The sequence below is a fragment of the Hemiscyllium ocellatum genome, chromosome 5, assembly GCF_020745735.1.
Source record: "Hemiscyllium ocellatum isolate sHemOce1 chromosome 5, sHemOce1.pat.X.cur, whole genome shotgun sequence".
In the NCBI taxonomy this organism is placed as follows: Eukaryota; Metazoa; Chordata; class Chondrichthyes; order Orectolobiformes; family Hemiscylliidae; genus Hemiscyllium; species Hemiscyllium ocellatum.
The window spans coordinates 29,073,469-29,650,184 of record NC_083405.1 but is presented as its reverse complement, the minus strand read 5'-3'; the positions used below and the strand labels follow the sequence as shown (position 1 = coordinate 29,650,184).

The window sequence follows — 576,716 nt, the reverse complement described above, 5'->3', positions numbered from 1 at the left end:
GATCTATTTAAACCTAGCCAAGAACAACCAGACTTCCTTACACAGCAGGGCCCTGTTCGCCCACCTCAGGTCACTGACCACTTTAATCCTGGCCGAGAATAAGATCCAATATATCGGCAACCGAGTGTTCCAAATGCAGCAGAAACTGGCCAGGCTCAGTCTCAGCCAGAACAAAATCTTCCAGCTCGCCAGCAGAGCCTTCGAAGGCCTGAGCGGGTTAAAGGAGCTGCTCATCAATGGTAACCTACTGAGGGAAGTCCCAGACAAACTGCTGGACCCTTTGCAAAAGCTGGAAGAGTTGGATCTCAGCCAGAACCAGATCAGCAGCGTACACCCGCAGGCCTTTAAAGAGCTGGCGGCTCTGAAGGTGTTAAAACTGACCAGCAATCGCCTGACATACCTGCCCGGGGATGTGTTTGTGTTTAGCAACTCCCTTTACAGCCTCGACCTGGGGGATAATAACTGGACGTGCAACTGCCACCTCAAAGGCCTGAAGCAGTGGATGAGCTTGGTGCACGGCCAAGGAAGGTTGCTCACCATCTTCGTTCAGTGCAATGACCCCCCTGCGTTGAATGGGAGGTACCTCGATTACCTGACTGATGCGGAGATGCAGGCCGCGGGCAGAGCTGACCTGTGTCACTCTCAGAAGGCCCAGCCTTTGGCGAACCGTTCTCAAGGCGCTCCAGATGGCATCGTACTGTCTGCGGCGCACGTCGATGTGCAGTCAGACCAGGAGCGTTTCCTGCAGCCAGGCAAAACACAGACTGAAAGCACCATGCACCAACAAGAAATTGTCAGCCGGCAGAAAGCACCTTCTTTGCCTACGATGGTGCCCCACCTATTGCCTAAAAGTAAGCACATCCTTCTCCTGCCGAAACCAACCAAAACAGTTACAACCAGCCCGAGCCTGGGAAATGTTGCAGAAGCTCCACAATCCCAGACTGTGACACGGGAGACCTTAGAAGTCTTCACTCCTTACACTACAGTCCTGGTTTCATCCAAGTCAGAGCGTTATTATTTGCTGAAATCTAAGGACAAGTTAGTGCAGAAACCACTGATAACAGATCCATGTGAGTTTAATAAGCTCTACATTACCAACCTAACAGTGGATGGGGTTACCTCATCCACCGCCACGATCAGATGGAAGGTAGCACATCCCGGTTTCAGAAATGCTATACATTTTCGGGTGCTCTTTGACAGGTTTGGCCAATCAGTGACATTTCATCGCTTCATCTATGTCAAGGATAGACTGGAATGGGTCACTCTGAGAGAGCTGCAGGCAGACACTCCTTACATTGTGTGCCTGGAAAGTGTCATCTCTGACCACGTCTGCCAAGTGGCCTCCCGCGATCACTGCCTGGGGGTCCTAACCTTGCCCCTGAAGAAAGGTGCCCTGGACGTGCAGCACTTTATTTTGATCTTGTCAGCTGCCAATGCTTTCCTGGTATTCCTAGGCCTCACAATCTGGATGTCCAGAGTGCTGAGGAAACTGCGAAGGAAGCGGGCCCCAGTCAACGTGAGGCGGATGTACTCCACACGCCGCCCGCTGCGCTCCATGGGCTCAGGGGTTTCAGCAGGCGACTGTGGAGGTTTCCAGTCTAACAGATCGCGATCAGTCATGTATCAACTGAATGAGGCTGATCTGATGGATTTCCAGTCAGATCGGCTCATGGACATCAATTTAAGGAGCGAAGACCTTGGACAACGGTATGCTGATTAATGCTGGTAGTCACGTTTGCATGTGGATGTTATAACAGAAAGGAAATGATCTAGTGCGCTGTTACTGGGTTAATGTGATTACTCTGATTGACCAGGAGTTTCTTGTTGTGCCTTGTGTTTATAGTCAAATAGCAATAAAGTAGCATTTTGATTTGAGAAAGTGTCAACATTGATAAAATGCCGTTCAGATACCCCAAAGCACTTCACAGCCAATGAAAGATATCAGAGCCAATTTATGCACAAACACGGAATAAGTAGCCAGAATATCGGTTTTATTATGATTCTGATTTTGGGACAAGTGTTGGCCAGGACACAGGAGAACTCCTTCTTCATGGTGTCATGAGATCTTTTCCATCCACGTAAGAGGGCAAACATGGTCTCAGCTTATGTTCTCATCTGAGAAGTAACATCTCAGACAATATATGGATCTCTCATTGCTGCACTGAAGCATCAGCCAAAGTGTATAGGCCCAAGTCTCTGGAATGGGCCTGAAAGACACGAACATTCATTATCTGAGGAAAAAGTGCTGCCCCTATCGAGTCTGACATTTTTGGAGCAGTATTACCACACTTCGAATTGCTTTGTGTCAAAACTAGTACATTAAACTAAAACTGTGTGCCTAACTCCTTTTTTATTGCATTTTGCCAAAGATTACTTTTATGATGTACTGAACCTCACCAGTCCAGAATACCTGAGGCCAATCAGTTCTGGATATTGGAATTTTCTGGATTATGGAATGACATGAGAATGTCTCAATACAAGTATGTGAACCAGAACAAAACTCTAGATATAAATAGTGGCTTGAAAAATAAAACATCAATAACCATTAAATAAAAAGATAAAAGTTATTTTACTTATCCAGATATTACACACAGTCCATGCTTCCACTTCCACAATATGGTACTAAATGATGCAATGACCTTGAGAGAATATTTTGGTCTGCTCAAGAAATTTCCACACAACTGGTGATTTAAAATAATAGATTCTTGGAGTGGAGAGTATACAATGGAATATTAATGGTACTTTAAAGCAACTTACAAAAATTGACCATTTTAGAGGAATATTTCTGCTGTGTACAATAAATGGTGGCCATTTTTATAAAGCATATTTTCACACTTTTTTTCAAGATTGGCTATATACAAAGTAGTAAAATAATTTGATGTTACAAAGTGCACCATCTCTTCAATGTTGATCCAACTTCAAAACCTTACCTGAAATGTTCCTGAATAATTTGGGCTTTTATCCCAAGGAAATTTAATGTGCATTATGTCAACACATAAATTTGCAATTCTGATGTACTTTAAACAAATATATTGCAAATTCCACAGAATGTTTATATATCAATTTAACTATGTATCCGTCCACATAACTGTTTTCCAAACATCTGTCATATTTCAAGTTATGACAAAAAATGTTCTGTATTGTTTTTCTTTGATGTGGAATGAAGCATTTACAAGCATCTCTGTAAATTTCTTTTACAAAGTAGCAACTTAACTGTTCGGCTTCAGATTCTGTCTAGTTACACAAAATAGATTTTATTCTCTCACGGATACAGAGTAACTTCAATAGTTTCATTTTAGCAATAGAAAGAATCCTACAGCGCTGAAGTTTCCCACTTGGTACATTATGTCAGTGCTCTTCGAAAGAGCGATACAATTAGCTGGAAGTTACATTGATTTTACTTTCAACATTTTTTTTCTGTATTCCAGATAATAACAATTTGTGTGGAAAAACTTCTCCCTAATTCTTCTGCAACTCACCTTGAAACTGTGTCCAGTAGTTTCTGGCATTCTTGCCATTAGAAACTTTCTTAATTTTCTCTATCAAACCTTTCATTATTTGGAACGTTTCTGTTAAATTGCCCCTAAGAATTTAAAGTGCTTGGAATGGCTGTACAATGTTTTGAACCATTAAGGCATTTATGGGCAGCAAACTTTTTTTTCTGATGTTGGAAAATCCAGAATAAAACCAGAAAATGCTGGAAATACTCAAGAGGTCTGGGAATATCCATAGGGACAGAAAACCAAGTTCATATTTTAGATTAATGGCTTTTCATCACATGATTAGCTTATCACGCTGATTTATTAACTCTCTTTCTCCACAGATGCTTCCAGGTCTGATAATTTTACAGGGTGGACAGTGGCTCAGTGGTTCGCACTGTTGCCTCACAGTGCCAGGGACCTGGGTTTGATTTCCAACCTCAGGCGACTGTCTGTGTGGAGTTTGCATGTTCTCCACGTGTGGGCGTGGGTTTCCTCCGGATCCTCAGGTTTCTTCCCACAATCCAAAGATGTGCAGGTTAGGTGAATTGGTCATGCTAAATTGCCCATAGTGTTCAGAGGTGTGTAGGTTAGGTGAATTAGTCAGGGGTAAATGTAAAATAGTAGGGTTGGAGAAAGGGTCTGAGTGGGTTACTCTTCAGAAGGATGGTGTAGACTTATTGGGCCAAATGGCCTGTTTCCACACTGTAGGGATGATAATAATTTTCTAATTTTAGTGAGACATATCTTCCTTGCTTCTGAACGCTAGGTCTCTGTTTATAAAGTCCAAGGATTGCATTTCTTCTTAGCAGTATTATCAACTTAGATGCAACATGTTTTTCACAGAAAAAGTACTAAATTCACATTACCCAATATTTCCTGAATAAAACCAGTTTCTGCTACTATTAACCATTTTGCAAACTTTCTCAGGTTGAGGGTCACAAGGAGAGGGGATGTTGGGGTTGGAACTAAGGACTGGGGTCCTAGTTTCCAGCAGACATCCCCTGCCTCATTGTTTAGTACTTTATTCAAGCACAGATTACCGTTGAGCAACCAATTTTGCTGCTCCATTGCAATGACAGGCAGTCCCATACAGCATGACCTGTTAGGCCCACTGCCTGGGCAACTGAGCTGTCTGCAATTGGCTTAATTCCAGCTGTAGCAGATAGAGGCACTTAAGTTGTTCTTGATTGACTACTTTAGTATCTCAAATGCCATCAGGTCTGGTAGGTTAGCTATATGCCTTCCTGCTCAGGACTTAACACTGCTGGAAGTGAGAAGGCAGCAGGTTTTGGTACTGCATCACCCCACCCAAGTAAAAGCCCTTCCTACTCCAAGCCCACCATCTCCAAGAGTCAAAAATGCACCAGCACAGGTCATCATAAATGTATCTAAGATCAATAAACTATGTGTTGGACCACATACTTGGTAATTGATTCAGTAGCTTCAGCCAAATTAATTTCAGTCCAGTCTAGTTAAAGATTATTTTCATTAAGCCAATCAGGAACTAGCAAAGAGCATCAAATAATAAATGTGGGAGTTTAGATCAGAGTGGTGCTGGAAAAGCACAGCGGGTCAGGCAGCATCCGAGGAGCAGGAAAATCGAAGTTTTGGACAAAAGCCCTTCATCAGAAACAGGCCCATTCCTGATGAAGGGCTTTTTGCCCGAAACATTGATTTTCCTGCTCATGGGATGCTGCCTGACCTGCTGTGCTTTTCCAGCACCACTCTGATCCAAACTCTGGTTTTCAGCATCTGCAGTCCTCACTTTTGCCTAAATAATAAATATTGTTGCCTGCATTTTAATTATTTGTAAGAAATATTTTGATTGAAGCAAATTTGCTACCAAAAAGTGCGTCAGATATTTAAAGCAGACTGTTTTTGGTGTTGGGATAATTTCAGTAAAGTTAACTGCAGTTTGACATTTGAAACAGTTAGAAATCTGAGAACTCTCTTAGTAGACATTTGCATTCACAAACAAATCCTTATCCTTATGCTAAGATCACTTCAATGCCTTACACTTCTTTTCAGTGCTCCCTCCTCTGCTCCTATCACTACCTCAACCCTCCCCAAAAACAAAATGCTCTTCGGACTCAGGTCGCTTGTCCAATCCTCCAATTTCTTCACCCACCATTGGCGATCAGTCTTTCAGCTGCCTAGGCCCCACACTCTTTAAACATTTCATTAACGTCTCATTAAAAGTTTCCACCTCCTGCTAATCTTTTAGGCCCTTTTTAAACTCAATCTCTTTGAACGAGATCTTGATCAGCACTTCTAATATTTTAAGCTTTGTTTGACTCAATGCTCATTTTGTTGAGTGTTTGAGTATGTCTCTGTGAAGCACTTTGTTATATTATTCTACATTGAAGATGACGTATAAACACATATTTTTTTTGTAAAAAATTCATTAGTGAGATGCAAATGTCTCATTGGTTGGGCCAGCATTTAATGCTGCCCTTTAGTTGCCCTTGAGAAGGTGAGCTGCCGTCTTGAACCACGGCAGGTTCACCAACAAAGACATTTGGAAGGGAGTTCCAGTGACACTGACGAGACGGCTATATATTTCAAAGTCAAGATGTGAGTGACTTGGAAGGAAACATGCAGGCGGAGGTGTTCTTGTGTAACTGATACCTTTGTCCTTCTAAATAGCAATGATTATGGGTTTGGAAGTTGCAACCTAAAGACCTTTGGTAAATTTCTACAGTTTAGCTTGTGGATGGTACATACTGCTGCTACTCAGTGTCAGCTGGTGGGGGAAGTGAATGTTTGTGGATGTGGTGCCAATCAAGAGAGCTGCTTTATTCCTGGATGGTGTCAAACTCCTTGAATGTTGTTGAAGCTGCACTCATCCAGGCATGTGGGGAGTATTCCTTCATACTCCTGATTTGTGCCTTGTAGATGATGGACAGGCTTTGGGGAGTCCGGAGGTGTGTTACTCACTGCATGATTCCTAGTCTCTGAACTCCTCTTGTAGTCAATGTATTTATATGACTAACCCAGTTTAATTTATGGTCAGTGGAAACCAAATGGTCAAACTGTCAGTGATGGTAATGCTATTGGATGTCAAGGGCCAATGGTTAGAGTCTGTTGTTGGAGATGAACACTGCCGGGCACTTCTGCGGTACAGTGTTACTTGCCATTTGTCAGCTTAATAGGTGTTATTCCAGTCGTGCTGTATTTGGACATGACTGTTTGAATATCTGAGGAATCATGAGTGGTGCTGATAGTGCAAATATTAGCAAACATCCCCACTTCTGACCTTATGATGGAGGGATGGCCATTGATGAAGCAGCTGAAGTTTCTTGCAACCAGGACTGAGGAAGTCAGGCAGAGATGTCCTGTTGCTGAGCTAATTGACCCACAATACCTGTAATCATCTTTTGTGTCTGATATAGTTCCAGGCAACAGAGAGTTGTCCCCTGATTCACATTGTCTCTGGTTTTGCTTGGTCTCCATGATGCCACATTCAATCAAATGAGGCCTTGACATCAAGGACGTTATCATGCAGAAGGTTTTTAATCTTTGGTTTTCATTTACAATCTTTTGTTAAGAAAAAGTACCTGATACTCCAGATAATCCAAACATTACAAAATATATCATTATGATGTGCTTTAAAATATTGAATATAATTTCACAACTTAACACCCTTTCTTATGTATCTAATCTTTTCTATAAATTTAAAGGTACATAAGTTTGGGGTATTAAATCATGTATTTTGAAACTTTAACTTTCCCAACAGCCCATCTGTTTGAAATTAATTAAAGATTTGGCTCTAGATACAAAATAAATTGAAATTATATATCTAACTCAACTCCAATAGCTGTTTATACTTAAACAGTACATTTAATGTAATGAAACATTCCCTAGGTGATTTACAGTGGCTTTATAAAATAAAGTATAATGCTGAGCCACGTAAGAAGATATTGGGTCAGATGATCCAAGCATTTGTGTTAAAGAGGAAGATTTTAAGAAGTGTCTTTAAGGACAAATGTGAGGTGGAAAGACTTGAGAGGTTCCAGAGCGAGGGTTCCAGAGGTTAGAGCCGAAGCAACTGAAGTTAGGCCACCACTGTTGGCACCTTATTACAAATGCAAAAGAGGCCAGAATTAAGAGGAGTGTAGCCTGGTATCAGAGAGGACTGTGTGTCTGCAAGAGACCACAGAGATAGGTCATGGTGTAATCTGAAAACAAGAGTGAGAATTTTAAAGTGGCATCCTTAAGCAGCAGCATGTGATGAAAAACATGAAGGGGCAAAGGAGTATTCCTTGCTGACACCATGGGTAATGGTGTAGAAGCAGGGATATAAACCTAGATTAGAACCAGGTGAGAACAATCTCACCCATCTGGGGGTGGTTCTGTGCCTCACAGCACCAGGGATCCAGGTTTGATTCCAGCTTCAGCCAACTGTATGCGGTTTTTATGTTCTCCCAGTGTCTGCATGGCTTTCCTCCTACAACCCAAAGATGTACAGGTTAGGTAGATTGGCCATGCTAAGTTGCCTGTTGTGTCCAAGGATGTGCGGGCTAGGTGGGTTAACCATCGTAAAATGCGGGTGTTGGGTGGTGGAATGGAGTCTGGGTGGAATGCTTCTCAGAAGGTTGTGTGGAATTGATGGGCTGAATGGGCTTCTTTCCATACTGTCGCAATTCTATGTAACAGGGACCAGTTGGTAGAAAAAAGGACATTGAAGCGAAAGTTACTTGTGTCCCTACCTCTGAGCACAGAGACACAGGCTCACTTCCCCCCATTCCCAAAGTGTCTCTGATTAGTTTGATTCGAAAAATAGGTTAATTTTATAATTTAAAAGATAAACAGTGAAGAGATGGGATCCTGTGATGCAATGGCTGTGTACCTTTTGTTATGACACGGGGCAAACACCCCAGCCAATTTAAACCTACAGCACAGAAATGATTTAACCCTTGCTGTAATCTGTTAAAATTCAAGAGGCAAAGAACTATCCCAAAAGTCACTACTTAAAGTAAAAATGAACAACTTTAATTTTTAAAAGTCTAACAGAGATTAATTAACTAACAACTGTTTACAACTCATTTATCTAAACCTATCCTTTACCTTCCCCTTTACAATACTGGTCCAATAAAACCCCCGATAAAGATTTACAGAAACATTCAAATTTCGAAACCAGCCAGTTTTTGAACCTTCTCTTGATATTTTCCTCTGTAGATTTGCTCTCCAGGTCAGTTTTGATTTTTTTTCTCTGTGAAAACTCCTTCTCCAGACAGATACCTCTCAGAGAGATTTTACTAGCAGCCTACATCTGTTGGTCTTTTGGCAGTTCTCCTCCAACTGTTCAATTTCTTTTTATATCCCAAAGCATCAGATTATTTCATTGGTGTTAATATTGTCAAAATACTAAAATGCAAGCTTGATCGGAGTTTGGTATCTAGAGGAAAATTTAAACTGATTGGCCAAATTTAATTTTTTTTTGGCTCCAGGCAACCAGCTAATCTAGCTGTTTGACCAAATGTTACATTGTTACCTTGTTCAGAACACTTGGTGCGGTGTCAGGTAGGTCTGCTAGTTTTTAACTCTCATTAAGGTACAGTACACCTTCATAACACTATATCTAGTTCAGAGACACAGGTTCAAGTCCCACCTGTTCCAGAGTTGTGTCATAACATACCTGAACATGTTCAACAAAAATATCTAACAGCGAAGAGGTGGGCTCTTGTGCCTTACCCCTGAACCAGGAGGTCTGCATTCAAGTTCCACCTGCCCCAGAAGTGTGTCATAACATCTCTGAACAGGTTGATTTAAAAAAAAACACAAGTGAAGAGGCCCCTTCCAACTCCATTTTGATTTAGCCCCCTCTCCTTTACATGTGATGGTTTGCGTATTATTTAACAAGCTTTGCACATAAATTAATCAGTTGGAGAACATGGATGATTTAACTGGTGGTAGTTAAAACACGAAAAAAGTAACACAGGTGATTTGGTGACAAGGAAAATATGTTCAGTGTGTGTAAGAGCACAAGAATAGCAAACACAGTGAGGGGGACCAACCTCCAATTCCATTTTCTTTAATCCCCTTTATCTCTCTTAGCTCTCTCTCAGCTTGGGGGAAATTGCATTGCCCTTAACAGGCATTATATGTAAATTAATCAATTGGAACATGAGTGAATGGTCAAAAAATGCCACGGACAATTTGGTGGTGAGAAAAAAATCTTTTAGTTGTGTGTGATAACACTGCTGGCTATCAAAAAATGAAAAACAAAACCAGTGAAGAGGGATGGAAGGCACTTGTGATGTAGTGATAGTTTCTTGTCCTCTGGGCCAGGAGGTTTGTGTTGGCATGTGTTTGAACAGGTTTTGTTTAACTAAATGAGCAGAGACATGCGAGCTAAATTGGCAGGTGACAGAAAGGTAGATAGGAAAGTATGTATCTGTAAGGACATGGTTGGTTCTAGATGGATACATAGTTTGGGTGAGTGAGCAAAAACTTTGGCAGATGCCGTGTAGTCTGAGAAAACATGAAATTGAACATTTTATGCTCTTTTACTGGTTTTATAACAAAAATGCAGAAGATGTTGGTTCACTTCATCTAGTCAAGAAGATGCACTGGGATGCTGCAGTGATTCTGAGTCTCACTGTGAAGAAGAGAGGTTTGTCACTGGTGTACCTCTGCACCCAGGTGGCACCTTTCAGTCTTCAGATCCTGCAGTGATCCTTTACATAGAGTCTTCTCCCAGGAGGTGCACCTTGGTGACCTATTTCTTCCATGTTGCCTCATTATGACATGCAAATCCTGTTCATAGACTGTGAGGGTCCTCAGGTCTCCCTGAAGATGCTGTCTGTCTTTTACCAGGACCTGATCAATGACTGAAACATGGTCAATTTGCACCAGGCCTTCCCGCTGTCAGGCGTAACGGCTATCATCAGAGAGCCACTGCTCAGGTATCTGCTGTCGTGGGTTTGAGTGGCTACCAGAGGGGAGGGCTGTGGGGGTGACCAGAGTGGAGGACATGCTAGGTGGCAGAGGCCTGGGCTGGATGTTACCACAGGGATTGACAAACGTGGCAGCAGTGGAGGTACAGCTCATGGCCAATGCCATCTGTCACCGAAAACAGCGGTGCCCGGGACTGATGTCATGCACCAGTTGGAGGATACTCAGTGGTGGAGTGGAATCCCATCTGCTTGTACCTGTGCTCAGGCGAAGTTTCACATCAGGATCCCGAGTCACCCTTTGGGAATGCCCTTTGTTTCATGCTGTCTGGCGTAGAGGTGCGTTTTGTACAGGCTGCCACTGTACACTAACCACTTTGATTCCTTCATCTGCCGCCTGGGCACACCTTGGTGTGACTATTTGCCACCATGTGACAGGGATCCCCAGTGGAAGGCTGTTTACGCAGGAGTCCTCCCATTTCCCATCAGCAACTCAAGAGTGGAAGGTATGGCATGTAGCAGTCCCACATAACCGCAGATTGCAGTGTTTCACGGACTCCCAGTCCAACTATTTATTTTGTAGTGTTGTGGAATCTGTGGGTCGTGTAGCTTTTCACTGTGGACAGTTCAGCCCCTTTCTGGGATTATTTGAAAAATCTTTTGTTGCCCTTTGGGTTGTGATTCAGTTTTGAGCTCCTGATCTCTGGGCACCTGGTGCTGAGGTGTGTTGGCAAGTCAGAGGACCTTCACGTGGATCTGTCCTGGGCCTGGCCAAGTTGGCCAAGAACATGTCCAGACAGTGGGGGTGGAGGGGGGGGGGGGTCATTTCTGCTGACTGCCTGCCCTTCTCCCGCACCTATATTCATGCCCAGGTGTCCTCAGACAGGTGTCCACCAATACTCTCGATGCCTTTAAACATAGAGGTGGGCAGGCACGGGGGATAAAGTGCTTTATCTCCCCCTCCAATTTGATTTTGATATAGTTTCCTCCCCTTCTCCCTGCATCTCACTCACCTTTGATGGTCTGTTGGTGGTTAATAACTTAAAAGAAAACCCCGGTGATTTGGTGTTGGGAACAAAACTCTTTCAGTTGTCTGAATTAAAAATACAGTAAAGAAAGTCTGTTTAGAATCCCTACATTGCAGAAAGAAGTCAATCAGCCCATTGGGGCTGTACTGACCCTCTAAAAGAGCATCGCACCCAGCCCCCACCACTCTAATTTGATTGAATCCCCTTTCTTCTCTCTATACCTTCCAACTCCATTTTTATTTAGTGAAGTGATTTAATGGTGATGCTTAATAGGTGAAAAAATATCACTGGTTTCGGGCAAAAGAAAGTATTTAGTTGTGTGCAAAAGCACTTCCAGATGTAACAAATAGGAAAAAAAACCATCAGTGAATAGGATGTCCCCTCCAACTTCATTTTAATTTAATACCCTCCTTCTCTCTCTCTCACTTTGGTGTCATTGAATTGCCCTTAATGGGCTTTGCATGTAAATTAATCAGTGAGAACATGGGTGATGTAGTGGTTGAAGGATGATAAGTACCAAGGGTGATTTGGTGGTGGGAGATAAGCTGGTTTTGTGCGATAACACGGCCGGCTATCAGAAAAGGTAAATAACATGTGGAGAGGGATGGAGGGTACCTATGGCGTGGTAGTGTCCCAATCTCTAAACCAGAAGACCTGTATTCAAGTCCCACCTACTCCAGAGGTGTGTCATAGCAACTCTGAACAGTTTAATGTAGAAAATATCTAACAGTGAAGACGGGTAGAGGGATCTTTACGCAAGAGTCCTCCTGCTTTCCATTGGGAATCTGGGGTGCAGGGTGTTGATCCCATGCTATTCCACGCAATCTTATGTTAAGGTGGTTGACAGGGAGAGATTGCACTCCCGGGTATATTTTTAATCAATGTATTATCATTCATTTCACTCCACTCTGCTGATCTTTAGGATATTCAATGTCAAGGGAGACAGGCAGATTGGAGGATCATCTTGTGGGCTTGGGCCTGACTAAAATAGTCATCAACAGGTCCAGGGAGTGGGCCGTGGAGGGGCTTATATATTCAGACTACCTGTCTCTGTTCCACTGTTCCACAGCAACATTTGTGCCTGGGTCTCCTTGAAGAGCAAGCTGTGGTGCCCACCAATAAGCTCAGAGCTTTCAAAGAGGTGGGCACTGCAGGGTCTGGAGTGTGCATGATATCCCCATTGAATATTGTTTTGCTTCAGTTCCCTCACTAAATTTTGCTTTCTCATTACCGTTACACTTCCCCAGAGGGCATCATGAGTTATTTGTTTATCGTATGTACTCAAGGAAAAGTCTCTCCCCCTATTTTTGGCCAAACAATCTGAAATTTTCCATATCTCCTGTAAAAGTCCATGCTGGTTCTTCGCAGATAACAGATCAACATTTGTGAGACATGGTATTATCTTCTTCATAAATGCTACAAAGAGGAAATGAATTTTTTTGGTGCTATCATGTGTTTTAATGTACAATTCACACCAGGTTGACGTAACAATTTAAGACACTTTAGGTCAGAATCAGGTGACAACCTCCCTTTGTGTGCAGCTCAGCTGAGCTCAGTTTCCCTTTGGCACTGTCCTTTTCTGGTAATTATCGTGTTTTTCTTCTTGATTTGTTTAGAGAGCAATTGAGCTTCTGTTAATGAGTTGGTATTTTGGACAGTACCATGAATTTCAGTCCCTCAGAAGTAGTATCCATGTAATAGTAGATCCCATGAATTTAATCTTAAAGAATAGTCCAAAAAAATGACTTTTAGATAAGTATATACTGTAATTAGGTGACTGGAAGATTGGGGGTGGGTTTATAAAATTAAAACAAAGGAGGAGAGGAATTGGAGCAGCATGTCATGGTTTACTGTACCAAAGACAGACAGACTATGAAGGATGGAAAGTTTACTTTTGTCATGTTATGTAGAACAACATTTATGATTTTGACAATTGGAGTATTGTCACTGTGACTGGAGTGGAACCTGATTGAAATGATTCACAGAGTTGCAAGAAAGGGTTCAGAAAAGATTTACAAGGATGTTGCCAGGGTTGGAGGATCTGAGCTACAGGGAGAGGCTGGACAGTCTGGGGCAGCTTTCCCTGAGCATCAGAGGCTGAGGGGTGACCTTATAGAGGTTTACAAAATTATGAGGGGCATGGATAGACAAGGTCTTTTCCCTGGGGTCGGGGAGTCCAGAACTAGAGGGCATAGGTTTAGAGTGAGAGGGGAAAGATATAAAAGAGACCTAAGGGGCAACTTTTTCACGCAGAGGGTGAAATGGAATGAGCTGCCAGAGGATGTAGTGGAGGCTGGTACAATTGCAACATTTAAGAGGCATTTGGATGGGTATATGAATAGGAAGGGTTTGGAGAGATATGGGCCGGGGGCTGGCAGGTGGGACTAGATTGGGTTGGGATATCTGGTCGGCATGGACAGGTTGGACCGAAGGGTCTGTTTCCATGCTGTACATCTCTATGACTCTATGACTAAATACGAGAATGCATTTGGAAGGCAGAAATATACTCAAGCTGATTGAGGAGGAAGGGGAGTCGAGAGATGAAACAATAATTTTCAAGGATTGTGGGGTCAAGGGTTTTTTTTGTGGAGATGATTGGTAACAGTAGACCTAAAAGAGAGAGGGACAACACCTGTACAGAGAAAACAACTTTCATTGTCAGCTAACTTGGGGACTGGGAAGGGAAGTTGGGGAATCTGCAGTTTAGTGGAAATAGGATCAAAGATGCAGGAAGTAGGTCTCATGGACAAAATGAGGTCAAACCTGAACATTTTTAAGCTGCTTAATTAATCCTTTTTTGGTAGTCAGTGTATGGGCAAATCTTAAAACTCAAGTTATATTTGCAATTATGTTCCTCAGTCAGTCCCTGGTGTTAATCAAAAAAGGATACAAGCATGAACAGGTTTGAGGCAATTACAAGAAGCTTTAACAGTAACTGCCAGAAATATGTGAAAGTCTTTTGGTCATGTTGCTCCAGGCATGAAGAGCAGTCACTGCATAGCAACAAGTAGAACTTTCAATAAATTCCCCATCTCTAACTCAAAATCACTAAGAGATGTAACAGAGACTTCTGCCACTCCATCTGAACTAACTCAGCACAGGCCAGGATATAAACATTTTTATTATTTCTAATCTGTTTTATCTATTCACTGGATAACTTCACTGAGCCATTAATCCTCAAAGGTTTAACTAAGTTGTTGAAATATGAAAGAACAACTTCCAGTATAAATGTCAGGGAAGGCATGAATTCATGAAGTGAATTTAACATGTTCAAAAGTACATTCACATATTTCTTTTTAATCTTGATGTTATTTCAATATTGTGAAAGAAATCTGTATTACTCCTTGGTACGGTGGTTTCTTGTGTCAGAGGTTCTGTCTTTCCCTTATAATTAGCTTTCATCTTACCAGATAGACTGTGTTTTGTTTGATGCCTACAGTCTGCAGGGAGATAATAGTTTATCACATGCATCTTTTACAACAAATCCAACAATGTGGTGGTTTATTTCCTCTTACCGTCTTGAGGAATAGTCACACAGACCAATGAAATATTGTGGTGCATTTGCAATGTATCATCAGCAACAACCCTCACTGAAAATGGGTCTGTTAGCCAATCAGTATAGCAGAACATTCTTGGAAACTAAAAAAAAGTGTATAATAGCGTCATAACCAGAGTAAAAGAGACCATTGACTAATTATGTGGAGGATAACCATAGTTCGGAAAAGCACTATGTCACAGTTGCATATCCCCAAGGTGGAGTGGGGCGGGGGGAAGTGGGAGTATGAGAAGCAGGTACCAATCTACCGAAATAGGAATGTTGCTAATATTCTAGGAGCTATTAGGTGAGTAAGTCAGCAGCACTCTTTATGCTTATAACTCTCACTGACGTTCTTATCATTGAAATTATTTTGCAAGTCAGCGTGACCTCGTGTCTAATTTTGATCATATGTCATAGTAAGAGAGGGGTTTGTTTATTTTTTTTGTTGTCCCATTATTGTCACTGAACTTCATATGTGGAGGGTTTTGCCTCTTCTATACTGCTGTAGGATGGTAAAAATTGAGCTGTGAGGGAAGAGGGGTTGTCAGTTTTTAGTCCTGATGTTCTGACCATTATAAGTATAGGACCACGTTTTCTTTTCCAGATCACCATTTTCCTATACTCAATTGTCAGCAGACTAGCCAGAATACCAACAAATATTCCTCTGCAATTCAACTGGAAGATCATGCATTTATTTTTAAACAAATTTAATAACCCTTTTGACAGAAAGGGAAATGCCAGACAAATATGTTTGCATTCAAATATTACTCATATAGAGGGTACATTTAACTATCTAGATACAATTCTGAATGTTTGTGCCTTTTTTTAATTAAAGAAGAATAATTTAATAATTTGTTTCAAAAGTTTGAGCATATTAAATATGTATTCATGTTTTTTGAAGATATTTAAAACAGTAACATGAACTTCCAGAAATATGTTTTTTCAATGGTGAATGTGCAAATGTATTTTGTTGTATATTTACTAGATGTTACAGAACTGCCATGGTTTAAAGACACTTGGAGAAAAATGTTGATCAAAGCCAATTGTATTTGCATGTGGTTCCAGAGGAATATAAAGTTAATTTGTGACAACAGATTTCTAGCTGAACAACCTTTGTAAACAAAATACCTTTAAACGAACTTGGATTGAGTTTTACGACATAATTAATAAACCTGTCATGAGACATAATTCTTTGAGGCAGCTGCTAAATTTACCTTTTAAATACGCTATCTGAAGTAACAACCAAAGTGATAATTTTATAGGTTTGTGTGAAATTGCAATGCTACTGGATAGCAGAAATTACTTCAAATTCAGAAATTTCAGTTTTGCTTGACTTGAGTTTCATGCCTTTTTTCAGTAATATTGTGTAGAATATTAGTAGAATGTATGTACCAACTGTTTTAAGACATTTTTGTTAAAACATTTCATTTTATTTTGAACACATAAATTATTCCAATGAAAGGAGCATTGTGCCATGAATTTTGCCCCGGGCAATCTGTCTGTACAGTTATTAAAATGACTTTTTCATGAATGGCTTTGTCTCTTTCTTCTGCAAAAATGATCACTATAAAACATTTGAATTTCAGTTTCTTCTATGTTCAGCAATCCTGTTGATATCAATTTTATCAAAGCATTTCCCAGTGTTCTTGTACTGAATTTATACAAAGGATCATAGAATGCTTGCAACATGAGAAGAGGCCATTCTCCCTGTTGTGTTGGTGAAGGCTCTTTTAAGGAACAATTTACCAAGTGTCAACTCTCCTGCCTTCTCCTCACTCTCCTGCAAATTCTTCCTTTTCTGTTAATAGTAAAATTCCCCATTGAAGAGCTCAATTGGTGCAATGTATGCACTTGTGCTCCTGCACTCCCTTTAGAATTATTGTCATAAAGCTAGTCCTTTCTTTTCTAAAAGCTGTTCCTTGGCTTAAGGAACAGCACCCTTAAGTCTAGTTTGGGACTGAGTTCTGTAGGGATTCTTTATTCTGTTCTTTGTGCTTCATTGTGTAATTTTGTGAATAATTTTTTGTCTGTTTTAAAACCTGGCAATCAACCTCGCTAACTTACTCCGGGTAATGTTCACTGTACACTTACTGAAACAAATTGCAAAGTTATGGTGTGGGCTGCCTGCTTAAGAATGTTTTGAGTGGTCTGGCCTAGTCCATAACATTATCCCCTTTATTTTATATTGTCTTTCAATGTTCTTCTTACTAAAATGTAGCATGCTATACTTCTCTGCATTAAAATTCATCTTCCACTTGTATGTCCATTCCAAATACCCTTCAATCAACTTATTTGAGATCACAATACTTAGAAGTTTTGAAACTACACACCAAACTCTAGGTCATTGATATGTGTCAGATTTATATACATTGATGTATCACTGGCAGCCCTTTTATCCTGCAATATGCAATATATGATTGAATTCAGTTCTACAGAAAATCACGTTCTAACAGCACTAGTTTTCATGAAAGTAATTAATTTTTCCATAAATGTCTACTTGTGCACCCCTTTCTGTAACTTCGGCCAATATGTATGTAGTGGAATGACTTGATACTATACCACATCCAGGCGTAATTGAGCCTCCTCTAATCAGAGACTGTGTGAGATAAGCAGTTTGGGCAGTGAGTTAGTCACCTTTACAATGGATACCAAAGAACAAACTACGTAACTACAGAGGAGACAGCCAAACGTCAATATTGATGCATTGTCAAAGTAAAAGCCCGGGGTTGAAAGCAAAACCTCAATGGACTTCAGCACCTTTGACACTTTTCTTACTATTTCATTGGTGTGGGAGCCACTGGTAATACCAGTATTTGTCATTCGTACCCATAATCCTTGAGACAGCGAGAACGAAGTCAACTTCTCAATCTGCTGCAGTACCCCTAGTGAAGATGCACCCATGGTCCCACTGGGAGGAGAAGTCCAGGGTTATGGATTCTGCGACAGTGAAGGAACAATGATATAGGTGCCAGTCAGAATGGTGTGAGGGAACGTGAACATGGTGATGTTCCCATTCTTCTGCTGCACTTGTCTTTCTAGGTGATGGAAGTTGTAGAGTTTCTGCCAGAGTGGAAAATTTCATGTTTTCCCATATTATACTCTATTGGACAAAATGTTTGGCAACTCATTCAATCCTCAAGGAAAAAGTGAGGACTGCAGATGCTGGAGATCAGAGCTGAAAATGTATTGCTGGAAAAGCGCAGCAGGTCAGGCAGCATCCAAGGAGCAGGAGAATCGACGTTTCGATTCTCCTGCTCCTTGGATGCTGCCTGACCTGCTGCGTTTTTCCAGCAACACATTTTCAACTCATTCAATCCATCTAGATCTCTTAACAGACTCTCTATCTCCTCTTCACAACTTATTTTTTGACCTATGTTGGTAACATCAGCAAATTTAGCTACATGCATACATCCATATTAACATGATATCTCTTATATCTTGTGCTTTCAAGACCAAATGCCCATAAGACCATAAGACAAAGGAGCAGAAGTGTGCTGTGACATTCAACGAAATCATTGTTGATCTGATAATCCTCAACTCCTGTCTTCTTCCCATACGCCTTTATTCTCTTGCTGATGAAAAAAATGTATCTTTTTCTAAGATTGGTCATGGGATGTCATATTGGACAGACAGCACTAGTTAAGCCTGCATTTATTGCTCATCCCAACTTGCCCAGATGGCATCTACCCTGTCAACCTCTCAAGAATACGTTTCAAAAAGGTCTGCTCTCAGTCTTCGATAAACCAATGAGTACAAGGCCAACCTACTCAACCTCTGACAAGGTGGACCCTCCATACCTGGATTCAGCCTCGTGTACCTTCTCTGAATTGCCTCCATTGCCAGTATATCTTTGTTATTTTTATGACATGTAATATGAATCAAAAGGCAGATAGTGATGTAGTGATTTTGTTGCTGCACCAATAAGTCTGAGACCCATGAAATGTTCTGGTAACCTAGGTTCAAATCCCACTGGTGTTTGTGGTGGAATCAAATGTTTACTGATGACTGCGAAGCAATCATTGTTTGGATTTGCACAGGGCTTAACACATCACCTGGAGTGTTTTGATAATGTAATGAATAGAGTGGATAAGGGGAAGCTAGTGGATGATTTTCAGAATGCAGAATTCAAGGCATGGGATTGGAGGCCGTGAACTGAAATGGATTGAGTACTGGTTGACAGACAGAAAATGAAAAATAGTAATAGAACAGTCTTTTACCAAGAGGCAGGCAGTGACAAGTTGGGTACTACAGGGATCAAAGCTTAGACCTCAGCTGTTCACAATAGATAACAATAATTTTGATGAGGAAGCTTTAAACCATGGCCCTCTTTTGTTTTCAGTAAAGGTTGTGCAAACCATCTGCAGATGGATGTTTGCACGTTAAGTGAGTGGGCAAAAGCTTGGCACATAGAATGTAATGTGGGAAAATGTCAAGTTATATACTTTGGCAGGTTAAAGAAGAGCTGAATATTATTTAATTGGAGAAAGAGTGCAGAAAGCACTGTAGCAGAGAGGGATTTGAGTGGAGAGACACAAAAAGCCTGCATCAAAGTTCAGAAAGGCAAATGGAATAGTTGCCTATGTTTCTGCAGATGATGGGTATAAAATAAGGGTATGAAGTGGGTCTTTCTGCATTTAAACTAAATCTCAGTAACAAAGCTATGAAAGTGCAAAACAGTAAAGTCAATTTGCAGAAGTCTGGTTGCTTTGAGTAAACAATATCACCAACATGGCTCCTCAGGACATCTTGCTGAAGGATCACTGCTTAGCACTGACTTTGATCCTGCCATTGGCAAACCATCAACAATGCTATTTCTACAACTGAAAACAAGGTGAGGTAACCCTGGATCCCAAGATGATCTTTACGTAAAAGTTATTCACTCCCTCTATGACAGGGGTGAATTGATGTTTTCTTGGACTATTTACTGAGACAATGATTTCTTCCATTTCATAACTAGATGTCCTGATAGTGCATATCCTATCTTGTTGTTGCAATGTCCTCAATTGTCTTTTGTTAATTACACCAATACAGCACTGCACTGTGATTATGGAATAGTTTGAAATTGCTTAAAACCCTCTCTCATTGAAGAATTGAATACTGAATGGACTCACAAACTCTTAACACTCGCCTGTACCCATGTTTTCGCTTTTGCCGCTGTTTACCTATTATTTACTTATCTATACTACTTAACTCTGTGATCTGCCTGTATTGCTCGCAAGACAAAGCTTTTCACTCGGTACATGTGACAATAAATTTCAATTCAATTCAAAATTCTCCTGGTTTATGATGTCTCCCACCAATGAACTATACAGGCTGCTTACGATATAGCACAGCACTGCAGATGCTGAAGATCTAAAATGAAAACTGAAATTACAGGAGAACCTCAGAAGGTCTGGCAGCATCTGTGTACGGAAAACATAATTAACCCAGCAACACCTCTTTAGAACATAGGCTGCTTGACATTTGAACAAATTACTTTATGTTGAGTATTATTTTAAAATGCTCCACAACAGGAGGTCTTGCTAAAACTATACAAGGCACTAGTGATAACCTGCCTGGAATACTGTGAACAGATTTGTGTCTGTTATCTAAAACACAGAAACACAGAATATTGGAAAAGGAGTAGGCTATTTAGCCCTTTGAGTTTGCTGTGCCAGTCAATATAATCATTGCTGATCATCCAACTCTGTTCTGAGGAAGGGTCACTCAACCCAAAATGTTAACTCTGATTTCTCTCCACAGATGCTGCCAGACCTGCTGAGCTTTTCCAGTAATTTCAGTTTTCATTTTAGATCTTCAGCATCTGCAGTGCTATGCTGAGCTTTTCCAGCATTTCTGTTTCTGTTTCAGTACTCTATTCCCACTTTCTCTCCATATCCTTTAACCCCTAAACTACTAAGAACTACATGTGTATTTTTCTTGAAAGTTTTAAAAATTGTGTCCTCAACAGTATCCTGTGGCAGAGAATTCCACAGACGTATCACTCTCAGGATGAAGAAATTTCTCCTCACCTCTGTCTGAAAGGCTTGGCCTCTTTTTAGACTTTCATCCTTGGTTCTGAACTCCTAGTCATTGAGATCATCTTTTCTGCATCTACACCTGTTCAATCCTGTTGGAATTTTATAGGTTTCAATGAAATCCTCCTTCATTCTTAGAAACTCTAGTGAATATAGTCCTTCCACATCTGACAGAAATTTACCTGTACCTCTGCCAATGTAGCCTACTGTATCCATTGCACCCGATGTGGTCTTCTCTACATCAGGGAGACAGGACACCATCTAGCGGATTGTTTCAGAGAACATCTCAGGGACACCCACACCCTACAATCCCACCGCCCCATGGCTGAACATTTCAACTCCCCCTCCCACTCCACCAAGGACATGCAGGTCCTGGGTCTTCTCCATCGCCAAACCCTAACCACCCGAAGCCTGGAGGAAGAATGCCTCATCTTCCGTCTTGGACCCTGCAACCACACGAGATAAATGTGGATTTCACCAGTTTCCTTATTTCCCCTCCCCCCACATTATCCCAGTCCCAAGCCTCCGACTCGGCACCGCCCTCTTGACCTGTCCATCTTCTTTCCCATCTATCCGCTCCACCCTCCTCTCTGACCTATCCCCTTCAACCCACCTTCATCTACCTATCACATTCTCAGACTCCGGCCCACAAGCCTCATTCCTGATGCCTGAAAAGTTGATTCTCTTGCTCCTTGGATGCTGCCTGACCTGCTGTGCTTTTCCAGCACCAAATTCTCAACTCTGAATTTAGTCCTATCCAATCCACACTCTCCCAGTACATCAGTCCTGGGATCCCAGAAATCAATCTGGTAAATTTTCTTTGCACTCCCAGAACATCCTCCCTCAGATAAGGAGACTAAAACTGCATGCAATACTCCAGGTATGACCTTACCAACACCCAATACCCAGCTCCTGCACTCAAATCCTCTCACTGTGAAGGCCAACTGTCCAATTCTCCTGCTGCAGCTGCATCTTTACTTTCAGCGACAGGTGTGCAAGGACACCAAGGTCTCTTTGCACCTCCTCCTTTCCCAATTTACCCCATTCAGATAATAGCCTGCCTGCTACTATAATCCTCGCATTTATCCATACTATACTACATCATGTGTTTGCCCACTTACTTAAGTTGTCCAAATTACACTGAAGCTTTTCAGCATTCTCCTCACAGTATAACACCTCACCCAGCATTATGTTATCTGCAACTGTGGAGATATGACATGTAAAAAAAATCAGAAATTGCTGAGAAAATCTCAGCAGGTCTGGCAGCAGTTGAGGAGAGAAAGTGAGTTAATATTTCAGGTCCACTGACCTTACAAGGACTGATTTGGGCTAGTCAACATGGCTTTGTGCGTGGGAAATCATGTCTCACAAACTTGATTGAGTTTTTTGAAGAAGTAACAAAGAAGATCGATGAGGGCAGACCAGTAGATGTGATCTATATGGACTTCAGTAAGGCGTTCGACAAGGTTCGCCATGGGAGACTGATTAGCAAGGTTCGATCTCATGGAATACAGGGAGAACTAGCCACTTGGATACAGAACTGGCTCAAAGGTAGAAGAGAGAAGGTGGTGGTGGAGGGTTGTTTTTCAGACTGGAGGTCTGTGACCAATGGAGTGCCACAAGGATCGGTGCTGGGTCCTCTACTTTTTGTCATTCACATAAATGATTAGGATGCGAGCTTAAGAGGTACAGTTAGTAAGTTTGCAGATGACACCAAAATTGAAGGTGTAGTGGACAGCGAAGAGGGTTACCTCAGATTACAACAGGATCTGGACCAGATGGGCCAATGGGCTGAGAAGTGGCAGATGGCGTTTAATTCAGATAAATGCAAGGTGCTGCATTTTGGGAAAGCAAATCTTAGCAGGACTTATACACTTAATAGTAAGGTCCTAGGGAATGTTGCTGAATAAAGTGACCTTGGAGTGCAGCTTCATAGCTCCTTGAAAATGGAGTCACAGGTAGATAGGATAATGAAGAAGGCATTTGGTATGCTTTCCTTTATTGGTCAGAGTCTTGAGTACAGGAGTTGGGAGGTCATGTTGCGGCTGTACAGGACATTGGTTAGGCCTTTCAGAACATTGCGTGCAATTCTGGTCTCCTTCCTAGCGGAAAGATGTTGTGAAAGTTGAAAGGGTTCAGAAAAGATTTACAAGGATGTTGCCAGGGTTGGAGGATCTGAGCTACAGGGAGAGGCTGAACAGTCTGGAGCTGCTTTCCCTGGAGCGTCGGAGGCTGAGGGGTGACCTTATAGAGGTTTACAAAATTATGAGGGGCATGGATAGGATAAATGGACAAAGTCTTTTCCCTGGGATCGGGGAGTCCAGAACTAGAGGGCATAGGTTTAGTTTGAGAGGGGAAAGATATAAAAGAGACCTAAGGGGCAATTGTTTCACACAGAGGGTGGTACATGTATGGAATGAGCTGCCAGAGCATGTGGTGGAGGCTGGTACAATTGCAACATTTAAGAGGCATTTGGATGGATATATGAATAAGAAGGGTTTGGAGGGATTTGGGCCGGGTGCTGGCAGGTGGGACTAGATTGGATTAGGATATCTGGTCAGCATGGACGGGTTGGACCGAAGGGTCTGTTTCCATGCTGTAATCCCTATGACTCTATGACTCTATGACTCTACAGTAGAGCAATAATAGTTGTGGACTTCAATTCTTCAAACATCAACTGGGATACAAACAGTATGAGAGGAACAAAAGTCACAACGGATGAAATAGGACACTAGTTAGTCCAATAAGCTGAATTACGTTTTGATTAGTGTGTGGAACAGTCCTTCCCATTTTGTCACAAGATTACAAATATTAAGAGGAAAGGTCTCATGTGGTTGACATTTTCCTTTCTGGTATCTAAGGCAGTGCAAAGTGGTCAGTCAAGTGTCATTCCTCTTGCTATGGACTAGGTCAGACCACTCAAAATATTCTTAATCAGGCCACAACTTTGCACTTTGTTTCAGCAAGTGTATAGTAAACATTACCCGGAGTAAGTTACTGGATTTTTAAAAAAATTCACAAAATTACACAATGAAACACAAAGAACAGAATAAAGAAACCCTACACAACTCAGTCTATCCAAACTAGAATTAATTATGTTGTTCCAACTATAGACAACAGTCCCACTAAGCAAACTCCCTTTAAAAACCAGTATAAATGGAACACATACTTACAGATTGAGGTAGAAGGGCAGAAGAGAGAGAGAGAGAGAGAGTGTGTCCAGACAGCTCACTGTTGAAACCCTTACCAGTTCAGGACTGAACTAAACTGCTCAACTCAGCTAGAGAGCTGACCACTCCCCTTTCTTTCTACAGGTCACTTCTAAAACATAACCATTTTGGCCTGGAGTCTCATCTGTTTACTACCCTCTGCAAAGAAAATCAAGGACAGAGTCTCCTTGAGCCAAGGAACAGTTTTTAGGAAAAAAAGAGACTAGTTTGGGACACTCTCTGACTTACCCATAGCTGTTTGATACAAGTGTGTTCTGAGAGTACTGACAGTATGCTTATTCAATGGAATGATGTTGAAATGTGTGCAAAAATAAATTTCAGATGACGATAAATTGGGAAAGGCAGGACATAACATAGATGAGACGAATGCATACAGTTCTCTTGTAACACTGTTTCATTGCATTCCCGTGCGAAGTCATATTATAGAAAATAGTGCAATAGAAGTAATGGGACCTATGGGAAAAACAAGGTTAGGGACTCCAGTTTAGTGAACTTGTCCATTTCTGGTCAGTTACAGAAATGCCATGTTGTTACAAGGGAAATTTCCCAATTTATTGTTGTATTCCGGGGTGGCACAGTGGCTTAGTAGTATGCCCGGCTGTCTTACAGCACCAGGGACTGGGTTTGATTCCAGCTTCAGGTGACTGTCTGTGCGGGCTTCTTCCAGATGCTCTGATTTCCTCCCACAGTCCAAAGATGTACAGATTAGGTGAATTGGCTATCCATGCTAAATTGCCCATAGTGTTCAGGGATGTGTAAGTTAGGTGCATTAGTCAAGGGTAAACGTAGAGAAATGGGTCTGGGTGAGTTACTGTTTGGCAGGTCGGTGTGGACTTGTTGGGCCGAAGGGCCTATTTCCACACTGTAAGGATTCTATCAACTTCCTGGCTCCTTGTGGAGTGGAGTTTATCCAGAATCTGGCTCTCTGCCATTGAACTTCGTGAAAATTCTAGAAGTTTTTTTTGACATGAGTAAAATCCATTTTTTTGAGGGGGTGACTAAAGGGCTTGGATGCTCTGAACAGCTGGAGATTTTGATAGGTCTCAGGTTTCAGATCCCCATGCCCCCAACGTCCCCATCCCTTTCAAACAGAGACTGGGTGAATTTGGACCAGGTATAACTTAGGGATGGATGGATGGGGAGAGATGAGGATCACCAGTGCTCCTTCGATTCACATCTTCCCCCGTCCACACATATACATCCTCTGATGTAAAGTTGTTGTGTGTTGACTCAGATAGCCAGCAACTGAACCTCTGCTTAACATAAGACCTTGCTTACTCTCCAACACTCGCTGGACATTGCTGCACCTTCTTTCGCCCCTTATCTCTTTCTCTCTCTCTCTCTCTCTCTCAGCTCCTAGGTCCCCAGCACCTCAACTCCATGCATGATCCCAGTTAGAATTCAAGTAAAATATTCCAGTGTTCATTCCCCCTACCTTAGTTGCAGATAGAAGCAAATAAACAGAAACAGCAACTTGTTGGGTGGCATGGTGGTACAGTGGTTAGCACTGCTGCCTTACAGCACCAGAGACCTGGGTTCAATTCTTACCTCAGGCGACTGACTGTGTGGAGTTTGCACAATCTCCCTGTGGGTTTCCTCCAGGTGCTCTGGTTTCCTCCCACCCTCCAAAAATGTGCAGGTTAGGTGAATTGGCCATGCTAAATTGCCTGTAGTGTTAGGTGAAGGGGGATGGGTTGTGGGTCTATGTGCACTTGTTGGGCCGAAGGGCCTGTTTCCACACTGTAAGTAAGCTTAAAGATGCGCCAGCAGAATAAATCACGACCACCTAGTAATATAAGGGATGGAATCGTGTAACAGTAAACGGGAATTCACTTTATTTAAAAAACAATCCTGAATTCACAAATTGCGTTACAGCCAAATAATGTTCACAGGAGTACAACCTGTAAAGTACAAAGAAACAGGTTTTGTATGTGGGGAGTTTTAAAATTCCCCAAACACAAGATCCACGCTTAATTTTTTTTTAATAATGAAGTGAGCAGAGAAAGAGTATTGATCTGATTGCGGGATACGTGAAAAGGAATCATTAATTCACAGTTGTCACTAAGAGATCGAGCTAAGATAAGAGATTGGGAGGTGTTTATTTATTTATTTTTAGTAATGAATGCTTTCTAGAGGGAATAGTTGAAACAAAAGTCGTAGCATTTTCAAGGAGAAGCATTTAACAACAATACTTTTGGTACATTTATCTAAGGCCCCAGAAATGATCCCAACGCCGCAATACTTGTTTTCTCTTGGTCACTTGAAAAGGACCCATTCATGTCTAATGTCTGTTTCCTGTTAACATGTCAATCATCTATCCATGTCAATATGTTACCCACTACACTGTGAACCTTTATTTTCCACAATAACAGTTGATGTGGCACCTTATCAAATAGAAATCTAAGTGTACTCCCACTGGATGCCCTTTATCTGCAGCCCATGTTATATCCTCAAAGAGCTTCAATAAATTGGTTAACCATCATTTCTCTTTCACAAAATCATGTTGACTCTACCTGATTACTTTTACTTTTTCTTATGTCCTGCTACAATATAATTAACCGGAGCTTTCAACATTTCCTCTGTGGCAACTCATTCTTTCCTGCTTTCTGTCTTTCCCATTTTTGAATAAAGGCATTACATTGATTATTTTCCAAACAAATGGAGATTCCTCCAAATTCAGGGAGTTTTGAAAATTAGGACCAACATTGCAATTATCTTTCTTGTTAGTTCATTTAAGACCTAGGATGAAGGCATCAGGACCTGAGGATTTGTCAATCCACAACTCCAAGAATTTGCTCAGAACCATTCCCTGAAGACTGTAATTTTTCTGAATTCCTCTATTCCTTCCATTTCCTGATTTCCAGCTATTTCTGGGATGTTACTTATATCTTCTGTAGTGAAGACCAATGCAAAATATTGGATCAATTCATCTGTCACCTCCTTATTTTCCAATATTAATCTCCAAATACATCTTCCATGTGGTAAAGCGTTCTTTTTAAAGTATTTTTATAAACTTTCACTATCTGTTTTTATGTAGGAAACTATTCCAAAAACGTTCTATGATTCCTCACCTAGGCTACTTTTGTCTACCTTATTTTAGCAGTCTGTATGTGGATTTAAATAACCATGATGACACCATCCTGATAAGCTCCCATTATTTCTACCTCTGTATTCCGCCATAGCATGTGCTTTTGCTTAGGGTCTTATACACCATTCCCATAAGTAATAACTCCAAATTTGCAGATGACACAAAATTGGATGGGAGGGTGAACTCTGTAGAAATGCCTCAGTGTGATTTGGGCAGGTTGCGTGAGGGGGTAAATGCAAGGCAGATGAAGTATATTGTGAATATCCACTTTGATAACAAAAACAGGAAGGTGGATTATTATGTAAATGGCAATAGGTTGGAAAAGGAGGAAGTGCAATATGACCTGGATGTCATTGTACACCAGTCACTGAGAGTAAGCATACAGGTTCAGCAAGTGGTGAAGAAAGCAAATCCAGAAGGATTTGGGTATAGGAAAAGGGATATCTTCCTTCAATTTTACACGGCTGGCAGAGACCACACCAGGAGCATTGCATGCAGTTTTGGTCTCCTTATCTGAGGAAGGATGTTCTGGCTTTGGAGGGAGTTCAATGAAGTTTTACCAGACTGACTTCTGGGATGGCAGGACAAATATTTGAAGAGAGACCAGATCAGTTTGGGCTATATTCCTCAGAGCTCAGAAGAATGATATGAGGAATATCATAGAAAGCTATAAAATTCTAACAGGACTAGACATGGTAAATGCAGCAAGGATATTTCTGATGATGAGGAAATCCAGAACCAGGGTCACAGTTTAAGGATATGGCGCATGCTATTTAGGACTGAGATGAGGAGAAATGACTTCACACAGATTGTAGTGAGTCTGTGGCATTCTTTGCCACAAAAAGAGATTGAGGTCAAAGTGTTAAACATTTTCAAGAAGGAGTTATATATAATTCTAAGATATAATCTAATTCTTAAATATAATCAAAGGGTATGGGGAGAAAGCAGAAACAAGGCACTGAGTTAGATCATATTAAATGGAAAAGCCAGTTGAGAGGGCCGAATGGCATACTCCTGCCCCCATTTTCTATGTTTCTATGACCTCTCCCTCTTATCATTTCTCATCTCTTTTCAAGCAGTTTCTACATCCTAATTTCCTGGTCCTAGACAATCCGTCTCTATTGTTCTTATGCTATCATCAGTTAACAAATTAATCCCTTCACCTTCTCTTACCTTCCTGTTTTTTTTCCTAAATGTTCTCCACCACTCAAAATTCAGATCTCAATCCACACTATCCTGCAGCTATATATGTGTAATGGCTGTCAGCTTGTACTTATTTATTTTTATTTGCAGTATCTGCTCATCTGTTTTCTCTTGAATGCTGCCTGCAGACAGATGTAATGCCTTTAGCTTTATCCTTTTATTACCCTTGTGATCTCTAGCCTTATGTGTTGGTCTGCTCTTAGATTTGTACTCTCTAACTCTTCCTGTCATCATTTCTTTATTAATTTTCTGTCACTTTGGCTCTACTCTGATTTACGAAGGGTAATCTTTGATCTTGTTTAAGATTAAAGGTTTCCTACTTATTTTTGCTTTTGGAAAACCTGTAAAACTGAAAGAAGGAGATTTTTACCTGAATTGGCAATTGGCAGCCCACTCTGTGGAATCACCCAGTGCTGTCATGTCACCTTTGGAATCAGATATTTCACCGTTTGGTTGGTTTCCCATCTTTGATACTTCATAAACATCAGTCCATCCAAAACTCTGCTATTCAATCCTAATCTCTCACCAAGTCCCATTCACTCATCACTCAAGCACTTACATTGGCTCTTGGTTCAAGGCCTGAGATTTTCAACTCTCATCCTTGTGATTAAATACCTTCATGGCTTTGCTGTTTAGACCTGGATGAATGATGATTCTTACGTTAATGTTTGTCTGCAACTGTGCTACTGATTTCTTTGAGTTTCTCTTTTATACCTTCAGTTCTGTTTGCTTCTGCATGTATTATGTAATTCATGTTGTTAATGGACTGTTTGTCATAGGGAATTGTTGATGCCTTTTTCTGAAATGATATTTGTCAGGTGGGATGTGTTTGGGATGCTTGACCTGCACTTAATTATTCACAATGAATCTCCAAGTGATGATTTGTTTTAACTGCACCGTATCTTTTCTGCGACTGAAATCCCTGGTGTGCACCTGTGCTTTTGCTTCTCCTCTTCAAATATCTGAAGAAAAGTTGAAAGAAGGAAAGGAGTGAAAAACACCAAATGTGAAAGGCCTAGGAGTGAAAATAAATAATGGGAAACATTCTTCATTCATTAACAAATACTATTTTGCGTCACATTTTTGTAACTATTAAAGAATGAAAACTGTTTTGGGGGAATGACAGGGAGAGACAATATAAAGAAAAATCAATGGAAATGATAATTAAAGCAAGTGATCAAGTAATTTGTTCCAAAGCAGGCCTGAAGAAAACAAACATCAAATGGTTAATGTAAGTCATAAGCACATAAAATCCACACATGCATTTGTTGTATATTGGTCGAAAACAGTTAATACAGCAGAGTACTAGGATTTCATATGGATGTCATTTGGACTTTGGGCCAAACAGCTTGAGATTTCAAAAGAGTCTGCTGCTCCTCAGTGATTCTGTAAGCTGTTCAGAGGCACTATTACACACCTCTTGAGCCTTGGACCTCCTGGCTCAGGCATAGAGTCATACCACTGCACCACAACAGGCCTCTTCAATGTTTCTCTAGACATTTTTAATCTACCAGTTCAGAGATATTATTGCACACATCTGAAGAAGGTGGGGCTCGAATGCAAGCCTCTTGGTTCAGAGGTAGGGTCACTACCACTGTACCACAAATGTCATACTACCTTTAATATTGATCTAACTCATGACAACTTACCAACACAATATAAACTGTACCTTGTTAACTACAAGGAACTCTTTAAGGTCATCCAGGAAGTGGTTTTGTTCTACCGCACTAGACCAAGCAGCCTTTATAGTTTCCAGGACATAAAGAGAATGGTGGCAGTAGCCTTCATCAGAGCAGCATCCATGCAGCACCATGAGCTGACAGGACTATGTGACAATTACAGACTGAAAGTAGAACAAGGTAAATTTTACCAAATATTTATTCATGGAAGAAATGTCAGTTCAGAGTGCATTGATGGTAATCTGTCCAGTTTAGAATTTTGCAGATTTTTGGTTCTCAACTGACATGATGTTTCAAGGTGTGCCTGGTATGTCCCTTTTCCTTAACTATAGCGATTATTATCAGTATTAAATATCTACTTGCAGGAAGGTAGGTATTGCATACTACATGGCCTTTTGTTTGATGCTTTCCTTACTTCTGTAGTTAACCATATATGGTGGGTTCTCCCTTTAGAATGTTGTTTATATTAGGAATATATTTATTCTCAGTATTCCAAAATATCCCCATAAATATTTGCCACTGTGTGTCTATCGATCAACCCAAGCCTAATGTGCCAGTTCACTTCAGTTGATTCAGCATTCGAATCCACATAGTGGCCTTTAATTAGATCGGAGACGGTTACAGAGAGATGTGAACTTGGTTCGGACAATCACAAAGGCCAACCTCCCATCTATAGAATCCATCTAACAGGCCCGCTGTCAAGGAAAGGCCACCAGTATTCTCAAAGATTCATCCCACCCTGGCAATGCTTTTCTACAATCTCTACCATCGGGGAGAAGGTACAGAGCCTGAACACATGCACCAGCCAGTTTGAAAACAGTTTCTACCCTACTGTTGTTCAAATACTGAATAGACTCACAAACTCTTAGCATTTGCCAGTCCCTGTGTTTTTGCTTTTGCAGTTGTTTTACCTATTATTTACTACCTATGCTACTTAACTCTGTGATCTGCTTGTATTTCTCGCAAGACAAAGCTTTTCACTGTGCCTCAGTAAACATGACAATAAATTCAATTCAAATACTTAAAACAATAGTCTTAGACCCAATCTTCTCCCTTTCAAACTGGATGTAAAATTCAATCATATCATGAATGTTGCTAACATGGTCTATCTTTACTCTAAAGCTATTATTTAATCATGTCTCATTACACAATACCAAGTCTAATAGAGTCTGCTCTCTGGTCAGTTCCAGAACATGCTGCTGTGAGAAACTATTTCAAAACAATTTTATGAATTCCTCATTCAAGCTACAATTGACAATGTGATATTCCCAGTTTATACATAGATGAAAGGCACCATGATTATTGCCACCCTTCTATCACAAGCATCCAATATTTTTTGGAAACTTCATCCAACTAGTTGGCTATTGTTAGGGGGTGTTCTCTGGATCACTCCATCTAATGACTTATTTCCCTTCATACTTTTCATCACCAATTTACATCCTGATATCCTGAACTAAGGTCATCTCTAACTTTTGCACAGATGTCAATGTTGGTTAACAATGCTATCCCTTCATCTTTACCTAGATTCCTATTCATCTTGTGTGTCAATATTCAGGGCCCAAACCTTATCAATCTGCAACCATGGTTCCATAATTGCTATAAGGTCATCTTTACTTCAACATATACTTTCTATTTATTCATTTTGTAATGAATAGGTGTTTGTTCTCTGACTCCCTTTTCCCATATTGCTATTTTCCTCTTGGAAATACATCTTTCCACACTTCATCTCTTGCCTCAACTATTTAGTTTGAAATCCAACTTCCCTAATTCCCTAATTATGTGGTTTCCAAGAACACCAGCTCAGTCATGGTTCAGACATGAACTGTCCCAATGGTATAACACTTCACTTTCACCAGGATTGGTGCCAGTGGCTCGTGTCAAATGAAACAAGAGAAAGCAGCTATTCCTCACTTTTCTTTGACAATCCAGCCTCAAAAACCCTCTGCAATAAAGTATTCCACAGATTCACTACTCTCTCAGAGAAGAAATTCCTCCCCATTTCTGTCCTAATTGGCTGACCCCTCACTCTGAGATCATGCCCCCTCATCCCAGATTCCGGCCACTGGCACCAAACCTGGTGAAAGTGGGAGCTGTACCATTGGGACGGTACATACCTGAACTGAGCTAGAGCCAGTGTACTTGAAAACCACATAATTCAAAAAACAAATTATATAACTGCACAAAGATCAGTGGTAGTTCTGATTGAATGGTGGAAATATAAAGAATGGCGGAGAATAAATAAAATTTTAATCAAGACGAAGAGAAGGCTTGCTAGAATAAAGTTGCTATTGTCCCTCTTACCAGTTAGAGGCAATGGATGGTGAGTTTAACTTGAGGCCCATTGCATGTCATGTGAGGGCAAAGTTGAGGAGGTGAGTACCTTCAGCCAGTGAATTGAACCTCTACTGTTTTGTTTCTCTGTATCATCAACCAGCCATCCAGCCAACTAGGCTAACCAAACCCCGTTTGGCTCAGAGGAGTTTGACTGGATTGATATCTGGAATGGTAGGGTCAGTTGGACAAGCTTGGCTTTTTTTTACTGGAGTTCAGATGAGTGAGAGATAGATTGTTAGAAGAGTTTCTTGACCTTTATTTTAAGTGCAATATGTGGCTCGGTAACAATGCTGCAGACCAAATCCTAATGTAGTCTGTAATGGCAGTTGTCTTACTTTCCATCGCAGTACAGATAGAAACCTCCCAGTGGTTCAGTGAAGATGAAATCATGAGATCAATCTATGCCCAGCTTGTTACCATTGCATAGTCATACAGCCTTCATCCTGACTTCTGGTACAAGTTCTGTAAGGGCTTTGGAGTATCTCGCAGCAATCGGGGAATCTGTACTCCTGCATGTTGTTGGGTTTGCTGAAGTGGTGCTCCAGGGGGAATTGTAATGGTTCTATAGTGCTTGAACCTCCGATCCCATCTCAGGATGATGGCATTTGGTCTCCTAACGTCTCCAGCAGTGACCTCCCAGGTGACTGCCAACTAGCCCGTCAGCCCAGGGTGCTCCTACAGATGTGAGGTGGCACAGTCTGAAGCCCAGTGTGCCAGAATCACAGCTGCTTAAGGCTTCTTCCAATGCTAGTTGCACTTTCAAGAATATGAAACTTGAGAGGATTCAGAAAAGGTTTACAAGGATGTTGCCAGGGTTGGAGGATTTGAGCTATAGGGAGAGGCTGAATAGGCTGGAGCTGTTTTCCCTGGAGCGTGGGAGGCTGAGAGGTGACCTTATAGAATTAAAATCAAAAGTGGCATGGATAGGATAAATAGACACAGTCTTTTCCCTGAGTGGGGGAGTCCAGAACTAGGGGGCATAGGTTCAAGGTGAGAGGGGCAAGACTTAAAAGGGACCTAAGGGGCAACTTCTTCACACAGAGGGTGGTCCATGTATGGAATAAGCTGCCAGAGGAGTGGTGGAGGCTGGTAAAATTACGGCATTTAAAACACATCTGGATGGGTATATGAATAGGAAGTCTCGAGGAATATGGCCCAAGTACTGGCAAATGGGACTTGATGAGTTTAAGATATCTGGTCGGCATGTTTGAGTTGGACCAAAGGTCTGTTTTCGTGCTGTATATCTCTATGATTCGCTAACTCTAAGATCTGCCCATCAGGATATCCAGTAGCCATTGCTGTAGAACTGTGGAAGGAGCACCAGATCAGACAAAGGCCTGTCATTGAGACAAGCATTAGGGAGTTTTCTTGTGCTATTGTCCCATATTCATCTCATTAACTACTTATCATTCCCAACGGCTCTTCTCTCATCTGATTGTAACACAATTCTCCCACTTGCCATAGCTGGAAGCACCCCCCACTGTCAGGATATCCTGGGGAGGATATGCTTGGTGCTGATGCCATATTGAAACCCAGTCATGCATCTGGGTGAGTGTTGGTAATTCAGCGTTGCCTTTCACCATCAACATAGTGGCATATCAGCCACAAACCGATGTTTCTCACAGTATGGAAATAACACAACTAACACAGGGCTAGGGCAACACAGTGGCACAGTGGTTAGCACTTGCTGCCTCACTGCTGGTTTGATTCCAGCTTTGGGTGACTGCCTATGTGGTGTTTGCATGTTCTCCCTGTGTCTGACTAAGCTTCCACCGAATGGTCCAGTTTCCTCCCACTGTCCAAAGATATGTAGGCTAGGTGACTTGACCATGCTAAACTAACCTGTCAAGTCCAGGGTTGTGCAGGCTAAATGGGTTAGTCATGGTTAGTATGGGGTTACAGGGATAGGGAGGGTAGGATGCTCTTTGAAGTGTTGGCTCAGTTCTGATGGGCCAAATGGCATCTGTGGTACTTCTTTGCACAAGCTACCCGACCTATCCCAGACCAGCTGCTCTATTGTTCCCCAGGCTACTTGGTTTACCTGAGCTGAGCCAATTTCCATCTTACTATGTTCTTCAAGTCACCACTACTCTTCCTCAATGTCCATTGCAATTAGCATCTTAACTTCGGTCGATGTGGAACCATCACACAGAGGAAAGCCTTCAGTCACATCAGAAAATTCACTTATATTTACAAAAATCATAAGCAAACATAAGTCAAGCAAAAGCTGCATTGGGTTCCCTGAACAGAAATAGGCTGCTTGGTGTTAAATTTACAGACAATGAATAATCACCTAGCTCTTGATCTTGCATTATTATCTACTTTGAGGTGATATTCTCCTGGAAATCATTCTAAGGCTGATAACACACCTTTCTATTCATCTAGTATGTGTGTCCATGGTCCATGTTTAATGAGGTGTGACACATTACACAGCTCTTTTGATATGCAAAGGCTACCATCCCAAGTTTGCTGCAGTTGAGATGAGTAGCATTTGCTTGCAGGTTATGCATTTGAACTCCAGATCCTCATGAGTTTTGTTGCATTAAGATCAAAGAGTAATCTGTCCTCTTGACATGAGTCACCACACAGCATTAACAGTACTTTGAGGTCTTCATTTTTGGGAAATCTGTGAAGATCATGATGTTGCATGATGCCATGATATTTCATTTTATATTAACCTGATGTTCTCCTTCCTCATTCTAACAGTCACAAATCTTGTTTCACTCTTGCCTGAACCAAACTGTTCTCTAGTGTATAGTGATTCATCAGAATCTTTAGCTAATGTGTCTCCAGCAGCTACCTGCACTTTCTTATTGAGCTTCATTTTTACCAGAAAGTTGGGTGCAAATTATTTGGCTTATTACAGTGAGGATAATGGTTTTTCCCATGTTGGATATGCCTTCTTCTCTTTGGCAGGTTGTCTGTTTTAATATATGCATCCTGTTCTGGCCTGTTGCCTAGTTTATGTGTCAGCATAATGCAAAACCTAATCTGTTCTGCCATGGGTATGTGAGAGCTGTTGACTCACACTTTGGCATTCACAGAATTGTCCTGCTGAGTATGAGTTTGTCTTCTCTCGGTAGGCATGCTTTCACTTTTGGATCCACTATTCCCATTACAATGTCTCCTGTTTGTTCAACATTCAATTGCACAAATTCACAGCTTTCGCAAGGTGAGTTAATGATGTTATGTATTGATCAATAGACCCTTTTTCACCTTATTCCCTAGTATTAATTCATATCATTCATAAGCAACATTCAGTTGAAGCTCAAAGCGTGTCTTCAAGCTTTTAAAATTTCAGCCATGTTTTTCTACCCATCAGACAGTTTTAGGGTGAAATATATTTTGAAACGGTCTCCCCAACAGTGAATAAAAAAACTTATTGACTGCCATTTCTTCTAGTTTCTCAACAAATCTGTTCCTATTACATAATTCTGCCATTGTTTTAGGGAGAACTTCCAGTTTAGCCTCAATTTAATAATTTGGACAGGAGCTGGTAGAGTAAAAGCAGCAGTTATTTTCTCTAAGCTGTCTTTTCACTGTGGTTCTTGCTTTTTTTCATCTTTTCCAGCAGCAGTTCACAGCTCTGCGATTGTGCTTTTCATTTCCACTTTGATACTCACTTCATTGCCTCTTCTGACGCCATACTTCAAGTGTACAACGTAGCAGCATGTTCAACCTAAGGACTTCAGTGAAATGAAACTCAAGATGTCTGCCTACAAATAATGTTTATCATGGTAGCGTTCACATGCCTACAACAGATTAGAATAGGCATCTGTACACTTTTTCTGGGCATGCTTCCAGTCACAGCTGACAATATCAGACTTTGGAAAGACCCGGTTCTGGCAAAACTGAAACAGCTGGTGGTGGCGGGGGAAACCAAGGAGATGTCACAATAATTGAAATATTTTGGGACCCGGAAAGACCAGTAGAGGATGACATATCTTTATGGGGAGCAAGAGTGATTGTCCCAAGAAAGGGTCACTGCCAGATACTGGCGAACTTCACCAGGGTCATCCAGGGGTTTGTTTCCAAGATGAAGATGTTGGCGCAAAGTTATGTCTGATGGCCATGATTGGATGCAGGCATAGGTGCATTTGGTGGGGCAGTGGCTAGACTACCAACATGGACAAACATTACTGCCAGCAGCTCTGCCACATTCGTGAGAATGGGCTGGGTCAATTCTGGACTCAGTTACACATCGACACTTCAGGTCCTGTCAGGGGCTCAACGTGTGTCAAAGGCTTTGTGGACGGCCACACTAAGTGGCTGGGCATACATAGAGTTCATTTGTCAAGCACAGGGAGGATGGTAGAAAAACAGCACATCTTTTACAATACACGGACTTCCGGAAACGTTAGTCACAGAAATTAGGCCATCATTCACCGGCAGGGAATTTGAGAATTTCCTAAAGTTGAATGGCATTTGACAAATAAGGATAGCTCCATACCGTCCATCGACCAATGATCTGGCAGAAAAAAACAGTCCAAACTTTGAAGGCAGGCCTAAAGAACCAGCCCACAGCTTCACTAGAATACAAACTGTCTTGGTTCCTATTTCATTATAGGAACACACCACTTGCAATTACAGAAATAGCTCCAGGAGAGTCGCTAATGGGGAGAAGACTCAGCACCAGGTTACATCAGATTTTCCCGTACTGGGGAGGGGGAGTGAAATGGCATTAAGAACGCCAATGCCGGACACAACACTCCACTAAGCGAGAGAGACCGTTTATTTCAGGGGACAACGCTTGGCGTAGGAACCACAGAAATGGCTCTGCATGGGAAAGCGTCAGGGTCAACACAAGGTCAGATTCAGTGACGTGTAAAGTTCGGATAGGCGCGATGGTCCTGAACAAGCATAAGGGCTATATGCAAGCTGCAATCTCGCAAATGGTGGAGGAGCAAAATGTGCCTGACTTCTCAACAGACTTTCTGACTGTTCTCCCCCTTCATCAAACGATAAGGATACCTCGGACACAGAGATGGACAAGGGGGACAGCACCACCTCGATGCCTTTATTGCCTGAAGAGGAGAATTAACTTCTTGTGAGACACTCTGGGCACAAGAGGCAAGCGACTGTGCGTTACATGCAGCTTGTATTAGAGGCAGCGTTGGAGCAACCTGACCCAGTGTTAAAATGCCCAGGAAGAGTTATAAAAAGAAAAGAAGCAGCTTATCTCCTCAGACTCAGAGGGGGAGGGATATCGTGATTATAATGAGGTCAGCCAGGCGGACCTCATAGATTGGGGCTGTTAGTTTGGTCCAATCAGAGAGCCCTGGCTCACTCTGAGAGCTGGCTCTGAGGGAGCTGGAACAATATCAAGGATTTTTCATGTGTAAATAAAGGGTGACTTTCTGACAGGATACCAGCCTCTGTGGAGGTATTTCAATCAATGCTTCGCAGCCAGGGCAGGAAGTAAATAACAAATAGCATTTTATTCACAGTTAATATGCAGCAATCAGCCATGTCTGGTATGACAAGCTTCCAAACTCATATAGGTTCTTTAAAACTTGCAATGCAGATGTCCTTAATTTACGGACATCTGACTTATGAATACTCATACTGAGAAACGCAATCTCATACAAGGTGTGATTTTAAAGACCTAACATAAGAATATTTCCTGTACATAAGAACAGCTCTTATGCATTGTGTTCTGACTCGCATATGAATGGGCTGGCAAGTGGACTCCAAGATGGAGCCCATTTGCAATTCGGGGACAGCCTGATTTCAAATTGCTTTGTGTTGCTTAGCAACAATCCGAACTTTATCATTCATAAACTGAGCAAGCATGAGTGAAAGTGAGACAGAGAAGCCCCCGCATGGCCGACTCAGTTAACAGTGTCCCGTAAAATGAAAGCATTTATGAAACATCAGTAGTCACAATGATTGCTTGGGAGAAACTAGTGCAAAAAAAACTCTTGAATTATAATTGTCTCATTTTCCAAAGGGGTCACATCACATCAAGAAGTTTGCAATGGCAAAAAATAAAACTGACCTCCTCGCATATAACATGACTGCCCTTAATGACCATAAAGAAGTAAATAGACAGGAGTATTTCTTGAATTATATTCAGCACAGTTAGTCAAGTTAAGTATTTTTTAGTTTATTCCATTATTTCATTCTGCTAAGATGTAGCTTGTGGTGAAGGTATCCAGTGCTGCTGTTTTCACTGGGAGCTCAGTGTAACCTTACACTGCTCTCACATTGTTTGGTAATACACTCCAGCACAATCCAAATCAAATCAATACAATCTACAGGCTATTTGTTTAGATTCTTGGCACACTTCTTCCTCTGTAAGGAAATCCTCTACCACAACAAGATGGAGCCATTTATTTTACACATCCTGCAGCTGCACAGTATCAGCTGCAGTTCCTTGCACATTTGTTTCATTGTTCATCTGTTTATTATTTTACTGTCTTAAACTCAATGGCTTTATTGAATTCTCTGGTACCTCATCGTCCCACTTGCAATGGACATAGTATTGGGCATTGTGTGAATCTGTCAAAGTATTTTAATTTTCAGATTGCATTTAAATGCAAAAAGTAATCATTGAGAATTAATTAATATTCAAGAATAACTGAAAGCAGATCAAATTACTATAGATTTGGTCAGTTATATATATATATAAAAAATATATAATTGTCTCAACGTTAACCACCTCCTCCCAAAAATGGACAGCAGAAAGGCAAGAAGAGTTTAAACTGAGTAAAAGAGAAATGTATTCCCAAACAGTCACACATAGACTCATTGGCATTTTTATGGCAATAAGTATTGTGGCATATTGTTCCACTGTGGAGAGGCTGGGAACTTTATTCTCAACTGGGACGCTCAATTTAATTTTACAGATGTTGTATGAATTTCGAAAGGTTAGGAAGCCTGGCATTCGAGGAGGAGCAGAAGCTGCTGTCTGTACAAGTTAAGTGGCTTTTCCATTAGTACTTGTGCGTCAAGTATATGAGCTCCTCAAGGAAACCTTCTGCTTACACTTTGCTGATAGTGCTTGTTTCTCTCTCACCACTGCCATGATGATTGACTGTCCCTTTCAGGCTGAATATTCTCTTTCAGTTTTCAACATATCCCCATTCTACTCAAGCACCAACTGTTCATCTCTGCATACCACAATTGCAGCAATCTTTAACAACTCCCCTGCTTTCACCAACGCCTAAATGCAGAACAGCTCCCTCGTCAGGTTACTACTCTCCATTACCCCAAGGGTCCCTGGCTGCAGTTTCCTCCCATTGGTTTACATGCCTGGCTGCTGGCCAGGACGTCAGATTGGTTGGTTGCTGGGCAGGATATAGAACAAAAGTGATAATGAGGTCCTGCTGTTAAAGTTGGCAAAGCCTCCATGTCTAATTGGATTCTTTGCTCATTTTTAGCCTTATTTGCACTCTCCCTATTTGCACATAAACAGCGGGGCTTGATTTCCATCTTGATGCATCACCTCTTAACAACAACAATTTGTATTTCTATGGTGCCTTAACTGTATTGAAGCATTCTAAGGAGCTTTGCAAGAACTTTGTTCAACAAACCATGAAATTGAGCCACACATGGAGACATTAGGTAAAAGCTGTGTTTCAAGAATCATTTTGAAAGAGCAAACTAACATAGAGAGATGAAGGAGTCCGAGGAAGGAATTGCATAGCTTGGGGCTGAAACAGCTGAAACAGACATCAATGGTAGGACAATTAAAATATCTCATGACTCTAGAATTAGAAGGGCACAGATGTCTCAGAGGGCTCTGAGCTCAGCAAGAATTACAGAGAGAGGGAGCAACAAGGCCAGGGAGATGTTTGAAATCAAGATGTTGGATAGTGGTGGTAGTGGAATGGGACACTGAGTGAAGACATGAGCTGCAGAGTTTCAGATGTTTTAAAGATTACAGAAGCTAAAATGTAGGAGACCAGTCAGGAGTACACTGGAGATAGTGAGGACTGCAGAGGCTGGAGAGTCAGCGTAGATAGAGTGTGGTGCTGGAAAAAGCAGAGCAGGTCAGGCAGTATCTGAGGAGCAGGACAGTCAACATTTCAGGCAGGACGCTGGCTTTGAGGCGATGAAGGTATGACTGAGAAATTCAACATTGGAAGGGCATGGCAGCGCAAGATGGAGCATTGTTCAGGAGGTGGACATATATAGCTCAGACAGAAAGCTGGAAGCTCCCTTTGTGACCAAACGTGACACCATGGTTACAAACAGGTGGTGTGATACTAAAGAAATGCTGCAGCCTTGATGCTACAAGCTTGTTCATTCTAATATTTATGTTGACTTTGACTTCCAGTGTTAAGAGTGTGGTGCTGGAAAAGAACAGCAGGTCAGGCAGCATCCGAGGAGCAGGAAAATCGATGGCAAAAGCCCTTCATCAGGAGCTTGACTTCCAGTGCTCTGTCTTGAAATGAATGGGGTATTCATTAATGTTTATTTCACCCAGGCACCAGTTAGTTTCCATTTTTGTTTTGGTTAGTTTTTCAACCTTTAAACAAGCTATGCTTGGTTAACATCAGAAGGTGGAGTTTGCATATTCTCCTAGTGTCTGTGTGGGTTTCCTCTGGGTGCTCCGGTTTCCTCCCACAGTCCAAAGATGTGCAGGTCAGGTGAATTGGCCGTGCTAAATTGCCCACAGTGTTAGGTGCATTAGTCAGAGGGAAATGTGCCTGGGTGGGTTACTCTTCAGAGGGTTGGTGTGGACTGGTTGGGCCATAGGGCCTGTTTCCACACTGTAGGGAATCTAATTTAATCTAATGAAAATTTCTAGACAAATGTAAAGAGACACTAACCACAAATACTGTAAATGTTTATGAAATATTTTCTGCTTTATTGCTATGATCCAATAATGTGAAATATTCTCCCAAATGTGGTAGACATTAAAAAATGTCAATGGATGAGATTTCACTTTTTAATCATTTTATTGCTACAATCAAACCAAAATCATCAAAATTAAATATAAATTAACAGACAAATTGTATTCAATATAAGTCTTCGTCTGTGCTTTTAGATAGCTGATACAACAAAGTCATGTCCCACAAATTTTATCAAAACAAAGGAACATAAAATTTTGCAGCAAGGGTAGAATGAGAAAATTACTCATTCTTCAATAAGTTCAAGGCTGCTCTGATTGTGGTCTCAGCACCACTTTCCAATCTGTGTCCCCACACCCCTTGACTTTTAGATTACTCACAATGTGGAAACAGGCCCTTCGGCCCAACAAGTCCACACCGACCCGCCGAAGCGCAACCCATCCATACCCCTACACTTACCCCTTACCTAAAACTAGGGGCAATTTAGCATGGCCAATTCACCTAACCTGCACATCTTTGGACTGTGGGAGGAAACCAGAGCAAACCCATGCAGACACGGGGAGAACGTGCAAACTCCATACAGTCAGTCGCCTGAGGCGGGAAATGAACCCGGGTCACTGGTGCTGTGAGGCAGCAGTGCTAACCACTGTGCCACCGTGCCGCCCACAGATCTGTCTATCACAGATCTATCTAGCTCAACCTTAAATAAATTTAATGACCAGCCTTCACTGTTTTCTGGGGAAGAGAATTCCACAAACTGACAACCCCTCAGGTAAAAAAAAATTCTCCCATGTCCATCTTAAAAGTGAGACCTCACTCTGAAACAGAGTCCCCGAATCTAGTCTCTCCTCCAAAGGGAAATATCCTGTCAGAGTCAACCCTGTCAGTCCCCCAGGATTTTGTATGTTTCAACAAGGTCACCCACTCACTGCTCTAAATTCCACTAGGCAAAAGCTCAAACTGTTCCATGTTGCTTTATAAGGTAAGCCCTTCATCCCAGGTTCAAGTCAAGTGGAGCACCAGATAGAGAGCAATTGACTCCATTGTTTCCGCGCAGTGAAACGAATGGATATAGTATTGAAAACAAATTCAGTGAGCTCCAGCACCTCAACCAAATGTAAGTATACAAGAAAAGGGAGCTGCTTAAATAACTGCGACTCAATTGTTCATAGGGATGGAAGAGGCAGACAACATATCACTCAAGGGTACTATTTGCACTAAACTCTGGAAATCTGTCTCTGTCTCTTTATCTGTCTCCCATCTTTAAAATCCTCCCTAAATCACCTTTAATTAATCTTTGGTCATCCATTCCAATATCTCGTTCTTTGGCACTTTGCCATTTTTTAAATTGTTATACACCTATACTATAGAGTCATATAGAACAGAAGAGACCCTTTGGCCCATCAAATCTGTGCCAACCTATCTCCATTAATCCCATTTTCGAAAACCTAGCCCATTCCCTTCAATGTTATAACATTTCAAGTGCTTGTCTCATACTTTTTAAAGGTTGTGAGGTTTCTTACCTCCACTGCCTTCCCGGCACTGCATTCCAGATTCTGACCACCCTCTAACAAAAGATTTTTCTCCTCATATCCTCTCTAAACCTACTGCCCTTCACCTTAAAATGATACACTCTCTTCATTCACCCTTGAAGTAAGGGGAACAACTGCTTTCTATCCACCATGACCATCCCTCATACTATACACTATATAGAATTATGCACATAATCAGTCAGGTTCCCTCCTCAGCCATCTTAGCTCTAAACAACCTGAATCTGTGAAGTAACTTTGCTGCATAAATATAAATATGATCAATTTAAATAGTACAGCACACAGTGAGGCCATTTAGCCCATTATTCATATTTCATATGAAAGAGTTAATAACTAGTCTCTGTTTCATTCTCTTTACCCATGGCCGGTCTGCACATCGGAACTTTTCAAGTCCATTTTCAGTTCTCTGAAAGTGTTCACTTTACCTGTTCAGGAAGCAAATTCCAGATTATGATAACTCACTGCCCAAATCAACTTTGTCGCTGGCAAACCAATATTTCCATTTCCTCTTAATCTTTCTGTGAAAGCTGTGCATAAGTTTGAACACTCTTGTCAAATCTGCCCTTTCTCTGCTGCAACAATCCCAACTTATCCAGTCTAAAAGTCTCTCATTCTTGGTATCAAGCTAATAAAAACTTCAAGCTTGTTAGGTTGTAAAATATTGCGATGGGATGATATGGAAGTGTTTGAATATCCTAAAAGAGATGAACAAGATCTAGTACAGAATTTACATGCTGTAGTTTAATTTAGTTGCTTCAGAACATATTGATAATCTGAACTTCCCTTAATGTAATTAAAAGGAATGAAAACAATCATATGTTATTCATGCTGTACAAATAAAGAGCAAAAATAGATGATACTTTCAAACTCAATCTACTTTTGAGACTACAGTTTATTTTGTCACATAATCTATCTCTTACCTCCTATACAGTGCCCCTTGTTGTATCTTTACTCTTTTCTTCTACTGACATCTGTTTTAATTACATTTGAACTGTTTTGCAGAGACAGATAAAAATAAAGATAGAGAGAGAGATAAGGATAGAGACAGAGAACAATTAGAAATAGATCAAAAGAGTCTGTGCAGGGTTGTGTCTATTCTGAGCCTTTGGGAGAAGTCATGCACCTTCCTAGGCCATAGTTTTGCCAATTTATTTATAAGCATTATCTGGGTGCACAGTGGCTCAGTGGTTAGCACTGCTGCCTCACAGTACCAGGGATCTGGATTTAATGCCAGTCTTGGGCAACGATGTGGAGTTTGCACTTTCACCCTGTCTCTGCGTGGGTTTTCTCCTACAGTCCAAAGATGTGTAGTTTAGGTGAATTGGCCATGCTGAATTGCCCATAAAGTGCAGGCTAGATGGATTAACCATCGGATATGCAGGGATGGGGTGGGCCTGGAAGGGATACTCCTTGTAGGGTCAATGTAGACTTGGTGGGCTGAATGGCCTGCTTCCACACTGTAGGAATCCTATGAGCTTTTCCTCTCCCCCTCAACCAACAGGCTGCTGCTCTGCATTCTCTCAACATCTCCTTTGCATCCACTCATTCCTATATTCAAAATTGCCTGCGCTTTGATTCCAGGACCTGAATTTTCACCAAGTTGGCATGACTCGGGAGTTTTATTTAAAACGGCAGGTGGAATCTGATGCTGGGATCCCATTCTCTTTCCTGTTCTAACAATGTTTGCCAATCATGGGGTAAAGATGCAGGTAGGCCACCAGCAGCATACTTGCCAGTTTTAATACAGGAATGAGCAATTTAATCCTCTCACACAGTTTTAGTGGATCAGGCTCCCCAGTCAGTAGACCTGGTTCACCTCATCTCAAAGTAGGTGCAGATCACAGTCTAAAGGAAGGAAGCAAAAGAAATGTCCCATACTTCTGGAATACTTTCATTGACAATAGCTATTCAAAAACCTCTTGGCATATTCGCTTTCTACATTGACCACCTCACTTAGAGTTTTTCCTGAAGTGATGTAACTGACCGCGTCCAAAACTAAAAGTGTATCGGAAATTCTTAAAGTCTTTGAATCTTTTATCTATGGAGTTTCAGAAGGGGATAATGTAAAGGAGGAAACCTATGCTACCTCAAGTTCAAACATTTGGAACAGCTTTTGATTAATTTTTAGATTTTGTCAGGTCAGGACATCAAGGAATTTGGAACAAATAAAAGTAAGTGGAGTTAAAGTGCAAATCAACTAAGGCCATACATTTTGTTTTATTTGAGTTGATGCTGTGGCCATTCCTGTAACGTAGTCACAAGGCTGCAGAGTTTATTTAACAACAGATTAGAAGTTTATTGAAAACACAAAAAAGCTGTCTAGATACAGAGCACAGTTTTAAAAAATTCTTAAAACACTGAGCAAAACAATGTTTCAACTTATTCCCCAGCACCATGACTTTACGGCAATTCAAATGCAGAGAACTGACAGGAGTTTATGTGCAACATCACCAACTCACCCCAGTTTGTGTCCAGTGAACTTTTGCATCTTCTTACATGAATGCTCACAACGTTGAGGACTTAGAATTTCTCCACTTCTAATAACTTGCGGATTTCAAACAAGACAATTGTAGACTAAAAGTGGCACAAACTAAATACTTAGCCTGAGGCAACCTATTCCCTTAATTGTTCTGGCAAAATATTGCTTTCTCGGAGAGGGACCACTTGCTTCTGAATCCTGTCAGGTCACATCTGAACTGCCATAGAAAATATCACTCTCCGGTATGCTAACCCAAAATGAATGATTGATTATTGTAAACTGCAAATATGCTAAGAACCTTCAATGCTTACTCCACCTGTAAGCATATAAAATATTTTAAAAATCCATTAACACTCCAGGCATTCTATACTCGCGGAAACGTACTGGATTAGATCATAGTTCTAGAAATCTGACCCAGCATCTTTTATTCAAAAAAAATTCACGAAAGCAATTGGCACCCATAAACCATGATTTTAAATTACAAGATCTAAAAATAATTCCAACATTTATCAATCACACACCTTGCATCATTGAATTGAAAGGTAACGTGTACTAAAGAGCTGAAAGACCCAATTCCTTTCCAAATGTTCCATGTTCCTATTTTGACCGCCCGAGGAATCTAGAGCTGAAAATGTGTTGCTGGAAAAGCGCAGCAGGTCAGACAGCATCCAAAGAGCAGGAGAATTGACGTTTCAGGCATGAGCCCTTCTTCAGGCCGAAACATCGATTCTCCTGCTCCTTGGATGCTGCCTGACCTGCTGCGCTTTTCCAGCAACACATTTCCAGCTCTGATCCCCAGCATCTGCAGTCCTCACTTTCTCCTGTCTGAGGAATCTAGTCTGCTGAAATGTCTGTTCCAGAAAACAGATAAATGTGTAAGTGTTGCGGTTTTCTGGATCCCTTTTGGTTGTTGTGCTGGTGAACGGAATTTCATGATGTCAGTTTTCCAATTCATCAGAGTGTTACTCGTGTTGAAATTGTCGGGAGTGGTAAATCTGTCCTCGTAATGATGAGCAAAAACTTTTTGTGAGCAATTTATGTTATATTCATATGTGGATAAGATGGAGTTTGATTAAAGGCCAGCTTCAGTCAGCATTACAACACAAAGACTGGAAATTGGGGAAATACTGATGTTTCTGGATGACTATTATGTTTGCTGTCCAGCTGAAGAATCAGTACAGTTCTGAATCTCACCCTTAATGTCGACAGTGTTGTTAACTAGGTACCTGCAACTGAGTTTAGTCAAAATTTCTCCACCTCTTTACAGGTCCAGGGACATTCAAAGCAGATTGCAATCCCATTTGTGTGTTCACATCTAATAAATTCCCATATTTACGAAGAAGGAGAAACTAAGATGGATGCTCAGTAAGGGTGTTATTTCATCGGTCCTGCAGCTGACTACATGGAGCTCGGCTATGGTGGCATTCCCTAAACCAAAAACAGATCCATTAGAATTTGTGTTGGCTTAACGCATTTGATCAAGCGTTAAGCCAACATGAAATACATCAAGTGGTGTTGCTTGAGAAAACATAAATGCTTTGATTTATTTAAAGCACAACTCAATGGGTGGCTTCCATAAACAGGTCCTCAGAAGGACGCTGTGGTAACTTAGCCAGAAATGAGTGAGACAATGCTGAAAACCCACAGAGCTGCAATTCCACATGCACCAATCTTCCACAGCCCACGAGGAGACTTTTCCTGTGAAAAGGTTTCACCTCCCCACATGCAGCAAGTGAGTAGTCAATGTCCCGTTCCTCCCCAACATGAACTGAGAAGAGTATCCAAATGTGACTTTGTGGGAGGAGTGCAAGTGAGGAAAATGTTAGTGGTTAAATGCTAACAGAAATTATAATATTTAAACATTCAGGTGTTCCAGTGCCTAATTCACAAAATGCTAGCATCAAATATATGGTAGGGATGCCTTGCTAAAACTATATAAGCCATTTATGAGGAGGTATGCTGGTGTTGGACTAGGCTGGGCAAAGTAAAAAATCACACAACGCAAGATTATAGTCCAACAGGTCTATTTGGAAGTACTAGCTTTTGGAGCTAGCTACCTGATGAGGGAGCAGTGCTCCAAAAACTCGTGCTTCCAAATAAACCTGTTGGACTATAACTTGGTGTTGTGTGATTTTTAAAACTAAACAAGGCACTGGTTAGACTATAGCTGGAATACTATGGATAGTAATGGTCCCCTTGACTAAGGAATGATATACTGGGCATCATAGGTTCACTAGATTGATCCCAGCTATGATAGTATTTCCTCATAATGAGAGGATAAGTAAGTTTTGCATGTAATTATTGGAATTTAGGTGAGAGGAAACATTGTTGAAAAACATAAGATTATTAGTGGGCTTGACAGGATGGATGCAGAGAAAGTCTCAGACAAGAGGGCCTGATCTCATCATGAGGAGTCAAACATTTAAGAAGAGGATCTTTTTTCCCTCTGAGGGTGGTCAATCTGTGGAATCTTTCATCAGAGGGGGCTGTCGAGGTTGAGTTATTAACCATCTTAAACACTAAGAGAGACTGATTTTTAACTGGTAAGGAAACCAAGGGGAAAAGGCAGAAAGTGGAATTGAGGCTTATCACAACAGCGATGATCTCATTGAATGGTAACAGACTTGATGGGCTGAATGGCCTACTTCTGCTCCTACTTCATGATTTATGATCATGTTTTTCAGCAGTCAAAAGGGTGGCCATGTGGCCCACAATGCCATGCTGTGTCAATCTCACACCTCTAGCAGGATCCTGCATAGCTAACACATTGCATATACATCAGTCAAACTTCCCTGTCTCAAAGTCGAAGGGGAGTAGTCCATAGGCAAGTTAAGGTTGGGAGGTGTGGTGCAGAGTTTACAGTCTTTCAGAAGATTCTAATGCAGACAAACCATTCATTGTCCAGGGGCTTGGGAGCACATGCAGACAGCCACTTCGGGCTGGGAACCAAGGTCTCAACACTCACAAAGTATTTTTAATTTCCTACTGTCTCTTTGCATCATGACCAGTGCTGCATTCATTAGAGTAAGATGCACTGTCAAAGTACCATGTAGAAGCCATCTTTATTGGAATGGTCAATGTACGACTGCATGGAGGAGTATGTTAAGCTGTCATCCGTACATGATGTGACTGTTCAAATTGCTCAGGACCTGTTCTGTTTCCAATACTCCTTACATAGGTCTATTGTAAGTGTAACTGATAAATCCAGGCACAGCAGGGGTTATCATTATTGTTGCTGTGATGCAATAAAATTGCCGAGAAACAGAAGAAGAACAGAGTGGTCAGCGAAGCCAAGACCAGCGGCAAAATCCGAAGCTGCAAAACAGACTCCACAGTGAAGAGGTCATAGTTGAAGAGTGCTTGAAAAAAGGAGCTACGAGAGGGTCTTTGGATCTTGATTGCATTTTCTCTGGATGTAGAAGGCACAGGGTAGATCGGCGAAGGCCATGGGAATTATGCCAACTGCTGGAGTGGGACCCACAAACACAAGGAATGGGTGGCTATCCTACCCATCATGGTGACCGCTGCAATAAGTTTTATGTGAATGGCTCCTTTGAAGGATCCACTGGGGAGGTGAGTGGGATCTCTCAATTGTTATGCACAAATATATCAAGGCTGTAACCATTGCCATTTGTTCCAGATCATTCCGTTTTAACTCATTTCCCCATGGTGACGTCAGTGCTGCATCCCAGGCACTAGCTTCACCAACATAACTGGCTACTCTCAAGTGCAGGGCCGAAACATTGCACACAAGTGGCACTGAGACTTAATGCAAGGGAGTTCATCAATAGAAAAGGGTTCCACTCCAAAAATATACAGGTGATCTATCATCATCAGTAAAACTTCTTCAAAGTCTACACCAGGAGTTGCCATGCTGCCTATATCCTTGAGACTGCACGTGTTCCTACTGCATTTGAGAGACCAGGTGCCTTATTAAGATGATTACTGGAGACAAGGGTTGCCCTCCATGACCATGGCTGTTGACTCCACCACACACTCCTGACTAAGGCCAAGCGTAAATACAATGCAGCCCATTCTTTGAGCTGGGACATGGTAGTACAGATCACAAGCCTCCAGCAAATAAGATTCCACTGCTTGGATCAGACTGTGGTGGCCTTGTGACATATTTGCCATATATTCCCCGTATCCATGCTCTGTGCAACTGCAGCAAGCAAGGGGAGGATATAAGGGATGATGACAAACTGAGAAAGAGGAAGCAATCTTCCAAGGAGGAGAATGAGGAGATTGAACAGGAGGAACGTCACCTTGTGCATGACAGAATATAGCAGTAACAAGTGCAACAAGCCAGAGAGGATTTAAATGACACTTGGTTCCAATCAATGAGAGCTGAGAGCAATAATCATTCTTTGGTTGTAGAATTGTTGCTGCTGAAAAGGCAAGCACTTAATTTCTGTCCCAAGAAGCAAATGCAGCTTCTGTTTGTTTTCTGTTTTTGTTGCTGGTGAGTTAAAAGTGACTGGTTTTTGAAGGCTTTCCTGAATGTGATGGTCCCACATTGAACAATGGGCTTAAGTAGGCTTTGAAGCAGGAGGAGCAGTGACTTAAGAGATGGATGTAAAGTGGAATGTGGCTAAGAACATGCAAGCTGCATAGGTTACTGCTTAAACAATAATAGGTGAAGGAAGGCGCAGTCATCTACGTCAGGAAGTGAAAGGGCTCCGCCATTTCTGTACCCTGAGAAGCTTTGATTTTTAGATGCTGTCCCACTATGTGCACAGTAAAGTACAACTCTGGCCTGCCAACAAATGACTGGGGGCATGCCTGGGGCTCAAAGCTGCCACCAACACCAAGGACCTTGGGATATCCTGGCAATGGGTGAGTTCTTCTAGATACAGCGAGAGAGAATCAAGTAGCATTAGGTGAACGGGACATGAAAACACTATTGTACATAGTTAATGAGGTGAGCTTGAGCATTTGCAAGAAAAACAACACACTAGATTTTTAGATTTTAGATTTTATTGTCACACATGGCAACAGTTTAGGTACCTGGCTACAAATCAAACTTAGATACATAGTAGGAGAAATGAGAGTTAAAAAGGTTAAGCATTACTTCATAGAATAGTAGAAAAATAAAGAACTATGTAATATTTTATATTAAAGTCTTTCATAGTTTAAACTAGGAAAATAAAGGAATAGGTTAAATGTTCAACAATCTTTGATGAACCCTCTGCTTATCTTGCTGTTTGGGGAGACCTCAGCTGTCTGTTCTCGATGCCACCACTGCAGATCCCATCGCTGCTGCCTCTCTGATTTCCCCAGGTGCCTCAGGAACATGTCTGGGCAGGGTCCACTTACAAACCATGAAGCCACCAAGAGACTAGCTGACATACCACTGAGAGATCAGGTGACATGCCACCGAGACTAGCCAACATACCACCAAGAGACCAGGCTAAATCCCACCAGGAGACCAGGCTGGGACCAGCTATGAGCTGCTGAGAGACCAGACTGAGAACCACCATGAGAGACCAGGCTGAGACCCGCTGAGACATTAGGCCATGAGGGGAGGTGGACACCAAGAGGGGAAGACATCAAAAAAGGGGAAAAAGGGGGAAAAAAGAGAAGGAAAAGAGAAATAACAGAAATAGTTGAGGAGCTTGGGTTGGAGCATTCTACTCCACTGCCATCTTGACCATCACTCGGAGACAGAAAGGCCTCTATGAAACCTGACAAAAATGGCACTTAACCAATTTCAGGTAAAGTACATCTGGCAGATTTTTCTAATGGTCATTTTTACTGTTGGGGAAACACAGCATTTCGAGATAAAGCACACCTAAAAGATCATTAAGATACAGCAACATATTCCTAATTTGATACTGGATAGGTCAAGAAACTGGTTTCAATTTTAAAATAATCTGGTTTTGGTTTCAATTATTTATTAATCTTCTAATTACCGTCTTCTTGCTTTGCTTATATAATATTTTGTAGATTTTCATCTTATGAAATTTATCTTCAGTTTTGTGTTTCGCAAGGTTATTGAATTAATGTTCAGCAGCTTGATTTTTCATCCATCTGGAAGTAAAGACTGTTTTAAATTTATGAAAGAGTTTTTACTAAAGAAAATTAAATGCTTCTTACAAGAAAGGTGCAGCTGGACAGCAGACTTCAGATTTAATTGTCACATCTTTCCCTCTAGTTCACTTTACAATTCACTGATGAATGACTTTCTAATGTAAAAAATCCAGCTTGTTAAAAGTTAGAGTTACAAACCTGTAGAGTAACTTAGTTGGTAAATGTACTTTCTAATGTGGGACGGAATTAAATAGACCAACAGGATCTGCTGTTTCTCAGTCTGTGGGGTGTTAGCTATACTCAGTAAGATTGCCAGTAGAAATCAAGGTGAACAATCTTGGGTTAGATGAACTTCATTCAGGTTAATGTTTCTGATTGCAATACAGTGACCTCTGCTGGAAAAGCCACCTTTCAGCTGATGGGATTAACCTTGACTATAATGAAACTCCACAATTATTTGACCTGCATGCTGACCTTGATCTGGGATTTGACGAGAGATTCTCACTAGGCAACAGTGAATTATTGCTCATTAATGGCCATATTAACTGCATATTTTGCCACCTCATTTACATGCAGATGTCTATCCTAATATCAGCTGCAAACAAACAAGACGCTGGGAATTTCCAACATGGAAGTCAAAATGGTTACCCATTGGCTTTAGTAAGTCTGTACTGACAAAGACTACTCTAAATTTACACTGATCCCATCGTTCAGCACTTGGCTCCATACCCTTGCATGTTATGACATTTCAAGTTCTAATCCAAGTATATCTAAGTGAAGGTTGTGAGTTTTACCACCTCAACTACCCTCCCAGAATGCATTCCAGATTCCTAGCACCCTGAGTGAAATATGTTTTTTCTTCAATAGCTCCAACATAACCTCTCTGCTCTTATAATCTATATCACGAGTGATAATGACAAGTGCCCTGTAAATCTTTTTACCTGTAGTATTAGCCTGTTTGGCTGATCCAAGGGTCTGTGGACCCCAAGATTCCTTTGTTCTTCTGAGCTTCCTTTGGTCCTATTATTCATTGAGTACTTCCTTTTCTTGTTAGGCCTTCCACAAGAAGGCCTAACACTTACCAATGTTAGATTCTATCTGCCACTGATATGCAGATCGGACACTCTATCCAGATCCTCCTTTAACCTAAGACCTCTTCCTTAATGTCAACTACTGGCCAATCTTTGTGTGATCCTCAACAGACTAATCACCACCATTCCATGCATTTCCCTGTCCAACACACACACACACACACACACACACTGATTCCTGTTTTGTACCTCACTGGACACCAGTCTTCAGTTGCATAAAAGAGCCTTCTATCACTACCAACTGTCTCCTGTCATGAAGCCTATTTTGGATCCAACTTGCCAAGTTTCTCTGAATCCCATGTGGTTTGGCCTTTATCAATCTCCCAAGTGCGATCTTGTCAAAGGCTTTGTTGAAGTCCATTTAAAAGATATCCTCCTTCTCTAAAGTGAAGACGGGGGGGAAGTACTTGTTTAACACCCTACCAGTGTCCTCTGGCCTCCATGTGCAGATTGCTTTCTTGGTCTGCTATGGGTCATGCTCTTTCCCTGGTTATCCTCTTCACCCTGATATATGTATAGAATATCTTGGGATTCTCTCTAATCTTACCTGCCAGTGTTTCCTTGTGCTCTCCCTTTGCTCTCCTAATTATGTTCCCCCTTGCACTTTGCTCACAAAGGCCTCTGTTGATTTGCTCCCCTTATGCCATTTTAAAAACTCTCTTTTCTATCTAATTTATGTTTCCAAGTGTCCAAATATATTTCTTTACATATTCACACACAACTACATGGCAATGTAACTTAACCAAAGTGTTCTGACATGTCTATTCATTGTATTATTTGCCAACATTTCCAGAAGCCTTTGCCTTAACATGCCATCACATCTGTCTCCACACAGATTAGCAAACTACTCCCCACTAGTCTCATTGCTCAGACAGTTCTTTCTCAATTTAGGACAAATAGACACGAGCTGCTCATTTCTACCAGGTTGACACTCATGACTGAATATACTCCAAGTAACAGGAGGAGGGCATGTTTACCAGGTATCACATAACACTGTTGATAGTGTTGTTGCATTCTGAAAATGAGGAAGATCATTTACAGCTTCAGGTAAAATTTGATGAATATGTAAATAGAAGTCTGCCACCTTGTGCCCATAGCATTTTATTACACATGAAGATGCCACATACTTGAAACTGAAAGTCTGGAAATTGATCTATGCCACTGGAAAAAAAGTTTCATGCTGGCAACAGCTGAGTTGTAGGGATTAGTGAAGGCAGTAGCAACAACTGCACATTTCCTCAAAAGAAACATTGCTATTGCCTAAAAATAAATGATCGAATCAAGCCATACAGTAATTAAAGTAACAGATTGGGTAGATACAGCCCCATAACTCAAAGTGCTATCCAGAATTGGAAGAGGCTGCAGGGAGCCTTCTTTCAAATTGCCAATTGCCAAATGTGTTTTTTTCTCAGTTTGAGAATTTTTCACCGCTACAAAGAGTCTTTATTCAATGCTGCTGTAGCACCGGAGTCAGCACAGGCAGTTTGGGAAACATAGGAAAATATTGCAAGTAATATCATTGGCACACGACATGCTTTAAGTACAAGAGCTGCACTAATCAGGTTCCCTTACCAAGTGCGGGGACCAGTAATCAAATTAAAAAATGGCTTTAACACAAAAAAAGCCTCAGGGCTGATGAAACTATTACACTAACTAGGCAGTCACTTAAAGTGACAAAGTTTGGAGCAATCGAAAAATACTAAATAATGTATGCATACAACCGCATAAATAAATAATTAAGCTTCAGCAATGGGGAATGAAAGATTTACGTTTACTGATATTCATCCATGTATACTAGTATACATTTGGTTTCTGTGTATTTACAGAACTTTATATTATATTCCTTCTTGTGTTTATGCGACAACTTTACAGATTTGTACATTTAAGTTATTTTTCCTGAATGGTGAACCAGTATATAACATCAATAAATGTAATTCAATCTGGCCCACTCTATCCCAACGATCATTAATTGTGTAAATTTTGCATAACATCATTGAATAACTACTGCAAGAATACATAGTATTACATAACATGAGCCTTATTATATCTTATAACGTGCATTTCTCCTGGTGTATATACTGTGTGAGAAATTTATAACGATGAAATTATACAATCAGTATCATAGTATTCCACATTTCCATTTAAAATAAATCTGTAATTAATTATAAATGCAAAATTTGTATTCCTGTAATGTATGATATTTATTCTTTATTCTTAAAATTTGTAAACCAGGAATTCAAAGATATTTCAATTCAAATCTTATAGAATTTGTAATAATATTCAACTTGTCCTCATACAGCATGTTTCACTCAATACAATCGCAATAGACTTAATCCATAAACTTTAATTTCCGTATCAGTTATACAAATTGAGAGCAAACACTTCAAACTAAAGATTACTGAAAGTGTAAAGTATTTTCTTTTCTCTTTACTCGATGTTTCGATCAGAGGTACCTCAATACATTTTCAATTATTTTTATTCATAATATGTATTCTTTCGAAGGTATTCAGCCAAAGGAGTTCGACAGTTTCCATTCCCTTGGTGTACTTTGGCTGAAAGTCCTTAGGCAGTGACTGTTCCCCATTGTGCCTCTGCACCACCTACCTTAAGTTTTCATGTGTCCCTCAGAATGGATACCTGCTTCCTGGAATGTGATAGCCTGCAAAACTTGGACGAGGACAATTCTTGCACTGAAAGGCTAGCAAGTGTTTGGCTGGCTAAAGAATGCCTTTCGCTAACTTGATCATCCTTCTGACTCAGTAGATGTTTCTCTCGGTGTGTCTCCTTGGGAACAGACTATGGAGCACAGAGTCCTGTGTTACACAGCTGGTTGGGATTAACCTCAACAGAAAACATTTGCAACTTTTTCCAGAATTTCTTTGCAAAGGCGCAAGTTGGTGACTCTCTACCAGATCCTTCTTCCATGCCCAGATCTCATCATCTCCACACATTGCCCACATACTGCCCTGTGGTCAGTATGAAACTGTTGCCCATGACCTCTGTTTTTGCAGAACAAGTATAAAGAAAGACACATGGTCTTTCACCAAGAGTTGTCCTGATCAACTTCATATCATATGAGCCTACATTCTATGTGATATTTCCAGAGGTGCACAGCAATACAAATATCAGCTGATCCTGGAGGACCATCCACTCGGTGAGAGATGTTCTTTGCTCGCTCCAAAAGTTGCTGGTCTTCCAGTTCAAGTCACAATTACAGAATGAGTATTGCAGACCAGCATGTTCCAAGATACAGGACTACCTGCTGAGAGACAAACTAAAACCTGCGTCTGGAAAGTACAAATTTTTGTAAGTTAATTGATGCTGTTGAGATGATCATTATGACTTCTGCCAGCAAGCATGTTGTTTCAATGTCTTTTTCCAGTTGCTTCCACTTGTCGGTAAGGTGGCTGGTTCCCTTATAAAAAGAAGTTGCTGACTTATCAGTTAAAACTCACAGCTTACAGCAACAATTGGAGGAAAGATAAATTGGTTTTCCACAGGCTTGCAATGTGGTTTGACTGCAACAAGGGCAAGACTACTCCTGAGTTGAGAAAGAACTGAATATTTCTCTCTTCCACCGCTCTCCCCCCACCCACCCCCACCTCACATCTCTCTCTCTCTGTAATTTGTTTCCAGTTCAAGTTGGTCAGTTACCTTGACAGGCATTTATATCTGGTCAATAGTCCATAGACCAGTCAACTTCTTGTCAACAAGAGTTGCTCCTGATCACTGCCTTAGCTCCAAATCGTATGCAACTCAATCTTCAACTACAGCTTCTTTAAACAGTTGTTTACATCATGTCTGCAATGAGTGCAGTTATTTCTTTCAAAATGGTAGAGACCTTTTAATACATTGATTTTAAAACATTTGTTCCTCATTTCAGCCCACGGTTTTATATAAAATACAAAATATAAAGAAACACAGCCCTTACACTGTCCCTTTCTGATCCCCATGTGCTTCTTCTGTGTGCAAAAGCTTCTGGAACTTTTGCTCCATAGTTCCTCCATTTTCCTCTCTTATATTTTTAAGGATTATCTGATCAACTGAAAATGTACCTGCAATGAGACACTTTCTCTTATTAATCTTAATGAATAGTGTCTTATTTTTAAAGACTTGTATCAGTTCTGCCCTTTCCATTAACAACAAGAGGTCTAACCAGCTCAATCTTATTGAGATTATTGCATCATTTCAACTCTGGAAAGCACTTTGTAAATATTTTCTGCACTGATTCTCTGATGCTTCAATATATTTTTAAAAAATTTTCATGCATTTTTTCACATCACTGTGGTAATGTTTGTATATTGTATACTCATAACTCCCACAAGCCTCAGTCAGGTAAATAACTGATTCATCTGTTTTGGAGGCATTGGTTGAGGGATAAATATCCACACTGTTGTAACCATTAGAAGGAAAGCTGTTAAGACTTTCAACGATAATTTCGAAGTTACATCTTGCATTTGCTATCACAGTTAGACCCAAAACCTTCTTTGAGTTGTTCCATTTATGATGAGAACTTGTTTCTGCTGTTCTTCCAGTGAAGTTACGCTTGTAGACTGAGAGAGTGACAAGAAAGTTTCATGTAATCCAGACTTGGAGGGTGATGGTTGTTATCTTCCTACTCCCCACCCTCCAAAATCATTCATTAAATCAAAATACTTTCTGGGAAAAAACAAAATCATTGCTCCATTCACAGTATTTCCATCCTGGTTCTCGAGCACAAAGTGTGTAGTGTTTAACATTTCATAATACAAAGGACAGATTTATACATTGAATTGTTGCTTTGGCTTTTGTGTTAAGTATTTTCATTTAAATCGTGACTTGAAATCTTTGCCTTTTCCAATGGCTTGGTTTGAAATTCATCTTGCTACCTAGAGATGTTATTCTGCTGGCTACATGTTGATAGGACAGTAGTGCACGGTATCAAATTTCACAAGCTATGTCAAAACCAACAATAGAGTAACGCAGTCACTGGATTAGTGGTGCTGGAAGAGCACAGCAGTTCAGGCAGCATCCAAGGAGCAGCGAAATCGACGTTTCGGGCAAAAGCCCTTCATCGATTTCGCTGCTCCATGGATGCTGCCTGAACTGCTGTGCTCTTCCAGCACCACTAATCCAGGATCTGGTTTCCAGCATCTGCAGTCATTGCTTTTACCTCAGTGAGCAACACAGTCAGCTGACCCCTTGAAGTATTTTTCTATTGTATCTAGCAGCTTTCCTTAACTGTTTTACAAACTCATTTCAACAAAAGCAGAAAGGAGAAATATCAAAAATTGTGCACATATACACATGTGAGAAAGTTACTAAGAAAAAATAAATATACGCTGTGGTATTTGTGTTGTACAATGTTCAGCAGGGATATTAAGCTGAAAGAGAAAAACAGTTTGACTGCATTCTCCCTTGTGATAATACACATTTACTTTTTCAAAACAAACGATGCAAGGTAAATTTTGAAGCCAACATGAAGTTGTTAATCATCTGGCTGTTTTTGTCGATCATTTGAGAATGTAAACCCTAACTGCCGAAAACTGAGAGATAGAGGTTATCTTGTTAACATCTGTGAGACAGAGAAACAAAGATGATATTGATGGCTTGAGCAAGAGCACAGTTTGGTAGCATAAAAAAGATTAGACTTACAGTGTGGAAACAGGCCCTTCGGCCCAACAAGTCCACACCGACCCGCCGAAGCGAAACCCACCCATACCCCTACATTTACCCCTTACCTAACACTACGGGCAATTTAGCATGGCCAATTCACCTGACCCGCACATCTTTGGACTGTGGGAGGAAACCGGAGCACCCGGAGGAAACCCACGCAGACACGGGGAGAACGTGCAAACTCCACACAGTCAGTCACCTGAGTCGGGAATTGAACCCGGGTCTCAGGTGCTGTGAGGCAGCAGTGCTAACCACTGTGCCACCGTGCCGCCCAAAATGTAGTCAGCAGTGGTATTTGTCATTCAGTAATGATAGGCCTCATCATTCAGTAATTTTGTTTTGTTCACTCATGGGACAGGGAACATCACTGACTGGCCAACATTATTGCTCATCTCTAGTTGCCTTGAGAAGGTGGTGGTGAGCTGCAGACATGTGCGGTCAGGAAACCCACCGTGTTCTAAGTTAGGAAATTCCAGGATTTTGACATAGTGATAGTGAAGGAATGGTGAGTGGTTTAGAAAGGATCTAGCAGATATTGGCATTCCATTGCAACTGCTATTCTTGTCCTTCTTGATGGAAAAGGTCATGGCTTTGTAAAGATGCCGTCTAAGTTTCTTGATGAATATCTGCAGTGCATCTTGTAGGTCGTACATATTGCTGCTATTGAGCATTGGCAGTGGAGAGAGTGGATGTTTGTGGATGTGGTGCCAATCAAGTGGGCTGCTTTGTCCTGGATGGTATCAAGCTTCTTGAATGTTGTTGAAACTGCACACATCCAGATAAGTGAGGAATATTCCCTCACACTCTTGACTTATGCTTGTAGATGACAAACAGGACTATGGGGTGAGTCACTCGCTATATTATTCATAGCCCCTGATGTACTCTTGTAGCCATTGTACTTATATGACAGGTACAGTTGAGTTTTGGATCAATGATAACCCTCAGGATGTTGATAGTGGGTATAGCAACACCGTTGAACAGTAATTGTAACACTACTGAATGTCAAGGAGCAGCAGTTACATTGTCGCTTATTGGTGATGGTCATTGCCTGGCATTTATGTGGCGCAAATGTTATTTGCCACTTATCAGTCCAAGTCTGGATATTGTCCAGATCTTGTTGCATATGAACATGGACTGCTTCAGCATCTGAGGAGTTGGATATGGTGTTGAACATTGTGCAATCATTGGCGAGCATCCCCATTTCTGATCTTATGATGGAGGAAAGGTCATTGATGAAGCAGCTGAAGATGGTTGGGCCTAGGACACTACCCTGAAGAACTCTTGCAGAGATGTCCTGGACCCGAGATGCCTGACCTCCAACAACTATGATCATCTTCCTATGTTGAGAGTGTGGTGCTGGAAAAGCACAGCAGGTCAGACAGCATCCAAGGAGCAGGAGAATCAACATTTTGGGCACAAGCCCTTCATCAGAACTGAGGCTTGTGGGCTGGGAGACTGAGATATAAATGCAAGAGGGTGGGGCTGGAGGAAAGGTAGCTGAAAATGTGATAGGTAGATGATGGTGGGGGAGGAGGTGATAGGTTAGCGAGGAGGGTGGAGCGGATAGATGGGAAGGAAGATGGACAGGTCAGACAGTGCTGAGTTGGAGGCTTGGGACTGGGATAAGATGGGGGGAGGGGAACTGAAGTAACTGGTGAAATCCAAATTAATACATATGGTTACAGGGTCCTAAGGCAGAAGATGAGGCACTCTTCCTCCAGGTGTAGGATGGTTAGGGTTTGTTGATGGATGTGGCCCAGGACCAGCATGTCCTTAGCGTGGGAGGGGGAGTTAAAGTGTTCAGCCACGGGACGGTGGGGTTGGTTGGTATGGGTGTCCCAGAGATGTTCTCTGAAACAGTCCGCAAGTTGGCTTCCAGTCTCCGCGATGTAGAAGGGACTGGGTGCAACGGATACAGTAGATGACATTGGTGGAAGTACAGGTAAATTTCTGCTGGATGTGGAAGGATCCTTTGGAGCCTTGTAGAGAAGTGGGGGGGGGGGGGGGGGGAGTGCTGTGGGCGCAGGTTTTGCAATTCCTCCACTTCCAGCAGTTGTTTACATAAATGTCCATCCTTACATCAGTGCTAAAGACAAGGTTGAAGCATTCACAGCATCTTCAGCCAAAAATGCCAAGTGGATGATCCATCTCAGCTTCCACCAGTAGTCCCCAACTACACAGATAACAGTCTTCAGCCAAGTTGATTCACTCCACCTGATATCAAGAAAAAGTTGGAAACACTGGTCACTGCAAAGGCTAAGGGCTCTGGCAACATTCCACAATAGTACAGAAGACTTGTGCTCCAGAACTTGCTGCTCACCTAGCCACCTCGGCCAGTACAGTTACAACACTGGTATTTACCCGGCAATGTGGAGACTTGCCAAGGTAGGTCCTGTACATAAAAAGCAGGACAAATCCAACCTGACCAATTGGCACCGCATCAATCTATTCTCAATCCTCAATAAAATGATGGAATGTGTCATCAACAGTGCTATCAAGCTTCTCATGTTCAGCAACAACCTGCTCAAATTCCACTATCTTCCATGGAGGGATTTGAAACCAGGGCTCCAGAACATTCGCTGAGTTTCGGGATTAATAGTCTAACAACAATATCACTAGGCTGTCACACTCTCCCTGTTTTATGGAAGGCCAAATGTTTGTTTGGTAATATATTACCTCAGGTACATCAATGGCAGCCTTCACAATATAACCAGAAAGGGCAAGTTTAGTGCCAGCTGGGTTGAATTGGTAGCACTCTTCCCTCAGAATTACAAGATTCTAGGTTCAAGTCTGACTCAGGTACAAAAATCAAGGCTGACACTTCAGCACAGTACGAGGGACTACTCCATTTTCGGATGCCTCTCTTCCTATTTGGGTCAACGTAAAGGATGGTACCTCTCAAAAAATAGGGGCTTTGCTGTGCTGTCCTAGCCAATATTTAGTCTTTCGTTAACATCACAAAAATGGATAATCTGGTCATTGTCACATTGGTAGGAGATGGCTGTGCCCATATTGTCTGATGGGTTTCATATGCTATAGCAGTGATTACATTTTAAAAGTGCTTCTCTGACCTAAGGTGTTTTGAGATACCTGTTACTATCTTCTAAAAACATTCAAAACATCTCTGGGCTTTATTCTTCCATATAACTGAAGGTACCAAAGCATACAAAATAAATTTGTACTGAGGCAAGTATCTTTTTAATCATCTTCATTTTCATTTATTAGAAAGGTCCCTTGACTGCAATTTGTTTCAGTCTTACACATTAATGTGCTCTGGTGCAGTATGCTACATTCACAATCAGGAGAAAGTGAGGAAGGCAGGTGGTGGAGAGAAGGGCTTATGCTCGAAACATCAACTCTCTTGCTCCTCGGATGCTGCCTGACCGGCTCTGCACTTCCAGCACCACACTTTTTGACTCTACATTCACAATCAGACTTACGTGGCACAACACAAAGTGAAGGGTGAAAAACTGTAAATTGAGGGGGAAGGAACTATTACTCCTGCTCACCCCACCATTTTTCATGAAAGGGTTTATTCAGGAGTGACCTCCAATCAGCATGTCACAGGCTTACAGGATCTGATATTCCATCCATTGAATCAGGCTCTTGTCGTAAGAGTATTGTTGAATGGAGTCTCTTTATCTACTTGGATTCCATTAGTGAAGTCTTGACTGTTGGGACACTAGCTTTTCTAAATAAATGAAGGACGCTCCTTTATTGATGATTTATGTAGTTAAAAAATTTCATGAACTCATTTGCCCTGGTAAACAACTCTAATCATCAGTGTGCAATGCATACTGCCCAATGTGTTATATGCTATTTATAGCAGAGATAAATGTTCAGGGCAGCTTTAAATCTTCCCAAAATGGGAAGCCATGGCTGTTGAGAAGAGGCTTGGAGAGTTCCCACTTTTGCAGAAGGCTACATTCTCTGACTACCTTCTTGTTGAAGGTGAAGTGATGAAGACTTACATTGTGCACCCAATTTCTTGAGTTGGTTCAAGTCTGTCGTGCTCTCCTCTGATGCTGATGGACTTGTTTCTGTTCCTAGCCTAATTACTGTTCATCCCCTATCTCTGAGGCCAAGGCAAATTTCTAATCAAGGCAAATAATCAAAAGGTGCCGTTGTGTATCTCAGAAAATACGCCCTGAAAAGGGAGGTGAATAATTATAATCGCAGTAGGAAAAGAAAGTGAAAGAAAAAATCAGCATCTGAAAGAATCAAGAAATGTTTACAAAATTATGAAGCGCAGCTAATCAAAATGTTGACATTTAACCTTCCAAAATGAATATAAAAAGACACCACAGATTTCACCACATCAGTGGTTCATTCTGCTTGTCTCTTACCCACAATTTAGAGATACCACCTGATGAAGGAGCAGCGCTCTGAAAGCTAGTGCTTCCAAATAAACCCGTTGGACTATAACCTGGTGTTGTGTGATTTTTAACCTTACCCACAAGATTGTGTTGTGCACTGTCCCATTGTGCTGGGAATTGAACGACAACAAAAGAACTCAGCACTAATTGTTGTAAGGTCAAGTCTAGACTCAGGTGAGTTAACAGTAACAGCCTTTATTGGACGTAACTATGTACGATGAATAGTGAGAGAGGGCATTTTCTGAAACTGCATGAAAGCAGCTTCTAGTTTCATGGGAGTTAACATCACTGTAACATAGCACATGTAACATGTATGCACAGAATATATGGACTGCCTTGCCATTGTCCTGGAATGTGATCACTTGATTCGCTGTTTTGCACTCCAACTCATCTTCTCTCTGAGCAACCTCGGAACTAATCAAGGAAAAACATTATCATTACACTTCTTTCTTAAGTGGAGATGCTTGTGAAGCTCTGCATTTTCTTTATTTAGTAAGCACAGGAAGCACTGCAGTTGACTCAGTGTACTGAGAATCACCATGACAGAAACTCCAGCCCTAGGTGGCCTGAAGAGGCCACCCTCCAGCATCTGAACTATTACAACCTCTGAAAGAGGAAGATGACCAACTGACATCCTGTCTCTGTGGTGGCAGGGATAAATGGGTGAATGAAAAGAAGAACAAAGAGCCACCAAGTCATAGGGGAAGAAGAACATCCCCTTATGACAGTAAGGAATGCACTTTCTATATGTATTAGTGTTAGGGCCACACTTGCTTTACTGTGACTCTGCTCTGCAGACAGAGTGACTGTCATTGTCATCCTGGTGCATTGATTGTAGCAAAAGGTTTTCCTCAGCTAATGGTTCACACTGATGCTGGAGCTCTGTAAATATTATTGTAAAAGGGGATTTATTGTCCACTCAGCTATTTCTTTGTTGTATCAATTAGATGAGAACATTTACTTGATCGTGTTGTATGACTGCTAATAGCTTGAGTTTTAAGTTAGCAGCCTCTTTTGAAATGGAATATCCCAATGCTTATTTAATTTTGATCAAGTTTCTATTGATGCTGAACTGAAAGCTTCTTCAAGTACTCCACATCTCTAGAAGCCCGACAATTAGGACCTTCACTACTTTACTGAAAAGTCTTTTGAATGTTTCCGTAGCTTGTTGATCAAACTCAATTACTGATTCCAGCTCCCATGTCAGCGCATTAACAATTCCTGAATGTTGAATATAGGTATGATCTAGTTTGGACTTAAACATGTCCCTTCCCAAAGATAGTTTTCCATGAATAGTTTGCAGTTGTTGAATGAGCACTTCATGGGTTGTTTCAAAGGTGTAACATCTTTTTCTGAGACTACTTTACATCTTTGTAACCTTCGTTGAAAAGAGGGATGACTTTACTCAAAAGTTATAGCAAAGATTTCACAAACAGTGGCATTCACATCCAAGATTATAGCAAGGGTACAATATTTACTTCCACTAAATGAACAGCGTGAGTCTCGTGTTCCTTTCTGTCCTGAAAGAACAAACTTAGGTCTTGAATGCCCTGCCCTCTCATAGCTGATCACCTACATCTTTGGGGCACCCAGCAAGCAACCCCAACTGTTTGTAGCTTTCCTTTTGAGAGAAATGTTGGATCTGCATTACGTTTTGCTAGTCCTAGGGCTGGAGTTTCTGTCATGGTGATTCTCAGTACACTGAGTCAACTGCAGTGCTTCCTGTGCTTACTAAATAAAGAAAATGCAGAGCTTCATAAGCATCTCCACTTAAGAAAGAAGTGTAATGATTATGTTTGATGTACAATGTTTCCATGATCTTTCTTCCAATTTAGCACAGTATAGCATGATTCTGAGTTCTCACTCTAATGTCAACACCTTCTGTGCTCCAATGTTGAATGGAATATGGCCTTAGAATAATTTTCTATCTATCATGCTGCAACTATACAAAATGCTGGCGCGGCCACACTTGGAATATTGTGTACAGTTCCCATTCCTGAAGAAGGGTTTATGCCCAAAACATCGAATCCCCTGTTCCTTGGATGCTGCCTGACCTGCTGCGCTTTTCCAGCAACACATTTTCTGCTCTGATCTCCAGCATCTGCAGACCTCACTTTCTCCTCGGGTGATAGATTTAAGACAGATGTCAGAGGCAGGTTCTTTATGCAGTGTGGTAAGGGCGTGGAATGCCCTACCTGCTAATGTCGTCAACTCAGCCACATTAGGGAGATTTAAATCCTTGGATAAGCAGATGGATGATTTTGGGATAGTGTAGGGGGACGAGCTGAGAATAGTTCACAGGTCGACGCAACATCGAGGGCCGAAGGGCCTGTTCTGCGCTGTATTGTTCTCTGTTCTCTCTGTTCTCAGCATGATGTTGCACCTGAAAGAATAGATATGTCTGCCTTATCCATTTAAAATAAGTTTTCTTGCCTATGAACTTAGTATCTGTGTGTCTGTGAAATCAGCTAAGTTGAAAGCCTGTTGTGGGGGAGCAATATTCTCTCCTCCACCCCTCCCCTCACTTAAAAAAATATCCTGTTAATCCTCAGTGTCCTCTAATGTTTGATACTTCTAAAGAGCTATGGTCTATTTTTAATCCTCTGTGATACTGGTTGGGCCTACCTATAGTTAGTGGGATCTCCTAATGGCGATGATCACACCCCATTTCCTCATGCCCTTTCCACTGGTGAACTTTCTGACCACTCGTTTCTTCCTCTACTCTAAAGACTTCTGATTTACTGTCATGTTATAATCACTGCAGCCAATTGATGTTCCTGGCAGCTTGGGGCGTTGTGTGCTGTGGGCTATGAATGCAATCAGACTGCATGAAATCTCACCTTCTGTCAGCCAGTAGATTCCAGAAGTCACAAAATGCTTTTCTCCTTCTTTGATGGCCAGTTCGTATTTCAGCAAAGAGTTAGGCTTAAAGCAGATCAAAGAGTTTAGCTCATACTTCCACAACATTTGAAGAAATGTAAACTAAGAGGTTGTTAGTGAAAGGATTCAACTGTCAGTGACCGTAGAATGTGCAATACTAACAATAAAGCAGAAATGAAATCAAGCGCTCCCTCAACACCTCATGTCAGTTGGGTCATCACTCTGCACCTAACCAGCCTGGACTGTTCAAAATGAATTCATAGAAAGAGTGGGTTCACGAGATTTCCGTCACATTACAGGAATTGTCAGTGTAAACACGTGGTGCTGGTTCCCAGATACCAGTCTCCCAGCTCCTGAACTGAAACAGCAATAGGAGAGCCGTCAATCATGTTCCCAGTCAATTAGTATGGCTGCACTTCATTGTGACAAATTCATGGCTAAACTGGGGTTTCTATCAAAGTGCCCCATTACCAATTAACAGCTTGTCTGGACAGGAAAACAATCTGCCAGCAATCATTAGCATATCAAAAAAGTCAAAGACTGAACACCCATAATGGGGTCAATTGTCTGAATGTCTGTGGTAGTGGTGGAGCCTGCGGCTAGTGACAAGTGAAAATGATACAATTCAAATATAACTGAAACATATAAATGAAACTGACCTATGAGTCATGGTTCTGCTGATGACAATATCAATTTTTTAAAAATCTACTTAGACTAAATTAATGCATGACTGTAGATTTTCCAATGAAAGTGATTGCTTGGAAATACACAGCACATTGTACAGGCTGACACTAGGTGCCAGTGTAGCTTGCCAAAAGAAACACCTGGATGTGCCTTGCTTTAACTACAGTCATTATAATTAAAAAGTGCACACTCAACCCTGACAGAGATTGGTCTCTGTTTGCTCGTTATCACAGTGGGCTCTCACAAGAACAGGTTTAACAAATTTGCTTGTGGAGTTTTGTAAAATATGCCTCATATTGTCGACAGTGAATATACAGGAAAAATATGTAAAGACGATAAATGTGAAGTAGAAAATGGGATGAAATCAAACTAACCTCACATTGGGAGGCAGGTGAATTAAAGGCATAAGATACAACTCACATTAAAAGTTGGTACAAAAATTAATTTGGAACATCCTTGTGAGAATTTTCTGCATTACATTCTGACAGAAAAATTAGTAAATATTATTTTTTTTTGGATCTGCTGCATCGAAAGAAATGAAACACATTGTTTTTACAAAGAAGACCTGTGGCAATAAAGATTTACAATAATTCACCCACACAGGGTGTTCAGTGGTTCATATAAAACAGTAGAGGAACAGTTAGGTCCATCATGCAGAGGTGAAAGTTATTGCCTCATTTAAAGCATTCTACATGTTCTCATTAACCATGTAATACACCCAGCACTGTGGGACAGGAGAAGACACACACACACACACACACACACACACACACACTTGGGCATGGTTCCTGACATTTACCCTGGACATGGTGGAGAAAGGAAATGTGGCAAGTAACTTTGCAGTCGAGGACCTGGAGGTCATGCCAGCCTAGTCTGACATCATCACCAGGGGCCAAGCAATCTCAGCCACCTGGAGGAATCCCCGCACAATAGGAAGGTTAATGCTCCTCTCCAGTTCACAGCATAACTGCCATATCTTCTCTCACATTGCTTACATTTGCTACCTCTACTATTGCACTCATTTACCACAAGACTCAAACTCCGCCACGCTCACCATTACCTGCTACATTTTCCCCCACTCACTCACTCTCACCCATCCCAACCGCCAACACCTCTCGCCCTCCGTTCTGCCTACTCACCTTTTTGGGACATCTCTCCACCTTGGATGTGAATGTGGGGTGAGTGTGGCAGGTGTCCATAGAAATGCTGGTGCCTGGTGCCCAATATGGAGCAAACGGTGAGCTGTATTCACTCTGGTACCTGCTCTGGCTTCCATATTGAGAATTCTCAATGTCAAACCTGCTTGGCACCTTGGGTATGATAAGAAGCTGAATATTAATGAGGTGAGTTCTGGAGTTAATAAGGCAGTTAACAAGCTGTAATCCCCTTTAATTAGCGGGTCATTGTTGCATACTGAGTAATTCGCCATGTCATTCCGCAGACACATAAAAGTTACAGCAAGTTGTTCCCTATGTCAAGTTAGACCTTGTCAGACTTCTATTACTGTTCTGTCCCTAATCTTGTCAGAGCCCAAGCATTCAGGCCGATATCAGATTCTGCCTGTGATTTCCAGGAAGTCGTGTTAAAACTTTTCTTGTGTGAATAATGAATAACTAGTTTTTAAGAAACTAGTCCAGGCATCTTCAAAAGCTTGCAATAAATCACCTTTTCTGTAATACTTCAAAAGTTAACTCTACCAAGAAATATTGAATATGAAGCGTCTTTGTAATATAATTCTTGGAAAATGTAATGCCATTTATTGTGTTTCACTTTAAATTGTAGACAAAACAAAAAAAAGTAGAAAAATATGAAAACATAGTCTTATTTGCTCTTTAACCTGTACAGTAATCTCTGATACATCGTTAGCAGTTACACAAATCAAAAAAGGTTGCATTCTTAACAAAACATTGCTGAATTTATTGTTCATGTTACAAAAGATGAGGCTGTAAAAACAAACAGCATTGAAATAATCTGATATTTTTATTTTTGAATTATTCCACAAAGCCTAAAAGGTTATGATCATTTTATACCGACTGTTCTCTGCAGCCAGTAGCAATCACAGAGTTTCTCTTTCCAGCACAGAGTTGTTTTTTTTGGTGTTGGATTCACTTTTCAGAAAAGTACCCTATTGAGTTCTCAATGACCAAACTGTATCCTTGCAAAAGCTCCGCACCTAAATCATTAGTATCCAATGATACCTTGATGGACGTAGTGAAATGTGGGATAACCAGTACTGCTTAATTGATTAAGCTACTCTAATCCTTTCAAAATATGCTTGGCCATTCTGCCTTGCATACATTTTGAAGCAAATTTGTCACTGGAGTCAGCACATTGTTGAAATTTGGTACAAACCTGCAAGAGAAAACACACATTCCAAAAAATCGCATTACTTTTTCATTCAGCTCGAGCATCAAGGAACACTAATATTTGTACTTTAACTATTCTGGCCGCACTAGCCTCTCTTTGCCCTAGGCAAGTTACTCGCAACGTTTGGTATGGTTTTTCACTAAAGTGTAATTTCCTAAACAAAGTTGTGGCATGTGATCGTCCGATTGGCATCATTTGGCACTTGGAAAAGATCACCCCCCTCAATGTGACAAAGGCCGATATGTCTTCAGTTCTGTATGTTAAAGCATCATACCTATAACAAATCTACTTTAGTGAGAGACCTGCTGACTCCATGCATAAAGTTTCCAAACAAACAATTGGGTAGGTTTGTTACTTTGTCACTATATTGACCTTTTAGTAACAATGCAAAATCCAGTTGAACCATCAAGCTAACATTAGTGGAGAATTCCGACTGCTTTGACTCGGTTCAGTCAAGGAGTTTCTAATATGTTTTGGGTTTCAATTTTCAATTTTTTGGGCCAGTTACTTTGGACTTAAGTAATAAGAATGTTATTTTCGGGAAGAGGATTCTCGCATATCCACACTGTGTTCACTAAGGTTGGACACATTGTTTCGTCCTTATAGATTTCTTTAAATTTAGTGAGTAACCCTGTTTTGTTATTTGGTCTTTAAATATGAAAACATGGTGTCAAACCTTATTAACATTTTAATTTTAGCTAACCGGATAGCAAGTGATCCAATAGCAAAATTGCCATGGCTTCCTTCTGTCTCATCCTTAATACCCCTTTCATTTTCCCCATTTTATCACCTAACATGTTAAGACTGGTTTCCCCGATGGTGGTATTGCTTCAATGCATTGATGGGGTATGGCAGATTCTTTTTCTGATGAGCTAAGGTGTCAGTTGGATCCTTTGATTTACCATTCATTTTTACCATCTAATATGGACCCTTGCACTGTGCTTTCAGTGGTTCACCTTGTAAAGGCAGTAATTCTAAGACCTCATTCCCTCATTGAAACGTTAGGAATCTGGTCACACTCATTAGCCCATTGTTCTGTGATTGATTGTAATGCTCTGAGGTTAACTACATGCTAGATTGCTCTGAGCTGCTCTGGGAACACAGACGCATGGCCTAATATTGAAGACTCATTCTTCAAGACTAAAAACTTTCCTTTGATGAGTTCGGAGATCTACTGAACACATGGCCATAAACTAATTCAAATAGATTACAAGCAGGAGACTCATGAAGTGAATAACATGAGGGAATCAAAAGAAATTCTAGTCTTTTGACCTAATCATGTGTGTATTCATGTCAGTGTGCCCTGATCATTGTTTTGATTGTAATGTTCTAAAGTGTCTTGCATCTGAGGGTGATACTACTCATAACTTCCCGAAAAAATTAGGCATGAAATTGGATCTTAATCTAAATGAACCTCCATCAGTAATTGTCACCAGTCATGTGATTTCTAGGAAGCTCTGTTAAGAAGATATTTCCAAAGTCCACACTGACCTTTCAACGTCTTCTTGTAAAGGAACCCTTCCTAGCATCTCTCAAATATTTAAATGAACCAGTTTGCCTACAGTCCCTCAGAACTTAAGACCTCCAAGAAATATTGAGTATGAAGGGTCATGATAAGAGTATGTGAGTATAGTGTTTATATTACTGGATTACCAATGCGAACCCACCATAGCAGTTTGAGAATTTGAATTCAGTGCAAAAAAGAATGTGAATATACAAATTTGTAAACAAATAAAAGTGACTATGAGCTGTCAGATGGTTATTAAAAATCCAAAGGTTCCTTTGCAGAAAGAAACTCTGTTGGTTGATCTTCATGTGACTTCAGTTCCACAACAGCACTGTGAACTCTTACCTGTCCTTTAATGTTTCCAGTAAATTGCTCAAATGCATCAGATTTGGGACAATAATGGGCAGCAGCACCATGCAACCCAAGTACGAACCTTTGAAAAACATTGTTAATCATTTGCATCTTTAGTTTTACATGAAACTGAGTTGTCTAATAATTTAAGTACTCAATAAATTATTATTCGTTTCTCAATCAGTTCAGATCATCATATTCTGAAAGTCACTGTTGAAAGGATGATGGAAACGTATTCAACAGTTTTCTTTTAAAAGGGAATTAAGGAATTAGCAGACAGGAAAGGAACATTTTGCAGTGCTATGAGGACAGAGTTTGCATTTGGAAGTAATTGGATAGTTCTTTCAAGGTTATTGTGCAAACACAAAGAACCAAATAGTCTTTTTCTGAATGTGTAATTCTATACCTTACTGAAGATGTTCACGGTACCCTATGGCAGCACTGGATCATTTCAGTGTTGAAAAATGGGAAAGGATTTCCTTTAATCTAGATGTAATCATGAAAAAAAGACTTAGACACACATGCTAACTCCCAAAGACATAAGGGGCTCAATTTTGTAGATGACTTTGACATTGGAACCAAATCCTGAACAGTCCCCAGAGTGGAACTGACACAGGAGTCATCTCAGAATCTGCCTTCTAAGTCAAGGAAGCATTGCTGAGGCAGCTCAGAGAATGCAAGGGCGAATCAAAATGAAGACTTAAAAGTAATAATTAAAGAGTGGAGAAGACTGTGGGAATCTCCAATTGGAGGGGAAAGCCCCTGAACAATATTTCAGGAAAATGGGGCATCAAAGTCCAATGGTGTCCTGGACTGATGCAGTTATGCTACGTCTATAAAGCCGCCAACTTCTGCCAGTGGCAGTGGGCCACTCTTTGGATGCCAACAATGCAATCAGACATGAGAACTTGCATCTTAATGATTTCAATTGGTTGTGTACCTCCACTAAGCAATTTCCCTGATAGTCACCACCATGGAATCTTCCCAATCAGTATGTATGTGTCAGGGAGTGGTCCCTACTTGACTCACCCCTATTTTCTTGCTCCACCCTGATTGCTTGACAGAAAATAAAATGTGATTCTGAAAATTTTAAAAGAAAATTGCACCATTTCAAAATCTAGCAACTGCAATCGTTTTTTGTCGATTACAATTGGTTTCAAGAATAGTTTCATATTTTTAAAAAGCATATGATATTAACATGGGTACTGGTTTCAAAGGGTTAACTGTTTCTGTCAGCGTATTGGAATTAAATGAACATATATGGATAATACGGAATCATTCCTGGGGTTCTGACTGTTGCTTTGCTGATGCCTGTTCAGCTCCTTTAGTAAGGCTTACTAATACTTTCCAAGCAATACCAATATGATGTCAACAGCACACAGTTAAAAAAAATGAAAATTAAAATCTGAACTGAACAAAAGAAGAAATTAATATTTATCATAATTTTTTGAAACTGATTTTTATGGGATCCTAATGATGAGACTCACTTTAGATTTAATATATTTCCATTCAATATTCGGGACAGTTTTCCTTTTAATTACATTGGATTGGATGTCCTCAGGTTCTTAATAAAAGTTTATTTACTGTACCCCTTATTTCATACGTTATTGCTATATGTTTCATTTTTGACTTACTACCGGTGTCATTATCTTTGTTGTATTTAATTTTTTAAAAATCAATATCCACAGCTGGCAACCTTGGGACATGCCATCAGCGGTATTTATGAGATCAAAGACTTGAATTACAAGCCCACTTAAATACAACACGTATATATTTATCTCCAAACAATGAGTCATACACAGGCATGTTGTATTTCTTGTCAAAAATACTGCCGCTATAAAAATCAGAAAGCCTGAATAACAGACTACAGCTACCAGCTGCCCAACAGCTGAATAATGCCATGGGATGCTTCAAAGAAAAGGTTATTAACCCACATGAACACCACCAGCGCGCACGGGCGCACACATTCGCGCGCACACACACACACACACACAATGTTTTTCTGAATAAGGCTAAATGTTACCTCTGATTCCAACTCCCCTCATGCAGGTTTACCCTCCAAAGCAGAGACTGCAAATCAAAAGACCGCCTTCAAACCTGGGGAGGTAATACTGATTAATGATAGGGTATGCATGACTAGACTGGACGAGGAAACCAGGATGAGGTATTACATCAAACTGAAAGATGTCGTTTGAGCATCTTGCTCCTTTAACTTATTGGCTTTTCTTCAGCTTCCTTCAGACACACTCCTGGCACTGAAGTTTATGCCCCACACTCCTGCATACACAGGGTCTGTCTTTGGGGTGGATGGGTTGCATGGAAAATATATCGGATGCCCAGTCCAGCTCCTTTCCAGTTATTCTCCATAACATGAGGTGTGCGGGTAATTCACCCATTAGGCTGCCCACCTTTAGGCCTATTGAGGCCCTTTACTATCCAATTAATTGGCAATTAAGAGCTTCAATCTGATTCCATTGACATTAAAACTGGGTAGTAGTTGACGAGCTAGAATGTAAAGTATGTGATTTATGGGCTGCCCAGTGTTGAACTAAGAATCGACTTTCCTTCTGATGGGCAGGGTCCTCTCCCCCCCCCAGTTCCATGAGATACAGCCCTTCGATCATTATTCACGCACGCTGCTGTGTTTGAATCCAGCTACTCCTCTGCACATTCCACCTACCCCACCCCCTCTCCCTTACACACATGAAAGTCAGACCCCTTATCCAGGAGGATGGAGCCTTATTCCGTTATTCCGGAGTTAGCCACAGAGTGGTTGAAGTGGTTTTGATTGTTGAACAATAGGTAAGATATTTTGCAATACAAACGTAACAGGTCATGGTGGGAGTGAGCGGAGGGGATGGTTGGGGGGATGTTTGTGAATTGATTCACAGATATTCACCACTTTCTAGAAACAACAAACTGCATGAAAGCCTACTGCAGCTGGTGGAGTTTCAGCTGAAAGCACCCACTCATTCCCACAGCACTGTCTGTACTGTGTGCCACAACTCACTGGGTGGAGTTGGAAAAACAAATGAGAAAAGAACTCCATAGCAACATCACAAACTGACACATTGTTTTTCACATGCAAATACTGGCTGGGCGAAAAGAAAAGGGCAACAAGAAATTAACCTCTAAGGTTACTCCAAACTGAAACTGGCTGGAGAAATATTCTGGTTCTGATTCAATAGAGTTTCACACTAGGTTGATGCATTGAGGTTCTAATGTGGTGTACCCACTAATTGGAGAGAGGAGTCTTTCCAACTTCCATTTCCAGAGTGGGCATCTCTTCAGAGAAAGAATGGCCATTAGAACTGAAAGTAGCACCAGAGAACACAATAAATTGACATCAATGGAAAGAAAGGGAACTGCAAAAAGAGAGAAGCAGCGCTTACTTGCTGGTTCAGAAGTGCCCTAATGTGGTTCACAGAGAATGAATTACAATGTCTGTCTACTGTTGTTATATTTGTAAGAGGAGAAACTGGCAGATTAAATGTCTCAGTATTTGTAAGATGCATTGCATCATGATGAAAAGTGGAACTGGAATTTTCCTTTCTGTTAAAATTGATACCAACCTATACCACTAAAAAGGTTATTTGAAAATATTTACACCACACCAATGCCAGATAATGCCCATCTCAGCTCCTTCATCAATAACATTCTCCACATCTTAGAATCAGGGGTGGGGATGTTTGGACAATGTCAATCACCATTCATAAATCCTCAGATACTGAAGCAGTCCATGTTCAAATCCAACAAGACCTGTACAACACTCCAGTAACAAGTAACACTTTTAATTTAAAAATGCCAGGAAATGATCATCTCTGGCTAATGTAAAACCCAACCATCATCTCTCAACAATCAATAGCATTACCATCGCTGAATCACTCACTATCAACATTCTGGTAGTTACTATTGACCAGAAACTGAACTGGAACCAGCCGTATAAATACAATGCCTATAAAAGCAGGACAGAGGTTAGGAATTCTGAGTAACTCACCTCTTAACGCCTTGAAGCCTGTCTACCATCTGCAAGAGCTGAAAATGTATTGCTGGAAAAGGGCAGCAGGTCAGGCAGCATCCAAGGAGCAGGAGAATCGACGTTTCGGGCATGAGCCCTTCTTCAGGATTCCTGAAGAAGGGCTCATGCCCAAAACATCCATTCTCCTGCTCCTTGGATGCTGGCTGACCTGCTGCACTTTTCCAGTAACACATTTTCAACTCTGGTCCTCACTTTCTCCTACCATCTGCAAGACACAATTTAGAGTGTGATTGAACACTCTCCTGTTGCACGTATGATTGCCGCTCCAACAAAACTCAGGTAACTTGACATCACCTGGAATGACTGTCAGAGCTTGCTGTAGCCACAATTTGCCTTTTTCTGAAGCAGTTGGACCCCTAGTGAAGTGTGCAGTCATTAAACGGTGTCTAGCAGGCTGGGGGATTGAAAACGCATGGTAATGAGCATCCAGCTCAAGGTCATCAAATGGTGCACAATTCATTCAACGGATGTGACTGAGTCACACATCATGATCTCATGATCTTTTTTGAGGACTAACCAATGTACTCCCCTTTTGTGTCTCTTCAAACAAACATATTAAAATAATCAGCTTAATTCTTCATTAATATTGTGACTAAAACTGACACTACTGTTCGAAAGACCTGGTATCTTTTTCCTATGCAGTCTTCCTCAGGAACCCTGAGAAGAATTTCTGAATTAAATTATTATACAGCTTTTAATCATTTTGTTTCCTCATTCAAAGAGATTGACTTCTAGAGAGATACAATTCAATACATAAAACCAGTGCTTTGCTTATGTAATTGTACCTCACTTCCAGAAATTCTTGGTGTGTTATTGAACTGTGAGGACAATCTGAACCAATCTGAGGGGAAATGAGAGTGACTACACTTAGCATCAAATCTGCATTTGAATCACTATGGCATGAATGAGCTCGAGCCAATCTGGAGTCACTTGGAATCAGAGAGAAATCTTTAAAGATCACTAATAAAGATAGTTGTGGTCATTGGAGGTCAGTCACTTCAGCTTCCAGATTCTGGAGTAGAGTGGTGCTGGAAAAGCACAGCAGTTCAGGCAGCAACCGAGGGGCAGGAAAATCGACGTTTCGGGCAAAAGCCCTTCATCAGGAATATAGGCAGAGTGCCTGCAGGGTGGAGAGATAAATGAGAGGAGGGTGGAGGTGGAGAGAAAGTAGCGTAGTGTACAATGGGTGAGTGGGGGTGGGGATGAAGGTGATAGGTCAGGGAGGAGGGTGGGGGAATGTAGCAAAGAGTACAATGGGTGAATGGGGGAGGGGATGAAGGTGATAGGTGAGAGAGGAGGGTGGAGTGGATGGGTGGAAAAGAAGTTGGCAGATAGGACAAGTCATGGGGACAGTGCTGAGCTGGAAGTTTGGAACTGGGGTGAGGTGGGGGAAGGGGAAATGAGTAAACTGGTGAAGTCCACATTGATGCCCTGGGGTTGAAGTGTTCCGAGGTGGAAGATGAAGCGTTCTTCCTCCAGGCGTCTGGTGGTGAGGGAGCGGCAGTGAAGGAGGCCCAGGACCTCCATGTCCTCGGCTGAGTGAGAGGGGGAGTGAAATGTTGGGCCACAGGGCGGTGTGGTTGATTGGTGTGGGTGTCCCAGAGATGTTCCTTAAAGTGCTCTGCTAGGAGGTATCCAGTCTCCCCAATGTAGAGGAGACCGCATCGGGAGCAACGGATACAATAAATGATATTGGTGGATGTGCAGGTAAAACTTTGATGGATGTGGAAGGCTCCTTTAGGGCGTTCGATGGAGGTGAGGGAGGAGGTGTGGGCGCAGGTTTTGCAATTCCTGCGGTGGCAGGGGAAGGTGCCAGGACGGGAGGGTGGGTTATAGGGTAGGTATGGACCTGACCAGGTAGTCACGGAGGGAACGGTCTTTGCGGAAGGTGGTAAGGGGTGGGGAGGGAAATATATCCCTGGTGGTAGGGTCTGTTTGGAGGTGGCAGAAATGTCGGCGGATGATTTGGTTTATGCGAAGGTTGGTAGGGTGGAAGGTGAGCACCAGGGTTGTTCTGTCCTTGTTACGGTTGGAGAGGTGGGGTCTGAGGGCGGAGGTGCGGGATGTGAACGAAATGTGTTTGAGGGCATCTTTAACCATGTGGGAAGGAAAATTGCGGTCTCTAAAGAAGGAGGCCACCTGGTGTGTTCTGTGGTGGAACTGGTCCTCCTGGGAGCAGATACGGGGAATTGGGAATACGGGATGGCATTTTTGCAGGAGGTAGGGTGGGAAGAGGTATAATCCAGGTAGCTGTGCGAGTTGGTGGGTTTGTAAAAATGTCGGTGTCAAGTTGGTTGTCATTAATGGAGATGGAGAGGTCCAGGAAGGAGAGGGATATGTCAGAAATGGCCCAGGTAAATTTAAGGTCAGGGTGGAATGTGTTGGTGAAGTTGATGAATTGCTCAACCTCCTCACAGGAGCACGAGGTGGCGCCAATGCAGTCATCAATGTAGCAGAGGAAGAGGTGGGGAGTGGTGCCAGTGTAATTACGGAAGATGAACTGTTCTACGTAGCCAACAAAGAGACAGACATACCTGGGGCCCATATGGATGCCCATGGCTACCCCCTTGGTCTGGAGGAAGTGGGAGGATTCAAAAGAGAAATTGTTAAAGGTGAGGACCAGTTCAGCCAAACGAATGAGAGTGTCAGTGGAAGGGTACTGTTGGGGACGTCGGGAGAGGAAGAAACGGAGGGCTTCGAGGCCCTGGTCACGGCGGATGGAGGTGTAGAGGGATTGGATATCCATGGTGAAGATGAGGCGTTGTGGGCTGGGGAAACGGAAGTCTTGGAGGAGGTGGAGGGCATGGGTGGTGTCTCGAACGTATGTGGCAAGTTCCTGGACTCGGGGGGATAGGACAGTGTCAAGGTAGGTAGAGATAAGTTCAGTGGGGCAGGAGCATGCTTAGACAATGGGTCAGCCAGGGTGGTCAGGCTTGTGGACCTTGGGAAGTAGGTAGAATCGGGCGGTGAAGGGTTCCCGGACTATGAGGTTGGAAGCTGTGTGTGGGAGATCTCCTGAGGTGATGAGGTTCTGTATGGTCTGGGAGATGATGGTTTGGTGATGGGAGGGTGGGGTCATGGTCGAGGGGACAGTAGGAGGAGGGGTCCTCAAATTGGCATCTTGCTTCAGCGGTATAGAGGTCAGTGCGCGAGACTACCACTGCACCTCTTTATCTGCTGATGGTGAGGTCGGGATTGGAGCAGAAGGAGTGGAGGGCAGCACATTGTGAGGGCCTGCAGTAGTGCCTCAAGGTATTCAGTTTTCTTTCTCTATTATTTGCTGATCTTGGATGCTAGCTTTTTGTGATGTTCACTTGAGAGTTTCCAAATTCCTCAATTCTGTGGCTTTCTGCAGCACTTCTTGATTTAAATAATATTCAGCTCCTCTATTCTTCCTGCCAAAATGCATAATGTCACATTTTCCAACATTATATTCCATCTGTCAAGATTTTGCCCATACACGTAACCCGTCTTCATCCCTCTGCAGTCTCTGTATTATCCTCACCACTTGTCTTCCCACTTATTTTCTTGTCATCCACAAATTTGGCTACAACACATAGACTTTCCTCATCCAATTTCCTTACCTCATCTAATACTCCGACACTGTTCTCCTTGAATGGCTGCAGCATGGCTGATGAAAGGCTGCTGGCTCTCACCGATATGACAGGAGATGGGCCTACAGGATAACCTGGAGGATGTCTTGGGCTTGAGGGCCCAGTGTCAGAATGGCAGCAGTCTGGGGCTGGGTTAGCTAAGCAACAACTGCACGTGCAATGACAGAATGATCACGATGGGAGTGAGTGATCTGGATCTGAGAGGAAACAGAAGGGTCATGCTCCATGGTGTTACCAACCTGTTCATGCACAGATTGCTGAGCTGCTTTTAGAACCTGTGTGCTCCTTTGGGCCAGTCATATCCATATTCAATGACATCTCAGTGTGCCTGGATAGCAGTGGTCTAAGCACACATACCGGCTGCCAGGGATCTCATGACATCAGTCTGAGCTCCCATTGCAGTGCATGATACATCAGGAGACCTCTGTCTGTGTTCAACTGAAGTGGACAGCAACAACCACATAGATTAGTCCATTAGTGTTGCCATGGAGAAGCCCATCCCTTCCAAGATGGAAAGGTTGAGCTTTAAGCTCAGTGTCATGTCCTTGGTCATGATTGATCTGGACTTTTCATGCACCTATCCAGTGATTAGAGATTCTCTTAACAGGCCAACCAATGCACAAAGCACCTCAGAGAGTGAATATTAACCAACTTTTGTCCCTTGCCCATCCCAAAGAAGCCCTTATCCAAATCCATTCTGAATCCCTTGTCTGTGATAATAGCCTGCAGGGATATGCACATGGCCTACACTATCTCCATGGCTTTGCTGTAGCCCACTTGTGTCTGGGGACTCGTCAGGATGCCCATGGCTCTGGTGCCGCTGGTTGGGTAGACCATCTCCTCAAGAGCATGATGGGGGATACAAGCCCACTGGTCCTTTCATCAGTCTTGTAGGTTTCCCCCTGCCTGATGACAGTATGCCAACTGATGTAGCTGAATAGCTGTAGTTTTGCAGAGGTATGTAGGGGAGTATGTGGCTGGCCTGATAGGATGGGGTGATGGGGTACAATGGAGATATTGGGTTGACTCTTTAGATTCTTGAGTTTCAGAGTGTGCCTCTAGGTATGACATTGTGCATTGAGCATGAGAGTTGGCTGGTGCGGTGGATGTGAGATGTGGAGTGCACTTTCCTTGAGCAACAGTGTAAGATCATTAAACTTCTTCCTGCAGTACTGCCAATTCCAAGGTTGTATGGGAAAATTCTGGACATTTCCACTCTTGTAGGAAGCCTGTGTTTTCATTAGAAAGTCCTCGTGGTATACAGAGGAAATCAGCATTCAACAGAGAGCAATTCAGTGCTTAGCCATGTTATGGTAGGAGGAGTGAGATGGGTCATAGAGTCCGACAGCACAGAGACAGGGCCTTTGACCCAAACTGGTCCAAGGCGAACAAAACGTCCATCCACTGTAACCCCATTTCCCTGCACTTGGCCCATATCCTTCTAAACCTTTCCTATCCATGTATTTGTACAAATGCCTTTTAAATGTTGTTAATGTATCCACCTCAACCACTTCCACTGGCAGTTCATTCTATATGCTTACCACCCTCTGTATAGAAAGGTTACCCCTCAGATTCCTTTATATTCTTTCCCCTCTCATCTTAAACTGATGCCTTCTAGTCCCCGATTCCCCAACTCAGGGAAAAAGACTGAGTGCATTCACCCTATGCATGCCTCTCATGATTTTAAACATTTTTTATAAGATCCCCCTCAGTCTCCTACATGCTGAAGAAAAATGTCCTAGCTTGTCCCACCTCGCCCTACAACTCAGACCCCATTGCATCATTTAAAAATTTTAAAATTGGCAATGCAGGCCTCAAATCATTGCCCTGAAGCCAAAGGTTGGAGCCCTAAGTCATGCTGATCCGATCTACCGTTTGGAGCTAGGCTATCAACATCTTTTAGATATGCTGCACTGCTGTTGCCTTGGAAAGTGTGTGTGGATGAAACAAACAAAGCAATTTTGTACACCTCCATTTTGCCAGTCTTCACAAAGCACTGAATGACACAATATGGCCGTGTAACTTGCCCACAGTTTCTGCTTGATAACTCCATATTAGATTTCTATTCACACTATTTTGCCTTAATTCTTTTTCTTCCTCATCATCAAACTTTGGAAAAAGTTAAAGATATTTAATTCGCTGTTTTGTAAATCTCTCCTACGTGGCCTTTAATCAAAGTATCCACATCCTTTTAAATTCGATCTGTAGGATAGGTGTTTTCATCCCACGTTAAGCAGCTTCACACACAAAGTCAGCTATGAAGGATTATACAAATCAACTGACAATGGAAAATCCAGGGCATTCAATTAACTGTCCGACTGACAAATTTTGCTTCAGCAACTTGGCAGAAATGTCCAAACTTGGTTTGAGGCAGAGATTCCAACTCTTAAATACTCATTAGACTTCTAGGTAGTGATTAGCAACAGAATTCAAGAATTGCAGTGGACCTGTGCCCAAACAATCTTTTCAATGCACTGTTTCACTGTGTTGTTCTATCAGGAAAAAAAGTGTCAAAATTACAATCGAACCTTTTATGGCTAAAACAAAATAAACTGAAAATCGTGGAAATCTGAAATGAAAACAGAATGCTGGAAATACACCAATTTTCTAACAATGCCTGAAAATAGAAAAGATGGTTTAATATTTGGATAGATATCATTGAATCTGTTAAAAATCTATCAGTTCATTTTTTTTTCCAGATGCTCGTTCATCTGCTATATATTTCTAGCATTTTCTATTTCTTATTCGGGTTAAACTGACACCAGGCAGCAATAACTGGGATCTGGGTATTCAATCCAAGGTCTTTTTAAATAGATAAATTACAATTGCTTAGTTCAGGACATGACTGAGTTTTACCATTCACCATATTAATTTGTACTGATACAGTGCAACATGTAAGGAATTACAAAGTCTATCTACAGTTTGCTCGCTTCTGTTCTTTCTGCCTGAATGTATAACTGAGAAAAACTCTACCTACAGGATTTAATCTTGGTATCTGTACTGCATGTGTCATTAAATGAGTTGCAATGACCACAATGGATATTGCTGCAGACAGCCTCTGGGGGTCACTGGCTGAATATCCAGTGCTTACACAAGAAAACTATTTTTCCAGAATATGTCTGATAACTCTGTCACCATACTTCATTCGATGTTTTCATAAGCAGGAGCTGTATGAATAAATTTTTTGCAAACTTCTTAAATAGAAACAATATTTTCAAAGTTTCACTATATAGCTACGTGCAAACATTCTTTAAAACTAATGCAATTTTTCAATTTAGATTTACCAAGCAACATTGCGACAATTACACCTACGACAATGTCATTGAGCTGTGAAGCCTATAAGTCAAACCCAGATAAGGCTAAAGGAAGGGTATCAGGGATGAGAATAGAGAAAGACAGGATAGTTATTATTAAACGTGGACTTAAATATAAGGTAAGGTGATATCTGGAATCACTGTCTTTACAGTTACAGGGAAATAAAAGTCATGTTTGCATTTCTAATGCTGCCTCTTCCCACCAAACCAGCTTCCACCGTCCCCTAGTCCTCTTCACATGTCTGACATGAAAAATGGCTTTTATAGGTGAGGAATTAGAACAAAGAAGAATCCTTTTAGCTACCATGTGCTGGCAGTTTACTGTATGAAAGGAAAGGATACATATAATTAGACAATGACACAACCACTCAACTTAGAACAGGAATGAGATGACACAGAACCTCAACCATCTCCTCACTGACTGCACATTACTATTATCGAGTGTCATGTGTTTCAGTATTTAAAGAAACTGGGGAGGGTGGTAAATTTTCAACTTGCTGCCTGATATCAATCTTGTATTTCTGATCAACTTCACCATGCTTTCCTGTGGAAAACTCAGCTGGTTTCCATAATGGTCAATTATAATGTCAGTAATATAATGGACTCCTTACAGCACAGAAGCAGGCCATTCGACCCATTAATCGACAGACTGTCCCTCCTGAAGAACATCCCACTTAGACTCCCCCATCCTTGAAACCTGCATTTCCCAGGCCTAACCCACTTAGGCTGCACATCCCTGAACACTTTGGAGAAATTTAGCATTGCCAGCCCACCCAACCTGCGCATCTCTGGACTGTGAGAGGAAATCGGAGCACACAAAGGAAACCCACGCAGGGAGAATGTGCAAACTCCACATAGACAGTTGCCCGAGGTAGGAATCGAACCCGGGTTCCTGGCGTTGTGAGGCAGCAATGCTAACCACTGAGCCCAATATACCTGATTGATGAATTGAAAATCTACCCCAACACTCCATGTGACCTGAAATCAGAGCAGTTAAAATACTATCTATACAGAGACCAGTCCCAACCGACATTCATCTCAGGCAACCCCACATGGCTTCTCACTGAAGTCTCACCATAAGAGACTGCAAGAGCTTGGAAGGAGCAAACACTGAACTTGTGACAAATATACAACTGCAGAGAAACAATGGCATCTCTTCCATTCAAATCCCAAAAGTAATTATTATTAGTTTTACTCAAATCATGTCAGTGCATTGCTCAGCAGATTATAATTGATCGTCTAATAGTAACACGTATTCACTTATAGCTTCTGACAGCTGACCAGACTGCACCACAACTCTTTGTTCCTTTCTTCGTAACAGAATGAACAAAGATATGAGAAGTAATGATACCACAAATCTCAATAAAATAAAGGTTTGCATTTATACAGCACCTCTGATGATTTCAAGATGGCGCCTCCCATTCAGCAGACTCCTGGCTGATGGAAGACAAGTGGCTACTCCTTCTCATGAGGGTTATGAATAACGAAGGAAAAATCTTGTGCTGGAGAGGAGGACAATATTCTTTTTGTCGAGTTGTCTAGACTGGATTAAAAACTGTTTAAATAAAAGCTTTGTAAGCTTTTGTAAAACACTTAGTGTAAATTTATTGAGGAGATGACAGCAAATCTTCCACCTCAAAACAAATGTTGGCACATGAGTACTCCTCATGACACATCAGGCACCAGAGGGATGTCAAGTTTGTAATCTGTTACATAAACATTTATAAAGCTGTTTTATCTTTATGCAAAAGTTTTTATCTCCAAAAACAACTTTTGCTTAGGACATGTGAAAATTGGGATAATTAAAAGATGCTGGTGGGTAACTCTAAATTCTATCGCTCACAATATTTTATGTTGTCAAAACAGCTCCTGTCTTTGTAATAATCCAAATATACATCAAAATTGTTAGAAGCATTTTCCTCCAATCTTTGTATGAAGATTGTGGTTAACATGAGAAGTTTTAAGAGTTGATGTAACTATTTATAATCCATGACTATCATGACAACAATCTGGTGATTGTCATAATATAAATGACTTGTCAGCTTTGGATAAACTGGGATTGAAAAAAGCAACTTCTGGGAAAATCATTCAGTTGATGCAGGATTTCATGTCGGCTTTTGACTGTCCTCGGAAAGGGACCAGCAAGTCAATCAGTTGCATCAAATGCTGTTTAAAAATCCAGTCAGAATGAAATCAGAAAGACCACCTAGGCAGCAGACATGACAAAGGCACATTAAGCTCAGTCAGTACTGACAAACCTGCTGTACCTCACAGCAGAAAACCCCTGTTGGAACTGGGAGACAAATTTACGAAGATCTTGTCAGGGTTGGAGAGTTTGAGCTATAGGGAGAGTATGAATAGACTGGGGCTATTTTCCCTGGAACATTGGAGGCTGAGGGGTGACCTTACAGTGGTCTGTAAAATCAAGAGGGGCATTGTAGGGTAAATAAGCAAGGTCTTTTCCCTGGGTGGCAGTGGTTTAAGGTGATAGGGGAAAGATCTGAAAGAGACCTAAGGGGCAACATTTTCCACACAGACGGTGGTGTGTGTATGGAATGAGCTGCCAGAGGATGCGGTGGAGGTTGGTACAATTACAGCATTTAAAAGGCTAGGTATATGAATAGGAAGAGTTTAGAGGGATATGAGCCAAATGCTAGCAAAGGAAATAGACTTATAAAGGATATTTGGTTGGAATGGGGATGAATTGGACACAAGGTCTGTTTCCATGCAGTATATCTCTATGACTCTATAACTCTCAACGACTAGTCTGATGCAGCCATACTCACCCAATCATATCTTACTGCTAACATTTCCAATTCTTCCCAGGTTGTTCGGTGTCACTGTAATACAGAGCCATCAGAGGTAGTGAGCAACTAACATTTCATCAGGTCTTCTCTAGAGGTCCCTAGCATCATAGATGCAAATTCTCAGCAAAGTTTATTTCCATCACATATTATCAAGGATTGGCAGAATGCATTGGATTCAGCAAAGGCTATGGGCTCTTGAAAACATCCTAGTGTTGTTTTATAGGCTTTTGATCCAGAACTAGCTGTACTTCCAGCCAAGATGTTCCAGTACAGCTTCAACAATGGCATCTACCTGGCAACATAGAAAGTTGTCCAGTTATCCCCTGTCAATAAAAGGCAGGACAAATCTATCCTGGCCAATTTTGATCCCATCAGTTTACTCTCAATTATTACCACAATTTTTGAACAGATTATTAACTCTAGTTAGGCCCTATTTAGAATACTGTGTCCAAGTTTGGGCCCCACACCTCAGGAAGGACATACTGGCATAGGAGCATGTCCAGTGGAGATTCATACAGATGATCCCTGGAATGGTAGGCTTAACGTACGATGAACGGCTGAGGATCCCAGGATTGTATTCATTAGAATTTAGATGGTTGAGGGGAGATCACGTAGAAATTTCCAAGATAATACATGGCTTAGAAAGGGTGGATGTTGGGAAGTTGTTTCCGTTAGACGGGGAGACTAGGACCCATGGGTACAGCCTTAGAATTAGAGGGGGTCAATTTAGAACGGAAATGAGGACACATTTCTTCAGCCAGAGAGTGGGGACCTGTGGAATTCATTGCCACAGAGCACAGTGGAGGCTGAGACATTAAATGTCTTCAAAAGCAGAGATCGATAAATTTTTGATCTCGCAAGGAATTAAGGGCTATGGGGAGAGTGCGGGTAAGTGGAGTTGAAATGCCCATCAGCCATGATTAAATAGCGGAGTGGACTTGATGGGCTGAATGGCCTTACTTCCACTCCTATGTCTTATGGTCTTATGGACAAAACAGCTGGACTCAAGATTTGAAGTGAGAGAAGCGACTGCATTGAGGTTTATAAAATCATGGGGTGCATAGATACGGTGAATGACAATAGTGGGGGAGTTCAAAACTAGGGGCATATTTTTAAGGTGAGAGTAAGGTTTAAAAAGGACATGAGGGACAACTTCTTTATACATAGAGTGGTTTGTGTGTGGAATGGACCAACAGAGAAAGTGGTGGATGCAGGTACATGTACAACATTTATAATACATTTGGATAAGTTCATAAATGGGAAAGGTATGGAGAAATATGGGCCAAACACTGGCAGGTGGGACTAGTTTAGTTTGGATACATGGTTGGCATGGACTAGTTGGACCGAAGGGTCTGATTCTGTGCTGTTTGACACGATAACACAATGGCTATTGAAGAAGGCACATGACCGAGTGCAGCATCAATAAGCTTGGACATAACTGAAGTCAATGGAAAGCAAGGAGAAACTTGCCCACTAATTGGAGCCATATTTGGTGCAAAGTAAGTTGACTGTCAATATTGGACATCCGTTATCTCAGTTCAAGGACATTGTGCAGAAGTTCCTCAAGATAGTGTCTAGGCACAACCATCTTCAGCTGCTTCCCTCCCTCATACAGTCAGAAGTAGAGATGCCCACAGAAGATTGGGTAGTGGACAGCTCCATTTGGAATTCTACAGTTACTAGATTAGTCTGTGCTTGTCAGCAGCAGGATTTAAACAAGTTTCATACACTGACCATCTCTAACAAGAAAGAGCCTAACCACCTTCCACTTACATTCAATTCTCAACTATTAATATACAGGGGATCACCTTTGACCAGAAATTAAATAGTACTCAGCATGTAACTACAAAAAAATGCCAGAAATGCTCAGCAAGTAAGGCAGAATCTGTCAGAAAAGCAATAGGGTTAAAGTTTCACTGACCTTTCACCATCTCAAAGTCTTGAAATTCTGTGCAAAGTAATTCATCTCACTATTCCTTAAAGTTGCTTCCACCATCAACAAGGCAAAAACAGAAGTGCGCTAGAGAACCTTCCAATATCTAGATAAATGTAGTTCCAACAGCATTCAAGAATCACATCCAGGAGAAATCTGCCCACTTGACTGGTAAACCATCCATCAGCTTAAAGATTCACTCCCTCCACCGCCAACACACAGTAGCGTCAGTGTGCACCATCTACAAGGTGTCCTGCTGTAACTCATTGTCGGAGAAAGATTTTAAAAAGGAGTCTGAGTCCAGTGTTCAACAGCACAAATCAATCTTTATTTGGAGCTCCTTACCCGGGAGCCTGAAAGACATCACCGGTTTCAGACTCCAAGACGCTCTACGTCTCCCAATAAAGTGCAGAATATTTATACAACCTGTGTTATAATGATTATATGCAATATTGGCAAGGAGCACTTTGCACCTCCCTCTGACTGTTCTGCCCCTCCCCAGACATTTGCCAGCTGCATCATACTGAGTGGGTGCTATTCGGTAGCTCGTGAAGCTGCGACTATTTTCCTGAGCTCATAATAACAAATTAATGTTTTGCAAATGTCCTCTTCCAATGCTATCGGTTTTCTGGTGTTATTTCATGAGGTTCTGTTTATATACTCTTTGTTATATGCCATGCATGGATTTTTCATTATTTGTCCTTCAATCCTTCCCGCTATTGGAGTGGGGGCTTCTCTCTACTACTTACAGCCATTTGTCTGAAGGAATTCAACTAAATTCCTGAATGTTTGTTTGTTAGTTAGTTGCACTTATAATTTCAGCATACCTTCATGTATGATATGTACTGACAGTTAGTTAAAAAGCCTTTGATTATGGTGGAATCAGACTTTCCCTTCTACACTTTACTAACTGACAAGTTTTCTCTTTCCAACTAAGATTTCCATGAGCTACTTTGTTTTTTTAAACTGGTTACCACAAGAACAAAGGCTCCGATTCGGACTGTGGAAATAGCTGTCTCAAATAACCATTCTCTTCACGCATGGACTCCAGCACTCATCAAGGCTTCTTCATCAGGACCTTCCAAACCAGTGATCTCTGTTGTGAGATGAAGTGTATGTACATTCATGAAGAGGTATCTTAACTGTGTCAATCACAATGGATGATGCATTCGCCCCATGATGTACACTCTGTATTACAGCAGCTGATGGTAGGAGTCAGACATGTATTTTTAGCTACACAGCTAACATCCAAAAAAAAATATATATAGATAAGTCTTAGCTTTGAGTAACAAAAAGACTACATTGTTGCCTCACCAAATTTTGATGAATGTTTTTTATGTCTGTGCTTAAGAGACAAAAGAAGCATTCACCACCTAGAAGAACAAAGACAGAATGCTAACAACTGCATGCTCCCCTCTACGTTTCATCATCTTCCTCATCTTCACTTAATCAAAATCTTGGAATCAACTCAAGAAAGCTTTGTGGTTATACCTATGCTACAAGGAGTGCAGCAGTTCAAGCAGATAGCTCACTACAAACATCTCTGGGGTAATTAGGCATAAGAAATAAATATTGAGCTTGTTATCGCTGTTGCATTGTTTGTGGCACAGTAACTCAATGGTTAGCACCGCTGCTTCGCAGCGCTAGGGATCCAGGTTCAATTCGGTTGCCTCTGGCAACTGTCTATTGGAGTTTGCACATTTGCCCAGTGACTGTGCGATTTCCTCTGTATACTTTGGCGTCCTCCCGCAGTACAAAGATGTGCAGGCTAGGTGGAGTGGCCATGAGAAATGCTGGGTTACAGGGCTCAGGTGAGATGCTCTTCAATGGTTCAGTGCAGACTGGATGGCTGCTTCCACACTGTAGCGATTCTATGATTAATGTCCACACCCCAGGAATGAATTTTTAAAAACATGTCCCAGCATTAACAGCTTGAACTATTGTATACGTTGCCTCCAGTGAAATGCAGTCTCAATTTTTATTGATTCTTTGTACTTCCAATTAAGTTATTTAAATTCCTGTGATTTCTTAAAAAATATGCAGGACACTGATTTATTGTTTAATATATAAATAAAATAATCATAACTAACCCAGCCAGAAATGAACAATAGAGTTGCTTTGTTATGATGTGGCACAGATTAAATTTATTCTGTTTAAGAAAGGGGACTCACATCAATGCTGTTTTCACAAGTGATTATTTTTTAAATTATTTGATTTCAACTTCAAATGTTGATGCTGTTCAGAAGAAAAAGGATTTTCATAGAAATCCACACAGAAGCTTTGAACAGATAATCCGTGTTCAATTTTATTCCATAGTTTTCAGCATTCAGTTTCCAGAAAACACTCAGGGTATGAACAGAAAGGCAGATAGTCAGTAGGGATTTAAAAAGCTCCGTTCAATTAAATGTCTTTCATGACATCATAAATTGGAAGAATGAATCTTGAGCAGTTTATGAACATCTCCCAGACTGAATTATGACTCTGGAATCCTGGCCAGAAATTTGTCATTCAGAACATAACATATTAGAAACACTTCAACACGGAACAAATTTTAATTTTCTTACAAATGCACCAAACACCTGAAATAAAATAAATACAAGGAGAAGGTGAGTAATGCTTATAAAATAGACAAGCAGAAAATATCTGGTGTCATATCACTGGCATTGCATTGTAAAATCCCTTCTACCATCTGTTCGGGATATCGATTGGTTTTTCTGAATGATACATGGAGTTTTGGAAGGGATTTTATTTTAACAATATCCCTACTGAGACTGGGAGCTATAGCTCCATAGTTAGCAGCCCCATGTGGGATGCTTGCAGGGGGCTCATGAAATCATTTTTAAATCAAGATCCTGCAGGAGCTAGCCACACCCAATCCATTATCAGAAGGTCTTTGTGAGGAACAGTATTTCAAAGCACAGGTTTTTCATTTGTTCATGGGATTTATAGCGAGGTATAGCCAGTATTTGTTGCTCAGCCTGAATAAATGTGGCTGTGGGTCTGAAGTCACATGCAGATCACAAAAAAACCCAGTAGATTTTCCTTTCCTGAAAGGATATTATTGAACCAGATGAGTTTTTTTTTAAAATGGCAATCAATTATAGCTTCATGTTTAACATTCCTGAAGTTAACTTTCAATTTCAAGGTTTTTAAAATTAACTGAATGCAAATTCCTCCAGCTGCAAAGGGATTTAAACCCACGTACCCAGCAAATTAGCTTTCGCTGCTAGATTACTAATCTAGTGACAGTACCACAGTTCCCTGGAGCATTGGAGGTTGAGGGGTGACCTTGCAGAGGTTTGTAAAATCATGAGGGGCATGGATTGGATGAATTAGACAAAGTATTTTCCCTGGGATGGGGAAGCCCAAAACTAGAGGGCATAGGTTTTGGGTGAGAGGGGAAAGATATAAAAGAGACCTAAGGGACAACTTTTTCATGCAGAGGGTGGGTATGTGTATGGAATGAGCTGCCGGAGAAAGTGGTGGAGGTTGGTAAAATTGCAACATTTAAAGGACATCTGGATGGATACATGAATAGGAAGGGTTTAGAGGGATATGGGCCGGGTGCTGGAAGGTGGGACTAGATTAAGTTGGGATATCTGGTTGATATGGATGGTTTGGACCGAATGGTTTGTTTTCATGTTGTACATCTCTATGACTCTATGACCAATGCCTCTCTATCAAGAGAAGTAAGTTATCTGGGGAACTGTGAGGCAAATACTCCTGCTTTTGATGGTATACAGCCAGCATTGTAAAGGTACTTACTTTCTCCCTGAAGTTTTCCCTTAATCCCTTGAGTTTTTGTATTTTCTGATGACTGGCAAACCTGACTTAAATTTAAACTTAATTTAAATTAACAAGCTCCTTCTGGGAATGCGGTGATTACCCACTGCTCGACTCATCTCCATTACTCCCATCTGTGGGTTTATTGGAGGTGAATTGGTGATTTAAAAAAAAAGCATCTCATCTGACACAATCCGATCTGTTTCTGTAGCTTAATATTAACTTCATTCACTCTCCTTTCCTTTGTTTAAACCAGCGAGTTGTATCAGACATTTGTATGGGAAACCATCTTTCAAATATTCCTCAAAAATAGATTTTGCAATGATTCAATCTGGAACATTTTAAATTGCACACTGCATTCGGCAATAACTCTTCATAGTACTTCAACATCTCCAGCTATTTTGGAAAACCATTGTGATTCAAAGACTATTTCACCGGGTATTAATCCTAACTTTGCTAAAGGTAGTTTTTTTTAAATATCTGCCTTGTGAAATCAAAGACAATCCAGATATAACCTTTCTCATCATATTCTCTATGCCTCAAATAAGCAACAACTCCAATTATAAATAAACTATGTTCAAAATAGACCCCAAAAAAAATCATTACAGCAACAACTTGCATTTCTGTACCGCAATTGCTGTAGCAAAATGCCCAAAGCAATTAAGGGCGGCATGGTGGCACAGTGGTTAGCACTGCTGCCTCACAGCGCCAGGGACCTGGGTTCAATTCCCGCCTCAGGCGACTGACTGTGTGGAGTTTGCACATTCTCCCCGTGTCTGCGTGGGTTTCCTCCGGGTGCTCCGGTTTCCTCCCACAGTCCAAAGATGGGCGGGTCAGGTGAATTGGCCATGCTAAATTGCCCGTAGTGTTAGGTAAGGGGTATATGTAGGGGTATGGGTGGGTTGTCCTTCGGCAGGTCAGTGTGCACTTGTTGGGCCGAAGGGCCTGTTTCCACACTGTAAGTAATCTAATCTAAACTTCACAGGTGCATTATCAACATATTTTCATACAGGGTCACTTAAGATGAGATTGGGACAGATCACAAAAACCTTGGTTAAAGTATTGGTTTTACAAAAATCTTAAACAAAAAAAGGGAAGGTTTGGGAGGACATTTGAGAGTTTAGTGACTGTGCAGCTGAAACCATGAGGCTAAATCTTGCAAGGTTTTGGCTAAATGCAGGCTGCTTTGAAATTTTCAAGCTTGTTTGGCTGTAACATCCAGGTAGCTTTCTTTCTGGATCTTACTGAACTCACCTCCCCAATAACCCAGCAAGCCTCGAAGGCAGCTCGCACCTCTGCTTCTACTCCCAGCTTACTGGGTGCTGTTCCCAGGAAAATGTGCCATTTCAGAATTAACTGGCATCTCCTCTGGGAGAACGTGAGAATTGCAGATACTGGAGAGTCTCATTCCTGATGAAGAGCTTATGCCTGATTCTCCTGCTCCTTAGATGCTGCCTGGCCTGCTGTGCTTTTCCTGCACCACACTCTCGACACTGGCATCTCTTCTGCCCAACCCATCTTCAGAAGACTCTTGTGTGCCTGGACAAGTACTGTAATCAGAGCTGCTCTGCCTGATTCCTGCCATTTGGCCCAGACATGGCAAATGTTGTGTGGGCAGGAACTTGGAGGTCCTGCTGGTTGGGGTGGTGCTGGCACACGGCTCCCCAGGACCAGCAGTGGGAAGCCATGACATCAGATCATGCCAGCCTGGTCTAAGATTTCCATCCAGTTCAAAGCAGTGGGTCATCTGCAGGAATGCCCAGGACTGTATAAAGAAGGTCAATATCCTTCTCTACTCCAAATGCCACCATCCTATCTCCAATATCTCACACTCACTCTATGTCTGCTGTTTTATCCACCTCCCATCAAGGTTCATGCTCCGTCACTCTCACTATTGCCTGCAACATCTTCTCTCACTCACTTTCACCCATGCTACCCCTCCAGCTCTAACTCTGCGTGCCCTCAATGCTGCCTACATATTCACTCAGGATGCCTCCCTGCCTACTCCAACAATAACAGCTGAGCCTCCCACATTCCTCTCTCTTAATTCTTCCCCTCTGTCAATCCAGAAGGAAAACAGGCTACGCTAAGGCAGAAACAGTCATGAGGGTGGTGGAGTGCCCAAAGGTCAGCTCCTCATCTCTTTTGTGGAGACCCATTCTGACTCAGGTCACCCCAGGCAGCTGACTGGCCATGTGAAAGCCCTGGGCTTGTATTGGAGGCTGACCTATTGTGTCAGGACCCTCTGAGCTAAGGTATCTCCCTTGAGTTGACTAACTCTTATGATGTGGAGGTTGAAGCCCACCTCTGCTAATTATAACCAAATGCCCAGAAAAGCTTGCCTTGCATCATAATTTGCTAAAAGGGTCACAACACCAGGTTATAGTCCAAAAGGTTTAATTGGAACCATGAGCTTCCAGCCACCTGATGAAGGAACAGCACTCCGAAAGCTAGTGCTTCCAATTAAATTTGTTAGACTATAACCTGATATTGTGTGATTTTTAACTTTGCTAAAAGGGAGAGTGAGTGAAAGAGAATTCCTAATTTCCACTGTTTAAAGAAAAAAAGCAATTTATTCCCCTAACTCTAACAGTGAACATTAAACAGAAACTATTAACAAATCTGAGCCCTCATTTTCTTAACAAATTACTGTCTGACATCAACTCAATCAAAATGCTGCTCCAACAACACAATTATTAAACATTACATTAAATTAAGCTCAAGTCCACACAGTCTCTTATGCTGTCTTTCTCCCGGTCTTTCGATTCTGCTGTCTTCTCCTTGGGCCGTCTTTTTACTTTTTACTGCTTTTACAGGAAAAGGTCCCTTTTGATAGATAGTGTGATGATGGAAAAGCACAGCACATCAGGCAGCATCCGAGGAGAAGGAGAATCAATGTTTCAGGTGCGAGCCCTTCATCAGGAATGATGCTTGTGGGCTGGGGGACTGAGAGATAAATGGGAGGAGATGGGGCTGCAGTAAGGTAACTGGGAATGTGATAGGTAGATAATGGTGAGGGGGGAAGGTGATAGGTTGGAGAGGAGGGTGGAGTGGATAGATGGGAAGGGCGAAGGACTGGTCAAGAGGGCAGCGCCAAGTTGGAGGCTTGGGACTGGGATAAGGTGGGGGCAGAGAAAATGAGGAAACTGGTGAAATTCACATTGATCCCATTTGATTGCAGGGTCCCAAGGTGGAAAATGAGGCGTTCTTCCTTCCAGGTTTGGGTGGTTAGGGTGTGGCAATGGAGGAGACCCAGGATCTGCATGTCCTTGGTGGAGTGGGAGGGGGAGTTGAAGTGTTTGGCCAAGGGGTGGTGGGATTGTTTGGTGTGGGTGTTCCAGAGATGTTCTCTGAAACGATTTGCAAGTTGGCGTCCTGTCTCCCCGATGTAGGGGAGACCACATTGGGTGCAACGGATACAGTAGATGACATTGGCGGAGGTACAGGTAAATTTCTGTTGGATGTGGAAGGATCCTTTAGGGCCTTGGATAGTGATGAGGGGCACAGGTTTTGCACTTCTTCTGTTGGCAAGGGAAGGTGCCAGGAGTGGGTTGTCGGCTGGTGGGGGTGGCGTGGATCTGATGAGGGAGTCGCGGAGGGAATGGTCTCTCTAAAACATAGATAGGGGTGGGGAGGGAAATATATCCCTGTGGTGGGGTCTGTTTGTAGGTGGCAGAAATGACGGAGGATGATGCGATGTCTCCAGAATTTGGTGGGGCGAAAGGTGAGGACTGGGTGGTTCTGTCCTTGTTGCGATTGGAGCATTGGGGTTCAAGGGCAGAGGTGCAGGAAGTGGAAGAGATGCACTGGGGAGCACCATTGTCCATGTGGGAGGGGAAATTCCGGTCTTTGAAGAAGGAGGCCATCTGGGATATTCTATGGTGGAGTCGGTACTCCTGGAAGCAGATACAGTGGAGCGGAGGAATTGGGAATAAAGGATGGCATTTTTACAGGAGGCAGGCCCACCAAACTCATCTCTGCATTCTTTGAAACATCCCAAACAGTCTCCTTCTTCAAAGACCACAATTTCTCTTCTCACATGGTTGACAATGCTCTGCAATGCATCTCCTCTACTTCCTGCGCCTCCACGTTTGAACCCATGCTACAGGATCAGACCCCCCCCTCCCAGTCATCACCTTCCACCCCACCAACCTTGGTATACATATCACCCTCCACCACTTCTGCCACCTACAAACAGACCACCACTAGGGGTATTTTTCCCTCCCCACTCCATTTGTGTTTTGGAGAGACTATCCCCTCCACGTCTCCCTGCTCAGATCCATGGCCCCCAGCATCCCATACCACATTTCCTGCACTTTCCCCTGTCACCGCAGGAATTGCAAAACCTGCACCCACACCTCCCCTCTCATCTCCGTCCAAGGCCCCAAAGGATCCTTCCACATCCGACAGAAAGTTACCTGTACTTCCACACACGTTATCAACTGTACCTGTTGCATCTGATGTGGTTTCCTCTACATCGCGGAGACAGGACATCAACTTGCAGATCATTTCAGAGAACATCTCTAGGACACCTGCACCCACAAACCCCACCGCCCCGTGGCTGAACACCTCAACTCCCCCTCCCCCTCTACCAAGGACATACAGGTCCTGGGCATCCTCCATCGCCAAATCCTAACCACCTGACACCTGGAGAAAGAACGCCTTATTTTCTGCCTTGGAATCCTGCAACTGCATGGGAATCAATGTGGATTTCACCAGTTTCCTCATTTCCCCTACTCCCACCTTATCCCAGTCCCAAACCTCCAACTTGGCACTGCCCTCTTGACCTATCCATCTTACGTCCCACCTATCTGCTCCATCCTTCTTTTCAACCTATCACTTCCACCCCCACCTTCATCTACCTATTGTATTCTCAGCTTCCTCCCCCCAGCCCTACTATCTGCCCTCCCATTTATCTCTCAGTCCCCCGGCCCACTTATGAAGGGCTTATGTTCGAAATGTCAATTCTCCTGCTCCTTGGATGCTGCCTGACCTGCTGTGCTTTTTCAGCACCACACTCTTGACTCTGATCTCCAGTATCTGTAGTCTTCATTCTCTCGTAGTTCCTCTGGATAGATAATGCTTTCTGAGATTTCTTTGAGGGCAAGATGTCTATTTCTTCAGATGGTATTTGCTCTCTGACTCTACGGCAGTTACTCTGACCAATCTTCAAAATGTTCTTGTTTTATACCCCCAACATCATTCTCTCTTATTGGTTCAATGCTGTCAATACAATAAATTCAAACTCAATCGGATTTTATTTTCTCAGGTATAATTCAAATTAATTGTCTAAATTTAAATTGCTGTCAAAACAGCAATCGAAACTCAGGTATCCATTTCACAGGCCATTGTCACATGTATTTATTTTGGCCAACCTTACTCTTTGCTATCATATATTGGCAGCCGTGGCTGTACTTTAAATTCTGAAAACACTTTCTATCCTAAAGTATCTTTTGACTTCATAACACTAAGGACTGCTGACAATCAAAGTGCCCTGTAAGATGGCACAGATGCTGGGAGGTTGTGCACATGTCAATTGGTGAATGAGCAGATTGGAAGCTCATTTGGAAGCTGGTGGTGCACACAGTCCTCTCGCAAAAAACACAGTCCTCTTGAGGAAACATTGCTGACAAGCATGACAAGTTTCTGTTCTTTGTGTCTGCACTGAACAGCATGGCAAGGCAGCAGTAATCCAAGCTGTACTGCTGGGGGTCATTGCACACAAAAGCAAAGATAATGTGAGCACCCATTTAAGTTCAGAGTGAATGAACTGCATCACAGCAAGTGAGAACGTAAAGATGGAGCCTAGTCCAACCTATGGTTAGAGATAAAAAAAATCTGCAGATGCTGGACTCTAAAGTAGACAGGCAGGAGGCTGGAAGAAGACAGCGAGCCAGGCAGCATCAGGAGGTGCAGAAGTTGACATTTCAGGTGTAAGCCTTCATCAGGACCCAAGAACAGTTACTCCCAAAATGTTGGACTTCTCTACCCCCTGATGCCTCCTGGCTTGCTGTCTTCTTCCAGCCTCCTGCCTGTCTACTTTGGTTCATAGAACATAGAACATAGAAAAATACAGCGCAGTACAGGCCCTTTGGCCCTCGATGTTGTGCCAATCCAAGCCCACCTAACCTACACTAGCCCACTATCCTCCATATGCCTATCCAATGCCCGTTTAAATGCCCATAAAGAGGGAGAGTCCACCATGCTACTGGCAGGTCATTCCATGAACTCACGACTCGCTGAGTAAAGAATCTACCCCTAACATCTGTCCTATACCTACCACACCTTAATTTAAAGCTATGCCCCCTCGTAATAGCTGACTCCATACGTGGAGAAAGGTTCGCATGGTCAACCCTATCTAAACCCCTAATCAGCTTGTACACCTCTATCAAGTCACCCCTAAACCTTCTTTTCTCCAATGAAAACAGCCCCAAGTGCCTCAGCCTTTCCTCATACGATCTTCCTACCATATCAGGCAACATCCTGGTAAACCTCCTATGCACCCGTTCCAGTACCTCCACATCCTTCCTATAGTATGGCGACCAAAACTGCACACAATACTCCAGATGCGGCTGCACCAGAGTCTTATACAACTGCAACATGACCGCAGGATTCCGGAACTCAATTCCTCTACCAATAAAAGCCAGTATGCCATATGCCTTCTTCACAGCACTATTTACCTGGGTGGTAACTTTCAGAGATCTGTGCACATGTACACCAAGATCCCTCTGCTCATCCACACTACCAAATATCCGACCATTAGCCCAGTACCCCATCTTCTTGTTACTCTTACCAAAGTGAATCACTTCACACTTACCTACATTGAACTCCATTTGCCACCTTTCTGCCTAGCTCTGCAGCTTATCTATACCCCGCTGTAACCTGCCACATCCTTCCTCACTGTCAACAACTCCACCGACTTTCGTATCATCTGCAAACTTGCTCACCCAACCTTCTAGCCCCTCCTCCAGGTCATTTATAAAAATGACAAACAGCAATGGTCCCAAAACAGATCCTTGCGGAACACTGCTAGTAACTGCACTCCAAGATGAACCTTTACCATCAACTACTACCCTCTGTCTTCTTCCAGCCAGCCAATTCCTAATCCTAACCTCCAACGCACCCTCAATACCATACCTCCGTATTTTTTGCAGTAGCCTACCATGGGGAACCTTTACAAATGCCTTACTAAAATCCATATACACCACATCTACTGCTTTACCCTCGTCCACCTCCTTAGTCACCTTCTCAAAGAATTCCATTAAAGTTTGTGAGGCACGACCTGCCCTTCACAAAACCATGCTGACTATCCTTGATCACATTATTCCTATCCAGATGTTCATAAATCTTATCCCTTACAATTCTCTCTAAGACTTTGCCCACAACAGAAGTGAGATTCACCGGCCTATAGTTACTACGGTTATCCCTACTCCCCTTCTTGAACAAGGGAACCACATTTGCTATCCTCCAGTCTTCTGGCACCATTCCTGTAGACAACAAGGACATAAAAATCAAGGCCAATGGCTCTGCAATCTCCTCACTTGCTTCCCAGAGAATCCTAGGACAAATGCCATCAGGCCCAGGGGACTTATCTATTTTCACCCTTTCCAGAATTTCCAACACCTCTTCCCTACATACCTCAAAGCCATCCATTCTAATTAATTGTGACTCAATATTCACATCGGCAACAATGTCCTGTTCCTGAGTGAATACTGACGAAAAGTATTCATTCAGTGTCTCCCCAATCTCTTCAGCCTCCACACGCAACTTCCCACTACTATCCTTGACTGGACCTATTCCTACCCTAGTCATTCTTTTATTCCTGACATACCTATAGAAAGCCTTTGGGTTTTCCCTAATCCTACCAACTAAGGACTTTTCATGTCCCCTCCTTGCTGCTCTTAGCTCTCTTTTCAGATCCTTCCTGGCTACCTTATAACTCTCAATCGGTCCAATTGAACCTTCACACCTCATCTTTACATAGGCCGCCCTCTTCCCTTTAACAAGGGATTCCAATTCTTTATTAAACCACGGTTCCCTCACACGACCCTTTCCTCCCTGCCTGACAGGTACATACTTATCAAGGACACTCAATAGTTGCTCCTCGAACAAGCTCCACATATCCCTTGAAGCCTACTTTTCCAAGCCACGCATCCTAAGTCATGCCTCACCGCATCATAATTTCCAGCCTATGAGCTGGGTGTGTGTCCCCGAGTGCGCAGTGTTCCTGGCTGCAGCATTACAATGATAGCTGCTGGTACAGCCTAAGATGCAATGTTAAGGAGCAGGTCTGGCAAACGTCAAAGGGTACTTAGAGACTGGTACGTGTTGGATGCCAATGTTTGTAGGTGTAGGCTGGTGCCCATGGAACGTGCCCTAAGACATTGGTGCCCAGTGTCCAACACAGAGGTCTTTTGGATAAGCGGCAAACTGAAGTCGCCAGGTGCCTACCCTGTCTTCCATGCCAGTGTTTCTTGATGTCAAACTTGTTTGATGGATTTAGTGAATGAGGGGAGTTATCTCATTAACAAGGCATTTAACAAGCAAAAATCCCTGTTATTGACAACTTGCCACTGCCTAGTGAGAAACTCATCACACAGTGGGTCAAAAGCAGAAAATATCACGTGAGGTGCTCTGGACATCAAGATAGGCCTTACCAGACCTCTCATGTGATTCTGTGGTGAATAGTACATGGTGCTCAGATCCCTGTAAGATACCATCCATGACTGCCAATGGGGGAGTGAATGGAATTAAACATGTACATGAGATCAGGATTGGAAGTGCACGCTTCTGAGTTAGGGTGGTATGTGGTCATGGGGAGATTGTTAGGAAAGACACTTGATTGGTATCACAACAGAAGTCACCTTTAACTGGAAAAACTCTTCTTGATTTGTTCTCTGTGATGTTATGCAGATTTCTGCCAATAAGACCATGCCATTGACTTTCAGTCGTAACCATTTCACATTGGTGCAAAATTCACATCCAGTTATAAAGAAATTTGTTGAATCAATTTTTATAGCCAGGGGTGTAAATGACCTAATCACCACTGCTCAAACTCACTTCTCAGTTTTGGAGTGGTTTTTTTTAATGGCTATGGTGATACGAATCTTAGGAGTTCTAGGACCTTGGCAACTAGGCTGTGTCACTGCATGATTTCACCTTCTCCCTACCATATTTTTCTCGGCTCCTTAATTTTAATTGGGCATAAATGTCACAATGTATGTAATGCAAATAAAACAGATCAAAATACTCTTAGGCACCTAGTAAAGTGACAGTCAAAGGCTGGGAGAATCCTTCACATTTGCCAGGAACTCCACTCTATATTTCAATATGTACTCCCCTAATACAATAGAACATGAAATTCAAATTGAGATATTTGCAAATGGTCATTATTTGAAAGGAAGGTTGGCGAAGCAGTTAATGTAACTGGGTTCAAACATCAAGCATTGTCACCATCTCTGTACCTGATTACCTTACAAATCGTCTCATGTTAGTTCATCTGTTATTAATCATGAAACCAGATCTAACTTCAATACTTGCTTAAGGCAATTCAATTTTTTGTCTTTTCCTGGTGCCAATTCACCGAATTAGCTTCCCATGGATAGTAGACATTTCTCATCCTTACAAGTATTTTAACAGTTCATGTAAATTAAGTGTTGACTTACAAATTAAACATAGTTGCAATATTAGATGATTATTACTTTCTTAAGTTTTCATTGCTCTATGGTTTTTATTGTTGTACTTGAGGCATGTTTATAATAATCTTCTTAAAACTGTGCTAGCATTTGTTTGATTTACTCCATTGTCAACAATACTTGTTTGAATTTTGTTGCCTCTGTTTCTAATTGTAAGCCAGCTGTTTTTAGCAAAGTTAAGCTAGCCTCCATAAAGACTTCGTAATAAATAGCAGATTTAATCATCAAGCAGAAAATAAGCAATTGCAAATAAACCACAGTCCCTCAGACCAGACCCACAGCGCAGTATGAACATTGCGATAGCATGAGGTGAGGTAGTCCTATTCTGATTTCAGCTTAAAATCTTCATGTCCCTTCTTGTTACTTATAGACTTAACTATTCTAGCACCGTCCTATTTGACTGCCAGCTTCCACTAGGTTGAGCTCATTTCTGCTACCCACCTTCCAGCTCAGTCGCTGTGCTTTTAGTTTAGTGTGAAAAACTTGGAACTTAGCAACACTTGCTATGCATTTTAAAATTCGAAATAATGATCTTAAATCATTACAAATGACCTATAATGGTCTAAAGAGTGATCATTTAAACCGAAAGTGAAATAGATAATTGTTACTAGGAATATTTACTTAAAATTGACAGAGGTTTCTTGCAGTCTGTGCCAAAAATACCTCTTTTGTCCTTTCCTACAGCATATCTCTTTGACCAAGATTTATAATTCTCCTTATGTTGTTTGTTGCCAAATCTTTTCTGGCAATGTTCCTGTGAAGTCACGGGGCACTTTATTAAAGCTATTACAAAAGTAAAGCATCTTCTTGTTGTTTTCTGTTTGATGTTCCAGGGTTTATCCAATGTCACACAGTAAGGTGTCTCAACATTAATTATAAATCTCATTGGAATAAACCTTTAGAATTTAGGGAGATGATAAAGCAGACACAACTTTCCTGAGCTGACTTTTGGGAAGCATACTCCTTAAAACCACAAAGAAAACAAGCAAATTTAAGCCATTCCTCATTTCACCACAGAACCATGGAAAGGTCCCCTCCACAACTGAATTCTAACCAAGATGCACATTAGATTTTCTGACTGGTCACCCTAATTCATAATCATTTGGGTCTAAGCAATTCGAAGCTTGAATACAACTCATGATCCTAGATTCCGTCCATTCTGAGTCCCTTCCAATTTTTTGCTCAGGATTTTTACCAATGGCTGAAATGCATGATCAAATAATCTACTCTGCCATATCTCTTGGAATATTTTATAATTTCAGCCTGTTATAATAATAACATGAAGGGCTTATTCTCGAAACGTCGAATTCTCTATTCCTGAGATGCTGCCTGGCCTGCTGTGCTTTGACCAGCAACACATTTGCAGCTGTTATAATAAGTCAATTTGATGCTCAGCTGATTATTCATCCATTTCTTTTATGAAGATATTTATCCATAATTGCCTTAATTATTCTTCTATTCATTTTGTGACCTTGCTATTTCATGGATCATTGTCTCCCATGACTTTTCCCCAGCTTTCCATTTATAGATTTAAAACACCCTTCATGATGTAATCTATTGGAACCTTCCCTTTCTCCATGCTGTTTCATATGCATGTCATCACCTTTTTTTGCACTTGCTTTGAAAAATTTAAGTCAATCAAAATTGACATTTTGGGAAAACTGTGCTTTTAAATATTGAAGACAAGTCTGAAATTTTGAAGCATGATTATTTGTACCTATTCAAGGAAGTTGTGATTTAATGAAATTTTGTATTGAGGCATTGCTAATGTATAAGAAAATTAAATATTGTTAAATAATTAACAGTATTGTATCACAGGGAACATTTATATTATGTGGGCTATTTCAACATGTATAAATCTCAGCCAAGAAATTACCTAACTTGTAGACATTGAATGAGTAATATTTGTCTGGCACATTGCTAGCTAACTCCTTGATCAAATGTCTAAGTGATGTGAAGGTTGACCAAGACAAGACAGGGATTTAATTCTCCACTTTCACTGACATATGAGGTAAGACTGGATTGAGTGGACTTGTACTCGCTGGAATTTCGAAGAATGAGGGGGGAATCTCATAAAAACATATAAAATTCTGATGGGACTGTACAGGCTAGATGCTGGAAGAATGTTCCCAATCTTGGGGAAGTCCAGAACTAGGGGGTCACAGTCCAAGAATAAGTGTTAAGCCTTTTAGGACTGAAACGCATATGAGATTCTTCACTCGGAGAGTTGTGAACCTGTAGAATTCTCTCCCACAGGAAGCTGTTGGGGCCAGTTCATTTGATATATTCAAGAGGGAGCCGGACATGGCCACTGTAGCTAAAGGGATCCAGGGGTAGGGAGAGAGGGCAGGAACGGGATATGAAGATTGCATGATCAGCCATGACTGTATTGAATCGTGGTGCAGGCTTGAAGAGCTGAATGGCCTATTCCTGCACCTATTCTCATATTTCTATGTTTCTAGCTTACATATTCAGCCACCATTTAATTTACTAAAATTCTTGTGGCAAACAATGTGTAAAATTATAAGTTAACCAACACCCAGGAGGGTCCATAAATAAGTCCACTACAAGACCTCCAGTTTGAACCTAATAATGCAAATATTAATAATAAAAAAATGAACTTTACCATGATTAAATTGTCCTATGAACTATAAGAAGCCATTGATTTGATAAGATGCTGAGCTAGAGAAAAAAACGAAAGGGCTTTACATCACTTGGGGTTTGGGGCTGTGGAATGAGGGTGTGATTGAAGATTAAGTAGGAACACAGTAGTAATTGTATCAGCTGTTAGATGCAAAGAAACATTCTGAAGTAGCTATTTGTTGTATTATCTGCATTGCCAGGGTGCTTTATTAATTATATTGCAGTGATATTTAACATTTTTACAAATGCACATCTTTAATAATCGGATGAGAAAGAAATGTAAAATTGTCACATGATAGTACAGAACTTGAATATTGCTGAATAGAGAGACAGGTTGCTGATGCTTTCAATCTTGTACACATCTACCAGTAACACCCGGAATTATTCTGCAAGTGCTGCCCAATCACAGAATCTCAATAAACATTTTGTTTTAGAGTTTGCAAGCACAGATTAGTTGTGGGCACTCAGTACAAAGGAACTTGCTGTTTCATTTGCTCAGCTGATCACTGGGACATACGGCCTAAGTACCAAGCATCACACTGGTACTTCAAATTCAGACATGCTGTTGCTCAATTATGAGGTAGGCAAAAAGTCTTTCTAGAAAACGACAGCACCCTATTGGTGGAAACAAAACACTTGCATGGCCATTGCAATATTTCTTCAGTAATTCATAATAGACAGAACTCAAAGTGTAGTTACCTTGCTCAGTTTTTCCAAAACCCAAAATAAAACATGAACTGTTTAGCTGTGAATTTGCAATTCAGATACACTGGCTGGACAATCCTGAGCAAACTAAGCGTTACATTAACGGTGAATTTAATTTCTGGCTCATTTATGCTTGGTAGAAGCAACATATATTCATATATAGTAGCTGATAAGTGCAAACAAGAGAAATATATTCAAGCCTTGAGCCTTATTTGTGCAATTTGGGTGTTGGAATGCCTATTGTTTATCACAGCTCTCACCAAGGCAAAACCCAGGTCAATCAGACCTAACATGTCAAATTAACACCCTTCTCTACTGCAGTGTACATTGTGATTGTTTGAAATTTGGCATTCATTTGGTTGTCTTGATTCATGCAATATGAGAAGCTTTAGCAACATGTCTCTTTAGTCAGCAATATTCAAATGTTAAATTTTAATATAACTCAACAGATTTAATAGTCATTACTTGCAATGATGAATATGCTCATGTAGCATAAGCTCAAAATACAATAACAAAAAAATAAGTGCTGTAAAACAAGTATTTACAAGTATGTACCAAATATTTATTCCTTGTACCAAGGAAAGTGGCTAACAAACATCTTCAGAAGGAAACAAGATGAATGTTATCCACACTGTGATACCAATGAGTACCAAAGCTTAAAGAGACAGAATGCAATTTGCTGGCATAGACAGAATGTATTTTGTCACAATATTGTTTTGAATAGTTTGAAGCAGTTGAATTGAATTGTTGAACAAACAGTATGGGACATTTGAACAAAGTGGAAGCAGCTTCAATAGCATGTGGATCCACATTTATGTATTTGAAAATGTATCCCAGATGGGTTAAAAGGGTAAACTGTCTCCATGATTAGCTGATGTGCTCAGAGATTAAGCTATTATTTCACAAATTTGACTCCAAACACATGGCCCTATTTAATTCTGTGATTTTTAAAGTGTATTCAGGTGCAGTGATGTGACTTCAGAAAAAAACAGGTTTTGATGGATTTCCTTTACGAAGTACAGTGCTATTACACATCATTGATTCCAATTAGCTGAGCTGCTGGAGTGGGGTGGTCCACCTCTGACAGTGCTTTTTGATAAAGGTGGAACACCACTTAAATAAACAAGAAAATTTTAAAATTGCACTGTTCTCTTACTACTTACAACCAAATAGTTGCATTTTTTTAAAACAATGGTGGCAATTGTTTAGCTACCTTGATGGCAGGATTGAGGAACTTATAGGTATGATTCAGGAAAGTGTCTCCAAAATAGAGTTTGTGTCATGAAACCTCTATGTTCCCTAAAGTGCCCGCATGCCTCTAATAATGCTTCTAATCTTCCATAGGCAAAGAAAATATATCACTTTTCCACACTGATACATTTTCATCAAGTTTTCTAGTAATAACCATTCCAAGGAAATATTATGGAAAGCTGATTACGATTGTTCAACACAAAAAGAGAACATCTTTTCTATTTCTAAACATATATATCTAACATAATTGTGCTCATAGTGCTTTCAATTAAATGTTTTCTACAACAAGGGAATCTATTAGACAACTCTTATTTAAGAATACAAAAACTTGAATTCCAAAATACAGGATTAGGTTTTTAACATTGCACTTCGAGCAAAACATCTCTTGGATCAAAACTGACCCATTTTATGGCTGATGTTGCATGTTAGTCAAAAGTTATTTGAGAAGAAAATGGATAATCTTGCTTCAAAATGTTAGCAAGAGGATCAAATAATAGTTTTCTCAACAAATTACTGTTAAAAAAACTTAAAGCTCAAAATTTTTAATCAAATTTCTGTGGAATGTTAACTACTGTACACATTCAGATAGCACCTTATTACAATATCATCTTAAACTGTGACTACCTTGACTAAATTTTATTTGGTCCCTCATAGTGAATGAGACTTCACAATTTGCATTCTATCCTTTGTTTTACATAAACCGATAGCTTATCAAAAAATTACAAAGATGCTAAGACTCCCAATTTGTACTGATGTCACATGAACATCTTAGATATATTTGCAGATTAGGAACGCTGTGTATTTGCAATGGGATGATAACATTATGACTGAATAATACTTGATGCACACTACATTTTTAGACTTTGTACTGAAATAGGTGAAATATGATTCCACAGAAAGTGTTTTGTTAGCCAACATCTGCGCTACAAAGTAGAATGTGGTTTGGTGGTTTAAAAATGAAATTATACTGAAACTAAGTAACTAAGAAATTGATTTGTTCCTTGCTGCACTAAATTGTTATGCAATCATATTTATAACTAAAGCAATTGTTGCATTGCAAGAATTAAAATTTGTTCTTGATCCTGACTCTGTTTTATTAGAATCCAATATATTCTTGTCCATACTTTTCGAGTTTATCATGGTCTGTGGTTGTATTTGCTTTCAGAAATGTAGCCTTCAACAAAGCTTTTGTCTACAACAAAAATGCACAAATTCCCTCTGATCCCTGTTCTATTTTTTCTTTTTAAGAATTATACCCATAATCGTAGCGAAACAATTATTCTATAATCTATGTTTACAAATAAAGGAATATGTTCAGGGTTAATTTGTGTAGTTGCAATAATGCACTGTAAAAGATTAATATGACAGGAATTTAAATATGAAGCAGTGTAAACAATGGTTCTGTAATGGAGATGTGCAATGAGGTGGACTCAGTTTGCTGAATACTGTGCAATTTTGTTTGGGTACATTAGTGCAACCAAAATCAGGTAGGTTGAATCCCAGTGTATCAGTTGTAGATCCTTGAAGGGTGAGATTTGAGTTACAGGTCCATCATTCATTATTATACAAGAAACTTAAAAAAGTGCACAAATACAAATCATGTTAAAGTTGAGCACAGTATGCTCATTGTCTTAGCTTATTATCAAACCGTTTTGTCCAATAATATTAAACATCAATAATGCATGTCTTCTCTTCAATTAGATTAAAATCAGTTACAAATTCAGAAGAACAATTGTCAAATGTGGCACTTAGAATGATGGATGACAGATAATCTAGACTGAAGAAGATAACAAGAACATTTTTAAACATGCTTAATTATTAAAAGTAATAGCACAAAGAAAATGTCAGGGGAAAAGTTCATCTCAGTAAAAAGCTGCTGTGGACGTAAAGAAATTTTCCCTTTGAATTCTTTCTAAGGTTGACAGGCTGTTTGAAACCTGGGCACAACCCCTTCAGGCAGTATTTGTCCAAGGAAGTAAACAAACTTTGTTATAGCCCAATATGCCACATGAATAATGATTTGTTTTATGAAGGTAATGTGATGCAAAAAATCAATCATACTTGGGGTAAATCCAATTAATGCAGCTTTGATATTTAATGAGGACAAGATGTTGCTGATAGCAAAATTAATTCACTGGCAAAAGTTAAATTTAAAACCATTCAAATTTAATACTAGTTGATTTGAACTTTGAAGATGTTTTCTGACATTCTAGTTGGTTATATTATTATAACAATTTTTGACTATTCATTAATCCACAGATTGATTTTGTTCATTATATTAAAGGGAATGGCCTGTACCTGGTAAATGTTTTCAATGTAAAATACTTAGCTCCTTCCCTTTTGTCTCGTTGTGTTGCCATTTCTTTTACAACAACAATAATAGTTTTTAGTAATAGCCCACACTATAACCTTGAATTCAACACTTATTTGAGGCTGTCATTTCTGAAGAGGAACACTGCTCACGTCAACTGCAAAATATTCTCAATGTCCTTGTGTTATACAGAATAGAGATGGGCTTGGTTCTCTTAAATAGTTTGGCCTGAGATTGCCTGCAAACATGGAAAGACTTGTTTGTACAACTTCAGAAGACAAGTTATAGCTCTTGATTGATATCTAGTCATAAAAGTTGTGCTGATCTTCATTGATACATTCACCAAAAATCCCTATTAATTTCATCACACTAACACGTCTGTCTTTCATTCCCTTGGGCCTAGATATATTTGGGTAGATATTGGGATGCAATCCCAAATTTGTGGGACCACTTTTATGGACATGAAGGTCAAATGCCTCAGAACAGACATTGAGAAATTTAAAATCGTCAAGGGGTCTAACATCTGTTGAAAAACCCCAACAAGCAACTAATTTGCGATGAATGATGCAGGCATTGGGAAATTACCTAAAGGTTGCTGCTGATGAAGCATTTATACTTGCCCTTAGGAAAACTGCCAATGAAGTCACAACCAAAGTTGTGATGAGACCCAAGAACCAAATCCCACTGATCTTCAGGCCTCACAGTTCAGGGATATGTTACGTGAAATAAGGCCCAGGCCAATTTCTGGCCATTATTTAGTTTTAAGTGAACTGCAGCAGGGAGAAGTTTCATTTAACATTTTCCTTGATCATTTAATGTGCATAGTCCTTGTCAAAGTGGATTATTTATGGTCCATGGGAGGAAAAGACTTGACAGGACAGATTACTTTTTCTCATTCCAAGCATTTTACTGAAATGATAATCTGCTCAGAGTGCAAAGCAGGCCTTGTGTTAAATAGCTCAGACTTACATATGTAGCTAAAGACCAAACACAACCTCTAGGGTCACAAGTGATATGGAACTCTATTATAAGCATTTTTGACATTTGATTCTCCCTTTTAAAACATAGTCTTAAACAATCGGGGGTTAAATATTTTGGACTTTGCTCCACTATGAAAGAACTGTAACTTTTTATGGCATTTCGAAGATGATGTTGATGTCCCCATTTGTCTCTGCCAGCTCTTCATTAGTTAATCATTAACATCATGTCCTGTCTCTATTTCTTGCTTGCTAATACAGTCTTTTCATTTATAAGTTACACTTAAGTAAGTTTGTAAACAAGTCAGAGTCACAGAGAGTTACAGAGTCACAGTCAGTGTCAAGGAGAGTTAGAGAGTCACGCAGAGTCACAGAGAGTCATTGAGTGTCAGAGAGAGCAAAAGAGAGTCAGAGAGAATAACAGGGAGTCACAGAGAGTCAGAGTGTCAAAGGGAGTCACAGAGAGTCAGAGTTAGAGACTCACAGAGAGTCAGAGAGAGTCTTAAGAGAATCACAGAGAGTCAGTCACAGAGTCAGAGTGTCACAGATATTCACAGAGAGTCAGAGAGAGTCACGTCAATAATTCAAAAATGAAAATATGATATTCTTTTCTCATTTGGATAGTGAATTGAGCTAATACATGGTTATATTGTCATACGTCCAGTGTATCATTCACTTCAGTGTAAAAATGCCTGTTCTCCACAGAGAAGAAATCTAATTTTAAACTGTTAAGGGTGAATGGAATCTCTGATTGGAAGGATCAATTGCCAGTTTGATCGTCTGCAAAATTATTTAACAGTATCAGCTTTTTAAAAATAAGAAAGGTCTCAGAGAAAGATTACAACACATAGTGTTTTTGGGTTGTTACTTTCCAGTGCTTCAGAGCTTTAAAATTTCTCAGTAATATATTAAAACTAAGTTTGTAGCAAAACCTCACCCCTCCCCTAAGAGGTTGCATTATGTTTGGACCAGGATCATTTCGATGGAATCCAGTCCCAAAGGGTTTGCATTTGGGCTAAGCCTAATTCACTCCATGTGACAGATGGGTATTAAGTTACAAGTTCAGTGCATGTGTGAAGTTTTTTCTTCCCTGTAGGGGATGGGTGGAAATTTGCATTGCGCACTCATATGAGTCTCTGGTTTGCAATGTTAATTCAAATGCCAAGAAGTGGACATTTCACTCTAATCTTATGAAAACACACTATTTATACTTGCTGTAAGATAGCTGAAAAGTCACGAATACAAATTGGCGCCTAGATTTTAACTTTCCAGACTTGATTTTTCACTTCTTGACAGAGATAATTTTCACCAAATATGGAGATGGATTTTTAAAAAAAAAATAAGGTCAACAGAAAAAGGCTGAAGGGCTCATGTCCATCCTCCAGAGGCAGACTGCACTCATCAAAATGTCACAGGGAGAAGGTACGACAAATTCCTTGGGGAAATTTAATTTGTTCTGTTTTATGGTCATGGAGTAGCAGAGAAGTTAAAGTGGAGCAGTACCATTTCATGTTCTGCTTCCTCATGTACCCAGCTGTCACTCTGCCAGGTTTGGTGGGAGATCAGGTGCCTATTGAGCTCAGCAAAAAGTGGAAGACTTAATTTAAATGAGGCATGTGATGTAAAATGTTCTTGGTGGAGTGTAACACTTTTGGCCAATCACAATAAATCCCTCCTAGGTGCCTGCCCACTCTGGATTGCCATGACTGTGCACTCCTAACAAGAAGAGGCACTTACATTAAGTTAAAGTAAGGGCTGTAGACCCATGATTTTCTGAATTGCACTGCCCGTAAGTGTTGTTCCTTGCCGTGAATCCATGACTGCAGAATCTACTACCATTCATTCAGGGTTGTGCCATAATTGGTCCACATCTAAAGAGTTTCTAAAATAGGCTTTAAATCACTTACAATGTTGCTCCAGGTTAGGAGATAGAAAGTGGATCCAGCCTTCGTGAGACAGAGCTCATTATTACTGAGGCAGTCAAGGCAAATTTAACATTAGTGAGCTGTTGCTTTCATCAATAAGTAAAGGTTGAATTAAAGGTGCAATTGATCATCCATTCACTGAACCATTTAAATTGTTGAAAAATGTCTCTTCTCACTATTGTTTCTGAGTAATACCAAAATGCTTAATTCTTAATTACTGGACTTTAATCTCAAAAAGCATTAACACTTTCAAGACAACTATTTTAGATTGTTTCTTGTTGCTTCAAATAAATAGGGATGGTTTAAGAAAAATCGTAACTTATTGGCTTTGTACATAGTTTTCAGTTTGAAGAAAAAGCAGATACATGACATAACTGGGACTACCTGTCTGCATTCTCTTACCGAAATACATATCAGAAAGATTCAGGAAACAGATTTTGCTCAAACAAACTAGTGATTGCATAATCACTACAGTTGTAGCCTGCATGTATGACCTATGAATCTAATGTCATGACTTTCAGTCAACAAGATGTATCTACACACCATGCAGTGATGCTTACGAGATCATTCTTACTGTGAATCTTAAAAGATGGTGCTAGATAACCAAAAACCCATATATAGTGGAGGAATTATGTCTGGAAAATAGAATAAGATGAAAATTACAACCGACAGTATATTCATCATAATGGCTCATATTGAGAAGGGAGTTCAAATGATATTTTGTTTCTCAATATTGAAATCATGTAAATTTCAACATGTTGTGCTAATCATATTAACTCATCTTTAATCTCAATTTATAATGTTTGATTTTTCAGTGCAAATAAACAATTTTAAGAAATAGAGGCTGCATTATGGGATATGACTATAGTATACTTTGGAAGCTTCCCTTTAGTGATGGCCATACTGTTTGGTGCCTCAATGTAGTTGCTAACTTGCAGATCATGTTAGATCCCTAGATCTTGCCGGTGATAATAGATGAAGACTATATACAAATATATTGTAATAAAATTCAAAAAGTTCAAGATTTTTGTTTTAGCAGAACCTTCAAATTGGTACCAGCAAGTTATGAGAAAAGCATCAAAGCATTCCCAAGCTCTTAGCATGTTAATTGCATATTTCCCTTTTTTCATAACTAAAGTAAAAAAAAATGAGCATTTTGATAACTATTAAAATGAAAAGCAATTTGTCTTCTTTTTTTTCCAAAATTATATCTATTTCCAAGGTTATGTTGATGTTCCAAAAGTCCTGAACGGAGTGAAAGATGTTATTTTCTCTGCCAGCACATTCTTGATGGAATACAGTATTTAGAGCAGAGGGTTCAGGTCTGTTCTCTGCTTGGTGAGCTGGGTGAGAGTGGAACTCCCTACAACCTCATTGACAGCAGTCGAAGTGCTAATTGAATTGTGCTGGATGACTTGCTGTTGCGAGCAAGCAGGAATGGGACTTCCTGGCTGGCTGTTCTCAGGACCTGGGGGAAAGAAAAACCATTCAGAATTAATGCTGGTCAAGTTCATGGTTTGAAGGGATTTTCAAAGACTTCTCTTTTCCAACAGCATGCTTCAAACTAGTCAGCTTGAAGAGTGATTGACACAATGTAGAGCATGCTAAACCATATTCAACATATGTATTCTTTTAACATAACGTTCCTTTTGCAAAATGCTTTGCTGAGCTGAAAGTAAAGTTTCCTATTGAATTTAAAACAGCCATTACTTCAAATGTCCTGATAGAAGGGAAAGAGATGCCAAATATGTACAAGAAAGCTGCAACGAAACACTGTAAATATAAAAGTTAAAAGAGGAGTAGGCTACCATTTTTGACATGATTCTTTATCCAAATGATTGAACCTACCATGTCTTTTCAAGCGCTCTTCAACATGCTGTTCATTGTGGCTGCAAACTTCTGATTGGATAGCTCCCTTATTTTTAAGGGAGACTTTGGTTGAGAAATAAATGGGAGAATCTTGCAGAGATGACAGGGGTCTCCCCCACTGGCTATAGAGCCTGAGTTATCCCCATAAGCTTAAGTCTTGATAAACCTCCCTGCATTTCTCTGCCTCTCAGGCATATAATAGGCAGTGGTAGGCCTGAGGCAAATGTCCTGCTTGTTGACAGCACCTGCTGATGAGGAGTAGGCAACTTTGTGTCCTCAGCAGTGCTGGAGTCTTCTTCTGATACTTGGCTTCACCTGAGGTCTTGGATCGAGAATTGATTCAGGAAAAGGTGGATGCCAGTGGAAAAGCTGTCACAGGGTATACAGTGCAAGGGAGGGGGTTATGGAAGAAAGTTGGCAGAAGGGCAGGGGGCACTTTCAGTGGGCACTCCCACTTCCCTCAGCGAGATCCTTTGATCTGGCATTGAGTGTCTTTGCACGAAAACTTCTCCCCCACAGGATCCCCTAACATCGCCAGGGTTTACTTGTCATGATGGCCACATAGAATATCCATGTGCACCATTTGGTTATTAACAGCAGGAGCTGCCTGATGTCCTTAAGTAGACAGTTATTTGTCTCTCCTCAGGTCATCTTCCTATGAGCAATACTAGATGTCATCTTGTGTCTTGCATAAGCGAGGATGAAATGACCTAGCTGAGTTACTGTCAACTTTGCCATTTGGAGCTGAAAAGTCTTCATTACACACAGCTAAATATGCGATTTGCAACAGGAAGGATTCTCATCAGCGCTATTTGAAAAAATCGACCTTCAGATTGGCTGCTGACTGATGTCCATCGGCTATCTCTGGATTTGCAGAAGTCTACAGTGGTTTGTAATACTATTTAAAGTTGCTGATGTCCACCAGTGGTGGGTGGAGTGGCAGCTTCTAAAGGATTGGGGCCTGATGATAAGAATTTTGTTTAGACCACTTGCTTCCAGACAATGGCGTAGTAGTTTGCATCCTTCTTCGGCCCACAGTATGAGAGAGAGAATAGACATAAGTAACACTGGGGAGAACAGTCTCAAAGACAAAGGAGGATTAGGAGAAGAGAGATATCATCAGGAGGCCCATTCATTCAAGGATCGTCATGAAGCCATCCTGCAATCTCCTACCTCAACTTTAGCAAGGAACAAGGTCTCAGAGGTTTATTAAGGAAGTACTCAGAGATCTGCCACTATAGCTTTAGGGCAGGATAAGGGATGCCATTATCAATGGGCTTCATCTTTTAAGCATTGGGCTCCTTTTAGGCAGGATTAGGAGATATCTACATCTCCCAGTTTGCCATCTACTGTTACATAAGAGAAGTCACAAAGGCCCTATACACAAAGAGAGCTGAATGCATTTCATTCCCTCTTCCTAGACAGACACAGATGGAATGCACAACTTTACTGCAAGCTTCCCCATTGTGTAAGGTGCCACTGACCGCAAACATGTCATTTTGCAGATACTTCATGTCAATTTTGAGATGTACTGTAACCGGAAGAGATTCCACTCCCTCAATCATCTGGTGTCAGATTCAGTATACTGTATACAGGTCAATGCTTAGCTTTCCAGCAGAACTCAGGATGCCTTCATTCTTCAGCAACTTGCGCTATTATCCGCCACATCAGCCATAACAACAACCAGAGGGTGGCTACTGGGCGATAAGGGCAATCTGTTGATCATGAAAGACACACTGTCATTGACTGAATGTGATTGAATAATCCAGTGGGTTGATGTAATGTTTTTCCTCTGTCTGGAATCCTCCAGAGGAGCCATACTTAGCAGAAAGGGCTGTCAAGATTTGTTGCGGTCATCTGTAAACAAAACAACCTTGGCCTCATGAAGGCTTGATCTTTTTCTCATTGGACAGACAATGGCATGTTGAACAAGAAAAGTGGGGAAGGGAGGAGGAAACCAGAGCATTCCTTTTCTGACTGGGCTATCATCAAATGACTTGTCTGACTGCAGTACCTCATTCACTGACAATCCCACATCTTAGCTTCCATCTCTCATTGAACATTACAGCATCCACTTGACTGCAAGACAGAAGAACCGTCACAATAGAGACATTCCAAACTTAGAGAACAATTGATCCTAGATTTCATTCAAAAGTTTAACCAACTCTTTCATTTATTTATTTATTGTCTGTCTTCCATGTGCCTTTGTTTTTCATACACAGCGCTAATCCTGTGGCTGCAACATAGCTGTTGGAAAGCTGAAGGAGATGGCAGGAGGACAGGCAACAGCAAAGGCACTGGCAAAGTGAGGGTGATGAGAGGATGAATGCGGTCATCCTGAGAGAGAACTGTTCATACTGCCACAACCACTGCCCAGAGCAGTTTCTCAGCAATCACTCTAATGACTTTGGGGTAGGCTGAATTTGAGATTACTGTGACACCCCCACAAGGCATCTTGTGTCCTGCAGAAGCAGGGATGAAATGTGCCAGCTGAGTTAATGTCAACTCTGCCATTTGGTGCTGAATACGTTTAATCACACACAGCTAAATATGCAATCTGCAACAGCAAGGATCCTCACCAGCGCTATCCAAAAGGATTTACCTTCGGGCTGGCTGCTGACTGATCTCCATCAGCTATCACTGAATCTGTAGAAGTCTATGGTGATTTGTAATACTATTTAAATTCACTAAAGTCCACCAGTGGTAGAATGGCATGTTCTAAAAGATTCGGGCCTGACTTCGAGAATTCTGTTTAGACCACTTGCTTTCAGACATTTGAACTCTGATATCTATAGTAGGTGATGTAAATTGAACCTAAATGAGCTGGTGTGAAAACAGACTGAATTACCACTGAAACACACAGACGCTGGATGCTCTCCACTTGTGCTGCACTGGAAGCTGACAGATTGTCCATCCATCAGCAAAGGTTCTCATGGAACAGGCTCTACTTTCATACTGGAAAGGATGGACTCCAAACACTAAACAAAGCCCTTTTCCAAACTGGTGTTTGACTTCTCCAGTTTCATGAACACTGACCACAGTCCTGCCAGTGGATGCCATTAGCAGATCCTATCTTTAAATGTTCTTATTGCCCATTAGCCATCGTCTGGCGACGAAACTACGGATGGTACATTCCTTTTATGTTATCAGATAGTTGTGATATCAATGTAAATTTTCAGTTGGTCTTTCAGGGTGACAGCGAATGATAGTGTTTTTTAGTCAGGGTCTTTCTGTGCCTCTTTTCTTACTCCAGTGCCATGGCAAGATTGCAGTACTAAGATGTCTGAGAGAAGAAAAGTACGTAAGTGGAGTTACCATGAGCACAGCAAGGTGGGAAAGGAGAGCAGGGAGGAGGAGGTGGAGAAAGATGAGAGAGAAGAAGGAGAAGAAGGAATGGGAAGGAGAGAAAGGAAAGGAGAATTTCTTGGATACCGCACCTGTGGCTTGTAAATCAGAAAAGAATGTGTGATGAGAAGGTAAGTTGGGTATGAGAAAGAAGTTTAGGTTGATGTTTATCATGGTTTTTGATGGTTTCAACCTCCCCTGACCACAGCTACAGTCATGGTTGCTCTAGACATGGTAGACATTTTCTCCTTTATGAGTGCAAGGACATGTAGCGATTGTGTCCTGACTGGTTAAGGGCTGCTGCTTCTGGATATATGTCAGTTTCCCCACAAAACAGATGCAAGTGTGTCAGTTAGTGTAGTGCAATGTACTTGGCTGTCATGGTGAATAACTAGCAGTGTGGGTAGGTTGCAGGAATTGGGTCAAAGACTTCCAGCATTACTAAGTGGCTGAAACTACGAAAGTTAAATATAAATTATGATTGATAAATTTGCTGATAGGTGAGTGGGTTTGGTGCATTGGGCAAGGTGAGGGGCTAGTGGTGCAGTGGGTAGGACATGGGATTTGAAGATGCATTTGCTGACCTTGACAAATAATATAATGAGTCAAAAAGTGTGGTGCTGGAAAAGCACAACAGGACAGGCAGCATCTGAGGAGCAGGAGGGTTGATGTTTCAGGCATAAGCTCATCATCAGGAACGTGGAGGGGGCTGAGAGATAAATAGGGGGATGGGGGTGGGGATGGGGGAAGGTAGCTGGGAAGGTGATAGATGGATGCAGGTGGGGGGGTAATACTGATAGGTCGGTGGGGAGGGTGGAGTGGATAGGTAAGGAAGGGAAGATGGACAGGCAGGATTGGTGAGAAAGGCAGTGTCGAGTTGGAGGGTTGGATCTGAGATGAAGTGATAGGAGGGGAGATAAGGAAACTAGTGAAGTCGGTGTTGAGGCTGTGTGGTTGGAAGGTCCCAAGGCAAAAGATGGAGTGTTCCTCTTCCAGGTGTCGGATTGCTTAGATTTGGCAGTGAAGGAGGTCCAGGACATATACGTCCTAGGGGGAGTGGGAGGGGGAATTGAAGTGGTCAGCCACAGGGCAGTGGGGTTGTTGGAAGCGGGTGTCCCAAATATTCTCCTTGAAATGCTCTGTGAGCTGACGTCCTGTCTCCCTGAGAAGACCACATCGAAAGCAATGGACACAATAGATAAGGTGGGTGGATGTGCAGGAAAATCTCTGCTGGATGTGAAAAGATCCTGCATGGCCTTGGATGGAGGTGAGAGGGTACGTGTGAGTGGCAAGGGAAGGTGCCCGGAGTGGAGGATGGGTTGGTGGGGGCGAACGAGGGAGTCACGGAGGGAGTGGTCTCTGCAGAATGCAGATGGGATGGGGAGGAAAATATATCTCTGGTGATGGGGTCTGACTGTAGGTGGTGGAAATGGTGGAAGATAATGCGCAATACGTGGAAATTAGTGAGGTGGAAGGTGAGGTCTGGGGGGATTCTACCTTGTTGTGGTTGGAGGGTTGGGGTTCAAGTGTGGAGATGTGGGAAGTGGAGGAGATGCACTGGAGGGTATTGTTGACCATGCGGGAAGGGAAATTGCAGACCTTGAAACAGGAGGCCATCTGGGATAAGCTGGAGTGGAATTGCTCCTCTTGGGAGCAGATATGGAGGAGGCAGAGGAATTGGGAGTAAGGGATTGCGTTTTAATGGGGGGTATGGTGGGTATGGTGGGAGGAGGTGTAATCCAAGTAGCTGTGGGAATTGTTGGGTTTGAAATTGATGTCTGTGTTGAGTTGGTCGCCGGAGATGCAGTCGTCACTTTCTCCTTTCTCCAATAATGTTACGACCAGAAGTGTTCCAGGTCATCAGGCATGCACTAAAAGCATTGGCTGTCACACTATCTGATTCCAGTGAGGAGGGCCTCAGAGCCACCTGTGGGTGCAGGCTCTCTCTCCTGCTCTTCACTTGGTGATCCAAAAGCAGCATCTGAGAACCTTGGAGCAAGGTCTCTCCTCTGTTGTGATATAGTTACTCTCCTCGCAGGATAGACTCTGTTTGCCAGCCATTTTGTGTACTTGGTCTAGCCAGAAGTCACCTCCCAACTGCTCAACAATTATTCAAGTGACTGGCAGCATGAGATTTGTATACTGCCTGCATCAGAAGCAATGGATAATTGTGCACCACATTTCAACATTTGGTTTTGGAGGCTAAACAATGTTGCCCTGTTACATTTTTATACCGCGTGGCTTTAGTCTTGATAACAGATACAAAGGGTGAAATTTCGATATTCACCTCCCAAATTTACAGAACAGAACATTTACTGGGATCCCAAATTTATCAAAGCCCATGTTCCCTTGGAACCCCAACTTTACATACATCATATTGTGTGTTTTTCCCTTAATGAATTATTTTGTTCTTTTTAAGACAACAGACGATATGCTTATGTTGTGTGAGGTTATTATTCAGTTTGCCCCAAGGTATTTACAGGAGAATACATTGGCAGTCAACTAACTGTAATTAATGGATGTGCACATATTGGGAATTGCACAATATTTGGGGTTTGGGATAATTCCTGGAGTTTGGCTGGGTTGAGGGGATACTTGTATGGCAGATGTTCTGAACTTTGTGCGGGGCTGGATGTATTGATGTTTTATAGGTCTGTTCTGGTCTTGTTAGATTGGCGAGGTATTTCAGGGAGAGATATAAATTATGTGGCCTGCTAGAAAAAGTACCATGCTGTCTGATACCTTTTAACCACGACTAGAGTGAAGCAGCGATTCTTCAGATAACAGCGGGGTGCAAAGATTTACCACTCCATCACCTGAAGTGTTGGCAAGAAACACATCCCACTGTTATTGAAATAGAAACAGAAAATGCTTGAGAAACTCAGCAAGGTAACTCAGACCTCTAATGTGACTCAAACCTCCAATGTGATCTGAACCAGTAACTCTGTTTGTCTCTGTTCACAGATGCTGACAGGCTGCTGAATTTCTCCAGCAATCTTTGTTGGTTTCGGATCTCCAGTGTCCACAGTTTTTTTTACGTTAATGCATTTTATGAACAGCCCTGCTTTGTGAGCCATAAAACTTTGTCCCGCTTATTCATTCCCACTCAGACTAAAATATGACCCATTGATATTGTGGAGAGCATCAAACCTCATTATAGTGAGACAAATGCTACCCTTGCCTGTATATGTTTGGGAAAGGGGTTGTTTCTCAACTTTGGGCAGGGTCATTACGCACAGGTTAAGATCTATAGAACCAGAGACCCACCATAATTATAGTGTGCACCCAGACCAATGTCCAAAATTGTTGAAACTTAATATCTATTATTAACTAGTATTTTTGTATTATTAGAATTCCCAGCACAAGGTTTATGTCAGCTCTTAGAAGAAATGGCTTCTGCTTGACATTTGTGAAGTGACATCAGATGGAAATTTGAGGACAGTGCATAAAGATCCACAAAATGGGGCCTCAAAACAGCTTAAGGCGAGAGGAAGCAGAAGACCTGTAACGCCTCATCTGAAATAGTCAAATAGTTCTTGAAACTCTGACAACATGCGGATGCCTAAATAAGAAATGTGAATTTTTAATTAGATTTTGTGTTCAGATGCGAATTTTTCCAATATTACAAAGCTTATCCAAAATAATTTTCGGGTGCAGCTCTATAGACTTACATGTTGGATTGCCCAAGCTTTTAAATATTACTAATTTTATTGCAGTTTTTTATGTGAACTGATTTCTACCCATGCATTTTAGAATCTCTACATAAAATACACAGTCACATTATTTATAAATACTCTATTATTCTATTATTGAAATACTCAAAGACACACCATTTAAACCCATTTGGGATAATTTTCAATTTACCGCAGGGAGAAAGTGAGGACTGCAGATGCTGGAGATCAGAGCTGAAAATGTATTGCTGGAAAAGCGCAGCAGGTCAGGCAACATCCAAGGAGCAGGAGAATCGATGTTTCGGGCATAAGCTCTTCTTCATTTCCTGAAGAAGGGCTTATGCCCAAAATGTCAATTCTCCTGCTCCTTGGATGCTGCCTAACCTGCTGCGCTTTTCCAGCAACACATTTTCAGTTCCAATTTACCGCAGGGGCCTGGACTAATGTTGCAGGTTGTCAATTTTAATGGAAAATTGGTACATCCGCCATTCAGATATTAAGCGCCACTTTCAAGTTGAAAATTTTCTTCAAAGTTTTCTTGGCTGAGTTGAGTTTTACTTACTCAGGTAGTTTTGTGTCTCCTCTTGCATTGTTGTGATTGGACAATCTTTATGCGTCAACAACAATTGCTTCAGCTGTGTCACCTCATTCTTCAAGAGGGAGACCTCATTCTGTGGATACATTTGACAAACATGTGAATAATTTGAAGCTTTTCACTCCAAAGGCATGCGTTAAGTTCCTTCTGAAATTGTTGGATTATTGATGGCAATTTTACCCCCACCCAACTGGATTTCAGTTGCGTTGGAAGAAAAATGCAAAACGTCTCAAAATCAAACTCAACTTACATCAATTTTATCAAATATCAATAATTTATCCATTTATCAACGTGGAAATTATCAATCAGATTCTGTCGTTATGTTCATGAAGGCATGAGGGAAACCTATTCTTCCACATTTCCTGAAAGCAAAACAGTGCCTCATCTGATACTGTCATCCTGTCAATACCATGGCATTATCCCCATTCTGCTAAACTGTTGTGTGCAATAGATTTTGGCAGTCACAATCCAGTTACTCATAGGTCTGGACACATAGGCTTGAAACTGCTTAAAATGAAATATTCCTCTGCCTAGAATTAAGAAAATAAGAGAAACACTTGCATTTTTATAGCGCTTTTCACAACAATTGAACATCTAAAAACACTTTGCTGGAGAAAACTAGAAGGAAAATAATAGTTCCGATGCCTCGGCTAGGTGAAACTTCTGTTGACAATTGATTGCAGAAATAAGAGATGATAAAATGTATTAAAAGGTTATTTTTCTGATCTGGAATAACCAAAATCAACCAAAAATTTCAAATCTTTAGCCACTGTGGGACTAGATTGGGTTGGGATATCTGGTTGGTATGGACAGGTTGGACCGAAGGGTCTGTTTCCATGCTATACATCTCCATGACTCTATGTTCCTTACAAAGATATTGAATGCAGGCAGAAGCACTTGTACAATGATGATTTACATTAATTGTATAAGCAGCCGCTCAGTGGGTAGCATTTTAGTCTTTGAGTTACAGTATTCTGTGTCCATACCCAATCCAGGACTGGAATATAATAGTCAAGGCTATCACTCCAATGCAGCAGAGCAAAGGGGCTGTCTTTTGGATAAGATGTTACAAGTTCCACTTTCCTAGTCTGATAGGTGTCCAAGATACGATGGCACTAGTGGAATTATCTCCAGTACCCTGGTCAATACTTATCCCAAAATCAACATTCCATGAATAGATTATTTGGTCATTATCACACTGATGTGGGAGTTTCCTATACTTACTGGCTGTGACATCTCTTGCAGTACAACACGACTACACATCAAGGATACTTAATTTTGGCTGCAAAACATTTTGAGACAACTGACATTTGTGAAAAAACTAGATAAATATAACAGAAGGAGTCTTGCATCATAATGTTGAGGAGAGATTTCTGGAATCCTGAACTAGTCTGAGAATCTGACCTCATATCAATGCCCATTGTGAATTGCAGGCCTCCCCAAAAAAAATCTAGCTTCTGACTAGCAAAAGTGCAGAGGCAGAAGGTAGTTCTACAGATGAGGAACTGAGCATGAAGGCTAAGCCTAGGATGCCAGCAGTTGTAATTTTGTACTTAACATTTTCAAACTTTTCTACCATTTCAGCTTTACTACCTGCTATAACAGAGTATGATCAGCACATGTTATCTTCAATTTTGACTCAAAATTGTTTTAGATGCACATCACAAGGCATCATGTTATGTGTAATAATGAGGTGCTCACCTGACTCCGCCATGTCATCAGCAGAAGGCCTTGGGTAATCTAATAGCAGCAAGCATCACAATAGAAACAAGGTGACAAGTGCAGCACAGCCATTTTAGAGCCAACACCACAGTATCCTTAGTTGAACGTGAGGACTACAGATGCTGCACCATAAATACTTATGAAGGGCTTTTGCCCAAAACGTCGATTCTCCTGCTCCTCGGATGTTGCCTGACCTGCTGTGCTTTTCCAGCACCACACTCTCGGCCATGGTATACTTGTCAGTTAAAACTGACCTTCCTGACTTTTTGACCCTAATATTTACAAGGAGCATGGATGGAGACAGAAAAGAAGTTTTCGACAAGAAACCCAGACGCATGGAACACCCTTCAGCTTTACCTGCTTGCCTTTAAAATGTTTCAAACTGACTGGCAGCATAATGGTCTGGCTGTCTTTCAGCAGAAAGAAGCAGCAGAGCTTGATAGGGATGGAAATAGGGAAAGATAGAGGTTGGGAGGTGGAATAGCAGAAACAGATAATGCGGGCTTCACTGGTTAAGCTGGTGGAAACCCTCTTGCTCCTTCTGGCCCAAAGGCACTATTGTTCAGCACTTGCCTGTTAAATTCAACTCTCTCTTCTCTCAACTATCAGGTTTTTGAAGGGAGACCTAGTCAGCAAGATGGCATGGTGGCTCAGTGGCTCAGCCTCACAGCGCTAGGGACCCAGGTTTGAATCCAGTCTTGGGTGACTGTCTGTGTGGATTTTGCATGTTCTCCCCATGTCTGTGTGGGTATCCTCCTACCGTCCAAAGATGTGCAGGTTAGGTGAATTGGCCATGCTAAATTGCCCATAGTGTTCAGGGATGTGTAGATTATGTGCATTAGTCCGGGGACATTTAGAGTAATAGGGTAAGGGAATGGATCTGGGTGGGTTATTCTTCAGAGAGTCGATGTGGACTTGTTGGGCTAAAATGGCCCTTTTCCACAGCGTAGGGATTTAATGACTATAAAAATGTCTTTTTCTTTACAAAAGACTATAATCCCTTTAAAGTTTTAATGCATGATATATCTTCTTACAGCAAATTGGTTGCTTTCCAGTCTTTGCTGATATTGTGAAGGTGCAGGGAGGGGTTTTGATGCAGATTAATAACTTTTATCTTCTATCTGACTGAAATTTGCCCATTTTGTGTGCTAAAAATGACCTCATGTTAATTCAGGTCAACATATGATTGAACTAGCATTTAAATCTTTCAAAGAGCTGTTCATTTACCGATTACACCATTCTGCTGCTGGAGTCCATCAACAGTACCTGCCACACATATGCTGACAAAACTAAAACCAAATGCTCTCTTTTATCTGAACCCCTGAATTTCAATATCGAGCAATAAAAAGCCCTGTAAACTTTTATTGAAGTGGTAAGAAATTACTCAAGTCAGAGTACACATTTACATAAATTCATTTAGTTAGACTAGATTCCCTACAGTGTAGAAACAGGTCCTTCGGCCCAACAAGTCCACACAGATCCTCCAAAGAGTAACCCACCCAGACCCATTTCCCTCTGACGAATGTACCTAACACTATGGGCAATTTAGAATGGTCAATTCACCTGACCTGCACACCCTTGGACTGTGGAAGGAAACCAGAGCACCTGGAGGAAACCCACATAGACACTGGGAGAATGTGCAAACTCCACACAGAGAGTCACCCAAGGCTGGAATCAAACCCAGGCCCCTGTTGCTGTGTGGCAGCAGTGCTAACCACTGAGCCAACATACCACCCCAGTTAATAAACAAAACATTATAAGTCAGATATGAACCAACATATATATATTGCTCATTTTCCTAATGTCACTTGTGACTTTGTCAGAAAGAGAATAAGTTTGCTAAAAGTAAATAAGGAATAAATAATGTCCTCACCATCTTTTTAGCCAAAACTGTGTCAAATTGTTAATAAACGTGTTTTGATCTTATGTTCATTACTTTCACAAAGATGTTTATTTATCGTTTGGAATGAGGTGATATTTTCATAAAAACAAGGAGGGAGAGCAATTTCCTACGATTCGGATTGTTTGTAATAATCCACAGTAAAATTTTAACACTTATGTGCAGTTTGTTAATTTATTTAGGGATTGAGGAAGAAATGGGAAACCTAACATAAAATGTTTATAAAATATATAAAACAAGTGCCATGATATGTAATGTTCGCAGTGAATATTTTCATAATGGTGGTAAGGTGGCTTTGAAACCAATTAGGAATAATCATATACATATATGTCAAAGGTATATTTAGAAAGTTACATTAAATGTTGCAATTCAAACAATATGAAAAGTTTTTTTCCCCAGGAAGACTGCTACTATGATTTGTAAGAAAGTATTGTACCTGAAGTTGCATATTGGTTTGTGTGAGTTCCTCTGCTTTTTTTTCCAGTGACAACACCCACACTTTTCTCTTCTGTCTGCAGCGTGTTGCTGCTGCGCGATTTCTTTCCAGAAACTTCCTCCGCCTTTCATCAGGATCTTCATCTACAACCCTTCTCCTGCGGCCTCCACTAGTTGGAGTTGGGTGCCCTGACTGTGGAGACTGCATCTGCTGTGCTCCAGGTGAGACCTGCAAGGAAGTATCAAGTATAAAACATACTTGGCTTTGTATTTAAAAAAAAAGATTCAACACAAAGCATAAGTCAAATAAGTTCCAACTAACTGGACCTATCAATTGCCCTACATGAGACAGGAATTCCATGAATGTGATTACAATCTCACACCTGATTTCAATCCCATGTTAATCCTTTTTCTACAATATACAACAGAACAGAAAAGGCCCCATCTATGGAAAAGCCATTCTCCACCATATGTGGAAAATATTGCAGAACTTAATTTTGTAGGTCCCAATGTTGTTCATGTTGGCAATATGCCCTCCACCATGATATTATGGGAAGTGGTCGATTGACATACCTATCTGAATTTTTGCTGAACTGGAGTTTTGTTAAGTTGCTTTGACTGTGGAGCCCTTTAAAAGTGACAGCTGGGACTCAATTCTAGGTTTTCTTACACGATTTCAGAGTTTTCTGGATTTCAGGAGTGTTTTTTAAGGATGCAGAATCATTTAGGTCCCACGCACACATCCAGAACAACTGATCTGGCCTGCTCCATTGTGGAGATAGGCAGAGCCTATTGATCTACAATTTTCTTGGATTTGGACCAGCTTTTCAAAGAGTTATGGTTCATGGTACCTCAGAGATGTTGTAAAACATTGTCTGCATGAGGGAACCTTTTGAAAGGAAAAGGTGCTCACCACACTTTTATGTCAAGACATGCTCATCCCCCCCCAAAAAAATTCCCATGGCCCCTCAAGCCCAGTGCCAAAATAAGCACCTCCTGGCAATCTTCACATCGCAGCACGCCACCTTCCCCCCAACCAAGAATACATGATAAGGGTTGGCAGAGAGCCTAGACAACCATTAGAGTGCTAAAACAACTGAGCCCTTGTCTGGTTGATTTGCAGCCTAATTGTCTGATTTCACTATTTCAATTTCACAATGTTTGTTTAGACAAGGTTAAATGGTTTCAAATGTCTTGAAGTTTTAGGCACTGAAACATTCAGAGGTCCGGATGACTGATACTTCCTTTGTCATATAATGAATGGACTCTCTTTTAATGTAATGGAAAGTTAAGAATGTTTTCCTTTTTCTTAAAAGCTATTGTTTACACATTCAACTGTCACTATAACATTCACCTCTTTGCTACAATGCATCGTGGGTGAATAATATGGAAATGCTACACCTTAACATATGGGGCATCATGGGCTATGATTTGGGGGGGGGGGGTGTGGAGGAGGTGAGAGGAGGGGCATATCTTGGCTTCGGGGCATAGAGAGTGTGAGTGTATGTGGAGATGGGGAGGGGGGGATGTGAAGGCTGAGGCTGCAGGTCTGCCTGTTTGTTACAGATTAGGTGGGGTCACATAGCTGTAAGGCAGGCCTTTGAAGCAGCCTTTCTCCACACTCGGCATGTCTCTGTGTCTGACAAAACGTTTTCCAGGGTCCACTGGGCCGACTACAGCTGACACCTGACCCTGACACTGACGATTGTGATACCAATGCTAGTGCTACTCCGAGGCAGGCATTTGAAGATGGAAAGTTTTCTGACTCCCACTACCCACAGTGAGGTTGAAGATCTGACCCACTGTGGTCATGTTCACCATCCAATTAGGGGTGGCAGGAGGGTGACTGCATTGGCAGCATGGTTGTGAACCCTCTATTTAAAGGAACATTGTCAGCCTATACAGTAATGATTGATTCCCTCAAAAATTACCACCAATGCTTCATATAGTTGTTCCCTTGGCTGTTTCATTACTACTAAAGAAAGAACCTATTTATGGAGGATCATTTGTTTTGAACTCTTCAGTCTGTCTTGGGCTTCCAACTGATTTATGCTGAAGTTGATTCTACTAGGGACTGTTGCTGCTGAGGAACAGCATGGCGCTCATTATCTCTTCCTAGGAAAGGAATCATTTATTACACTAATTATATAGGGCTCATTCACAGATTCTGCTTTGTTTACCTTCTTCGTGTTTTACTACTAAAATACAAACTTACTATAATGTCTTATATCTCCAGTTATAGTTTTTACAGGTTCTCAATTGATCATCCTTGTCATATTCCTGTAGGCTCTGTATTCAGCCGAGTGAATTCCTTTAGTTTTCTCTCTACAACATTTACATTTGTGATTCTTCCTCCCAATTTATCTCTAATTAGCTTATAAAATTTATTTTAGCTTTGCCTCCAACATTGTCATCTTGGCCCTTTGTTGACTTGTATGCCTATCAGAGTCAGGGAACAATCCCTTCTTGCTGTGATTTTGCCTGCACTGAAATGATGAGCTCCAGACATTGCATGGATGTATGGAAAATGTTGAAATAAGGGCTATTTTTATGTTTAATTACTTAGAACGACTTTCTGCTGCTGCTAAAGAATCGCCCTTGCTGTACAGAGATGGGAACATGTTGGCGAACTGACCCCAGGACTCCTTTTTCCAAATATCTGCGTACCCAACTCCTGTTTCTGCAGTGCTGGAAACATTCCAGCAATGTGCAACTGCATCCCAAAGCTGGCCATGTTCACACACACAGGCTGCTTTCCAGGAGACGGTAGGCACACTCTGTACCTCTTCCACACCCCCTCCTACCTACAGGAAACATTCAAACATTCTAAGTCCAACCATTTCCCACATTAAAATCTGCAATAATTTCAATGTACTGTTAGTACAACTGCCCACACCGTTACATCCCCTTCCACTCCTTCCCAGAATCACAGCATAGATGGGGGAGGAAGACATCAGAAGCCAACTAGCAACTACCAATAAATGTCTTTTTTAAAGGTATCCCTTTATTATGGGAATATTCGCCCCCATTTTCAAAGCAATACTGCATGTAATTTGCATCTGGTTTGAATATATCTGTTCGCATGAGGGTGGATACTTTCTCCATGCCCATCACAACTGCTGGAAGAACCTTCACTTGGTGGAAATCCAGTCGAGCTACTCCCAGACTCATTTCCTACCCTGTCGGCTGGAGCTGTGCCAGAGAGTTAGTATAACTCCAACAAAATCATGCCCAATGTCTGTGTTTGTCTAAGGAGTAAAGAAAGAGGTTTGCAGACATAGAATGTCAACTCTTTTCCATCCATTGAAACTAATCAGTGTGAGTAGTGAAAGGTGAGAAATGTATGAATCATTTTATTTCCTTCAAACCTAGATTCAATCCTGGTACATATCAACTCTTTCCATATTCAGAGTAGCAGGCTTGCAACTGGAGTCGAGCTGTGTCAGAAGAAATGGCTGATATGCAGACTTAAAAAAACAAATCATTAATCCATTTTTAAATTCTCTTTTGCTCATGCCATACTTGGATAAAATACATTTTCACCAGATCTACTGGTTATATGTTAATTTAAATGCTTCAGATGCGTAAAAACAGCAGGATTTACCATAAGTTGTGATTGGATGGTTTCCAGCCATTATCATCATTAAAATTGTATTTTGTAACATTGATAGGTAGAAAATGGTTGGAATGATTTTTACTGGGGATATTAAAATATCAAAATTATTTAGTCAGGAAACATATTTCTAAAACAGGAATACCTATCAATACTCAAACAATTAACCTTCTCAGTGATTGGTTGTATATAAGGAGATGTGATTAAGGTAATACTAAATAGGAGTCTAAATCAGAGAATCAAACAGATAGTTTTTCGACTCTATCTCTGATTCACAATTCTTTGTGTTGTTTCAACAAATGTGTCCTTAAATTTCATAACCCTACATTGTCAGGAACAGTTCCCAATAGAAAACTTTATCTGCATCTGCCTTTGTCAGTGCCAGACCACAAAAAAAAAATTCATTGGTGAATATTGTCTCCAGTTTCATAAAGGATAGATCATATAATGCTTTATCATATGTTGGCTGGGTGAAAAATTGATGTAAAGCTGTCAGGTCAGCAGTGGAGCTATGGCTAAAAAGGTAAATTATGAGGACTGGTTGCACAGATAAGCCTTGTGCTTCACCTGAGTATACAAGGTGAAGAGGAAGATCTAACTGAGATCACTAAAGGATTTGACTTGGTAGATGAGAGAGAAATTATGTCTGCCAGTGGAGGAACTCAGAACAATGGGGCACAACCTTAAAATTCGAGTGATCTCATTCAAGTGCAATGCAAGAAAGCACTGCTTTACAGACAGTATGGAGTGAATCTGGAAATCTGTGCCTCAAAAATTAGGTAAAGTGTGCTTATTTTAAAATTTCTTAACAGCATTAAATAGTTTTGTTTATACAAGGTTATTAGTGCCAATAGAACCAAAGTGGATAGTTCAAGTTCAAGTTCAAATCAGCTATGGTCAAACTGGATGGTTGAACAGACTTAAGGTGTTGAATGGCTGTCCTTGTTGCCATGTCCCAGATAGCTGTCTAAAGTAGATGACACGTCCTAATAAATATTAATAAAGGGCTTTAAACCAGGCGGAAAATCTCAATGTAAAGTTCATCGCTGGTGGTCAGCTGGAGATGTGTCAGGCTAGTACTGTTCAGGAATCTCCAAGACTGCAGCAGCCACCAGCTCAAGCAAAGAACTTTTATTGTTTTTTGTGAGCTGTAATAAACAGGATTACTCTGCCTGATTCTACAGTCCAGGGGATCATCTCTCCAACCCACTACTGCTTGTTCCATCAACACACCTTGCAAAATAAACACCTGGGGACTTTTGTTGGCGAGGCATTCAATTTAAAATTAACTTGTCCAATCAGGCCATTGTTGCCTTGAGATCAATTTCTAGTGCTCTATTATATACATTCTCCATCTAGTGTCCCAGATGGCAAAGTAAATGACAGAGGTAGGTACAAAAAAGCGAGTGAGCATACTGCAATATAAGATTAATGTTTTGCATTTCATTGGCTGGCATTTATGCAATTATTTTTAAAAAGTCCGTTTTCAATTTTCTTTTGCTTTTAAAGATCCTGAGCCAAACCAGTTTCTTTTTAAAGTCACTACACTAATAATTTTGTTCTCTGAACACAGAAATGCAGCCTTTCAAATGTATTTATGTTGCCTTCTTGAGCAATAAAATGTAGAAAGGAACCATCCAAATGTGCTCATATTGTTTTGATGAAAGAAAAAAACACATATTTTTACATTTTTGTGTTCCTGCTGTTTGGTTCATTTTGTTTACCAGCTAACAGAGGTCTGACATTATTTACAGACAGACATTTGAATTAGGAGCTAGAGTAGAATAGCTCTACTCTACTACTCTACTAGAATAGTAGAATAAGCCTTGACTCCATGTCTCCATACATGAAGGCATTGATGAATTTTACTACAAAATACATGCTGTTTTTGCCTTTTAGTTGCAAAGATGATTTACATTGTTATTTTATTGACATCAATGATTGAAAACAGACAGTATAATCATTTTGTTTCTTTATCATTTTCCAGCCACTGAGTAGTATTGTCATAAACCTGTAATCCACTCTATACACATCCTTAGATGATTTACCTGACTTTGTGTTCCGGTGGTTAGAGGTTGGAGCGGTGGGGTCTGGTGTTGTGGTGGGTGTGTGTGTAGGTGTGGATGAGAATGGGGGTGGTTTTGCTGGTGATGGTGAGGATGATGCTGATGTGGATGTGGTGGCTGCTGATGTGTGAAAGGATGATGAGGAGGCGGCTGATGCTGATGTGAGTGCATGTGATGGTGTGGCTGAGGTGCCTGTTCCTGCCTGGATGTCATCATCTCCATTACTTGACCCATCATGTTCATATTTCCATTTGACAAAGCCGTAGGGTGCTGACTCAGAGCTGCTTTAAGCCTCTGCAAAGAAAACAAAGCAAGGAATGCTAATTAAAACCTCATTGCTCTTCAATTTTGCCATTTTGAAGATATTATACACATTCTCTCCCTTGTATCCAAAAACCCCAGATGTCAAACCGAATGGCAGAATTCATGCTAGTATTAAAAAGTGTGTAATCATACAAGATTAATGTTTTGTATTTCATTGGCTGGCATTTGTGTTTTTTTTAAGTTCCCTTTCAATTTCCTTTTACTTTTAAAGTTTCTGAGCCAAACCATTTTCTTTATAAAGTCACTGCACCAATTATTTTGTTCTCTGAACAAACTAAAATTACAACCTTTCAAAATATATTCATATTACCGTCTTTAAAATGTAAAAATTAACCATCCAAATGTGTTCATATTGTTTTGTGCTGATGAAGGAAAAGAACGTGCATCTTTTAGGATTTGGGACGTTGTTTATGGACAGACATTCGATTTAGGAGCTGGAGTAGAACATTTGGGACCAGGAGCCCTTTGTCCACCATTCAATAAGATCACGACTGATCTGATTACTCCATATTTCTGCCTGCCCCAATCACCTTTCATCCACTTGTTTATCACAAATCTATCCATCCTGCCTTAAAAGTATTCAAAGATAGTTTTTCACAGCCTATTGAGGAAGAGAGTTCCAAAGGCTGAATACCTCTGTGAGAAAAAAAAAGTTATCCTCATCTCTGTCCTAAAAGGACAATCCCTTATTTGTAAACGGTGACCACATTCTCCCACAAGAGGAAATATCCTTTCCATCTCCACCCTGTCAAAAAACCTCCAAGATTTGGTATGTTTAAATCACGACACTTCTTACTCTTCTAAACACCAGCAGACACCAGTCTAGCTCATTGAACATGACCTCATTAGAGAAGTGGTCATTCTATGTATTACTGTAGCAAACTTTCTTTGAACAGCTTTCAATGCATTTACACCCTTAAATAAGGAGACTAATACGACATTCGGTACTCCAGATATAGTTTCACCAGTGCCTTATATAAATGATTCTGAGCCTCTCTATTCTTGTATTTAATTCACCTCACAGTGAATTATAATATTTTAATGAGCTTTTCTTATTACTTGAAGCATTGCATATTAATATTTTGCAATTCATGCTCTCGAACACCCAAATCCCTCTGAATGTGAAAGCTCTACAATTTCTCACCTTTGAACGTTAATTTTACTCTTCCTACCAAAATCGATGTCATTGTTTTGCACATTATATTCTATTTACTAGGCCTTTGCTCAAATACTTTACCTGTCTATTTCCCTTCATAGCCTAACATCCTCTTCACCATTTGCTTTTGCTATCTTTGTGTTATCAGCAAATTTATCAACCATAGCTTCAATCTAGGTCATTTCTATAATTTATAAAAATTTGAGGCTCCAGCACTGAGTCCTATGGCACATCATTCATCAAGTCTTGCCAACCAGAAATTACATAAACATTTATATTTACTCTGTATTTCCTGTTAGCCAATCTACTACCCATACCAAGTGTTCCCACTCACCAACCACCCCTTCTCACTTCAGCAAGAGCTGTTATTTTCTTAAATAACCTTTGATGTGGCACTTTTTCAAATGTCTACTAGAAATCTAAGTACAGTACATCCACAAGTTCTGGTTTATCAACAGATATTACCTCTTCAAAGGCCTCCAATAAGTTGGTTAAAATTGTTTTCCCTTTCATAGAATCATGTTGACTTTGTCTGATTATCATGGCTTTTTTCCTCGTACATTGCAATGAAGTCTTTATTAATAGCATGTAACATCTTTCCTTTGACATATATCAAACTAACTGGCCTGTAATTTCCTGCTTTCTGTGTATCGCCCTTTTGAATAAAGGAGATACATTCACTATTTTCCAATCTAACGGAATCATTCCTGACTCTAACAGAACATAGATGTACTGAGGAAGTAATGTGAAGACTGAATAGAAAGTGATCTCAAGTTGAAACAAAGAAGATTACTTTGTTTCCATCCCTCTCTCTCAGGAAAACAACTTAAATACACAGCTGGAATTAGGTCTCTTGAGGACAGCGCTCCAGCTGTGAGGAACAAATAATGTGGCATATAACTAGGGTAATTCAACCAGAAATTCACTACACTTACCAACTACGTGAGTACTGTACCAACACTAATTGTGGAGCTGCATAAATAAAACTAAATTAGGGCATTTCAATTTTGCAAAAAAAAAATGCATGCTCAAATTAGTTACTGTCTCTAGTACTTTATTAATAGTAAGTATTTCATATTTTTATAAAAAGGTATTTGAGACTAGGCTGTGATATACTACTAACATTAATCCATATAGATCTGAAAGTTGAGCAAGTTCATTCTAATTGCTACCCCAAATGTTTCCAAATTAATGACATTGCAATCAGTTTGTCAACCACCACTGAATCACTCATCCAGTAGATTCCTCATTGGAGTCAGTATTGTATTGAAGATATAAGTCACCACATTCTTTGTATAATGATATACTTCTGTAAGAAGCTAGGAGCAATATATGCTAAATAAAGCATTCACAAATATCAGGGCAAGAATTCAGGATACATCCACAACTATCAGGAAAACTGCAAAGTTCGTTCAAAGGCTTTGTGTGCTGTAGTTACTGCCAGGAAAATGGTACATTTATTTTCTTTTGGATTGCTCCAGGTCCTTAGAGCAAGATATTTCAAGCCTGATGTGCAATCAGTGCTACAATGGAAGGTCGGTGATGTAATTGTAATATCAGTAGACCAGTAATGCAGAACCCCAGACTAATATTCTGTGGATGCAGGATCAAATCCTACCAGATGGTGAAATTTTAATGTTAGAATAAAATCTTGAATAAAAAGCTAGGCTAATTGTGACCATTGCTGTAAATGCCCACTGGTTTACTATTGTCATTTCGGGAGGGAAATCTGATGTCCATATCTACTCAGGTCTGCATATGATTCCAGATCCACAGCAATGTGGTTGACTCTTAACTTCCCTCTGGGTTATAAATGCTGGCCTAGTCAATGATGCCACATGGGCGGCACGGTGGCGCAGTGGTTAGCACTGCTGCCTCACAGCGCCTGAGACCCGGGTTCAATTCCCGACTCAGGCGACAGACTGTGTGGAGTTTGCACGTTCTCCCCGTGTCTGCGTGGGTTTCCTCCGGGTGCTCCGGTTTCCTCCCACAGTCCAAAGATGTGTGGGTCAGGTGAATTGGCCATGCTAAATTGCCCGTAGTGTTAGGTAATGGGGTAAATGTAGGGGTATGGGTGGGTTGCGCTTCGGCGGGTCGGTGTGGACTTGTTGGGCCGAAGGGCCTGTTTCCACACTGTAAGTCTAATCTAATCACTTGAACAAATTAAAAAAGAATTGTGAAGGTGGTAATGCAAAGCCAAAGGAGATAAACCAAGTCATAGAAAGACAGAATATTGATTTAAATAAAAGATTTTTTTAAGCAAAGAAATATCACTGGAAGCTATGTTAAATTTAGAGTTGGTTTAAATGGTAATATCACAATCCTCTGATTTTGTTTTCAACTGAAGTGTATGAGAAAGATTGTATAAGTATTGAGCAAGTTGATCTTGCATATTACACACTTTCAACAAAACTTCAAACTATTCTTGCTGATACCACACTGAATTTGTCTATGGTAGATAAAGGAACTTGAAGCTGATATCCAATAAAGGCAAAAGGTGAAGGAAGAGACAGACAAAAAATGAAAAGCAGAAAAGCAAAGAGGAAAACAATGCACCAAATATGTACCAGTTATAAAACAAAATTACATTGAAGGTACATGAACTAACAGATAATAATAAAAGACATCCCATTTGACAAAACTGAGTGTAGGCAAAACAATATACTGACTACGTAAGATAAACATCTTTACAAAAAAAACTGCAATAAACAGGAATTCACCAAAATGCTTATTCACAACGAATAATAAGTTAAAAAAAGGCATAAAATGTGATGGATATTAGAAGAAAGAATAATGGGAGGGGTATAGAAATTTGCTGTCGCGGGATAAAACGTCAATTAGAAAAGCAAAGGAAATCCTAGAAATGAATTCAGGTTCAAAAATTGAAGGTGATGAGAGCAGTTATTGTTATAAAAGTAGCAGGCAAATTTAATATGATAAAATAGTTTATGTTTTTTTTAACAAGTATACACTGGACATAACATAAGTGCATTGTTTTATCCAAATACTGAAGTAGACACTGTGTCCTACAGAATTATGAAATCAGCATTGCAGTTTACTGAATGAAGTATTAACATTTAAAACCTAGCTCAAACGATGTGCCAGAGGCAACAATGGAAAATTATGTAGCATTAACTATCATCTTGGGGATTGATTAAATAATGACAGACTGCATAGGACTGAAAGAAGGCAGAGGTTGCATCTGGATTTGAAAGTGATGATACAACTCAATTAGGAATCTATGAGTAGGTAAGATAATAGAACACGGTCTAAAGTGTAACAACGCTGGTATATTGAGATCATAGAATTCCATTTTAAATATTTCCAATTAGCTGGTTGGATGCCTACTCAGAGACACCCAACAAAATTACCATAACCACTGTAACATCAGCAAAGTGTAGTAAGTTCTTGCATTTCATTTTCAGGTTGCTACCATTCTGCTTCTGCTATGCAGGGAGACTGAAAATTCAGCACAACCTTAAATATGGTACATTCCTGCTGCTATTTTAATGTTCCACACAGTTACCTCTAAAACTGTTATCACAGGATCATTGAAGGTACAGGCACATGTACTGTAATTAAATGTTTAGCACTTAATTCCAGGGACAAAACATGCCCAGGACTTCTCAGTGCATTTTGAAGTGGAATGCTCCAACCCAGTCAGTCATTTTATTAAACTGTAAATTTATAGAACATGTTGAGAAGTCTAGCGTGCAGCTGCTCTTCAGTTAAGACATTTCAAAATATGAACATGATTTTGCAAGCATTCCATTCATCGGGCCTCAGTGTAAAAGTCAACCAGATGCCCTGGCTCATAGTACAAGCATAACGCTAACTGACCTGGAGCAGTATCACCCAAGCCATCACTGATCAGACTCTGGTGCCTCATTAATTTCTGCTGAAATGCTTGATCCTTCATGCTGAGACTGAACAACATGGTCCTGGTCAGTTTCATTGCTCATTAAAGTTGAAATTCAGGCTCAGTTTGCTCAGCCAACATTGTTAACAAAAGTATAACATTCATTATGTCAGTCTACAATCACAGTCAGGCCCAGGTGAACACATGCCTGACCAAGCACAATTATACCTTCCATAAAGGGATACAAAAGTACACAATCACTTCCCATTTGCTTCAAATATAAAGTTTTTTTTTGAAAAAAGAAAATCATATGAAATAATGACAAAAATGTAATACATTCTCCAATAAATAAAATTTGAAGAACAAACCTTTTATAAAAATATTTATATAAATAAATGTAAATATTTTTGCATCTGTAATTTTGTCTAGTAGCTAATCTTGGAGGTCAAGCATTAAGCCCAGAACATGTACGACATTTTTTAGCTGTTTCTGAACGATAACAGACTCATCTGTAAAGGAATTGATTTGAAGGTGTGCCTGCAAACAATTTTACATCAGCACCAGCCTTCCACTTAAAGGGTCAATTTTGCATGTTCCTCACCCTATATCGCATTTAAATGTTCACATTTTGTTCCAGGGATATTGAGATTGCATTATAGAGTTTGGGAAAGAAAACAACCTATTCCTAGGGATTTTCTGCAGAATAAAATTAATGGATTGTAAATCAAGCAGGACCCCCTAACCATGAGCCTGAACTCCAAATGCGTGACATGGGATAGTGAAATTTGTGAATTTATCCTCATATCACTGGTTAAATCATGAAGCTCCATGATGCTATCCAATCCAGTTCAGTTTATTTATGTCATAGACTGTTTAACCATGAAGTCAAAAGCTTTACAAACACTGGTCCCAGTCACCAATATTAAGCATCCAGCTTAATATTCTTTATTGTGTTTGAATTGATAATTATAATTTGCAAATTGATGCCTTTTGTCATTTTTACATTCTATCTTTCAAAACATGCCTAAAACAAGGAGACTGACTAAATACTTTTCATAGAATTAAGGAAATCACAGTAAAAAATGACAATTTGTTTTATTGACATTATTTGCCATTTCCAATTACCAGTAATTAGCTCAAAATTGTCTGATGGCTTTGCATCAGCTAACAAAAAGAAAGTGATAGAAAGTTAAATTGCATGTTAGATTATTGCTTTTCAATTTTCTACAATCTAAATCAAAATCCTTTCTAAGGAGGTTAAGAAATGGCATCTATTCATGTTTTAGAATTAGTTCAGAATCTACTCAGAGTTTTATCTCTACAGGCAAAGGATGGAAATGATAAACAGAATATTATAAATAGTTTGGAAATAGAAGGAATTTAACAAAATTTATTTTATAAAGTTGAATGCAAAGTACCCACTAAAAAAGTCCTGAATAAAATGTAAAACTGTAAAATATGATTTTACAGAAGGTGATCAATCCTCTTTGTTTGAAAATATTGCTAAGTGATTATACTGCTTTCTAACACATCTAACAGACTGCAAGTCCTTCACCTCCACTGATCTGGGATTGAGTTTAATCAATAACTGGGTGACTCAACACACTACATGAAGGTCTGCAGTCACAATGAGATAGGTTCAACCAGAAGGCTAATCTCCTTATACCCAGAGGACCTAACTACATTTCATAAAAATACTGTGAATGTCAAAACTTCAACCTTGAATAACCCAGACTGGAAGCAGGCATCGTAGAACCTTTGAATGATGCTTATGAGGTCAGAATTGAACATATTTCACACAATAGTTGCAGTACACGTGGCTGTGCACCCGAATTGCATATGGGTAGGTAGTAATTTGTATTGTTCACTTTTGAATTATATGTACTGCTGCAAAATATATATGTGTATATATACACATCCTGCTTCATGCCATCACAATACTTTATCACTTTTTACCCTTGTGAGTGCCAAATTATATTAAAATGTACAAGAAAAATATTGTCAGTAAAGCATAAATAAAGTTTCTAACACAGTGAGTTAAGCTTTCAGAATATGTGTTTGCTTCACCTTCTGGACCACACAGAATATACTAGCTCCGATTACAGATGAAGCAAATTTGGCAGAGGGATGGGATTGTAGTCCAGTAAGCAGGTTAGCTGTTTTTCAGGATGTCCAAGAATGTAGGGAGGCTGTGGAGAAGGTAGCACAGACAGGGAATACTTGCGGACACAGAGATGGGCTCAAGTGTGTATACTTCAACGCAAGGAGTATTAGAAATAAGGTGGGTGAACCTAAGGTGTGGATCGGTACTTGGGACTACGGTGTTGTGGCCATCACGGAAATGTGGATAGAAGAGGGACAGGAATGGTTGTTGGAGGTTCCTGGTTACAGATGTTTCAGTAAGAAACATCTTCAGTAAGATTGGGGGGGTGGGGGTGGGGGGGGGGGGGGGGGGGAGTGATAAAAAAGGAGGGGAGGATGGCGCTGCTAATTAGAAATGGTATAACGGCTGCAGAAAGGCAATTCGAGGGGGATATGCCTTTGGAGGTAGTATGGGCTGAAGTCAGAAATAAGAAAGGAGCAGTCACCTTGTTGGGTGTTTACTATAGGACCCCCAATAGCAGGTGAGATGTGGAGAAACAGATTGGGAAACAGATTTTGGAAAGGTGCAGAAGCCACAGGGTAGTAGTCATGGGCGATTTCAACTTCCCAAATATTGATTGGAAGCTCTTTAGATCAAGTTGATTGGATGAGGCAGTTTTTGTGCAGTGTGTCCAGGAAGCTTTTCTAACTCAGTATGTAGATTGTCTGACTAGAGGGGAGGCCATACAGGATTTGGTACTTGGTAGCGAACAGGGACAAGCTTGTTAGTGTGTGAGCATTTTGGTGATGGTGATCACAATTCTCTGACTTTCACCTTGGTTATGGACAGAGATAGGTGCGTGCAACAGGGCAGGTTTTACAATTGGGGGAAGGGTAAATACGATGCTGCAAGACAGGATCTGAGGACCATAAATTGGGAGCATAGGCTGTCAGGGAAGGATGTTGTTAAAATGTGGAACTTTTTCAAGGAACAGATACGATGTGTCCTTGATATGTATGTACCTGTCAGGCAGGAAAGAGATGGTCGTGTGAACGAACCTTGGTTGACAAGGGAGGTTGAATGTCTTGTAAGGAGGAAGAAGGAGACTTACATAAGGTTGAGGAAACAAGGTTCAGACAGAGTGTTGGAGGGATACAGGATAGCCAGGAGAGAGCTGAAGAAAGGTATTAGGAGAGCTAAGACAGGGCATGAAAAATCTTTGGCGGGTAGGATGAAGGATAACCCCAAGGCCTTTTATGCATATGTGAGAAACATGAGAATGACGAGAACGAGGGTAGGTCCGATCAAGGACAGTAGTGGGAGACTGTATATTGAGTTGGAAGAGATAGAAGAGGTCTTGAATGAGTACTTTTCTTCAGTATTTACAAATGAGAGGGACCGTATTGTTGAAGAGGAGAGTATGAAACAGACTAGTAAGCTAGAGGAGATACTTATTAGGAAGATGTGTTGGGCATTTTGAAAAACTTGAGGGTAGGCAAGTCCCCCGGGCCTGATGGGATATATCCGGATTATGTGGGAAGCAAGAGAGGAAATTACAGAACCGTTGGCAATGATCTTTTCATCTTCACTGTCAACGGCGGTGGTACCAGGGGACTGGAGAGTGGCAAATGTTGTGCCCCTGTTCAAAAAAGGGAATACGGATAACCCCGGGAATTACAGGCCAGTTAGTCTTACTTAGGTGGTAGTCAAAGTAATGGAAAGGGTACTGAGGGATAGGATTTATGAGTATCTGGAAAGACACTGCTTGATTAGGGACAACCAGCATGGATTTGTGAGGAGTACGTCTTGCCTTACAAGTCTTATTGAATTCTTTGAGGAGGTGACCAAGCATGTGGATGAGGGTAGAGCAATGGATGTAGTGTACATGGATTTTAGTAAGGCATCTGATAAGGTTCCCCATGGTAGGCTTATGCGGAAAGTCAGGAGGCATGGGATAGTGGGAAGTTTAGCCAGTTGGATAGAGAACTGGCTAACCGGTCTAAGTCAGAGAGTGGTGGTAGATGGTAAATATTCAGCCTGGAGCCCAATTACAAGTGGAGTTCTGCAGGGATCAGTTCTGGGTCCTCTGCTGTTTGTAATTTTTATTAATGACTTGGAAGAGGGGGTCGAAGGGTGGGTCAGTAAATTTGAAGATGATACGAAGATTGATGGAGTTGTGGATAGTGAGGAGAGCTGTTGTCGGCTGCAAAGGGACTTAGATATGATGCAGAGCTGGGCTGAGGAGTGGCAGATGGAGATCAACCCAGTCAAGTGTGAGGTTGTCCATTTTGGAAGGACAAATAAGAATGCGGAATACAGGGTTCAAGATAGGGTTCTTAGTAAGGTGGAGGAGCAGAGGGATCTTGGGGTCTATGTTCATAGATCTTTGAAAGTTTCCACTCAGGTGGATAGAGCTTGTAAGAAGGCCTATGGTGTACTAGCATTCATGAGCAGAGGGATTGAATTCAAGAGTCGTGCAGTGATGTTGCAGCTGTGTAGGACCTTGGTAAGGCCACATTTGGAGTACTGTGTGCAGTTCTGGTCACCTCATTCTAGGAAAGATGTGGAAGCTTTGGAGAGGGTGCAGAGGAGATTTACCAGGATGTTGCCTGGAATGGAGAATAGGTCGTACGAGGATAGCTTGAGAGTGCTAGGCCTTTTCTCATTGGAACGGCAAAAGATGAGGGGTGACTTGATTGATAGAGGTTTATAAGATGATCAGGGGAATAGATAGAGTAGACAGTCAGAGACTTTTTCCCTGAGTACAACAGAATGTTACAAGGGGACATAAATGTAAGGTGAAGGGGGGTTGTCAGGGTAGGTTCTTTGCCCAGAGAGTGGTGGGGGCATGGAATGCGCTGCCTGTGGGAGTGGCAGAGTCAGAATCATTGGTGACCTTTAAGCAGCAATTGGATAGGTGCTTAAGCTAGGACAAATTTTGGCACAACATCATGGGGCGAAGGGCCTGGCCTGTGCTGTTTTGTTCTATGTTCTATGTCAGCTGATCTTTTGAAAGCTTGAGAAGTGTGTCAGGATACATAGCCTGAGAGAAAATCTTTTTATGTTTTAATAATTTCAGGTTCTAAAAATGATTTCTGTAATGTTGATTATAAAAATCTAACTACAATTCTGCATCAGAAACTTGATGGATTCAGAAGGAATTTCAGATTTTCCACAGCAATTTTCTTTCCTGTGTTTGCACCATTTTCTGTGAGGCGCAAAATTCAAATAAGGACAAATATTTTCAGGTACTTCTGTGCCTCTTGCAAATGTTAGTTAATGGAGCATCAGTGTAGCAAACGGGAAATAAATTGGTGTTGTCTTACGACTCTCATGAGAAAACAATTGGGTGATTCTTTGAACAAATTCTAACATTATTTTCCATTGTCTGGAAGTTACTAGAAAAAGGCATTTTATAAACTATCCAACAAGATGTAAATATATATACTCACCTTTCTATTTCCTTTGAAGTAGCAACTATTTTAGGAGCAAATCAAGATTGCTTAGAATTAGACACTTGATATTTTTATTGTGTTTTCTCTCACTCTGTGGAAAGTTTATCTCCACAACCAGACATAGAGTGAGCAAGCATTTTCATCAACATAATTGATTGCATGGTGTCGCCAAACATCAAGAAACTTTACTAATGAGGAGCTAGAACTCGAGGTTTGTTTTATTGTAGTATTTAGCTATAATGCAAAGAAGGGTAGGGACATATTAAAAAATACATGCATTTATGTCTCTCTTTTCACAGCCACCAGATGTCTCAAGACACTTTATTGCCAATGATGTACTTTCAGAAATGCAGACACTTTTGTAATGTGGGTAATGTCATCCAATTTCTGTACAACAAAATTCCATAAACAATAATGTGATAGTGACTAAATAATTTGTTATTTATAATATTGCTCAAGGACACTGGAACTGACTTCCTTATCTTCTTCAAAACAGTGACATGGGACCTCTTCCATTGAGAAGATAGATGGGAAATTTCATCTGAAAGACAGCCACCCAACAGTGATGTTCTTTCTTGATACTGCACTGAAGTGACTGCTTTGGTCCTTTATTATGCTCAAACTTGGAATGGGGCAAGAACCTGGAACCTTGTGATTCTGAGGGAAGAGTGAACTGAACAATAACTGCTATATGTGTAGGCATAACAAACTGCTGACTCATTCACAGCAACAGAGCTTCAAGTGTAGCTGTTTGTGCTAATTTAACAACTTTTCTCTGTTATTTTAACTTTATTCTCCTCCACAGCTCAAGTCAAGCTGAGAGGAAATCAGATAGAAGTCTTATTTGCCTTTTCATTATATTAATTGACCATTGTTCTGAATCGTTTACATACCATTACCACACTCAGATTCCTCATTCAGAAATTGTGTCCAATGGAATTAACCATTGTGGGCGGCACGGTGGCACAGTGGTTAGCACTGCTGCCTCACACCGCCTGAGATCCGGGTTCAATTCCTGACTCAGGCGACTGACTGTGTGGAGTTTGCATATTCTCCCCGTGTCTGCGTGGGTTTCCTCTGGGTGCTCCGGTTTCCTCCCACAGTCCAAAGATGTGCAGGTCAGGTGAATTGGCCATGCTAAATTGCCCGTAGTGTTAGGTAAGGGGTATATGTAGGGGTATGGGTGGGTTGCGCTTCGGCGGGTCGGTGTGGACCTGTTGGGCCGAAGGGCCTGTTTCCACACTGTAAGTAATTTAATCTAACCGAACTGCGCAATGTGTAGGATGAACCAGGAAGTAACAGCCAGGAAGGATGTGCAATAACTGTGGGAGAATGCCACTTGTTTAAATATTACATTTCAATCCCTTTGAAATTTGTTTAAAAGAGTTGCCCATCCTAAAACTGACATTGCATCGTTTAGGAAGCAGCATTCCGTCTTTTTCCATGACATGGCTTTCTTTAAAGGAAAGTGCACACACAATCACTAACACCCAGTGGGAGCAGTGGATGATCTTAAATTCAACCCTCCAGGAGTTTGTTTTTTGGAGGGGGAGTTGAAGGGGAGAAATCAGAGGGGTCAATGTTACAAGGGAAACTCTGGGGTCAAGTGCCCGGTACTGAGGTCAGGTGAGGAGCACTTGAGAAGTTGTTAGACAAAGACGTTGCTGAATAAGAAGTCTCTGGCCTAAACACAGTTGTGGCTTTCACTCAGGTAGTTTAGCTGGGTCTTGGTTTTCCATTTGGTTCCAGAAAGATTCTGATCCTGGGGTGAGAAAGCTTATGTATTCACTGGTTTGTTGTATATCTTAGAGGTTTGATCTATCTCAGAACAATGCAAAGACCACTTTGGTTCTATCTCATCAACAGATTTATTTATATTACATTAAAAAATCTCAGAACCTACATGATGTTCTATTTATACAGAATCTCAAGTTCAAATCTTCTTGAGAAGCTTCTAAGTTTAATTCATGTTCTAACTCAACCCACAGGCTTACGGAATCCAACTCAGTTACATTGATCAGAGAAATGTTTCAGGGAAAAATTCACTTCACCCCAGACAGGACTTGAACCCACAATCACTAGCTTCAGAGGCCAATGCCTTAAGGCATAATCAAACACAGATTAATCAAACCATTGATCACTACAGGACTATCTCAGCCTGAACCGAAGAATTGACAGTCAGGTGGATGGACATTGGAGAACTGGGAAGGGGAGCTATGACACTTCTGAGCAAGAGGCCTTGGCTATGGGGGAATCAGACACTGCACAAGAGGTTCAAAGATTTCAGGTGTGTAAGGTCAGCGTTTTCTAGTAATGGAAGAGGATTTCCTCAGTGAAAACTCAGGACTCATTTCAAAGAATGAACTTGAAACCTTTTTTAAAGTTCATCTGTTGGAAGTGGGCACTGTGGCTGGCTCAACATTTATTGCCCATCTCTAGTAGCTCTTGATCAGATAATGGTGAACTGCTACGTTCCATTTGGTGTAGATAAACCCATAATACCATTCGGGAGCATGTTCTAGGATTTTGACTCAGTGACACTGAAAGAACATCAATATAATTCTAAATCAAGATAGTAATTGGCTTGGAAAGGAACCTGCAGATGGTGGTGTTCCCATGTACCTGCTGCACTTGTCCTGCTCAATGGTAATGATCCTGGATTTGGAAGGTGCTGCTTAAGGAGCCCTGGTGAATTTCAGAAGTGTGTCTTATAGATAGTACAATCTAATACAAAGGATCATCAATGGTGAAGTAAGTAAATGTGGAATCTATCAAGTGGACTACTTACCATGAATGATGTTAAACCCCTTAAGCACTGTTAAAACTGCACTTATGCAGGCAAGTGGGGAGTATTCCATTCCTAATTTGTACTTTGATGTAGGTGGGCTTTGGTGAGTCAAGAAGTGAATTACTTGCTGCAGAATTTCCATTCTCTTTGCTGCTTTTGTAGCTACAGTACTTATATGGCTAGTCCAATTCAGTCTCAGGACAAAATGAACCCCCACCCAGGATGTTGATAATGGGTGATTCTGAGATGGTAATGTATTGGAATGTCAAGATGCATTGGTTAAATTCTCTCTTGTTGGAGATGTCTTTGACTGGAATTTGTGTGGTGTGAACATCACTTATCACTTATCAGCTGAAACTTGGATGTTGTCCATCTCTTATTCATCTGAACATGGACTGCTCTAGTACCTAAGGGGTCCCTGCTGTTGAACATTGAGCAATCATCAGCAAACATCCCCATTTCTGAACTAATGATGGAGGGTAGGTCAAGAATGAAGCAGCTGATGATGGTTAGACTGAGGACACTACCATGGGGAATTCCTGCCAAAATGTTCTGGAATATGGTTTCAACTCTGCTTTTGTGCTTGTTTTCTAAATCCCTTTATTCCCTGAAAGGTCAAAAATCTGTCTCTTTTCAAGGACGGTGGACATGTAATTCTGTGGGTTTAGGAATTCCAGAAGTTAATAACCCTTTCTTCATTTCAGTCATAAGTCATAGAGTCATAGTATTATACAGCACAGAAACAGAACCTCCAGTCCAGCTTGTCTGCATGACCAGATATCCTAAACTGATCTACTCCCATTTGCCAGCATTTGGCCCATATCCTTCTAATGCCTTCCTATTCATCCAGATGTCTTTTAAATGTTGTAATTTAAATGTTGTACCCACCTCCACTTCCTCCTCTGGCTACTCATTCCATACACACACCATTCTCTGCATTAAAGAAAACCTTTGCCCTCTAGTTCCCTACCCTGGGAAAAAGGCCTTGGCCATTCAACCTAACCTTGCCCCTCGTGGACACTCCTCAGCCTCCTACCCTTCAGGAAAAACAGACACAGCCTATTCTGCCTCTCCCTATAGCTCAAACCCTCCAATCTAGCCAACAGCTTTGTAAATATTTTCTGAACCTTTTCAAGTTTAAGAACATCTTTCCTATCGCAGGAAGATCAGAATTGAACATAGTATTCTAAAAGTGGCCTCAACAATATCCTGTACAGCTGCAGCATGGCGTCCAAACTTCTACACTCAGTGCACTGGCCAACATAGGCAGACATGCCAAATGCCTTCTTCACCACCCTGTATACCTGTGACTCCACTTTCAAGGAACTATGCACCTGCACCCCTCGGTCTTTCTGGTCGGCAACACTCCCCAGGACTCTATCATGAACTGTGGAAGTCCTGCCCTGGTTTGCCTTATCAAAATGTGAAACCTCACATTTATCTAAATTAAAACCATCCATCTGCCACTTCTTGCCCATTGGCCATCTGATCAAGGTCCCGTTGCACTCTGAGATAGCCTTCTTCGCTATCCACTACACCACCATTCTTGGTATAATCTGCAGATTTACTAACCCCACCTGTATTGTTCACATCCTACATGATTCACTCCTTATTCTTAGATTGTGGCCGTGTTCTAGATTCCCCAACCAGTGAACAAACCTTCCAAGTGTCTACACTGTCAAGTTCCTTCTGATAAATTCAAATGAGAAAAACTCTCATACTTCTAAACATTAGATAATTTGCATCATCTTTTCATAGGACAACACTCTTATCCCCAAGACCAATTTAGTGAATCTTTGTTATACTGCAAAAATATCCTTACTTAAATATGGAGACAGAAACTGCACATATGGACATAACATTGCAGGCATGGTTTCACTAAAGCCCTGTACAGTTGCATTAAGTCCCCCTTATTCTTGTATTCTAATTATCTTCTAATACAGGCCAGTATTCCATTTACTTTCCTAATTGCTTATTCCACCCTACTTCTGCGTTCTTTGTATGTGTGCACCAAATCACTCAGAACATCAATACTTACATGTATCATATATTTTAGAAAACATATTCTGCTTTTCTTATAATCATAATAACCCAACTCATCTATACTCTTTGCTGCACACTCTCTTCACCTATCTATGTGGCTGAATTGTCCTCACAACTTGTATTTCCACTTGGCATTGCAATTTAAAAATATTATTCTTGGTTTAAAGCATTAATAGACATTGTAAATTGCTGATGTTCCATCACTGATCCTTGTGGCACTGAGCACTACTTAATATATGCAATGTGGGTGTCACCCACCAGCTGAAGAGACAATGAGAGCCCTGCGTGTATCACTTCCAGCAAGGCCTGAACATGCATAAACCCGAGGAGAAAGTGAGGACGATAGATGCAGGAGATCAGAGTCAAACAGTGTGGTGTTGGAAAGAACATCTGGTCAGGCAGCAACTGAGGAGCAGGTGAGTGGACATTTCGGACATAAGCCCTTCATCAGAAATGAGACTTGTGGGCTGGGGGCATGAGAGATAAATGGGAGGGGGGCGGTATTGGGGCTGGGGAGAAGGTAGCTGGGAATATGATAGGTAGATGAAGGTGGGGGTGAAAGTGATACGTCAGAGGGGAGGGTGGAGCAGATAGGTGGAAAGGAAGATGGACAGGTAGGACCGGTCAATAGGGGGTGCTGAGCTGAGGTGTTGGGACTGGGATAAGGTGAGGGGAGGGGGAATGAGGAAACTGGTGCAATCCACATTTGTCAATGGATCCTTAGCACTGATGAATTGGTGGTGGTAATGGCATTGTGGGGTGAGGTCATGGAGGAAGGTGACTGAGGCATCAGAAGAAGAGACAAGGTGTAGTTCTCAGCATCTCCTGCCCCACCTTCCTGATGAAGGGCTTATGCCCGAAACGTCGACTCTCCTGTTCTTCAGATGCTGCCTGACTGGCTGTGCTTTTCCAGCACCACACTCTTCCACTCTGATCTCCAGCATCTGCAGTCATCACTTATCCTCAGGTTTATGCATGTTTAGGCCTCCCCTCCCATTCCCATTCACAAGATGATGCCAGATCCCATGATCAGACACTAAGTGCTTTTGAGAAAAAAAGTCACTCTCCTCCCGGGAGCCCACCTCGACAGTGTTTGTTTTTTTTAAGCTGTCTGCGTAGTTTGCTTCCATCCACCACTGGCTGAATATCCATGGTTGGCAAACAAGAACTTTAGGTGGGCATTAGGTGCCTGGGTATGGATCTCAATTGGGGGTATGGCAGGAAGGCATCCATGAACTTTCCCACCTGAGACATAATTGCGGCTTAGATTACAAAGCAGTAGGGTCCCAATCCACCATTCTCCTGCTGTTAAGTGCACATGCCTCCAAATGTCATGGAGGAGAGTGTTAAAATCTGCCCACACCACTACACATGTCTCTTTTCAAATCTTAGGTATAGACTATAAGAGACTGCAGTTTTACCATATTTTAACTTAATTTCCTCATTCTTATTAGCCTCCACCTTATCTTCTATTTCTGGTACATAACTTGTGATTTTAACTGTGAAGATAGATACTAAGTATTGAAATTATTCAATGGTTCCGCCATTCTCTCCATCCATCATAAAAAAAGCCTGTCTCTAACGACTCAATGTTTATTTTAGCTACTCACCTTTTTATATACATATCGCAATTCTTTTTTTCCCCTCTATTCTTGACTAGTTTCTTCCCATATCCTTTTTTCCTCTCTGTTTATGAATTTTTTTGGTGACTCTTTGCTGGTTTCCAAAAACTCCTAATCTTCAGACTTATTACTATCCTTTACAACATAAATACGCCTCTTCCTTTAATCCAATACTACCCTTAGTCCACTCAGTAAACTATGGATAGATCTTTTTTGTGGAGTTTTTGTTTTCCAATTTGTTTTGTTGAATATTTTGACATTTGTTGAATATTTATTAATCACCATACCTTTTTCTTTTATTCATGAACAATCAAACTGAGCCACCTCTCCCCTAAATAATTGGATTATTCAATTTAAGATTTTTGTTTGTGGCTCTGATATGTTGCTTTCAAAGTTAACATGGATTATCACCAAATTCTAGTATGATATTTTATGATGAGGTTCCTAATTAAGCCAAGGAGAAAGTGAGGACTGCAGATGTGAGAAAGTCAAAAAGGGTGACACTGGAAAAGCACAACAGGTCAGGCAGCATCCAAGGAGCAAGAGAATTGAAGTTTTGGGCAGAAGCCGGTCATCAGGAATGTGGAGGGAGAAGTGGGATGAGAGAAAAGTAGGATGGTGAGGGTTGGGCTGGGGAGGAAGGTAGATGGGAGGAGACAGGTGGATGCACGTGGGGGTAATTGTTGGTGGAGTAGATAGGTGGGAAGGAAGATGGACAGGTCAAGAGGGTGGTGCCGAGTTGGAGGTTTGGATATGGGATAAGATGGGAGGAGGGGAGATTTGGAAACTAGTGAAGTTAATGTTGATGGCGTGTGGTTGAAGGGTCCGAAGGCAGAAGATCAAGTGTTCTTCCTCTAGTTGGTGGGTGGCTTTGATTTGGCAGTGGAGGAGGCTCAAGACATGCATGTGCCCCCATCCTCACCCCTCTATTTATCTCTCATCCCCCTTCACATTCCTGATGAAGACTTATGCCCAAAATGTTGACTTTCCTGCTCGTCTGATGCTGCCTGACCCACTGTGCTTTTCCAGCACCACCCTTTTTGACTCTTCCTAATGAAACCTGCCTAATTACACAATACTATGTCTAAAACAACACCATCGCTCATTGGTTTCAGGAAACTTCACAAAATCATTTTATAAACTGCTTTTTTACTCAATCTATGCAAATTTGACTTGCCTACGCTATACAAAGATTGAAGTTATCCATAATTTTAAATTGGTTTTAATAATTTTGTGTTTCATATTCTGTCCAGTGGTGTAACTATAGTTTGGTGATCTATGAACTACTGCTTTTCTGACCATTCTGACCAAGATCCATTCTCACTGTGTAATCCTTTACTACAATGGCTGTCCCATAAACTCTGTATTCTGCCTTTTCAAAATGTTGTCTATCCTGAAGTATTTATATTGTAATCCTGGTTATCTTTAACGTGACATATTTAATGGTGATTAAAGCTAAGTCATTTATCACTATTTGTGTCAAGTTCATTTACCTTTTTGTGGTTATTTGATGCACTCAGATAAACAATCTTGAATTTCATTTTTTAATTATTATTCTTTGTGTGAACTTTATTCACTAAATACACTATTATTGCCCACTATCCTCTTTTCTTGTCTTTACTTACACTGACACACCATTCTATTTCCTCAAACTTTCTTTGTGGATTTCTAAATTTCCCAACTTGTAAAATACCGAGCCATCCCCATTCTATTAGTTTTAATTCCTATGCATGACTAAATTGTACCAATTGCCAGGGCATTGGTCCAACCTAATTTAAATAAAATTATTCCAACAGACAGCTCCTTATTCTTTGACGACTGGTATCAGTGGCACATGAAACAAACCCTCATCTCCCAAACACACCACTCTTTGCACTTTGTATTTAATTCTAAATGTATTCAGTGCTAATAAGACAAGCTTCTTAGCCCATACTTTACTGATTCCAATTGCTAATTTCTATAGTGAACTTGCCCAAAGGTGCTAAATGAGAAACCCTCACACCAATGCAATTGGTTTTGGTTAAGTTTAAAGCCCTTGTTTATGACTGAAGTAGGTTTCCTACAAAGTTAAAGTGAATTTCAATTGTATTATTAATCTTCAGTCGACATTTTACTATGAGATTAATAGTTTATGATTTCTATGGACTTCTAAGCTTTCGCACTCAAGCAGTGATTAGACCAATTTCACAGCAGCAATAAATATGGGCTCCTCACACCTGGGCTGCTGTAGCAGTGGTTGGAAGGCAACCAATTTATATATATGTGTGTAAAGGCCCTATTGGGGGTAGTAGGCAAATTCTGATTCTCATAACCTCTTGGTTTGGGGTAACTAAAAAGAACTAGGAAAGAACTGGACAATAAATATCTTCAAAAATCAGAAATAATCATAAAAAGGGAATTTTCATAAAGTACTTAAGAGCCTCTGTATTGGCCTGGATGGTGTCTTAAGCTGCAAAGCTGGTTTAGCCTACGATTTCAGCAAAGTGCCCCTTTGGTAAAGGAGTTCAAAGTAGAGTTATAAAAGCAACCTAGAGACTTGTTAAACAGCTCATTGCCAAATAAGATGCCTGCTGGCACTGCTCCCTCCAAGCTGTGCAGCCCCTCTCAGGGTCCTCTGAGGTTCTGTGCAGACCAAGTGGCATGCTGACGCATTGATTCGTTTTAGAAGTCAATGCAGTAAATGGACCTCAAAGAAACCATGCACAGAAAATAAAATTAGAGGCAATATTTGTCATAACATGTCCAAACAGATTGATTACAAAATACTTTTTTCCTTAAGACTATTGCAAAACATTTTAGTGAATAGTACTTTTAACAATACCCTCTCCTAACAGCAACCAACTGTTTCATTGGAGTAAACACATGTGTAATCAAGAACTCTTGTAGTCACCTACTTCCCTCTTCAAGTGATCATCCCCTTCACTTTCATAAGCATTATCAAAAACCCACATTAATCTACCTGCCCTTACAAATCAGCCCACTTCTAATCTCCTTTTCCTCTCCAAAATCTTTGAATGTCTTTGAATCATCTTCCAAATTGATGTTCACTTCCCCTATAATTGCTTGTTGAAGCCTCTACCACTACCACAATACTGGAAGTGTAAACAATCACAAACTGTGACTATGACCATGCTACACAACTCCTCACTCTCAACTTCTCTGCAACTTTCAACACCTTTGAGCACTTCATGCTCCAATGTCTCTCCTTCATTCTCAGGCTTAGTGAGACTACCTTTGCTTAATGCAGATCTCAATGGACTCAAATCTATCTGAATGTAGTTATACTACCTCCAACAATGGCTTCTTTTTCATCTTTTGAACTGTCTACTTTACAATCTTTCACCAATTCTTGGACTTTCCTCATAAAATCTACAGGCTGCTTTTGGTGACATAATTTGCAGTCATGGGTTTATCCCATGAACACATGCAAATTCTTTTGTTCTGTCCATCACTTCTCTGAACCGCTCTACTGCCTCTCTACTATCAGATAACTTTTCCAATATCTAGTCTTGGATAAGATACAATTGCCTTCAGGTAAAATTGAGAAACTAAAGCTATTGGCTTCAGTCCTTGTCACAAATTTTGTAGCCTGCCAATGACAACTGTGGTACTTTCCCAATCACTCCTGTTACTTTGCAATATTTGCCACTTCCATCAGTATTTGGTAACCAGTAGGGGTTGTTTGAAATGTGATCTAGTCACATTTGCCACCTATTCATGTATACATCCAGATGTCTTTTAAATGTTGTAATTGTAGCAATCTCCACCACTTCCTCTGGCAGCTCATTCCATACATGTACCACCTTCTGCGTGAAAACGTTGCCCCTTATGTCCCTTTTAAATTATTCCTCTCTCACCTTAAACCTATGCCCTCCAGTTTTGGAATCCCTACCCTGGGGAAAAAACTTTGCCTATTCACCCTATCCATGCCCCTCATGATTTTACAAACCACCATAAGGTCAGCCTCCGATGCTCCAGGGAAAATAGCTCCAGCCTATTCAGTCTCTCCCTATAGCTCCAACCCTCCCATCCTGACAACACCATTTCACTGCCACCAATCTTTCTTTGTCTTGGGTTTAACTAGTGATTCGTGGTACAATATATATCACAGCACAGTATCTACAGAAGAGCTGTTGTTCTTAGGTACAAGAGGGGTTATTGTAAGTATAACAATATTTGGTCAGACATCATTACTAGAACCTTAGGAAGCTGGTACAGATACACATGCTCCCTCCAAAATATAGAGGAGAATTCCTACTCTTCACACATACATGATATGTGACATCAGTAGCATGGTTGGAGTCAATAAAACTTGATCAGTTACCCCTTCAGAACCATCATCTGATACAACTGTCTCCTTCCCTCAATTCTGTTGAAGTATAATTTTCAATCCTATGTTGGACTTCCAACTCTATATCCTCACCATTACACAATTATCTTTCACCTCCATTATACAAACTGTTTCTGCCTCACCTATGCCAGTCCTCCTTCACTTGAGAATCTGATCCATGTCTTATTCACCTCTAGATTTGACCTTTCAATGGTTTCTTGGCTGGTATCCTATCTCCCATTCTATAAAATATAGCTTACTCAAAATCCTGTTACTTATAATGTATCCTGCTCATGGTCCCAAATATCCACCATTTCTACCATCATTGATCAATATGTCTTAAAACTTAGACCGTTCACAGCCTCCCTTACCATTAAACTCTAATCTCTTCCACACTGATTACCTTCTGCAGCTTAAATCACACACTCTGAAATTCCTCCCTAAATCCATCTGCTTCTCTATCTACCTCTGAAATCCAGCTCTTTGACCACATACTGTCTTAAGAATTCTGTCTTCAATCTGATGTTGGTTTCAAAACTGTAGAATATTAAGGGCATGGTGTAAATGCCTTGTGTAGTTTTTAAAACAAGTACTTAACGAGTTAAAATTTTAGCTGGACATAAATTTAGCTTTTACGGATATCTGAACATGCATATTTAGCTTAGTATTGATATTAATGTCAGGAAAAAATGATAGCTGAACACTCAGGTAATATATATTCATTTCAACAATAGTCTCCAAGACACAAACTGGCATGAGCATATAAATTCATGATAACAGTAAGCAATAACTACAGCCCTTATGTTATCAGGTCAGGCTATAATAAAACTGCTCAACAAGTAACATGTCAATATGTACAATTTACTGACACAATCAGGATAGCACACGCTTCAGCAGCCAAGCAGACTTTCCCTACAGAACGTCTTGGAACTATATGATCACTACAGTCTAGAAACTTAATAATACATTATCAAAATGGCAAATAAGACTGTCTCATGGCTGGTTAGTTGGAATGTCTCCAGAAAAAGGAGTAGACACTTCATTTTTTCACTTGCGATGCTATAGCAGTGGGTGATAATTTATTGCACATTCTGATAGTGTGCCAGCTGGCTCCAGTCAAAGCTGTTTATTAATTGAATCATACAACTTGTTTATCAGCAAAGGCTACGTTCTCCAGTTACAGGCCAAGCCCTGCTAGTTCCAGTCTGTCTGCTGCTGTGCTCTGATGACTTACATGAAAACTGCAAAGACCACAGTCAAATTATGGGTTGGGTTAGGGAAAACTGCATGCACTTGACACCTTTATCAGGTGTGACCAGAAAACACTGACATAGCTAGTTATTTATATTTAAGGATCAGCTTTGACTTTTGAATAGAATTGTAATGACCTAAAAATAAATTCTAATATATTAAGTTTTCCTCAAGGTTTAGTTCTTCAAAGCTGGAAGCATGTGTGATGAGTGGGGGTGAATTTCCTCTGGGACTCTCCTGGTCTGCCTCCATAATTCAAGTACATGTTCAGCAAAAAAAGCCTGTTTACGTATGTCAACGGCGTATTGCTGTTGCCCCACATTGACTTTTACTTTGTTTCTAATTTTGAGAAAAAAAATAACCACTGTTGTGATGGACTATTTCGTGAGTTTTGCCTTTGTCAATTGGCCACTGCTCGCTATTTCTGAAGGCTGCAGAAACTATAGGTCTTAGCTGGCTTTGTACCGTAAAGCCACAGAATGTACTCTGGGTGTGAGACCTTGATCTTGATTACAATGTTTTGCTCAGAAGGACTGCTACCAACTGATCCGGCAGAGTCCGTAAAAACATAGAGCCAGACTTAACCTGCATTCAGAATGAAATAAGAAACAGAAACAGGAGGAAACAATACCAACTCTCAAGCTGGCTTTGCTATTCAATATGATCGTGGCAGATTTTTTTTACCTCAACTCCACTTTCCTGCTCACTTCCTATGAATCTTTGATAAGCTAAGAGTCCAAACATCTGCCTATCTCAGCCTTAAGTATTTTCAACAATAGAGCATTTATAATCCTCTAAAGGAGAAAACTCCAAAATTCAGCATCTTTTGAAATAAGAAATGATCAGCCTCTTATCCTGAAAATGGTTTAGAGTTACCAGCACTGTCTATCCTGTCAAGCCCCTTCAGATTTTGTTTTGGTGTAAAAATGTCTGGTTTATTTCATGATTCATTTTAGAAGTAAAATTTGTAGGTTGTGATTAAATTTTTAAAAAATATAATATAGTAAGAGCATCTGGTTTGGGAAACTGGGGAAAAGCCCTGCAGTTAACTGCAACTCAAATGGAGCTCTGGTAATTACAGGTCAAAGAAAGTTTTTATTATGTTACTAGAGAGGTAGTTAAAGAATCCATACATAGGATTAACATGGCTACTTTGGATTTATTTGGAGGAGCTTCTATACCTCAAGACATCTTAGAAAAGCCTTTGGAGTTAGAGCACAAAATAGGAAGGTTTTAATTATTCATAGGAGGATATATAAAGGTCAAAGGATTAACATAGGACCTAAGAACAGGAGTAGGCTATTCAGCCTTTAAATTGGCTCTGCCATTCAACAATATCCTGGCATTTGATAGTAGCCTTAACTCCACTTTTCTGTGTGCCTCAATCATAACTCTTGACTCCCTTGTCTATCAAAAATCTATCTAACCCTGCCTTGAACAAATTCATGAACCAGTCTTCATTGCTTTTTTTGAGGTAAGAGAACTTCATATCCTAATGACCTTCTGAGAGAGAAGAAAAGGTTCCTCCTCATCATCATCTGAAAAGGCATAACTCTTATTCTTAAACTTGCCCATGATTCTAGCTTTCTTCTACTGAATCATGGGATATGGGTGTTGTTGGCTAGCCTGGAATTTATTGCCTATCCCTAGTTGCCCTTGAGAAAGTAGTGATGAGCTGTCTTCTTGTACTGCTGCATTCCAATTGGTGTAGGTTTACCCTTAATGCCGTATGGAGGGAGTTCCTGGAATTTGACCCAATGGCACTGAATGGACAGTGATATATTTCCAAATCAGAATGGTGAATGGCTTAGAGGGGAACTTGCAGCTGGTGATGTTTCCATGGATTTGCTGTCCTGTCTTTCTGCATGATGGTGATTATGGTTTGGAGGATGCTATCTAAGGAGTTTTGGTGAATTGTTGTTGTGCACCTTGTGGATAGTACACACTGTTGCTAGAGTGTGTGTAGTGAGGGAGTGAGTGTTTGTGGATGTGGTGCCAATCAAGTAGGCTGCTTTGTCCTGGATGGTGTCAAGCCTCTTGAATGTTGTTGGAGTTGCACTCATCCAGGCAAATGGGAAGTATTCCATCACACTCCTGACTCGTGCCTTGCAAGTTGTTGACAGGCTTTGAGGAGTCAGGAGGTAGGTTACATGCAATATGATTCTGAACTTCAGACCTGCACTTGCAACCACAGTATTTATATGGTTAGTTCAGTTCTGTTTCTGTTCCATAACTACTAAGGTGTTGATGGGGGAGTTCAGCGATAGTTTTGACATTAAATGTCAAGGGTAATACTTAGATTCGCTTTATTTGGAGATGATCATTGTCAGGTACTTGTGTGGTGTGTATACTATTTGCATTTGTCAGCCCAAGTCTGGGTATTGTTGACGTCTTGCTGCATTTGGATATGGACTGCCTCAGTATCTGAGGAGTCAGGAATGGTGGTGAACATCATGCAATCATCAGCAAATAGCCTTGTTTCTGACTTTATGATGAGGAAACATCATTGATGAAGCAGCTGAAGATGATTTGAAATGGAACTGTCCCCTGAGTAACACCTCGAGTGTCTTGGGAGTTGAGATGACTGACCTCCGACAACCAAACCAACTTCCTTTGTGCAAGGAAAGAGGAAACATCCAGGTATCCATTCTATCAGGTCCCCACAGCATCTCATATAGTTCAATCAGATCATCTCTCATTCTTCTTTACCATAATAAGTTAAGCCTAAATTGTTCAGCCTTTCTTCATAAGACGACCCCTTCATCTAAGCAATGAATTGATAGAACATTTCTGAACTGCTTCCAATACCATTTTAACTTTTTAAAAATAAAGCAACCAAAATTATACACAGTTCTCCAGGTGTGGTCTCACCAAGACTCTGCACAGCTGCAGTAAAACCTCCCTGCTTTAAGATTCCATTCTCCTTACAATAAGTACCAACATTCTCCAATTATCTCCTGATCAATGTTTTCTTAATTTATTTACTCATAGCATGTGGGTATCATTGCTTGTCCAGCACTCATTGCTTGTCCATAGTTGCCCTTGAGAATGTAGTGCTGAGATGCCTTCCTGAACCACTGCAGTCCGTTGTGTATAATTTGCTATAACTTGCTGTATCTGCACACTAACTATTTGTGATCAATGTTTCAGAACCATCAATGTTTGCAACTTCCCCTCCATTTAATATGCTGCTTTTCTATTCTTCCTGCCTAGGATTACAAGTGCATATTTTGGGAGGTGATGGTGCAGTGGTAGTGTCACTGAACAAGTAATCCACAGCTCCAGACTAATGTTCTAGCCACATGGGTTTGAATCCTACATGACAGATGGTGAAATTTGAATTCAATAAAATTTTGGATGAACTAACAGAAAACTACCATCTATTGTTGTATAAACACATCTGATTTGCTAATGTCCATTAGGGAAGGACAACTTTGTCATGTTCGATCTGGTCTATGTGTGACTCCAGTCCCACTGTAATGCATTTGATTCTTAACTACCCTCTGTCAATTAGGGATAGGCAATAAATGCTGGCCTAGCCAGAAAGATGGCCAAATATTTTAAAAATCCATCTGTCGATCTCATCCCACTCACTTAACTTGTTTACATTCCTTTTTCCAGTCTCTGAACCTTTTCTTAGCAACTTACATTCCTACCTATTTTGGTTTCCCCAGCAAACTCAGCTACCATACATTTGGTCCCTTCATTTAAGCCATTGATCCATATTTTAAATACTAGAGGCCTTAATACTGATACCTGTAGCACTCCACTACTTGCCAACCTGTCGAATAATCATTTGTCTCTATTCTTTGTTTCTTGTTGTCTAACTAATTCTTTATTCTAGGTTTATATGTTATTTTTTGTAGCAACCTTTGAGGTGGCTCCTTGTGACATGTCTTTTGGAAGTCCAAGTATACCCCTTCTACAAGTTTTATAATTTCTACCTTGGTACTTCCTGAAAACACAAATAAATTGGTGAAACACCACTTCCCTTCCACAAAACCATTGGACTCTGCCTGGTAATATTATGATTTTTGAAGCATCCTGCTATACCTTCCTTAATTATGGATTCTAGTGATTTCCCTGTGCTCGAGGTTAGGCTCATCAGCTCATAGTTTCTTGCTTGATGTCACTCCTCTCTTTGAATATTGGTGTTACATTAACTATTTTCCAATCTGCTGGGACTCTTCCAGATAAAATTCATGTAAGTTCTCAGATCAAAGAAGGTAAAAGCAACTTGTAAACATTGGACTTCTTGAAGAAGCCAGTAAGTCCATTAACAGGGCCACCATCTCCATTAAGGGTATAATGTATTCATATAAAGTTTTCACCTGTACGTCATCTAACCTCAGCTATTATATTCGTTGCTCCCGATGTGGTCCCCTCTATACTGGGGAGACCAAACACAGACTCGGGGACCGGTTCATGGAGCATCTGCACTCTGCACGCGCTAATCATCCTGACCTTCCGGTTTCCATCCACTTTAATTCCCCCTCCCACTCCCCTAGCGACATGTCCATCCTTGGCCTCCTCCACTGTCACAGTGAGACCAAACAGAAACTGGAGTAAACAACACCTGATATTTCACTGTGAAGCTTACAGCCCAATGGCCTCAAGATCGACTTCACCAGTTTCAAAGTCCCTGCTCCCCCAGCCTTATCCTGTATCTAGCCCCACCCCTCCTTCTCACCTTCCTGGCCTGATCTAATCTGTCCATCTTCCTACTCACCTAGCCACTCCATCCTTCCCACTGACCAATCACAATAGCCTCCTACTTGCATCCACCTATCACCATTCCATCTATCCTTCCCCCAGTCCCACACCCCTCCCTCTTTTACTTCTGGGCTCCCCCTTCTCCTGTCCTGACGAAGGGTTTCACCCCAAAACGTTGATTTTCCTGCCCCGTGGATGTTGTCTGACCTGCTGTACACTTCCAGCTTCACATCTATTGACTCTGCCTTCCAGCATCTGCACTCCTTACTGTTCTCAAATGTTCATGTGGGTCCCACAAATACAGCTTTAAAGTTAATAGGTAATTCAATTAAAACAATCTGGGACATCCCAGATGCAATGCTCCTGGGGGACTGGGTGCAAAGAGCTATACATTTGTGTGGCATTTATCTGTACATTTTCTCAGAGACTCAAGCAGAGTCAGCTAGGAGGGCTGAAAGAAAATTGCCAGCTAAGTTAGCCTGGAAGACTGAGGAAGGGCAGTTGTATATCTATCATCATAATTATTATTATCATAATCATGAGCATAAAGGCCATTAGGAATCACTGGTGTCCGGAATCTGGAATGACTAAACCAGAACTGCAAGTGAGAACCCATACTCAGAATAAAATGCCCAATTATTGCCATTAAATTGTTAGATCTGCCTGGTGGAGCCACTGGAAGATATCAGCAATGGAATCCTCAAAGAGAGAAAGGGAGCTCTGTAGATCCAAGTGTAAACCACAGCTCTATCTGGTAGGCCAACATTGGTCAGTGTGACCAAGGCATAGTCCTTGTGGTGATGAAGTTCTATCTTCGCATTGAGGAGTTCCTTTATGATATTGTGTGGCAAACCACATGGAATTGGTTCAGATAAGATCCAGCAGCTCAGAGCTGGGTATCCATGAGATTGTGTGAGCCATCAGCAGCAGCAGATTTGTATTCCTGCATAACCTGTAACTTATTGACCCACTAAACCACTACCAATAAACCAGGGGACCAACCTTGCTCTGAGGAGGAGTGTGGAACAACATGCTAAGAGCTGTAACAGGTACAAAGAAAGCTGAGGTGTCAACCCGGTAATGTTGTAACATGCAACTGAATAACATATTAAATAGTAGAAGCAGCATGTTGTATACAGAACTAAAAGATCCCATAACCAATGTAATGGATTAAAACTCTGCAGTCCTGTCACACCCAGCTATGAATGTTCAAAACTGGCAGAGTCCTGCACAGGTACAAAATAGAAGGCTGAAGTCTTTGTAGTCATTGTGTTGAGTGAATGTCCCATCTCTGCTTCCTCCTGAGGTCTCCATCATTATAGAAGTTAGTTTTAGCCAACACATTCACTCCATATATTGTTAAGAAATCGCTATAAGTGGATAAGTAACTGCATTGTCCCTGAATTGAGATGTATCAGAGATACCTTTCAAAATGTTTGAAACTGATAATTAGGCAATTGCATTGGTAGGGGACTGGTGTCAGATACAGGTGCATCCCAGTTAGCTGGCAGCTTCCCATCCCTAAAGAATATCAGAAAGCTAATTGGAATATGCATCAATACTTCAATTATGTCACAAATACTTATTCAAATTATCAAACTGCCGTGATGAAATTTGAACTCACAGCTCTGGATTGGTACCCAATAAGATATTGTCTATGTTGCCATACTTATTATAACAACTTAGGCAGAAGTATGTGTAGACAATAATCGCTTTGGAAGCAGGAGACATAAGGGACATCTACAGAAAAGTTAATCATTAAATTTGTTCACCATCCAGCATTATAGGAACAGAATCTTCCACCTATAACTCTTGGGACTATTGATGCCAGGTTTTCTGTTCCTGTCCACTAAGACTATCCCTCTCCCTTGTCTTTGTCTCAGGTTAAACCATATAATTTGCTACTACTGCATGATATTTGACCAAGGTGAGCTTCCAAACATGCCCAATTTACTAAAGATCATTTACTTCTAATTCCATAACATTGCTCAATGCCATCCCTGCATCAGGTGTTATCATCTCAACTACTGTTCATGTATTGACCTCTCCATTATTTAATAAATGAGCCAAGTGCTTTTTAACCTCAGCTGGAGTCTGATATAGGATTGTTTCTAGCAGCTCGCAATGATAGGATGATTATGGTATTCATAAGTGACAAAGGCTCTCCTTCTCACTCAGGTCTGGACATATTGGTCAAGTAAAGGCAAACTTTGTTGCACAAGAGTAAAGAGATAATTTATTAGAGTAGACAGTGACACTGATTCCAGGGAACGATCCCATGCAAAAATTCAAAATTGTAACATGATCTATGTAAGAATAGGGAGCATGCCCATATACAAGCTTCTGTGTCATGTACTGGAGGAATGCAGGTTCATTCCTTCATTTCTCAACATTAAACTCCCCTGAACTTGGCAATAATGTCAGAAGGAAAGGTTAAAGAAAACTCAGAGAATCAGATACCCAGGTAATGGCTACACGGCTTTTACTGCATGCTTATACAGTTGCTTTACTTCTGGAATAGTGTTGATGGAAGTGGTAGTTGTGATGCTGTTTGAGGGCTGAGAGAGGGAGATAGACAGTATCTAACAATACATACATACAGAATTATAACACCAAAATACATTTTCCACATTTATTACTTATTGCCTACAGCAAGTTGTTTTTAATGGTGTTTATACAGTACTGATGGCTGACTCTACCAGCATGTTGTTAACTAATCCATAATTGTTATAATTTAGTAGAACGTTACAGAACAGAAATGGGCTATTTGGTTCATCAAGTTTCTGTGTAATAGAGAAAAAAATAATTAAAAATAAATTGAATCCAAGAAATCTAAATGACTAAGCTTTTGGAATGTGCCTGATGGAACATAATTCTATTTAATGAACATATATAGTTTTACTAAAACGTTAATTAAAAATAATCAAAAACAACTCTGAAAGCATGTCAGTTATAAATAATAATATGCAAAGCTTCCTTTTATATTTTAGCTTTAATAACACAAGTGTAGATTTGATACTCAAATCGACAAATACTAGCAAATGCTTTCATTACATCAAAAGAAAATGTACAAAATCAAGAATTACTGTGGGGGATCATAAATCACTACATCAAACATTTTCATGCTATCAATTTTAGCTTTGGAGCACTGTCTCTACTTGACTCGTCAGGGCCGCCACCACCCATGTGCAGTCCCCTTGTTCAGTCTGAAGTGTGTGCGAATCCCAGTTTGTTGTTCAGTGTAGGTATGCCAGCAGTCTTAAATTTCCAACTCTGAGCTGGGATTTAGTATCGCTCCCCTGTTCCCAATTTAGTCCTCTTCCTGCTATGGCAATCAGATCTAACCATTGCCTTGCTCCACTCTGCCACTTTTTAGCTGCTATATAGAGTTTATCATAAAGGCACATATGCATGAGTACACAGTTTGTAATCCTTAATCCTATTTTAGATTGTAATCATAAAAGGTACAGTTTGGTACAAATCCTGCATTTTATACATTACCAACTTAAGAATTAACAGGATCTGAACTCATATCAGTGCATATACCTTTCACTTATCTTCTTGCCAAATGTTTCTTCAATTAAATTCACTGATGTTACTGACTTCAAACATCTTGAGACTGTGCATTCCTATATTTGTCCCTGTGTGAAATCTTTAAATGTGACTTCTTACCACTTCTCTCCCATTTGACAGTCTGGCCCCTGGGACATACCTATGCAACCTTTATACAGTGGGTAATGTGTTTTGTGGAGAAAGTCTAATATCTTCATGATGAATGAACTAATGCAAACTTATTAAATATTGCATAGAGAACTATTATATTATTAAAGCAATGTCTCCATTTCTGAGATAAGTGTTTCTTGTATATTCATTTTCTAATTATTATTTGATAAATATATTGCTAATATTGGACACCTGGCTAAACCCTTACAATTGTAGGCAGCTAGCAGAATTTTTGATGGGAAGAAGAAGAAAATGAATTGTGACGTAAAAGGTATATTACACTTACAGTAAAAGAGTTTTAATCTCAAATTCTTATCCAGATAAAAGAGCAAGTATTTGCCGTTATATTCAAGGTTACAGTATGGATCTTTAAATATGATAATGAACATAAAATTACTTGGTGCCCTGAAAATTTCAGTGAGTAAAAATGGGCCATGTAACTGAAATGAACAAGGACTGTCTTAGATTATGATTGTCGTTATCTGAGAATTCAATCTTACTTCCTTAAAAAAAAGTTTTGAAAAAATTGCACTAATCTAAAAAAATGAAATGTATTAAAAATACTAAAAAATGGTTATAGGTAGTTTTTTTATTATCAAGGAAGACATTTTTACATATTGTCTAAATTTGTTACAAAAACTAGTTTGCGATGTATTTTTACTCCAAGTAAAATATAGATATTAAGTAGGCTTATGCAACTAGACATGAAATTGCCACAATAAATCACGCTAGTTGCTTCTCCCTGGTTGAGATTTTCACTGAAAAAAATCTCTTGAGCATGGACGTGCCATCTGCTGTGCTTCTACTACACTCCACCTGAGGCTAATTATCAGCATTAACTTTCAAATTCAATGCATTAATTACTCCTATCAGATCCTTTGCTGCTTTGCTTCTTTAGGTGAGGTGATACTTAACTCCCCTGAGGCTATAATTTGGTTTACCAGAGACTGTAAATGTTATTAATTTCACCCTGTCAGGCAGGTGCACTGACACTCGTCTGTGGCAGTGCCTTGGTAGGATTTATAGAAAGAAGCACCTGCAGTCCACTAAATAATACAGCAAGGCTCGTAAATATTCAAACTATCCCTGTCTGACTTTCAGACTGCTCGAAAACTTCATGCCCCTAGTTACAGGGAATGCTATCTGGGTTTTTATGCAACCTCCACTGAAGTTTTTAATTCTACAGTTCATACTCCTGTTCTGTATCCTTTCACTTATGCAATGCTTGTAATCCTAAAACAAATCAATGAAAAGGAATAGATCTGATTTTGTTGATTCTGGAAAAAGAAGATGGATACCACCACAAAAAATTGGAAGAAGTAGTTTATTTTCCAAAGAGGAAAATTTCCAATAGGACTGGAGTGAATCAACAGTTGCATGCCGAAACATTTTCAGTACAGTGGAGCATTTCTAGTTCAATAAAAGCAGCTTTATACATTGCAGGACATCACAAATAATTTATTTCACTTTTCTTTGAGGTCTGCTTGTGTAACATACCATCTGTATCGAGGAGGGTGACTTGCCAGGCCTTTAGTCATGTGATATTTGAGCCAACTGCCTGAAGGTTCATTAGACAGGCAGATGCTAACTCTCATTCGGTCATTTTCTGCCTCCTTTTGAGGTCTTCATTTGGGACCTCCATGTGGAAGAACTACAACTTGCAACTCAGCTGCACAGAGGCTCAGTTATGCAAATAATGCCAACCACACTGTGGAGTTGAGCATGGTGATTCCAAAATATTCTCTAAAGTTCCAGAAATGTTTTGAAGGGTGGTCTTAATCCCCAATCGTAAGAATAAGAGTTACATATATCTCATTGAATAGGCTTGAGGAACTAAATGTTCCACTCCTGCTCCTGTCGTTAATTGCCCCGTTCACCAAATTAACTGGGGAGTTAAGTGATATCATTCTAGCCATTTCCTAATTTAGAAACAACAATCCTTTTTATTAATCCACCTAAGTTACTGATTATATTTGTTATGAAATACAATATTTTTATGTTTATATAACAGTTATTAAGCTCCATAAACCAGGGAATTCTAAAATTCCTGGCTTCTGGCTCCAGGTTACAAATCATTAAGCATCCGGCAACTAATAAACTGGACAAAAGCCAAACCACAATGTGGTCTATTATGCGGCTGATGATGCAATTTTAGGTCTTTCCCCATTGCTCGGCGAATTATGCCATTAAAAGGTTGGTCGTTGAATATCTAAACTAGTAACAGACAAACAGGAATGCAAGTTAAAAACCTCAATTAACTCACACCTCTTGCAGCCATCTCGGTTGCAGAGCTGGGAAGGCACAGACAGCAGAACATTGAGTCTTTCTGGGGCAAACGCATCCCCAGTCCCAAACAATGTAGAATAGTGTGTGAAGTTACGGAAAATCAGGTGAGATGTGTAGTTGGGACCATCCTAACAGCAAGATCAGAAAGAACCTTTTTCCAACGATGGACAACAAGACAAGGTTCTCACTAATGAGCAGTGAGGTTGCGTGGCTTATCGCTTGCTGTCACCCTTGTTGCTCAGTTTATTAATATGCAGTTTCTCATTCCAAACTGGCAATTTTGGATTAGCCAAGCCCGTACAAAATCATCATACTATTCCATCAACCAATCGCAACAGAATTAAGCCATGCTAAAGAGTGGTATCATGGAGCTCTAGGTATGAAATAATTTAACATCATGAGCTCACAATGAAAGGATGGCCAAATTTTGCAATTTTGGCTAAGCTTGTGAGAAAGTTAAAGAAAATATCATCAATCAAAGAGAAAGTGAAGTTGATTCAGAAAGTGGAACACTGTGGTACAAAGTAAAAGGTGGACATCACTAACAATGAAAGATTTCACCATCAAGTTTATCAACCATTCTGAAGGACAAGGTGAACAGCCATAAATAGTGCAATAAGCGGGTATCCTCTCCAGCAAGGAAAAGGATGAGAATGGTTGCCTATTCCAACACAAACCAATCTCTGTTGACAAGATTCAAGGCTTGAGCAAAGAACATTCCCATTTCCTGTCAAATCCTACAAGAATGGGGAATCATCCTGTCGGGGAAGCTGGGCCACAAGGGTTCACATGCTGTGATGAATGGCTGGACCAATTCAAGACAAATCTTCAGGGTGGTAAGTGGTGAAGGTGTAGCATTTATGGTATCAGTGCCAGATGACTGGTTACAAAATAGTTGGGTGGCTGTGCTGAATGAATTTGCACGAAAACACATTTTTCTTGCAGATGAAATCAGACTGTTTTAGTGTCTTTCACCAGATTGCACTTCAATGTTTAAACAAAAACAAAACACACTTAATAGTTAAAAGTGAAACAAGGAACATATTACTGCTATGCTCTTCACCAAAAAGCTGTGGCTTCTGGTGATAGGCAAGTTCAATTAGTCAAAGTAAATGACATTAATATTCAAAAAGAATGGGTACCTAATGAACACAGTCCACTGATTTCTCAGCAACAAACTGAAACAAACAGACAAAACACATCCAGAAACCCTAGACACTCTCCCCTACATCAAAGACATTTTGGAAATGACTGCCAGGCTACTCAGACCCCTTGGCATCATGGTAGCCCACAAACCCACCAACACACTAAAACAGCAGCTCATGAACTTCAAAGACCCTATATAGACAACAGGCAAAACTAATGGCATTTCCAAAACACTATGCAAGAACTATAACAAACACTACATTTGACAAACAGGCAGAAAACTAGCCACCAGGATACGTGAACATCAACTAGCCACAAAATGACATGAACTTCTCTCACTAGTATCCTTATATACAGATAAGGAAGGACACCACTTCGACTGGGACAACACATCCATCCTTGGACAAGCCAAACAGAGACACGCATGAGAATTCCTAGAAGCATGGCATTCCAACCAGAACTCTATAACAAACACATCGAGTTAGACCCCATTTACCACCCCCTGGGAAAAAGAACTGGAAATGACATCACCAACCCAAAGAAACCCATCACATATATAGAAAGCAGGAAACATCAGCAGTGCTTCGCCCGGTGACCCACTGAAGATGTTACTTAGTAGGGTGATGAAACGTCTGAAAATGAACCTTCCAGCTCAGCAAGTAAACCTACATTCAGAATGGATTAAGTAGTGATTAGGAATCTGAAAATCCGTTACCGACAGTGGCTGATCTGTCACATGTATTATCTTTGCACAAGTTGCTGAAAATAAGCAGGAGTAGGGTGAACTAGTCAATCCAAAGACAAATTCCTTTTTGATCACTGACATGAATAGCCCAACAGAGACCATCACGGAAAATTACACCAGGTCAGTCAAGACAATGTCCTGCACAATGAAGCTGATAGGTGAGTTGATTGTAGTTGCAAAACATTCTTTAACCAGGGGGGTGGGTGATTCTGAAGAATCTGGTAAATAGCTGCCTGCTCACTTGCGTGCTTCACCGCAAAGCCTGTAGAATCGCCCTGGGACTTAGCTACAGCATGAGAACACAGAAAACATGTTTGACTGCATTGACAATATGTCATCTGAAAACGTCATGTTAAACAAATTACTTGGTTTTTCTGGATCAAACACCCATCATTTTCCAATCCCTTTTACTGTACAAAGTCAGTGCATTGTAAAGTGTGAACAAATTTTAAATACTTTAATGTGCTTGCATTTGTGATTTTATTTTGACATAGAGCACGTCTGTAAGGCAAAATGGGTTACATAGCTTTCCCTAAGCTCAGTTTAGCATGAATTTGTAAGCAGTCCTCTGTGATTCAACCCATCTTAATTTCAGTGTATTTCAAAGCTTTGCATCAATTTAAAAATGTTATTTCTTCATTCAAGGGTTCTAGACGTCACTGACAAGGCCACCGTTTTACTGCATAATCAGAATGTTAACATAAAATAATGCTCTTCACTTTCATTATGCAATTAAGCTTGTTAAATCTAGGTGAATTGCTGCTTGCTCATGATATTACCTCATGAGAAAAGCCACCAACCAGAAATCAATTTAAACAGCCCCACAATGGCTCCGTTGGTATTGGCCCTGTCCAATATTTCCAATCCCAATCATATAGTCATTTTTGCTGTAAAGTGCATGTTTGTGAACAGCCAGAACAGCAAGAACAGCACCTGCAGCATAATATTACACCTTTGAACATAATAAAATATATCAGTACATTTATAGGAAAATTATAAAATAGGACGAGGTATCTGAATAAATATTACAGCAGATAAAACTAGGTTTTAAGAAGCATTTTGGAGTCAAAAGAAAGTTAGAGAGGAATGGAATTTCAGAATTTAGGGCTTTGGCAGCTCAAAATATGGTTACCTGATTGTAGCAATTAAAATTGGGGATAGTCAGAAGGTCAGAATAAGAGGAACATAGATATGCTGAAAGGTTGTGGTGCTGGAAGAGGTGACACGGTTACAGAGGGTTAAAGTTATGGAGGGACTAGAAGCAAACCATTGCTTAACCAGCAGATAATGCAAGTCAGTGAACATAGGATTGCTGGTTACAGGAGGCTTGGTGAGATTTAAGATCTGGCCAAAAGAGCTTTGAATGACTTCATGCTTAAAAAGGGAGACCAATAGGAGTGCTTTGGAATAATCAAGTCTAGAAGCAATAAAGGCAGGCACCAGGATTTCAACAAGACATGAGCTGAGGCAGAGACAAAGTCAAGTGATGTAAGTGGTAGTTCATCTGGATCAGTTTGGATTCAACAATAATGTCCTTTCCAGTCAAGTATAGTTGTGACGCTGTCTTCCAGCTCAGGCAAAGATTGCCTATTTGAACAAGGAGAAACAGCAGAGCATCCTGTGAAAGCAGATCCCAGGCAGGAGTCAATCCTTTGAGAGGTGGCAGGGAGAAAAGTCAATGGGTCGAACAGAGATTTTTTAAAAATTCAGACTTGATTTTTTCATGCAGGAACAGTAATTTTATTGTTTTTTGATTTAAGAAGCAAACTTATTGTAAAATTAAAAGAAAAATGCTTGTGTCACAATTAATCAAGTTGAAATTCACAAATTTAATTTAGATTTTGATAAATAAAGGCCTCGTGTTTCCATCTATTGTCATTCTGGATTATTATATTCAGCATTTGTTTGTGTTTCTTTGCATTTGAAAGCTCAAAATGAAACATTGTTGAGATAAACAGCCCAACATTAATATAACTCTCCATCCTACATTTATAAGGTAATCACTGAATTGAGAAACATGCTTATTTTGCAGCAAATCTTCCCTGCCATTTTGAGACAATTAGGAGAGAAATACTGTTATTTGCCTGAACCTACCCAATTCATTTGTGTCTTTAACCAGTGTAAACACCCAGTAATTACTACTTTTATCAATTTCTGAAGACTTATATTGTTGACAAGAAGCTGTTGAACTCTGAAATCGTAGTTCTATTCCAACTGCTTTCAAAATTCATTTTCTCATGAAACATGAATTCAGAAATATTCAACTTCCTTGATGACTAGAGGACAGCATTGTAAATGAATTGTAGATGAAGGAAGCACTATTAAACTTGATTTGAACATTTATAAATATTATAACATGATTAGAAGCTAATCATATTGGGGCGGCACGGTGGCACAGTGGTTAGCACTGCTGCCTCACAGCGCCAGGGACCTGGGTTCAATTCCCGCCTCAGGCTACTGACTGTGTGGAGTTTGCACATTCTCCCCGTGTCTGCGTGGGTTTCCTCCGGGTGCTCCGGTTTCCTCCCACAGTCCAAAGATGTGTGGGTCAGGTGAATTGGCCATGCTAAATTGCCCGTAGTGTTAGATAAGGGGTATATGTAGGGGTATGGGTGGGTTGCGCTTCGGCGGGTCGGTGTGGACTTGTTGGGCCGAAGGGCCTGTTTCCACACTGTAAGTAATCTAATCTAATCAAATGGATGGAAAGGAAAGCAAATCATTAATCTGTGCCAGCGCATCATTTTGTCCCTTTACTATCCCCCCTTCCTCTTTCTGTACCACATGCATAGGAACATAAGATCATAAGTGGGCCTTTCAACCCATTCAGCCTGCCCTTCCGTTCAATATGAACAAACGCTTAAATTCCCTTTTACCCATTCTGTCCCCATTACCTTGAATTCCATTGATAATCAAAAATCTATCAATCCTTACCTTTAATATTCTCAAGGCTCAGCTTCTACAGCTCACTGTGGTAGAGAATTCCAAAAGGCTCACACCTCTCACAGATCTTAAAAAAAAAATTCTCCTCATCTCAGAACTAGTGTCACCCCCCAACACCTTATTTTAAACTGCACCTCCTGATCCAGAACTCTCAACCAGGGAAAACACCTTATCTGCATTGACTATTTTTATCCCTTTAAGTATTTTTTTTAAATAAGATTACCTCTCACTGTTGCAAAGTTGAGAGAAAATAGTCCCATTTTTCACCATCTCTCTTCATAGGCATTCCTGTCATTCCAGGAACAAATCTGGTGAGCCTTTATTGTATGTCCTCTATGCAATAATGTCTTTTAGACCATAAGACCATAAAACATAAGAGCAGAAATTAGGCTACTCAGCCCATCGAGTCTACTCCAACATTCATTCAATCATGGCTTATAGGTTTCTCAACCCCATTCTCCCACTTTCTCCCCATAAGCCTTCATCCGCTTGACAATCAAGAACCTATCTATCTCCTTCTTAAATATACTCAATGACCTGGTCTCCATAGCCTTCTGTGGCAGTGAATTCCATAGATTCACCACTATCTGGCTGAAGAATTTTCTCCTTATCTCCATTCTATTCTTCCCTTTACTCTAAGGCTTTGCCCTTGGGTCCGAGTCTCTCCTATCAATGGAAATATCTTACCAACATCCACTCTGTCCAGGCCATTCAGTATTCTGTAAGTTTCAGTTAGATCCCCCATCATTCTTCTAATTCCATCAAGTATAGTTGAAGAATCCTCAAATCTTCCTCATATATTAAACTTTTCATTCCTGGCACTTTACTTGTGAATCTCCTCTGAACTCGCTCTAGCACCAATACATCCTTCCTGACATATGGGGCCCAAAATTGCGCACAATACTCCAGGTGCAGTCTAACCAAGCTCCTACATTTTTGAAGCAAAACTTCACTCATCCTGGAAGCAAATCCTCTTGTATAAAGGCTAACATTTCTGGATTTTATGGCGCACCATAGACAAACCTACTTCCCCACAACAATACTACAGGTGCTCACACATGGACCTTTTAGCTACCTTGCAGCAGTTTAATGTTGACAGCAGTATTAATTGCTTTAAGGGAAGATGTCACGCCTTAGAGAGCTGCTGCTAATTGTTAAAAATCACATAACACCAGGTTATAGTCCAATAGGTATAATTGGAAGCACTAGCTTTCAAAGCGCTGCTCCTTCATCAGGTGGCTGTGGAATGCGGCTAATTGGACAGGGAATGGCAACAATTGCTTGGATCACAGGCAGTCTCACCATGCCAAAGAGCCCCGCTATGTCCAGGACAAGAGATCTCAGTGAATGGTGAGGGGTGGCGGGGTTGAGAGGGGTGTGGGCTCACCATGGCTTAGATATAAAGGCAGAATTGAATGGGTGGTCCAAAACCATTCAGTCCAGACTTTGCAGGAAATACAGTGAAATTTGGACATTCCTCGTTCCTGTTTCAATCCAAAAGGTCCCAGGCACCCACAAAGAATGGATCCCTCGCCCAACACCATCTTGCACATTCAATCCTACTGGGCTTTCCGGATGTTGCGGGCCTCACTCCACCAAAGCAACAGCACAAAAGAGGAAATTAAGCGACCATTCATCAATCACATAAAGGCTTCAATAGGTCCGAGGGTAAACTGTGGATGTCTCTCCACCACTACCATAACATTTCAGAAAGAGACGGCTGGAAGGCCACCCACTGGCTCTTCCTCACCCACCCACCCCCAACTCCCTCCGCAGGTCACTACTTAATTCAAGTCTTTCTTTTTCTCATTACTCAATCGAAATATGTATGTTTTCTTAAAACGTGTCACATCTTGTTGTAATACGTCATGCTGAAAGTAAAGCAAGTGACTTTTGATTCATGGCACAAAATTTAATTAGATGAAAATTAGCCTGGGCCCCATTACTGGGCCACAGTTGGTGCTGTATCAACAGTGTGCATCCTAACACACAGACCTGAGACCAGTTTAAACTAGAGCTTTGGGCATGTTCTAAAGATTCTGGGCTAGCTGCCAGAGTGTGTTCTTTCTCATGAGGTAGTCCACCCTTCTCAAAAACTGAATTCTGGGCCACCCCCTTGCAATTGGCAGCAACTTTTGTTGAGTTAAAATAAACTTCCGAAATCATGAATGTAACGGGCCTGGCATTTTCTCCAAAGGATTCTCAAATCATTGACCAGCTCTATTCTACATTTTAAAAAGTTCCAAGAGCAGTTTTAGCATATTCCTTACTTTGTGCTCATAAGCAGTTGCAATACATACCAAGCCTGTCTTTATTATAGCTGCAGTTGGATATGTTAGCTGAATGCATGATGAAACTATTGCCCTTAACTTCTTCCGAGAGGCTCTTTCTTAAACTTAGATATGTATGCACACTGAAGAGAATGAAAATCCTGTTTAAGGAATTCAAGTTTTCTCATATGACAGTTTCAGGCATAAATACACTTTGCAAAATAGTACCTTCGGTACAATACTTCAAAAATAATTTTCCAGTCATTTACAAATTACAATTGCTGTCAGGAGAAAGGATGCAGAACATGTAGCAATTTAATTGAAGACAAGAATTCAAACTGAGAAATGAATTAAACCTTAATCAATTTAAATTAGTATTTTAATACAGAAAATAATAAAAGTACTTAAGGCTTCTTAATTCTATATTTAGTTTGATTTACACACTTGACATTAATTACATCACCAGAATGCTTTTAACAGTATTATGAAAGCAGACATTCATCAAATGATAAACTCTCCTGTCAGCTAATATTTTGTGTGATTTTATTCATCTTTGTATTTATTTCTGTGTTAACAGATAACGAAGGATTAACAACATTGCTCCATTATTATGTTCCTGTTATTATCCACCGTTAATTATGAAACTAATGCAATTAGTTCCTTTAAATTCTAAAGTCTGCATATATTCTAAGATATTACACTTTCAATTGAAATTTGTTGTATTCTGAATACAAAAACAAATTATGCCATTCAACTAAAAATCCTGAGTTGGGGTCGTATCCATTACTAAAAGAAAGAATATTTCAATTTGGCTCATACAATATTATGGACAGAGCACTTACATTTATTTTCCTGTTGTTTAGCAAGATTAATCTCTGTGCATTAGTCAACTAGCGATAAATTGTGGGTAATAACACATCTGACCACTAGATGATGCCATGGGAAATACATTTGGAAAAGTAAGCATCCCTTGCTAAATTCCCTGAATATAGAGCTATTTAAGTCATCCCACATACATATGGTGAGCTGCCCTTTTGCCTCTTTGTGGATAACAGTTTACTTTTACTTGATAAATGTGTCCTATTTTTTATTATGTCACTAATCACTTGTGGCCAAGCAAACCTGATATATGTCTATAAAAGCATTTACATTCTCCACATAATAGGAGTTGTCTTTTACTTGCTGTCCCAAAATTACCACAGACTTTTCAGGAAGACATTGAACATGTCCTTGATTGCTCAAGCATACACATCATACAATGTAGTTCAATACTTCAATGAATTGCTTCACAATATACTTATTTAGAAGTAGGTCAACAGCAGATACCATTTGGAGGGAAAATAACAGACTAATATAACAAGCCTTGTGGCACAGTGTGCAGCACACCCACCTCCAAGCCTGATGTTCCAGGTTAAGTCCCAATTCAGGAGTTAACCAAGGAACTGGTTGAATATTAACTAGTATATCCTTTCTATATATACCAACAGTGTCATGCAAAAAAAGAGTTTCGACCATTTTCCTATAGGGAAATATACTTTATTCATAAACTATCTATAAGTAAGTACAAAGGATCCAAAACAGTTGTCCATACTTTGCCGAAAATACAGTGGAATTTGGACACCCTCATTAGTGCTTCAATCTAGTTCAAACAATAAGGCATTTTCTAATCATGAAAAGAAACTACTTAAATTCCCACTAAGGCAACATGGGGATCTCAAACTTAACAGACCCCCATTACATTTTGGCAGAAAGACATTAGATTGTGGCAGCAGATGACCCAAGCTATAGTGCACCCCTCGTCACTTGTCCTGGACCTTGCAATGTGCCAGTCTGCACCACTCAGTCAAGCTTAATATTTTGCACTGGAAGACCAACAGGGTTTGGGCAGGGATTGACAATCCTCCAGGTATAGTTGATGCTTGTTTCAGTGTGTGTCCTAGGGAATAGCCCACATAATGCGGAGTCCCAAGTCACTGAGCTGCTTGTGACAAACCTCAGCAAAAACTTCTGCATCTCTCTCATGGAAATGTGTAAGTTATCATGGCAACGTAGGCTCCTTGTGGGCTGATTGACTCAGTCGACTGTATGGTTGGTGTGGAACAATTTGGTGCCAAAGGCATGGGCCAACCTGCCCTCAGTGGTGCAGATGGTGACACTGTGAGCTGGAGCCGGCTTTGGGCAGAGTACTCAAGGATAAGAGCAAGTTTGTATTTCCAAATTGTTTACTTAGAATATTTGTTCAGTTGCTTATGCAATGCATTCATGGAAAAAATATCCACACATTTGTTCACATTGGTATTTTGGCAAGTGTATGAGGCAAACATTGTAGTGTCAAGAAAGGAGCACAGATTCCAAATCCCCAGATGCCTTTCAATATCTTATGCGTTTCCCCATTATGCATTGTTCCAAACAACATATTAATAAAAAGGTGTTTTAATTCATTCTGAGTTCTCTAATATGTTGCTAATGTTGGGAGTTCCCAGCCAAATCAGTTGTTCCATCTCCAATAAAATTAAGGTTATCATCTCTAGTTGGGAGGTATTCATGGAGAATTGATGACATGATATCTGACCACATGATATTTATCCAGAGTTAGCAAAGGGCATTGAGACTTTGGAGACGTTAGGAACATTGCTTGTAGTTTTGTCGTGACATCTGTCAGGTTAGACCACCCATACAGTAGACAAAGAAAGTACACTTGAACCAAACATTCATGCAAACTGTTTATGTGAAACAAGAGCTCTATTTTTTTTCTTCCAGCTTGCTCATTCTGGGTGAATAATCATCAATTTATGAAGATTCCCAGATAATCTTGGAGGCAAGCTGAGCCCATAGCCTTCATGATAAAGGATGGAAGCAGCAACAACTAAGGAAATGAGAAGGTGGGAAGAACTCAGCAAAATCACGATCATCAGAGAAGTGGTACTGAGTAAATTGTTGGAGCTGCAAGCTGCCAAGTGCTGGGTCCTAATGGAATTCATCCTAGGGTCTTAAAAGAACTGGCTAATAAGATATTTAGTGCATTTGTTTTAAGTTTCCAAAAGTCCCTTGATCTGGATAGTCCTATTGGAAGGGAAGATAGTAAATGTAACTTCTTTATTCAACAAGGAAGACTGAAAGTAGAAAACTACAGGCCAGTCAGTTTAACAAACATCTGTCAGAGGAGAAGTGGTCGAAGTTCTTAATAATGAAGTTATAGCAGGGCATTTGTATAAATTCATATTAATCACACAGAGTCAACACAGATAAAGTGCCACAGATGTTATTACAGAAAATAGAAGCACAGGTGTTGCAGGTAACAAATTGGCATGGACAGTGAAGAAGGTTATCTAAGATTACAAACAGGTCTTGATCACTTGGGTCAATGGAATGAAAAGTAGCAAATGGAGTTTATTTTGGATTTTGGTAAAAACAAATAAAAAGTTGATTTATACAAATAAAAAGTAGGGTCCTGGGCAGTATTGTAGAACAGAGAGATGTAGGGGCTCAGGTACATAATTCTTCGAAGTTTACATATAAATAGGATGACTAAGAAGATGGTTAGCATGCTTGCCTTCATTTGTCAGACCTTTGAGTATCGAAGTTGGAACATTATGTTGAGGTTGTAGAGGACTTTGTTGAGGCTTTTACAGGAGTACTGTGTCCAGTTCTAGTCTCCCTGCTGTAGGAAGGATATTATTAAGCTGGAGAGGGTTCAGAAGAGATTTACTAGGATGTTGCCGGGAATGGAGGGTTTGAGATATAAGGAGAGGCTGGATAGGATGGGACTTGTTTCATTGGAGCGTAGGTGGTTGAGGGGTGACCTTATTGAGGTTTATAAAATAATGAAGGCTAGGATAAAGTGAATAGCAGGTGTCTTTTACCTGGTGAAAAGATGATGGAAGCAGAGTCTTGAATATTTTTAAGATTTGGAGGAGACAGTATTGGACTGGGATGTACAAAGTTAAAAATCGCACAATTGGAAGCACTAGTTTTTGAGGCTCTGCCTCATCAGGTGGTTGTCAACTACTTTTAAAGCAAAGATAGATAAATTTACTTGTAGGGTAGATTGGAATGCAGATTTAAAACCAAACTATCTTCTAATTACTAGACACCTCTGGAATAGGTGTATCTTAAAGCTAGGTCGCCTGGCTCAATAGTAGGGTTACTACGCACTGCACCACAAGATTACAATTAGATCAACCATCATCTGATTGAGCAGCAGTGCAGACCTGAGGGGCAGAATGGCATACTTCTGCTGTTTGTTCAGATGTAACCCTGATCCTTACCTGTTGATGTGGGATAGAATGAGGGAATATGAGCCATGGTTCCTGCACCTGATAATTGCCAGTTCACATAGAATAGAGACCAGGAATATTATCTATGGTTCTGACTACTTTTAAATGATGATGTAATGTTTTGCTCCTAAGAAATTTGAGACGAAACACTCCAGGACCTGATAACTCTCAATGTTAAAATCATTTTTCTTGGCTCTTCTTGTAACTTTATCCATCTACATACCATTGTTCCCTATTTGACCACCATCGAAATAATCTTTCACTATTTGTCCAGGGCAAAGTATCATTCATTTCTTTATTGGCTGCTTTTCTCTTCTCCATTCTCTTTCTCTCCCACTATCGAAGTCCAAATCCCACCAACTCCTAGTCCACAATTTTTCCTTCACTCACATCAAAAATCCAATTCATTTCCACCACTCCCAAGTTCTCCTTTTTCCTATACACTATTCTTCAGCTCCATTTGAACATTTGTCTGCCTCTCTCCCAAACCTCAAGCTGCTGGCTCTGCATCACCATCCCTTTCTCCTTTTTTATCTGCCCCAACCACACCCCTGAGACCACCAACCCGCTAACATCCCCAAATCCCGACAACACACAACACCTATCCCCCATCTCTGTCAGCTTCAATCTCCCCTTTGAGCAGAGAAAGTAAAAGTAAAGTCACTATAGTCCCAGAAAACAAGAAGGCTGCTCTCTTATTAGGGGCAGCAGGTGATGGCTTAACCTGAGGTCACCATGCCACAGCTGAGGACTGAGGTTGAGAAGGAGGGACCTTCATGGTAACCTCAGCTGGTATAGGAATTGAACCCACACTCTTGGCATTGCTCTGTGTTGGCAACTCAGCTGTCCACCCAATTGAGTTAACCAAACCAAATGTGAAAAAAACTTGTGATAATGTCAGGACATTTTTTTTTTAAACATCTGCTCAAGTATAGGATAAGAGAATACAGTGAAAAGTTTACGAAGTCGCCATTCTCCAGTACATCTTGGTTACAAAAGCAGAATTTAAAATAAAACAGTAGAAATAAAAGAAAGCCAAAAGGAAAAAGAACCCCAGACCTTAAAGTCTGAATTGGCACATTAACCACAATACTGTAAGTACAGTATTATAATTGGAAATCATTCATCACTTTACATGATGAACTCATATCACTTTCACATCAGAATTAGGGGCTGACAAATATCAACTCCACTAAGACAATGTCTGCCATTTCCTGAATTTCTAACATCAAAGGCATTCACTTATATGTCAATATACTGTTGTAACATTAAATTGTAGGGCCCAGCTTACAATAAACGTAATTATTTCTTTTCACTTCTTATTAATTCAATAATTATCATTTTCAATTCTGTTTTACAAAGTAGTGTAGTGTAGTAGTTCTCTTATAATAATTCTTCTGTACTTGTAATCCATTTGAGAACAAGATCATAGAATATTTAGTATTTGAACAAAAACGCTACTCAGCAAAAAATAAATAATACTGATACTATTGAATTATTGTGCAAAAGCTCCTTCCCCATGCTGTCTTTATCTAATTCCAATCCCAAAACAATATATTTGTCTTCTGTGGTTGTCTAGCAAACAACTCATTTGTGATGGGTAAACAAAAGCCAGTCTTACCTGTATTATCGGAATCAGGAAGTCTCAACTTCTATAGTTTACTAATTGTACAGCTTGAAAAATAGCACTGCAAAACTGAAATCGCAAGATGTTGAAATACTACACAATTTGATTCTTTCATGCAACATGTGTGCATATTTCCAATTATCAAACAGGAGGACAAATTTTAATGTAATATAAATGTTCCCATGATGCTAAAATCTAATTATGAATGTCATGAGTGAAGTTAGAGAACTGCATTTTCATTTCAAGCCCATGTGAACTGAAAAGTCAATGGTCGGATCATATCTGTAACTTACAGACCTGTAACTCTCACCTATTCATTTTTCTCGTATAATTTTTCTGATTTCAAGATTAGCACAATGAGCTCATCTCTGCTCAGATTCTCTGTCAACTTTAATTAACAAATAAAACTTCCAGAATTGTTAAAATAAGTGACATGGTGAAATGGGGATGTATATTTGATATCCTTGAAAATGGATTTAGAATTATTAGAATCCCTACAGTTTTAGGTGCACGATTAACTTATCCACTGATTGCCATACATGCAAGTCAACCTCACGCTTCCTGTAAAAAATGAGGTCTGCAGATGCTGGAGATCACAGCTGCAAATGTGTTGCTGGTCAAAGCACAGCAGGTTAGGCAGCATCTCAGGAATAGAGAATTCGACGTTTCGAGCATAAGCCCTTCATCAGGAATGAATATCCTGATGAAGGGCTTATGCTCGAAACGTCGAATTCTCTATTCCTGAGATGCTGCCTAACCTGCTGTGCTTTGACCAGCAACACATTTGCAACCTCACGCTTCCTGCTCATTTCAATAATTTCTGCATCAATTCTTTACATTAACTGCACTATTTATTGGTTTGACATATCAACAGGGGATAGTATCACTTGACAAAGAGCTTGCATTATTCAAGACAACCTTCACTTCTTCAAGCTGTGGTGCAGTAAAGGTACAACAAGTTCTGACAATCACACAGAAAGTGAGTGATTTAGAGAACAGTAAAGCTTCACACCCTCATCTTACAGGTTGCACATGCTGCCGACTATTCAACCACGTCAGTCACATCTCACAAACAGATTGCATGGCATTCACTGAACAACATCCCCAAACCCCCAACACCCCCCCCCCAACCCCTCCACCTCCTCCTCCCCCCCCCTCGCGAATGCAGGGCAAAGTGGCATATAAGCAAAGGCAGCAAGAGGTAAACAGTGGGGAATAGACATGCCTTTGTGCCCTGATGGAGAAGTTAGTGTTCACCATTATCACAGTTTTGTGGAGGCTGTGGTCAGACAGCAAGGCTGAAAACATTGAAGATGATTATCTTGGCACATTTACCCCACATTCTCATATCCCAGTTCCCAGTTATCCCCCAATCTTCAATGAGTTAAAAGCTGCCAATTGCTTAAGATAACACAACTTATCCACAATAACATTATTCATGTACCTTTTTCCTTACAGCTGCTCTAGATGTGCAACCCACCTAGGCAGTGGAGGAACAGCCAGAGGACACTGAGATGAAGATGTGCCATTACTAGATTTCACATTTTCAGCCACAACTCAGATACTGACACTTTGCTCAATTTTTAGGATTGCATCGAGATCAGGTGCACAAATGATGAGACATTGGCCCCCATTAGTTGGTAGGAGAAAGTGAGGACTGCAGATGCTGGAGATCAGAGTCTAAAAGTTTGGTGCTGGAAAAGCACAGCCGTTCTGGCAGCATCCGAGGAGCAGGAGAGTTGATGTTTCAAGGATAAGTTCCTCATCAGGCTCCTATTAGCTGGTAGCCAATGCAGAGGGCAAGGCTAACATAGGTGCCTGCTCAGCAGAGGGCAAATCGTACGCAAGCACTGCTGATGGATATGTACCACAAAGCCTGCCAAAAAACGCACAATGTTAAGGAACATGGAGGAGATCAATATCAATTCAACACAGAGTTTAGAGTCCATTCTTTACAATGTGATCTGTTGGTGGACCAAACCAGGATTTAGCATCTAATGTTGATCCAGCATTTTTCATTGCAACATAAGTCAAAGCCACCCACACCTGAATTGGAAGCTCATGGTGAACCTTTGGGCATGCAAGCTCAGAGTGTAAATTACAGTGCACAAAGAGGTTTATACAATTTCACAGGAATTCAATACTATGTCTTCCAACAGATTCTTAGGATTGCTGAGGCACTGTTCTGGGGAAATGGCCGCGGCTCCATGTTTCATAAAACTATTACCTTTTCTTAGAGCAAAATGGTGCTGCTGGTTTAGCTCTCTCCAAAATGTCAAGGATGGGAATAAAAGTTCTGAGTGGCTTCAAAGAATACTCTAAAAGCAGAGAGCTGCTGAGGGTATGGAAAACCCATGCATTTCCTCCAAAGGTGCTTACAATTCAGTAAGAAGAAAACTCCAAAAAACCAGCTCCAGCCGTTCCAACCGAACAAGGTATTTTAAAGTAGAGACAGATCTTTCACTAAGGTTTGGAATATCTGTAAGGTTGCTGTTGAGGGTAAAAAGATTGAATCTTTATTTCTGATATTGGAAAGAAGACCATTTCAACCAGCTTTTGTGTACTGTAAAATATTTTTATTTTATTTGTCAGCAAAAAACATTGATGTTCTATTGTTAAAAGTAGATTGATAACCTCTTGTGAATATGTTCGGTGACTGATCATCATGCTTGACAAATAGCAAAAATAAAACATAAGGCCTATCAAACGAGATCACACTCTTGGAGCTGACCTGTCCAGTACTACCATCAACTTCTATCATAACAATGGTAAGGCCTAGGATGTGGATGATGAGGGATTTAACGATGATAATGGCATTGGACATCAAGGGGATAATGAGTCTAGAAACACCACCACTGTGCTACTGTTTCCTATAAATTGCTTTAAATATTAATGAAAAGGCATCTTTCCTATAACACTGAGTTTCAAAATGACACGAATAGAGTCAAATCAATGCTGCACACAATGATTTCTTGATATGCCAGCTCTTAAACTTTCAATGGACATTACTGTGCATATACTACTACCGACACAAACACAGCATCCAGTGAGATTCTCACCAGAATTGTTCACATGGTCCCATATGTACCATTTCGAAGCTCAAAGTGCACTTGTGATACCAAAAAGATGTAAAGAAGTTCAGTTTCTTTCCTGCAGATTTTAGGCAGTAATGCGATGATTATTTTAAATTATTGTATTTTTTGCCCTTTTCTTTCAAAATAATCAAGTAGGCAGGGAACTGGAAACCATGTGGCTGCTGCTTTGAAGGATTCATGTGTTAGATTAAATTTGAGTCACCTTACATCCAAGCGGATTGTTTTCAAAGTAATTTTATACCAAAACAGGATAAGTGCCCCAGTTGGACCTTCTGATTCTAATTTTACTGATCATGAACTCAATACAAATTAACAGAATAACTTGAGAAAAAAGTCAACCTGTAGAACTACTTCAAAATAATAATGGAAGTAATAAATGCAAATTAATTCAAAACTTGACTCAGCCTAGGAAAAATAAATGTATATGCATTGAATATCCACTGAAGGTGGATCCTACAGTTTTAAAAAATATTTTAGACAAGTAAAATTAAACACAGATTGTTTGTAATGTGTAAACAGACATGTAAATGTCACATGAACAGCAACATCATGACTGCTGAATATAGTAGAATTGCTAAGCAAACATAGGATTACTGATCCAAACACAGGACATCGCATTGTGTACAGTGAAAACTAAAAGACCATTAACAAACATTTCTGCCACACAAAGCAACATGACATCAGTGGTGGGCAAGTTGTTGTAGGGAATCCTGGGGGACAGGATGTACATGTATGTGGAAAGGCAAGGACTGATTAGGGATAGTCAACATGGCTTTGAGTGTGGGAAATCATGTCTCACAAACTTGATTGAGTTTTTTGAAGAAGTAATAAAGAAGATTGATGAGGGCAGAGCAGTGTACGTGATCTACATGGACTTCAGTAAGGCAATCGACAAGATTCCTCATGGGTGACTGGTTAGCAAGATTAGATCTCATAGAATACAGGGAGAACTAGCCATTCGGATATAGAACTAGATATTTGGATACAGAACTGGCTCGATGGTCGAAGACAGAGGGTGGTGGTGGAGGGTTGTTTTTCACACTGGAGACCTGTAACCAGTGGAATGCCACAAGGATCGGTGCTGGGTCCACTACTTTTCATCATTCAAATCAATGATTTGGTTGTGAACATAGGAGTTGGTAAGTTTGCAGATGACACCAAAATTAGAGGTGCAGTGGACAGTGAATAAGGTACCTCAGATGACAACAGAATCTTGATCAAATGGGTCAATGGGCTGAGGGGTTTAATTTAAATGAACGTGAAGTGCTGCATTTTGGAAAAGCAAATCAGAGCAGGACTTATACACTTAATGATAAGGTCTTGGGGAGTGTTGCTGAACAAGGAGACTTTGGAGTGCAGTAGAGTCAGAGGGAGATAGGAAACTGAAGAAGGCATTTGGCATGCTTTCCTTTATTTGTCAGAGCATTGAAGATAGGAATTGGGATGTCATGTTGCGACTGTACAGGACATTGGTAAGGTCACTTTTGGAATATTGCATGCAATTCTGGTCTCCTTCCTATTGGAATGATGTTGAGAAACTTGAAAGGGTTCAGAAAAGATTTACAAGGATATTGCCAGCGCTGGAGGATTTGAGCTATAGGGAGAGGCTGAATAAGGTTGGGGCCATTTTCCCTGGAGTGTTGGAGGTTGAGGGGTGACTTTATAGACGTTTATAAAATCATGAGAGGCACGGATAGGATAAACAGGCAAGGTGTTTTACCTGTGGTGGGGGTGTCCAGAACTAGAGGGGAAAGATATAAAAGGGACTTAAGGGTAACGTTTTCACACAGAAAGTGATATGTTAATGGAATGAACTGCCGGAGGAAGTGGTGGACGCTGGTACAATTACACTTTTTAAAAGGCATTTGGATGGGTATATGAAAAGGAAAGGTTTAGAGGGATATGGGCCAAGTGCTGACAAATGGGCCTAGACTAGGTGAGGATATCTGGTCAGCATGGACGAGTTGGACCAAAGGGTCTGTTTCTGTGCTGTACATCTGTATGACTCTATTTATGTTGCACAAGCCTGTTAGTTTCCTTGAGTTTTAGGCAATTACACAATAGGCACAAAGAGAAAACCCAGCCTCAGAATAGATAAAAGTAATAAGTTTGGGGATTTCCAAATATTCTCTTTCATAAAGCACTGCATTGTAACACTTGCACCATGTAAAGCAGTGTTAACTCAATGCAGATCTTAAGAATTCAACAAGTTCTGCAAATTATGCAAAACTCAAGCAAAAGACTTACTACAGCAGCAATAAGCATAGCAATCCAACTGAAATATAAAAATTAGTCATATTCTACCAAGTTCTTGCTCAATTATTATAAAAATACTGTTTTAAACTTACTGCCTTCTTATTTTAAGTTTAAAAAGGTCTTAAAATAACCAGCACCTGCATTGTTAGATTGAGTACAAATAGATTCACTGAAATATTATCTTTTACATTGTCTTACATTTAAAATCTCCTGCATCATCAATTTGGGAGAGAACCCAGAAAACTATTGGGGATAGTGAGGAATGCAACATCAATTAGTCAACAATGATGCAACAGATTTCAATTTTCATTATTCGACAATGTTTTCATGATGGCTTTAATTAATTAAACAGTACAATGACATTACTCTTACAAGAATCATTTTCAAATTTTCCAACTCTACATCACATTGAACTAATGTTTAGTTTGCAAATTTAAGACACATTTTCATGTTGCGGTTTTTCTACCTGAATTATATTTTCTGTGGATGTCAGTGGTGAGACTGTCTTGCACCGTTAAAGAAACACTAGCTAGTTGTATTAATAAGTCCCGGCCTGCACTCTGTAGATTCAGCTGTGTGCAGTTACCTCACCTTCCTTCTCCAGTGACCTCACCCTCTGACAATGCCTCTATTCAGACAGATGTTGTGGAAAAACTTGCTTACAAAAGCTTCATTTTTTGCCAGATTAATGAGCGAGCTCTACCATTCTGATTCAGAAAAATGAAATGAAATAAACTACAACTAATGCACATCTGTAAGAATTTACTGACTACATCCCAGTGTGTACAAGTTACTATACACACATAGACCTCATTCATCTTCGAAATAACAGGATATTTACATTCTTACCAAAACAAGTACCAAGGAAGTGTATGGAAGAATGACCCTGACCAGCATTATAAAAATTGCAGCAAAAAGTTAGATTTGATCGATTTTGATGGAACTAGTAATCAAATCCTATTGCTATTAATTTATATATCTAACATATATAGGTTACTTTCCTTAAAATGTACGAACATATATTAATGCTTTATTTTATGCATTAATTAATACATGTTACCAAAAATCACACTGTTAACTTCAAGCATCCTTTTCATTGTATTGTTATAAAAAGCAAAAACTAGCAGAAACTATCTGGTATTTTCATTCTTATGATTAATGTGTGATGTCACAGGAGTTTATTGACTTAGACTTAAAATGCTAAGGTTTCTCATATAACACATCATTATTTGTTCAAAAGGCAAAATTACACTAGTCGCCAAAGTTATAATGCTGATAATATAGCCTATGAAGAATAAACTTCAGTCTAGGTTGTGCCTGATGAATAATGAAAACAAGGGAATGAACTGTAAGGCAGTCAACTAATTGAGAGATATAGATAATGCCATAAAGTTTAGGATCAAAGCTCGAATAGTTTATAGCTGTTATCTGGAACAGATGGGATAGATCTTACCACTCTCAACAAGGAGAAAATGAACGATGTTCAGTTAGAAATTTTATAAGCATTCCTCTGCTCCTGGAGAATGCCCAAGAAATGAAGATAGTAAATGCAATTCCAATCTTCAAAAATGAATGAGACACAACCTATAAATTACAGAACCATTAGCTGAAGATTCATCATGGGAAACTGCTCAAGGGCATCTACAGAATGCTATAAATAAGCATTCAGAGAATACCAAGGAAGCAGTAACATAGTCTTAGGGATTTTAGGCTGTAACAAACAAAATTATGAAAATGTCTTAACAAAATAAGTGAACTAGCAAATGAAGCTATTTGAGTCTGAACATATGAATTAGAAGCAGTAGGCCATTCAGCCCTTGAAGCCTGCTCCCCCATTCAAGATCATGGCAAATCTGTTTGTGTTTTGAATTTCACTTTCCTCTCATCCCCGATAACATATGATTCCTTTACCTAACAAGAACATATCTCCGTCTGCCTCAAAACCTTTCAAAGACCCCGCCTTCATTGCCTTCTGAGGCGGAGAGGCCAAAGCCACACAATCCTCTGAGAAAAAATGAGCTTCTCTTCTCTGTTCTAAAAGGGCAACTCCTAATCTCCAAATAGTGCCCCTAGTTCTTGAACTCTTGAAATAATTGAAAAACTGTCTGGATGGATTGAAACTGGTTTGCATAGAGAAGATCGAGGGTAAATGGAAATGCTTACCTGGAGAAAATGTAACAAGCTGAAAATGTGTCGCTGGAAAAGCGCAGCAGGTCAGGCAGCATCCAAGGAACAGGAGAATCGACGGTTCGGGCATAAGCCCTTCTTCGAAGAAGGGCTTATGCCCGAAACATCGATTTTCCTGTTCCTTGGATGCTGCCTGACCTGCTGCGCTTTTCCAGCAACACATTTTCAGCTCTGATCTCCAGCATCTGCAGTCTTCACTTTCTCCTCGAAAATGTAACAAAGTGGGGTTCCAAAGGGATCAGTTCTGAGACTTTTTATATTTAAATAAGTGAATAGAATTGAACAGAATCTCTATAGCAGTAAAGTTTGCTGGTGACACAAAACACTGTGTGTGTAATGATTAGAAAGTAGATTGATAAACATCAGGACAATTTCCACTAGTTATTTAGATATACTGAGAAATGGCCAATGGATATTATATTATAGTGGAAATTATGATTAAATATAAGGTATCACTCTAAGTACCAAATCAGAAATTTGTGGGTTCAGGTCCTACTCTTGAGATTTTAGCAGATAACGTGGGCTGGCACTCCATTGGCACTGAAGGAGAGTTGCCACTGTCTTTTACCCTAAACACAAAAAAAGTACTGTGAATGGTGGAAATCAGAAATAAAATCAGAAGTTGCTGTAAAAATTCAGCAGGGTCACTGGACCCAGAACATTAAGTCTGCTTCCCCCCACCCCTTTCCTCTCCCACATGCTCCCGGTCCTGCTGATGTTTTCCACCCATTTCTGATTTTGCAATTTTTGTTGGATGAGATTCTAAGAAGTGCAGAGTATTTTTTACACTGTCCGGGTCAACAATGACCCCTCCAATAAACACATAAAATGGTTATTTTATTCAATGCTCTTTCTGGTATGTTGCTGTATGCAAGTTGGGTTGCCATGTTGTTTTATATTACAGCAATAACTATGATTCAAAAGACTTAATTGGCTGTGAAACACGTTGAGACATCCTGAGGTTATGAAGAGAATTATATCAATGATTTTTTTTTAAACTTAGCTTGGTAAATCCACAGATACAGCCAGGCATTAGCAGGGTTTTAAAAACACATGTGGATAATCACTCGGCTGAACCCCACGGGATCATTTTCAGGAATCTATCATCATCACGACTGGAATGTTGCTGTGAATCCAATCCACTTTAAATTCTATCAGGACTCATGGACTCATGAACTCATCATGCATGGTTCGAATTGTACTCAAACCTGGGTCCCCATGGTGGACTTGACCTAATACATTGCACTACAATAATCAGCTCCACCCCTTTCCTTCACCCAAATAATTGTCAGAATCATTTTTTTTAAAACGAAACCACATTTTCAATTTATTATTTCTCCATAATATCACAGAATTGCTTTACTGTTTAATTACTTTTAAAACATCAGAAGGTTGTGATCTCTGAAACTTGTTGTTAACAGTGGAGCATTCTATGAGAATTATTTTGGACGCAGCATGCTAACATGAGGTTTTATTACAAAGGATCATTAAATATGCACTAAAATCCTAACTACCTCATGAACTATTTATCTGTGTACTGCCAATGAGAGCTGTTACCACAGCTGATTCTCCCTGTGGTCTCAAGTAATCAATTACTCGTCATCAGACCCAACAGTAGTACAGGGACAACATTATTACACCCTTGGGTTGACATTTGAAAGGTCACTGGCTAAAGTGTAGTTACATGAAATAGGGCAATTTATACGACTGCCTGAAACCAATTTTGAAAGGGAAATATTCTACATTGGTGACACCCAGGTCTGGAATAAAACAAAAGGTTGTTTGTTATAACTTTATACCTGTCAATCAATCTGTAATTCTCCTGAAGTTTCCAGTGTTTCAATTCCTCTTCCAATTGCCCTATAGTGAAGTTTAAACTTTAGCATGTGGAAAATATTTGCCAACTGGTCAAAACTAAACAGAAAGGAATATTTGTTTAGTGCTAATGACAGACCTTTTCTCCACAAAGTATTTTTCTACAATTTCTTACAATGAGCACAAGAGGATTTCTGATTTAAAACTGTTCATAGCCACATAGTCCCAGCCCAATAATCAAGCATTCTTTTAATTAGTCTAACTTGTCAAATGTATAACATCACTGTATACTTCTATAATCAGTGAACAAGGTTTTGGTGAAAATGAACACATTTTGTTGAAGTTTTTTGATTTGTCTTCATCAGGTCACTCGAAAAAGACCAATGTAAAGGGGAACAATATATTTACACTGTATTAGAAGAATATGCTAATTGTTTGGCAAGTGGACTGTGATTGTAAGGGACATTGCCATGGAGAATGCACTGGCTAGATTATGACTGACATTAACTGCTCCGCATTTTATTAAGATTGAAAGCAGACAGATTGATTCTGATTGGTAAAGTCAATGCCCTGAGGAATGAATCAGAGAATGTTGCTTCTTTTGTTCAGTTGGAACAGGTGCAATGCACAAATGTGTTCTTTCTCTCTGCAAGTAACAGGCGTTGTGTGTATTAAAATATGCAGTTTCCAACCCATGCAGGTGCCAATACTGGGACTGCTTTCTTAAAAAAAACTGGGAGTGACAATAAATCTCAAGGACTGGTGTGATTCAAGGTAGATCACTGGTACTTTCTGCAGGGAAATTAGGGATGGGTAATAAATGCTGGGATAGTCAATGATGCCCAAAACCTATAAAAAGCGTTATATAAAACAAAAGGGCTTGATTTCAACTCTTGATGGGTGGATAAGAGTTTTGAGCAAATTAAAATCTCACCATTGATTTCACTAACTATGCCTGTCCACTTTGTTTCTTACCTTAATTTGCTGTTACTTATCCATTCCTCCCAAGGCCATCTTCTTCACCTCCCATTTCCATCAGTACTGTCAAACAACTTCTCACTGCTTCCACCTGGGCATCCTTTTATTTTCACCCTCTGTGGTTCCCACTTGCTGCAAAAAGTATTCCTCTTCTGCTCCTTAACAGTTCCTTACTTACCTTTTGGACCTATTCCTCTCACAAATCCTTTTTGCTCTTCTGTGTCATTTATGGTTTCGCATTACACCAGTCTCTTGAACCACCTGCTGGTGGCAGCATAGCATTCCTTCTTGAACAGCGTCCACTTTTACCTCCTTCAGAATCCTCTTCACCTATTGTCTGTCCTTTATTGCATTTTCTGTAAATTGATCCTCTGCCTTCCATAGTATTTTATGTTTGACAGCCTCAAAACCCTTTAAACACTCTATGTAATGGAGACATAATAATAGGGGAAATACTCACGCTTTCTTTGAGAGCAGCCAGAGGAAGAATTTCTGTCACCTACTCTAAAGTTGGCTTGCTTGCTGCAAATTCCTTTCACCATTGTGCCTGAGATTGTATTTCTGTTGACTTCTAGTAACACAGTACTAGCATCTAAAATGAATATTCAAGTCTGTATCTCATGCAGACCAAGGAAGCAAAATCCCAAACTGGCTTCGCAATTGTTTTGAATAAACTAGCAAAATAAATGCATGCATTTTCTGAATATTTAGCTTGATTTAAAAAAATCAAGGTATTCATAAAGAAATTTATGTAATTTAAATCATTTAAAAACTACATGCTATGAATGAGCTGAATGGCTACAATTTTACCATTCATAGTACAATCAGTTTAACACCAACTGAAACTTTTGTAGGTGATTTTATGAGAGTTGTGCTGCAATAAAGGAGTCTTAGCCGCAGAAAGTGAGGTATTAAGAAATTTCTATTTAAAGTCAGCTTAACACTGTTGATAACATTCTTGCTTTTGACCTAGTAGTTACAAGTCCTATTTGAGATCAAGAACATATGATCCAGAATGTCATTTAGGTGTAACATTGAGGTATTTATCACCTTTCATTTGAGGTATGTTATTCTTATAGGTGCTTACATTTTGGTAGTTGGTGTTATGAAAGCAAATACTATCAGTTAATGGTTGGAGAAGTATGCTGTTACCAATCGTCCCTTCTATATTGGGTCTTAACACCTATTTGGCTACCAGTGATAGAGCATGGACCACATTACTCAAGTGGATAGTATTTTTCGTTCAGCATTTGCTTCTTCTGGAAAATTTGCTGACTTTAGTCTCTTGACATGTCTTAAATAATGGTAGGAGTGTTGTCTAGAACTGACAATGTTGTATAATTGCATAATTTTTAATGAGTTTTGAGATCTCTTGCCACCACACCATTGACTGAGCCTTGGCTGTACACCTGGCAATCCTAAATGTCTTTGGTGTATCCTTGCTAAGACATTGTCCCAAAGGTAAACCAGATTAGCTAGCCTTCAGGCATACGCTATTGAGTCATCAATGATTTTGAAATGCTGTCAGTGCTCAAAGAGTGTATTCTCGACCAATTTGCTGAACTTCTTGCTTGGCCTTCCTTCAACAAAATACTGCCAAATGGTAAGGTACATGAGTGGTCGCTCTTTTCTTCTAGTTAAATTTGCTTGAGATTCTCTTGGTCTGTTGGCCATTGGCTCTTGGCTATGTTAAATATTTCTTTTATGCCAACACAAATAATCTTTCTTTTCGTGTTATGCCATGGATCCAAACAACTCACTGAAATCTTCTGCTGGTTGCCCCTTGACCAGTTAGTCAACAATAGCTTGTTTCTGGACCATTTGCTCTCATGAGGTCAAAACATTCATACAGGCTCAAAAGTGAAAAGTATTGATTGTGAATTGCAATTACATTCTCAATTCTCTTATGTTTTATTACACAGAGTAAGCCATCGGGGACAAGTAGCTTCATTTCTGTATACTATAACATCTGTTTCTTCAGCCATGGTATTTGATCACATAAGACAGTGATGCTCAACGTGTATCAAGCTTAAAATTAATGAGATGTCCCTTGCCATAAATGAGTTCTGTCAAATTTTAGCTGGTTGAATCACAATTTCTCCCCAGAATGCCTCAAGTATCTTATCTTATCATGGTGGCGCTATTGCATTAACATCTTTGCATGAGTAAGCATTTGCTGTTTTGCTGTTCTGAAACCACATCCTTCTGCTGCATATGCTTTGGAAGAGACATACAGTTCTACAGATGTAGAATTCCCTTGTCGTATCTGAAAACTGCTTGTGCCTGTGCAGCATTTTTGTTCGACAGTGATGACACAGACTTAGTACATCCTGATAGATCAGCCATTCTCAATGGAGGCCATATGACTCCCTTTAGGGGCCCTAGCACATTTGAAGTGGGCCACAAGACTGAAAACTGTGAGAAGGGGAGCTCCAAGGGGTTTATGGTTGCCTTGGTAACTGAACTGATGAAATACCCAAGCAACAACCTTCATTGGAGTCAATAGTTTCCCTCCTATTTATAATATCCTTCTATACATAATAGAGTCTGTTTGAAGTACAACCCACCCAAGTTGAGGCAGAAATTCAATAGAGTTTGATTGATCTTCAGAGTGATATAACTGCACGTCATCAGTTCAGTCAGTTTCAAAAAGATTTTTGGATCAAGAATGATCTGCTGATTAAATTTACAACACTGTGGGAGAAAGCCCAAATATTTTTTATTGCATTCCCCTAAAAATATTTGGTTGAGAGCGGATTCTGCAAGGTAGTTACCTTGACAAAATCCTGGAACAGAATTGATATCACAACAAGAAGTGACCTCCAACTGTCATTGTCAAATTCGGAGCCTGATATCATGAAACATACAGAAAAGCACCAAGCTCAAGGATCACATTAGGCCTGAAAGATGTTTAATTTCACACAGTCTTTTTTTTAAGTTTTGTCCAATATGTCGGAATGTTCAAGTTTGCTTGGTGTTCAATAATAAATGATTTTCTTTCTATCTGTTCGTGTTGTATCCCTGTTTGAAAGGGGGCCCTGGAGCTCCTGGGGGGCTGTGGCCAAAAAACTGTTGAGAATCACTGAACTAGATGGTAGAACACAGAACACAGCACAGGAAGAGGTTCGCTCTAAGTGCTGGCTTGTCATGCGAGCCTTTACAGTGTTTGTGCCAGTAAAGTGAATCAAGTTTGTTTATCTTTTGTGATCATATTGTTCCTTCTGCTCTCAGAATTTATTTGCAAATCATCTTGCTTTCTACTTGCAGCAAAATTTGAATGGCTTTCTCCAAAGTCAAGCCTTCTTTGAATTGTAATATATTTGACAAAGATTAATCAATTATGAATCCTGATGAATTCTGTTTTCAAAACTCCATTGTCAGAAACATCCAAAGTTTTTCATGGATGTTAAACATTCCTGCTAAATTTGATCATTTAAGAATTGTATTTGTTCTCAAATTGAAGTAATCATTAAAATGTTGAAGAACATCTTCAAGAGGATCTGTTAATACTTTTATGTTTAAGCAAATAAGAATGGCATCAACTGTAGGTCCTGTGGAATGCAATAGTGTATTTACTTATTCAGCTTATTATTTAGTTTTTTTAAGTTTGAAGGAATTTTGGAACTTAAAAACTGTTTTACCTAAGATGTTCAACCTTGTTAGATAGGATTATTTATTCTGCCATATCCTCTTAATATTATTGTTTATTCTTCTTACCTCATAGCTGTTCTGCAAAGACTACTGTATCTAAATGCTGTTACATTTCTGGCTTTAAATCCTGCAATAAATAAATGTTGTTTAAATTTCTTTTTATGGAAGATTTTCAATTCCACAAACAGTAATGCTGTTGCACTTTGATTTACCAGACAAAAAAAATTTGCAGGTGCTGGAATCCAAGGTAGACAAGCAGGAGGCTGGAAGAACACAGCAAGCCAGGCAGTATCAGGAGGTGGGGAAGTCAATGTTTCAGGTGTAACCCTTCTTCAGGTCTGGGGGTGGGTCTGAGGGGGAGCTGCAGATAAAGGAGGTGGGGGGAGGGTGGGGATGCAGGGTGGTGAGGTGGGGATAGGTGAACACAGGTAGAGGGTATGACCTGGTTGGGAGGAATGAATCCGGTTAGTGACCAGAAGAAAGGGTCAATGAGAGGAATGGGAGGGGGGATGGGCTGAGAATGGAGTCGAGTGATGGGAAGGGAGGTTATTTGGAATGGAAAACTCAATGTTGAGTCTTTGTACTGTGTGGTATTTAAGGAATGGTGCCCACTGCTGATCATGATGTTGCAAGTTCTGTGGAACCAACCACTACAAGCTCATGATCAGGGTAGAATGCTGTGGCTAATTCCTCCTTTCCATAATGAATCTAAAGCCCCACCTTATCCCAGTTCCAACCTTCCAACTCAGCCCCCACTCTCATGACCTGTCCTACCTGTCCATCTTCCTTCCCACCTATCTGCTCCACATTCCTCTCCGACCTATCACCATTACCCCCACATCCATCTACTCTTGCACTCCCAGCTACCTTTCCCCCAGCCCCACGCCATTTCATTTATCTCTCCACCCACTTGGCTCACAAGCCTCAGTCCTGATGAAGGGCTCTTGCCCAAAATGTGATTCTCCTGCTCCTCAAATGCTGCCAGACCATCTGTACTTTTCCAGCAACACACTCTGAATCTCCTGGCAGCCAAGTCAACAATTATCCCTCATCCAACAACACAAAAAGCAGATTAACTGGTCATTCATCGCATTCACAGTTTATGTGACTTTGTCCTGTGAAAACTGGTTGCTGCATTTGCCAGTGAGATCTCTTCAAAAGTAATTTATTGTTTATGAATTCCTGAGGGTGAGAAATGGCAACATACAAGGTTTTTTTTGTTTTGCAGATGCAGGTTTATGATAATAAATCTCACTCATTTGTCACTGGCACGGTGGTTCAGTGGCTAGCCCTGCTGCCTCACAGCACTAGGGACCCAGGTTCGATTCCTGCCTTGGGCAACTGTTTGTATGGAGCTTGCACATTCTCTCAGTGTCCGCGTGGGTTTCCTCCGGATGCTCTAGTTTCCACTTACAGTCCAAAGATGTGCAGGTCAGGTAAATTGGCCATGCTAAATTGCCCATTGTGTTAGGTGCATTAGTCAGAGGGAAATGGGTCTGGGTGGGTTACTCTATCAAGTGTCGGTGTGAACTTGTTGGGCTGGAGGGCTTGTTTCCACGTTGTAGGGAATCAAATCTTTTCATCTTTTTTAGTGTTCCTTAACAACTAAACTCATGGGACATGGAGCAATGATCTTTTTCAATTCTAATTCATCATTCCCCTTTCCACTAGCACAATATCATAAAATTACTTCTAACAGTTCCACAGGGTAGTGTTAAGATACTAATGATGCCAGAAGGAAAACTTGATGGGATGTGGCAAAATGACAGAAATTAAGTGTGTGTTTTGTTATTCTGACAGTGTAAGAAAAGTGATCAAACAAACCTTATTACAGGCTGAGGCTTTCTTACTGGGTATTTGCTTTTAATCTCAGCAAATCTAAGTCGGCAAAATAAATCTGCAGTTTAACTTTGCCTAAGCATAAACAGATTTGCCTGGGCCTGTGCTATTATAGTTTACCAGACTATTTGTTCATAGTTAAGTTAATGTAATTGGACACAAATAAATATTTTAACCAATTGCTTTTCCCCCCTTAGTGAAACAACGTGTTCAGCACCACACTCCCCAGATAATGAAGCAGCCTATATCCTTATGCACCAAGAGTGGGGTAATAGCCAGTTTTAAGCTGTTAAATGAGAAGTCACATTCAATTACAAGTGCCAGGCAATGACCATCTGCAACAAGCACAAAGCCATGACCCTTGATGTCCAGTGGCATTACCATTGCAGAATCCCTTACTATCAAATATTCTAGATATTTATTGAGCAGAATACTGTGGCTCCAAGAGCTGGCCTAGAGATGCCCACATCTCAAAATCAAACTAAAAAAGACAAGTTTATGCAATTATTACTCACAAGCACACCTACTGTTCACTATCCCAAATGGTGCTTTACCTTTCACAAAAGTCTGCCTACCTCCCCAAACAATAGGAGCAAATTACTGCCGATGCTGGAACCTGTGCTGAAAACAACAAACGCTGGAGATCACAGCGGGTCAGAGAAACCAAATGCAGACTGGGTGACTACTTTGCAGAACACCTCCAATCCGTGTGCAAGCATGACTCCAACCTTCCTGTGGCTGCACATTTTAACATAGTGTCCTGCTCACATGCCCACTTGTCTGTCCTCGGCATGCTGCAATGCTCCAACGAGACACAGAGAAAAATGGAGCAGCATCGTCTCATCATCAAACTAGGCACTTTACAAACTTCTAGGCTTCAGATTGCGAACCCATTCCTTCCATTTGTTTTAGCTTTGCTTGTAACATTCTCTGTCACCATAACCTCTCCTCCCCACCCCAGTGGGACAGTCTGTTCTCTCCAGTCTGGTAGTTAGACACACCATTGTTCTGCCATTCTCACATTCTGATCACTTAACCTGAACTATCAACACCCTTTCTCCTCCTGCACTCCTACCCCAACCACACCCCTACCCCCCCCCCCCCCCCCCCCCCCCCACCCGACTATTGCATAAAAGCTGCCGCCCCTGCACTTCACTTCAGGGTCTGATGAAGAGTCATCTAGACTTGAAACATTAACGTGCTTTCTCTCCACAGACATTGCCTAATCTGCTGTCATTCTCAGCACGTTTTGTGCTCCCTAAAAGGTATTCCAGGACTGAATGGGTTCCCTGGCTAACCCAAGGAAATGCATTGAAAACAAGCCTGCTCTTACCTGGTCTAATATTACTATTCCATATTCCAGGGACTCACCTGATGCAGCTGACCATTTAAATGGCCTGCTTACTCAAGGAAACATACTATTGTGAAACTTCCAATCTTGCCCCCATGAAAGTGGGATGTGCCTGATTCAAGAGCAGGTCTTGGAATTCCCATGTTATTCCAGCATTTTCACTAGAGCAGATATGCTCTCCTTGGTGACAAAGATCTGGGCCATAGCTTGGTCTTACAAACTGAAACAGTGAACATTTGCATTTATTCATAGTTATATTTTTTATAACTGGATATTTTTTTCCTCAAAAACATTCTACTTCTTGTTAGCAACTGGAGGTTTAAATTTCTTTCCCAAATAAATGACTTGAATTTTAAACTTGTATTAGAATTTGGCTCCCATGACATTTGGGATGTTGCCAAAGAGCAGCATGATGAGAAAGAAGTGAATGGGTCCAAGGAATAAAGTTTGGGGAATTCTAGAGATAATGGTACATTGGCAAGAAGAAACTATTGCTGCAGATGCTGTGGCTATCATCTGTTTAATCACACTGGAATCAAGCTGGGGAATTTAACTGAGCTGATCAGTGAAGGAGATGTCTTGAAGGAAAATGGTGACTGCAGAGAAAATGTAAAAGACATGGCTGAAAAAATGGACTAATTCACAATCATAAAGGACAGTAATGGTTTTGGGAGATTGTAAAACTTTCAAAACCTTTTTGAGATGGTCTTCACCAAGAACGGATATCCCTGCAACTTCATCCACAGATGCCTAACAGACAAACAACACGATGAGGACATACCATGGCGCAACACACTGATTACTCTACCTTTTATAAAAAAAGTCTCGGAACTGACAGCCAGACCTCTCTGCCCACTGGGATTCATGACAGCCCATAAACTGACAGCCACACTCAGATAACTCACCAGAACAAAAGGCCCTCTGCTATTATGTACAAGACAATTATAATTTACAAGATTTCATGCAAAGACTGCACAATACACTGCATAGGTCAAACAGGCAGACAACAAGCAATCCACCTCCATGAACACCAACTAGCCACGAATTGCACAACCAGCTGTCCCTAGTAGCCATACACTTAAATGACTAGGACCACAAATTCTACTGGAACAACACAACAAGCAGAGAACAAGAGCTGGAAAATGTGTTGCTGGAAAAGCACAGCAGGTCAGGCAGCATCCAAGGAGCAGAAGAGTCGACGTTTCGGGCATGAGCCCTTCTTCAGGAATGAGGAAAGTGTGTCCAGCAGGCTAAGATAAAAGGTAGGGAGGCAGGACTTGGGGGAGGGGCATTGGAAATGCCCCATCGACTCTCCTGCTCCTTGGATGCTGCCTGACCTGCTGTGCTTTTCCAACAACACATTTTTTAGCTCTGATCTCCAGCATCTGCAGTCCTCACTTTCTCCTAGAGCATAGAACAAGCTAAACATAGGACAGTCAGAGAATTTCTAGAATCATGGCACTCATCCACGGACTCTATCAACAAGCACGTAGACCTACACCCAATATACTGACCATTACTGGAACAAGTGGAAGCAGCAGGGACGGCATGAAATAAATTCCAGAAGAGACAGTACAGCAGTGTTTCACAGGAGACCCCAAAGCACTGAAGATTTCTCCTAGACAGGGGACGGAACACTGGCAAATCAACTTCCCAGCTCGTCGAACATAGCCATAACCACAGCAACCGGCACCCAAGCTACAAATCTTTACGAAAACCTTGAATGTTGCACTAACAATGTAAAAATATTAAAAACCTGCTGCATTTAAATTGAACAAATTCTATCCCACATCCCTGTTTTAGTGTTTGCAAATTAAAATGGAGTTCACACTCTAATACATGGGTCCTTGAAAGTTGCCACCCAAGTTGATAGGGTTATTGAGAAGGCATACGGTGTGTTAACTTTTATTGGTGGAGGGATTAAGTTTTGGAACCATGAGACCATGCTGCAACTGTACAAAACTCTACGTGTGACCACATTTGGAGTATTGCACACAGTTCTGGTCACCGCTTTGTACGAAAAATGTGGAAGCTTTAGAAAGAGTTCAGAGGAGATTTACTAGGATGTTGCCTGTGTGGAGGGAAGGTCTTACAAGGAAAGACTGAGGGACTTGAGGCTGTTTTCTTTAGAGAGAAAAAGTTGAGAGGTGACTTAATCGAGACATAAGATAACCAGAGGGTTAGGTAGGTTGGACAGTGAAAGTCCTTTTCCTCGGATGGTGATGGCTAGCACAAGGGAACATAGCTTTAAGATGAGGGGTGATAGATATAGGTCAGATGTCAGAGGTAGTTTTTTTACTCAGAGTAGTCGGGGCATGGAACGCCCGGCGTGCAACAGTAATAAACTCGCCAACTTTAAGGGCATTTAAATGGTCATTGGATAGGCATACGGACAAGAATGCAATAGTATAGGTTAGATGGGCTTCAGATTGGTTTCACAGGTCATTGGAACATCGAGGGCCAAAAGGCCTGTACTGTGCCATAATGTTCTATGTTCTACATAATTCACAACATAACTAGAGATGTAGAATCATATTACTAGGAGATATGTTATCGATTTTCAACAGTGGATTTCACCTTGTCCAGAGATAATTATTTCAAGGAATTGGAGTGAGGCTTAATGCAACAACATAGTAAAAGATTAATGTGGGAATTACACAGATTAAAGTACTAAGAGCAGAGATAGAAAAAGAGAGACAGAGGGGTGGAAATTTGGATGAAGCCTGAAAATGGCATAGAAATTGTGATGTGTGACTGACCGTTCTTGTTCATTGCAATACAGGAAGCACACTAACTTTGCACTGCCTGCTCACTGCAATTGACGGCAGTGTACAGACACACCACTAATTTGAATCACTGCACGCCCGAATAGGTGGTACAAAATCTGAGCATTTAGCATGAATTCAGTGGTACTTAAAACAAACCTACACCTCATAAAAGTGAGGTGCATTCTGCTTGCTGCACATGCTGGAAGTGGCTGTAGAAAGGATCAGCATTGTGGTCAAACAGTCTCTGTGATTCAAAAGAATGAAAGTAAGAAGTGGAATTGTGTTGAATGGGGCATTGGATCTCTGCTCACAGTTTGCCATTGATCATAAACAGTAAAAAATGAGGTCTGCAGATGCTGGAGATCACAGCTGCGAATGTGTTGCTGGTCAAAGCACAGCAGGCCAGGCAGCATCTCAGGAATAGAGAATTCGACGTTTCGAGCATAAGCCCTTCATCAGGAATAAGAGAGAGAGAGCCAAGCAGGCTAAGATAAAAGGTAGGGAGGAGGGACTAGGGGGAGGGGCGATAGAGGTGGGATAGGTGGAAGGAGGTCAAGGTGAGGGTGATAGGCCGGAGTGGGGTGGGGGCGGAGAGGTCAGGAAGAGGATTGCAGGTTAGGAGGGCGGTGCTGAGTTGAGGGAACCGACTGAGACAAGGTGGGGGGAGGGGAAATGAGGAAACTGGAGAAATCTGAATTCATACCTTGTGGTTGGAGGGTTCCCAGGCGGAAGATGAGGCGCTCCTCCTCCAGCCGTCGTGTAGTTGTGTTCTGCCGGTGGAGGAGTCCAAGGACCTGCATGTCCTCGGTGGAGTGGGAGGGAGAGTTAAAGTGTTGAGCCACGGGGTGATTGGGTTGGTTGGTTCGGGCGGCCCGGAGGTGTTCTCTGAAGCGTTCCGCAAGTAAGCGGCCTGTCTCCCCAATGTAGAGGAGGCCACATCGGGTGCAGCGGATGCAATAGATGATGTGTGTGGAGGTACAGGAGGACCAATTCCAACACCGCACAGCCCAGATGGCCTCCTTCTTCAAGGACCGCAGATTCCCCCCAGACGTGATCGACGATGCCCTCCACCGCATCTCCTCCACTTCCCGCTCCTCCGCCCTTGAGCCCCGCTCCTCCAACCGCCACCAAGACAGAACCCCACTGGTTCTCACCTACCACCCCACCAATCTCCGCATACAACGTATCATCCGCCGCCATTTCCGCCACCTCCAAACGGACCCCACCACCAAGGATATATTTCCCTCCCCTCCCCTATCAGCGTTCCGCAAGGACCACTCCCTTCGTGACTCCCTCGTCAGATCCACACCCCCCACCAACCCAACCTCCACCCCCGGCACCTTCCCCTGCAACCGCAGGAAATGTAAAACTTGCGCCCACACCTCCACACTCACTTCCCTCCAAGGCCCCAAGGGATCCTTCCATATCCGCCACAGTTCACCTGTACCTCCACACACATCATCTATTGCATCCGCTGCACCCGATGTGGCCTCCTCTATATTGGTGAGACAGGCCGCTTACTTGCGGAACGCTTCAGAGAACACCTCCGGGCCGCCCGAACCAACCAATCCAATCACCCCGTGGCTCAACACTTTAACTCTCCCTCCCACTCCACCGAGGACATGCAGGTCCTTGGACTCCTCCACCGGCAGAACACAACTACACGACGGCTGGAGGAGGAGCGCCTCATCTTCCGCCTGGGAACCCTCCAACCACAAGGTATGAATTCAGATTTCTCCAGTTTCCTCATTTCCCCTCCCCCCACCTTGTCTCAGTCGGTTCCCTCAACTCAGCACCGCCCTCCTAACCTGCAATCCTCTTCCTGACCTCTCCGCCCCCACCCCACTCCGGCCTATCACCCTCACCTTGACCTCCTTCCACCTATCCCACCTCTATCGCCCCTCCCCCTAGTCCCTCCTCCCTACCTTTTATCTTAGCCTGCTTGGCTCTCTCTCTCTTATTCCTGATGAAGGGCTTATGCTCGAAACGTCGAATTCTCTATTCCTGAGATGCTGCCTGGCCTGCTGTGCTTTGACCAGCAACACATTTGCAGCATTGATCATAAACAGCCTAACTAGACTGTGAATGTGTTGGTTACCTCCTTTGTTTCTACTATTCCGCTTTAACACTCTTTCACTTCCTTTTCCTCATCTGTCCATCATTGACCCGGTGGCACAGGCTTTTGTCATCAGGATGATATTTTTTAAGAAGTAGCAAACAATGCCGAATAATGAGTTCTGTTCTGGAGAATACTGATGGGTTCCTCCCCAGCAACCTAAGCACAGAAATCATTGCTTTAGCACCATGCTGACTATATTTGCTTGTGCAACCAAAGTCATGAACCAAGTGGCCAGCAGAACACTGTGTTTCTCATCAGCAACCTTCTCGGTTGTTAGGATGGCCCCAGTAGATGCAGTCCAGGAGATGGACAACAGAACAAAGGTGTCATGATGGCTGCCAGGATAAGCCACATGATGTACTGAGCATCTGACAATATAGTGATTGTACACAAAATGCGCAATAAGGGAGTGGATCCCTTTTATGGTTTCAATACATCGCTTATTAAGATGCAGCACACACAAATTGAAATGTAGCCAATGGCACCAAGTACCATGTGGAAGCGTGCTATCCTGGCAAAGTTTTGTGCATGCTGCATTGACCGCTTGTACTCCCCTCTCAGAATTCAGAACAATAGATATCTCCCTTGCACAGCAATGGATGACAAAAATGATGTGCCTGTACAACCTAGGATAGATGCTAACCTGAAGAGGTTCATAGCAATAGTAATCTTCAAAGTCACTGGTTGCACTATCCCCACCCTGTCCTGAGGCTGCCTGCAAAACTGAGGCAAATTGCAATGGACAGCTCCTTTGTAAAATACAGATGTTGCTCAAACTGTTCATTACCAGGGCTAAGGTAAGAGAACTTTTCCCAAACATTCTGGATGGTTGGGCATTAACTGCTGAGATGCCTTTTCCTCCTCCCTTCCCTGCTTTTAAACATTTTTGTCTCCTCTGTGTTGCCTCTGTTTAATCAACCTAACACACTGTCGGACAATAGCGATGGTAAATTCAGCTCCCATAACTGGGAGCAAGTAGTCTGAACAGAATCCAGTCAGAACAAAGGCCTTTATCATGTGCAACTCCACTCCCTGTGCATGTCACCAACAGTAGGAGAAAACGAATTGTGCTTCTACGAACACAGCAAGATCAAAATATCAATGAGCAACTAAGCTGATCCCTTTAGGTGGCGTTGGTGGGGAGAATCATTCTGGTGAATGTATGTTCAGCTGCATGTGTTCAAGGAAAGACGCTATTTGGAAAATTGAGGTTGAAAGTGGGATTGGGAAGAGAAATCTACATAACATAATATGTCTACTCAGCATATATCTGGAGCATGCTCCTAACTTTCATACAAACACGCTGAACAACACTGCATTCACACAAGTTGAACTGAAAATATGTACATGTGGCTTAGGTGTAATTTTGCATCCAAATCAATACAGCACTTCAGAAAATACAGGCAATTCAGAATCAATTCTGTGGCCAGATTCCGTCACTACATGCTTAACAACTGTACACCATCACATTAATCAGATAAGACAGTCATCAGTGCTTCACATACTGTTAACATTACCATCTCCTCTATTTAACCCATTTTTTGAAACTTGATCTTTCTGAGCTGCTATCAGTCAGTGACACTTACATAGTGCCAAGAGTGACTCAGAACAAATAGTTTAATCAAATTCATTCCTTTGTCTCATTAAGGTTTAAGAGGTTTCAAACAATTTTAATAAATCTACCGCACGATGCTGGCAAACATTTATTGTAAAATTTGCATTTATACGGTGCTTCACCACATATTATAAAACACCCAAAGTGCTCCATATACTGCGAGCTATACTGAAGAGATGTCTCTTTTACATAATTGAACGTACCAGCCATTTGTTTATTTTACAGAGATCACACTAATAGTGATTTAGTGATTGACCAGTTAGACTATCTTTGGTGGTGTTGGCCAGGCTATCAGAAAGAAATCCCTGTATTTACACAGCAACTCTAAGTTTCAATAAGCAGACAGACAGTATGTTGGTCTGAAGTTCCATTCATACAATTAGACCTCCAGTTGTGCAAAGCTTCCTCATACTGGATTGACTCAAATCCCGGAATGGGGGCTTGAAACGGTTGTATAATCTGGAAATCAACCACTGGTGGTTTGTACCTGGCAATTCTTCTTCCCACACCTTTAAAATAAAAGTAAAGCTCTCTTGACACTATCCCCATCAAACACTCCCAGGACAGGCAGAGCATGGAATTAGATACAGAGTAAAGCCCTCTCCACACTGTCCCCATTAAATCTACCTGAGCTGAAGGGTCTGTATTTCAGTGGCAGAGGATAAACAATTATAAGAGTATTTATCCTGCAATAAGGTGTAGATTATTGCATGAGTTATTCAATAAGTTTATCTGTCTCTATCAGGACTTTGTGCAAAAGACTAACCACTTATCTATCGAATGGCTATGTGGCAACATCAGCTTGGGTGGAAGTCACTGCAGCTCAAAATGAAATCTTTCGGAACCATTGCAGTACATGACAGAAACCAGGATTTTCTGATTGATGATGGATGTTACCACTGTACAAGCTCTAAATAGCAATTCCTCATAATCTTCAAGGATTAACTCATTCATACAGATTGGCATTAGTGATTATTTTTCATATTATCAACCCATCTACAAACAACAATTCCTTTTTTATATTCAACGTCTAACATAAGTAAAATGTTCCAGGGTGCTTCATAGGAATGTTATGAAGCAAAATTTGGTACCAAGTCACAGAAGAGATATTGGATCAAACTTGGTCAAAGACACGGTATAAAGATATTCTGAAGGAGGAAAGAGAGGTCGAGATGGAGAAATTTATAGAGGAAAATCCAGAGCTTAAAAGCTAGTTAAGATAAGGCAATGACATCAATTGTGGAGCAACTAAAATTGGAAATGCTTAAGAGACCAGAATTAGAGGCCCACAGGTTTCTCAGAAAGTTGAGGGGCTGGAGGAGAGTACAGAACTAGGGAGGGACAAGGGCAAGGAGGGATTTTAATAAGAAGAAAACCAATGTAGGTTAGCTAGGTATGATAGGTGAACATGACTTGATCAGAATGCCATGGGCATCAGAGTTATGGATAACATCAAATTTACAGACGACAGATAGGAGAGTCTGGAGAACAGATAGGAGTCATTTGGATAGTCAAGTTTGAAGGTAGTAAAGGCATGAGAGTTTCAGCAGCAGATGAGCTGAGGCAGTAACAGCTGATGCTACGGAGACAGAACTACATGGTGATGTGATGGCATGTCCAAGTGGTCAGAAGCTCATTTCAGGGCCAACTATGATGTCAGGATTGTTGACAGTCTGGTTCAGTCTCAGAGCATTGCCCAGAAGAAGAGGGTAGGCAGTTAGGGAACAGCATTTTCTTCTGGAAGCCAAGACAAATTTGTTTGGTCCTCCAAACATTTAATTGGAGGAAATCTTTGGTCACCTGTACTGGGTAATGAATAAACTGTCTGATATTTTAGATACAATGGAAGAGTTGAAAGTGCTGGTGAGTTAAAGCTGCACATCATCATCTTAAAAGTGAAAACTGATGCATGTATTCATATGACGTGGCTGCATTAATCATCTTGGAAGGTCTTAATTTCCTTTCATGTTCCTTTGATAGGAAACTTGAATTTAGGTTACACAATGGTCAAACAACCAGTGTGATTTTTTATCCACAGAATAGAGCTACAGTTCTAATGGTTCAGGAGATGAGATAAACGTGTTGCTCAGCTGTCCAAAGGCAAAATGGCTGTTTATAATTAGGGCTTAAAAATGTGTTGCTGGAAAAGTGCAGCATCAAAGGAGCAGGAGAATCGCGTTTCTCCTGAAGGGCTTATGCCCAAAACGTCGATTCTCCTGCTCCTTTGATGCTGCCTGATCTGCTGCGCTTTTCCAGCAACACATTTTTAAGCTCTGATCTCCAGCATCTGCAGTCCTCACTTTCTCCTGTTTATAGTTAGGGTCAAAGATAAATTAGTAGTTTAAGTTGTAGGCTTAAAACGAGGAATCACACAAAAAGGAGGGTAGAGTGAAGTCACAGCTTGATAGGTGACTGGCGAATGAGGCATTATGTAAATGTTAACTATTACTTAAGCACTTAAATGTTTTAAGCATTGACAATAAAATCACCATTATAAAATATAATGACGTCCGTCTCAAAAAATCTGACCTTTCCTCTTATGACATGCAAAAGTAGACATTGGGCCACTTCAAACTGACGCTGGAAGCCTAGCGATGGGAGATAAGGAAATAGCAGGAGAACTTAATAAGTACTTTGCGTCAGTCTTCACAGTGGAAGACATGAGTAATATCCCAACAATTAAAGGGAGTCGGGAGCTGAGTTGAGTATGGTTGCCATTACAAAAGAGAAAGTGTTAGAAAAGCTAAAAAGGTCTTAAAATTGATAAATCTCCTGGTCCCTGAGAGAGGTGGCTGAGGAAATAGCGGAGGCATTGGTTGAGATCTTTCAAAAGTGACTGGAGTCAGGGAAAGTCCCGGATGATTGGAAGATTGCTGTTGTAACCCCCTTGTTCAAGAAAGGATCAAGAGAAAAGATGGAAAATTATAGGCCAATTAGCCTAACCTCGGTTGTTGGTAAAATTCTAGAATCCATCATTAAGGATGAGGTTTCTAAATTCTTGGAAGAGCAGAGTATGATTAGAACAAGTCAACATGGATTTAGTAAGGGGAGGTAGTGTCTGACAAACCTGTTGGAATTCTTTGAAGAGGTGACAAGTAGGTTAGACCAGGGAAACCCAGTGGATGTGGTCTATCTAGACTTCCAAAAGGCCTTTGATAAGGTGCCACATGGGGAGACTGCTGAGCAAGGTGAGGGCCCATGGTGTTCGAGGTGAGCTACTGGTATGGATTGAGGATTGGCTGTCTGACAGAAGGCAGAGAGTTCGGATAAAAGGTTCTTTTTCAGAATGGCAGCCGGTGACGAGCGGTGTCCCGCAGGGTTCAGTGTTGGGGCCGCAGCTGTTCACATTATATATTAATGATCTGGATGAAGGGACTGGGGGCATTCTAGCGAAGTTTGCTGATGATACGAAGTTAGGTGGACAGGCAGGTAGTACTGAGGAAGTGGGGAGGCTGCCAAAGGATCTAGACAGTTTGGGAGAGTGGTCCAGGAAATGGCTGATGGAATTCAAAGTGAGCAAATGCGAGGTCTTGCACTTTGGAAAAAAGAATAAAAGCGTAGACTACTTTCTAAACGGTGAGAAAATTTGTAAAGCCAAAGTACAAAGGGATCTGGGAATGCTAGTCGAGGATTCTCTAAAGGTAAACATGCAGGTTGAGTCCGTGATTAAGAAAGCGAATGCAATGTTGTCATTTATCTCAAGAGGGTTGGAATATAAAAGCATTGTTGTGCTACTGAGACTTTATAAAGCTCTGGTTAGGCCCCATTTGGAGTACTGTGTCCAGTTTTGGTCCCCACACCTCAGGAAGAACATACTGGCACTGGAGCGTGTCCAGCGGAGATTCACATGGATGATCCCTGGAATGGTAGGTCTAACATACGAGGAACCGCTGAGGATCCTGGGAGTGTATTCATTGGAGTTTAGAAGATTAAGGGGAGATTTAATAGAAACTTACAAGATAATACGTGGCTTGGAAGGGGTGGACCCTAGGAAATTTTTTCCGTTAGGGGAGGAGACTAGGACCCCTGGACACAGCCTTAGAATTAGAGGGGGTCAATTCAGAACAGAGATGCGGAGACATTTCTTCAGCCAGAGAGTGGTGGGCCTGTGGAATTCATTGCCGTGGAGTGCAGTGGAGGCTGGGATGCTAAATGTCTTCAAGGCAGAGATTGATAAATTCTTGATGTCACAAGGAATTAAGGGCTACAGGGAGAATGCTGATAAGTGGAGTTGAAATGCCCGTCAGCCATGATTGAATGGCAGAGTGGACTTGATGGGCCGAATGGCCTTACTTCCACACCTATGTCTTATGGTCTTAAAATTAAGAATTTCACACTAAAGCATATGGCGGCATTGTAGAAGGTGCAGAAAATATTTACTGGGGTACCAGAATTTGTCTGATCAGAAATTTATGAAGAGGCTGAGACTATTTTTCCAGAAAAGACAAGCCTGAGGGTAATTTTTAAAACTATGAAGGGAGTTCACAGAGTAGATGTAGGCAAAATGTTTCACTATCTCTTCAGTTTCTAAAGATGGCCTTGGAAGATTTGGTGGAGCTATGACTATGGCAGATTGTTCCATTGTGGAGTTGTTCTCAGAGAAAGATTGTTGACTCATTGTCTTGTCAACATATGGTACTTGTAGTTTGTGTGGATGGTCACCTCATGTTTTGTCATTGCCTGAGGACACCAGTTACTTCTTTCTGTCAATTCCCAACCGTCCATTCCATGTTTTGTAGAACATGGTAAGTCTATTTTTCTCCATGCTTTATTGCTGTGCCTCAAGGATTGAATGCTCCATTTTATATATTCTTTTCTTTTAAAAAAATCCTTTATGGGCAGCACAGTGGCTCAGTGGTTAGCACTGCTGCCTCACAGCACTAGGGTCTCAGGTTCAATTCCAGCCTCAGTTGACTATCTGTGTGGAGTTTGCACATTCTCCCCATGTCTGCTTGGGTTTCTTCTGGGTGATCTGGTTTCGTCTCACATTCCAAAGATATGCAGGTTAGTTAAATTGGCCATGCTAAACTGCCTGTAGTGTTAGGTGCATTGGTCAGATGGAAATGGGTCTGGATGGGTCAGGAAAAACTCAATATAAATGCATGCTCCTTCTTTCTTTCTAGATGTTCATTCTCATACATACATTGATCAATTGACCCGCATGGTCTAATGTGGTTCCACAGGGATGCCACGAGCTCATTCCTGTTGTGCTCTCAGCCGCAGTTCTACACTGCAAATCTGGGACTCTTAGCAAACCTGCTGGTTGTTCTTTTCTAAACCTTGTTTGCTGAAACAAAAATAATTGGTAAGGTATCTGCCCCAAAAGGCTGCCTTAATGCACTACAGAGACACATATTTTCCCAACAGTCCACAATGGACCATGTGTTAATTTGTGGTGTTTCTGATGCCTAAAGTTAATTGACATCTCATAAATCTTGGAACATTTGGTAGGGTTGGGGCTGATGCTGCTGCATGAGAACAATTTATACACCTTCTGAGTACAGTCAGGCTCATCACCAGTCATAAGAGTCCAGTCACAAGGAAATAAGTTAATGGGTGATAGCTAAACTAGCAAAGGTTTGGGATCTTTACTTTCAGAGAAAAGTAGAATAAAGAACACAATACTGTGAGTTTTTTTCCATCATAAGATGAGCACTGCACCACTGGCTCATGAGTGTGCATCATCTGCCAAAATTGTTTAACATTCCTTTTACAACTTCTGAAATATCATGAATTTTAACATAAATTAAGTACTTCTGAAGTGTAGTCCTGTTGTAATGTATGGAATGGCAGCCAAATTGTGCAGCGACAAGTCCTGCAAACAGCAAGCAGAATTTGATTGAAGGATAAAAATTGGCCACAGGTGGAAGGGAAGAGAAAGGTGGCAGGATGACAATAAAGGAATGTTTTCAGAGAACACCTCTGGGACACCCGCACCAACCAACCCAACCGCCCCATGGCCGAACACTTTAACTCCTCCTCCCACTCCGCCAAGGATATGCAGGTCCTTGGCCTCCTCCATCGCCAGACCATGGCAACACGACGCCTGGAGGAAGACCGCCTTATCTTCTGCCTAGGAACCCTCCAACCACAAGGGATGAATGCAGATTTCTCCAGCTTTCTCATTTCCCCTCCCTCCAGCTTATCTCAGTCCCAACCCTCGGACTCAGCACCGCCTTCTTGACCTGCAATCTTCTTCCCGACCTCTCTGCCCTCAACCCCTCTCCGGCCTATCACCCTCACCTTGACCTCCTTCCACCTATCATATTCCCAGCGCCCCTCCCCCAAGTCCCTCCTCCCTACCTTTTATCTTATCCTGCATGGCACACCCTCCTCATTCCTGAAGAAGGGCTTATGCCCGAAACGTCGATTCTCCTGTTCCTGACGCTGCCTGACCTGCTGTGCTTTTCCAGCAACCCATTTTTAAGGATGACAATAAATACAGACATTAGACAGTAAAAGAAGGCTAATGATAAATTCTGAGTTCTAATACTGCAGATAATCAAGTCAAATATAGCAAGTTCAGAGAAGATCTAAACTAAAGGGTACATGAAGGACAAAGAGAGAGTATGAGAATCAATCAGTAAACTTCATGTTGGCTGCTCATTTCAATTATTTCTGCATGCAACCAGTAAGACCAGGCTACGTATTAGTTGCATTCACAAAACACTGGACTCAACAGTGGTCAAGGTTAAAATATATTCCAGTTAAACTTCCAGCTGTGATATGCCCCTCTTAAAAGGGAAGCTACACTAAATTAAAGTAGGCTATCGCTTTCTGTTATAGTGAGAAATTGCATAAATAGAAGTGGATCAGCAGAATGGTGGTGGATATCATGGTCACCAGAAACCATATCAAAGCCTTAGTCATGATGTCAAGCAGAAAAAGGATCATGACATTTCCATGAGACCGTCAAGATCATTTATATAAATGATTTGGATGTGAGCATAAGAGGTATAGTTAATAAGTTTGCAGATGACACCAAAATTGGAGGTGTAGTGGACAGCAAAGAAGGTTACCTCAAATTACAACAGGATCTTGATCAGATGGTCCAATGGGCTGAGATGTAGCAGATAGAGTTTAATTCAGATAATTGTGAGGTGCTGCATTTTGGAAAAGCAAATCTTAGCAGAACTTATACACTTAATGGTAAGGTCCTCGGGAGTGTTGCTGAACAAAGAGACCTTGGAGTGCAGGGTCATAGCTCCATGAAAGTGGAGCCGCAGGTAGATAGGATAGTGAAGGCGGCATTTGGTATGCTTTTCTTTATTAGTCAGAGTACTGAGTGCAGGAGTTGGGAGGTCAAGTTGTGGCTGTGCAGGTCATTGTTTAGGCCACTGTTGGAATATTGTGTGCAATTCTGGTCTCCTTCCTATCGGAAAGGTGTGAAACTTGAAAGGGTTCAGAAAAGATTTACAAGGATGTTGCCAGGGTTGGAGGATTTGAGCTATAGGAAGAGGCTCAACAGGCTGAGGCTGTTTTCCCTGCAGCATTGGAGGCTGAGGGGTGACCTTATAGAGGGTTACAAAATTATGAGGGGCATAGATAGGATAAATAGACAAAGTCTTTTCCCTCAGGTGGGGGAGACCAGATCTAGAGGGCATAGGTTTAGGGTGAGAGAGGAAAATTATAAAAGAGACCTAAGGGGCAACTTTTTCACACAGAAGGTGGTATGCATATGGAATGAGTCGCCAGAGGATGTGGTGGAGGCCGGTACAATTGCAACATTTAAAAGTCATTTGGGTGGGTATATGAATAGGAGAGGGTTTGGAATGGTATGGGCTGGGAGCTGGCAGGTGGGACTAGATTGACTTGGGATATCTGGTCGGCATGGACAGGTTGGACTGAAGGGTCTGTTTTCGTGCGGTGCATCTCTGTGACTCTATGCACTTGTAAGTGAATGGGACAGGCCAATACCCTTCGTCTCAAACTTCAGACTTGGCAACAGCATTGAAAGAAGTTTAATGTCCTCATGTAGGTGGTTCAGGTCAGCGAATACATCTTCACATGATATCTCCTACTTATCACACTATTAACCCCTCACATTGCTCATTGCATCATATTGCTATCAGTAGCACTCTTTGCATCAGGACTCATACTTGATATTCATACACCTTACTCACCCCACAAACATCTGCCAGTGATGCCAGGTTCACACCCACCTCTTGCTGCATCTACACATCACCACCACGTATTCAGTCTTGGCAGGTATATCACCAAACACACTGCCATACACTCACTAACGCCTTGCCCTCTCTCTTGCAGGACGAAATGGCACAAAATTCAAGATAGTATAGATGCAGAAAGAGTCAAGCACTCCTTCTGCCTATGAGTCCAACAGAGGAAACAATGCAGTGGATCATGCAGCTGGCTGTGAGAGAGTCCAGGCATTCCATGCCACTCGATGCACTCAAGATACCAGCATGTTATTGCCATATACGTTTTCTCAATTTTCATCTCGTGCTTATCTGGGTGGATGACATGCAGTATAAAATGGTATGACCATGGATCATTTGCTTTACATCCTACCCAATTCCATCATCTGAACTCTCCCATTGGAAATTTTGATTTTAAGTGTCCACAAATTGAAGAAAGAGAGAGGTGCACCATGTCTCTAAAGAGGCATTGTCCCTTTATCTGATACTTACACATAAAAACTTACATAGTGGAACTGTTCATGCTTTAGAGACTAATGGGGGCAGATCTTACACAAAGTGCGAGTGAACGATGTTAATGACAATGATCTAAGAGTCGATACCTTCCGGGGATTACTTAACTCCATGGGTTAGTAAAACACATTTCAAGTTATGCAGCTGAAGTTACAACAACAAACTGATTTCTATGTGCACAGCTTGTAAACTGAGCAAACTGTTGCAAACATTGTAGATGCACAGACCATGATATCTTCAAAGGCAAGCTTTTTTACAAAGAAAGTAGCATATTCAAAAAAACCCTCTTTTCCAGAAGAAACTTTAACTATTTACAATAATAAGTGAGTGTATGAGTCCCCATAACATATAGGTAATTCACTGGTATGTCCAGATCTCATGACAGTAACTTTGTCTGGAGGTGATGTTAAGTTTTCTTTCCTTGACTAAAGTTACTGTTTCAGAATTTGCATGTGTTGATGCAATAAGTTAGGTTTTATTCATGATCGGCTACTAACTGATCTCATTTTTGAGCTATTGCATGGTTCAAACCCACTTGGTATTTATTGTTTTGTCATATATGAGCTTCCAGCTCAATTCGAGTTTCTGATTTTACACCTTGGATCTTTCAAATTCTCCCAATGTTTTAGTCTTCTGTTAGTCCATATATTTCCTCCTTCATAACCTGTTCTAGTAACTGTCAGATTTTTCAACTTTTTTTGACTCGTTTGATGACTGGACTTCTATTTCCTGCTGTATTGGTTGCTTGGCTTCCTCTATGTGCCATTCAAGCTCGTCACTAGGGCAGCGTTGCTGACATTTATTTATCAAAAGACTGTCTCCTGAGTGATTTTCAGCTCCTAGTTGGATATGCTGTACAATTCAATCAAAATAACCATTCAGATCCATTCAAAGTCTATCCCATTTAGCAGTGCATTAGTGCCATAGGAGTCAATTAAGAGTCTCATTAGTATGAAGGTGTCACAGTGCTTTCATAGACAGATGCACCTGCAAAAGGGAGACTGAGGAAGATGAGATCAAATAGGTTCTTCCCTCCCCATCTGCTACAGAGTGAATGTCCTTTAGGATTCAAACAACTCAGTCAATAGTGGAGTTCATAAGCCATTCTTGGTGGTGGTTATTAACTCAACTTTGGTACATTCTGTGCCCTTGCCACCTCGGTACTTCTTCCAAATGTTGCTCAACATGGAAAAATGAGTCCTTTGCATGTGTCTCATGAGAGAAGAGGGTTCCGCTAGTGTAGCAGGAAGTAGTAGTGATGCTCAATATGATTAAAATTGAAATAGATTGGAAATTGAAAATTTTAAATTGTCAGGGTTCAAATTAGAAAGGTCTCATAGGTTAGATTGAATAATTCCTATGTTATTGAGAGCATTAGGTGTAAAAATGACCAGGTTATGGTCACACTTTTCTAATGTTTCTTAAATCTAGCTGTGGTACCAGATGACTGAAGAGTTGGAAATATTACAACACTTTTTTAAAAAGGGGTTAGGGATGATGAACTTGGCAACCACAAGCCAGGCAGCCTGATATTGAAGGTGGCAAAACTTTAAAAAGGAATAATCTTGGACAAAGCTATCTGGAATTTGGAATAGTCGCCTAATCAATGACAATCAGCATATTTATTAAAGACAATGTGTGTTTGTCTAATTTGATTGGGCTCTTTGATGCAGTAAATTGAGAACAATATGATTGATGTTGTTGGTTTGGATTTGCAAAAGGCATTTGATATGGACCACCTAATGGACTTGTTAGCAAAATTAAGATCCTTGGGATTAAAAGGACAATGGCAGTAGAGATACAAAATTGCCTAAAGGACAGAAAAGAAGTGTAGGAATGAATGATTTTCACTTCTATTTACATTCTCCCACCCTCCTCCCACCTCCACCACCTCCAACAAACAATTCTATGTCATTTCTCTTTGTCCCTTTGTCCTGTCGTCAAGCCTCCTCTCATCTCTCCCCTCTTGCATGCTCTGTCTCACTCAAATCTTTACCCTGGCCTTTCCTGCTGCTGATCCAAGTTCAACACTGTCTTTGATATGCCTGCAGCTTTTCTTTGTGTCTGTCTCTTGGAATCCACTGAAGAGTTCATCAAGACACTTTTCACTACTTTCTGACAAAGAGCAACTGCAAATTACCTATTCTAGTTTTCCATTGATCTTTCTATCGAATGCATCCACTGGAGGCTAATTTTGATAATCACTATTGCATCCAATTTACTGATCCCAGTGCCAACCCTGAAATTAAGTCAGTAGATCATTGATAACCACCTTCCTTCACGTTTCCTTTCAGATTATCCTTTCACCTGTGAACAAAGCCAGTACCATCCATGATGTGGATGATTGCATCAACATTACAGCTATAATGGAAGCAAGGCTGAAGGATAATGAGACCTTCCTAATAAATGAAGCCTCTGTTCCTGCTTATAACTTCTAATAGTTGCGTCATGCAGACATTCAGTGTGGTTGGGTGACTTTTCACCAAGTCTCACCTTGAGCTGGTTCCACATTGTTTCAGCATTTTCTCCTCTATTGAGCATCTTAAATGTTTCACCCCACATCTCTTAATAAAATCATCATTCTCTACTCCCAAGTACAATATCCATTTTGTATCGAGCTATGTTATTTGATCTCCTATTTCAGTATCTCTACCAGATGACTTCTCATCCTCCATGATTTCAGAGTCTATTATGTTCTCTTATTATTTATTATGTTCTCTTCCTCTCTCTCTCCTGAGATTCCTGCCTTAATCACTCTATCCAGTCTTACCCTCCATGCCAATTCCCCATTCTATGATCATGACCAGCCTTGACCTTGTCCTTTTACATGACTTCACAATATCCATTGTATAATCACAGATAAGGTAATAGCTAATCATTTCCTTACATTCCACTCCACTCATATCTCCCTTCCACAACCCAACCTTTGTATGTGTCTGCCCATGATAAAAGGAAACTCTTTCCCAATTCTTTTAAAATTGCACTTGCAAAGTCCCAACTATCTAGCCTTCTTTCTTTTATTCACAATGAACCTCTGCAGTTATTGATTTCACCAACCACACCCTCAATTATACTTCCTTGTCACCAAGTTATCTTGCTCTTATAACTCTGGCTTCCTGTACATCCTAATTTTAAATGGTCCACTATAACTGGCCATGTTTCAGCTCTGTGTAAATTCTGATGTTACCTCCCTGAAGCTCTCTGACATCTTGTTCAATTTTATCCTTCAAGGTGCCCTTTAAAACCTACATCTGTGATCAAGCTTTTGATCAGATGTCCTAATATTTCTTTATGCCACACAATGTCATATTTTGTTGATAATGCTCCTGTTAAAATACCTTGGGACATTTTAGTTCATTACAGGATCTTTATAAATGCATAATGTTTTGTAATAGATCCGAGCATTCTGTTGTAGGGCAACCAACTCATGAAAATTTCACTGAGAAGTTTACTTATTTGTTTTAAGTATTTCAGTTGATTTGCTAAAATTACTGTATTGCTTTAAGACTATCACATCAAATACATTTTCAGTATTTTAAAAATTAATTTCAATGTTAATATTCTTCACTGTAAACTACAAAGATGTTGGCCATTTAGCCAGAAATTATAGCTTCAAGGCCTGAAAGAATTATTCAAATTTGGCTTATTAGCAAGACCAAGTTCTTCAAGTTTCGAATAAAAAGTCCCCATCAATACTTTTTATAAGGTCTGTGAAAACGTCTCCAATGTTTTTAAGCAGTGAATTTTTAAATAAATCCATATTATTTTTAGGTTTGGTCTCAGAGGATGAGAAACATATTTCAATTGAACTTTATTTCATCAAGAACCAAAGCTAAAGGGTCACAAAAGATGAAAAAAAGGCATCTGATTTGAGTCAAAGACACATGGCATGAACAAAATACAATCCTATTCTATACCTATAATGGATAATTGTTCTCAATAACCAATTGCAGTATGTATTGTGCATGGGACATTTATGTTACACTAGACAAGGATCACACAGTTACCTACAGGACTTTAATTCTGGTTACTATCAATTTAATTGGCTAAAATATTCACTCTCATGTCAACAATACTGGCAATGAATATAGTAGGCATTGAAGAAAGCTTCATTTACTCAAGAAATAATGCTAAGAATGATTGTTACTTCATATTTATTTTGCCAAATATATACTCTCCAATCAATAATTACATTACTCATTCTTCTCAGTTATATATTGTTGAAATGTTGCTGCACGAAATGAATAAATTCATAATTTCAATTATGTTATCCCACTATTGCATATTTTGCATCCATGATGTATTTGAGAATGACATGGATTTTCTTTACAAAGTGGCTATAAGAGAAAATAGACTGCACCCCAGTGCATTTTATAACTGGGATTTCAAATGTACGTGGAAAATGTTTTATGTCCGTCATCTTCCAAAAAATACTTGATCATTTCATTTGCCAATTATTTCCACAGGGAGTAACAGTGCAATACTCCCACAGCAATCAAATCAGAATCAATTAGAGTCACAAAGTCATAGAGATGTACAGCATGGAATAAGATCCTTCAGTCCAAATTGTCCACGCTGACCAGATATCCCAATCCAATCTAGTCCCACCTACCAGCACCCAGCCCATATTCCCTCCAAACCCCTCCTATTCATATATTCATCCAGATCCCTTATAAATGTTGCAATTGTACCAGCCTCCACCACTTCCTCTGGTAGTTCATTCCACACACGTACCACCCACTGTGTGAAAACGTTGCCCCTTAGATCTCTTTTATACCTTTCCCCTCTCACCCTAAACCTATGCCCTCTAGTTCTGGTCTCCACCACCCCAGGGAAAAGACTTTGTCTATCTATTCTATCCATGCCCCTTATGATTTTATAAGGTCATCCCTCAGCCTCCGACGCTGCAGGGAAACCAGTCCTAGCTTATTCAACCTCCCCCTTTAGCTCAAATCCTGCAAGCCTAGCAACCCTTTGTAAATCATTTCTGAACCCTTTCAAGTTTCACAACATCTTTCCGATAAGAAGGAGACCAGAATTGCACGCAATATTCCAAAAGTGGCCTGATCAATGTCTTGTACAGCCGCAACATGACCTCCCAACTCCTGCACTCAATACTGTGACCAATAAAGTAAAGCATACCAAACACGTTCTTCACTATCCTATCTACCTGCAATGTCTACTTTCACAGAGCTATGAACCTGCACTCTAAGGTCTTTTTGTTCAGCAACACTCCCTAGGACCTTTCCATTCAGTGTAAAAGTCCGCTAACATTTGCTTTACCAAAATGCAGCACCTCACATTTATCTAAATTAAACTCCATCTGCCACTCCTCAGCTCATTGGCTTATCTGATCAATATCCCACTGTAATCCAAGGTAACCATCTTTGCTGACCACTACACCTCCAATTTTGGTGTAATTTGCAAACTTACTAACTATACTGATTCTTATTGTTTCTTCACAACTTTGGGTGTTTTCCAAGACCAATGAGAGCCCAGGCCTGAAATCAAGTAGTTCAAACAAAGTGGAATTCAGTTGATAGTCCAAAAATATCTGAGACACTGATGAGACGGTCAGGTAAAATAGGTACCATTTTTTCTTCCCTGACTATGGGTAGACAGGGTAAATATAGATTTTGCCCCAAATGTCAGCCTCCTATTAGAGAAATGTATAATATCTTAATGCATGATATCTGCCCACTCATGAGCAGTACCTAACAAGAATTCATTTGGCATTCACTTTCTATGTACTTCATCGCTTTCTCAGCTATCTATCCACAGTTACCATTCATTGCAATCTCCAGTGATTGTAATGAGGTCATCCACATGGACCTCATAGAATATGAGTTCCCTGATTGGGGCTGTTAAGCTGATCCAATCAGAGAGTCCTGGCTGACAGATATAAACAGCAGTGTCAGAGGGAGCTGGATCAGTGTCAATAAAAGGTGTCTTGGTGATGGGATACAAGCCTCTGTGGAGTTATTTCACAATCCTCACAGATAGTCTCACAGATTACACAGCATGCATTGAATGGATACCTCGTTAACTAACTCACTGGATCTACTTGTCACTTTTTGTAGTAAGAGCATAAAATGTAAAGGAGAGAGAATGAGTTGGAGGTGGATCATCATAAACTGGTCCAGCCATAGAATGCAGGCCCGAGAGCTAATTGACACATCAGTGTTCTTCTTGATTTGTAATAGAGATTCGAGGAGCTTGCAAACAGCTGGTTACAGATTTATAAATTCCTCTTACACACATTTCATTTCAATGCCTGAAATATCAGAAGATCGAGTATGATGATTACTATTTTGCCCTAACTAATAAGTACTGCTTTGATTTGTCTTTCGGGGCATTACATATACAGCAAGTATAATCAGCACAATTCTTCAAAGCAGCCTTTGGAGGGCGAACCCGGGCAGGACATATAGCCATGAACAGGCACACATCTTGTATTTTGGGGCGTTAGTTAGACATTTAGTTCGGTTGGCACTTGCTTATTCATAATCTATAAGTGACCATGAGCAGACACTGATAGCAGGGAAGTACTGCTAGGCCATTGCTTCCCCAGTATAGGTTTCACCATTCAATAGATCATGGCTGATCCAACACTCCTTACATCCAATTTCCTGCGTATTCCCCATAACCCTTGATTAATGATCAATGATCTATCTCAGCCCTAAATACTCTTGCCCTCGGTGCTGGTGAAGTAACCTTTGATGACTCTCTAAGGGTTTCTGAAACCCAGCAGGCAAAGAAAATGAAGGCAGCCCAACAGTCATGTTAGGGATCCAAGCAGCCTGCTACTACTGAAACCAGTATACCAGTTCAGAATACACCAAAGTGGTCAAAGGTATAATTTGAACAAATTGTAATTCATTGTGGGTTTACACACAGTGATTGACAAAAGTTTATGTTAATAATTGCTTTGCATTATGGATCTTAAATACTGCTGAAAAAAAAAGAGCCAGACTATTGAAGGTTTTCATCCTGCATTCATCAGGGCAGGTGCAATAATAACAAACTTCAACGGAACAGCTTAAGAAAAGCATGCTGATTCATTGGCAAGTATACTCTGAATGGTTTCTACCATGGTACATGCAGAATGTACCCTAGGACAGGTATCGGCATGGTGACACAGTGGTTAGCACTGCTGCCTCATAGTGCCAGAGACCCAGGTTCAATTCCTACCTCAGGCAACTGCCTGTATGGAGTTTGCACACTCTCCCTGTGTCTGCGTGGGATTCCTCTGGGTGCTCTGGTTTCATCCCACAGTCCAAAAATGTGTAGGTTAGGTGAATTGGCCATGCTAAATTGCCTGTAGTGTTATGTGTAGGGGAATGGGGCTGGATAGGTTGCTCTTCAGAGGGTCAGTGTGGACTTGTTGGGCCAAAAGGCCTGTTTCCACACTGTAAGTAATCTAATCTTTTGTTTAAATTCAAAGATGCCAAGTCATATCAGATTGGTTTAGTCATTGCCATGGGATGGCACCTGGGAACTGTTGTTCCTCATGTTGTTGTTTAATTAAAAAACAGTGTAATGCCTCACCACTTACTTTCTGCTTATAGAGGACAGGATCCTGGATATAATTATGAGTAGCTTCTCCTACAGGTAAATGAGTCACATTGCAAGTTTGACTGATAATCTTAACTTGGTTGTTAGAAATAATTCTTAGCAAATTAAGATTGTTCAGTAAATGCTGTCCATTCATGAAATTAGATCTAACCCTGGATAAAATGCTCTGTGTTTTGCAAGAACAGACTGGTTGAATACTGTCTAAACTCTAAACAACTGAAGGATCATCCATTTTGATGCAATCCACCAATTGTTGGGAAATATAGTGTACACACCTAGCATTACAAGGGCATTGAAACTCAAATAACACAGTATTCATTGTTATAATTGGCAGAATATCCTTTTTTACTGTTGCATAATTGCAATGTGAAACAGCTAACTTCAACTATTGCTCCAATTTTCTGAGACATCTTATCCTTCCAGGACACTTTCAGGCCGACTAGTTTTTCAGAACTGAAGGTGGGCGTGTAAGGCCCATTCATATGTTTGTGTAATATACAGCAAGAAATGATCTGATTGGTTATCTTTGACAGCCTCTCTGTTTTTTCAGAAATATTCAAAGCAGCTGTCACGAGCCAGCCTCCACTGCATTCCACTTATTTGAAGTTAATGCATCCACACAAAAATCATCTAGGACCTACTTCTTTTTCATCAATACTGGAAGTTGTATCCAAGGTAAGTTAAAATCCTCTGAAAAGACCGTTGTTTGGGTTATAGGTAGAGGCCGAATAGGCTTGAGCATTTTTCCCATACCACCCGAGGTTGAGGGTTGGACCTTTAACGACATTTATAAAATCATTAGGAGCAGGGATAGGTTAAAAAGATAAGGTCCTTTTCCCAGGGTAAGGGAGTCCAAAACTAGAGAGCATCAGTTTAAGGTGAGAATGGGCAGATTTAAAAAGCACCTGAGGGGCAACTTTTTCACGGAGAGGGTGGTGCACGTATGAAAAGGACTGCCAGACAAAGTGTTAGAGACAGGTAAAATTACAACGCCTAAAAGGCATCTGGATTGATATAAGAATAACACAATGCCAGGTAGCTACCTGACAAAGGAGCACTGCTCTGAAAGTTTGTACTTTCAAATAAATCTGCAGGACTATAACCTGGTGTTGTGTAATTTTTTAACTTTGCCAACCCCAGTCCAATACCAGCACCATCACATCATGGATATTAGAATAGGAAGGGTTTAGGGGGGATATGGGCCAAATGCAGGCAAATGGGACAAGGTCAGATCGGATTGTCTGGTTGGAGCAGGTGAGTTGAACTGAAGGGTCTGTCTCCATGCTATATGACTCTATTCATATCCAGTTATAACCTTAAGTTATATCTTCATTGGCCACTGATGATCGTATCAACTCCAGTGAACAAATGCTTATATGGAAAGACATTTCAGTGAAATCCTTTAGAGAGTGCATTGAAACTGGCTAAAAGTCATGATAAAGTTCACCAAATTTAACTATTTATCCATTCCCAACCCAACCTTTCATAATCTGTTAAAATTTCCCCTTAATGCAGATTTGGTCACGAGCCCTGCTTGATGTAGTTCATACACTTCATTTTAAAAGACTCTACATTGCCCCAATGCAGACTGGTTGCTATTTTGTGCTGTTTAAATAGACTCTGCTGAGTAAATGGATTTTGTTTTTGGTATAAAATAGACCTGTTTGCTATGAATCCTGGCATAATTCCCACAATGCTTTCCAACTGGCATCTGGCATGCATAGGAAAGGTTTAGAAGGATGTGGACCAAATGCTGGTAAATGGGGCTAGATTAATCTAGGATACCTGGTCAGCATGAACTAGTTGGACCGAAGGGTCTGTATCTGATCGGCATGGATGAGTTAGACTGAAGGGTCTGTTTTCATGTCCTATCACTTAAATTAAAGTTGTCTGCTGAAGGAGTACATGATGTGCCATTTCCAGCCACCTGCAAAGTTCCTGCTCACCCATGTTTGGGGACATCGCGGATAAACCCTAAACACCACCCACTGTAACACGCTCACAATCTGCATTACTGGCTCATTAATATTAAAGTTATATTAACGGTTTATAAACACCTTAGACTATAGCCTGATGTTGTGTGATTTTTAAACTTTGTCCACTCCAATACAACCCCAGCACCTCCTCATCATAATATTAAACCTAGTGGTTAAAATCAAAGTAGTTTTTAACAATGCTTAAATCTTCCTTATTCTGAATTTAGACTTATAAAGTACAAAGAGGCACAGTAATTTGCAGGTCCACACCAAGAATGTCACAAAAATTCATGAGAGTGAGGGGGCAGAGTTGATTATAGTGGTCATCACCTGGGAGAAAGTGCTAGAAAAACTGAATGGCCTGAAGTTGGAGAAATCACCTGTATCAGATGGACTAGACCCTAGAGTTCTAATGGAGATAGCTGAAGCGATAGTGGAGGCGTTAGTGGTGATCTTTCAGGAATCAATAGAATCAGGGAGGGTCCCAAAGGACTGGAAAATCGCTAATGTGACATCCCTGTTTAAAAAGGGAGTAAGGCAAAAGACTGAAAATTACAGACTAATTAGCTTAACCTTGTACGTGGGTAAGATACTGGAATCTATTGTGAAAGATGACATTTCTGAATATTTAGAAGTGTATGGTAAAATAGGGCAAAGTCAGTATGGTTTCATCAAGGGGACATCATGTCTGACAAATCTGCTAGAATTCTTTGTGAAAGTAACCAGCAGGTTAGACCAAGCATGGCCAATGGGTATTATCTACCTGGACTTCAAGGCCTTTGACAAGGTGCCGGACAGGAGGCTACTGAATAAGATAAGGGGCCATGGTGTCAGAGGTAAGGTGTTAGCATGGACATGCTTCACTGTCTGGCAGAAAGAATAAAGGCAGGATAGAAGGATGGCAGCGGGTGACAAATGGTGTTCCAGAAGGCTCAGTGTTGGAACCACAACTTTTCCCTTCGTACATTAATGATCTAGATTAAGGAACTGAGGACATTCTGGTTAAGTTTACAGATGATACAAATTTAGGTAGAGAGACAAGTAGCATTGAGGAGGCGGGGAGACTGCAGAAGGATATGGACAGATTAGGAGAATGGGCAAGGAAGTGGCAGATAGAGTACAATGTGAGAAAGTGTGAGGTCATGCACTTTGGCAGAAATAGAGGCACGAACTACTTTCTGAATGGGGAGAAAATTTAGAAGTCTAAAGTGCAAAGAGACTTGGGCATTCTAGTCCAGGATCCTTTCAAGATATACTCGCAGGTTGAGTCAATAGTTAGGAAGGCAAATGAAATGATGGCATTTATTTTGAGAGGACTCGAATATAAAAGCCAGAATGTACTTCTGAGGCTCTGGTCAGACCACATTTGGAGTATTGTGTGCAGTTTTGAGCCCCATCTCTCAGGAAGGATGTACTGGCCCTGGAGCATGTCCAGAGGAGGTTCACGAGAATGGTCCTAGGAATGAAAAGCTTAACATATGTGGAACATTTAAGAACTCTGGGTTTATACTCGACGGTGTTTAGAAGGATGAGGGGGTATCTAACTGAAATATACAGAATTCTGAATGGCCAGGACAGAATAGATATTGGGAAGATGTTTCATTGGTAGGAGAGACCAGGACCCAAGAGCATAGCCTTAGAAAGGAGATAAGCAGAAACTTCTTCAGGCCGAGAGTGGTGAACCTATGGAATTCATTGGGACAGAAGCCTGTGGAGGCCAGGTCATTCAATATATTTAAGACTGAGATAGATAGGTTCTTGAGTATCAAGGAGATCAAGGGTTACAAGAAGAAAGTGGGAGAATGGGGTGAGAATCTTATCGGTCATGATTGAATGGCAGAGCAGACTCAATGGATTGAATGGCCTAACTTCTGCTATGTCCTATGGTTTAACTGTATTTTAATTACGCTAGTAGTTTCAAAAAAGAAATTAGATGATCAAATATTGAATTTGAATTACCCTAATATGTTTAGGGTAAACACTAATATAAAACATGCTTTTCATTGAAGATCTGACTGTTATTAAAACTATTTTGAAAAAGAAAGAAAACAAACATCCTAATATTTTCACATAATTGTAACTAACCACACTGTAATCTTGGAATGTCACTTAATAAAAACATATTTTTGGCTTAATTCCAAGAGGTGAAAAATGAAGAACTATGGTGACACTGCTGATTTCCATGGAAATAAATGGTATGGATGGTAGGTGACACAGACACTGAATCCTGGTGAAGATTAAAGAACCTATTTTAACACTTACAAAGTATAAGCACTGTCATTTATTGCCTAGGATACTATCATAGGTAATAAGGTTAAAACCTTCCCATACAGATTGTGCATACATTAAGCTTTGTAGTCAAATTAAAACTCCATGAAAAACTTGAAAATCACACAACACCAGGTTATAGTCCAACAGGTTTATTTGGAAGCACTAGCTTTCGAAGTGCTGCTCCTTCATCAAGGGGCCACAACTACATTCATGATGAAGGGCTTATGCCTGAAACATCAATTTTCCTGCTCCTTGGATGCTGCCTGACCTGCTGTGCTTTTCCAGCACCACACTCTCAACTATAACCTGGTGTTGTGTGACTTTTAACTTTGTCCACCCCAGTCCAACACCAGCACCTCCAAACTATTAAAAACTGTTACAGACTTTTATTTCTATATTGTTTGCAATGCTTGTAACACCAAATTACCAAAGAAACAACTAGTTTGCATATTATTCACTAAGTTCACAGGATGTGGTACATACCATTTGTTAAATAATAAGCTAGAAATTTTACAGTAGTTCTCCTGCGACTCCCAAAACCTGTTCACCATCTACAAGGCACAAATCAAGAGTGCGATGGAATATTCCCCACTTTACTTGATGCAGCTGCAGCAATACTCAAGAGATTTGACACCTTTGAGGACAAAGTAGTTCACTTGACTAGTAATGTATCTATGAACATTCACTCCCTCAATCGTTGAGGCTCTCAGCAGCAGCAGTGTGTATCATCTACAAGACGCACTGCAGATATTCTCCAAGATTTCTCAGACAGCACCTTCTAAACACACGACCACCATGACCCAGAAGGAGGGCTGGAGATGCTTAAGAACACAACAACCTGCAAGGTCCACCCTGAGCCGCTAACATGAAAATATATTGTTGTTTTCTCAGTATTGCTGTATCAAAGTACTGGGAATTCTCTCCCTAACAGTATTATGGCCTACCTATAGCAAATGGACTGCAGTGATTCAAGAAGGCGGCTCATCACCACCTTCTCAAGGGCATCTTGGCATGGGCAATATATAGTGGCCCAGTCAGTGAAACCAACATTCCTTGAATGATCAAAAAAAACTAAGGTCCAAAGCTACAGACAACTATCTGGTCTACCAGTTTTGAATGAAGAACTAACATAAAATGGTAGACATTTGGTCTGGATATTAGCTTTAACGAAGTCTAATAATTTCATAGCAGAATCAGAAAGAAATGAAAAACTGCAATTGATATCAATCATTAGTACGGATAAATGTGCAAATATTACCCTATGAGTTCAGTTATTTTATTAAATATGTCAAACTCTTATGGAATGGAAATGGTTAAATAGACATTAAGGATGCACATACAACCAGCATGCAATAATTTATTTTGTTTCCAGGAATGAAACAAGAACAAACCAAGAGCTGTGGATGGTCTTCATGTATATATTCCAACTTGGTAATTTTCAATGCAATACAAAATTCTTTACGCTGGGCCTTGCAACAAAATCTTCAAATTAGTTTCTCCCTTCCAGCTGCCTGAGTTCCGAGTGAAACACAAAGGCAACAGAGAATAATGCAAATAGTGCTGCTTAATACTGTTGAAGCTGTTATTCATAATTAATAGTCAGCAGATATGAAGATATTAATTATTGCAAAATGATGGGTTCACTTTCCATTCTCTCCTATCAGAGGTAATTTTAAAATCTATTTTTTAGGAAGAGAAAAGATTGTAGATTTACAGTCATTTTATCTACAAGCATTTGAAATTGGCACATTTTCTCATGCTGATCACTTGAGGAGAAAGTGATTCATAAAAAAAAAGTCTGCAGGGGCTTTCTGTCAAAACTCCCCAAGTGTGATACAGCCATTACCAGGGGGTCACACATAATTTCAAAATCTTATCATTCCAGTTCAGATATTGAGAAGGCGGAGAAGATTTGATAGAAGTGTTCAAAATCATTTAGGGTTTAGAAGGAGTAAATAAGGAGAAGCTGTTTCCGATGGATGAAGGTTTGATCACCAAAGGGCACAAATTTAATGTGATTGGCAGAAGAAACTGAAACAACAAAGAAAAACTGTTACCTGCAATTTGAAGTGGGCTGACCAATTGGGTTAGGGATAAAGATTCACCAGCAACATTCCAAAAGGTAATTGGATAAATATGCTAAACTGAAAAAATTACAAGGATACAGGGCAAGAGCAGGTGTATGGGGTTAACTGAATTGTGTTATAAGTGAACTAGAACACCCTCAATTGTTCAATAGCCTCCTTCTGTGCTGTATCATCTGAAATTCTAAGACTTGAACAGGTTCCTGGAATAACACTGAGAACAATACATGATTATTGATAGTATTACGTTTTACAACACATATTATACAAATGTCCCCTGGGCCACTTTATAACAGCTGAGCTCTACTGAACTCAACAAGAAAGGCCATTGCACAAGTTGAGGCGAATAGACCATGAATCTTCCAGGTTCAGCCTTCAGTAGAACTGAACTGAGTTCACTGGTCTCCACCAGAGTTGCAGTTAGAAAAGTTTCAATTACCTTCAGAACTTTTGGAACTGGAAAATACAAGTAGAGGCATTGGAGGTAATTGATGAGCACCATTATGTAGAAGGCAGAAAAGAAGTCAAAATTGAAAGGAAGGATGGTGTACCATGGTCAGAGTAACTGATCACAATTTGTTTTAATGCTATGGGTGGGATGGAAACCTGATTGGTGAAATTCAAACATGATTTGGGAGGTGATAACATGATCGCAGAAATAGAGATTTGTAAGGGCAGTGTGTTTGGAACAGGAACAGAGCATTCAGCAGACTGAGCCTGCTCAGTCATTCAATTAGATAATGACTGATCTTTTGTCTCAACAGCATTTTCCCATGCAATGTGCTTATTCCATGATGTTATTATTTGTCACAAACGTATTGATTTCTGTCTTGAACTTGGTCAATGATTGATGTTCACAGCCCTCTCTGGTAGAGAATCCCAAAAATTCATCAACCTCTGAATGAAGAAATTCCTCTTCATCTCAATTTTAAATCACGGCAGTGTTATTGCAGAAGGGCGCATTTGGCCCATTATGCAAGTCAATTACTATGGTACGCCTTTCTTTGAGTGCCCAAATTTGTCTTTTTATCTCCTGTTTCAGTGTTTGGCTTAAATGAAACCTAATAGCCAGCATCATACAGCAGGCTGCTGTTAAGGAATCAAATGTTCGTAGAACTGAAATAAACTGCTTTCGTGGCAGCTTGATCCTGGGCAGGATTTGCATCTGTTTTGGCAGCTTAATCTTGTCTTGACTTCAATGTCCAACACCAAGAGTGGCTGGGTAGCACCACAAGAGACTGAGATGGCTGATTTCTGTAGGACATAGCTGCTAGACTGGGTCTGCAGCAAGTGGTGAGAGAACCAGCAAGAGGGAAAAAAAATCTACTTGACCTTGTCCTCAACAACTTAACTGTCACAGATGCATCGGTCCATGACCGTATCAATAGGAGTGACTACTGCGCAGTTTTTGTGGGGATGAACTTCCATCTTCACACTGTGGATATCCTCTGCCATATTATGTGTCAAGACATCAAGCTAAATGGGATAGACGAAGCAGATCTAACAACTCAGGAGTGGGCATCCATAAGGTGCTGTGGGTCATTAGTAGTGAAGGATTTGTATTCAATAAAAGATATAACCTCCAGACCTGGCGAATCCCCCAGTCTACTATTGCCATCAAGCTGTAAGGTTCTTGACTATTGAAGGGCATGCAAGAGGCAGAACCAGGAATACCTGAAAATGAGGTGGCAACCTGGTGAAACTACAACATAGGACTACACGCATGGCAAACAATGGAAGTAGCATATAATAGACAGGACTAAGCGATTCCACAAAAAAAGGACCTGATCTAAGCTCTGTAGTGCTGCAACATTCAGTCATTCAATTAAACAACTAATGGGAAGTGGATGCTCCACAAATATCCCCATCAGTGTGATAGGAAGCCTGGCACATCGACAAGACTGAAGTATTTAAAACCATTACCAGTCAGAAGTGTCAAATGAATGATCCATCTTCATTCCTCAACTCAGAATCATAGATGCGAGTTTTAAACCAATTTGATGCACTCTGTATGATATCAAGAAATGGCTGATGGCACTTTATGTTGCAAAGGCTATGAGCAATATTCCTAATACTAATCTGCTCCAGGACTAGCCATGTCCCTACCCAAGCTAATATAAAACAAAAAAAACTGCAGATGCTGGAAATCTGAAACAAAAACAGAAGTTAATGGAGAAACTCAGCAGGTCTAGAAGCATAGAGTCATAGAGATGTACAGCATAGAAACAGACCCTTCGGTTCAACTTGTCCATGCCAATCAAATATCCCAACCCAATCTAGTCCCATTTGCCAGCACTTGGCCCATATCCCTCTAAACCCTTCCTATTCATATACCCATCCAGATGCCTTTTAAATGCTGTAATTGTACTAGCCTCCACCAGTTCCTCGGACACTCCAGCCACTGTGTGAAAAAGTTGCCCCTTTGTCCCTTTTATATTTTTCCCCTCTCATCCTAAACCTATGCCCTCTAGTTCTAAACTCGTCCACCCAGGGACAAGACCTTGTCTATTTATCCTATCCATGCACCTCATGATTTTATAAACCTCTATAAAGTCACCCCTCAGCCTCTGCCGCTCCAGGGAAAACAGTCCCAAACTATTCAGCCTCTCCCTATAGCTCAAATCCTCCAACCCTGGCAACATTCTTGTAAATCTTTCCTGAACCCTTTCAAGTTTCACAACATCCCTCCTTAGGAAGGAGACCAGAATTGCAAGCAATATTCCAAAGTGGCCTAACCAATGCCCTACCCAGCTGCTACATGACCTCCTAACTCCTATACTCAGTGCTCTGACCAAAATGAAAAGTCTTCTTCACTATCCTATCTGTTTGAAACTCTACTTTCAAGGAACAATGAACCTGCACTCCAAGGAATCTTTGTTCAGCAACACTCCCCAGGACCTTATCATTAAGTGTATAAGTCTTCCTCTGATTTGCTTTTCCAAAATGCAGCACCTCCCATTCATCCAAATTAAACTCCATCTGCCACATCCCAGCCCACTGGCCCATCTGATCAAGATCCTGTTGTAATCTGAGGTAACCTTCATCGCTGTCCAATACACCTCCAATTTTGGTGTCATCTGCAAACCGACTAACTATAGCTCTTATGCTCACATCCAAATTATTTATATAAATGATGAAAAGTAGTGGACCCAGCACCGATCCTTGTGGCACTCCATTGGTCACAGGCCTCCAGTCTGAAAAGCAACTCTTCACCATCACCCTCTGTCTTCTACCTTTGAGCTAGTTCTGTATCCAAATGGCTAGTTCTCCCGGTATTCCATGAGATCTAACCTTGCTAATCCGTCTCCCATGGGGGACCTTGTCGATCGCCTTACTGAAGTCACATCTACCACTCTGCCCTCAACAATCCTCTTTGTTTCTTCTTCAAAATACTCAATCAAATTAGTGAGAAATGATTTCCCACACATAAAGCCATGCTGACTATCCCTAATCAGTCCTTGCGTTTCCAAATACATGTAAATCATATCCTTCAGGATCTCCTCTGTGGTGAGAAAGCAGAATTAAGGTCCCAGGTCCAGTGATTCTTCTTCAGTTCTGATAGCAGCTCAGAAAAGTTTGTATTTAAGCTGATGGCAGGGGATATAGGGAACAGGGATGGAGTGAGCAGATCGGTGGAGATGGAGCCCAAAGAGAGCAAAACAAAGTTTGGCATATATAGGGATGATAGATAATGAACAAGAGAAGAAGAAAGGCTGAAAATAGGATGGCTGTGCACATCCGCTCACTCCTGTCCTTCCTCCCAACCCCTGTCATCAACATAAACTCCACCTTTTCCGAGCTACTGTCAATTATTAAGAAAGGTCACAGGACTCAAAGTGTTAACTCTCATCACTCGCTGCCAAAAGTATTGAGTTTTCCCAGACAAACTGTTAAAATACAACTACCTCACCAGTAACTACATCACAATGTGGAGAATTACCCAGGTATGTTATGAAAAGACAAATTCAACCGAGTCAGTTACCACCCCTATCAGTCTACTCATGATCATTGGCAAAGATATGTAAGAGATCATCTACAGGAAAAGAATAACCTGGTCACTGATTCCCCATTTGGGTTCATGGTGGCCAATCAGCTTGTGGTCTCATTATAATCAAACGTAGTAAAAGAGTTAGGGGAAATCAGGGGAAATTCTATTAATTGAAGTTACACCTAGCACAAAGGAAAATTTTAAAACAAAAACAAAAAGCAAAAAGAGGATGAAGGAAGGGAGGGGACTAAATCCAAATGGAATTGTAGGGGAAATAGTACACACCAGCCACCATCAATCTCCCTTTGAAAGTCGAGGGGGGACTGTGGACATCATGTGTTCCTTTTATTTGGTTGCAGTGTGTGTCATCTTTGAGATGTGGAATCAAGTTTCTTCAGTAGCACACTACAAAGCTGTAACCTCTCCTGCCTGGTACAACAAGGGCTGCATGAGAATACTGTCACCTGTAAGTTCTTCTCCAAGTCATACACTTTCTACACTACAGAATGCATTGCCATTCCTTCAATGTCATTAGGTCAAAATACTAGCACTCCCTTCCAAACAACATTGTGAGTGTACCTGCAACCATAAACTGCAGTAATTCATTAAGAAAGCTCACCACCACCTTCTTAAGGAAATTAGGAATAGACAATCAATACTGGCTTGCTCAGTAGCATCCTCATTCTATGAAAAGTAACAATGCCAGTCAGTGAAGATGAGAATATCACCACAGAAGATACTGCACAGTGAATTAGCTACCTAAACAGTTGATAGATCACTTTTCTGATGTATGTGCACTTAAAACAAACTGCAATTGACATATTTTTCATTGTAAATTGCGCTCCAGATGGTAAACTCAGTATATTATTTAAGATGGGTGGAAGCCCATCTTAATCCAAGTGTAAAAATGAAAACCATATAACTGGAACCAGTTAATAAGAAAACTTGTTTTTTCTCCTACTGTGAATTTGCAAAATGAAGACTTAAATAAATTTTATTTATTTTGGGATGCATAAGATCCCCACACTAGAAATGAATTCACAGGATTTAGAACATAATAAGTTAATATAATTTTATAAATACTGCTCCTGACAAGTTTTGTACCATATTTAATCTTAGTAAAGGTCATTGGTGGGAGAACTGAAAAGTACTCATTGCTACAAGTACTTTGCAATTCAGAACATAAACCGTGCCCTGGAATTTTTATAACAGATAAATACAGCAAAAACAAATGCACTAGGACTTGCATTTCAATTCCCGGTAAGCACAGTGAACATTATTACCATATTATGCAGTTAGTTAATCCTGGGCATCTGTAGTCAGGAAATTCCATATTGTAGTTACATGGATTCCCACAGGCAGGCAGAATTAGCTTGGGTGCACCACTTGTATATACTAGCTGAAATCTGATGACTATAATGAGACGGAGGTTTATTTTCAATATATTTAAATATTCTTAGCTTGCAGACATGTGTTCTCCATGTACAGATGCTGGGACGATGAGCTCCCTAAAGAGTATAATTGATTGCAGACAGGGATTTGGTAATGGAGGGGGCCCGGAGTAAACAGGTTCCTAGTTGTTAATTTGCTAGTAATCCTCATTGCAGCGTTTATGGCTTGTTTACTTGGCTGGTGTAGATACAGTTTGTATCAGCATGATGCAAACAAAATCCTTCTGCTGTCAACTGGTATTAGAGTTCACTTATAAAGAACAGAAAAGTGAAGTCTTGCAGCAGAACGGTAATGCCTTACCTTTAGGTCAGAAAGTTTGAGTCCCATCTCAGGATGAAGTGACCGCAGATGTGAGTTATAGCACATCCAAACAGATTGATTAAAATATAATGACAGATATGTACTTTCCTAGGAAGGAGCCTGAATGTTTTTGTAGGTAGGCTGTCAGCAGTGAAAAGACAATTGTACTGCATTGTGAGCTTGATAATTTATCTCACTTACAGTGCCACGGATCAAAGAGATTGGTCATTGAGAAGCCAAATCCTCAACCAGGACGTAGCTTTATTCCACAACAAAGTCAAATCAGCATTTCACAGGCTGATGTGGATTTTGGTTCAGAACATCTGTTCAGATGTTGTTTAAATTAATAAACACTCCTGGACCATAGTGAGCAGTTTTGGTCTCTAATTATTTGGAAGAAGATACAATTATATGAAAAGCAGTTCAGAAAAGGTTCACTTAATTCATTCCTGGGCTGAGGAACATGTCTCATGAAGAAAAGTGGAATAGATTGGACCATTACCTATTGGAGGTTAGAAAAATGAGAGCTGAAATGTACAAGAGGGGACTTGTCAGAGTGGATACTGAGAAGATGCTTCTTCTTGAGAGAGTGGTAAGGACTAGCAGACATAATTTAAGAATAAGAAGGATTCATTTTAAGATGGTGATAAAGAATTTCTTTTTTTCTCAGATGGTTGTTACTCTATTGAATTTTCTTCCACAAAAGGAAGTAGAGGTGGGTCACTGAATTTACTCTAGGATGAGGTCAATAGACTTTTGATAAACAATGATCTCAGATGTTATGGTGAAATCAGGGAGCAGTTGTCGTGATTGCAACAAGGTCACTCCAGACGAAGGGCTTATGCCTGAAATGTCGATTCTCCTGCTCCTTCCATGTTGCCTCACCTGCTGTGCTTTTCCAGCACCAAACCTTTCAACTTGTGACAAGATCAGCCAAGTGGATAGCATAGAATATGAATTCCATGATTGGGGCTGTTAATCTGGTCCAATCAAGGAGCCCAGGCTAAAAAAAATAAACTCGAGTGTATGGCCGCCATGCTATGGTACCGGCTGGTCACTTTGGTCCCTCCTCCTGGATTTGTTGCTGACATCCAGAGAACGTTGGTTGACTTCTTCTGGGACAAAAAGATGCACTGGGTCGCTGTGCAGGTTCTGAGTCTCCCCATTGAGGAGGGCGGTCAGTCGCTGGTGTGCGTCCACACCCCAGGTCGCGACCTTCCGCCTTCAGACCTTGCAGCGATACCTTTACGTCGAGCCTCCTCCTAGGTGGTGCGCCCTGGCAACGTATTTTTTCCGCCAGGTGCGTAACCTCAACTACGACACGCAGCTCCTGTTCGTCGATCGTGACGGTTTGGAGGTCGCCCTCAAGGTGCTGCCTGTCTTTTACCAGGACCTGATCACTGTCTGGAACATGGTCGAATCGCGTCACGCCTACCCTCCGGCAGGAGTAGCGGCTGTCGTCAGGGAGCCGTTGCTCAGGAATCCGCACCTCCGTGCTCGCAGGTTCGAGTGGCTGTCGGAGGGGAGGGCCGTGGCGGCGAGGGTGACCAGGGTCGGGGACGTGCTGGGTGCCGGGGGCCTGGGCTGGACGTTGCCGCAAGACATAGCGAGCAGGGCAGCGGTAGACGTCCGGTACGTGGCCACCGGCATCCGACGCCTTAAAACGGCGGTGCTCGGACCCGACGTAGTGCACCAGTTGGAGGACGCTCAGGTGTGCGGTGGGATCCCATTCATGCTCACCCCAGCCCGGACAGAATTTCACATTGGCCCCAAGGTTCCGTACTTCCCGCAGAAGCCTGTGCTCCACAACCTGAGCCGCCTCCGAAATTTTAATTTTGTCCCTTTTAAGGACGTAAAAAGGCGGGCCCTGTATCGACTGCTGCTGCACACCGTCCACCTCTTCTCCCTCATCCACCGCCCGGACACGCCTTGGCGTGCCCATTTGCCACCGGGCGGTGGGGATCCACAGCGGAGGGCCCTCTATGCGGGATTCCTCCCACTTTCTCTCAGGGACCTGGGGTGGAGGGTGCTGCACGCAGCGGTCCCGTGCAACTGCAGATTGCGGTGGTTCATGGACTTCCAGCCCAACTGCTTGTTCTGTGGCGCTGTGGAGTCCGTGGATCATGTGTATATTGGGTGTGGGCGTTTGCACTCCCTCTTTGATTTTCTTAAAAACCTCCTCCTCTGCTTTTGCTTGCACTTCAATCCCACGCTCCTGATCTTCGGGCACCCGGTACGGAGGAGGGAGGGCAGGTCTGAAGACCTCCTCGTTGGTCTGCTCCTGGGCCTGGCCAAACTGGCCATAAACACGTCCAGGCAGCGGGCCGTGGAGGGGGGTATTAGGGCCAACTGCCTGCCTCCTTTCCGCGGTTACGTTAGAGCCCGGGTGTCCGTGGAGAAGGAACACACGGTCTCCACCAACACCCTGGAGTTGTTCAGGGTGAGATGGGCATGCAGGGAGTGGAGTGCATTATTTCCTCATCCAAGTTTATTTTGATTTAACCCCTGCCCTCCCCTTCACTGTTTGATGTGAAGGGCACTGCTTGTCACAGGCCCCTCGGGTTTTCCTTTCTTCCTGGGGGTGAAAACTCAATAAAGAAAATAAAACTCGCGTGTAAGAGGTTCTGTTCATCCTAAGAGGTGGCTCTGAGAATGCTAGATCAGCAAGGGTCTTTTCTCTATGGTGGAGGAGTTCAAAACTTGGGAGTATACTTTTACGGTGAGAGGAAAAAGATTTAAAAAAGGACACGAGGGACGACTATTTTACAAAAGAGACAGACTAGTGTGTGCAGTCAACTGCCAAAGGAAATGGTAAATGCAATGTTACAACATTTAAAAAACCTTTGTGTTATTACATGAATGGGAAAGGTTTGGAGGGATATGGGTTAAATGCAGGCAGGTGGGACTAGTTAATTAGATGCATGGTTGGCATGGAGTAGTTGGGTTGAAGGGTTTGTTCCCACCCTGTGTCACTCTATGACTCTCCACATGATAGTAAAGGGTGACTTGGTGGCAGGCTCTGAAGCCAAATGGTCTATTCCTGTTCCTCAGTCCTATATTCCCTAAGTGAAAGGCTGTGAATCATTTGAACATCACCTCCAGGTGCTGTAAGGAGAACACATACACAAGAGAGAGTTGATGTAAATGATGGAAGCGTGCATAAACTCTATAACTGTGCACTACCCACATGACAGGAATTTACTGTGCAGGCACACCAAAGCCCTGTAAGTGATACATATACAAGAATCTCTGACAGGGGCATTTGTATCATGGTTCTTTATGCACATCCATCACTTCTTCTTCAAAAGTAACTGAGAGGTGGAGTAGCAGATGTGGGTGAAACACTGCAGTCTGGCTCCCGAGAACAGCCTCTTGGATCTAGAAAGGGCCTCTACTCTAGCAGCATGGCAGCTGGAGAGGTCCATGTGGCACGATGGTATTGAAGGAGCAATGGTTCTTCTTCTCCAACAATGCCGGAGAGGGGAATCTCTCCTTCATCAGCCCCAGTCTCCTCCTCCACCTCACTTCCACCCCCCTCATTCCCAGCCTGGTGACATCAGCAGCATTTCCCGCAACCAGTTGAGGCCAGTTGACATCATGGGCCATTCCTGCACAAGTGCTGGTGCCATTTTGGCCGATGTTAAAAATCCAATAAACATCTACTTTGCAAATGGCTTTTTTCAAAACAAATTAAGCTCTGAGAAATTTTGCAAAGGCAAATTGATAGGAAACTTAGTTGTGGCAATGCTGTATTACTGTGATGTTGAGGGCAGTCTCATTACCTTTAATGAGGTAACTATAAGTTTGAGTCCTGTACCTCAGTTTATTAGAATGCAAGCAGATACAATGTGATTTGGAGGCATGAAGTTGCAAAATATTAATTACCTATTTTGACTAAGGTGTTACATTAAAAAACAACATACAATGACATTTCTGCAGGTATTTCCTTTTTGTGCTTTCAAAACAACTTTTTGAAAAAAAATCTTCCACCAATATTATTCAAACCACAGCTCAGATTTTGCTAAACTAGCAATTAGGCAGCAGCATAAACTGTTGTCACAGGGTGAAACTGACAACAACTCCTGGTGTCTGCACTTGCACAGTTAACAGCAGAAATCTGGAAGCTGTTGTCAGCAATGCCCTGTTCCTCCACTTGCTGTGCTGTTGCAGTGGAATCTAATCAGAAATCATTGGAATAGCAAGAATGAGGACTGATCATCCATTATCATAGCATTGAAGGTTATTGAAAAACCTAAGCTATGTTTGTCATGATTAACTAACATTTAACAGCCAAACAACTTCCCAGGACACCCCCCCCCCCAACAAAAATTTCACAGAAATGCAGTCTTTCTTCCTATGAATGCTGATGTTGCAAATGTTCAAAATATTTTTGACATACTTCTTGTGCTTAATTCTATTTGCATGAGACACGCTTTACTTTGCTTCCTGTACAATGATTTCAATATTAGTGACATTTCCATTTTTATTTTTAAAATTTTATCCTTTTCCATTTCGGGTGCCTCCCCACGCCCACAGAGAGAAAAACCGTAAGAGCACCCTTCCACTCTTAGCCAATTGACATGCAGCCATTTCAAAGAGAAGGCCCAGCCTTTCTGAGAGTTGCCAGTTCATGAAACACTGACTGCTGTCCTATCCAGATGCACCAACACATTTGCTGGTTGCACTGGAATTGCAACAATTCCTTAGAAACTGACACTGATGGATGGAGCCTGGATGAAGTCCAAAGTTTTGTCTGGTATATTGGTGGACAGGGTTGAGTTGGGACATGACGGAGAGGAAATATGGGGGGTTTCACCTGGGAGGAAACCCCTCCCCATCTAAGATGATTATCTCAAACTATCATTTAAAAATGAAAACAACTGCTTCAATGTTGAGCAGCCAAGGAAAGTAAAGTCGAAATTAAATTTGATATTTTAATGCTTACTTGATAATTCAAAACATGATGTATTATTATTTATTGAGCTTTGCACAATTTTTGTGTTTACTTTACAAAAAAAGGAATATTCTCTCAAAGATTATGAGACAAATGTGTTGCCTAAGCCCAAAATTCACAATGTACTTTAACATTTGCCCCATCACAGATTGTGAAGCCACTGGAAGGCATCTAAGGTACATCCGACCTCCATGCCTGCCAGACATTGCGGAGTTACCTAAATCGTCCCTTCAGTTCACACTACTCTGGTATAGGGAACCCAAGCCAACCCTGAAAAAAATTCTTCCAATCTCACCCCACAACTTGGTGTATTAGTCTCCAGTCTCACATCACTCCAGCATCTGCAGACCTCATTTTTACTCATACTTTGAATGAACAAGGGAAACAAACCTCCCAGTGCAGGGACTTCCCACATCTTAGTCAGCCCCGACATCAATGAATAATAGAGAAACTACTCCAGAAATTCATGGGATTACTTGGCAACTGTGTCCCTATCATTTCAAATGCAAAATGATATTTATGTAAAACATTTTACATCACTGAAACATATCTTATTTGTCCCTCAGACAATGACCTTGACATTCTTTCAGAGGCTAAGACAGAATGGTAGGGGAGAAAATTTGAGATCGGGAAACTTAGGAGCATTGTTTAAGTTCTAAAATATGCAGTTTCCATTTTAACCCTATTTCACAGTCACACCAGGCTAGACTGAGGGGCTAGCTGGTTGTTGAGCGACCATAGTTTGGGGCAAAATGAAGAAATGTGGGGGTTGAGCTAAGGGTCAAAAAGGCTGGAGGGAAATGGGAGTTGTATCATGGGAAGTAAAGATTGGAGCCAGAGGTACAACCAGAGGCCAAGTTCAAAGGTAGATAATAGTGCATATCTGAAGAGAGGTCTGAGGTCTGGGAAGGTGTCAAACAAGGACCCAGAGCTGAGCAGAGGTCAGAACAGTTAAACAGGAGGGGTGAGAAGTGGCAAGCTGAAAGGTTTGTGTGGGGAAATCAAAAGACCGGTGAATCAGGTAAAGTGGATCCAGCAGGTAAGTGGAAAGACACTTAATGCCTGGATGCGGAAGTCATTCATTTGTCTAATATTCCCAAAGTCAGTCAGGGTTGAATTTATGCACCCTTTCAAGTTTTAACACGTCCTTCCAATAGGAAGGAGACCAGAATTGCACGTAACATTCCAAAAGTGGCCTGAGCAATATCCTGTACAGCCGCAACTTGACCTCCCAACTCCTATACTCAATACTCTGACCAACAAAGGAAGTATTTGAACTGAAGAGATTGAGAATGACTTACAAATCTGGTGCAAAGTGGGCAATGACATTACAGTCATCCATGTGCTGCCGGTCACCTACATCTATGGTGGTGTGTATAATCTTGGCATAAAGGCAACTGAGAGTAAAGAGTTTTCCATCTAAGGAGTATTTAATATTCATATCAAGGGCCATTTGATCTTTGAAGTAAATGGCCACTTGGAAATGGTGTTGCAGCTCTCATATAGACCTGCTTGACCGTTGCATTGACTTTGAAAGCATTTGTTTAATATCTTCCACTCAAGGCACTTGCAGTTGTATCCTTCGGAAGAATTTGCAGGATTGTGATGAAGTTTCCAAATCTCTGCAGATCAGTCCAAAGAGCTTTGCAAATTACTGAATGAAATGTTTGGTCGGGTTGATGAATGCCATGAAGAATTTCTGCTCGCATTCTTGGATTGTGAGAGGATCCTCTGCAAAGTCTGAAGTGTCCTGTGTTTCTAGAAGGACTTCCTCAGCCATAGGAAGTGGATGATAGCGTATCAGGAGTTTCCCTCCTACAGACAATAGGGGCATAGTCTGATAGTTGCACAATATGATTTCTCTTCCTAATCGAAGACAGTTACAAACTGTTGCATTCCTCAAATCAGGTAGGTTGCAGATAACTCTTTCTCCATCCCAATTCACAGGCCAAATGCATGGAGCCTCAAAGTGAACAAAGATCCAAAATCTTTAAAGACTTCAGTTGGGATACAACAGGGCTACACATTTTGTTGTGTTTCATCCATTTGATTGTTTTTGTAGCTCTTCTATTGATGGTGGCCCAACCATGGATTCAACCACAGGGTGCTGAGATATCCTGGAGAGCATCAGTTGCAGCTGTGGATTCATTCCTGGTGATTTCAAAATGTACTACAGAAGCAGCATTAAAACAGCTGTGAAGCATTTATTATCTACTAACTATAACAATGCTGTTGCTGCCCATCCTGAAAAGGGCTGCTGTTTTAGGTAGGAGACTCTTTTCATATGTGAGTCAGGGCCTACATCACATACATAGGACTCTGGTTGCTATTTTCAGGCTCAATTGCACAGAGGGAACAGCTTTCGTGTTTTGGCCAGATTTGCAGATTGCAGAGGCCTCAGAAAGATTACTTTAAAATTAAAAGCAGGAGTGCGCCTTCAAGCCACATACCAATAATCTGGACATCCGCTGCTCTCGGCCTTGCATGATCACACTCCCAACAGAACCAGCAAGGCAGCCAACAGACTGGTGGGTTATTTGCAGCGAGTTGTACCAAGATTCCCTTCCATGCCTCAACACTGCACTTCTACTAAATGAGGCCCAGGCTTCAAAACATGGATGATATACAAATTGCACTAATTGTCCAATAGTTAAAATCTGCTCCATTATGTTCATAAGGAGATCGAAGACACTTGGGGGAGGGGACGGAGTTTTAAAAATTAATGTCTCTAAGAGGCAACTTTCAAATATAATATTAGTTTATCTGATTGAAACTGCTACATGTGCACGCATCTGTATTGTCACAAGCTGGTGTCCTGTTCTTGAGAAGCTGGATATCTCATTTTTATATGTAAATCAGCTCGGGCAGTACAGTTAGGAATTTGATTTAAATTAAGTTGTTGTGAGCTGGGTTTCCCAAGGCTTAGGAAACCAGGCCAGTGGATCAAGCAGTTAAGTGCTTTTTCAGAGAATCCTGGTGAGTTAGGAGGAGCAAGAGTGTCTGCCTAGCCCCTTAAGTAACTTTTCTGTTGTGCCTAGCTTCCTATTACAGTCTCCAATCCAGAAACTATGCCAGATCCAACCTGACTACTGCCACTTCTCAACTTGTATCTCACGATCTCATCCGATCTCTCTTGCCAGTCTACGCTCCCCACTCCCTCAATGCACAGAAACAAACAAAACAAACACACCTGCTACTCCACAATCTCTTTTGATCCTTCCTCCCAACTAACTTAACCTGATCAAATGTAAACTTTCTGAGTGTGGCCTTCCCATCTGGCTAACTTGTTAATGTGACTATACACTGCCAGAGGGCAGGTTAAAAATTGATAAATTCCTGTACTGTATTGCAAATTTCTTCTGAATAAAAGCTTTCTCCAGTTCTGTCCCTGTAAATTTTGGGGCTCAAACAAATTAACTGTAACCTACAAGCATCAAAAACAGGTCTGTAGTAATACGCTACTGTGGATAATGCCATCGACTACATGTAATTAAGAACATCTACACCTTGAAAAAGTATGTACTGCATTGAGCTGTAGCATACATAGAGATATATAAATACTTCAGTCTTCCAAACAATGTTTTGTAATTGAATAACATGTTCATATGGCTATATTCTTTCACTTTTTGTGAGTAACACTAACAAGGATGTGCAGTAGCAAGGAATCAATCAATACTTGGAATTCAGCTTAGACCATAAATCAAATAAAATTTGCTGAAATCACAATCAATTTTTAAGTACTATGTAAAGCTTAAATATAAAAGCCAAAAATCTGAAAAAGTCACTCAGCCCAAGTTAAATCAGAGAACTGGAAGCTGTTTGGATGATTTAATAAGTAAGTTATCTAATATCTTATCCATATTCCTTAAGCAGCAAATTCAGAAATCACTCATTATTATCAAGTCAGATATTAAACAACCATACTAAACAAGCTCATGTAGAATAGTATAAAGCAACACCCATTATGGATAATTCTGATTCATTATAACATTCCTGAGAGCTGAACAATACCATTACAACACATCTAAAGTTTCACCACTACTATCAAAGACAAAAATTACTCAATGAGCTCCAGGGGCCATAATAAACAAGCTGTTCGAGAATCACTAGCAACATATACTCTATTTGTGATTTAAGCTTCTGAAACTGTGTAATACATTAACTTTACAGGGAGTTGGAATGTATTTAAAACCATGAGGTTCATGGAAATTACAGATAATTCCACACCCTTCCACCCCCATGCACACTCATGCAAAGAATGTTTTGCTTTTCTTACCATTTTGGCTTCTGAATGCATTTGTTGGACTTGAGGAGGAGTGCACTGATTATTTAGAGAAGGGCCTGGCATTCCCATGATATTAGAGCTCATGGATAATTGTCTGTCCATCTTTGAAATAGAGAGAAAAAAAATGTATATTTTAGACATGGTTTTAAAAGGGTCATTTTACAGGTTAACAATTGAGATACATACAATTATATTTTGACAGGTATATTCTCGGCTGTGTTTATTTGACATTGTTAAAGAAAAAACAGACTAACTTAGTAACAACTAAATATTTACACTTTCTCCACCAAGATGCTCAACGAGTGACAATGATTGAAAAACCAGTTCCTTGCAGAGTTGCATAATTGGCTAAATTTCTCCGGTTCTTTAACAAAAGGCAATTACATATTTATTTATGTTATTGTCTGTTTGTGTTATCTGATTTCAGTTGATACAATGATAGAAAATACTGAGATTAAATTACCATCTCCTGGGATACCACACATTCACTTAATTAATGCATTGATCTGTATTATTCATCGCTATTTACAGAATGAAATTTCAAAATGAATGAATGATTCATCCATAGAAATTAATGACTCTCCCACAGCAAGTCTGGTCATGGAAGGGCATTTAATAAGGGCGGGTGGCAGGTTTGGTCTCTGCTGCCTTCACACCAATGCACTGATCTCCTGGATGGACCTCCTGCTCCATCCCAACTTGGGCATTTATTTGGGCAATTACTGGCTACTTAAGGGCCTCATCCTGCCATTTGGTAGTAATCATCCAGCGCAGAGAGGATTCTCCATGATCAAGGGAAACAGCATCAGGAAGGGCCCACTGACAGCCAGCCCCTTGACCTTGCTGCAAACCCTTACCTGAGACGCCTCCTGCTATCACTCACCTGCAGCTATGTTCATGGTGAACCTAGCCCTCAGAGAAGTGTAAGTACTGACAACAGCCACCATTTCCCTGATGGCACTAATCAACATAGAATTGCTGGCCTCTGATTGGCAGGCAGCTCTCAGCCAAACAGACTTATGCCATGGGGTCTTTGATGCATGAGGTGTCCTGCTGCTGCCCCATTAAGTGGCTGATGGTCCCTTGCATTAAGTGCCATTCTCTAAAAGAGCAATATGGGATTTTCCCTGGTGCCAAGTCATCTTGTTTTTTTACAAAGTACCTCTCTTAGTGACCATAATATAGAAGCAATTGGCAAAAATGTCAGTGTAACATTTTTTAAAAGTGAGGGGGGATAAAATGAACTTTTGAAAGCTCAATCAATCCCACACTTGAAGAAAATACATACTAGAAGGAACCAAAAAAAAAATGCACCACAGATCTTGGGATCTAATAAACTTGTTAACATAACCTGAAAAGATATTTGACTTCTTCTGATATTTAGTGCAAGCAGGTCATCACCAGCAGGTCTATTGTCTGACTGCACACTGCAAGGAGGCAATCCCTAAACCAAAATCTTAGAAAACCAATATCCAACGGACAAGGAAAGGAAATCAGAAAATCAGTACAAAAAAAAGTCATTAAAAAAAACAATTTTAACAACATAAGAATTAGCAGCAGGAATAGACTATGCAGACCCTCAAATCTTCTCCACATTTAGTATGATCAAAACTAATCTTTCCCCTTAATTCCATTTCCTGCTTGCTGTCATCATCGTTTCTTTTCTGATAAACCAAAAATCTGCCTATCTTGGGCTTAAGTAGTCTCAACAATGTAGTATCCACGTCCTTCTGGGACAGAGTGAAGAATTCCAGGAAGGAAATGTCTCCTCATCATGGCCTTAAATGATCAGTCCTTTATCCTGAAACTGTGCCCCGCCCCCGCTCTAGATTCTCTAGCCAGAGGAAAGCATTAATCGGTGTCTATCAATTAAGCCCCTTTGGAATCTTGTATGTCTTAATAAAATTACCTCTCAATTACAATTTTTGAAACAAAAGAGTTTATGAACCTTCAATATTCTGTTGAAAGTAATCATTTCAACTGATCAAAAATGCTTGCATGTTAAGGACATAATCAAGCAGAGCAGCAAGCAAAACAATACTTGAGACAATGTTTCAGTAGACAGAATGTCCTTTAATAACATGATTAGATCCCAAGTCTTTGCATCAATTAATCATATTTTAACCAAGGCATAAGGTGCATTACCCAAAGTGACCTCGCTCACAATTTAAGCAGAATTATCCTAGCCATCCTCTTTTATAAAGCAAGTAAATCAAAGTTTCAGGTCAGAAGCCTCTGAATTCGGGAACAAACTCTCTTTTATAAAAAAGAAAAACTTCTCCTCTCAGTCATCCTGAAACTAAGGCAGGAAACTGTATAGAGATGGAAACATCCTTTGTGAATCCTTCACATCTGTTAATAGCAGTAAGCCCTTACACAATGTATTTGAGAATTAATACTAATTGTTGGAATCACCAGAGGAATAATGCCATCTGTTAGCACTGAGCCTTCTGTAGAAGTTGTTAGAGTGCTTTATTTCTGGTTCAAATATGGCTTCGGGACAGTTCTGGGCATTTTAATAGTTGTGCAATTGTATTTAAATCTTCCAATTCCAATCCCAAAGGCCTGCTTTAGTAGTAAGTACTAATGATGAAACGTGCTTTATCTTTTATTTTAACCCTTTATTATTCATTATGTGCTATCTGTGTATTGAGATACGACTATGAAGTATCCTCGGCTGTGGGATTTTGCCCATATGCTGTTTAAGGCTGCTTGTTCCTTATCTCTTCAGTCTGCAACTGTTGATGCACTGCGATATTCTTTTCTTGTTATCTGTGCATAGTAGGTTATTAAACACAGCTCTCCAGAGTAGCGTCTAAGAACTCACTCCTTACATGCTCACTCTATACTAGTCATCTAATCAAATATATCACCATAATTGAAATGAATTTCATAATACCACATCTCTTTGCAAGTTTCTCTCTATCTTGTCGAAACAATTTTAGTAGTTAACTTTTACTTACTTACAGCCTTTGTACTCATTAAAGTCATTTTCACATTGTTATTAGCATTATCACTGTTATCGCCACTATAACAACCTCACTGCCCCTACAATGTCTAAATTTCACAGGTTGAGATGATGTGGAATCCAGTCTGGATATTTCAACCTGGTTTGCTTGCGTTCAGAACTAAGATAATGAGTTTGGGCCACATTAGGAATTGGAATTAGAATTAGAATCCCAAAAGTATGGAAACAGGCCCTTCAGCCCAACAAGTCTGTACCGACCCTCCAAAGAGTATTCCAACCAAACCCATAGCCCATTACTCTACATTTACCCCTGACTAATGCACATAACCTACGCATCCCTGAACACTATGGGCAATTTAGCTAAGCCAATTCACCTCACCTGCACATCTTTGGATTGTGGGAGGAAACCAGAGTACCTGGGAGAATGTGCAAACTCCACACAGACAGTCGCCCGAGGCTGGAGTCAAACCCAGGTTAGCAGTGCTCACCACTGAGCCACCATGCCACCGTACCATTCTGTACAACATATGATGAAGTAATAGGGATTCATATCCACCATCCTGTGATAATCATACTCAGTCTCACTTCTTAGCTCAACTAAGACCAGTTACTGTTCAGGCATTTTGACAATATGAAATCTCAATTGATTAGTTTGTCTAATGACCATGGCTTCTGACTTTCTGTTCATCAACCTGACTTTCTGTCCTGGCGTTCAGGCTATCAGAGTATTTGCGTTGTCACTGGAGATACACTATACCTGTGGATTTTTGTTGTGGATTTTCTCCAGTCGTTTTATTTTCATGTGGCATTTAAGGGTATGTTTGGCGTGAAGTTGTGGTCTAAATCTGTAAAACTGTTTTCAACCTCCTTCCCATTGTAATAGCACAGAAAGAAAGCTGAACCAAATCAGCCTTTCCGTCACTGTAATCACAACACAATAAAACTACAGTGTTATACAATACAACTACACACAAAATGGTCACTCCAATGGTTCCTAACCAGTCTTTTAAGAAAGCAATCTCAGACTTTGTGAATAATTAATTTCCAGACACTAGTTTTGTACCTTAAACAATATATTTAATAATTTATTAAATTAACAATAACTTCAGCAGAAAGGAAATTAAGTGACATGGTAAGCTGATTAATGACTGTGCTTTAAACCCAAAACATTTGTTTTCGGCTCCCTTTCACACAAATGACAGATAGACAGACAGACAAACAAACGCAGTTAAAAGATAAATGAAAGGGAAAGAAACGAATCTGGCCAGATTACTTAAATGGCTTTCACGTTGCATTGTTTACAGGCGTAACTGTGGACTCCTTGGCTGTTTTTCTGAAATATTGACCAGGATCACCTTCTTAGTTCAGCCAGGCAAAGGCAGCAGTACTTTAAATGCAGCTTTCTAACCTTTGGGCTTCTGGAAGCGAATGTATCAGGTTAGGGGGAAAGCTTTCAAATCTTCATGCTGTCTCAGCAGCAGACCAGAACCATTGTCTCTGAAAACACTGTTCCAAAAAAGTAACTTTAATTTAATTTGCCTTGATAAACCTATCGACGTCTTCCAAGGCCTCAATTACCATTCAACTGACATCTGCTTGAACATGGGTCTCTTTCAGGCTTGCTAGAACCAATTCCCAGGTACTGATCTCACTGTTTGGCAATTTCAGCCTTCCTTTTAAACACCATGCTCTTCCTGGACTCACTGTATCTTTTAGAAACGTTTAAATCAAGGCTCAGTCTGTTATTAGCCTCCAGGCTTATCCTCACAAACAAACAAAGCCTGTTTTGTCTTTTCTTTTTAGCATAAGCTGTCCCAAAGCCCATAAGTCATTTCCAGCTCACAATTCAAAACTGATAAAAGAATAAAAATCATGAAATATCAGAGGGGGTTCTAATGCCATTAATAATTCTATGGTGAGCACCCATTATTATTTATGATGTGGAGGTGCCAATTTGGACTGGGGTGTTCAAAGTTAAAAATCACACAACACCAGGTCATAGTTCAACATGTTTATTTGGAAGCACGAGCTTTCGGAACGCTGCTCCTTCATCATGTAACTAGTTGCCTAATAATGATTTTTAACATTATTAATTGTGTTCTTCTGTAACTGAGCTGAATTAATTCTCAGTCTGGATTCTTGTGCAGCAGAGAGCTTACAGTTTTGACCATTCTTTCCACCTTGCCATTCAATTGAGAATAGAGTGGAGAACTTGCCACCTGGCTGATGCCTGCCTCCTCACAAATTGAGGCCCATTGTCCACTAACAATTCTTTTAGTACCTATGTATCACAAAGGTACTTTCCAGAGCTCTGACCACTGAGTTTGCTTCGACTAGACATTTAAATTCAACTTCAATAATAATTGACTGAGACTAAATAAATCTTCCCTCCAAAATCTAACATATCCATCACTATCCTTTCACATATACTTTCCAGAAATCTTGATAAAATCGTTGGCTCTGCAGCCTCATGACAAAAGTCTGGCATGACCAAATGTAGTCCTGTATGTCTTTTGAGATGCCCAGTTACCCACATTTACTATTGTATTATTGCTCTTCATTTCAATGATACCTAGACGGCTCCTGTGAAATTTGTGTAAGATTTCTGGTCATATTGACTTTGGTGCAACACCTTTACAGTGGTACACCAATATATCTTAAACTATTGTCAAGTGTTGTTTCTGCATGTGGTAACTTTTCAGCACTTGATCTGTCAAATGATATTTCAACCACCCTTGAGTTGTATGTGTGCACTTGCTGTCAGGTTTCTAGTTGCACAAATTTGTCTGGGTTCTCCCTCAGTTGCCAGTGAATTGTTGGTTACAGCCAGAGAATAAGATTCTACTTCTACAAGAATAAGAGAAACACTTTCTGCTGAATCCACTATTGTTCTTGAGAGTGTAACTGTCATTAGTCGTGTCTTGCCTGGATTACAGGGAGAAAGTGAGGAGTGCAGATACTGGAGATCAGAGTCGAGAGTGTGATGCTGGAAAGGCACAGCAGGTCAGGTAGCATCTGAAGAGCAGAGGAATAGATGTTTCGGGCATAAGCCCTTCATCAGGAAGGGCTGATGAAGGGTTTATGCCCAAAACATCGATTCTCCTGCTCCTTGGATACTGCTTGACGTGCTGTTCTTTTCCAGCACCACACTCTCGACTCTTGCCTGGATTACAGGCTATTCCAAAGTCTGAATGTGTGACTGTGTAGGGGCATTTTTGAGATTTCTTTTGATCCTAGTCATACTCCCAAAGGCTTATGATCTGTGTTGACCTGAAATGTCTATGTCCAGTCTCTTTAACAGAATCAGCAATTGCACATACAGATTGTTATAAATGTGCTGCCCTGATTGTGCTGTTAATGCGTGTGTCAGCCTGAAGCTATTCTTTAGCACTGAAAGGACTGTTTCCTGAGCTCCCACTTCTGGTTTTCTTAAAGTGTTTCTACATTATCGAATTCTTCAGGTCATGGCAAGATCTCTACTACATCCATCATCCTGGAAACTATTGTGCCTATCTTACTTCCTTCTTCCTTCTTACCATTGAAATGTTCCGATCTGAGATTTTACTCTCCAACTCATGGATGAGATTCAAAATCTTTTGTGATTCCTTTAGAATCAGACTCATAGAGACGTATAGAATGAAACCAGACCCTTCAGTCCAACTCATTCATGCTGACCAGATATCCTAACCTAATCTAGTCCCATTTGTTGCATTTGGCCCATTCCCCTCTAAACCCTTCCTATTCATATACCCATCCAGATGCCTCTTAAATGTTGAAATTGTACCAGCCTCCACCACTTCCTCTGGTAGCTCATTCCATACATGCACCACCCTCTGCGTGAAAAAGTTGCCCCTTAGGTCCCTTTTAAATCTTTCCCCTCTCACCCTTAAGCTATGCCCTCTAGTTCAGGCCTCCCCCAACCAAGACCTTGTCTATTTACCCTATCCATGTCCCTCATGATTTTATAAACCTCTATAACGTCACCCCTCAGCCTCTGATGCTCCTGGGAAAACAGCCCCAGCCTATTCAGCCTCTCTCTGTAGTTCAAACCCTCCAACCCTGGCAACATTTATTCTTGCACTTCAGATCTTCCTGCTCTGTAGCCCTACAATCAAAGACTTTTAAGGTATTTTCTCAGTCTCCAGAGTCGTCTTCTTTCCCTTTTTTTTCAGTTTTCTATTGTCTTGGTATATCTTTGGAAATTACCTTTTTTTTCCTCTTCAAAGTCTTTCAAGGTCCTGTTCTGTTCTGACTTTCCAGTCTTTGCTTTTCAGCTGTGCACTTTGCATTCCATTTTTACTTGAGATCCTGGCTCTGGAGTTTATTTCCTTAGCTGTCACCATATTTGTCTTGGGCTTTAGGCCAATTCTATTGAATATTTGACAGCCGTACAGAATAGAACATTGTGGCAAGATTCTACAAGGTAGAATCTACAGCTAATGTTTAAAAAGCTTTTCAGACCTGGTAAGAGATGCGCAGAAGCAATGAGAGCCAGAAACTTCTTGGAGATAGTTATAGGTTAGTTCAGTTACTGATGATCTGTAGGAGTAGACTGAGTGGATACTCAGCCACAGTCTATGTGAATTAAGTTTAAATCCCTAGTGGGTATATGAAAGCTTATTAAAAAGGTGCAAATTACAGGCTGGGACACCTTAGAAGTAAACAAAGTACAAATAGCTCAGAGGGAGCAGGAATAGGGAAAAGGATCACACAGCATGGTTATAATGAGGGAAATCAAAGGCCACAGAAACAATTTAAAACAAATTCTCAAACCCAGGCATGTCAGAAAGCCAATTCAAAGTCGTAAAGAGTGAAGTAGAAGCCTAAATAGGCCAAGTTTAGTAGCAGAAGAATGCTAAGAGACTCTGTTGATGCCACAGAAAATTTGAGATCAATTTTTTAAACTGCAGTAAAGGCAGAAGGAATGTATTCCAACCACACATAGTGGAAATCATCCAGAAAAGAAACTCGTGAAACATTAATAGCACCCCAGACAGTGGAAATCATCTAGGGTGGCGCAGCGGCTCAGTGGTTAGCATTATTGCCTCACAGTGCCAGGGACCTGGGTTCAATTCTAGCCTCAGGTGACTATCTGTGTGGAGATTTGATGTTGTCCCCTAGCCTGCGTACATTTTTGCCGGATGCCCTGGTTTCCTCCCACAGTCTAAAGATGTTCTGGTTGGCTGGATGGGCCATGCCAAATAACTCATTGTGTTCAAGGATATGTAGGCTAGGTGCATTAGCCATGAGAAAAAGAGGATTGGTCTGGGTGGGATGCAGTCTGGAAGGTTGGTGTGGACTTGTTGGGCCAAATTGCCTGTTTCCACACAGTGAGATTCTATTAAAATAAAACAGTATTTGTCTTACGGCACTGAAAGAGTGGAATTCATTTAGTAAAGCTACTAAGAGAATAGGAATTATGTTATAGCTGCAGTTAGCGGGATTAATCAAGAGAAGCTACAAAATAGTGAGCATCGTTCGTTTTACTTGCATAAGCAAGAATCCTCCATTGCACTCATAAGTGGCAGGAATTTTCCATTTTGATCACACAAACAGAAGAAAGGCTTCCATACAGCAGCACACAGTAGCAGCATTAATATAATGCAGAATCAAACGTCTACAAAGCAAGGAAATTTAATTATCATATTAGGAAGACAGATCAGCAGAAATGATACTGCTAGGAAAGTTTAACTCCAAGATGGGACAGATAGAACTGAATGTTAAACATTTTGGAGAACATAATTCTTAAGGCACAGAATTTCTTCCAAAACAGATACCAAATCAGAAAATGGACAAGTAAATATGTTTTGTATTTGATTAGAACTATAACATATTACATTACAGCTTGCCAAGTTGTAAAAGAAGCAGCAAACACCTTTGACAAAGTTCTGCAAGCCTTTGACAATTACTTTAACCTCAGAAGAAATAATAAAAAAAACAAGTGCCTGATTTAAGAGTTCCGTATTCAGGGAATTTGTAGATCATTTCATCAATGATCTCCATAAATTAGTGGAAAAATGTGACTGTGGAGCTTTCAAGTCAGAATCTTCAGAGATAGGATTTTTGCTGAAATTGCTTGTGAAGATAATTACAGTTTAAAAAAAAGATTTGACTCTAGAGAAAACCATTCAGATGGTGAGTGAAAAAAAAGTTGGGAAGCAACATAGGTCAATCCTGAGAGGGGATTGATCTTATGATAGGAGAACAGTAGAAGCTGTTCAGTTAAACCACAAAAGTCCTAACCAGACACATAAGAAGCCACTTCAGAGAGTAGATCAGGCTCATGATAGTAAAAGTCAGTGTTGCTGCTGTGAAGCAAGGAAACTTCATGGAAAAGAGCAGCGCCCAGCTATTAAAAAATAATCCTTTATCTGTATGACCATAAGCCACTTTTCGACAATGAGCAAAAGTAAAACATAATCACACAGCATCAAGAAAACAAATGGCTATTCACGCAAAGAAGCTTATGAAGTTTAACAACATGCAATAGAAGGAAATAGAAGAAAAACCAGAGATATTCCAAGAGAGATAGGCGATCCCCATTACTAGCTTTTTGGCAAGAATGCGTTTATGTACATGGAAATCTCACTAACTTTACACTTGATATAGAAAATAAAACAACGTATTTTTGATGGAAAGTCTTATTGTGTAGATTAGATTATATTCCTTACAGTGTGGAAACAGGCCCTTCGGCCTAACCAGTCCACACCGACCCTCCAAAGAGTAACCCACCCAGACCCATTTCCCTCTGACTAATGCACCTAACACTATGGGCAATTTAGCATGGCCAATTCACCTGACCTGTCATCTTTGGACTGGGAGGAAACCGGAACACTCGGGGGAAACCCATGCAGACATGGGGAGAATGTGCAAACTCCACACAGATAGTCACCCAATGCTGGAATCGAACCTGGGACCGTGAGGCAGCAGTGCTAATCACTGAGCCACCATGCTGGCCTGTTTTTCATGGTACATACGGAGGAAAACATAATGCCGCCACCAAGGATGCAGTTGTCACCAAAAGAGAAAATGCTGGAAAATCTCAGCAGGTCTGGCAGCCTCTGTAAGGAGAGAAAAGAACTGATGTTTCGAGTCTAACTGTACCCTTTGTCAAAGCAAGGATGCAGTTGTTGTGGTTTGGCCTGAAATATTTGCAAAGCATAGGATCCTTCATGTGGCCATACTGGACAACAGACTACAGTTTGTTAATGTGTGCTTCAGTCAATTTGCATTCAATTCTGGATTTGAATGTGTCACAACCTTGGCAAGGTGCCCACAATCAAATACGGAAGACAAACACATGATCTAGACAGTCTAGATATTGTTTGAAGAAAAATGCTTACTTTTATGCAGCATTGCTAAATTACTAATCTGCTCCACAACTGTGTGGTTTATCTTACCTCTTACCAAAGAGATTGACCCCACAATTATACCCACAAGATTAGCAAGATCCAAATAAGATACCAGGGGTAGCAGGACATACAATATAATAGACATCACTGTGCAAGATGATTGACATATTTGGGCCAACAGCAATAGGTATGAACATGGGACTTTAACAGGAAAGTTACAGTCATCCAAGGAGCTGCAGATCAAGAGAGAATCAGATTGTTTGCTCAGCTGAAGGGGTTGTGCAAAGAAACCACAGAAACCTCATCCCATTTCAGATCAATCATTTGTCTGAATTTGATTGGGATTAACACTACAAGGAACGTCATAATATCAAGGACTTACAGACCTCACACTATCTAGAACAGAATCAAAATCAACAAACTTCAACTCACAGACCTATTGATCCTTCATTCAGAAAGGAAAGCAGTCTGGGAGAAATGCTTAAACCCTGAGACAGCCTGAATTTATTTACGTAAAAGACTTGGGGGAGAGGGTGTAGAGGGTAATGTAAATGTAACTATACAAAGCTGTATAACATTTATAGTATGAATAAAAATTTTGAGGGTGGTGTTGTACAAGGGTGAGGGTCTGAAAGGATTAATGCTGAGAAGTCCATGAAGCACTGGCTAATATCATAATGCCATATGACCGAGGTGGGGGAACTTTAGATCTCAAAGGAACATGTCATAACATCAATATCTCCCTCATAGTCTCAGGAGCAATAGCTATTATCTTGTAATATACAATAAGTTACAATGTAACTTGTAATTCGTGCCATCATGCAATAAACTACATCTTGTTACACTACCACATGGTATTCCTCTACCACATTAGATCAAGAAGGCTCTGTGGAACCTGACCAGGAAAGAGGATGGTGGCATCAAATTTACCAGATGAATCTAACACTGTGGTGAACACTGATGAGGATTCGTCTTACAACCCATATTAGGATATCAAATACAGCTCTTTTGTGTGGTTCCTAAGGTCTCTCTCTTCATCTGATTACTCTAGGCTGGTCTCTTTTCTCTTAATGATGCCAGAATCCTGGAATCAATTACATCTTCATCATCAACATGAATCTCTTTTGAACCATAAAACTGACAACACCCTCTGGACTGCAGTGCACATGGGCAGCCAAAATTGCAAATTCACCAGTTGCTGTCAGTGGTGCCTTGTTCCTCTATCAGATGTACTGAAGTCCCAGCAGAAAGAAATCTTAAGAATTTCTTGAATTGACATGAGTTTCAATCTTATCCTACTTATCCCATGCTACTTACTTCAAGGGTGAAGGAGGATATAATGAGGAAAAAGTACTCAGTAGGTGGAACTGCGGAATAGTAGAGAATCTAAAACTGTAATAGGTGCTGTTTATGAGCCTCTCGTAGCAGCTCTGGTGGTATATTGTATAAACTCAGAAATTAGGCTCATGTGTAGCAAAGCCACAGTAGTATTAATGGGGATTTTAACTTCAGCATAGATTGGAAGACACAGACCTCTCATAAAGGTAGTGAATTTTTGGAGTGTGTCCAGGATAGTTTCCTCTAGTAATAAGTCCTGGATGCAACAAGGGGACAAGTAATATTGGATTTAGTAATGAGTAATAGGCCAGATTTAATTAATAACCTAATTATGCATGAGCATTTATCAAATGGTGATCATAACATGATCGAGTTCAACATAACATTTTAAAGTGAAAAGCATGAATCAACTACTCAAATTTAAAATTTACACATGGGCACCCTTCACAAGATGAGACACAGTCTGTCCACAGTAAAGTGGAAAAATCTGCTAATGGATAAAATAATTGAAGAACAGTGGAGCATGTTTAAAAAAAAACACAATACAAAACCAATTCATACCCCTAAGAGGGTAATGCTGCACTTCACAGAAAAAAAAACAAGAGATAGGGGTCATCATTCAATTAAAAGAAATGGCTTACAAAAATCATGAAACAGATCCTGCTGAATGGGGAAGATACAAACACCAGCAAAGGCCCACAAAGCAGCTTATAAGAACTATTAATAGGGATTATGAAAATAAACTTGCAAGGCACATAGAGTCATAGAGGTGTACAGCATGGAAACAGACCCTTTGGTCCAACCCGTCCATGCCGACCAGATATCCCAACCCAATCTAGTCCCATCTGCCAGCACCCGGCCCATATCCCTCCAAACCCTTCCTATTCATATACCCATCCAAATGCCTCTTAAATGTTGCAATTGTCCCAGCCTCCACCACATCCTCTGGCAGCTCATTCCATTACCACCCTCTGTGTGAGAAAGTTGCCCCATAGGTCTCTTTTATATCTTTCCCCTCTCACCCTAAACCTATGCCCTCTAGTTCTGGACTCCCTGACCCCAGGGAAAATAATTTATCAATTTACCCTATCCATGCCGCTCATAATTATGTAAACCTCTATAAGGTCACCCCTCAGCCTCTGACGCTCCAGGGAAAACAGCCCCAGCCTGTTCAGCCTCTCCTTATAGTTCAAATCCTCCAACCCTGGCAACATCCTTGTAAATCTTTTCTAAACCCTTTCAAGTTTCACAACATCTTTCCAACAGGAAGGAGACCAGAAATGCACACAATATTCCAACAGTGGCCAAACCAATATCCTGTACAGCCGCAACATGAACTCCCAACTCCTGTACTCAATACTCTGACCAATAAAGGAAAGCATACCAAACGCCTTCTTCACTATCCTATCTACCTGAAACTCCACTTTCAAAGAGCTATAAACCTGCACTCCAAGGTCTCTTCAATATCAATAAGAAGAAGCTCTATTGTTACATTAAGGGAAAGTTGGTGATCAGGAACAATACTGGCCCAGTAAAATCTGAAAGTGGGGATGCCAATGAACTTGGGGAAATGACAGACATATTGAGTAATTACTTTGCCTCAGTATTTTCAGTGGAGGAGAAGGATAGCCTGCCAGAAGTTCCAAGGAAATTAATAGTGGATCAGGAATAGAATAAGATTAAAGTAAGTAGAACATCGGTAATGAAGAAACTAATGGAATTAGAGAGTGACCCATCCCTGGGATCTGATGGTTTCCATCAGACGGTGTTAAAGGAAGTAGGGAAGCACTTTGTAGATTCTCTAACTATAACTTTTAGAGTTCCCTAGATATAGGAGTTTTCCCTCTTGATTGGATAATTGCACATTTCATTCCACTTTAAGGATGAAAGAGGAAAACCAGGGAGATGCAAACTACTTAGCCGAAGATCTATGGTGGGGAAATTGTTGGAGTATACAATCAAAGATAGAGGTGATTGAAAACGTTGAAAACTTTCAGTTGATCAGTACGGGGCAGCATGGATTCATGATTCATAGGTCGTGCCTGACAAACCTCATTGAATTGTTTGAAGAGGTGATGAAGGTAGTGGACAGAGGAATGTCTATGGATGTTATTTATATAGCTTCCAGAAGTCAATTGATAAAGTCCCACATAAGAGACTGGTAACTAATGAAGAAGCCCATGGAAATGAAGGCAAATGATTGGCATGGCTTGCAAATTGGTTCGGTGGCAGGCAACAGAAAGTAGACATAATGAATAGGTACCCAAATTTGCAGAATGTGACCAGTGGTGTCTCAGTGTTAGGGTCTCAGTTATTCACATTATTTATTAATGACTTGGACAATGGCATAGAAAATCACATATCCAAATTTGCTGATGACACAAATTTAGATGGCATAATGTACAGTTTAAGGCGATAACATAAAATTACAAAGGGATATTACTAGACTAAGTAAATGGGTAAAATTGAGGTAGATATAGTGTGATGTAGGCACATTTGAGGCTATCTATTTTGGAGCTAAAAATGATATATCAGGGTACTTCCTAGCTTTTACGAAATTAAATACAGTGAATGTCCAAAGAGACTTGGGGGCTTCAGGTGCATACACCTTTAAAATGTCATGAGCAGGTGCAGAAAATAATCAAGAAAGCTAATGAAATGTTGGTCTTTATGTTTAGAGGACTGTAGTACAAAGATGCAGATGTTATAGACAATAGGCAATAGGTGCAGGAGTAGGCCATTCTGCCCTTCGAGCCAGTACCACCATTCATTATGATCATGGCCGATCATCCTCAATCAGTATCCTGTTCCTGTCTTATCCCCATAGCCCTTGATTCCACTATCCTAAAGAGCTCTATCCAACTCTTTCTTGAAAGTATCCAGAGACTTGGTCTCCACAGCCTACTGGGGCAGAGCATTCCACACACCCACCACTCTCTGAGTGAAGAAGTTTCTCCTCAACTCTGTTCTAAGTGGCCTACCCCTTATTTTTAAGCTGTGTCCTCTGGTTCGGGACTCACCCATCAGCAGAAACATGCTTCCTGCCTCCAGAGTGTCCAATCCTTTAATAATCTTATAGGTCTCAATCAGGTCTCCTCGCAGCCTTCTAAACTCAAGGGTATACAAGCCCAGTCGCTCCAATCTTTCAGCGTAAGGTAGTCCCGCCATTCCGGGAATTGACCTCATGAACCTACACTGCACTCCCTCAATAGCCAGAATGTCTTTCCTCAAATTTGGAGACCAAAACTGCGCACAATATTCCAGGTACGGGCTCACCAGGGTCGTGTACAGCTGCAGAGGGACCTCTTTGCTTCTATACTCAATTCCTCATGTTATGAAGGCCAGCATGCTATTAGCTTTCTTCACTGCCTGCTGTACCTGCATGCTTGCTTTCATTGACTGATGTACATGAAAGCAACCGTGCAGGTACAGCAGGCAGTGACTTACACAAAACCCCGGTTAGACTGCACTTGGAGTATTTTGAGCAGATTTGGGCACCACGCCTCAGGAAGGATATATTGACCTGGAGATAGTACAATTTAGGTTTACAAGAACGACACCTGGACTTCAGGGATTAAGTTATGAGGACAGATTACACAAATTAGGCATGTTTTCTCTGGAATTTAAAAGGTTAAGGGGTGATCTGATTGAAGTCTTCAACCTAACAACTGGAAAGACAGGGTAGATAAAGAGAAAAGTATTTCTACTGGTTGGGGATTCTACAAGTAAGGAGCATAGTCTGAGAATTAGGTTCAGATCGTTCAGCACTTCTACATAAAAAGGGTGGTGGATGCAGGATCAGTTTTTAATTTTAAACATAAGATTGATAAATTGTTGTTAAGCAAAGCTATTAAGGGACATTTGTCAAAGGCAGGTATATGAAGTCAGGCCACAGAACAGTCAGGATCTTAGTGAATGATGGATTAGGCTCAAGGGGCCAAATGGCCTTCTCCTGTTCCTTTGTTCCACACTGTAACCCCATAGTTATAACTTGTTGAATGAGGTGTAAATGAGTTTTCAATGGTACATTAATTTCAAAATTTCTGCTGAATTAATGCACTGGTCCCGCAAATTTAATTTGATGTTTGTTGCAAGTTAAAATTTCTCTATTGTGCTAAAACAAATTACATTAAATTCCCTTTTTACATCTTAGCTTCCATCTTAATGTGTTTGTTCCAATATCAATTTAGCTTGTGCAAAATGATTTAAAAGGTAAGGATCATTGCTGTTTTATTATCTTGATTTGTTGTATATGAGATCCCTTAAATGTGATTGGTATTTAGCTGGTTTGTATTAATAAAGGTTTACCTGATTTAAGTGTGAAATTAATGTTCCAACTGGAGTCTGTGAAACAAACAAAAGCTGAAAGTACTGGAATAGCCACCTGCAAGATAATGTTCAATTGCAAGTTTGCAAAAATTGGTTATAATTATGTTTATATTCTGTGAATAAGTTGGCTCCCACAGTACATCATGCCCTCAATAACACTTTGTTATCATTTCTTATTCTAGTGTAGTACTGTACTTCTGGAAGTCAATGCATGTAGATTCCATTGTTGTTGGAGATGTCAAATAGTTGATCTGGCTGTGAGCTCACACGTTTCCACTTTGATGCAGCCTTTATGTCCCTATATACTGTATACACTGGGAAAATTCTCTCTGGATTGTTTTGGGTACAGTGATTGTGGATCTGACCATCTTCTTATAAAGTACCAGATTTGAATGACCAATTCTGCTTAGTTTTTTTGGTTATGCTTACTGTACATTATCAGGCCTTCCCTGGATCATCTGATGAGAGATTTTCTGTAACTTTTTATCTTCCTTTAACTTGGCTCAGTTTCAGAGTTGTTCCATTGACTAGCTTTATACCTAGATCTTTACATCTATCTTTTAGATTTATATCTCTCTAACTTTACACCCAGATCTTTTAACTCATATTTATCATGGCAGGAAAACTGAGATATGGCATCTGCTAATGTAATTTCTCTTTCACCTTGCATTTTAGATTGAATTCTCAACTCTGAGGCCTCAAGATTAGCTTCTGAAGTCTTGCAGGTGTTTTTCACAGATTTTTCTTTAGCTGTGTGCTTGTAGGTGATGGTACTCTCCCCTGGCAAGTTCCTCCCATGGACAAACGTATGAACACTCTCATATCCAAACAAAACTGCCAAAAGCTCATTTTGTGCATCAGCATATCTGGTCTCAGCTAGTGGAAGGGCTCCGGATGGAAATGCTTTGCATTTTTAAAGAAGTTGCTCCCAGTTTTTTCGTAGGTGCATCTGCTTGTAGAGTGACAAGTTCATTTCTAATGTAGTGTGACAAACTTGTCTGGTACTCAAAAACATCTCTTGTAGCATCATAGATTCCCAACAGTGCAGAAAGAGGCCATTCAGCCCATTGAGTTTGCATTCACCCTCTGAAGAGCATCCCAACAGATCCAGCCCCCTCCTGTATCCCCACAACCATATTTACCATGATTAATCCCTAGACACTGTGGTCAATTTAGCATGGCCGATCCACCTAACCTGCACAGCTTTGGACTCTCGTTGGTTCTTATTTTTCTAGTGAGTTCGGTTATGTGAGGGATGAAAGAACCCATGGACTGGATCAAGCCAAGGAAGCTTCTCTCACTCTTGCGTTTTGGAGCTCTCATCTCAGAGAGCTGTAACTTTTTCAGAACTCAGCTTAACTTCATCAGGTGTGCACACCATTCTGAATAACTGGCATTTCTGTCCATTTCATAATATTTTTGTCTTTGTTTAGCTTGATCCCAGTTTTCGTGGTTCTCTGCATGGCTTCAAGTTCCTGGTAGTCATGCTCCTTCTTTGACTGCTTCTTCTCATGCCGTGTTTGCTTTGCCTGATTTCTGCTAGAATGCATCCTGACACACTTTAAGACCAAAAATTAGATTCAGGAATTTGTCAACAATGAAGATGTCTCGCCATGCTTCAGTAACTAATTTTGGCATCAAGCTTGCTGAAAACTTTGCCCCTGCCAAAGCTGGCATAGGGTAGTGATTCTACCCAGGTACGGTGGCTCAGTGGTTAGCACTGCTGCTTCACAGCACCAGGGACCCGGGTTAGATTCCAGCCTCGGGCAACTGTCTGTGTGGAGTTTGCACATTCTCCCCGTGTCTGTGTGGGTTTCCTCCGGGTGCTCCGGTTTCCTCCCAAAGTCCAAAGATGTGCAGGTTAGGTGAATTGGCCATGCTAAATTGCCCGTAGTGTTCAAGGTTGTGTAGGTTAGGTGTATTAGTCATGGGAAATGTAGAGTAATAGGGTAGGGGAATGGATCTAGGTGGAATACGTTTTGGATGGTTGATGTAGACTTGTTGGGCAAAATGGCCTGTTGTCACACTGTACAGATTCTATGATTCTTCTTTATTGCTTAAGTTACAATCCTGGACCAGGTCACCAAAACATGTTGGCTAAGGAACAGCAACTTATTTTCTTAAAGTAGACAAAAGGAAGAGGATTAGGCACTTTCTAAGAGATTAAAGCCACAAGATTCCACAGTTTGTGCAAACAGCTATAAGCATTATTACACAGCATCAGAGCAACAATACAATCTAAAACACATGATCAACTTACTTCTAATACCCAGGATTAACATACAGTTCAAACAGGTAATAGACTGTGATGGAATACCATACAGCACACATCTAATCGCAATACAATCAAAACAAATCCAATGACTATCTCAACAATTCCCCAAGATGTTATTAACACAGTGCATCATCAAATTTACTGAAATGTCACAAGAGATCACAATTTTTAACTTTTGCCAGTCAGGTCTTGAAACTCCCTCTTAAGAAACAATTTGTCAAAGATTGCCTTACCAAGTAATCCCATTCTGGACAATCACCCCGTTTCCTGGGTCTATGCTCCCGTTGCTCTTTAGAAACTGCTCTCCAGTACTTATTTACTAGCATATCTCCATCCCTTCACAGACACCTTCACTGAGCCAATCCTGCTACTAGATATTTCATGCTCAATTGCATCAAACAAAAGCTGTTAGTAAGCATTTCAATAACCACTCTCTCAGCTGCACTGAAACGTCAATGGTCTCAGGCTTATTCGAAGGTCTTCATGGCTCCCTCCAACACAGAACAGTGACCTTTCCTTTTTCTCAGCTCTGCAAGATTTTTGAGTCCTAACTCCAAAACTTAGCTGTCTATTAATTCCTGTAAGTTCTTAATTTCTAATAGAACATGGCACCCAACTGCTCTTGACTCAACTCAGAATCCGTTATGTAGAATCTATGTAGTTCAGCAGCCATCCCAACAACAGACAGCTAACGGCTGCACTCTGGTACAGAGTTTGCCTCTGCCTCTCTCTCCCTCACTCTCTATGTCCCTCAGTTACACATCATTAGTCACTACCTTTCGGTGAAACGTTGAACTCCCTTCAGTGATTCCAAATTATTCTAATTAGCTATTGAAACCTTGCAATGTGTTCAAAGTTTTAGGCAGCAAGCTTTGGAACTGTCTGTTCCATTTACGTCACCAGTCATAGATTGCTAGCCTGCTTAGTACAAAGGATCGATACAAATAGAAGATTTCATCACATTTGATTAAGAGCTTTATAGTTGGTCATTTCGGAGGGAGGAACCCAAATATTGTTGAAAACAGAGACAAGTTATAGAAGCCTTTTCATCTTGTACTCCTCAGGACAAAACAATACTAAATTTCAGAGTATTATGACAATTTACACTACAGGACAAAGTTCATTAGCAGGTCAACTCTGATTAGCTGAGGCTCCTGTGTAAAAAGGCTAAAGGCACATATTTTGTTTGTTTGCAGAGAATAGATCTCAATGTATGCATAACTGTAGCTGCAGCAAGTGTAAATACGCCATGTTACAAGGTTGACAAGCAGGAGGCTGGAAGAACACAGCAAGCCAGGCACCATCAGGAGGTGGAGAAGTCAACGTTTTGGGTGTAACCTTTCTTCAGGACTGGGGTGGGGGTAAGGAGAGCTGCAGATAAAGGTGGGTGGGGGGATGGGAGAAGCAGATGGGGGTGATGAGGCAGGGATAGGTGAACACAGGGATAGGATGGTATGACCTGGTTGGTCGATGGGAGTAACTGAGTGGGGTGGGGAGGGGAAGATATTCTTGGTGGTGGGGTCTAGTTGGAGTTGACAGAAGTGTTTAAGGGCAATACATTTGATGTGGAGACTGGTCGGGTGGTAGGTGAGGACAAAGGGGACCCTGTCCATATTGTCTTTAGATGAGGGTGGTTTAGAGCAGTGAAATGGGGAATGGAGGTGGTGTGGTGGAGGGCTGTCTGGATGACAGAGGGACGGAAAAGCACAATGTTCAAAATAGCTAGACATCTAGGATGCTTGGGAGTGAAATGTCTCCTCTACCAAGCGGATGTGGCGGAGGCAGAAAAATTGGGAAAAGAGGATTGTGTTCTTGCAGGATACTGGGCGGGAGGAGGTGTAGTCCAGGTAGTTATGGGAGTCTGTAGGTTTGTAGTAAACATATGTCGCTGGAGATGGAAATGGAGAGGTCAAGAAAGGGGAGGGAGGTGTCTGAGATGGACCAAGTGAACTTGAGGGCAGGCTGGAAGTTGTGAGCAAAATTAATGAACTGCTCCAGTTCAGCCTGGGTGATGGATGCTGCACCGATGCAGTCATCGATGTTAACGGAAGAAGAGTTAGGGAACATTGCCTGTGTATGCACTAAAAAGGGACTATTAGACATAGTTGACGAAGAGGCAGGCATAGCTGGGGCCCATCTGAGTTCTAATGGCCACCCCCTGGATTTGGAGGAAATGGGAAGAGTTAAGGGAAAAGTTATTCAGGGTAACAACTAGTTCAGTGAGGCAGAGGAGGGTATTGGTGGAAGGTAACTGAAGGGTCTGTTGGAGATGAAGAAACAGAGGGCCTGAAGGCCATCCTTGCGGGGTATGGACATGTATAAGGACTGCACATCCATAGTGAAGATAAAATGCTGGGGGCTGGGGAACTGGAGGTTACTGAAAAGGTGGAGGATGGGGTTTGTGTCATGGATATAGGTGGCGAGTGTCTGAACTATGGGGGAGAGGATGGGGTCGAGATAGGAAAAGGTGAGTTCGGTGGGGCAGGAGCATGCAGAGCTGATGGGTTTGCCGGTGTAGTTGGGCTTGTGAATCTTGGGGAGCAGGTAGAACCAGGCAGTGCAGGGCTGGGGACTATAAGATTGGAGGGAGTGGAGGGAGATCACTAGGGGCAATGAGGTCACAGTCGGTGTGAGTGATTTTGGCCTGATAAGTCATGGTGGGGTCATGGTCAAGGAGGAGATAGGACATGGTGTCAGATAGCTGACGTTTGGCCTCTGTGACATTGAGGTCCGTTCTCCAGACTACCACGTTTGTCAGCAAATTTGATGGTGAAACAGGGGTTGGTGCAGAGAGAGTGAAACGCCTGTACGTTCAGAGGGAGTGAGGTTGGAGTGGATAAGAGGGGTGGAGAAATTGAGGCAGCCAATGCCACGTCGGCAGTTAGCAATGAAGAGGTCTAGAGTGGGTACAAGTCCGGCAGAGGAGTGTCCAAGTGGAGGAGGAAATTTAGAGACAGGAGAAGTGGCCCTTGGAGGGAGGTTGGGAGATTTTTATCAAAGAAGAAGGAACGGAGGTGGAGTTGTCGGAAGATGAGCTCCACGTCACGGTGGGTTGGCTGATTATCTTAAATTGTTTGTTTGCACAGCTATTTGCATTTCAGCAAACACAGCCCAATTGCAGAATTGTCCAAAAAGACATTCTGCCAACTACAAAGCTGAGCAATGCTGAGTATGAATTTCCTTGGTGCCCAATTGCAGAACCATACCTCATAGCAGCTGTCTTGTTTGGCTTTGCTAGTACTGGGCTGGTTGAGGACTATCTATATGCTCCCCATGATGAACAAATGGAGGAACACGCTATTTGATTCAATCAATTAAGTCATGGGTTGGACAGCTTTTCGACCTAGCATCACACCAGCTCAGACACAGTGCTGCTCAGTTGAATGGTGGGCAGAACTCTGCTCACTTCAGTTATGAATTTATTTTCATTCATCTCTTGGAATTCTTCTTCAAGCTTTTCCTTTTAGTGTTGGTGTGACCAAATAGAGGACATATTATATTTGATTGAGTAGCAGAATCGTGAATATTCTGACTACCATTACACAAAATATTTTGATGAGTTTTAATTCAAGGTAGTGGTCAGGGTAGCATCACCAAAAAAGCAGACTAATTTTCTCAGCTGGACTCCAGGCCTATTTTAACTGGGCTGAAAATGTGTTGCTGGTTAAAGCACAGCAGGTTAGGCAGCATCCAAGGAACAGGAAATTTGACGTTTCGGGCCAGAGCCCTTCATCAGGAATGCTGCCTAATCCTTGGATGCTGCCTAACCTGCTGTGCTTTAACAAGCAACACATTTTCAGCTCTGATCTCCAGCATCTGCAGACCTCACTTTTTACTCGTCTATTTTAACTGGGCCATACAAGTACCTTGGCAGTTTTCTCCCATAGCTCATTGACCCCTGAGCAGGGACAGGGACAGAAACAGACATCATGTCCACCACCTGGACCACAGTAGTCTTAGCACTGACTTGAGCACAGAGGACCCTCTCAAAGTTTGAGTCCTTTATGTTGGATAATATTGTGTGCCCCTTGTCCTGGTCCATGCTGCTGGTCACTACAATAATGAACAGCTTAATATACTGGCCAAGTACACTGGACAGAGTAAGCAGTTTATTTTATGTCCGGGTGTCCATCAGAAATATATCCTCAGACTTCAGATGTGCATGTCACCTGGTTCAAAATAAATGCCTGGCTACACAATAATTTCCAAACAGAAAGTTCACAACGGTTACTTTAAATTTGCTTTCACACCATGTCTGCCAGGTTGGCCAAGTTAAAATCAGATTCTTCATCAAAGCAAGCATTTAAACAATAGAGAATATAATAGACAGTAGGTGCAGGAGTAGGCCATTCTGCCCTTTGAGCCAGCACCACCATTCATTATGATCATGGCTGATCATCCTCAATCAGTCTCCTGTTCCTGCCTTATCTCCATAACCCTTGATTCCACTATCCTTGAGAGCTCTTTCCAACTCTTTCTTAAACGAATCCAGAGACTGGGCCTCCACTGCCCTCTGGGGCAGAGCATTCCACACACCCACCACTCTGTGGGTGAAGAAGTTTCTCCTCATCTCTGTCCTAAATGGCCTACCCCTTAATTTTAAGCTGTGTCCTCTGGTTCGGCACTCACCCATCAGTGGAAACATGCTTCCTGCCTCCAGAGTGTCCAATCCTTTAATAATCTTATATGTCTCAATCAGATCCCCTCTCAGTCTTCTAAACTCAAAGATATACAAGCCTGCTTGCTCCAATCTTTCAACATAAGATAGGCCCGCCATTCCAGGAATTGACCTCGTGAACCTACGCTGCACTCCTTCAATAGCCAGAATGTCTTTCCTCAAATTTGGAGACCAGAACTGCACACCATATTCCAGGTGTGGTTTCACCAGGACCCTGTACAGCTGCAGAAAAACCTTTTTGCTTCTATACTCAATCCCTCTTGTTATGATGTCCAGCATGCTATTAGCCTTCTTCACTACCTGCTGTATCTGCATGCTTGCCTTCACTGACTGGTGTACAAGGACACCCAGATCTCTTTGTACTGCTCCTTCACCTAACTTGACTCCATTTAGGTAGTAATCTGCCTTCCTGTTCTTGCCACCAAAGTGGATAACCATACATTTATCCACATTAAACTGCATCTGCCATGCATCTGTCCACTCACCTAACCTGTCCAGGTCACCCTGTAATCTCCTAACATCCTCCTCACATTTCACCCTGCCACCCAGCTTTGTATCATCAGCAAATTTGCTAATGTTACTATTAATATCATCTTCTATATCATTAATATATACTGTAAAAAGATCCCAGCACTGATCACTGCAGTACCCCATTGGTCACCGCCTACCATTCCAAAAGTGAGCCGTTTATCACTACTCTTTGTTTCCTGTCAGCCAATCAATTTTCAATTTTGAATTTTAGTTACTTGCTTTAGCTCAACAAAGGCAGAGCTCTCCTTCATTGGAGACAAACTATCCGTTGTTGTGGTTCTGTTCGCCGAGCTGGGAATTTGTGTTGCAGACATTTTGTCCCCTGTCTAGGTGACATCCTCAGTGCTTGGGAGCCTACTGTGAAGCGCTTCTGTGATCTTTCCTCCGGCATTTGCAGGAACCGGAGTTGTTCGTATGTGGCGCTTAGGCGGTTGGCACAGGATTCCCATTTCCTGGCTTGTCTTAGCGATTCTCGCCTGTAGATGTTGCCGGATGAAAGATCACAGAAGCGCTTCACAGGAGGCTCCCAAGCACTGAGGATGTCACATAGACAGGGGACGAAACACAAATTCCCAGCTCGGCGAACAAAACCACAACAACAAGCACCCGAGCTACAAATCTTCTCACAAACTTTGAACAAACTATCTATAGCCTCAGGACTGTTTCGTGTTTTTCGAGATCCAGGTAAAGAATGAAGTTCAATGCAAGTGCGATTTCACACTAATCAGCACAAGTATGCTGTGCACGACAGCCTGGAATGAACAATGCAGGCTCTCCTCAGTATTAAATACAGTGCCTGTACAGCCATACCAAAAACATTTAAGACACTGTACATTGAAACATCTGACTTCAAACAACTACAATTCAGAGGGATTATTGGTTCTCAGTTAATTGAATGGGAAGTGGGTACCTCAGCTAAAGTGAGTATGTACATTTTTGGACCATCTTGTTCAGAGGACTAAGTGGAAAGACATTGGCTGTCAAACTCCAGTGCATTACAAGCAATGGAATCAAGGGACAATGGATTCCTATTTGATGATTGGTAAGAAAGAATTACATGGAATATGAAGAAGAAAAATTGGTAATTTCACATAAAATCAATGCAGCTATTTATGCTCCTCCGATTCCCTCTTTATTTAACTATTAGCTAACATTCAACTTCCTTCTCCATTATATTTTACATAAACAATCAAAGCAGCTGTTTATGCTCCTCCGATTCTTCTTTATTTAACTTTTAGTTAACATTCAACTTCCTTCTTACTTTTCTAACTTCCCCTTAAATGCCTCTATCCCATTCATCTCAACAATTCTCACATTGGGGAGTTCCACACACTCACCAGTCTGAGTGTCAAAATTTCTTCTGAATTTCCTATTTGATTGTTTGGTGTCTATCTTATGTGGATGATCTCTAGTTTTTTTTCCCCCTTTTACAGAAGTGAGAACACAAAGGGATAAATTGGATAACCCGAAAATGGTGGGGAGATTTCAAAGCAAATTTATCTGACCTCTGTTTGACGTAATGCAGTCAGCTGAATATCTTTGCGCCTCCTGCTCATTTTCATGACTTCCCCATGCATCCAATGTCAATGATTGACTGCATACATCAGCGGTGGGCTCCAAGTCATGTATAACCTAAAGCCTGCTACCGCCTTTTTGTCTGCATCTCATTAGAGATGTATTGTGGAAGCAATAACGGCTTTGTGAGCTGAATCTGAGCTTGGGAAAGAAATGAAGGATGACTGAACACAAGAAACAGCAGGTGCACACGTTTCCCTACACTAGAGGTCTTCATAGAGAGGTGGAAAGGAAGAGAATAATCCTGTATTTACAGGTGTCCAGGAGGCCCTTCAGGTCTATGTGTGAACAGATGGTCAGAAGGGGTGATGCCAGGAATTTAGTTGCAAAGTTCTGAGGGTGGTTGAGGTACAATGTATAGTCAAAGTTAGTAATGCAAAGTAAAATATTACATCCCACCTATTTCACCTCAGGCCTCAACACTGTTCAAATCACCACACCTTCATTATTTACATACCAACAATCTCCATCTATCAGGTCTCATGTCTAACATTTATTTGATTCAAATTCACCCTCTTTTAATTCATTTCTGGGATGTGGGTCTCTTTGGTTGGCCAGCATTTATCACTCCGAAATCTTGCATGCTCTGAAATCTTACCAATCGTGGCACCATTCAAACATATTGCACAATATTCAGTGACACACTTCTCTCTTTTTTGCAGGTACATAACCAGGGGCAGCAGGAATGAGCCAGAGGGGTTAGGCTCACCTGCATATTCTTGCCCCAAGACGACGATAACACTGGTCATTACTGGAACTGTCAATTAAAGGCAATGGCAGACCAAAGGTCTGCTCCATTTCATAGCAACCTCCTGGCTGTGAAAACATAGCTAGATTGCTAACTTGGCCAAACAACAAGGGATGATGCTTATACTGGCAAGTAAAACTGAGGTCACAAAACTCAGACACCAGGCACAGTGCAAATTCAGCACCCAGGTGCTAATTATAATACGATAATGTACAAGGCAAGTTAACCTGGGCAGCCATATCCCCAACAATCCATCCACCAAACAAAGGAGGACCTCCACAAAAAAACAGCTGGTACTGCTACACAAAGAAACAAATAGTAGCAAGCCATCCAAATGACTGACAACTTTTCAAACTATTAAGTGTGTCTTAACCATCCAGTAAGGTATAAAAGCAGGGTTCACCTGCAGACCAATCTCTTTTCACTCTTCTGGAAGCCTTCTGAGAGATCAGCATGGCAAGAAGCAAAAGGACAAAAGGGAGAGAATAGGGCCCCTCAAAGATCAGCAAAGCAGCCTATGTGTGCAGCTGCAGGAGATGGGGGAAATACTAAACGAGTATTTTGTATCAGTGTTTACTGTGGAGAAGGATATGGAAAATATAGAATGTGGGTAAATAAATGGTGACATCTTGAAAAATGCCCATATCACAAAGGAGGAGGTGCTGGATGTCTTGCAACGCATAAATGTGGATAAATCCCCAGGACCTGATCAGGTGTACCATAGAACTCAGTGGGAAGCTAGAGGAGTGATTGCTGGGCCTCTTGCTGAGATATTTGTATCATCGATAGCCACAGGTGAGGTGCCAGAAGATGGAGGTTGGTGCACTATTTGAGAAAGGTGGTAAGGAGATGCAAGGGAACTATAGACTGGTGAGCCTGACGTCAGTGGTAGGCTAGTTGTTGGAGGGAATTCTGAGGACTTGTACACTTAGTTCGAGGGAGTGTTGCTGAACAAATAGACCTTGGAGTGCAGGTTGATAGCTCCTTGAATGTGGAGTCGAAGGCAGATAGGATAGTGAAGAAGGTATTTGGTATGCTTTCATTTGTTGGTCAGACCATTGAGTATAGGACATTAGCTAATTTAGAATACTGTGTGCAATTCTGGTCTCCTTCCTATCAGAAGGATGTTATGAAACTTGAATGGGTTCAGAAAAGATTTATGAGGATATTGCCAGGGTTGGAGGTTTTGAGCTACAGGGAGAGGCTGAATAGGCTGGGGCTGTTTTCTCTGGAGTGTAAGAGGCTGAGGTATGATCTTATAGAGGTTTATATAATCATGAGAGTAAATAGACAAGGTCTTTTCCCTGGGGCGGAGGAGTTAGAGGGCATAGGTTTAGGATGAGAGGGGAAAGATATAAAAGACACCTAAGGGGCAACATTTTCATGCAGAGGGTAGTGCATGTATGGAATGAGCTGCCAGAGGAAGTGGTGAAGTCTGGTACAATTACAGTATTTAAAAGGCATCTGGATGGGTATATGAATAGGAAGGGTTTACAGGGATATAGGCCAAGTGCTGGCAAATGAGACTACATTAGGTTAGTATATCTGGTCGGCATGGACGTGTTGATTCGAAGGGTCTGTTTCCGCGTTGTACATCTCTGTGACTCTATGACCAGCTGATCATCCAGGCAGAGCAACAACTTACAAAGAGCTACATAGAAAATGCAGAAGGAAAATAGGATATTTGACAAAACGAATCCACAGACCCAGAAACAGAGAGAGAGCGACTGTGTAAATCTACAAAAGGCTCAGGAATTATTGTAAGCTTAAGGGGCCAAATAGGATTAGAGATAGTAAGTTTAGTATTAAAGATTATTGTAATTTGTTTCCTCATAAAGTTGGGTTAGCTTTGCATTGGTACTGGTTTGCGTTCCTATTGATTTGACCGCTTCAGTATTGTGGGGCATCTGGGCAAATTAATTCATAACATTCTGGTCAGAGTTGTCAAATTTGTTTAAGGAGGAACCAGACAACAACTTACAATGACAGTATCCTCATTGTACATCCTCATCCTGCATTAGGGTACTTCTCACACACTATTTTCCTTTCATCTCACAGTCACTATTGTGACTTATAAGCTAAGGATGGTGGAAATGGGTATCTATTACTTTATTCACCCCCAACATCACAACTCTGTTATTTTCCTCGACTACATAGGAACTGTGATCTGGCCAGGAAATTTAAAAGACAAAGGAGTGAGTGAGGATGAGTACACACTGTAGCTTGATTAGACTTGCAGCCACCAGTGCAGATACTGACACTACACATACTTTAGGGGACAGAATGGATGCAGAACATGGATGTGGCTAAGTGTGAGAAGATATCCCCTACCCTTGCTTCCAATCTCTCTGCCACCTTTCCCTAGAACTTCAAACCCACGGACTGACCTGCAGCTCTGGCCAGATGGCACTTTGGCCTGTGGTATTGTTTCTGGGGAAAATCTGCTGGCAGACATAACTCTTCCTGATTGGCTTGTGGTTCACAGGTCTTCCAAAAAAGGGGTGCTGCATGTCTCTCACCAGTTTTCCAGCCAGTAGGCAATACTCCCAATGCAATGTGTATCTGCTATATACTTCATGCTGCATACCTCCAGAAATCTTGAGACTTGCTCAGCCAAAAGCTGCAATGCTCCCATCAAGGACTCCAGGTATTACAACCATACAAAGGGGAATTTGAGTCCTGCAAAAGTAGGAAACATGGTGGACAGGGTGACCCAATCAGGCAGAAGATGAACATTGCTTTCCTGATGACATGTTCAACTTTAGAGATTAATTCAGTGGAGTTTGTGTGGATAGTAACACTGATTGCCCCATTTACCACGGACCCAGACAGTCAAGGGGCCTGAGCTGGTGGATTTGCAGCCAATGCTCGCTTCTCTCAGGTATGAGGTATCATTGACTGCATGCATGTTGTGCTTACAGTTCCCTGACATCCTCCAGCCATATTCCCAAGTAGGATGGGATTTTTGTTGCCACAATGTCCAGCTTCTTTTTAACCACAAGCAACAATTCCTGTGGGTGTACACCTGCTATTCAGGGAGCTGCTATGATACTTACATTCTTCACAACTCCCAGTTTCCACAAGTGCTTACTCCCATTCAAATCATCTCCAAAAGCAGCTCTTGGGTGACAAGGGGTCCCAGCAGAAAACATGGCTATGACCTGAGTTAAAACATTTTGCCAAACAGCACCACAATGCTACCCATGCAAGAAGTTGGCCAGCGATGAACAGATAATTGGTATTCTGAAGTCATGCCTTGACCACTCAGCAGGAGCGCTCTAGTTCTCTCAGGATATAGTCGCAGGAATAGAGACTGTCAGTTGCACCCTGCACAACACAGCTCAAAAACAGGTGAGAACTTAGAAGAGGGGAAGATGGCTCAGTCATCTGTCTCCTTAAACAAGAAAGAAGAGGAGTCCGAAGTAGACCAGAGGGAACCAATGTTGATGATGAGAATGCGGAGGAAGCTAGGGCTCTGGTGAGACAAGGAAGACAGACCTAATAGGACCTAGAAGTATCCACATTTGAGGATGAATGACTTTGCATTGACATTTGTGGATGTTCAGTACTATGAGCCAATTGTGACTCTATTGCCCACATTACATAGCTAGTTTTGTTTTGGTGTTATTTATTCCCTTTGCCTCAGTAACCTCCTGTTCATTTTCAGGGAGGAACATCAGATAAAATTATACAGGATTATGTGGGGGCTGCTCTAGAATGATCGAAGCCTTAGTTTGCAAGAGGCAGTCATCTATCACTGTGATATAGGGGAGCAAAACAATACTGACTCTTGTAACTCAACCATCCTGTGTGGGTGTATGCTTTCCAATGGGTACGGTCTTCCTAAAGGGCACCAGTGAATAAGAAACTTAGTACTTTATGCCCTTCTACATATGATGCACATGTGAGCAGCCAGGGTGCCCCTCAAAGTGGTTTATACGGAAAAATACATTGTCCCAAGACTTAGCATTTTTTATGTCATTTGGTGGTCTTTTTCACTGTGGTAAGTTTAAGTTTGTAAAGTAGTTGATACCCATGTATCTGAAGTGACGTCAATTTTTTTTAGTCTTCCTTTTCCTAATGCTAAGTCTTTGTGCCACCTCAAAGTGGATGAGCTTAAAGAAGCTTGCTGACTGCTTTGTTACTCCTGCCTCAAATGACTGATGAGGACTCCAGCCTGATGGGGTTCTTCTGCACAGATGCAGGTGCAAGCTCCTCAGCCTGACCTGATGGAGGTGTTCTTGACAGAGGTGATTTGGTGAAGCAGGGCACTTTTGGAGTGTCGTGAGATGACAATCCCTGAGTGCCTTGTTGTTGCTCTCTCTCTGAGTATGCAGAGTCATTTTGGGTAGGGTACCTGGAGAGAGGTCAAGGTCACTCAGTCACCACTTGTCTAACTATAGAACGAATGCACCCATAGTTCAAGCAAAGGTGTAATGTTCTCCATTAACTGATTGTTCTTCTGGACCTGGCTCTCCACAACAACCAGCATCTTGTCTATTGATGCAACCATGTACTTTGATGCAGGAATCGCAAACTCATCCTCAGGAAAAACACTTCCTATGCTACTGGATAGCCTTCAGGAGAACCTCGGGGCATCATTGAATAATTATACTTCTTTTTTCTGGGCCTCCGACATTTCCAGGGATGGGCAGGATTGATGGGCAAAGGTTGAGAACTGCTACTACAGAGAAAATATTGCTATCCAGAAGCCTTTTAAATATATTGTCCAGAAACTGGAGTCCAGACGTTTCAAATGGGGACCAGATCATCCTGGCCATCTGCCCATAAAATTTGATGTTTTCCTCACACATGGATATGCAATGAGTTGAGAAGACTGTATTGCATGGGGAAACCTGGCATGCACCAGAACAGAAGTACCTCACAGTTGTAAGTTCACCTCCACGTTTAGTCTAAAAAAAGACAAGATTTTGTCCACAATGTATCTATAAAAAAAATCTTTCATCAGTTTAAATGCCTCAAGTCGGCCATTCCACAGCCAAATCGCTTTTCAATAACAAACCCAGACAATCAATCCTCTCAAGGTGCATACTGCTGCATTTCTGGTATCATACTTGTAAATAGACTTTGCACTCTCTCTAGTGCTTCTAGTGTGGGTATCAATATTGAACATAGTATTCCACAGGCAGTCAAACCAAAGTTCAACGCAAGTTTAGCATAACTTCTTTATGTTTCAATTATATCCCTTTAGAAATAAACCTTTGTGCTAGATTTGCTTTTGTTATGGCCTCATTGAACTATACCTCAACTTTTAGTGATTTGTGTATTTAAACTCTCAGATCCCTTTGCTCTTTTACCCTTTTAGATTCTTATTTTCCAAGTGAAATACGATCTCGTTTTCCTTACTAATACGTAAAACCTAACATCCATCTTTATTGTGACGGAGTCTGTTTGCACTTCAGGAAACTCTCACTTAGAGATGGCACTGCAGCTTCCTTGACAGGAAATATTGGCTACACTATGCACATTGGAAGCAGATGTGAAAAGAAGGTTGAAAGAATTTACTAAGTTAAAGCTACTCAACAATATCACTTCTCAAGAAATTGTCCCAACATTACCAGCAAATTGTGAGAGAGGAGAGGAACTGTGAGTGGGGAGTTGAGCAATTGGGAGATAAAGGGTAAATTTGGATGGAGGTGCTGACCAGGAGTGATGATAAATGTTCAGAAAGGAGAAAACAATCAGTAAAGAGGGGATATGGATTAACATTTGTGAGGGAAAGGGGCAATTGTGTGAGAATGGGTGGTCAGGGCTGCAGATAAACTATAAACCACTGAGAGAGAGGTAGGATACTGGGAGAGCTATGTTTGTAATCTGGAAGGAGAGATGACTAAGAGAGGGAGAAAAGCACTGATGGAATGGGCAGCTGGGTCAGCAAGCGGTGGCTGCAGCAGTCTATGTTTTTAGTTTGGAGCCAGAAGGAGTTATGCTGCATCTGATCTACATTCAAGTAAATACATTTAAAAACTGCAGTGATCCCTTCCACGTGCACACAAATCTGGGCATTCTGAGAAATAGCTGATCCATTAGCAAACAATGTCTCATTCAAGAGTGGTTCCATTATATGCATATTCAGAAAGTTTAATCCCTGTTATAGGAATGGATCCTGGATTTCTTTTTTGATACCTAAACCAATATAACAGGTGCTACACTGGCTCAAATGCCTGGTATTATGGACGGTCACGCAGCTAATTTAAGGCTGAATACTCAGCACAATATCACTAAGTTTTACATCCATAATTTGAACATGAAATGCAAAATTAATGATGACCCTTCTTAAAAATGGGGAAAGATAATGAATAGGGATATAATGAAAAATAAATGTCAAGTTCAGTTTTGAGCCAGGTAGATGCACTTGCTACCAATTTAGCTATCTCTGCTATCTCAAATTTTCCTGTCAGTCATAATCTGCCGTCAGAAAATTTCCACTGTTAAGTGACACTTGAAGCTATTTTTCAACTAATGATATAATTACTATAAACAGATTGCATTAAGTATTACACTGGAATTATTACATCACTGGTTATCCTCAGTTACAGATTAATCATGAGAAACTGGCCAGCTGCCAGTTATATATACCTTTCTAGGAAACCAGTTTTTTTATGCTTAGAAAACACTTCCTATGGAAGCACCTTTAGTAGACCACATTGCATGCTTCTGTAGGAAAGGAAATTTGCTGTTAATGAATGTGCAATGTGCATGTTTTAGATTTTCTGTTACAGAAAAAAATGCTGTCATGTTGATCTGCAACTGGACAAAGTGTGACCAATGGGAATATGTAAAAGTACTGGACAAATTAATTATTCTCTCTGTGGCACTTTCCCAGATGACCAGTCCTAGTACCTTGTGACATTTGACATTTCTATCAGTATGCTGTATTTGAGGTGTTTTTGAGGTAGTTGCAGCCTCCCATCCTTCTATGTCTGCTTAGGGCCATCCAATGACTCGTGGCAGAGGATATATCATGGTAGAGTGTCTACAGAAACCACAGTGCTCTTAGACAACAAGAAAGTTTATTGCATGGTTGCAATAAGTGGACTTGTATTCACTCAAACATAAGTACTCGGACCTTAGGGAGCCAGTGCAGACACATCCGCTGCATCCGTAATCAAGAGAAAAACTCCTTGTCTTGACATATAGACTGTTTGTGACATAGAATGAGTGAAACTCAGGTAAAATGAACAATAAGTTTTTAGAATATCTTCAAAATTGTCTGTACTCTGTTATTCTGTCTGTTAATAAAAATATCAACTGATTGCAATAGGGTATTAACTTGCTCAAGTTCAGTCTTAGCATTTACCTTTGAGGTCATTTTAAGAACTGACACCTCCATGAGACCAACTTTGTGTGCTGTACGGAGCTTCTGTAACATTAAATATGCCGGGAAGCATTATGCCTTTGTCTATTTCTTCTCAAGGTGCTGATTAACCTTACTGTTAGAAAGCTATTTTAAATCCATATAATTTCAATATTGCTTTGAATCTGCTGTTCCTTAAACCTGTATCCTTGAACTCACCAATGCTGATTTAAATTGAATGACTGCAGTTTGCTAGTCTCAGCACCAAAGCAATTTTCCTTTGTTGTTCATCTTTTTAACTCTATTTCCAGAACACAGTATTGAATTTTTCAATAAAGTTTAAATATGATTACCTGTTATGTAGTATTACAGCGTTAAAGCTTTTAAAATCTGTTTCCTTGTAACACTGTATTTTTGTATTGCTTACTGGATTTTTTCCCACCTTTGTCAGGATTTCAATGATCAAACTGATGGATCCCCTTTTTTTCTACAATTTACTGCCTTCTACAGCCATGGTGGAGTTTTCCCACTTTGTCCTGGGTAAAATGGGCATTTTATTTCCCATCTTTCCTGAGAGATCTCTAATGTTACCTCATAGACCGTCTGTTCCTCCTGACAGATCCTCCTTTTCTAAGTTCACTGGTTTTTCTCTGTTTTTTCTGGCCTACACTTCTGCCCCCAGCACTCTTTACCAGCTTCTGAATGATGGTTTTGCCTTTGGAGTGCAAAGTTCACCACTTTGCTGTTTCCCCAACTGCTGCTGTCTCTGTCCGCCAGTAATCTTGTTCAAGTTGCTGACTGGCTATCTGTGTTTTCTTGAAGCAGTCATGTTCGAATGTGGTAAACTCATTTGCTTAACATAATTTATTTTCTTCTGGATGCTTCTCATCATGGTGGGGACAGATCCACACCATTGCAACTACTTGGCATTTTCTCTGATGACCACTCCTGGTACCTTTTGGAATTTGCCACCTCTGCTGCTATGTGGTACTTGTTAAATGTTGTTTGAGGTGGTTCACTGCCACCAATCCTCCTCTTGCCTTCGTTTTGAGCCTGTTCAGTGATTAGTGGGAGAGGATACACCACCATGAAGAAGAGGGACTTTCTTTGATAACAACATGCTTCACTGCATAAAACTTAGATAATTTGAAGTGGTTCTGAAAGGATTTCTGCATTAACTGCTGTGTCCTTGCTGGAGGCTGGTTGGTGGGAACCTCTTCAAAATCCAGAGAAAGTTAATCTTCACGTCATTTCTACAATGCAAAAGCATCTTAATTACCTCTTCCCTGCCTCTACAAGCTCCATTCACAAGCATGACCTAATGACATTCTGTGTCATCAAAATTGAAATAATCTATTCAGCTGTTTCTTTTATTTTCCTTTTATGCACTAAATCAAACTACTCACCAAACTTCACCCTACTTTAACCCTCAACCTGTGTCTCTCTGTAGGTTTTCTCTCATCTCTCCCCATGCTTCCTTTGATCCATGATGACTCCTCACCCTGGCTTCCTATTTCAAATAAATTGATGGCCATAGACTTCCCTATCCTGATCCTCTGCTCTCTGACATTGTACATGGTTTCCTTTGACAAGATTATTTCTATATCTTTCAAAACCAACAACATCAATCTCTTCCTTAAACAACCTCTCCTTAACCTCTAACCTTGTTTCGCATTCCAAATTTCTGGAACAATTCATGGTCTTCCAGATCCAAAGCTATTTTTCTGCAGCTTACTGTTTGAATGTTTTCAATTATGTTTCAACTCTCCTCCAGAGCAGCAGTCTTCAACCAAAGTCATGAATTACATTCTGAGTGATTGCATATTTTCCTCTGTACTCACTTGGTTATATTAGCCCCTGGTTCTCCGGATTTAAACTGCCCACTGTCATTTTTGGATTTCTTTATGTCTCACCATTTTTGAAAATTTCTTCAAACCTCAAGTCACACCTCCCCATTTCACTTTCACCCAAACCCAAGGCCTACACACGAGAATTCTCTTCCTAACCTCTCAGCCTTTACTTCTTTTAAGACATTCTATAAAATACATCTTTGATCAAGCTGCTCAGCATATATATTTTTCTCATTATGCCTGCATGAAGCTGCATGGGAATTTTTATACTAAAGATAATACACAAATGAATGTTGTTATTGGTGACTAATGAGGGTGAGATGGTATTAAAGGATTGTGAGGACATGACTTCACTGATCATGAACTTAAATGATAACTAAATGTCTTAGTCAGTAATTCTGGTGCAATAACTAATCTGCTTTTATATCTGTTTCTACCCTAGGACTATAATAGGAAAAATCTGCAGTATAACAGACTTACTTTGGTTAAATATTTTCACATATATAGTTCTACAGTTCTTACATTTTTTTACACGTAATTCTCCAGTTCATTGCCAAATTGCAGTGTCAGATTATTCTAGGTATTGGCTGTTTCCATGCATAATGAAGCCTAAGCATAAACCTATACTCCATTACTCTTGCTATATGTTCTAATATTCTTTTGATTTTCTCATATCTTTGTCTCATTCTCTAAATGTTTACAGAACTGCACACAACTCTCACTTAACTTAGATGGTTATATAAAAATAATAGTGACTTGTGGTTGACTCAATCATCATTTGGGCAGAAAATTAACTCTAAAATATACGTTAATAAGTTGGTTGAAAAATTGCACATTTCAATGACAGAAAAAGTCAAAATTGAAAATCTAGAATTGCTCAAAACTAGAGTTCCATGTTGCCTCCACACTAAATTCCAGAGAAAAGTTCTGTGGTTTGAGTTATGTAAATAACATGACTGACTCCATGAAAATTGCTATCCAAATGGTGCTCGACTAAGAAGAGGAGGAGGTGGCTTTAATACAGTTAGAATTTCTAATAATCTAGCTAGTTGTTAGCATAGGGAAAGGTATGATTAAAGATTAAAATAAGAATTCATCCCCTACACATCTGGCACACTTTAACAACTCCCTTTTTAAGTATAGCTATCATAAGAATACTTTTCTTATTACTTTCAAATCTTGCATTGAGGCATTGACATCTTCCAGGAGCTCATTTATAAAGACAAGAACTTCAAAACTTTGTCCCAAAGAAATTTTTAACAATGAGTCTTGGTAAAGAAGCTATGTTTTTTTTCCACACCCAAAGTCTTCACATGTACACTCCATTATAGTAGAGGGTCACAGATTGATGATCAGTGTCAAGAATGCTGGCCACTTTTTGCCTTTCTACTCTAAAATTACTGAAACCAGTTGAAGTGTCTCTATTGCCACTTGCAATTTGTCGAAGAAACAGCATTGGCCAAGGTTTGAATCTGGCACCCATCTAAGTTCTGTACACATGTCAGAGGATGAGGTTGACCTTTGATGCTAGAACAACAGGTAATACAAGCTGGCATCCTGTTTATACATTGCTTTACTTCTTTTCCTTTGACATCATGGGTTGCCAATTTTCTATCATTAATTTTCACTCCAAACACTATTGTAAACTCTCTGAAAACATCATTCTAAGCCTCTGCCTTCAGATTGGCTTCTTATTGGTTACAAAATCTTTAGCAGCTAAGTACTCAAACTATAAAACTCAATTCCATCTCTCCTCTGAGCAAGGTATACCCTTTTGTATCATTGAACAATTGCCACTGATTTAAAGTTTGCTTTCTTTGAAGTGCTTAAGAGATTCAGCAGATAAACTGTATTCTATGAAGGACTTATTGAAAAAGATGTTCAACATTGCTCCTCCATTTGAAAATCAAAAACTACTCTTTATGCATAAATATCATGCATCGGTAATTAGTCCAAATTTGGGGAAATGTTACCAAGAACCTTATGGTAAGAGAAAATGCCCACGGGCTAAGTGTGGTAAAAAATAATAATTAAGATGAAATTTGTGAGGCCAGGTCTCCAGAAATCACATTCAAATGCAAAGATCAATATTGAATGCCAGAAATAATCTAACTTTATCCTGAATTCCCACCAGAGGTGGTTTTTAGTACCACTGAAATAATTCACAACAGATGCTTAAACTGTTGCAGTTGCCTCTAACGGCATTTTTGAGAATAGAGGCATCCTGTACTGCGAAATAAAAAGAAACAATGAAGAAATACCTGCATTAAGCAGGCAAAAGATTTCAGCATGTGCTTTGCACAATTCTCTATGCAATAATTTCTATTGAAATTGCTATAGAAACTATAAATATTTCACACCCAAACCGCTGAAGTGCACCTCAGCAAGAGAGGCTGCCCTTTAAACATGCAAGGTCAGGAAATTTTCCCAAGATATTTCAGCCTTCCAAACTTTCAGCTATTAAACTACTTGAAAGCATTTTTAAAATTTGTGATAAAGATAAATCTTCTAAAATGTAAATGCTTATATTTATTATTTCAAATTAATGATTGACCTACTGTGCATTTCCAAAACATTATGTTTATTTAGAATCTAACATTTGGAGTTATTCCTTTCTTTAAAAAAAGACTGTCTGTATTTTATATTTGTTATGATTCACATAAGATATGTAACATTTAAAAGAGATTCAAGCTTTCAGTAATTAGCTGAAAGAGTGACATCGCAAAATTTCACATTTTCAAACCTGTACTGCAACAACATATGCACATAATGCCGCCCTGTGTATGATCGTGCTATCCACGTAGCACCTTGGTCCTGGAGGAACGCTGTCTTGTTTTTACTGTATCAGTTGTATAAAGGTAGAAATGACAAATAGAGGTACTCTTGACTCTTGGCTATGAATGCACTTTTGACGAAACACTATTTTCATTTTGTAGTCAATTTATACTTTAAGCTGGAGAAAGTGAAATTCTTTTGTAAAATTATCACCCATTTCACTCTCCATAGAATTATAGTCCTTTAGTTACCAGTGATTTGCCCAATCCCTGTTCTGCCAATTCATGCCTCTTAGTTACCATTTCTAAGTGACCATCTCAATCTTTGGAGAGTTCCTTAAATTCACCAACCTGACAGTTAAGCCAATTCTTCTTCTAGACTGGCTGAGATGAATATCCTAGAAACCTTAGCTGGTTACATAGTTTTTTTTGATATTCACTCTCAGGATGTAAATGTGATTAGTTAGACAAGCATTTATTGCACATTACTAATTGTCCTGGAGAAGGTAGTGGTGAATTTATTTTTTGATCCACTGCATCCACAAGGTACTGGGACACCGCAGTGAGACTAGGAAAGGGGTCTGGAATTTTGAGCCAATGACAGAGAAGGAAGAGCAAATTTCAAGTTCCAAGTTAGAGAGTTTGTGACTTGGAGGGGAACTTGCAAATGGTGTTGTACTTGTCCTTCTAAATAATCAAGGTCACAGATACATATGCTGTTGCAGGAGGGGGTTTGATGAGTTACTGAAGTGCATGTTGAAGATGGTACAAACTGCTGCTACATTGCAAAGGAGATAAAGGAAGTCAATGTTGAAGATGATCTATGAGGTGTTAATCATAGAGCCATGGAAAAGTACATCACGGAAACAGACCCTTTGGTCCAATTCATCCATGCCGACCAGATATCCTAACCTAATCTAATCCCATTTGCCAGCACTTGGTCCTTACCCTTCTAAACCCTTCATATTCATTTACCCATCTAGACGCCTTTTCAATGTTGCAATTGTATCAGCCTCCACCACTTCCTCTGGCAGCTCATTCCATACACATACTACCATCTGCATGAAAAAGTCGCCCCTTAGATCCCTTTTATATCTTTCCCCTGTCATCCTAAACCTATGTCCTATAGTTCTGGACTCCCCCATCCCAGGGAAAAAGAACTTTATTTATCCTATCCACGCCCATTGTCTTGAATGGTGTCAAGCTTCTTAAATGTTGTTGCACCCGTTCATCTTACATTATGCTTATGGGGTGGGGGATAGTTGTGTGGTGGATGGGGTGGGGGTTGTAAATATTACATGATTTGGCATTGATAGCACATCGGAAGTGTATGGGACAAATAAGGGGGTCTGAAGGGCAAGGAGTGATGTTGGCTTTCATTCTATTTTCATATCTTTGACTAACTCTCAGTACGTTGAGGACAGTCTTTTGATTGGCTTTCCTCCACGCCCAGCAGCATATGATCATTTTCCAGGGTTGCCTACTCCTCTGATGGGAAAATTCAGAACTAAGGGCCACCCATTTAAAACAGAAGTGAAGTAAAGTTATTTTCTCAGAGAGACTCATGAGTCTTTAGAACCCTCTTGCTGAAAAGTTGATGCAAGAATAGACTTTGAATATTTGTAAGGCAGAGGTAGGTGAAATCTTGTCAAGCAAAGGGGTGAAAAATTATTGGGGTAGTCACAAATGTGGACTTGAGGTTATAATTAGATCTCATTGAATGGCAAATTAGGATCGAAGGACTGAATGACCTACCCTTGCTCCAGGCTACTATGTACTACACAAAACATAGAAGCTCCTCACCCTGGAACAAAATTCTGAACTTCTGAGCCACTGTCTCCAAGTCCCATTTGCAGAGCCAGGAATTGTCTTGACACTGCCCTCCCCACCCAGAAACAACACTCAGGCTCAGAGTCTACACATTGTTAAGTTAGAGATCACTGCAATTGACTCTAAATATGTAGCGCTCCCAAAGTTTGTACTTTCAAATATACCTGTTGGACCATAACTGGTGTTGTGTGATTTGTAACTTTGTTCAAATATACACACCTTGATCTCTAAGAACCATATCATCGGATTTACCACAGACTATAGAAGTTACCAGAAATTCAAAGGTACATTCCCTACCTATATTACAATAATCTTAGTATTATACCAATATAAACTTCATACTTGTAAAACATTTATGCCCAGGTAAAATTTTAAGCTAGTTTTTCAAGGATTTCATAAATCAATCACCTAAGTTACAAAAGGAACTCAGAGAATTTCCACAGAATTTCTGGGAAATGTGTTCAAACACATGTTTTAAGAAAAACCAGTCCATAAAAACGAAAATAACTAATTCATTTTAGACAATTAAGTAATTTTGCAAATCATCTCCCTTGTCCAACATCTGCTTTAGAAATGCATTTTAAATATTATACATTATTCAAATTAAGAGATTCAATAATACATAAAAGACTATGAAGACAATTTTAATGTAACCACTTTCATTGAGCAGGAGGCAATTTTATAGCCAGACCTCATTTAACCTCCATTGGGTGAACTAATCATACACTAATAAAGTTGAAATGCAGGACAGGATACATAGAATTTAGTTCCAAAGAAAACTCACATTGGACTCAAAACATTAATTTGGTTATTCCCTCCACAGATGCTGCTAGACCAGCTGAATTTCGATAACACTTTCTGTTTCTATTGCAGATTTCCTATATCTGCTGAACTAAACAAATCTGTGACTTGTTGTGTTCAATTATTGTGAATAAAGCAGATTAATGATTTGAATCACATTTTGTCTCACAAAATCTTTGCTCAGTCTACTTTCAGAGAGATTGATGCAGTACCAATTCAAAAAAAAGTCTAATTCCAAACATAAGAGAGATATTATTGTAACCCAGTCAGACAAAGTATTGTGTGAGGAAATGAAAACCAACACTCAGCAAGCTAATTTGCTCACACCACATGAGGATCCACTGTTGCCACTAAAATAAGAACATTGAGCCGTACAGATGTACAGCATGGAAACAGACCCTTCTGTCCAACTTGTCCATGCCAACTAGATATCCCAACCCAATCTAGTCCCCCCTGCCAGCACCTGGCCCATTTCCCTCCAAACCCTTCCTATTCATATACCCATCCAGATGCCTCTTAAATGTTGCAATTATACCAGCCTCCACCACTTCCTCTGGCAGCTCATTCCATTCACGTACCACTCACTGCAAGAAAAAATTGTCCCTTCGGTCCCTTCGATATCTTTTCCCGCTCACCTTAAACCTGTGCCCTCTTGTTTTGGACTCCCCGACCCCAGGGAAGATATTTTATCTATTTATCCTGTCCATGCCCCTCATGATTTTACAAACCTCTATAAGGTCATCCCTTAGCCACTGACGCTCCAAGAAAAACAGCCTAGCCCGTTCAACCTCTCTCTATAGCTCAAATCCTCCAAGCCTGGCAACATCCTTGTAAATCTTTTCTGAGCCCTTTCATGTTTCATAACATCTTTCCGATAGGAAGGAGATCAGAATTGCACGCAATACTCCAATAGTGGCCTAACCAACGTCCTGTACAGCCACAACATGACCTCCCAACCCCTGTACTCAGTACTCTGATCAATAAAGGAAAGCATACCAAACGCCTTCTTCACTATCCTATCTACCTGCGACTCTCCACTTTCAAGGAGCTGTGCACCTGCACTCCAAGGTCTTTGTTCAGCAACACTCCCAAAGACCTTACCATTAAGTGTATTAGTCGTGCTAAGATTTGCTTTCCCAAAATGCAGCACCTCGCATTTATCTGAACTAAACGCCAACATCTCCATATCAAACTCAAACTGATAATAAGGTGGTTATGTGCCATGTTAGACTTACTTGAATTTTCATTTAAACAGTTAGAAGATGGAAAACCCAATGTTAAAGTCACAAGAATCACAAAGACTTACAGGCATCAATACCGCAGAAGATACTGGCATTGTGGAATTGGGGAGGTTGCCAGGCATGGAGCCTGGCATGGGCTGCCTTTGTCTGTTGTGGAGATGCAGTAATGAAGACAGAGACCCTGGGACAGGCCTGAGGGAACAAAAAGAGGTGAAGGACTTCAGAAATAATTTTATAGAACAGAATGACAAGTAAAACACACAAAGCATCTTAACAAAAACACAATGGCATAATATTAACCTCTCCATGATGGTGGGAAATTATTGGATTAAAGACCAAAATATTAGATTAAAGACCGAAATATGTGGCATGGGCATCTGACGAACTGCACATACCGCGCACCAGCTTTTTGACATTGGAGGTGTAATGGGTCCTGAGTGTTTTGTTGATATTTTTGTTCCATTTTCTGCCTGGCAATCAGCTCAGAGGTAAACACAGCGGCATGCATTCACACCTCGGGTCTTTGGGGGCACTCCCTCACAACTGACAGCGAGGAAGATTGGCAATTGGGAAGAGGCTGTGGGATGGTTAGTGACCTCAGGAGGGTGGAGATTGAATTCATCGGAGGAAGAGAAAGATCACTGTTGCTTCAGTAGAGAATTAATGTTAATATTGAGGGGAGGATGGGGGATGGGGATGACACTGATGTAGCCAGAAGGATGCTGAAAGCTCCCATCATGAGCCAGGCAGAGCAGTCCCTTTGCTTTTCCATTGAAACTGCTGAGGAAGGCTTCATAGAAATTTGCAGCACGATTTCACTTCCACCACTGGGCTTCATGACACTAGGGAAACACTGAGAATGGCAATTAATTTAAATCATCCTTCAAAGTGTACCATTGTGGCCCTATTTAAATATGCTAATTAGACATCAATGGCTTTTTGTCAAACTGGGTCATCAACCTTAATTGTAAACCCACTTTTCTCTCCCCAAATTCCTTCCAGATCTGCAGTTCCTATATATTCTGGGGTTTTTTTTGAAGATTTCCAGCGTCAACAGTATTATGCTGTAGTCTTAATATTACCATAGATGGGCATTGAGTAGTAAGAATACTATTTCTATTTTAACTCCTGCTTTGCCTCATTTCTTGATGGATTCAATCAAAATTCCTTCTCATGTTTGTTGGCTTTGTAATAATACTCTAAATTGAAATATATCCCGATTATAATTGATACATCTAATTAAAACTATGAAAAATCATATTGTTTATTCATCACATGATGGAAGGTACATATCACAGTGAAACATGAGCTTTCCAACACACCAAAGGGAACTCAGCAAGCACTTTTGCTTTCCGTTTATAAAACTAAATAATTTGAAGCTAAATGTTGTGCTAAATCAAGGAAAGTGAGCCCTTTACTTGATTAATTCTTGACAAATACCCGTTTGTCTTTGTCTGGTACATGCACACCATATCCTTGCACTTCTACTGCTGCGTTTGTTTAACACTGATCTCATTCCATTACTCTTGTTAATGTTCACTCGCACTGTCTTGGAGATGGTGACCTCCTGAAGTGATACAATATATCAAAATAATCTGATTTTATTCATGCCATTCTCCTGCCAATACCTCACCCAAGCGATCATCTTAAATCTATAAGCCTTGACAATGAACATCAGCATGCTATTCAATTGCAGCCAAAACCAAAACCAATGTCATCCACACCCAATGCTATTAAAATTGCAAATTCTAACACTAACAAAGAACAAAACACAGAGCTCAATTTTCAGATTTAGATACTTCTTAAATTTGGAAAACTTGTTTTTAGACTGCTCGTGACTCCAAACTGGCTGCCAGGTGACCGTCGGTCATTCCTGGAATGTACCAGGTAGATTCATAATGGGTTCTTTTTAGGTTTTTATTCAAACACATTTGAGATAACTTTGACAAGATGTTTTTTACAGCACAGACAAAATAACTTTTAATGCTCTTTTCCATCTAAGCAATTGAAAATAATACTTAAAAGCATTAACAGTTTATTGGCAGGTGATCAGGTTTGCATAAAGGTAAAACTTAAGAAAATTACTGGTTATTGTTAAAAACAACAGATATGATCCAGGCTGATAGGAGACGACCACGTTTTTGATTGGAAATCTCTTTTGAATGATGGCTCACAGAATCACAGAATGGCAACTTCCAATGCAACTGAACCTCAATGTCAATGTTTCAGCTAGGAACAAAAACTGGAGAGATGCCCTTAGCCACATCATTCTTTATTTGCATTTAATAACAAAATATTTACAACAATGACTATTTTTATTTTAAAAACAGTTACTTATTTTCCTTTATTACAGTGTCATGTTTATTGCTTGATCTTTTAATCCTCCAAATTCCATTTGTCCTTCCCATTGTTCTAGTGGATGAGGAGGGATGGAATGGCTTAGACATTTTTCCCTGACTCATTTGATTACAACAAACTTTTTTTCAAAACATTGAAAGATGGGCTTGCCAATCTAATGCATGTATTTAACTTTTTACGTGTTGGTTGTCAAGAATTAGCCAGCAAGTTTTCCTTGAATTCCTAACTAAGAAAGCAAGCAGATTGCTCTGAAACTGACCTGAGCTAAATGTTTAATACAAATCCTGAGGCACAACACATACAATCGCAACCTAATGTAAATTCAACAGGGTAAAAGAAGTAAGGAAGTAAATTTGGTCAAAAATTAAGTCATGTGAAATAAAAGGTTTACACTTCATGACTGATTTGATGGCCCAGCAGTTACTTGTATGCATTTGGTTCTTAACCGAGACAATATTTTAAGATGTAGCTGGGATGGCCCTTTTTCTTCTAGAGATGTTGCTGTGGAAATTCTGATGGTTTTCCTATAGAATTCTCTGCCTGCTCGCAGATCAGGTCATAGCAAACTCTTTTAGATCGCAGGGGGAGATTTTTGTTTCCACTGCACATATATGACTTGCATGAGTATGGAAGGCAAAACAGATCACACTTGACACAGTGAATCTCAGGATTAGCCTGGCAAGCAAAGAGTGTCCCCTGCCATAACTCCAGGCTCCTTTCCTCTTGGCTATCCATGGCCAGCCCATCAGTACTCAGCCTCCACATGTTCCCATCGACAATTTTTACTTCAGTCTTCAGCTCTCAGCATTACCCCTGAATTCTGGCTTGACACTTTGGTTATCATGCTGCACTGCCTCATGTTGAGGCCATAGTGGTGATTGACCATCAGTGACATTCCCTTCCTCAGTATCCCATTTCCTTCCATGCCCTCTTATCTCCCCCACACTCTATGATGAGTTTCCTTCTGACACAATTACTGTCCCCTCCACATCCCAGCTTTCTGCCTCCAATCCCCAGAATTAACTTCCCAATTTGCCCACAATAGGGGTGGCCTTTAATAATCTCTCTTGACTGTCACTGAGCTGACCTCCAGAACTGACCGTGACCTCCACATAAGAGAAAATTAGCAAGATATATATCTATATAGTAAAAGCTTCGAAAAGGGAAAGAAAGGAAGAGTACATTTAGTAAGTTTTGCTCACCAAGGGGCGTTAATAGTGGGAAAGAACTAAATGTCAGAGTCTATGACAATTTTACATACATCCACATAGAGAAGATGCAAAATGCATACTGAACACATCACATAAGCAGAACTCACAACAAATGTGTTACTTTGTTTTGAGTTTTATAAATGAAAGCTGGTAAATATAATTGTCGTTACTTAACCAATTAGGACAAACAAAGGAACATGCTCTTCTGTACCTGCCATTGGACCCACACAGAAATTCATATACAGCATTTCTCAATTATGTGATAGGTAGGACATGTTTTGAATGATTCCACAATTGGGCACCATTCGCTGAAAGATACTGAGCATGCACCAAAACCAATATCAGATAATTGGTCATGCTTATAATATGGCTCATTTATAATAAAATAAAGCCTTTATCCCACCCCCTGCCTTCAGGACATATATCACTTTTTCCCAGACACTACTAATTTTGAACAAGGGTCATTAACTCTTCTTTCTGTCCACAGAAGCTGCCAGACCTGCAGAGTTTTTCCAGCAATTTCTGGCTCATTTATACTTACTTGTGTGACATACATTCATATGCAGGGACCCTTCTTTGTAAACATGGGAACATGTCCAAGTCTTGCACCTATTTTAAATTACTAGAAACCTCAGGAGCCAATAGTTCCCCATTATTTTGTCTGTGGCAAAGCCTTAGCAAATCAGGGATGACTTATCAAACAACAGTACTTCTCCTGTAATATAAATTACCTTAATAATTTGACATTTGGTATCCTTGTATATGTCCTCATGAGTGTGAGCTGAAAGGCTTGAGCAATGTGTCCCTCCTTTCAGCAATGCTTAAGTTCTATACTAGCAAGCAACATTTTAATAAGCAAATTAATTGAATGATACCATGCCCTCTGAATAAAGAATTACTTACACAATTCCACTTTTTAAAGTGTGTAGCATGAATCAGACCTAGCACAAATTACAGGTAAGTGATAATTCAAATAAAAATGGAAATTTTGTTTGATATTGTCAATTTAATAGAGAAACTTCTTACACAACTGTAAGCAAACACATAAAACCTCTCAGCGATATGTGGCACTATGTGTTGGACAGGTCCACAACTTACTGTTCTTTGTACATGAGGATAGAACAGGAATCCTATCCAACAACAGTATTCTCCTCCAGGCTTCACAGCTACTTCTGCTAAGCTTCTCTCTGTAGTTATTGACAGATTGATGGTATAGTTTTCTTGAGTTCTTTTCCTATCAACCATACAATAAACTGGTTCACGCTTGTCCACTTCAGGAACTCAGCCAACTCCTGACAGTCTATCAATTATTCTTGCACCTTTCTGGGTTTTAGATCTTTTTTAGCCAGTTTGCAATGTACTTTCATGTATTTCTATGCCTTTTTCACCAAACGGAAAAACTGACCACCTCCTCTTTCTTCCCACAAAGCCTTTCTGTGTTCCTCTTTCTATCTCTGACCACTTTGTCTTCATGTCTGCATCTGTGCACCAATCACCCTCATCCTCCAAATCCTTTTTTTGTAGCTCTCCTTTGTGTCTGCCAACCACACAGAGTTTTTTCTGAATTTCCTTCCTGCTAATGCTTCCAAGTCAAGGATCCTCAGATTAAAGTTTTCCTTATTATCCCAGAAAATTACAATTTTTTTTAACATTGACACAAATTCTAAAACCTGTATTCTTTATTTCGAAAATTACAGATACCATATGACATTTTACATTAATTAGAAATCATCCGGCATGGTGGCACAGTGGTTAGCACTGCTGCCTCACAGCGCCTGTAGACCCGGGTTCAATTCCCGACTCAGGCGACTGACTGTGTGGAGTTTGCACGTTCTCCCCGTGTCTGCGTGGGTTTCCTCCGGGTGCTCCGGTTTCCTCCCACAGTCCAAAGATGTGCGGGTCAGGTGAATTGGCCAAGCTAAATTGCCCGTAGTGTTAGGTAAGGGGTAAATGTAGGGGTATGGGTGGGTTGCGCTTCGGCGGGTCGGTGTGGACTTGTTGGGCCGAAGGGCCTGTTTCCCCACTGTAAGTCTAATCTAATCCTTACTGTCCTGGTTCCAGGCCAAAGCTTATCTGATATTGGAAGTGAGAGAGAGGGGAATAAAATGGTACAGGCCTGAAATCCTTACATTTGGCCTATTTTGCTGCAACTTATGCTTTCACACTCCTCCTTCATGACAATGTCTTCCACAGAGAATGGCATACCAGTTCTTAATAAGCACTAACAGGGGACAGGGGGAGGGGGAAGAGAATTGATGGAACCATATCACTACCTCAAAAGGAACAAGAAGCATGTCCATGTCTGTGTCAGCAAAGTGCCAACAAAAAAAACCGAAATCACTGCCAAAGATCCAGCTACAGAAGTTGCTACTGTGACTTGCCACATTCCTTAGGCTCACAAAATCCTCGGCCCTGACCGTTTGGTAACAGCTGCACCTTTTAATTCACAGTTTCATTTACTCAGAGTCTCAATGTAAAAACAGAGCCACTGGCGTTCAGTGTAGAAATTGCACTCAGGACTACACAGGTCAGGTGAGTATCCCACTCTCCATGAGTGGAGAAACTGATATCATACCCCTTCGTTTCCTAACCTGTATTTTTCAATGCAACACTCATGCTTAGATTTTAGTTTCCTGTTCTGCTGAATATATTTGAAAGATTACCATGGGGAAATAAATTAGACAGTCCCTGAGATCAGGTCCAGGAATACAATGATGATGAGTCTGATCCCAGAGAATGAAATGAGATTAGATTAGATTACTTACAGTGTGGAAACAGGCCCTGCGGCCCAACAAGTCCACACCGACCCGCCGAAGCGCAACCCACCCATACCCCTACATATACCCCTTACCTAACACTACGGGCAATTTAGCATGGCCAACTCACCTGTCCCGCACATCTTTGGACTGTGGGAGGAAATCGGAGCACCCGGAGGAAACCCACGCAGACACGGGAAGAATGTGCAAACTCCACACAGACAGTCGCCTGAGGTGGGAATTGAACCCAGGTCCCTGGCGCTGTGAGGCAGCAGTGCTAACCACTGTGCCACCGTGCCGCCTAAATGCAAGCAGCGCAGCCCTTTTGTGCTGCTTACTGTTTAGCATGATTCCTGTATGCAGCTAATACCAACATGGCTGTCACCCACATCAGTAATGGGCTCAAAATTGGAACTTCCTGACAGCAAATAAAGCAGGGCTTTTCCCCGAAACATTGAATTTTCTGCTCCTCGGACGCTGCCTGGCTGACTGTGCTTTTCCAGCACCACGCTCTTGGGACCAAATAAAGCCAGCCTATACAGTGTAAAGTGAAGGGTCTTTGTGGCACAGTCGTATTGTCCCAAGCTTTTTAGCAAGATGGCTCGAGTTCAAGTTCCACCTGTTCCAAAGGTGTGCCATAACACTTCTGAACAGGTTGATTAAACAAATTGTAGAGTTTCTGGTTTGTAATCAATAATTTGATGATTTTTAGGTGGTTCGAATCACCCCCAGATCTCTGGTTCTGACACTATACTTATTAAGGGAATGTGAAATGAAGAAGACAGTAGACAGGTATTTCGGGGCAAAAGAATCTCCGTGCTTATTTAACTACAAAAAAAGTCATTAAAATACAAGAAATAAAAAGGCAATTGCGATAAAGCAGTTAAATTGACAAATTATGCAGAAAACAGTAAGTGGATTCATTAAACAGAGGTTAAAACACTATCTGAAGCTAAGCAGCAGTTTTAATCACAGACACTTTCTTCAGGCTTCCTACCCTTGGGTTCCCTGCACTCCTTCCCATCCCTGCTAGCTAAGTTGAAAACATTGGAATCTCGGGAGTTTCAGCTCATCCCTGGGGAAAACACAGTTTGAAGTGCGCCCAGTTGCCATCATTTCTCTTGGCTTGGGACAGGCCTGTTTCAGGAAGCTCTTGTTCACATAGAGCTTGGTTGACCTCCTACCCTCTCGGGTGTCCTTTGTTGCGATGATGCTCTTGGTTTGTCTTCCTGGTTCAGCTTCTCAGTTTGGCCTCTGAGGTTCTCAGTTTGGCCTCTGAGGTTCTTAGTTCCAAAGCTGCTTGTTGGGACTGGGGCCTGTTTTTGCAGGAGCTTGATGTTGGAAAAGGCTCTCCCTCTCCCCCAGATCAGGGCTGGCAATTGTACAGACTGTGAGCGACACTATCTCCTCTCAAATCTGGATTTGATTACTGAGCTATTGTTCTTCCTCTCAGGGCTGAATGAACTGCCTGATTACTGGACAAGGTGTGAATGATTCTCCAATTAAAGTGAATAGGTTTCTGATAGTTTTGAATGTCCAGTATTTCTCTTGGATGGATGTGGTTAAGGTTTTACTGGCAGTGTGACAGCCTTCACATTCGAAGGCAAGTAGGTTTGCAGGTAGTGCAATGGTGTGGAATGTTCAGGATCTGTGTCCCAGTAAGCTGATTAAAAGTTGAATAGTTTTGCATTTTTATAGGCTCCAGAATGTCTCAGTTGTTTGGTGTGCTGGTTGTTGTTCATTGTCTTTAGCTGAGCCATTTAAAGGGGTCTTCCTTCAGCTTTACGAGCTAAAACCCTGCTCCAGACAGCTGCCCCTAGGCTTGCATGATTCTGGATCAGTGGTGTTGGAAGAGCACAGCAGTTCAGGCAGCGAATTCAGTGAATCTTAGTTCAAATGTGAATTCCACAAAGTCATGTCCTAAATTCAGAGGGTTTTAGTCCAGGGTATCTGACGTGGATTTTTGCCCCACCTTACAATACACACACTGCTTAAAGTCTACTTGCATCTCTTAAAGTGAACATTCAATTTGGCTGGAACATGTGATCAGAGCCAAATAGAACACAAGTCTGGCATGGGAAAAAGTAAAACGTGGGACCATAGTGGAGAGCACACACTTTAAGGCCTTCATGATGTGGAGGTGCCGGTGTAAGACTAGGGTGGACCAAAGTTAAAAATCAGGATTAGAGTGGTGATCAGGTTGCTGATGAAGGAGCAGTGCTCTGAAAGCTAATACTTCCAAATAAACCAGTTGGATTACAACCTAACATTGTGCGATTTTTAGCTTTAAGACTTTCATGCACTGCGCTGGAGGTTTTGGGGACAAGTGCAAAGTAAGAGAGATTTCTTATGTCACAGAAACCAGTATTCTCTTTTGGAATATAACAAGAAGGCACTTCACCCTCATACAATCAGCAATGCTGCCAGCCTCACTTGGATCTGTGAGATAAATATTGCCAGTTATTGAATTGCAAGGGTTAATCATCTAAACATCACTACCTGACACTCTTCCCTGTCTGTTGCAGAGATAAATGCACAGCAAGAGATAACCAGTGGATCAAGTGCATGTTTTAATTCCCATGGAGGTGACAGTACCAACCCTTATTGGAACAGCCATTTGTTACAGTCATGACAGGTGGTGTGTGAGGAAAAGGAGGAGTGGCAGCAAAAGATACAACTTCTTTCTGCACAGGCTACTTTGAGCGTACTACCAGTAATCACACCCGTAATTGTCCAACAACCCAGGTAATGTGAGAATGAGTGAGCACTGTAACAGTGAGTATACAGCCTGGAAACGCAGCCTGGTCCAGACCATGAGCTGGGTGTTTGTTCACTAGTATACAGTGCCCTTGCTGCAGCATTACAATGAAGTCTGAGTGCAGTAGTGAAGTGAGAAGCATCCTGTAAGTAGATCAAAGATGAGCCATTGAAGTTTCTAAGAGGGTACCACAGATCAGAAATGAATATTTGTATCTGTGACTGGTGTCCATAGAGAATGCCCTGAGATGTTATTGCTTGATGCCCAACATGGAGGTCCTATCAAGCAAGTGTTGATTCTGGAAACAGGATATGACCAGATTGAAATTGTGGGTGTTACTTTGCATATCTTGGTCGAGTTCAGATATTAGTCCATGTTGCCAGCATTCCCAAAGCTACTGATAAAGCAGAAGGAAACCGAAAAAGAGACTCAAAATTTCCGAAATTATTAAATTTAGATTTATTTTTCCTTGAACTGTCTGTATAATTGTACAAACAGGATCTTTTTATTTTTCTGCATTTTTGATTGTGGATTGAAATGGAAAAGGAGAAAGTGAGGACTGCAGATGCTGGAGATCAGAGCTGAAAATGTGTTGCTGGAAAAGCGCAACAGGTCAGGCAGCATCCAAGGAACAGGAGATTCGATGTTTCGGGCATAAACGTCGAATCTCCTGTTCCTTGGATGCTGCCTGACCTGCTGCGCTTTTCCAGCAACACATTTTCAGCTCTGAAATGGAAAAGGGGCTATTTAAAACCGAGGACAAAGAAATGGGTTGTTCTTCCTTTAAAATTCATCACTGTAAGTTGCATTTATATTACTTGCTTATCGCTGCTGAAAATGTGTTGCTGGTTAAAGCACAGCAGGTCAGGCAGCATCCAAGGAACAGGAAATTCAATGTTTTGGGCCAGAGCCCTTCATCAGGAATACTATTACTTGCTTATGCAGTGCAGGAGGCTGTTTGTAGATGGGCTGGCACGAGGGTGTGTGTGCACAGAACGAGATTTGGCCAGCAACAGATTGTTGATTGATTTGTGGGATTGTGATCACTTGCGGATGACAAACGCCATCAGCCTGAGAAACAATCTGGTTTGTTCCTGCGTACCTGAACAGCTTGTCCATGTGCATGATATGGGCAAAAGCTTTTGGACTGCTGCAAGTGCAGATAGTGGTCTTTCTCTCCAGAGCAATACCTACAACCTGAAGAAAGCCAATTTATTTTCCCTCACAAGTTGCTTTAAGCTGTGGTATTTAACCAGTAACAAAAATACTTCACAGTAACAAAAATACTGCAAAGAAGTGAAAAGATTCTGGAGAAAACAGAATGAAGAACAGAAGATCCTGGCATGTAAACGGATCACCTCAGAAAGCCTTGTGGACTGGAGCCTTTGAAAAACATCCCTTCTACCCATCACACTAATGTTTTTTGGTGGCCCATTTAGGAAAGGGTACTAGTAGAGTTATTCGTCCACAGTTTTTGCTTGTTTACTTGCAATAAATAGTTATTTTTGTTAAGTGCAGAAATGTGGTCTGTGTTTTCTGTTTACTTGAGCCTATCTGGCAGGTAAATTAGGGATTTGTACATTTCAAGAAAACTTTTTAACTTTTGTGACAATTCCAGCAATAGCTGGGCTTGGTTTCCAGTGCACTTCCTCAGTGAGGTGTTTTAAATTAAGTGTGGATTATTCAAGTTATAGGAACAGAAGAAAGTCAACAAGTCTGATCCATTATGTTGTTTGCTATAGCATTTTGAATTCCAATTTTCTGCCCAATGTTCCATATCATTAATACCTTTATTTCTCAGATAAGCTGTCTTAAATAGCTATTCCACCACATTTTCAAAATTATTTATGGAAAGAAGGGTTTCTTTGATTAACTTTTTATTTGTTTGAGTTGAGAGTGTGGCGCTGGAAAAGCACAGCAGGTTAGGCAGCATCTGAGGAGCAGGAGAATCAACGTTTCGGGTATAAGCCCTTCATCAAGAATGAAACTGGCTTGACTTCCAGTTCAAGTAATTTCTGTTAGCTAAAAATAAACAGAAGTCTTTCTCTTTCTATGTTACTGTTATTTCCCCTTGTTATATTAAACATCTCACTCAGGTCATCACTTCACTTCCTCACATTCAGAAAATACACACCAAATTTCTTGAGTGTCTTCTGTTGGCTTTGCACCTTCTTACAGGTAGCATTAAGAATAGTTGCCAGACCATTTCCAAGAGAAATATATCCTTCCCACATGCAGAACACAAACTGAGTACAATGGAAAAAGTTAAAGAAGCCCTAGCCTGGTGCAGAGTCTTGGTCAATTGGAGTAAAGAACGGAGAATAAGGTGCAGAGTTACAATTAATTTGCACCTTCGCAGTTTTATAATCCTAATTCCCTGGGGCCAATTCTCTGATTTACACTCCGGTCAAGTTAGGCTCCATACCACAAATGTGGGCTCAAGCTATTTAAACCCTATATTAGGGCAAGTGGGTTCAGGAGTTGGACCCTGACCCCAGAAACAGTTCAGAGCTGGCCATGAGTGTGTGGAATGCTGAGGTGGCTCATTAAAAGATACACCTCAGTTTTCTGGGATTTCACCTTTTTTTTTGTTCAATATTATACCCTCACCCCTACAACCAACCACTCACTGCCATGCCTACTCCATACCAAGTCAGTCCTTCTACAGTAAGAAAATGACTCTTCCCACAATAACTCATGCCACACGCTATGGCTCCTTATAACTCCTCTGCCAATTTAGTGCCAATGTATGCTCCCCATCCACTGCCCTTTAATATTATGCCCTCCACGCCAACACATTCAGTTTCCACAGTGGGCAAATTTGTTTATGAAAAGAAATTCATTAAAGCCCACTCAGTACATTTAAAGTCCTTCAAGAACGCAGATAATTAGACAAACAAAAATCGATATTCATTATCCCACATTAAAGACAGCTATTCACAACCTCTTGAAGCTGTCAATCCTGCTAAACTTACATGATCCAACTGAGCTGAGGTTTCCCTCACATGCAGTTCATACTCTGCCCTCTTGCTTCTTCCAGTGACATGAGACTTGTTGAAAATGGGGTCAGGGTTTCTGAATTTGAGCCCCACTGGCCACTTTTAAAGGTCCCCATAATCTCCACAGCACCATGAAAATCTAGCTTTAACAGTTTTTCTGAAACTACTGTTAAAGTCACTCAGTTGTTTAAAGACTGTCTTTTTACTTTTTATGCTTTTTAAATTGTGGGCTGAAATGAAAGAAAAACAAATATTTGCACGTTGTGAAAAGCAAATAATCTGACACCTATAGGAAACATTGTATGAAATGCTATTTGATCAAGCAGTAATTGAAGTTTAGATTTTAAAAGATTTGCAATGGGGGGGGGTTGTATATAGATGCTGCTGGGTGGCAACAGGAAGTTCATTTGTTTATGGACTAGTGACCAGTTATTGATGACAGAGACCATTTGTCTGCCAACAACCAAATGATTGGTAATTGAACATCTTGGGCTGCGAACAAGATAGAGCCAGAAGCGATTTGATTTCTATCAGCCTCGGAGCTCTCTTTGCTCATTGCAGTCAAACACACTTTAAACCTGAAGCAAATCAGTTCTAGTTTCTGTTAGAAGTTGTTGTAAGCTGTGGTTTCTAACTGATAGTCAGAGGCCTGCTTTTAGCAAACCAGCCACCTGTGTCTCTTGCAAATCAGAGGAAGCATCTGAAGAAGGATGACTGAAAATCAGCATTCTTACTAGCATTAGAATCTTAAGAACTGTCTTAGCAGTCCATGGATAGAAACTGCTGAACTACATTTCCAGTTACCACTGTCCACAATCTATTTTTTCCTGTCTGTTTCTCTGTTTGTCTGCGTGTAAGGGGGAGTTTTAAACTGTAGTGCTATACACCAACAATTTATAACTGCTTACCTGTAGCTAAAGAGAAATCTAGACTGTGTTTTCTATCAAACTGGATCTAGAAATCAGCTAAAAGTGGGGAATACTGTGTATTTAGTTTAAAATCTTTAACTTTCGTGATGACTCCAGGAATAATGAGACTTGATTTCCTGAGTGCTATCCCAGTGACTCATGACTGTTGTAGTTAGTGACCTATCTGTTCTGCTTTTTTTTTGAATAATTATGTAGCATTTGATCATTTAAATTCTCCAATATTAATTCCAAGATATGAAAAATTCCCAGGAAGTCATGCTATTTAACTCATAATTTTTTTTATGATCCTCAAGTGGAAACAGTCTGGACTGAAATATTTATTGGCTCTGATCCCACTATTTCATCCATCATAATTTTTCAATTTACACTGGAGATTGTACGGTTCCCATAATTGACAGCTATGGTATTTCTCCTGTACACCTCCTGAGAAAAATACCTATTTTGCCATACCGCTATGTCTTTACTCATCACAGCTGCCAAATCTATTTAAAAGCACTCACACCTTCTGAGCAGTTTGATTTTCCTTAGTAATGTCTCCTGAAGTTCAATGGCATAGCCAAAAAAATACATGCTTACTGCTACATTCCTTGTACCTTCCCTTGCCTCGGTCAGTGGTTCCTGAATTACCATGTCAAAGTGACAAGAAGGCAAGCCGAATACTCTATCTTTTCCCCACTCTTGCACTTTAATAGCCACTGCCAGAGATGGCTAGGACTAGCTAATGGGGTAGTAGCAACAAGTTTCAGGAAAAGAGCCTAGAATGGGCACTTTTCCCTTCTTCCATTTCTGTTGTGTCCTCACAGGATAATATCACATTATAAAGATGACAAAAACAAATGATGTGCCAAAGATTAATGGCATATCACAGGTTTGAGAACATTTTAAAAATTAACAAAGAGTACCAAACAAAAGGAAAAAAATACATTTTGAGTTTAAACTAGTAAGCAATGTTAAGATCAACAGCAAAAGCTTCTTCAAATACATAAAAAGGAGGAGGGAGGCCAAAGTAAACATAGGCTCCTGAGAGAATGAGTCTGAGCAAATAATAATGGGAAACCAGGAAATGGCAATGGATAAATACTTTGCATCAATCTTCACTGTAGAAAACACAAACAACATTCCAAATGTACTGGATAATCAAGGGTAAAAGTGTGGGAGGAAATAAATACTATGAAAATCACTAGAGGAAAAGAATTTGGGAAACTAATAGCGTGAAATGGCAATATATCCTGGAGCTGATGGATATTAAAGGATGTTGTTTACAGGGATGTGGTAGCCTAGTGGCAGTGTCACAACACTAGTCATGTAGAACCCCAGACAGATGTTCCGGTATGTGGTACAAATTTCATAATGACAGATAGTGAGTCTTCCAAAACATGTTGAATAAGGTACCATACGTAAGGCAAATTCAAAAAGATAAGAACCCATCGTATTGGGGTAGTCAATTAGCATAGACAGAGGACTGGTTAATTAATAGAATCAGAGAGTTGGCATAAAGGGTACATTTTCAGGACGGCAATCTTTAACTAGTGGAATGGCACAAAGATCAGTACTGGGCCCACAATCATTTACAATATATATTAATAACTTAGATGTGGGGAGTGAATGTACCACAGCCAAAATAACACAAAAATAGGTGGGAGGGAAGTAATGAGGGTGAACAAAATGTCCACAAAAGAATATAGACAGATTAAGCAATTGGGAAAAATAAACTCGACTGATGGGATATAATTGTGAGAAATCGTGAGGTTATGCACTTTGGCTGGAACAATACAGGAGCTGAGCATCATTGATAAAGACTGCAAAAAACTACGAAACAGAGGGATTTGGGTGTCTTTGGGCATGACTCACAAGGAAGCAAAAATACAATTTTAGCAGGTTGTAGGAAGGCAAATGGAGTCATCACCTCATATGGAATGGAGTATAAAAATAGGGGTGTCTTGTAAATTACACCATACCTAGGATACTGTGAAGTGTTGTCCCCTTCTCCAAAAAAAGATATACAGGTTAAAGAGAAGTCCAGAGAAGGTCCACTGTATTGATCTTGGGTATGGACAGCTTTTCTTTCGAGGACAAGTTGAGTAACTTGTACTCATTGGAGTTTAGAAGAATGCAAGGTGGTCTGATTGAAACAATTATGATTCTTAGGGGCTTGACAGGGCAGGTGCTGAGAGATGCTTTTCCATTCAGGAGGATTAGGACCAGAGGGCTGAATCTCAGAATAATGGGTCTCCCATAAGAAAGAGATGAGAAGGACTTCTTTTTTAAACTCCGAGATGGTAGTCAGTCTGTGAATATTTTTACCACAGAAGGCTGTAGAACCTTCTGGGTCATTGAATATATTCAAGGCTGAGATAGACATGGTTTTAAGGAAGTAGAAAATGTGTTGCTGGTTAAAGCACAGCAGGTCAGGCAGCATCCAAGGAATAGGAAATTCGACGTTTCGGGCATAAGCCCTTCATCAGGAATTTCCTATTCCTTGGATGCTGCCTGACCTGCTGTGCTTTAACCAGCAACACATTTTCAACTGTGATCTCCAGCATCTGCAGACCTCATTTTTTACCCGATGGTTTTAAGGAAATCAAGACTTATGAAGAAAAGGCAGGAAAGTGGGTTGAGGATGATCAGATCATCCAATGATCTCCCTGAATGGCAGGGCTGACTTAATGAGCTAAATTACATATGTCTGATCCTACATCTCATGGTCTTATTCTCTGATCATATGTTCTCTGTATTCCTTTGCACTGCCTCCATTTCCACCAGATTCACTATTCCTCTTTTGTTTACAAGTTAAAAAAACCCTGCTGTTGCCACATTTACTGACTTTATGTAAATACATTAATTTGCTTATTCAATGTGTCCAACGGTGTTTATCATCCCCTCTAGCTCTCAACATAAGGTATGAAATTTCATGTGAACACTTCCCTAATGCCATCATAACTTCAACATAAACCTCTGAAGACATTGAACAATCCAGTTATGACATCCATTTTCTTACAACTATTCCTTCATGTAACGTGAGGTCATTGAGTCATACGGCACGGAAACAGACCCTTATGTCACTGACAAGGCCAGCATCTTTTGATCATTCCTAATTGTTCTTGAGAAGTTGGTAGTGAGCTGCCTTTTTGAACCACTGAAGTTTTTGGGAAGTTAAGACATCCACAGTGCAGTTAGGGAGCTCCAGAATTTTGACCCAATGACAGTCAATGAATGAACAAGTCTGAATTGTAGCAAATTATTAGGCAACTTTCAGGTGTTGATGTCCCTAAGAATCTACTGCCCTTGTCTTTCTATGTGATAAAGAGTTCATGGACTTGGAACTATTCTAGGAGCTGTATTCATGCATTGTTGCAATGCATCTGGTAGATGGTACACTCTGTTTCCAATGTTATTAATGGTGAAGGGAGTGAATGGTAAACATGGCTGGTGGGGTGTCAATCAAACAGGATTTATCCCTGGATGCTGCTGTGCTTCTTGAGTATTATTGGATCCAGGCAAGTGGAGAGTATTCCATCACATGCTTGACTTATGCCTTGTACATGGTGGACAGGCACTGGCAGGGGTTGGGTTGGAGGGTGGAAGACTGAGCAGGAGGTGAGTTATTCGCTGCAGAATACCTGGCCTCTGACTTGTCTGTGTAACCACATTATTTATATAGCTATTCCAATCCAGTTTCCAGTCAATAGTAACACCCAGGATTTTGATACTAGGGGATTGAGTGGTGGTAGTGATGGTAAACATCACGGGGAGATGGTTAGATTCTCTCTTGTTGGATACAATGATTGCCTGACACTTGTAATGCATGCCACTTATCAGTTCAAGCCTGGATATTATCCATATCTTCTTGTATTTGGACATGGACTTCTTTAGTGTCTGAGGAGTTATGACTGGTGCTGAACACTGTGCAACCATCAGCGAGCATCCTCATTTCTGACTTTATGGTGGATAAAGGTCATTGATGAAGCAGCTGAGGATAGTTGGGCCTAGCATGCTACTCTGAGGAACTACCTCTGGGTCAGAAAACCCAGGTTCAAGTACCATCTGTTCTAGAGGTGTGTCATAACAGGATGATTAAAAATATCAATGCTGAGCAACTCCTGCAATAATGTCCTAGAAAAGAGATGAATAACTTTCGACAATCACAACCATTTTCCTTTGGCTCGATATGACTCCAACCAGCACAAAGATTTGGCCCTGCTTCATGGTGGCTTCAATTTTGCTAGGGCTTCTTGATGTTTAATGTAATGCAGTCGTGTTTAACTTATTTATATTTAACTTATTAACTAAGTTATATTTAATTTATTGCAGTAAAAATCCAGTTAAGTGTACTGAGCATTGTTCTGCTGTCCATTCCAATAAAAGGACACTGAAATATTATAATAAGAGTATATAGCTACCTGGAAAAACTGTAATGGTTGGGACTTTTCTTCATGAGGATGTAGATGCCTTACAGGTAACCAGTTAGAGGTCTTTAACTTATGAATAGGTTGAACAGGATAAATATGGAAAGAATGTGTCACTCATCAACAACGTACAGAAATTTTCTTTCCTCAGAGAATGGTTACAATGTAAAACTCATTGTTTCAGGAAGTGATTGAGGCTAATAGTTTTGATATTTTCAAGATGAAATTGGACACGGCCATTAGATTCTGAAAAGCTGTAAATTAAGCTGGAGAAGAATACTCTGAATTTATGAACACCAAAAATGATGAATTGGGCCAAATGATCAGGTTTGGTTCATATATTCAATGTAATTCTATGTAATTAGAGCCCAAAATCTGGAAATAATCTTAATTTTTATATTTTGTCACATTATGCTGTATCTTTTCTGCTTTCCCCTAACAAGTGCATGATAAAAATATAAGAACAAATGGAAATGAACAAATAGTAGCTCATGGGACCAGTAAAATCTTCTCTGTCATTCACTACAATCAAGACTGATCTTTGGCTTCAACTCCACTTTCCTGTCCCTTTTCCATATCTTTGATTACTTCAGGGAATGGCCATCTCAGCCTTAAATATGATGAATGATGGACCCCCTTTGATATACTGGAGTCAAGATTACCAAAGATTGAGAATGAATGAAGAAATTTCTCTGCAGTTCAGTCCAAAATTATTGGTCCTGATCCTGACATTGTGTCCCTATTTCACAAAGCTGCAGCCAGAGGAGCCCTCAGGCCATGTCAATATCCTTCAGCTATTATATTTTTCAGTAAGATCACCGCTCATTCTTTTAAACTTCAGACAATATCATTTGGTCATGAAATAATTATGCTTAAAGATTGGTATTAATAGTTCTTAATTCACCAAACTACTTTTGTTCAACATTGATTAGACTATTTTGAAAAAGTTAGTATTCAGGCAAACCATTACTTTTAGCTGTTATATCTAGCTTTCAATTATTTTTCCTGCATGCTTTGTAATATGCTTTACCCTGAGACCACAAAGGTAACACAATATTTTCTGAGACATAGTTGAAAAAGGCTGATGATTACCCTAAGTACAGGATCACACACCAGGATCACCCATTCCTTTGAGAATTCTTTGTTTTTCCCTAATGGACAATTATTCCCTTTAGTATATCATGGTACTACTCCTGCTTTGCACCCTCAACTTCACCAACCTTTTCTACATCTCAGGCAACAATTTTATTTATCATTGTTTGTGGTTTTAAAAGGGTTAATGTGGGAGATTACATTACACTCTATCTAGCCTGGTGACGTCAATCAGTCTTGAGTGGGAAATGAGAAGTTTAGCTTGGAGATCCCTGACTCTGATAGCTTTGATAATTATGTCTAACTAGCCATTGCAACTTGTATCTATAACTAAATGATATAAAATGCTAACCTTGTTAAGACAAGTACCTCTTCTCATTAAGACTCACTAGTGGTTCGAACACTACAACTGTTAATCAAGCAGGCCCATGGACACTGTATATAAAGGAAAATTGTTGGGCGCTGGATTTGGGGTGCACTATCACCCTCACAACAAAATTTTCAGTTAGTTTTATAAGTTTGTGTTTCTAACTTCTCATGGTATCTTGACTTTTGCATAATAACACTGATGCTGTCTAAATCATTCCTGCTCATTTAGAGGAATTGAAAAGAGGATTGTGGCATAGCTCTGTCTCAAACATCAGGTAGTACAGGTTGGTTCTACATTAAATAATTCTATACACACAGAAGATGCATTTTCCTACTCTCCCTGCTTCCTCTTCTCTCCTTGAAGGGTGGTAACTAACTCATATATTTAGTTTTTCCTGGTGATTTTCTTTTGACAGAGTTCATTAGGATACTAGTGGAATATATTACGAGGGGGCATAGCTTTAAATTAAGGGGTGGTAGGTATAGGACAGATGTTAGGGGTAGATTCTTTACTCAGTGAGTCGTGAGTTCATGGAATTCCCTACCAGTAACAGTGGTGGACTCTCCCTCTTTATGGGCATTTAAGTGGGCATTGGATAGGCATATGGAGGATAGTGGGCTAGTGTAGGTTAGGTGGGCTGGATTGGTGCAACATCGAGGGCCGAAGGGCCTGTACTGCGCTGTATTTTTCTATGTTCTATATTAGCTGGATGGTCTCCGAGAATCCTAGTCCATTCTGAGAAGTAAGCCCCTTTTGCTCCGAAAGCAGATGTAAACTATCAGACTCATGATTTGAAGCCAGAAACTGGGAACCCCAGATCACTACCGTGTTAAGCACTAAGGACTGTGAGCCAGAGAATAAAATTGTATAAGTCTCCAATAAACTCAAAATCTTTCTAATTGGAGTAATCACAAGAATGACAACTCTTGTGAATTGATCACATTTTCTGGATCAAAGATAACATCACTTGCTATTTTGTAAGTTGGGGGGAAACAACTGTTCTTTCTAAAATCATTGGATCTTTAATGACCCTTCTGCACACATGCACCAGATTCAGATCTGGTGCATTTGGGTGAGTGACAGTGTAATATAAAATGTGTTATCGAAGTTTTTGCTTCAGCTGTAGACAAGGGACCTGTTGGTGGTTTTAGGACATTTAGTTCCACAGCACAGAATAGGTAAGAGGCTAGAGATAGACGGTGATGTTTATATGAGGAGATTGAGTTAATTACTGAGGGATCCTCTGAGAAAGAGTGATTATAATATTATAGAATTCCACATTAACTTTGAGAATGACATGCAAAAGTCTGAAACTAATACATGACTCAAACTAAAATCACTTTTGTTTGTATGAAACACTGAAATGTAGAAAATAGGAACTGAGTAGTCCATTTAGCTGTCTGAGCATGATCCACCATTCAATATGATCATGGCTGATTATAACCCTGTTCCTATTTTAGGCCAATATCTTTGATCATGGGATGATGAGTGGTGGGTTGGCTGAGGTAGTTTGGGAAAATTAGCTTATCAGTGAATGATTACTCATGGGCATTTACTGAAATGTCTCACGATTCTCAACATTCAAATAAAACTTCAACGTAAAAGAGATCCAACCATATTCAACTAAAATGGCAAAGCATTGTATTAGGTATAAAAAAAGGCTCATAATTTTTTCAAGCAGAGTAGAAGCTTGAGGATTGACAGAATTTTAACTACAAGCTGGGAATCACTCATTGGCTCTGCTGACTTAATCGTGGGGAGACTTTCCCACTGCCAAAAGACGGATGTAGGGCCTGTCCCATGATTAAATGGAAATGGTTGGCACGGTTCTAGCTATGACAGGCTGCATTAAATCTAGATCTATAGTTTTGAAGATGTCAAATCTTTCTGATCACCAGAGTATTAAGGTAACTTTGAATTGAGTGAAATTGTGCCTGCTCATGAATAGTATTGCTCCATTCATTCTTGTGGTTGTCTTCTGCAACCGAGGCAGATTGACAGAAACTGATACTATCTTTTTAATTATGTAGAGTACTGACAGTGTTTTCAACTTTTTTTTTACAACTGCTAGTCTTAATGAAATCTTTGTCATGTAACCTATGTTGTAACAGAAGAACTAGGGCTCTTTACAAGTCTATTAAAACATATTGTCTGCCTTACTGGAGATTTTCTCTTGTGTAACTTTCATCAATTTAATAGTGTATGCATAAAACTGGTCCCCATATAAAAGCACTGAGTAAGAAAGAGATGTGAATGGTTCTTGATTCTTAACTTACTCAATTTAGATCTAATCAGATTTTGATGGCGCTCACATAAGTACAGCTTCAGGGCTATCAGCTTGCACAAACTGATTGGAAACCAAATCTAAACCTAAATTCAAACATTGAATTTGATTTAGGTTTTATAAACATGAAACTCCAGATCTGAATCTCGGATTTGAATCTCCATCTGTACGTACGAACAAAAGAGATTATCTTCCCGCAGGCCAGCTCATGTAAAATAATAACGTGACCATTTTGATGTGAGTCATTCTTATCTTGTCAAAAGCTATTGTGTCACTTTTAAGCTTTGTTATGCTCACAAATGCATTTATTGAGATTCTGTAATGGTCATGCCACAGCACCATAAAATCACAGCATCTCAAAATAGGCCATTTGAACTCTTCCTGTCATAAAAGCTTTTTGACACCTCTTCAGAGATTTAATTTATGTTAAATAATGTTACAACCCCATTTATATGACAGATTTGCTGGTGATCTCAAAGATCCTTGCATTTACATCACACAATGGGGCATACTTTAATGTCTCATCTGAAATACTATGTGCGGTGGAGCACACTGACTGAAATAACTGCATAAAGTCTGGTATCCCACCACCATGCCACCCTTTATTTACTTATGCATAGTACATGACACCGACTAAGCTAGCTCATGGGTGGCCTCTAAAGTGAGCAGAACCCTTCACATTCCTGTTTACATCTGTCACCCAGGACTCCCTGATTCAAACAGGTTAACAGTTCACAGTAAATAGGACTAGTTTAGTTTGGGATTATGGTCAGCATGCACTGGTTGGACTGAAGGATCTGTTTCCATGCTATGTGATTCTGACTCTATAACAGCCCTAATCAGGTAACTCATATTCTATGATGGCCACCTGGCTGACCTCATTCTAATCACTACACATACCTTCCATACTGATCTGGAGTGTAGGCCTAGATTGTTGTGCTTAAGTCCTGCAGTAGAACTTGAAACAAAAATCTCCAGACTCAATGGCAAGAATACAACCAATTCAGTCATGGCTGACACTAGAATGACTTAGATACTTAAAACTTCCTGAATAACACTGAAAAGAAATAATGAAGTTGCTTAAGTTCTGTTTTGCTGTTCAAAGTACATATGGTTGCTACAAAAGCTTGATATTGCAAACAATACCAGAAACTGAACTTCCGTAAAAAAGTTGAAAATCACACAACACCAGGTTATAATCCAACAGGTTTATTTGGAATCACTAACTTCCGGAGTGCTGCTCCTTCATCAGGTGGTTGACAACCGAAAGGTCGTGCTACCAAATAAATCTGTTGGACTATAACCTGGTGTTGTGTAATTTTTAACTTTGTACACCCCAGTCCAACACCGGCATCTCCAAATTTTGGAAAAGGGGTTATGGTGGAGTTTTGTCAACAGTGTGCCATTCCTGAGCTGTTCACCACTTCCACTTTGTGTCTTTTTGCCATTTCCTACATGATTATAATTAAATTATGAGTGGTATACACATGAAGTACATACAATTCAATGTCTAACAAAGCTTTTCTGTGGTGAAACCTGCCATTAAACAACAATACAGCAAATACAGGTTGGCTGTATAAGAGCCTTCTAGTCGAACATGGTGGCTATGAATCTCAGCCACAAGTCTCCTGCTCAGCTACATAATCAGTAACAAGAATAGAGAGGATAAATATGGCATGGGTGCTTTTCAAAATTAAATTTCACTTGTAAAGATTTCATTCCATTGGTTTCATTTTATTCATGTGTACATCACTGTTATTTATTGAAACTAACTTAGTCAGAGAGCTTAATATACTGGAACACTTTGTATCTGGCATGAATTGATAGGATTATAGGTGAGTTAGGGACATTTCCTTTACTTAGAAGAAGTTTATGGTGTTTTTGTTCATTCTTTATTGAACTTTTGAGTTCAGTTTTGTAATCACTCTGTTGGACATGACTGAACTTCCAGGCTCAGTTGGCCCTTCCTTCTATGTACTGCAATGGATGTTATCCATGAGTACTTTCAGTGGAGTAATTAAAATGATGTTGATGAATTCAAACTCTTGTAAAGAGTCTGCCAGTCAACAAGTGAAGATGGCCACATATTTGGTTGTAATGACACCATCTCTTAGGCTCCTTAATTTTTTAATCATGACAGGTGCTTCTCACTACCAATATGTCCCTCCTCCAATCACACCATGCACACCAGAACATTTCCATTTCACTCCTCTATGTCCCTGACACTATCCTCTGTATTCCTTAGATCTCTTTTCCATGCTGTGCCTTCACAATCCCTCGCACCTGAGACTCACCTGTCCTGGTCCTGTGCCTTCATGCAGGAGTTTGTTCTCCTGCACCTCAATAAGCTTATGCACTACAACAAAGTAGTGTTGCATGCCTTCTTTATACAATCATCAACTGGATGCCAGAATATTCTGATGTGCTGCTGATTTTATATACGAAGGTATGCATTTCTTAAGTTCTGCTTCAAGTTAATTGATATTGACAGTCTACAAATGTATTACACAGATGAGCCTGCATAGGCCAACATATTGCTTAACATGCCCAAGTGCACTATTGACCATATCTCTGCATCACAAACTACAGTTGTTAATCCAATATTCTTGCCTAATTAATCACCTTGCATGCCACATTCTTTTGGGCTCCTTTAAATCTCTACCCCTCATTCCAGTTACCCAATAAGTGTCCTTTATTTAATTGGCACACAAGGACTACTGGATCTTTTAACCTGACGCAAGACAAATTTACTTATGATTCTTTTATAATAACCAGGAACCAATTTGGAACATAGATGAAATTAAAGACTTCAGGAAACATCTGGCAAAAAAGATTCAGATGTTACTCTGATGATGGAATTTCACCAAGCTATCAACCCTCTCAGACAGCATGTTTTTCAGAAAAAATGAATTATAGCAATGCAAAACATGTCTTCATTTAAAGATAATGCAATCTTATGAATCATGATCACCAGCATTTTAAAAATATTAAAACCATGAAATATATGCTGGACTAAAATTCTTTATATTTAATTATGCATTATATTTTAATAAACTTCAGTTCGACAAACTTTCAGTAATTCATGGAATCATAAAGATAATAACTTGCATTTATTTAGCATCATTAATGTAAAATCTAAGGTATTTCACGATAAGTACCTCATGAACAAAATTTGGCCATTAGCCAAGTAAGAAGCTAGGATGTGTGGTTGGTAGATTTTATGGAGCTTAATGAATGTGGAGAGAGGTAAGTAGGCATATAGAGAGAGAATTACAGTCCTGGAGTTCAGAAGGCACAGCTGTCATTAGCAGGGAAATTAAAATCTAGGTTCAGCAAGAGGCCAGAATTGGAAGATCGTTGAGTCCATGGAGGTTTGTAGTTTCTTGTTCTTTTCTCTCGAGGTAATGGTAAAGGAACAGAAAGAGAACCATTGCAAATGATTCTCTGGCTATGACCGGATAGAAATTAATGGACCCATGTGACAGCAGCCCCATCCAGCCAGATGGCTGAAGGAAGGCACTGGAAGGGAAAGCGGAAGGCATTGGAGGTTCAACTTTGTCAAAGATTGACGACAGGACAAGATGAGGAAAAATAGTTTGCCTTGGTCAGAAACACAACTAACTTATGACTTTGATAATTCAGTACTGTGATAGGGGTGGAAGCTCAGAGATGCAAACATCTATCAAACAAGAAAGATTGGCAGACATTTGGCAGACCATAACATTATCAAGTACTTCAGAAAGGAAAGGGAGTTTGGAGCTAGGACAATGCTTCATAAGATTTTATAATTGTATCACAACGTTTTGAATTTCATTGAACGTAAAATAAATGAAATGATGTGTAAGTTGATAAATGTTCCTGCAAGTCAGAATATATATCCTCATGCACACAGACATTTGAAGCCACCCAATATTATGTAAAAATAACAAATATTAGGGAATCGATTCAAAATTGCAACCTGTTTTAGGATTTAAGTAAAGGTTCATGAATGGCAAGCATTGTTCTCTGAATGTGGGATACAATATAAAGCTCCTTAGCAGTGGGTTATTTAATATTGGGCATTCTCTAGCTTTTATAGGAGCTGTGCAAAGAGCTAGGATTGGAATGTATTATCCACATTTGATATTGATGTTACAATCAAGCACATCTTGAGTATTACAGGACAGGTGAAGCTCCACTAATTATCATTAAACAAAATGTGGTTTTAACACTGTTCTTATTGCTCATAAATTTATACACAGATTAACTTTTTTTTAAAACATCTCAAGATGACATAGTGAGACAGCTCACCAAAACATTAATAAATGGTGCCAAGGATTGTTTCCATCCCAGTTTCATTAGATAGCTATCTTCTGATCTAAAGTGTACATCTGAGTAGGCTGAACCAATGTCGTATCATGTGGTGCAGAATATTGGTATTATCTTGCATTATATCACTTTACAGCTTTCAATCAATCTACTCAGTTATGTTTCGTTTACTATTAATAATCAATTTCATATATCCTATAATGGGCAACTACAATAAACACATATTAAAAGACAACATTTATTACTGGAAAACATTCCTTTATGAGATATATTAGAGGAAAGCAGAGATATGTTTCGAAGGCAGTTAATCAATACTGCATTAAACAATATTGAAATGTTACCATGGCTTTGCCACATACAATTACTACAATTACATCCTTATTGAAAGATCAGGCTCTATAAAGCCCACTGGACCTGAAACATTAACTCCATTTTCTCTCCACAGATGTTGCTACTCCTGCTGAGTTTCTCCAGCGATTTTGGTTTTCATTCTGTAAGCCTAACTTGTTCATGGCCCAGATTTCTACTCCCAAATAGATAATGAGAGCTGGGAAATCTGGTTCAGAGCACCCACAGATAAAGAAGTGCTCTGAATGGCATGATTTCAACTCCAAAGGAGCAGGCATGAGATGGAGTCAGTCCTGCCATCCACAAATGTAAATAGGAGACAGCCACAGGGCTGTTGAGTGCCAAGATAGGCTGCTTTAGAGTCCTGATTCAGGCACGGCAGCCCTCACCTCTCAACCACCACCCCCCCCCCACCCCCACCCCCCAACACCTCATCAACCACCCTGCTATCCACTTCTCAAGTTCCATCCATCCCAACTCATGCCTCCATTTCCCCATGCTAACTCAAGCCAATCCATACATCCTCACCCATAATCCTTTGAATTTTCATGTCAACCCACCCAAAATACACTTTAGGCAGACTTCAAAGAATTGAAATATCTATTACAAGCTTTACAAGTTAAACAATCTCCCAATTGTGAATGTCCATTTGAAACCTGGAAAGTATCAATCTGTGCTTATTATAGAAACCCATCACAGTATATATCAAGTGATTGTTAATAGTTAAAGAAACATAGCTGAGCAGATTGATTGAAAGCAGTAAAATGATAATAACAAAAGCTAATACCAATATTTCATATCACAGATGATAGGATACAGGCTTAACCTACTCAGATGGGTAGGTAATTAAAGTTTGATCTCGAGCTCGACAAAGACAGCTAATCCTATAACCATAGGTGGAATCTTATTGGGGTCTGAGCAACACGGGCAATAGAGAGATTTGTGACAAAATTGGAGAAGAATTCCAGTGAGGATGATCTCACTGTCAGAAGTATCTCGCACTATCGTATGTATGCCAAACAAGATAGACATGGTTAAAACACAGTGTGAAAATCCGAGTGGGTAGTTCGCGAAGACCAGCTCACCACTTGCTCTGAAGGGTTTCCATATTGGCCACCAACGTCTAATGGGTATCAGCCACATATATCGCACATTTACAGAAATTGTCATTTGACATATCCCAGCCTCTAAGAACACTCTCGGCACACCCCTAATTTGCTTACGTCCTTTAACACTGTACCTTGGGCTACACCAGTAACTGGAATACTGCAGCAAGGACACTGCGCACTGAGGGACATGCACCTAACGTATAGACTGGACCAGGCTGTACCTCTGGGTTCTTCACTTGCTGTTGTAACACTCACTCATTTTGTGCCTACTGGATATTCACAGCAATGCCATGCTTTGCTTGTTTGCATTTGTTCCCTCAGCCAGAGATACCCGACTCATACTACTGCTGTCTTGCCTTGATATTTAAAGCAGACACTAAAACAGGAAGCTTGTCATGGTTGTAAACAGGCCTCAGTTAAGTTAACGGAGTAGTCTTTGTCCAGAGGATCCCAGCACAATAAGAAAAGGGCAGCCTCTAATGTCAGTTAGCTACATTGGTGTGGTCAGGTTGATGCCCTCCATATAAAGGTTGAGGAGCTGAAAGTCATGCAGTCTTTCTTCATTCTTGTGTATAGCACGGCTATTACGTTTTGTGCATGTAGAAAGATGTTCTGAGTGAGTTCTTTGTGTGGAGCTGCAGGAGATGGGGGAGATATTAAATGAGTATTTTGCATCAGTATTTACTGTAGAAAAGGACATGGAAGATATAGAATGCAGGGAGCTAGATAGTGACATCTTGAAAAATGTCCGTCGTACAGAGGAGGAGCTGCTGGATGTCTTGAAATGTATAAAAGTGAATAAATCCCCAGGACCTGATCAGGTATTCCCTAGAACTCTGTGGGAAGCGAGGGAAGTGATTGCTGGGCCTCATGCTGAGATATTTGTATCATCGATAGCCACAGGTGAGGTGCCAGAAGACTGGAGGTTGGTTAACGTGGTGCCACTGTTTAAGAAGGGTGGTAAGGACAAGCCAGGGAACTATAGATCAGTGGTTAGCAAGTTGTTGGAGGAAATCCTGAGGGACAGGATTTACACATATTTAGCAAGGACTGATTAGGGATAGTCAACATGGCTTTGTACGTGGGAAATCATGTCTGATGAACTTGACTGAGTTTTTTGAAGAATAACAAAGAGGATCGATAAGGACAGAGCGGTTGACATGATCTGTATGGATTTCAGTAAGGCTTTCGACAAGGTTCCCCATGAGAGACTGGGTAGCAAGGTTAGATCTCATGGAATACAGGGAGAACTAGCCATTTGGATACTGAACTGGCTAAAAGGTAGAAGACAGAGGGTAGTGGAGGAGGGTTGTTTTTCAGACTGGAGGCCTATGACCAGTGGAGTGCCACAAGGATCGGTGCTGGGTCCTTTACTTTTTGTCATTTACATAAATGATTTGGATGGGAGCATAAGAGGTACAGTTAGTAAGTTTGCAGATGACACCAAAATTGCAGGTGTAGTGGACAGTGAAGAAGATTACCTCGATTACAACAGGATCTCGATCAGATGGGGCAATGGGCTGAGGAGTGGCACATGAAATTTAATTTAGATAAAGGTGAGGTGCTGTATTTTGGGAAAGCAAATGTTAGCAGGGCTTATACACTTAATGGTAAGGTCCTAGGGAGTGTTACTGAACAAAAAGACCTACGAGTGCAGGTTCATACCTCCTTGAAAGTAGAGTCACAGATGGATAGGATAGTGAAGAAGGCATTTGGCATGCTTTCTTTTATGTCAGAGCATTGAGTATCGGAGTTGGAAGGTCACGTTGCAGATGTGTAGGAAATTGGTTAGGCCACCTTTCGAATATTGCATGCAATTCTGGTCTCCTTCCTACCGGAAGGATGCATTGAAACTTGAAAGGGTTCAGAGAAGATTTATCAACATGTTGCCAGGGTTGGAGGATTTGAGCTGCAGGGAGAGATTAAATAGGCTAGGGCTGCTTTCTCTCGAGCGCCAGAGGCTGAGGGATGACCTTATAGAGATTTATAAAATCATGAGGTCCATGGATAGGATAAATAGACAAAGTCTTTTCCGTGGGTTGGGGGACTCCAGAACTAGAGGGCATAGGTTTAGGGTGAGAGGGGAAAAATATAAAAGGTACATAAGGGGCAACTTTTTCACGCAGAGAGTGGCGCGTGCATGGAATGAGCTGCCAGAGGAGGTGAGGGAGGCTGGCAAGATTGCAACATTTAAAAGGCATCTGGATGGGTATATGAATAGGAAGGGTTTAGAGGGATATGGGCCAAGTGCCGGCAAATGGGACTAGATTGGTTTGGGATATCTGGTTGGCATGGACGGGTTGGACCGAAAGGTCTGTTTCCATTTTGTACATCTCTATGACTCTTTAAGTGGATAAACAAAACAAAGGACATGCAGGGATGGTGTTGTCAGGGCTGTGTGAGAGTGAGTAAGGGAAGTTGCTGCAACAATAGGGCATGAGCCCTGGTAGGAGGTGAATACAAGATCAGAGAAAGAGTTAAGTGTGAGGCATTTGTGAGAAGATGGTGGCATTTACTGGCGGAATGGAAGTAGTCATTGACCTTCTTCCCAAAGTGCTGGGCATTTCTCCAGATGGCTGAGACTGCTTTAGCCTGAGTGGCAAGATCAAACCATGCTGGCATGGTCCAGAATTGAGGCCTCCACTGCTGGTCCTGCCCCTGCACCACCTTGTCCAAACAGATCTACAGGTCCCTAGCCTCAAATAGATGATTTCCTCTAGCAGCTATGCAACGGGAAAATGTCAGTAACTGTGCTGTGCTGCTCCAGTCAAGCTTTTAAAGATGGTGTGGGCACAAGGGATGCTGATGATTTGCAGAACATCGAGGCAGGAGTGGGTACTGCAGATGCTGAAGATCAGAGTCAAGATTAGAGTGGTGCTGGAAAAGCACAGCAGGTCAGGCAGCATCTGAGGAGCAGGAAAATCGATGTTAAGGGCAAAAGCCCTTCATCAGGATGACGGCCTTTTGCCCGAAACGTTGATTTTCCTGCTCCTCAGATGCTGCTTCACCTGCTGTGCTTTTCCAGCACCACTCCAATCTTTGCAGAATATCTGCCAAGCAGTGAGTTGTTCTGGAAACTGTGGACAACAAGATGAGGCTAGAATTGGACCTGCAGGACATCATTAGGGCAGGTTACAGATAATTAGGTATGGTTGATAAGATACAGCAAGAAAATGGACTAGGCCTTTGGTGAAAATTCCTCCAAAACATTTGACACAATTCAAACTTAGCAAAAAAAACAGAGTCAGTGCAATGTTTTTGAACTGTCAGCCAAACTGTTTACTTGGAAACACCACTCTACTCTGATGATTCTAACTTGTGGAGAACAGCCGATCATTAACAATGGTGTGATGATAGTGGTTAGTGTAATGGCAACAAACAGCTAATGTAATTGCTAGGGCAGATGTTGTCCAACTTTCATTGACATAGGTAGGTTTTCTGATTTTTTTTAACAGCTGGGAATTTAACTAGCTTCACATCTTGGACTTTTATACCTTCAATGACACAATTAGGCCTTTTCATTTTTAAACTATCACATTTTAAGTAATTTGATGGTTCCACAGACTTTCAAGAGTACTTATGCCGTACTGCATAACTCCCAAATTGTGGGTTAAGGCTCTGTTCTAAAGCCAAAATTGGGTCTGTCTGAACTCAGCACTGACCTAACATATCCTTGCAGCATCTGGGTTTCGCCTGTTTGTGATTCACACCTTGCTCCCTTTCTGGTAAAGGCTGAAATAAAATGTCGCAGAAATGGCAACAGGATTCTGGACCGGGATACTGACCCATCATTTCTAAAGATCTGCAGAGTCTCCATGATTTCATAAAATTCCTGCCTAAAACTCTGTGACACTTATCTGGCCCTGCCCCAATTTCCTTTCATCTGGTACCTCTCTAGTCATTGACTTGCATTCCTACTGGAATCAATTTATAATCATTCCTGCCTTTGAAATACAATGTTGCTGGGCTAGTAGCCAATGTAATACATTGGGCAAAATGGTGGTCCACGCATGGTACTTGATCTGAGTTGAATGAAGTACAAGGAAGATAGCAAGTTTATTTATAACTTTGCTGCTCCGGATGTGTTCTTACACATCATAAATCTCCACCCTGTGATATGAGGGTTTCCAGTCGGAGAACCTGACCTTTAATGACAGCGGCACCTACCAAGCATACACATGAGAGAGAATGTGTGCTATCTTTTTCAGACGAGTTCAGTACCCTGGCTCATTGAACATCAATATATTGTGGCAGAAAATTGTCAGGATGAACTGGATTAACCCCTGTGGAAAGGCAAATTTACAAACACTAATGCCAAATTTTAACTGACATCAAGGGGTGGGGGGTGTGGCAGCGGGGTAGTTGGATGGGGGTGATGTTGGGAAGGTAATGTGCTGCACAGTGGCACATGCTTGGATGCAGGAAAGGAAATCTTTAAAGCCCATAGAAAGGTGACATTGCATTAGAAACCTGACATGACGTCACCTCCTTCTGGGATCAAACCTTTAAAGGGAAACCGACTTGGAGCTGGCAAGTAAATTGTTCCAATATTTCAACATTTAGCTCCTGAGTTAAATGAAGAGAGATTTAACCCAGCATTCTCTGGCTTTCTCGAGCTGTCTGGAACTTGCCAGAGCTCAACAAGGTAAGAACATAAGTATATGGTAAGGTAAGAAATGGGAGCACGAGGAAGCTGATTGGACCCTTGACTCTGTTCCACCATTCAATAATATCATGGCTGACCAGTTGAGGTCCTCAACTCCATTTTCCTGCCTGACTCCGTGACTTTCCTTGTAAATCAATATCTTAATATGCTCAATGAGTTAGTCGCCATTACTCTCTGGGGTAGAGATTTCCAAAGTCTAACAACTTCCAAGGGAAAAAAAATTCCTCTGTAGTTCCATCTTAGACTGAGGATCCCTTCTTGTGAAGCTATGCCTCCTTCTTCTAGATCCCCTGATGAAAGACAATATCTTTTCAGCACCTACTCCTCCAAACTCTCACAGAATATTGCATATTTCAATAAGATCACCTCTTATTCATCTAAACCCCACAAATTATAGGCCCATCCTGCACAACCTTTCCCAAGACAACTCCTTCAGCCCACAGATCAACCGAGTGAACACTCTCAGTTCCTAAAATTGAAAATACATCCTGCCTTAAATAAGAAGTCTTGGCCGATATGTACTGTTCCAGGATTGGTCACACCACCATCCTGTATAGTGAAAGCCCCACAGAGTGGGATCTTGCGGTCCCAGAGGAAGTATGCCTCAATGGCAGAAAGGGAACTTAATTGGCTGGAATAGTGATGAACCACTGTTTGACCTAGGGGAAGAAAACGTCCTGTCTCTGCACCACCTTGTCCAAAAATCTCTCCAAGTCCCTGTCTGCAAAGCAGGGTGACAATTTCCCGTGTCTGCAACATCTGGGGAAAATTTCAGGAACCTTGCAGGGCATCTCTGGACCACAGTACCTGCTAGTGGGTTAAAATCCTGGCACGTTCTTGCCTTTGGTGAATTAATTTCCATTGAAAAGTGTGGCACTGGAAAAGCACAGCAGGTCAGACAGCATAAGAGGAGCAGGAGAGTTGACGTTTCGGACATAGACCCTTCATCAGGAATGTGAATGGGGTGGGGACGGCAAGATAAATAGGAGGGTGGGGCTGGGGGTGTGGGAAGGTAGCTAGGATGGCAATAGGTAGATGCAGGTTGGGGGTGATGGTGATAGGTCGGAGGGGAGGGTGGAATGGATAGACGAAAAGGAAGATGGACAGATAGGACAGTTCAAGAGAATGGATCTCTAGTTTAAAATCACACAAGACCAGATGATAATCTGACAGGTTTACTTAAAAGTACAAGCTTTCAAAAGGATAATAAAGATTCTGGTTGATGAGTGCAGGCAGGCAGATGGTGGCAGCTCCCTCAATCCTGAGCAGGTTAATGTAGGTCAACGTAATGGATATATGACAGGGTGGGAGAAGGATACTGAGTGTGAATGCTCTGTCCTTTGATCTCCTTACCTCCTTCGCACTGGAATTTCCAACCTCAGAGAACACCCTGCCCAAAACGATTCCTACTTGTCCAATGAGCAATCCTCCATCCTGGGAGCCCAGCTGCAGGATGGGTAAGGGGGGGCGGCATTGTGCGAGCAGCAATCACACCCCATCCACTGCTGAGCTCTGCAGACCTTTGACTGGCTGACAGCTCTTGGAAACCAAGACTTCATGGTCCTCAGTCCCAATACTGACAGAAAGCCCATCATAAACCAATCAGTTGCTGGAAGATGCAATCGGTTTTCTCATCTTAACATAGAACATTACAGTTCACAACTGCATGCCTCGATATTGCGCCGACTTGTCATACTAATCTGAAACCCATCCAACCTACATTATTCCATGTACGTCCATATGCTTGTCCAATGACAACTTAAATGTACTTGTTGGCAAATTCCATGCCCTTACTACTCCCTGAGTAAAGAAACTACCTCTGACATCTGTCCTATGTCTATCACCTCTCAATTTAAAGCTATGCCCCCTCGTGCTCGCCGTCACCATACTTGGAAAAAGGCTCTCCCTGTCCACCCTATCTAACCCTCTCATTATCTTATATGTCTCTATTAAGTCACCTCTCAACCTTCTTCTCTCTAACGAAAACAGCTTCAAGTCCCTCAGACTTTCCTCGTAAGACCTTCCCTCCATACCAGGCAACATCCTAGTAAATCTCCTCTGCACCCTTTCCAAAGCTTCCACATCCTTCTGATAATGCGGTGACCAAAACTAGACACAATACTCCAAGTGCAGCCACACTAGAGTTTTATACAGCTGTAGCATAACCTCATGGCTCTGGAACTCGATCCCTCTATTAGTAAAAGCTAAAACACTGTATGCCTTCTTAACAACCCTGTCAACCTGGGTGGCAACTTTCAAGGATCTATGTACCTGGACATCGAGATCTCTCTGCTCATCTACACTACCAAGAATCTTACCATTAGCCCAGTGCTTTGCACTCCGGTTACTCTGACCAAAGTGAATCACCTCACACTTGTCCGCATTAAACTCCATTTGCCACCTCTCAGCCCAGCTCTGCAGCTTATCTATGTCTCTCTGTAACCTACTACATCCTTCGTCACTATCCACAACTCCACCGACCTTAGTGTCGTCTGCAAATTTACCAACTCACCCTTCTACGCCCTTATCCAAGTTGTTTATAAAAATGACGAACAGCAGTGGACCCAACACTGACCCTTGCGGTACACCACTAGTTACTGGACTCCAGGATGAACATTTTCCATTAACCACCAACCTCTGTCTTCTTTCAGCAAGCCAATTACTGATCCAAGCTACTATATCTCCCACAATCCCATTCCTCCGCATTTTGTACAATAGCCTACTGTGGGGAACCTTATCAAATGCCTTGCTGAAATCCATATACACCACATCAACCAGTTTACTCTCATTTACCTGTTTGGTCACCTTCTCAAAGAACTCAATAAGGTTTGTGAGGCATGCCCTACCCTTCACAAACCGTGCTGACTATCCCTAATCAAATTATTCTTTTCTAGATGATTATAAATCCTATCTGTTATAACCTTTTCCAACACTTTACCAACAACTGAAGTAAGATTCACTGGTCTATAATTACCAGGGTTGTCTCTACTCCCCTTCTTGAACATGGGAATCACATTTGCTATCCTCCAGTCTTCTGGCACTATTCCTGTAGTCAATGATGATTTAAAGATCAAAGCCAAAGGCTCGGCAATCCCCTCCCTGGCTTCCCAGAGGATCCTAGGATAAATCCCATCCAGCCCAGAGGACTTCTCTATTTTCACACTCTGCAGGATTTCTAATACCTCCTCCTTGTGAAACTCAATCACACCTAATCTAGTAGCCTGTATCTCAGTAATCTCCTTGACAACATTGTCATTTTCTAGTGTGAAGACAGTTGAAAAATATTCATTTAGTGCTTCCCCTATCTCCTCTGACTCCACACACAACTTCCCACTACTATCCTTGATTGGCCCTAATCTTACTCTCGTCATTCTTTTATTCCTTAAATACCTATAGAAAGCCTTAGGCTTTACCCTGATCCTATCCGCCAACAACTTCACATGTCTCCTCCTGGCTCTTCTGAGCTCTCTGTTTAGGTCTTTCCTGGCTACCTTGTAACCCTCAAGCGCCCTAACTGAGCCTTCACATCTCATCCTAACATAAGCCTTCTTCTTCCTCTTGACCAGAGATTCCCCACTTCCTTCATAAACCACGGCTCCCACGCTCTACACCTTCCTCCCTACCTGACAGGTACATACTTATCTAGGACACACAGTAGCTTTTCCTTGAATAAGCTCCACATTTCTAATGTGCCTATCCCCTGCAGTTTCCTTCTTCATCCTATGCTTCCTAAGTCTTGCCTAATCGCATCATAATTGCCTTTCCCCCCAGCTGTAACTCTTGCCCAGTGGTATACACCTATCCCTTTCTATCACTAAAGTAAACATCACAGAATTGTGATCGCTATCATCAAAGTGCTCACCTACTTCCAAGTCTAACACCTGGCCGGGCTCATTACCCAGTACCAAATCTAATGTGGCTTCGCCCCTTGTTGGCCTGTCTACATACTATGTCAGGAAACCCTCTTGCACACACTGGACAAAAACTGACCCATCCATAGTACTATAGTGTTCCCAGTCAATATTTGGAAAGTTGAAGTCCCTCATGACTACTACCAGGCTGTGGTTTTCCTCATCCAATCACTCCAGCTTTCGTACTCAGTTAGCTGTTAGCTAAGTGTGAGCTCTCCACAGAAGCTACCAGACCTGCTGAGTTTCTCCTGCAATTGCTGTTTTTGTTTCAGATTTCCAGTAGCCACAGTTCTTTGTTTTATTATAGCAAAAAACTAAAATGGTATTTGGTTAAATGGCCAATGCAAAACCCAGACAAGGTCAATGGATTCCAGATCTCTCACCAGGCTCCCCACTTGAGCATCTTGTCAGGATATAATTCTGATTTCAGTGAGGCTCAGGTGAGAATGTAAAACAATGACTATCTGCCTGACCCACATCTTTCACCCATTACTACTTGCATTGTGATACACTAATTTTCAATTTAAAATCCACACAGCAATTGTATTTAATAAAGATAAACAGAGGGTATAATGTGGGAAACTAGCCAACAATACTTTGGAACAAGTCTCAAAGTCAAAAAAGCATGGAAAAGGGTGAGTTGAGTCAGAGGTGATTTTGGGTGATGCTACACAGGTGGTCTTAATAATCATGCAAATATGAGCTTGGAAGCTTATCTTAGAGTTGGGTTGTGACTGGGCTGGCTTAACTTCAACAGTTGCCAAGAAGATGATTTCGGCAATGGAATTTTGAGTAAGGATTGAAGATGACTGATTCAGTCTTCCCATTACTTGATTGAATGTAATTTCTGCTTATCCAGTACTGAATGTCAAACTAGTCTGGTAATTTACACCATTTACCCTCATTCTAAGGAATGATAGGCATAGCCCCTTCTGCAGGTTGTCTAACATAGAACATAAGGGTGACACGGTGGCTCAGTGGTTAGCACTGCTGCCTCAAAGTGCCAGGCACCCTGGTTCGATTCCCTCCTTGGGTGACTGTCTGTGTGGAGTTTGCACATTCTCCCCATGTCTGTGTGGGTTTCACTCCGAGTGCTTCAGTTTCCTCCCACAGTCCAAAGATATGCAGGCCAGGTGAGTTGGTCATGCTAAATTGCCCATAGTGTTAGGTGTATTAGTCAGGGATAAAGATAGGGTTGGGTAATGGGTCTGGGTGGGCTACTCTTTGGAGGGTCGGTGTGGACTTCTTGGGCCAAATGGCCTGTTTCCACACTGTAAATAATCTAATCTAATCTAAATTACAGCGCAGTTCAGGCCCTTCGGCCCTTGATGTTGCGCCGACCTGTGAAACCAATCTGAAGCTCACCTAACCTACACTATTCCATTCTTGTCCATATGCCTATCCAATGATGACAAAAATGCCCTTAAAGTTGGTGAGTCTACAACTGTTACAGGCAGTGCATTCCATGCCTGTACTACTCTCTGAATAAAGAAACTATCTCTGCCACCTGTCCTATATCTATCACCCCACAATTTGAAGCTATGTCCCCTAGTGTGAGCCATCACCATGCGAGGAAAAAGACTCTCACTGTCCACCCAATCTAACCCTCTGATTATATTAGATGTCTCAATTAAATCACCTCTCAACCTTCTTCTCTTGACCGAAAACAGTCTCATGTCCCTCAACCTTTCCTCATAAGACCTTCCCTCCATACCATACCCTTTCCAAAGCTTCAACATCCTTCCTGTAATGCAGTGACCAGAAATGTACATAATATTCCAACTGCGACCACACCAGAGTTTTGTACAGCTGCAGCATGACTTCATGGTTCTGAAATTTGATCCCTCTAATAATAAAAGATAACACACTGTATGCCTTCGTAACAGCCCTATCAACCTGGGTGGCAACTTTGAGGGATCTATGTACATGAACACCGAGATCTTTCTGCTCATCTGCTCTACCAAGAATTTTAGCATTCGCCCAGTACTCTACATTCTGTTACTCTTTCCAAAGTGAATCACCTCACATGTTTCTGCATTAAACTCCAGTTGCCACCTCTCAGCCCAGCTATGCAGCTTATCTATGTCCCTCTGTAACCTACAACATCCTTCGGCGCTATCCACAACTGTAGCAATCTTAGTGTTGTCTGCAAATTTACTAACCCATCCTTCTACACCCTCATCCAGGTCATTTATAAAAATGACAAACAACAGTGGACCCAAAACAGATCGTTGCAGCACACCACGAGTAACTGAACTCTAGGATGAACATTTCCCATCAACCAGCACCCTCCGTTTTCTTTCAGCTAGCCAAATTCTGATTGAAACACCTAAATTGCCCTCAATCCCATGCCTACCATGGGCAACCTTATCAAACGCCTGCTGAAATCCATATACATCACATCAACGGCTTTACCCTCATCCACCTGTTTGATCACCTTCTCAAAGAACTCAATAAGATTTGTAAGGCACTACCAACCCTTCACAAAACTGTGCTGACTATCCCCAATCAACTTAATCTTATCGAGATGATCATAAATTCTATCTCTTATATAACATGTTTTTAGATTAGATTAGATTACTTACAGTGTGGAAACAGGCCCTTCGGCCCAACAAGTCCACACCGACCCGCCGAAGCGCAACCCACCCATACCCCTACATTTACCCCTTTACCTAACACTACGGGCAATTTAGCATGGCCAATTCACCTGACCCACACATCTTTGGACTGTGGGAGGAAACCGGAGCACCCGGAGGAAACCCACGCAGACACGGGGAGAACGTGCAAACTCCACACAGTCAGTCGCCTGAGGCGGGAATTGAACTCAGGTCTCTGGCGCTGTGAGGCCGCAGTGCTAACCACTGTGCCACCGTGCCGCCCCTATTCCAACACTTTAGCCACAACCAAAGTAAGGCTCACTGGACTATAATTACCAGTGTTGTCTCTACACCCCTTCTTGAAAAAGGGGACAACATTTGCTATCCTCCAGTCTTCTGGCACTATTCCTGTAGACAATGACGACATAAAGATCAAAACCAAAGGCTCGGCAATCTCCTCCCTGTCTTTTCTGTTAAACCAATTCAAGTCGTTGGAATTCTCCAAATAAATAACAAACTATGTATTATTTTTAATTATGTACAGTAATTTTGTTACCAACTATAGCCTTACAATTATATATGTACATGTATCTATTTATTAAGTGTTACCATGGTCTCACAATTTAAGATAGTTTTTCATCTTAACTGGGATTCCCTACCTGTATTTTTTACAGAAATAGTGAGGTGGTATCTTTTAACTCAAAAGCAAATCTTTTTTTCATGAGACGCCCATAAAATGGTTCTACCTCACAACGAGCCTTAAAACAAAGAACCAACAGTGTCTGTCGTGTGCAGACATGCAGTGCAATCAAGTGATTCATGAGAAAAGGAAGGCTGAACTTCTTTTACAGAAACAACAATCTCCCCTCAGGCAAATTTCTTATTCCAGGTGATTAGAGCAACTCAGTCAGTTTAGGTGTGTGTAAACTAATGTGAAGAATCTTTGTTTTACAATATTGCAGGAATATTAAAATACATTTGACAATTCAAAAGAAAGTCTGTATTGGTTCCACACAATTTGAGCAATGTCAAAGGTTTAACAAATTTGATCTAGTTATATGTGGAAACTACATAACCAAGTAATTCCAGTTCCAATTGATTCAGATTTTTTTTGGGCCCTGCAGCTTAGACAAATTAAATTCAGTCAGTCAATCAGTTGTAAAACAGCTGGATTTAATTGGCTAATGAATTTAGTTAAAGTTTGGTAGATGATTAAATGAAAAATGCAATTAAATAGATAATGTGTTCTTTGCCAACCCAACTTTAAGTTGTTCTCAATTGTTTGATTTGCACGAAACCTCCTAATATTAGGTTAATTCTAAATACCTAAAAAGATACCAGTATTGAATAAAGCAAAGTTAAAATTTTATTCTTGGATTGAAGAAGATTTTTCTGATGTATTTAATCTCACATAATTAAGTAGTTTCCTTTTGCCCAATTGTGACCATGGTCTGTGCACTAATCTACTGCTATGATAGGCATAAGATTCCCTACAGTATGGAAGCAGGCCCCTCAGCCCAACAACTCCACACCGATCCTCCGAAGAGCATCCCACCCAGACCCATTCCCTTACATTTACCCCTGACTAATATACTTAACACTATGGTCAATTTAGCATGGCCAATTCACCTGCCAAGCACATTTTTGGATTGTGAGAGGAAACCCATGCAGACATGGGGAGAATGTGCAAACTCCAAACAGACCCCCAAGGTGGGAATTGAACTCGGGTCCCTGGCGCTGTGAGGTGCTAACCACTGAGTTACCGTGCCACCCAAGCACGAGAGCCACAAAGGTAACATGCCCTCCTTCATAATTTCTGAATTCTAATCAAGTTGATTTCAGCCACCCAGAAGTGAATATACAGTGTATATACTATTGCCTGTACCACTGGGGGTGAAACAATCAGTTTTGATTTAGTTTAGCCACATCCTTGTCAATCACCCCTGTTATTAGGACAAATGACCGAGATTAACGCAAAATATGGAACTAGAAAAGATGTTTCCTCAATGCTTTCACCATTTATTTGTTTTGCAATTGACCACACCAAGCAGGAAGGTTTCAAGTTTGATTCTATCTACCTCCTAAATTATCTAATCAAAGCAGGAGGAATGCAAGTTAAAAAATTAAAATTTGCTGCAAAAAGGCTGAGTCAGAGAAAATCGGATTGGCAGGGTCACATTCCTGCATGACCCTTATTGTGAGTGCACATCTAAGGACCTCTGGTGAAGGCAGAATTTGAATCTTCAGTGATGCCCCCCCATCACCCCCTCATTGGAATTTTGCTATGTGGGTGAGATCAAACCAGCTAGAAGTCAAAAACTTCAGGACAGAAGAAAGAAATACACTTCTGTCCACCTCAAAAAATACAAGCAGCATTGTTTTAAATAAAGGAAGGCTTGAATGGATACATAATGAAGACAAGAATAGGAGAATCTGTGGTAGGTTTGGAAGATGAAATTAGAATGGGAGGTAGCTCATCTGAAGTATAAATATTTGCATAGAAGAGTTAAAATAAATGAGCTGTTGTTATGCTTTTTATTCTGTATCTTTGATTACGATAAAGGGGGATAAAGAATCATTGCAATATTGCCGTATGTAATATCAGTTTTATTGTAAAATTGCGGGAGACTAGTTGTGGTCCTGATGTTGCTCGAATTCCTGATGGTCATCTACATTTTCCTTCCATTGTCCTTAACAAATGTTATTTTGTAGCTTTATAGGGTAAATTCTGTTAAGTGTGATCTATGTTAAAACATAGCAAGTAAATAACAGCTGAACAGTACACATAATAATGATTCAATTAAAGCATGCTACAGATTCAGTCCAGATATATCACTGGCTGACAATCGATAACTTGTAAAACCTCGAGTACCTTAAATACTGAAATGTCACCTCTGCCCCTGTCAAAATAAAAACAGTATTTTTAAGTATTCCTATCCATCATTTGCGTTTACTCCCTATTAAAACACACATGGCTAGATTTTATTAGTGATCAAATGTCTGCTTCTTTCAACTACTATATTTTAAATAAATTGTAAATGACATGAATTCTGGAAGCCACATACACCATATGAGCTATCGTCTGGGATGTTAAAATAAAGTGAGAAAGGTGGTAATAAACTGGGTTAGCGCACTGAAGTTCTGCGCCATATCGTAAAAGGGGACAGGTTCACTTCTTAAGATTCATTGCAAGGCAATTTATACCATACATCTGAATAAGTTCCTTTGGAGGACGTGTATTTCTTCCACAGAGAAAATTTGTATTGTTGATGGAAACAGGGATGTGGGGATGGTATGGGGGAGAAATGTTAGTGTCATCCCGCTTACTTGGGCCCATAAAGAGCATGTCATCAGTACAGGTGAACCAACAAATCTTATGTCCGTTTCTTAACTTTAGAATAGAACTGATACAATTTCAAAATTTATCTCAAAAATTAATCACAAAAAATACTGAAAGTTGGAAATCTTGCAAAATAATTGTTTATTCGTGTTTTACTTGAAACCTGCAACAGAACACTTTAAGCTGTTTTATTAAATATCCTTTCCTTTTTAATTTGGAATTAAGTTTTAAATTTCTTTCTTGTGATTTTATCGATGACTTTACACATTTTGTACATTGTATCTAATCCAGTGGTAAGCATTGGATATGTCTGTAAAAGGAATATCTTCTGCATAGTTCCAATAGCGTTTAAAAATGAAAATGATAGCAAATCAACTTTATGGCATTTTTTATAGTGACTGTTTTCTAACAATATTATAAACAATCAGCAAAGCAAAACTGAAACCAATATCAGAAAAAAATAACAAAAATAAAGAAAGGAGTTAAAAGTGCTTTGCAATGGAAAGCTGCCCTGAAAAGCTTCTTTGTTTTATAACGCCTGAGCATAGCTTAAGTACAATTATGGTTCTTGTTGGGCTATGACTGTTCTTAAGTGAGGTGGTTCAGATCTTTATCTTGGTGGTTTTCAAATTAAATTAGTGCAGAATTGCTCCCAGTCACCTGGAATCAACAAGTTTTTCCGACAGTAAGCTTCACTTCCATTGCGTCTGTGTTAGGTGTATTTATGTCAGCACTAAGTTGCGAAAACTGTACAGCCAGACTTTTTATAACTATATCTTTTTTTGGGGTAGATTTGCTTCAGAACAAGCCTTTCAATTTCTGTGTGTACTTGAACCGAATTAGTCCCACATGTGAGACAAAAACTTGAAGCATTTTAAGACTCTGTATGACAAAACAGATGGTCAGTTTATATTTTTTTAATACAGTACATTTTGCAAGGTCTTTTGTTACAAACAAGGTTGCCTAAAACCTCAATAAGTACATTAACACCTTATGGTTAAAGACCTTCAAAGTCTGACTCTCTAAGATAAGTCAGTGGTCACAGACAAGTCTGTTAGCCACAGACAAGTGTCAGGCTAATCCTCTAGAGACCAGGTGAATATTTCCCTTGCCCTTTACTCTCAGATTGCTGAGCTAACTAGGCGCTTATGCATTACATCATTGTATATAGGATTGCTCACCGAACTCTATCAATCCACATGCAGGCATATCTCTAGTACGAACTTCGTAGAATAATACAGCAAAACAAAACAATCAACTGGATACACTGAGAGAGCCAAGGCAAACTTCTTACACCAAATGAAAGGATTCAAAAGATTATACGTGTAAAGATTTTAAAAGCTGCTCAATAACTAGTAAATGAAAGTTGAAAATTGATAACAAACCTCATGGACATCACTGAGCTTGAATTCCCTGCTGATGTACAGAACATGAGAGCACAGTGTACATGAAGGATAAGAGCCAAGGCTTAACTAGCCCGTGTGAGTCATATCCTTCCCATCTGATTCCATGCCAGACAATGATGTAATGCACTGGCCACTCTCCCCAGCTCAGCACTATGAAGTCACCACTATATCTGGCAAGCCCAAAGTAAACTTAATGTAACCAAAACAACCCCAGGCCAAGTTCCAGACATACAGAGACTTGGTGGTGCTATTACCATTGGAAACGGGATAAACAGACAGAGAAACAGTACTGCCTCAAAGAAGCAGCAGCTGTTTAAAGTTCAGAATAAACACTTTGAGTAGTGTAAGTGATTTATTGGTTTTAATCAGAATCAAGATAGAGTGAACAGAAATGTAATGTGCACAGTACTTCTATTTCACTCCAAGAAAATTCCGATAAAATAAATCATGACAAGCTTTTACAGCCAGTTTGAGGTTAAGTAGAATATAGCAAGTTTAGTTGTATCGAGTTTGTTATGAATCAAAGCTAGATGTTATGCCATAGAATTCATAACATAATTATTGAAAAGGATTATTGCAAAAAAGATTACTTCATCACCATCAATGGAAAGAAAGCAGCAATTGTAGTGGTGTTTCCTATCAAATATGATCCAATAATTTTCAGTTTTTAAAACTAAGTAGGCAATTTGTTTTCACCTACTGTCAAATATACAGCTTTTTCAAAAGTGGTTTACCCTTTTAAAAAATAATTACCTGTGCAATGAATATTATAAAATAATTTTCTTAAACGTATTGTTATCAGATTATGAATATTAACAATTAAATGCTTAATATAGTCATATGTCATTCCTCTAACTAAGATGGCATACTGTTTAAAATAATTGGGTTATTATCTTTGTTAAAGTAAATGGTCAGAGAGGTTTCGTACAAATGCTTTAACATTGACATCGAATGTAAACATTACACTTCTAAGTTTTCTTACAAGCCTTATACATCTTCTCATTGTAAATGTAAATATATCCATAAATTATTTTTTGTGAAATAGGAGAATTTTAGGGAAAAATTGCACAACAATACTGTTAATTCGACACCTTGATAGGCACGATAAATGCTTAGAAAGGAGATGACCATACCATTTTACAACACTGCCTCTCCACTCAGTCTCAAACCTAGGGAAGCTTCAGATCAGCAATACAACTTCCCATTTTCTACTCTTTATATCTAATTCTTTAAAATGATTTTAAAAAGTTGTGAAAAATTGTATTATCCTACTAGCAAATAAGTATCTTACATTATTCAATATTTCATGGTGAAGTCTATTAACATCTGGGCAAAATGAGGGCCCAGTTTACATATTGCCATCTTCAAAGCCTAACTGGAGACTGTTTTATCTGCTGCAGCCAAATTACATTTTTATTGTCTAATTCTATTTCGGTTTCTTCTCTAACCTTTCAGGTACCTTCACCCTATCATGTAATAAATAATTCACCCTGTTAAATCATCCTGTATCAGTCAAAAATCAAATGCCTCCCTTACAAACTTTAGGGTCTTTGGCAAACATCTCCTTCCTTCATTCTTCCCAAAATAATCTATGCCGAACAATGCTTCCTTGGCAATTTGAACCTAAATCTAAATTCTCCAATTCTTTTCCCCTCTGATGTCTATAGCTTCCTCTCATCAATAATATTACCTTTCAACGATAATACCTACTCACATCCACAGCCACTCTTACAAACTCTCTCTCCCATGCAACTTCTCCACTGGCAAAATGAAGTCAATAGAAATTAGGGTGAAATCTTCTACTGGGTGGAGTCATATCTAGCCAAGAAAGATAGTTATGGTTGTTGAAAGCCAATCATCTCAGCCCCAGGAAATTACTCAGCATAGTGACCTAGCCCAAACATTTTGCTGTTTCATCAGTAATCTTCCCTCCATCACATTTTCAGAAGTGGGAATGTTTCATGATGATGGAACAATGTTTATCACATTCACAACCTGTCAGATATTGAAACAGTTTGTGTCCATATTGTATCCATTGATCAGAAATCAACTCAATTAGTCAAATAAATACTGTGGCTACAAGAACAGGTCATACAACAGTAATTCTGCAGTGAATAATTCATCTCCTGACTCTCCAAATCCTGGTCACTATCCATAAAGCTCAAGTCAGTAATGTGATGAAAATTCATCTTTCTAGGAAATTGGACAGCATCTCAAAACGCATTCAAGATATTTGATCCCATCAAGAACACAGCAGTCCACTTTATCCACTCCAATCACACTACCAATTACAGTAACAGCAGCGTGCACCATCTACAACGTGGACTACGACAACTCACCAATACTACTACGGCAGCATCTTCCAAATCCACAACCTCTACTATCTAGTGGGACAAGGACAGCAAACGGATGGGAGTTTCCCTCCAAACCATCCTGACTGGGAACAATATCATCATTCCTTCGCAGTCAATATATCAAAATCTGGGAACTTCCTCGGAACAGTGTTGTGGGTATACCTGCTCCAAATGAGCTACAGTGGTTAAGGAAGGCAGACAATCATCACCTTCTTGACTACAATTAGGTAATATGTGATCGCCTGTGAGCAAGAAACACCAACATCCTATGGAAGAACAAAACAGTTACCATAATTGTGATCACACATAAGCTATCTTTGGCTATTTCATCAACTTCTTTGTCAGCCATCTGTAAATGGTATCCTGAATCTCAGTAAACTTTCAGGCCTTTCTCAATCTTACCCTAATCCAACTCTCTTTCCTTCAAGGCTTATTTGATATTCAGATCCCAGGTTTCCCAATCATTCAACCCTCTCATTACTACCACTTACCCAGCAAAGTTTTCACCTTGACATCCTTAAATCTGATAGTATACATTTGAGTGCATCTGGAATAAGACCAGCCTTGTCATTCATCACCAGAATTGATTGACCATTAGATCTTGGATAGCAAGAAAACCTATATCTGAAACGCAAGTGAGGTGGATGGGATGTAGTGAACATTACAGTAAATTTGTCAAAGACATAACGATGGAAGTTATACAAAACTCTGATGACTGTAAAGGATCACAGGAGGATAATCTGGTTAGTGAAATTGGCAGTTGCAATTTAATATAGAATAACGTGAGGTAATGTATTTTGTGAAGGAAAGCAATGACTTGATTTATATAGTGCCTGCAATGTAGTAAAATGTTCCAAGGCACTTCACAGTCATACAATCAGACATAAATTGGCATGGAAGTGAAAGAAGGAAACCATGGGCAGATTCTTGTTGTGGTGTTCGGTGTCTCGCCTACAGGCTGGAGAGCCAGCAAGAGGCCTCTTTTCAGGAAAGACTGACAAAACACACACCAATCAGACAGTGGTGAAGCCACCAGCAGGCCTTCCTGAGGAATGAACACCCTGGGTTTTGTGAGGCCCACCCAGCGAGGGCTGCCACATCAGAGGCCGGCAACTCGGCAGCACCATGAAGGAGACCACGACTGCTGAAGAACATCTCTCTAGAGTTCATCGAGTAAATAATGTGGTGGTGGTGGTGGGGTGGGGGGGAGCATATGAACTGTTGGGCACAGTGGATAGGGGATATAGGAATCAGAAGCAAGGGCAGTGGTGGGATAACCCCACCTCAAATAAAGGCAATACGTAATCCACACTTGAAACAACTGGCAGTGGGGCAGGAAGACTCAGCTTGGGCGTTCCCAAAAAGAACATAATTCTGGTGAAGACAGCAGTGTTGACAGAATTAGACCTAATTAAATGCCCTTTCCACCTCCAAGGTCGTCACCAGTGACAGCAGACGATTCCGCCCATTTAGACAACTTCGTCAAAGACCTGGTTTTAAAGGGAATTTTTAAGAGGAGAGGTGGAAAGTTTGAGGAAGGAATCACATAAATTAGACCCATGACACATCCACAAAAACAAGAATTTGCTGCTCATAAAGAGAAAGTGCTGAATGACTTGAAGGAACACAGAGAACAGAAATATAAACAAGTAACACCCTTAAAGTTTATAATATATGGGACATAGTGTGCAGTAACAGGCCATTTGGACCAATTAGTCCGTGCTGGTATTTATATTCCACTTGGCCCTCGGGTCCTATCCTTCCTCTTCTGTCAGCACAATCCTCTGTTCCCTTCTCCCTCCTCACTGCTTTTCTAACAACTACTTGAACTCAGGACCAGCAGTTCACCCTTCAGGCCCTCTGCTTCTTCCTCTCCAACAGACCATTCAGTCCCCTTCCACCAAAACTCTCCTACGCCTCGTGAACTAGTCCTCACCCTCAATAACTTTTCCTTCAACTCTTCCCATTTCCTCCAAATCCAGGGGATAGCCATGGGCACTAGCATGGGCCCCAGCTATGCCTGCCTATTTGTCGGCTACATTGAACAGTCCCTCTTTAGTACCTACACAGGCACTGTTGCTCAACACCTATTGATGACTGTGTTGGTGCTGCATCTTGCACCCAGGCTGAACTGTAACAGTTCATTAACATTGCCAACAACTTCCACCCCACCCTTAAATTCACATGATCTACCTCAGACACCTCCCTGCCCTTTTTTGACCTCTTCGTTTCCATCTCCAGCGACAGTCTACAGATGGACCTTTCCTATAAATACACAGACTCCCATAACCACCTGGACTACACCTCCTCCCACTCAGTGTCTTGCAAAAACTCCATTCTGTTTTCCCAATTCCTCCATCTCTGTCACATCTGTCCAGACAAGGAGACATTCCACTCCCATGCATCCCAGATATCAACCTACTTTGAACAATATGCTTCCCCCCCGCCCCCCGTCATCCAGACAGCCCTCCACCACACCTCCTTCATTCCCCATTCCACTGCTCCAAAACCTCCACTCCAAACATAATAATGACAGGGTCCCCCTTTTCCTCACCTCCACTCCACCAGTCTCTGCATCCAACGCATCATCCTTAAACACCTCCTCCAATAGACCCCACCACCAAGAACATCTTTCTGTCCCAACCCCTCTCTGCCATCCTCAAGGACTACTGCTGAATTCCCAGGTGCCTTCCTCTCCAACCATAAAAGATGCAAAGTCTGCCGGTGCACCACCCCGCTGACCTCTAGCCAGGGGCCCCAAACAGTCTTTCCAGGTGAGGCAGATGTTTACTTGCCTCTCCTCCAACCTAGTTTACTGTAAATGGTGCACGTGATGTAATTTTCTCTACATTAAGGTGACCAAACATAAACTAAGGGTACGTTTCGCTGAGCATCTCAGCTGGGCCTGCAAGAGCCACCCTGACCTCCCAGTCACTACCCATTTCAATTCCCCTTCCCATTCCCATTCCCAGTCCGACATGACCATCCTTGTCTTCCTCCATTACCCCAGTGAATCAGACTGCAAATTGAAGGAACAACACTTCATCTTCCGCCTGGGCAGCCTACAGGCCAGAGGACTCAACATTGTGCTCTCCAATTTCAAATAACCTCTCTTCCCATCCCCTGACACTCTTTCCAGCCCCTCCTCCTCCCTGTCTATTCCATTTACTGGCCCTTCCTTCCAGCCACCAACTGGATTCATTCTTCCCATTGACCAACTAGGCTATACCCTCTACTTATGTTCACCTAACACTACCTCACCATTTCACCCCTCTCCCAATCCAAAACCCTCCCCTCACCCCCATCCCCAGACCTGAAGAAGGGTTCACTTCTCCACTTTATGATGCTGCCTGGCTTGTTGTGTTCTTCCAGCCTCCTGCTTGTTTACCTTCAATACAACTTTAGCATAGTTCCCCTACTTTTGAATTCTATACCAGGTTTCCTTGTATTAGATCCTCATTGGACTATGTCACAACTTATTATTGATCTATGTTTTTAAACTCCCAAATCCCTTTTCTTTGACCTGAAGAATCTTTTGAAGCAATATGACGCATCATATTTTCTTTAAAAAAATTTCACACTATAAATATTAAAATTCAATTTCTTCTTGTTTTTATGCACTAATCAACTTGTTCAGCGATGTAAGTATACATCACTAGAGCTGGTGGGACATGAACACAAGCCTCCCAGTCCAGGGGCAGGGACATTACTACTGCACCACAAGAGCAAATACTGTATATGGCCAATTCATGTTTATCGTAATTTCCTCCAGTGAATGAATTCATAGCAACATATTCTGAGTTTCAAAACTGGGGACATAGTCATGGCTCAAAACAAACAAATTATAGCAAAATAAAAATGAAGTCATTTTCAGTTTTTGTTTGTGCCTGCTGTAGCTAAATAGTTAAATCCACATGATAATGGGTTGGTCAGTTCACGGAGTTATTTTTTGGGGGTTCCTGATACTTAGTGCAAATAAGGAATTGGTGGGCGGCCACTAATCTTCAGTTCCTTACGTCACAATTTTGCTACTCTGTAAATTCTTAAGTCACACTATGGAAGCTGGCCATGTAAAGTCTCCTGCCAGTTATACAGTCATAGAGATGTACAGCATGGAAACAGACCCTTTGGTCCAACCTGTCCATGCCAACCAGATATCACAACCCAATCTAGTGCCACCTGCCAGCACCCAGCCTATATCCCAGCAAACCCTTCCAATTCATAGACCCATCCAAATGCCTCTTAAATGTTGCAATTGTACCAGCCTCCACCACTTCCCCTGGCAGCTCATTCCATACATGTACCACCCTCTGTGTGAAAATGTTGCCCCTTGGGTCTCTTTTATATCTTTCCCCTCTCACCCTAAACCTCTGCCCTCTCGTTCTGGACTCCCCGACCCCAGGGAAAAGACTTTGTCTATTTATCCTATCCATGCCCCTCATATTTTGTAAACCTCTATAAGGTCACCCCTCAGCCTCTGACCCTCCAGGGAAAAAAACACCAGCCTGTTCAGCCTGTCCCTATAGCTCAAATCCCCCAACCCTGGCAACATCCTTGTAAATCTTTTCTGAACCATTTCAAGTTACACAACATCTTTCCAATAAGAAGGAGACCAGAATTGCACGCAATATTCCAACAGTGGCCTAACCAATGTCCTGTACAGCCGCAACATGACCTCCCAACTCCTGTACTCAATACTCTGACCAATAAAGGAAAGCATACCAAACACCGCCTTCACTATCCTATCTACCTGCGACTCACTTTCAAGGAGCTATGAACTTGCACTCCAAGGTCTCTTTTGTGATCATGCATCATACATCTCTCTATTCTTTGCTCCTACTGTAGAGTAACTTAAAAAATATAGCCAAATCTAATTCTACTTTTCAAATTGCCCTAAGTTCTGCAATTTAATTTTAAAAGCGTATTATAGACATATAATAGAATTCAGAGTCGAGCGTGTGGTGCTGGAAAAGTACAGCAGGTCAAGCAGCATCCTGAGGAGCAGAAGAATCGATGTTTCAGGCATAAGCCCTTTATCAGGAATGCCCTGAAGGGCTTATGCCTGAAATGTCGATTCTCCTGCTCCTCAGAAGCTGCCTGACCTGCTGTGCTTTTCCAGCACCACAGTCTCGACTCTGATCTCCAGCATCTGCAGTCCTCACTTTCTACTATATAATTCACCACTTTAAAACAACACTTAAATAAATTAACATGAACAAGTCTAAATATCATTGCTTCTTTAGGCAACATTTAATCTTGACTGACTAATACCTGTATTAAATCCTGAATCTAACATCCGTTGTGAGCACACACAAATTTTATTTCTTATGAGTATTTGCGTAAAGCTTCAGATGTCAATATTTATATAGTATTAACACTTACAATGGATTGATTTTCTATTGTGACATTGTTGATTTGCTCAAAGTAAAACCATAACAAATCACAATTTCAGTGGGCATACAAATCAGGAATGAGATTAAATGTTTACTATGAATAGAAATTAATGAGGATTTATGAAAGCAATTGAATTCTGAATGACCAGTCAGAAGAATCTACTGATACTTAAAAAGTGGAATTGTGAATCATTGAATCAATAAAAGCATTTGAATGAAGTTTTTTTTTGGAAATTGAAATGGCTAATGTCCAAAAATAGAATTTTGAACAAACCAAAATAATCCTACATTTAATAACTGTCTTGATTAAATTTAGTCATGAAATTTTGACACCTTGTATTAACACCTTTTTAAAGGTTTTTCTTAAATGCCTCAGCCTGTCTCAAAAGTTTTGACTGAAGAATTTTGGCGAAGTGCCAACCATGTCTGAACTTATGAATTTCAAAGACTTTAACAAGATGTGTCAAAAAGTGTCTAAGTTGAAGTAAAGAATCTTTCATTTCCATGTGGATTTGTGAGTTTCCTAGTTTAGTCAAAAAGATCTAACATGCACTTTAAGTGCACAAAAATCTTATTTCTTATTTATTGGTTTTTGAGTAAAGCTTCAAATGTCAATATTTATATTGTATCACTGACTGATTTTCTATTACGACATTGGTGATTTGCTCAAAGTAAAACCACAGCTAATCTCAACTTCAGTGAACACGCAAATCGAAGTCAAGATTAAATGTTTGTTACTAATAGAAACTAATGCGGATTTATGAAAGCAATCAATTCTGAATGACCAGTCAGAAGAATCTATTAATACTTTAGAGAGAAATTAGAGATTGAATTCTCAATGCTTTATATCAGGTAAGTTTTACTTTTATAATATTGAGACCTGCTGTCATTCACTGCTAAGGTATATTTGTGATTAAGTTCCTCTGGTTTCTTTACTGACAATTCAAATGCTAACTCAGATTGTCTGTTCTACTTAGTAGAAAGGTTGAAGGGGAAGTCAGGTTCTTAAATCCACTCTGGCATATCAATTTGAATTTTATATCTTTGCCCCATTGGATACTATCCTTTTGCTTGGATTATAAATTCAATTTGATATTCTTTTCCTTTTGAAACATTTTTGGGCCTAAAAGTAATGTTTTATACAAAAGCTTGGCAATTTCGAATAACTTATGAGAACCTTTTAAGTTGTTTTGAAAATGTATGTGTATTAAAGATGCGGAACGCAGGTATACACGTGATTGTGATTTTCTATCATATCTTTATCTAGAATTGTCTTCCAATAAAGTATGCCAGCTGTAATTGTTGCTGTGTAGTACCGTAGATCCTTTAAATACTTTGATAGAACTGACAGTCAAGATATCAAACAATCAAGTCATTATATATCGGGTGGAACTTTCTGAGCCCCGAATGAACTGGGCAATGGCAAGAGAGTTGGGAGAGTTGATAAGAGTGGGGAAATGAAATTCTTAACATTAAGGGAACGAAACCCAATTTTCCACCAAAACTTTTCTCGGCTAAAAGAAGCTCAATATTGATCGCAATGCCTATTTGGATGCATTAACATCTCATAATTACTACTCTCACCTTAGTTATAGGTGAATGCTATTTTCTGAGGTTGTGGAGAGAAACTTGATAGTAACCATTACCAACAGCAAAGTCTGAGTGGTTTCCTGGCAGCTTCAGCTTGCTGACAGCCTGTCCAAACAATTATCTTGGACACCAAAAGAGAAAATGCTGGAAAATCTCAGCAGGCCTGGTAGCATCTGTAAGGAGAGAAAAGAGCTGACGTTTCGAGTCTAACTGACTCTTTTGTCAAAGCTGAGCTTTGGTTTCAGATTCCATCATCTGCAGTAATTTGCTTTTATTAATTATCTTGAACAGTAGCCCTCAAAATCTCATGGCATGCTCCATGGACAGCAACTGTCCGCCCCTTACCTTTCATAAGGTTGGAGGTTGGCATTAGACATGCATCAACCTCAATACATCACCATGACACATCCTGGACTCACTTAGGTTAACATTCGCCGCTTCAATGTTGCACTTTGAAGCTCATCAGCCCCTAGGATGCTGGTGCCAGGCTACTTGATATGCGTGGACAGACACCCATCTCTTGCACTGGGATAGGCTGCTCTAGGCTCTTGGCTTGCACTCTTGATTCTCACTCATTTGGTGCCTACTTGGATCCTGCAGCATGCATGCATTGCCTTGTCTTTTTGCACACTGCCACCTAATTCAGAACTTACAGGCTCATTATACTTCTATTTTGCCTTGCCTTTTAGCTGAGACCCAATACCATGCGACATGACACATTTGCCAGCAGTGATCAGTCAAGGGAGTAGATGTATTGTATAGCACTGTGCTCCATCAATGTCACAGCTACATGTCCCAGAAGCTTATGAAGCTAACACGCTGAATGTGTTTCAACCAAATAGCCATGACTTGGATGTCATGTCATGGATTCTATATTATTTCACTCCACAGGTAAGATCATGGTCAGTCCTGGAGGTCCAGTGAAAGCACTCACGGATTAGTGACAAGTTAGTTTGGGCGATATACAGTGATCAGTCAGGGATCTGGTTATTCATCAGTTGAGACTGTCCTGCCATGTCAGTCAGTGGTTGGGGCCACAAGTACTTGTGGGCAGTTGTTCACTGAAAGTGAAGGGGGTGGGGGGCGGGGGTTATCAGGAGCCTCTGCTGTTTTGGGCAAATTGGGGAAGTCAATTGTGGGGATTGGAGCTATATACTGGGACTAAAAGGGGAAATTATAGTGAGGAACAATCCAACATGCATGGGAGATGAGACAGCACTGGAATTTATGGGTTACTGCAGATGAGTGCATCATCAATGGTCTGAAAAACGCGTTGCTGGAAAAGCGCAGCAGGTCAGGCAGCATCCAAGGTGCAGGAGAATCAACGTTTTGGGCATAAGCCCTTCTTCAGGAATCATCAATGGTCACCTGGATTGGAGGGGGTGCTGCGTGTATAGTGATAATTGGCATAACTAAGCTATAGGTCTGGAGCTCAGGGGATAAAGTGGGAAACGAAGAGCCAAATAAGAGAGTTGGGTGGCAATGCTCAAAACTGATGGGGCCAACAGGGAGTGCAAGACAGAAAGAAACATGGAGGTTTGAGGGGTTCACCTAGGTTGATTGTTACTCATTTTGTGAAGTGCTACCTACCTACATCCTCATTGAAATTGCACATGCACTATGTAAATGAAAAATGGTTGCCACCAGACCAGAGTGGGCACAATAAGTATTTTTTTTCTGTCTAAGGGAGCAGACTTTAATTGGGAATTATGTGAGGCCTTTCAAGGGGCGACTGTATTAATCAGGCACTTACACAGTACGGATTAAAGACATTTGTAATCTCAGAATTCTACATGTGAAATACAGGCAGCAACCAATTGAATACAAATCTAGGCCCAAAGGAATTTTGACTGTGTCAGTGGTCATTAGAAATTCATCAGCCAACTTTAAAGTGGTGTCTTTGACCACAACTCACAAGGATATTCCAAGGCCTTATCAACTACACAAGGTGCTCAGCTGCTTTTCTCTCACTTTGAACCATAAGTGTTTGACAACATGCTCTTATTTGTGCACTGCTGCTTTCCTTGGGTCATGAGCAAGTGCAGTGGCAGGGTTTCAGCAATCTGACTGCACTTACAATCTCCTATTACGTTTGCATAACATGGCTTTTGTTGCAATCATTGGAATAAGGTCGACTGTGTCCATGTCCGTGTCAATGTAGAGGCATTGCAAGGCTCTCTTGTCAGAGTCCTCCATACCCCACTGTATTGAGAACCACTGTGAATTGTAATTTGTGCATGATGTGAATGCTGACTGCTCACATCACTGAGGAGCTGTTTTGTTCCTGACATTCCCCACATAGCTCCACTGGAACCATAACCAATGCATCCAGCCATAGTAGGGCTTATCAGCAGTGTGGCTACTGCACAGCAAAGATGCATGGAAATTGAGGAGGTTCAATTGCATCAGCAAGCCCAGGAACAGCAGCAAACGCAAGGCAGAAACCAAACAACCCTCATGTATTATGGAATATTTTTGACTTAGAGGTGTTTGGCTGGGAAATTAAATTTTGTTGGGCATGGATGGGAATGTAAGAATTGAAATACAAACAGGTCAGTCGTGATCATACTGAATGACAGAATGGGCTTGAGGGGCTGAATGGTCTACTTTTGTTCATCGTTGCAGCTGTACAGGACATTGGGTAGGCCACTGTTGGAATATTGCATGCAATTCTGGTCTCCTTCCTATCAGAAAGATGTTGTGAAACTTGAAATGGTTCAGAAAAGATTTACAAGGATGTTGCCAGGGTTGGAGGATGTGAGCTATAGGGAGAGGCTGAACAGGCTGGTGCTTTTTTCCCTGGAGCGTCGGAGGTTGAGGGGTGACCTTATAGAGGTTTACAAAATTATGAGGGGCATGGATAGGATAAATAGACAAAGTATTTTCCCTGGGGTCGGGGAGTCCAGAACGAGAGGGCATAGGTTTAGGGTGAGAGGGGAAAGATATAAAGGAGACCTAAGGGACAACTTTTTCACGCAGAGGGTGGTACATGTATGGAATGAGCTGCCAGAGGAAGTGGTGGAGGCTAGTACAATTGTAACATTTAAAAGACATTTGGATGGGTTTATGAATAGGAAGAGTTTAGAAGAATATGAGCCAAGTGCTGGCAGATGAGACTAGATTGGGTTGGGATATCTAGTCAGCATGGATGGGTTGGACCGAAGGGTCTGTTTCCGTGCTTTACATCTCTATGACTCTATGATTGATGTGTTTGTCAGGCTTCACAAGTGGAAAGTGAACTGGTGAAATTTGCCTCATAAAGTGGTAGATCTGACAGGACCATAGAGAACTTGCTGATTTATTTGCAAGCCATTATGTTGTATATGTTTCAACATATAAAACATTTTAAATCCTGAGGGAACGTGATAGGGTGAATACTAGAAAGATGATTCCTGGTGGGTCATAACACTAGTGCTTCACTGGAGGCTCACTGATGATGTTACTTAGGATGGTGATGAAATGTTTGAAAACGATCCTTCCAACTCAGCGAGCAAACTTACATCCAAAGATGCTTCCGCTTCTGAGGCAGACTGGAAAAGGGGACATAGTCCAAGAATAAGATGTCTTAAGCTTGAGACAAAGAGATTTTCTTCTCCTGCCGGAGGTCATTTGTCTGTGAAATTCTCTTCCCCAGAAGGCAGTGGAGGCTGGGTAAACTGAATTTATTCAAAGCCGAGTTTGGTAGATGTTGATAGACAAGGGATTGAGGGTTATGGGAATCATACAGGAATGTGGAGGAGAGACTACAACCAGGTCAGCCATGATCTTATTGAATGGGTGAGCAAGTTCTAAGGACCTATTCCTGCTCCTAAGCCCTGTTGTTATGTTTGTACAGCAGCAGATCTGTTAACACCTGCCAAACATTTTAGCCAACACTAAATCAATTATTCAGAATGGAATTGCTCATTAACATCCAAACAAGCTGCCTTTCAACCACAAGTATTAAGATTAATCCAAGATTGAAGCATTTTTCAGAAGAATACAGGTTCATTTTTAGATGACTTATATTGTATCATCATACATTTGTTACTTTTATGCTACTGCTTCATTTTTCACACGATATACTGTATCAATGACGTAAATACTTTGAGGTGTTGCTATTCTGTCTATAGCAAACAAAAGTTACAGAAAGGTTTAGATGGTGATTTTTGAGAAATATGATCACACTGCAAGAACAATTCTGCCAAGACTTTCCATAGAGTCATATAGTACAGAAGAGACCCTTCAATCCATGGAGTCTCCCAACCTATTTACACTTACCCCATATCCTTGAATGCTATAACATTTCAAGGGGTTATCACATACTATTTTTAAAATGGAGTGAGGTTTCCCTCCTCTACTGCCCTCCCAAGAAATACCCTTCCAACACCCTGTGAGTGAAAAATCCTTTCCTCAAATCCCCTCTAAACATCCTGCCCTTCACCTTAAACTTCTGCCCCTCGTAATGGACCCTTCAACGAAGGGGAGCTGTTGCTTTCTATCCATCCTGTCCGACCCCTCATAATCCTATACACCTCAATCAGGCATCCCCTCTGCTCCAAAAGTCATACAAACCCAAGCCTATCCAATTTCTTTAACTGTAACAGGCAGTGGAAATCAACTCACAAATTGAAGTTATTTTCTAAGGATTTACAATTTAAGTACCCATGATTCATAGTAAGGATAATACAAAAGTTATATAAAATTGGTATAAATGTGTTCCAAAATTAATTTATTCTGACAATGAATATTTAATTGGTTCAGTACTTCAACTTTAAAATATTACAATGCACAGAAACAAGTAAACGTTATGTCATGAGAAAAGCCTATTTGATTCAACAGTCTGTGTCTATATTTACTTCCTAGATCAGCCAATAATCATACTTGCATCGCACACCTTGTTTACTTGTCATTTTTATTCTCTTTTCCTTAATCACATAGATATTCTAATCTTAAATTGCTGCACATTCTTGGGAGAAAATGAGAAAAATGAGTGACTTAAATAGTCATGTCTCATGCAGAAACTTGTTAGTTTAAATCACTCAAATGCATCAATCAAGAATTCCAGTATTCCTTACCCAGAAGGTTAAATTTGGTTGGCAGGGATGTTAGATTAACTATTCCAATAAATATCAATATTCATTATTTCAATTTCCAAAAGAAAAACAAACCTTTGAGTCTTCAAGTGAAATTTCTGACTGATTGTATGATGTTTTGCAACCATTTTAAATCATTATCTATATTGCCTTATTTATATTTGTAATTGTTATTTCAATGTTATTTTGCATAGTTATCAATGTAATTGCATTTATATTGAGCAAGATTTGGCCTTTCAATTTGAATTTGTTTAGATTATATTTACAAAGCTCAAAATTTACTAATTAAAGCTTTTCATTAAAAGATATTCAACACTTTTTCACATTTAGGCTGAGTGGGAGAACTGAGTGCACCCATCTAATATGTCTAAGGTTTTAATACAAATTCAAAGTCCTGAGTAGGTGCTGCAGGAAAAATATGTGGCGGGTGTTACTTATTACATGCTCCATTGAACCTTGCAAGGTTCAGTGTACTTTTGTAAGGTCACATTGTTACAGGTCAAATGCACCATCAGTGCACACATTCTGCACAGTGAAAATCAACAAGCCTTCATTTTGTTTGTTTGATTTGTCTATAATATACCAACTATGGAATGTTAAATTCAACATTAGGCAAATCTCATTATCAGTAGTTAAAGATACTTTTAAAAATATAAATCTCAGATGAGTAAAGTTATTATCGTTAGATTTGAATCATTTGTTGAAAAAGGAAACATATTGTTTCACTTAGCCATAATGATCAAATTTTAAATTCAAACCTGCATTATATTCCCATTGACTTAATTGAGCAGTTATGAAACTCTAAGTGATCTGAAATGAAATTTAGAAATTCAGCAATTAGCTTTCATTGAAAAGGTTAAAAAAAGACTTGTCAATATTAAGACCACATTTTAGAGTTCAGTACAATTTTCTACTGAGAGCTAGTGTCCAATAAAAGTTTGACACGTTCCAAGTAAATTTCATTGTTAAAATTTATAAATGAGAAACTGCTAAAATAAATTAACTATGAAACAAAACTTCATCATAATTCTATGGTCTTTGATGACAAAGGACAGTAAATGAAAGAGACAATACAGTTGGTGTATACAATGTGCCAGTAACTAGGAAACCTGACTAAAATCCGAGGTTCTTGAGGGAACTATTGCCTGCCTTTCTACAAAATAGGCAAGAGACATAATTGAGAAAACAAGTGGAATAAAAAGTTCTGATCCAAGTATATAATAACCAGTTAACATATTTTTCAATAATGTTAAATTGCATTTGAGTTTCTCCTTTGAAGAGAGTACCCTACCAAGTTTGAATTATTAATAATAAGAATTAATGCTGAATAGAATTTTGTATAATGTAAGAGAGGGCTGAAATTGTAATGACTTCATCAATAAACAATCAGAATTTCAGTCCAAAACAGATGATTGCGATAGGTACAATTCCAAATGTAGTTTTTCTATTAATGTCATTTGCATCTCAGCAGTGTCATTTTGCCAACTGGTTGCACACAATTTTAGTTAGCATCCATTAAAAATACATCTTCCAAATTTTTTCTAATGTGCTTGCTTCTTCAGCCTATTATTTGCAGTGACCTAACAGCTAACTTTTTCGTAGTTTAACAGCAGAAAAGCAATTATCTGGCTATTCCTGTATTATTGATGTGACTGGTTCCTCACTGGCCTAATGATACATATAATTCCTTGATAATTTAGTGTAACAGTCTGCCAACTTAACCTGCTCTTTAACGTTCTTCATCAAATATGAACCATCTTGCCTGCAAGTTTTTCTTCTCTGAGACTTCCAGGTCAGGACCTTGTATGGTCAAAACCAAGCACAAACCAATGTTTTACTGCACTAATTGCTAAACTGCTTGTTCATAAATATAGATCATTGATCGCACAATCTGTTACTTTAGACTAGCAGAGAAATTGCTAGCAAGATTCACAAATTTGAAAATGTGCCACCAATCCAGTTATTCAATTATTGTGATAAATGCACCAGAGAGGCGTGTTTCTAACAGGAACACTGACAACAGAGCTGCATTGCAGGCATCAGAATTTAATTTATAGGACAAACATTCACATAGCTGAAAATGTGTTGCTGGAAAAGCGCAGCAGTTCAGGCAGCATCCAAGGAGCAGGAGAACCGCTGTTTCGGGCATGAGCCCTTCTTCAGGAAGGCCCGAAACGTCAATTCTCCTGCTCCTTGGGTGCTGCCTGACCTGCTGCACTTTTACAGCAACACATTTTCAGCTCTGATCTCCAGCAACTGCAGTCCTCACTTTCTCCTCAAACATTCACATAGACCATACGCTCTTTCTCCAGTGTCAGCCCCTCCTCTGAGGCAGCAATTACTAAAGCCAGAAATGTGGATAGATCCATTATTAGATGGACAGCAAGTAAGAAATGGCACTTATATTAAGTCTATAAGATTGAAAACTTGTAACATTGAGAATTAGTGGTGGTCTTCACAGAGGTCACAGGCAGACTTTGATGGTAAACAGCCCATTGAATTTATTCATACTTGAAACTTCTCATAACTTATTGCATTGATGGATAACTCAGTTATAACAGACTCATAATAGGTAAATTCCATGCTTTGCTTTATCAACAAATTCTGCTTTTGCCTGTGATAGCAGATGTGTAGGGAATCTGGATCTTCTTGATTAAAATTGTATGGCTAGCTTTGCTTGAAATTTTTCTTTATTCTAATAAATATTTTTTGTCGGTTTTAATTACAAAATTTAGTGTAAAACATGCCATGTTACATTTTAAAATAGGGATAAAGAAAGGCAAAAATAAATTACAAATACAAAGTTTATATAAAACTTGATCAGGATTATATTCACTGGAATTCAGAAGGAGGGGGATCACAAAGAAATCTATAAAATTCAAACAGGGTAGACGCAGGAAGAATGTCCCAATTGTGAAGGAATCCAGAGCCAGTCTAAGAATATGGGATAAAGCTACTGTGCTTTTCCAGCACCACACTCTCAACTCTAATCTCCAGCATCTGCAGTCCTCACTTGTGCCTACAAGATAGTTAGGTAGACCCTCATTGGTTTGATGATTCTGATATTGTGATGGGATATTAAATCCACATCTCCTTTACAATACAGTAAATGAAAAATATTTGAAATGTACCTTTTTAAGGACTTAAGAACATAGGTTTTGTCATATACAGTACCAGCTTAAGGCTTACCCTCTCTCTTTAGAGAATCATTTTGGTCTGTACCATTTTCTTTTTGAAATCTTGATAATGACTTTTAAATTTTTCCGCTAGATCAAAAGGGTTATATATTCTGAACCAATTGGTTCTTTTTCCCTTTCCTTATCTCTAACCTATGTTTCTATTTCTGAATATTCTCTAGTAATTGCCAAATAGTTGAAAACTTAAATCATGACCATAACACACCATAATAATTTCTGAACTATTAATTTGATCAATTTTTTTTACTGTGAGCTTTGTTTGAATTTTGTTATTCTAATAAATCATTTTCCCCATTTTAACTACAAAAATTAATTTTGAACACACCATTTTATAGTTTTTTAAACATAGGAACAAATAAAAATAAAAATAAATTGCAAATAGAAAGTTCGTGGAAAATCTCTAACTTGTAAATATAAGAACATACATTATAGGATACTAATATATAAGACCGAACCAAAGCTACAAAGATTTGTCTATGTACAGTACCAGGAGTCAAACAGGTTCTGCAAACAGGTCATCTAATATTTTGTGTGCCTCCTATTTGTATATGCAAATACTCTAGTGTTTGTTTCAAGGAGTGAATGTCAGTTGGAGTTTTATTAATATAGGAAGCATGCATACTCTCTAATGTTGAGAAAAGCACACAGGATAGCTGCCATTTTGAACACTTCAGCACTTGTGTTATGCCTCAACATCAATGTTAAATTTCTTGACCAAAGTTTCCAAAGGGGTTGGTGGAAGAGGCAGAATCAATAAATAATGATTGGCCTAATCTGTCCTTTCTTATTTAGGGACAGTGAAACAAAGTAAAGAACTAAAATTTAAAATGTTGGAAATACTCAGCAAATTCAGTGGCATCAGTGGAGAGATGAATAATTTCAAGTTTGATTTGCTTACGTCTGCAGTACCATGTTTTTGAACATGTAGATTTCTCATCGTTTAAGTTGCATTAACTCAGAGCATCCAAGGATTAAACCTGGCATCAGATAAAACGGTGACTTCAAAACTATATAATGAACAGTCATAGAAATTCATTAAATATGGCAATTGTAAGGAATGGGTAGACATTTCAGGGATCTGGGATCAGATAATCATTTATGGTAAGCCAACGTTAATTGGTTAGCCCCTAACTCTATTGTTTAGTGAATTTCTAAATCAATATGTCAGGTGGTTAATAAGTTTATTAATGGGAAGGCACATTGAGGAGCATAGATCAGAAGCAATCAAACCAGAATGTTTGATTTAAAAATGAAGAGCACAGACTAAAACAAAAAGCTGAAAATGTCACCTCTAACCCACCTCTCATGGTCTCTTACTGAGTGTTCTGTCAGCTCAAAACTGGATATTCATGAAGCCATCAGCTGCAGCAGGATTGTAAACTATAACCTCATGTCCTGGTATTTTCCTCCCTTTGTAGAATCTAGCCTGTGGTGATCAAACAAATTTGCTGGAGGCACTGATAGATAATTTGATATTCTATCAATCATTCATTCCTCCTAATTGCTACTACAACACTTCTATTCACTCAACCTCAGCAGGATCATTACTGGTTGCACTGATGGATTGTGTTCTTGGTGGGAGGCTGTCGGTTTTGACTAAACCTGACAATCATACTTTTAAAAAAGTGAACAGCAAGATCTGTAAAAGACATCTGGCAGTGAAGTGAGAAGTTAAGAAGACAGGAGAGTGCAATAAAAGGAGGTTCTACCCAGGGCTGTTGAATAGAATATAACAAATTGCACCCAGTTTTTGTTTGATGAACTTCACTGGAATAGGATGTTGGCGACAGTCCAAAGGAGTGTAAACCCAATTTATCAGCAAAGCTTCACTCGCCGGCATTCTCATCTGTGTTAGAATGTTGTGGGTTCAAGTCTCACTGTGAAACTAGAGCATGTAAACCAAGCTGACACTCCAGTGTAGTTCTGAGGGAGTGCAGCCTTTTGAATGAGACATTACACTGCGATCAAGTTTCCCCTCTCTGGTGGAAATTAAACATCTATAGCACCATTTTGAAGAAGAGTAGGGAAGTGACCATGATGATCTGGTTAATGTTATATCACTTGATCGAGTTTATAAACAAAAGTTTATCTGGCCACACTTCTGTCTGTGGGAGTTTGTTGTCGATAAATTGGTTGCTGCATTTTCGATGTGACATAGGGAACTACAAATGAAAAGTACTGGATTGAATATAAAGTGCTATCAGGTGCCTTGAGGTATTGCAAGATGCTGTATATGAAAATCTTTCCTTATTTCTGGATAAGGTTTTGGATAAGATAGCATTAAGCAATATTTTACCCACATTGTCTAACAAGAGTAAAGTTTCAAGAGCAGACTGTATATTGGAAGTAATCCATTAAAGGGTTTCCATCCCAACACATTAACTTGACTTTATTAGAAGATCAAATAGTGCTTATTGTTTTTATTTCAGATTTCTGGAATTCACACTTTTGCTTTTCACTTCTACAGAGGTGACCTGTTCAAGGGGGACAGGTTGCGCTGGAACACTCAATTTCTTCTCTAGCCTCTTGCAATGTTCTTGGATCTATGTGGTCAGGACCAGGAGATTTTTCCACCTTCATTCATTGTAATAAGTCCAACACTTCCTCTACTGCGATATGGACTGTCCCCAACATATCACCACTAACTTCCCCAAGTTCACAAGGCTTCATATCTTTCTCTATGATAAACACAGAGGAGAAATATTCATTAAGAACCTCACCCATCTCCAGCAGTTCTCCACATATACATCCACTTTAGTCCTTGAGGGGCCCTATTCTCTCTCTGGTTATTCTTTTTCCTAAATTTAAAGTACTTCTTTGGATTCACCCTAATATTCTCAGCCAAGGCTATTTCATGGCCCCCTTTGGGCCTCCTGATTTCCTTCTTCAGTAAACTCCTGTATGCCTCACAAATTTGTTAGAGTTCTTTGATGAACTGACCAAGAAGGTTGACGAAGGCAGGGTGGTATATCTAGTCTATATGGATGGCAGTAAGGGCTTTGATAAGCTTCCATATAGTAGGCTGGTCTGGAAGGTTAGATCGTATGGAATTCAGGCCAAGCTGGCAAACCGGATACAAAATTGAAGTTTAGAATAGAGTGGCGCTGGAAAAGCACAGCAGGTCAGGCAGTATCAGAGGAACAGGAAAATCGACGTTTCTGGCAAAAGCCCTTCATCAGGAATGGAGGCAGGGAGCCTCCAGGGTGGAGAGGAAGTCTGTGATTGCGTAGTGTTGTTTTTGAGAGGTGAGTCTGCCACATTGTACAGCTGTATGTATTTCTGTTCAGTGTTTTAGAGGGGTGGGAAAGAGGCAGGGAGCATTGGCAGTTACATAGGGGTCACCTGAATGTTTGGTGTGAGTCTAGAGTGTAGATCTGAAGCTTGTGAGTTTGGTGGGTTTGATGCATTGAGCATTTAAGAGGCTGGTATAGTGATAGGAAGGAGACGATATCTGAAGATGTTCACTGATGTTGACCATCTGCGAGAGGTCATTAGATCCTTTTTTCTTCCCTGGGTGCAATCTGCAGGAATTGATCTTCACACCAACCTGCTCCCATTGCTTCCTGAGTGTGGTTCTTGAAAATCATCCGGTTTCCTGCTAAACCAAATCATCTCTCCTTCTGCCAACTTACAGCACTAATATCTCCAACTCTGCTTCCATTAGTCTGGATCCTTCTGCATGTCTAAGTACCCCTCTTCCCCCCCCAACCTATCTCTCCACCCTGGAGTCTCCCTGCCTCCATTCCTGAAGAAGGGCTTTTGCCCAAAACATCGATTTTCCTGCTCCTCGGATGCTGCCTGACCTGCTGTGCTTTTCCAGCACCACTCTTATCTAAACTCTGGTTTCCAGCAGCTGCAGTCCTCACTTTTGCCTGGATACAAAATTGGTTTGATGGTAGGAAGGAGAGGGTAATAGTGGAAGGATGCACGTTAGACTGGAGGCCTGTAACTAGTGAAGTGCCTCAGGAGTCTGTGCTGGGCTCATTACGGTTTGTTATTGAGATCAATGATTTCAATGAGAATACACAAAACATGATGAGTAAGTTTGCTGATGACACTAAAATAGGCAATATCATGGACAATGAGGAAGGTTATCAGTAATTGCAGTAGGACTTTGATCAGCTGGGGAAGTGGGTTGAAAAATGGCAAGTGGAGTTTAATATACACTGTAGATAGGTGTGAGGTCTTGCATTTTGGAATGTCAAATTAAGGTCAGAGTTTCATGGTGAATGGTAGGGCCTGAAGGAGTGTAGTGGAACAGAGGGACCTTGGAGTTCAGGTTCACAGTTCTCTAAAGGTAGAAAGGGCAGTGATGAAGACTTTTGGCACAGTGATCTTCATTAATCAGGGCACTGAGTGCAGAAGTTGGAAAGTTATGTTGCAGTTGTACAGTACGTTGGTGAGACTGCACGTGGAGTATTGTGTTCAGTTTTGGTCACCTTGTTATAGGAAAAATGTTATTATAGTGGAAAGCGTACAGAAGAAATTTACAAGGATGTTGCCTGGACTCAATGGTCCGAGTTATAGAGAGAGGTTGGACAAGCTAGGACTTTTTTCTTTAGAGCATAGGAGACTGGGTGGGGGGAGAAACTTATAGAGGTGTATAAGATCATGAGAAGCATAGATAGGGTGAATGCACTGTCTTTTTCCCAGGGTTGGGGTATTAAGGACATTAATTTTAGATTAGAGGGGAAAGAATAAATGGAACCTGAGAGGCAACATTTTTACACAGGGAGTGTATGCATATGGAGTGAGCTGCCAGCATAAATAGTTAAGGCAGGTACATTATCAACATTTGAAACGCATTTGGACAAATATATGGATAGGAAAGGATTAGAAAGATATGGGCCAAGTGCAGGGAAATGGCGTTAGCATGGATGGACATTTTGGTTGGCACAGACCAGCTTGGGCCGAAGGGCCTGTCTTCATACTGCAGGACTCTATTTGAACTCAGGTCACAATAAATTTACAACACTGATAGATGGTTTTGAGCAGAAAACTAAGCAGCTCAATCTTAGAGGATAAAGGACTTTTGTGAAGTCCTGTCGGCAAGACAGCAGAGTCCAATTATTTTTTAAACAGTCACTGTCAAAAGAGTGTATACTGCAGCAGATGGCGAAGTCACAGAAACAGATTAAAGCAAGAAATTCAATCATGTTGCACTATTTCTTGCCTCTTTTGTCAGGAGCGGGTAGTGTCACAAGCTGCTGCATGTGCAATCTACATCTTATATCATTGGGATGTGGCACATATAGCTGTCTCCTGTTATGCACCTAAACACCTGATGAAAGCACTGGACAGCACAGCTGCATGACAGTGGAGCCAGAATACCAAAATAGAAAAATGGTTGCGTTGTCCATTCTCAGAAAAACACATCAGAGAATAAGATGGCCCCCAACAGTTATGTTACGTAAAGGGCCAGGAACCCTGGCTGAGGGTAAGTAAAGTGCGTTGAACCGTTCCAATCAAAAGTGTCTGAGAATACCCAGGAGTATCCTCTGAGCTGTGCAGGACTACAACCTTCACATAAAATCCTAACCAATAGACCTACACCAATAGTGTGGATGTTTTGGCGGCTCAGTGGTTGGCACTGCTGCCTCACAATACCAAATACACAGGTTCAATCCCACCCTTGGAGCACTGTCTGTATGGAGTTTGCACATTCTCCCCATTTATGCGTGGGTTTGCTTCAGTTTCTTCCCTTAGCCCAAAGGTGTGCAGGCTAGATGGATTGGCCAAGTTAAATTGCCCATAATGTTCAGGCTAGGTGGGTTAGCCATTGGAAATGCAGCATCGCAGGGATAGATTAGATTAGACTTACAGTGTGGAAACAGGCCCAACAAGTCCACACCGACCCGCTGAAGCGCAACCCACCCATACCCCTACATGACCCCTTACCTAACACTACGGGCAATTTAGCATGGCCAATTCACCTGATCCGCACATCTTTGTGACTGTGGGAGGAAACCGGAGCACCCGGAGGAAACCCACGCAGACACGGGGAGAACGTGCAAACTCCACACAGTCAGTCGCCTGAGTCGGGAATTGAACCCGGGTCTACAGGCGCTGTGAGGCAGCAGTGCTAACCACTGTGCCACCGTGCCGCCCCTAAAGGATAGGCTAGGGGGTGGGTTTGAGTGGGATGCTCTTTGGCATGTCAGTGTGGACCTGATGGCCAAATTGCCTGCTTTCACACTGAAGGGATTCTAGATCTGTTTAGCTGTCTGCAGGCACTGTCAGAAATGCTGAGTATTTTCTGTTTTTATTTCAGATTTGCAGTTTCTGCAGCATTTTGACTCTGTATCTAACCCCTTAGCCTGGCTGCAGGTTTCATGTGTCTGGATAACTCAGCAAAGCCTGCACCCAGTTCCAAACTAATCTCCAAACTAATGTGCAGCTGCATTATATGAGCAGGTAACTGCAAATGTCTGATCAAGGAACAGGGCCTATTTGTCAGTGCAGCACTGTAGTTTTCTCTTTCTCTGCCTCATCCTCTTTGGACTAACATCCGGACAGAACACAATTCTGGAGTGTCTAAAAGGAAGCAGTGGGAAAAGAAAGATTGAAGTGAGGGTAGGCATGTTGTATTCAAAAGTAAAAGGTGCACATTCATATTATTAACTTGCTTATCATGATAGGCAGCAGGATAACAGTGGATTGAGAATTCAGGGGGGTCAGAGGCAGGAATGAGTCATTCACATTAACGTTCTTAATAACACTGGATACCATGTGCCCTATAGCGGTCAACCCCATGAGGCTGAGAGTTGTCTCTTCTTGAGATACAGATATCTTTGTCCCTTGCCAGTTCCACTCTGATCCTTTGCATTGCCTTTCAGGAGATAGGGCAGAAAGTCTGTGATTGTGTAGTGTTGTTTTTGAGAGGTGAGTCTGCCACATTGTACAGCTGTATGTATTTCTGATCAGTGTTTTAGAGGGGTGGGGAAGAGGCAGGGAGCATTGGCAGTTGTGTAGGGGTCACCTGAATGTTTGGTGTGAATCCAGAGTGTAGATCTGAAGCTTGTGAGTTTGGTGGGTTTGATGCATTGAGCATGTTAGAGGCTGGTATAGTGATAGGAAGGAGATGATATCTGAAGATGTTCACTGATGTTGACCATCTGCGAGAGGTCATTAGATCCTTTTTTCTTCCCTGGGTGCAATCTGCAGGAATTGATCTTCACACCAACCTGCTCCCATTCCTTCCTGAGTGTGGTTCTTGAAAATCATCTGGCTTTCTGCTAAACCAAATCATCTCTCCTTCTGCCAAATTACAGCACTAATATCTCTAACTCTGCTTCTATTAGACGTGCAGAAGGATCCAGACTAAGTGCTCATTTTTCAAGCATTTCCACTGCAGGAACCTTTTTCCCACATTTAGCCCTTTAAGAGACGACATGAAACAAGCACACTTTTCCTTACAATTGACAATTAAAATTTCCACAGCCATTGGCAGTGTTGCAAAGAGGAATCTAGCATTTGGGACCCAGATTCCTGCACAGAAATCATTCAGATGAGGTAGAAAGACAAATTTTGTGACTTACTCATCCTGATCTAATCAGGGGTAAACATGTCACAAACCGCAGCCCCATACCCATAAGTTATGATGCTTGAATTTTTCAGTTACTGAACACTCGTTTACCTCAAGAGGAACAAACTAATAATGAGCAAATAATAATGTAGTATTTTAATTATAGCCCTGATGAAAATTTAAAGTCTGATTAACTAATTGATGCCAGTGATTGCAATATTATTTTGTAGGAGAAGAAGCAATTGATGGATTGCTAAAAGCTAACTTTAAGGCATGAAGGTTGTAAAGGAGAGATTTTTAAAAAAATAGGAGAGATAGGGAAAGGTATAATAAATTACAATACATTGTATAAGATAAAAATGAGATGGTGAACTGGAGTTTGAGAGTTATGGAGTTATCGTCATAGAATCATACAGCATAGAAACAGACCCTTGGGGCCAACCAGTCTGTGTCAACCATAATGCCAGGACTAAACTAGTCCCACCTGCCTGTGTTTGGCTCCTATCCCTCCAAATGTTTCTTATTCATGTACTTATCAAATTATCTTTTAAACACTGTCACTGTACCCAAATCCACCACTTCCTCTGGAAGTTCATTCTACACACGAACCACGCTCTGAGTAAAAAAAAGGTTGCCCCTCTATTTTTTTTTAAATCTTTCACCTTTCATCTTAAAAATATGCCCCCTAGTCTTGAAATCCCCAACCCTAGGGAAAAGACACCTGCCATTCACCTTATCCATACCCCTTATGACTTTATAAATCACTATAAGGTCACCCCTTAACCTCCTATTGTCCAATGAAAGAAGACCCAGTCTGTCCAGCCTCTCCTTATAACTCAAACCCTCCATTCCGAATAACATCCTGGTAAATCTTTTCTGAACCCTCCCCAGCTTAATAATATCCTTACTTTAACAGGGTGACCAGAACTGGACACAGTATTCCAGAACAGGCCTGATCAACATCCTGAACATAAAGTCCCAAATCCTATATTGAAATGTCTGAGCAATGGAGGCATGTGCTATATGCCTTGTTAACCACCCTGCCTACAAGGGGATGTAGACTTCAAAGAGTTACATATCTGAATCCCCAAGTCTCTCTGTTGTAGAATACTACACAAGGCCCTACTTTTAATTGTATATGTCCTGCCCTTATTTGTTTTGCCAAATGTAATACTTCACATTTATCCAAATTAAACTCCATTTACCATTCCTCAGCCCATTAAGCCAAATGATCAAGAATTCTTACCATTCCTCAACCCATTGAGCCAAATGATCAAGAACTCTTTGTAATCTTAGATAACCTTCTTCACTGTCCACTATACCATGAATTTTGGTACCATCCACAAACCTACTAATGGCTCCTATATTCCATCTAAATCATTTGTTTACTATCTATTGATTTGTATTGGGGATTTCACCCAGCAACTGAAGTGAAAGTAGGAAATCTCTGATATTCCCTCATGTAAAGCAGAATCTTCACTACAAAAAGCTGTCCAAGCACTTTGTATTCAGGAACATGCTTGTAACACTTTGAATTTATTTCTATAATAGCATATCCCAAGGGCAAGGCAATAGGATACCCTTGCAATCTGAACTGAATATCATAGCAGTAGAAATGGACAGGGTCCGAAAATGAGCCCAGGAATCATGTTGGGGATTACCCCATTCCCATTGTTTCTAATTAATTCTATGCAAACTTCATGATGCCCAGTAATTTAAGTGATTATAGCATGCAAAATGCACAAAGTGTGCTGCTGACTTGCTGCAGGTGCAACATCATGAGAGAACAGCAGGAGTAAAAGTTAGCTTGGACCTCTTAAAGGCAGCCTGTACTTTTTCACCTGGAATGCATTGTGGTGGCAGCATGTGCTGGAAGTCAGTCATTCTAAAAGTGATTCTGAAGTCAGGAACACATCAATGGGGCAAAATGAGGGAAAATGAGAGAACTACTTGTATAGCTTCAAATTCAATATACTACCAGCACATTACTAACCTCAATCATTACTCACCTATCAACGATCTCTGTACATAGGAACCAGAATTAACATTTGGATCATTCATCAGAACCTCAGAAACTTTCAGCACTACTGCAAGGTTCATTTCACAGGCTACACATACTGCCTGCTATTCAACCATGATGGCTGCATTCCCAATAGATGGCATGACTCTCACAAGCACACTGGAACAGAGCCCCCTTCTTGCTTTTACCCATTCTACTGTCATAGAGTCATAGAGTCATAGAGATGTACAGCAAGGAAACAGACCCTTCGGTCCAACGTGTCCGTGCCGACCAGATATCCCAACCCAATCTAGTCCCACCTGCCAGCACCCCGCCCATATTCCTCCAACCCTTCCTATTCATATACCCATCCAAATGCCTCTTATATGTTGCAATTGTACCAGCCTCCACCACATCCTCTGGCAGCTCATTCCATACATGTACCGCGCTCTCTGTGAAAATGTTGCCCCTTAGGTCTCTTTTATATCTTTCCCCTCTCACCCTAAACCTATGCCCTCTAGTTCTGGACTCCCCCAGCCCAGAGAAAAGACTTTGTCTGTTTACCCTATCCATGCCTCTCATGATTTTATAAACCTCTGTAAGGTCACCCCTCAGCCTCCGACGCTCCAGGGAAAACAGCCCCAGCCTGTTCAGCCTCTCCCTATAGCTCAAATCCTCCAACCCTTAGCAACATCCTTGTAAGTCTTTTCTGACCCATTTCAAGTTTCACAACATCTTTCTGATAGGAAGGAGACCAGAATTGCATGCAATATTCCAACAGTGGCCTACCCACTGTCCTGTACAGACACAACATGACCTCCCAACTCCTGTACTCAATACTCTGATCAATAAAAGAAAGCATACCAAAGGTCTTCTTGTCCTGCTAACATTTGCTTTCCCAAAATCCAGCACCTCACATTTATCTGAATTAAACTCCATCTGCCAATTCTCAGCCCATTTACCCATCTGGTTCAGATCCTGTTGTAATCTGAGGTAACCCTCTTCCCTGTCCACTACACCTCCAATTTTGGTGTTATCTGCAAAATTACTAACTGTACCTCTTATGCTCGCATCCAAATCATTTATGTAAATGACAAAAAGTAGAGGACCCAGCACCGATCCTTGTGGCACTCCACTGGTCACAGGCCTCCAGTCTGAAAAATAACCCTCCACTATCACCCTTTGAGCCAGTTCGTATCCAAATGGCTAGTTCTCCCTGTATTCCATGACATCTAACCTTGCTAATCAGTCTCCCATGGAGAACCTTGTCGAACATTAAAACGTCTTATATTTCTGTCTTTCTTCAGTTCTAAGGAAAGGTCACCAACATGAAATTTTAACTTTGTTCAACTCCACAAATGCTGCCAGGCTGGTTAAGTATTTCAGAGGTTAATTTCTAATTCAGAAGTTTGTCAACTTGGAATACAAAATAAAATTCTGGGAACTGTGGCCTGGTGTTTCTTCTACCATAGCTGCCTCCCCTTTATAACTTTTCTACCACCTTACATAAAGCTTAATGGGAAAAGTAACAGCCATTGTGGGATCTATAATTCTATATGGAAATACCAATTTGCAAGGAAGATTAATTCTCACATTACACTTCCAAAGTACTCTATTAACTGTAAAGCATCTGGCCTGCTGCTTCAAGATGCCTATCATGCTTACCAGTTACAACCTTGGGACCAAACACCTCAGTGCTGATGTGCAATCATTGAATTTCTACAGTGGCTGAAAGAGGTCATTTGGCCCATCGAGTCTGCAATGATCCTTCACAGACCCACTAAAGCTGGCACACAGGTGCAGCAAGCAATTAGGCAGGAAAATTGTACATTTGCCTCCATTGCAATCAAATTTAAGGACATGAGTAACGATGTCTTACTGCAACTATATAGAATATTGGTGAGATGAGGCCTGGCGTATTCCAAGATTGTGCTGAAACCATGTGACTCCTTGCAAGCTCCCTGCAGCAAATCTAATTCTAACATTTCTTATAACCTTTCTATACTTTAAAACTTAAATCAAATGTTGCGCAGAGTTTTGCTCTCCTTATCTGAAGAAAGATACCATAGAGAGAGTGCAATAGAAATTCAACAAACTAATCCCTGGGATAGTGGGATTGTTTTGAGGAGAGTTTGATGAGACTGGAATTTCCAAGCATAACAGGGTGATCTCAAAGAAACTTACAAAATTCTAATAGCACTTGGCAGGGCAGATGCCATTAAGACGTTTCCCCTGACTGGTGAACTTAGAACAAGGTTTCACACTCAGACTAAGGGTAAAACCATTTGAGATTAAGTTGAGGAAGAATTTTGTCACTCAGAGGGGGATGAATCTGTGGAATCTCAATCATGGACCATATTCAAAAGAAAAATTAATAAACCTTTGAACACTAAGGATCTGGGATTGCATGGAGAAATGGTGTTGAGGTAGATGATCAGCTACAATCTGTTTGAGTGGCAAAGCAGGCACAACAGGTCAATGTCCTACTCCTATGCTCTTATTTTGAAGCTAAAATAAACATGTTATTGTGGACCTGATTATAATTGGGGCTTTACAACTTTTGTAGGAGTAATCATAAACATGCGTGTTAATGACCCAAGCTTCACAGTGAGAGAATGGGTGTTGGGCTAGATATACACCATCAATGCTGACGTGGATTCCAATAAAGTACTTGGTAGAGAAATTAATGCAGAACCCACTCTTCTTGTTGCAGGTTGTCTTGTGGAGAAAGTGACATAATCACTCATGATTCCTCCTTCTGCAGCGAAAAATGAGAATTTATTGGAATGTCAAAATTGTAGATTTTAATTGGAGCAATGGAAAAAATCCCAAACTAAAGGTTGGACAATTTGTTCAAAAATAGACATGCAAAAAAAAGCTGACACAATGATCAGTGCTAAAAATATCATTTAAAGTAGTACTTTCAGGATTCAGTTATGGAAAATCACCAGTATCTTTTTAAATACTGACTTCCTGTCAGTGCAGAATAATGGTCCATGCAACAACTAATTCATCCCACTACACAACGTACAGCATAGTCCCAAGGTAAATAAATTTCTGGCCTTTTTCAGTGAGACCATCACCCACCGATGTTACACCTCTCTAAGTGCCTACATGGGTTTTCCACCTGATTTCCCAACTCATCTGCAGCACATTTTTCAATACTTAAAAGATTTCCTGAACTGAAATTTGTCATCATTTTCCACCCTCTCCTCAACCGAAAGGATCATGGAAGCTCTCAAAAGTTAAATTTTAATGTTGGCCATGTTGTTTTTGGGCTCAGTAAAGTTTTTGTCCCTTTAGCATTATTCCAAATTAAATGTGATCTGTACGCCCCTCAAATTTACAAAAGAAACTGAAATATGACTCATTTATTTAGCTATACCTCCATGTTAATAAACTCCATTGAATTTTCTGACAGTTTTGGCAGGCTAATTACAATGTCAGGTCTAGGCACTAAAGATGTTTAACCCCCATCCCAAAGGATAACTCTAATGTTGACACATGCAGCGCAACAGTTTCCAGGTGCCATCTAACTGTCAAAGAAAATTATCATATAGAATTACCCTCTCTCAATTAAAGCACAGCTTTCAGCTCTACATAACAAATGCAACTTGTTAATTAGGAAACAGAACTAAAAATGTAAGAAAACTAGAGTTTTCTTGAAAAATACATTTAAGTTCCTTGATCCCTGGAAGGAAAAAAGTGAAAAGAATTAGATCTCAGAGGCTCAGAGTAGGTCCAAAATGTCCCTTGGACTAAACATTATGTTACGAAGACACAACGAATCAAAGTGTAAAGATCAACAATTTCAATTTTCACCTACAAAATACTGGTAAACGTAGAAAAAGCATCTTAACACTCAAAAGCATAAAATAAAAATCAACATTGAGCCAAAGTAAGACATTAAGATAAGCGACTAAAAGTTTGATCATAGTGATGAATTTCAAGAAGTTTGAAGAAAGAGCAGTGACAGAAGGAAGCATTTAGGGAGACAATTCGAGAGTGGAAAGCCCAGACTATGGAAAGCAAAACTGTCAGTTGTGGGCAAAATGAATGTCGAGTCCTGAAGAGGCCACAGTAAGGAATGCAAAGTTGTGGGACTCAGGGTTTAGGGAGAAATGAGGCCAAAAGGAAATTTGAAGAGATTGATGAGGATTTGAACTGTGGGATGTAAGTGTGAGGATGGAAAATAACAGGTCAGACTCAGACTGGAGCTGAAAATGACTGTTGCAGTGGATGGACTGAGGCAAGGTAATAGCAGACAATATTACAGAGATTGTAGTAGGCAGTCTTTGTGATAGAGACTATATAGCACTTTCACTAGAACTTAAAGAGTTAAGTTATGATGAAATGCCAAATAACTTAGCTTTTGTTCCCTTAATTTAGAAATTCAGGAGTGAACTAATTAAGATATATAAAATGATAAATGGATTCAATAAGGTAGCTGCAGAAAGGCTGTTTTCTGTGGTGGGAGAGATCTAAAAACCAGGAAGCAAATCAGAAAGTTAGAGCCAGCCTGTTGAGGAGTCGTACCTTTTGACACACGAGGTGCTGTAAATAAGGAATTGTGGAAAAGGTGGTATTTGTTAGGTAAGGATATCAATGAATGTAGAACAATGGTAGGTAAATGGAGTTGAGGTGAAGATCGGTGGTAACCTGTTAACCCGGCAGAACAATCTGAAAGAATGAAATGCCTACTCCGGTTCTGCAGTTCCTAATATTTAGCAGAAAACAATCGCAGCTCATGAAGGACATCCTGCTAATATACACGTGCTGAAACAAGTGGGGGGAGAGGTGTATCATCAGCAAAATATCAAAACAGACCAATACATCTGAATGATGCTATCAACCAACAGAATTTAGCGAAGGAAGGAGGAGGCTGAAGATAGATCCTTAGAGGGCTTCAGAGGTAATCCAAAGAGAAGACATTGCTGCAGAATGCTCTTGCTCCAAAGAACAAGCAGCAGTAGAACCAATCTACAGCAGTCCTGTTGAGCTGGGAAATGTTGGACTATTATAACTATGGACTATTACTTACATATTCCAGTGGATATTGCTCATTTCTACTGGGGATACTGCTAAATATGGCTCAAAACATACAGACAATGGCCCAGACATCACCATCCCTGGATATATCCTGTCATCCCAGCAGAGTTGGTATACAGTTGGGAGGGAACTGTTTTGGTCATCCTCAACATTGACTCCAGACAATATGAAATTTCATAGTATCAGGTCAAATATGGGCAAGGAAATCTCCTGCTGATTACCATGCACCAGGCTCTCTCAGCTGATGAATCAATGCTTCCCCATGATAACATTACTTGGAGGAAGCACCGAGGGTGGCAAAGATGCCGAATGTGCTTGCGGTGTGGATTTCAATGTCCACCGCCATGAGTGGCTCAGCAGCACTACTAGTGCCTGTAGTGGTCACGTCCTAAAGGACATAGCTGCGAAACTGAGACTGTGGCAGGTAGTTAGGGAACCAAGTAAGGGAAAAATATACTAGACCTTATTCTCACCAAGCTGCCTATCACACATGTATCTGTCCATGACAGTATCAGTAAGAATGACCACTGGAGATGAAGTGCTACCTTTACATTAAGAATAACTTCAATCATATTGTGTGCTCCTACTGCTATGCTAAATCAGATAGCTTTGAACAGATCTAGCAACTCAAAACCTGGCATCAATAAGCTGCAGTGGGCCATCTGTAGCAGCCACACTTACTCCAACAAAATCTGCAACCTCATGGCTGAGCATATCCCTCAATTGACCATTACTGTCAATTAAAGGGATCAACCCTAGAGAATGCAGGAGGGCAGCCCAGAGCAGCCCAATCATACCTAAAAAATTAGGTATTCACCCAGTGAACCTACAGAACAATGTGCCAAATGGCATAAGCAGAAAGAGATGGACAGGGCTAAGTTAATTTACAACTATTGGAAAACTCTAATCTCTGCAATCCTGCCACATTGAGTTGTGAATGATTGAGAACAATTAAACAACTCACAATAGACTGAGTTTCCAAAGTTGCCCATCCTCAATGATGGGGAAGCACATCAATGCAAATGATAAGACTGTCTTATCAACTATCTTCAGTCAGAGGTACAAGGTTGATGATCTATCTTTGTCACCTTCAGAGATCCCAGAATCACAGATGCCAGTCTTCAGTCAATTCAACTCACAGCACATGATTCAAGAAAATGTTCGAGGCACAAGGTACCGAAAAGGTTATTGGCCCTGAAAACATTCCGACAATAGTACTAAAGACATGTGTTCCAGAACTTGCTGCTCCCCTGGCCAAGCTGTTCCAATACAGTTACAACACTGACATCCACACAACAATGTGGAATATTGCCCAAGTATGTCCTGTACACGAAAACATTCATGGTATGAACACGTGCAGTTGGCTTTACTCTGCATCCCAAATCAAGCCGTATCTGCTCAGCAATAAGCTGCTCAGTGATGCCCAATTTGGTTTCCACATGGCCACTCAGCTCCTGACCTCATTACTGCCTCTATTGAAACATGGATGAAAGGGCTGAATTCTAGAGGTGAGCTGAGAGCGACTGCTCTTGACATCAAGGCCACACTTGACTGAATGTGACATCAAGGAGTCGAATAAATCTTGAGTCATCAAACAACTTTCTGCTGATTGGAGTCATACCTGGCATGCAGGAAGTCAGTCAGCTCAGATCTCACGTTTGCTTGAGTTCTTCAAGGTAGGCCCAACCATCTGTGCTGTGATTAACAGCATGATAGCACCACCTTTTCAACCTCTTCTGAAATGTTGTGACGCTCATCTGATTAGGGATAGTCAACATGGCTTTGTGCGTGGGAAATCATGTCTCACAATCTTGATCGAGTTTTTTGAAGAAGTAACAAAGAGGATTGATGAGGGCAGAGCGCTAGATGTCCCCATGGGAGACTGGATAGCAAGGTTAGATCTCACGGAATACAGGGAGAACTAGCCATTTGGATACTGAACTGGCTCAAAGGTAGAAGACAGAGGGTGATGGTGGAGGGTTGTTTTTCAGACTGGAGGCCTGTGACCAGTGGAATGCCACAAGGATTGGTGCTGTGCCCTCTACTTTTTGTCATTTACATAAATGATTTGGATGCGAGCATAAGAAGTACAATTAGTAAGTTTGCAGATGACACCAAAATTGGAGGTGTAGTGGACAGTGAAGAGGACTATCTCAGATTACAACAGTATCTTGACCAGAAGTGGCAGATGGAGTTTAATTCAGATAAATGTGAGGTGCTGCATTTTGGGAAAGCAAATGTTAGCAGGACACTTAATGGTAAGGTCCTAAGGAGTGTTGCTGAACAAAAATACCTTGGAGAGCAGATTCATAGCTCCTTGAAAGTGGAGTCGCAGGTAGACAGGATAGTGAAGAAGGCATTTGGTATACTTTCTTTTATTGGTCAGAATATTGAGTACAGGAGTTGTTGCGGTTGTACAGGACATTGGTTGGGCCACTGTTGGAATATCGCGTGCAATTCTGGTTTCCTTCCTGTCGGAAAGATGTTGTGAAACTTGAAAGGGTTCAGAAAAGATTTACAAGGATGTTGCCAGGGTTGAAGGATTTGAGCTGTAGGGAGAGGCTGAACAGGCTGGGGCTGTTTTCCCTGGAGCGTCGGAGGTTGAGGGGTGACTCTATAGAGGTTTACAAAATCATGAGGGGCATGGATAGGATAAATAGACAGTCTTTTTCCTGGGGTCGGGAAGTCGAGAATTAGAGGGCAGAGGTTTAGGGTGAGAGGTGAAAGATATAAAGAGACCTAAGGGGCAACTTTTTCACACAGAGGGTGGTACGTGTATGGAATAAGCTGCCAGAGGAAGTGGTGGAGGCTGGTACAATTGCAACATTTAAAAGGCATTTGGATGGGTATATAAATAGGAAGAGTTTGGAGGGATATGGATCGAGTGCTGGCAGGTGGGACTAGATTGGGTTGGGATATCTTGTTGGCATGGATGAGTTGTACCTAAGGGTCTGTTTCCTTGCTGTACATCTCTATGACTCTATGACTCATGTTAAACTCACCACCAGCGATCTCTCTCCAATTAGAAAGCAGCCCTGTGGCTCTCTAGAATTACAGTGACTTTACTGTGCTGGTTGTTAGCACTGTTAAGAAGTATCTTTGTGGAATTTGCACATTCTTCGCATGTCTGCGTGGGTTTCCTTCGGGTGCTCTAATTTCCTCCCACAGTCCAAAGATGTTCAGGTCAGGTGGATTGGTCATACACAGTTGCCCATGGTGTCCAGAAATGTGCAGGCTAAGTAGATTAGCTGTAGGGAATGCAGGGTTACAAGGATAGTGTGGGTCTCAGTGGGATGTTCTTCGCAGGTTCCAGGTGGACTCAATGGGCCAAATGGCCTGCTTCCACCCTGTAAGGATTCAATAGTTCAGTGCAGAAAGAGGCCATTTAGCATATCTTATTTGCACCAAATCTCTGAAAAGCAACCCACCCAGATCCCACCCTATACCCTTAAATCCACGTTCACCACGGCTAATCCATTTAACCTGCACGTCTCTGACGTATGGGAGGAAACCATAGCACTTGGCAGAAACTCAAGCAGACATGGGGTACACATACTTACTTCACACAGTCACCCGAGGCTGGAATCAAACTCAGGTCCCTGGCACTGTGAGGCAGCACTCTGAGCCACTGCCACTCAGCTGCTTCATCAATGACCTTCCCTCCATCATTAGGTCAGAAGTGGGGAAGTTCACCAATGATTGCATAACATTCTGCATCATTTACAACTCCTTATACACTGTCTAAGTCCAAATTGCAGCAAGGCACAGACTACACCCAGGGCAAGCAGAAAAGTGGCAAGTAACATTCACCTAACACAAAGGCTCAGCAATCCATCACCTCCAATAAGATAGAATCTAACCACTGCTCTTTGACATTCAATGACCGGAAGAAGGCTGAAGAATACAGTTAAGAAACATATCAGCCATGATCAAATAGTGCAGCAGACTTGATGGACCAAATTGCCTAATTCCGCTTCTATATTTTATGGTCTTATGGATATCATCATCATGGAATTCCTTACCATCAACAACCTGACAGTTTCCACTGACCCCAGAAACTGAACTGGACTTGCCATATACTATATACCCTCATATACTTACCAGAGCAGGTCAGAATCTAGAGATACTGCAGCGATTAACTCACCTCCTGACTCCCCAAAGCTTATCCACCATCTCTAAGCACAAATCAGGAATGTGAAGGAATGCTCCTCGCTTGCATGGATAAATGCAGCCCTGACAACACTTAAGAAGTTTGACACAGCCCAGGACAAAGCAGTTCATTGATTGACATCACATCCAGAGAGAGGGTAAAAACGATGACTGCAGATGCTGGAAACCAGATTCTGGAATAGTGGTGCTGGAAAAGTACAGCAGTTCAGGCAGCATCCGAGGAGCAGTAAAATCGACGTTTCGGGCAAAAGCCCTTCATCAGGAATACAGGCAGAGTGTTTGAAGGGTGGAGAGATAAATGAGAGAAGGGTGGGGGTGGGGAGAAAGTAGTAAACAGTACAATAGGTGAGTGGGGGAGGGGATGAAGGTGAGAGGTCGGGGAAGGGGAGAATGGATAGGTGGAAAAGAAGATGGTCAGGTAGGACAAGTCATGGGGACAGTGCTGAGCTGGAAGTTTGGAACTGGAGTGAGTTGCGGGAAGGGGAAATGAGGAAACTGTTGAGGTCCACATTGATGCCCTGGGGTTGAAGTGTTCTGAGGCGGAGGATGAGGCGCTCCTCCTCCAGGCGTCGGGTGGTGAGGGAGCGGCGGTGAAATAGGCCCAGGACCTCCATGTCCTCGGCAGAGTGGGAGGGGGAGTTGAAATGTTGGGCCACGGGACGGTGTGGTTGATTGGTGTGGGTGTCCCAGAGATGTTCCCTAAAGCGCTCTGCTAGGAGGCGTCCAGTCTCCCCAATGTAGAGGAGACTGCTTCGGGAGCAACGGATACAACAAATGATATTGGTGGATGTACAGATAAAACTTTGATGGATGTGGAAGGCTCCTTTAGGGCCTTGGATGGAGGTGAGGGAGGAGGTGTGGGCACAGGTTTTGTAATTCCTGCAATGGCAGGGGAAGGTGCCAGGATGGGAGGGTGGGTTGTAGGGGGCGTGGACCTGACCAGGTAGTCACGGAGGGAACTGTCTTTGCGGAAGGCGGAAAGGGGTGGGGAGGGAAATATATCCCTGGTGGTGGGGTCTGTTTGGAGGTGGCGGAAATGTCGGTGGATGATTTGGTTTATGCGAAGGTTGGTAGGGTGGAAGGTGAGCACCAGGAGTGTTCTGTCCTTATTATGGTTGGAGAGGTGGGGTCTGAGGGCGGAAGTGTGGGATGTGGACGAGATGCGTTGGAGGGCATCTTTAACCATGTGGGAAGGGAAATTGCAGTCTCCAAAGAAGGAGGCCATCTGGTGTGTTCTGTGATGGAACTGGTCCTCCTGGGAGCAGATACGGCAGAGGCGGAGGAATTGGGATTACGGGAATGGCAGTTTTGCAGGAGGTAGGGTGGGAAGAGGTGTAATCCAGGTAGCTGTGGGAGTCGGTGGGTTTGTAAAAAATGTCGGTGTCAAGTCGGTCAACATTAATGGAGATAGAGAGGTCCAGGAAGGGGAGGGAGGTGTCAGAGATGGTCCAGGTAAATTTAAGGTCAGGGTGGAATGTGTTGGTGAAGTTGATGAATTGCTCAACCCCCTCGCTGGAGCACGAGGTGGCTCCAATGCAGTCATCAATGTAGCGGAGGAAGGGGTGGGGAGTGGTGCCGGAGTAATTACGGAAGATGGACTGTTCTATGTAGCCAACAAAGAGACAGGCATGGGGAACCTTGTCGAACGCTTTACTGAAGTCCATATAGGTCACATCTACCACTCTGCCCTCATCAATCCTCTTTGTTACTTCTTCAAAAAAACTCAATGTCCTGAGTTGGAAACGTACCACTATTCCTTCAGTGTCAGGCAAAACCCTCCCTCCCTAGTGGCATTTTGGGTCTACTTACACCAAATGGACTGCAGCAGCTCACCGGCACCTTAACAAGGGCAACTAAGGATGGGCAATAAGTGATGGCCCAGCAAGCAATGGCCAGATCTTATGACTGAATACAAAAATAAGTCTACTTATGAAAAAAAAATTCACTTGCAATAGGATATATTTAACTGAGAGATACCACAATTGTGATGCATTATTCAATCCCTTCTACAAACATGTCCAATTTTCAGATTCCCATCTGTTTGCCAACTTCCTTAGGCGGTTTCAAAAAGACTTCCTTTGGAATTTCTCTCTTTGGAAATATATATTGATTTACATTTCCAGGAATGTATTGCTAAAAGAGGGAGGAAAGTTTTCAGGCTTAATTTTCTTGCTGCATGAGAATCAACTCTAATATTGTGATCACCAGTTTCTGTTCAAAACCTCGAGCTATTATTTCTGGCTTCGACCTTCTGATTATGATCAGGAAGCACGGTTTCTGTGCTTAGCAACCTGACTGATGAGGCTGGCTGTCCCCTACCTGGCACCTCATTACGGACCATGCTCGATCCAGCTTTCCAACTTTTTTATTTGGCTTGACACGCTTTTTCAATTAATCTTCTAATTTATTGTAGCTATCAATACTTCTCAATCATAAGGTCTTGTACTTTTCAAGGTATTCTTAGCTTGTTCCACTGGCCTTGATTTTCCCCCAGGGGGACAGAGGAAATGTCTCAGCGATACCCTCAGGGCCCCACCTGCGAAGTGCAGCATTCCTACAGACACCAGGAAATCACTGGCTGAAGACCATCCAAAACGGAGGCGGTACATCGGGAAAATGTCAAGCCTCCAAACTTGCATTTGGGAAAAAGCAGAAGCCAAGCAAAAATAGTGTAAGGAGCGTGCTGCCACACCAACACCCCACCCACCCTTTCCCGCAACCACCTTCTGCCCAAGTGTAACAGAGCCCACAGATGACACATCGATCTCTGCAGCCATGGACTCACCCCGTGAGTGGAAGAGAGTCATCTTTGTCTGCAAGGGACTGCAAAAAATGATGATAATGTTTTTGTCAAACTATGACCTGTGTTGTGTTTTCTGATCTTGCATATTCAGCCATTGTTTGTATTTAATGGTGGCTTTCCCTGCTACTCTGATAATAATGGCATTCCTCCATTCACGGGCGCCTTCTAGTATCTATGTTATTTTAGTCCTGACTTGTGATAGTTGTTCATGGGGATAATCAGACTTGTCTTATGCATCAGTGTCAATTTTTCCATTCTCACTCATCTCTTCACCTGCCATAATTTGCTCTTCACAATTATCCAACATATGTGGATGTAAAGTACATTGTGCCTCATCAGTTTCTATTACTTGTTCCAATTCTGTGAATAGAAAGTCAGTGCTAATCAACCTCGAGGAATGGATCCTAACAGTCTAACCGCTGCATTGTAAAATTACGGCTTTCCCATCACTACCCATAATCTAGTATGGACTGTTCTTCTCTTTTGCAACATTCAATGCCCCCGATGATATTTTCTCTGATGGCCTTGTGTGATGCTGCAAGGCTTACCTCATTAAGAGCCAGGATTTGTTTAAATTTTAAACAAGTTAAGTTGACTCTGATATTTACCAGAAAATATAAATTTTTGAGTTGGAACAGGCATACATGGAGAACACTGGAGAAACTCAGCAAGTCTGACAGCATCTGTGGACAGAGAAACAGAGTTAACCTTCTGGATGTAGGTTTGCTCGCTAAGCTGGAAGATTCATTTTCAGACCATACTAGGTAACATCTTCAGTGAGCCTACGGACGAAGCACTACTGATGTTACTTGCTTCCTATTTATATGTTTGGGTTTCTTTGGGTCTGTGATGTCATTTTCTGTGGTGAGGTCATGTTCTGTTCTTTTTCTCAGGGGATGGTAAATGGGGTCCAAGTCAATGTGTTTGTTGATAGAGATCCGATTGGAATGCCATGCTTCTAGGAATTCTTGTGCATGTACTCTGTTTGGCTTTTCCTAGGATGGAGGTGTTGTTCCAGTCAAAGTTTTGCCCTTCCTTATTTGTATGTAAGGATTCTAGTGAGAGAGGGTCATGTCGTTTTGTGGCTAGTTGATGTTCATGTATCCTGGTGGCTAATTTTCTGCCTGTTTGTCCAATGTAGTGTTTGTTACAGCTCTTGCACGGTTATTTGTAAATGCCTTGATATGCTTGAAGTTAAAAGTCACACATCACTAGGTTATAGTCCAACAGGTTTATTTGGAAGCACTAGCTTTCAGAGCAAAAGATTTAAATTTTTCGACAAATTCTGTGTCTTATGGTCTTAGGCTCCACATCTACCTGACGAAGGAGCAGTCCTCCAAACGCTGCTGCTTCCAAATATACCTGTTGGACTATAACCTGGTGTTGTGTAATTTTTAACTTTGTCCACCCCAGTCCAACACCAGCTCCTCCACATTATTGATATGCTTGAGCATCCTTGATGACAGTATTTAATCTGTCAGAGGCAGTGCTTTGTGTAGCTTTGCTCAATAAACTTCTGCTTTATGAGGGTCAGTAGACATGAACTGCTCATTGTATATCGCTTGACAGGCAGTGCCTCCCCTGAAATGCTGATACATGGAATTAACCTTTCATAGAGAGGTATGGACTCTTCATTCATTCTGTATTCTCACTCATAAGGTGGATGTAAGTATTGAATGATGGGAGTTGCCAGGTCTTAACACATTTTACAGATATTGCCTCTACACTCTGCATTGTCCAAGCTAATGAGCAACGCCTTGGTTGCAGTCCTTGAAGTTGAGATTCAAGACTAAAATATCTGTCAAACAATAGGTTGTTGTTGTGGTTCTGTTCGCTGAGCTGAGTTCCCAGCTTGGCGAACAGAACCACAACAACGAGCACCCCAGCTACAAATCTTCTCACAAACTTTGAACAATAGGTTGTTTTTGAGAGATGAACAATGTATGGGATTATAACTTCTTACACCCTTGGTACAAAAGAGTTTCCTTGTCACTCACATGAGCGTGATTTAACCAGGTCCTATAGGAAAATAATATAGTGAAAGATACTAGAGTGCAAGAAAAAATATATTGATAGAAGAGATGGCATCTTTACAACAATGTAGCCTCTGTACTTCCTACGTACCCCAGTAAAGTCATCTTCTTCCTTTGTCTCACAATAAATCTAGGCGCAGGCCCAATGTCTGCAGCTTCTGGTTGTCCGCCATTTCAATACACCATCGTGTCCCCTGGCCAAAGCCTCTGTCTCAGGTCTGCTACTTTGCTCCAGCTAAGCTTAGTGCAAGCTTGAAGAACAACACTTAATTTTCTGTTTGGGAATCCTGAAGCCTTCTGGACTCAACATTGAGTTCAATAACTTCAGGGCTTGTGGACCTTCTCCCATGTCCCCAAACCCACACACCAGGCCTTGTCATCACATGGGCTGCCACTACAATCGGCTCCATCTCCACCTATTGTTTACTCTTTTCCCAACCCCCCAACCCTTCTTTAGCACAGGTACCAAACTCTTCTGAGCCCCAATCAGTTCTGAAGAAGGGTCACTGACCCCGAAGTTTCAACTCTGTTTTCTCTCTACAGATGCTGCCAGATCTGCTGAGTTTTTCCCGCAGCTTCTGTTTCTATTGTTGTGTTTGGCCCTGTTATCTTGGAAGGCTTGGGCATTCATCCCCTTATGCCATTGGGTCTAGGCCTGCTATGAATCTCTTGTCCAAATACACGCTTAACCCCCCTCCCCCCCCAAATCAATAAAGACTTCAATTTGGACCCCATCTACCGTCCTCTGAAAAAAAGAACCAGAAATGATATCACCCACCCTAAGAAATGAAGATACATAAATAGAAAGCAGGACAAAACACCAGCTCTTCACGCGAGCTCACTGATGGTGACGAAACATCTAAAAACGAACCTTCCAGCTCAGTGAGCAAACTTACATCCATTACTCTCCTCCATTTGAACTGCTGCAGCCTTTGGTGAAGGAAGGTAGAGAGGCAGGGCATCTGAGAAGAAGCTACTGGGACACCTATATCTCACTCCCCCTGCTCGTGGGTGCTTTCTGGCATCATCCTGTCTCATTAAAAAAATGGCACTTGGAGTGAAGTCCCATGTCCCCTCCTGCCTTGCACCTATCCAGCTACTGTCTGTATAAGAGGACAGGGAATTAATTGGAAAAGGGAAAGAATTAGTTGAGGAAAATGTGTAAAAGCTTATTCGAAATACAAATGAGTTAGCTCTGGTTGAAGTTGGATAGAAGAATAGCACAATTGAGCTTAGTGGGTCGATTGCCCATTGCTGTCTACCTCCCCCAGTCCCAGTCCCAGTCTTCCACCAGCAGCTCCATTACCTTCTCTCTATAAGGACTGTGGATTTTGATATCTACCACCAAGTTATGGGCTATGACCATAACCTGGTGGTAGATATTCTTTCCTGCAATGAGACAAAGGGAGAGACCGAGTATGATGGAAGTGGATGCAAGAGAATTTAGTGAACAGCAGAGATGGTGAGGTGCCCCCAGTAAATACGAAGAAAGAGCAGAGAGTAGGAAGGGTTATTAGTAGATGTGGAAATTGGGAGCCCTGGAGTGGACATGATGTATGTGAGGGTTGTGGCTCATTGACCTCAGTAAGATGAGTGTGCAGTGACTGGGTTAGATGCGATTCTGCAATAAGGCAACATTTGCTGGATAATCCTGAGTGTGCACAGAATTACATTGACAACTAATTTGGGATCTTCTGTTGAGTTCACAGTATGACACATTTTTCTGTACTGTAAGCTTCATATACTAATAAAGAGAACTTTTTTTTGAAAAGTTAGACGGAATATTAACCAATAATCCCCACCTGAAACATATCTTTGGCTGCTGAGTAGAATGACTTTCAGCTTGATCATGATAGACCTTTAATCAAAAGAAAACATTCAACCTTGGGAGTCAGTTTTACCTCCCCTTCCCTGGAAACTGGTCAAAGGAGCCGTTACAATAATTCAGATTACCTTGAGATATCCTTGATCTGAATCACACATACTTACTCAAAGGTATAGCATTTGACTTTACAGATACATATTGGATCCCAATGATGTAACTGGGACTTAACTTCAATCTTAACTTAGCGAACTGAACAAGGCATCACATTGCATTTTTTGATAAGCCAGGACAGTGGTGAGATGAAATGGTGTCAGAAAAGTCTGAAGAAGGCTGTTTTTTCAAAAAGTAGCACGCACTGTCAGGCCAAAATGAAAACCAGATGGCTCGGTAAATCCACTTTATCAGATTAGGATCCAAGTGATGAGGATGAAAATCTATCTTTGTGATACTGATTTTTTTGCACCTAGTTCCTTTTAGCATTGTATTCTCGCGGATAGAATAAAACTCTATTCATGCTAAATTACTTTGAATATGAGTAGCTCATTAGCCTATCCTCTGCATCAGGCAAGTGATTTTCTTTTGTTTTCTCGTCTCGTTACTATTATAGCACTTATCTGGGTAATATTTTTCTGACCTGAAGGGCACAAGTACCACCATCAATCTTTTAGTTCTATTTTCTAACTGACAATGGCAAATTTATACCAAAAACTATTGCAGTGATTTCACATACAAACCCAGTACAAGGCTTGCCAACTTCAACAGATTCATTATGATGTGAAATTGAGCACAGTTTACCTTCAAAGTTGGAAATTAACATAATGACTTAAATATTATCACCATCATAATGTTGAGATTTCCTTTAATTGCATCAAATGAAGCCATTTCATTAAACAACAAAATCAAATGAAGGATAGATAATAAGGTACACGTTTGGCATTGAAAAATTCTGATATGAATCTACAAGCCTTAAAAAAAACTATTCACATGATTTAAGTGTTTATTATTATACATTGCAGTTGTACTTTCAACGCCCCAGTTCTCTGACCTAAAATCTATGTCATTCTAAACTGGCATTTCTGTCGTTGAGTTTTTTTTGTTGGCTGTAATCGCATTAGGTTCGCACTGTACAAACAGCATCTCCAACTCGTCAGTCGCAGTGCAATGAATTTGCGTTGATGAAATGCACATTATAACAGAACGACCTGTATTTTAAAAGTCATTCAGCAGTTACAATCAGTTGAGATTCTCTAATTTTTTTGGATTCATAGTTCAATCATTGACACCTGCTACCTGAACTTCGAGGAGAAATGAATCTGAAAAATGAGAAATGGGCCATGGATAGTCAGAATAAAGTATTCCAAGACTGTGAGGCAGAACAGATGCATTGGGGCTAAAAATCAGCAAACCTTCAACCAGAATCTTAAACAGTTTAAATTAGATCAAGACCAAAGAAGATTTGTTTTGATATTCCTGAGGAGACAGGGAAGTTGGAAGGGAGCACTGTATGGGTAAACAATACATCAAGACTGGAGGCACAAAGATCCTGTTATAATTAAGATTACAACTTTATTATCTCTTTCATTGATCATCACTGCCAGAAGCTGAATTGAAAATCCAGTTAGAGGTGGTCAGAGGTTAGAGAATCTTTGAGGTGGTCCTTGGCAATCAGGAGGGAAGCCAAAGTTGAAGTTTGAGGAGAAAAAAAAAGTGGCAAACAAGACAAGGAGTCCTGAGACTGGAGTTTAATAGTCAGAGTAGAGGAAGGCATGGAGTGGGAGAAGTTAATTATAATCCTGGCAGTGATATCTTTGTTACTCAACATTATGTGTCTGCACATGAACAAGACCTGTATGATTATGTTTCTATGATCAGGCACTAGCTGGACATTACTGGAGAATTAAGCTTCTCTATTGATGAATGCTGTTAGCTGCTGATCTGTTGCTCTGTAGGCAACATGTGTGCAATCAATAATACTCTGCACAAGGGTGCGGTTAGTCATTGTTGCAAATCACCAAGCTCCCTCTCCAGCTGACTTTAAAGGCAAACAGGGAACTGGCGACCTGCTCAGAACAGCTGTGTATTGCAGACTGAGTGATGCTGATGATATCCTTTCAGCCAGAAACGAAAGAGCCATTGGCGAAAAGGCCAAGTGTGTCGTGATTTTGAGAAAATCCAGCAAAACCCAACACCTAAGTAGATTAGACTGAAGATCCAATAATTCCATGTAATGAAGCTCTGTGCTTCTTTTATATAGCATTGCTGAACCTGTGACCCACTAATATTCAATTATTACCTGTACGTTTCAAGTTTGTGAGATATCCAATTTTGTAGAATTAAAATCATTTTGCAGTGCCAACACCATCACTGAAACACAACATGTAGATATCAAGGTAATGCTGCCTGCTTGAGGTGGGCTGTTGTAGAAATTCATTCTCTAGTCTGGAACTGCTCCAGTTATTCAGAACCAGTATAACAATGGGCAGCACATGGTTAAAATCAACTAGGAGACAGTGAGGTCTGCAGATGCTGGAGATCAGAGTTGAGAGTGTGTTGCTGGAGAAGCACAGCAGGTCAGGCAGCATCGAAGGAGCAGGAAAATTGACGTTTCGGGCCAGAGCCCTTCCTCAAGAATGACCTGCTGTGCTTTTCCAGCAACACACTCTCAATAGCATGTGGTTAAAGTTGAGTTCAATGGATATCTCATCGGCTGATTTTTTTTTCCTTGTGAACAGCAAAATGTGATCTTTGATTGCATTTGTGAAGTTCCTGTGAAAATTCCCTACTGCATGATAATGGGGAAAACCTTTCTCAATACCAAGTACCATGTTTTGTTCATTGGCTATCCTTAGAAGTCTTGATATACTTTCCATTAATAGAGTAGGTAATGCTAAAAATGTGGACTATGACACTCATTGCATTGGTGAAAATGCAGTGATTTCTGCATACCTATTTGGCTTGCCCATGTGACCTTGCCATTAGTTCATTTAAATTTTAGGTTAATTGCGTACAATAGGGTCTCCTAGAATTTTAAGGAGATTGTGTATATCTATATATATATATCTATATATATATAAAATATATCCTACTGTATGGAATTACATGATAAAATCCTCACAGATTTAATTGACAAGTTTTTAAAGAAAGATTTATCAAAAAATAGCTTTTTCATTTTTCTTGTACACTAATGTTCTACTAAAATTAATTAGCATGCTACAGAGCTATCTCCTCCCCTACCTTGGAGCAGAATTGCAGAACTACATTTTACCACTCCATTAAGGTGGAGAGTAAGGTCAATGTGGCCAAGAGTTAAGGTAGTCCAAACTCCCCTCTAATGCTCCCCCAGTGACAGACATGGTATTCAACTAGAAAATTGCTGTTTTAAGAAATTGAGTTACTAGTAGAATTTCTGACAGGATCCCAATAATCCTGCCTTCAAAGCTGACATCAGCAGCTGGAATAAATGTCTGCCTCCTCCCCCAGTCGCCTCCTGCTGGTCTCCTTCACCAATATTGTCAGTAGAATTTTCCTTTGAGCCAGAGGGGCAGAAACCTAATGATGGGGAATTTTTCTTTAATTCCTTGTTGTTCCCAGGAAGAAAGACTATTGCTGCGCGCCCCTTATGCCCCCTCATCAATTCTAAATTCTGGTTTATTAACACAGGACCAGAATGTTCTTTGTGTTTTGTATCTTATATCTTTCATCAGAGTAACACAATGTAGTCATGATTTGATCGATTCTGTCAGCCAAAGAAAAATTTGATGTTAACTACTGGCCCTAAATCAGAGGCTCTTGAAGTCATGTGACACCAATTAACGTGAAACGAAACTAACATAAAAATTACTTCTATGGCCTTTCTGTATCAAGGGATAGATTGATGTCCACTTTCTAATTCTTAAATTGAAACACTGTGAAATATGAGATATGGTTTTGAAACCCTAGTTTAAAGCTGTAGTTTTATAGCCATTTCAATGCATTTTGTATACGATGGAATTACATGATAAAATCCTCACAGATTTAATTGACAACATTTTAAAGAAATATTTCTGAGAAAATAGCCTTTTCATTTTTCTTGTACACTAATATTCTACTAAAATTAATGGAAATTTCAGTGGAATCAGCTGGGAGAAGGTGGGATGTGGGCTCTGGGTATGTCCACCTTCTTGAAGGAGTTAGTGGGCAGCCTGAATTACTTTCTGGATTTTTTCTTGTGGCTTCAGGATACAAACATGGTGCTTGTGCATTGATGCAATGGGAAATAAATACATTTCATTTTGAGAGCTGATACTTTGAAGACCAAAATGAAGGAGAATTACGAGATTTGCTCAAGGGAGCAGAGGGAAAGGGTAGACTTGCAAGAACAGGGGCTAAACACATGAGTGGCAGGAAAGAAAAGAAACATTCTTGGGATGTGGGGTAAAGCCAGCATATATTGCCTATCCATTCATATTGGAAGGATGTTGTGAAACTTGAAAGGGTTCAGGAAATATTTACAAGAATGTTGCCAGGGTTGGAGGGTTTGACCTATAGGGAGAGGGTGAATAAGCCTGGGCTGTTTTCCCTGGAGTGTCAGAGGCTGAGGGGTAACCTTATATAGGTTTATAAAACCATGAGGGGCATGAAAAGGATAGGTGAAAGATATAAGAGGAACTAAGGGGCAACGTTTTCACACAGAAGGTGGTGTGCGTAAGGAATGAGCAACCGGAGGAATTGGTGGAGGCTGGTACGATTGCAACATTTAAAAGGCATCTGGATGGGGATATGAATAGGAAGGATTTATGGGCCAAGTGCTGGCAAATGAAACTAGATTAGGTTAGGTTATCTGATTAAGTTAGACCAAAGGGTCTGTTTCCATGCTTTACATCTCTTTGACTCTATCTCTAGTTCCCCTTGAGGAGGTGTTTCTAAGCTTAATTCTTGAACTGCAGCAGTCCTGAGGCTTGTGCATGAGTGTGTCCAAACTATAATCTCATCGGGGATGGTTAGGTGCCAATAAAATCAAGTGGCAACATGGAATCATAGAATTATAGAATTCCTACAGTGTGGAAGCAAGCCACTTGGCCCATCGAGTTCACGCTGACCCTCCAAAGAGCATCCTATTCAGACCCACCCACTATCCTGTCCCTGTAACCCTGCATTTCCAATAACTAGTCCATCTAGCCTGCACATCTCTGGACACTCCCAGCATGGCCAATCCTCCCAACAGGCACATCTCTGGACTGTGGGAGAAAACCAGAGGATCCACGGGAAGTCTGCACAGACACGGTGAGAACATAAAAACTCCACATAGACAGTTGCCCACGGCTGGGTTGAACTCAAGTCTCTAGCACTGTGAGACAGCAGTGCCAATCGAAATTAGATAAGACCAGAATAGGAATGTTATTACAACAAGTTATAGTTATATAACTGTAACATAAAATGTTTCAGGGCACTTCACAGCTTTAGTATAAAATGCAGTATGACACAGGGCCACATAGGTGGTATCAGGTCTGGTGAGAAAATTCGTGGTCAATGAAATAGGTTTTTAAGAGTTGTGAGAGATCACATGTTTTGAAGAGACTATAAACTGAAATGGAAGTTGGGTTGCTGTATGACTGAGATACGAGGAGAGTTTTGAAACTTAGAAAAATCAAGTGCGACATATGTTTAACTGTGCCAGAAAATATTGCTTTTCACAGCAGTTGAAGGAGATCGTTTGAGGCTAGGTGGCATCAAGAGTCTTTGAGTTTGGGACATTCTACATGACAACTGCCCTCTGATTGGCTGAGCAACAGTTGTTATAAAGTTGTAGGACCAAGGGCAGAAGAAACTTCCAGAGCTTGCAATCTGAAAGCATCTATCATTCCCTCCATGGAAGGAAAAAAGGTAGAAAAACCATAAAAGCTTCAAAGTAAGAATTCCAAGAAGAAAATATCAAGGTCAGACAGATCAACAATCAAAGTAAAGAAAGGCCATCACTTTAGAGACAGAAGAATGTCATCAGTGCTAAAAGACAAGAGGAACTGTATCAGACAATTTAATCCTCCCTTGAAATTTGGACCTCAGAATTTTGTTTACTTTGTCTATAATCATTTTCATATTATCTGTGTTGAACCATCTATCTTTTGGCTGTCTTAATTGTATGTATTTGGGATTTTTGAAGAGGTATAGTTTAAGATATATAATAGTAGAATACAAATCTCTTATTTTCCCTGACTTCTTAAAAGTGTTACAATAAATAGTTATTTTCAATAATTGACAAACCTTGATGTGAATTGTTTTTGTCCTGAATAGGAATCAGTCAGAAAAATTGGTTATTTTGATAGTCTCATTGGGATTTTACAGATTATATACATTTTGTGATGGTTTGTAGAACCCTGTGGCATGAATAACAGTGTGTTATTCCCAGTTCAGTCATAACAAGTCTGCGTTAATGAAGTTAAGTGGGATAGAAAGGCAGGTTTAAAATTGATGGCTTAGCAAATACAAATGCAGTTCAAATTATATTCCGGGAAACATTTCTATTTAACTTGGAAGAATGTATGACACTGAAGCCATTTCATCCAGATTGGGGGAATTTTTAGTCTTGTGTTGGGTCTAAAATACATTAATCAGAAGCTGATTTGTATCCTGTCCCTTACAAATCAGCTTCTGGTTTTAATAGAAATGGGTTGAGAAGTGCCCAATTAACCTGCTTTCCAGATGCTCACCCTTCAATTAAAATATCCTAATGAGGCTTCAAATTTAACACCTGTGAGCCAGATTTCCCAGCACTCAGGAAACTTGGCAGTGAAAAGGTAAGACTGACCAGCCTAATGCCTTTCCACCATACACGTGAGCTAGGATGGTTAGGAATTCTTACTCCCTGCAACCCCATTCCCCTCCCCCACAATAAACCTAGTGCTCCCAAATCCTCATCCCTCTCCCTGTGACCATCCACTGCCGATCTATTTACTGCAATCCCCTTGTTACTCTCTCCCTGCGCTGGTCACACTGAATGTCCAACACACATTTTCCCCCCCCCCCTCTCTCCTCTGCCATCTCTATCACCACCAACCACCTGCACCCAACTTTAACCCATTATCACCACTAAATAGAGTCAAAAACTTAATCAAAGTTCTTATTTAAGTCCAGCAGCATTTCTGGGTAAACCACACTTCCAGATGCTACACCTTTTCCTAAAGGTTGCTCCTATTTTCTAAGGGCAATGTATCATTCAAGCTGGTCACATTAAATGCACTGAGATCAATCAGGCTAGAGAAAACTGAGTTCTTCTTTCAATATTATGATGTTTCCCTTTTTATTAAGCAGTTTTTTTTTTAACCCAAATGTCGTGCCTATAAATGGCTGACACACCAAGACACTAAAATATAAGAACATACACACTTGCCTTTTGTTTTTATTTGAAGTGGAATGAAAAGATGGTTTGCAAATATGATTTGAGTTTTAATTTTGCTGAAAGCCTATTTAAAGTGCTAATCTTAGGTTTTTACTGTTTGGTTATTAAATATGCTTATATTGTGTATGATTTTAAAGATATTTTGTGTTCTTCCATTACAGCAATATTTTTAAAATGTAAATCTGGGCATTCAAGGTAAGGTCATCTTTTTTGTATCAAACTCAAACAAATATTACATGACTGTAGTTACTGAAAATTAGGTTTCAGTGAAATATACTAATTGTGGGGTGCTTCAAAATATTACGCACCATTGAAAAACATCAACAAATGCTTTTCAAAACATCTCTTTCCATTGTCAAATTTCAGAGCTAGGCCAAACAGCAGGGTCACTTTCACCACAATTACCATGATCTAAATCTGTATAATTAATGTTATCAAACTGAATATTTTCCAAGTACACATTGGCCCAAGATATCCCACCCACATCATTGTGTTTCAGGTAATCATGGCTGCATTGTCCAAAATTTTCCAATCAGTGATTTCACGTAAGTTATTGTGCTCCTACATCAAAACAAAAGATTTGGCAAACAGTTTCTCTTGCAAGCAGTGCCCCATAAAACCTATAAAGTATTGCAGCTTTATAGTTCATGCTTGAATGCTATCATGAGAAAGACAAAGGATTCTGTATAAAAGAAACTTTAGGAGATTAATCCAAGACATTTACTGATCATGAATCAGTGGAAATATAGACCTAATTTATTATTAGTACTAGAAAAATGAAGGATAGTATTAGGCACTAAACTTGAGCAAATCAGCTTGTCACATTTCTATCAAAATGAATTCAGCTTGAAAGCTATATTTACTAGGATGACTACATTTGCTCACTGAAATCAGTATCAGAAAAATGCATCAAACAGTTCCGTTTTACACTTCCTTCCCAGTGCAAGGGATGAGTTGCCGAGTATAACCACAGAAGAAAATAGCTTGAAAGCACATTTGGGTTTCCATGTAGTAAAACATGGTTACTTTCTGACAAAATATTGTTGTAACAAGGAACAAATTGTAGTGGAATTGAATGAGATAGCATCCTTTTGCATTGTAGCTTGAAGGATTTATTAATTTTTTTTAAAAAGTTGATTGCATAATGAAGATGGTGTTATTTTTGCAATGTATTTATTGTAATCCTGTAATGTCATTGTTGCATGCTGTGGTGGAGGAATTGAAGTAAGTTCTACTTTTTTTTGGATGAAAAGTCAGTGTTGGGGTCAAACTCTGCCTCCCCTTAGTGGTGTCCAATGTTGTTTGAAAATGTTTAAACTGGCAATCTGGCCGTCCAGATTGTTTGTTTGAAATAAGCATTGGATGCATATGCAAGACTTAGTCTAAACATGTTTTCTTAGCAGATTTCTATAGGCTGAACAAGGAGGAAATTTAGAGCTGTTTGACGGTAAATGATCAGAGAATAGGATTCATGTAGATGAAGACCTAGCTACCTGGCCAACATCTGAGTGATGAGAAGTCTGGCGCCAAAATACTGTAAGGTCAAAAGAGTTCACGAAAATGAAGAAACCTGGTTGTACAGATATTTGAAATGAAGCCTAGGATTTAAACTTAACCCACTAAGTACTGGGAGGCACTTTAGACCAGTACTATGGAAATGATTGGCAAGTAGACAATATGGGAGTCCAGCAAGGAGGTATAAGAGAAGTTGTTTCTATCAGTGACAGAAATGTAGCTGATGGTTTCAGTGCCGAAATTGCTGAAATAGGAACAGAGATAGGATAAGCTTCAGAGTGGAAATAACGAGTTTTGGTGATTTTATAGATGCAGTGTTGGAAGTTCAGAGCTGGATTGAAGAAAACTAGTATTATATGATCTAATTCAGCGTGAGTGAATGGTTGGAGAGTACTCAAGGCAGTAGCTAGAGTTTGTATCAGTAGTTTCAACCTTCAGGAATGAGCAACTGGAGTAAATTACAACTCATTGGTAATTTAATGTCAGAAAAGCAGATAGTAAGAAGTTGATATAATGTTGATACATGTGGGAAAGGTAGAATCAGATGTCAACAACATATTAATGGGTGACCGATTTGCAGTCAGTGGAGAGAAGGAAAAAGGTGAGATGTCTTAAACTCTCAATGATGAGAGTGCAGAAAGAGAAGACATTGCTAGAGATAAGCTGGCTATTTTTGGAGACGTTGGAATTAACATGGTTTTATCCATAGGACAGACTCTTGTCAACTGTAACAAATGCTGGAAAACATTCCTAATACAATGAGAACATCAACAGAACAAAGCTTTCAATTGGAGGGAAGCTGAGTCTTTGTAGATTCCATTCACATTGTCATCAGAACTTTCCAGGTCAATACATGATTGGGTTCTGCGTCCGTGAATGCTGAAGATATGCCCTAATAGATAGAAACATATCAACCTTATTGCTGCTTTGATGCAATTCAAAAAATACATGCTGTGCAGAATTACATAGCATGAACATCATAATGAATGCGTAGAAATATGTCAAATGATAGTTCTTGTCAGAGCAGATATTGCTGATTTAGGTTCATGCCATGATTAGCAGACATCAATAAGGGATTGGTGAGCTCAGTTAGCTGGATGGATGGTTTTGCAATGCATAATGATGCTAACAGCGCAGATTCAATCCCTGCAGTAGCTAAGGTCCCCAGAAAGGTCTTATTTTCTCAACCTCACCCCAGATGTGATGATCCTCAAGTTAAACCCATCACCAGTCGCCTCTCTGTTATGAGAGAGCAGTCGTCTGGGTGTATGTTGACTTTTGAGGTATACTTCTCAAAAGTACTTACAAAGCTGAGGAGATATCACCTTTTCCGTCTTCAAACAACAATTTCTACAATTGTTACAGCCAGGTACAAGGAGCCTAGGCAGCTGCATTTATTCAGTTGCATGTAGCATCAACTTTTATTAGTCAGTTAGCTTCTGCCTCAAACAGTGGCAACCTCCTTTGACACATCCTGTAGTAGAACATCCAAGCCTTCAGCAAAAAAAGCCTATGTCCAAAATATCACTGTAAAGAAATTAGTCAGCTTTTCTATCATCAATATAACTTATCTTTCAATCACAAGTTACATCATTTTAACAGAGAATTGCAAGGTAGAATTTCCAAGTCCTCATACATAAGTGGGTACTTCAGATCTTCCAATGTATTAAAATACCTGGGGCTTAGAGAATGGAATTTTTCCAGTGGCTGCTCATTGCTTGTGAGGATTCCTGTACTCGTATCTCCTTACATTTTGATGAAAACCGTAAGGAAAAGAATCACCAGCATTCCAAACTCCTGTGGAGTCGGAAACCAAGGGTTCACTGACACAACACTGCTTGCTGATCACCTTCCCATATCCCTTGAAAAATGCTGTGACAAGCAGACATAATTGCATACTACAATGGTTATCTATATTTACCCCCGTTTTTGTTCAGATGCTATGGTTTGAATTGAGATGCTTAGCTAATCATGCCAATCTCCATTTATTGCTTTGCAGCAAACGTAGATTCACGCCTCAAAGACTATCAATTTAGATTTGCATTGTGGATTTTGAAATAGCTTTTTGAGCTAAATGCTGGAATCAAGGTCGGAATTACTGCTGTTACCCATTAAAATAATTGTTTTGCCTGATTTCGTCATTATGGATTGAAACATCAAGTCCTTTTGTGCTTCAAGAAAATCAATTTCAACAACTGCAGCATTTCAGATACCTGTGCTTTTAATTATCTTCAAGTTAAATCCACTCTGTGACCCTCTTGGGAATTATCCAATGACTCCTGCTCTCTGTCAGCTTTCCTGCTTTCTTCAGGCTTGTAATAACTGATGGAGGCTATATGATCAAGTCATACAACATATTCTCGATGAGCGAAAAATCAAGCTCCTGTAGATTTCTCACTGACATGGACAAGGCACCTATGAAGGTATTTGCCAGTACTACTGACAGAAAATCTGTAGTGTGACACATTGAATGCTGGGAGAGGCATCCAAGTGTAAGCCTCGCTTTCACTACCTCAGATGGAAAAAAAACTTTTAATCAGGTGATTCTGAGAATCCTGTCCTTTCCATCACTCCCCCCACCCCAACCCCACCTCATTTTATTTTTCATATTGGTACTATAATTTCTGCATTCTATACTGCTTTTCCCATCCTATCCCTTAATATCTTACATTTATATTGACACGTCTTCCAACTTTCTTCTCTTCACTATGATTTGCTGACTGTGCAACAGTAATAACAAATTGCACTGATATAGCACTCCACACAAGGAAAAAATACCAATTGGAAAAATGACACTGAAGTACCTTGCAGAGTTTGTGTGCATCACGTGCGCGTCTGTCCAAACCAGGGATTAAGAAAGCAATGCAATACTCACAGTAACACAATAGGTACAAGACAATATAATAGGGATAAGCAACACAAGTATCAGAAACCATAGATCTGAGGCATCTGGCAGATGGACACAAGCTGTTATGGTCAGGAATATGCTATCTTGAAGTCCGATGGAAATAAGTACTGGTAACTTCCAAAAGGGAATTGGATAATACTTGAAGGAAAAATAATTTAACAGATCGGAAAGATAGAGCAAGAGAATGGGATGATTTGGATATTTTTACTAAAGCACAAGTGCAAACACTGAATGGTCTCCTTCTATGCAATATAGTTCCACGTTCAATGCTAGGGTTTGACATTGCTGAAAATGTGTTGATGGAAAAGCACAGCAGGTCAGGCAACATCCAAGGAGCAGGAGACTCCTTCTCCTGCTCCTTGGATGCTGCCTGACCTGCTGCTCTTTTCCAGCAACACTTTCAGCTCTGATCTCCAGCATCTGCAGTCCTCGCCTTTCTCCTAGGGTTTGACATTGTTTGCCTGTTAAATGTTCAAACGAATGTCTCAGAATAAGACACATTTGCAGAGGGAGAACTAAGTAGCAATAATAGTAGTTCAAAGATGCAGGTTGGCCACCTTTATGACCCCTTTTTCAATTGATTTTCTGGTTTGTAGATCCGTCATCTGCATGGTCACTTCCTCCAGATGAATTGGGTAATTCACATATGCAGGGAACCACAGCTGGTTGCTCATGTCTCTCTTCTTTTGTGATCTTTCTTTTCCTCAAATATTGAACAGCTTGGTGAATATTTCATGAGTCCACTGTTTGTTTAGTAACTGGTCAATTTACCTTCACCAGAACTGTTCAAGAACCCAGAGTATCGTGTTGCAGGGAAATAGGCAAGCTGAACCCAGTGCGCATCATCACATAACGTTAATAATAAGGTGAAGACATAGAAGTGTACAGCACAGAAACAGACCCTTTGGTTCAACTCATTCATTCCAATCAGATATCCTAATCTAGTCCCTTTGCCAGCTCCCTTTAGAGGCCCATATCCCTCTAAACCCTTCATTTTCATAAACCCATACAGGTGTCTTTTAAATGTTGCAATTGTACCAGCTTCCACCACTTCCTCTGGCAGCTCATTCCATACATGTACCTCCATCTGCATGACCAAGTTGCCCCATAGGTCCCTTTTAAATCTTTCCCCTCTCGCCCTAAACCTATGCCTCTAGTGCTAGACTCCCCCTATCCCAGGGAAAATATTTACTCTATCCATGCCACTCGTGATTTCATAAACCTCTATAAGGTCACCTTCAGCCTCCGACGCTCCAGGGAAAACAGCCCCAGCCTATCCAACCTCTTTCTGTAGCTCAAATCCTCCAATCCTTGTAATTCTTTACTCAACCCTTTCAAGTTTCACGATATCATTCTGAAATGAGGGAGACCAGAACTGCATACAATATTCCAGAGTGGCCTAACCAATATCCTGTACAACCACAACATGATCTCCTAACTCCTATATTCAATGCTCTGACCAATAAAGGAAAGCATACCAAATGCCGCCTTCACCATCCTATTTATCTGCAATTCTACTTTCAAGGAGCTATGAACCTGCACTCGAAGGTCTCTCTATTCAGCAACACTCCCCAGGACCTTACCAATAAGTGTATAAGTCATGCTCTTATTTGGCTTTCCAAAATGTAGCACCTCATATTTACCTAAATTAAATTCCATCTGCCACTCTTTAGCCCAATGGCCCATCTGATCACGATCCTGTTGTAATATGAGGTAACCTTCTTCACTGTCCACTACATCTCCAATTTAGGTGTCATTTGCAAACTTACTAACTACACCTCTTCTATTCACATTTTTATGTAAATTTTGAAAAACAGTGGATCCAGCACCGATCCTTGTGGCACACCACTGGTCATAGGCCTCAAGTCTGGAAGGCAACCCTCCACCACCACCTTGTCTTCCACCTTCAAGCCAGTTCTGTATCCAAATGGCTAGGTCTCCCTGTACTCCATGAGATCTAACCTTGCTAACCAGTCTAACATGACAAACCTTGTCAAATGCCTTACTAAAGTCCATATAGATTATGTCCACACTCTGCCCACATCAATCCTCTTTGTTACTACTTCAAAAAACTCAAATCAAGTTTGTGAGACATGATTTCCCACCCACAAAGCCATGTTGACTATCCTAATCAGTCCTTACCTTTCGAAATACATGTAAATTCTGTCCCTCAGGATTTCCTCCAACAACTTGCCTGCCACCAATGTCAGCTTACAGTTCCCTGGCTTTTCCTTGCTACTTTTCTTAAATAGTGGCACCATGTCTTCCAACACCTCATCTGTGACTACAGATGATCAAATATCTCAGCAAGGGGCCCAGCAATCACTTTCCTAGTTTCTAGGGTACACCTGATCAGGTCCTGGAGTTTTATCCAACTTTATGCATTTTAAGACAGCATCACCTCTGTCCTATGGATACTTTTCAAGATATCACCTTCTATTTCCCCACATTCTAGAGCTTCCATGTCCTTCTCCACTGTAAACACTTTGCGAAATACTCATTTAGTATCTCCTCCATCTGTTATGGTTCCACGTATAAGCTGGCTTGCTGATCTTTGATGGGTCCTGTTCTCTCCTTAGTTACCCTTTTGTCCTTTAATGAATCCCTTTGGATTTTCCTCAACCCTATTTGTCAAAGCTATCTCATGTCCCCTTTTTGCCCTCTTAAGTATACTCCTACTGCTTTTGTACTCTAAGGACTCAGTCGATTTCTGCTGTTTATACCTGACATATGCTCTTTTTTTTTCTTAACCAAAACCTCAATTTCTCTCTCCGTCCAGCTTTCCCTGCACAAAACAACAGCCTTGCCTTTCACCCTAACAGGAATATACTGTCTCTGGACTCTTGTTATCTCATTTTTGAAGGCTTTCCATTTTCCAACCTGCTCTTTACCTGCGAACATCTGTCCCCAGTCAACTTCTGAAAGTCTGAGAATACGTTGGATCTTCCTTGCTTCCATTGTTGTTCCTGTCAACCTCAGTTACTGCTAGAAGAAAGGTAACAATAATCCCTATTTGGAGAAGACCCACAGTTTCATTAATTGGAGGGTCAGAACCTAATATGGTCAACTTTCCCTTCATTAACAATATGAATATCTGGGACGAACAATCAGAAATATTTCTAATTTTGGGAAGTCACTATTTGCTCTAAACGTTTTCCAGATTCTGCTTCACTAACAGTGATGCTCTTTCAGAGGTGGGAATCCTACTCCACATTAGTCTGAAACTTAATCAGCCATGGGAAAGGAAATTCGACCGGCATCATTGTCAGCTGGAGTTCTTGCTCAACTCCTTCGGGTAAAGCAAACTAACCCTTTACATTAAAAATAACCAATGTGCAGGTGAAAAAGCTCCAAGTTTACATTTTTCTTCTGATGATATTCCAGAGTATTTGTTTGCTTGTTATTTATCTGCTAAATGGAAAGTGTTTCAATATCTGCGCTTTCCAAACCCTTTAATACTGAAGCCCTGTACTGGATCACCTTTAACACCCATGTTACAATAAAAAGCATGGATCTGTTCCCCTACTCATAAGTAAAAACTTTCATCCCTTGTATCAGTCACATGATGCTCTGCGAAAATTCCACAATTTTAAGTTCTCCTATCTCTCAATGGTTTATTTATCCTACTTTGTCACTCAGAATGAGATCCAACATGGAACCCTCCTATTCCTGACTGTGTTTTTGTCCTTGTAATTAAAACACTGCTTACTAGTCTTGTTAATTCTAAATCTATTGTTACTAATGTTTCATAATGATTCTGTAATTACTTTACAGTTACATAGCTTGTACACAATGTAAATTTTATATTGCTGTGTATTTTCAATGTTTCAGCAGGTTAAAAGCTAAGCACTGTAAATTTGCATATAGTCATTTATATGTAATGATATTTGACTATTTGTGCACATATATTTATATATTTCAATGTTACAAAAGGAATGTTTGCAAAGATAAAACAGGCTTCCAACAATGAATCAAAATTATTATTTTCGGCACTTAAGGAAAGTTGCTGTTTATGGTATGTCAAGTTTATAACCAACATTGCTGACAATAAAAAAAACTGCAGATCCCAATCCTTTTTTGACTGACTAGGATTTTTATGTAGCCCCTGGGTATTCCTTACTGTAATTTCAATACAGATTGATTTCTGTGGTTTTTAGTGCTAACAGTAATATATCATGTGAAGTCTTAAGCTAATGGTACCCTTACAGTCCTCTTCTTAACATAAATTGTCTGAATTAAGGCATAAAACTGTTATCACAAAATACAAATAGATTACATGAAGCATTTAAATGTATGGCTGGGTTCAAGCTACTGGAGAAGGTACAGCTAAATTACAATGGTGTAATGATTTTAACTCTTTATCTCCTCACATCTAATATATTCTCAAAGGAACAGGAAAATGATTTAGCATATGGAGATGAAATATTCACTTCCCACATGTCCCAAATTTATCCTACTTCCTTCAAAAAGCCTTGATCTACAATGGAATGCACCCATGTCCCTTTAATATTTCACCAAATCGATTCGTGACTTTGAATGTTCCTCTATAAGCAGATATTCCATATCTAGCTAATATCGGCAATACCTTTCAAATCAAAATCAATAACATAGTTCTGGTTACTACTCTAACATTCAGCCAAACCTCTCTAATGATCCAAATACAGACTCCAAATTAAACCTTGGCAGATTAACATACAACCCGCCCTAGTTTGGTTATCCTTTTATACATTCCATGTCTCCCTACAGTAGCCATTTGGAATTCCTTGTAAAACTTTGGATTTTCTCAACCTCATAGAATGGAGTAACTAATTTAATGTGTTTACTTATTATTAAAACAAAAAAATGATTTTTTTTAAGGAGTAAAGCAGAATTGGGCTGTTTAAAATGTTAAATATTCAAAAACCGATAAGCACTTATTGCTGAGTTCAATTAAAAAACATATTTGGTTACATCATTTTTGGATTTTGATTACTGTTTATATACCAAAGAGGTGTGTAGGTACCACAGATTTGAATAATATTATGCCACCACCTTGCCACACAGACTTTTCAAACTAATTGAAGATCAACTAGCATTTGTGCATATTAGCCAGTTGTTTTATTTTGCCAAACCAATCATTAGCAGAGAAGTCATATGGCAATAACAATGAATTTATACAAAAGGTAGTATTTTATAAGTAATAATAAATCTCATGCAGAGTGAACTGACAGACCATTATGCACAGTCTATAAAATACAATAGAATCACTAGTATGAAACTGGCCCTTCGGCCCAACAAGTCCACAACACCCCTCAGAGTAACCCACCCAGACCCATTTCCCTACCTCATTATCCTATATTTACCCCTGACTAATACACTGAACCTACACATCCCTGAGCTCAATGGGCAATTTAGCATGGCCAATTCATCCAACCTGCACGTCTTTATATTATGGGAGGAAACCCACGCAGACATGGGGAAAATATGCAAACTCCACACACAGTCGCCTGAGACTGGAATCGAACCCGATTCCCTGGTGCTGTGAGGCAGGTGCAATGCTAACCACTGAGCTACCATTAAGTTAATTTAATAGAAAGCTTTGAGACAATAATTAACAGGCTTAGCTGTAGCATTTTCAAAGTTAACAAAGAAGGGGAAAAAAAACATTTAAAGCTCCAACTGAAGAATGTTTGGAGGTTTTCCAAATAAACTTTGGACAATGATCACTTTTAGCTTTTCTAATAATTATTGCCTGTCTCTTAAAGAGATTCCTGGGGTGTAACAAACTCTGCCTGGATTTGGCAAATCGGCAACCTGGGTTGGGGGCTGATGTCAGACCAAGCTAATTCTAACTCCAAGCCAATATGCATAACTATTATGGGGCTATGCCAGAGTACACAAAATTTATAACCCAACATTCAAGAGCTGCCTAAAGGTATCTAAAATGAGACTAATACAGCTCATCCCTGGGTACTTAACAGCTTGCGTACAATTGAGTCTCTACAGGGAATAAACATTAATGAAGATCATTATATAACGTAAATCATGTTCTGCTATAATGTAGGTGATCGGAACATCAAGCACTCCAGTGCCACTACTGGGAAGAACCCTGTACTACAGGTAAGCAACAGAATGGATTATGTCAGATGCAACAAGAAAACACTTGATTTTGTGATTACTGCAAAGCTCAATTTTCACAGAAAAACACCATATCAGCAACAACTGTGACTTAATCAGGTCTAAGTTCTTTGTTTGCAAAGAGCAATTAATCATCACATTCCATTGTGAAACTGTGAATACCTAACTTATAGAAGGTAATTTTCATTTTATTCTCTGGCAATGAAGAACCTTGCCTGCTGCTATCATAGGAAAATTGCCAGTAGTATGTCCCATAGTTTCTGATATGTCATGGTGGTTTGCAAGACTTTTCACTACCAGCGAGTGTACAGCTAAAATTTCCCCTTTTTACATAGGCTAAAAAAATGTGTCTTGAAATCCAGACTAATTACAAACACATTATGACATTTCTAATAGCCATCCCCAAAAAATTGATTTCAATCATGTAGACATTTTCAGGTTTTTTAAATGGTAACTAATGTTGGGATGATACTTGATTTATTACAAGTATGAACAGTCCAAACTATTTCAGTCCCAAAAATAAATGCAGTTATTCACATGATTTTTGTATTACAAATGTTATTATTCAGTCTCGATCATCAAACAGGAGAAAGTGAGGACTGCAGATGCTGGAGATCAGAGCTGAAAATGTGTTGCTGGAAAAGCGCAGCAGGTCAGGTAGCATCCAAGGAGTAGGAGAATCGACGTTTCGGGCATGAGCCCTTCTTCAGGAATCCTGAAGAAGGTCTCATGCCCGAAACGTAGATTCTCCTGCTCCTTGGATGCTACCTGACCTGCTGCGCTTTTCCAGCAACACATTTTCAGCTCAATCATCAGTCATGGTGTGTGGATATAGGCAGAAAAAATGCTTCTCAGTTTTTAACTCCAAGATGTTTGAGGCATACTTCTGTGTCAATGCATGCAGAATCTCACTCATTCAGGTAGGGGGGCCAAGAAAGTTTTAACAGGCTATTAGCTGATGAATCGGCCATAGATATTCTGGTCAAGAAAACATCTTGGATCAGAAGCACAGATCCTGAAAGGTTAGTGCACACTTTAACTTTGTGGAGTTGGCATGAACAGGAATGCTTCTCTGGGCATCAAAAAAAAATCTGGGCTTCAACCATACTGGGAGTCATTTGAGAAGCCTTCAGAGCACACCTGCTCCATAACTTATCTAAATGCTAGCTGTCAGCTCCAGGTTGACTAATTTTCATGGTATGACAGCTAGACGGATAGCTTTTTATACCCATTCCTCAGGCTGGTGTGATTCCCTGCTTCCCATTTAAAAGTTAACAAGTGTACTTATAATTTTACAAGCACTCCCTCAAAATTTGCAGTGATTCCTGATGTTCCTTAAGAGTTTTAAACATGAGCCCTTACTCTAGGAAACAGAGTAAAAGGAAAATTCCAACACAAACCAACACATGATATTCTAACACAGCCCCGATGCTATTTCTGAGCAAGACTGGGTAAGTGTCTGAGAGTCTGAATCCTGTTTCTTATCCCATTACTTTTCTAGCATAAATTTAGGAGTTTTGATTTGAAAGAATAATGTTCAGAAACTTCTAGTTGCACTTCAATTATCTCATTAAGTGCAAGTCATCTGAAATCCCAAACCATTCCATCTGAACAGACTGGCATAACCAAAATTGCCTTTGAAAAAACACGTGTCCTTTACTATTTGTCAATTGCAAACATTTCCTTTGAAACAAGCCTGGATTTATTGTTGCTTTCACTTATATTGAGTGGAGATGACGAACAAAGATTGAATCTGCCTGCTGCAACACAAGAAGTATATTTCAAAATAGCAGAGAAATTAATATACTGCAGATTAGTTTCCAGAATGCTACCTTATTATTATTTAAAAGTCAGTGTTTAGTGCCAAACCAGCTTAATAAACCACTTTAAAAATGTTGACTGTATTTCATATTATGACGTAGAAAATCTACTTAGCTGAACAGCAATGGTTAACTTAGTTTTAACTCACTACCAAATAATCTGAAATTTAAAATTAGATTTTTGGCCACATGTGAAGAATAATTTGCTGACATTGCGCAAAAGTGGGCTGGTTTGATCTTTGAATAGGCATGTCAGATATTTAAATGCACTTACTTATTATTTTCTAACCTACCTAAATCATCACTTCCATCAGATAGAAAAACTGCTAGTATAACCTAAGTAGTAATCAAACTCTTTCAAATTAGATCATTGTTCACCATGTAAACAGGCTGTTGCAATCTTATCAGTTGTTTACTTCTGTACAGAAATGCTATTGTTGCCTTCAAATTAAATTGAGCACAGCCACCATTTTTAATTTCTCCCCTATTAAACCTGGTTGAGATGGAAAGCGAGCAACTTGCATTCAATTCTTCATCACTTTTAATTTGAGCTGGATTATTTTGGAAACACTTTTTTTAATTCAGCACACATGCATAAAGGAATGTACTTAAGTTTACAACTGTGTAGCTCTGAAAAACACCATGTAATACTTTAAATTGTTGGCATGGAGAAATCAGATTCATCATATAACTGATTCACAAATGTATGTGGCAAAATATTCTAAAACATAGGACTGAATTTTACGGTGGGCTGTGGGACCGCAGATCAGGCCATAAATCCAATCTTGCCAATAGTACAACTGGCTTAGCTACTTAACCACAGGAATGGTGCCGCAGCGGAGACAAATCAGAGACCACAGGAGACTTCTGAATGGTGGTGCCCTCAGGCAGATGGCTGTAAACCAAAATTTAGGGGTGGAGGGCAGTAAGCTCAATAGGACAGAGGGAAATCCTCTTCACGAGAGATTTGGGAGAGTCATGGATTCATTCCTGCTAGTAGGAGACATGTAAAAATCAACCCATAATCACAGCTTCACAACTGTGTTGCTATTACTGTAATGATGTATTTAAAATATTAATAGGTCTGTATCGTCATGACTTTGACAATTTAAATATTTAAAGTTTATTGCTTGTTGCTTTGGAATTTTATTCCAACTTGGTCAAATTCTCTTATGAGGAAATGCTTAAAATGAAACAAATTCTGTTGTGTACGTTTCTGATTTCTTCGCATGTCAGGTTGTCAGTAAGTGGAATGATCTCAGTGGGTGGCCTGCTGTCTGCTGTCAGTGAGATCTCCAGTTTTCATGGCTCAGGCCAAATGACAATGAGTTACTTCAGGTGAGCTTCCATCACCCAACGAGTGCTGACGTGCAGTTTCCCCTTCGCCTGGAGTAAAGGTGCAAATTAAATTCTGCAGCTTCTCCACAGTTCTTAGGCTAAGTATGGCCTTAAGGAGAAGTAGGAAGACTAAGCAAACATGAAGAGATGATTGATTTTTGTGTTGAAGGAACATTCATGCTTTTCTCAGCTGCACAAAATCAGTGACACTTTTTTTTGTTGTCAATAAGGAGACTGTAGTGTTCAGGATTTGCGTATTCGAGTAGGTTCCCCCTACGTTTGGTCGTGAGTACTCCTTTCTCTATCACTCCAAAATCTGGACGTTGGTGGGCATGGTGATAAAAGAAGTGACCCATGCTATTTAAACTATACTCTCACCTAAACCTGCACTAAAAATAACTCCTAACATTAAAGAGAAGTTAACACAAACATAAAAAAATCACATGAGCTCCTGGCATACTGATCTGATCATGCCAAACAACAGCTTGGTGGCCAAATTTGAGAACACAGATCCAGGGAATCACGATGCAGGATTAACCTGAGTCAGTTGTTTCCAAAGCAGACAGCATGTGACTTCATGCTTTCTTAAAAGTAACATGACTACAGTCTGCAGCAGCCAGTGCTAATTCTGCTGTAAAGTGGCTGCGTGCCTCAGCTGGAGGATCTGCAACAGTGAGAGGTTAGTGTCACAAACCAGTCTGCAAAACCTAAAGAAGGAGGTGCACTGAGGCTGGAAGAAGCAGTGAAAATTGTTATGAGAGCCATTCAGATGTAGAGGAGAAAGCTGAAATAATGAATCCGGTCAGCTGGGAATGCATCCCCACTGGTACCAGTTGCCCCTCAGCCACTTAGTGTTTGCTGGGGCATTAACTGACTAAGGGCAAAATAATTTGCCCTCATCTGAAGAGGAAAGTCCCATTTTCAACAGCTGCTGGCCAATCGGACAGTCCACTGCTCTGTAGTTGAATTACCTCGCAATGTCAGTGAATGTATTCTCTTAAGTCACATACCACCAACTCTGCCTCAGCCTCAGCAATGCTTCAATCCACCAGAGTTCTAATATCTATCAACAAGGTGTACAAAAAAAAATCGGGAGAGACACATAGCATAATTGTAAGAAATAATAATGTATTGGCAGGGTTCTGAGTAAGATAGAAAGCATTAAGGCCTAAATTAGGTTTATTGTGCATATATATTTAAATGCACAGAATGTGGTCAATAACATCGGTGAACTGCAGCACCAAGTGGGAATGTAACATTGTGGCAATGACGAAGACCTAGCTCAAAAGAAATATTGGATTGGATATTAAATACACCTGGATATAAAGCAAGGTGAGACAAGATAGGACATAAAGGAGGAATGCTATCAGTATTGATCAAAGAGATTATTGCACTGCTGGAGAGAGAGAATGTCATGGAAGGGTCAAGGGCAGAATCTATTTAACTACAGCTAAGAAACAAAAGCTGAGTGTACGTCTGGGTGTAATCTGCAGGACACCTAGTGGGAAAGATAGAGAGGAACATATTTCTGAAGAGATTTAGAGAAAGGTCCAAAAAAACTACAGAGTATTTATAAGAATTCAATTACCCTAACAAAGCTTGGCATGTAAAGCAGCGTGAGGTTGAGTTTCTATACGTAATTGGGAGAGTTTTCTGCATCAGATTGTTTCTAATTGACCTGGAGCCAATGTATTTCTTGGTCTAATTCCAGGAAATGAGGTGGGAAAAGTGGATCAAGTGTCAGTGCAGGAACATTTAAGACACTGTGATCATAATGCCATAAGGTTTAGCTTAATTATTGGCAAGGACACCAGGAGTAAAAGGTAAGTCAAATAAATTAAGAGCCCCTTCTTATTCTTTTGTCATGACAAATGGGAAACAAACAAAACAGCAAAACTTCCAAGGTGAAGCTAAAAAAGGAACAAATACACAAAGAAGGATTATGAGAAAAGTTTGCAGTTAACATAGAAAGGAATTTGAAGTGTTTTATAGGCATATAAATAGGACGTGTGGCAAAATAACACTCTGAACAAAGGGTTGGGTTACTGAAACTCATTATGCCTAAGATTGTGTTAATAGCAACCACAGTCATCTTGCACAGTATATAATGATTTTGACCAGAAGCATCAAAACTATCTCAATAGATGAACTAAACAAACAACAGAAATTGCTGGAGAAACACAGGAGGTCTGGTAGCATCTGTGAAGAGAAAACAGTGATAACATTGAGTCCAGATGCTTCTTCAGAATATGGGAACATTAGGACTGGCAAAGGCATTGAAAAGAAGGAGATGAAGAGAATGCATTCACATTATTCAATTCAGCATGCTTTAATTTAAAAATGTTGTTTGATGGTTTTGTTTTTGCATTGTGATCAAGACAACCATATTATGGTGAGTAACAGAGGGAAGATGAAGAATAGGCGTGTTGGTGAATTGGAACTGATTTGATGGATACATTGGCCATTAAGGAGCAGTCAATGTTGTCTCTTCTATTTCTTTCCCTCCTCCCTCTCTGATCCCTCAGCTGCTCATCACATTGCTGGTGTCAAAGACTCTGCCCTCATGAAGGTGAAGCTGTGTAGCAGACCACTATGGATTTTGACACCTGTTTTGCTGAGTAATACAGAACTCTTACAAAGTCGGTTAGGCAGCAGAAACAGCATTGCAGCAGGCCAATGGTCTGCTCTGTCAGATTTCATATAGCATTTTGATTTTTATTGTAATCATGCTACCAAGCATTCTCAGTTTTACAATAGAACCATAAGTTATGCTGCCAGCAGAGAGACTTTTTGACCCATAAGCCAACCTAAAGAAATGGTGACTCAAATACCAGTGGCACAATGGACTCCCATAGAATGAAGGCAACATTATTGATGCCAGGATATCAAGCATAAAGCTGCATCATTAGCTATCTGGGATCATATGCCTGCTGGACACTGAAGGAGTGGAATCCCATTCAGTTCCAGTTTAGGCTTAAGTTGATATGAAAGATGATGCATATAATAATGTTGTTGACCAATGAAATCCCCCTGAAATTCTGCTCACTTCTTTCTAAAAAGAGAGAATGAAGATACTCAGATTATTAGAGTAGAAATCTTCAGTGACTTCCTTTATATGACAGGGGACATATGACTGCAGCTGGAAATGCCTGCAACATAACTAACAGTAATTCAAACCATAAAGATTCATGGTCAAGTTCGCCTTCAAAATCTGTAGCAGTGCTACTCCAGTCCCACCCTGACTTTTCGGTTGTGACATATTGTTCTGCACTCCAGTTCTGCAAAGAGGATTAATTACTAAACACCGTCAATGGCTTCTTCTCCTACCCCTCGGTTGGCCCTGCTCTATCACCTCTAAACATTTTTCCAGTCATGCTGCATTCTAAGAGAAACATTTACTACTGCACACATGTCGAATAAAATCCTTCAAATATCCCACACCACTCCTTATGCACTTTAACAATTTGAAGAACTATAGACGGCATTAAACACGTGCACAACAGTAGCAACAGTTAGTAGAAGTCATTAAACAACTGACCTGAAAGTAGTTGATGATCCTTATAAATAGTGTTGTTGTGAGGTCCTTACTGCTGCCAAATGCTTCTTCAACTGTGTGATTAAGTGAGGATATTAACTGGAACACTGTGTTCCAAAATGTCACTTCTGACATTGAATCTGTATTGCATGTTGACTGATATCCTGATCTGCCCACTCTGCATACTTCTGGTGAACACACATTGTGCTCATCAATACAACACCCAGCATGACTTGTACCAGAAGTGAGAGAGCAGGTGACATAGGCTTCTTAGAGCTTTAACAGCATTTGCTGACCCCAGAAACACAGATACTGTAGATCCTAATTCTGTACATATTATATAATACATTGTATATAGGCAGGTATTAGATTTTATATTAAGGTTATAGACTGTAGAGCTTTCATTCCATGAATGAATAAAAGAAAAATTCAGCAGGTGCTTCTGTGCATAGGTATATGTTATAATCCTACCTCTTTCAAACCAACCAAGCCTAAATTGGTAACATTGGCACTAAAACATTGTTTACTGCAGACGGATCTCTTTTTGTGTTTGCTAAATGTAATTTGCCTCCTGTACACAAGTTAAAATTCTTACAACATACACCTTACACTTTCACATCTTTGTTTAGGTTTTTGTTTGAAACTGAAAAGAACTCTACTCTAGCAGGTACAAATTGTTTAAAAATGTTTTGATAAAGAAGTCAAATTGATTGGCATGGATATTTTTGAATGCATGTTTGAAATAAATGAAAATGAGTGATATTACTTAATTACAAACAGAAGTTTCTTAACAGTTTCAATCTTTATTCAGAACAAAAATCTTGTGATACAAATAATTACATTTCTGATGTTCTCACCAAGTTTCTGTTGGTTTTAGCTGATTTCTCAATTTGTATTTTTTTTAATTGAAACAATCTGTTTGCTTCAACCTTCCTTGATTTAACTAATTCGCATCATTTGTAACCACTGGAGATGCTATTAATTAATAGTAGAATAATCCCAGTATTTAGTTAGTAACTGTGTTTTCTCTTCAACAATTCAATTAATGAAAGAGACATTTCTGCCAATCTTCCTATTCATTTTAACTCCTTTCAACTCAGCACACTTAATTTTTTTTATAAAATGATGTTTGGATTGTATTCAGTAACACCAATCCATCTGCAACATATTAAATTATTCACAAACTATTTCTATTTTCAAAACTGCATTGCATTCTATTTTTAAGCAGTCATTTTAATTGAATTCATCAATAAGGATTTGGCTCAGCTGTTAGAGAACTATTCAGGCAAAAACTCAACAGCACTCTCACCCAGTAGCTAAGTGAGCTTTAATGAGCCATGTAAATTCTGTTAGCTGTATTAACATGACAATTCTCAGCTGATGCATGTTGATTCTTGTGAGGACAGGAAGATAACTTGGTGCCTCTTTCCAAGAAGCTAATGCTTCAGCATTTATGAGCACGTTCACATACTTGACCAACTGGGTGAAATTCAAGAGGGCTTTGTGTCCATGACACACACACTCAGCTCAGAACAAGACCTTCAAAGGTAAAAGGAGGAAACTGGCTGAGAAGAATATCACGAAACAGAGAAGAAACTAAGGATCTAACTGTCACTTCCATACTTTACTGAGCATTTATTCCCAGGCAAAACTTTTTGAATGTTGTCCTCATAGCATCATGGAGTCATAGATCTAAACAGCACAGAAACATACCCTTCAGTCCAACCTGTCCATGCCAAGCAGATATTTGAAATTAAACTAGTCTCATTTGCCAGTACTTGGACCATATCCCGCTAAAACTTTCCTATTCATATACCCATCCAGATGCCTTTTTAAATGTTTTAATTGTACCAGTTTCCATCACATTCTCTGGCAGCTCATTCCATGCACGCACCACTCTCTGCATGAAAAGGTTGTCTCTTAGGTCCTTTTAAACCTTTCCCCTCTCTCCCTAAACCTATGCCCTCTAGTTCTGGACTCCCCACCCTGGGAAAAGACACTGTCTAGTTGCAAATGGTTCAGACTTATCTTTGCTCTGACGTGTTGGACTCTTCCATCATTGAGAATGGGGATATTTGTGGAGCCTCCTCCTTCAGTGAGCTATTTAATTATCCATTAACATTCACAACTGGAGGTAGCAGAATTGCAGATCTGACCTGTTGATTGTGGGATCACTTAGCTCTGTCTATCACTTGCCTCTTATGCTGTTTGACATGCAAGTAGTTCTCATTAACACCTCATTTTCAGGCATACCTGGTGCTACTCCTGCATGCCCTCCTGCAGTCTCCACTGAACCAGAATTGATCCCTTTGGTGATGGTAATGGTTGAGTGAAGGATATGCCAGATAATGAGGTTGCAGATTGTGCTGGAGTACAATTCTGCTGGTGCTTTTGGCCCACAGCACCTCAAGGATGCCCAGACTTGAGTTGCTAGATCTATGTGAAGGTTATTCTCAATGTGAAGGCAGAACTTTGTCTCAACAAGGACTGTGCGGTGGTCACTCTTACCAACTGTCATGGAAAGATACATCTGCAATCAGCAGATTTGTAAGGATGGGGTCAAGTATGTTTTTCACTCTTCTTAGTCCCCTCAGCACTTGCTGCAGACCCAGCCTAGCAGTGATGCTCTTTAGGGCCTGCCCAGTTTGATCAGTAGTGTTGCTGTCAAGCCACTCTTGATGGTGAACATTAAAACTCCACCCAGAGTACATTTTGAAACAATGATTGTTGCTGGTGCAGCACTGAAGTGCAGAAGCATTCTACAAGTGGATCAGAGATGGGCCAAGAGGTTGTTGGAGGGTGGCACATGTTAGATGCCTATGTCCGTGGACATGGAGTGGAAGTGGTTGGTGCCCCTGTCGTCAGCTCTGATATGTTGGTGCTCAGTTTTCAACATGGCGATCATTAGGACCTAGTGACGAGCTGAATCAGATTTCGTTGTTGAGTTTTTCCAACGTCTTGTTTGGTAAGTTAGGCAAGGTGGGAAGCTGAATAATGAGACAAGTTGTGGGGTTAACAAAATGTTTAACAAAGGTTAATAAACTTGAATTGTCATTTTGTCATTGCACAGTATGAATCTCACCCTCCCATAAGTGGTAAGCATAAGCGATGCAGTGAGATGATCTCAACATTGAGATGGACTTTAGTTGTCACCTCATTCTGCCCCACACCTCGCCACAGTTAAATTGCAGAGACTCCATTAAGATTCCACCCTATCTTCTGTCTGACTCAATGAGCATTATAAAATGACTATTTTTAAATCATCAATGTGGACAGAAGAACTGTGTATGCTTATGTTATCAGTGACTAGCAATGAAACTAAAGTGGACGACAGAGATTTTATGCCAGATGTTCTCTAAGGTAATAAGGTAGAATTCTTCATTAAGATGGAGAGTGACGTAGATGATTCAGAGACTGATGTCCTGAATCTAAACACAGGAAACTATGATAATAACGAGGCATGCATTGGCTCTGATAAATTGAGAATTGCTAAAAGGAATGACACCTGATAGGCAATGGCAAACGTTTTTTAAAAAAAGCATGGATGAACCGCAACAATTTTTCATTCCTGGCCACAAAAACAAAAAAGGAAGATTGGGTAGTCCCACCAAAAAGAAATTCAAGATAGAATTAGATCCAAGCATGCAAATTGTCCAGAAAGAGCAGCAATCTTGAGGATTCAGAATAGCTTAGATTTTAGCAAAGGAAGACTATGAAATGAATTAAGAGGAGGAAAATAAAATAGAACAGTAAGCTTGGTGGGGTATATATGAACTGATTTTAAAAGCTTTCATTGTACATGAGGAGGAAATGATTAATGAAGATAAATGGAGGTCTCCTACAATCAGAAATGGGGCAAATTACAATGGAGAAGATGGCAAACCAATGAAATACATATTTTGGTTTAGTTCTCACAACAGAGGACACAAGTAACACCCTGAAAATGTTGGGGAACAGAGGGTCTAGTATGAGGGAGAAACCGAAGACAATTGTACACTGGCACTGGTACAGAAATGATATTGGGGAAATTATTGGGATTAAAGGGTGATAAATCCCCAGAGCTGGATCATTATCTTCCTAGCGCAGTTAAGGAAGTGGCCCTACAAACAGTGGATGCATTGATCTTTCAAGACTCTGTAGACACTGGAACAGTTCCTGTGGATTGGAGCTCATGCAATTCCACTTGTTTGACATTGGTAGGGGAAAATGTTAAAACCTTTAATAGCAGAGCACTTGGAAAACAGTGATAGAATTAGACACTGTCAGGAATTCTGTCACAGTCAGCATGGACTTACGGAAGGGAAATACTAGTCGAGTTGATAAGAGAGCCAGTGGTGATTTATTTGGACATTAAGAAAGATTATGATAAGGTCCCACTTAAAAGATTAGCATGTAAAATTAAAGCGCAGGGGATCGAGAGTAGTGTACTAACCTGGATAGAGAACTGATTGGAAGACAGGAAACAAAGAGTGAGAATAAATGGGTCTTTTTCTCAGGGGCAAACAGTGACTATTGGAGTACCAAAAGGTTCAGTGCTTGGACCCCAACTATTCACAATATATTTTAATGATTCAGATGAGGGGATAAAATGTAATATCTCCACATTTGCAGATAACACAAAGCTGGTTGGGGAGGTGAGCTTTGAGAAGGATGAAGAGATGCTTCAGTGTGATTTAGGCACGTTGAGTGATTGGGCCAATGCAGGGCAAATGAAGTATAATATGGCTGAATTTGAGATTGTCCATTTGGTTAGCAAAAGCAGGAGAGAATTATCTGAATGGCGACAGACTGGGAAAGTGAAAAGGGCCATGAGACCTGGGTGTCATTGTATAACAGTCTCTGAAAGTAAGCATGCAGATGCAATGGGTAGTGAAGAATGCAATTGGAATGCTGACCTTCATAGCAAGAGGATGTGAACCAGGGATGTTTTGTTGCAATTGTACAAGGCTTTGGTAAGCCCACATCTGCAGGAGTGTGTGCAGTTCTGGTTTCTTTATCTGAGGAAGGATGTTTTAGCTGTGAAGGGAGTGCAATATGGTTTACGAGACTGATTTAGAGTCATAGCTTCATAGACTCATATAGCACGGAAACCGACCCTTTGGTCCAACCAGTCCATACTGACCATAATCCAAAACTAAACCAGTCCAATCTGCCCTGCACTTGACTCCCATACCCTCTAAACATTTCTTATTCATGTACTCTTATCTCAGTGTCTTTTAAACATTGTGACTGTACCCACATCCACCACTTCCTCTGAAAGTTCATTCCACACACAAAAAATAATTCTCTGTGTACAAAATATTATTACCTCTCATGTCTTTTTTAAATCTTTCCCCGCTCACATTAAAAATATGATCCCTGGTCTTGAAATCTCCAATCTTAAGGAAAATACACCTGCCATTCATCTCATTAGTTTGTAAACTTCTATGAGGTCACCTCTCAATATCTTACACTCCAATGAAAAAATTCCTAGCCTATCCAGCCTGTCCTTATAATTCAAACTCTCCATTCCTGGCAACATCCTCGTAAATCTCTTCTGAACTCTCTCCAGCTTAATAACATTCTCCTTAAAAACAAGGAGACAGCAATTGAACACAGTATTCAGAAGAGGCCTCACCAACGTCCTGTACAATCTCAACATAATGTCCCAACTCCTCAACTCAAAGGTCTGAACGTTGAAGGCAAGCATGCCAAATGCCTTCCTAACCACCTTCTCTGTATGTGATGCAGCCTTCAAAGACTTAGGTACCTGAACCCTAGGTCTCTCTGTTCCACGTGCTCAAAGCCCAAATTTAATTGTATAAGCCTTGTCTTTGTTTGTTTTACCAAAGTGGATTTCCTCACATTTATCCAAATCCATCTGCTATTCCTCAGCCCATTGACCCAATCGATCAAGATCTCTTTGTAATCTTAGATAACCTTCTTCATTGTCGACTGTACCACCAATCTTGGTGTCATCCACAAACTTACTCATCATGCCTTCTATGTTCTCATCTAATTTGTTTATATAAACGATAAACAAAAGTGGACCCAGGACCAATCCCTGAGAATACCGCTGGTAACAGGCCACCAGTCTGAAAAACAACCCTCCACCATCACTAGGATTTCTAGGATGGCAGGACTAAACATGAAAAGCAACTGGGTCAGTTAGGAATATATTCACTGGAATTTAGAAGAACGAGGGGGGAGCTCATAAAAACTTTTAAAATTAAGACTGGGACAACACATCCATCCTAGGACAAGCCAAACAAAGACACACACGAGAATTCCGAGAAGCATGGCATTCCAACTGGAACTCCATCAACAAACACATCGAGTTAGACCCCATCTACCACCTCCTGAGAAAATGAACAAGAAGTGACATCACTACAGGAAATGACATCACCAATACAAAGAAATCGAAACATATACATAGAAAACAGGAATTTTCAGCAGTGCTTTGCCTGAGGCCCACTGAAGATGTTACCTAGTAGGGCGACGAAACGTCTGGAACTGAACCTTCAAGCTCAGTAAGCAAACCTACATCCAAAACCTCAACCTGAGCTACAGATCTTCTCAAAACTCACTATTGCTCACAGCTGTTTTACTATACTGACTAAAACGACTTGACGATGTTGAGAACACATTTTAGCCGTATAAGGGAAAACTTCGGTCATTCTTTATTCTGCTTAATTTAGTTTAGACTGGGAGCATGCAACTCCATGAAGGAATTGTTGTATTCAAGTTCACTGTACTCACAATTGTATTTTCCTTAGATACATAAAAATCACGACTCTTAGTTTCAGTTGGTAACTGTTCCAAAGTAACATTTTCTTTTAATTGAGCTGGTTTGAGCAGTATGATTCAGGATCCAAATTAAGCATTTTAAAAACCTCAGAAACAAAACCAACCTCTGAACTTTTACCTCTGCATATGACTGGTGAGCACTTACCACACATCCTGTTTTCTTACTGATTTTCCAATCTAAGGACTGATGTTAGCTTCATGTGAAATCCACCCTGCAGAACCTAGAGTTAATCCACAATTCTTTGGCACAAGTCATCTCGCATATAATCAGTCAAGCCAGACCCTCCAGTCCCCAGACTCAAAACTGTTGTTTATCCTCCAATTCTTCTGCTCCATCATCAGATGACAATCTATTAGGTTCAACACACAAAAGCAAAATACTTTGGATGCTGGAAATCTGAAGTTAAAAATAATGCAGGAAATAGATGAAAGGTGACAAACTTGAAAAGATAATTCTGCATTTCTCTCCAAAATGTCACCAGACGAGCATCATCTATTTTTATTTTATATTGACCATTATATCATCGTGCCTTGAAAACATTCCAAACACCTCAGTGTTTTAGTCTTCAGGAATCTCCCATTAAAAAAAACTGATGATGTCTCCAACTCCCTTTCCAAATTGCTCTTTTTAAAAAACTGATATCAACCTCTCCTCTTACAAAATCTTTTGAAATATTGGCTTGGAAAAGGTTTGCCAAGGAGATTAGAGGGGAAAACATAGTGACAATGAGAAAATACTCAAATTTGTAAGATATAACTCATGCTCTTATATTCCCAGGAATATAAGCTTGGGTATCAACTTTTACTCTCTCTTTATGGATGATTTTATTTAAAAGAATAGACAGCCACATACAGCAAAGTCAACACTATTTACAAATTTGCTTCTTCAAGCATTCTGTTGACCATTTCATCCACAGCAGGTCCATTAATGTACAGTATCCATGATCTCCAGGAACAAAATAAAGTTGAAAGCTTGCAGGTAATGTCAAAATGTGAAAAATCATCTGGAAAGAAGATAAAATATAGATATAATGATGACATACAGAATCTGTATTTCAGAGCGTAGAAAATGTGCACTCTGCATATGCCACGTGCCATGTTGCATGGGGCCACACATTGTAGTGAAGACTTACGTTACTGTATGTTTGTTGGTTGGTATCATGGATTAGCATGGATATCAGTAAGGCATTATCATATTTTTAAAAATGAGTGAATTTGAACCAAGTAATAAACAACCATAAAAAAAGTGCTTGCTGAAAAGAGTAGATAAATATTAGATAGACTGCGATGCAGGGCAATTACTGTCATTTTGGCCTGGAAATACAGTGCTCATAAATCTATAATTAAGCATATTAGGCTAAATATGAAGATAAAATAAAAAGGTAACATTGATATTTATGTTTGTTATACACCAGGTTAAATTTTGTGTATAGGAGAGGTCTACGCTTGAAAGAAACAGAAGTTATTTAATGTTGAGAACGTGAGGACTGCAGATGCTGGAGATCAGAACCAAGAGTGTGGTGCTGGTCGGGCAGCATCCAAGGAGCAGGAGAATCCAAAATTGCCAGGTCCTCCTGACAACGCTACCGAGAAGATGACAGATAATTGCCTAATTAGAGGTAAGGTCATTTGATTGTACCAATTGGGAAAATAAAGGAAAAAGGCAGTGCTATTTCTAGCTTGGGTTACATAGCTGCAGCATTTGTTTACTGGTTTGAAAATTGCTTTCTGTCCAAGGTCACAAGTTATTTGAGCAGAAAGAGAATTTGTCTGTCGAGGTCCTATTTACTTTTGATAATGCATCCTCTCTGGGCAGCTGGTCATCCAGATGTTGAAACTTTGTTCTTAGCCCAATACAACTTCACTTAACCAGCAAAAAGACCAAGAGGCTTTTGTGATCTTCAAAGCAGACTACAGCTATAGATGTTTCAGCCACATTTGCAACCACATGAAGACAAATCCTTCAACCACTGTCCATAATTGCCATAAGGAAATCAACATCCTTCCATCATGAAAATAATTAAGGACTCTTGAGATGAGGTTAGAGAATTAAGAATAAATGCTGGTTGACAAAATAAAAATCAGCCCGAGGCCTGAATGATTTCTCAGGGTTCCCGGTGCTGATGTTGAAATAGCGAAGTTTGCAAAGTCGGTTGGAGAGGAAGGATTTTAAGACCCGACCATAGCTGAGGAAGCGAAGTCACTTTAGTCTCATCAGTGAACTCTTTACTAATGTTGTACTGATGTAAATCACATGAATGTAAAAGAGGAGAAGGGAAAGATGAGTAGGCTAAATTTATACCCAAGACATTGGCAGATTTCATAAGATCAGCTGAAGAAATGGGGAATAAAAGGCACCAGACTATGATACTACTAAGAAAAAAGGATTGTCATTTGCAGAGTGATTTTGTAAGAGCTCCTTACAAAGGACTTACAAGATTTAAAAGCAAAAAGATGAGGAAATCAAATTTGTTTTTCGATCTACTGCTACAACATCAACATTTGCGTCTACATCAGCCAGTTCATCCATTTGCTCTGCCTCTATTTCTACTTTCAAATAAATATCCAGCAATTTCACCTCAAAGCCCATTTTATAAGGGTCAGTATGACAAATTTTATAGATTTATTTCATTACATTATTTCTGCTGTCGACCATTTTTACATTTATTTCCTGCTCCTCGGACGCAATCCAAAGGTGTGCAGGTAAGGTGAATTGGCCATGCTAAAATTGCCCATAGTGTTCAGGGATGTGTAGGTTAGGTGCATTAGTTAGGGGGTAAAATGTAGAGCAATAGGGTAGGGGAATGGGTCTGGGTGGGTTACTCTTCAAAGGGTCGTTGTGGACTTGTAGGGCCGAATGGCCCATTTTCACACTGTAGGGGTCCCTGCAGAGATCCTATGTGAAGTGAATGAGCAAAACTGTGGGAGATGGTGTTTATAGTTTGAAAATGTGAAATCATCTACTTTGAACATGGGAATGATAGATCACACTATTTTTCAAATGCTTTAAAGCTAGTAAATGTGGATGAACAGAGCAAATTGGCAGTCCAAGCACAGAAATCTCAAAAACTAGTAGACACGTCCAAAAAATGAAAAAGCTTAATGGAATGTTGGCCTCTATCTTTAGTGGATAGAATACAAAGAGGTGGAAATCATACTTCAGCAGTGCAGAAATCTGGTTAGAACCCGTCTTTCTTCAAAAAGAAGATCAAGTAATGAACTAATTAGTTGGCAAATGCTCAAATCTACTGTGTGGTAACTTCGAAAGTGTTCTCATTACCCAGAGTCAACCTGGATTTATGAAACAAACAAACTTATTAAGAGTGTTTTGAGGATGTAACAAGTAGGATAGATAATAGGGCGAAAGTGAGGGCTGTAAATGCTGGAGATTAGAGTGGTGCTGGAAATGTACAGCAGGTCAGGCAGCATCCGAGGAGCAGGAAATTCCTGATGAAGGGCTCCTGCCCAAAACGTTGATTTTCCTTCTCCTATGATGCTGCCTGACCTGCTGTGCATTTCCAGCACCCCTCTAATCTTCACTCATTGATAATGGGGAACCAGCGGATACATAATATTTGAATTTCAAAATATTCAGGTAGGAGTAAATGAGGACCGCAGATGCTGGAGATCAGAGTTGAAGACTGTGGTGCTAGAAAAGCACAACCAGTCAGGCAGGATCCGAGGACCAGAAGAATCGAAATTTTAAGCATAAGCTCTTCATCAGGAATCAAGAGCCTATGCTCGAAACATTGACACTCCGGCCCTTCAGATGCTGCCTGACTGGCTTTGCTTTTCTAGTGCCACACTCTTCGACTTTCAAAATATTCAATATGGTTCCACACAATGTTTTTTAAAAATGAGGATTAATTGTTTTGTTTGTACTACAGCAGCATGGATTGATGATTGGGTAATGGCCAGAAAACAGAGTAGGAATAAAAGGGGCATCTTTGGGTTGACAGTCTGCATCTAATGGGGTACTACAAAAATCAGCATTTAAGAAAAACGACATACGCTTTGCATGAATGACTGATGATGGGATTGAGTGTAACCTACCCACATTGCCATCAAAACAAAGCTAGCTGGGAAAATAAGCAGTGAGGAGTTGCGAAATGAGTATAGACAGGTTTGGTGATTGGACAAGAACATGGCAGAAGGAAATCAATGTGGGTGATTTGTTAAATATCACCTTACAGGAAATTCTTAAAAAGAAAAGATGGCATAGTCAGAGACTGTGAAGCCTGTGTGTTCGGAGGTGTAGAGTAAATGGTTAAGTCCAGTTATGCTAATAATTAGCCTATGTAATCAAACACACCTGGTGATGTCTTGACACACTTGGAACTAGGACCAAGCCACATGGTTTTAGGAATGCTTACTCCTACTTAACTAGGTATTTATCATTAATAAAAAGGTTTCTGCTCATCAGTATAAGGACCATCTGACCTCTTGCTGTACAATGTCAAAATGATCTCATAGCATGGCAACAGCAGTGGTGGGACTCTTTGTTTGGTGAAACCTGCAAGTCATCCTCATTTACGACAGCAGCATTTGAAGCAGTCAGCAGCATTGTCCAATTATCAGTGAAGGACTATTGTAGAGCAGGCAAGACACTCTTCAGCTTAATTGATGCTATGGACCACCACGTGCTCCAGAATTCATCAGTCAGGGCACAGCTCAAGGTCTGCAGTGCAATAGCAACTAGAAGCCTCCCAGTCCAGGTCCAGATCCAGAAGACAGCAAACCAAGGTTGGTGGAAACAGGGTAGTCAGACACAAACAGATTAACTTCCAAGTTTGCTCAATTGCAGAACACAGATACACCATTAGAGATGGATGATTCTCTATCTCTACTCAAACCTATAGACCATGAGGCTCCCTAATGATAAGATAGTGTTGATGTTTCATGCAACCTGATCAAGGCCAAGTTTAAATGCTTTGATAAGCCATCCATAACATTGATGATGCAATTCTTGTCTGACTCAGAATAGAGGAAGAAACAGTAAAATATGAAGATGTGATTAAGGCATACACCACCTACTCAGATTTAACATGGTTATTGGCTGCATCGGGCTTAATAGGCACAGCCAAGAACCAGGATATAGTATGGATCCTTTCATAAATGACCTCTACCATTTAGCATATGTCTGGACCTGCAAGATGAGGCCCTATTTGGTCTGATGACCTCTAGTTCTCTTTGAGGGCTTTTGTATTTAGAGCAGATCTCATATTGTCTAAGGCTGTTCAAAAAGCCTGGTAAATATTTATGTACAAGAAATGTTCCTTCACCAGAGAGACAAATATTCTCCCTGCGACTCCACAGTTGAATCTATCCAGTTTGTTAACCACAAGTAGCCCAGCCACGTGAGAATATAAGTCATCAGGAGGAAGACACAATGGAGAAGGAAATATCCCATTGGAGAAAAGTTGCCCAGCCATTAATGCATTATGTGACACCTGAAACAAAAAGGAGGGTTCATACCTGCAGTCAAAAGGGTAATTTCACAATTATCTGCAGGAACAGCTGAACAGTCCCAACAATGGGTCAAATCATATAAACCCCTTCCTTTTCAGACTGTAGATGTTGATGAAGGTCACTTGCTTTGGGACAACTTTTGCAGAACTTCAAGATGATTCTGGTGCTCAGATATTTTCTTCATGACAAGGAACTCAGTTAAATTAGATACATGTGTCAGTGTGCCCATTCCTTCCATTCAGACCTCCTTCAATCCTCTGATATCTGACAGAGAATCATAGGATATATTTCAATGGATGCCAAAGGGCAGCTGCATACCACACTCATTGTAATGGATGTGAGTTTTGGGAAATCCTGTATGTCATTTTTAATCAGCAGTATTCTTTAATGAATGGAGAAGCTTGTCTTGCCCTGAAATGTCTTTATTCAGCACCAAAAGATGAATGTGACCTAACCTTTTTTTGAGGATGTTCCATTCCAATGACAGCAGGTAGATTTAACTTACATTCCTTATTTGGGACAGGCTACAGGAGAGACAGACATGAAAGTGACCAAATGCGGATGTAATCTTAAAATTCCACTTGTTCTTTGATGACAGAGTGGGCAGAATGAAGTGCCATTATTGGTAATGATTTGATAGAGGACCTGCTCATAGAACTAGTCCTGCTTTTTCAGCACAAAACAGAGTAAATGAAATCAGACATCCTCTGTTTGACCAGCATCAGCCCTTCACTGAATATACTGATAATGCTGTGCTTTTGTCTCACCGTCCCACAGAAAATTCCAGGGTCATACAACAGGAAGTACAGATGATCCATGTTTTTCATTTTAAACATGTCCAGCCTGTACATCCTTCCTGCAACCACAGCGGGTTATATGGAAACAATCCTGATAATGTAGACCACTTAGCCCTTTCCAGTCTTGCCTGCCAGAGTCCCACATACAGTCTTCAAAGTCTCTCTTTAAATGTACAAACAAGTGTACACCAGCAGAACCCCAAGTAGACACTATTTCATTTCTTAATTCTAGAAGTCAGCCTACAGATCATAGCACTGCAGCAATGGCTCTTACACAAGTAGGCTCCTTTAGCTTGAACCCTTCAGCATCGCTAAACATGTCGCCTGATTGGTTTGCTCTTTATGCAGATACGACTTCATAATATTATGATTTGGAGACACCGGTGTTGGACTGGTGTGTACAAAGTTAAAAATCACACAACACCAGATCATAGTCCAACAGATTTATTTGGAAGCACTGGCTTTCAGAGTGCTGCTGTTTTATCAAGTGATTGTGGAGAAAAGTTTGTAAGACTCAGAATTTATAGCAAAAGTTTACAGTGTGATGTAAATGAAAATATATATTGAAAAAGGCCCTGATTGTTTGTTACGTCTCTCATCTTTTAGAATGATCATGTTAGTTTCAGTTCTTTCATATGATTTATGTTCCTTCATATTTTTTTAAAAGTTACATTCTCAAGTGCACTTTAACAATTGGTGTCATGCCAGTCCAGATAAGCTATTAAAGGTGTTAACTCCTGTGAGGCTGTGTCTGTGCCACAATGGTCAGACTGATTCTAATCTAAAAAACAAATATACAGAATCTTACATAGATTCATGCAGTTTTTGAGCAAAGTACAATGTAATTCTGCAAGCACAAATCCACCCCACAAACTTATATGTGTATTTGTGCGGTGTGTGTGTGTGTGTGTGTGGGGGGGGGGGGGGGGGGGGGGGGGGGGGAGAGATTATGAATGTCTGTGAGAGGGTGTGTGTGAGTGTAAAGGGGTTTAAGTCTGTGAGAGTGTGTGTGGGAGTGTATGTGTGTCTGTCTATCTGTATGTGTGTCCTTCTGTTTGTGTGTGTGTGTATAATGCAGGGGGGTCACCTGCAGTGTAACATGAACCCAAGGTCCCGGTTGAGGCCATCCCCATGGGTACCGAACTTGGCTATCAACCTCTGCTTGGCCACTTTTCGTTGTTGCCTGTCCCAAAGTCCACCTTGGAGGACGGTCACCCAAAGGTCTGAGGTCGAAAGTCCCGGATTGCTAACGTGTTCTCTGACTGGCAGGGAACACTCCTGTCTGTTGATTGTTCTGCGGTGTCCACTCATCCATTGCTGCAGCCTCTTTTGGTCTTGCCAATTACATTGTACTTTGCTCAAAAACTGCATGAATCCATGTAAGATTCTGTAAATCCGTTTTTTAGATTAGAATCAGTCTGACCATTGTGGCACAGACAGCCTCACAGGGAGTTAAAATCTTCAACACTTTATCTGGGCCGACATGACACCAATTGCTAACGTGCACTTGAGAATTAGATAGATAGATTACTTACAGCGCGGAAACAGGCCCTTCGGCCCAACAAGTCCACACCGACCCGCCGAAGCACACCCACCCAGACCCATTCCCCTACATTTACCCCTTACCTAACACTATGGGCAATTTAGCATGGCCAATTCACCTGACCTGCACATCTTTGGACTGTGGGAGGAAACCGGAGCACCCGGAGAAAACCCACGCAGACACGGGGAGAATGTGCGAACTCCACACAGACGGTCGCCTGAGTCGGAAACAGAACCCGGGTCTCTGGCGCTGTGAGGCAGCAGTACTAACCACTGCGCCACCGTGCCGCCCACTGCTAACCAGTGAGAATATAACTTTTAAAAAAGGTTTTGAGATTTACACATTAAAGAACTGAAACCAACATAGTCATTCTAAAAGATGAGAGATTTAACAAACAATCCAGGTCTTTTTCAATATATAATTTCAGTTACATCACGCTGTAAACTTTTGCGATAAATTCTTGTCTTACAATCTTTTCTCCACAATCGCCTGATGAAGGAACAGTGCTCTGAAAGCTAGTGCTTCCAAATAAACCTGTTGGACTTTAACCTGGTGTTGTGTGATTTTTAAACGTCATAATTAGATTAGATTCCCTACAAGTGTGGCAACAGGCCCTTCGGCCCAACCAGTCCACACCAACCCTGTAAGAGTAACCCACCCAGACCCATTTCCCTCTGACTAATGCACCTAACACTATGGGTAATTTTAGCATGGCCAATTCACCTGACCTGCACATCTTCGGACTGTGAAGGAAACCGGAGCACCCGGAGGAAACCCACACAGACACAGGCAGAATGTGCAAACTCCACACAGACAGTCACCCAAGGGTGGAAATGAACCTGGGACCCTGATGCTGTGAGGCAGCAGTGCTAACCACTGAGCCACCGTGCCACCCCTCAACATAATATTATGTTGAATCTTTGGAACTTTTTGATTGACTGCAAACATCTTCTTCAAAGCCATTCTATCCAGGCCTCTCCGTATTCTGTAAGTTTCAATGAGGAGAAGAAGAGCACAAGTCTCCCAGAGGTGTGTGGAGCTGGAAGAGGTTACAGAAATAGAGAGGGGTGAAGATCATGGAGGAAGTTGAAATCAAGGAATAGAATATTAAGATCGAGATGTTGCTAGAACAAAGGCCAGTGTAGATCAGCAAGCAAGAGGGGATCGGGATTTGTTGAGAGTTAAGAAAAATTTGACAGCTCAAGCCTACTCAGACTTTATTTTAGCATAATACATGTTTTAGATGATCTAAAATTTACAGAGGGACATCAACAAAAATGCACTGGAATAGCCAAATCTAAAGGTAGCAAAGGCATGAAATGACAGGGGGGATGTTGAGTAATATAGACGTGAAAATAAGATGGCTTAATGATGGCAAGAATATCAGATTATAAATTCATCTCCAGATCAGATAAGACAAAGGTTGTGAACAGAGACAAAAGTAATCAAAACTACTCAGTGGCTGGTGCAGTGCCTTCGATGAGAAAGAGTTATTGTTCTGAGTTGAACATGTTTCTTTTTCAGAAATGCGAGGGCGGCACGGTGGCACAGTGGTTAGCACTGCTGTCTCACAGCACCAGAGACCCGGGTTCAATTCCCGACTCAGGGACTGACTGTGTGGAGTTTGCATGTTCTCCCCGTGTCTGCGTGGGTTTCCTCCGGGTGCTCCGGTTTCCTCCCACTGTCCAAAGATGTGCGGGTCAGGTGAATTGGCCATGCTAAATTGCCCGTAGTGTTAGGTAAGGGGTAAATGTAGGGGTATGGGTGGGTTGCGCTTCGGCGGGTCGGTGTGGACTTGTTGGGCCGAAGGGCCTGTTTCCACACTGTAAGTCTAATCTAATCTAATCTAAAAACCATCCAGGACAAAGCAGCCCACTTGATTGGCACCACAACTACAACCATCCACTCCCTCCACTGATGCTCAGTAGCAGTGGTGAGTACTACCTGCAGGATGCACTGCAGAAATCCACCAAAGATCCTTCACAGCTTCCAAACCCATGACCAATTCCACCCAGAAAGGTAAAGGCAGTGGATGTATCGGACTACCACAACCTGCAAGTTCCCCTCCAAGCCAATCACCGTCCTGACTTGGAAATAAATCACTATGTCTTCACTGTTGCTGGGTCAAACTTTTGCAATTCTGTCTCTGACAGCATTGTAGGATTACTTGCACCACATGGACTGCAGAGATTCAAGAAGACAGCTCATTGCCATCTACTTAAGGGCAATTAGGGACAGGCAATAAATGCTGGCCAGCCAGTGGTGCCCATGTTCCTATAGTGAATAGAAAATAACACAGGCCACTTTTGGAAGACTGTGTTCAATTCTAGTCTCCCTGCTATAGGAAAGATGTTGCTAAACTTGAAAGGCTGGACACAATGTTTAGAAGGATGTTGCCAAGATTAGATTTGAGGTATAGAGAGCTATATGGGGCATTTTCCCTTTAGCATCCGAGGCTGAGTGGTGACCTTAGATGTTTATAAAATCATGAGGGGCATGGATACAGCAAATAGCCAAGGTCTTTTTTCTTTCCAGGGTGAGGGAGTTCAAAACTAGAGAGCATAGGTTAAGGTGAGAGGGGAAAGATATAAAAGGTACCTAAAGGAAAACTTTTTCATGTAGAGGGTGGTGCATGTATGGAATGAGCTGCGAGTGGAAGTGGTAGAGGCTGGTACCATTACAACATTTAAATGGCATCTGTTCGGGTACATGAATAGGAAGGTTTAGAGGGATATGAGCCAAATGCTGACAAATGGGACCAGATTAATTTAGAATATCTGGTCAGCATGGATGAGTTGGTCCAAAGGGTCTGTTTCCATGCTGTACAATGTTATGACTTTATATCTAAAATCCTTCCAGCAGTTTTTTGCTTTTATTTAAGATTTCCAGCATCAATAGTAACCTGCTTTTGTATTAAGTTTCTGAACAGTCTGGTGTATCTCCAAAGGTTGACAGGAAGAGGGATGGAGTTGGTAGAAAGTGAATGGAGCTGGTGTGAGGATAAGAAACAGTGACGTTAGATTTCCCAGTAATTACTTGGAGGAAATTTTTGCTCATCCATTGCTAGATGTTAGATATGAGTCTGATGTCTTAGCAACAGTGAGGAAATCGAGAGAGATGGTGATGAGGTAGAGCTGGGGGAAATCGAGAGAGATGGTGATGAGGTACAGCTGGGGGAAATCGAGAGAGATGGTGATGAGGTAGAGCTGGGTGTCATCAGTGCACATGTAAAGCTTTAAATGCGCCTTTGGATGATGTCACTGAGGGGCAACATGTGATGCAAAATAGGAGGAAGCCAAGGATAAGTCCCTGGGAAATACCACAAGTAACAGTGCAGGGTCAAGAAGAGATACAATTGCAAGTGATTCTCTGGTTATGATTCGAAGGATAAGAATGAAACCAGGTGAGTAAGGTGTTACCCAGCTAGACGAAAGTGGAGGGATGTAGGAGAAGGAGAGTGTGGTAACCATGCCAAAGGCTGCAGACAGAATGAGAAGGACAGGAGGGAAAGTTCATCTTTGCCACAGTAACAAAGGATATTTTTGTGACTTTGAAAAAAAATTGCTTTGTTTCTGTAGCAGACATGGGAAACAGACTTGTTGCATTCAAAAATGGAGTTCCAAGAAGGATGAGAATGAATTGGTGAGGCAACAACACATTCAAGGACTTTGGAAAGGAAAGAGACCAATGAAAGAGGAAAGGCTGAGGCACTTGGGGCTGTTCTCATTGGAGAAAAGAAGGTTTAGGGGAGATTTGATAGAGGTGTACAAGATGATTAGGGGTTTAGATAGGGTTGACAGTGAGAACCTTTTTCCGCGTATGGAGTCAGCTGTTACTAGGGGACACAGCTTTAAATTAAGGGGAGGTTGGTATAGGACAGATGTTAGGGGTAGATTCTTTACACAGCGTGTTGTGAGTTCATGGAATGCCCTGCCAGTATCAGTGGTGGACTCTCTCTCTTTATGGTCATTTAAGCGGGCATTGGATAAGCATATGGAGGTTATTGGGCGAGTGTAGGTTAGGTAGGCTTCGGTCGGCACAACATCGAGGGCCGAAGGGCCTGTACTGCGCTGTATTTTTCTATGTTCTATGTTCTATGTTTCAAGGACCGTGAGGTCACTGTTTGGTTTTTGAGGCGAGAAGAGAAGAGAGCAGATTGAAAGGACAGGGTGAGAGAGACAACACCTGATATCAGGGAACCATGAACAATATCAGCAAATATAAATACCAGGAGGGGAAGATGGGTGCTCAGCAGTTAAATGTCAATGGGATTGAGAAAATTGGAAGTGGGTCTCAGGATTAACATGAATTCGGAAAGTGCATACAGGGAGATTGGAGAAATTTATATAGTAAATCCAGGTGTAGAATCCTTGCTCCATCTAGCATTATAAAAATAATTTTATGTTTACTTTATGATGAGGGTTCATGATACACAATAATTATAATTCAGAAATTTGGTTCTGTAATGGATAGAGCCATCTATAGGTTAAAGATTGACTTTTATTTCAACAGAATGTGTTAAGAAGGGGAGACAGGTTTACGTTCATGTTTGAACACTGTGATTAGTCATGGATTGACTGGAAAATAATTTTAATAAATACAAGAGGTGAACAGCTCAGCATTTGGAAACAAAAATGGCCTTTAGTAGAGTGATAGGTGCTTCTTGTCAGATGTGGGAGTTTAAAGAGAGTTTAAGGATTACTGTGGATTATATCTGCAATGAATGCTGTTGGTTGCTAATCTTATCAGATCGAATGGATCGATTGGAGAGACAGTTAGAAGTAATGAGGAATTTGCAATAGCAACAGTATGTGATGGATGGCAGTTATATGAAGGGGGTAAAGTCTCAGATACAATCACATAGATGGGTTAACTCCAGGAAAGGTAAGAGAGGTAGGCAGCTAGTGCAGGAGTCTTCTGTGGCTATCCCCATTTCAAACAAGTATGCTGTTCTGGAAAATGTAGGGGGTGATGGATTCTCAGGGGAATGTAGCATGATCAGCCAAGTTTCTGGTATTGAGACTGGCTCTAATGTAATGAGAGGTACATCAGGATCCAAGCAATCGATTGTTTTAGGGGTCTCTCTAGTCCGAGGTACAGACAGACAGCAAAAAAGCAGAATGGTGTGTTGCTTCCCTGCTGCCAGGATCAAGGATGCCTCAGAGAGGGTGCAGAATGTTCTGAAGGGGGAGAGGGGCCAGCAGGAGGTCATTGTCCTCATTGGAACCAACGACATAGGAAGGGAAAAGGTTGAGATTCTGAATAGAGATTACAGAGAATTAGGCAGGAATTTAAAAAGGAGATCCTCAAGAGTAGTAATATCTGGATTACTCCCAGTGCTACAAGCAAATCAGGGCAGGAATAGGAGATAGAGCAGATGAATGCATGGCTGAGGAAATATGAATGGTAGAAGGATTCACATTTTTGGACCATTGGAATCTCTTTTGGGGTAGAAGTGACCTGTACAAGAAGGACAGTTTGCACCTTAATTGGAAAGAGACTAATATACTGGTGGTGAGATTTAAACTAGTAAGGTGCAGGGATGGGACCCAGGGAGATAGTGAGGAAAGAGATCAAGCTGAGACTGGTACAGTTGTGAACAGAAGAGAGTCAAACAGTCAGGGCAGGCAGGGACAAGGTAGGACTAATAAATTAAACTGCATTTATTTCAATGCAAGGGACTAACAAGGAAGGCAGATGAACTCAGGGCATGGTTCGGAACATGGGATTGGGATATCATAGCAATTACAGAAACATGGCTCAGGGATGGGCAGGACTGAAAGCTTAATATTTCAGGATACAAATGCTATAGGAAGGATAGAAAGGGAGGCAAGAGAGGTCTGACTAGACCCCCAACTAGTCAGGGAAATTGAGAAACAAACTTGTAAGGATATCTCAGTTATCTGTAAGAATAATAGAGTGGTTATGGTAGGGGATTTTAACTTTCTAAACATAGACTGGAACTGCCATGGTGTTAAGGGTTTAGATGGAGAGGAACTTGTTAAGTGTGTACAAGAAAATTTTCTGATTCAGTATGTGGATGTACCTACTAGAGAAGATGCAAAATTTGACCTACTCTTGGGAAATAAGGCAGGGCAGGTGACCGAGGTGTCTGTGGGGGAGTACTTTGGGGCCAGCGACCATAATTCTATTAGATTTAAAATAGTGATGGAAAAGGATAGACCAGATCTAAAAGTTGAAGTTCTAAATTGGAGAAAGGCCAATTTTGATGGTATTAGGCAAGAACTTTCAAAAGCTGATTGGGGGCAGATGTTCGCAGGTAAAGGGACAGCTGGAAAATAGGAAGCCTTCAGAAATGAGATAACGAGAATCCAGAGAAAATATATTCCTGTCAGGATGAAAGAAAAGGCTGGTAGGTATAGGGAATGCTGGATGACTAAAGACATTGAAGGTTTGATTAAGAAAAAGAAGGAAGCATATGTAAGATATAGACTGGATAGATCAAGAGAATCCTTAGAAGAGAATAAAGGCAGTGGGAGTATACTTAAGAGGGAAATCCGGAAGGCAAAAAGAGGACATGAAATAGCTTTGGCAAATAGAATTAAGGAGAATCCAAAGGGTTTTGACAAATACATTAAGGACAAAAGGGTATCAGGGAAAGAATAGGGTCCCTCAAAGATCAGCAAGGCGGCCTTTGTGTGGAGCCGCACAAAATAGGGGAATACTAAATGAGTATTTTGCATCAGTATTTATTGTGGAAAAGGATATGGAAGATACAGAATGTAGGGAAATAGATGGTGGCATCTTGCAAAATGTCCATATTACAGAGGAGGAAGTGCTGGATGTCTTGAAATGCATAAAGGTGGATAAATCCCCAGGACCTGATTAGGTGTACCCAGAACTCTGTGAGAAGCTAAAGAAGTGATTGCTGGGCCTCTTGCTGAGATATTTGTATCATCGATAGTCACAGGTGAGGTGCCGGAAGACTGGAGGTTGGCAAATGTGGTGCCACTGTTAAAGCAGGGTAGTAGGGACAAGCCAGAGAACTATAGACCAGTGAGCCTGATGTTGGTAGTGGGCAGGTTGTTGGAGGGAATCCTGAGGGACAGGATGTACATGTATTTGGAAAGGCAAGGACTGATTAGGGATAGTCAACATGGTTTTGTGTGTGGGAAATCATGTCTCACAAACATGATTAAGTTTTTTGAAGAAGTAACAAAGAGGATTGATGAGGGCAGAGCAGTAGATGTTCTATATGGACTTCAGTAAAGCGTTCGACAGGATTCTCCATGGGAGACTGGTTAGCAAGGTTAGATCTCACGAAATGCAGGGAGAACTAGCCATTTAGATACAGAACTGGCTCAAAGGTAGAAGACAGAGATTGGTGGTGGAGGGTTGTTTTTCAAACAGGAGGCCTGTGACCAGTGGAGTGCCACAAGGATCAGTGCTGAGTCCTCTACCTTTCGTCATTTATATAAATGATTTGGATGCGAGCATAAGAGGTATAGCTAGTAAGTTTGCAGATGAAACCAAAATTGAAGATGTAGTGGACAGCAAAGAAGGTTACCTCAAACTACAACAGGATCTTGATCAGATGGGCCAATCGGCCGAGAAGTGGCAGATGGAGTTTAATTCAGATAAATATGAGGTGCTGCATTTTGGGAAAGCAAATCTTAGCAAGACTTATACACTTAATGGTAAGGTCCTGGGGAGTGTTGCTGACCAAAGAGATCTTGGAGTGCATGTTCATAGTTCCTTGAAAATAGAGTTGCAGATAGATAGGATAGTGAAGAAGGCGTTTGGTATGCTTTCTTTTATTGGTCAGAGTATTAAGCACAGGAGTTGGGAGGTCATGTTGTGGCTGTACAGGACATTGGTGGAATATTGTGTGCAATTCTGGTCTCCTTCCTATCAGAAAGATGTTGTAAAACTTGAAAGGGTTCAGAAAAGATTTACAAGGATGTTGCCAGGGTTGGAGGATTTAAGCTATAGGGAAAGGTTGAACAGGCTAGGGCTATTTTCCCTGGAGGGTTGGAGGCTGAGGGGTGATCTTATGAGGTTTATAAAATTATGAGGTTCATGGGTAGGATAAATAGACAAAGTCTTTTCCCTGGGGTTGGGGAGTCCAGAACTAGAGGGCACAGGTTAGGGTGAGAGGAGAAAGATATAAAAAGGACCTAAGGGGCAACTTTTTCACACAGAGGGTGGTACGTGTATGGAATGAACTGCCAGAGGAAGTGGTGGAGGCTGGTAAAATTGTAATATTTAAAAGGCATTTGGATGAGTATATAAATAGGAAGGGTTTGGAGGGATATGGGCCGGGTGCTGGCAAGTGGGACTAGATTGGGTTGGGATATCTGGCATGGACAGGTTGGACCAAAGAGTCTGGTTCCATGCTGTATATCTCTATGACTCTCAAGGTGGAATAGAGGAAAAAAATCTGTCACCTTGTAACCAAGCGTCCTATGACACAGGGAGGCAAACATAGAAATCTGCTTCTCTCGAAAGGCATATAGTTCAGAAGGTCAAGCAACATGAAGGTTTCTTTTAGATAGAGAAACGTTCAGAGTGAAAAAGTCCTGGAATATGTGTAGTGAAGATTGACAATCTCCTGAAGAGTCAGGGCAGAAAAAAGAAAATGCTGAGAGGTACAACGTCAGTAAGTAGAGAGCTCCAGAAACAGAAGGCGATGGAAGAAGAGTCAAAAGAATCCATGTTAAGAAATAATTGAGTTGTGTTAATAGTTTGTTTAAGGGTCTCAGGAAGAGACGTGAACTAAAGAAACAGCATTGAGTGAATGCAGAAGTTTGCTAAAAAGAAACATTTTATAGCCATGCACACTGAACAAGGAACTTTAAAATGGAAACAGAATGACCCTTCATTGAAGTTAAAAATCACACAACACCAGGTTATAACCAACAGGTTTATTTGGAAGCACTAACTTTTGAAGCGCTGCTCCTTCATCAGGTGGTTGTGGAGTATACTATTGTAAGACACAGAAGTTATAGCAAACGTTTACAGTGTGATGTAACTGAAATTATATATTGAAAAAGTTTTGGATTGTTTGTTAAATCTCTGATCTTCTCGAATGACCTTATCTGTAAGTTTGTTGACCAAGGAGTAGACATTTTCTTTCTGATATTTGTAATAAGATAGATTCAAATTAAGTTTTAGTATTAAATAATTAAGTTTTTCTTTTGTGTGCAAACACAAAATTTATGGTCTATCAAGCAGGTATGGTAAAAGCTCATAAAATATTATAATTTATCATGACGGGAATTGAATACAAAATTAGGTAGGTTATGTTTCAGTTATACAGGGGACTGGTGAGATCACACTTGGAGTACTGTGTACTGTATTGTTCACTGCTTAAGGAAGGATATAAATGTTGTGGATGCTGTTCAGAGAAAGTGTACCCAACTAATATCTTATAAGGACAGGTTGAACAGACTAGGCTTTTATCTGCTGTAGTTTAGGTGACTTGATTGAAACGTGTGAGATCTTGAGGGGCCTTGACAGGGCAAATGTGGAAAGAATGCTTCCTCTTATGGGAGAATCTAGAACTACGGGTTGCTGTTTAAAAATTATGGGTCACCCTTTTAAAATAGAGTTGAGGCAAAACGTTTCTCAAAGTGGGTCAAGAGATATTGGAACTTCCTTCCAGAGAAGTCAATAGAAGCAGAGTTTTGAGTGTTTTCAAGGCAGAGGTGGATAGATTCTTAGTAAGCATGGGCGGGAGGGGGGGGGGTTATAAGGCTATCAGAGGTAGAAGGAAATGTTGAGCTGTGATCATATAAAATCATAGAACAGGCTCGAAATGCAGAATGGCCAACTCCCGCTCCTGGTTCATATGTTTCACTCTGCGATTTGATGAGCCCCGTATTAGCAACAACAGGGACCATTCCAAAAGGCAAGGAATTAATTTCTTGATGAATGAACAATCTGAAGCAGTGTGTCATGGCAGACTTATTCCACGGGCTGTTCCCACAAGGTGTCAGGAACTTAACTCAACCTTTCTGCTCGTGAGAGAATTAACATGAGTCCATAAGCTGAGTAGCCAGGAGAAAACAAGGCTGTGCTCCACAGTCAAAGAAAATACAGTTAAAAGTGAACAGAAATTGTAATAACCATACATTGTACTTGGATTAAAAATTGCAGAGCAATTCAAGTTCATACAAATATGTCAGCTAAATCAAATTTGTTAAAAGGAATACAATGCAGTGAGAAAGTATCTTTCAAATTCGACACAAAAATAGGAGAAAGTATATGTATAAGAAGAGTCACAACCGTATATACTCAAGTAATAGTCAAATTGGATGCTGCCTGACCTGCTGTGCTTTAACCAGCAACGCATTTTCAACTGTGATCTCCAGCATCTGCAGACCTCATTTTTTACCCTAATAGTCAAATTGTTTTTAGTAGTTTTTAAGATTAAATTTGCGGGGCTGACTATTACATGGATACTACTTTTGACAGGCTGAAATTCATGCCCATCAAAATTCATATCATATCATTAGCAGAAGCCCAAAAGATCTCTCAATGAATAATAAAAAAACAAATTACAGTAATTCTGAAAACCTGAAGCAGAACACAACCAGCGGACTGGAAGACAGGGAGAAGAGCAGAACAACAGACTGGAGAGCTAAAGAGGGACATGACGGCTGGCACACTGACTCAAAAATGTTGATCTGTTATCAGTGAAGAACTAGGGTCGACTTTTACGCAGGATATATGGAAAATGTCAGGTTATTTGGCCAAAAATAGGGGGTATACCTTTACATGAGATTGACTTAATACTCGAGTATACAGTATACGGTATATCTCTGCCTATAAAGAAATGTTTGAGCATTTATCTTCACTAGCCTAGTAGATTGCATATGATCATTTGTGGATATATCGTCATCACATTTGTTGTCATTGATCAAAGCTTTAAGAATAACAATTTCTCACCTTCTTGATTGATAACCAACCCCAAAATGTTCATGAGTTACACATTTTGCTTAGAAATGAAACATATTTATGGGTACTTTAGCATGAGTGATTGTCAAGGTACCACGAGTTAAATTACCTTATTGATTGATTGTGCACAGTTTTGTGAAAGATAGGCAGAAATTATGTGAGCTTCAAAACATTATTAGGGAGAAATTCATTAGTGTTTTGCCACTTCTAGTGGACTAAGTAAATTTAAAACAATTTGCTGAGAGTAGTAACAGCTTGCGTCATTGACATCTTCGAGGAACACGATGCAAGTCATGTAGGCAGTGGCATGTGGTGCTGTCTATCCACTGGCAATCAACACTTCTATGCAGCATCACTCAAAAAACTCATTAGTTCCCCACATATGCAAATGGTAACATCAACAATAAGGAAAATAATAAATCATGACATAAAACTGCTGAAAATAGGTAGCTCTAGCTTTTCTTGATTTATCGATTTACATTAACTCAGTTGTTATAACGAAGCCAGGGAATAGCGTTTGTAACAGTCATCAACTCTGAACATTATATTTTCCAACTATTGATGAATTAATTTGGCAAAATAATTCATGTATAGGATATAACTGACCTTATTCACAACATTATTACTCATCTCCATGAATTTCACAGGTTCTGTCTAAAGGCAGGTGCTTGGCTCACTGTCTGTCTATGACTTTCTAATACCGCTGCTAGCATAAAGGACTTCCTGTTTTAAGATTTCTTGAATATCTATGCTATAAAATATCTCAAACAATTTAAATTAATTATATAAAGGATTATATGCTTAAAACAAATGCAAACAGAACAGTAAGGTATGGGATTATAAAAACAAATCTCTATGACTGACGAACATGAGGACTGTCTGAAAGTTTGAGGTCAAGTGCTTTCTTCTGACTTTCTTTGTAAAATATTACTCATTAGTTCTTAGTTTGTTACCATTAATCACAATTGTCAACAGCTAAAGGCATATCCGCCAAATAATGGTGTGAAGCACAGCCACACAATATGTAAGCTAAGATCATGTTAACAATATTAACTTTAAAGAAGACAAAAATTGAAATTTGTTTGACATTGAGTATGATAGCTAATCAGATACTCATCTGCAGAGTACAAATGCTACAAATTTACAAACGTTCAAATGAATGAGTTTAAAATCCTATAGTATTATCCACTGTTTCTCTTTCCTGGTACACAAGGCTCTCAGAACACAAACTTACAAAATAAAAAACAAATTACACTGCCACTTAGAAACATATCTATAAATAATCACGTATTACCACAATTAGATATTCTTACAGCATTAAAAGTTCTCAAGTGAATGAATTCCCTGCAACATAATGAGCTTTTTGATATAGTAGAGCCTATTATTTTGAAAAAGAAATCCTTTGTTGCTCATCTATGCCTGTTAGGAGAAAATGAGGACTGCAGCTGCAGGAGGTCAGAGACAAAAAGTGTAGTGCTGGAAAAGCACAGCAGGTCAGGCAGCATCCGAGGAGCAGGGGAGCCAACATTTCAAGCATGAGCTCTTCATCAGGTATCATCTATGCCTGTTGTCTTGTGTCAATTTATATACAAAGAACATTACAGCATAGGAACAGGCCCTTCAGCCCTCTAAGCGTGCGCTAATCCAGATCCTCTATCTCAACCTGCTGCCTATTTTCTAAGGATCTGTATCCCCTTGCTCCCTGCCCATTCAAGTATCTGTCTAGACACATCTTAAATGACGCATTCCAGGCTCCCACTGCTCTCTGCGTGAAGAACTTTCCACATGTATCTCCCCTAAACTTTTCCCCTCTCACTTTGAACTCGTGTCCCCTAGTAATTGAGTCCTCCACTCTGAGAAAAAAATTTCTTGCTATCCACCTCTCATGATTTTGTGGGCCTCAGTCAGGTCCCCCTCAACCGTCTTCTTACCAATGAAAATAATCCGAATCTATTCAACCTCTCATAGCTAGCACCCTCCATTCCAGGCAACATCCCGGCGAACCTCCTCTGCACCCTCTTCAAAGCATCTACATACTTTTGGTAATGTGGCAACCGGAACTGCACGCAGTATTCCAAATGTGGCCGAACCAAAGTCTTATACAACTGTAATATGACCTACCAACTCTTGCACTCAATACCCTGTCGAATGAAGGAAAGCATGCCGTATGCCTTCTTGAACACTCTATTGACCTGCATTGCCACCTTCAGGGAACAATGGCCTTGAACACCCAGATCTCTCTGCACATTAATTTTCCCCAGGACTTTTGCATTTATTATTGTATCTTACAAAATGCATCACCTTGCACTTGTCCAGTTTCAACTCCATCCGCCATTTTTTTGCCCAACTCTCCAATCTATCGCTATTCTGCTGTATTCTCTGACAGTCCCCTTCACTATCTGCTATTCCACCAATATTAGTGTCATCTGCAAACTTGCTAATGAGGCAACAGTGGTCCCAGTACTGATTTCTGTGGGACCCCACTGGTCACAGGTCTCCATTTTGAGAAGCTCCCTTCCACTACTGCTCTTTAGTCTCCTGTTACCCAAACAGTTCTCTATCCATCTAGTGAGAACACCCCAGATGCCATACAACTTCACTTCTTCATCAGACTACCATGAGGAACCTTATCAAACGCCTTATTAAAGTCCATGTAAATATACATCTACATCCCTTCCCTCATCAATCAACTTTGTCACCTCTTCAAAGAATTCTATTAGGTTTGTAAGACATGACCTTCCCTACAAAAAACCATGCTGCCTATCACCGATAAGCCCATTTTCTTCCAAATGGGTATATATATCCTATCCCTTAGTACCTTCTCCAGTAGCTTCCTTGCCACCTTTGTCAGGCTCACATGTCTGTAATTACATGGATTATCCCTGCTATCATTCTTTAAACAAGGGGACAACAATAGCAATTGTCCAGTCCCCTGGAACTTACCTGCAAAGATAGCTATTAAAACCCCAGCTATTTCCTCTCTCGCTTCCCTCAGTAACCTGGGATAGATCCCATTCGGTTCTGGGGATTTGTCCACCTTAATGTCTTTTAGAATACTCAAAACTTCCTCTCTCCTTATGCTGAGTTGATCTAGAGTCATGAAAGAATCTATCCCTAACCTCAACATTCGCCATGTCTCCCTCTTCGGTGAATACTGACGCAAAGTATTCATTAAGAATCTCACCCTTTTCTCTGACTCCACGCATATCTTTCCTCCTTTGTCCTTGAGTAGGCCAACCCTCTCACTCCTTGTATATAAATAAATGGCTTTGGGATTTTCCTTAACCCTGCTCTCTAAGGAAAGCTCATGAACTCTTTTAGCCCTCTTAATTCCTTGTTTCAGATTGGTACTACAGTCCTGATATTCTTCCAAAACTTCACCTGTCTTCAGTCACCTAGACCTTATGTATGCATCCTTTTTCCTCTTAGCTAGTCTCATAATTTTATCTGTCATCCATGGTTCCCTAATCTTGCCATTTCTATCCCTCACTTTTACAAGAACATATCTCTCCTGAACTCTATTCGACCTCTCTTTAAAAGCCTCCCACATATCGAATGTGAATTTCCCTTCAAACAGCTGCCCCCAATTTACATTCCCAGCTCCTGCCACCATATACCGTGGATTATAGGAAATTAAAAGCTTTTCTTGCCATAAATTTAGGGGAGAATTGATATTTATTGAGAATATTGCTGAATTCGTCTTCTGTGAGTCACCAAATTCCCCATATGTCAACATAAAGGATTTATTGTATTGTAGGTGTGTAGCCCAACTAATGAAGGAGTTACTAAATTAAAAAGTAGCTCCCGGAATCAAAAATCCCTCAAAAATTCTTGAAAAGAACTACTGAAAACAGATTATTTTGAACTCTGGTGGAAATGTCATTTAAACTGGGCAGGTGCTGACATGCCTAAACCCCTTCACCTTCCTAGGCGAAAGACTGCAAATGCTGGAGATTAGAGTCGAGAGTGTGGTGCTGGAAAAGCACAGCAGGTCAGGCAGCATCCGAGGAGTAGGAGAATCAACATTTTGGGCAAAAGCCCTTCATCGGGAATTCTGTCATTCTATCATTGCTTGATGTGGTTACAGAGGCTATATCTTCGATGGAATGAATCGCAATTGCTCAGCTGTTATATCTATCAATTTGATAAACCTGCAGGTTAGGACTCTACCATGAGCTTCAATTACATGGCTCCGGAGAACTGAAATTCTTGGTTCAGTCACTTTTTAAAATAAAACTCATAATCATAGTGTTCTTTTTTATTCAAATCTTTGTGCAGTATGTTTGCACACTAATGCACAAGGCAGGGGTAGGGTTTGACTTGAAGTGATCCCAGTTCCCGATATCATGTCCCTTGATCAGGTGCTGAAGAAACTAGGGACATCTTGAGTAGGCTAAAAGCAGCCCACATGGTTTCACTTGTTGTGCACAGTGCATGTCGACAGAAATGAGGCAAGCCAGTTGGGAAATTAAAAGAAGTGTCCTTGTATCATGTTGCTTTCTGACTTTTCCATCAAGAATTATGGTGCGCACAATATATATTTGCCCAAAACAGGGGAAAGCAATCTCAAAGTAGATTACGATAATGGACTGATGTTATACATCATATTTACCATCATTACTGTCAAAGCCATGTTGGGAGCTCCAGCATGACCGCACAACTAATACTTAATGTTTTACATTACTCATAATATGGAAGTGCTGCAAGTGACAAGAACTTTAATAAAGCTTTTAGGAAATCACGTATTTACTTAGCGGCATTGGTGTCTTTCATTCTCAATATGGAGTATTGGCTTGCAGGAGCAAATTTAGCAAGGCATAAAGAAAGCAGGAGCACAGGAAGTGTAGAATAGGGACAACATAGCAAGGAAAGAGCACAAGTCAAGCACAGACAGAGAAGGTGCATTGGTGAAATAAAGTATGCCCCTACTTGGTAAAATAAAACTGAAAGAACTGCAGATGCTGTAAATCAGAAAGAAAAACAGAAATTGTTGGAAAAGCTCAAGTCTGGCAGCATCTGTGGAGAGTCATAGTCATAGAGATGTACAGCATGGAAACAGACCGTTCGGTCCAACCTGTGCACGCCAACCAGATATCCCAACCCAAGAGAGAAATCAGACATTCTGAGGAAGGGACACTGGAGCTGAAATGTTAACTCTAATTCTTCTCCACAGATGCTGCCAGGCCTGTTGAGCTTTTTGAGCAACTTTTTTTTTGTTGCCTCTACTTGCTGTTGATTTGCTTAGTGCTCACCACTGTAGGTCACTGTCGGCTGATTGATTGTGACTCTGTGCTCTGAAAAATATAACTTTTGTACAAAAAAATGCCTCTCCCCTTTAATGATGACTTCTCTCCTTTGCAAAGGTTGCAAACCCACTGCAAATTTGGCAATATGATGAAAACTAGGTTTCTTGATAATAGTAGTGAGAAAAATACTGATAAAAGATGTAACAGCTGAGCATTTAGAAGATAGTCACAAGATAGGACAGAGTCAGCATATACTTATGAAGGGAAAGTCATGATTGACAAAACTGCTGAGTTTTTTTGAAGATTTAACTAATAGAACAGTTACGGAGGGGGCAATAACATGGTTTAGTTGGATATTCAGAAGGCATTCGGATAAGGTCCCACATAAGAAATTAGCATGCAAATTTAAACCATGGGTTTGAATGCTACGCGCTGAAATAGATTGAGAACTGGTTGGAAGACAGGAAAAAAGGAGTAGGAATAAATGGGGAGGATGGGTGGGTTCTGAGTGGCAGGCAGTGACTAGTAGGATTCGGCAGGGATAATAGACAATAGACAATAGGTGCAGGAGTAGGCCATTCAGCCCTTTGAGCCTGCACTGCCATTCAATATGATCATGGCTGATCATTCCTAATTAGTATCCTCTTCCTGCCGTATCTCCATAACCCTTGATTCCACTATCCTTGAGAGCTCTATCTAACTCTTTCTTAAATGAATCCAGAGACTGGGCCTCCACTGCCCTCTGGGGCAGAGCATTCCACACAGCCACCACTCTCTGGGTGAAGAAGTTTCTCCTCATCTCTGTCCTAAATGGTCTAACCCGTATTTTTAAGCTGTGTCCTCTGGTTCGGCCCTCACCCATTAGCGGAAACATGTTTCCTGCTGCCAGAGTGTCCAATCCTTTCATAATCTTATATGTCTCAATCAGATCCCCTCTCAGTCTTCTAAACTCAAGGGTATACATGCCCAGTCGCTCCAGTCTTTCAGTGTAAGGTAATCCCACCATTCCAGGAATTGACCTAGTGAACCTACGCTGCACTCCCTCAATAGCCAGAATATCTTTCCTCAAATTTGGAGACCAGAACTGCACACAGTACTCCAGGTGTGGTTTCACCAGGGCCCTGTACAGCTGCAGAAGCTCCTCTTTGCTTCTATATTCAATTCCTCTTGTTATGAAGGCCAGCATGCTATTAGCCTTCTTCACTACCTGCTGTACCTGCATGCTTGCCTTCATTGACTGGTGTACAAGAACACCCAGATCTCTCTGTATTGCCCCTTTACCTAAATTGATTCCATTGAGGTAGTAATCTGCCTTCCTGTTCTTGCCACCAAAGTGGATAACCATTCATTTATCCACATTAAACTGTATCTGCCATACTCACCTAACTTGTCCAGGTCACCCTGTAATCTCCTAACATCCCCATCACATTTCACCCTGCCACCCAGCTTTGTATCATCAGCAAATTTGCTAATGTTATTGCTGATACCATCTTCTATATCATTAACATATATTGTAAAAAGCTGTGGTCCCAGCACGGATCCCTGCGGTACCCCACTGGTCACTGCCTGCCATTCTGAAATGGAGCCGTTTATCACTACCTTTTGTTTCCTATCAGCCAACCAATTTTCAATCCAATCTAGTACTTTGCCCCCAATACCATGCGCCCTAATTTTACTCACTAACCTCCTGTGTGGGACTTTATCAAAAGCTTTCTGAAAATCCAGGTATACTACATCTACTGGATCTCCCTCGTCCATCTTCAGAGTTACATTCTCAAAAAATTGAGGATAACTGTTAGGACTCCAGCTATTCACAATATATATAATACCTTCAATGTGGAAACTACATGTCATATCTCCAAGTTTTCAGACATAACGCTGAGTGGGAGGGGGTATGCTGTGAGAAGGATGCAGAGAAACTTCAGTGTGATTTGGATAAGTTGGGAGATGCAGTATAATGTGGATAAATGTGAGGTTATCCACTTTGTTAGCAAAAACAGGCAAGCATGCAGTTTTCTGAATGGCAACAGATCGGGAAAGGGGGAAGATATAATGAGACCTGGATGTTCTTGTACATCTGTAACTAAAAGTAAACACGCAAGTTCAGGAGACAGTGAAGAAGGCAAATGATTTGTTGGCTTTCATGGTGAGAGGATTTGAACACAGGAGCAGGGACATCTTCCTGCAACTGTTCAGGGCATTGGTATGATCACACCTGGAATATTGTGTGTAGTTTTGGTCTCCTTATCTGAGGAACAATGGTCTGGATATTGAGCATTTGCAACAAACATTTACCAGACTGATTCCTGGGATGGTGTACAGGGAGAGATTGGATAGCTTAGCATCTGGATGGGTTACTCTTCGGAGAGTCAGTGTGGACGTGTTGGGCTGAAGGGCCTGTTTCCATACTGTAGGGAATCTAATCTAATCTAATACTCACATGACCGGGAGATGCAACAACGATGTCTTCAATGACTAAGAAGTCCAGAACCAAGGGTCACAGTTTAAAGATGAGGGGTAGCTCATTTAGGACAAAGATAAGGAGAAATTTCTTCACCCAGAGAGTAGTGAGTCTGTGGAATTCTCTGCCACAGAAAGCAGCTAGGACCAAAATAAGAAGGAGATAGGTACATTTTTTAGTGTTAAAGGAATCAAAAGATAAAGGGATAAAATGGGAACAAGGTATCGAGTTGGATGGTCAGGTATAATAAAATTGAATGGCAGGGCAAGCTCAAAGGGTTGAATGGCGTATTCCTATAACCTATGTTTCTAGAAAAGTGGAATGCCCCAAGTTTTACATATTCAAGAGTGTAAATCATAAAAATTTAAATACAAATTTAGTACTAATCCTAAATTTTATTTTCTTATTAGTAATTTGAAAACCACGAAAAGTTTCTCACTCTCAACTTGTTTATACCTCTTTTAATTGTAAGGCCTCATAGATAGCCTCTTAAACTTTCATGATTGCCAGAGACTGTTCCCTGCTATTAGAACATTAAACCTCCTGCTGACTGGCCACTACTATTTCACACTGCCATGGGCATCCTAATCTTTGCTGTGTCAGTGAGATTAAAAGTGCAGACCAATCTGGACAGAAAACAAGAGAGATGACAATATCACAAATTCTCACATTAGATACTGTCCCTCAAACTGAATTGGTGCGAGAGCTACCACACATTTGCCATTCTAATTTTGGTGAAACTGGAAGAAATCTTAGCGAAATTGGCTTTTTTTATGGTTTCCGCCATTGTCCTGTCAAACTTACGGCAGGAGGAGGTAGAGGTAGAACTGTGCAATTTCAAGTCCAATGTGTTTATTTCAGATGCAAAAATAAAATGTGCTCATGGATTTTTACAGAATATTCTTACAATTTTCAATACAATACAGGATATAAATTTGCACAGTACTCTTTTTCTCAAATCATAAGTGGTCACTGGGAATGATCTTGTTTTACTGAACAGAGTCATTATCTACTATAATCTGAATAAAGAATTTTATATTCAAACTAGAACCCTTCTCTATCCTTTATTTATTTATTGTTATTTCTAACATTATTATTGTACTCCAGTTTATTTTAGTTTTAAGCAGCAGGAACACAAAGTAGTCTGATCCAAAGATTAGAGTAACATAATACTTCACTGATCTGAAAAGACAAATGTTATCACAAACAATTTACGAGTGCAGCTTTTATAAGGGCTGGCAATGTCATTTATGAGCTCTCTATTCCATTAAATGTTAATCATGAAGCAGTCCTTAATCAGAAAAAAAAGCCAGAGGCATAGTGTATTGCTTGATGTACAAAGCTGAATTCATTTGGTTCTGTCTTGCTGTAATTGTGGTCTAGTAGATGCATTTTCTTCAAAGGTTTTAAATTGCATTTTGATAATATTACGCAAGTTTGTTGATGACCAATCTGTTCACCTGAGAGGAGGCTAGAATGCTAATCTTTGCACCAGTCACAAATGGGGAGAAAATCAAAAATAGTTTGCTCGTTTCCAGTATGTGTTTTAAATGCAATATCAAAAACTTTCGAAGGCCTGTGCTGGAGAAACAAGAAGCATTAGGTTCTAGAATATACACTGCCTAATGTATGTAGTTGCAGATGCACCCGTACGGCTCTGTTAATTTCAAAGTGTCATGTTGCTGCCGCAGGATCGTCGCTGTGTGTATTTAAAGTTGCACAACTACCTGGAGAACTGTTGTTTGTCTTTTGAAAGTTCTGTTGTCAGGATTTATTGAGCTTAATTTATGGACTCTTTTTTTCTTTCTTTGCCTTGCATTACAATAGTTTTGTTATTTATTAACTTTTCCTCTTTATCAGAGCATTTTTCTCCCTTGGTCTCCTTTTAAAATTAAAGCAGAGGTAGCCTCCTGTATATGAAGGCAAATCCACAAATCAAAATTATTTAGTTCAACATGATCTCTAAATATTGTCTTACAATCTTTCATCTCTTGTCTCTTTTGCACTCTCTTCATCCAGTCACATTTTTCCCTATCTTTATGTGTCTTATCATATTTCATTTGCCATTGAATTCACTGATTCAAATGAAAACTTTTGTCCAATTTCTTTCATAATTAATTTTACAAACTTCCAATCTGATTGGCTAAGGATATACACCGTTACTTGCCAAGTTCACTCTGTTTCCAGAAATACAGCATTTTTCTGTGACATTATCAGCTCACACATTCAACAACGTGCAATGCAAAAGAATAAAAAAAACTAAAAGTGTAAGAACAAGTCTAATTTATGGTAGATACCATTGCCTTCCGTAACAAACTATGGTCCTATAAAGAGGAATCCCAATCCCTATAAATATTGCAGAAAGAAAGAGAAAAGATTTCATTGGGATATATTATTTAAGAAAATGCAACAATGTGTGAAAAAAATTACCAAAGCGAGACCTAGGAAGAAAGGATAGCAGATGACCTAAGCATTATGTAAAATACACATATGAGATACTTGGATAAAGGGTAGAAATTTAACGACACAGATTTACAGTCACTGGTATTCCATTAGCTTACAGATGCCCAGACATCTTTCTTGGACTTTTTAGCAACAATTTTCAGTATTTAAAGATCTTCTCAGCGTTTCACCCTCAACAGGAGATCTGTGATCTACCTGAACTGGACAAGCAACAACATGTCTTCTCAACTAATTGCATAGAGGGATCAGTTTTCACAGTCATCTTTATACAGAGTGATTGATTCATCAAGGAGTTCTGAGTACAGTAGTAGTGGATTCATCAAATAAGGAATTTAACACTTCAGGAGGAGCATGTTGAGATGTTACTCCATTGAAGAAGTGAGATGGAGTAAATAACATTCTCTCATCTTATAGCTTCTTTATTCGTGTTTTGGACTTATGGTCATACAAGAAGCTTTGGGCTAGTCACTGGAGACAGAAGTCAATTGTGAACAGAGAGAGAGGAATAAGTATAATTTCAGGCCATACATAACTTTTAGAACCTGCAATTAAACAGTTTATTCATTCATGGGATGTGGGTGTCACTGGCTGGACCAGCATTCATTGCCCACTCCTATTTGCCCCAGCAAGGTGGTGGTGAGCTTCTTGAACCTCAGTGGTCCATGAAGGGAGAGAGTTCCAGACTCCAGGATTTTCACTTGCTAACATTGAAGACAGAGCAATATAGTTCCAAATCAGGATTATGAGTGGTTTGGAAGAGAACTAGCAGGATGGTGAGTTCATGTGCATCAGCTGCCCTTATATTTCTAGGTAGTGGAAGTCACGGGTTTGGATGGTGCACTCAAATGGGCCTTGGTGAGTTGTCACAAATTATCTTATACTTGGTACAATATGCGTAATAAGTGAAAGGAGTGAATATTAAAGGTGTGAGATGCCAATCAAGTTAGCTGCTTGACGTTATGAGGCTTCTTGAATGTTACTGGAACTGCACTCACCCAAGCAAGTGAGGACTATTTCATCGCACACCAGTTGGTTGCCTTGTAAATGCTGAACAGTATTTGGGGAGTCAGGGCGTAACCAGATCTTGTAGACACAGTATTTATATCGCTGGCCCAGTTTAATTTCTGGTCAATGGTAATCCCCAGCTTTTTGTGGTTATGACAAAGCTGGGCAACTTTCCACATTCCCATGTAGGTGACAGTATTCTAGCTATAATGGAACAGCTTAGTCAGGGTTATGACAAATTCTGAAGCACATCTTCAGTTCCATTATGATCTGTTGTCAGGACCCATAGCCTTTGCAGCATCAAATGCCACCAGCAATTTCTTGATATCACTTGGAATTAATTGAATTGGTTGAGGACTAGTGTCTGTGCTGCAGACCTCAGGAGGAAATTGTAAGGATCAACAACAGGTTACTTTAGGCTGGGTATTGTTATAAGTGCTTCAACCTTATCCTTTATACTGATGTTCTGGGCTCCACTGAGGATGTGGGTACTTATGGAGCCAAGTCCTCCACTGTGTTGTTTAATTGCGCACTACCATTCACAACTGGATGTAGCAGGCTTGCAGAAATTAGATCTGTGTCGTTGGTTGTGGGATCACTCAACACTAGCACATGCTTCTTACTTTGCTTGGTATGCTTGTGTTGTTTCACTGAGCTGAGACATTTTTTTTAACGTTTGCTTGATTCTGCTCCTAGCATGCCCTCCCACACTCTTCATTAAACCAAGATTGATCCCATGGTGGTGACAGTTGGTATGTCATGCTGGGAGGTTATATTTTATTGTTCAATACAACCCCATTGCTACAGTGCCCCATGAATATCCAATATTGAATTGCTAATTCTGTTCAAAAGTTATCCCATTCAAGTATGTTAATAGTGCCACACAACATTCTCATGTTTCTTCGTCTAATTTCATTCCAAAGTTAACATTTTATCTAATTGTTGGCTACGACAGGGGATTTGTTACGAACCAATTAATCCTTCTTTGTTTAGTAGGATACTTTGAACATTCTAACCATGCATCATGTTCTAGAAAATAAATTTACTTTCAATAAATGTTAGCTTTTATTAAGTAATGTATTTTCTGGCATACCAGAATGATAACTGAAGCCAATGTTAATATAAAACAATAAATATGAAACAAAGTTCAATAATTGGCCATAGTAGGATCCAGTTGGCCAATTATCAATTTAATTCACAATAGATTCTTTGTTTGTCTAAAGTACATTAAGCATGCAGCCTTATTAATGATAATCATTATATTTACCCTATCAGATACTTATATTTCATCAGGTACGTGTAGAAATATGTCAAAGCACTTCACACAGTAGGTGATTGTAATGGAGGGCACAAGGATGTTGCCTGGTACCTTCATCTGTACATTTGCTGTCAGACTCCCAAACCTGCAGGGAACCAGTAGCAAGTGATGGTGGGAGCAAGATTTGGGTATCAAAAAGGTATAGTCACAGACCCAAAGGAAATAGCTCAGGACTAAGATACCTGTTTGAGAGGAGATGCTAAACAGTCTGAGGGGGTGGAATGCCTGTGGAAAGAGAGGCCTGAGGTTCCTTTGTGGGTGCTGGAGGAGCCTCTACAACAATTAAAAGAATTTTGCCTTTGTGGCCTTCGTCCAATCACAGGTTTGACATGGATTTGCAGTCAAGCTCTGTTGAGGTTACTGGAGCTGATCAACATCTCACAATAGAACGTCAAATGTTGGCTCAAAGTGCAGGTTAATAGCAATATCACTACTGCCTCATAGCACCAGGAACCCAGGTTTGATTGCAGCCTCAGGTGACTGTCTGTGTGGAGTTTGCATATTCTCCCAGTGTCTGTGTGGGTTTCTTCCTGGTGTTCTGGTTTCGTCCCACAATCCAAAGATGTGCATGTTAGGTGAATAGACCAAGCTAAATTGCCCAGAGTGTTCAGAGATGTGTAGGCTAGCTGCATTAGTCAGGGATAAATGCAGAGTAATTGGGGTAGGGGAATGGATCTTGGGTGGGATATTCTTTGGAGGGTCGGTGTGGATCTTCGGGGTCAAATGGTCTGTTTCCACGCTGTAGGGATTCTATGATACGATGAATATTGCAAAAAGCCAGCAGGGTTGGAGGGGATATACTGCATTTTAACTGGCCACAAAGGCCTGAATCTGGCAATAGGATAGCAGGACTTTTAAAAAAATTATTTACAGGATGATAGCATCACTGGCTAGGTGAGCATTTAGTGCCCAGAGGGCAGTTAAGAGTCCAGCACATTGCTGTGGGTCTGGAGTCATCTACAGGCCAGATGAAGTAAGGATGGCAGATTGCCTTCCCTAAAGGGGATTAGAGAGCCAGGTGGGGTTTTCCTGATAATTGCAACTGTTTCATGGTCATCATTAGACTCTTCATTCCAAATTTTTTTTTACTGAATTCAAATTCCACATTTGCCATAGCAGGTTTTGAACCAGAGTCCCCTAGGTGTCAGGATTAACAGCCCAGCGATAATACCACTAGGCCAATGCTTCATTAATGTAATGTAGACTGTCTAACCAAGGACATTAAGGGGAGTATCAAATTGCATGTTTTTTTTTGTTCAATGTGGCAAAGATTAACAATAAACCAGAGGATTGAGAAAGCTTTCAAAACCAACAGAAATTTACAAAAAAAAGGGAGAAAATAAACCAAGGTCAAACTAGCATGTAAGATAAAAAAAAGTATAAGTTTCTTTAAATGTATAAAAAGAGAGAGGCCAACATGAAGAGAGGTCCATTAAAAATTGATGCTGAGAAAATAACAATGAGGAACCAGCAAATGGCAGAGGCATGAATAAATACTTTGCATCATTGAAGACACTAACTTCATTCCAAAAATATGAAATAGTCAATGGACGCAAGAAGAGGGGAGGGAACAGCTAAACACAATAACTGTCAATCGAGAAAAGGTACTAGGGAAACTAATGGGCGAAATGCCAATAGGTCCTTCGGATCTGATGGTTGAATCCTAAAGGATATAGCAACCGAAATGAAAGACACTCTGGTAGTAATCTTCCAACAATCCTTCAATTCTGGAAAAGTCCAAGAGGATTGGAAAACTGCCAATTTAACAACCTTATTCAAAAGGGGAGGAAGACTTTGAAACAGGTAACCATAGGCCAGTTATCTTAATGCCAGCCACTGGGAAAATTTAATGAGTCAATCATGAAGAATGTAATAGCAGAGCATTTACAAATATATAATATAATCAAGCAGAGTCTGCATAGCTTCATAAAGGGGGTATCATGCCTGACAAAACTTGTTAGAATTCTTCAGGAGGTAACAAGCAGGATAGAAAAGGGAGAAATCAATAGTTGTAATACATTTAGTTTTCCAAAAGGCATTTGAGAAGGTACCACCCATAAGGCTATATAACAAAATAAGAACCCATGATACTGGGGAGTATATTAACATGGACAGAGGACTGAAGAAGGGATGAAAAATGTAATGAGTTGAGATAAAGGTCACATTTTCAGGATGGCAACCTGTAACTAATGGAGTACTACAGGGATCAGTGCTGGGGCCACAATTATTAACAATAGGTATCAGTGACTTGGCCGAGAGAAGTGAATGTACCATCACCAAATTTACAGAAGAAGCAAAAATAAGTGAGAAGGCAGGTAGTGAGGATGACACAGAGTTTACAGAGGAACCTCAATTATCCAAAGGACACAGACAGGCAGTACCTCGCTTAGTTAATCAAATTCTGGATAATCGAACGCTAGATAACACAGTTAGCTGAGCATCAGGACCTTGTGATCTTGCTGGATGATCTGATATTTGGATATTTGAATGCCAGATAATTGAGGTTCCTCCGTAGATAGGTTGATTAAGTGGGGAAAACAAACTTGGGCAGATTGAATATGATGTGAGTAAATACAATGTTTTGCCCTTTCACAGAAAGCTTGAAGAGTTGAATATTACTTAAATGGGAAAAGACTGCAGAACACCACAGCACAGAAGGATTTGGTAGTCCTCTTTCAAAAATCACAAATTCGAGCATCCGAGTTCAGCAGTAAGAGGGCTTTAATTTCAATGGGAATTCACTATAAAAATAGGAAGATTTAATAAAACTTTGTATAGTCCTGGCACTAGTCAGACCACAGTTGAAATGCTAAGAACAACTTTTGCCCTCTTATCTGTGGAAAGGTATTTTGAATTTGGAGACATTTTATAGAAGTTCATTAGGTTGATTCCATTATGGAAGGGTACTTTTATGAAGAAAGGTTGAGATTGGGATTATAATATTGGAGTGTTGAAGAATGAGAGGAGACTTTTTTGAAACATATGAGATTCTTCAAGGACATGAAGAGTACATATTGAGAGGTTATTTCCCTTCAGCGAGAGTCTAGGACCAAAAGGCATAATCTCAGAGTAACAGATTGACTATTTAAGACAGATGAGGAGGAATTTCATCTCTCAGAGTCATAGAGTCAGAGCGATATACAGCATGGAAACAGACCCTTCGGTCCAACCCATCCATGTCGACCAGATATCCCAACCCAATCTAGTCCCACCTGCCAGCACCCAGCCCATATCCCTCCAAACCCTTCCTATTCATATACCCATCCAAATGCTTTTTAAATGTTGCAATTGTTCCAACCTCCACCACTTCCTCTGGCAGCTCATTCCATATACGTACCACCCTCTGTGTGAAACAGTTGCCCCTTAGGTATCTTTTATATCTTTACCCTCTAACGCTAAACCTATCCCCTCTAGTTCTGGACTCCCTGACCCCAGGGAAAAGACTTTGTCTCTTTATCCTATCCATGTCCCTCATAATTTTGTAAACCTCTACAAGGTCACTCCTCAGCCTCCGACGCTCCAGGGAAAGCAGCCCCAGCCTGTTCAGCCTCTCCCTATAGCAATCCGTGGAACTCTTTACTGCAGAAAGTTGTCAAGGTTAGTTGTTAAATGCATTCAAGACTGAGATAGACAGCTTTTCAATCAATGGAACGGGGGAGTTCAAGGATTTTAGGTTAAGACAGGAAAGTAGAGTTGAGGATTATCCGATCAATCATTGTAATTGAATCAAAATCAGAAGCTGCTGGAAAAGCTCAGCAGGTCTGGCAGAATCTGTGAAGAGAAATCAGAGTTAACATTTCGGGTCTGTTGACGTTTCCTTAAGCATAGTAATTGAATGGTGGAGTAGATTACATGGACTTGGCTTCAGGTATGAAGCTATTGGAAAGACTTTAGGGGGAAAGGATGAAATGCAGGTTTCCCTGTTCATGCCTTGGCAGGAATGAGGGGTGGAGCTGCCTCAAGGTTCCACAGCAGTCACTGAACCTGACTGAGCTTTGCAGATAGTCCCTCAATCCTAGAGTAATCGTCAAGATCTCCAACTCCACTCCTACAGACTTCGGCTCATCTCTCCTTCCTGCTGTGAGACCTCTAGCTCTAACTGTTCCCAGACTCTGAGACATAAACAATCTGACATCTACTAATAGTTTTAGCTATTACTGCCACAGATATGCCAACTAGAGGTTGACTTTCTGAGGTAGGCTATCTACCATCATTAGGAGTGAAGTCCGGTCTCCTACCACTTAATGCTCCTCAGAATGTTAAATGGCTGTGAAGCTGCTTTTATTGGTGGGGATATGGTCCCCACTGTCTCTTTGAGTGGCCATAAGTGTAACCCTGCTTTCCATAAATTCATGCGTACAAGCTTTAAGCATTGACATCACTTTTTCTCCCTCCTATTCTTATGTAAATATGAACCTATCCTAAATGTCTTACTTTGTCCCTTAACATATTGGGGAGAAGAATTTGGTACAAGCTTTTTAAGCATTTGCACATTGCAAAACTGACCAATTCTAACATACATGCATTTATAGTGCAAGTATAAAGTCTAGGAAATAGAAAAGAACATGGAGCTTTCAATTATTTGAAGAATTTTAAAAATTAGACTGACTTTTTTTGCCATGTTTTGGGAATATTTCTACATTAATGATGAGTTATTGCTTTTGCATAAATTGTTTATTTTTGGTATACATCAGATATATTTTCATAAACGAATCCATTCATTGAGGGAGTGATTGTATAATGTTAATGTTGCAAGAAGAGTAATTGAAAATCCAAGCTAATGTCTTGGGGACAGCAGTTGGAATCCCACCACAGCAAATGGTGAAACTAGAATTCAATGAAAAAGCCTAGACTGAAAAGCTAATCTATGGTGACCATATAACTACTATTGATTATTGTAAAAACCCATCTGATTCATTCATGTCCTTTAGAGAAAGAAATCTGTCAACATTATCAAGTCTGTTTTATATGACTGTCGACCCAAGCTGATGTGCTTGGCTGTTAACTACCGTCTGTACAAATGGGATGGCAATGATAGCTATCCAGCCAGCGACACTCACATTTGATGAGCAAATAAAAAATACTATTTCTTTTGTAAAAGGATAATGGCTTTTCATTAATTTCATTTTAAATATCATATTAATGCATATTAATAAGAATGTCCTTTGAATTTGGTTTAAATGTTGTTAAATATTTTAAGGTTGTTTTGGGCTAGATTCAATTAGATATATTTTCTTTTATTTTTGCATGGTGAGATGTTGCTGGCTAGGCAGCATGTGTGGCCCATCCTTAATTGCCCTTCAAAACGTGATGGTGAGCTGCCTTTTTGAATTGCTATAGTCCATGTGTTGTAAGTACATCTACAATACTGTTAGGGAGAGATTTCCAAGACTCTAACCGAATGACACTGATTGCATTATAGTTCCAAATCAGATTGGAATGTGATGGGAACCTGCAATTGATGGTTTTCCTATTCATTATTGCCCTTATCTTCTAGATGGTCGAGGTCATGGATTTGGAAGGTGTTGTTGAAGAAGCTCTGGTGAGTTGTCATAGTGTGTCTTGCAGATGGTGCACATTACTGCTACTAAACATCAGTGGATGAAGGAATGAATTTTGAAGTTGTGAGAGGGGTGCTTAATCAAACAGGCTGCTTCATCCTGTTTCTTAAGTGTTGCTGGAGCTACACTCATTGAGGCAAATGTGGAGTATTCCATCACACTTCCATCACACTTGTGTCTTGTTGGTGGTCAAGTATTGGTGAACCAAGATGTCAGTTACTAACAGCAGAATTCCTCATTTCTAATTTATTCTTTTAGCCACTATTTATTTGGCAACCGCAGTTCATTTTCTGGTCAATGGTAAACTCCAGAATGTTGACAGTAGGAGATTTAGGGATGGTAACATTATTGAATGTCAAGGGCAGATGCTTAGACTCTCTTCTGTTTGTGACAGTTGCTGCCTGACACATGTGGAATGAATGTTCTGTGTCACTTTTCAGCCTATGGCTGAGTGTTGACCAGGTCTTGCAGTATATGAAATGAACTGCTTCAGTTTCTGACATGTTGATAATGGTACTGAACTGTGAACCTTCCACTTTCTGTTCTCATTATCAAGGGAAGGTCATTAATAGAGCAGCTGAATATACTTAAGCCTAAGACACTACACTGAGGAACACTTGCAGTGATGTTCTAACGCTGAGATGACTGGCTTCCAATACCCATAACCTTCTTCCTTTGTGCATTCTGAGAGTTATTCCACTGATTCCCATTGACTCTAGTTTTCCTAAGACTCCTTGACATCTCATTCAGTTAAATGCTGCCTTGATGTCAAAGGCTGTCCAGTCCCACTTCATCCCTTGAGTTCAGTTCACTTGCCCATGTTTGGACCAAGGGTATAATCAGGATAGGAGTTGAGTAGCACTGGCAGAACCCAAACTAAATGCAAATGAGCTTATTGTTGTAAGTGTTCGATTTGATAACGTTGTTGTTGGCTCCTTCCATCACTCTGAGAGCTGACTGACATGGCAGTAATTGGCTGGGTGAGATGTCTCCCACCTTTTGTGGACAGAACAAATACAGGCAATTTTCCATATTGATAAGTAGATGTCAGTGCCATAGCCATACTGGAACAGATTGCAGTTGGATCTGGAGCGCAAGCCCTCACCACTACTTGGGGAACCTGATAGCTGTCTCCCCTACCATGGTGGGAGATAGTTGGATTCTACCCATGGACACCATAATTTCTACTGATGCTTTACCATAAAATTTAGGTTTCTTAGATGCCTTTCAGTCTTGCAAACATTAGCAGTGCCTTTAACCAATATCCAAACACATTATTCAGAGTTAAGTGCACTTTGTTCAATATCAGTAAGAACCATAGAATTTTCACAATGTGGAAACAGGCCCTTCAGCCCAACAAGTCCACACTAACACTCCGAAGAGTTTCTCACCCAAACCAATTCCCCGACCCTATTACTCTACATTTTACCAGACTAGAGCACCTACCCTATATGTCCCTGAACACAATGGGAAAATTAGCATGGCCAATTCAGCTAGCCTGCACATCTTTGAATTATGGGAGGAAATCGGAGCACCCGGAGGAAACACACACAGACACAGGGAGAATATGCAAACTCCACACACGGTTGCCTGAGGCAGGAGGAATGGCTTGGCGCTGTGAGGCAGCAGTGCTAGCCACTAAGCCACTGTACTGTCCCATCGATATAATAACTATGATATAACTATGGTAGCAACAACTTTTCCTCTACACTTCTCTCCTTCCAAAGAATTTCCTTTCTACCCTTAAAGTGCAAACATTCTCCTCTCTTTTTAAAAGGTTACAGGAACCACAAAGCAGCCCATTTCCTCAGAATCATTACCCCTCATTGAGAGATGCCTCGTGGACCACAGAAGTATTGTTCCTGTAAAGATGCATGATTTTAACATTAAAATAATTTCCAAGGATTTGGTGTCAAAGTGGATGACAGTTTGCATTGGAGGAAACAATGCCCAGACATGATGGCCAAAGGCATATGTGGCTACATGACAATACAAATTTAAAATTTTTGAGTTGATCTACAATCATGAAACTCTTATATGCCTATAGTTCAGAGTGCAAACCTTTTTGGAAGCCTTGCCTGGTTTGGCTGCCTAAGGAAGCAGACACGTTAAAGCCTATTTGATTAGTAAACCAGGCAAGAAGTGTATTTGATGAGTTTATCTTTCTTGACCATCAACTTGGCGAAAGACACTCTTTGGTCTGCTGGAAATTGTTGGTCTTCCAGAACCAAGAGTTGACCTCAACTGAGTGTTGCAGACATTCCAAGGTCCAGGACTACATGCTAAGGGATGCACTAAAGCTTGGGCAGCTGCAGCCAAGGTGCAGTGGGGAAAGACCATTTTCTGAGGTCATCGTGTTAAAGTTAATTGTTCGGTTATCAGACCCTGCTGATACCTCAAATGTAAGTAAATACAGTCTTACATGTGTAAGAGAGGTCTTTGGTTTGTTGGATAGAGTCAAACTCCAATGTTTGCTTCCTTGTCATGCTACTGTAAAGAATCAAACTGCATTTGTGACTAAGTTTATTTACAAATAAAGTATATTTTTGAAATTAAAAAAGGACATACAAATAATTTTTCCCACTATTTGTTATACTTCCAGTTTTTGAACAAACATGCCAGTATTGTGTATTTTGCTTGAAATGGTGTCATGAATGTACTCATTTTACTGTAAAGTCAGTAAGCAGATTTAAATTCTTATAACATTTCCTGCCAATTCTTTCAATGTCATTTCTGAAGCTTTTACGTCTGAACAATTACGTATTAGATCTCCATTTCCAAGTTTTCTTGTTGTCTTATTGTGTATGTCTTTCAGTTCATCTGTTAGAATTTTGAGGTCATAGCAATGTGAGTACACAGGTCGTTCTTCTGTAACGCATATTTTGTTAATGCAAATTCACTATAACACAACTGATGAATGGGGACACTGGTTCGAAAGCGCAAATTTTTAAAGCACGTATTGGTTTTAGTGTGATTCCGGCCGCATTAGTTTAAACTATGCAGCTATTACGCAACCTTCCTTATCGCACAGAACAGAACTAACGCGTTATAGCAGAAATGACATTTACAAGAGCTTGGAATGTTTTATACATTAAAGGCACGATACAAATATAAATCCTTCCTTCTGGTACAGTCATCTTTTTCCAGTGTGCTCCTTGACAGATGGGTTTAGGATATAAAAATATACTTGCTTTTATACAATTTAGTGTTTTACAAAGTACTTTAGTCAATAAAGTACTGTTCAAAGTGTAAACGCTATTGCAACGCAGAAAGCACGGTAGCTGTTTTGTGCATAGCCAACTTCCACAAGCAGCAATGAGAAAATGGCCATATAATCTGTTCTTTTTGATGTTGGTCAAAGATAAATATTAACCAGGGATGAATCTCCTGGCTCTCTTTTGAAATACTGCCCTGCGATACTTTACTTCCATACTGGCAGGTAGGTGGCACCATGTTTAATGCCTCATAGTGTAATATTCTCTCAGAACTGCACTAGAACATCAAGCCCAATTTGTTTTGCTCAAGATCTGGAGAGATGCTATGAACCTGAAAATATGCAATTCAGAAGACAGTGGCCTCCTAAATGAGCCACAGCGGACACCAACAGGAGCTCTTTTTGCTATACTGTTAGTATCCCTACTTTGAGCCAGAAGACCAGGTTCAAGTCCTACCTCCTCTGGAGCTAAATAATAAGATTTCAGAATGGATTGGTTAGAAAATATCTTTGTGCCATACTAGTTGTATCCCATCCACAGTGCCAGATGAACTTGCTTCATGTCCCATATGCTGCAAAGGTGTGCCATAACACATCTGAACAGATTGATTATAAATATGAATAATCCAAAAAAACATCAACTCTCATGTTATTGTGATAGTGTCCCTACCTTCGAACCCAGAGGCCCAAGTTTGAGTCCCACCTGCTCCAGAAATGGGTGATTTTTAAAAACCTATAAACTGTAGTAGTGGCAGGGAAGACAAAGAGATACCAGGATGGAGAATTTCAAACAGCTAAACATACAAAATGTGAATGCAAATAAAAAGTGAATCATCAGGGTTCGAGACTTGAAAGCCAGAGTTCACTAACTTGAAATGGGCCTGCATGACTTTGTTTGAGTATTATACAAATAGATATATGCTACAGATAGATAAATGCTGCCTCACAGCGCCTGTAGACCCGGGTTCAATTCCCGACTCAGGCGACTGACTGTGTGGAGTTTGCACGTTCTCCCCGTGTCTGCGTGGGTTTCCTCCGGGTGCTCCGGTTTCCTCCCACAGTCACAAAGATGTGCGGGTCAGGTGAATTGGCCAAGCTAAATTGCCCGTAGTGTTAGGTAAGCGGTAAAATGTAGGGGTATGGGTGGGTTGCGCTTCGGCGGGTCGGTGTGGACTTGTTGGGCCGAAGGGCCTGTTTCCACACTGTAAGTCTAAGTCTAAGGCGTCTGGCTCTCATATCAAAAATAAATGTAACCCTGCGCAGAGTTTATATTGTAAAAATACAACAAAGCTAGTAGTCATTTCATTGCCAAAATCCATTCTACTTCAAGGGGTGAAAGTTGTTCAAGCAAATCAGTTTACAATTTTTCACAGTCACAGTTTTTATTTTCTATTGACTTGGAAAAAGTATTTGCTAAAGTTTTCATTTCAGACTAAATAAGGGTGGCAGTAAAATTAGGTAATGAGTCTTTTGAACTACCGTTGAGAACTTCAGTGGAAAGAAATCTGATTGCAGTGAATAGTTGCTTGCAGACTCGGCAAACAAACCCATTTGACCTGACTCTGACCTGTTAGACGCTGCTTGTAACCACCACCCAACCCCCCCTTCCAAATGTTCTCAGATCATAATAGTATTGTAAAGTGTACGCTTTCTTTGATGTTGTGATCAGTTTCAATTTAATTACTTGGTCAAGTTTTTATAAGATTGTATCTGCTTCATGTGTCTTCACTTAGTGACCGGCACAGAGAACATGGGTGAAATTTTAACCATGGTACACTATTTCTGATAGTGAGGGAATTAGATGTCGTTTCTACCCTTTTGCATTTTACTGGTTTCCACATAAATAGAAGTTAAAGTGCTAGCACCATGCGCAAGCAGCATCGGTGATCACACATTTTGGGAAGATTTTCAGTAGTGAAACCTGAAATCAGCTGACAATGTAGCAAGTACACTCTGATTATGTTATATATTAAAAAAGGTTCATGGACCAATAGGAAGTCTCTGCTCCACAGATACAATTTTCCTGCCCAACTACATTATCATTAACATAAAAATTATTCAGAACACAACAGGCATTTAAATTTCACTGGTAACTAGGGCCTCAATTCCAGCCTTGGGCGACTGCTGTGTGGAGTTTGCACATTCTCCCTGTGTCTACGTGGGTTTCCTCCGGGTGCTCCTGTTTCCTCCCACAGTCCAAAGATTTGCAGGTCAGGTGAATTGGCCATGTTAAATTGCCCATAGTGTTAGGTGCATTAGTCAGAGGGAATGGGTCTTCAGTGGGTCGGTGAGGACTGGTTGGGCTGAAGTGCCTGTTTACACACTGTCGGGAATCTAAAAAAACTATTTCACGTTATACCAGTTTATACATGTGTGCAGCATCATTATTTGTTGAGACTATCTTAGTCAGAGAGTTAAACATACAGTCATGCCTTATGGCTGGCATGTGCTGATGGTTACAGGGGAGTTGGGGACATTTCTTTATTGTGGGAAAAAAAGGATCTATTTTTATGCTAATTCAAAATTGACTGTTCATGCTCGTCTCCAGTGTTGCATTTGCTAATGTGTACAACATGGCTTAATTTGCAAGCTCAGCTTCTGTGCATTATAAAAGGGCACGGTCAAAGATCACGCTCAGCAAGGATAATCAAAATGTAGGTAAATTCAAAGTCTTTAAAGGACTTTGCCAGACAACTACCTATGATGGGTCCACAATTGGACAATATAAAAACCATGCCTTTAGACACCTCAGTTCCTTACCTTGATAACTGTTCCCACGTACCCTCACCAAATCCAGGATACCATCATGCACTCCTCCAAGCACTGGATTTAGCCTCTTTTGCTCCTTTCAATCACTCTTCTGCTCCTACATACCCCAAGCCCACTCCACAGCCTTCCCTGATTTCCCCTTGTTGGTCCTGATCCTTCATGTATGCTGACATTCTCCTGCCTTGAGCTGCAGAGATCAACAAGGAAAAGGCTGACCTTAGACACACTGCACAAAGCCAAATACTGCACTGACCTTTACTGAATGTAATCTTGATACCATGTGATTCTTATGTGTCGCTGACGTTACTTGAAGGTGGGATGTAAGGAAAAAACTTCTTCACTAATGCATGTTCATGGCATACAAACATAATACAGAATGGGAACTCACCGCAGGATGACACGAGGCCCAACATGACACAGACATGTCACTGATTTCAACTCTACATTTTAATGTGCCACCAGGAAAGGGAAGTTTCTGCTCCTGCCCAATACAGTCAGCTGAACATAATCTGCCCTCGTAAGTTCCATGAATGAATGACATCCACCAACGAATCTACTTAATGTACATCAAAGGTAGTCATAGAAACCTCACAATAAGTTTATATAATTCTGGAGAAAAGTTTTAAAAACTAATACATGGAAGAGATAGAAGGGTAATAAGAATAAAAATGGTCCTTTCAGAGAAGGATGAATAAGACATTGACATTTTAATCTTTACATTGCTTATTAGACTTGATTAAATGTAAACTGAGTTGTGCAAAAACAATGGTGGATATTATCGTTCAGGTTTTAGAGTTAGGTGTCCACTACAATTGGAGGTGGAGGGGGTGCATATAAGTTCTATTAAAATGATTAAATTGGTATCCTCTTCTTTTTGTAAGACCAGCTAAAATTTCCAAGAATTGGTGGGTGAAGAGTTTAATTACATTTTTTGGGACACAATATAGAAATCTTTGTTTTAAACCTGTGTTTTAACCCAGAACTACTATCATGTCCACTATCTGCTGCTCAGTTACCATCTACCCCACTTACCAATGCATGCTTGCCCCCTCCCTTTCCATATTCTTCCAGTTCACTTCCACTTGAGGAATTCTCCAGCCCAGTGGCACAATTGCAATGTACTCTGCCCATCTAATTGCTCCCAATGCATCAGAAATGATCTGAGCTGAACAGGTTGAATGTAAAATTATGGATTCACTTCCAAGATCCTGAAAGTTGCTTCCCAGTAATACATGGACGTACGTTTTAACAATTTCAGATCGACTTAGTTTAGCTTCCTAGCAAAAACTGTCGTCCCACAGGTACCCATGTCATTTTTATTAGAAGTCGAATTCCATATTTGAACTATCACTGATCCTTGTCCTTTGTAAATTCTATGAATAGCACACTTCAATGTTAGTGAAGCCCCAAAACCACCACAAGAAATAACAACACAAATGTACACTGCTGGCAATACTGTAACACTCAATGTCAAAAGAAGATTGACCACTTTATCTCTATACAAATAAAAGTCAATGCCAAACAGACATTGAGAGAGTAACGTTGAATTTCCCAATATATCAGTGTCATATTCTCTTTGATTTATGAATGAAAGTGGTAGGTTGGATAGCAATATCTGAACTAATCACTTACCCTATTTGCCTGTTGGTAGAAGGTGCTTGTGTGATGACTGAGCTGGACGTTGGCGAAGGCATGGCTTGCTGGATTACTACTCCACTATCATGGTTTGGCATCCTAGTGGTGGCAAGCAGATGAGATGCTGATCCTGACATAGGCCCTTGCACTGACCCATGCGCTGATAAGGTCTTTTATAAATAGAATAAAATAGATAATGTAAACTTTAATACAGAAATTTAAATTACAAATAAGATTAACATAATACATATTTTTCCAAAATTCCAAACCATTAGAAAGTTTATAGTCTTTAAAGGAAAGCATTTTCAATTTTTTTTGGTTCTTCTATTTTTCACAGGTACTGAGAAGCCGTAAAGGTATTAGAAAGCAGGTAACTGGCTCCTGACCTTGATTAATAATGTTGCCTAATTGAATGGCAAAACCAAAAACATAGCTACCAAAGGTGGCAAGGTTTTCAGTTCTCATCATATTTCTGTAGGCTTGTATCCATCCTTTACATTTTCTGATTGATACGATGACTGAGAACATTTAATATGAGCCCTATGAATTGACATTTAACTGTTCATAGATAAATTTCTTTGAACTATCAATCAGTGATGTGCTATGGCAGCAAGTGTTGCTTTTTTACCATAGGTTCCTGCAAGCCTCCTGCTGCTGTTGCAAGGAATAATTAGGGAAATCCTACAGAAATTCAGTATTCACATGCAATATGATGTGGTTGGGAAGCTGCTGGTGTTGCAGGATCAAACCACCTCCTAGTTTGGATGCAACAGATTTGGTCAGGTGTGTACAGGAAAGATTCCTGACTCAATAAGTAGATAGGCCGACTAGAGGAGAGGCCATATTGGATTTTGTTCTCGGCAACGAACAGGCCAAGTGTCAGATCTCTGGGTGGGTGAGTATTTTGTTGATAGTGATCAGAACTCCCTGACGTTTACTATAGTCATGGTGAGGGATAGAAGCAGACAGTATGGGAAAGTATTTAATTGGGTGAGGGGGAATTATAATGTTATTTAGGCAGGAACTGTGGAGCATAAACTGGAAATAGATGTTCTCAGGGAAATCCACAACAGAAATGTCGAGGTTGTTTATGGAGCACTTGCTGTGAGTGCTGGATAGGTTTGTCCCACTGAGGCAAGGAAGGGATGCTAAGGTGAAGAAACCTTGGATTAAAGAGATGTGGAACATCTAGTCAAGAGGAAGAAGGAAGCTTACTTAAGGTTGAGGAAGCAAGGATCAGTTAGGGCTCTACAGGGTTACAAGGTAGCCAGGAAGAAACTAAAGAATGGCATTAGGAGAGCTAGAAGGGGGCAAGAAAGAGTCTTGGAGTGAAGGATTAAGGAAAACCCCAAGGCTTTCTACACTTATATGAGGAACAAAAGGATGACCAGAGTGAGGGTAGGGCTTATCAGGGATAGTGGAGGGAACTTGTGCCTGGAGTCGGAGAAGGTAAGGGAGTTCTATAATGAATACTTTGCTTCAGTATTCACTACTGAAAGGGACTTTGTTGTTTGCGAGGACAGCATGAAACAAGATATGCCCGAACAGGTTGACATGAAGAGGGAGGATGTGCTGGAAATTTTGAAAAAAGGATAGATAAGTCCCCTGGGTCATATGAGATATACCCTACGGGATGTGAGGGAAAAGATCGCTTGCCTTTAATGTTGATCTTTGCATCCTCACTGTCCCCTGGAGTAGTACCAGATGATTGGACAGTGGCAAATATTATTCCCTTGTTCAAGAAAGGGAATAGGAATAACCCTAGGAATTACAGATCAGTCAGTCTTATGCTGGTGGTGGGCAAATTATTGGAGAGGATTCTGACAGACAAGATTTATGATTATTTGGAATAGCACAGTTTGATTAGAGATAGTCAGTGTGGTTTTGTGAGGGACAAGTCATGCCTCACCAGCCTTATTGAAGTCTTTGAGGATGTGACAAAATACATTGATGAAAGTAATACAGTGGATGTGTATAAATGGATCTTAACAAGGCATTGTATAAGGTTCCCCATCGTAGGCTCATTCAGAAATGAGGTAACCCAGGATCCAGGGAAGTTTGGCTATCTGGATACAGAATTGGCTGGCCAATGGAAGACAGAGGGTAGTAGTAGATGTAATGTATTCAGCCTGGAGCTCGGTGACCAGTGATTTATTCTGGGACCTCTGTTCTTCTTGATTTTTATAAATGACTTGGATGAGAAAGTGGAAGGGTGACTTAGTAAGTTTGCCAATGACATGAAGGTTGGTGGTGTTGTGGATAGTGTGGAGGGCTGTTGTAGATTGCAACGGGACATTGACAGGATGCAAAGCTGGGCTACGAAGTGGCAGATGGAGTTCGACCTGGAAAAAAAGTGTAAAGTGATTCACTTTGGAGGGTTGAATTTGAGTGCAGAATGCAGGGTTCTTGGCAGTGTGGAGGAACAGAGGGATCTTGGGGTCCATGTCCATAGATCTCTCAAAGTTGCCACCCAAGTTGATGGGGTTGTTAAGAAGGCGTATGGTGTGTTGGCTTTCATTAGCAGGGAGACTGGATTTAAGAGCCACAAGGTTATGCTGCAGCTCTATAAAGCCCTGGTTAGACCACAATTGGAATATTGTGTTCAGTTCTGGCAGCCTCATTATAGGAAGGATGTGGAAGTTTTAAAGAGGATGCAGAGGAGATTTACCAGAATGCTGCTGGGACTGGAGGGCATGTCTCATGAAGAAAGGTTGAGGGAGCTAGGCTTTTCTCATTACAGCAAAGGATAACAGGTGACTTGACAGAGATGTAGAAGATAAGGAGGCATAAATAGAGTGGATAGCCAGAGACTTCTTCCCTCAGCAGAAATTGCTATCACAAGGGGGCATAATTTTAAGGTGACTGAAGAAAGGTTTAGGTGAGATGTCAGAGGTAGGTTCTTTGCAGAGAGTGGCGGGTGCATGAAATGCACTGCCAGTCATGGTAGTAGAGTCAGGTACATTAGGAACATTTAAGCAACTCTTGCATCAGCACATGAATGATAGTAAAATGAAGAGTATGTAGATTAGTTTGATCTTAGAATAGTATAAAAGGTCAACACGACATAGAGGGTCAAAGGGCTTGTAATGTGTTGTACTGTTCTATGTTGTAACGTAAGTGCTGAAACATGTCTGGATTTCATTGACTGGCTGTCAAAATTCATGCAGTAAAGAAGGGAAGTGATCACCAATTAGCATGACAATGACAAATGTCTGATACCACAATATAGATCAAATACTACCCAAATGAAGGCATTAGGGGACAGCGTAAGGATGCCTTCCCATAATGCCCCATATCCTGAGCATTCAAAACAGAAGAGGAGTCATGAGCATGACCTATTGGAAGGGTGATGAAAGCAATATTTTTTTCTCAAATATTCATCTTCAGATGTTTAATGTTCTGTCCTGATCAGACCTTCAGATTAGCCATACTTTGGTTTTTGATTCAAAAACAGAAATAGCTGGAGAAACTCAGCAGGTCTGGCAGCACCTGTAGAGAGAAAGTGGAGTCACATTTTTGAGTCCCTTAACCCTTACTTTTGATTGGTTGGTTATATTTGTCTTTTGCCATCTCTATGACACATCCCTCTGAAGGCAAGAAAAGCAGGAACTTCCAAAAGAGTATTTAGCACCACTCCTCTTCACACCAATAGGCTTGTCAAGAGTTGACATATGCTTTGTCCTACAAGATTAATTGCCATTTTGGGCTAGATTGCAATGGAAATAAATAAAATGCAAGGACGTACTTAGGAAAATTAAAATCACCAGGGAAGGGGCATGGTGGCTCTATGGTCAGCACTGCTGCCTCACAGCACCAGCGGCTTGGGTTCATTTCCAGCCTTGGTTGACTGTTTGTGCAGAGTTTGCACATTCTTCCCTGTCTGCATGGGTTTTCTCTAAGTTCTCCAGTTTCCTCCCTCAGTCCAAAGATGTGCAAGTTAGGTGGATTGGCCATGCTAAATAATCTGTAGTATCCAGGGATGGTAAGGTGTTATGGGGATTGCGGAAGGAGTTGTGTGTCTGGGTGGAATGCTGTTTGGTGCAGACTTGATGGTCTGAATGGCTTCTTTCTGCATTGTGGGAGTTTTATAATGCAGAGGGCTGATGGCTCCTGTGGACCCTATCCAAGGATTTAAAAGAAGTAACTATTACAATTTTTTAAAAAATGAAAAGAACTGTGGATGCTGGAAATCCAAAACAAAAACAAAAATTACAAAAGTGTCAATGGACCCAAAACGTTAACTCTACTTTCATTCCACAGATATAGCCAAACCTACTAAGCTTCTCCAGCAATTTCTGTGTATGTTTTATAACTAGTACGACAGTTAATGCATTGGCTTACGTTTTCTAAATTCTCCTGGAGTCACAGAATGTTCCTTTAGATTAGAAAATAATGAATGTAACTCCTTTATTCAAAAAGGGAGAGTGACAGAAATCAGAAAACCACAAGATAGTTAGTTTAGCATCTGTCTTAGGGAAGACATTAGAGGATATTATTAAATCAGGGAGCTAGAGTTTGTGAATTGGAAATTGTATTTAAGTATTTTGATCAAATTCCTTGAGGTGGCAAGTTCTGCTGTAAATAAAAGGAAACTGGTGGGTGTACAGTAGTTAGTTTTTCAGAAAGCATTTGATAAGATACCTATAAATGGTTATTAGAGAAGATAAAAGCTCAAGGTACTGGGGGTAACTTACTGTCATGGATTGGTTAGCTAATAGGTAACAGAGTAGCCATTTTCTCATTGCCTAGATAAAACAATACCTAAAGATCAGTGCTTTGCTGAATGGACCAAAAATATGGTTACTATATTTGCTGATAGCACAAAGACAGATACAAAACTAAGTCGCGAGGACGGCATAAGATACAATAAAGAGATATAGTTGGGTTAGTGTATAATGTGGAAAAGTGGTAAATAGTCAATTTTGTCAGTGGGAATAAAAAATGCATATTATTATTATCTAAATGATGAAGATTGCCAAGAGCAGAGATTCAGAGGGATCCAAGTGTTGTAATGTGTGAATTGCACAAGATCAGTATGCAGATACAACAAGCAATTAGGAAACATCAACCCAAGGAAACCTAAACACATAAATAGAAAGCGGATCATAACACCAGTTCTTCACTGGAGGCTCAAGGATTATGTTACCTAGTATGGTGACAAAACGTCTGAAAATGAAGCTTCTAGCTCAGTGAACAAATTTACATCTAGGGAATGGAATGTCATCAATTGTGGTAAAGGGAATAGAATACTAAAGACAGGAGGTTATGCTTCAGTTGTACTGTTTATTGGTGTTCTTTTGGTCTATTCCTTATTTAAGGAAGGATGTAAATGTGTTGGAAGTAGCTTAGAGAAGGTTTATTGGACTAATATCTGGAACAGATGGTTTTCTTATGAGGAAAGGTTAGACAGGGTAGAATTGTATCAGTTGTAGTTTAGAAAAGGAAGGGGTGACTTAATAGAAACATATAAGACCTGATCAATAAGGATATTTCCTCCTATGGGACAATCTAGAATTGGGGGGGGGGTCTCTACTTAAAACCAAAAGAATCATCCATTTAAGATAAAGATGGAGAATTTTTTTCACAGAGGGTCATGAACCTTACAACACTCTTCTTCAAAGGGTGGTGGAAGCAAATCTTAGAATATTTTTAAAGAAAGAGGCTCATAGAGACTTGATAAACAAAGGGATGAAGGGTTATCATGGTTGTTGGGGCGTGGCATGATCAGATAAGTCATGATCTTACTGAATATTACAGCAGGCTCAAGGGCTGAGTGGCCTACTCCTGTTCCTAATTCACACACACAAATGATTGTATTTCACAAGTTCAAAGGTGACTCATGAGATTAATTCACAATTTGCAAAGTTTGTGGCATGTTAGGCATTTGTTGTGGGCTGACTGATTGCATATTATTAGCTCATGTCATGTCTTATCCATTTTGACTCTTGCACTTTTCCTCTCAAAAGTGCCATTTTTCAGTTTCAAAATGCTGGAAATCTTCCTAAAGAATCTGCCTCCATCTGGTTCAGTCCAGGGTGGTACTGCATTTCTTCCTGTTGGCATATCGTTGAATTTTTTTTTCTCTGTCTTGCTGTGGTGCATTTGCCCTGACTTACTGTGAAGAAGACAAATTGTTTTGAGAACATGGTGTCTGACATTCAACTGAATGGCCAATCCAATGTCCATACTTCAGTCACATACAGGAAGGTGGGTATTACCATCATACAGTAAACCAAGAGCTTGGTTTCAGTTTTATATCGGAATCTTCAAACATTCACATCCTCAGGTAACCAATGGCTTCACCAGCAGGTTTTAGGAAATGGAGACAGTAAGGAACACACATGCTGGAAGCCAAAGTCAATAGATGTACAGATGGAAAAACACAGCAGGTCAAACAGCATCCGAGGAGCAGGAAAGTCAATGTTTCGGGGCAGAACCCTTCGTCAGGACTAGGTAGAGGGAGGAGATCCCAGATGTAAATAGAGAGAAGGGGATGGGGCTGGTGAAGGGGAGGTGGGGTGGTGATAAGTGGATGCAGGTTTATTGGGGATTATTGTGATTGGTCAGTGGGAAGAGTGGAGCGAATGGGCGAGTAGGAAGATAGACAGGTTAGGTCAGGTCAGGAAGGAGGAGGGGGAGGGCTGCACATGAGATAAGACTGGGGGTAGAGGGATTTTGAAGCTGATTAAGTCAATATTGAGGCCATGGGGCTGTAAACTCCCCAAGTGAAATATCAAGAGCTGTTCCTCCATGGAGGGGGCCAAGGATGTACATGTCATTAGGGGACGGGGAATTAAAATGGATAACAACTGGAAGGTTAGGTTGGTTGATGTGTGCAGAGTGTAGATGCTCCGCGAATGTGTCCCCATGTCCACATTTGGTCTCCCCAATATAGAAGAGACCACATTGGGAGCAGCAGATACAATAAATCAGGTTGGATGAAATGCAGGTGAATCTCTGCTGAATCTGGAAGAATTGTTTAAAGCCTTAGTCAGAGGCAAGAGGGGAGGTGTAGGGGCATGTGTTGCACCTCTTGCGGTTGCAGGAAAAGTTACTAGGTATGGTGAAGTTGGTGGGGAGTGTAGAGTTGATAAGAGAGTTGAGGAATGAATGGTCCCTGCGGAAAGTGGACAGAGGTTGGGAAATAAATATCTTTGGTGGTGGAATCTGATTGTAGCTGGCAGAAATGTCGGAGGATGAGGCGTTGCATGCAAAGATTGATGGGTTGGGACATGAGGACTAAGGGAACTCTCTCATTACTGTTGTTGGGGGGAAGGGGGTTTGAGGGCAGAAGTGTGGGAAATGGAAGAGATCGGTTGAGGGCATCTGTAATTACTGAGGAGAGGAAACTAAGGTCCTTAAAGTAGGAGGACTTCTGGGATTTCCTGGAGTAGAATTCCTCATCCTGGGAGCAGATGTGGCGGAAGTGGAGAAATTGAGAATAGATTAGATTACTTTCAGTGTGGAAACAGGCCCTTCGGCCCAACAAGTCCACACCGACCCGCCGAAGCGCAACCCACCCATACCCCTACATTTACCTGAACACTATGGGCAATTTAGCATGGCCAATTCACCTGACCCGCACATCTTTGGATTGTGGGAGGAAACCGGAGCACCCGGAGGAAACCCACACAGACACGGGGAGAATGTGCAAACTCCACACAGTCAGTCGCCTGAGTCGGGAATTGAACCCGGGTCTCAGGCGCTGTGAGGCAGCAGTGCTAACTGCTGTGCCACCGTGCCACCCACAATATGGGATAGCATTTTTGCAGGGGGGTAGGTGAGGTAGTTGCAGGAGTCAGTGGGTTTGAAATGGATGTCAGTGGTGAGTCAGTTTCCGGAGATGGGGAGGGACAGGTCCAGGAAGGAGGGGGAGATGTCAGACATGGTCCAGGTGAATTTGACGGTAGGGTGTTGGCAAGATTGATGAGCTGCTCAAGCTCCTTGATGATGCAATCATCAATATAGCATAGAAAGAAGTGAGGGATGGTGCCAGTGTAGTTGCAGAAGTGGTCTTAGGCAATGCTGGGTTTCTTTGACAATGGCAATGTTCTGTTAAAGAGGACTTCCCAGATATTTGAAGTATTCCGAATGTTCCATGTATTCCATCTGGAATTCTAACCAATTGGACTGAGGCATGTGTATTTGCAATTTGCTGATGGAGGACTATGATTTTCTCAATGTTGTGTGCAAGTCCCTTTTTCTCATATACCTCAGTAAATACATGAATGACTATCTAACAATCCATTTCTAAAACAACAATTATAGCAACAACATCATGTTAGATTTCAATGGTTTGGTCTTAGTTTTGATTGAAGTTGTCTGAGGTTAAATGGTTTACTGTCCATTCAATAAATAAAATGCACTCCAGCAGAAAGCCTGTCTGTATTCAAATTGAGAATGACAGCTACAAAGATCAAATAAAAATGTAAGGTAATGATATAACTTTGTTTATGACTCCTGCCCTAATCTCAAAGCAATCTGTGATGGATCCATTGTTAAAGATATTTATTAAAAATATTATTCAAGATAACTTATTGCATATCACCATGAAGTCGGCAAAGGATTGTGACAAATTTTGGGGAACATCCATACTTCAACAAAATTTTCAAACTGCAATGTGACTTACAGGATTGAAAGACTTTGTCGAATCAAAGCGACAAAATAACATTTTTCTTATACTTGGCAAGCTTTGGAAATAATGCTGATCGTGCCCTTGTCAGCCTAATCCTACTTTGAAAATTGGAGGGTAATTCTTCAGAAATGCATTGAGTTGATTCAGAAGGATTCTTATAATTATTGTTCTTGCACTGGGGAGCAGGGAAACATCTCTGTAATCCTGATAGTTGGATTTGTTCCCTGTGATGAAAACACTCACATCCTTGGGACCAGTTGGAATTTCCTCTTCAATGGAGAACAGTAGATGAGTTCTTGAAGCACCTCATGACACTTAATCTAAAACTGGTAAGCAGCCTGTGTGTTACAGTGATGTTAGTCATTCTTCTTAGTGCTTAAAGATTTCACTAAACATTCCATTAACTCCTACTCCTTTGTTACTCTTCATCTCATGATAATTTTCATCACCTCCTCAGATGTTGGCCAAGGTCCGAGCTTGTCTCTAAATGGGTGTTGTGAGATGGAGTTGAGCTCCCTCCAAAGGATTTTGACAACTTCCCTTCTCTTATCCTTAGGCATCAATTAAGCTGGTCCTCAAGTACTGGGGATTTCATTTATGATATTAAGATGTTGAATGCCCTTTGCTGTGTTTTCCACCCTCTTGGTATTTATGCCTTGGTGCTCCTTTGTACCTCGCCTTTGTTTGTTGGTAAGCCAGTTTGTTTTCTTTTGAGTTTTTGCCATTCCACAAAACCAAGAAATAAAGTCTTGTACTTATAATCAAAGCAGATCATTGATACTCTAATCACTTTCATCAAGTTGGTCATGATGTTTCCTGACAAAAAAAATCAAGTGTCTCTTTGTGGGCATTAAAGGTATTGGAATTAAAGACATCCCAAGCTGTGTGCATTCTTCTGTTCTTGACTGGTGTTGAAAACTTTGCCCCAAGATATTTCTGTTACTGATCTCTTTTAGGTAGTTTCTTCAGAGATTTGATATTGAATTTTCATAGATCTGTGTTGTCTCTATTGTCTGGGAGATAGCTTGATGGAAGTGATTGAATTAATAAATCAAGTTTACGAACTGGCGTGAGCTCCTGTCATTGCTCTGGTAGTGCATGTGACTTTGTGATTATAGGCTCTGATGATGATGTAATCAATCAGCTCTTAGTACTTGGACTATAGGTGTTGCCGTGACGTTTTGTACCTGCTCTTCTGACAAAACTCTGAAAGGTCTTGATGACAATGAGCTGATGTTCTGTACATCTGATAAGCAGAAGAATACACTGGCATTTCTTTTCTTGCTTATGGTTCTATTCCAGAGATTGGAATCTCTTCCTGCTGTAGCAATGACATCTTCAATAAGAATAAACCTCACCTTCCCTAAGAAGCTCAAAGATCCAACTTTGGCAAAGAACCTTCCTTGGTTTGGTCACTGGTGGCTAGGATTGGGGTATGTGTACCCAATACATACTTGTTTCAGGTCAGTTTGAGAAGAGTCATGAGGTGCTCATTGTTTCTAAGAGATAACTCATGAAGCAGTTTGACAAGTTCATTCTTGATGGCAGATCCAACTCTGTGGGCTCTGAGTTCTTCTGATTTTCCTTCCCAGAAGGAAGAACACCAACTGAGGTGTTCCTTGAGTTGCTCTTCTTCACAAGCTGAAAGTGAGGACTGCAGATGCTAGAGATTAGAGTTAAGAGTGTGGTGCTGGAAAAGCACAGGATCTTCTCCACTGTCAGTGCAATATATTGGAGTCACATTGCCAGATTTCCTTGGCAACAAGTGCAGTGTGATGTTCTGTGTGTCCATTTGCAAATGTGTCTATGAGTGTCCTAATGATCTAGGTCCAAAGCATCGCTACTTGTTCCAATTGGACATTTCCACCACAGGTGCAGGAGGTAATTCGGAAGGCAAATGGAATATTGGCCCTTATTGCAAGGGGCTTGGAGTATAAGTGTAGGGAAGTCTGACTGCTACTGGACAAGATGCTGGTAAAACTACTTCTAGAGGACTTTGAACAGCTTTGGTCCCCTTCCTTGGGGAAAGATATCATTCCATTGGAAGCAGTTCAGAGAAAGTTCACTGGGATAATCCCTGTTATGGAGCAATTGAGTTATGAGCAAAGACTAAAACAGGTTGGAACACCACTCTCTAGAGTTTAGAAGAAAGAGAGGTGATCTTGTTGAAACATACAGGATTCTTAAAGGCTTGACAGAATAATGCTGAAGGAACTTTTCCCTCATGAGAGTCTATGACCAGAGGACATAGTCTCAGAATGAAGGGGTGCTAATTTATGACTGAGATAAGGAGGAAATTGTTGTCACAGAGTGGAACTTAGAGTTGTTTGGAACTCTTTGCCACAGAGACCTGTGAGGGCAGAATCCTTGTATATCTTTCAGGCTGAGATAGGTTCTTAATAAGTAGGGGAATCAAGAGTTATTAAGAAATTCAGAAAAATGGACATGAAGAATGTTGGATCAGCCATGATCCTATTGAATGGTGGAGCATGCTCAAGGGGCCAAATTGTCTACTCCTGTTCCTATTTGTTATGATCTTAAAGTGATCCCTCTGGACATGACTATCCAGTCGATAGTGGTGAAACATTATGTTTGGGGCACCTATTCTGGTCCCCTTCCCAAAATAGAGATGATATGGAGGAGCTGGTGTTGGACTCGGGTGGACAAAGTTAAAAATCACTCAACACCAGGTTATAGTCCAACAGGTTTATTTGGAAGCACTAGCTTTTGGAGCATTACTCCTTCAGGTAGCTGATGAAGGAGCAGTGCTCTGAAAACTAGTGTTTCCAAACAAACCTGTTGGCCTAGAACCTCCTCTTGTGATTTTTAAAATAGAGATGAGCAGAGGTGATCCAAAGAGAGCTACTTAATCACAGTTACAGCTGCTGAAAGGCACCATTGTTCTGTCTAAGTGTCAGCCCACCATTTTAAAACTGCTGCTTCTGTAGCACAGTATTAATAGGAGCTTTCAGGCAACGTAATCCTTGTTCCGTCTCCACTTGCCAGTCACCAGTGACTTGGAGGATTAGTTTGGAAAGAAAGATGCCTGTGGTTGACATCTTTTAGCATTGAGAAACCATTGCACACCAGCTTCTGCATGTATCTTGACAGAACAAATCCTTGAGTGATGGAAAGGAAATAAGCAATTGGGGTGTTTGGTTCTGTTGCAGCCTTCATCTGACAGAACAGCCATTGAGATACTCCAAAAGGCACATCTTCTTCCAGCTGTTCTGTCATTGAGGCTGCTTTACCACCTGTTCAAAGGTTCTTAACAGGCCTTCATGGTAATCAAAGTAGTCCAAGACCTAAGGAATTCCACATACTTCAGAATATCTTGATCAACCTTTTCTTAAACATTGTGGAGAGACAATGGCTTTAATCGTATCATCAATAGACTATTAATCCAGAAACACAGCTAATCTGGGTTCAAATTGCAGCATGGCAGATAGTGGAATTTGAATTCAATAAAGAAGCTGGAATTAATGATGACCGTAGAGCCATTGTTGACTGTCAGGAAAAAAAATCCATCTGGTTCACTAACATCCTTTAGGGAAGGAGACTGCCATCCTCATCTGGTTTCGCCTACATGTGACTTCACAATCACAGCAATGCAATTAACTCTTTACTTATGTCTGGGCAATTAGAGATGGGCAATAAATGCTGACCTAGCCAGAGATGTCCACATCCCTTGAGTGAATAATAAGAAACACTGCTGAGGTTCTGTGGTGAGGGTGGAAAAGTTGACTTTGAATCCCTGTTGTACACTACACTCAGTGTTAGAATTTATCACTGCCATTGACCTAACACAAAGATATAAAAAGACAACTAAAATTAAGGAAAAAAGCAGAGGTGAAAGTAAACAGGAGGGAATAAGATAGAAGCTTTAGAAATTTTTGATAAATAAAAAGATGAGAAAAAAGCTCAAGCGCACTTGTGAATCCATGACCCTGTCCTCCACCTTCGTTTCCTCTCCTCTCCCCCCTTTTCCGCTCAATTTTTGACCTCACAAAAATATCTCTTTCAATCTTCATTTCTGAAAACTGGTGTAACATGTACCAGGCACACCATAGCTTGCTCCTGTCATAGCAGACATAAAACGACCTACACTGGATTTCTAGCATTTTATGCTCACCTTGATCGTTTCAAAGTAAAGGTGAGTTTTAATTATTTGTTGGCTAACTAAAAGCTTTATTCAAGTTCCTATTTTAGCTCATTTTACATTTCTAAAATAACTGAAACAGATCCTTTGAAGTGACGTACAGAGGAGAATAATACGATACGCCTGAATCAGTACAGCAGTAACCTTCAGGATATTTAATGCTCAGTTCAGCATTAACTTAAAACTCGCTGTTTGATACTTCGATAGATAACCTGATCCACAACATGTTTACCTTTTCAGATCGGGTTGCAGACACTGTCCGGGATAAAGTTGATGCTTGTGTTGAACTGTCAGTAATTGATGTCTCTTTGCCCTGTATCTCACTGAGATTGGAAATGTTCAAACCCACTGATGCCTAGAAAAGGCAAAATAGATAATAAAAATGTAGTTTCAATGACTATACCTGATTTTGAAACTTGAGAATTTTACAGATGTTCTAAGTTTAAAATAACCAAATATCTTAGAGATATAAGAGATTCAAACAACAAACAAAGTAATTCACTTTCTCGTGGTTATGATATTCGAGTCAATCAGGTGCAGGGACAGGATTGTGCTTTTTGAGTCTGGAAGCTAATATTGATTGTCAAATGGAGGTGACAGCCGTGCACTCTCTGGGGATTATTCACTCTGCTGGGGTTTTCTCTGAACAGCCTATTATTGAGTAGAGGATGGGTTTTCTACCTCAAAGATGGAGGATAGGCCCTTGAGGCTGCAGGATCAGTAGGAGGCTTTCCACCCCAGAAGAAACAGCAGATTGCATTTTCAGGTGAGAATGTGAAGTTGCCCATTCTCCAATTTACAAAATAAGAATAGATTCTACAGTCTGACCAATGTGTGAATCCGGCCACAAACCAGCCAGCTTTTCCAGCTGAAGCCAGGCAACCAGGTAAGGCCCAGTGCTGGAAGGCACCCTCTTACCAAAGTGAATCACTTCACACTTATCTACATTGAACTCCATTTGCCGCCTTTCTGCCCAGCTCTGCAGCTTATCTATATCCCGCTGTAACCTGCCACATCCTTCCTCACTGTCAACAACTCCACCGACTTTCGTATTATCTGCAAACTTGCTCACCCAACCTTCTAGCCCCTCCTCCAGGTCATTTATAAAAATGACAAACAGCAATGGTCCCCAAACAGATCGTTGCGGAACACCGCTGGACTGTTGCAAACACCCTATTGTATTAAATACAATTAAAGCCTGGAGGATAATGCAGCAAGATGAGGGTAATCTACAGAAAACTTCTCCTTATACTCCTATAGTGGGAGCATTGGGTTTTCAGCCAGGGCTGACAGAAGCTACATTTAAAATCTGGAGGTCCAGAGGTATCTCTTGCTTGGGAGACCTGTTTGATGGGGAAGTTATGGTGTCTTTTGAGCAGTTGCACCAGGAGTTTGGACTGCCTAATGGAGACCTTTTTTGGTATCTCCAAATATGAGATTATATTACATTATTAGACAGTCCACACAAATTGGATAGGGAAAGAAGAGTGCTATGGCCAATGGGTCCACCCTCGGTCAGTACTCTTTATCACTCATTATATAATGAGGTATCGAAAGACATGGAATGACTATTTAAAACATGGAACCAAGAATTGGGGTTAGAAATCTCTTTAGAAATATGGAAGGACATCTGGGAAAATGCCAGAAATATCTCTATTTGCAATAGAACTCAAGCTATTTAATTAAAGATATTCCATAGGGCTCATATAGCACCTGAACATCTCACAAAATTTAAGGTAGGACCATCCCCAATGTGTCCTAAATGCAAAGTTGAAACGGGCACGCTCGCGCACTGTTTATGGACGTGTCACAGCATCCATAGATACTGGGATAGAGTAGCACATGCCATGACAGAGATCTTAGGTACGGAGATTAGATTGGATCCAATATCTCTTCTCCTGGGCTTTTCAGACTTGCCCTCCCTGGACATGCACGGGAGGAAACTATTTTCCATTCTCTCCTTTTGTGCATGGAAAAATATCTTAGTGAATTGGGCAGCTGAGGGTCCTCCAGGACCTTTGAATTGGCACAGGTTAATCATGGAATATATTGCCCTTGACTTCCTCATAAATATGGTGCACCAAAAAACTGAATTATTCTATAAAATATGGCAGCCCTTTTTGAACTATATCGACACAGATATTTCGGCTATACTGTCTGGGGCTTTTGTCGGGCTGTGGTAGTGGTTCTGGCTGGGGGGGCGGTGGAGAGGAGGAATCCTGTATAATTATGGGTTTTATTATGACTTGATGTAAATCCATTTTGAACCTGTACTTAGTTATTTAATTATTCAGTTATTTTTTTGCTCGTAATGTATGATATTCTATTTTATATTTTGGTTGTTTGTAGAATGGATTAGTAGCTAGTTGGGCTTTTCCTTTTTTTGTGTTTTGGTTATTATTTATTTCTTTTTTTTCTTATCTATTTAATTTTATATTGGTGTTTATACTTGCTTGTATTACTTCATTATTCTGTAAAAAATATTTTAAAATTTCCTTTTCTTTCAATAATACCTATAAAAAAGAGAAGGCAAATGCAATGCTAGCATTAATGTTGACAGCACTAGAATAAGGGTGTATTTATGAAGCTGTACAAGGTTAGATTAAATTCCCTACAGTATGGAAACAGGCCCTTTGGCCTAACAAGTCCACACCGACCCTCCGAAGAGTAACCCACCCGAACCCATTTCCCTACCCTATAATAACCCTTGACTAATGCACCTAACACTTTGGGCAATTTAGCAGGGCCAATTCACCTGACCTGCACATCTTTGGATAAGATTCTAGTCAGACCGCATTGGGAATTTTGTGAGCAGTTTTGGGTCCCATATTTAAAAAAGGGTGAGTTGGCATTGGAGGGGTCCAAGGTGGTTTACAAGAATAATTCCAAGAATGAAACGCTTGTATATAGGAAGCAGTTGAGACCTCGGAATCTGCACTTGATGAAGCATAGAAGTATGAGGAGGGATCTCTTTGAAACTTACAGAATACTGACAGTCTTCGATACAGTGGATATGAAGATGATGTTCCCACTAGTAGAAGAGACTTGGACCCACAAGCACAGGCTAAGAGAGAAGGCAACTGAGTTAAGAACAAAAATCTTCAGCTAGAGAGTGGTGAATCTTTGGAATTCAGTACCATAGAAAACCGTGAAGGCCAGGTTATTGAGTGTATTTAAGCCACAGATACATAGGTTCTTGATTAGTGAGGGGAATCAAAGAGTATGGGGAGAAGGTAGGAGAATGGGGTTGAGAAATATATCAGCCATGATCGAATGGCAGAACAGGCTCGATGTGCTGAATGGCCTAATCCTGCTCATATCTCTTGTGGAGTTATCATCTTAACATGGATTGATCAACTAAGGGTTGTGTAAGTGAAGACAAATCAAACCAGTGCCCAGGACAATAAAAATCCATATGATCTCGATAGGACATTCTATAACGCTTCTGGCCCTACAAAAAATTGTTTGCAAGTTACCATTGAAGCCTTTTTAGTTGCATCCACACTGAACTTACTTGGAGAGTGCACTCCAACAGTTTCTGTTCTAAATTGCCAAGCATCACACTAACTGAACCCAATAAGCAGCACATTATCTGGCACAGTTAAGTACCTAGTCACGCAGTGGTCGGCTCCTAAAAAAGTGGCACGGGCCAGAGAGTCAGAAATACTGGAGTGTTATTGTCAAGCTATCACATTTGGCCTTATCATATTTGCATGAATCTTTGCGCTAGCATAGAGTCCTTAGAGAATTTATGATGCAATTGTGGAGAAGATAGCAATGGTTCCCAATAAGCCTGCCTTTCTTTTATCAAGAAAGGACAAAATTTGGAGGATAATGAATTTTTACAATGCAACATCATCATAACAGCAGATTGCCTTTTCAGGTGAGAATGTGGAGCTGCCCACTCTCCAATTTATAAAATAAAAATAGACTCCTCAGTCAGGCCACCATTGTTCAGTGTGAATCCCTCCACATGACAGTCTGCATTTCCAGCTGAAGCCAGGCAATCAGGGAAGGCCTGGTGCTGGAAGTCCTCCTCCAGGCGGTCTTCCCACTGCAGACACCTCCAAAGATCTAAAAAACTGACTGGGCAAGTGGTCCAAGTGGGAAAGGAGGCATCAAAGTAGCACACCAACCAGCAGCAAGCATTGTATGCAAGCCTCCATGATCATAGGGGACTAAACATCCTGCCACCACCACCACCTCCCCCCACCCCCACCCCCAATCTGGCCATTTGTTTCTGGTGATCATAGACCTTGGACGTTAATAAGGACAATTTATTGAGGCAGTGGTGTCAAAGGATAGGAGCCCGCAAGGCTGCATGGATGTCATCAATGACATTTTGACTTTCAAAGAAACATACAATCTATGTGAATCCTGTAGCCTTACCCTGCTTCTAATAGATGTCCAAAGTAAAAGGGTTTTCTGCAATAAATACATCAATTACCTGCTACCTCATAGTGCCAGAGACCCAGGTTCAATTCCCGCCTCAGGCAACTGCCTGTGTGGAGTTTGCACACTCTCCCCGTGTCTGCGTGGGTTTCCTCCAGGTGCTCCGGTTTCCTCCCACCGTCCAAACATGTACAGATTAGGTGAATTGGCCATGCTAAATTGCCCGTAGTGTTAGATGCAGGGGTAAACGTTGGGGAATGGATCTAGGTGGGTGTGCTTCATCAGGTCGGTGTGGACTTGTTGGGCCGAAGGGCCTGTTTCCACACTGTCAGTAATCTAATCATCATGAGTGTTTCCTGGGAACCAAGCACATCCTGAAGGCTATATCCATGGTTTTGTATATCAGTTAGGTTAATGGAATGGCACTCCTTTTGTTTGATAAATGACACAAGACGGTCCCAAGAAGCCCCAATTGCCACATGGATACAAGCAATCATGAACTGCACTTGTGGGAAACCTGCACTGGCCCACAAATCTTTCTACCTGGATCTCTGTCAGTCCAATGACAAACTTTCCAACATGATGAATGGCTGCCTGAAAAATGCTGCTCATGTCCCCAGTGGAACCCTGGAACAAAGTTGGGCAGAAGTTTGAGGCTGCAGTAAAGCATAGACATTGAATTATATAAGAGTTCCACAAACTGGAGGTAATATTGCAGCATAGAACACAGATCTATGAAGGCCTTCTGATCCATCTGCAATCTTCGCTGGCATTGGCCCTCTGACATGTGAAATTAATCCAGGGCGAATCCAGCATGCAGCAAGTACCTTCATCTGACTAGCCATCAATGGCTTCCCTCTTGACTCTCCTAAGTGTCTTATCCAACCAAAGGTCAAGGCTCAGGTGGCCTTCCTGAGATTAGTGCCTCTGGTTCCAATTCCACCTCCCACCCCGTGTCACTTCTCTTCTGTTCAAAGTTTTCAGAACACTGAATGGTTGAGTCTTATGGTGTCTGAAGTGGCAACTCAATTGTCAAAACTTGGCAAGAGAAAGTACCACAAAATTCAGACACATTTGTCAATGTGGAGTGCTTTAAATTTGTGATTGTAGCCATTATTTCAAGATGTAGTAGAGATATTAACCAACACAGTGGCACTAGCAGGAAACCACCACATCTTAATTGTTACATTCCACTTCATAAGTTACACCGTTGTTAGTTTTCCTATTCAGTACGTTGATTTAGAAGCACGTTTGAAACCACATTTGAAACCTTTCTTCCATGAAAGATTTAAAGCTGAAATGTTCTCTTTCCATGGATACTGACTGCCTTCCTGAGTACGCACAGAATATTCTGTTTCTTTTAAAGTTATCTTTTATCAACAGTGTTTTCTGGTATTGCCAGTAACTGTAAATGTCATCTTGTTGGAAGCAAAGATATATTTTCCATAATTCTATTCACGTTATAAAGTCAATCTCACAAACAAAATTGTGCCGGTGATGTTTCTTCATTTACATAAAAGGTTAGAAATTCAAAAGATTGATATGGCATGATTTCCTAGTATGCACGCATGCTTTTTGTCAAGAGCTAAGTTACTTAGGTGTGCCAATGAAATAAATTAGAATACTGCCAAAACAGTACAGTTGCAAATGGTTTGATTATTAGCCCCATTCCTCCACAATAAATAGGAAGATATCAAAGGAGGAGGATTAAACCCTAAAAATTAAACAATGCATTCATTTGTGACAACAGTGGCTCAGTCTTGAGTATGACAGCAGCCCAGTGCAGAGAGTGATGGCAGCCAGCAATCTGACCACTTGGAGACCCCCTACACTGGTTGGCTGCAGAGACAGAGTCTGTGATATTTGTCTTTTTAAAGTTTGCTTCTTGTTTTTCTGACCTGTGGCCAAAAATGCTTTTATTTCTTCATCTCTCCATTCTGTAACTAAGGATTGTACCTAAGATGGCACCATGTGTTGGTGACATTGTTACACTGTAACTAATCTTGTAACTGATGAAGCTGTAGCTCGGTACCTTTGTACTTACGATGGTGCTGTAAGTGGGAAATTATAAGTTTTTCACTGTACTCATTTGACAAATACAAGTGTGACAACAAAGATCATTCATTCATTCATTTCACTATACATACACCTGTTGAAATTTGTTTGACAGCAGGAGCAAAATATGTGGCTGTCCCATCTCAGAATGGTAGGTCACTTTCTTATCATGTTCAATATAGAGAAGGCTGATTTCACTTGCCACTGCCAGGTTTCTAATGCTCACAAAACAAAGCAGTGCAAAGAAGACAAAAGATTCAGATCAAGAAGCTAGTGTTTTTACAGCACACATTGTGAGGCAGGTGCACCTGGGGAGCTTCCTAGTCCTGAAACAGATCTTTGGGTTTCAGCTTCTATTGACTGCACTCCTGCCTTACTGCTGCTGCAGCAACCGCAGCACCCACCCCAACACAAATCTCCACAACTCCCAACCAAACCCCACAGTCTCTAGATGTCCTATATTCAATCTCCCCTACTTCAAAACCCAATTTCCTGCCTGTTTCATGATTTCTGATTTCAACCAGCCCAACATCTGCGGGATTCTTCTCAAGGGTCTCTGACTGTGGCTTCCTGCGGCTGGTATTCCCACCTGGCAAGCTGCCAGCATGTGAATTTGGCTGACAACAGAGTGGGAAACACAGTAAACAATTATAACCGGGTCCCTGCAAATATTGAAGCCAAATTATCCGTTAACATACTACTAAACAGCATGATTGCCTTTTCCTTGCTGTAACTTCCCTCTCTATTTCCATTCATCCGAAGGCATTCAGTAGCAAAAGTGTGTATTGTTGACAAGGCACGCTGTAGGACCCTGAGACGGTACATTGCAAACTCACAACCACTTCCATCTAGAAGGGCAAGGGAAAACCAGCACCTGCAAGTTCCCCTCTAAACCACTCACCATCCTGACTTAACACCATTCCTTCAGTGCCTCTGGGTCAAAATCCTGGAATTTCCTCCCTTGGAATTGTGGATCTACTTGCAACAAGCAGTTTGAGGCAGCAGCTCACCACCACCTTGTTCAGGGCGTCTAAGGATGGGCAATAAATGCTGGTCAACCAGCGACACCCACATCCCATAAGTAAATAAACAAACTTCCATCAATCCCTATCTGGCTTACAAGGCAGTTGGGTTATGCAGCATGCAGCAATACTGTGTTACATCAGTCTGCTGAGAGAAACATTGGGAAAAAATATCTTTTAAAATCTATGGTCACCACCTCTTATATTCCGGGTCAACATGGCACAAACTAGTGAAGGGCAGTTAAAATTCAAAGATCGTTTGTGATTCAGATCCAATGGAAGCTTCCCAAGAAAGATGCAAAAAACAATGCGGAGTATTCTCACAAATATATTTCCTTCTGCAACGCATTTATATTTTTTTCTTTCATATTTGAGAGTTGGATTTCAAAACCAGTATTACACTTGGAACAATTTTTGTGCTGTCATTATATTGAATTGGAGCCACACTGAAACTAACAAATATCAAAGTCCTTAATCAGTTCAAGATGTCTGATTATTATTCTAGCAGACAGGGTTACCACAGATGTTTTAGGTTTTAACACTACAGAAAATAGATGGTGTCAACACAAGATGATTTTTTTTCACTTCTAGTCACAATCTTTTTTTAAAGTATTGCAAAAAGGAAAGAAATAGAAAATTCTGATGAAATAAATTAAAATGCTGGCAATTGTGAAATTTCAGTTGAGCCCAAGACAAAATTTCAACATTTTTGCTTGTACACAATGTATTATACTGTTTTTAATTTTTTGCTGGCAGTATGTGCGTGCCAGTAGCAAGAGTATTCATATTGATTACGTGATTCTACATTACCAAGTTAATGATTTTGAACTGCTTTGGATACTATTAGTAATGGTATCCGTAATAACAGAATTGCTTCTAATGAAATACTTTGTCGCTAAGATATTAATATCAACAAAATTTTTTGTTGCTGTAAATGCCTCCTGAAATTAAGTTGCTTAAAGTAAAATATTGTCCATTGAAGAATTAATCTAAAAAAACTGTGGATGTTATGATATACGTTGAAATGTTGGCATTTCCATTTGTCATACTTAAAGTTGGTAAGTCTCTAGTGAGAGAGTGACTTTATTATGAACTGTTTTCTGAGAAATAACAATGAAATTAATTGAATGATGATCAACACTTACTTATTATGTACTCTATATAATTAACAACTACTGATACCTTGTGGTGTATTCCATCGCAATCCTGAACTGTATTTTGTAGATTGTGGAGAGGCTTTGGGAGCCAAGAGGTGAGTTACTCACATTCGGATTCCTAGCATCTAATCTGCTCAAACACTGTTTACTCACTTCACTCAAGTATTAATTATAGGAGAAAAGGATCTTAATTATCAGTACTTGCTTCTTCTCTGGTGATTTTGAGTTTGGCCATGATATCCCCACTTAACCTTCATGTTTTTGACCAAAACTAACAAGCAGGTAACCAGTTAGACAAAAGGGTCTGTTTCCATGCTGTATGACTCTATGACTTTGATAGTTGAGGACTTCTACAAGAAAAATGGCATCTAACTGCCTTGCTTTCTACCAAGAGTGACCTCATTTGCAATTAACCTAGTATTAATACAGTTGCAATAGAGAAAGGAAAAAAAAAACACATTAGCAAAACATAAATAAGATTAAAGCTTAGGTTTGGATAGCATGCAGCCACGCATTCTCAAATACACTAGGGATAGATATAAAGAAGGAGAAAGTGAGGACTGCAGATGCTGGAAATCAGAGTCCAGATTAGAGTGGTGCTGGAAAAGCACAGCAGGCCAGGCAGCATCAGAGGAGCAGGAAAATCAACGGTTCGGGCAAAAGCCCCAGACAGATATAAAGAAGCATTATAGAAGAGTGAATGGGCTAGTAATTAATGGTTTTCCTACCTGCAAAAAGAATCAAGCCTAAGCACTATAGACCAGTCTGTTTTTCATCAGAAACAGGAAAGTTTCTGTATTTTATGCTTTAAAAAATAAGTAAGAGCATCTAGAAACAGAACATGGAACTTTGAAAAACAGGCAGTATGGATTATTTTAAGAGGAAATGAAAATAGTATACAAGAGTAATGTACTTAGACTTTCAAAGGCCTCCAAGCAGATGTCACATAGCAGGCTCTTTGGTTTTCCCCATCACCACCAGTTGTTCCAGTTTTGTCAACACCAGATTTTTCTGCATCCACAGTCTGATGTTGTCAACTGTGACCAGAAATGTGTTCCAGAAAATTTAAAACCATTGTGGATTCTTCAACATTGGTGGCAGTACCACCAATGGTGTATCTGCCAATGGAAGGTGGCTCAATGCATATAACTTTGCTACTTGCCATCTTGGATTGTATTCCAATTTGCAATTATACGCACTTAGTATTAGAACCCATTGCTGAATTCGGCTTGGGGCTATGGATTGACCTAGTAGGGGTTTGTGATCCGTTATTAGTACAAATTTACATCCGTAAAAGTATTGGCAGAACTTCCTGACTCCAAATATGACCGCCAAACCTTTCCTATCTGGGCATATTTACTGTCTGTATTAGCCAGCGTCCTGAATGCATACGCGTTTTTCTCTATTGGATCACCTATGAGTTAATACTACCCCAATGCTGTATGGAGACGCATCACTGTCAATATCAGATCTCACTTGGAATTATAATGTGTCAACACCTTGGAGAATGATAGCTGTTTCTCTACTTCCTTGAAAGCTATGGCTTGGCTACGCAATCATTTCCAAGGCTGACCCTTTTTTAGGAGTTTATGTAAAAGTGCCAGGATGGAGGTCAGGTTACATGTGTGAATTTTCATAATAGTTCACCAGCCCAAGGAAAGGCCTAAGCTCTGGTACAGACATGGGAGGCAGGATACATTTAATTGCATTTGTTTTATCTTCCAATGGGTTTAATCCAGTCTTATGAATGCTGTAGCCCTTATAGGTCATTTGGAGTGCCTGGAACACACTTTTTTTACTTTCTAAGGTATACACCTACCTGGGAGAAACATCTAAGGACAATGTCCAAGTTCTCTAGGAGCTCCTTAATGGCCTTCCCTATTATTAGTACGTCATATAGATAAATGGTGACCTGAGATAGGCCCTGTAAGATGTTCTCCATCAGCTGCTGAAAATTGCACAGGCTGATAATACCCCAATAGTAGTCTCATGTATTAGTACAAACCTTATGGGTATTAATTGAAGCACACTTCTAAGAATCCTCATCTAACCACAACTGCAAGTATGCATGACCAGTTTCGTGAAGGACAGCCCCCCCTGCCCCCACCAGTTTTGTGTATAAATACTCTATGCAAGTGTTTGGATATTTATCCAGGTGTGACAAACAGTTTATGTTTAGTTTAAAATCTCCACAAAGGCAAACCAAACCATTGGGCTTCACAATCGGTATGACCATTGCTGCTCATTCTGCAAACTTGACTGGTTTGATAATTCCTTCACTTTCCAGCCTTCTGATTTCTGCCTATAATTTTGCCCGTAAGACAAATGGCACTGGGCGAGCCTTGCAGAATCATGAGATTGCTTCCTGGTCAACATGCAAGTGGCCTTGACCCTTTTGGTAGTTCCTAGACCTTCAAAAGCTTCTAAGAATTTAATCAAGACATCACTCCAGCAGCCATCTTCTAATTGAAAAATGTTGAGCCAATCTAGGTGAATCTTTCTCAACCAATTTCATCCCATCAAGCTTGGGCCTGAGCCTTTTAGTACTATATCAGTGATAACTGAACAAGCTGCTTCTCATAACAGACCAGAACCAAAGTTGTACTTCTAATCTGTAAATGTTCCCTAGTATATATTCTCAGTCTAGCTGAGGTCATGCAGGTACGTAAAGGTTGGAATCTAGTGCAAATTTTGTTAAAGACTTGTTCTGCAATCACTGAAACAGCCACGCTAGTATTGACGAGGAGGAAGTGAGGTCTGCAGATGCTGGAGATCAGAGCTGAAAATGTGTTGCTGGAAAAGCGCAGCAGGTCAGGCAGCATCCAAGGAACAGGAAATTCGACATTTCGGGCATAAACCCTTCTTCAGGAATTCCTGAAGAAGGGCTTATGCCCAAAACGTCGAATTTCCTGTTCCTTGGATGCTGCCTGACCTGCTGTGCTTTTCCAGCAACACATTTTCAGCTCACGCTAGTATTGACCTCCACTAGAACCAGGTGGCCATTTAACCAGAAGTTTATTTTGATGGGTTTTGATTTGCATGTTGCTAAGCAATTTCACTGTTCCAAACCAGATATAGGTGGACCTTCCTGGGTGTGCGCTCTCCTGGATACTGGACTAAAAGTTCCCTTACTCCATTTAAGTCTTGTGGGACTCTTTTGCTGTCCAGTATCCGCACAATTGCAGCAATGACAACGATTTGTCAGCCCAGATCCTGAAGAACGTTTTGACCAGAACAAGTTTTGCAGAACAAGTCTTTAACAAAATTCGCACTAGATTCCACCCTTTAAGTACCTGCATGACCTCAGCTAGACTGAGAACATATACTAGGGAACATTTAGAGGTTAGGAGTAAATTTTCTGAGGCTTGGTTGTTTTTTTGGGGGTTTTGCTGTGGGCAGACCTAAATTCCCTCTGTTCAGGATATGTCCTGAGTGAAGCTATGCAATTGCCTTTACTCACGTTCCCCAAGCTCAGTCGGACTGGCAGGGGTGTCTGCATCCATCAGAATACCCAATATACCTCATTTGCTCCACTTGATGCATTTTCCAAATGATAATACCAGTTGTAGTGCCTGTTTGAAGTCCAGATGGACTTCAGCTAATGGGTGCTTTTGTATAGTTACATCATTAATCCCACTCTCATTGCTACTGAAATAACTCCACAGAGGGTGATATCCCATCATCAAGTCACCCTTTATTTGCACATGCACAGTCCTTGACACTGATACAGTTCCCTTAGAGCCAGCTCTCTCAGAGTGAACAGGATATCTGACCCTCCTGTCACCAGGGATCCCTGATTGGACCAGATTAACAGCCCTAACCAGGGAATTTATATTCTATGAGTTCCACCTGGCTAACCTCATTACAATCACTTCAGTACATGTCCTGAGATACAATGAAAAGTATTGTTTTGTATGCTATACTGGCAGATCATACCATACGAAGTACATCAGCATAGCAGAATAGAATGCAGAGTGCAGTGTTTTAGCTGCAGAGAAGGTGTAGACAAAGAGATCAAAATTAACATTGGAGAAGTCCATTCAAAAGTCTGAGAGCAGCAGGGAAGAAGATATTCTTGAATCTGTTTGTACATGTATGCAAAGTTTTATATCACCTGCTCGACAGAAGAGGGTGGAAGGGAGAGTATAATCAGGGTGGGAGGGGTCTTTGGCTATGTTGGTTGCTTTCCCAAGGCAGTGGGAAGTATAGATGGAGACAATGCATCATTTCAATGATGCACTCAGGTAGATAGGATAGTGAAGAAGGTGTTCAGTATGCTTTCATTTATTGGTCACAGCACTGAGTATAGGAGTTGGGAGGTCATGTTGTGGCTGTACAGGACATTGGTTAGGCCACTTTTGGAATATTATATGCAATTCTGCTCTCCCTCCTTTAGGAAGCATGTTGTGAAACTTGAAAGGGTTCAGAAATGATTTACAAAGATGTTGCCAAGGTTAGAGGATTTGAGTTATAGGGAGAGGCTCAATCAGCTGGGGCTGTTTTCTGTGGACCATCAGAGGCTGAGGGATGACTAAACAGAGATTTATAAAATCATGAGGGGCATGGAGAAGGTGAATAGACAGTGTCTTTTCCCTGGGTTGTAGGAGTCCAGAACTGGAGGACATAGGTTTAAAGGTGAGAGGGGAAAGATTTAAAAGGGACCGAAGGGGCATCTTTTTCATGTATGTATGGGGTGAGCTGCCAGAGAAAGTGGAGGAGGCTGGTACAATTACAACATTTAAAAGGCAACTGGGTGGGTTTATGAATAGGAAGGGTTTAGAGGGATATGGGCCAAGTGCTGGAAAATGAGCCTAGATTAATTTAGGATATCCAGTCAGCATGGACAAGTTGGACCGAAGGGTCTGTTTCCATACATCTCTATGACTGAGCTGTGTTCATGACTCTCTGTGTTTTATTGTGGCCCTGGGATAAAAGGCTACGAGACCACGCTGTGATGCATCCATCCAGGATGCTTTCTATGGTGCATCTATAAAAATTGGTGAGAATCTTTGTGGACCTGCTGACTTTCCTTAGCCTCCTGAGGAAGTAGAGATGTTGTGCGTTCTTGACTATCGCATTGATATGGGTGGGCCAGAACAGACTGTTGGTGATCATCACTCCCAGGAACTTGACGCTCTTGAACATCTCCACCTCAGCATCACCGTTGCAGACAGGGGCATGCCCTCCACTCTGCTTCCTGAAGCCCATACCCAGCTGCTTCATCTTGCTGATGTTGATGGAGCGATTTTTGTCTTTACACCATGCCACTAAACACACAAACAATTTCCTGTGTTCTATCTTCTTACTGTTTGAGATCTGACATAAAACGGTAGTGTCATCAATGAATTTGTAAATGGCGTTGGGGCAGAATTTGGTCACACAATCATGAGTACATAAGGAGTACACAAGGGGGCTAAGTACGCAGCTTTGCAGGGCACCAGTGTTGAGAATCATGGTGGAGGAGGTGTTGTCACCTATTCTTACTGATTGTGGTCTATGGGTCATGAAGTTGAGGATCCAGTTACAGAAGGGAGAGCCAAGACCTAAGTCTCAGAATTTAGAGATGAGTTTCCTTGGCATTATAGTGTTATAAGTGGAGCTGCAGTCAATAAGTAGGAGCCTGACATAAGGATCCTTGTTATTCAGATCTTCCAGGGATGAGTGTAGGGCCAGGGAGGTGTCATCTGCCATGGGCCTGTTGTACCTGTAGGCAAATTGCAAAGGACCAAGACAATTTGGTCAGCTGGAGGTGATGTGAGCCATGACGAACTTCTTGAAGCTTTTCATAATTATGGAGGTCAGAGCCACCAGGCGGTAGTCATCAAGGCATGCTGCATAAACTTTCTTTGGCATCAGAATGATGGTGGTCTTCTTGAAAAAGATGAAGACTTTGGATTGTAGCTGAGAGGGGTTAAAGATGTTCATGAATACTCCCACCAGCTGGTCCACAAGTATCTGAGTGCACAGCCGGGCACTCCATCTGGGCCAGTCGCTTTCCATGGATTTAAGGATATTTTGCTTCAATTATAGAGGACTTAGATGAGATCACACCTGAGATATTGTGTGCTGGTTTGGTCCCCTCACCCAAGGAAGTATATACTTGCCATAGAAGGAATACTGCAGAGGCTCACTGAACTAATTCCTTCAACAACAGGACTGTTCCAGGAAGAGAGATTGAGGAAACATAGCTGGTATTCTCTGAAGCATAGGAGAATGAAAATTGATCTCATTGAAAGCACTTAAAGGGTGGATGTAGAAAGAATATTTTCCATAGCTCGGATTTGGTTGTAAATCTGGCTAAATCAGGAAATCAGTCTCAGAACAACAGGGACAGCCCAATTACAACACAAGTGAGGAGGAACTTCATCATTCATAAGGTAGTGACCATTCCCAGAAACTAAGGAATTTTGAAGATCATCACCAGTGCATTCATTATCTCTGCAGCTCTCTCTTTTAAAGCATTAACATGTAGGCCATTAGGTCCTGAGGGTTTGTTGGATTTTTATCCTTTATATTTCTCTAATATTTTTCCTCTGTTGATATTACCTTAATTTACTTTTAGCACCTAGTGTTATGATCCAAGGTAAGGATACTACTGGATATGTCAGATCCCAGACATAAATTTGGTTTGATGGATCTTTTTTCCCCTTTGGTTCATTACTTAACATGGTGGTTAATCGCAGATATACTCACACAAGGTTGCAGATTTTCTTTAAAAATAGATCAGAAGTTTGTTACTCAAAAGAAGAAATTTAAAAAGACAAGCTATCTAAATATAGAAGACAGTCAGAAAGACTTGAAAAACAAGAAAATAAAAGTTTCAGCCTGATTCCCAAAACTGTTATTGAGATTCAAAATCCAAAAAAAATTACACCCTGATCTCAAATCCTAGGTTTCTGCTTCTCTGACTCATTACAGTTTCGTTGCTGTAGACTATGGAGATAATTCAATGAATCCTTTCCCATGTCTGCTAACATGAATATTTCACAAATTTGACAGTCTAAGTTTTGTCACTTCTAATAACCTGAAGATTTCTACACAAACTTTGCTGCATTGGCAAATTTAAAAATTAAACCCATCTGCTGACGTAACCAATCTTTCTGGGACAGAATTAAACTTGCTCCTGAACTCAATTATGGTATCTTCGGAACAGAATTTAAACAAACTTGCTCAATCCTTGATATTTTCTGAACTAAAAACAAAGCAAATCACCTTAAGTATTTACCCTACTGTCATAAACTCAACGTAAAAACATCTTTCCGTTAACACCACAGGCGACTGCATTCACCTACTTTCTGATAAATGTTGGATTTACGTCATTGTTCCAAAAATAGGATCTGCCATAATTATTTTTTATTTAAGGATACTTCTCAGAAGTAACCAACATGCATTTAGCTCTTTTGAAATCCAAATTTCAAAAATGATATTACTGTATGTAAACTACATTAAGTTGCCTTTTTTTCCTGGTATGCAACTTTTATTTTCTTTGTTAAAGTAGATGCAAAAGTTTGTTCAAGATACCTGCTAAATCTCCATTTCCCATAATTTCCTCATGCCTCTGGCTCTCGGGGATCAATATTTACCTTAGCTACTTCTATTTAATAGGAAAAGGCTCTGACACTATCATTTTATATTCTTGACTAGTTTCTCATCCTATTTTTTCCCCTTTCCATTTAAGTTTTGGTGGTCATTTGCTGTTTTCTAAACCAGTCCCAGTACTGATAATCTTGCACAGAACAATAATATGCCCCTTTCTTCAGGTAAAACTATCCTTAACCTCTTTATAAGATGGAATGGAATTTTTTACTGAGTTTTTGACATTTTCAATTGTTTCCTTAAAAGTTAATAATGGTCATACATTTTAGTCGATTTACCCAATTAACCTAAGCTAGTTCTCTTCTCAAATCTATAAATAATTGGCATTCTTTAAAATTTAAGCTTAAGTTTAAGATTCTTGGCTGAGATTGAAGTATGTGGCTTTCAAACTGAACATGGTATTCAACTGGATTATGATCACTAGTTCCCAGCAGACGTTTTAGTATGAGTACAGTAATTAACCCTGATTTATTACACAACATCAAATCTAAACATGATTTATCCCTAGCTGGTTCCACAACATACTGCTCCTAGAAACAATCATAAAAATATTCCGCACTTATCCTGTGTACCCTCTTGCCAATTTAATTGGTCCATTCTATGAAGATTAAAGTCTTGCACAACTATTATATGGTTGAATACTTCAATAAAGGTTCCACCAGGAGAACAGTGTTAGCTATAAACTTCTTCCCACAGTATTTTCTGACTCTTGCTATTCATAAAATTCATCCATATTGATCCTACGTTATGATTTTCCTCCCTGAAGTCCTTATCTCTTACCTACTAATAGGACCACCTCCTTTGCTATTCTGTTTGTCTTTTAAAAATACTGTATAGTCTGAAATATTTATTTCCTGAATTTATTTATCATGAAAATATATCTCTAATCTAAACCACTTTGTTTCAGCCCATTTACTCATCTACACCATCTAGATACTGCACACATTCAGATAAGGAGCAATTAATTTCAGTAGTGGGATTACTGTTATTCACAATTAGCAATAATTATTTGGACTTAGAAACAGGTAACCCAAAATCAAAATTTGTCAATGATATCAAATTGCATTGCTAATCTTTGAGAGAAAAAAATGCACCATAATACAAAATGATATTTAAACACTCACAGATTTTTCAGTAAAGTTTCAAATCAATCAATAAATAAATGGAAGGTAATACAGCAGGGGAAACAAAGGCATCAGCAATAGCTAACAGTGTAAAGAACTAAATGGCATGGAACAGCAAAGGAATCTAGGGATGTGGGGGTACAAATTATAAAAAGTGTTTCATTTATTCATAGGATATGGGCACCACTGGCTAGGTTAGCATTGATGACCCATCCCTAATTGTCCCTTAAGTGGTGTTTAGCAGTCTTGAATCATTGCAATCAGCAAAACAATTGAAACCGCTGAGAAACTATGAGGTTTTATTTCTGGTGGTATTGAGTTCAAAAGTATTGAATTCAAACTCATTTTGGACAATGGTTAAGATGTCCTGAGAATATTGTGAATTGTTCTGGTCTCCACACTTTTATCTCACGAATCCATGTTCTTTTAAAGTGTAAAACATATTTACAAGAACAGTAATATAATTGACAGCACAGCAAGAATGGGTGAACAATTCAAAAGGGAGAAAACTTAGAGGTGACTTGATGGGTTCTTTAAAGGTAGACTCAGAGAGATTGTTTCAAAAACTAAGAGGTATGTACAAAGTATAATCACCAATAAATCCAGTAACAAAGTAAGGAGGTATTTCCTTAGTCACGAATGGTTGAATGCAAAACTTGCTGCAACAAAGCAAATAAAAATGCTTTCAGAAGCAAGCTATGTTAAACTTCACTAAGGTAGTGCCCTGGAAAATCGAGCCCCAGTATTCAGAGAGTTGTTGCAGAAGCTTTAGAAAATATATAAAGCTCCCCAAATTACCTTTCAGACCCATGTCAATAGAAAGCACAAACCAGGTTTCTGCACTGAACAAGAATCATAATTTATTACAGGTATTTAGACTTATTGCAGGTAGAAAATTACATCAGCATATTAACATCACTAATTAAAAGTCCAATCCCCTCAAACTACCCTTTGCATAGACAAACAAACAGGTAAAAATAGGCTACAGCAGAGGGAAAGAAAACTGAAAAGACAGTTCATTGCTCTTTGCTCCAGGTTCTGTTGCTGAGTTGACCTTTAGGACTTTCCTAATGGCCAGTTCAGGAGCTCCCACTGGTTGAGACACAAGATGTCCTGTTCATTTATAAAAGCTCTCTGATTTGTCACCTTAAAGTCGCCAGCTTATAACAACTATTTCAGGAGAGATAAAATGGTTTTCTTCAGGTTTAATTTTAGGTTTAGCAGAACAGAAAGACTGTTCCCAAATTGGGGAGGAACTGAACATTTCTCTCTCCGTAACTTGCTCCCAGCTCTAAGCTGTTCAATTATCTGAGAACTAATCACTGAGTCTTTGGAAGACAAAATGTCTGTCTGTCATCAATAACTGGTCACTAGTACATAGAACAAATGACTTCTTATTGTCCACTTCAGCTACGTCTGTACACCTTTACATTTCCAAATCATCTGAACCTCAAATTTCAATTGCTGCTTGCTCACAACATCTGCAATAGGCGTCAAGTTATTCTTCCTAACACTGATTTTAAAAAAGGCTTTTTCTCATTTCAATCCACAATTTAAATGAAAAGGCATAGTCCTTAGAACTAGATATGTGAGAGAGAAAAAGAAACAGAAAGATTCACTGAAATGGTGAGCTGAGGCGCATGGTATTGGAAGCTACTTGTGGAATTGAACACAGATTAGTGTAACTGGAGTACCTTTGTTTCTGTGTTGTGTGTTATCAGGAATTCTGTGCAAAATTTATGAAATTTCTCTTATTCTAATTCTTTCAGATACAGTGAGGGAAAAACCTTCAATCCATCAACTTGGAGTAAATTGTACAACAGGGAAAACACAGAGTTAAGATATTAGAGTTGGATCTTTTATCGAGACTTGCAAGTAGTCATCTATCTAGTGTGTTCTCAGTATGGCAGCTTCTGTTAGCACAGCACAAAAGAGCAGATGGAAAAAAAGGAATACATTTTTACACCAAAGCAAGCTATTGTTAATTGGCACACAAATAAGTTAAAGTGCAGTTAATCAGACTTTCCAAACCATTGCTCTAGAGCAGGAAAACGTGTACCAAGACAATATCCTCACGTACCCTTTTATTATCTTCCTCCTCCTGTGCTTTCCGAAACTCCTGCTCTAAGGAACATGCCAGCTCATTAAAGAGTCCAACTTCTTCACAGTTCTTCAGAAATCGAGTAGGAGTGGGAGTCTGGTCTACAAAAATAACAGATTAGAATTATTTGCACTAAATCCTATTAACCAAAATAAAGGTACTATCTTCCTTATTCTGTAACATCGAGCGATCAAGCCCCAATATACATAGCCAGAGGTGTACAATGATAAATTTGACTTGTTAGTACATAACTTTCAGGTGTTATGAGTATCTTTAGAATAATTTGATAAAATATTCAATACCCAAAATAATAAGCTCAGTGAACATCAGACATGAGTATACATAACAGGCAGGTTATGATGTCATCCAGCTTGTAACATTGATTTAGCAACAACCTGCCATTTCGAACTCAATACTCCAGCTGACAAATGCAACGTCATAACAAATTGTTGTTCAACTGCAGAAAAGATACCCAACCAGCTCTATTTAAAAAGGTTCAGCAACCACATTTACATTGTTAGTTGATTACTTCTGATTATTGCTGTACAAACATTGCTTGCATTCTACAGTTGTTTGAAGTCACTAAAGAATAGTATGCCAGTCATGGGCTTTTTTTGCTGACTTCAAAACCTTGTTTGCGAAGTAGTTGCTCCTGGACTTGGATGGACCAGTAGACAATTCCCTGGAACGAGATTATTGGGAGAATGCAAAAAAGCAACCCAGAGCAAGGCAGCTTAAGGAGAAGAATAAGGAGAAGAAGAAGGGTTCTCAGTAGAAAGGGTTAGGGAATAGTTCTCTAATTTAACCACACAGAGGAATAATGTATGAAATATCTTCACTTCAAAGAACATCACTGAAATGGAACCTGCTGCAGGCACAATCCCAACTTCAGAGCAGAGCAAACTCAAACAATATTTATCTTAGCTTTGCACATTTTCCCTTTTGCTTGGGAGTATGAAATGTAAGGAAAGTCAATTAAAAGTATAAATCCATCTAAATTATGGAATAAATATATTTCTAAAATTTACACATTATGCCATAATATTAAGAAAACTAAAATCTTAATTTCTTGACCTAGTGTTCTGTAAGGCGCCAAGTTATCACCTTGACTTAGAAAATAAAAACAAAATTATGGGATCACTGAGCAGACCAGGCAGTACCCATGAGTGGAGAAACAGGCTTTAATCATGATCAGTCCCAATCAAAGGGAAGGGTTTTCCTTCCATCATGGTAGACCTACCAGTCTAGATTTTGCTCATTTCTTCACGGCTGTGCAATGCGGTCTCACGTTCTCTGATCTGTCTCAGCAGCATCCACCTTTTCCTTAGGAACAGTCAGGTGTCCAGAGCTGCTGGACTTGAACTGGGCCAGTGGCACACAGACCCCATGACAGTAAATGCAGAGGGAACTAATTCGGTTGTGACCTCCCAGAAGATTTCAGAAATTGTCCGTGCCAGTAAGCGAGAACACAGGAACCTCTATTCGAACCAAACTTTCAGTCATAAAATCTGAATGAAAATCCAGCCTAATATTTCAGGCCAGTGATCTTTCATCAAAACCCTAGTTTGATTGGTTTGTCTGGACTCTGATTTTTTCAGGGAGGAGAAAGTGAGGACTGCAGATGCTGGAGATGAGAGTTGAGTGTGTGGTGCTGGAAAAGCACAACAGATCAGACAGCATCTGAGCAGGAGAATCAACGTTTCAGGCATAAGGCCTTTATCAGAATTCCCAAAATATCGATTTTCCTGCTCCTCGGATGCTGCCTGACCTGCTGTGATTTTCCAGCACCACTCTGTCGACTCTGATATTTTGTTTCAGATTTCAGACAGGTTGAAACCTATTACCTGGGTGGTTAGATTATGCAATAAAATTGTCTTTCAAAATCATTTATTATAAAGTGTTTTGTAAGGGTTCGTGTGGCATGGTGGTAGTGTCTCTACTTCTGAACCAGGAGGTATGGTTTCAAAGATCCACCTACTCCAAAAGTGTATAACATCACTGAACAGGCTGATTAGGGAAAAGAAATCCACAAAGTGTTGCCAATAATCCAGACTGGGTGCACAGCAGAAGAGGTTCTTATACAGAATAAACACAGACCTGAACTTGCTCCTATCCTTCTTCAGCTAATTTTAAAAACAAATCCTTCTATTTCTTTTTCCCTTGCATGTATCTGCGTTAATTGTCTCACCTAGTCCTTGCATGAGTGACTCCCATACTCTAAACACTTTGCATAAAGACATTTTGGAATGTAGCACCGAGTCCATCCAGTGAAGATTGCTGTATTTCTGTAGAAGAACATCTTGTGCTGTGTGCTCTGTTTTCATACAGTAAATACTTGGCAACATTTTGAAAGGCAGTAATTTAGCATCATTTACCCACATGGGCAATAGGGTATTGCAATCAGTTGGAGCTCAGTCTGAAAAAAAAATAGACTCCAGACAAGTTAATTGGAAACTGGGGTTCTGATGGAAGATTACTGGCCAGATAAGGCAAGGGCTGACTGATTTTAGGGCCCCCGTGCTAGTCAGACACCATCCTCAAGGTATCCAGCCTCTGTCCTGTCAACGCCAGCCACCCACAAACTTGCTCCCGTGGTCTGGTCATTCTGTCTTGCTCCAAGTCCAGCTCCACTGCTGCTCACTTCCCTCTGGGACTTGCTGTAGTCCCAGCAAGTCTACCACTCACAGGGAAGCTCCAGAGCTCTGAGAGATGGGACTTTTTTCCACAGTGAGAACAGATGTCTCATCTAAAGACAATTAACAGACAAACAACTGCAGGTCATGCCAGCCAAAAAAAAAAGTACGGGCTTGTACCTGACTTTACACCCCAAAAGGAAATGTTTTCTAAGTATTTGTGGTGACACCCTCAAACTTAGTCATTCTTCTCTCTCATCTTCCCCCAAATAGCTCTCTGGTTCTCCTCATGTTATGGATGACTTAGGCTTCAAGAATGATGTTAAGAATGTCCGTGTCTATGTGGCACTCAGCACGGGCAATGAGCCTGTCATAGCTGGAGATTTGTGGAGGTAGGTGCAAATCCAACATCACAGTAGAGTGTGTGTGCTTGTTAGAATTGGATGATGGGAATCCCCAAGTCGTGATCCACATAGGTACCAATGACATAGGTAGAAAGAGGGACAGGGATGTAAAACAGGGAGCTAGGGTGGAAGCTCAGAGCGAGAACAAACAGTTGTTATTGCTGGATTGTTACACGTGATAGCGAGGCGAAGAACAGGGAGAGATATTAGCTGAACACGCGACTGCAGAGAGGGACGGTTTCAGCTTTATGGATAATTGGGGCTCATTCTGGGGAAGGTAGGGCCTCTACAAACAGGATGGTCTTCTCCTGAACTAGAGGGGTACTAATATCCTGGGTGGGAAATTTGCTGGTGCTATTCGGTGGGTTTAAACTACCTCAGCAGGGGGATGGGAACCTGTGGTGCAGTTCCAGTGCACAGGAGGACACGGACAGGTTTTCACAGTCACAGGAGTGTTCTGACAGAGAGCAAGCTGGTTTGAAGTGTGGCTACTTCAACGCCAGAAGTATCCGGAATAAGGTAGATAGGTACCTGGGATGTTGTGGCCATTTCTGAGACATGGATAGAGCAAGGTCAAGAATGGATGTTGCTGGTTCCAGGGTTTAGATCTTTCATTAAGATCAAGGAAGGTGGTAAAAAAAGGGGGAAATGTGGTTTTGTTAGTCAATGACGGTATAACGGTGACTGAAAGAACTTTTGACGAGGACTCGTCTTCTGAGGTGGTATGGGCTGAGGTGAGAAACAGGAGAGGAGAGGTCACAATGCTGGGAGTTTTTTTTATAGGTCTCCTCAATGTTCCAAGGATGTGGAAGACAGGATTAGCAAATCGATTCTGGGCAGGAGTGAAAGGAACAGGGTGGTCATTAAGGGGGACTTTAACTTCCCCCAACATATAATGGACCAGTTTTTGTCCAATATGTGTAGGAGGGTTTCCTGACACAGTATGTCGAAGGGCCGACAAGAGGGGAGGCCACACTGGATTTGGTCCTTGGTAATGAACCAGGCCAGGTGTTTGATTTACTGATAGGTGAGCATTTGACAGAGTGACCATAATTCGGTTACATTTAGTTTAACAATGGAAACAGATAGATACATGCCACAGGGCAAACGTTATCGATGGGGGAAGGGCAATTATAATGTGATTAGCCAAGACTTAGGAGGCATAGAATGGGGCAGCAAACTGCAGGGGATGTGGACAATCGAAATGTGGAACTGGTTTAAGGAACAGATATTGTGTGTCTTTGATAGGTATGTCCCTGTCAGGCAGGGAAGAATTGATAAGGTAACGGAACTGTGGTTTACTAAAGAAATTGTGATCTCTTGTTAAGTGGAAGAAGGACACTTACGTGATGTTGAGGCGAGATGGTTCAGATGGGTGATGGAGAGTTACAGAGTAACTAGGAAGGATTTAAAGAGAGAGTTAAGAAGAGCAAGGAGAAGCCATGAGCAGTCTTTAGAATAAAGGAGAATCCAAAAGCTTTCTATAGGTATGTGAGGCATGGTAGGCTACTGCAAAAAATACGGAGGTATGGCATTGAGAGTGCGTTGGAGGTTTGGATTAGGAATTGGCTGGCTGGAAGAAGACAGAGGGTAGTAGTTGATGGTAAAGGTTCATCTTGGAGTGCAGTTACTAGCGGTGTTCCGCAAGGATCTGTTTTGGGACCATTGCTGTTTGTCATTTTTATAAATGACCTGGAGGAGGGGCTAGAGGGTTGGGTGAGCAATTTTGCGGATGATACGAAAGTCGGTGGAGTTGTTGACAGTGAGGAAGGATGTGGCAGGTTACAGAGGGATATAGATAAGCTGCAGAGCTGGGCAGAAAGGTGGCAAATGGAGTTCAATGTAGGTAAGTGTGAAGTGATTCACTTTGGTAAGAGTAACAAGAAGATGGAATGGGCTAATGGTCGGATACTTGGTAGTGTGGATGAGCAGAGGGATCTTGGTGTCCATGTATACAGATCTCTGAAAGTTGCCACCCAGGTAAATAGTGCTGTGAAGAAGGCATATGGTGTACTGGCTTTTATTGGTTGAGGAATTGAGTTCCGGAATCCTGAGGTCATGTTGCAGTTGTATAAGACTCTGGTGCGGCCGCATCTGGAGTATTGTGTGCAGTTTTGGTCGCCATACTACAGGAAGGATGTGGAGGCACTGGAACGGGTGCAGAGGAGGTTTACCAGGATGTTGCCTGGTATGGTAGGAAGATCGTATGAGGAAAGGCTGAGGCACTTGGGGCTGTTTTCATTGGAGAAAAGAAGGTTTAGGGGTGACTTGATAGAGGTGTACAACTTGATTAGGGGTTTAGATAGGGTTGACCATGAGAATCTTTTTCCATGTATGGAGTCAGCTATTACGAGGGGGCATAGCTTTAAATTAAGGGGTGGTAGGTATAGGACAGATGTTAGGGGTAGATTCTTTACTCAGCGAGTCGTGAGTTCATGGAATGCCCTGCCAGTAGCAGTGGTGGACTCTCCTTCTTTATGGGCATTTAAATGGGCATTGGATAGGCATATGGAGGATAGTGGGCTAGTGTAGGTTAGGTGGGCTTGGATCGGCACAACATCGAGGGCCAAAGGACCTGTGCTGTGCTGTATTTTTCTATGTTCTATGTTCTAAAAGAATGAAGCAGGTAGGAATTGGGCCAGTCAAAGACAGAAGTGGGAAGTTGTGTGTGGACCCTGTGGAGATCAGAGGGGCGCTAAACAAATATTTCTCATCAGTTTTCATTCAGGAATATTGGACAGGAAAAGACTAAGATACAAGCTATTAGACTTGACAGGATTATGGATAGTAAGGAGGAGGTGTTATCAATTCTAGAAGGTCCCTTGGGCCTGATGGGATTTTTTCGATAATTCTCTGGGAAGCTAGGGAGGAGATGGCCGAGCCTTTGGCCTTGATATTTGAGTTGTCATTGGCACTAAACCTGTAGACAGAGGACTGGAGGATTACAAATGTTGTGCCCTTGTTCAAGAAGGACAGTAGAGATAATCCAGGTAATTATAGACCAGTGAGCCTTACGTCTGTTGTAGTAAAAGTTTTGGAAAGGAATATAAGAGATAGGATTTATAATAATCAATTTGATTGGGAATAGTCAACATGGATTCGACAAAATCTCACAAACTTCTGAGATTTTTGAGAAGGTGACCAAGCATGTGGATGAGGGTAGGGCAGTTGACGTGGTGTACATGGACTTCAGCAAAGCCTTTAATAAGGTTTCACATAGTAGGCTATTAGAGAAAGTTTGGAGGCATGGGATTGAAGGCAATTTAGCAGTTTGGATTAGAAACTGGTTTTCTGTAAGGCAACGAGTGGCGGTTGATGGAAAATATTCAGCCTGGAGTCCAGTTACTAGAGGTGTGCCACAAGGATCTGTTTTGGGACCATTGCTGTTTATCATTTTTATAAACAACTTGGGCGCAGGCATGGTGGATGGGTTAGTAAGTTTGCAGATGATACTAAACATGGTGGAGTAGTGGACAGTGTGGAAGAATGCTGCAGGGAGACTTGGATAAACTGCAGAATTGGCTGAGAGATGGCAAATGGAGCACAATGCAGATAAATATGAGGTGATACACTTTGGGAAGAATAACAGGAAGGCAGAATACGAGGTCAAGAGAAAGATTCTTGGTAGTGTGGATGTGCAGAGGGATCTTGGTGTCCATGTACATGGATCCCTGAAAGTTGCCACCCAGGTTGTAGTGCTGTTAAGAAGGCAGACGGGGTGTTAGGTTTTATTGGTAGAAGGATTGAGTTCCAGAGCCGTAATGTCATGCTGCAACTGTACAAAACGCTAGTGTGGCCTCGCATGTAGTGTTGTGTGCAGTTCCGTTTGCCCAACAACAGGATGAATGTAATTGGAAAAGATGCAGAGGAGATTTATCAGGATGTTGCCTGGTCTGGAGTGAAGGTCTTATGAGGAAAGGCTGAGGGACTTGGATCGGTTCTCATTGGAGAGAAGAAGGCTAAGAAGGGATTTAAATAGAGACATACAAGATGACTAGAGGATTAGATAGGGTGACAGTGAGTGTCTTTTTCCTAGGATGATGACATCCACTTGTTCGAGGAGGTATAGCTGCAAGTTGAGGGGTGATAGATTTAAGACTGATGTCAGAGGCAGGTTCTTTACTCAGAATGGTAAGGGTCTGGAATGCCCTGCCTGCCAATGTAGTTAACTCAGCCACCATTAGGGGCATTTAACCAGTCCTTGGATAAGCATATGGATGATGATGGGATAGGGTAGGGTGATGGGCTTAGATTAGTTCAGAGGTTGGCGCAACAACGAGGGCCAAAGTGGCTGTTCTGCGCAGTAATGCTCTATGTTCTGTGTTCTATGAATATTAAGCATTGGGCATGACTCCTGAACATTGCAGATTGAGTGATGGGTATGTGGTAAATTACACAATATAAAAGTGTTGCATCAAAAGGTGTAACTAGGTTGTATTCATTGATCTTTCCTATTTGAGAAATCATTTCGCCAGAATTACGTTCAGATCCTTAGGGCCATTCTTCAGGTATTTGCCTTCCTTACCACCTGTTCCCATACTCTTTGGGGATTCTGATGGGAGGGCCTCCTGATCACCCCAGTACAGTAGGATGTTTTCATTTCAAGTCCACCTTCAATACTATTGCCACATGTGCAATTTCACAAAGTCTTGGAGTCCTTCTCTTGGCCTTGTCTTCCACTTACCTGCACTTTGTTTGAACCATCACCTTTTGCAGCCTTCAGTCAATTAATGTGGCTTTGTTTTAAGTGGGACAGTCTGCTTTGAGTGTTTGGGTTTGCTGGAACACACGCCAGCAGCACACACTGTTAGAATTCTTGATCAGTGTGCAGGCAGCCTACTGCACAGGTCACACTAAGCTGCATGCCACAATCACTTCATAAAATTTGCATGCACTTTTAGTCCATTGTTTCTCTATCTCTCTTATTAAATCCTTTTATAATCTCTGACAGCTCATCCCTCAGTCTTCTCTTTTCTGGACGTAGGAGCCAAGCCTGATCAATATTCCTGATAAATTGGATCTCCCTGTTCTAATTTCATTAGAATGGCTCTTTTTTGTACCTTATCCAGTGTCACTATATCCATTTCATAATGTGAAGACCATATTTGTTTTCTGTAATCCAAGTACAATCCCCAAGGTTCCATTCATGTTTGATAAAGTCCCTGCTTTTCAATTCTATCCCTCTAGAAAGAAACTCCAGTGAATTACTTGTTATTCTTTTTAAAATGGCCTCATGTTGTTTCTCTTAGATATCTGTGCATCTGTAACCTTAGCACTTCTGTGTGTGTGTGTGTGTGTGTGTGTGTGTGTGTGTGTGTGTGTGTGTGTGTGTGTGTGTGTGTGTGTGTGTCTGTGTGTGTGAATTCTATGGAATAAAAAAAATCAATGACTGACCTGTTTCTTTTATTCAAACTCTTATTAATGGGCATGGCTAGACATTTGCCTACCAGGATGGAAATCCAGTGATGTTGTCATCTGTTCCTGTCATGCATTTTCTTTTTCATTTATCTTGTGTTTTGCTGCAGATCCAATGATAGCTACTAGCTAAGCTATTGACCCACTTGTGAAATTATGAAATACTAAAGGGAAGTTGCTGCTGGAAGTGTTAAATAGATATTTGTTACATCCAAACAGAGACTACACATTAAAAGAAACCAATTATTTGTAAAGCTCTTAGGGAAGCTCTGAGACCATGAAAAGTGCTACATGAATGCAAGTTTGTTCATTAATTGTTTATTTTCAAACAGAGGATGTGAGGGCCGATTATGAGTGGCTGAGATAAAGTAAATAGCAAGTACTTATTGCCCTCAGTATGAGGCCAATAGCAGGTGACAGAGATCGAAGGAATAAGAGAATTGGAGGGAAGTTGAGGAGAGTTTTCTTTCGCCCAGAAAGAGAGTGTGTAACTCATTGCCTGAAAGAAAATGATAGTGACAGAAATCAAGACTGCATTTAAAAAGTACTTGAAGTGCCACAATCTACAGGTTCATCAGTTACGACCAAAAAAGAAAGAAGGATTTGAGTCCTTTCTAGTACTTTACATTGAGTCATACACTCCAGAGCAACTGAAATATTCATTACCAGCCAGGTCGCAAGCAGCACAGACGTTCACAACAGATCTTATTTTCACATAATATAATGGCTGAAAACACTGTTCAAATTCTGAATATTATGAACGTAGCCACCTACATCCTAGGCAATTGGCTCACCTGATGTCAATTTATTATCTATGCTCAATCGCAAAGCACTTACTGAAGAGTCCAGTATCTAGTGCACACTAAAACTACAATGGTATTCTGTGGTCAACATCTGATTCCAATATTTACTTATTGAGAGTGGGTGGTTTGTTTACATACATGGGCCCTTTAAAAGCAGCCAATTTGAGTGTGGCCTGCACAGCTTAGAAGGAACAATGCTCTGTAGCGAAGTAACAACACCCGTTACTGATCTCAAAAGGAAACTGGCCACAAAGATCTAACAAATTTCTATGGTATGAATTTTACCTTTCAAAACCTAGTTTGATCTCCAGCATCAGCAGCAATGAGGTCTTCAAGAAGGATAAGCCCAGACATTTCTCACAGACAACAAACAAGAAATGAAAAGCAAAGATTATGCTTCACTTCTCAATTAGTTTGCAAATAGCAGAATAGAGATTGTGATGCACACATTGGATTAAAGTGGAAGCAGAAATATGTAAAAATTACAATGCAAAGAATTTTAAAATCATTGTTCACAAATGTGGTTATAATATTACATGGCTTGTAAAGAGAGTTACAATGTAAAGTGGACACAGGAATCTTACAAAAATAACCCTTGAAAGCCAAGTTACTTGTGAATTCAACTGCAGTCAGACAGTGCTATTTTAAGAGTCATTCACCGAAGGTCTCAAAATAATTCAAGGATTGCAGTACTGTCCATTGAACCCCAAAAGATGTGAAAACTCTGATGCTTCTGCTGCATAAAGCTGTACTTGTTAATGTTTTTAAACTGGAATACTTGACAATTAAAATTGGGCTACATACAAGCTTATACAAATTTTCAATTTGATAGCTATTATGGAGAAAGTTAACACGTCATGAACATAAACTTAGTTTTTCGGTACCAGAGCATTTTTTCATGAGTAATGATGAACCTAGTATGCCTTTAAAAAACAAAATACACATCATTCAACAAGGTTCCAATTTTCAAGGGTCTTTACAGATAGACAAATAGCACAAAAATGAAAGTTCATCATCAACACAAATGAGTTCTAAACTTTTTTATCTTTAGGGACTTCAACAGCACAACCTGTGGATGAACAAAGCATCTACAAAGGCAAACACAGTTTCAGAGTTCTAACAGTGGTGAAGCTTGACAGTTTTTCCATCAATATAACCATAAAATAATTCTTTGAAGAGGTGACAAGTAGGTTAGACCAGGGAAACACAGTGGATGTGGTCTATCTAGACTTCCAAAAGGCCTTTGATAAGGTGCCACACAGGAGGCTGCTGAGCAAGGTGAGGACCCATGGTGTTCGAGGTGAGCTACTGGTATGGATTGAGGATTGGCTGTCTGACAGAAGGCAGAGAGTTGGGATAAAAAGTTCTTTCTCGGAATGGCAGCTGGTGACAAGCGGTGTTCTGCAAGGTTCAGTGTTAGGGCTGCAGCTGTTCACGTTATATATTAATCATCTGGATGAAGGGACTGGGGGCATTCTAGCGATGTTTACCAATGATATAAAGTTAGGTGGACAGGCAGGTAGTACTGAGGAAGTGGGGAGGCTGCAGAAGGACCTAGACAGTTTGGGAGAGTGGTCCAGGAAATGGCTGATGGAATTCAACGTGAGCAAATGTGAGGTCTTGTACTTTGGAAAAAAGAATAAAAGCGTAGACTACTTTCTAAACGGTGAGAACATTCGTAAAGCCAAAGTACAAAGGGATCTGGGAGTGCTAGTCAAGGATTCTCTAAAGGTAAACATGCAGGTTGAGTCTGTGATTAAGAAAGCGAATGCAATGTTGTCATTTATCTCAAGAGGGTTGGGATATAAAAGCACTGTTGTGCTACTGAGACTTTATATAGCTGTGGTTAGGCCCTATTTGGCGTACTGTGTCCAGTTTTGGTCCCCACACCTCAGGAAGGACATACTGGCACTGGAGCATGTCCAATGGAGATTCACACAGATGACCCCTGGAATGGTAGGTCTAACATACGAGGAACGGCTGAGGATCCTGGGATTGTATTCATTGGAGTTTAGAAGATTAAGGGGAGATCTAATAGAAACTTACAAGATAATACATGGCTTGGAAAGGATGGACACTAGGAAATTGTTTCCATTAGGCAAGGAGAATAGGACCCATGGACACAGCCTTAGAATTAGAGGGGGTAAAATTCAGAACAGAAATGCGGAGACATTTCTTCAGCCAGAGAGTGGTGGACCTGTGGAATTCATTGCCGCAGAGTGTAGTGGAGGCCGGGACGTTAAATGTCTTCAAGGCAGAGATTGATAAATTCTTGATGTCAAAAGGAATTAAGGGCTACGGGCAAAATGCGGGTAAGTGGAGTTGAAATGCCCATCAGCCATGATTGAATGGCGGAGTGGACTTGATGGGCCAAATGGCCTTACTTCCACTCCTATGTCGTATGGTCTTCTGGTCTTAAAATCTAGGCTGTTGTCTGTTACAAAAAATAAACATTGCTTGTTCTATTTTTGCAAAGCAGACTTGGTAGTTGTGGGCACTTTGGTTCAAAGAATGACTTGTAATCAAAGCAAAAGTTATTTAACATCTAAAAGGCTAGTGGTAAACTCTTACTTAATACATACAAAGAGAGGGACTTTAAAAGAACTGCTTGAAAGCCAAGTGCCGTAATACCATCTTTGAACCAAGGTGTGGAAGGGCCACGGGACCCAAAATATTAATTCTGATTTCTTTTTACAATGCTACCAGACCTGCTGAACTTTTCCAGCAACTTCTGTTTGTATTTCTGATTTACAGCATCTGCAGTTCTTTTGGCTTTTATTTTGTCACTGTTGTCATTGTGTCCTTTGTTGCCCTGCACAGTTACTGTGATTTTTACAATTATAAATGGGTAGACACTTGAATCAACAGATTTGTTTTACGAAAATAAATGCATTTCTAATATCCTAACAATTACCAAAACCACCTTATTCTGTGCGCAACATAAATTATTTTGACGAATATCTGTAAACCTACAAAATTACTAACAAACAACTGCTACTTTGCAACCTAGTTGCTAAAAAATGGAAGGTACTAACATGTGTAAAAAGATCAAATTTCTTTTTTATTTTTATAAGGATCTCATTTTTCACCTTTCCTTGTTGGCAGGTGGTAGCTCCTGCTGTGAAGAGATCGACATGAATAACATCTCACATCAGTTCATTTCAATCTCATTATTCATAAATGAGTCTAGAAGCATGGTTAATCAATGGTTCAGTAGTGGAGAGCATCAGAGCCAAGCATAGCCATGTTATCCAATTCCCTGTTGAAACTTAGAATTGAATCTGTTTCCACCACAATTTCTGTAAGCACAGTTGTGATGGTAACAATTTGTAGTGTAAAAAAAGGTTTTCTCATAAACCAATAGTTCCTTTCCAATTACCTTAACTTTGTGTCCTGTGGTTACCAATTTTTTTGTCATTGGAAACAATTTGTTTTTATTTACGATATCAAAGCAGTTTAAATGCCACTTAACCTTTCCTGAGCTAAGAGAACAAACCCAATTTCTCCAGTGTTTCCACATAACTGAAGTCTCTCAAGTCTACAAATCACACAACACCAGGTTATAGTCCAACAGGTTTAATTGGAAGCACTAGCTTTTGGAGCGACGCTCCTTCATCAGGTGGTTGTGGAGTGCACAATTGTAAGACACAGAATTTATAGCAAAAGTTTACAGTGTGATGTAACTGAAATTATACATTGAAAAATACCTTGATTGTTTGTTAAGGGTTCATCTGATAGAATGACCATGATAGTTTCACTTCTTTCATATGTAAATCACAAAACTTTTTATAAAAAGTTACATTCTCAGGTTAACTGTAACAATTGGTGTCAGTGCAGATAAGATGTTGAGATGTTGGAAGTGTTAGCCCCCTGTGTTCCCTGTCTGTGCCATAATGTTTAGACTGATACTAATCTAAGAAGTGAGTTAGCAAAGTCTTACATGGATTCATGCAGTTTTTGAGCAAAGTACAGTGTAACTCTGCAAGTACAAATTCATCCCACAAATGTATATGTGCGTGTGTGTGCGTGCGTGCGTGTCTGGGGTGGGGGTTTGTGAGCGTCTGTGAGAGATTATTCCATATGCTGCAGGCAAGGATGCCCTGAGACATGGTATGTCGGTGAAACTGAGCAAAGGCTACGGCAACGGATGAATGGGCACCACACAACAATCAACAGACAGGAGTGTTCCCTCCCAGTTGGGGAACACTTCAGCGGTCCAGGACATTCGACCTATGACCTTCGGGTGACCATCCTCCAAGGTGGACTTCGGGACAGGCAGCAGCGAAAAGTGGCTCAGCAGAGGCTGATAGCTAAATTCGGTACCCATAGGGAGGGCCTCAACTGGGATCTTGGGTTCATGTCACACTACAGGTGACCACCATTGCACTATAAACACACACAGATACTCCTACACACAGACATGCACACAGACATTCACACACACACCTACAGACACACACACTCCCACACTCACACATGCACCCTCTTAGACACTTTGCATTCACACGCACATATACACTCTCTCTCACAGACACCCAGAACCCCCCACCCAGACACACACACACTCCCACATGCACCCTCTCACAGACTTAGACCACTTTACACATATACACTCTCTCTCACAGACACCACAAACCCCCACCCCAGAGACACACACACACACATTTGTGGGCTAATTTTTAAACAGCTCCTCCATGAGTTCTAGACTGAAATCACAAGAGGTAACATCCCTTCCTTTTCGACCGAGTAAAGTCAATTCAGAATCATAGAAACTTCAATCAAGTCACTCCTCACTGTTCTAAACTTCAGTGGAAACATGCCCAGCCTGTCCAACCATCCCTTCGTGACTCCCTCGTCAGGTCCGCACTCCCCACCAACCCAACCTCCACTCCCGGCACCTTCCCCTGCAACTGCAGGAAATGCAAAACTTGCGCCCACACCTCCTCCCTTACTTCTCTCCAAGGCCCCAAGGGATCCTTCCATATCCGCCACAAACTCACCTGCACCTCCACACACATCATCTATTGCATCCACTGCACCCGATGTGGCCTCCTCTACATTGGGGAGACGGGCCACCTACTTGCGGAACGCTTCAGGGAACACCTCTGGGACGCCCGGACCAACCAACCCAACCACCCCGTGGCTCAACACTTTAACTCTCCCTCCCACTTCACCGAGGACATGCAGGTCCTTGGACTCCTCCATCGGCAAAACATAACAACACGACGGTTGGAGGAAGAGCGCCTAATCTTCCACCTGGGAACCCTCCAAACACAAGGGATGAACTCAGATTTCTCCAGTTTCCTCATTTCCCCTCCCCCCACCTTGTCTCAGTCGATTCCCTCGAACTCAGCACCGCCCTCCTAACCTGCAATCTTCTTCCTGACCTCTCCGCCCCCACCCCACTCCAGCCTACCACCCTCACCTTAACCTCCTTCCACCTATCACATCTCCATCGCCCGTCCCCCAAGTCCCTCCTCCCTACCTTTTATCTTAGCCTGCCTGGCACACTCTCCTCATTCCTGATGAAGGGCTCTGGCCCGAAATGTCGAATTTCCTGTTCCTTGGATGCTGCCTAACCTGCTGTGCTTTAACTGGCAACACATTTTCAGCTCTGATCTCCAGCATCTGCAGACCTCACTTTTAACTTAAAAGACAACCCACTCATTTCAGGTTTAAGTTTAGTCAACCTCCTCTGAACTGTCCCAACACCCTTCTTTAAATTAGACCAAGACTGCACGCAGTATTCAAGTTTGTTTCACCAATGCACTGTATAACTTTGTACAATTTCTCTCATAATAAAAGGATAACATCCCATTCATTTTCTTGATAATGCATAAAGTCCAACTATAACCTTTTGAGACTCATGCACTAAATTCCTTTGCACATTAGAATTCCACAGCCATTCTCCATTTAAATAATATTGTTTTTTTCATTCTTCCTACAATATATAAATTTCATCTGCCAGATTTTGCTAACTCAGTCAATCATCTATAATCCATCTTCAACCTTCTTATGTCTTCTTCACAACTTACTTCCTACCTATCTCCATGGTGTCTACAGATTTAACTCGGCACCTTCGGTCTGCTCATTGAAGTAACTGATCTCAATTGTAAAAGGTTGAAGCCCTGGCACAGACCTCTGTGGGACTCCACTCTTGCATCCTGCCAATCATGCAAGGACCCATGTATTCAGATTTCTGCCAGCCAAATCTAACTATGCTAATATGTTTCCCCTACACCTTGAGTATTTGTTATCTACAATAAAAAAATTAATGTGGCGACTTGTCAAAATCTTCTGGAAATTTAATCACAATAAGTGCATCTGTGGGCTCCTATTACCAACAACACATATTGGTCCTGTCAAAGAGTTATAAAGTCGTAGAGATATACTGCACCAAAACAGACCTTTCAGTCCAACTTATCCATACCGACCAGATATCCTAACCTAAGCTCGTCCCATTTGCCAGCACTCGGCCCATTTCCCTCTAAGTCCTTCCAATTCATATACCCATCCAGATGCCTCTTAAATGTTGCAATTGTACCAGCCTCCACTACTTCCTCTGGCAGTTCACTCCATACACATACCAACCTCTGCGTGAAAATGCTGCCCCTTAGGTCCCTTTTATATCTTTCCCCTCTCACCCTAAACTGATGCCCCCTAGTTATGGACTCCCCCACCCCAGGGAAAAGGCCTTGTCTATTTACTCTATCCTTGCCCCTCATGATTTTATAAAGCTACATAAGGCCACCACTTGTCCTCTGACACTCCAGTGATAACAACTCCAGCCTATTCAGCCTCTCCCTGCAGCTCAAATCCTCCAACCCTGGCAACATCCTTGTAAATCTTCTCTGAACCCTTTCAAGTTTCACAACATCTTTCCGATAGGAAGGACACCAGAATTGCATGCAATATTCCAACACTGGCCGAATCAATATCCTGTGCAGCTACAGCATGACCTCCCAACTCCTATATGCAATGCTCTGACCAATAAACGAAAGCATATCAAACACCTTCTTCACTATCCTATCCACCTGCAATTTCACTTTCAAGGAACTATGAATCTGCACTCCAAGGTCCCTTTGTTCAGCAACACTCCCCAGGAACTTACCATTAAGTTTATAAGTCCAGTTCTGATTTGCCTTTCCAAAATGGAGCATCTCACTTTTACTTAAATTAAATTCCATCTGTCACTCCTCAACCCACTGGCCCATCTGATCAAGGTCCCATTGTACTCTGAGGTAACCTTCTTCACTGTCCACTACACCTCCAATTTTGATGTCGTCTGAAAACTTACTAACTATACCTCTTAGGTTAACTATACTTTAGGTTTAAGGTGAGAGGGGAATAATTTAAAAAGGCAACTAAAGGCCAAATTTTTCCATGCAGAGGGTGGTGCGTGTATGGAATGAGCTGCCACAGGAAATGGTGGAGGCTGGTACAATTACAATATTTCAAAGGCATCTGGATGGGTACATGAATAGGAAGGGCTTAGAGGGGTATGGGCCAAGTGCTGGCAAATGGGATCGATTAGGTTAGGATATCTGGTTGGCATGGATGAGTTGGACCAAAGGGTCTGTTTCCATGCTGCACAGTTCTATGACTCTACAAAAGGATTGTTAATGGTAGAGGTTAAAAATGTAAAATGGGTTTAAATTAAGATGTGAAAGGCAGAGCATTGGCCCTCTCTTCTAGGTGAAAAGTTAATAAGATACAAAACAAGGCAGGACAATGGGAGGGAGGGAGAGAATGTGAGAAAGATGAAGAAGAGACATGTTGCAGTCAATTTCTAAAGTTATTAAATTCAGTACTGAGAGCTTAAGACTAAAGTGTTCAAGCAGAAAGTAAGGTGTTGTTCCTTGAGCTGGCACTGTGCTTCATTGCAACATTGCAGCAGCCCCAGGATAGAATGTCAGCATGACAGCAAGATGTTTTATTGAAATGGAACGCTACTAGGAGGTCAGGGTCATTCCTCTAGATGGAATGGAGGTGTTCTGCTGAGAAATAAAGGTTCTTTATCAGGTTGGCAAGAGTAAACATGTGGTGCGCCACAGGGATCGTGCTGCTATCTCAAATGTTCACAATGTATATAAATAATTTAAATGGATGAACAGAAGGTATTGTTGCCAAAATTGCAGACAACACAAAGAGAAGTACATCGTGAAGAGGATATAAAGGAGGTTACAAAAGATATAGATTGTTTAAATCAGTGCGTAAAAATCTGGAAAATGGATTATATTGAGGGAGTGTGAAATTGTCCATTTTGCCAGGAAGAATGAAAAAAGAGATACTACCTAAATGGTAATGGAGCTCTGGGATGCATCCTCATGTATAAACCACATAAGATACAATCAGTAATTAGGAAAACTAATAGAATGCTATCCATTATCACAGGGGGAAATGAATACAAAAATAACAAGGTTATGGTCCAGTTATACTGGGCACTGCTGTGATGACATCTGGAATACTGCCTACATTATTAGTCACCCATTAAAAAAAGGATGTAAATGCACTGGAAACAATTCAGAGAAGGATTGCCAGACTAATACCTGGAATGGATTGGTTGTCTTAGGAGGAAAAGCTGAATAGGCTAGGTTTGTATACACAGGGATTTAGAAATACAAGGGATGATTTGATTGAAATATATGAGGGGTACTGACACGACAAAGATGGAGAGGATGTCCCATAAGAGGAAACAGCTCATCAAGCCTGCTCCTCTATTTAATCCAATAATCATGGTTCATTGAATATTTCAATGCCTCTTACCCACAGTATGTCCTGTTTACCATTGGTAATCAGAAATCTCAGAATTCTACTTTAAATATACTCAAGGGTTGACTTTCCACAGCCTTCTTGGTTGGCGAATTCTAAAGATTCACAAACCTCTGAGGAAAGGAATTCTCCTCATCTTGGTTCTAAATGGCATCCCCTTCATTTTTAAATTGTGTCCACTGGTTCTAGACTCTTCAACTAGGGTAAGCGCCTTACCTGCATCAATCCTCTCTATCCCTTTAAATAGTTTGTAGCTGCAATGAGATTTCCTCTTATTCTTTGAAACTCTAGAGAATACAGGCCTTATCTCTCTTTGTTGTGTATCCCACCACACCAGGAACAAGTCTGGTGAACCTTGGTCGGTTTATCCTTCCTCCTGCAAACCTTTAGGGCAGATACTGAGGCTGATACTGACCCCTTCTGGGTCCCCTCACCTACCTCACTCACAGTCACACATATCTGTCCCTGACCACTGACCAAATCAAAAGGACCCTTTCTCAAATGGTGGGACTGCCTCCTTGAACGAAGAGTACACGTAACATCCCATACTCCCTCCCTGATGTGCTGCAGTGTGTCCTCACAGCTCATAAACTAAGCTGGAGCTGCTTGAGTGTTAGACGATTATTGCAGATGCCTTTGCACTGGGTCACTAAGCTATCCAGGAGCTTCCACATGCTACACTCTTGGCATATCACTGTCCTGCTATCCTTAATGAGTTTTAATTAATTGCCACCGATCTGTTAGCTATTTTAAAACTTTAAAGATTAAAATAGGCTTGAACCACTTAAGAATAATTCAGCTTTCCTTGTAATTGAGCAAGATCAATTCCTGTGGGTAAGAAAGTTGAAAACCAAGAAGCAAACAAAAACAAGGCATCGCCTTCCCCCATCATTAACTTCCCCACTCAATACCACAAAAGGTTCACTTTCCTCAAGTTCTGGAAAAGCAGTAACATCCTACTTGTCAATTCCCCAGCAATAATTTGTACAACATACCCAGAGTCAAACACTCATCATTTCTTCATTTCACTTGAAGCACTTTCTCATTTATGCATGCTACACTCACCCTAATCTTACTGTCATCTCACAACCATCTCTCAGTTAACCTTCACAACTGGTGGGGATCCAAGATGGCGGCGACCCAGCAAGACTGAGTCCACAGTGCTCTACCCAAAACTTGGGAAAAGTGGGCTATCCACCCCCACCACACTCACTAAACCATTTATAATAGTTGTTAACCTTAAATAGTTACCTATTAGTACATTTAAATAGTCTAATACTAGCTGGAAAATGAGTAAAGGGAAGGGAACAGGCGGCTCTAAGAAAGCAGGGACCCCTCCCCCACCCTCTCCCTCTTCAGCTGCAACAAAGGTGTCTTCAGCTACTTCAGGAGATTTACCAATGAAGATGAGCTTTGAGGAGATGTTTGCCAGGTGGGAGGCGAAGATTGATGCTTTTATCGATGAGTCTCGGCAGAGCAGAGAAGCACTATCAGCCGAGCTGCAGAAGCAGGGCAGAGACATTCAGGAATTGGAGTGCCGAGTCAGAGAGGTGGAGTCGAAGGCCGCAGCCTCAGAGACTGGGATAAAATCAACAGCCGACCACATCCGTTTTCTCGAGAATCGAGTCCAGAACCTAGAAAACCACATTGATGACCTCGAAAATCGATGTCGTAGAAAAAATATTCGGTTGTTGGGCCTTCCCGAGCAGGAAGAGGGAGGCCAGCTGACAGCATTCTTAGAGCATTGGCTGCCACAACTTTTAAATCTGCAGGCTGGATCAGGCCAGGTAAGGGTAGAATGGGCCTACCGGGTCACAGTACGTGGGCCCGGCTCAACTCAGCGCCCACGCCCGGTCCTGTTCCAGCTGCAGAGCTATAGGGAGAGGCAGATGCTCCTGGAAGCCTCAAGAAATCTGGGAAAAGATCCCCAAGCTATGACCCACAAAGGATCCAGGATCATGCTGTTCCAGGACTTCTCCCCAGCTTTGGTCCGAAAGAGGAAGGCATTCGATGAGGCGAAGAAGCGTTTAAGGGACTTAAATATCCAGTACTCCTTACGATATCCAGCGACGCTACGCCTTAGCCACGAAGGATCCGTATATAACTTCGGATCACCGGAGAAGGCTAAGGAATTCTTGGACTCTCTTAGATAAGCTGTAAGAGAGTGTGGACGCTGGTCTGCCTTTCCCATTATTTTGGTTTACATCCCTTCATCTTTTCTTATCTTTCCCCCTATGTGTGTATGTGTATATATATATATGTTGGGGCGTTTGGTTAATGTTGATGGGGGGAGGTGGTTACCTTATTCTATTTTACTTCTGTTTTTAGGAGCGGGGTTGTTTTTCTTTCCCCTGTTATTTTGTGGTATTATATTTAAGTGTTACGTGTTGAGATTGTAATCTTATAGTTATATATGGTATTAATATTCCCAAATATATTTAGATGTGGGTGTGGGCGGGGGTGGGGTGTTCACTGTTAACTCTAGCTTTATATTATATTTGAATTCTCCTCATTTTATTGAGGAACACCTGGGTCAAGGGTGGGGCACTGGTTGGAAGAGGGTAAGATGGACTGTGGGAGAGGAAGTGACGCTCCCTGGGAACAAGGGAGAAAATCTCCAATTCGGAATGTTTTATATTTTTTATACTTAGAAAGAGTTTTTTGTTATATTGTTTTGAGTGTATCAGAGAATCTTTACTTTTGTAAATCTTGTATGCTCCATGCTCGAGATGTTCTAGATAGGGTTTCCCCTCCCGAGGGGTCTCGGATCTGTCCAGATGATTATGGCTGAACAGTCGGTTAAGTGGTGCACCTGGAATGTCAGGGGGAGTAATTCGCCAGTTAAAAGGAAGAAAATATTATCAAATCTTAAGAAGGAGAGAGTTGATATAGCTCTCCTACAGGAGACACACCTGTCGGATAAAGAACACTTAAAATTATGACAGGGCGGATTTGATCAGGCCTTTTTTTCCTCTTTTAATTCAAAAAGCAGGGGAGTCGTTATCCTTGTCCGGAAGAACTTCCCTTTGAAAATTCTAAATCAGATAAAAGACGAATCTGGACGATATATTTTGATTAAAGCCCTCATAAATGGAGAGGAATATGGGATCTTAAATGTATACTGCCCCCCGGCACACCCCTTTAAATTCATAACGGAAGCTTTTTCAAAACTGATGGCCTTTGGTGCCCGTCATACAATTATAGGGGGAGACTTTAATTGTATTATGGATCCGGAAATAGACAGGATTCCCAAGAGTGCCGCTGGAGTATCTCCCAGATCTAGACAACTGGCGGACCTGAATAAAGAATTAGGATTGGTAGATGTATGGAGATGTCTCCATCCACAGGGTAGAGATTTTTCTTTCTACTCTAATCCACATAAATGTCACACAAGAATTGATATGTTTTTTGCCCCATCGATTTTTCTAAACTCTATAGCAACCTGTAAAATAGGTACTATAGCAATCTCTGACCATGCCGCTGTATACATGGAAACTAAGGTAAAGAACAATGGGACATCTGCTCGTCATTGGCGTATGGACCCCTTCCTGATAAAAGATAGCAAATTTGTAAAGTACTTCTCCCAAGAACTTAAAACTTTTTTAGAAATTAATACTGGTACGGCTAGCAATCCGTCAATGATGTGGGAGACCATCAAAGCTTATGCACGAGGTTTGATTATCTCCTATTCAGCGACCCAGAGGAAAATGAAGGGAGAGCAGCAGCGTCTGCTCGAAGCTCACCTAAAAGCAGCCGAAACAGCATACGCTGATAGACCTTCTATCACAAAATTGCAGAGGATTACAGCTCTTAGGACAGCTTTAAACACCGCGCTTACTCAAACGGCTAAAAGGGAAATATTATTTGCGAAACAAAGATTATATGAATATGGCGACAAACCGGGTAGATACTTAGCATTTCTTGCAAAGAAAAAGAAAGCCCCTCAAACTATTCCGACCATCAAGGAAAGTACAGGTACCCTGACTCATGATCATAAAAAGATCAATGCGACCTTTAAAGAATTTTATTCTGAACTATATAGATCGCAGGATTGTGAAGATAGGATTAGGAGGATGCAGTCATTTTTTAAAAATTTGACCTTCCCGGGCCTGACTCCGGAACAGGTGTCGGCCCTAAATACCCCTTTAACAGTCCAAGAAATACTTGAGGCAATTAGGCAACTTCAGAGCGGAAAAGCACCGGGCCCGGATGGTTTTCAAGCTGAATTCTATAAAGAATTTACAGGAATATTGGTTGACCCACTTATGGATATGTATAATTTTGCGCATAGTCAGGTCTGTCTCCCGCCCACGCTGAAAGAAGCAAATATTTCTCTTATCCTCGAAAAAGGAAAAGACCCAGAAGATTGTGCATCTTACAGACCAATATCCTTACTAAATGTAGACTTTAAAATTCTCTCAAAAATGTTAGCACTAAGACTAGAAAGGGTACTGCCATATATTATAAAGGAGGACCAGACGGGATTTATTAAGGGCCGCAGATCATCCAATAATATCAGAAGGGTCTTGAATATGATCCAAGCCTGTCATCAGGGAAAGATACCAGGAGTAGTAATTTCATTGGATGCGGAAAAGGCATTTGATAGGGTTGAATGGTCATATTTATTTTACACATTGGAAAGGTTTGGCGTTGGACAGGTGTTTACCAAATGGGTTTCAACATTGTATAATGACCCCAAAGCAGCTGTTATTACTAATGGGTTAAGATCGGATGGCTTCAGTGTGGGTAGGGGCTGCCGTCAAGGATGTCCTCTCTCACCATTGTTGTTTACACTGATAATCGAACCATTAGCAGAAGCCATCCGGACTGATCCTAATATAATGGCCCCGAGGATTGGTACAGGTAAACACAAAATTACCCTCTATGCAGATGACGTTCTCTTATTCCTCAGTAATCCTTTAATGTCAGTGCCTCGTCTAATTCAAGTTATTAATACATTTAGTACATTCTCAGGCTATAAAATTAATTTTTCAAAATCGGAAGCCATGCCAATGGGTGGTCTGGCTATGATACCCCACTTAATGGACGGATCCCCTTTTCCCTTCCGTTGGTCCCTGGAGGGCTTCTTATATTTAGGTATTTTTATCACGCCAGTATTTGATCAGCTGTATAGGGCTAATTTTGTACAATTAATGGAAAGGATAAGGCAGGACCTCCAGCGATGGAGAGACCTTCCGATTTCCTGGCTAGGGAGAATAGCATTAATTAAAATGAATGTTCTGCCCCGTCTCTTATATCCTATGAGAATGCTCCCGCTGATGCTGCCAAGGCTAGCCCTACGTAAATTATATGGCTGGTTGGGCTCCTTTATTTGGAACCATAGACGGCCCCTTATTAAGCTGAAGAAGCTACAGCTTCCACAGGCAAGGGGAGGACTGGACTTCCCAGACTTTAGGAAATATCAGTTGAGCTCCCTACTAAGTTACATAGCTGATTGGGTTTCATCTGATCCACAATCAATTTGGCTGGATATCGAAGCCTCCCAAGTAAAATACCCACTTATTAACCTTTTATTTTCAGATAAGAGGAAAATCATTACAGACCACTGTAAAAATCCCATAATATTAAACACAATTAAGGCCTGGAATATAATGCGGCAAAATGAGGGTAACTCACATAAAACATCCCCCCATGCACCAATAGTAGGCGCATGGGGATTCCAACCGGGGATTACAGATGCCACCTTTAAACTCTGGAGATCCAGGGGCATCTCATGCTTAGGGGACCTATTTAAAGATGGGATCCTGATGTCCTTTGAGCAGCTGTGTCTGAAATTCGGAATACCTAATGGGGATCTCTTTCGATACTTCCAAGTTCGAGATTATATACAGAGGAAGACTACATTAATAGATAGTCTTTATAAATCAGACAGAGAACGTAATGTCTTACGACCAGCGGGGGCATCCTCCGTTAGTACTATATACCATTTGCTACATGATGGAGTCTCAGGAGACATGGATGACCTGCTTAAAACATGGGAGCAGGACTTGGGGCTAGAAATCTCTGAGGATATGTGGAATGACATTTGGGAAAATGCTAGAAGAATTGCTATCTGTAACAGAACTCAGGCTATCCAACTAAAGATACTTCATAGGGCCCATATAGCTCCGGCTCGACTGGCAAAATTTAAGGCAGGAGCATCTCCAATGTGTCCCAAATGCAAAATAGAGGTGGGTACTCTTGTACATTGTCTGTGGACTTGTCAGAAAGTCCGCAGATACTGGACTAAAGTGGCAAATACCCTGACAGAAATTTTAGGAACGGAAATTAGGGTGGACCCTGTATCTCTCCTTTTGGGCTTTTCGAACCTCTCATCTCTGGATATGCATGGGAAGAGACTATTTTCTATTCTCTCTTTCTGTGCAAGGAAAAATATTTTGGTGAACTGGGTGGCTGAGGGCCCCCCTGGACTTTCAAATTGGCACAGATTAATTATGGAGTATATCCCCCTTGACTTCCTCACAAATATGGTGCACCGAAAGACTGAATTATTTTATAAAATATGGCAGCCCTTTTTGAATTATATAAATGCAGATATTTCGGCTATCCTAACAAGGGCTTTTATTTAGTGAAGATTTCAGACCGGGCTGCTCCGGGGCCCCTTGGGAGAGGAATCCTGCGCGAATACGGGTTTTATTATATTTGATGTTTATACATTCCGAGCATGTAAGAGACTTAGGTATACACTCTGGTTAGTTATAGGTTAGATTAGTAGAAAGTTGAGTTTTTTTTTTCTTTTTTCGTTTCTTTTTTTTTCTTTTTTTGTTTTCTTTCTTTCTCTTTTCTTTGTTAAATTATGACTATTGTATATATGATTTAATTGTACATCAATGTTTGTATTTGAGAGTTTTGTTTATTTTTGTAAATTTGCAAAAATGTTAAATTTCAATAAAAATATTTACAAAAAAAAAACCTTCACAACTGCTGTCAGTTAGTTAATCTTCTCCACACAAAGTCTCACCCTCTGCTTTCTCCCACTGCAGGAGAGAGCAAAAACTCTTGTGGAAATGTCCTCCTATTCATGGGAAACCCCACATGTCTTTGGACTCTCACTCATCCAGCATCTTTCCAGGAAAGCTGTGATGATCTGGTGAATGGGGTGGGTGGAGCAATCCTGTTTCAAGTTTTCTGCCTAGGTTAATCCTGCAATCATAGCCAGCCTGATTACTGCAGCAGAGGAAAAAAGTTGAATAACAGCAGGGTTGAGCTGCACAGAGTTGCAGGTAATGAGAAAGATAAGGAATCTCACCTACCTGATTTCAGAATTAGATATCACATGACTACTTGACTCATAACAATCAGGCAGGTTGAGTTTCTATCACCAATAACTGAAATGCCAAGATCTAAACAAAGTCGGCATTCAGTGAATCCTTTCTCCTTGCTAGTTCTAATACAATTCTTTCATTTCACATTGATCATTCAAATATAATGCAGGAACAGAAGTGGAAAGAGACAGCAAAGTCCCCAGAAGGTGGGCATTTTGAGGAAACACTATCAATGTCATGTCCACCAACAACCATTTCCAAAACACATATCTAAGTTGTCATATGGTGGAGGTGCATATCACAGGCGTAAAAGCTGAAGATAAATGCAGCAGCAGTGAGCTTTCAATAAAGGGTGCAGGGAACTCCAAATGTTGCTCAGCTTCACAAACATCCTGAGGCCTGGAAGTAGCCATTAAGCAGCAAGCACCAGTGTGTGGTTTTGTGAACATTTTCAGAGGCCGTGCACACCTTCAGAGAGAATTTGGAGGAGCCATGCATGCCACGGTGTCTCAAGCATTTGTGCTGGTGCTCACCTGATGTTCTGCACACTTTTTGTCTGTCTTACAGACAGGCTGGAAAGATCGCTGCCTTGTTCACTTAATGACATGCTAAAGTGCAACAATTCATCCCCAGCTCTTGGCTCGCAAGAAATACAAGTCCATGAAAGGGAGATTAGAGAAAGAACAGATGAAAGTGGGGAGTCTTCTCAAGATGCTCCCACTTCTAATCCTTTCCTCCACAACACCCCTCCTTCAATTAAAGCTTCACATGCTGCATTCAGCCCTGCTGACTGAATCTGTACCTACAGAGCCTTCACATGTTCAAAACCCAGAAGAGCTTCTTCGCAGATGTTCTCAGCTGTCAGAATGGGGAAATAAGCAGTCGACTTCTAGTGCTATTGTAACAACACTGTACAGCAGAGCCAAAACTTCTACAATGTTCTATTCCATATGTAGCCAGTATTCCACCAGTTTCTTTTAATTGACCTTTTGCACGTGTATTGCATTTTAATGACCATGCATGGACACCTAAATTCTTCTCTCTTCCACTGCACCCATTCTCTTTTAATTGAAAATATTCTGATGAATCATTCAGAAATCTAAAATATTGATCTTGCAATTTGATATGGAAGATTGGATGTGCACAATTTAGTTGTTTTGTTTCTCGCAGTCACTCTGTAACTTCTGCTTCAATCCACACAGGTTCCTGTTCCTCCTCAGTCTGTATTAGAAGTGAGGTGAGCGGGTCCTGACATTTCTAGCCCCATTCCGACCTTGGGATATTTACAGCCATGAGGTAAGTGGGTTGACAGCGAGCCCACAGTCAGCAGTCTTGCTCTTGTCATCTCCGTTGCAGCAGTGAACTCTTTATAGCCGCTACTAATTCAATGGATTAAGGCAGTCATTTGGAGGACACAGTTAAGGAGAATCCAAACAGATTCTATAAATACATGATGGACAAAAGAATAACGAGAGGGAGAGAGAATAGTGCCCCTTAAAGATCAATAAGGCCGTCTTGGGAACCATAGGAGTTGGGTAAAATACAAAATGAGTATTTTACATTAGTATTTACTGTAGAGTGGAATATGGCAGTTAGAGAACTTGCAGAAATAAATAGTGACATCTTGGCAAGTGTCCATATTACACAAGAGATGTTGCTGAAAGTCATAAAATTCATAAAAGTCGATAAATCCCTGGGGGCTGATCAGCTGTTTCCCAGAACTTTGTGGGAAACTAGGAAAGAGATGGCTGTGCCCCTTGCTGAGATATTTGTACCATCAATAGGCATGGATGAGGAGCTAGAAGACTGGATGTTGCCCAACCGGTGCTGTAATGAAAAGACAGCGAACTATACAATCTTAACCTCAGCGGTGGTAAGTTGTTGAAGGGATTTGGAGGCACAGGATTTACATGGATTTGGAAAGGCAAGGACTAATTATGGATAGTCAATTTGGCTTTGTGTGGGGGAAATCATGTCTCACTAATTTGAATTTTTGAAAAGGTGACAAAAAGATTGATGAAAGCAACCTGGTAAATGTTGTTTATATGGACTTCAGTAAAGCGCTCAACAAGATTCCACATAGTAGACTGGTTATGAAGGTTAGATTACATGAGATCCGGGGAAGCTAGCTAATTTGAATACAAATTTGCTTGAAGGTATGAGACAGAGGGTGGTTGTCAAGGGATGTTGGAGATGTGTGCTGCATCCACTGCTTTTTGTCATTCATACAAATGATTTAAATGTGAATATAGGAGGTATTGCTAATAGGTTTGCAGATGACAGCCAAATAGGTAGTGAAGTGGACAGTAAAGATTACCTCAGAGTATAACAGAAATTTGATCAAATGGCCAATAGGCTGAGGAGTAACAGATGGAGTTTAATTCAGCTAAACGTGAGGTGTTGCAATTTGATAAGGCAACCTAGGGCAAGACTTACATAGTTAATAATGGGGCCCTGAGGAGTGTTGCTGAACAAAGAGACCGAGGGGTACAGGCACATAGTTCCTTGAAAGTGGAGTCATAGATAGACAGAATGGTGAGAAAGGTGTTTGGGATGCTTGCCTTCATTGGTCGGAACATTGAGTATAGGAATTGGGATGTCAAGCGGGTATACAGGACATTGGTGAGGTCACTTTTAGAATATTGTGTTCAATTCTGGTCACCCTTGTACAGGAAGATTGTTGTTAAACGTGAGAGGGTGTAGAAAATATATACAAGGATGTTGCTGTGACCGGAGGGTTTGACTTAGAGGGAGAGGCTGAAGTATTTTTCCCTGGAGCATCGGAGACTCAGGGGTGAGCTTATAGAGGTATATAAAATCATGAGGGGCATGGAAAGGGTGAAAAGCCAAGATCTTTTTTGTGGGATAGGGCAGCTCAAAATTAGAGGACATAGGTTTATGATGGAAGATTTAAAAAAGGACTCGAGTGATAACTTTATCATGCAAAGGGTGGTGCATTTCTGGAATGAGCTGCCAAAGGAAGTGGTGGAGACAAGTACAATTATAACATTTGAAAGGCATCTGGATGTGTATATGAATAGGAAGAGTTTAGAAGGATATGGGCCAAATGCTGACAAGTGGGACTCGGTCAGATTTGGATGTCTGGTCATGTGGACAATTTGGACTGAAGGGTCTGTTTCTATGCTGTGTGATTCTATGACTCTATGCAGTTCATGGTACGTCAGAAGCACATTCTCAAAATTTACTGGGCAGTGAATCAGTAAGGCTTATTACAAGACTAACAAGTCTTTGGAAATTTCATCAATATTTTAAGAAAATACAACCATTTATGTTCCTATTGAAGGAAATTTTAATTTTTTTAAACTCTTAATTTTCTCAAAATAAATGAACAGGCTTCAAAGAAAGATCGTATTATTACAAGCTCATAAAGCTGTCCATCAAGTGAAGATAGAATCCCCTTTCAAAGCTGCATAAAGTCTTATTGCTAAGCTGTGTTTTGTTGAGAGTTGGGATCTCATTCAAGAATGCATTTTAGGATTCCATTGCGCAGCCATGTCAAATAAGGTTTTAAGGTGAATACATTGAAAACTTTAAAGCAGGCTGAATGGATATCTAAATTGTCAAAACAATCAGTCATCAATGTTTGTTTGATTAATATTTGTGAGATTTCAAAGATTTTCTTGTGTCACGATAAGGATAATAATCCTGTACCTCATGGATACTGGAAGGGTGTTCATAGAAGAGACATGGGGGTGACAGTTTAGGCAAGTGGCGAGTATGGTTAACTATGCTAAGAACAGGACCTGCCCAGCTCAGCATTTGCTTGCTTCTGTTCAGGAAGCAGTATCATATATCTTCTAATGTCACATTAAGGTAATATTGTCACACTCTGGGATTAGGCTACCTAATTTGATGAAGGATCAGCGCTGCGAAAGTTAGTGCTTCCAAATAAACCTATTGAACTATAAACCAGGTGTTGTGTGATTTTTAACAAGGGTAATCAAGAGGAAATTCTCCACTTGTCAAAGTCAATACCTGGCACTAAATTGTTATTGTTGTTGGAGGTCAGTCATCACATTACTGTAGGAGTTCCTCAGGGTAGGAACAAGTATCTTTAGCTGCTTCATCAATTAGCTTCCCTTTATCATAAGCTCAGAGTGCGAATGATCGCTGATTGTACAATGTTCAGCGCCATCAGTCTCTCAGATACTGAAGCAATCTTCTTCAAATGCAGTAAGACTTCAATAATATCCATGTTTGGGCAAATACGTAGCAAGTAACATCTGTACCACATGTGGAAGGCAATGACCATCATACAGTCATAGAGATGTACAGCATGGAAACAGACCCTTCAGTCCAACCTGTCCATGCCGACCAGATATCCCAACCCAATCTAGTCTCACCTGCCAGCGCCCGGCCCATATCCCTCCAAACCCTTCCTATTCATATACACATCCAAATGCCTCTTAAATGTTGCAATTGTACCAGCCTCCACCACATCCCCTGGCAGCTCATTCCATACGTAGCACCCTCTGCGTGAAAAAGTTGCCCCTTAGGTCTCTTTTATATTTTTCCCCTCTCACCCTAAACCTATGCCCTCTAGTTCTGGACTCCCCGACCCCAGGGAAAAGACTTTGTCTATTTATCCTATCCATGCCCATCATAATTTTGTAAACCTCTATAAGGTCACCCCTCAGCCTCCAATGCTCCAGGGAAAACAGCCCCAGCCTGTTCAGCCTCTCCCTATAGCTCAGATCCTCCAACCCCAGCAACATCCTTGTAAATCTTTTCTGAACCCTTTCAACTTTCACGACACCTCTCTGATAGGAAGGAGAGCAGAATTGCATGCAATATTCCAACAGTGGCCTAACCAATGTCCTGTAAAACCGCAACATGACCTCCCAACTCTTGTACTCAATACTCTGACCAATAAATGAAAACATACCAAATGCCTTCTTCACTATCCTATCTACCTGCGACTCCACTTTCAAAGAGCTATGAACCTGCACTCCAACGTCTCTTTGTTCAGCAACACTCCCTAGGACCTTATCATTAAGTGTATAAGTCCTGCTAAGATTTGCTTTCCCAAAATGCAGCACCTCGCATTTATCTGAATTAAACTCCATCTGTCACTACTCAGCCCATTGGCCCATCTGGTCAAGATCCTGTTGTAATCTGAGGTAACCTTCTTCGCTGTCCACTACACCTGTAATTTTGGTGTCATCTGCAAACTTACTAACTGTACCTCTTATGCTCACATCCAAATCATTTATGTAAATGACAAAAAGTAGAAGGCCCAGCACTGATCCTTGTGGCACTCCACTGGTCATAGGCCTCCAGTCAGAAAGACGACCCTCCACCACCACCCTCTGTTTTCTATCTTTGAGCCAGTTCTGTATCCAAATAGCTAGTTCTCCCTGTATTCCGGGAGATCTAACCTTGCTAATCAGTCTCCCATGGGGAACCTTGTCGAACGCCTTATTGAAGTCCATATAGGTCATATCTACTGCTCTGCCCTCATCAATCTTCTTTGTTACTTCTTCAAAAAACTCAATCAAGTTTGTGAGACATGATTTCCCACGCACAAAGCCATGTTGACTATCCCTAATAAGTCCTTGCTTTTCCAAATACATGTACATCCTATCCCTCAGGATTCCCTCCAACAACTTGCCCACCACCGAGGTCAGGCTCACTGGTCTATAATTCCCTGGCTTGTCCTTACCACCCTTCTTAAACAGTGGCACCACGTTTGCCAACCTCCAGTCTTCCGGCACCTCACCTGTGACTACCGACGATACAAATATCTCAGCAAGAGGCCCAGCAATCATTTCCCTAGCTTCCCACAGAGTTCTCGGGTACACCTGATCAGGTCCTGGGGATTTATCCACCTTTAACCGTTTCAAGACATCCAGCACTTCCTCCTCTGTAATCTGGACATTTTGCAAGATGTCACCTTCTATTTCCCTACAGTCTATATCTTCCATATCCTTTTCTACTGAAAATACTGATGCAAAATATTAATTTAGTATCTCCCCCATTTTCTGTGGCTCCACACAAAGGCCGCCTTGTTGATCTTTGAGGGGCCCTATTCTCTCCCTAGTTACCCTTTTGTCCTTAATATATTTGTAAAACCCCTTTGGATTCTCCTTAATTCTATTTGCCAAGCTATCTCATGTCCCTTAGAATTAGACTTAGAATTAGAGGGGGTGAATTCAGAACAGAAATGCAGAGACATTTCTTTAGCCAGAAAGTGGTGGGCCTGTGAAATTCATTGCCGTGGACTGCAGTGGAGACCGGGACGCTAAATGTCTTCAAGGCAGAGATTGATAAATTTTTGATGTCACAAGGAATTAAGGGCTATGGGGAGAATGTGGGTAAGTCGAGTTGAAATGCCCATCAGCCATGATTGAATGGCGGAGTGGACTCGATGTGCCAAATGGCCTTACTTCCACTCCTATGTCTTTTGGTTCCCATTTTGCCCTCCTGATTTCCCTCTTAAGTATACTCCTACTTTCTTTATACTCTAAGGATTCACTCGATCTATCCTGTCATCCAGCATTCCCTAAACCTACCAGCCTTCCCTTTCATCCTGACAGGAATCAACAAAGGATATGACACCCCTTGACATTCATTGGCATTGCTATCAACATCCTGGGGCATCAATGCTAAAGAGCCATTTAACTGGACCAGTCATGGAAATATGAAGGCTATAACATCAGATCAGAGGCTAGAAGTCCAGCAGCATATAACCCAACTCCTGACTCCTCAGTGCCAGTCCATCATTTACAAGGCACACGTCAGGGGTGTGATAGAATTCCTCCAAAAACACCCAAGGCTTAACATCCAGGATAAAGCAGCCCATTTGATTGGGACCACTTCCACAAACATTCAATTTCTCCACCACCAATGTTCGGTAGCAGCAGTTTGTACTATCTACAGGATGAATGGCAGGAATTGATCAAGGCGGCATCTTTCATCCCATGGCCACTGCATCTACAACTGCAAGGACAGCAAATACGCAGGAACATCCACCACCTACAAGTTCCACTCTAAACAACTCAGCATCCCAACATGGATATATATCACCATTCCTTCACAGTTGCCAGATCAAGATCCTGAAACTTCCTGCCCAACACCATTTTGAATCTCCCTAAACTGAATGGACTGAGAGAGTTCAAGGCAGCAGTTCATCACCACCTTCTCAAAGGCAACTAGGGATAGACAATAAATGCCGGCCCAATCAACAAAGCCTACTTCCCATGAATAATTAAAAACTTGCCCTATATCTTCAAAAAAAAGTGTAATTGAATTAATCAAGCATAATTCTTTTTTTACAAACCACCATTCAAATCAAGTGACTTACTAAAGAGTAAGCAGCCTTTCAAATACCTTCCCCATCTCAATTTGTACCCTCTCCATTAATTCTACACTTTGTTTTTATAGATATTTTGCCAGATTCCTCCTCTTTGTAAAACACTTATACAAAGGATTAATTAAAAACTCTATCCTTACCCTGCACTTTTAAGTTATATACATGTGATGTTGTTTGTCCCCAACAGTGCCCACTGCATGTCTTACATATGTATTTACTGTTTATACGCTGATATAAGTTTTTAGGTTACCTTTCACATTAACTGTGATTTTATTCACATTTTTCTCCTTTCAAGTCTTGCTTTACTCTTCATCTCCTGTCCCAACCTTAAGTATTTGACCTGGTTGTCATTCAAAGAATTATCTGGCATGCACTGCACACCTTTTTCCATTTCATATCATTTTTATTTTCCTTGTAACTTGAGGAGCCCTGTTTTTGGTTGCCCTACCTTTCACCTCCAATGGAATGTACATGCTTTATGCATGAAACAATCCTTCCTGAAAAGACCACCAATTGCTCCTTTACACTTCTTTCCTTTACTTTTTGGTTCTACTTTATCCTGGTTAAACCCCTTAGTTGTCACATTGATCCCTTTCCCATCTAGGTTTTTAACTTGATATCGCTCCCTGTTTTTCTCAATTACTGATCTTACCCATATGATCACTCTTAATCAAGATTTCATTCACATGGCCACCTGATTTCTCAGCACCAGATTAAGTAATGCCTCATTTCCACTGGACCATGAACTATTGGTTAAGGAGGTTGTCCAAAACACATTTCAGAAATTTATCTCCATTCTTATCTTTTATTCTATCATTATTCTAATCAGTACTTAGATAATTAAAGTCCCTCAATATTACAGTTAACAAATTTTGCACATCTGTGATCTCCCTGAGGATTTGCAGATCTCTCTCTCTCCCTCGTATTGGGAAACATACAGAATATAGCCAGTACGAAAATTATATCCTTGTTGCTTCTCAATTCTAAGCAAGCGAATTATATCCTTGCCTTCTCAGTGCCATCCCCTCTTCCCAATAACACAATATGTTCTCAAATCAGTCCTGCCACCCCACCTTCTTTCTCATTTCACAGATATGTTTAAAGAACCTGTTCAGACATATAGTGACTCACATCTGGAGCAGGTAGGACTTGAACCTTGATGTCTCAGAAGTAGCCATGTTTTGTTAATGCCATTACATCATGTTTCCACATAGCTTTCTGAGCTTGTTACTCACCAGTCTTATTCACAACACTTTGTGCATTGGAATTGTGTCTTTACACTTCCCACAGTCCTCCATCATTTGCCCCTATCTAATGTGGAACAGCTACCATCTCTAGTACTGCCTTTCACTTAGTATATTGTATTCTTCTTTTCTAATTCCATATGCTAGTGACCAACTTCCTGTTGGTTTAGTTTAAGTCTTGTCAACCACACTCATAAACCTCACTACAAGGACAATGGTCCCTATATCTATTGATGTGCAACCTGCTCCATTTGAATAGATGTCACCTGCTACAGAACTGGTCACAATGCTCAAACAGTCTCAAGTGCTCCCTCCTGCACCATGTCATAAAATATGTGGAAGAGATCAACATCTTCCTATGTGTGGCACTATCAGTAATCCAGAGATTACTACTTTTAGGTGTGTTGGTTAGCTCAGTTGGATAGATAGGGTCTAATATAGAGTAATGCAAACAGCATAGGTTCAGTTCCCGCCTTGGCTGAGGTTACAATAAAGGCCTCTCCTTCTCAATCTATCCCCTCACCTGAGGCAAGATGACCCTCAACACTACAAGTTATCTCTCTCTAATGGGAAGGCAGCCCTGTGGTCTGGTAAGACTATGGTGACTCTACCTTTGAGGTCCCACTTATTAGCTTCCTATCTAGCTCCTGGAAATCTAACTATGATCTCGATGTGAGCCTTCTCTCTCACTAGTACCAATTAGTAGCACAACTTTGAGCTGACTCCGTTCCCCTTGCAAAATATTCTGCACCCTCTCGGTGTTGTTCTTCATCTGGGCACCATGGAAGGAAAAAACCATGCAGGACACCATGATGTTTAAAAAAATGCCTGTCTACACCAAACTATAAAGGCACCTGTAACAGTACATTTATATGCTTTGTTGTTCCTTTCTGTGCAGTTTCATGCTCATTGATACCATGGTCTGACTGCAGTCTTTTAATAGTCTCCAATACTGAGTACCTGTTTGAGGGTGGCACACACCTCAAAGACTCCTTTATATCCTACCCTTCTGGGTGGCTTCCCAACTGTTATCCTGAACACTTATGGCCTATATGGTGGCAGTCTCTCAGAACATATGTTCTAGGAATCTCTTTTCTTCCCTGATGCTCCATCATGACTCCAACTACCTGTCACCGACTTGGGAATCTGACTTCACTTCACTTTCAGCTGAAGTGGCTTGGAACAGTTCCTGTACATAAGGTTCCCCAAATCACACAAAGTATCCCAATGATCCCAAGTGCTGTGCTATCATGGAATATAATTTGATTTCATTTGATTTATTCTTGTCACACGTATCTCGGTACAGTGAAGAGTTTTGTTTTGCTTGCAGTACATGTAGATCATAACGTACGAAGATCATAGGGTGATTGAACAGAGCAAGGAATACAAAGTTACAGCTCCAAAGAAGGTGCACAAAAATTTAAGATAAACATTAGTTTTGAAATTTGAGAGATCCATTCAGGAGTCTAATAATAGTGGGGAAGAATCTGTCCTTGAACCTGTGTTTAAGCTTTTGTATCTTCAGCTTATCGGAAGAGGTTATAACCAGGGTGAAAGGGGCCTTTGATGATGCTAGCTGCCTTTCCGAGGCAGCAAAAAGTGTAGATGGTGTCAACGGATGGAAGGATAGCTTTCATGATTGATTGGGCTGTGTTCTCTCTGTAGTTTCTTATGGTCCTGGGCAGAGCAGTTGTTGTACCAAGCTGTGATGCATCCAGAGAATAAGTTTTCTATAGTGCCTCTATAAGAGTTGGTGATGTTCCTTATGGACTATGTTAAACTACATTCCATAAGGAGTTAATTGTAATAGTCTGCAATGTCATCATAGAGAAGGGGATATACACTCATGTGATTGGAGAGTCTAACAGAAAGTGGCATAGAAAAAAAGTGTGCAGCAAGTGTTCTTAAAACTATAAATGTGTTACAATAAAGCTGTTTAATAGCTAGAGGTTTTTGAGACTTTTGAAACAATGCCAACACAACAGTAGAATAATAGTAACAAGCAGCAAAAAGTTTGTAATAGAAAAATTTCTGCCTCGATCAGAGGGTTTCTAGAGAGTTTCAGGTCTTAAATCAGGCTGAAGTGTGACCAAAGTAACAGGAGATTTGAGTCCAGATTAACTGTTGATGGGCAGAAATTAAATATCGGAATAGGCCATTCAGCCCCTTGAGCCTACCGTTCAATATGATCATGGCTGATCATCCACTTCAGTAGCCTGTTCCTATTTTCTTCCCATACCTTTTGAATCCTTTAGGTCCAAGAACTATATCTAACTCCTTCTTGAAAACATTCATTATTTTGGCCTCAACCGCTTTCTGCAGAAGCCAGGAGTGTGGGAATTATCCTGTCAAGCTCATGTAATGCTGTTGATGCCGAAGGACAGGGAATTTTCAGGTCGGATGTCACGGTAGAGGAAACAAGCAGAAAACTCAAATTTTTTTTAAAAAAAGTTTCAAAAGGAAAGAAAGACCATGAATTAGAAAACTCAGAAAATATTGAGATACCATTTTTATTTCTCCATGGAAGGAAATTACTAGAGTTCAGAGATCTCTGTAGAAGGTCACAGGAGATACTTTAGATATCGGAGGAAGAGTTATAAAGTTCACCAGTAAAAGATCAAATCAGTTTCTGCCAAGGTATGATACTGGTTCCAAAGCCAAATGGTTTCAATATCAATTTGTGCTTACTTCACACAATTCAAACCTGCAAAAAGAGAATTCCATCCAAATGGATTCAGTAGATGAGAGCTCAACAAAATTAGGGAAAAGCTCAACATTCTCTAAATTAGACACTAATCCTGAATTTTGAAAAATGCCACTAGAAGAGGAGGAGGAATCCCAGCTTCTCACAACTTTCTTAACACTACCTGGATGATGTTGTTTTTAACTAATTAACTTTGGAATAACACCAGCAGGAATCGTTCAAAGAACATTGTCAGATTTCTGAGAAAGTGTTGGGAACAAGTGCATCAGAAATAATTTTTAAAAAATTAGGGAAAGAGAGAATGATTGATCTCATCAGAAATATTTGTATGTTACGTTATTGAATTGCTCAGGATTGTACCTACTAGAGAAGGTACAAAACTTGACCTACTCTTGGGAAATAAGGCAGGGCTGGTATCAGTGGTGGACCACTTTGGGGCCAGCAATCATAATTCTATTAGTTTTAAAATAAGGATAAAATAAAGAAAAGGATAAACCAGATCTAAAAGTTGAAGTTCTAAATTGGATAAAAGCCAATTTTGAAAGTATTAGGCAAGAACTTTCATAAGCAGGTAAAGGGATATTTGGAAAATGGGAAGCCTTCAGAAATGAGATAACAAGAATCCAGAGAAAGTATATTCCTGTTAGGACGAAAGGAAAGGCTGGTAGGTATAGGAAATGCTGGATGATTAAAGAAATTGAGGGTTTGGTTAAGATAAAGAAGGAAGCATATGTCAGGCATAGACAGGATAGATCGAGTGAATCCTTAGAAGAGTATAAAGGCAGTAGGAGTATACTTAAGAGGGAAATCAAGAGGGCAAAAAGGGGACATGAGATAGCTTTGGCAAATAGAATTAAGGAAAATCCAAAGGGTTTTGACAAATACATTAAGGACAAAAGGATAACTAGGCAGAGACTAGGGCCCCTCAAAGATCAGCAAGACAGCTTTTGTGTGGAGCCGCAGAAAATGGGGGAGATACTAAATGAGTATTTTGCATCAGTATTTACTGTGAAAAAGGATATGGAAGATATAGAATGTAAGGAAATAGATGGTGACGCCTTGAAAAATGTCCATATTACAGAGGAGGAAGTGCTGGATGTCTTGAACGGTTAAAGGTGGATAAATCCCCAGGACCTGATCAGGTGTACCCGAGAACTCTGTGGGAAGCTAGCGAAGTGATTGCTGGGCCTCTTGCTGAGATATTTGTTTCATCGAAAGTCACAGGTGAGGTGCCAGAAGACTGGAGGTTGGCTAACGTAGTGCCACTGAAGGGTGGTAAAGACAGGCTAGGGAACTATGGACCGGTGAGCTTGACATCGGTGGTGGGCAAGTTGTTGGAGGGAATCCTGAGGGACGGGATGTACATGTAATTGGAAAGGCAAGGACTTATTAGGGATAGTCAACATGGATTTGTGTGTGGGAAATCATGTCTCACAAACTTGGTTGAGTTTTTTGAAGAAGTAGCAAGAGGATTGATGAGGGCAGAGCGGTAGATGTGACCTATATAGACTTCAGTAAGGCGTTTGACAAGGTTCCCCATGGGAGACTGGTTAGCAAGGTTAGGTCTCCCGGAATACAGGGAGAACTAGCCATTTAGATACAGAACTGGCTCAAAGGTAGAAGACAGAGGAAGGTTGTTTTTCAACTGGAGGCCTGTGACCAGTGGAGTGCCACAAGGATCAGTGCTGGGTCCTCTATTCTTTTGTCATTTACATAAATGATTTGGATGTGAGCATAATATGTACAGTTAGTACGTTTGCAGATGACACCAAAATTGCAGGTGTAGTGGACAGTGAAGAAGGTTACCTCAGATTACAATGGGATCTTGATCAGATGGACCAGTGGGCTAAGAAGTGGTGGATGGTTTTTAATTTGGATAATTGCAAGGTGCTGCATTTTCGGAAAGCAAATCTTAGCAGGACTTATACACTTAATGGTAAGGTCCTAGGGAGTATGGCTGAACAAAGAGACTTTGGAATGCAGATTCATAGCTCCTTGAAAGTGGAATTGCAAGGGTAGTGAAGAAGGCATTTGGTATGCTTTCGTTTATTGGTCAGAGTATTAAGTACAGGAGTTGGGAGGTCATGTTACGGCTGTACAGGATATTGGTTAGGCCACTGTTGGAATATTGCATGCAATTCTGGTCTCTTTCTATTGGAAAGATGTTGTGAAACTTGAAAAGGTTCAGAAAAGATTTGCAAGGATGTTGCCAGGGTTGGAGGATTTGAGCTGTAGGGAGAGGCTGAACAGGCTGGGGCTGTTTTCCCTGGAGTGTCGGAGGCTGAGGGGTGACCTTATAGAGGTTTACAAAATTATGAGGGGCATGGATAGGGTAAATCTTCAAAGTCTTTTCCCTGGGGTCAGGGAGTCCAGAACTAGAGGGCATAGGTTTAGGGTGAGAGGGGAAAGATATAAAAGAGACCTAAGGGGCAATGAGCTGCCAGAGGAAATGGTGGAGAATAGTACAATTGCAACATTTAAAAGGCATTTGATTAAAACTCAACTATTTCTACAGTTTGGAAACAGGCCCTTTGGCCCAACAAGTCCACACCGACCCTCCAAAAAGTAACCCACCCAGACCCATTTCCCTCTGTCTAATGCACCTAACACTATGGACAATTTAGCATGGCCAGTGCACCTAACCTGCACATCTTTGGACTGTGGGAGGAAACCGGAGCACCCGGAGGAAACCCACGCAGACAGGATGGCTATATGAATAGGAAGGATTTGGAGGGATATGGGCCGGGTGCTGGCAGGTGGGACTAGATTGGGTTGAGATATCTGGTCGGCGTGGACCAAAGGGTCTGTTTCCATGCTGTACATCCCTATGACTCAATTACTCTAACAGCAGCAGACACATGCTTTATAGGATTAGGGGCAGCACTGTTACAGGTATGAATTGAAAAATGCAGACAGTCTAATATGTATAATTGATACTTCCATAATTATTATCAGAAATAGAGAAAATACAGCAGTAATTGAAAAGGAAGCATTGGCTGCTACATGAGCATGAGAGAACTCCTCATATAACAATTAAAATAAACCACAAACCTTTTGTCACATCCTTTTAAATTCAAAAGAGCTTGCAACAATGCCATCAAGGTTCAAAGATTGAATGAATTTAAGATTGTGAGATTTGATATGGTATATGTTCAAGGGAAACAACAGCAAATGCATGATTTTGCATTGAAACAATACTGAATTTGTGGAAAAAATTTGAGGAATATGTAATAATAAAAATCCAATATATTATTGACAATTACATAAATCTGAGTGAAATAAAAGATGCTCAAAATTCTCAGAGATGGAATATAAGTGGATTAGAGATTGGTGGATTTGAGGGTCCTATCTTGAGACTGCATTTCAAGCAGTGAGCACATCTGACAATGACCAAGGTTTAACTGTATATAAATGCCAGAACTGTAATTGCAAGGGAAGCAAGTTGACTTTCTTCAGGCTTGGGTTGTGTTCTTTTATGTGTGCCGCTTATGGGCAGCACGGTGGCACAGTGGTTAGCACTGCTGCCTCACAGCACCAGAGACCCGGGTTCAATTCCCGCCTCAGGCAACTGACTGTGTGGAGTTTGCATGTTCTCCTTGTGTCTGTGTGGGTTTCCTCCCATAGTCCAAAGATGTGCGGGTCAGGTGAATTGGCCATGCTAAATTGCCCGTGTTAGGTAAGGGGTAAATGTAGCGGTATGGGTGGGTTGTGGGTCGGTGTGGACTTGTTGGGCCAAAGGGCCTGTTTCTACACTGTAAGTAATCTAATCTATTCTTTTACTGCAACAAAAAGGAGAGCTCTTTGTTTCTGAGGTTTGATGGTTTCTGACCAAAATTCACACGCACAAGCTGTTCAGCTACCTGGGAGCCAAGCATATAGTTGTTGGCAAACAGAAGACTTTGTCATTGACAGCTAGTCACTATTCCACAGATCAATCAGTTACATATTGGCAGCCAAATCTCCCTTCATACACATCACCTTGTGCCAGTTCATCTGTAGTAACCTCCCCAACAATTTGAACAAACAGCAGTGTAAGCAGCACTTTTAAGATTTTTAAGAAGTGCAGCAATCTTTTCCACAATCTTTGTTTTCATTAAAAAAACTTTTTCAATTTCAGTCCACAATCAAAAATATAGATAAATAAAAAGATACTGTGTTTGGACTTGCATGTGAAAAGATAATTAATTTTTCAAATTCTGTTAACCTACAATTTCTATGCTCCTTTTCTTATCATTTCTGTATAATGTAATTGAGTTCAATCATTCTACTCGGTTTGGGCATATGCTTCATTCACTGCACAGAAGGGCAGGTTAAAGCACAGTAAGATATTATCTGAAAACTCATCTAAGGAATTTAAACAACCCACTCACTCTTCCTTCTGATAAGCTGGAAATATTAAAAACATTTTTGTCTCAAAAGAAGTATCTATATTACAAAATATTCTTACATGAACATTTTATTGTAGCAGTTAGGCTTCATTTCACCTACTTTATTCATGCAACAAGAGTCAATTTCAAAGACTAATGCCTACTCCAATAAATGCCAGCAATACAGAAACTGTTGATACAGGCAGTCATCCAGGTACCTGTCAGGATCAGCTTTATATGTAAATGCGAACACGATTTCGATTTGACACTCCTGCTTTAAATAATCAGTGTGAAATTTCAGGTTCTGGATGGTAGTTTACCCATATTGTTTCAACAAGACCCTAATCTCAATTTTGGCTAATCATTAATGCCCCTGATTGATATGCATTCCATGTATTGTTAGTCAGAACCAATTTGCACCTATTTATGATCCTGTAGCCATTGAACATCAGTCTAAATTACTTTCTGGAATTATATAAAGGGCTTTTACTGTTATGTTTTTCCACACAAAGTATCATTAAGTAAAGTACATTTTACAACAATGTTTTTTGTTTAAAGCTTTACCATTGTGTAAATGTTATTAGTGATTATTGTGCTCTTACCTGATAAAATATTATCTGTTTTTATTGCTGGAAACTTCAAAGTCATCTCATGCTTATGCCTGTGAATCATAAGGTGATCCTCTGTTGGAAATCTCTGTCAGGTAAACAAAGTTTACATTAACAGACATTAATTGTAAAAAAAAGTGGTTCATTTTAATTCAATCAGTTATAAATGTGTTTCCACTTACTATTAATTTGCGTTGAACACAAAACTGATACATTTGAAAAAAAAATCATTATATTTGGTTACCTCAATAATTTAAATATATGTAACTTGAAACTTACCAGTGATTAATGAAGTTTTCTAAGTGCAGTATATTAGACAGTGTCTTCAATAAGTATTAATGTGTCAAATTTATTGTAAGATTGAATTGTACATACCACAACACAATTTATCTTTTCCAAAGTCATTTCCAAACAACTCCATAAGTACTCTCTTCAGTTGGAACAACAACCTAGCAGGCTCCAATCTACTGCCTCTTTTTGACAGTTGACGATAATAGATAATAGCCTGCTTTCAGTGCTGAACAGTGGTCAACAACAGTATGCATCCCAGATAGGAGGCTTAGTGACAGCCCAAAATTGGCCCTCAGGCCTCATTACAAATATTTGGATGAACCTCCTTCAAAAAGCTCCATGGACACCTTGCTCCTTTCGTAAAGAGGAGTGTCACACTGCTTGCCTCACTGGTATGAGCCTAAAGGAAGTTCTGGGGATTGGGGATGCAGACAGTCAATGAATGGGAAGCACAATTCTAATTGCTATGGAATCCCTGGAGTGCCTGGCTCCTCATATCTCTATAGCAACGAATGTGGATTTATTTTCAAATAAATGTATATCATTGGTGACTCCAGGGACCACTGAAAAATCCCAAACAGAGTAGCCCTTCTTCGCTCATCACCAAACAATTTTCAGGAGAAGGGGACCTCATTTACATCCTACATTTTCTTTTGTGGGGCTCTTAATATTCATTTACGTGGCTGCTAGGAATGCCTCAAACTTGAACCCAATGACTTTATCAGTGACCTGTATGCTTATGTAGATTGAATGCAGACCATCCCTGTGCTGAACTGGTCATTAATTTCCAGCCAAAAAAATGGGCAGAATGCATACTAATTCCATCTACTTAATTTATTCTGCCATGTTCGCATTAGTTTCAGAACTGCCAGAGTGGGAGACAATAAGTGAAGTAATTTAAATAATAATGGAAACTCTACACGTGTACAATTTGATTGATTGATTCCAAATTGTTCCATATGAATTTGTGAAGATTATTAGTAAGGTAACAACTAATAGCTCTTGGGATTCTTTCTTGCTTAATTAATTAATTAATATCCACTACCATACCTGCTCTCAAGTCTAGAAGGTAGACTATGCACTTTGTAATGTTGTCAACCTCAAATGGACAGTAAGACTAATGAGTGGGTTAGATCAAGAATAGAAGCTCAGGAATGAATAGGGTTGCTAAGCAGTTAGATATAGAAAGATGCAAAAGCCAAGTACAGACAATGGAAGCAAGAATCCAAAAGCCTGACCATGGTTACAACTAATTGATAGCAAAAATGAGAGGAAGAAAAGATATTGAATGGGTGGATAACTTTGAGTCATTGGCCAAGAAGGATTGTAAAAAATCAGAGTAGAAGAAAGACATTGTCAACAACCTCATTAAGGCTACGGTGAAAATGAATAAATGAGTCAGCAACTATAACCGAGATCTTTCAGTCAGTCATAATGAAATAACACTTGTCACTCACTGCACTAAAAGCTGCCTGAAGCTTATGATCTTTTGACAGATACTTGCAATTATTAGCCTTCTGATCAAGTACAGTTCCCTCCATTGGGGATTCTTGATATCCATGACCAGGAAATTAACTAGTGACTTTCAAACACTCAGATTGAAAATTTCTCACTGAGGCACATTGGGCTCAATATTTTATAGACATTAAAAAGGGCCGGGGAATCATAATGCAGGAATTAACCATTTCTCACTGTTTCAATGCAGACAACATGTCAAATTCAGTTCCTACTAATTTGTATGTTTGCTACCTGCAGCAAATACTAAACATGTAGTTGAGTAGTTCCATGCCTCAACAGGGACCCAAGTTTGCAAGAAGACAACAACACAAAATTTACCTGCATTAGTAAATGTCAACCCGAGAGATTTATTCTTTAGGTATTAGAAATACTTGTAGTTGTAAGCGTGAGTTTGAAGAAAAGTGAATTATGTCACAAAGTGGAGACACTATAGCCTGAGGTTCCCTAATGCTGCCTTGGATGCCTAATGGAAATGGTGATCCAGTGGTCTCAGACAAGTAGTCAAGTTAGCTATATTTCTTCAAATGTCATATTTCACTAACTGCACTAATAGCTTCACAGACATTTCATCCATGTCATCCAAATATTCACCCACCAATAAAGTCTGTCAATCATGGCTCTCTCTTAACATTCATAGCTTCACCTCACCTTTCCAAATTTGCACCGCTGTATGCCTTACACTCATATCTCTCAGCTTACATATTCCCAGTTATTCAATCATGTCAACCACCAGTCACCAACTTCCTCTCTCCTACAAGACAAGGTGGTGCACATAGAGACAACAGGAATAACAAGGGTCAGGTGTAACAACATGTCCTTACCATAGAGAAGGAAGTACATGAGAATGCCCATTTATGGAACTGTGGGCAATGATGGGGACAGAAATCAGAATATGATGGTACCCTATTTTTACTTCTCTCTAATCTCACAATATGTATTGTTTTATACAATACGGATGCACCTGAATGCATCTTTTACATTCTCCCAGATCACAAATATATCTTTCCCCTATTCTTCCTTCAGGTATGCAAGGAATGCCACTTGGCCAGGCAACACGTGGAAAAGCAAGAAAATCAGCATTAAAAATATCACTTAATTTCAGAATCACAACCAAAAGCTTGGCCACTGACACTGCAATTTAGTGAATTACAATGGCAAGATCTGTATATGCTGAGACACTAGGTATAAGCACCCTGCATCAACAGGACTTGAGCTCTAATGTAAAACATTCATGTGAGCACTAAGACAGGGCAAGTTACAGCAGAAGGCTGATAGCTATGCATCATGAAAGCTTGGTGCACTGACAGGCCTACTAGAAAACCCACGTGCAAGGTCAAGCAACATGTTGGAGTATGGTATTACCTCTCCCTACAGTTTGGAGTCAGTCCACGGAAATTGTGGTCAAATATCAGATTAATGATAATGGCCTACAAATAAATCACTTCAATAAAAATCACTTCAATAGGTTAACAGTGTGAAAGATGTGTTCACCACTCATTGGTCTTGTCATGTACATCATCAGATTCTGGTTCAATTACTTTCTGTTTATGCCTCTGGTGAGATAGCAGGTTGTCTGCCTTGATACTTAAAGGGTGCGCCTTGTGAATACTTGGTTTGGCTCAATCTATAGTTCTTTGTTGTTGCATCAGCCTACATTCTAGCAGACTGCCTCAACAAATGGCCAATTATACCACATGCCTTAAAATAAGTTAATTGAAAGCAGGGGATTACCTTGATGAATATAAAAGATTATACCTACAACATGAATTGCTATATTTGGATGTTCTAGTAACTGTGTCAACCATTGAGTTTGTACTTTGAACCTGAAAGCTTTGTTGACCAAGGCGGATCATTTCATACTTGCTTCTATTCTTCAGTAGATGTATGACATGACAAGTCTTCAGTTTGTCTCAAACCTTTCTGAAAAGTCTCCATGTATTAGAATTAGAATCAGAATCAGAATCCCTACCCACACATACTCATTTCCCTGTTACTCTACATTTACCCCTGACTGATGCACATCCCTGAACACTATGGGCAATTTAGCATGGCCAGTTCACCTAATCTGCACATCTTTGGACTGCGGAAGGAAACTGGAGCACCCGGAGGAAACCGATGCAAACATGGGGAGAATGTGCAAACTCCACACAGACAGTCGCCCAAGGCTGGAATCGAACCTGGGTCCCTGGTGCTGTGAGGCAGCAGTGCTAACCACTGAGCTATCATGCCAGTTGAATGTGGTCACCAACTCAACATTTCTATTTTCAAGATCCCCATCTGAAAAGTCACAAATCGTTTTCTTTGTAGCTGCTCACAACATGATCTCAGGAACGTGAAGGATTCTGTCTCAGTGACATGAATATAAGTTGATGTTTATGCTAGTTTAATCTTATTCTGAATTGGTCCATAGCTTTTGACTATCTTGTATCTCTTCAACTGGTTATCTTGAGGCATTTAAGTCCATATAGACTTCCTTCTCCAATTGCTAAACAAATGTGATGGCTTGTCTTTCTGCATCAAACACATCAGAGTCTAGAAACCATAGCTCTGAACCTTTGAAATTCTGTTAGGAGCTATCTGATGTTCCAATTTAAAATTGGGAATTTTGTGGTTTTCCTGTATACCTTTGTGGTAAATTCTCCGTTCAGAGTTCTCTGTACCATCACGTCTAGGAATGGGAGTTGGTTGTCCTTTCTAGATTCCCATTCCTAGACGTGATGGTACAGAGAACACTGAACGGAGAATTCACCACAAAGGTATCTAGGAAAACTACACACACAGATCAAGTCCTGAAATACGAAAGCAACCACCCCAACACACACAAAAGAAGTTGCATCAAGACACTGTTCAAAAGGGCCACAACACACTGCAGCACACCAGAACTGCAAAAAGAGGAAGAAGAACACAATGTATTCGCCAAAAACGGATACCCCCACAATTTCATCAACAGATGCCTAAGGGAAAGACAACGGAACGAGGACATGTCGCAACCCAAAGAACTAGCCACATTACCATACATCAAGAACATTTCTGAACTGACAGCCAGACTACTACGACCACTAGGTCTTATAACAGCACACAAACCAACAGCCACTCTCAGACAACAACTCACCAAGACAAAGGACCCGATACCCAGCATGAGCAAAACCAACGTAGTGTACAAAATCCCATGCAAGGACTGTACAAAACAGGACAAATTGGAAGACAGCTAACAACCCCCATCCACGAACACCAACTAGCCATAAAACGACACGGCCAGCTATCCTTAGTAGCCACACACTCAGATGACAAGCAACATGAGTTCGACTGGGACAACACTACTATTATATGACAAGCCAAACAGAGAACAGCCAGGGAATTCCTAGAGGCATGGCACTCATCCACAGATTCAATCAACAAACACATTGACCTGGACCCAATATATCGGCCACTACAGTGGACAACTGGACCTGACAACCGGAAGTGGCAGAGACAAACCACTAAAAATACCAGAGGAAACATCACAGAAGCGCTTCACAGGAGGCTCCCAAGCACTGAGGATGTCACCTAGACAGGGGACGAAACGTCTGCAACACAAATTTCCAGCTCGGCGAACAGAACCACAACATATTTCATGAAGTTTTCTGCTATATATGTTTTTGATATTTCTCCTCAGTCTTTTTGTGGATTCTTGTTGGTTGGTTAAGAGCCACAACTGTCCACTGCAGCCACTATGTCTTTTTAATAATATTGGTCTAAGAATCAATCACTTCTCAGGCACTGATTAACTGTATAGCTTAGTTTATTTTAAACACATTACAAGTTACAAAATAATACGCTACACCAGAGTGACTGAGTTCAGTATGTATTCTGCCTATACACCCAGCCAGGATAATTGGAGTAGCAGCCTTATTACTGTACCTGGATTCCTTAAATGTAAAGTTTCTTGAAGATAAAGATACACATATAACAAACTCCATTAATAGACTTGGGGACTTGCAAATTGTGCAACTAAGGCTGAAGAAAAGATTTTAAATATTTTTGTTCAATATTCCTCAATACTCATTTGAGCTATCCTATTCATATTTAGATATCTGTAGATGCTTTTAATTTTTGATGGTTTGTATTGTTTGTCTATTTTATTTCACATTCAAATTTGTCATGTATTTTTAGTAATCCTTTGTTGTTTTATAAAATGTTCCCAGTCTTCAGAATTGTGTCGTTTTTCTTTTAAAAATGAGGGAGGGTTGAGCATTCAGGTGAGGGAAGATTTGGCACGTTGAAGAGGAAAATCAGCACAAAATGCAGGTAATGATAACCAGAGCATTTCAGGCAGAAGCAACGCATATTAACATAAGAATCCACCATCAAACAAATGTCAGAGTAGGGAAGTATGATAAAAAGACAGAACTTAAGTTTCTTACATGAATTGTGCAGGTGCATGTAGCTTCCATTTAAAAAATGGTTGAATTGATAGCACCATTTGACATCAGTGAATATTCTATAATAACTCTTAAAAGAGACATGATTGAAATATGACCATGGCTATGCACTAATTATTCAAGAGTATTTTGATATTTCAAAAGAACAGGTGGAAAGAAAAATGAGGCAGGTTACTTTGCTAACAAAGGATGAGTCACTACAGTTACAGTACTGAGCAATTACCTTGGTTCAGAGAATCAAATATAGAATCGATTTGGGTAAAAGTAAGAAATAGCAAAAGGAAAAAGTCAGCAGTGAGAAATGATTATAGGTCCTCTGACAGTAGCTACACTGCAGGAAAGCATTTAAATCTCAGCATAGGTGTAGCCACAACCAGCATCCGAAGCATGAATAACTAAGATACTACAATAATCATGGGAGATAGTAATCTTCATGCGGATTAGATGAATCATGTTAATAGAGTTTGTTTAGGAAGCCTCTTAGAACAATCGGTTCTGGAACCAACCAACAAACAGGTCATTTTAGACGTGCTAACGTTTAATGAGACAGGATTAATTAGTGATTTATAGTAAAGGATCCTTTTGGTAAGAGTGATCATAGCATGCTAGAGTTACATATTCAGTTTGAAGATGAGAAATATGAGTCTGAAATTAGAGTTTTAAACTAAGTTAAGGAAATTGCAACAATATTAAGATAGAGTTGGTTAAATTGGAATAGGAAAATAGATTGAACAGGTTGGAATTGTACTCACTAGAGCGGAGAAGAAAAAAGAAATGGTTTTATTGAAACATATATGTTTCTAAAGGGAGATTGATATGGAGATGCTGACAAGATGGGTGGGGTCTTGCAGCATTGAGGTCTCAACAGTAAACTGGATAGCCGGAGGGAGAACAACGTTGCCTTTTCTGGCAAAAGCCTGTTAAATCAGATGCCAATCAGGCCAGGTGTGAGATCAGCTTCCTTTGGAATTAAGACCCCTTGGACCCCAAGGCTCACAGCTCTTGAGCTCAGCAGTAGCACACGGCTGTGTTGCTGGTGGAAAGACATCCCTGGTGTGCCAGGATCATAGAACAGCCAAGACAAAGATAAATTATGTCAAGGAGGCAGCAGTTTGGGCTGATCTTCAGGGTTCAGTTGCTCCACTGTGAGCAGTGAAAACCGAAATCAATTGAAAGTACTTAAGACCACGTGAGACAAATTTTTGAAAGCCAGTTATATGGGAGTCAAGGGTATGGAGTTGGCACAAAAGTGGAGTTAAAGCCACAATCAGATCAGCCTTGAACTTGTTGAATGATGGGACAGGTTTGTTAGGTTGGATGGTCTGCTTCTACTCCTACTTCTTATAGTCTTATGGTCTTATGGACATAGCCATGGAGCAGCATCTCAAGAGATATCTCAGAGTCCACAGCAACAGAAGCAGAAACCACCCATGTTTTGGAGTTATAGCACAATTTTAATCTGAAAACATGCATGGTCAAGTGGCTGCCATGCAAGCTCAAACTGCTGCCATCATGGTTATATAATCAATTGTTCAAAGGGACTTGCAGCCTGTTGCCCAATCTGTCCTCTAAGAGGTCACTAAGATTGCTGAAGCAATATCCCAGCCAAGTGGAGCACAAGTCTGTTGTTCTCTCTCAAAATGCACTGCATTATAACTAAATTCACAGCAGTAACAGAAGAAACGTAAGTAGTGGGACCACTGGTAAATAGAGAGTCGGGGTTGTTTTACTGGTACTGCAGTTAGATGTGATAATCCCAGACAGAATCAACAACCTAGTCAGAGGTGAGTACTCTTCATTCTCTTCTTCCTCCCGCTACTATGCTTATCACTGTTAAAACTGGTGACAATGGCTCTGCCCTCAGACTGTTCAACATGTGGGTGTCCGGCAAGAAACTTGAAACCCACTCTTCCGAGCTTTGCAGAATTCCTGCACAGTGGAAACAATCGGCTGAAAGCAGACAGGTGGAAACCCAACCACCTCTGACATCATTTTGTCAGCACAGGAAAAGGTAGGTGCCTAATTGAGATCTGTACGAGGACAATCAATATAAAATAAGTGTTTCATCTCACTGCTACACCAACTCAACAAGCAGCAGAGCTGTGCCCCATACAAATCTGGCAAGTTGAACACTGCACACTGCTGTTTAGTTAAAGTGGGGGGAGGGGTGCCTCCTTCCTTGTCCTCCTGGCCACTTGAAGGCCCCTGCTACAGTTTTTTCTGTCTATCTCAATCACTCCTGAGCCTTTTCTAACTTGCCCCCCTCTTACAGACCTTAACCGAGGCCTACCAAAGCAGCGCTGGAGAGTTCCCAGACTTACCTCAGTTGAGGTCATCCATCGTTCCTTTTACTCCAAGGTCTCCTGCAATATAAGCAATGACCACTGACCTTAGTCTGATATAAAGATACAGGTCAATCCTATGAAGTGGACCTTCCTGCTGGAAATGGATAGAAGTCCTGCCTCATACTAATTTAAACATTATCACCTATAAAGTTAAAATGTTGCAAACAAATGCCCTAACAAAGATGGCCTGCTTCTGAAATTTATACGGAGATATAGGAAGCCCACTTCAAAATATAATTGAGAACACTATTATATCACGCAATTGTCTGTTGTAGCACATTCTTTGAGGTAATATGATTTTTACTGTACAGATGTCACATATCTATGTATTGATTTTGCACCAGAATTATGAACCATGTTGGCAACAAATAGCCTACTGACACAATAAGATACCTTATGGTTGAGGTGACTCAAATGCAGATGGCACAATGGACAGACGCAGAATGAAAGTATCATGATTGCTGCCAGCTTAGCTGATGATTATCTGCCTGATTCCTTTCCTATGTGACGTTGAGGGAGTGGAATCCATTTTGTTTCCAATGTATCTGACAGCTGACACTGTAATACAGGCAAAGTTACACTCTACACTATGGAGAAGCCTGCATTCTTGTAAAGTCACATGCAATGTTCATTCCACCTGCCTCTCTCTGGAACGAATTAAACGTATTCAGCTCAGACACATATTTGATGGCCACAATCACCTTCAAAGCCTCTGGCAATGCTGCTCCTGTTGTCCCCTCAGGCTGCAGCAGGTGGGAGTTTTCAGTGAGGGCATCCTTACTGAAGTACAGTCATCCGATACACTGTTCCTCACTAAGGTTCAAATTGGAAATTTGTATGCTGAAATCCTAAGGCTCACATGATGACCAACTGATCTGAACCCTTCTCTCTTTCTTCCTTCTCACTCTCTGGCAGCATGTTCTGTGCTATTGTCCCGGTGAATGCATACCACAACCATATCAGGGAATAAATGATTTTTGCAGAATCCTTGAGATAAGGAGACAGCCTCCAGTCCATGGAATGCCAGTCCTTGTGGACTTCAACGCCTTTAAAGAATTCTCTACATTAAAAAATATTTCTACAATTATAGCAACAGCTAACAGAATTATGCAGGAAATCACATGCAAATTGTTGATGGTCCCTGTAAATAGTGCTTTTGAAGGGGTTCTTTCATGCTAATGATAGCATTAACTGAAGTTTCTAACTCACAATGTGCCACCTTTGACTACATGATTAGATTAGATTCCCTACAGTTTGGAAACAGGCCCTTTGGCTCAACAAGTCCATACTGACCCTCCAAAGAGTAACCCACCCAGACCCATTCCCCTCTGACTAATGCACCTAAGACTATGAGCAATTAACATGGCCAATTCACCTGACCTGCGCATCTTTGAACTGTGGGAGGAAACCCACGCAGACACAGGGAGAATGTGCAAACTCCACACAGACAGTCCCCCGAGGCTGGAATCGAACCTGGGACTCTGGTGCTGTGAGATAGCAGTGCTAACCTCTGAGCCACCGTGCCGCCCCTTCCACTGATAATTCCTGCTAACATCTTCACCAAAATGTCTTCTGATACATTTGTTTGAATGAGACAGCCTTAAGATCAGGTTAGTTAAAAATTTAACAAAGCACATTAACTCACAGCACAGACAGAGGCCATTTGGCCCATCGTGCCTGCACTGGCTTTACAAATAAGCATCATTACCTAAAGTGCTAATGTCTTGTTTTTCCCAACTACTGCAACATTACTTGTATTCAAATATTATCCAATTTCCTTTGAATGTCATGATTGAACCTTCTTCCACCACATTTCCAGCTTTACATTTCATACTTGAGTGAAAACATTTCCTCACTTCACCCTTGCATCTTTTGCAGATCAATTTAAATTTGTTGCCCTCTTGTTCTCGTTCATTTTCACAAGCAGAAACAAATTTGGCCTATCTCTCTATCCAGCCTGCTCATGATTTTAAAAGTATTCATCAGATCTCCTTTAAACTTTCTTTTCTCCAAGGCAAAGATGCTCAATTTCTTCAATATATCATCACAACTGATGTTCCTTATCCCGAGAACTATTCTTGTCAACTGCTTCTTCATTCTCTCCAGTACTTTCACATCCTCTCTATAATGTAGCACTCCAGCTAAGGTCTAACAAGTTCAACATCATTTCCTTTCTCTATAACCCTATTAATAGAATTGAAGATACCGCATGCTTTGCTTACTGCTCTCTTTGTCTATCCTGCTACTTTCAATGATCTACGTACATATCAACACCACAACATACAGAACAACCTCCAATATCTCCAGTAGACTCAGAAGTACTTGTGGAGATGTACTTCACAGGGAAACCGTAAACTAATTGACTTGAATGGTGCTACCCAACCTGAAACTATTTCTGTGTAGACAATGTGTTGCCAATGGCTGTATTAATTTCAATCATTATGCATTTATAACCAGATTATCATTCAAAGCAGTTGAAGGCTAAGATTAAAGCACCCATCTTATCGCCTGGTTCTCTAGTTATCTACTTCAATTATTGTGATAAACCCTTTATCTTGCTTGCACTGATTAAAAAACTTTCCAGCAAAATAGAACTGGCCCAAACATTTGCATTTTAGCACCCACCCACTTTAGTACCAGGTCCTGATTTTAGATCAGTGAATCTACAGGTCTTTCAGTGGAAAAGTTTACTTCCAACCCCCTTATGAGACCACCAGGATCAGAGGAAACAGGAACAGGGACTCTTAATTCTCTTAGAAGGACAAAAGGCACTTGTGTACTTGGTGAAACAAGGTGTACCAGCAACTGATTGGCTTTTGCACTTTTGAACTGCGAATCCATTTGGGATCATGACCTGGATCCTGAAGGAAAAGTCTGGGCTAAAGTTCATTTTTGGAAGTAGATGGCACTATACCACCCCTTTGCCTTGCTATTACAAAACCAGTAAACTGCAGTAGAATCTTTAGAAGGTAGATGCCCCAGATGTACCATAAGTCACACATCCACCTGCCATTGCCTCGTATTGGGCAGGTGGGGAGGGTGGGGGGTTTGTGATGGGGTGTACCAAATCTCTTCAAGTTTGCAATGATTGAAGGTGACACATATCACACCACTTATTCCAGGATATATCTACTGCAAAGTTTTGGTGTCCATACAATTTACCCAAACCTATTTCCAACCACTTCCAACAACTTTTCTCCCAACTCATTCCATCAGCTTCATGGACATCTTCAGCCTTGGATATAAGATGATCAATTTTACCTCTATTTCAGTACATAGCTTTGAATGAATTAAAATCTCATCTATATATTCTCCTACTTCACAGCCCAGCCTACCGTGCTGAAAGCCAACCTGTGTATATTACGCTTCTCCTCTCCCCTCAAATGGAGAGCTGAAGGTGTTCCAAATCTCAAATAACTACTCAAATCATTGCTTTCAATTTCTGGGAAAGGAGTGAGCTTCTTTTCTGCCTATGGCAATGGATTGAATTATGAGTGAACAGGGAACTGAAACATGGGGAAGGTTCATAAGATAACTGCAAGCTGATATCTCAGGCTCTTACTGAAGGAATAGGCAGATTTGAATTGATATAGGAGGGCAGCTAAAGGGTGAGGTTTAGACTTAAGCATTGCTTTATTCATCCATGGGATGAAGGCATTGCTGGGCCAGATATATTGCTCGTGACAGGTAAAAAACAATAAATAGGGAGTGAGTTCAAGACACTGAAGAATGGCTATACATTTCTAAGTCTGAATGGTGGCAGCCTTGAATGGGAACTTGTAGGTGGCAGTGCTCTCATGTATCTGCTGCCTTTGTCCTTACAGATGGAAATGGTCAAGGAAGCTGTGTCTGAGGAGCCCTGGTGAGAATTTCTACAGTGCATCTTGTAGATAGTAGTGGCAGCAGCAGCAGCTGGTGGTGGAGGAAGTGAACATTTGTGAATCTGGTGCCAGTCAAACAGGCTGCTTTGTCTTGGATTGTGTCAAGCTTCTTAAGTGCTGCTATCATCCAGGCAAATGATAAGTATTCAATCTCACAATTTACTTGTGCCTCAGATGGTAGACAAGCTTGGTAGACAGGTCAGGAGTTGGGTTAATCACTGCAAAATTCTTGTCCTCTGACCTTCTTTTGTAGTTATATTATTTACATGGCTAGTCTAGTTCAATTTCTGGTCACTAGTAATCCTCAGGATGTTGTTAGTAGGAATTCATCAGTGATAATGCCATTGAATGTCAAAGGGTAATGGGTATATTATCTCTTGTTGGAGATGGCCATTGGGTGGCATGAATGCTATTTGCCTCTTTGTCTGTCAAAACCTGAATATTGTCCAAGTCTTGCTATATTTAGGTATGGACTGTTTCAATAGTTGAGGAGTGGAGAATTGTGTTGGATATTGTGAAATCATCAGTGAACATCACCACTTCTGATCTTATGATGGAGGGAAGGTCATTAATGAAGCAGCTGATGGGTTTAGGACTCCACCTTTAGGAACTCCCTCAGAGATGTTCTGGAACTGAGATAACTGACCTCCAACAATTACAATCATCTCCCTCCCCATCTACCTGTGCCAGGTATGACTCAAACCAGCAAGTGTTTTGCCTGAATTCCTGTTGACTATAATTTTGCTAAGGCTCCTTGATGCTATCCTCAGTCAATTGCAGCCTTGATGTCAAAAGCAGAATCACTCACTCCATCTCTTTAATTCATTTCTTTTGTCAATATTCGGACCAAGGCTGAGATCATCAGCTGAGTCTACATAGACCAAATAGAAGATAGCACACTGCCACCAACACATGGGAAACTTGAGATGGACAATGAATCATGCCCACATCCCATGAATAAATAATAAAAATAATCATTTTAAGAACTAGACTTTATCCTTCAGCTGCCCTCCTATTCCAATTAAAAATCTGCTTACTTACTGCAGTACTAGGTTTAGTTTCTGGTAGTAGTGTGAAAAATAATGTATTAGTCATCAGATGACTCAACACAAACTCAAACTCAAAATTTCCCTTTTGTTGCTAGCTATTTCCATATGTCAGTAAATCAGAATTTAGAATGGTTGAATTTAATAACGTCATTAAAAGTACAAAGACCGAGATTAGAATAGACTTGCTCTGCAAGGTTGTTACGGTTGTTTATTTAAAGGGTAAATAAATATTTGAAAATTAAGTTTTTAAATGAGAAGTGGAACTAAATGGGTTGTTCTTTTTGAATAATTTAACAAGCACATATTGGTAAATGTACATGGGGGTAAGAAGTATCATGTTCAAATGAATACAAAATACAAGGCAGAAGATAAATGGATCAGGGCACACAGGATAAGATAGTAAACTGGAGGGCATTCTTAATGGGCAGTGGAAGGGGAGCTGGGTGAGGTCAGTAAGTGAAGTGGGTAATTCATTCACTTGCTTAATCTCAGTCATTTATACCCATAGACTCAACTTTAATGGGAAAAAAAACTTTTCAGCAGGACTAATGTAAAGCAAAATTTTATTTTTTTACCTGGAGATCCTGAATCCACACAGAGATTTTATATACAACATTCAAACCAGCCGGAGATCTTTTTCTGTTGCAATGGTTTCCCCTCTCAGATCTAGACTAAAATTTTACAAGATTCCACTGTCATAAAAGACCACTTATTTACATGAATTGAAAAGACTCGTTGCTTTTGGCCTCCACTGGGGAATATGTACCCTTTAATCTTATTTCCACAACATGACCTTCCATGTCCTGAGATACCCTATATGGGTTTTCCTAAAGCTTATTGATTTTATAATTCATTCTAAAATAATTTCAACAAATGAATCATTTGACGGTATTAGGCAAGAACTTTCAAAAGCTGATTGGGAGCAGATGTTCACAGGTAAAGGGACGGCTGGAAAGTTGGAAGCCCTCAGAAATGAGATAACGAGAATCCAGAGAAAGTATATTCCTGTTAGGATGAAAGGAAAGGCTGGTAGGTATAGGGAATGCTGGATGACTAAAGACATTGAGGGGATGGTTAAGTAAAAGAAAGAAGCATTTGTAAAGTATAAACAGAATAGATTGAGTGAATCCTTAGAAGAGTATAGAGGCAGTAGGAGTATACTTAAGAGGGAAATCAGGAGGGCAAAAAGGAGACATGAAATAGCTTTGGCAAATAGAGGTAAGGAGAATCCAAAGGGCTTTTACAAATACATTAAGGAAAGAAGGATAACTAGAGAGAGAATAGGGTCCCTCAAATATCTACAAGGCGGCATTTCTGTGGAGCTGCAGAAAATGGGAGAGATATTAAACGAGTATGTTGCATCATTATTTACTGTGGAAAAGGATATGGAAGATGTAGAATGTAGGGAAATAGATGATAACACATTGCAAAATGTCCATACTACAGAGGAGGAAGTGCTGGAGATTTTGAAACCATAAAGATGGATAAATCCCCAGGACCTGATCAGGTGTACCCTAGAACACTGTGGGAAGCTAGAGTAGTGATTGGTGGGCCACTTGCTGAGATGTTTGTGTCATCAATAGTCATAAGTGAAGTGCCAGAATATTGGAGGTTGGCTAATGTGGTGCCACTGTTTAAGAAAGGTGGTAACGACAAGCCAGGGAACTATAGACCAGTGAGCCGAAGTTAGTGGTGGGCAAGTTGTTGGAGGGAATACTGAGGGACAGGATGTACATGTATTTGGAGAGGCAAGGACTTATTAGGGAGAGTCAACACGGCTTTGTGCGTGGGAAATCATATCTCACAAACTTGATTGAGTTTTTTGAAGAAGTAACAAAGAGGATTGATTTTCCCTGGGGTCGGGGAGTCCAGAACTAGAGGGCATAGGTTTAGGGTGAGAGGGGAAAGATATAAAAGAGACCTAAGGGGCAACTTTTACACACAGATGGTAGTACGTGTATGGAATGAGCTGCCAGAGGAAGTGGTGGAGGCTGGTACAATTGCAACATTTAAAAGGCATTTGGATGGGTATATGAATAGGAAGGGTTTGGAGGGATATGAGCCAGGTGCTGGCATGTGGGACTAGATTGGGTTGGGATCTCTGGTCGGCATGGACAGGTTGGACCAAAGGGTCTGTTTCCATGCTGTACATCTCTAGGACTCTATTTGTCTATTTGGTATTAATATAACTAAATAGCTACCATAGCTTTTATCAATAAGTATTTATTGAAGCGTGTAATTCTGACTGATATTTGCAAAGGCCAAGGTGACTAATGCAATATTCCTCACATACTACCAGAAACTAAGCCAAATACTTCAGTTGATCAGTCTAACAAGTAGACATCACCTGCTGGCTACCCTCCTACACCAATTCAAATGTGCCTACTCTCACAGTAACAGCCTGAGACATTGGCCTGCAATTAACCTACAAACTCAAATCGTGTTTCACTTCCTTATTCATGCACAATTCTATTCCTAGGCACAAAAGAAATATCTTCTTTCCCAGGATATTTTGAAACTTGAAAGGGTTCAGAAAAGATTTACAAGGATGTTACCAGGGTTGGAGGATTTGAGCTATAGGGAGAGGCTGGAGCGTTGGAGACTGAGGGGTGACTTTATAGAGATTTATAAAATCTAGTCTGGTTAGGGTGAGAGGAGAAAGATATAAAAGAGACCTAAGGAGCAACTTTTTCACACAGAGGGTCAAGCGTGTATAGAATGAGTTCCCATAGTAAGTGGTGGAGGCTGGTACAATTACTGCATTTAAAAGGCATCTGGATAGGTATGTGAATAGGAGGGGTTTAGAGGGATATGGGCCAAGTGCTGGCAAATGGGGCTAGATTAGGTTAGGATATCTGGTCAGCATGGATGAATTTGACCGAAGTTTCTGTTTCCATGCTGTACATCTGTAAGACTCTACAACTCTAATTATAAATATTACTTTCCAAACTTATCTGTGATTTGAACACCTTCAGTCCTCAATTACGTGAGTTTAGAAGTGCAATGCATGCTAAAAGCAGAATGACTGTCCAATAAATATAAAGACAGAAAGACAATGTATGAGAAACAGAAAAGAAGAAGTTAAACAAGAAGAAGCAGACAAGGGGAGACTTACAGAAACAGAGAGTGAACAGAGTCCTAAAGCTTAAAGAGTTTGTTCTGTTGTGCCACTATAACATGAATGGTATTAAATAGGACTTCCACTTGTGTACATGAACACGCTTTCCACTTCACTTCTGCCAAATTGCAGTGGCAAAGAGGAGCAGCTCTGAGGAAAGGCAAGAGTTACAGATTTAAGAACAAAAGTGAAAAACATAAAGTCCTGGAGAAGGTCAACAAGTCTAATAGCATCTGTAGAGAGAGGGACAGAGTGAACATCATGTCTGTGTTTTTTTTTTCTCCACAGGTACTGTCAGACCTGCTGAAATTGTTCAGTTCTTTGTTTTTATTTCAAATTTCCAGCGTCCATAACATTTTGTTTTTGTACTTTATATCAACAAAAGATACTCTACATACAGAGCTGTAGAAATCTAGAACACAGACTTACAGGTGAAAGCTTCACTTGGACAAGTAATGACACAACTGACTTAAGTAAACTACATGGTCACTGTGTTATAACTTCTATGCTTCTAATCTGAAACTTCGATAATAGAAAAAATCACAATCTTATTTTAAGCAGAAACTTACTGCTTACCAGATAGTTGTAACAAAACAATAATTTCAAGAATGCTTAGCTAATCAGTCAGCAATACTCACCTGTGCACAACCTGGAGCATTGCAAACGAATGGCCGGTCTTGCTCCAAATTCATAACTGGCTTTGAATTAATCTGACAACCAAATACACAACAGCAAATAAATGAATGGCATCTGCATTAATATTTGAATAAGTTAACCTGTATTTAATAAATAATTGCAGTTTCGCTTTTTTTTCACACAATCAAGCTCAACACTTAAATTAATCCCTAATTAAATCTAATTTGATTATGCTGAAGGCAAAGAAAGTATTTTAAGAAAAAGCAATAATTTCAATATAAGTAAAGATGATCACTGTTTTATGGATGCATTTTTAATTTTCATAGCTTGAAAAAACACTCTTCATTTTCAGACCTTGGGAAAGCCCAAACCCTGACCTTTAAAGCCATTCGAAATGCACATTGTGCCCGGGTACGACATCATTTCGGATTTTTGCCTTTCCACACAAACGTTGGACTTGCAATATATTCTTCAAGCAGCCATTGACTTTGAGAGTATTCTGGGTGTGAAGGCTGACCCTGTTTCTCCAACAAGACAGCCCAACTCCCACAGACCCCCTAAAGTTTACTTATTTAGCCTCTCAGTTCACTTCCACTCAACCTCATGCCTTCTCAGATCACCTAGGCTACCTACGTCTCTTCACACCCAACCCATATACCAGCCCCTCGGATTGTTCATAACACCTAAATGTTACCAACCCTTGTACCCTCCATAGTCACTCACCCGCAATCCACTGCACACTGTCCTCAGGAATTATGCAAAAGGAGAAGTGAATTATTTTAAAATCATTGGGGAAAAAAACTAAACTTCTAACAATCTAGTAAAGCCCTGAATTCATCCAAACATCATTGACACCAGAGACAAAACCTTCTCCTGTGTAAAAGAAAGTGCGATCTTTGAAGTGCCTATTACATTTGTAAACAATTAAGAACCACATCAAACCATATTATTACAGCTTTTTAAAAATGTCAGATCAATAGATCATCTGATGGGCTCAAGCCATTACTAGCTTTTAAAATCCAGCCAAGCATTCATAGTGGTCACAGCCTTCTTCACAAAACTTTGCAGCTACATTCCCTGAAACTGGCAGAACACAATTGTGTTCAATTTCCATTTCAAAGTAGGGTATTGGTCAATCAATGGAGAGCAACAGGCAAAAAGATCTATCTTTTCAATTTTCAAAAGCAGTTTTTTAAAATAGATTGGTCTGTCAATTAAAATCATAGCACAAAACATGACAGCATAAGCTGACAAAGCTTCTGTTTTAAATGAATTATGGCATTTGCCTCCAATGGAAAACTATTGTAATACATGATGCTACTTTCACATTGGTGGCTAATGCAAGCACCTAAGTAGGACAGATCCCTATGATGAATGACCACATTCGAAACACACCTATATTACAAGACAGCATCCAATTATGAAATATGAAAGTAACAGAACATTTTCCACTTACCTTTCAGAATATTCTGATTTCCTCAGCAAGATTTTCCCAGTGGTCACGAGTATTTTTTTAGGACTTGTACAAACCCACATCAGACCACAAAAATTGTGTGCAAGATGCGGTGCAATTTTGCTTTAGCGCTTACAATGGGGATCTGACATTGCCCTTTGGGGCAGCACGATGGCTCAATGGTTAGCACTGCTGCCTCATAGCACCAGGTTCAATTTCACCCTCAAGTGACTGTCTGTGTAGAGTTTGCACATTCTCCCCCTTTGTGTGGGCTTCCACTGGATGCTCCAATTTCCTCCCACAGTCCAAAGACGTGCAGGTAAGCTGGATTGACTGTGCTAAATTGCCCAAAGTATCCAGGGATGTGCAGGTTATGTGGATTAGCCACAGGGTTACAGGGACAGAGTAGGGGATGTGTCTGGGTGGAATGTTCTTCAGAGGGTCAGTGTGGACTCACTGGGCCAAATGGCCTGCTTCCACATTATAGGGATTCTATGATTTCTAGGGAGAACATGTGGATTCTGAACCAAGACCTTCCAACCCTCAAAAAAGCCAAATTAAAATGATGTGAGGTCGGGAATATTGAAGCAATCACTTTGTCCAGCGAAAAAGTTAGATTATTTACAGTTTGATTTGTATCTCCACTGGAAGAAAAGAATCTCACCCTAACAATTACTGCTATAACACTGTGTGCTCTAAAAATGGTATGAGGCTCCATTGCCTATGTACCAATCCCAGAGTTAAATAGCATCACCACTCTTGTCTCCAAATTTACATATCCTTTCTTAGGTACTACTATGCAACAGCTAAATATTGAAGTGATAAACACAATTTATTTTAACCCTGACACAGAAGCATCTTTATTCCCCTTCATCCTTTTTGCATGGGATTCAACTGTGACATTACCACTGAAAAATTAAGTTTAAAATTAATTTTAATCTCTACATATTTTCGCAGCCTCTTTCTTAATCGTCAGAATTAACAAAGAAACAAGTACGACTCCACTCCAAACAATGCAAGCAAAATGGTTGATGAAGAAACATATTTACAAGATTTACTCCAGAGTTGGCAATCATTTTATTAGACAACTGTGGAAAACTGATTTATTGTAGATTATGAAACTTTCTTTCACTTGAACTTCCAAGTTGCTCCAGGCATATATAGCAGTGACTTTTTGTAACAATAGCAAAAGGCTAACAGTTATACAGTTCAGATTAGAATTTTGCCCAACACAAGGGTATTTTGTGTATTTTGTTTAAAAATGACAGGGAGTACAGGGCATTTCCATTGTGTTTCTAGCATACAATAGTCTATAATACCAGCAAAACTCTGAAACACAATAACACTAGTCACTACTAGTTATTCTTCTTTGTCCACTGTTACTCAGTGGCACTGACTTCTTGCTGGTAGTTGACATTGGTGGATCAGATGTGGGCAACAACAGCCTAAGGCCTACTCTGGTCTGGTGAGTCTATCATGAGGCTGGAAAGTGACTGTGTCTTGGCTTCCCTCAGGCTTTTGAAGCTCCCCAAAAATATTTAACTGCTGGACCGAATATGCAATCAAAGTATCTGATGCTCATCAGAGTTCATATAAAATGGGCACCCACAACTAAATTCATTCATCCATGTTAGGTCCTTTTGGCAGAGAAGTCAGTCTGACTAGCAGTTGTTTAATATTACTGCCCAGAGATTTAAATGCCTATGGTTTGTTTTAGCTTTGTCACAGAAGCAAGCTGCTTTTCTTATCCCATGCATTCCCTAACTGTTTTTGCCAAGGACTTTCAAGTGGCTGTGGTTCCTTAGCACCGATGAGTATCACATTGAGCCATGTAGCCAATGTTCTTTTCTTTTTCCAAACCCTGCACTGTCAAAAGAGGAAAACTAAAAGGCACATTTTTCACATTTTCTTCCAAAGATTCAGGTGTTTTACGCCTTTTCCAGAGAATCTCATAAAATTATACAGTACAGAAGACCCTTCAGCCCATTGAGTGTGTACTAATCCATTTATGGAGGCTGAGGCAATTGTATGGACATGTTCAGAAGATCATGATGTTGATACAGTGGGGTGTTTGACCCAAAAATGCATATACTGGTATTTGGTAAGGTGTTAAAACTAACCCAAACCCAATCTGAAACTACCTTCAACCCACCCATTTCCAGGTTTAACAGAGGCAGATGCAGTCAAATTACTCCAAGATGGTAGAGTGATCATCACATATTATAATGAGGCTGGAAGCTTTAGATCTACCTTGTTTTACAAATTATCCATGGCCAGCCAGGTTCTCAGGCCTCAGGGAACTTAGAAACTGTTTCTGGGAAAAGGGCCTTTACAGCATTGTCTGTGGCTCAAGAAGAACAAGAGCTTTCCACCTGGAGCCCAAGGAAATTCCATTGGATTGCATAGACCTCAATCACACCTCCAAAGGCAGCCTATGGTTTGGGGATGTGTGGGGCTGTGGTTTCACACACATCCACATGGAAGTCAAAGATCAATTTCTCCAATGTTTCCAGTGGGAGATCCTAGCTCTACATGGGGCGGTGGCATACTATGGAATCTACTCAGATTTGCTGTAAGTAAAGCCTTACATCAGCTTGTTGCTTACTGGGAGAGTAGGAAAATCCCAGGGGAAGAAAACAAAGGATAAGGAGTTAAAACTCCACATCTGTGTGGAGATCAGGATTTCTAAAATCTAACACTCAACTGCATAGATGCACCCTTTGCAACCTGCCCCCTTAAGATCAATCTCTATGACATCCAAAAGAGTATTCATTAAGAAAGCTCTGTCTAAGCTGAGGATTTTGTTCAAAAAGGATGGCCATACTCTCAATAATTGTCAATGGTGTGGTTAAGTAATCATGAACCCTTGCATAAATGCAATTTGTAGACTGTTCTGTAGACACATACAGACTTCTCAGTCTGTTTGGCGGTGTTAAATAACTCTGTGAAATATTGATGCTGAAAAGCCAAGTATCATTTGCTTGCAGACTCTGCGAGGGTCAAGTCTTAGAGCTCAGCAACAATAGATGTTTTCAAGTTGATTATGCAATATTGGTATCTTCAAATGTAACCACAATTTATTCTTCTTCACTTATGCTCAGTGACTCAGTGATTCACTCCACTCAGGGATTTACTTTGTAAGGCACAGATACTGGATGCAATCTGAACATCAAGTTTTGATCTTTCTTCATCTTCAGATTGGAAAGATCCTAAAGTAGAATGCCGTTAGTGAATCAAACAGAAAATAATTTGAAGAAAGTGAGGACTGCAGATGCTGGAAATCAGTGTAGAGAGTGTGGTGCTAGAAAAGCACAGCAGGTCAGGCAGCATCCAAGGAGGTGGAGAATCGATGTGAAGAGAAAATAATTTGAAACCAAGATAAATGAAATCATATTATATTGCATATAAAAGTAAACTAATCACTGTTACACATTCTTCAATGCCTTTTTATGCAATGCTTTTGCCTGGTCTATATCTCTTAAGTATTGGTAGCCCATGCAACACAGCTGATGAAAGGCTGCTGAGATTCAGTGGAGGAATGCAGAAGGTTTTGAATGGTGACGTCAAGCACCTCTGGACCCAGAAATCCATGTTTTTGACTGCACCAAGCTGGCATGTTTGATACAGTCCTGGCTGGCAGGAGTTAAAGAACAAATCATATCAATCTGAAAGAAAACTGCATACTTCCACCCTACCGAAACATTGCTGCTCATATTGCTGAAACATTGCTAGGATTGCTGAGACATCTAGCAATCTGTTCGAGAACAGATTACTGTGAAGTCCTGCATGATAGCAGCAGTCTTGGCTTGTACGAATACATTGAGATTACATAACAAAAGTCTCATCCACTTCATTTCTCACCCTAGAATTGGTCCCATTGCCTCAGTGGTTGAATATGCCGAAGTTGCAATAAAAGCTGAGACATCAGCCATTGAATACATCATCATGGTTTGGGCCACCAGTGTCCAAAAAAAATGACCACTTTTTTGGATTGGACAAGACGTATGTCTAAGAGATGGACAAAGCCCTCCACCAGATAGTGTCAGACTTCTGTATGCTACTGGATATTGAACACAGTATTTCTGGTAGGATCTGTAATACATAAAGCATTTCACTGATCAACCTCTATTGTGGACTGGCCCATCAAAGGTCTTGCCTGAGTCCTCCGCAGCAGAATTTATGTGTGACCTTGCCACCTAGCAAGCTGGAACCTGCACTATTCTAATCTCCTAGTCTGGTTTTAGTCCAGTATCACACCACATATATATTCCTTCTCTAAGACAAGGCTAGGCAGCTCAACCAGGTGAATTACTCCTCTTGTATGATGTGGGAAGTCAGGAATACTTCCAACTTCCAGGATGACCACATGTGCAGAAATGCCTCAAGGTGCAACATGGGAAAATCCACATTTTGGATCTGGATCAGGGGCTGGAGTATCCACATGGTTGAATCTTTGTGGAAAGCACATACAGTGGTCACACTGCAGGTAAACAATGCACAAGCAGAAAGAGAACGGGTGACCAATAGATAGAATATAAGTAACAGGCAGGTAGGTCAGGAATTTCCTGAGTCATCTCTCTCTCTCTCTGACAGACTTTCCATTTTGGATACTGCTATTTTGATACTCTTTCTCAGGGAATACAGTGTGCCAAGTCTGAGACACTAGGAAAACAAAGTGGAAGGGCAATAGTGGTGGATTCTGTTGAACAGATAGAAGTTACTGCAGCTGAGATATCAGCACAGGATTTTGTCTTTCCGGTGCTGGAATCAAGGAAGTCACTGAGCAGCTGCAAAACATTCTGAAAGGGGTAGGAGAACAGCCTGAGGTGACAGTCCATGTTGGTAGCAATGACATGGTAAAAAGAGGGATGTGATCTTTCAAGCAGAATATAGGGAGCTAGGAAATAAATTAAAGACAGTATCTGAATAGCTAAGTCATCTCAGGGTCACCCCTGATGCCACGAGCTAATGAGATAAGGAATAAAAGAATAGATTGGCTGACTGCACGGATGATGGTATTGTGTTGGAGGGGGATTTATATTCTTAAGGCACTGGGACAGATTCTAGAGAAAATGGGATCAGTACAAACTGGACAATTTGCATCCCACCAAGGCTGAGACCAATAGACCAACATCCTCAAAGGGGATTTTCTAGTGCTGTTGGGAGCATTTAAACAAGAATGGCAGGGTGTGGGAAGCTTAATAAGGAATCAAGAATGAGGGAAACAAAGATAGAAATGAAAGACAGAAAAATATAAAGAAAACAAGGGCTAGCAGGAAATAGGACCACAATTTAAACTATCTTGCAGTGTGCTACTCAGGACTCCTCAGACAATGAATCAGTCTCCATGCACATGCAGCAAGACCTAGCCAACACTTGGCTTGGGTTGATAGTGGCAACATTAATCATTGAACTTATGGACTCAGCAACTTGAACAGTTGAGTTTAGTTTTAACAACATAACATATGCCAAATCAAATGGGGTTGACATGGGATCCTCGCTCAGCCCAGCTCTCGCAAACATCTTTGTTGGATTCTGTGAGAAATGTGTCTGCAGTGGAATGACAGATGACCTCCTACATGTATAATTCTGATGTACAGTTAACTTATTTGCAAGAATTGAATCTACGACTGCACGCAACAATTCCCTTACATGTCATAATGAGTTCCACTCTGCACTCAATTTCACCTTTAAAATGAATCAGTCAATTCAGCTTCCTTTCCTTGATGTTTTGAATGAGAAATTGCCAAGAGGTTCTCCATTGGTATCTACCTCAAATCTGCCTTCACTGTTCAATATACACATTAGGATTGTTACAGTTCCATGAGCTATAAAATTGGCTTTAACCAGCAACCTTGGAAACTAAACAAATCATTTCTTCATCATGCAAACTGCTACTACATAGTAGCAAAGTAAGAGGTATTCATTACAAACAAGATGCTGCTGCAGAGTCACCAAAGCTTCTTGGTAAAAACAAGGACTGCAGATGCTGGAAACCAGAGTCTAGATTAGTGTGGTGCTGCAAAAGCATAGCAGGTCAGGAAGCATCCGAGGAGCAGGAAAATCGATGTTTTGGGCAAAAGCCCTTCATCAGGACGATGAAGGGCTTTTGCCCGAAACATCGATTTTCCTGCTCCTCGGATGCTGCCTGACCTGCTGTGCTTTTCCAGCACCACTCTAATCCACACTAAGACTTCTTGCCTATCATGCAATTTTGCCTATTTTGTTTTAAATATAGTGCCATTGTAATACAAGCTATGTGGGCCATCCAGCCCAAAGATTAGCAGATCTTAGCAGTATATCCTTCTGTCTGTTCACAACAAGCAAATTACTGACCATATCCAAACAACCCATGCTTGCAAAACTCAAACTATTATGTCTAGCAATAGATGCGTTTCTGGAATTGGAAAATATTTTATAAGTGTGAATCTTGGAATTGTTGGTGTTTAAAGGAATCTATCTGTACATATACAATGAACATAGAAAGTTAGCATGTAGGTAACAGAAGGCAAGATAAGATTGCTATGACCGAGTTTGAGCATTGCACTGTTTTCTTTACTAGTGCCACTCCTTCACTGGTCACAAGTTTTAAATTTAATCAGGATGGTGCTCTGGCCCATAATATTGGTTTCAGACTGTGTCAGATTTAGATGTAAGAATGAGTCAGCCAGGTTTCTTTAGTCAACAACAAAGAAATGGGTTAGATCCAAAAACAAACTTACTCAAACAAATGCTTAGCGTATTGATGAACAGTTTCGGTCATGCAAATACATATATGTTTATTCCTTTAAAAAAAATTCACAAACACATGCATGTCAGAGAAGAAAGAAAAGAATGAAAACTCTGCAAAATGTTAACATTAAATTACTTTAGTTAGTAATAATTAACTCCATTAATAAAAGTCCATTGATAAATGGTTGCCAGATGTCCCAAATGATATTCTGATTCTAAAACTATTCTGCACATGCAAGCTGCTGCCACTGAGGTCCATTCCTAGAATTGTGACTGTTGGCTGAATTTCCTTTACTTCAGATAGTGAGGTAGTGTTAGGTTTTCAGGTCATACACTTTGCTGAGAGGAGTTGCACAGAAGGAGAGACAGGAGGTAGTGGGCTCTTCAAACAGTCAAATTCTCTCTCTGATTGTACTCAAAGTTCCAATAGTCTTATTCCAGCCATACACTGAGCCATGTGACCTCTTTCTAAAATGTATGACTCCTTCCAAGCTCCCTGTTCCTTGTAGATACAACATTATTGTTGAATCCAGTGCCTTTTCCTTAGCAAAGTGTCATTTGTTTAAACATTCAAGGCATATTCACATGGGTCCATAAAAGCCTTTCAAAAAAAACTAATATTTGGCTGCATCGCTTCATAACAATATACTTGCAATGAAGACAGTTCATTAATGTTGGTTCCTGGAATAAGAAGCTAAGTGGCACAGTGGTTAGCACTGCTGCCTCACAGCGCCAGAGACCTGGATTCAATTCCCACCTCAGACAACTCTCTGTGTGGAGTTTGCACATTCTCCCCGTGTCTGTGTGTGCTTCCTCGGGTGCTCCGGTTTCCTCCCACAATCCAAAAATGTGCAGGCCAGGTGAATTGGCCATGCTATATTGCCCGTAGTGTTAGGGGAATGGGTCCGGGTGGGTTGCTCTTCAACATGTCGGTGTGGACTTGTTGGGCCGAAGGGCCTGTTTCCACACTGTAAGTAATCTAATCTAAGTAAACATAACTTAATCTGTGGAGTTTAGAAGAATGAGATCGCAATGAAACATACTTATTTCTGAAGGGGTTTGATAAGGCAGCACTGAGAGGTTGTACCCCAGGGTGAGGAATCTAGAGCACAGTCTCAGGACAAGGGCGAATCATGTAGCAATAAGATAAACAAAAGTTCTTAAATAGTTACAAGTCCTTGTAACTCCCTACACAAGATGTGATGTGATTGCTTTGATGTTGAGATAGACAGATCTTTGGCCTTTCGGGGAATCATACATATGATGAACACATGGAAAAGGATTTGAAGTTGAAGATTGGCCATTCATACTGAATGGTTGCAAGTTTAAGGAGCCAATGATCCAATCACAAGTTCTTGAAATGGTTAGGGAAGAGAAAAAAGACTTCAAAACTGACTGATGGAAGGAAAGTGGTGGAGTAATGGTAATGTCACTGGAGAAGAAACTCTTATTCCTGGAACATCAGCCTAGAGTTATGAGTTCAAATACCCCAATGGCAGATGGGAAATTTAAGTTCAATAATAAGGTAGTTTAATAGTAAGCATATAACGATTGTTACAAAAACCCACCTTGTTCACTAATGTCCTTTAATGAAGGAAATCTGCCATCCCTATCTGTTTGGACCTACATTTGACTCAAGATCCACATCAAAGCAGTTGATTCTTAACTGACCTCTGGGCAATTATGAAAGAGTAATAAATGCTAGCCTAGTCAGCCATGCCAACGTTGCCTGACTGAATAAGGAAGCGAGAGATGCTTCTAACTTCATGGAAACAATTCTCAAGGCCTCATTGTAGGAGAAAGCTAGAAGTGTCTACCACTGTCAGAGGTCTAGGAGATTCTCTAAACAAATCTTCAGAAGTAAATGAGACCAGATGTCCTGCATGATAAAAGCTGGACATGTAGCCTAACAGAAGCAGTGCCACAAGAAATTCAGTGAATTCAAAAGGGCAAAAAAAATCAGTAAATGAACTTTCAAAATCCACAGTCTTACCCACGAACCATTAGACAGAACACTGCTGATTACATTACCAAACCCCACCACCCTATGATTACTAACCTACCAAAAATCTCAATCATTCATGACTCATACCTAACATTCATAACTTCACTTGACCTTCACATACTAAGCTACAAAGTTTACATCCACATCTCACAGCTTTTATATGCTGCCAGTTGTTCAACCATGACAGCCAATTCACAAAAAAAAATCACATAAACTCTTCTCTGTCTCTTGCAGATGGTACAAAACTGGAGGGAGCAAAATCCGACTCATAGGCAAGAGAGATGGATGGCTTGTTCTCCTACATTATTAACTCCTATGCAAGGAACATTTCATTTTTAAAGTTCAGGTCTTTGTTTTTGGAATCTTTATACACCCTTATTACTTCAGTCATTTCATCCATCCTCAATTCACAGTGATATCTGCAGACATCTAATTCTGGTCTGTTGTGCTTTCCTAATTTTCAGTGCTCTATAATTGATGGCCAAGCCCTTAGTTGCCTTTGTCCGAAACATTGGAATTTCTTCACCACAATTCTGTTTTTCCCTCCTTTAAAACGGTTGTTAAAAAGTACACCTTTGATTAAGCTTTTGGCCATCCGCCCTAATATCTCAAAAGCAATGTAAGAGCCAGTGCTGTGAATAAGAACTCCAGTGGTCAGATAGCACCTGTACAGGGTAGAAGAATTAACCTTCTCTTCACATTTACTAACTAACCTACTGCCTGATATGGCCTGTGAAGTGACGTAAAAGTTTGGTTTGTAATATTCCCATGAAGTGCCTTGGGCCATTTTGTTAAATTAAAACAATGCTACAGAGGTATACAATGCTGATGAATACTGGAGTGTTGTTGAATACATTAAGTTGATTAAATTGTTTGTTTCTATTGGCATTTTCATGGCATTGTGGAGGACACTGTGATGGTCAATATCAAGGAGAAGGTAAGGTATAGGACTGATACTGCATGAGGAATAAAAATTTTGTTTACTATTGCCACACTGAGACGAGTCAGACAGCCAAACTGAAAAAAGATGCACTGGTTCCCTTTTCCCTTCATTCACTTACATTACTTCTCACCTTCCTCAGTTGTTTGTCATATATCTGGTGTCAAAGGTTTACGCTCTCATTATGGCAAAATTATGCAGATGCATAAGAGTCAGCCGTATTGTTGTCTGGAGCCACGTTTGGGCTCAAACAGGTAAGGATAATGGATTTCTTTTCCTAAAGGACATTCATGAACAAGATGGGTTTTAAGAATTAACAGAGATGATATGATCACCCTTGAACCAGTTTCATTAATTCCATATTCATTAACTTAATTTGAATTTTCCCATTTGTCTCGGTGGGATTTGAAGCCACCATTCAAACATTAGCTTGATCTTTGGGTTTCTAGTCCCATTGTAACACTACTAAGTTACCACTTATAGCCCAGCTTTGGTAATAGCTGCCACTGCACCTCTCCCTCCTCGCCCTAACATTGGCATTGCACCTGACCTTTCTTCACCTGGTATGCCATCCCCCTCACTCAAAGTATGATTATCCAGCAGCCTTCAGTGTGATGCTGTAACTTCTCTTTTACAAAAAGGCTATCAAGAGCTAATAGTTTCTTTGCAATGCTTCACAGCCCATTGTTGAGAACAGAAGATGTCTGCAGTATGATGGAGTCAATGCAAGTTGCATAAGATTTCATCTTGTTTCTAATAGGTATGTTCAGTTCACAAATTGTGGTCCTCACATGCAAAAAACTAAGGCAAATGAATTTCTTGTCCTACTTATTTTGTCATACTGTCTTTATGTTTGTCTTCCAATCTATTCTTTCCTCTCATATACATTTTTCATCGTAACAATGTTTCAATTTTCATCAGCTGTTCATTCTCCTTGTCAGTCTTGGTTTAAATCCTGGTTTCATTTAGGCTTATCTTTGCTTCCATGAATATGTCTTTAACAACGTACTGAATTCCTGACTCACTTATTGCCCTTACAATCTATACCACAATTTACACTGACCTCTCACAATTCTTAATTGTTCTTTTTTATCCCAGTGATCTTTCAATACTGCTTTTTACCATGATCTCTCACAATTACTTGCTTTTACTCCTATAATCTTACCGAATGGGTGCCTTTTACCCATGTGATGCTTTCCAACTCATAACACAAAGTTTCTAGCATGTTTTGCTTCCGAATAGCTTCACCACATATCTGTGTAGTTCTCAACTCAAGCTCTGATCTTCCAGATGTACAACAGATTCTGAAGGAAGGGCAGGACTGTTATGAAAGAAGCTACTTAGTCAGGGACAACATTATTGTTGCCTGCAAAGATTTCTCTAAGCCTGCAAAACTCCCAATTTTCAACAATGTCTCTGATCTTAGCTGAAGCTCAAATGAGCAGGATAGGCACTCCAGCAAGCACAGTTGGGTTGGAAAAAGGAGAAAACATGCCCAGTTTTTGTTACATTCAGGTAAATTTTGGAGGCTCTTAAATCTTTTAATAAACAATGTGGGTTAGTGAATAGATGAGTGAATGGATGAATAAGGTGAATGCGTTGTCACAATTGTTGCCATTTTCAATTTCCACCATCTGATTTTAATACCTAGAACTTTTAGGAATTGAAATAGCTTTTAAAAAGAAAGACGGGATATTAAAAATGACTGTAGCATTCACCTGACCACAAGTTCAGCCCAGTCCAAGAAACTAATCTGAAATGAAGATAATTATGTGAACTTAAATTGACACTTTTATCAGATGAGACTGAAATCAGCCAACATAAAGAAACTTACATCTCCTATATTAAATATATATCTCGAGGAGTTTCACACGTTGGAGATGAAATACTCGTCTGTGATAATCCAGCTTGGAAACGCATACCTCAGATGCAAGAAGACATGAATGAGCTTCATTTCAAGCAATTCTTTTAGCATAGCAGAGGAGATGGATTTATGACAGGAAAATTGAAATAAACTGTTTCTCTCTGCTCTTGTTCAGGAAGGACAAAGCAATGATTGACATCACAAATTGAAGAAACATCCAAACACTGAAAACTCAATAATATCTGCAACTTTCAGGGCAATTGCTGATCAAGAACTTTACTAACCAATCACATTCTCAAGTTAAAATTGAATGCCTCAGGGATATCACAAGTACTTTAAAATGCATATTGTGTTATGTACATTCTCGAACCACACAGGAATCTTTTTTAACTTGTGTTTATGTGTATGTTTGATGTTGCGCCTTTATCATTTTTCTTAAGGTTAACAAGTAATAAAATTGTTCATCTTCCACTAAAGACAACCTTGTAATTGGCACCTGATATTGTTTTTGGTTAACTAGTTAACTACATTTTAATGGGAGTGGGGCACGGCCAAGTGCAAATAACGTAATTAAATCTTTGTTTCAACCAACCAGACAGCTTGAAAAGAAGATAGCCAATTCACCCATTCTCACTTGGTTGTAACAGAATGAATGGCAAGTGGGTGATTGAGTGGCTGGGTAGGTGGGTGAGGCAAAAGTTATATAACTTCTTTCTTATCAGTTTTACTTCATAGTCATTTAGTGGGTTATATGTGAAACTAATGTTTCACTAAGTGTGTCACTAATGTGGTGCTAAGAGCTGCTTTTTACTGGTAGCTTTTCATGGATTTTTACCGAATTAGTATTCTTCAAAATTTCTTGTTTTTAACTGCAGATTTTATTTAGCCAATGCAATCCTTCAGCCACTCAGCCTGTCCTACCAACACTTTTGTCAATGGAATATCTGAGCTAGACTGCACCTTTTGATCTTTGCAAGTTTTTCCATAGGAGGAAACATTTCTTTCCTACGAGTTCATGCCAGATGCAAGATGTACATGTCAGATAGACAGACACATAGTTTTAATACAGGAATTTATTAGACTCTAATGCTGTGAGGTGGTGAAAATTCAAAGCTTAAATAAAAATGATAGCTTTAAGTCAAACTTTTCATTGGGCCAGCACAGAGTTACGTTGGACTGAAGAGATGTACAAAACCTCTAAAGAGAAATGGTCTCTAAATATGGGATAAAAAATGAGGTCTGCAGATGCTGGAGATCACAGTTGAAAATGTGTTGCTGGTTAAAGCACAGCAGGTCAGGCAGCATCCAAGGAACAGGAAATTCGACGTTTCGGGCATAAGCCCTTCATGCTCTAAATATGGGATATCAACACTAAAGTTTCAACTTTGAAACCAGGAAAAGCCAGCCAATCTCAGTGCTCTGTTACACTCCTAATGTGATCTGACAGTCACATGACAGCATTTCAATGGCATGTAGTTTACAGAGACAAAACAATCTGTGAAATCTTAGAACAAGTCCACAAATCAGAGAATGTGTCAAGTTGTAACAATTAATTACATAATGTAACACTACTGAAGGATTAAATATAATGTACAGTACTGTACTTGCAACATCTGTTCAACCAGAAATGGAAAATTCTATTTGCCAACGGTTGGAAAATAAAGAAATGTGTTACAAGATTTTTCTTTCATTTTTATTCTTACTTTGCTCTGTTGCAGTGTATAATCTTCATAACCTGCTGGAGTTCTGAATGGTAATGGTAGCAGTCCTCCAGTACCCACAAACTTTATAAATTCCAACAAGAGAATATTCATATGATTTCAAATACGTAAATATAGAGTCAGAGAGTCATAGAGATGTACAGCGTGGAAACAGACTCTTTAGTCCAACTTGCCCATCCTGACCAGATATCCCAAATATAACTGAAAAATAATGCTGCAGGATTTGCAGAGATAGCAAAGTATTGACTGACATTGGCTATTTATCTAAGACGCAAGTAATTACAGCATACTTTCCGATTCTCGATTTACACTTTGACGAACAAATCAATTTTAATAAATTCAGGTATTAATCATTAATTTCAAGATTAAAGGAAAAATAATAAAACAATGTTCTATGATTTATTTTAATAAGTGTTATTTGTTTTGAGTGGTGGTTATCAGGTATGATATCAACCTGTACAGAATGCTAGCTGACTGGTTTGCTTCTCTGAACAAAGTTAAAAGTTAAGAATAAAATAAGTAGACAGAAGAATTGGAAGTGTATATTCCTAGCTATTACCCTACCATATATAAATAAAAAGTCTTGCCTGATTTCCAATGTATACCCCCAGCAGATAAGGTCCTATAATGGAAGTGCAAATTCAGCAATCTCGTCAAATTGCCATTCTTACCTCATGAAACAGCCTACCTTCCAGCCATATGGCATAAGGGAGCGATTTTCAACTACCACCAAAGTGGCCACAAAACCTGGATCTTCCAATGATCAAGTAGTCGATTCTGCAATGTAGATAGAAGTTGCATGTTGGGACCCTGTGAAATCCCCACAGACTCCAAGTTTCTGATGGGCAATTCCTTTGCAACTGGAACATTCCAAAATGCATCCATTTTAGTCAGAGAATTTGGAATATTCTGCTGCAATTAAATTACCATCCAGGAAAAGTAATACAACTAAACCTTAATTAAATTAACCCAATTAAAAAGTCTAACTCCTGGGAAACTATCAAATTGACTACTTCACTTACCATGCACACCCCTAACTACATCTCCCACCCTCTCCTGTCATTGGAACTGACAGTCACACCTCCACCCATCACTTCCTCACTCCCAGTCTCAAGTAACAACCCTTCCCAGTCTCACCTCGCTTTTGGGGAGGTGATTGAAAGGAATTCTGAGGGATTGAATATATCCACACTTCTAGAGACATAACTTCATCAGGGATAGTCAGCGTGGATTTATTAACAAAAGGTTGTGTTTGACAAATTGAATGGAATTTATCTGAGGAGCTAACCAGGAGTGTTCATGTGATCTATAAGGAGTCTAGCCAGTCTACTGATAAGGTCTCTCAGACTGACCAAGAAAGTAAGAATTCACAGGGATCAAAAAAAGGTATGTTTTAGCTAAAATTGGCAAAGAGGCAGGAATCAGAGAGTGATGATTAGGGGATATTTCTGTGACTGGAGGTCTGTTTTCGGGGAGTTCTGTAGCACTTTTGCTGGGGCCATTGCTGTTTGTGTGTACATTAATGATTTGAACTTAAGTGTGAGAACAACAGAGTTGTTGTGGTAGGAGATTTTAATGTGCTATTTATTGACTGGGATTCCCTTAGTGAGCTTGAATAGTTGGATATTTGTTAGATGCATCCATGAGGGTTTCTCGAAGCACTACACAAATAGTCCAGCATGGAAGAATGAGCCCAGTCAAGTCATCAAAGTTTCAGTGGGGAGAATTTGGGAACAGTGATCATAATTCCACAAGTTTTAAGTTACTTATACATAAGGATAAGAACAGTACTTGGGTGAAAATACTAAACTTGACGAAGGCTAATTACCACAACATTAAGCAGAACCAGGGAATGTAGATTGGGGGTGGCAGTCTGGGGATAAATCTACATCTGTTGTGTGGGAATCTTTTAAAGCCCAATTGATTAAAGTTCAGGGTGATGATATTTCTGTGAAAGTGAAGGATAAGGATGGAAAGATTCAGGAATCTTGGATGACAAGAGCAATTGTGAGCTTAGCCAAAAAGAAAAAGGAAGCATACACCAAGCTTAGGAAACTAAAGATAGACAGACTCCTTGAGGAATATACCGAAAGCAGGAAAGAACTTAAACAAGAAGTTGGGACTGCTAAAAGGGACCATGAAATAACTTTGAAAAATAGGAAAAAGGAAAATCCCTAGGCATTTTGGACATATAATAAGGAGCAAGAGGGCAGCTAGGGAAAGGGTGCCATCATAGAATCCCTACAGCATGGAAGCAGGCCATTCTGCCCTTCAAATCCACACCACTCCTCTGAAGAGTATTCCACCCAGATCCACCTCAACCCTGCAATCCTGTATTTCTCGTGGCTAATCTACCTAGCTTGCACATCCCCAGACATTATTGGCAATTTAGCATGGCCAATCCGCCTATCCTGCACATCTTTGAACTGTGGGAAGAAACCAGAGCACCCAGAAGAAACCCATGCTGACATGGGGAGAAAGTGCAAGGCTGGAATCGAACCCAGGTTCCTGTTCCCAAGAGGCAGCAGTGCTAACCACTGAACCACTATGCTGGTCCATTCAAGGATCAAAGAAAATTTGTGTGTGGAGCCAGAGGATGTGGATGAGGTGATGTATATTGGAAGGTCTCGTGCAGGAGGGACATATACAGTAAATGGCAGAACCCTTAGTAGCATTAACATACAGAGGGATTCAGGCATACAGGTTGACAGTTCCCTGAACTGACCATGCAAATTGATAAGATGGTCAAGAGGTGTATGGTATGTTTGCCTTCTTCGGCTGGGGCACAGAGTATAAAAATTGACCAGTCATGTTGCAGCTGTACAGACCTTTCGTGAGACCACATTTGGAATATTGCGTACAGTTCTAGTTGCCACACTATTATGTAAAGATTTTGAAGAGAGTTCAGAAATGATTTTCCAAGTTGTTGCCAGTTTGGAGGAGAAATTGGAAAAAACTTTGTTTTCAGTTGAACACCATTGGCTGAGGGGCAATCCGATAAAGGTTTGTAAAATTACGAGACAGATAGAATGGATAGTTAGAGTATCTTTCCTAGGGTAGTAATTTTAATTAGCGGGGACATAGGTTAAGGTAAAAAGGGGAAAGTTTAAAGAAGAAGTTAGAGGCAAGTTTTTTTACACAGAGGCTGGAATACACTGGTTAGAGGAGGTGGTAGAAGCAGATACAATAGCAATGTTTAAGAGGCATCTTGACAGAGACATGAATAAGCAGGGAATAGATGGATACAGATCACGTAGAGGCAAAAGGTTTTTACTTCAGAAAAGCATAATTAGTCAGTGTGGGCTTGGTAGGCCAAACGGCCTGTTCCTAACCTGTTCTGTTCTTGGTTTATTTTAAATGTAAAGTGTATGATCAAGCAGCTTGTAGATGAGACAAAAATTGGAATAGTCATAAATAGGAAGTAGGATAGCTGTAAACTGAAGGATGTCAGTGGCGTGATCTGGTGGGCAGATGGACTCAATAACTAGGGATATACATTTAAGGATAGAGGGAGAAGACTCAGGGGAGACTTGAGGAAGAATGTTTTCACCCAAAGGGTGTTTGGAGTCTGGAACTCACTGCTTGAAAGGGTGGATGAGTCAGAAATTCAAGTACTTATACATTCATTTGCATTGCCATAGCCTCCAGGGCTATGGGCCAAGTATGGAAAATGGGATTAGTGCAATGAGATCTTTGTCGACAGGCACAGCCTCTTTCTATGCTGTAAATGTTTAAGAATTGCATTTAAGGTAGGTTCTATATTTCTGCGGGATCATTGATCAGAATCTCCTATCAGAAATGCAAAGCTCTTTCTAACCATAAGGAGTTGAAGTAGAGGAGCAACATATGATTGCCACTCTTTATTAAATCAGGCCCAAATTTCACAGAGTATGGCTGAACTAAATGCCACTGGTTGCATGTGAAAGCCACAAGCACATCCTTCTTTGGTTCAGTAGTTCTTTGAAGTATAAGGTCACGTGGTTCCCAGTGATGAGTACATAGGACTTGGATTGGATGGTAATACAATCGGTTCTTATAACGAGTGTTCCTTCAACACAAACTGGCTTTAACATGATTGAGGAATTTAGACCATTATTTGTAGAATGTGAACTTTCTTTACCTGTATTGGCTATAACACAATTCTGGCCCCATTAGTTAAATGGCATGGGTATTGCTGATAACGCGAGATGACACGAGAATGGAACCATCACATTATATCAGAACAAACTGTATTTGGAATTCTGAAAGTGAGGTGCTTACATGAGCCAGCATTGGACTTCCGTTGAAAATTGATTTGTCCAGTTTTTCAACAGCTTCTCGCGTTGTCATAGAGTCATACAGTATGGAAACAGACTCTTTGGTCCAACTAGTCCAGCTGAATATAATCCCAAAGTAAACTTTTCACACCTGCCTGGTCCTGGCCCATATCTGTCCAAATGCATGTATCTTTCTTACACATGTATCTACCTAAATGTCTTTTAAAGGTTGTAATTGTACCGCATCAACCACTTTCTCAGCAAATTCATTCCTCTCATGAACCATCCTCCGAGTAAAAAATTCACCTCATCTTTTTTCAATCTCTTTAAAAACATTGATTGTTATTAATCACTAAAGAGGGAGAAAAGAGTGGGATTACAGCAAATATTGTGGAGATGGGTATGGGGGGACATCATCGAGTTACAAAGAGCAATGACATGAGTGGATCTTGCTTTGGCATTGGGAGTTTCACCTGCCGGCTGGCAACATGGAGGGACCTGTACTGCCTTTTCTCGGGAAAGCCCATTGAATCACAAGCCAAACAGTTGATCTTCAGCTGGAATCAAGACCTGGGAATGAAGCTTTTCCTACCAAGAGCTGATGGTCAATCAGAGAACAGAAGCTCTTGGGCTCAGCAGCACGACTGAGGATGCAAATTGTCCGGCTGTGGCTGCTGAGTCCCATTTGGGGAGGATTCGGATGTTCAGTGATTGAAGGGAATATCATGGAATTGGGATGTAGTTTATAAAGGTTGCTTGTTCAGCCTGATTGTCAAAGCTCAAAAACAAGTAGTTAAAGCAGTTAGATTACTTATCCAGCCCTTCTGTCTCTCTTCTAAGCTGCTGGATGTCACGAACCCTGGGAAACATACGCTGATGGGAATTAAGAATTAACACCTTGATAAAATTGGGTTATGGAGCCTCCTTTAAATGAGCTACATGCAATCCCAGAACCAACTGGTCACTTCAACTCTCACCTCTGCTTAAACAGAAAACAAAATGTAGCTTTGAGGCGGCTTGCTTTCAGGTTTCAAATTTTAATATTTAGGGGAGGGGATAAAATAATCTCCCCTTCATTCTGTTTTGCTCTCTGGAGATGCGACCACACCCAATGAGTATTCCCACCATTCTCTGAATTTATTTCAGATTTCCAACATCTGCAGTATTTTACGTTTGGTTGATTTGTGGGGAATCGAGCATCTTTGAAAGAACAAACTTTAGTCCGTTCCCTTCTGTCAAGCTTTTGCACAAATCGTGGAGAGCTCCATGCAACCTGTTTCCATTTTCTCTTTGTTTATGTCTCACTCTTAATGACATCTTTTTCCTCCTCTTAATTTTGCCTTCTTGATGAGGAGATAGATATTTGTAGAATTAAAATTAAAATGCATAATAATCTTGACATAATGATATCTTTATACTTGATTTCTTTCTGACATGATGATGTTAATGACCAAGAAATTTTGGGGGTATATTAATTCAGCAGCTACAATAATATCAGTCTGTATAACCATATTATTTATTGCTGCACAGAGCAACAAGATAACAGAAACTGAAGGCCAGACAGGAAAGTTGAGTCATCATGGAACTGAGCAGACCCAAGTCTGAAGGCTGAGATGAAGTTAAGAATGAAATTAACAATTATTAAACATGTGCTGTAGTTTTTGTATTATTATGACCTTCTCACTTGAAAATTCTTGAATATAATCTTTGTTTCTTTGACTCACGCACACTGAGGAGTTCTCATTTTCCATTGCAACACACCTACATCATTTAAAATTGAAGTCTAATTTATACTCCCTGGGTGAGGAATCTTCAAGGGAAGCAATGTTGCTTGCTATTGTAATTTACCATTCAAAAGTTCACAAAAATTTTGGAAGTAGCTGTAAGCACAATGAAAGACAAGAGCATTTCCTTTCCTGCTGAACACAAAATATGGACTATTTCTGTATCATTATTCTTCATAACATTATTCTTCAAACAGAACTTTTCAACATTTTTAAAACAAATACCCACATTTAGAAAGTGGTGGTGACAGCAATATTTTGTCTGTTTGAGCTTAATTCCTGCAAGTTGAAATATCGTTCAAATCCCACCAGGTGTGCATGGCTTATAACAAATTTTAGTCACTGTTGATCCTGGATAGAACAAATACAGGAAGAGAAGTAGGCCATCCAGCCCCTTAGGCCCACTCAGCTATTCAATTAGATAAGGATCAATCTGAAAATCAATTTCATTTACCCACCATTGATCCATTTCACTCAATAAATATACCGAACAGACATCTGTGATCAACTGACAATCAGACATCTCAGCATTAGAAGGTGCAAATCATAAGGAACAATTAAATAAATTTGGAAACATTCATTCCAATAAAATCAAAGTGCAGGGTAATTTGACGCTTAGAACATTAATGTTAGTTGAATAACGAAGGTCAGTAGTCTTACAACAAATTCACAGCTTACCGTTACCGTGTTTTTGTGGAGAACTACTTTTAATTCAAGGATCAATATTTCTCTAAGTATTTTAATTACATTAAATAACCAACATCAACATCTGTGTTTTGCTTAATATGTCAAAATATATTTCATTAGTAAGGTAACCTGATTCTTTTATTTCTATTTCATCACGCCACCTGCAGTGGAAGTATAGTTGTTACAACACTCTCCACAAACTCTTAAATATTGCACTGTGGTGGGGGGAGGCATGCGGTTTGGGCTATGTTTCCTAATCCAAAAGAAAGATAAAAATTAACCTTATTAATCATCAAGCATAATTGTGCCAAATGAATCATGGGACGGGGGACCAAATGAAACATATATGATGGCTGAACTTGGCCGCATAATGTTCATTCCTGCACCACAATGTGGATTACGTTTACGTCCAAACTGACATTCCAGGGTGCTTATGTACATTTCTGGTGCAGGCCATGTCAGAAGACATTTTTAGGAAGATACAAGCTCACATGCAATGGGCATCTGTTAATAAGTAGGGAGATCTGTGCTGGCAAGGAATATGCAACATTGATTGGATTCCAACGCTGTTCACCACCACCTTCTCAAAGGCAATAAATGCCATTGTTGACCACATCCCATAAGTGAATGAAATAAATGGAGCTCAGTACTCCAATTCCACAAAGAAATGTCTTTTTTTTTAATCAATCTGTTCAGAGTTGCTACATACACCTCTGGAGCAGGTGGAGACATTATCATTGCACCACAAGAACCCTTTCAGGAACCCTTTACTTAGTACTATTCATCAATTACTTTCAGGTAATTTCCTGATTGACTGGTATTAGCTGTCACTGCGATTGTAGAAGCATTTTCTGATTTGCAGAGTTTTTGAAAATCCCCAAGATCAAGACGAAATGGCGTTACATCTGATGTGTGATTTTGTTTGACTTCAATGATTCCCTGTGAATCCTTGCTCCCATGGGTGCAGTAGTTTAAAATCAGAGATCTAAACACAGAAAAAGGCTCATTGAGTCTGCACCAGTCAAAAACAACCACCAATTATTCTAATACCATTTTCCAGCATTTGGCCCAAAGCCTTTGTACACCTTGATATTGTAAGCACACATTTAAATACATTTGTTATGAGGGTTTCTGTGTCTATCATCCTTACAAGCAGTGAGTTCCAGATTCCAAACACATTCTGGGTGGAAAAGAAATTCCTCACATCCTCTCTAAACCTCCTGCCCTTACCTTAAATATATGTCCCCTGACCATTGATCTCTCCTACCAAGGAAAATTTTCTTCCTGTCTACGCAACTCATAATTTTACACATCTCAGTAATATCCCCCCTTCGTCTCTTCTGATTCAATGGAAACAACCTCAGTCTGTCCAATCTCTCTTCAGAACTAAAACTCCCTAGCCCAGGCAACATCCTGATAAGTCTCATCTGCACCCTCTTCAGTGCAATCACAACCATCCTAGAAAGTGAATTCCAGAATTTTCCTTCTTAGCCTATAGTGTGACAGGGATAATGAGCAGACGTGACAAAGTGGGATGGCTGGTGGGAGAGGAGGAAGTTGAAGGAAAGGAAGCCACATTCACCGTGGAGATTCAAGAAGCCATTCTCCTTCCTGAGCCTCAGTGAATAACAGTGTTCTGGAACGAAAAATGTCCCATTGACATCCACCTAGTTTCAGCCATTACTGCAGCTTCACAACAGGGTGAGGACAACATTGCCAGTGGCTATAAATAATTTATTAATTATTATGTATCTGGTTCTTTCCTATCTGAAACAGGCAACATTTGGAACACCTCCCCATTTGCTCTCCACTGTTGCCTAAGGGAGATCGTTTACATTCCTTATCCAACAACAGCAGGATATATTTCATTCTCTCATACCAGAGAGAAGTTAGAATGAGAACATGGCTTGCCAAATCTTGAAGACGTTCCTTTGATGCAGAGCTGCATCGGCTACAGATAAATCACTTTGCAGGAGTCATGAAATGCTGAAAAGTATCAGAATCACAGGGGATTCATCTCTCTCAACATGATTATGATAATGCTACAATATGCAGTGTATCATGCAATTTAATGCCCAGATATTGAAGATAGGCATGGCGCCTTCAGCCTGATGCACTTCGTTGTGCCATCTGCATATGGACAACCAGGACAAACCAAAGAATGCTGACTGAGCATCAAGGAATATCTGCAGATATGACGAATGGCATTTGTATGCAATACATACACATAATTTAAAAGCACATGAGATCTAGCAGAGCAGACTCTGGGGGTACTTAAACAATCCTCCACTGTTAGGCCAGTTCTGGACAAGCCCTGCAGTACTAAGCACAGTGAATGTCAAGATTGGATGTCTGCTGTGTGATGTACAACCTCACCATCTGAGGACACAGTCTTTTCTAAAAGCTATAAAGCAATGAGTTGAAGGGCAAAGCAATGATCACAGTCTCCACACTAGCTGATTGTGTCAGAATAACTCATCCAATTGTAATGGCACCAACAATTCCACACTTTACCTACCCACTGGTTACTGACCATTATCCAGTTGGTCACAATGAAAAAAATTAAAGTCAAAACTGAATTAACATTCCCAGCCAAATTTATACAATAAACCAGGTCATACACCATATAAATGGAGGAAGAAATTACGAATGGCCTTGCAGCTCAGTTTCCAAAAGCTCTAGCCCTAGAAGGCCTGGTATCAAACTGGATCATCTTGGCATGGGTGCAGTAGTCTGGACTGGCTGACAGGCAAAAACAAGGATACCAGCAGAATGCCAATGGTGGAAGAGAATTGTTATCAACCTGAAGGTGCACAGTAGATTTGTACTCCATGGTGCTTTTGCCATTTCATTGGGTAAACTACTCAGCAATCCTTTTTATGTGGACTACCATGACATCCCATGAGGCCCTTTGAATATTAGTGTCCCCTGCTTTGATGGTAGTGGTCTGAGCACTTTTTGCATGATTCCTGTCTGAGCTGTCACTGCAGCACCCAGACGTTTTAGTGGTTTCTGCTTGTGCTGTAATGGAAACTGATGCATTAACCATCCTGACTGAATCTGAAAGAGTGCTAAGGCAAATCATGATGACTTGCATGATAGAACGGATGTTCTCCAAACTTTGGAAAAGGTTCTGAACCAAGTTTTGACAAACCCCTCCATGCTCCTTGAATTTCATTGCAGGCTTTCTAGTGGGTTTGCTTCCATGTTCAAAAAAGTTTTACTTCAATGGGTCCTCTTGAGTTTATCTCAAAGGTTATGTTTTTATTTTCAGGGCTGTTTTTGTTGATTTTCTGAAGCTTTTTCTCATTTTCACTAACTCCTTTGCATCAGCTAACAATCATGTAGTTACACAGTATCTTAATGTGTTGATGGACAGAATTTTTGGACATATGCAAAAGTAGAATTAGAAAAAAAATCATCATTATCTTCAATGATCATAGTCACAACACACAAGGAAAGCATTACTTTTCTGGACACCATAACAGTTAAATTACACAAAACAGGCATAGGTTAGCAACAGATTACTTTTTTTTCAAAATAACTGAGACACATCTGCACACAAATAATCATCATCCTAAACGCACTTTCCACAGCTGGTGAGGTTGCTGGTAATGTGTTTTCTTTGCATATATACATAGATGTGTTACAACAGTGACTTACAAAGCATTTCAATGAAAGTAAGGCACTTTGGGATGTCCAAAGGACGGGTTATAAAAAGAAGTATAAAAATGGAAGCCATTCATTACTGTTTGGGATCTTAGTTTGACAAAATGGTTCCATGTTTATTTCTAAAACTATCTCAGTCAAGTAAATTATAATATGTGAAATGAGATATGATAATACATAAACACAAATATTTCTTAGGAACTAAAACTGTTAATATTAAATTATTCAAATAACACAATGTTCATTATAATAGCAACCACTAAATTTTCACAATTTTGAGTCTCTTGGTGAACCATAGGCGAAAGGCCTTACAGTGGACCTTCTCAATTTTGTTCTTGTTTCAAGCTTCAGTATAGCTCTCAGACTGCAGTCATGGATCTTGGAATATGTCAGCTTGCAACACTTACTTGTGGACAACATTTTGTACCAGAAGACAAACTGATTTTGGCAGAACAAAGAATAGTCCAACTGCAATTGATGCTTATCTCAGGCTGCGTCCCTGGAAATATTCTGTAAAACATTCATGGGTCGCAGGCATGCTACCAAAGAGGCTGGAAGAGAGCAAAATCACTCTAGTCCCAATACTCCACAGCATAAAATAAAAATATGTTTCCTAGTTACCGAGAAGACTAATCAAATACCCAACGATATTAGATTTTAAGCAACAAGATCTATCAAGTAGGTTTCTTAAAAAAAATTATTGGTTTAATATCAAAACAAAAAACTTATTCAGTAAGGATGCAAGAATTGATTAACACACAGTTATAAATATAGAAATGTACAAGTATAAATGTACAAATGTAAATGTATATCCCTCTAAATATCCTTAAAACACACTTTGGCGGAGGGGAGAATAGATTTCTCTGCGGAGATTCACTTTCCATAAAAAGAACACTTTGGCCATTGAACTATTCTTGAAGGCAAAAGAATAAAGTTTAGGATACTGCTGATGTTCTGGCATGGATGGACACGCCAGAAATCAAGATCTGTTATCTCCAAAGTCTTGCATATGTAGCCTGCTCATGACATACAATCTTAAGATGCTCTTTAATAATTTTTTTGAAAGAAAAAATAAGTTTCACCCTGAGCGCAACAACAGAGTTTTCTTTTCTGAAATGAGAGAGAGCAACAGGGCAGCTCGTTGTTAAGTTTCCCACAAATCAGCTTGCTGGAGACCAAGCACCTGCTCAGCCCAGTCAGGAGAGTGGTGTGGGAAATTTGTGACTACATTGATCTTTGCAAGCAGACACAGGTGCAGCAGGCAGGTTTGTGAAGATACTGAGCAAACTGACACAAAAGGACACAGGCCTGCAACAGAACTCTGTTGATTAATGTATGGACAGGCTGGTGATTGCCATGGAGAACCAGGTCCAGGAGTCTCAAAGTCTGCTGGATATGTGCACAGACCTGTATTTGACTGTTCTAGCCAATGGTGCTAGGGTATCTTCACCTTATAACATGTGGTTCTTTCTCATAAAGAGACAGAGAGGTGCTAGTTGAAGTCCACATGAAGTCTCCTCTCCGGAAACTCCAGTGTTATCCAGAGGTAGCCACCTCCACACCACCTGCCGTCCTCAGCTCTGTAGGAGCTCAAGCCAAGAAGGGTGCTTCTCCTTCTGGGCAGTATGTCTGAGCTCTCTGAATGCGTAAATCTCCAGGGCTGCCTGACCAAACTCAAGGCCAACAAATCCACTATAGGGCAGACACCCTCCATTCCTCCAGTGGAGCCTGGGACTGCATTGAGATAATGAGAGGGAATAGGAGAACAAGATTTTCTGAGGGAACATAGCACAATGACATATTCCTCCAAATATGTTCTCAAATTTGTAAATATATGTTCACTTCTCATCATCATATTTCTGGGCTAACATCATTCTAGCTGCATGTGCAAAACTGAAGTTACAGAGCCCAGCCATCCTTAGTGCAACACAATGTTTGCTGGGCCAAGGTGTGAAGTTATCAGTTCCTGCACCATGCATAGGCAATGGGAAATGGTATGTGACTGTGTGCAGTTAATGATAATCTGAAACTGCAGGTTCCTTAGTAACATGCATAGGCACATTGTAAATATGCTACTATGGGCTTCCAGGTGAACCGGGGTTTTGTTAACTAACTGACTGTGACTGAAATGTTTCTTTAATCTACTGGAAATGAGCCAGAGGTATAAACATTTAAGTTACTTAAGCTTCACTGTAAAAGGCAGTGCAGTGTACGCTTGGAGTAGGGATCTACTTCTCAGTGTTACAGATGTTATCGGCAAATGATGGCCTTCCTGTTGAAACAGAAGTGCCTTACAACTATTCCTTTGAAATGTTTAAGTCTGATGTTCTTTTTCTCAATAATTGTACTCTGCTTCACTTCCAATCTTCTCTTGCAATCTATGCTGGTTTTTACTGCCTTCTTCATTGTTTACTTTCTTCCTGATTTTGGATTCACGTGGATAAGCCATTAAGCTTTCCCATGACCAGCAATTAAGACCAAGCATTTCCTACGAAACCATCATGGCCCTCTGTATCACACTGTAAACTTTTGCTATAAATTCTGCGTCTTACAATCTTATTCTCCACAATCACCTGACGAAGGAGCAGTGCTCTGAAAGCTAGTGTGCTTCCAAATAAACCTGTTGGACTATAACCTGGTGTTGTGTGATTTTTAACTTTACAACAGTAGTAGACTCGCCAACTTAAAGGGCAATTAAATGGACATTGGATAAACATATAAATGAAAATGGAATAGTGTTGAATAGATGACTTCAGAATAGTTCCACAAGTTGGCGCAATATCGAGGGCTGAAGGGCCTGTGTTGCACTGTAATGTTCTATGTTCTATGTAAAATGCATAGCAATGCTCATCTTCTCATTTCTCCTGTGGTAACTCAGATTTCCAGCCAGAATTCAGAATAAAAGAAAATTAGAACATTTAACCATACTTTGAGAGCCAAGCACTTTCATGTTTTAATCTGGTTGTTAACTGTTCTGTTTGAAAATGCATAGCACAGTCATTATGAAAATCTATAATTAGTGATAACCTGTTACAAGATACTGAGAAGAAACGTCAGTCCTTTCTTTCTCCCTCAACTTGATATCTGTGACTGGCACTTAAAGTCATAGAGATGTACAGCATGGAAACACCCTTTGGTCCAACACGTCCATATATCCCAACCCAATCTAGTCCCACCTGCCAGTACCCAGCCCATATCCCTCCAAATCCTTCCTATTCATATACCCTCCGAATGTCTCTTAAATGTTGCAATTGTACTAGCCTCCACCACTTCCTCTGGAAACTCATTCCATACACGTACCACCCTCTGTGTGAAAAAGTTGCCCCTTAGGCAACTTTCCCCTCTCACCCTAAACTTACGCCCTCTAGTTCTGGACTCCCCGACCACAGGGAAAAGAATTTCTATTTACCCTGTCCATGCCCTCATAATTTTGTACACCTCTATAAGGTCACCCCTCAGCCTCTGACGCTCCATGGAAAACAGCCCCAACCTGTTCAGCCTCTCCCTATAGCTCAAATCCTCCAACCCTGGCAACATCCTTGTAAATCTTTTCTGAACCCTTTCAAGTTTCACAACATCTTTCCGATAGGAAGGAGACCAGAATTGCACGCAATATTCCAACAGTGGCCAAATCAATGTCCTGTACAGCCGCAACATGACCTCCCAACTCCTGTAATCAATACTCTCACCAATAAAGGAAAGCATACCAAACACCTTCTTCACTATCCTATCTACCTGCAACTCCACTTTCAAGGAGCTATGAATCTGCACTCCAACGTCTCTTTACTCAGCAACACTCCCTGAAGTAAAAAAAATCACATAACATTTAATGGAAACAAAAATACTGCAATTCTGGTGATGTATTACTGCAAATGCTGGAAATCTTAAAAATATTAGAGAAACTGCTACGTCTTCACCTGAGGACAGAGAAACATTTTTCAGTCCATCAAATTTTAATCAGAAGAATGCTGAATTTTGGGCAGTGGCTAAGTTTTATTGAAATCCTAGACATTCTTAGAATTTCTCAGAATCAGAGGATTTGTAGCTCCTCAATACTTTATAGTGTCAAAGGTAGGTCTGAACAATGTGCAGTAGAAGTAAAGACAGCCATCACAAGTAGACGTTGAATGGAATTTGCATATCCTAAGTATTTATGCTACCAAACATAAATAAAAAAAACAAGTGAAAACAACATTAAGTAAAACATCTATAACTAACTTAAGAAACTGTGATGATACAACATAAAAACAGAAATTGTTGGGAGAAATTCAGAGGAAACATCGTGGACAGAGAAACTTAACAATTCTGAGTCCCATTCATCTCTCTCCACAGATACTGCCAGACCTGCTTAGTTTCTCCAGCACTTCCTATTTTTATTTCAGATTTCCAGTATCTGAAGTCTTTGCTTTTATTTGGATGTTGGAACGTTTCTGTCTCAAATTTGTGTTCAATCAACCACTAGAGACATAATGGGGGAAAAATACATTGAGATAGTATGGCAGAGTTGCCTCAATTTGCCAAGATGGGCAACACTCTGGGCTCACTGGTTGGCTAGTATAGCATCATTCAATGAGCTTAATGAAGCAACTCACCTGGTGGTGCGTGATATTGCTTTGTCGTTGGGGAATTGACACAGATCTCTGTAATGCGACTAAACATAGGTGCTACACAAACTAATTCCTCCTTTAATGGGATCTGATTGACACTGACACACTCAAATTTTTCCTTCCAATTCTTTTTTTTAAATCAGTCACAGGATATGAGCATCACTGGCCAGGTCAGCATTTATTACCATTCTTAATTACCCAGAGGCACAGTGGTTAGCACTGCTGCCTCACAGTGCCAGAGACCCAGGTTCAATTCCCACCTCAGATGACTCTTTGTGTGGAGTTTGAACATTTTCCACGTGTCTGCATGGGTTTCCTCCAGGTGCTCCGGTTTCTTCCCACAATCCAAAAATGTGCAGGTTGGTGAATTGGCCATGCTGAATTGCCCATATTGTTAGGTGTAGGGGAATGGGTCTGGGTGGGTTGCGCTTCGGCGGGTCGGTGTGGACTTGTTGGGCTGAAGGGCCTGTTTCCGCACTAAGTAATCTAAGCATCTAATCCACATTGCTGTGGGTTTGCAGTCACATGTAGGCCAGACACGGTAAGGACAGCAGTTTCCTTCTCTAAAGGACATTACTGAAGCAGATAGGTTTTTCCGACAATCAATAATGGTTGCCATGGTCATGTTATGAAGATGGTGAGTGTACTGTACCTTTAAGAGAGCAAAAGCTAGCAGTAACAGCACCAAGTGTTCTCAATAAGACACAATGTAACATATATTTCAGCTACTGCGGTAGCTGGTTGCCTGGAAACGACAAAACAGATCCAAATTAGGCCAATCAGTTTACATTATACCCAGAAAAATACAAATTCCAATCAACTTTGAATTGAGTATAATTGACAATCTTAAAAGCCAATGACACAATCCGATGCTTTAGGAGTATACGATCGGGGAAAATTCAACAGCTATAGAGTCATAGAGATGTACAGCATAGAAACAGACCCTTCGGTCCAACCTGTCAACACCAATCAGATATCCCAACCAAATCTAGTCCCACCTGCCAGCACCCGGCCCATATCCCTCCAAACCCTTCCTATTCATATACCCACATTCAGATGCCTCTGAAATGTTGCAATTGTACCAGCCTCCACCACATCCTCTGGCAGCTCATTCTATACACATACCACCCTCTGCATGAAAAAGTTGCCCCTTAGGTCTCTTTTATATCTTCCCCCTCTCACTCTAAACCTATGTCCTCTAGTTCTGGACTCCCCGACCACAGGGAAAAAACTTTGTCTATTTATCCCACCCATGCCCCTCATAATTTTGTAAATATGGTCACCCCTCAGCCTCCAACGCTCCAGGGAAAACACCCCCAGCCTGTTCAGCCTCTCCCTGTAGCTCAGATCCTCCAACCCTTGGCAACATCCTTGTAAATCTTTTCTGAACCCTTTCAAGTTTCACAACATCTTTCTGATAGGAAGGAGACCAGAATTGCATGCAATATTCCAACAGTGGCCTAACCAATGTCCTGTACAGCCGCAACATGACCTCCCAACTCTTGTACTCAGTACTCTGACCAATAAAAGAAAGCATACCAAACGCCTTTTTCACTATCCTATCTACCTGTAACTCCACTTTCAAGGAGCTATGCACCTGCACTCCAAGTTCTCCTTGTTCAGCAACACTCCCTAGGACTTTACCATTATGTGTAGAAGTCCTGCTAAGATTTGCTTTCCCAAAATGCAGCACCTCGCATTTATCTAAATTAAACTCCATCTGCCACTTCTCAGCCCATTGGCCCATCTAGTCCTGATCCTGTTGTAATCTGAGGTAACCCTTTTCGCTGTACACTACACCTCCAATTTTGGTGTCATCTGCAAACTGTACTTCTTTTGCTCACATCCAAATCATTTATGTAAATGACAAAAAATAGAGGACCCAACACCGATCCTTATGGCACTCCATCAGTCACAGGCCTCCAGTCTGAAAAACAACCCTCCACCACCACCCGTCTTCTACCTTTGAGCCAGTTCTGTATCCAAATGGCTAGTTCTCCCTTTATTCCATGAGATCTAACCTTCCTAATCAGTCTCCCATGGGGAACCTTGTCCAATGCCTTACTGAAGTCCATATAGAACACATCTACTGCTCTGCCCTCATCAATCTTCTTTGTTACTTCTTCAAAAAGCTCAATCAAGTTTGTGAGACATGATTTCCCACGCACAAAACCATGTTGACCATCCCTAATCAGTCCCTGCCTTGCCTTTCCAAATCCATGTACATCCTGTCACTCAGGATTCCCTCCAACAACTTGCCCACCACTGAGATGGGAGAAGAACTGCCACCAGACCAACAGCTGTAGACTGCAAGTCAGAACTCTCTGAGAGGTACCTGTCCAGAGAAGAAGTCTGCACAGAGGAAAACCTCAACACTGACCTAGAGAGCCAATCTACCGACGAAGACAAAGGGACGATATGACCATTGGCTGGTTTAGAAATTTGATTTTTTTTTGTGTGTAAATTTTAATTTGGAGCTTTTATAAAACTCTTTAAAAATAAGAAAACTTATCAAATACATGTTTTACACACAGCTAAATATCCATTCTGTTGATTTGATTTGTTCACACTATTTAACTACATTAGGATTTTATTTCATTAGTTTTAGACCATCTCAGCATTTCTTACAAATACCAAGCTTCTACTAGGGAAATCCCACTTACAAAAAAAGTCTTACGTAAATCTTTTTAGTAAACTGATAAACAATTAAAAATATGACAATGTGTAATTTTGCACCTATTAAAGTATAAAACTTTTATTTTGTGTTATTCATAAAACTTTTATTGATCGATAACATTAGCATTATAAGATAGTCCAAAATCATAGAACTATTCAACACACATATAAAAGAGCACAAAGTCAACTGTTATGATCTACAACTTTATGATAAACAACGTTTAAATTCAAGGCATCAATTTAAAACCATAAGTCTTAAAATGTTTTCACAATTTTCTCTGTCAGATAAAATACCTAAAGCATTCTTCTGAAGTATTTTATGGTCAAGTTGAGAGAATAGACCGGAAAGAGGACAGAAGTGCATTATCAGATTAGCCAAGAGCACACTGAATAGTGGAACAGGCTTCAGGGGCCAAAACGTGTTTTCCTGCTCCGGTTTTTTTTTATGTTCTTGGGAACATTTATTTAATAAACCAGAAACATTTAGGAGGAAGAAAACAGGTTGCACTGAGATACTTTTAATTGTAGTATTGGGAAAATTGAACTCCTAAAGAGAAAAACATTCACCCATATCCTTTGATATGGGTCAAAATCCTGACTTACAATGAAGGGTTCATTCCAACGATGCAATTCAGAAATCATACAGGTGGCATCACAATACATCTTCAGAGAAAGCTTGCACCCTTTTTTTTTACAGCATTTGTGGGGCGAGGTCAGTATGTGATCCAGGAGTCAGTGTGAATGCACGGGGTACAATGTGGAGTTGGTTGAGGGGTTGGGGGGAATAGTTTTATATTTACCACGAGTTGGATCTGGTTTTAATGTTCTAATTTCTCCTGCTCAACAATTCAGGCTGATTGCCTACGATAAGTTCAAACTTCCCAGGCAATTCCTAAATAGTCAGTGTACTGGTACTTTTGAGGCAATGCACATCTTTCACAGGATGTCCAATCTCCAACTTTCCAGGGACCAAATGATTTGGAATGTAGTTAGGAATGCAGCCAAGAAATGTGGCCAAAGTGGATAAAAACAAGATGTTAAGGAAAACTACCATGTAAAAATTCAATACTTTTGAAGATACCAAACATGTAATCCTCAGTAGGAGCCCATGCGGAGTTAGAAAATTGCAGCATACAGAACCTTTCTAAAGAAAAATACTATCATTTTTTAAAAAAAAAGCTTATGCAGCAACCTTTTAATTCAAATGGAATCAAAACCAAACAAAATTTGCCATAACACTCTTCCCTTTATCTAAATCTGTCTGTGTACAGTATTCACCATTTTTCAGTGTACTGGTATTATTTATTTTCATTTTTACTATGGTACACTGTCGTAGGTCTATCAGAGAGCAATTACTAAACTACAGTCTCTAAGAAAGGAAATTGAAATATTTTATTATCGTTCTTGATTGAAATTTCATCTAACTAAATTTGAGGAGTGACAATATTATTTTTACTGTAGTCATTTGGCAATCCAGGACTTAAGTTCCTGAAAAGAGACAAATGTTTTCAAAGCTTTTCTTTCTACACTTATCAGAACATTTACAAGAACACCAATGTAAAGGGAAAACAACATTTTATACTGCATGAGAAGTCAGTGCTGACTGGTCTCATTGGTAAAGGAGTTGCTATGGAAAATGCACCAATTAAATGATGACTGACAGTTACTTGCCCAGCTGGTTTAAATTTAAACCAGGGAGGTTGAGTCTGATTGGTCAAGCCACTGCCATGAGGAATGAACCAGAGACTCACTGTTGTCTATTTTGTTCAGTTGAAAGAGACACAAAATGTATACATATTCTTTCTGTATGCCAAGAACAGGACTCTGTATAGGCCCTTTCAATATCAGCATGTGTGGTGCACTGTGAGCCCAAATGCCAATTTTAAGTTTGTTCTCAGCACAATTTAGATGTGTACTTGCGATGCCAAGGCATATAGGCAATAGGCCAAGAGCCAAAAAAATGGGATTAGAATAGTTAAGTTAGTGATTAAAAAAAAACTACAAATGTTGAAATCCAAAGTACACAATCAGGAGGCTGTAAGAACACAGCAAGTCAGGCAGCATGAGAGGTGGAGAAGTTTCAACCCGAAATGTCGGTTTCTCCAACCTCTCCTCAACCCTTCCCCAGCTCAAGGCCTCTCTTTCTTCACTATCTCCTCAAACCTATCCTCATCCCATGTCCAGCCCTTACTCTTTTTCCCACCTCTTTGACCTGACCTCAGGTGTCCATCTTCCTTCCCACCTATCCACTCCACACTTCCCATTGACCTATCACAATAACCCCTTACCTACATCCATCTGTCGCTATCCCACGTACCTTTCATCCAGCCCCACCCCTCTCCCTCCATTTATTTTTGAGCTCTTTTCATCCTCCCCAGTCCTGCTGAAGGGTCTCGACCCAAAACATTGACCTCCACTTTCTGATGCTGCCTGGCTTGCCAGGTTTGTCCAGCCTCCTGTTTGTCTACTTTAGAATGGTTAAGTGGTTGTTTTGAACCATTGCAGACTCAATAGGCAAAGAGGTTTTTTTCCTATGTTACAGACCTCTATGACTCTAATTCTAAGTCCTTTCAGAATTATCTGGCAAATGATGCCTCATCACTGAATTTCATCTAACGTTGATTTGAGTTTTGCAAGCATGAGCTGGTTGGGCAGGGTTATTTCCGTGCTTGTTACGAACATCAGAAGAGTCATGCTGTTTGATATGATCTGATAGTCTTTGGGATATATGGTCTGCTTACCAATTATCACATCAGCACTAAAATTTATATACCATTTAGTCATTTGTATGATAAGCAGGATTTTCTTTGGTTAGACTGAAGTATGCTGTTGGTGGCAAGCACCGCTAGTGTCACCACTGCATATTCATAGCATGCAACAGCTAGTTTCACTTGTTGATAAAGTTTTTAAGACAATTTCCACTTTAGATAAATCTGCAGTAGTCTAGGCACTTTTCAGAACCGAAGTGGTGACCTATTATCCATTCATGAGTTTGTATGATAAATAGTGAGAATGATCTGATCAGGGAGCCAGTGACTTGCAGGATGACTTTAATGTGTCCTATTTCATCATTAATGTATAATGAGCCTACTTACAAGATAAAGCTGATCATGCATTGCTTGGAACTGTAGGAATAAAATTGAAAGGAATTTTGTATTTCTGACCAAGCATGGTATAAGGCATGGCATAAACTAGTAACTCTATTACTAATCTCTTCAATTTCATTTTGCATGAACATTTGTTCAATTGAATGATTGTCACTCACTTTAGAATTATCCCTATAATTGCCAGTGAAAACTGGCACAACCTTGAGTTTAGCACACTCTTGGAGAAACTCAATTGAGAATTTACCAGTTCTTAACTTACCAATCTCTGTGGTTAATGTTTCAAATTTGGTCTTTGTTAACTATCTCAATTATACAAATAGTAATTTTGTAATATAAATATTGAATATTGCCAAATTTGTATATATAGTCAAAGGAATTCATTTTGCATTCATGATGATATTCCCAAGAATACAAGTATGATGTATTCTTCACAGTAACACCTCTACCTACAAAGTTTATTTCCAATCAGCACATTCTTCTCATAAAATGTTAACTGTTGTTTCCCCTTTACATTGGTATCCTCAAGAATACCATGTTTTTAGTGAACAAGGTGGGAGAAACAACACAATATAGCAGTAAATCATTCTAAGAATTAGAATAAATTGAAAATTTTAGTTCTTGGGTGAAAGTCCAACTCATCCATGCTAACCAGATATCCAAAATTAATCTAGTTCCATTTGCCAACATTTGGCCCATATCCCTCCAAAACCCTTCCTATACATGTACCCATACAGAATGACTTTTAATCAGAGGGTTAGATAGGGTGGACAGTGAGAGCCTTTGTCCTCGGATGGTAATGGTTAGCATAAGGGGACAAAGCTTTAAATTGAGGGGTGATAATATAGGACAGATGTCCGAGGTAGTTCCTTTACTCAGTAGAAGGGACGGATGAAGGGTTTTGCCCGAAACATCGATTTTATTGCTCCTTGGATGCTATCTGACCTGCTTTCTTTTCCAGCACCACTCTAATCTAAAAACTGTAGTAGTCTCACCAACTATAAGGGCAGTTAAATGGTCATTGGATAAATATATGGATGAAAATGGAATAGTGTAAGGTAGATAGGCTTCAGATTGATTCCACTGGTCGGCGCAACATCAAGGGTCAAAGGGCCTGTACTGTGCTGCAATGTTCTATGTTCTAAACATTGTAATTATACCTGCCTCCATCACCTCTTGTGGCAGCTCATTCCATACACACTGAATTTCTACAAAACTGTTGATTGTCTGCTTTAAAGTAACACTTAATCCAGATCACAAACTGTGAGCTCTGACTGTCCTGCTTGCTTTTCCCCCTCTCCCCCTAGAAAAAAGCACAGCCAGGACCAGTACTTCTGACTTGCAAGTTCTATTAGACCCCTATTCATCCATGAGACTGGCACTTCGCCCATCTCCAAGTCACCCACCAATCTACTTGGTACTTTTTGATACACAATTCCAAGCTCTTCCTTTCATTCCATTCCATATTCAAATGATGACCTGACTGTGTCTCTGTGTTTCTACTCTCTGCAAACCTAGCTGGGCCTGTGTGAATAGGTGAGTTCTAATCTTGGACCAGACGTGGCTAAAATAGGTCTGTATCTTTACTGTAAGTAAGCTAGATGAGAACTTCATCCATTTTTATATGACCAAGTGGATTGAGATGGGAGAACAAACAGAAGAAGTTTTGTTGAGGTGAAAGGGTTGATAGGCCCTACCTCGGGATAGATCTTATTTTTCTCAGGGCATGGGGCATAGGTAAACAGAAACTGTTGAGAGCAGTGATGGAACAGACAGAGCAAAGAGCAGAGGGAGTACGGACACCTTCTTGAGGGGGAACAAAGGAGTTCCTGTTTCACTGATATTAAAAATGCAAGTGCTATCAGGAATTTATATTCTAACAGAGGTGTTTTGTCAGTTTCAAAGCCATAGCAATTTACGAATAAATTATGCTTTGCAAACAAAAACAAAGAGACAAATATCCCTCAAATAAATTTGTAAATATACTCTGCCTTCATCCCTGAGCACCTTACATAAAGGACATCATCCAAGCTTTATGGTTCAAAAAGTTAACTTATCAACTACCAAATCACACCAGGTCCCTCTTAGATGATTTAATCTACAAACACTACCACTTAGGAAATATTGTTAAATAATAGATTTTGATTAATATTCTAATTTATAAACTACTAAATTAGCCAGGCACCATAAAAAATACAGACCCACTCATATATGGGTCTTCACCTATTAGACATTACACTATAATTTATTTGAATCCACTTTTGCTGGAATTACTTATGTGTTTGATTGTATCCATTTGTTCATGTTATACAAAAATCATTGTTATTTGGTTTACTCAACCAGAAATAATATGCAACAAGTCTCCCCAAAAGCTAAGTTATTGAAGTTTTCAACATAAGTTAACAGTATGATTACATTTATATATAGCACTTCACACTATCTCAAGCCAAATGTTTCACAGCCAATGAATTACTTTTGATGTGTTGTGTCACAAATTGCAACGATTTACACACTGAACCCAGGAGCAGCAATGATGAGACGAAAACCAGTTAACCTGTTATTGGGCAAGATATCAAGTCGAGCTATGAGATTTTAACATCCAGTTAAACAGTAACTCATTTCTGTATCTGTAGGAGGGCTTCCTGTGATCCCTCCATACTGTGCTTATGAACACTCACTTTCAGAGGCTATATAAACCACAAGTGACCGTGAATTCCCAAATATAGGTTTATATGTCAGGACTTGCTTATTTTACTTACAGGAAGAAAATTAGTTGCCTATCTTAGAATTTAATGTAGTCGACCTGAGTTTCAAGGTTAATGTTTGTATGTACAGTAAATCAATCGTGTGTCTCTAACACTGAATATTTATTTGAACTTATATTGCAATGTATTTAGCACACAACCTAAGGATGAGTCATATTGCAAATAACCATCTATTTTCCTTGAATTGTATCTTGAAACGTTAGAGGGATGTAGCCTTACTGCCATTTAATTTTCCAACTCGTCTAGTACTCTACGCTCACTGTTCAATGAGAGATTCACAGTACTTTTTGATCCATGACCTCAACAATTTGTTTCTCTTGGGGTCTGTACGGCAGAACACCAACTTGAATACAGTAGTAGCCTGTGTGTGTATAGTAAACACTGCGCCATCCAGTTCTCTCGATCGCGCTGACTTCATCGACAGTTCAGTAAGTGCAGACGTTATAAACTTCGATTTGGGTATTTATCCATCTGTCTGGAACTCTTAGCACGCTAGGCTGAATCTGCGAAAAGGTTTTTCTTTTCGATTAATACGAGGCGGCCGGTGCAATTTGTTGATGAAGAACTCACTGTTCAAAAAGTTTGCACGGCGTTTCTGAAGACAGTCAAGTGCAACGTCGTGCACAGATCTTGAATGATCATTTAGCCTTAAAGTCTCCTCAGTGAAGGTGCAACATTTTTAGTCAGTTCACCCTGAATGATTGTAAAGTTAACTCTTCCCGGTCTATGTGCCGCTTTGAGAACAGGCTAATGAAGGGGAGGGGTTTGGCGGTCACTCAGACTTTCAGCAGCAGTACGCGCGCGGTCCCTAGCGATGATTCTCCTGGTGGGGGAACCGCAATCACTTTCGGTGCAACATTTCGACTCGCTAACGCAGCTTAAACCTTTCATTTGCAACTTTTACAGGGCAGGGGAGAAGTAGTCCCGCCCGCGTGTAGTTAAGTGGCCTAGCCGCACGGGGTTGGGGGGATAGGTGAACTTTTTTCCGCCACTTTTTCCACAGGAACGAACGGGCTGACTGTCGGGCGACAGCTTCCCCCGAAGGCGCCACGCGAAATTCTCCAAACAAACTGAGCTTGGCCAGGTGGCCAACCTGAACTCAAGTAATGCCTGCACTCTTGAGGAACTCCTCGGCAATTTGGCATTCAGAAACTGGTGCGAATAATTAACACTGCAAGTGCAACCCGCAGGCACTGTCTCACAAGTTTAGTGAGGGATCTGCTATTAGGTGTGATCTCGAACAGCTCGGCAGGAATGCAATAATTCCTGGAAAACCATTGGAAACCCAATTGACTTATTTAATCCTAGTTTTTTTTACATTACAACGAATGAATAATTACATATTTTATTTAAAATAAAGCAAAATTAAGACATAAATCGAAGTTTTATTCCATTCATTTGTGCGTGGCACAATTTCACACTTTCCCACTTGCCTCAGAGAGTTGCTTAAAAATGTAAGTCTGGCGGTGACGGGTGCTGCAAACTCTTGGTTAATGACCCTAAACGAACCAGTTCATCAATAATAGATAATACGTTTCAAGCCTGACTGTATTGCTTTACAAACAAGTACAGCATCTATTGAAGGATGCCGGATATACAAAGGTCTAAACTGAGAATAACTTTGGAAAGGTGCACATGCTGGGTTTATTACAACGTTTTATCTTTAGCTTTTTTTTTAAATAGATGGGCTTTAAAAGCAGAAGGCTTTGTCAGCAGATCTGGCCCCCTGAACCCTCAATATTGCAGACTGTTAATCAAACATACTTAATAGGCTCCAGAATGACGTAATGGCCAACTATAACCCGGTTCTGATATAAATTAACAAAATACACTTAGTGGTAACAATTTGAAATGAGCAAACCTAAATATATAGCGCTCTATGAATTTCACCAACAAAGAACACAGTCAATCAGATGTTTTACATGATGTAATACACATGCAGGAAAACTTAAGTAACTTAGGATGTCAGGAAAACTCTTTTGCTAATCTTCACACGTTTACAAACTCCATGTATATTTTATAAATGTCCACTGTTTGTATTCAAACTCACTTAAGAAACATCTAAGCAAGAGTACTATCATTGATACCTTGTATAACAGGTCCATTATTTGTCGTGACTTGACAGCAAAAACTAACAGCGAACTATTGCAAACTGAAGATCAGCAGTAATTTGAAACTAAAGTTTTCATTCCTACCATCCTGTTTTCACACAAGTTAGTTTTGTTTTCACACCATTTCTGAAAATTCACAATCGTCGTCCCTGTTCTGTGAAGGAGACGATATCACAAGCCAGGATGCCAGACAAAAACAGCGCAAGAATACTAATGACTTTCCTTACAACATTTCTCAAAAGGAAGTTTCATTTAAACACTTTTTTTTCCATGAAAAGGCTGATCTTACCTTACAGTTCTTAGTTTTTAACTTGCGAACAGTAACCATCAACAGTTTAGAAACCAAAACACACCCCCAGTGTCCGTACCAATACAGTTACTGTTTACTATTTAACATCAGCAAAAAAGGAGGAAAAATGCAAACAGATGCAAATTTACAATGTTTTATAGAAACAACTCACTTGGGAAAGTGCACAAAAGAGCTCAAAGTGTGGTTGTCGTCCTGTGCCCTTTTGTAATTTTTCAATAACTTACCGAAACTCTAATAGAAGAAGCGGGTCTGTGAGGAACCACGTTGGACTGAGAGAAGATTACAATACATTCTATTTAGAGAAGCATTACATCACCCTCTGGTGACGTCACGTGGGATTCCTGAACTTCTAAATCATTGCAGTCCGAGGGCTCTAGCGTCAGCACGCTCAACGGACCATGCGTCATGACGTTATACGTAAAGGGGTGACCTTACGTAACATAGAGGGCAAGATGTTTGGTAGGATGGGTTAGGCTTCTTAATGAGCTACAGAGGAGAGTAGGGAGTAGACTACTCAGGTATAGAAGAATTGCAACAAGTTATAGGTACAATTTGAAAGAGTACTTTTTTTTAGTTTAAGAGTTTTATTGGTCCTATGTAGGGATGCAAAAATTGGCTGAGGCAGACTACAGAGAAGTTATGCTGAAGTTCGTGAAGCTGGATAGAACTCCCCAGTACTGCTGCCATTTGTCACAATATAGTATGACTGAATTTGGGAATACAGAACATAATTTTCAAATTCATGGATATCACAAAACCCAAATATAACTTAACAGCCATGACAATAGTATCAGCCTTCAAACTATAGACTTAAAAAGTGAGTAGACACTTTTCAAGAGACATTTTCATATAAATATGTATGAAACAATTCATATTTATAGGAAAAATTAAGATAAATAATATAAACTAAATACTGTGATTTTACAGGGTACAGAGGACTAAAGAGAGCCTGCAGGGAATATCTGCATAATCATGAAGGTGTTAAGACAGTTGAGAAGGTAATTTAAAAAAAACCTTGACTTTATAAGTAGACATAGAGTACAAAAGGAATTGGTTATATTAAACATTTATGAGTAACTAGTTTAACCCTATTTGGGGTATTGTGTCCAATTTATGCACTGCACTTCAGGAACTATATTAGGTGCAAGGAGTTACTAGAAGGAGTAAAAGGCCTGGTTGTATAGAGAAGCTGAAAATTTTCATAGTGGAGGAGGTTAAAAAGAGAAGTCTTTAACCAGAGGCCACAGATTTTTAAGGTAATTACCAAAAGAATCAAAGGCAAAATGGGGAAAATGTATTTTACACAAAAGTTGTTATGATTGAGAATATGCTAGCTGAAATAGTGATAGAACCCAATTAGATAGCAAAAGAGGAATTGAAAGAAATATGTGAGTGTAAAAGAATTACAGTGCTGTGGGAAAATGGCAAATTATTTGGAATGTTCAGGTAACTCATTTAAAAAGCTGGCTAAAGCATGATGGGCTGAATGGCCACCTTTTGTGATGTATAATTACAAGATTCTATACAAATATGCTTTTTTACACATATTGACATAGATAGTTTTAATAAGCTTTGAATATCGCAACATAATTAAAGACTCACTACTCTTATTTGCTGGCCATCCAAAAAGTTGCTGTTGCTTTGGTAATAATTATAATTCTACTCACCTAACAGAAAATGGTGGTTGGTTAATGTTGCTGAAATTACTTAGCTGATGAAAAGTCACATTTTGTTGTGCTGAGCAGATATTCAGGACGTGTGCCCAAATTATGCTTGTTTACACGTACTGGATGATCATGATGAAGTCAGTAGAACTTGTCTTGTAGTAACCTGAGTGACAAAACTGTTGATACAACAAAAGATAATTAGAGCATGAAATAGTCCAAAGAGATATGTTTTGTTTTCACTGATGCTAAGGATAGTTAAGGCCCTGGACTCTTCCGCCTTTCCCAAATGAGAGGTACTTACAAGATGTCCCCAGAAGTTGATCCTGCCATGTAACATGTAATTCCAAGCAGCATAAATTGTTTCAATTGCCCTTTGGCATCACTCATTCCAGGTACATAGTTGGCAGACAGGATTTAAATTAGTTCTGGGAGTTAACACGGTCAGGCTGTTATTTCTAGAGCAAGTCCAGTCAGGTCACTATCCACATGTTCCAGTGCTACCCAAGTGTTAAAGTCAAGACCTATATCTTTAATTTCTAAGAGAAGGTGGTGGTGATGTATGCCTTTGGTATCTGCAGTCTTGGTGCCATAAGGACACATCACAATGCTGTATTGGGGGAAATCCAGGACTTTGACCTAACAACAATAAAATAACAGCAATGTAGACTCAAATCAGGATGGCAAGTGACCTGGAGGGCAACCTATTGTTTTAGGTGGTGGTATCCAAAGATATAGATGTTGAAAGAGGTTTGGTGAGTTGCTGCACAGCAAGTTGTAGAAGGTAAACACTGCCACCACAGTGTGCCAATCAAAGAGAGAGTGAATATTTAAGGGAGTGCTTGGGTACCAATTTAATTAGATACTTTGTCTTGGACTGTGCCAAACTTTTTGAATGTTTTTGAAGTTAAACTCATTGAGGCATTCCATCACAAGTCCTGACTTATGCCATGTAGTTGATGGACAAGTTTTGAAGAATCAGGAAGGTAGGTTATAAGCCCCGAACTGAATAGCCTTCTTGATAGAACCCCAAATAAGCAATAACGAGCAAGTTATTGCTTGTCATGACCATAGCTCAGAACTGTGGACATTTTAAACTTGCAATTTCAAAAATTATTTTTTTTAAAATGAGGTGTTACAGCCAAACATCTTTGCAGCTGTTGATTAAGTGAGAGTTTGGAGAAACTGACCAATGAATCGTCATACCTAATGATATGAAGGGAACCAAGAAAAACTCTTCAGAAGGAGAAGAGGTGAGACAAAACAGACTGGACTGTGATCTCTTAAGACTACAAAGATAACGAGGGGCTAACAACCCCTGTTTGGGGCGGGGGGGGGTGCGGCTAGTGGGACTCGGGTTCTCATGTATGTACTGGCCTGGATTCGGACATTCTGTGAAGATCACAGTCAAAAACACTCTAGTTATCTTATGTTGTGGTTAGAGGGAACTTTTCTCACTGAGTGCAGCCAGATAGAACAAAAATGTCTCTCATGCACCCTAAATGCTGAATCCGCTCATGTTTGAAAGAAATCAGAACAGAATCTCAACCAACCTGTGAAACTGAGCATGTTGAAATCAACTGCTCAACTATCAATGTCAATCCTATTGCTAACCTCACTGCAACATTCAACTGTCCACTCTTCACAAACAGTTCAGAGAATGATTTTTTTTTTAACTTTTACTTTCTGGGTGACCTCATATTATTACTCTGTGTGGGTATGTGTAAGTTGCATGTTACTTCTTGCATTTCGAGATTAGTTAAACTCACTTTATTATCTTAAGCCTGGTTAAATCAACTCCTTTTAAAACATCAGTTAATTTGGGTCTGGGAAAACAGTATCTACAAGAAAATGATTGGGAGTATCCCTTCTACAGCTATACAAAAAAATGGGAACCGTCGCCAGGGGTTTCCCATACTTAATTGTGGGTTCATCCTGGATACGAGCATTACATGCTATGTAGGTACCACTTGATACCAGTATTGATGATATTAGCATTATTTTACAGATGATTGAAAGTAGACTGGTATGGCTGTAACTGGCCAGATTGAATTCAGACTACTTTTTGTGGATAGAAAGATGTAGGTAGGCTTACACATTGTCAAATAAAATACACTTGTTCTTGTGTATTGGTACTGGCTTGTTCTACAGTACTCATCTTTGGTACTACAGCTGAAATGTTGTCAGGGCTCCATAACTCTTGCTGTGTCATTACTGACAAGGTCTGTGTTCTTGTCAGTAAACATTAATATTATCATTTGTTGTACATAATTGTACACAAGAGGTGGTAAGTGAGAACATCTTTCAGGTACCCTCCAGACCTAGGTTTGAGTTTCATGTGGTCTGATGTCATTAGGGGTTTGGTTAGCTCAGTTGTCTGCACCACTGATTTGCCATGCAATGATGCTAACAGCATGGGTCAATACAACTCAACACGGCCATCTTCCACAAATCCGCTGACTCCCACAGCTACCTGGACTATGCCTTCTCCCACCCTGCCTCCTGTAGAAACGCTATCCCTTATTCCCAATTCCTCCGCCTCGTGGCATCTACTCCCAGGAGGACTAGTTCCACCACAGAACACACCAGATTTTCCCTTTCCACTGTGGTCAAGGATGCATCTTATCCACTTCCTGTACTTCCACCATCAAACCGCAGTAATTGGACCTTGTTGACACCTCAAATGCCAAAAGGTTGGCTGCAAATAGAGAATGGTGAACACCAAAGACTTAATTTGTTCTTTGTAAATAAAAAGAGTATAGATATGAATGACCCAATTACCTGTACAGGCACCAAAGATTTCTTTCTATGAATAAAGTATATTTTTGCAATTAAAAAAAGTGAAAGGGAAGTCAAGTAGCTTTTTCTCTTTTGTTGGTGCCACACCAGTTGATCAAATGGGCTAAGGAGCGGCAGATGGCGTTTAATTTAGATAAATATGAGATGTTGCATTTTGATAAGGCAACCCAGGGCAGGATGTATACAGTCAATGGTAGGGCCCTGAGGAATGGTGTCAGACAAAGAGAGCTGGGTGTGTAGGTGCATAATTCCTGAAAGTGCTTTCGCAGCTAGACAGGGTGGTGAAGAATGCATTTGGCACACTTGCCTTCATTGGTCAGAACATTGAGTGTAGGAGTTGGGATGTCATGTTGAGGTACAAGAAATTAGAATACTGCGTACAATTCTGGCTACCTTTCTATGGGAAGATGTTGTTAAACTTGAGACGGTGCCAAAAAGGTTTATCAAGATGTTACAGGGACTGGAAAGTTTAAGTTATAGGGAGAGGGCGAATAGGCTGGGCTTTTTTCCCTGGAATGTTGGAGGCTGAGGTTTCACCTTATAGAGGTTTATAAAATCACGAGGGGCATGAATAGAGTGAATAACCAAGGTCTTTTTCCTAGGGTGGGTGAGTCCAAAACTAAAGGACGTGGGTTTAAAGTGAAAGGGGAAAAGTTTAAAAAGGACCCGAGGGATAACTTTTTCATGCAGAGGGTTGTGCATGTATGGAACAAGCTGCCGGAGGAAGTGGTGGGCGTGTGTACAATTGTAACACTTAAAAGGCATCTGGGTGGGTAAATGAATTGGAAGAGTTTAGGGCGATAAGGGCCAAATGCTGACAAATGGGACTAGGCTAGATTGCGATGTCTGTTTGGAATGAACAAGTTGGGCCGATTGGTCTGTTTCTATGCTGTA

At 40.5% G+C, this 576,716-nt stretch overlaps 2 protein-coding genes across 2 annotated transcripts in view; one reads left to right on the top strand and one right to left on the bottom strand.

Annotated features, from left to right (window-relative positions):
• Positions 1–3,022, top strand: part of tril (TLR4 interactor with leucine-rich repeats) — a 4,331-nt gene extending 1,309 nt beyond the window's left edge. Inside the window, exon 1 of the mRNA XM_060824623.1 lies at positions 1–3,022. This exon is cut by the window's left edge and continues 1,309 nt beyond it. Coding sequence (XP_060680606.1) covers positions 1–1,720 — 1,720 coding nt within the window. The 3' untranslated portion in view covers positions 1,721–3,022.
• A 107,383-nt stretch (positions 3,023–110,405) lies between these two features.
• Positions 110,406–571,608, bottom strand: creb5b (cAMP responsive element binding protein 5b). Its single transcript, XM_060825361.1, has 11 exons — positions 571,584–571,608; positions 513,411–513,504; positions 471,827–471,948; positions 452,633–452,755; positions 439,604–439,776; positions 278,016–278,142; positions 236,334–236,444; positions 128,459–128,770; positions 122,799–123,026; positions 118,708–118,816; positions 110,406–110,728 (listed from the first exon to the last, which is right to left on the bottom strand). The coding sequence occupies exons 2-11, from the start codon at positions 513,478–513,480 to the stop codon at positions 110,565–110,567; spliced, it is 1,539 nt and encodes a 512-aa protein (XP_060681344.1). The 5' UTR covers positions 513,481–513,504; positions 571,584–571,608; the 3' UTR covers positions 110,406–110,564.
• Positions 571,609–576,716: the final 5,108 nt, after the last annotated feature.

Excerpts from the sequence above, each read along its gene's own strand:
- creb5b (XM_060825361.1), bottom strand. The coding sequence starts at position 513,480 with ATGATTCACAGGCATAAGCATGAGATGACTTTGAAGTTTCCAGCAATA. Across the intron at positions 278,143-439,603 it reads TCTACCAACAGGCAAATAGG|GCCTGTCCCAGGGTCTCTGT; the intron begins GTAAGTGATTAG and ends TTGTTCCCTCAG. Across the intron at positions 236,445-278,015 it reads CTTCTGCGGTATTGATGCCT|ATGGACAGACAATTATCCAT; the intron begins GTAAGTCTTTGT and ends TCTATTTCAAAG.